At 47.1% G+C, this 479,981-nt stretch overlaps 15 protein-coding genes and 3 long non-coding RNA genes across 45 annotated transcripts in view; 9 read left to right on the top strand and 9 right to left on the bottom strand.

The window, feature by feature from the left end:
* Positions 1–10,881: 10,881 nt before the first annotated feature.
* On the top strand, positions 10,882–29,360 carry TMEM59L (transmembrane protein 59 like). Of its 2 annotated transcripts, none has more exons than XM_038384467.2 (8): positions 10,882–11,148; positions 15,920–16,025; positions 17,588–17,682; positions 24,292–24,438; positions 25,135–25,243; positions 26,037–26,148; positions 26,529–26,646; positions 27,139–29,359. In XM_038384467.2, exons 1-8 carry the CDS (start codon positions 10,987–10,989, stop codon positions 27,298–27,300), a joined length of 1,011 nt encoding a protein of 336 aa, XP_038240395.1. In that variant the 5' UTR covers positions 10,882–10,986; the 3' UTR covers positions 27,301–29,359. The 2 variants fall into 2 exon arrangements, with proteins under 2 accessions (XP_038240395.1, XP_038240394.1); XM_038384466.2 differs by having other exon boundaries at positions 10,885–11,148; positions 26,505–26,646; positions 27,139–29,360.
* A 12,973-nt stretch (positions 29,361–42,333) lies between these two features.
* On the top strand, positions 42,334–72,118 carry KLHL26 (kelch like family member 26). Of its 2 annotated transcripts, XM_038384509.2 has the most exons (3): positions 42,367–42,460; positions 63,296–63,478; positions 68,012–72,118. In XM_038384509.2, exons 1-3 carry the CDS (start codon positions 42,414–42,416, stop codon positions 69,591–69,593), a joined length of 1,812 nt encoding a protein of 603 aa, XP_038240437.1. In that variant the 5' UTR covers positions 42,367–42,413; the 3' UTR covers positions 69,594–72,118. The 2 variants fall into 2 exon arrangements, with proteins under 2 accessions (XP_038240438.1, XP_038240437.1); XM_038384510.2 differs by lacking the exon at positions 63,296–63,478 and having other exon boundaries at positions 42,334–42,460.
* A 9,571-nt stretch (positions 72,119–81,689) lies between these two features.
* CRTC1 (CREB regulated transcription coactivator 1) lies at positions 81,690–154,608 on the top strand. Of its 5 annotated transcripts, XR_006277019.1 has the most exons (15): positions 81,782–81,998; positions 114,989–115,105; positions 118,281–118,418; positions 119,913–119,974; positions 121,015–121,109; positions 123,964–124,049; positions 126,449–126,492; positions 127,206–127,426; positions 137,842–137,969; positions 138,838–139,089; positions 142,009–142,110; positions 148,584–148,670; positions 149,459–149,639; positions 150,615–150,895; positions 151,454–154,608. XR_006277019.1 is itself a non-coding variant. In XM_038383900.2 (14 exons), exons 1-14 carry the CDS (start codon positions 81,873–81,875, stop codon positions 150,824–150,826), a joined length of 1,851 nt encoding a protein of 616 aa, XP_038239828.1. In that variant the 5' UTR covers positions 81,782–81,872; the 3' UTR covers positions 150,827–154,608. The 5 variants fall into 5 exon arrangements, 3 of the variants coding, with proteins under 3 accessions (XP_043358620.1, XP_038239828.1, XP_038239829.1); XR_006277020.1 differs by lacking the exon at positions 142,009–142,110 and having other exon boundaries at positions 81,690–81,998; XM_038383900.2 differs by having other exon boundaries at positions 150,615–154,608.
* Positions 154,609–155,384: 776 nt separating this feature from the next.
* Positions 155,385–220,737, top strand: LOC122457481. Its single transcript, XR_006277021.1, has 4 exons — positions 155,385–155,777; positions 210,016–210,079; positions 213,772–213,901; positions 214,375–220,737. It is a non-coding gene; the product is annotated as an uncharacterized LOC122457481 (long non-coding RNA).
* On the bottom strand, positions 168,449–188,874 carry LOC119848257 (cartilage oligomeric matrix protein). The gene is made up of 19 exons (XM_038383840.2): positions 188,651–188,874; positions 185,497–185,582; positions 182,668–182,719; positions 180,662–180,834; positions 179,419–179,556; positions 179,240–179,317; positions 178,935–179,093; positions 178,292–178,396; positions 177,905–178,012; positions 177,176–177,335; positions 174,878–174,996; positions 174,390–174,442; positions 173,806–173,999; positions 171,899–172,077; positions 171,341–171,389; positions 170,656–170,852; positions 170,225–170,397; positions 169,843–169,982; positions 168,449–169,063 (listed from the first exon to the last, which is right to left on the bottom strand). Exons 1-19 carry the CDS (start codon positions 188,727–188,729, stop codon positions 169,005–169,007), a joined length of 2,301 nt encoding a protein of 766 aa, XP_038239768.1. The 5' UTR covers positions 188,730–188,874; the 3' UTR covers positions 168,449–169,004.
* Positions 220,738–221,156: 419 nt separating the features above from the next.
* Positions 221,157–222,442, bottom strand: LOC122457482. The gene is made up of 2 exons (XR_006277022.1): positions 221,924–222,442; positions 221,157–221,282 (listed from the first exon to the last, which is right to left on the bottom strand). It is a non-coding gene; the product is annotated as an uncharacterized LOC122457482 (long non-coding RNA).
* A 2,981-nt stretch (positions 222,443–225,423) lies between these two features.
* On the top strand, positions 225,424–254,028 carry UPF1 (UPF1 RNA helicase and ATPase). 2 transcript variants are annotated; one of them, XM_038383625.2, is made up of 24 exons: positions 225,424–225,892; positions 233,175–233,317; positions 234,549–234,638; positions 235,632–235,799; positions 236,722–236,902; positions 237,850–238,011; positions 238,827–238,911; positions 239,108–239,206; positions 239,733–239,841; positions 240,939–241,098; positions 241,250–241,368; positions 241,731–241,895; positions 242,366–242,480; positions 242,613–242,756; positions 243,502–243,715; positions 243,932–244,049; positions 245,927–246,083; positions 246,806–246,948; positions 248,295–248,469; positions 249,513–249,594; positions 249,984–250,145; positions 250,554–250,771; positions 251,308–251,430; positions 251,550–254,028. In XM_038383625.2, exons 1-23 carry the CDS (start codon positions 225,680–225,682, stop codon positions 251,425–251,427), a joined length of 3,342 nt encoding a protein of 1,113 aa, XP_038239553.1. In that variant the 5' UTR covers positions 225,424–225,679; the 3' UTR covers positions 251,428–251,430; positions 251,550–254,028. The 2 variants fall into 2 exon arrangements, with proteins under 2 accessions (XP_038239553.1, XP_038239551.1); XM_038383623.2 differs by having other exon boundaries at positions 239,724–239,841.
* A 70-nt stretch (positions 254,029–254,098) lies between these two features.
* Positions 254,099–263,601, bottom strand: GDF1 (growth differentiation factor 1). The gene is made up of 2 exons (XM_038383626.2): positions 261,172–263,601; positions 254,099–259,261 (listed from the first exon to the last, which is right to left on the bottom strand). The coding sequence occupies exons 1-2, from the start codon at positions 261,461–261,463 to the stop codon at positions 258,426–258,428; spliced, it is 1,128 nt and encodes a 375-aa protein (XP_038239554.1). The 5' UTR covers positions 261,464–263,601; the 3' UTR covers positions 254,099–258,425.
* Positions 263,602–263,750: 149 nt separating this feature from the next.
* On the bottom strand, positions 263,751–279,785 carry CERS1 (ceramide synthase 1). Of its 2 annotated transcripts, XM_038383628.2 has the most exons (8): positions 279,473–279,601; positions 270,684–270,797; positions 269,229–269,388; positions 268,566–268,746; positions 268,012–268,173; positions 267,030–267,177; positions 265,852–265,997; positions 263,751–265,160 (listed from the first exon to the last, which is right to left on the bottom strand). In XM_038383628.2, exons 3-8 carry the CDS (start codon positions 269,341–269,343, stop codon positions 265,118–265,120), a joined length of 795 nt encoding a protein of 264 aa, XP_038239556.1. In that variant the 5' UTR covers positions 269,344–269,388; positions 270,684–270,797; positions 279,473–279,601; the 3' UTR covers positions 263,751–265,117. The 2 variants fall into 2 exon arrangements, with proteins under 2 accessions (XP_038239556.1, XP_038239555.1); XM_038383627.2 differs by lacking the exon at positions 270,684–270,797 and having other exon boundaries at positions 279,473–279,785.
* A 4,497-nt stretch (positions 279,786–284,282) lies between these two features.
* On the bottom strand, positions 284,283–297,353 carry COPE (COPI coat complex subunit epsilon). Of its 2 annotated transcripts, XM_038383755.2 has the most exons (10): positions 297,092–297,353; positions 296,614–296,676; positions 295,281–295,381; positions 294,416–294,568; positions 293,338–293,391; positions 292,632–292,713; positions 286,694–286,849; positions 285,838–285,906; positions 285,220–285,294; positions 284,283–284,638 (listed from the first exon to the last, which is right to left on the bottom strand). In XM_038383755.2, exons 1-10 carry the CDS (start codon positions 297,290–297,292, stop codon positions 284,591–284,593), a joined length of 1,002 nt encoding a protein of 333 aa, XP_038239683.1. In that variant the 5' UTR covers positions 297,293–297,353; the 3' UTR covers positions 284,283–284,590. The 2 variants fall into 2 exon arrangements, with proteins under 2 accessions (XP_038239683.1, XP_043358782.1); XM_043502847.1 differs by lacking the exon at positions 286,694–286,849 and having other exon boundaries at positions 297,092–297,295.
* Positions 297,354–297,378: 25 nt separating this feature from the next.
* Positions 297,379–310,488, top strand: DDX49 (DEAD-box helicase 49). Of its 2 annotated transcripts, none has more exons than XM_038383754.2 (13): positions 297,379–297,638; positions 298,952–299,075; positions 300,787–300,872; positions 302,647–302,768; positions 303,664–303,851; positions 304,547–304,687; positions 305,405–305,480; positions 305,864–305,940; positions 306,489–306,586; positions 307,072–307,146; positions 307,754–307,812; positions 308,275–308,346; positions 309,042–310,488. In XM_038383754.2, the coding sequence occupies exons 1-13, from the start codon at positions 297,434–297,436 to the stop codon at positions 309,216–309,218; spliced, it is 1,500 nt and encodes a 499-aa protein (XP_038239682.1). In that variant the 5' UTR covers positions 297,379–297,433; the 3' UTR covers positions 309,219–310,488. The 2 variants fall into 2 exon arrangements, with proteins under 2 accessions (XP_038239682.1, XP_038239681.1); XM_038383753.1 differs by having other exon boundaries at positions 297,434–297,638; positions 307,754–307,842.
* A 6,872-nt stretch (positions 310,489–317,360) lies between these two features.
* HOMER3 (homer scaffold protein 3) lies at positions 317,361–358,176 on the bottom strand. 3 transcript variants are annotated; one of them, XM_043502846.1, is made up of 11 exons: positions 357,520–358,168; positions 345,136–345,252; positions 344,327–344,594; positions 343,156–343,312; positions 342,388–342,519; positions 341,241–341,348; positions 336,143–336,264; positions 334,189–334,345; positions 330,907–331,017; positions 329,027–329,107; positions 317,361–324,061 (listed from the first exon to the last, which is right to left on the bottom strand). In XM_043502846.1, exons 5-11 carry the CDS (start codon positions 342,487–342,489, stop codon positions 323,873–323,875), a joined length of 870 nt encoding a protein of 289 aa, XP_043358781.1. In that variant the 5' UTR covers positions 342,490–342,519; positions 343,156–343,312; positions 344,327–344,594; positions 345,136–345,252; positions 357,520–358,168; the 3' UTR covers positions 317,361–323,872. The 3 variants fall into 3 exon arrangements, with proteins under 3 accessions (XP_043358781.1, XP_038239739.1, XP_038239740.1); XM_038383811.2 differs by lacking the exon at positions 344,327–344,594 and having other exon boundaries at positions 357,520–358,170; XM_038383812.2 differs by lacking the exons at positions 344,327–344,594; positions 345,136–345,252 and having other exon boundaries at positions 357,520–358,176.
* LOC122457498 lies at positions 328,680–330,068 on the top strand. Its single transcript, XR_006277056.1, has 2 exons — positions 328,680–329,256; positions 329,852–330,068. It is a non-coding gene; the product is annotated as an uncharacterized LOC122457498 (long non-coding RNA).
* Positions 358,177–362,834: 4,658 nt separating the features above from the next.
* LOC119848248 (semaphorin-4E-like) lies at positions 362,835–391,212 on the bottom strand. Of its 6 annotated transcripts, none has more exons than XM_043502788.1 (14): positions 391,094–391,212; positions 380,836–380,981; positions 378,999–379,058; positions 378,313–378,411; positions 377,207–377,306; positions 375,736–375,846; positions 374,069–374,220; positions 373,549–373,724; positions 367,630–367,786; positions 367,018–367,240; positions 365,693–365,808; positions 365,043–365,209; positions 364,801–364,853; positions 362,835–363,769 (listed from the first exon to the last, which is right to left on the bottom strand). In XM_043502788.1, the coding sequence occupies exons 2-14, from the start codon at positions 380,959–380,961 to the stop codon at positions 362,985–362,987; spliced, it is 2,325 nt and encodes a 774-aa protein (XP_043358723.1). In that variant the 5' UTR covers positions 380,962–380,981; positions 391,094–391,212; the 3' UTR covers positions 362,835–362,984. The 6 variants fall into 6 exon arrangements, with proteins under 6 accessions (XP_043358723.1, XP_043358725.1, XP_038239736.1 ...); XM_043502790.1 differs by lacking the exon at positions 391,094–391,212 and adding an exon at positions 381,781–383,214 and having other exon boundaries at positions 378,995–379,058; XM_038383808.2 differs by lacking the exon at positions 391,094–391,212 and adding an exon at positions 381,781–383,214.
* Positions 387,537–407,182, bottom strand: SUGP2 (SURP and G-patch domain containing 2). The gene is given in 19 exon segments (XM_038383617.2): positions 387,537–391,214; positions 394,569–394,705; positions 395,398–395,462; positions 396,517–397,028; positions 399,429–399,540; positions 399,725–400,233; positions 402,146–402,263; positions 403,809–404,386; positions 404,388–404,444; positions 404,446–404,511; positions 404,513–404,834; positions 404,837–404,869; positions 404,872–404,934; positions 404,937–404,960; positions 404,963–405,004; positions 405,007–405,025; positions 405,028–405,419; positions 406,403–406,524; positions 407,050–407,182. Coding segments are annotated over 19 exon segments (3,405 nt in total). The 5' UTR covers positions 407,163–407,182; the 3' UTR covers positions 387,537–391,093.
* Positions 407,183–407,202: 20 nt separating this feature from the next.
* Positions 407,203–420,232, top strand: ARMC6 (armadillo repeat containing 6). 7 transcript variants are annotated; one of them, XM_043502792.1, is made up of 9 exons: positions 407,543–407,883; positions 408,488–408,612; positions 410,506–410,666; positions 411,371–411,453; positions 413,725–414,295; positions 415,040–415,185; positions 415,933–416,064; positions 416,955–417,092; positions 418,586–420,232. In XM_043502792.1, the coding sequence occupies exons 3-9, from the start codon at positions 410,546–410,548 to the stop codon at positions 418,796–418,798; spliced, it is 1,404 nt and encodes a 467-aa protein (XP_043358727.1). In that variant the 5' UTR covers positions 407,543–407,883; positions 408,488–408,612; positions 410,506–410,545; the 3' UTR covers positions 418,799–420,232. The 7 variants fall into 7 exon arrangements, with proteins under 7 accessions (XP_038239539.1, XP_038239543.1, XP_043358728.1 ...); XM_038383612.2 differs by having other exon boundaries at positions 407,591–407,883; positions 408,484–408,612; XM_043502794.1 differs by having other exon boundaries at positions 407,724–407,883; positions 408,484–408,597; positions 410,503–410,666.
* An 18,289-nt stretch (positions 420,233–438,521) lies between these two features.
* SLC25A42 (solute carrier family 25 member 42) lies at positions 438,522–465,191 on the top strand. 3 transcript variants are annotated; one of them, XM_038384224.2, is made up of 8 exons: positions 438,522–438,632; positions 451,390–451,509; positions 454,379–454,490; positions 456,919–456,944; positions 457,845–458,011; positions 458,660–458,776; positions 459,419–459,570; positions 459,936–465,191. In XM_038384224.2, exons 2-8 carry the CDS (start codon positions 451,426–451,428, stop codon positions 460,259–460,261), a joined length of 984 nt encoding a protein of 327 aa, XP_038240152.1. In that variant the 5' UTR covers positions 438,522–438,632; positions 451,390–451,425; the 3' UTR covers positions 460,262–465,191. The 3 variants fall into 3 exon arrangements, with proteins under 3 accessions (XP_038240152.1, XP_038240153.1, XP_043358364.1); XM_038384225.2 differs by having other exon boundaries at positions 438,582–438,632; positions 451,385–451,509; XM_043502429.1 differs by lacking the exon at positions 438,522–438,632 and adding an exon at positions 450,376–450,702.
* Positions 465,192–471,811: 6,620 nt separating this feature from the next.
* TMEM161A (transmembrane protein 161A) overlaps positions 471,812–479,981 on the bottom strand; it is a 14,662-nt gene continuing 6,492 nt past the window's right edge. For all 3 annotated transcript variants that reach the window (XM_038384197.2, XM_043502428.1, XM_038384196.2), the window contains 7 exons: positions 479,393–479,544; positions 477,019–477,079; positions 476,376–476,519; positions 475,697–475,810; positions 474,989–475,156; positions 474,303–474,403; positions 471,812–473,574 (listed from right to left, as the gene is read on the bottom strand). In XM_038384197.2, coding sequence (XP_038240125.1) covers positions 473,303–473,574; positions 474,303–474,403; positions 474,989–475,156; positions 475,697–475,810; positions 476,376–476,519; positions 477,019–477,079; positions 479,393–479,544 — 1,012 coding nt within the window. In that variant the 3' untranslated portion in view covers positions 471,812–473,302. The remainder of the gene's footprint in view (positions 473,575–474,302; positions 474,404–474,988; positions 475,157–475,696; positions 475,811–476,375; positions 476,520–477,018; positions 477,080–479,392; positions 479,545–479,981) is intronic.

Raw genomic sequence — 479,981 nt, 5'->3', positions numbered from 1 at the left:
ATTGAAAAGCATCTGCCTCTGGGGTGAAACACAGCATCTGTTTAACGACACAGAAAAACATTACCCAGCAGTGTTGCAGGAGAAGCAGCAAAAATTTTCTCCATTTCAGAGTTCAGATGGAATCATAGCAATGTAGGACTGGAAGGGACCTTGATAAGTCATCTAGTCTAGTCTCCTGCACTGTGGCAGAGATAAGTATCATCTAACCCAGATTTCAGAGTAGCAGCCGTGTTAGTCTGTATTTGCAAAAAAGAAAAAGAGTACTTGTGGCACCTTAGCGACTAACAAATTTATTTGAGCATAAGCTTTCGTGAGCTACAGCTCACTTCATCCTTTTCTTTTTTATCTAACCCAGAGTTTCTCAACCTTTTTGATATCAGGGATTGGCTTGCTGCCTTCCTAAACTGTGTTAGGGAGATACCAGGGGCTGGCGCCAGTCCAGGGGCTGGCTGTTGAGACACACTGATCTAGCCCCTGACATCCCTGACAGGTGTTTGTCTGACCTGTTCTTAAAAACCTCCAGTGATGGAGATCCCACAGTCTCTCCAGGTAGTTTATAATTTACAGCTAGGAAGTCTTTTCTAACCTAAATCTCCCTTATTGCAATTTCAGCCCATTATTTCTTGTCCTGTCCTCAGTGGCAAAGGAGAACAATTAATCACTCTCCTCTTTATAACAACCATTTATCTAATTGAAGACTGTTATCATTTCCCCCTCAATCTTCTCTTCTCCAGACTAAACAAACCCAGTTTTTTCAACCTTTCCTCATAGGTCAGGTTCTCTAGACCTTTAATGATTTTTGTTGCTCTCTTCCGGACTTTCTCCAGTTTGATCACATCCTTCCTGAAGTGTGGTGCCCAGAACTGAGGTTGTATCAGCATGGAGTAGAGCGGAAGAATTGCTTGTGTCTTGCTTACAACCCTCCTGCTAATACGTCTCAGAATGATGTTTGCTTTTTTTTGCAATGAAGTTACCTTGTTGACTCATATTTACTTTGTGACCCATTGTGACCCCCAGATCCTTTTCTGCTGTGCTCCTTCCTACGCACTCATTTTCCATTTTGTGTGTGTGCAGTTGCTTATTCTTTCCTAAGTGGAGTATTTTGCATGTCTGTATTGAATTTCATCCTATTTATTTTAGACCAGTTCTCCAGTTTGTCAAGATCATTTTGCGTTCTAAACCTGTCCTCCAAAGCACTTGCAATAGCCTGGTATTGTTCACAAACTTTGTACATGTGCTCTCTGTGCTGATATCCAAATCATTTTTGGAGACACTGAATGGAACCAGATCCAGGACAGATCCCTGCTGGACCCCACTCAATTTGCCCTTCCAGCTTGACTACTCTCTGAGTACAGTTTTCCTTATAGAAGGCTGAATGTAGTTACCCAAGTTGACAGGCCCACTGGGTGAACGTCTCTTCTCTTGTGAAAAGGGCGGTGGGGTTTTTATAACCATGAATTTTCAGGATCTTGGATTTTTTTAAATCTCATCTACAAGGTCCCACCAAACCTCTAACCCAGGATCCAGTGCAGGGAACTGTGTGGGGGCTGGGGGACAGATACCCAGAGAACAGACACTCAAAGAGCAATGAGCAAAGCTGTATTTTTTGGGAGACAGAATGGGAAGCCACCACCCTGGGATGTTATGGGCTTGTCTACCAGTGTTGATCCCGCCCTGGTCTGGGAATGCCTCTGGAAACATGAACAACGGCCTGCATATGCATATGCTGCTGAAGTGCAGGAAAGCAAAATGGGTAAATTAATGGCTCTAGGGAGGAAATTGCAGACTGAAGGCAAACCTGGGTGCTTTGTTATGGGCTCCAGAGGTTGGAGCACTGTGGGGAAATAGTTAGTTATAAAACCCGTGTGCTTGTGAATGAAACACTAGGGTGTGGGAAGAAGGAGGGACAATCTGTTCCTGGTGGCGGGACAGACCATGCTAGCAATGGCCAGGAAATGACCAGGGTGCATTGAGTGGGACTGAACACCAGAGCAGCACATTCATGGCATTTCACACTGTTCCCTCACTGAGAGACCAACAGACCATGCCCCAGAAGCTTTGATTATTCCCTCTTATTTGTGCTGCAGCCCCAGCCAAGGCCAGGACCCCCTTGCACTGGACCAGGGAGGCCTTGGGGATCAGCAATGACTTGTGGAGGTGCCCGCCATTGTGGAAGGGGTGGGAAAAGCACATTCCTCTGGATAAAGCAGGGAACAGCCCGACCTCCGTTCTTCGTGGGTTTTATGGACAGGAAGGAATTCTATCCCCGCACGAGAAAACTCAGCCGGGTGACAAAGTCCAAAACACAGCACCTCCCTTCCCCCCACAAAAAGGGAGAGGGGAGCGTGAATGTCCTGGGAAAGCAGGTGCTGGCTGCCAGTAAATAATGACAGACACTGTAGCAGGCAGCTGAGGGTGCAGGAGGCCTGTCAGGATCAGGCCCTCCGAGGCAGAGAGGGAGTGGCAGAGACAAAGGCAAGGCGGGGAGAACTCCTTTCCCCACTTGCTCTGAGTCAGCTTCTCCACCACAAACCAGATGTGGTTCATTTCGCCCTTCGACAGTGACCTTTAAAGAGCTGACTCCATGGACTCGCCGTCCTGCCCACAGACTGACACAGTTGGCCATGGCTCACCAGGCACTCGCTGAGCTAAGAAAAGGAGCCACACAGAGCAGCAGCAGTAGCCTCTTGGGGGGGGGGGGGATAACGCGGCCCCAGCATGGAGCATGGTTTAATCTGGGGGCAGGCTGAGCCATTTTGCACAGAGCATGTCCTGCCCACTGGGGAGCACCCACAACTGTCCCTAGAAACCACTTCTAGTCTGCGGGGTCCTGCCACCCACATCAAGTTCAGGACCCCCTTATTGTGTGCGTCAAGGAAGTGCCTGGGGACCCCCATGCTGCTGGGCGAAGCGCTGCACAAACAGAATACACAGCTAGATGGAACCGTGTGGGGAAGGAGCATGTGACACAGCTGGGTCCCCCCCCAGCTCAATCGATGCTGTAGGGCATGCAGGACTGACCCTACTGGGTAGGAAACCACATGTACCAGCCTCCCCTCCTGCCCTGTGTCTGCCTTGCCAGCTCAGCCTATGCTTCAGCTGTCTCCCCCTCTGGGTCTGTGCAGCCCCCAGCATGACTGGGCTGGCACAACCCTGGTGAATCGCACACAGGTGGAAGGGGAGCCATGTTATAAGTGGGTCAGTGACAGCTCCACTGTAAGGGCCAGCTCTCCTCTGTTTTTTCCACCAAATGCATCCGATGAAGTGAGCTGTAGCTCACGAAAGCTTATGCTCTAATAAATTTGTTAGTCTCTAAGGTGCCACAACTACTCCTTTTCTTTAGGCCCTCAAAGTGGCTCAGGTGACTGAACCAAGGACCGGTAGGGCCCAACCGCCTGTGGCAAGGAGACCGGCTCCCCTTTGCGCTTGGCTCAGGTTCAGCGCTCCTTGGTGCGGCCTGTTTGATTGGCCAGTGGACCCTCATCGTCCTGTCCTCATTGGACCTTGTGTCTCATCAGTGCAGAGAGCTCGGGAGTTAATCGAATTACTTGATTTCCTAGCCAGGGGCTTACTCCATAAAGTCCTTAAATTGGCAGAGTATCTGGCTCCAAAGCTACGGTGTAAAAAGCCCCAGAAGAAAGCCCCAACCAAACCCACAGCGGATCTTTGCATATTACTTTCTGTATCCTTTTAAAGTGACCTGGGGGGGAAATAAAGAAGCTAGAAATGCAAAGAATCCAGCAGTCAGGCTTTTCCTTATAGTCTTCTCCCTAACATTTCCACATTAATGGGTAATTTACAACCTGTTTAACCCCTTCCACGCTGCTAACACAAATCTGCTCTCCTTTTTGCAATAGCCCTCTTTGAAAAAAGCCAGCCCCGCCTTTGGCTAGTGTTTGCATTGAGACAGCACAAATAGTTCCAGAGTTTGCAAGGGGCAGGCGGTGGGGGGCGGGGGTTGGTTTGCTAATCTCTAGGGAGGGGGAAAAATGTGACAAATGTTGAGCATGGTGCTTGAGTCTGAGTGGCCGGTTCTCTGGGGTAACTCCAAGGGTCAGGGAGGGTCCAGCTGGGGGAGGGGAGATGTGTCTCGCCACATGGCGCAAGTACAGTTTTGGTGGAAAGGTAGATTTTCGCCACAGACCAAAAAACCAAAGTCCTCATCAACTCAGGTGTGTTTGCTGGGATTCCGGACCTGGGGCCACAAGTCGTTACCTGTTGCACATTGGGGCTCACCTGGACGAGGTATTCAGGCAACCATGTGCCCCAAGGGAGTGGCCCTAGCAACCAACCGGCTGGCCCAGTTGGAAGGGCCTGGCCCGTGTGCCTCTTCAGAGATGGTGGTTTCGTTATCGGCTTAGAGGAGCCACTAGGAGCAGGGTCACTTCTGAGAAATGCAAAAGGCAGTAACTGTTTTTATTGAAAAGGGGGAGGGGGAAGTGAGGGGCACGCAGGGAGGCTGATGATCAGGTGTAAATATTTGCCAACTGGAATAGGATTGCACGGGAAGGTTTTTTCCATTAAAATGCGAGTGAATTTAGTGCTCATGAAGTTGAGGAGCTGACAGCGCAGGCTTGAGCCAGGCATATTGCAGGCAGGTGCTGTGTAGCTTTTCCCACACACAGCTCTGCCAATGCACTTCAGTCCTGGCCTGCAGCCCCTCCACTAGCCCAGTCCTGGGCCCCACACAGCTCTGCCAGTGTCCCTCACACCCTGCCTGGGCTCCCTCCAGCACTCCGTGATTTCAATGCCCCATAAGCTTGTCTAGTGCAGGGCATCCCAGACAGCTCCTCAGTCCCGACTGGCAGCCCACCCTGCTATTCCAGGCCTGGGTTTCTCCTGAGCAGGCTGAAAGCTGCATGGATGTATTTGTGATGGGCAGCGAACCTGGCTGAACTGAGAATTTTTCTCTTTTAACCACAACCCCGTGTCTCAGAGTGGGGGCTCCTAACTGAATGGTGATGGCATCACCCCACTTGGGGAGTCGCCCCACCCACACCCATTCCCACTGAGGCTGCAGATGGTACCGTGGCCTCTCCAGCCATTGAACCCTTAAGATGCAAAGACAATGCAAAGTCATCCCTTCCCAGGAGCCTTGGCCCAGCGCTGGGGCAGGAAAGGTCTCCAGCATGGAACAGCTATAATGGAGGGTACTGGCTGGCGACTGGGCTTTGCACCCCTCACTGCCATTGCTCTGCTGCATGCCCTGGGGCAGGCCCCAGCTGCTCAGTGCAGATAATGATGCCACCTTTGTACTTTACAATTGAGGGATTAAAGGCAAGTGCAGAGCATGACCCTTACGGGAGAGTTTGTAAGAAGAGTGGAGTATTGGGGTCCTGCAAAGCCCAAACCAAGTTTGTTTAGGGTTTAAGTCCCAAACTTCCAGAAGAATCCTCCATTTTTGGGGTGCCCAACTTGAGTCCCTTTGAGTCTGATCAGCAAAGGGGTAGAGCACCTGCTGCTCCCCCAGACTGCATCTCTGCAGGCCTGCAGTGCCACAGATGGGGCTCCCCATACGTTTGGAAAAGCGTTGGCCTGGCTCACCTTTAGTGGATGGTGATGTCAGGCCAGAGCTTCTGGCAGCCCCCCTCCCTGAGCAGTTCAGTGTCCTGAGCATTGGTAGTTCAACGCATAGGTGCAGATCCCCAGTTGGTGCAACCGTAGCTCTAATGAAGCTACAGGAACGGTGCAGCACCTGGCCCGTGGGTTTGCTGACACCCCACGGCAATCGCCAGGGCACGTGGATATGGAGGTCTTAACGAAACTTGAGTGGCCGAGGAGCATCCGTGCAGTGCGGCTGGCTCTGGGCATGCTCACAGGGGAGTGGGCGGGTGCTTCCCAATTACCGCCCTGAACAAGTGGATGAAGCAAGCCTGGGACACAGCGTTCTCTCAGCAAAGTGCACAGCGTCCCACTCCCCCACCCCCAGCCCCAGTGCCAGGGGCTTGGCATGCTCGCGGGGGAGCGTGCCTAACAAAGGCAGGGTTGAGTCTTGGCCGGCTCCTGTGAATCTGCACGCTTTGCCAGTGAGATCAGCGTGAGCGAGCAGCTCTGGCTTTTTCTGTGCAGCCGGGAGGGAGTGCTGGGCAGCGAGGGATTCTGCTAGGCGCGGGGCTCTGGAAACTCTATCTGTCAAGCATGTGACTCCGCTCTCAGCGTGATTTACTGTGACGGCTCCCAATCTATTCAATTTACTTCGACATTACTCACCGATGCAGGACACGGAGGCCAAGAGCCTGGATCAGAGCCAGCGGCGGGGTGGGGGTGGAGGGGCGGCTGGAGAGGGCGGAACGGGGGAAGAACTAAAGCCAAACTGGCAAAATCGCGAGCAGCTTTTCACCCCGGCCCAGTTTTATTGAGAGGAATAAGCTGGCACGAAATGCCAGTGTGAGCCACCTGCCTCTTCGCCTTGCTCCATCCACATGGCCTGGATCCTCCTCCAGTGCAACTCCGGGCCACGCCACCAACTTCAGGGGGGCAGGCGAAGAAGCCAAGGGAGGGTGGGGGAGAGCAGGACTCCCTTCCCCCTCCACTCCCTGGCTTGGGTAAACGGTGCTCCCCGCCTCCATGGATGGGTCTGGGGAGAGGTCTGCCCCGCTTCTGCTCTGTTCTACACTCACTGCTGGCCGATGCTGCTCTATGCCCGCTGAGGGTCCTGCCCCATGTGTTCCCCATTAGGGGTGTGAGGTTATCGAAGCCTGTCAGCAGCTCCCAGCACGCTTTGGGGTGCTGCAATAAATAACCATAACGAATGGAGCAGTGACAGCCCGCAAGGAAATATTGCTCTCCCAGCACGAGATTGACATTGTAAGGAGGGGGAACCAGGGGATGGGCAATGAGGCGCAGGTGGGGGGCTGGTGGGTATTTTTCCTCCTGCCTTAAAAAAACCCTATGAAATAAAAGTTATAAATCTAGTGTGTCAGGAAAGGCCCAACAATGTGTATCTTTGTTTGGTAACGTCACTCGCCTAGGCACTGGCCTGGCTTGGGGGCTGCTCCATGTGCACAAGGATATAATGAACTATGCCCACTTCAGACCTGAACCGCAGCCCTCCCGATGGCCAGCTCCACCCTCTGGATCGTGAGGGGCAAGGCAGCTAGATGGAAACAGACGGCGCTGCAGGGAAAGCCAGGCTGAGCCGAGGGTCCCAATCCCACCCATGGCTCTGACAGCGTGGTGCTCCTGCAGAGACCCAGTTGATCCATCAGCTCCTCACTGGGTGAGCTTCTTGGGGCAGTGACCAGACCTTGCTTTACCCTCAGGAAGCTCTCTGTGCAGTGCAGGCGCTATCGAAACGACAGACATGAACTGTGGCCCAACAAGGAGCAGTTTGAGCCGCCTTCCTGGGGGGCTACAAAGCTGTGCTGACTGTTTGGGTTTGAAATCTTGGGGGCTCCCCAAAGAACCGGGCAAAGCTCCGGAGCAGTGGTTCTCATTCTGCCTTTGCCACACTGGCTTCTTCCATGCCCCCGACCCAGCTCGCCAGCCTTCCCCTCCCATGCAGCAACCCGTGTTCCGGCAGGGCCTGGGGGCTAGGCTTGTAGGTGGTGCTCATTCCAGAGGGCAGCAAGAAGAATTTCTTAAAACTTGACAAGATCCCGAAAGCTGGGCCCAGCCTCAGACCTGCTGAGCACTTTAAGGTTTCTCCAAGTGTCGGGAGCCAGGAGTTGAGGGGAGGGGTAAGAAAGGAGCCCAGAATTAGTGCCCACTCTTGAAAATGCAGGTCTAGGCCCAAAGTCACAGAGTGAGTTAGGATTAGCGCTTGTTGTGGAACCCAGGAGTCCTGACTCACAGTCCCTGGCTCTAACCATTAGATCTCCAGAGCAGGAGTGGGGTGCAAGGTCATGCAGTGAGTCAGTGGTAGAGATGAGAATGGAACCCAGGAGTCTGGACTCTCAGTCCCGCTGCTGGAACCACAAACTGAGTGAGCTGTAGCTCACGAAAGCTTACGCTCTAATAAATTTGTTAGTCTCTAAGGTGCCACAAGTACTCCTTTTCTTTTTGCGAATACAGACTAACATGGCTGCTACTCTGAAACCTGAGTATGAACTGAAATTCTCACCTTCAGGGGCAGAATGATCCAGTTAAAGAGCCCGCCCATGCTCAATTAAGGGGGTACAGCCGCACTGATGTTCCTGGGGCAGCTCTGGTGTCAGGGTCCATAGTCCCCAAGGACACCGGGCAGGTCCACTCTCCAGGCTGCTTAAAGTCATTAGGGAAATATATCAGGCTTGAGGCACAGCAGACACCAATGGTGCTTTCTGACCTGCTGCTAGTGATTCACAGCCACGTCGCTAATGCCCAGGGAACGCCTGTATCTGGTGTCTTTCCCCTTTGCAGATTCCATCTCGTGCCAGGCTTCAGATGCTCCCCATTGTCTCAGGTAGTGAAAGCCCTGCCCTATGCATGTGGTATAATTGCCCAGGAATGCATGGCCCCACAGGGCTCTCCCCACTCCAATGCGCACTTAGTGGCTGCTTCTCACTCTGTGGATGAGAAGCAGCCAGTCGCCTGGCTTCCCCTTTAATGCGGGGAATGTGCTGAGCAGGGGCCGGTGGCCGGCTCCCTAAAGCTTCCTGGTGCTGGCTCTTCTCTGCGCCAGCCCTAATGTTAGTCTCTGAGGTGCCACAAGGACTAACAGACTAACACGGCTACACTCTGACACCTGTAACTGAACAGTGCATGGTCTGTACTGTCGGTCTGTCCGGACTAGACTGTCGCTCTGTCTGAGGGAGAGAGGAAGCTGCCGCTGGGAAGGCAATGACTGGAAATCAACTCACTGGTATTAAACTAGTCCCCAGTAGCTCCCATCCTCCCCTCAGCCCCACCCCGCCCCACCCAGCTGATTCACCAGAGATTTGGCTCAGTCTGGGAAATGGAACCAGGCCCATTGCACTTCCCTGGGTCTCATCCACCCAAGGGTCTCATCCCCTCATTAATTAATGCAACCCTCACTGGGATAATTTCACCTGCCACCTGAAATGCAGCCAGCTCTGGGGTGGAACATGGCATCTGTTGAACAGCACACAGCAACACCACACAACAGTTTTAGGACAGGAAGTGAAAGAGAATATTGTTGGCAATTGCATCTGCAGAGGCCTGGGGGGGGCAGAGTGGGTTGACCTAGGGCCCCAGTGGAATGGAATAGGCAATGATTGCTGTTATTCTTGGTTGCTCCCAGCATCTCCCTTGGGTACTGCTCACCCAGCTGGTGTGAATCCAGGGTGCCCCTCCTCCTGTCATTTGTTAGTTCACTAGGAATGTGCAGGGTGTGCACTTCTGTTCTCCGACTCATCTATCTCACCAGCATGCTGGGAAATGCCTGGGGCCTTAAGAGTTAATCACTGGAATCAATAATTATCTAATCCAAAGGAATCGCACTCAACTCCTGGCTCACACACCAATGCTCAGTAGTTTGTGCTCCCTCCTAACGTGCTTTGGCCCTGGCTGGAGGGGGAAGATCAGAACTGCTTAGCAGAGGAAGGCAGCAGTGAGGAAGGAAGCAGCTGGCCAGCTGTTCAGGTGCCCTTTGCAGCAGAGAGCTGCATCTGAGATGCCGAGCTCCCTCACTCCCTGCTTCCCCTGCTGTGTGCTGGGTGCTACCCAGCTGCAGAGGGGTGCATCCCTTAAAGGCCACCATACACCCATGGTTTGGCTGGCATGACCAGTCAGCACAGGGGATGTTGTACTTGCAGACAGGGATGCTAATATAAGAGTGTCGGGCCTCTTGGGAGCATGCTGGGATTTCCTCTCCATCCAAGAGCCCAGGAAAGGCGCCTTCACCCAAACCCTCATGTCATGCATCAGCTAGTGAACCTCCAGAGCCCCACCTGGGCCCTCTTGCAAGATGACTGCCCCATAATAGAGCATCTCTGCAAACTAGGAGACTCCAAGACATGAGATGGGAAGGTGGCCCTGACATCTTCTCTGCCTTTGCAGTCCAAGCCAGGAAATGCAATACCCCCCGGAGCAGTGTGATGGAGGTCTTCGGTACCATGGAGCCCCTTGCCTGGGCCCTGGGCAGGATTTGTCCTGACCATCTTCACAGTTCTGAATGACTCAAGTGATGGGGCTCCCACCGCTTCCTTTGAGAGACTCCGTCTGTCCACGTTTCGGATGTGCCAACTGCCTGGTACCTAGATGATACATTTGGCTTAGAGAACGGCGCTGACAGGGGACAGCCAGTTCTCCGCCCTTCTCTTGGTTTCTCCAGCATCTCCCAAGACCCCACGCTAACCTGCCCCCTCCATTTTCCATCGCCTCATTCCTGTCTCTGGCCCACCCTGCTCCATTCCTCTCCCCGCAGCAAGTGAGCTGGCGTGAGAATTCATGCCGAGGGAAAGGAGGACTTGTGGCACCTTAGAGACTAACAAATTTATTAGAGCATAAGCTTTCGTGAGCTACAGCTCACTTCATCGGGTGCATTCGATGAAGTGAGCTGTAGCTCACGAAAGCTTATGCTCAAATAAATTTGTTGGTCTCTAAGGTGCCACAAGTCCTCCTTTTCTTTCTGCGAATACAGACTAACACGGCTGCTACTCTGAAACATGCCGAGGGAGGATCCCTTCCCAGCCAGGCCAGCCCCAGGGCGGCCTGTGCCACAGGAAAGCAGGCAGGGCTGCACCATCCTCCCGGACAGGGAAACCCCGGCACGCTCATCTACCAAGGAAATGCGAGCGGTCGCTCCCAGGGCCCATGGGGCAGCCCCAGAGCAGGAAGGGTGTTGGAGCCCCGTTGCAGAGGGAGGCCTGGCTCGGGCTCTCTGCTTCCCCAGCAGGCAGCTCCAGCGCAGATCCTGCAGCCGGGACGCATGTGGCACCGTTGCATCCCCAGCTGCCCGCACCCCCCCGTCTCCTCCCCCCTTCTCTCTCCCAGGCTCCCTTGCTCTGTGCAAAGCACGTCACGGGGAGATTGACACCGCGGGGCCCCGCGCGCTCTGCCGCTGCCCGGGCTGCAGCCCCGCAGTGCGAGAGGCCGGGGGGAGCCATGCAAAGCCCCGGGATGGCGGGGCGCCGCGCCCTGCCCCTGCCCCTGCTCGCCCTCGGCCTGGCGCTGGCCGCCGCCGGCTCCGAGGCTCCCTCCGCCCCGCGGCTGGGGGACATCGGCGCCTGCCAGAGGCGCTGCGGCCAGCCCCCAGGCGCAGCCCGGGTGAGTGCGGCGGGCCGGAGCCCGGTGCCGGCGGCCGGGAAAGCGGGTTATTTCCCCGGGGGGGGGCTGGGTTAGAGGAACAGATTTTTCAAGGCGGGGGGGAGCCTGTGAGCAAAAGCAAAACACCCGCCGGGGGAGGGAGGCGCCCATCTTCCCGTGTCTGAGCATCGTGCCCAGGTATCGGGGCGCGGGGGGGCCCTGCTGTCTGAAGGGGGAGGGGCAAAGCCCAGGAATGTTCGTGCATCGATTTGTTCTGCAAGCAGGAAGGGGGCGGGGGGGTCTAATTTTTTTTGCAGCAGGGAGAAGGTTTGTCCTGTGGAATCCCCCCCCCCCGCCTCTTTCTGCTTCTGCAGGCTCCAGGGTCTCTGGCCTGCCACCTCCCGTTTTAAAGCCTTGCCCATGGATTCCTTACCTCGCCCGGTGCTGGGGGGGGTCATTTAAAAACCCTGAGCTGGGGGAAGGGGGGTGTGAGCTTGTTACTACACGAAGGGCGTTCATCCAGGGGATGCTCTTGGACTGGTGAAAGGTGCCCGGGCAGACGCTGCTGCCCAGGTGCAGGGCTTGGGGGCAGGCGATCGGCCAGTGCTGGTAAAATTGCTGCCCATCCATTTTATAACCCAGTTAACGAGCAGAAGCCAGTGGCTGGATCTGGTTGTGTTATGCAGAAGGCCACCTGCTCTCTCTCCCACCACTCCCCCCTCATAGGCTCAGCTGAAAGGTGCCCATGCATTCCCCTCCCCACCCGACTCCCCGGAAAACCCATGCATGAGAGAAAAGCACTGCATCCGCAGGGCACCTTCTCCTTCCAGTATGCATCCTCTGTGGCAGAGCCTCCTCTGACTGAGAACCGCCAAACTCGTCACACTGGTGTATGCACAGCATTGGATGAAGCTCTTGTTAGTGCTGGAGCCATTAGTGCTCTCAGGAAATGGCTTGAGTATCATTCATAAGAGCTGCAATGACAAGAACCATACAAACAATAATCATTGAAAAAAACCCAGTTCTGGCTTCTAACCGAATAACTTCAAACTAAGGCCTCGGGTCAGAGGCTGCCTAGCCTTGCTGTAATAAATGTACCATGCCATACGTTGGCAGGTCAAAAAGGCCATCAAAGATCCATGTGATATATCCAAACACAGCAGGGGAAGAGCCCACGTGATTGTTTTAAAACCAGTCACATTTTCTGCTGTTAAAACCAGTTCAAGGGAGGGGGAAAAATGCATTGTGTCACCAGACACTTGCCATCCATAATACACCAATAATAATAGTTTAGTTAAAAAGTAATTGAAATACTCCCCACCCCTAGTCCTGGTATCCACTCTGGTCATTCATCAGGAAAGAAGAATCTGGTCTTTGTCCTCCCAGACTTGGTAACTGATTCTTTGAAAATATATTGAATAGGATTATCTGCACTTGGTGTCGTCCCCTTTCATCTAGAAATGGGACCGACTTTTGTTTGTGCAGCAAACAATAAAAATACTTTAAAAACTCCAAGTCCAAGATTTTTCCATGTCCTGGTTGTGTCCATTTTAGCTTTTGTTTTCTGGATCGTTCATTTGCAATAAATAATGCTTCGGGGGAAGGATTTGCTCAAATGAACAGGAGTGGTGGGGGGGACTGGGCCTGTTCTGAGTAGGTTTTTGTATGTGCATGCATGTGAGAACTCGTGTTATTCTGAAATGGGACGTCTGATTTCCAAGCCATTTGGGCTGCTTTCTGATTAGCGATCCTGCTTTGGAGGTGAAATGTGGAGTCCCTGTGGGATTCAGTCACAGGAACTGGGTGCAATTGAACACATTTGAGGGGGGTCTGTAACTTTATATCTCGCAAAGACTTGTTTAAAATGTGAAACCCGTTTGAAGTACATGATACATACTGCAAAAAGGAAAAGCCTACTGCTGGCCTGAGCAACTAGCCCAACCGTGTGAGGGCAGCACCCGGCTTGTATGGTGTTCAGCTGGTTGCAGCCACCTCATTGCGGCTTGTGGAGACTACAGGTCCCAACATGCAATGTTCTATCGAGATCAGAGTGCCTTTGCTGGAACCTGGCATGCTGGGATCTGTGGCCTCTGCCCACTGCACCTCCGTGTTTCAAAAAATCAGGGCAGCCTTGGGCTGTGCTGTAGTATTCCCAGGGTTGCTTTTGCACAAGGCTTTGGCTGCCCGCAGTGTAGCAGAGAATGGAGGGGACTGGATGCTGCTGCAATCCACCTAGATGCCAGCATCTCCTTCCTGCTGGAATAACTCCTTTGAGACAGGATGTGCCTAAAGCAGTGATTTCAGGGGAAGAGCCAGCATCTTAAAATGTAAACTGGGCAACTTGGGCTCTTCCGGTGTATCCCCTTGCAAGTGGCTGTTTGTTTGCCCAGACAGAAACTGGACAGGCAGCGATAAAAGTTGTTTGTTTTAGTGACCCTGGACAGCATGGTGTTAAGGTGCATCTCCATTTCTTAGCAAGGATGATCCTACCGCGCTTCCATGCCCTAGGGCTTCCCTCAGTGTACAGGCCAGTTGTCTGGTACACAGAGTCTTGAAGAAGAAGGGTAAAATAGATCCTTCTAACGGCTCATACCATTGTCCACGCAGCATTTGAGCATGAGAAATGCAGGGCTGGGTTCCCATTTCCTGGCACGGGGTTCAGGGGATTTGGGATTCAGCCCCGGGGCTCTGTGCAAAGCAGAGGTTATGAAGTTGTAAACTTGGGTAAATAGTGTGTCTTTGTCTGACTGTCTGTCTTCAAACGCGACCATAGAAAAATACACCTGGAGAGAAATACACTCCCAGGCTGGGAGGCTGCTGAACATGTAGGGCCAAAAGATAGACTGGTTGAGATGGGAAATTTCCTTGCCCCCTTTTGGAATAAATCACTTGTGGTCTCTGAAAACTAATCGGGCAGTTTTGTGGGCTCCATTTGCCAGCCAGTGCTCAGTTATTCCTAGGTGTTTTCCTTTCTCGCCCTTGTTTCTGTTCTAGGTTTATTATCATTTAGTCTCACGCAGTGAGATCGCCACGCACGTAGAGAAGAGTAACCGCAGCCGTACTTACAATTGCTGGTCCAGGGCCACTCTGACTTCCTGCTAATCTTGCCTTAAAACTCACCTCTTTCACCGTCCCTGCAGAATGCGCAGCAGTGTCTGGGACAGGTGCTTAGCAGACTGATGGGAATATCTCCTCCTTCCTGGGGGCTCCTGCCTGGTCTTTGTTGTGTCTGTTTGCTGTCTCTTGGCTAGAACACTGGCTTGAGACTCAGGAGATCTGGGTTCTATTCCTGACTCTGCCACTGGCTTGTTAGATGACCTTGGGCTAGTCACTGCCTCACTCTGTGCCTCAGTTTCCCCATCTGTAAAATGGGGGTAATGATTTCAAATCTACTCATGAAAAGAGCGAGGTAGTAGTATAGCTACTTTATTGTGGGACAGGGACCATCCTTTTGTTACGCGTGTGTCCGGAGCCGAGCACGATGGGCCTTGATCCAAGCCAGGCATGATCCCAATACACATAATGAATGGCAATACTAATACCGGGGAGGGATCAACACTTTGCACACGTAAGGACGTGCCAAGTGCCAAGTGCAGGGCCTGAGCTGTGCTGCCACAGAGACTCAGGTGGACGGATGCTGCAGGTGGAAGCGTCACACAGCTGGTTTCCAAGCAGCCTCCTCAGTGGCCATGTGGGGCAGAGGTGAGCCCAGGTGAGAGGGCTCGGGGTTGGCCTTGCCTCACAAGGCTGCTGTGGGTGTTTGCCTGGCAGCATCGGGCCCTGGAAAAGACAGGTAGGCAGGGTGGAGGGGGCTGTGTGTCCTGCTGCGGCCCTGAGCTCCCTCCCGCTGGTCAGTGACGATACAGGGGCAGGTTGCTGGGTGCAGCACCCAGGAGAAGAGAGCAAACAGCACCTCGGTTTTTTTGCTGAAGCTGCTGTGTCTGCTGAGGCTGGCGCAGCTCTTGCTGGGGCCCGGCCCCATGGCAGGATTCTGGGAGGGGGGTGAAGGTGCCCTCAGAACTGTGTTCCTCCTGCGAACATGTGCGTGCACAACTACACGCAGACTCCCCCACGTGCATGGGCCCACAGAGTGTGCGTGTGAGAAACACACGTCCTGTTGGCTTGCCAGGCCCATCGTTCTCGGGTAGCCAGATGTTTCCAACATCACGCTGAGTTTTTCAGAGAAACGTTTGCAGTGTTGCGGGCTGTCCAGTGCTATGAGGGTCATACCAGTTCGAGGTACAGAAGGCCAGCTCGGTCTCCTCTAGTTCAGGGGGTTTTCAACCTTTTGTCATTTGCGGACCCCTACAAAATTTCAAATGGAGGTGCGGACCCCTTTGGAAATCTTAGACATAGTCTGCGGACCTCCAGGGTCCATGGTCCACAGGTTGTAAGCCACTGATCTAGTCCGTTCCCCTGGGAGCCCTGTCCCCATTCCTTCCCTACAGTATGTTCTGCAGGACCTTGTCCAGCCTCGCTGTAAATGCCCAGCGTGCTGGGGTTCCACCACCCCTCCTGGGAGACGGTGCCACCACCTAGACGTGGTGCTAGGTCTTGTTGCTTGTGTTCCATTGATAGGGAGGAAGGATCTGGAGCTGGTGCCAAGGATCCAACCCCTGGAGTTCCTGGTTCCATGCAGTGCATAGCGCCCTCCTGCCCCACCCTCTCCCTGCCGCCCCAGTCCCAGAGCACAGCTGGGTCCCCGGGGCATTCGGGTATTTGCAGGGCGCTGGGGTGTAGCCACTGCACTGTGTGTTGTACCAGCTCCTAGCTCTCCTCTTCCTCTCTCCAGGATGCTGCGCTCAATGCCTGTTACCGAGGCTGCCGGCTGTTCTCCATCTGTCACTTTGTGGATGCAAGTGCCGAGCTGAACACAACCAGAGCCGAATGTGAATCAGGTAAAGAACAGCGCAGCCAACTAACTTCCCCTCCCCTCTTCTCCCGCGGCTCCCCAGTTACATTGTCCAGAAGTGGCTTCTCCACTTATTCCTGTCAGGACAGAGGTTGATTCTGCTCCTTCTGCACTCCCATGCTGTCCAAACAAAGTTCCATGGCCGTGATGCACCAGTGGTGCAAATCCGGGCCAGCTCCGCTCGCTCCCTGGTGCAAATCTGGGCCGGCTCCACTCGCTCCCTGGTACAAATCCGGGTCGGCTCCACTCGCTCCCTGGTACAAATCCAGGCCGTCTGCTCGCTCCCTGGTACAAATCCAGGCCAGCTCCGCTCGCTCCCTGGTGCAAATCCGGGCAGGCTTTGCTTGCTCCCCGGTGCAAATCCTGGAAGTTAGAGAGTCACCTGGATGCAAGTCCCCAAATTAACCCATAAGGGCTATGGCCACATCAAATACCAAGGGGATTAATAATGTTCCAACCGTGATTTCAGCCTCTCAATGGGGTGGGAAAAGGGAGGGGAGGATACTCTGCTCCCCCACACCTCTGCAGTTCTAGCCTCGCCGCCAGGCAGCTGCGAAGATGGAAGTTTCCTGCAGTAGCGACTGAATCCCCCCGCCAAGCCGAAGGCTGTCCAGCGAGTTCCTGGTGCCGTGTGAGCAAACCGGGCTTCCTCCTTGGCCCAGGGACGATGTGCTAACCCCCCAGTGCCTCTCATCACAAGAGATCCCAAAGCACTTTGCAGCCTCACTGAACTACAGCTGCCTCTGGGGTGGGGCGGAGCAGCCGTAATTAGCACCAGGGAGGGTGGACTTCTCAGCTGAAGCTATTTGGGCAACCCTCGTACTCTTGTGAAAAGTGCTCTGGAGGCTTTAATGTCCCCACATAGTAGTCAAGGCCTCAGTGTCTAAGGTATTATAGGGGAGACGATCCCCCCCTCCCCCCCATGCCACGCCGCTGGGATCTCAGGATAGCTGCTTGGAACGGGGACTGGGCCGCGCGGGTTAACACTCTGCATATGGAAAATCCAGGTGTTTCCCATTGGAAGCTGAGACCTGTCTGGGAACGTTGTGCTGATTGCCATGATTAGTTATTCTTTGGGCAGAAATGAACTAGGGCATGGAGCTCCTCAGGCAGCCCTGAGTGTGCCCAGCTCAGCCTAGGGGGGTGGCTCTGTGCAGGGTGCTCTCCGGGTGATTCCGATGGGCTGTCGGACTGGGTTTGGCTGGTGGACACACCCTGGATCTGGGTGTTTGACTCAGAGCTGGGGGGATCTCATTCTAGTCCAGAGGGGGTGTTTGTGAACGTCACAGGACATTGACCGTGACCTGGCAGGAGAAGCCCAGCCCTGGAATAGCCATCAGGGCCGAAGAACGCTGACAGCTGCCCGTGGGAGCCCAGGGCTGGCATAGTAGGGGGCTGTGGGTGCCCTTGCAGAACACCCCCACTGTGCTCTTCCTGGCTCTAGGCCGTGCTGCCAGCCCCTTGTTGTCCTGGGCTCTGAATTCACTCGTGTCCGATGGCTGCGGGGTACCCGGGCCCTGACCGTTCCCTTCCCCTCCTGTCTTGCAGCTTGTATCGAAGCCTACAGCAGCGCCGAGGAGCAGTTCGGCTGCACGACTGGATGCAGGAAGCAGCTGCCCGAGACGCAGAGCCAGAAAGACAAGGTTCAGCCTCCTCTTTCCCTAGTGCCAAGGGGCTCTGCTGGCTGGGTGATGGGCCTGAGAAGAACAGATCATAGCAGGGGGCTGGGACAGTTTGTATAGTGGGGAGGCTGTGAACCTCTGGGTGTGATGGGAACCCCTTCAAGCCAGGGGGTGCAGCAGCCCCCCCCAGCACCCCTAGTTGCAGCATCTATGGATCATAGTGAGAGAGGAGCATCGGCAGAGCCCCTCCCGTCTCTGGCTCAGCCGTCTTGCAGGGAAGCCAAGGAGCTGAAGCAGTTTCATTCTCCTGCACAGGGAGCTCCCACCATGGCCCATGGCTCCTGGGAGCAGGATTAGAGCCAGGGTCCGTTCCGGCGGGGGCTGGAAGCAGCTAGCACTCCTCTCTCTGCAGTGCTGAGCTGACCATCTGGCCAGCAGATTGGGTGAGCTCTGCCTGGCGCCTGGGACAGCTGGGGGGAAAACCTGGATCGATTGCACCTGGAGTGGAGGCTCTCTCCTGCAGACAGAGCCCCGTTCCAGGGTTGGACGGATTGCAGGGGCGGTAACCAACGGTCCCATTCAGTGGTTGTGTCATGAGGAAATTTGGATTGTGACTCTGGCTGGGCAGTTGCTGTCCGCAGCCCAGCTCTCAGCGATCCCCGTGGGATGGGGCAGGCAGCAGTTCACGCCAAGGAGCAGGGGAAGACGAGTTGGCTACAGGGCCGTGACCTTCCTCCTCATGCCCTTGTTATCTCTTGGGGGTCAAAACCCAGAGAGCTCTGCTGCTGGTGCCTGTCGGCTAAGGGTGCCATGGGCGTACGGAGCCGACAGGGTGTCCTGGAGGAAGACCATCCACTGGGGCAGCTGGGGAGCCAGTGCAGGGCTGGCAGGATCTGTGGATGCAGAGGAATTTGCTGTCTGATTGAAGGATAGAGGAAGAGTTTGCCCTGCCCCCTCTATCTAGACTCTGCATCCCGGAGGTAAGGGGAGTGGAGGAAGGGCACATGGACCTTGCATTGATACGGCCTGGCAGGAATGGGCAGAACCCCCGTCCGGCAGCACGTTCTCCTCTCTTCCTTTTCCCTTGTCATCGTTCGTGCTGGCAAAAGATGCAATGGGAAAAAGGACCCAACCGAGCTGTGTTCAAAGGGCCACAGCCAGGAGCCCCCTAGAAATGCAGCGGGTGGATCTGGCTGCACTCGGAGGGTGCGTGATGAGAGCATTTGACCTTGTTCCCCCCCCATTTCTGGTGGTGGTTCTGGAGCAGTCCCCCAGGGGAGCTCCGCACTTTTTGGGCGGGCGATGCAGGGCTCTGCCCCCTCTTGGCACCTGTCCACAGTGCAGCATTGGCACCAGTGCCCTCGTGTACCAGTGTGGGGGTGGGGGGAACTAGATTAGCTAGAGCTGGGAGTGGGAAGCGGCATAAGGACACGTTTTCTGGAAACCGGCTCTAATCGGATTAGAGCGCCGGAGGCCGATGCTCGCGTATTTGGCTCCTTCTCCAAAGTGCTTGCGGGCAGAGGGCGGGGGAGGCAAGGGCTGGGAACGTCCCCATGTGAGTGAGTCATGGTGCATCTGTTCCAGACGAAGGCAGGCATCTAGGCTGCCGTGTCCTCAGAGCCTCGGCCAGGCAGTGCCATCCAGCAGTCAGAGCAGAGGACAGGGAGACAGGACACCTGGGTTCTCTGCCCCTCCTTGGAGGGGATTGTTAGTGAGTGAGCCAAGCAAGACACTGGGAGACAGGACTCCTGGCTCTGGAAGTCTCTAACGAGCGGAGCAGTGGGGGCTGGGAGGTAGGACTCCAGGGTTTTATTCCTGCCTCTTGGAGGGGATTGGTCTGTGTCTAGTGATTGGAGTGGAGGACTGAGAGATTCAGGGGAATGGCACCTGTATTTCCCCCAGGTGCTCCCTCAAGGCTGTGTCAGGGAGCGTCATTCGGCTTGTGTCTCACTCCCCAGCTCTCTGATCTACACAGCGATATCCCCAGCAGGCCGGCTGTCTAACCGCCCAGAGTGGCTGCTTTGCTCTCTCTCCGCGGGCTGTGACAAGCCTGATACCAGCTACCACCCCAGCTTCTGCTCAGGAAGCGCATTTATCCTGGAGGGTAAAAGCATTGCAGAGAAAGCCTGTAAAACCAATAAAAGGCCCTACCTGCGTTCTAACAAGGTCACCCCGACTCCGGCCTGGGGCCAGGGTAGCGGTCTGTCCTTCAAACCCACAACTGGGCTTTTCCTCTGGTTACAAGTTCATATCGGTCTTTAGATCAGTTTCAGCTCGAGCTGTTCAGCCAAATCTCCTCTCTGCCTGTTAGACTCGGGAGAATCCAGGCTGGACCAGAAGATGGGAGCCTGTGATCTGAGTGATTTGCTTTCATCACCCCCAGCTGTTTTCCCTTCCCAGAGGGGCTGTGGTACCCCGTGCCCTCAGTGGAGCTCATACAGTCCCTGGTCCACTGGGATGCATCAGCCAGGCATACTCTGCATGCAATGTGCTCTCCCAAGGACAGTGCAGGAAGCTGCTCTGTTTGTCACCTCATTCTCCTCCCACCCCTGCTCCAGCCACGACAGAGCCCCTCAGTACTGACGGTCTGGAGATGCCACAACTGTGCAGCTGATCTAGGGCCAGACCCTCCCCGCCCCAGGCTGATTGCAAGCTCCCACCCCGACCCTCGGATCCTTATTCACACGTTGGGAATGTGTGAGGCATGTGAGACTGTGCCTGTTAGTCCAGTGCCTGGCAGGGCCCGGGGCATGTGGCGTTGCTACCCAAACACGCAGATGCAGCTTTTATTGTTTTCAGCGAGGAGGGGCTGGATTTCGTTCAGCTCCAGCCTAAGGCGTTGCATGGAGAGCACTGGGGTGGATTCGGCCCCAGCCCAAGGCGTTGCATGGGGAGCACTGGGGTGGATTCAGCCCAGCACGAGGCGTTGCATGGGGAGCACTGGGGTGGATTCAGCCCAGCACGAGGCGTTGCATGGGGAGCACTGGGGTGGATTCAGCCCTGGGATGCTCTGGCCACCACATGCCCTGTGGGGCAGTGGGCGGCAGCTGCCTGAGACTGGACCCCCGGATGCTCTGTTCCGCGGTCACACAGCAGAGCTGCAATGATCAGGCCTCTCCTGTAGCAGAGCGCAAGGAGACTGCCTGGAGCAGCGGGGGCTGGGAGCAAATCCGCTCCTTGGCCCCATGTACAGCACCCTGCATCTCCGCCCAGCTGCGTTGTGGGGAGCTTTTGTCTCCTTTGGCAGCACTGGGGATTGGCGGGAAGAGGTGGGGCTAGAAGGGCCGATGGCCTGGTCTGGGATTGCAGGGCTCTGTAGGCGCGCGGTCAGTACCTGCTCCCCGGTACGCGGGGCCCCCATGCTGCTCCCTTGGGAGCTGTGCTCAGGGCCTGGGTGCAGGAGGATCCGTACTCGCCCTCCCGTGGCTGGGGCAGTGGATCCTGCTCTGCAGGGAGGGCTGTTGATGGGCCTCGGGCTGGGGGCCAGGGCAGGCAGACACGTGGGCGAGAGGGCTGTGCGGGCAGGGCAGCCTGGAGCTGCTGCAGCAGACGTATTTGTGCTGACAGCTGCCACAGCAGACAGGCTCGGAGGAGTGACTGGCTGTGCCTGGCAGCGGGGAGGGAGTGTTGCTCTTGGCCAAACCTGGGGTTTAAAGCTTGTTGGTGGTGCTGGTGTCCAGTACAGCTGCTGCCTCTCTGCACAGAGCCCAGCCGCACGCCAAGGGGGTTATACCCTGGAGCTTGTTCCAGTGACGGGGCCAGGAGCAGATAACAAGGGGGCTGGGAGACAAGTTCTGTCTCAGAAACCCCAGGAGGAGGAAGTGCTGTGTGTTCGGATCCCAGCTGACCTGGCCCCTGTGCAGACAGCAGAGGCAGTGAGAGCTAGTGGGCAGGGCACAGTTTGGACGCCTAGGTGGAGCCACATCTAACGGGTCTCAGCCTGCCCTTTATGAAGACTAAGTCAGTCACTCTCTCCCTGCACTCCCACCATGTGGTGTTAAAGGCTTTTCCATTGTAATGGATACATCTCCCACCATGCCACCTTCCTGCCGGTAATCCCTCCGCCCACATTCTGGGAAATGCTGGCTCCGATCTGCACAGTCTGACCCGTCCTCTCCTTTCTCACGTGCTGCGATGAGCAGGGAGAGTGGATGTGAGCTAGCACTTCTTGAAATGGACGGGGTAGTTACCATCTTGGAGCTATTGCTTCGGGTTCGCTCCAGACTCAGGCAGGCGTCACTCCGCCCTGTACGCTCACTTCACCTTTGGAAGGTTTTCGTTCCAGCTGTAGCAGCAAGAGGCTGACTGCCTTTGTGAAATGAAAGCTGAGACTTGGGAGAAGAGGGGAGAGGTCTGTCCATGTCCCCCAGCTACTCCATCAAGCCTTCTGCAGGGGTGCACCCTGCCCATTGGGAAAGATTGCTTTAGTGCTTTCCAGCACCCCAAAGGTCCCAGCATGCTTTGAAAACTGTATTGAAACAGGAAAACTGTAGAGCCCGGTTGCCATTTCCCCTTCCTGACGTCTCCCCCTTTCCCCGCAACGCACACTCAGCAGATCAGCTGGCTGAAGGTGGAGGCGGCTGTGATAACTCCTCGTAGGCCGCCTGTCTGAAGCACAGACATCTGCTCCGCTGTCCCCCCCTATTCAATTGCCCCACGTCCCCCTTGCCACCAGATGGCAGCAGCCGTGTGCCATACCCCCACATCACAGTATCATTACACCAATAGCTGCAGCCCTTTTGAGGAACGCTGTCCTGGCTCTGGGCTCTGCAGCCAGGCATTTTGGATCCCTGCAATCTCAGGTCTTTGCAGCCCCTCACGCAGCAGTAAAATTCCCCACTAGCAAACAATACTTACAAATATTTGACAGCAAAAAGGGGGTCTTTGTTTATTTCTTGTCCTTGTTCCCCCTCCGAGAATCCCGCCTGCATGGCACACCTTCGGGGCATTTGATGGTCACCAGGTACCTGGGATGCAGGAGACAGGCAAATGGTGCCAGTGCTTACAGGGAACCTGCTAATAACATTGCCCAGGGAGTGGATTGGTCTGGGCTGTTGGAGGCAGAACCACTCAATGCAGGGCTGTTTAAATCAAATCATAAATGGCAGCAGGTTCATTGCATTGAGCAAGGCCTTGATTTGGGCTAAGCTAGGGGATGCTGTTGAATTCCCAAGATGGAAGGTTCTTACCTATGATTACATTTAATTGCTTCAGCTTTTGCCCAAATAATTGTGTTAGCTGTTGGCCCTGGGTAGAGGCTTTCAACTTTGCAGGATGGCTTTCTGGAGTAAGGATCAGGCATGGGGATGCAGTGCTGACTCTCTAGCTTCTCAGCCCAGGAGTTCAAAGTGCTTTCTACTAATTAATTAATGAACCCCTGGGAGGCTGGTAACAAGCATTAAATATGGGGAAACTTAGACATGGAATGGTCCAGTGACATGCCCAAGATCAAACACAGAATCAGTGGTAGAGGTCAATGTTTTTCTTTGTGAGAAGGAAGCCTCAGTTGCCTGGCTGTATTGGAGTGGCAGCTGTCCCTGTAAAGGGGACAAGCATCTGTCCCTGCTTCCCCTGAAAGAACAGGTGGATGAAACTCTGTGAAAGGCCAGGTCCCAAACGAGATTGCTCCATGGCAATAGTGTTCCAGACCTTCCCTTATTCCATTCATTCCACCCAAAGCATGTTTCCTTTGGATTCCTGGGCAAGTAGGCAAAGCAGATTTAGCATAATAATCAGCTACAGAACCCGACCTATTTCTTTCCTGTTTGCTCATCTGACCGAATGAGGGGCTCTGGCATTCCCAGCCTTGGGAAATGTTCTACGTCCATGGCAAGGAACAGCCAAGCAGATTCCAGCAGGGATGCTTTAAAACATAACAAACCTTGCAAAGAGCCAAGAATCCGGGGCATGGCCAAGCTGCCAGGAGAGAAACGTCCTTGGCATCTCAGCTCCTCTTGTTTAAAACATTTTCATGTGAGTTTAGTGCTGGTGGAAGGAGCTGGGCTGGCAGCCATGCTATTTATCCCCAGTGCCTCCCGTCAGTGTGTATCGACTCTGATCTCCGGGGCCTGCTTAGCTCGGGCCTTCATGCTGAGGCTGGTGGTGTGGGGGCCAATGGTCCACCGAGAAGGCATGGATGCCTGTGCAGGGGGACCTAGATTGAGTCCTGCCAATGCGTTTCATGCCAGCCCCTGCCCTGGGCTATATGGAGGTTAGTTGTCATCTGTCCCCCTCACTGTAACATCTGAGGGTCTCCATGTCATCAATGGATTAAGCTGCACGGTGCAGGACTGTAATCTCTGTTGCACAGGTGGGGAAACTGAGGAACAGAGGAGCCAAGGGGCTTGCCCCAGGTCACAGAGAGACTCTGTGGCAGAGCTGGGAATTGAGGCCAGGTCTCTCAAGGTCTAAGCTAGTGCTCTAACCCTAGACCATCCTTTTGCTCTCAGGAGGATTCATAGCTCATTAAGGCCAAGAGCACTGCGGTGGGTCATTCAGCATTGTTTGGTCAATAGACCTGCTTTAGAGCCTTGAGCCCTGTGCGCTAGAGAGCTGGGGCTGGGGTGGGGAAGGATGATGTGGGGGTTCCCAGCACAGCGAGCTGTTGCTCTTCTCTTTGATGATTTACAGAGTCTGGAGCTGCAGCCCGTGTCCTTCTCCATGTTTGACTTGGTCTCCAGCTTCTGCAATGACATCGTCAGCTCTGCCCAGAGCTTCATCTCCTCCACCTGGACCTTCTACCTGCAGGCAGACGATGGCAAAGTGGTGGTATTCCAGGTAGGGCTGGCTCACGCTGCTGAGGTCATCAGTGGCCCTGCGTGGCTGTGGGAACAGGGCATGGAACCCCATGCTTCAGGGCAGAAGCTGATGCTGCAGGGGGTCAGGAAGGGATTCCCTCTTATTCCACCCATGCTGAGCATTTCACCAGTGACCAGGTATATTTGTCTTCCTGCAAAGCATCAGATATTGGCCAGAGCCAGGAATGGGTCACCACATTAGATGGACCAGTGGTCTGGTACAGCAGGGAGGTAGGATACTGGGCTACGAGATGGAGTTATGGCCTGGTGCTAGACTAGATTGTACCATCCAGCACTCAGACACTGCCGAGGTGACAGGCACCCCAGAAGTACAACGGACAGACAGACAGGCTGACTGACAAACCAGTGTCCGAGCCTTTGTGGCAAGTCCTGCATCCCTACAATAATAACTGTTCTTGTTTGTATCTGATGATGCCGAGGACTGGCACTGAGATTGTGCCCCACTGTGCCAGGTGCTGCCCAGATGCAGCGAGAGGCTGTCTCTGTGGGTTAATGCTGCAGGAGGGATCTGGCCCTCAATATCCCGCATGCCTCCCAGCTGAACCTGTGCCTTCCCACCCCCATGGGCCAGTCCTGCCCCCACAGGAGGTTTTGGGGCTCAGTCACTAACTGCGTTTTGGTCCTTTTTGTATCTTTTTGAACGCCGGCCCCTCAGTCCCAGCCGGAGATTGAGTACCCGGTGCCCGAGATGCCAGCACCCAAGTCGGAGCTGATGGAGAAGTCCTGGCCTGTCTCCAGTCCTAACACCCTGAAGCCCCACACGGGTGAGCAAGGGGCAGGGCCAGGTGGGTCGAGGGAGCCGGGAGCTGCTGGAAAGGTGCTTCCAGCTCTGAGACAGTTTCTCTAGAGCCTGTGGCCTCTGATTAGCCCCCTAGGACATGCACACACTCTGGGCTGAATCCTAGTGCAGGCCTGGTGTCTGCCTCTGCCGGGCTCCTACCCGAGGGGCAGATCACCCATCCCGCCCCATGCCCCTCCTCCACTGACCTGGGACCATCCCCCCTGCTCTGGAAGCTTCCACACACAGTCCTGAGGCTTCGTCCTGTTGGGGGGGGCAAGGAGGGCACCAGCGCCGTCAGGCAGCTCAGGTGCCCTGTCCTCCTCCGTCTCCAGCCTCTGCCGAGGCTGCCAGCACGAGGCGCATGGGGGTGGGTTTGTGCCATGGACATCTGGCTGCTGGGAACCAAACTGAGAACCCACCAAACTCGCTACACACAGGCTCCTGACTAGTCACAGCTCTCAGTCGCGATGTTCCAGTGCGGGGCGGGGAGCTGGCGTCCTCAGTGCGAAGGGCTGGGTGGTTTGTGCCCAGCCTCCTGGAGCTCAGTTTAAAGACTGGAGTGATCATTATTTTAAGTCTTTTGGGGATGGTCTCGTTCTAGGCTGCTATCCAGTAAGCCAGGTCAAGGGCTTGCAGTCCTATTTGCCCTGTTTTCTACCCTCCCCTTTCTGGCCTTGGCACGCAAGCAGCAGCCCCAGCTTCATTGGGGGCCTGGATGGTTGTGCCCAGTTTGCTGTGGCAGGGGAGTCATTTGGGTCTGGATGTCATCCTGCCAGGCCCCCAGGAAAAGCTGGAGAAACCCCCCATGAAAGAGCCAAAGAGCAAAACCAAGCTCCAGCATGAGGAGACCCATCAGCCAGAACACGACTTCCTGGGCTGCATGTCCAAGTAGGTGCAGGCCTGGCCCCGCAAGGATGAGGGGGGCAGAGGGAGAGGCAGAATGAGAAGGCCTGGAAAATTGGGAGTGGGATATGGGGGCAGGGAAGGAAAGAGGACAGGGGGCTAGAAAGGGGATGGAGGGGATAGGGATTTCCATTGCAGAATAAACCACTCTTGCAAAATGTTACTAGCAAGGGGTGGGGTTATTTGGTCTGGGGGCGGGGCTATTTGGCCAGGGGTGAGACTGCAAAGGGAATGCTCCGTGGGGGAGCCAGGGGAAATCCTTCCCTCGTTGGCCCGCTCTGAGTCCTGTTTGTGCCCCTCTCTACCCTGATACCCAGCCATAAACTTGTCCTCTCTCTTTGGCGGGGGGTGGTGGGGTGCTACAGGCGCTCAGGCCTTCCTCGCTGGATCCTGGCTGCCTGCCTCTTCCTCTCCATCATGGTGATGCTGTGGCTGAGCTGTGCCAGCCTGGTGACTGCTCCGGACCAGCACGTCAAGACCCAGGTACGGAGCCAGCTGGCATCCCAGGGAAAACTCAGGTGCAGATGCCACTGACCCAGGACTGGGCACTGAACCCAGCCACAGACCACTGGGGGACGTCCGGGTGGGCTGGGGGTAGTTCATACCCTTGGTCTGCGTTGCACTGTCTGCTGGGTGGGGACACTGAGTGGGGAGGAGAGCCTGGAAAGCACAAAAAGTAACCCATCCTCGCACATGCCCCTGGTACACCAGGGCTCTGGCACTTCACAGCCTGACATTAGCCAAGCAGCGCCCGAGACTGATTTATTTTGAGGGGTTAAATCGTGGCTCCAGTTGGGAAATGAATCCCAGAAACTCCAGGAGCCATGGTGATAAGGCTCTGGGCTGGGTCCCCGACGGGTGCAAACCAAACCCCTGCCGTGATACGTCCCCCTCTCCGCTGCCACAGCCCCCTCCGCTCCTGTCCTCCCCCGGCCATGCCCTGTCACCTGGTGTCTGGCTCTGGCTCTCTTCCAGCCGCTGAGCATTAATGGCGATAAGGAGGACCTGGAGGACCTGGATGGCTCGGCCCCCTTTTCTCTGCACCCTGTGATCGCTGTCACCATCTGCCCAGCGGACGACAATGAGGAGGCGGGGCCGCTGCCGGTCAAGGTGGATCTGGACAAAACCGTGCTCTAGAGCCCCCCCTCCACCCCCTGCCGGCCTGTCATCTCCATGCCTTATTTCCTGTGAACATTTTAATGCAACCCCCCCTTGTTATGATCTGCCTTCCCGTTTTCTGCTGTTTCAAACCCCCTCACTGCACTGTGTTTGAAGATAACCATCCTGGGCTGTGGGGGGGCCATCCGTTCCCGGCTCCACCTCCATCCATTGTCCTTGTGAGCGGGAGGGGGAATTGTTTTCCTCCCCCTGTTCATAATCCCAGCTCCAGCAGGGAGTGGTACTGAGGGAGATCTAGTTGGGGGGGCGGTTTCTGGCTTTGTGTCTCCAGTGCTCCGGGAGGGAGCTTTGGTGAGAACAGCATGGTCTGTGACCTTGGTTCAATGGAGTCAGATGACTGGTAGGAGCAAAGAGGGGAGCACAGGGGGGGTGGGGAGAGAGTGCACCCTGCCGTGGGGGTGGGGAGGGAGCGTGGGAGTTGGTGTGGCAGCGCCTGTCTGGAACAGGGAGCTGCGTGTGGTGGGGGACCCCTCAGGGTTCAGGGCAGAGCCCTCCCCTTGCAAGCCTCTGGGCAGCTGGTTTTGCAGCAGTGGAAATGGGCAGGAAGCAGATGGGGAGAGGATGTGGCCGTGGGGTGGCTCCAGCTCTCGGTTCACCTTCCCTGGAGGCTGCAGGCATTGGAGGCACCCTGCGGGGAGGAGATTCCGGCCCCCGGGCATGCAGTAAATTGATTCAGCCTCAGTGTCTGCTGCAAGGCGCTTTCGCTCAGGCAGACTCCGGATGAGACGCGCTGCCCCCATGTGAAGGGTTTGCACTGCTGCAGCTCTGCGCTGCCAATTAGGGTAAATCCGGCAGGTAGACAAGGCCCAAGGCTGACACCTAAGAGGCTGGGAGTATCAGTGTTTCCCTGTCCCTGAGCCCAGGCACTCTCTGGGCCCAGGGCAAGTGTCAGGGAGCTGCCATGACTCTTCTGCCATGGACATGGTTTCTGTCTGGTCCTTGCCAGCCCATGCTTGGTGCAAGGAGAGCGGCTGGCTGCAGCAACCGCAAGCTGGCCAAGAGGAGCCTTGCTCTGAGCCAGATGCCGAGGAAGTTCCCTCTGGGGCTGCTCTAGTAGTGGGTGGAGGGGGGACCCCGTGGGAAGCTGCTTGGAACCCCCTGCAGCCCGTTCACACCACACCTCCAGGTTCCCCAGTGGGGATGCCGCTGCTGTGGAAGGGCCGGATGGCAGGCCACTGTGCCATGGCGTTGGAGCCAACTCAAGCCATTTCCCAGCTTGGCACCTCGTCCCACTCCCATCCCCCTAGCACCAGCTCCCACAGAGCTTCTGGGCAATTCCTGAGCCACACCCCAGGGTTCCCCGACAAAGCCTCCCAATTCACCCCCTTTTGCTGTAACTGCTCTAGATGGTGATTGTGCTCCTGTGGCCAGGCGAGGGGAGAGCCCATCTCACGGACGTTCCATATCCCTTGACTTCACGTCTCATTTCTTTACGGTTTTGTTGTGCTGGCATGGGCTGCTGAGCCCAGGCAGTCTGCATGGGCACTCGCGCTGAGAACACGTTTCTGCAGCAGCAGGAAATCGGCTCATCGGCCCATTTGCCTAACGCTGTCTGTATAGATTAACTTATTACCTTGGACTCCCTCGCCTTGGGTTTGAAAGCTGTATATCTGTTGACCTGTTACTTTGACGCTGCCTCGGTTTCACTGGATCCTGTAGGTTGTTATTGCAAAGAGACTCTTTCATCCTTCCCCCCTTCTGAGTTCTGTATCGTTCTGTATCACTTTAATGTGTGCAACATATCTGGTTTTTGGAGGGGGGGCAGTTTGGGGAGGGGGGAGGGGATATTTTGTGTACGTGCTGGGATCCATCCCACGATTTTTCATGATAGCTTTTCGGCAGATCAGCTCAGTGAGGTGGCGTTTGTGGTATTGTCCTGACAGGTGCGTTCGAGCCAGCTGGGCCTCTCTGCCTTTTGTAAAAAGGAAAGGAGTACTTGTGGCACCATAGAGACTAACAAATTTATTAGAGCATAAGCTTTCGTGAGCTACAGCTCACTTCATCAGATGCGTGAGCTGTAGCTCACAAAAGCTTATGCTCTAATAAATTTGTTAGTCTCTAAGGTGCCACAAGTACTTCTTTTCTTTTTGCGAATACAGACTAACACGGCTGCTACTCTGAAATCTGCCTTTTGTGTCAGCCATTAACGACCCCGGAGCGGAAGGCCCCTCGCGCCTGTGGCTCTGAGGGAAGCTGGGTTGAAATGGGGCAGGGGGAACAGAGAGTCATCTGGGGATCCGTGTGTGTCCTGAATTGTCGGAGGGAGCTGGTTTGCTGTTTTTATCTAAAAAAAGCTGTGAAAGGAGCACAAAGTGGCTGGGAGGGGTGGAGAGTAATGAAAATAAAGGTTTGTAAAAGAACCAGCAGGGCCCGTGGCTTTATTGGGGTCACTGGGGGAAAGGGGGCAGCGGCTCTCCATGTCAGTGCCCAATGGGGAGTGCAGTGAACCCGCTAAACCCCCCACCCCGCAGAGACGGGAGGTCTCCGCAGAGCAGGAACAGATATTTTCTTGGTAGGGAAACTGCCCCCCATCCCCAAACCTAACAAGAAGCAATCCCTACTCAGGCAGGGGTTTATGGGCCCAGGTTCTCGATGCTTTGGGAGACCAAGGAGCACCATGCTCCCCTCCCTGCCGTTTGTGGGAGCAGCTGCCCCATTTCGCTCTGCAGCCGGCGCTTTGCCAACGGGAATGGTGCTGGAGGTCGGAGCTCACTGTGCCACCTGGCCTGGCGTGGCCTCTCACCCCCGTGCCGGGGCAGCTCGATCTCTCCCGCTCCGCTGTTCCAAGCCTCCAAGAGCCTTTCTCCGCCTGGCTTCGGACTGACGCTGCTTCTCTCTGAGGTTCTTTCTCTCCGTTAGCAAGGCAGCATGCAGCTCCCACCAGCGTGGTTAGAGGGAGGATGCTCCCGTTCACGACTCCTGCCAGGTCAGCCGAGGACACAGCTTCATCCCTTCCCTGGAGACGAGGCCCCTGGAACCAGGCACTCTAAAGGCACAGAAGGGGGGGCCAAAGATCTGCATGGAACAAACGCCATTTGCCACCGACTTAGCGAGAGAGGAGAGGTACCGTTCCCGGGACAAGATGAAAGCCACCCCCCTCGCCGAGCAAGCGGCGGGGCCTGGGCGGGCGCCATGAAGTGGATTTCAGGAGTGGAATGCATGCTTGTCTGTGTGATTTGGGGGTTGTTATGGCGACAGCGCGGACTCATTCCAAGTCAGCCAGCAAATGCTGGGGTGGAAATCTGTGTGAAGAGCTGGGTCTCACGGTGGAGCCTTCCTGGCTGTCTCTAAGACAGGCAGCCGCGATTTCCAGGACGGAGAGCCCGGCTGCTGGTGGGGAGGGAATCCCATGCAGCACGCAACCCCCCCCCCCCCCCGTGAAGAGATGCTCTTTGGTGAGCTCCCCTAGGGAATCCCCTCTTTACAAGAGTAAACAGCTGCCTGGATCCAGCAAGATGCAGGGCTGAGGGGGCTCAGAGCTCCTCCACAGTGGGACTCTGCCCTACACTTACTCCAGATGAAGGGCATTTCCCTCCCAGGAAGGGGGCCAGCGAGGGCTGCGGGACTGTCACCTCCCAGGGTGCACAGGCTGGTCCCAGGAGGGAGTGGAAGAGAGCGCCTGGCTGGGAGGATGGTGTGCAATTGCACAAGTGCGTGGGTGGGTGGGCAGAAGGCCGTGGACAGATACATAATTGTTGTGGGCTGTCTGGGGAGAACTGCTGCACTGTCTGCCAGGCTGTCCAGAGGAAAGGGAATCCAGGGACACACACACACACCCTTCACGGTGTGTGCATACACATTTGTCCACATGCTCACAGGCTCCTTTCCCCACATGTTCACCCCTGGGAATGGGATCCCCAGTTAGCTCCTGGAAACCCTGGCTGGGAGGCCGTCGGTGAATCCAGCAGCATGCACAGCCCAGCTGGTACCTGCCCCAAATGTCGTTACTGCTGTTTATCCTCCCAGTGCATCACAACATGGCTGCAGGTCTGTGATGCCCCCTTCCTGCTCCTGGATCAGCTGTTCATACTGCTTGCTCCTCAGCACTATCCTCCTTCAGTCTTCCCAGCTCGCATAGGGCCCCCCTTTCCACTGGGGGCCCCTTCATTTGACTTTCCATCTGTGAGGGTTTTCCACTGTCCATCCCCAGAAGCAGTGTTCCTTCGGTGGGGGCTACCCTACAACTCCAACTCCAGCCCCACTCCTCTCCCGCCTTACAGGGATTGCTTTTACTCCTTTGGAGAGCTTCCTCTCGCCCCAGTCCAGCCGCTGTATTCTGTGCACGCTGAATGGGGCCTCTTCCCCAGCACGGGCAGCAGGCTGTATCCTGGCTGATCAAAATGACCTTATTTTCTCCCTGCCTTGCACCCGCAGGTCTCACTCCTGAGGGAATCTCATCTTTTCCCCCCATCCCTGCTTGTGCTGGACAAGCCGCTTTCCTTGGGAAATCTGCCTGGACACACTCCTCGGCCAACGTTACCGCTGCCTCCATCGTCTCTGGCTGGTGTCTCCTCACCAGACCTTAGTGGGATCTGGGAGGTGCTGCATAAATTGCTCTAATCTCATGGCATCCATGACCGCTTCCACATCCTGCCCCCTTGGCCTCAGCTGTCCAGTGGCTCAATCAGTCAACTGCTGTACAAATGCGCTGGCTCTTACCCCCAAGTCCACCTGGCTGCCCTAAATTTCTATGGGTGTCTTTCGGCTGACAAGCCTAGCCAATCCAGCGCTGCAGCCATTAACACGCCGTAGTTCTTGGCCTGCTCTTGACTCAACACTGCATAAGCGGCTTGAACGTCTCCCACCAGCTAGGGGCTAACCAGAGCACCCCAAGCCTGGATCCCAGCTCCCACTAGGCGCAATCCATCAATCCCAATGCACTGGGATCATTCCCAGGCCCACTTTACAGAGTCCCAGCCCCCCCAACTTCCATTCCCCATGGCAGGGCTGGTCACGGTCTGCTAACGGCTGCTCTCCCTGGGCCTGTTCCGTCCCAAACTCCTGAAATGTTGGCAGTTGTGCCACCTGCCACCCAAGCAGGGCTTGTCTCTGGCTGCTGGAATCGCCTTCTGCTGCTCTCCCAGCCGTTGCATCAGCTCCAGGTTCAGCCTGTCCTCTCACGGGTCACCTCTCGAGCCTCCCTGGCTCTGTGAACGGGCTCCCACGTCAGCTCCTGGAAACTACGTCTCAGAGACCCTTGGTGAATTCAGCAGCATGTGCAGCCCAGCTGGTACCTGCCCCAAGTGATCTTTATTGCTGTTTATACTCCAGATGCATCGCAACATGGCAGCAGGTGTGTAGAGCCCCCTTCCTGCTCCTGGCTCAGCCGTTCAGAGGTTCCCAGCACTGTCCAGCTGGTGAGCTAATAACCTCATTAGCTCAGCAGGCTCCCTGCCGTGCAAGTGATCCTCGCTACCCTTCCAAACCCAAACTGCCGACGGCTCTCCTACACCGGTGCCCTGGGTTGGCTATGGAACCGGGAGGGTGGCTTGCAAAAGGTTCAATTTATAGCTGCTAACAGCACCCTGTCACAATGCTGTACACACACACACGCTGACACAAATGTTTCACACACAGACATTACACACATGCATGCTTCTTCCCCCCAAGAGACATATATCTTCCCCCCCCACCCACACAGATAGATCCTCCCCCCATGCACACACTGGTCAAATGCATTCTCCACACATAGAGAGAAGGGGAAATTCCTGCTGTGGCCATGGCTCCCTTCAGTCTGAGCCTGTCGCTCCAGGGAACCCTCCTTGGAGCTGGCTGTGGCATTTGGTCCCCCAGGAACCTGGAGTTGGTTCATTTGCCCAGGGCATGTGGTGGCAGGCGGAGCCCTGGGAAGTGACAGGACCTCTGCACCCAGGGCCTCAGCCTGATACCCTCCCTCAGGCAAACCTCCCAGCAAAGCCCAGAGATGCTTTGGGTGAGTAGAATCCAAGCCAGGACGTGGGGCCATGGCTCCCACAGGACAGGGGGACGGACAGTGTCACACACAAGTGCCTCAGGCCCTGTGTCTCAGCAGTGCCCTGTAGGGAGCTCGGCGAGGGCTGCTGGGTCTCCATGGCCCCCCAGCGCCGTGCAGGGGAATTGGGGCCAGCACTCTCTGCAAAGGGAGACCCCCCTCCATTGACTCCCCCACAGCACCATGCCCTGCAGCGCCATGCTGGGGAATTGAGGCCAGCACTCACTCAAAGGGAGACCCCCCCATTGGCTCCCCCATAGCACCATGCCCCCCAGCGCCATGCCGTGGAATCGGGGCCAGCCCTGAGTGCCCCCACCTGAGCCTCTTCCCTGCTGGGGGTGACTATATTGGGGTTGCTTGGTTAGTTCGGATCCATCCCCCCGTGGCTTCAGAGTGCCCCCTTCTGAGCTCTCCAGAGTCCTTCAGCCTTGTTCTCTGGCTGCCTGGAGGGTGCCTCCACAGGTAGCACAGCAATCACGTTGCCAGGGCAACCCACGTTCTGCCCGTTTCTCGTTAGAGAGCTGAGTTCATGGGAGCCCCGGGGAGGCGACCCCAGGGTGGAGGGAGGGAGCCGCGAACGCCACTGAGTGATGGGCGAAGGGCTGGGCTTGTCCGAGCGGCTGGATTCGCCGGCTGAGCTGCTGCTGTCCCTTGAACCTTTGCCTCCAGGTCCCTGTTATAGCTCAGGCTCAGCCGCGGCTCTGGAGGTGAGAATGGCCCAGTGATGGGCTGGGTTTGGGTTAGGGTTAGGGAAGCCTGCATGAGGCCTAAAGGCACATGGCCTGTCACAGGGCTCCCCTACGCTGTTACCTGGGAAGCGAGACCCCCGGTCCACACAGAGGCAGGGCTCCATGTCCACCAGTGCACATCAGCTGGGTGCGGGACAGGCCACTTCTAGGAAACTTTGGCCTTTGCACTAAGGCTGCCAGCTTGCAGGGGAGGGGAACTGGTGCTCCGTGTGCTGCAGATCCCAGTGCCACTGGAGACTAGGCTGAGCCCAGCCTGCTCGCATCACGCAGGCCGCCTGGCAGCTAGCGGGCACGGCATCGGGTCACAGTGGCCTGGGATAAACTCCCACAGGGACGCAGAGGTGAAAGGCTCCATAGGCCAGCCCCCATGCCCTGGACCCTCCCACTGCACAACTGTTATCTACGGGGAGCCGCTGCTGGGCAAAGTGCTTGGGCTACGTGGAGTGGAGAACAGCTGTACAGCCCTCTCTGTGGGATTCACCCTGGGGCAGAGGCCCTGTAGGAGGCCTAGGAACCTCTTCAGTCCCACGTAAGCCCGGATGGCTCATGCATGGGGAAAAATTCACTCTGTGCCAGCAGCTGCATTAAAGTCCTGGTGAATTCTGACCCTCACCATGCATCATCCCCAGGCCCCAGCGTGAATCCCCTGCACAGGCCTGAGGCCGTGTTTCTTGCTGGGGCTGTGAGAGTCAAATTCCTCTTTGCTGGCTCTAGGTTCATGAAACAGCCTCCAAGAGCAGGTGAAGAGGGTCCCAGCTCTAACTAGCTGAAGATGCGTGAAATTAACCAGTTCCACTCCCCGCCGCAGGCGACCAATCCATTTTCCTTCTGATTTTCCCTCCTATTTTGTTTATTCCAGAGGAGACAAAAATCTCGGTGTGTGGCCCCATCTGCAAAGAAAAAAGAAATCAGCAAATCAATCTGCAATGGAATCGCCTCTCTCCCAGCCCCTAACTGCAGCTGATTATACGGTGGGTTGTTTTCCCCCCTGTAAGTGATCTCCTGCAGCAGAAAGCAGCATCTGCACTCCTCTACGCCCACACAAGCCCAAACAGCCTCAGCGCATCCAGGCACAGGTTGGAAAGAAATTCCAGACCAGTAGGTGGGGCCTGTTAGCCGCAGCAGAAAACACCCGTGACTCATCAGCACAACTGGTAGACTAGGAAAACAAGCCCCCGCCCCCCACTCCCCCTTTAAATCTATGCATCTCTGTTGCTCTCTTACATTAATGGCTCTGGGTTTGAGCATGCTCTCCCTAGCAGGAAGCAGATACATGTGTGAAGTATGTCCGTATACTTTCAGTTACCGCTTTGAACACTGGGCCTGATCCTGCTGCCTCTCATTGATTTCTAAGTGAGGGGGCCCTTCCCAGCAAGTCAGAGATAACAGCCTTGCAAGGAGCTACCTGGGTCACTGTCAATTCAACTGCCTCCATCAAGTGCAGGATTTGCAACAGGGTGAGCATGACTGTCATCTGGCCCTTTCCATCAGTCTGTCTCTCTTTCCAAATGTGCAGGGGCTATGAGAACTGAGTTGATCACACACAGTCAGCTGTCCTGCCTATTCAAAGGTTACCTTTGCTTCCTTCACATGGTACAAGTGCACATACACGTTTAATGGCCCTTGGAGTAACTGGCTTTGTCCATTCAGTGTGCTTGTGGCTGGCATCCTCATGTCATGCCATTTTTTCCTCTCTCTTTGGTTTGAAGTGTGATGTCACATGGTGTGGCCACACAACACTGCAGACTGCTGGGAAACTGGTTGCTGCCCCAGGCCTGCATGCATAGAAAGTTCAGTCCATGCAAGTCTCGTGACAGTGTTTCCTCTCCCACCCCTTGTTACTAGAACTGAGCCAAGAGGCAGAGCTGCGGGTGACTCAATAAAAACAAAAACAAATGAAAACCAGTCTCCTCCTGGCGATAATGGGATTGGTTCTGTCTCCACCAGGCACATTCCAGAGAGGCGCGAGGGACTGGGGGGAACCTTAATGAAGCCAAATTATTTTCCGTATTCAAATGTCAAAGTTCAGCGAGGTGCCGCTGGCTGCATCTGGCGCAGCTGCTGCCTGGTGGCAATGCGGTGGAGAGGCATCGCACCCTTGTTGCAGCCAGCACAGAGTGTCTGGTGTGTGCATCCAGCCTTCAGCCAAGTGACATGCTTTTTCCATTCCCTGCTCTTCATTACTTTTTGGAACGCAGACAGCGTTACACTTGGCCACAAGGGGCTTTGTTTCCCTTTGTATTTATTTTCCCTGTGTTTTGCTGTCATGTGCTCTCTTGCCAGACACGAAACTCAGCAAACCTGGTCAATGAAAGTACAAGTGTATGGCTGTGGTTTGGCTGGGGGGATGGGAATTTTACTCCCCTGGGTGCCAATCCAGCAAAACACTTAAGCACTTGCTTAACTTTAGGCATTTGAGTAATCCTGTTGGTTTCACTGGAACATCAAATCAAGCGCCTGCATAAATGTTTGTCTGGATTGGGTCCTGGGGTCAGTGGTTTCTACATATGCCATTAATGGTACTTCCAGCTTTGGGGCCTGGTACTGCAAGCTCTCCCTGCCTTTTCTAGGGCCTGATCCTGTGATGAGCCAGGTGCCCTCAGCTTTCATTGACCTGAGTGGGAGTTGAAGGAGCTAAGCATCTCACAGGAAGGTGCTAATACTTCCCCTGGGTTGGACCTTAGTTCAGCACTGCTGCCTGCCTCCCATTCAGCTGTGCACCCTCTAGCCTGCTACAGGAGTTGGGCCGCTCTTGGGTTTGCAAATGCAGAGCAAAATCCCAGAATGAACTAGAAGGAGGCTGGAATAGATGAGGTTTTTATCCTGGGAGCTGGCACAACTGCCTGAGAAGGCTGGCACCGTCTTGCTGTCTGGTACCAGTCTGAACAGCCAAGTTGCCTGCACCCTGGGGAGGGAGCAGATATCATGGCAAAGGACCATCCAGTGTTCATATGCTGTACTGTAGTTTCAGCAGCATTTTAGCTTTAGTTTTTTTTTCTTGTCTTCCCACCATGAGAAAGAGAATGAAGCCTCATCGATTTGATCTCTTCCCCCCGCTATTTGGATCTGTGGGTGTGAATTTGTTGTGTCTGAACTCATGCAGCTCTTGCTGCATGCTTACCTGAAGAGGTTCCTATGTTAATTAGCTGACCAAAGCCACAGGAGTATTTGCAATGAAAATTGGCAGAGCAACTAAGAGAGAGAGAAAGGCTGGTGTTGAAAAGGTCCCCCCATATTTTGTGGGGAGGAAAATGTGTCACCTTAACCAGCTTCCTGGTTGAGAACAAATAATGCTTCAATCATCAAACCCCCCCATCCATGTGAGAACATGACTGTGAAGAGAGCCAGCCAGCGCTAAGGAGTGGGCTGACAGGCCAAGATCTTGGGTGTCCAGGAATCAGTCCTGCAGTAATTACGTTGCAGAGCAACCCACTCATTTACTCCCACACTCACCAGGGTACACACACGTCCGCTGTCACACATGCTCTCCCCCTGCTGCCCAGGATTATGGGGAGATTAAGGGAGGACAGTCTGTCAAAAATCAAGAGTGAACAAAGCCAGCCGAGCCACAGACACAGAAAGAGGCAACACACGCACACTTATTAAAATGATGGGATACGATTAGTATTTGCGTTCAGTATTTTTTCTAGACCCTGCATCTTAGCTACTTAAACTGTGCTGCTGTAACAGTGATTCTTGCAAGTTAGCACAACACTGTCGCTATGAGAGCTGAGCAGTACCCTCCGTTTGGGAGCAAAGGAGAGATCAGCCTGGCTCACCAGCTGGGCAGCTGGTGAGTTTAATCAGCCGGACTCAAGGGGAAAGTCACTGCATAACTAGTCCAGGAGCTGGCTCTGGCTACATCACACTTTGGAAAGCCGCAAATGATGCCTTTGAAGCCGAGATAGGCCAGAGAGACAGTTCACCCTCCCATTTCTCCATGACAATAGCAATAAAGGCACTCAGATGATCTCTTGGGCCTGGAATAGTACAGAATAGCTGCTTAGGACCTGGTCCCTATCCCTATCACCTCCACCCAAATATGCAAGTGATAATACTGTGTGTTGTGAGAGATGCCTGTGTATAAATAGTTAAGAAATAAAGTGCCAGTAGATGGCGTTCAAGAATATGCAGTGTTGTTATCTCATGGTTTTATCCCTAGTCTGGCACTATGTGGTGTGTTTCTTGGAGCTCCAGCTTCTGGATTCATGTGAATATGTGAGACTCTCATCTTTTATTTACAAAAATAGTTTGTAGCCCTTGTGGTTTCAGAGTAAAGCTTGAAAATGTGAGCTGAGTGCCCCGAAGGCTCAAAATGCAGAAGGTAAAGAAAAACAAACACAAATGTATTATTGTTTTTAATAATTCCTGATTATTAAGCCAGTCTCATTTTGAGCGGGGGGACTTGATGCATGATTTTTGAATGTTTGAGTCTTGGCAATACTGAATTCCTTCCTTCAGCCCCTTTGCTATCTTGTTATTTGCTTCCTGCATCCATGCCTTGTTTATGCTGTCAGGCTGTGAGCCCTATTATATATCTGCAAAGTGTCCAGCCTGGCTTGGGTGCTATATGAGAAAGATGGTTCAGGCAGTAGAAGACTTGGGTTCAAGTCCCTGCTCTGCCACAGACTCCCTGTGTGCCCTGGGACAATCACCCTGTGCCTCAGTTCCCCATCTGTACAATGGGATGACAGCCTGGCTTTGCCTGCCAGATGTGTTGGGAGGATAAATACATGAAAGACTGTGAGGTGCTCAGATACTACAGCAATGGAGGCCATAAAAGTACCTTAGAGAGATATAAACATCATAATGGTAAGCTCCTCGGGACAGTCTATGCCCTGCCTAGGGCTAAGGGCACTCAACAAATAATGAACAAAAGTAAAATAAGTGTCAAATGGCCCATGCAAAGCTCCAGGACCTGTTGTCAGAGATCAAGTCCCATCAGTTATATGAAATAACCAGAAATATCCCCCATTGGTTTCCTTCTCCGCATGACATGAGGCAGCATGCCTGGTCACCAGAGGAGTTATGGAATCCATCTTCCTTCCAGCCTCTTATAAAGGTGTTTTTCATGTTTTGACAGACCTGCTGGGGTTTCCTTTAACTGTGGTCTGGGGAACATGTGAAAGCCATTTACAGCGTGCAGCATCATCTGGCTTTGCCCGCAGGGGGAGAAGAGGTGTGATGTTCATAGCTCCAATCCTTTGATCTGCCTCGCCTCCGGAAAAGTCTGAGTAGCCACTGCCGGGAAAGCCTGCAACTCGAGGGCAGCCTGGCCAGATGAGCAGTCAGCAAAGCTGGTTTATTGCTTTGCATATATTGGGCTGAGACTTAACAAATAAAGTCAGAGTGTTTCTTTTAAACATGTAAAGCAGCAGGGGGGCGTGTGGGTAAGTATTTATAGTGCAGTTACAGCTACAGAAGGGAACCCTTAGGGGAAAGTGCAGGTTGATGAAAAATGAAGTGGAGACCAATTTCAGAGGAAAGTTGCATGTGCATGGGATTGGGGAACCATAGAGTCCAGGGTGGGAGACCATCAGAAACAACAGAAAACAGGTTCAGATAGCAATGGTTCTTCATGTGGTGACTGGGAGTCAGGACTCCTGGGTTCTGTAACTGACTCCCTGTGTGACCTAGGGCAAGCCATTAACCTCTCTTTGCTTCCCTATCCCAAGCTGTAAGACAGGGATAGTAACAAGAGGCATTTTGAGCCAGAAGGTAGGGCATTAGAATGAACCTCCAGAGACCTGAGGATCTGCTGATAACCTGCGGTTACCTTATGCAAATGACTTCTCTCTGTGCCTCTGTCCCTGCCCTGCTTTGCTTGTCATAGCTATTTAGACTATCCACTGTTTGGGGCAGGGACTATCTCTATGTGTACAGCATTTAACACAATAGAGCCACATTCTTGATTGGGGCCACTGTATGCTACAGGAATACAAATAACAAATTAATAACTAGATCTTCCCTCCTTGTCAGGGGTGTTGTGAGGCTGAAAATGAATGTCTTTAAAGTGCCATTAGATCCCAGGTGAAAGGTGCCGAGGAAGTGCCAAATTTGTTGAATTGCTCCACCAGATTGACAAGAATCAAGTTTGAAAAATACACAGTTCCACTCTTTCAAATGAAATCGTCCCCTTGAACTGCAGCAGCCTTAGCCAGTTCTCATCATGCTGCCTTGAGAGAGTATTTTGAGAAATGAAGCTTTCCAAATAAGTTTATTCTCTTGTACAAATTCCTTATCCCCCCTTTTCAGATGTGGAAACTGAGGCACAGAGAATCCAAAGGGACTGGCAAGGCCAGGATTAGACAATATCCTGATTTCCAAGTCCCCTCCCTGCCTTCAGCTTTCTCTAGTTCTCTGCTGAGGTGCTTGCTGCACACTCTTAGAACCACACTGATGTTTATAGATCCCATGGAGCGACAGCATTTTGCCCAGCTATTGATAACATGCCTCCCTTAGCACACAGCCAACAGTGATTATGACAGGTTTCAGAGTAGCAGCCGTGTTAGTCTGTATTTGCAAAAAGAAAAGGAGTACTTGTGGCACCTTAGAGACTAACAAATTTATTAGAGCATAAGCTTTCGTGAGCTACAGCTCACTTCATCGGATGCATTTGGTGGAAAAAAAGTGATTATGATGTTCTACATCAGTGGTTTTCAGCTAGGGGTCCACAGACTATATCTAAGATTTCCAAAGGGGTCCGCACCTCCATCCGGAGTTTTGTAGGGGTCTGCAAATGAAAAAGGATTGAAGGCCTCTGTTCTAGGTGCATTGGGAAGTGGTGAAGAATTAAGTTTTGGACAGAGAGGTAAGAAACCCAAGATGTGAGGATCTTTGACAACAGAACTGCACCCTCTGGAGGGTACTATTGTTCTTCCACAAAACTGTTCCTTTCAGTGAATGCTGGCACAGGTAGGCTGTGGTCTAACAATTACACAGCTCAGGATCCTTTCAGGGCTTCTCCCACAGTTGGCAAACAGGAGTGAAGTACAGCGTGTGCTAGTCCTGTACATGGGATACAAGACACAAAGGACAGGGGCTGCCTGTAATGCCTGTGTAGGGAGACTGTGTAGCCTTTTCATGGGAAGGCACTGTCCCCTCCGAAATAAGTTACATACCAAAACCAAAGTGGAAATGTTAACCACTTTGGTGTGGTCTAAAGTAGGTGTGCGAAACAGTGTGAATTAATAATATAACATCAGAGAAGTTAGAGGTGCACAAGAGCTGCTAAATCAGCCTGTGCTCGACACAAGGAGCCTTACGGCTGGGGGCAACTTATGCCTCTTATGAGCTGCGATAGCAGGATTATTGTCCAGTCACAGGTGTGTTTGCCGTGCGACAGCAGCAGCAGCTTGCACCCTTTGGCACCTCGGTAACTGGGTGCACCCTGTGGGCAGCGCTGGGGATCCCCTTCAGTAGCCTGCTTGGTGCCAGGGGGCCCCTCTGATGTGAATCACTCCACAGGGTCCCACCCCCAGGGCCCAGCTGCTTTTTGTAGGGCAGCACCCCTTGGATCTGACCAGTTCTGTGGGGTGGCAGCACCAGATGTCCCTCCCCAGCCTCTTCGTGGGGCAGCGCCGGGGGCACCAAGGACTCAGGCTCCCTATGGGGGCTCCGGGGGGCACCGGGGGCAGGGGGCTCCTGGGGGCACCGGGGGGGCACCAAGGACCCAGGCTCCCTGTGGGGGCACCGGGGGCAGGGGGCTCCTGGGGGCATGGGGGGGCACCAAGGACCCAGACTCCCTATGGAGGCTCCAGGGGGCACCGGGGGCAGGGGGCTCCTGGGGGCATGGGGGGGGCACCAAGGACCCAGGCTCCCTATGGAGGCTCCAGAGGGCTCCGGGGGCAGGGGGCTCCTGGGGGCACCGGGGGGGCACCAAGGACCCAGGCTCCCTGTGGGGGCTCCAGGGGGCTCCGGGGACAGGGGGCTCCTGGGGGCACCAAGGACCCAGGCTCCCTGTGGGGGCACCGGGGGCAGGGGGCTCCTGGGGGCACCGGGGGGGCACCAAGGACCCAGGCTCCCTATGGAGGCTCCAGGGGGCTCCGGGGGCAGGGGGCTCCTGGGGGCACCAAGGACCCAGGCTCCCTGTGGGGGCTCCAGGGGGCTCCGGGGACAGGGGGCTCCTGGGGGCACCAAGGACCCAGGCTCCCTGTGGGGGCACCGGGGGCAGGGGGCTCCTGGGGGCTCCGGGGGGCACCAAGGACCCAGGCTCCCTGTGGGGGCTCCGGGGGGCAGCGGGGGCGGGGGGCTCCGCAGGGGAGGCCGGGCCGGGCCGCGCTCGGCTCCTGCCCCTTTAACGCGGCGGCGGCTCCAGCCCCAGCGCCGGGCCCGGCGGCGGCGCGGGGAAGATGGCGGAGTCCGGCGGGGCCGAGTCCGCCTTGGAGCGGCCGAGCAGGTGAGCGGGGCCGGGGCCCAACCTGCCCCCCCCGATCCCTCCCCGGGTCCCCCCTCCCCCATCGCGCCCCGGATCCCCCCTCCCCCGCATCGTCTCCCCGGGTCCCCTCCTCCCCCATCACCTCTTGGATCCCCCCGCCCCCTGGGTCCCCTCCCCCCATCGCCCCCCCGGATGCCCCCCTCCCCCATCGTCTCCCCGGGTCCCCCCACCCCCCATCGCTCCCCAGATCCCCCCCTGTCCTCCCGGGTCCCCTCCTCCCCCATCATCTCCCTGATCCCCCCCTGCCCCCCATCGCCCCCGGATCTCCCCTGGGTTGTCCCTGCTCCCCCATTGCCCCCCAGATTCTGCCCTACCCCCCGGGTTCCCTCCTCCCATCACTCCCCGCCATCCTCTCCCCTGCCCCCTCCCTCCCCCATCCTGCCTGCCCCTTCCCCCTGCTCCCTCCCTTCCCCCGGATCCACCCTCCCCCATCGCTCCCCACCATCCCGCCTGTCCCTCCCCCTGGATCCCCCCCTGCCCTTCCCCACCTGCTCCCCGGCTTCCTCCCCTCCCCACAGATCCCTCCCCGCCATCCCGCCTGCCCCCCCCGATCCCTCCCCCAGCCTTTCTGCTCTCCCTTTTTCCCAGTGCTCCTCTCCTTAACTCTCTGCTGCTGCCTTGCCCCAGCTGTCTGCCCACACTTCCTCCATTGCCCCCATCCCACTGCCCCCTAGCATGGATGCTCCTGCCCCTTCTTGCACTCACCTGCTCCCCTTGGCTGTGCCTCTTGCATGTACCCCCCTGCTCATGCACCTTTGCCTACCCTGATCCCCGCCTGCCCTCCACCAGACACTGCTCTGTGCCCCTTCCTCCCCCATGCCCCACCTTTCCCTGTGCCCCGCAGCGCATCCACTTAGAAACTCCCCCTCCTCTCCCCACCATGGGTCCCTCTCAACGCACTAAGGAAAGTAAAAGTCTGGAGAAGTCCTTTCCCCTTCCTGCTTGGAGACTTAGACTTTGTCCTTCTGCAACAACAACAACAAAATGGTGTTTTTTATATCGAGATATCATTTGTATGTAAAATCATAGTTGGGATAAGATGCAGGTAGTTTTTACCTGAGTATAGCTAGTTGAAGTCAGTCCTGTTTCACACCTCCCCTGCAGCTTATTGTGACTTGCTACGTCAGGGTAAAAACTACAGTCCCTTGTCTCCACTAGGTTTTTACATCAAAATAGCTATCCTGGTGTAAAACCACACCTCTTCTGCAGTGAGGACACAGTCCAATTTGGTAACTGAACTGGAAGGGGAGGGAGGAAAACGAATACAATGAACATATTTAATGATCCCTTGTCTCTGATATTTGACCAAAGACATCAGAAGACACCTCCCGCCCCTCCAACCTTCCCAAATCCAGGGTCTTTCCTGGTAAACTAGAGGCGGAGGGGGGTGGTGAATTATTGCTAATTCTTAAGGTATTGATTGATTTCTGCAAGGACCCGCCCCTTTGAAGTAAACGTTTTTTGTAAAGATTTTCTCCAATAGAATCAAACCTAGTCACAAGTTCCTGAAATGAACAATCTGCATAGATGTTAATGCAGGAGAGGGAAATTAATTCCTAGGACTTCCTCCAAGAGTGTATTAATAATTCCCAGACACAAACTAGTCTTTGAAGAAATACTCCATCCTCCTTAGTTTTGTGATGCCGGCTCTTTTCTTCCGGGGAGAGAGAGGAAGTGGGCGGTGGCAAACAGCAAGTGAGTTTGCTCCCTGCCTTAATCTCTCAAACTGGCCTCAGTTCTTGGGACAGAGTTGCTTCCTAGGGAGTGGGCATCGGTGTTTGGGCTAAGATTTCTGATGGGGATTTTCTGGTGTGCTCTTTGTCACTCTCCAATACTGCTGTCTATAGTATAAATGAAACGGGTTACACTGAGCAATAATTCACCATCACCTCCGCCTCTAGTCTACGGTGGAAGAGGGGTTTGTTGGTATTGCTATACCAGTAGAGAGAGAGTGGCAAACCCGCCTAGTGTAGATGCCGTTGTCTACCAACAGAGGGGTCTTTTGCCTGTATGGCTTATGTCAGTTCCCCAAACAAAATAAGCTATGTCAGCAAAATGACTTTTTTTGCGGGTGTGGCTGTGTCTACACTAAGGTTTTCGTTGGTAGAGGAAAGATGTAAAAATTCGTACCACTAACGAACATTGTTGTATCAGCAAAAGTTCCTAGTATAAACCTGGCCACTCTTTCTTGAGTGCTCACAGTGAATTTAGACCCATCATTTTGTATGTATAGTTGGGATAATGTTTTCCAATGTGCATTACTTTGCATTTATCAACAAATGAATTTCATCTGCCATTTTGTTGCCCAGTCACCCAGTTTTGTGAGATCCCTTTGTAACTCTTCACAGTCAGCTTTGGACTTAACTATCTGCAAGCACTGTCACCTCACAGTTTACCCCTTTTCCCAGACCATTTATGAATATGTTGAATAGGCCTGGTCCCAGTACAGATCTTTGGGGGACCCTGCTATTTACCCCTCTCCATTGTGAAAACTAATCATTTATTCCTACCCTTTGTTTCCTGTCTTTTAACTTGTTACTGATCCATGAGGGGACCTTCTCTCTTATTCCATGACTGCTTACTTTGCTTAAAAGCCTTTGGTGAGGGACCTTGTAAAAGGCTTTCTGAAAATCCAAGTACACTGTATCCACTGGATCACCCTTGTCGACATGTTTGTTGACCCCTCTTGAAGTCATTGTGGAATTTGTGGGTAGTTCTCTGAAAATATCTGCTCAATGTGCAGCGACAGTCAAAAAAGCCAACAGAATGCTAGCAACCATTAGGAAAGGGATGGATAATAATACAGAAAATATCATAATGCTATTATATAAATCTATGGTACACCCACCCACACCTTAAATACTGCATACAGTTCTGGTCACCCCATCTCAAAAATATATTAGAATTGGAAAAAGTACAGAGAAGATGTGACATTCCCCTCTGGTATTATCTGGACCGGTGATCTGCTAGGTCACTCCAATCCTTGACTCTGGGAGCCTTACCCTGCTCAGCTGTGAGAATCCCCACTCCTGGGCTATTCATGCACAGCCTCTGGCATGTAAGCTGCTTGGATTGTGCAACTGAATGACACTAGCCAATATCTCTGGTCTCAGACACAACCCTAGGAACCTCCGTCTTGCAGTGTCCATTTATGCCCGTTGAACACTACAAGCTTATATGAGTCTGGCAATTTAACAAAGAAATTGATATGTACCAGGCTTGTTATCCCAAGGGGAGTCTCTGTCATGCTTCAAACCAAACGCACTGCTTCAGGTAGAATAAACAGATTTATTAACTATAAAGATAGATTTTAAGTGATTATAAGTCAAAGCATAACAAGTCAGATTTGGTCAAATGAAATAAAATCAAAATGCATTCTAAGCTGATCTTAACACTTTCAGTGCCCTTACAAATAAAGATGCTTCTCACCACACCCAGGCTCTCCCCTTTGATCAGCTCTTCAGTTGCTTGGTGATGATGTCTGTAGATGGAGGTGGAAGAGAGAGGAAGAGCATGGCAAACGTCTCTCCCTTTTATCATGTTCTTTCTTCCCTCTTGGCTTTGCCCCCCCTTCAGAGTCAGGTGAGCATTACCTCATCACTGTGCCAAGCTGACCAATGGAAGTGGGGGTGACTCACTCGAGAGTCCAACAGATCCTTTTGTTGCTACCTAGGCCAGCATCCTTTGTTCCTGTGAGGCTGGGCTGGGTTTGTCCCGTACGTGCCTTGATGAGGTGTGAACTGACCCTTTGCTCTTAGAGAGTTTTTGCCTGGTCTTATTTTTAGCCATGAAGACACATTTTCAGCCTCATAACTATATACATGAAATTACAACCTAGAACATTACATAAGAACAATTACTATCACATCACTATGACAACAATGCTCAGTGCATCGTGAGCCTTCCGAAGACACCCGACATGACAAACTTTGCACTGGAAACCATACAATCATTTTACTGGGATGAACATGGGTGTGCTGGGTGTTCCCCCTGAGGTACAGAGCATCACAGAAGAGCAACAAAAATGGTTAGGGGTATGGAACAGCTTCCATATAAGGAAAATTTTAAAAGACTGGGACTTTTCAGCTTGGAAAAGAGACAACTGGGGGAGGATGTGACAGAGATCTATAAAAACATGACTGGTGTGGAGACAGTGAATAAGGACATGTTATTTACCCTTTCACATAACACAAGAACCGAGGTCACTCAATAAAATGAACAGCAGCAGGCTTAAAACAAACAAACATAAGGAAGCACTTATTCATACAATCCACAGGCAACCTGTGGAACTCATTGCCAGGGGATGTTATAAAGGCCAGAAGTGTAGCTGGGTTCAAAAAAGAATTAGATCTGTTCATGGTGAATAGATTAATCAATGGCTATTAGCCAAGATGGTCAGGGATACAACCCCATGCTCTGGTTGATCCTAAACTTCTGACTGCCAGAAGCTGGGACTGAACAACAGGAAATGGATCTCTTGATAAATTGCTCTGTTCTTTTAATTTCCTCTGAAGCATTTGGCACAAGCCACTGTTCGAAGACAGGATACTTGGCTAGATGGCCGGTTGGTTTGACCCAGTATGGCTGTTCTTAGTTATTAGAATTAGCTGTATGGGGGATAGGAAATGAAGGAATACTGGGATTCCATGCATTCCACTTTATTTGTATTTTAAAGAAGAAACTCCCTTAAAAACCCCAACAGATCTTCATGTTCTAGCAATTTCGTTTGGCTGACGCCAAGAGTAAGGTTGATGGTCTCTGGAGCATTCTTTATCTAGGCCACTGTAGAAAAGGTTGGTTATGGTGCAGGGTGAAGGAAAAGCTGTGAGGGCAGAAATTCCTGGAGGATTCTCTCCCCACTTCCCCAGTTGTGATATAAATACACTTTGTGATGTGTACATGTGCGACTGTGAAATTTTACTTAATGGTTTTAATTAAAAGGTAATTGGCTGTGCGGCAAGTATTGGTTTTCCTTCACTAGGAAATGTAATCATGTTTAATAACAATTTTTAACAGGTTTGGTGATCTAAAGCTGCAACAGACAAGTTGCATTCAGCTTTGTCTCAACTAGCGGGTAAACAATAGCCCCAGATTTACTTACATTACTGACATAATGCTGAACTGACTTGCTCTTTTCTAGGTTGATGTGTCTGATAATTCGATTGATCAAAAATAAAGCTTAAACACAATTCAATTTCTTAGTGAAAACGTGGCCTAAATGTAATTATTCCTGATTTTCAGAAGGTGTTTGGATTATTTAGATGTCCTTTATCGATGGGGATTTATAGGAATGGGGTTAAATGATCCAGCAGGACATAAATGTTTCCATCAAAAATGACCAGCTACAGCTGTTGTTTGCAGAAAAACATTTGATTCCATTTAAGTATTGACAGTTTGTAGGATATTTTCAGGTTACTCTGTTTTGGGGGCCTATTTTAAAAATACCAGGTATTTATTTCATACTGCTGTTCTGATCCCAAATATTTTATATAGGTTCCCTCCCAAAATCAAGCATTGCTGCTGTACTGATAATATCCCAGTCTTTCTTACTGGGCACATGCAGGGTGCTGCGTTTCTCCATACTCGCATGTGTTGTGCTGGCCATCCTGTTTGTTTTCTTGTGATCTGTCAGGGGACTGAAAAGTACAAGGATCCTCTTGCACTTTGTATGTTTCAATCCCTTATGCTCAGAATAATGGACCCAGACAAGTGGTGTAGAAGGACAGTGTGACATTTGTGAGGGTGGGCACGGAAGCATAGTTGGGAGGGCTGATTTTTTTGGCCCACTAGACACTATAATGTCCCCTTTAAAGGATATGTAATATTAACAGTTGATTCAGAAAGCCAGCTCCAGATCTCTGTCCTGCACTGTTCAGATGGGAGTTCTTCCATATATACATTAAAACCTCTTAAACTTCTGGTGTGTGTGTATAAAATACATATATGTAAAACCTGTTCACTGCTAAAAGAAGTGTAGTTCCTTTGATTGTTGTGAACAGGTGGCTACTTAATATAGGGTGGCAAAGACCATTCAGAGAACTTTTCAACTTAGGCATCTGCAATTGCATTGTTGTTTATGCGTTCTAAAACACGACATACATAAACCATACCCCTTTCTTTGCAAGTTAAAATGTATAATTGTTCAAGTGACATGCTTCACATTTGGAAAAAATCCTGAAATCCTGAAGAGACTTCCCTTCCTGGCTGCATTAGCCGGTGACTGCAATGAAATTTAAACCGATGACCATGTCAAGGTGAGACTTGCTTTAGAGGGGATAGGAAATTTCTCAAGGATGGAGATCTTGTGGACCACTAGCACAGGTGACACAGTTAGTACATGGCAGTAAATACAGGTTTGATTGTGTACGCAGTGGGATTGCCACATGCTAGTCTTTCTGGTTTAATGCATGCATTTGTTTCACTCTCATGAGCTACAAGTTGTTATAGTTGAACAGTGCTCGGTAGCTTGCATTCCCTGTCAATTCTAAATCGTATACTACTGTGTCATTCCTTCACTTGGGAGGACAAGTGTGCCCTTTCAACTTAAACTGTCTGCATTTGCAAAAGAAATAGTCAATACATGTATCACGCTATAGGGAGGCAGTGTTCTAGAGGCTAGAGCACATCATTGGGGAAGAGGCCTTTCTGAATTCTAGCCCTAGCTTTGCTACTGACTTGTTGTGTAGCCTTGGTGTGTCATTACACCTCTGTGAGGGAGAAGCTTTAAGGGCACCTCCTCCTGACCTTTATTTTGATTTGTTGTGCTCATTAAATATTTATTCTCGAAGGCAGATGAAAACAGTCCTTTGTTGCAGTTACGCATACAGATATCATTTAAGTGGTGCAGGATTGTTCAAACAGCTGGAAATTCTGTCTGTGCAACTAGTGCAGTGTAACTACTCCACTGTTAATACTATTCGCTTTAAAATAACACCGTAACCTCCTAAAAGCCAGGAAATTCAGCGATGTCTGCTACACATCCTATACGCTAACCCAGTAAGGCAGAGATGGTCTCAGAACTGCATATGATCTTGCATTGGCTATGTGCCATGTGCATAGACAGAAGGGTCACTATAATCCTGAATTTGCCTGGGTTTTGCATAGTAAGAAGTATGTGTGCACACATACTGCATGTCCGTTCACATGTGTTTGCAATGCTTTTCAGTTACATTATTCCCCTTTTGATTGTTTAAAAGGCTGCAGTAAGAATTCAGTGCCTTTAAAACAAAACCAGACTGATCTCAAATCCAAACCTTGTCTTTTGAAGTTAATGCTTCTTGCTTTTCGTGCAGTTAAGAATTGATGAAATGCAAAGGGCTATTACATCCAGCCCTTTCTAACTTGGTGAGGGAGAGGTTCAGGATACATAAATAGCTACGTTTGGAAGAATGGGTACAGCCCAGGTCCTAAAGGAGGATTCCGACTCCAGAGAAGGTGGTTACAGAAGAGATAGCAAGACTCATTTGGTGTCCCCTGGGAGGAGAAGAGTCCTGAACTGCATATTAGATTGAGGGATGGGTGAACTTTACTGCAGCGTTTGAGGACAAGAGGAAGGGTCGTGCTATGCTCTAGGAAAAATCCTTTTGGACTCGAGGGAAAGGGTATTGTGCAGAGTCCCTGAGTGGGAACTGACTAGGGAGGGTCTCAGCAAGGTATTGGGAAGAGCTGCGAATTTGGAATAATCTACCACAGGAAATAAGAGAAGCAAGTGGTATAAACTTTTTTAGTAAAACAAAGACTCCCATTCCCCTCCCTCCCCCACCCCAAAAATAAAGTCTGCACAAAATGAAAAATGTGAAATATTTCCCACAACCCAGGAATCCTATAATATACTTTGGTGTCACCTGCCAAGAGCAGAATGAATGGATGCGGGAAACCTATGGTTTTCTCCAGCTTAAAAAATGCATGTGTCTCATTGCACATCAAGAGCAAACAGGTCTGTTTTTTTTCTTCCTTAAAGAAGGTGGGAGAAAGAGATCAAATGTATCAGGAAGGAGGGGAAACCCAGTACAAAGGGAGATTATGGGCTGAACTAAGAGGCTAGGATTGAATTTATGTTGCTGTAACCTAATATACCTTTATTGTGAAGTCTGGTCCATTAGGAGACCTTTTTTCTCTAGGAACTGTTCAAAAATTCAGTTTTGCATAGATTTATATTCTGAGCTTTTGCAACAAGGAGCTATTAAAACAAATTTAGCTTCCACCTATGGTAGACATATACTGATATAAATGTTTATGCTGTAGTTGAGTCACTAAAAATGATTGCTGCTTTTTTTTCTTTCAGCATCTAAAGGCTTCTGAGCTGATGGTTTCAGATTATGTAGTTTAAAAGTAAACTTCAGAAGTGCTTTACAGGCATTGTGAGTTACTCTATAAGTAAACATTTAGTGCATTCTAAGGGACAATCCTGCATTAGTAGGACAATGGACTAGAGCAGGGGTTCTCAAACTGTGAGTTGGGACCCCAAAGTGGGTCACCACCCCATTTTAATGGGGTCGCCAAGGCTGGTGTTGGTCCTGGGCCCCAGCAAGTCTGAAGCCCAAGTCCCACTGCCCAGAGCTAAGGTTACATGTCCCCTGCCCAAGGCAGAAGCCCTTGGGCTTCAGCTTTGGCCTCCCCACCTGGGGCAGCAAGGCTCAGGTGGTGGGGCTTGGTCTTTGGTCCCCCCCTCCTGGGGTCGTGTAGTAATTTTTGTTGTCAGCAGGGGGTCACAGTGCAATGAAGTTTGAGAACCCCTGGACTAGAGCACTGGTTCTCAACCTGCAGCCCGAGGGCTGCTTGTGGCCCAATCAGCACACAACTGCGGCCCATGTGACAACTTCAGGGCCATACAGGTAATATATATATTGTGTGGATGCGGCCCAGATAACACAAAGAGAGCTGCATATGCAGTCCACAATGGTAAATAAGTTGAGAACCACTGGACTAGAGGGCCTATGAAGTCTTTTTTTCCATTTCTAATTTATATTAACTATAATTGCTGACCTTTCGTAGAAGGAGAATAGAAAATGAAATGAAATGACCTTTCCAAAGAAAAGCCATTGCAGCACTCAGGTAGGACTTAGACTGTTCTGCTCAGTTAATACAGAGAAGATGGAGTTCAAGATGCATAGTGTAGAACCAGTTTATGTCCCGTCCAAGACTTTTAGAAATGCTATAGGAGAGCTTATAATGGGCACATCCTTACCCAGAAGGTGAGTGAAAAGGTCATAGATAATGCAGGAAATGAGCGATATTAAGAGAATTTGACCATACAGAATTTGGAACTGGCATTATGATTTCAAGTGCTCATGCAGCTGCTTGCCAGTGCTGCAAACCCAAATTTCTTGTCTTTGCGTTAAAGTGGAAGTGTTTAAAACGCTCTGGCAGGCAAAATGATGGTGTGTTTTGGGTTTTGTTTTTTTTTCCACTCTTGCTTCAGATTGGCAGTGGGTAGCAGCACCAATCTGGTGGATGGGTGTTTATGGAGGGAATTACTCCATGGGTCATGAAAGTTGAGCCTTAAATTTCCATCCATTTTACTGTATTTCACATTTTGTATTTGTAAGTAACATAGGTAATTGATACTCTGTCACTTAGGGTGTGTCTACACTGCAATTAGACACCCATGGTTGGCCCATGCCAGCTGACTTTGGCTAAGGGGCTGTTTAATTGCAGGGTAGATGTCAGCCCCAGCTCCAAGACCCTCCCACCTCGCAGAGTCCTAGAACCCTGGCTCCGGACTGAGCCTGGGTGTCTACACCACAATGAAACAGGCCCTGAACCCTGTGAGCCTGAGTCAGGTGGCATGGGCCTGCTTCGGGCTTTTCATTGCAGTGTAGACACGCCCTTATAGTGCAGTAGTGCCCAGACGTCCCAGTCAAGTGCTACAAAGACACATAGCAACAGAGACCTATCCTGACCCAAAGAGTTCACAATCTATCTTTGAACTAAGTTGTGGTGAGTGTGGAAAAAGGGGGAAGGACGAGGGTAATGAAAATACTGTACCATGGCAGGGTTACAGAGGCAGCTACCACACAAAGCGCTGAGTCCAACACATCAGACATGGGGTAGATTGATAGATTTTTTTTTTTTAAGGCCAGAATGGGAGGGACAAGTGTGAGCAAGTAGTGTGACCTGCTGCATAATGGAGCAGAAAATTTCACGCAGTGACTCAGAGTGGAGGGAACTGTTCTTCCCTGCTCTGTACGGGGTGTTAGTATTGTGTGCTGTGTTTTTTTTTTTTTTTTTTTTTTTTTTAAATAAAATCCACTCTCTGAGAGTGGTACAACCTAGCCATCGCTGATTTGTGGTAGGTGTGGAAGCAGGGGTGGGTCTCGAGAAGGGATTTAAAGGCAGAAGCAGTGGCATCATGGATTAATTCGGGTAGGGTGTTTCATTGTACCTGGTTCCGTATTTCAGTCATGTGCACATGCTCTTGAACTAGACGTATTGCCGGGGGCAGTGTGGGAAATGAAAAACAAACCAAGAGCCCCCAAGTAATTAAGCCTGTTTGGGATCTGGATGAATTACTGCACTTCACTATGGCACACAAGCGGGTTCGATGTTACTCTTGCCAGCTGTGCTGTTTGGCACCACTAGGTGGCCTCTCCGCTTTTGCACAGCGGCCCGTGGAAATGCTGGCTATTTTACGATGCTTGTGGTCGGGGTGTGTGTGTGTGTGTGTGTGTGTGTGTAATTGTATTAGGCAAAGAAAACAAACAAATGGTAGAAAAAACATGGGTCCAGGTTTGGGCCTCTAGATGCTACTGTGTTGCAGATAATGCATCATGGTTTTAAAAGAGGATCTCATTTTATGTAGTTGGGATCGGATGTATTTGGCTTGTTTTAAACTAGTGTCATTTGGCTTAAGGACTGGATCTGGAGGATTAACAGACTATGACTCCAGAGGATGTAAGCCAGTCACGGACGCTTTCTCTATCATATCAGACAGTGTTATTACCCGTAAGGAGTATCATGAAGACAGGGCACAGAATTTGTAACACTTTCCCATGTAACCCTTTGTATCTGGCTGAGTCTTTCCATCTCTTGAGGTCCTTGTGTGTTTGAATCCTCCTGAAATTTTAGGAATGGAAGAGAGTAGCTGGTTGTTTTATACAATTGGGATACTGTGTAGCCGCCAGAGTAATTTGTAGGATTAGGATCATTTTATGTGGGCCCAAGGTGGAGTCATTCCTATAGACCAGCAAGATTAGAACTGGGTCTGATGACAGCACTATCTTTGTTACTGAGTGTCCCCTTTTAGGATCTTCTGAGAACCAATCACTGCATGGACATAGCTTGAATGACAGGTTTCAGAGTAGCAGCCGTGTTAGTCTGTATTCGCAAAAAGAAAAGGAGTACTTGTGGCATCTTAGAGACTAACAAATTTATTTGAGCATAAGCTTTCAGATGAAGTGAGCTGTAGCTCACAAAAGCTTGGTTATGCTCAAATAAATTTGTTAGTCTCCTAGGTGCCAAGAAAAGTACTCCTTTTCTTATAGCTTGAATGGTATCAGAGCGAAGTATGGGCTTAAGTGCAGGCATGGTTGATTGTCTGGTTAAAGCACCAGGTGGGACTCAGGAGATCAGGATGCAGTTCCAGGCTCGCTACAGATTATGTACATGACATTGGGCAAATCACTTAATCTCTGTGGACCTCAGTTCCCCATCTCTGAAATGGGCATGATGTAGGGTTGCCAACTTTCTATTCACAAAAAAACGGATACCCTTGTCCCGCTCTCTGCCCCACCCTCTTCTGATGCCCCCCCATGCCCCACCCCTTCTTGCTCATTTTCATCAGGCTGGGGTGGGGGGTTGGGGTGCAGGAGGGGGTGAGGGCTCCAGCTGGGGGTGCAGATGGGGCTAGAAATGAGGAGTTCAGGGTGCAGGAGGGGGTTCTGGGCTGGGAGGTTGAGCCGAGGGGTTCAGAGTTGGGGTGTGAGAGGGGGTACAGGCTCTGGGCTTGGGTGTGGGTTCCAGGGTGCAGACAGAAATTAGGGGCTCAGGGTGTGTGAGGGGGATCTGGGCTGGGGCAGGGGGTTAGGATATGCGGGGGGTGTGAGGGCCCCGGCTGGGAATGAGGTGCTTGGGGTGTAGGAGGGTGCTCAGGGCTGGGGAGGTTGAGCCGAGGGGTTCAGAGTATGGGAGGGGGGTCCAGGCTGAGGCAGGGGGTTGGGGTATGGGAGGGGTGTGAGGGTTCCGGCTGGGAGTGCAGGCTCTGGAATGGGGCTGAGGATGAGGGGTTTGGGGTGCAGAAGGGTGCTCCGGGCTGGGACTGAGGGGTTCAGAGGGCAGGAGGGGGGCGGGATGCAGACTCCCGGCAGCGCTGACCTCAGGCAGCTCCTGGAAGCAGTGGCATGTCCCCCCACCAGCTCCTATGTGGAGGCGTGGGCAGGCAGCTATGTGCACTGCCCCATCTGCAGGCACCGCCCCACAGCTCCCATTGGCCGCGGTTCTAGGCCAATGAGAGCTGTAGAGCCAGAACTTGGGGCGGGGGGAGTGCTCGGAGCCCCCTGGCTGCCCCTACGCATAGGAGCCGGAGGGGGGACATGCCATTGCTTCTGGGAGCCGCATGGAGCCTGCCTTAGCCCCACTGCACTGCCAACCAGACTTTCAACGGCCCAGTCAGCTGTGCCAACTGGAGCTGCCAGGGTCCCTTTTCAACCAGACATTCTGGTGCAAAACCAGACACCTGGCAACCCTAGCATGATGGTAAGGCTGTCTTGTCCACATAGATTGTAAACTCTTGGCGGCAACAGAAAAGCTTCAAAAGCAGACTCCAACAAGAAACTGCTGAGCTTGGATTAATATGTAAATTAGATACCATTAACTTGGGTTTGAATAGAGACTGGGAGTGGCTGGGTCATAACACATATTGAATCTATTTCCCCATGTTAAATACCCTCACATCTTCTTGTCAACTGTCTAAATGGGCCATCTTGGTTATCACTACAAAAGTTTTTTTCTGCTGCTGATTATAGCTCATATAATTAATTAGCCTCTTACAGTTGGTATGGCTACTTCCACCTTTTCATGTTCTCTGTATGTGTATATATACATCTTCTTACTATATGTTCCATTCTATGCATCCAATGAAGTGAGCTGTAGCCCACGAAAACTTATGCTCAAATAAATGTGTTAGTCTCTAAGGTGCCACAAGTACTCCTATTCTTTTATTGTATGTCTGATTTTATAAGCAAGTGGTTTTTAAGTGAGGTGTAACTTGGGGGTATGTGAGACAAATCAGACTCCTGAATGGGGTACAGTCGTCTGGAAAGGTTGAGAGCCACTGTCCTAGCATGTGTATTTTGTATTTACAATTCATGGCACCATGGGGTTCCAGCCACAGTTGGGGCGTCTAAGTGCTACCATAACATAAATAACAATGGTTGCTGTCTTGTTGATGTAAAGGTATATAATTTTTAAGAACAAGCAAATATTAACCCCCCTTCCCTCCCCGAAGAGCAGATTTTTCTTAACCTCAATTGTAAAAGAAAGGGAAAGGTTTTCAAAAGTGACTAGTGATTTTGGGCTGCCCAGTTTGAGGCACCTTAAAGGACCCTGTTTTTTTCAGAAACGGCTGATCCCTCTGAAAATCGTGCCCATTGAAAGAGTCTCAGTTTGGGCACCCAGATCACTGGGCGTGTTTGAAATGCTTGGACAGACACATTAGTCCAGAGCTCAGTACTCGTCCTGATCATTTATGGTGAAAGACAAAGATGCCAGGGGACAAAAGGAGAAGAGGGAGATAAGGTGGGGGAGGGAACAAAGAAATGAGCAAAATTTATTTTATTCACCGATGTTGCTTCCTAAAGGTGTTTGTGGGTTTCTCTGGAAAACAACCCCTCCACTCTGTTAATGTTTAATTAGCTGCTGATCATTAAGTGATTATTGTTAATTTGGGCAGGGAGATGATGCTAGATTATTGTGGTAGACTGTTCTGATGGTGGGCCACTCAATTTCCTGCATGATGCTGCTGCTGCGGGGCATGTAAGTAGGTTAATGGGCCAGGTATTTTTAAGAGCCACATGGCCGAGTAGCAGCTAAGGGCCCTCCTCCTCCAAATGCCAAGCCTTGCATGTTAGTCTGGAAGGAGCCGGATTAGTGGGTTTTGGCAGAGGGAAAGAGGGCCAGAGAAGTGGTGTCTGGAAGTCAAGGTGCCTATTGGTATGACTCCATCCAATAGCAAACTCTTCAGCGGTCTGTTTAGCCTTATTGCTCCTTGGTAATATTTGTCAGTGTGAGTTGCTGAAAACAACGACTTTGTCATTTGGGTGTGTGAGATAAAGACTAAGGATCTGAAATATTACGGTAACCATGGCTACCACTGACTTATCCGAGGGAGTTTGACTTTTTTGTTTTGATTTTAAGTGTCTAATTGTAATTTAGAAATTGGAATCTGAATGTGCTTTTTACATAGGCACGAAACTAAAGGCATTTAAATGAACTACCTTAGTAAAATCTCTCTCGTGCTACCTTGCAAGTGCTCGGAAAGAAGGCCCTTTGTATTCAGACCACGCGTGCAAATAAAGTGATTCTCTCCGGCTTCACTTTAGTTTTGCTGTCCTCGCTGATGTGGGCTTAGCACTGCCCGATCGATGGCTCGAGAGTCTGAAGTCCTTTTTTTATTCACTGAAAAGATGTGCCAGTGCAAGCTTCATGCACATAAACACCCCCTGCAGTGTCTTACCGTTAGAGACTTGTCTACCATAGGGACTCTTACAAACACCATCTCTCCAGTGCTACCCCTGGTAATCAGGATTAGGACTAGTGGCAGCCATGAGGCTCTTGTGGTCAGTCCTGTCTTTAGCACTGTCAGTTGTTGCTGTTGTTTGTTTGAATTAAAGTAGTGCCTAGAAGCCCTGTCTGGTGTGGCTCCATTGTGTTGACGCTGTACAAAGGATGGGACAGTCCCTGCCCCATGGAGTTTGCAATCTAAACAGACAGACAAAGGGTGGGAGAGTAAATAGATGCACAGAGAGAGGAAGTGACTTGCTGACCAGTGGCAGAGCCAGGAATGGAACCCAAGTCTCCTGAGTCCTAGGCCAGCACCATAAACACTGGACCATGCTGCCACTGGAAGCCTCCAGAACCCCCGTGTATTCTAGGGCTCCCAGTGGCACCAACTGTGGTTCAGCTGAACCAGTGTCAGCATTGGTGGTAAAATTTCCTAGTGTAGACACAGTGGAGGGATAAGAGGGGAACTCAGTATCCATGGGCCATTAAGTCCTTGGGCTTTTTTTCAGAGGCCTGGTCTACATGGGGAAATTGTCCAGCATAATTTTTGTGGAATAAGCTCTTCTGCAATAGCTCTGCCATAATCACTTACCTGTGGACACGCTGTTCTGGAATAAAAGTGACTTTTACTCTGGAATAGCACCCATGTGGGAGAGTTACCCTGGAATAGCTGGGCCAGTCCCTTTCCCCCTTATAGACAAGGCCTGAGACTGCTGTTTAGTTTTGTTAGAAAATGTGCTAATGAACGTTAACTCCTAGGGCTAACCACAATGAGCTGATGTGTCTTGAAACATGAGAGCACTTGGCCACACAAAGGGGGATCCTCTATTAAACATTTGTTAGGTAAGACTCATGTTTTCTAATGCAATGTGTTTGCCCAGGAGAGATAGGACCAAATGGTGCAGTTGTTTTTTGTGAGACAAGGTGGGTGAGGTAAAATCTTTTATTGGACCAACTTCTGTTGGTGGGAGAGACAAGCTTTCGAGCCACACAGAGCTTTTCTCCAGGTCTGTTTTTTTTTTTTCTTCTGGTTGTTTTTTGTGATATGTACCATTGAGACTCACCAAATTCCTTTCACATGGGCTACGAAACAGCTATCATATATTTCAGAGTAGCAGCCGTGTTAGTCTGTATTCGCAAAAAGAAAAGGGGTACTTATGGCACCTTAGAGACTAACAAATTTATTTGAGCATAAGCTTTCGTGAGCTACAGCTCACTTCATTGGATGCAATTGTTTTCAATCCTTTGTAGCTTGGGCTGGCTTCAAAGAGCAGCAGAGAGATGAAAGGTGTTCAGTCCCATTACCTGTCTCTGAGTCAGCCAGTCCCTTTCACTAAATAGAACTGCGACTGTCACGGAGCTTATGGGAACATTTGGCCACTAGCATGGGCAGTGCCCATGGAACAATCACCTACAATGAGCTGCACGTACCCTACTCAGGGCTTGTCTACACTAGAAAACTATTCCACTTGAACTGGTCTATTAAAGCAATAAATACAATCCCCCTGACTGGATGCAGATATACTGGTAGAAAGATGCTGTACACTGGAACCGCTGTTCCTGTATGGGAAGGAGAATAATTATACAAACCTTACATAACTATCCTAGCAGTCATCATCCTAGCAGTGCAACTGTGTTAAAAGCCCAGATCCTGCAAATGCTTTCAGGTCCTCTTAAAGTTAATGAACAAAGCCCTCGGATGCAATGTACATTGAATACGTTATGCTTTATGTGAATGTGGCTTTTTATTGTTGAATGTTTACACCAGGGTAATTCTGACTCATTAATATAGACAGCCACTTCACCTTGCTCCCTGGACTGGGAGGAACTTGAAGTGCTACAGAAGCAGTATTCTCAGCTCTTGGTGAAAAACACTTTGCTTTTCTCTAGAGGTCTCCGTAGGTCCTCTGAGAGGCTCTGCAACAGAGGGAGGGGGTGGCCATAACACGTAGCTTTGAGAGTGAAGAAATAAAATAAGGAAAATCCCCAAATGCCCCCAATCCTACTAAAAGGGGGGCGTGGGAGAGAAGAGGGAGAAAAGATTTGCAGACGTGTGAATAGCGTGGCACTGTTGTACAATGAAGAAGGCTCTGTAGCTTGAAGGCATGTTCTGAAGCAGAGTGGTAGATGGTGACTCTTCCTTACTTTTGCCAGTCAGGCCATTTCTTCTCTATCAGATGGTGACAGCGATAAGTGTACGGTATATGTAGATGATCTCAAATTAGATACGAACAACCTTGCAAAGGCACTTTCAAATATTCAAGGCTTCCTTTTGTGTTTCATCATCTCTGGCATCCAACTTCTGCCTCTCCTCGTTTCTCATGTAGCACATAGCATGGAGAGGAAGGCCACACAGTATAATGTAGTGCACCATTATTTTGTGCCCTGTGGTATGACAGACAGACTGGTTTGAGCTTAATCTGTTTTTATCACAAATCCTCTTTTATTAACTGCGGTGTTGTGAGACACAAGGCAGTGCTTGTTCCTGCCTCTCCCCCTTGCCCCCCCGCCTCTTGGTTTCTCTGCGCTTCTTCTTCTGTTTCCTGTGGTTGTGATTATTTGTCTTCATTGGACTTAGGGTTTCCAGTTTGAGCAGTTTATTTTGTGACAGTTTTGGGGTGGTACTTTTCAGTACACCTAGCACACATGGGCAACAATAACCCTCCTTATGCTATTGGATTTTTCATGTGTTTTATCAGAGGAGTTAAAGTGACTTTAATTGTTGGATCCTTTGCATCTTTTCACCCAAAAGTGTAAACATGAAGTAGACAGAGGAATTGTTGAGCATGGGGCAAGGAGGTATAACTAGGAGTAACGGGATGAAACTAAATGAAGGAGGAATATTGGTACGGGGCGAACTTGTGAACAGTGAGATGTCAGGCCTGCCTTACACACAGCTTTTGTTCCACTTGACCTATTTTGTTCTGGGGTGTGATATTTTTCACCAAGATAGTTACACCAGCACAACCCCTAATGGGGCTCAGTTAGACTGTTGTAAAGTGGCTTATGCCATTATGGCTAATTCCCCATCCTGGATGGGAAAAATTGTCCCAGGTTAGATTCATAGAGTTTAAGGCCAAGGACCATTAGATCAGCTAGTCTGATCTGTGTATCACAGAGCACTAAATTTCGCCCAGTTTAATCCTGTGTTGAGCCAAACAACTTGTATTTTGACTAAGGAAAAACTTGTGTTTGGCTAAAGCAGATTTCCAAGACAGACAGACTAGCCCAGCTTTAGTGGCTTGAACTATATCCTATAGTGAAAGCAGTGCAGCCCTTGTGTGTAGACAAGGCCTTATACTGTGGAATAGTCTCCCACGGGGAGATGGATGTTTAAAACTAAACAGGACAGACTCCTGAAGAATGTTCCATTAATGAGATATCCTGCCCTGGGGGAGGGACCAGATGTAACCTAGTAAGTCTCTTCCATCTTCACTTTCCAAGATTAACAGCTAATAAGAGGAGATGTTTTAAGCCATGTTTTACCTGAATCTTTCTTTTTAAGCTTCTCATTTAAATTGGACTTGGTCCAATAGTTATTTCACAGGGTACAGAGATGCGTAAAGCTTCATGTGCTCCAACCTCATTTGTCTTTAGCTGCTGAAGGGGGCAAGGGCATCTTAATACAAGCTACATGCATTTCTGCTCACAAGGAGAAATGGGTGGGGACAAGTGACATTTTCACTGAAGTAAAACCGATGCCAGAAGTGTATTGAACTTTATGAACTAAGACTTCGTCCTACTGGTAGGTAGCTGATTTGTAACAGTGAATTATGTATACCCTAGAGGGATGCTGCCACACTTCACTGCCCCCCAGATATAACCATACATTAATAGCCCTGATGGACCCCAAAGTGCTCTACAGTTGACATGCATGTGGCACTCCTGATTAAGGCAGCTGCCTCGTGGGCAGAGCATGACAGCTGACCAGAATGCTGGCCAACCTCTCAGGACTCTGATGGATTTTCTTTATCTCTTGCTGCCATAATGCACTGCATACAGGAAACTGCCATCTGATCACAACTAAGCAGTTGGCAAGTTGTGTTCACGGCTCCTTATTGGCTAAGAACTGGGCACATCCTGCTGATTTTGCTACCCTGTCGTCTCTTCCCTCCAGCTGACCTGCTTGTTTGTCTCATCCACTTCTTCTGTCTCTTGGTTTAGCTTGCAAGCTCTTTGAACAGGGACTGTCATTTCATATATATTTGTACAGCCCCTAGCACAATGGGGCCCAACCTGTTTGGCCTCTAGGCACTACCCCAATATAAATGTTAGTAACACCAATCCTTCCCCCACCTATTCGGTTAGAATACCAAATGCACTCATAGTATGGCTTGCATCTCCAGATGAGCTTGGCAGCAGTTAATCTCTAGGTAAAAGATGCACTGAACGTACATCCGTAGATTACTGTGTAAATACTACATCAGCAACTCATCAGGTTCTACAGGACCCCTCTGGAACTCTCTGTCACTCCCTCCCCATTCCACAAAATATGCTAATTAGGGATGTAAATATCATTAAAAAAATTAACTGGTTAAACGATTAAAATTATGTCAGTTAACCGAGGTCCCTCCAGCTGGCGCGGCGTGGCTGGGGCTGGGGTCCCTCTGATAGGCCTGGCACAGCTGGGGCTGAAGCTGTTGCAGCTGGCTGACTGGCCTGGCATGGCTGGGGCTGCTGTGGCCAGCATGGCCGGGTCATGGGGCTGGGGTCCCGCTGGTCAGCTGATGCGGCCAGGGCTGGGGCTCCTCCAGGTGGCGTGCAGGGGGTTAATGGTTAAGGTTGGTTGACAGTAAGTCTAATGCTTACCGGTTAACCTTTTACATCCCTAATGCTAAATAAAATCTGATGATCAATAGTCTGAAAAAAGAATAATTTCTGCAAATCGAAATCCTGGCTTGGACACTGAGGTTCCTTCCAAAAGACAGAGAAGTGTGGGATGTTGAGCAAAATGACAAGAATAAGTGAACAGTGGGTCAAATTTGAAAATAGGCCTCAAAAGTTTTGCAAACCCTATCCCCAGTGTGGTGTGATTTCAAAGGTTGCAGGTCCAGCATCGGACAGGCTTGAAAATTCAGCCTAGACCCGTGCTCCTCAAAGTGGTGGTCTGTGGACCAGTGGCGGTCCACGAGCCATCGGCTGCCGGTTCGTGCGCACATTGGGAAAAAAAATTGCCAGTCCCCCACATCAGAGAGCTTGAGAAGCACTGAGCTAGACAATATACATCTTAACTGTAATTGTCTGCCCAGCTGCATGGAGGATCTGGGCTCTGATGTTCTGCTCTTCCTGTCTGTGTGGGGAAACTCACAGCTGCCAGTGAGAACCCTACATGTAGCAGGTAAGGAAGCGGAGTCAAGGCCCAGCATGTGGATCTGAGGGGAGAATTTTCTCCATAGCAAAGAACATGCACAGGATATTTCAAGAAACCCAAGAAGATATTGACATGGGGAGGAGTCTAGTTACAGTGCAATGCCAAATGCTGCACTAAATGGCAATGTCAGAGTTTGCATTCCCTCTTCGATTTGGTCAAGCTGGTGTGAAGGAAGCACTGATTAGGGGTTAGCAGGGCTGGCCTTAGGATATACAGGATGCTAAACTGCTGCAGCATGGAATGTGCTATGACTTGAGCCCCCCTCCAGCCAGGCTGCTGCGGAGATTGAGCAGTCAGTTGCGTTCCCCTCCAGTATCAAGGCCAGAGTTGGAGGTCCGGATGGGCTCTGTTAGTTAGTCACAACTGTGGGGTCCCAGCAGTGTGTGTGAATTGTTTGGCCCTGTTTGCTGGTGTTTAGGCTGGCTCTGATCTGCTAGCTGAGAAGCCCATGTCAGCTGCAGGCTGACAGCTTGTTGTCAGTAATGTGAAAATGTAATTTAAAAATTCAGAAATCTGTCTGGGATTGGGGGAGTGACAGCTAAGCTGTGGACATCATCATGTTCTGCGCTGCATTTGAGCTGGAGAACCCGGTATGATTGCTGTCAAACTGCTTTACATCACAGCATCTTCCCCAGCAAGTAGCTCCATAGGTGTATCACACGTTTTAAATTTAAAAAACCAGTCTGTTTCTCTTGTTCTGTTTTTAGCATGGCTGACAAGAACAGCGCCCTGAAATGCACGTTCTCTGCTCCTGGCCACAGCACCACTCTCCTGCAAGGACTGGCCTCGCTCCGGGCTCAGGCTCAGCTGCTTGATGTCATCCTCACTATAAATAACGAAGTGTTTCAGGTTCATAAAGTTGTCTTGGCTGCCTGCAGTGACTACTTCAGGTGAGAATCTGACAGGAAAGCAGAACCAGGCATCTCTTCCTTTGCCTTTCCTCCTTTACTCTAGGAAAGTTGGTGGGTTGTGAAATTAAGGGCTGGCTGCTCACTCACACTGAGTTGCACCTTAGTCACAGTGAAGTCAGTGTGCGGAGCGAGCAACTATTCAATATTCAATTCTAGGTCTTGATCTCCTTTTGGAGGCTGCACGGGCAGTGCTCTCTGCCTGTCGGAGAGGGAAACTAAGTGGCTGTTCCAGCTGATTATGGAGGGTCATCGAGTGGCTCTGAGCTGAAAGGATGGTGGCCACATCCACAAGAGCCTCCAGGGGAGAAGTTAGGTAGCAATAATGCAAATGCTAGCTTGTTATTTTCAACTATTACATGTCATTTTATCTAAGGTGTTATGGCCCCCATTAAGAACATCAGAATGGCCACCTGGGGTCAGACCAGTGGTCCATTTAACCCAGTATCCTGTGTCTGACCAGTGTCAGATGCTTCAAGAGGGAATGAACAGAACAGGGCAATTACTGAGTGCTCCATCCCCTGTCGTCCATTGCTAGGTTTAGGGACACCCGGAGCATGGGGTTGCATCCCTGACTATCTTGGCTAATAGCCACTGATGGACGTGTCCTCCAGGAACTGAGCTAATTCGTTTTTTTTAACCTAGCTATACTTTTGGCCTTCACAACATCCCCTGGCAATGAGTTCCACAGAGTGACTGTGCTTTGTATGAAGAAGCACTGCCTTGTGTTTGTTTTAAACCTTCTGCCTTTCATCAGGTGACCCCTAGTTCTTGTGTTATGGGAAAGGATAAATTACACTTCCCTGCTCACCTTCTCCACACCAACCATGTTTTTATAGACCTCGGTCATATTCCCTCTTAGGCGTCTCTTTTCTCATCTGAATGTCCAAGTCTTCTTCATCTCTCATTCCCAGCGTAGCTGAGCCTCACAGTTTGGCTGGACGTATCCTTCCAGCACCCCTGGGAGGTGAGGCAGGGCTGTCACCCTCTTGGTACCAATGCAGAATGGAGGCAAAAAAATGAGCTAACTTGCCCTAGGCCAGACCTGGAGTGAGTTTGAGGCAAAGCAGGGTGCTGGACCCAGCTGTCCTGAGTCACTAGCTAACATCCTCGCCCGGGGCCCTCCAACCTCTCTGTCAAACTGTTATTAACTGACAGCGCATTTGAGAGCGCGATCGCTTCCTGACAGAGAGGCGGCAGTTCCAAACGCTAAAGGGTACTGGGGGTCCAGCAGGTGTTTTGATCCGAAGAGCCTGAGTTTCATTGGAGTTCCTGCTGAACGGCCGTTCAACACTGGGAGCTAAAGGGGCAAAGGGCCCAGTAGGTGGAGTCTGCAGTCCCTGGAAGTGCCGGCTCCTGCCGGGCCTGAGGGGCTTGGCTGCTGGATCCCAATGACCAAGAACTTCAAGCACTGTGTGCAGGGACGTCTCCTTGATTTTTCCACCACATTTTGCTGCTGGTCCGGGCTGCCTTATTGTGTGTCTGTTTTCTTAGCCAATCCAGGAGCTGTGTTTTTTCCCATTATCGTGAGCCCTAAAGGTTTATTGCTCTCCCCTAACGGGCAGGCGATTAACAATGGAGATGATCTTCCACCAAATGCTAATAGCACCATTTGTATTCATAAAGGCTGTCTCAGTGCCATTGCTCGTGTGTTCTCACTGCCAACCATAATTGCCTAGTAGGGTTCTTTTACAACCTCTGTTGTGTTAAGTAAGGCTGTCCTGGGGAACAACGATAGCATAATCTAGCCTTTGAAAATACCCTGCTTTTTATTCAGAAAGGTGTTGGGGAGAGGGGGGGCAGAGCAATAAATGCCTCTTTCATACATTTCTGTAGCCAGTATTTCAGACCCATAACACCTTTTACAGGAATTGCATGATTTCACTATTTCATAGAATCATAGGACTGGAAAGGACCTCGAGAGGTCATCCAGTCCAGTCCCCTGCCTGTTTCCTTCTTCACATTAAGCTTCTCTACCCCACAAATACGTCTGCATCCCAGGTGGGCCGAAAACCAGGGCCGCCCGGGGAGGGCGGGGGGGCGGGCGGGCGGGCAAGTGGGGCAATTTGCCCCGGGCCCCGCAGGGGCCCCAGGAAGAATTTTCGGTGGCAATTCAGTGGCGGGGGATCTTTCGGTGCCACCGAACGCATCCGGAGCAGAAGAACCTCCACCCTTGAAGACTCCAGACTCCCTGAATCCTCTGGGCGGCCCTGCCGAAACTGCTCTGGGAGATGATTATGTGGAGGGATTGTAATATAATGCTCCTTTCTGTTGCATGGACATACAACACCAGTCAATAGTATTATTGGTCACTGGGCCATGGAAGGCCCATTTTATCCCCAGGTCTCCCACTCAGCTCAGCTGTTTGGGTGCCCACACTGGACTGCACCAATCCTTTTGGCACAGTTTGGGGAGGGGAATTGCAACTCCCTTGCCTCTGATGAAACCCCCAAGCTATTATTTTACTCCTGTATCTAACTCCTTGAAGGTACAAAATCAGTTTCCTTCTCCCCAAGGTGCCCCAATTTAGGTAGCAGTGACTGCCTATTTAGACCTTTTAAATCAAAGCAAAGGTCATTGGAGAACATGTCAAACAAAATCCCCATGAAAAGCCTAACTCCTCCAAACTGCCAAATAGTTGTGAGGTTGGGGAGGGGCACTTTCCCCCTTCCCGGCTCTTTTAGGGTCTATCTACCCTGCAAGCTAAGGTGTAACTGTAGTGTGGGTATGCCGGCCCATGCCAGCTTTCATCTGGATAGTGGGGGTAACCAAAGCAGTGAAGACAGGCTCGCCATCCCGTTACTAGCCTGCCAGGGACCCTGGCTCCGTACTTCGGTTGCTGGCTTGTGCTGAAGGCTGAGCCACCATGTCTTCACTGCGATGATTACCCGCACTAGCTAAGTGAAAGGTAGTGTGAATATTCCTCCAGGCGCTGCAGAGACACCTTGACTGGCCGTGTAGATATACCTTTAGTGTGGCTGCTCCTTGACGTTTCTGCAGCTTCCTGCAGCAGCCCCATGGTGATGTACAAATCCAAGAGGGTGGAACTTGGAAGAGAGAGGCAAAGGGGGCAAGGTGGGGGTGTGAGGCCATGAGGTGGGGGGAAGCACATGTCCATTAAAAGCCCTTTTTGAATTGCAGACCCTTTGGACCTTTATGCAGCCTGAGCCTGGTTTTGGTTAAAGTGGCTCCTCGTTGCTTCTCCAGCAACCTGTTTGCAAGAGGTGTTTGCTCCCTGTGCCCCTCTGGCAACACTAGCTGAGGCATGTGTTCACAAAGCAAACCTTTGCACTCAAGCTTCCCAGAAGTAACATAAACGGCGCCTAAGTTTAATGTAAACTTGTAAATGACATGCGGCAACAGCCCCATCATGCCCACAGAGTGAGAATCTGGGAAACGCAGAACCTACCTAGAACAGCTTACTAGCTTTGCCTGCAGCACTTGGCTCTGCATGTACCGCCTGTGGAATTTAGAAGCCTCCTGATGAGGGGATCCAGGGTCTAATCTGTGCAAGGCCTGGTCAACTGATTTGCTCACAGCTGTGCTGTAACTAGATATTGTTTTTAATTGCCTGCTAGCTCCCTGCCTTCCTCCTGCAATACAACAGCAGCTTTTGGAAGATGTTGCAAACTCACAGTTTCATAGGGAGTGGAGAATAACCCTCAAAAACAGCAGTGTAGCTGCACTAGCGTGCAGGGAAGCACGTAATTGGAGCAAATGTTTGTAGCTAAGTAGTTCTCGACCTCCTCATATAAAAACACTGATGGTCCTTTAATAGGCTTGGTCCAAATATTTCTGTGAAGTGTAAGACTCGGCAACTGATGCCTGGCACTCCTAGAGTGGTGGGTGTATAAAGGCTGTGGCCAAAGTGTGCTGGGCATTAGCTTCCGGCAGGATGTCTCAGTGACTGGCCAGCAGCGTGCTCTCTGCAGTTCTCTATCACAATTACCAAATGGAATTTTACAGTCAAGAAAAATCAGATCCTTGTATTGAGATTTGCAGCCAATTGCAAAGTTCTCCATGTGTCCAGAATCTTAAAGCCATTAATAAGTTTACACACAATACAGTGGGCCAAACTGAAATCCTTGTCTGAAACACCCTGCTCCATGTAAATCCAAAGCATCATTGAACCCCCAAATACCAGGGCCTGTAGAAATCTCTGCACTCCCATTGCACCCACAAAACCCCCATTTGCACTTGCAAATCAGGAATTTAGGTGTGCAGTTACCCCTGGTGGTTTTTGCAGGAGCAGGATTGAGACCTTATTTTTTTATAACTGGAATATTTAATTTTTAACCTTCATTGTATGTTCTGTCATAAATTTAGTATCCATTATTTCGTGCTCCCATTTCTCTTCGGCAGTTAGGCCTTTCAAGATGCTGTGCTTTGATTACCAGCCCCTCTCTTCCCCCCCCACCAAAAAAAAAACCAAAAAACAAAACAACTTAAGGTAGACAGTGCATCACTTTACGCATGATTGGAAACAAAAATTTCTCTTGTGTTTTTGACCTTCAGGGCAATGTTCACAGGAGGGATGAGAGAAACCAGCCAAGATGTGATTGAACTGAAAGGGGTATCCGCAAAAGGACTGAAACGCATAATAGACTTTGCTTATAGTGCTGAAGTGACTCTCGATCTTGATTGTATTCAGGATGTGCTGGGAGCTGCAGTCTTCCTCCAGATGGTGCCTGTGATAGAGCTCTGTGAAGAGTTCCTGAAGTCCGCAATGAGTGTTGAAACGTGTCTTAATATCGGGCAGATGGCCACCACCTTCAGTCTCGCGTCCTTGAAGGAATCAGTAGACGCATTCACCTTTAGGCACTTCCTTCAGATTTCTGAGGAAGAGGACTTTCTTCACCTGCCCCTGGAGCGCCTTGTCTTCTTCCTGCAAAGCAATAAACTAAAGAGCTGCAATGAAATAGACCTCTTCCAAGCTGCCATCCGTTGGCTGCAGTATGACCAGTCCCGCCGTTCCAATGCCAGCCAGGTTCTCTGCCACATTCGCTTCCCGCTCATGAAATCGTCTGAGCTGGTGGACAGCGTTCAGACCCTGGACATCATGGTGGAAGATGTCCTGTGCCGGCAGTATTTGCTGGAGGCATTCAACTACCAGATCCTGCCCTTCCGCCAGCATGAGATGCAGTCTCCTCGAACCACCATCCGTTCCGACGTCGTGTCCCTCATCACCTTTGGCGGCACCCCGTACACTGACAACGACCGGACTGTGAGCGGCAAAGTGTATTACTTGCCAGACATCAATGTGCGTCAATTCAAGGAGCTCACTGAGATGGAGGTGGGCAGCAGCCATGCCTGTGTGGCTGTGCTCGACAACTTTGTCTATGTCGTGGGGGGGCAGCATCTGCAGTACCGCAGCGGTGAGGGAGCTGTAGATATCTGCTACCGCTATGACCCCCACTTGAACCAGTGGCTGCGCATCCAGGCCATGCAAGAGAGCAGGATACAATTTCAGCTGAATGTCTTGTACGGCATGGTGTATGCCACGGGCGGGAGGAACAGGTCGGGGAGCCTGGCCTCCGTAGAGAAGTACTGCCCCAAAAAGAATGAGTGGACCTATGTGTGCTCCCTCAAACGCAGGACGTGGGGGCATGCTGGGGCCACAGTGGGCGGCAAGCTGTACATATCCGGTGGATATGGAATATCAGTGGAAGACAAAAAAGCCCTGCACTGTTATGACCCGGCAGTTGATCAGTGGGAGTTTAAAACCCCAATGAATGAACCCAGAGTCCTGCATGCCATGGTCAGTGCAAATATGAGGATTTATGCCCTAGGAGGGCGCATGGACCATGTTGACCGTTGTTTTGATGTATTGGCTGTGGAATACTATGTGCCTGAAACTGACCAATGGACAACCGTGAACCCTATGCGGGCAGGTCAGTCAGAAGCTGGTTGTTGCTTGTTAGAAAAGAAGATCTATATTGTGGGAGGGTACAACTGGCACCTGAACAATGTAACGAGCATCGTGCAAGTGTATAACATGGAAACAGATGAATGGGAAAGGGACCTGCATTTCCCAGAGTCTTTTGCTGGCATAGCATGTGCTCCTGTTATACTGCCACAAATAACAACCCAGAGATAACCATGTGGGACTGTGCTGTCTGGGAGCTCCTCTCTTGTGTTGCATGTTCTCAGGACTGTGTGTTGTCTCTTTGTTGTTTGCAAATAAAGTTGTGTTTCGTTTGTTTGTTTCGGGGGGAGGGATGGCGGGGGAAGGGAGGAGGAAAATACTTTGCATTCCCTTATCCAGGAAATCTCCTCTTCCTCCTATGTAGCCTTCTGACGGTGTGTTCCCTCAGAAGCACTTGTTGGCCAGTTAGACTTAACATATGCTACAGCTAGACAAGGCTCTTCGTTGTTGTCCTGGACGGGGAGGATGCATTTCTCTGACTGCCCATCTTTTTAACGAGGTCTTGCATTGCAGGCAGTGACCGCTCAGGAGCGTGTTAAGTACTGTGGGATGTTTAGATGAGTTCTGATGTGATTTCAGTAATGTTTCACAATTCCAAAAGCTCACTGGAGTGTGTAGATTTGTGTCATCGTCTTGTTTTTAACCAACAAAACCAAACTCTTTATAACATACTGACCTCCAGAAGCAATAAGGGGATGCTGGAAACTAGATGAGGTGCTTGGATTATGACGCACGTTCTTGGCTTCCCAAGAAGTGATTTTTTTTCTTTCCTTTTGTCTAATAGGATACAGGTTCTTTCTGGCCACTGAGCTCTGTGTTGATTCTGTTTGCTCTTCACCAAATGGGACAATTTAATGAAGCTCCTTCTCCTGATAACCATGTAATGTCCTACTCAACAAAACTCCCCTCAATTGGAGCGCCCAAACTTTGCAACCCGGAGGGGCCATGTTGGCAGCTCGCCAGGAGCTGGAGTGCATTGCTAAACATGCATGATTTTCATAATTGCCAATAAAGTGTGTGACATCCCCAGCAGTAAGAACCTTGGAATTGGTAGCTGTTTGTACCCTGATGATATAGGCAGAAGGCACCCAGAGCTGCTTTCTAGGGCCCATTTACTGCGTCTTTCGCATCTCCTTCCCCTTTGAGTGCATTTCCCTTCCCTCCCCTATGCAAATTTACCCAAACTGGGTTTTTTTAAATACTACCAAAGAGCCAGTGGTGCTTGTCCTACTGCGAAAAGGTTCCCCAGCCACCCAATTTATGAATAAGAAACATCCGCTTCTAATACAACAGAACTCTGTGAAACGTAAAGTTCTGTCGCCCCAAAATGTTTTACTCTTTAACTAGAGATTCATTTTAAGAGGGCTTTGCAGTGTGTGAAATATATTTGTGTTTTCTGCACATAGAAGGTTTTTACTTCTCAGATATGTTCTTTTTTCAGGTCAGTTTTCTAAGCAAATTAACCTGTTGGTAAATTGAAGTTTCTCCTTGTATCAGGAATTCTGTGCCAAGGGCTTCATTATATTTCTCTTTTTTGGTGTATGCAAAATGTTGAGAAACAGTTACGTTCTGGCATTATATAAATGCTGAGCTGTCACCTTTTATAGGGAGTATAAAATGTCTGTTTTGCTAATGTATCATTAATCAGGCCTATTTCTGCCCAAGTGATAAAGCATGAACTTCATAATTCAAATTAATTTTCAGATATCTTTCTCTAGGACTTAAATTCAGGTATTTGAAAAAGCGATAGAGTAAGTATGCATGTTACCCGGCTAACCTGGTGAAATGTAATTCTCCATCTTCATTCCATATTTTGCCAGTGATGAATGAATAAAAATAAAGCCCCCATTTTGCTGCAGACGTACTAGAGATGCTGCAAAGAAGGTGGCTTACCAACAAATGGACAAAATTTGAGAAGAAAGAAATGTTAATAGAAGCACTAAAACAACAAAATATTTATTAAAATATTCTACCTCTACATGTTAATCAGACGTGAGTAAACCCCAAATGTAATCTGCCCTTTTTCTTCCAGTTGCAAAGTTCATGCAACTTTGCATGGGTTTCCTCCCAGAGGAACACTTCAGTGCTCTTTCCTATTTTTTTTTCTAACCTTCATATAAATACTCTTTCTATGCCAGCAATGCAGAGCCGAAGAGCAGCCCTCTGATAACAAACCAAGGTGCATATTCCCAGTGCTCACAAACTACCTTACAGTAAACAAACCAGAGAGCCTGCATGAAGGATGAGATAGGAACCTGGTGCTAAGGAAAATTGATTTTTTTTTTTCATTTCAAGCTTCGACAGTGGTGATTAAATTATTGCAGGGAAAGAGAAGAGGAATATACTTTAGAAATTATGAAAAATACATTCTTGGGGTCCTTTTTAAATTACCCTTGTGGAAAAAAAATCAGTTTGAATGCATCTTTGGAAGGGTGGCTTCCTTGATAGTGGGATAGAAAAAGCCATTCCAAAGTGGGCATTAATTAAGCAGACTTACTGTAGCTTGACACTTACCCACTGAACTAGCCTAGTCACTGTACTCCCTGTCAGTCCCCCATGGAATCTGTGCTAGGGTGGGTTTCCTGATTCCCTAGCCGGAGACTGCTGGCAGAGCAGTGCTATGCACCATCTGTGTGTTAATGGAATGTTCTTTTTATAGATCTATATCAAAATAAAATTATTTTTCATAACGTTAACTTTCAAAATTCTAGCTGCTCTGTATCTAAAAGAAACTGGCTGAACTCTTGTGAAAATGTGTATCTTGCATACCAGTAATAAAAGAAGTTTTACTCATGTAAAATACATAGTAATGGCTCTGAGCTGTTATATACATAAGCTCTGTTACGCTGAAAATAAACTGGGTTCTTTGCTGGATAGAAGCTACTTGAATGAACACAGGGTCTACATGAAAATGATACTGCTTTGTTTCTTGGATGCTCAGTTCAACAACTTTGAGCCTTAAAGGGACTTAGTGGGGGCAAAAGGTTCAGCTTTCCTGTATGCATTCTTCAGTTACAAGCCTGTCATCTGGGACTGAGTTTGCTTGGAAACCATCTACCTATTTTCAAGAACCATGGACCGATTTCGTGTAAATTTCTCCTTCTCTCCTTTGTCCTGACCTCGCTGGCTTTGTGCCTGTAATAGGACAGTCTTGTTTGATAACATAGTGATGGTGCTCAGTATAAATACGTAGATAGATTTGTCCAGTATTCATTTTGGGGAGGGGAAGGGGCAAGAAAGGACTTGCTTCACTTCTTATTTTTATTGTAGAACTCTGCACTGGCCACTTTTGGCTGGTGGAGCTGCACTCCGCGTGAACAGCAATTGGACTGGGATCCTCTCCCCTCAAAGCGTGAACAAAGCCAAACAAATGTTTGATTGCACTCTGAGTCATTTGTTAGATTCAGAGCAGCAATAAACATTACAGGGATAAACCCGATTTGGCACATTTTTAAATACACTTGAACAGATGGGGAGCGGTAAAAGCAAAGCGTCATTAGTTCTAGGTATTTGTGCAGCACAGGCATGTCCCATTAGGGGCTCATGGCACTACCAGGATAATAGCCTCTGTCATTTTATGGGCCTGAAAATGTACTTCAAACTGTAAAGAAAAATTGGAGCTCTTGGCAGTGTCCTGTGCTTGGCAGTGTCAGTTTCATACAGCAGTGTCATTTCATACTTTCCCAAAGCTCTGTCTGCTTCATAATCTACTTTAGTTTCCTCTACAATAGAACCTCGCTAATTCTCACTTAACAACTCCCCAGGCAGGCTAATGCTCACAAACATATCCCAGCCATCTCACCCCAATCCTCAAATTTAGAATGAATGAAAGCTCTCTTCTGCTAGTTCCGAGCACCCTGCCAATTATTTAAAATGACAAAATACAATACATTTGGCTCAGCCCTCTTAGCAAGCCACAGCACATTTATTCAAATACTCCCACACCCATCCAGTGGCCAGTATCTCAATCCATCTACCCCTCTTCAGATGCCGAATGAAACAAACAAGCCTGCAGTGTCCTCTGAAAGTTAGCAAATCCCAAGGCCTTTACTGAGAATGTCTTGCCAGCCACATCCCTCTCTGTTCTAGCAAGGGTGACCTAGCATCACTTGCTCTGCTGACTGAAACTGTGGCAGCATATCATGGGGAGATGCTGTCTGATGAGATGTCATATTACTAAAACTCTGTTAATAACCATACTGATCTCCTTTGTAAAGCACTTTGAGATCTATGGATGAAAAGCACTAGTTTATGAAACATGAATGATTCAAATCTAACTATTTTCAGAATAAATGATCAAAGTATACTTTATGATGCTCCTTGGTGTTTTTAACTCACATTTGTTAGCAGACTTGTTAAGTGACCAACTTCTGTAAGTTAGGTTTCACGTCATTAGTGTGAATCAACAGGGTTTCACTGCAGGTGCCTTAAGGCAAGAGGAAAGCTAGTGTTACTCAATAAATCTACAGCTCTATTTAAAAAAAAGTGGAGCCCATCCCAGTATTTCAGCTGAATATGGGGCTTTTCCAGCAGTATCTCCTGATACTGCCTTTGCTGACGATCATTTTAGACCATTATTCAGGTGTTTGTAAATACCTCTTAAGGTCTCTTCCAGTCCTACATTTCTATGATTTACTTTGGGAAGAAACTTAATATGCAAGGTCCTCACCTGGGCATTGTTTTTTAACCAAACCCAACCTCCTCTAATTCCATTTGTTGTGACGATTCTTGCATCGGACTGTGCATTTTAAACCCTGCCTGGGCATAGCACTCAAACTGCAGACCCTGAAGCTTCCTGGTTTTCCATCCTCACCCCAAGCTACTGACTAAATTTCAATAGCACAAGTCTGGCACTTTTTACTTGAATATTTAAACAGAAGGGAATCACACAGTGAAGTTTGGAACTACATTTATGAGCCAGTTGTGATTTTTAACCTCATGACAGTTCAATCCCTGTACATTCCACAAAGTGGGCAAACGCTGCCTGAGGTCTCGGCTGTGGAGTGTGGCAAGGATCAGCTTGAAGACAGCTGCCAAACTAGCTTCATCTGCAGCCTGAAATTGGATTCAGATTGTAGGACAAAGAGTAAAGATTTAGTGCCCCAGGACTAGGCAGCACTGGGAGCCCAGAGTTGTGAACTGAAATGGAAATCGGACTAACTGCTGCAGCAAAAGTCTCTAAGGTTTTATCCCTGAGGGTTTGCAGCTGCGATTTCACACCCAGGTCCTGGCACATGGTTAGGTAGAGCAAATTCTGTGTCGTCTTAAAAATAAAACCTTTTTCATTTGTTTATGCAGACCAGGGGCCAAACTCTGCTTCTGGTTACACGGAGTTAACCACTTTGAAATCACTGGATTTACTCCAGATAAACGCTAGGGTAAGCAGAGCAGAATTTAGCCCTGTCAGCGCGTAGTGATATGTATCTTTTCCCAGTCACATTGCTTTGGAATTGTATCCAGGAGTTTTTTACATATGGTATCTGATAACTTTCTAATCAGACCACTGCTCTGTGTCTCTGTAGGAACAGATCTTGCCATTGTTTTAAGTGCATCATTTCCCCTTCATCACCAGCCTAGGATCTCAAAGCTGGAGACCTGTTAAACCTGCAGCCTTGGAGGGCACAGACTTACAGATTCAGCAGCCATTCATCTTGCTGAGTGGAAGTCTTGTGTTCAGAGTAAGCATTTTAATGGCAGTGTTAAGATACTGATGCATAAATAAATTTGTGGGTTTACCTGAGGGTTGAAGGAGATAAACTTGTAATGCAATTCGTGTAACTAACCTGTGTGCATGGTGTAGAATTTGTGGAAAGGATTTTTGCATTATATATGCATATTGGCAGTTTCTTAGGAAGCGAATGCAGTCAAATACCACAATGATGGGTGCATTATAACCACCTGGATAGGTGGAAATGCTTTCTGTTTGCTTAGGGAGGAGGAACTTTCTATCCTGCCCCTTTCTGTCTAGTCACCACTCATCACTTTGAGATCTGGATCGTAAAGTGACTGAATGCATCAGATGAAGTGAGCTGTAGCTCACGAAAGCTTATGCTCAAATTAATTTGTTAGTCTCTAAGGTGCCACAAGTACTCCTTTTCTTTTTGCGAATACAGACTAACACGGCTGCTACTCTGAAACCTGACTGATTAGAGAAATCTATTTAAAGTGCTTGTTTCCTAAGTGGAATGCGGAGTTGGAAATGGTTGACTTAAAAATCCCTAAACAAGACTGCCTCTTTTCCTGCTTCCCCAAACCTGACACGTTTTATTGTTTGTTCATTAGGTGTGTAAACTAGGCCAGTCAGGTTATTGCAGGTAATACAGGCTTTCTCTGCTTACCATATGGGCTTGAGAGGCTTCCCCATCAAGATCTGAGAGTTTTAGGTCATTGGGGAAGTTGTTGTTTGTCCTCTAGGGCTGCAGCTGTTGGGGTGGGGTGGGAACCTTATCACTGTCTGTAGCAGTAACATAGAAAATATTCCAGCCTTTACACCAGGGAATGAACACCATTCGGAAAAAGTAAGCTTTGACCCTGTAAATCCCTTTATGGGAGAGTTTCAGGTAGGAGCTTTGAATATAACCACAAAGCTGCGTTTAGTTTCCCAGGACAGGGGCGCAGTGACTTCTCTGCTTTGGTTTGTGACTTGCAGTTTGGGGAATCTGTCATTTGCATTGTGCAAAACAAGTAACTGCATTCTGCTTTGGATGGGAATTCTATGAACAAGTAAATAGGGTTTGAATGAATGAGTTGTATCTACCAAAGGGGAACCTTAAGAAACTGCTTAGGAAGTGCACCTATTTTGAGGTGCACTGGCCCAGTATTAGGAAAGCACTTAAGTCATCCAGTCAGTCATCCATTCCTATTCAGCAAAGCACTTAAGATTGTATTTCAAATTACCATAAGCACATTAAAATTAAGCATGTGCTCATGTGCTTTGCTGATGTAGGACTTAATCATGTGCTTAAAATTAAACACATGCTTAAGTGCTTTGCTGAATCAGAGCTTTAACTGCTAAAGACTCTGCTTCTCTGAAACTCAGTCTGCAAGTGAAGTTCAGACTCATACAGCATAGACAAAAAAGGAAAGGAGTACTTGTGGCACCTTAGAGACTAACAAATTTATTTGAGCATAAGCTTTCGTGAGCTACAGCTCACTTCATCGGATGCAATTTGTTAGTCTCTAAGGTGCCACAAGTCCTCCTTTTCTTTTTTGCGAATACAGACTAACACGGCTGCTACTCTGAAAACAGCATAGACAGCAATCTAGTTCTGGAAACCAATCAAATGGGTCCACAGTTGGTCTGTAAGTAGTTTCCTGGTTATGCTGAATAAACAACTTTCGGTAATGTTCCAGGGAGTGAAAGTTAAGACACTCAAACACCTGAACTGCTTGGGTTTTCCAGGCATTCTAGTTTATTTGGTGATCCAGTTCCAATGCAACAAATAAGACCTCTGCCTTCAGAAAGTTACTAAGTGCCTTCATTTTCTACCCCTCATCGGGGCAAATAAATCCAAATCATTCACAAAGGAGTAGATGTTTCTATGGCTAAAGAGAACATTCACAGTTACATTAGGTAAGAAATATGAGGGATCAAACCTTCACGCCTCAGGGCATGAGCTAACTGGCTGGGGCTAGGAACAAACTCCTGCTGTGGGCTGTTTATTCCAGAATGGTCCATTGTGGGGGATTCTTGCACCTTTCCTCTGAAGCATGTGGTGTGGGGCATTAAAACAGGATACTGGACTAGATAGACAATAGGTCTCCTTTGGCCTCTCAGCTGAGTCTGGACATCTGTCTACCGGGGACTAAGACCTATCAACTCAGAAGGCGGTTTTGAGGCTGCATTTCAGCAGTGGGTGAAGTAAGCCCTGTCTTGACAGCCTGTGAAGTTCCTTGAGAGCCAATGTCTACTGGATTAATGTTGTATAAGTGTAATGAATTATAATCTTTACAGAGAGACGTAGAAGGATACAAGAGACTGCTGCTCAGTGTAATTTGAAACCTCCCAACAGACAACCTGAGAGACCCCCATCCCAACACTGGGAATAGCAAGGAGGGATGCGGTCACCTTCAGGTTTGACTGTTACCATGTCAACTACCTCAGGTCAGATGCATCTAAAGCAGGGCCTTGTTTGCAATAAAACCTGATGCAAGCCTTTTAGCCCCTGTGCTTCTATAACTCCAGGTGATCTTCGGAGCCACCTTCAGCATTCTGGTCTGTCCTAATCTCAAAGATGCTTCCATCACAAAAGGTGTAGAGGGATGAGGTAGGTCTAGCTACCATCCCAGGGTGGCCCTGTTGTAGGGGAGAGATAGCTCAGTGGTTTGAGTATTGGCCTGCTAAACTCAGGGTTATGAGTTCAGTCCTTGAGGGGTCCATTTAGGGATCTGGGGCAAAAATTGGGGATTGGTCCTGCTTTGAGCAGGGGGTTGGACTAGATACCTCTCCTGAGGGCCTTTCCAACCCTGATGTTCTATGATAAGTTTTCCAGGGAGACCATCAGTATTCTCATATGGCCCATCTGTGCTCAAGGTGGAAAGAGGGGCACTCATATAAATAACATTCCTGGCCTCAGCTCATCATTTTGTCAAATACTTAGCACAGCATTTGCTGGGGGAAGGGTGAAACCTGGCACTGGGCTGAACTACCTCCTTGCCAGAGCCTTAATGCAATCAAGATTTATACAGGCTTCCAGGCCATGCATGCAGCTGTAGCCCAGACCCCACCCACACCCCATAATGTGCAACTATGAGTCGGAGAAAGAGTCCAGAAGCAAGTAAATGTGTGAATTTTCTGCAAGAAAAATTTAAAAATGATGTAAGAAGTTTTAACAAGTTTACAAATACTTGCCATGTAAATATCAGAAAGAAAACTGTTACCATGAACAGTTAGCATTTGTTTAGTGGGGCGTACTGGAATATAGTCATCATATCTTTCTATCTGACAGGCTGTTAGAATATTAGAGTGAAAATCATTGCAACATCTATAATGTCATTTCTAATGATTTGATTAAGTTCAACATATTTAACAGACCAGGCCTATCTATCAGCTGTTAATATTCAGGAACAATTGGAGAGGTGTGCTGGGTTGTTTTTTTTTTTTTTTTTGCAAGCAAGTGTACATTGAATATTGAATAAATGGTAATGAAATATCTATCTATCCTCAGTCTGTTTTGCTGGGTATGTAATTGATGTGTTAATTTGCCATAACCACAACCTCCCATATTTTCTGAATCATTCCTCTATGGTTAGGCTGTTTTTTATTTTTCCCATTAGTGGCTACCACTAACTGAGCAGCTCCTAGCAGATGAGAGACTAATTTTTCATTTCCTCTTGTGTAACCATTTCTATTAGGAAGCCCCAGAAGGATTACCAAGGGATCGTTAAACAAATTATTTTAAAATCATGGAATGTGTGCACAAGAACAAGAACTAGTTTAGCCATTGTAATTCATCCAATCACATCATAGGACGATGGAGCCAAAGCCACATGAGAAAACCACGGCTGGAAAAAAACCTGTGTTCTTCCACCATGCACCACCAGAGAAGCAGAAGACAGGGAAGGTGAAAGGTTCTGCCGCCTTTGGGATGACATCTAAGCAAATGGCCATCCACTGTCTTTCACCCCATGGAAGGAGAAAGGAAGTTGAATCAAGTTTAATCTTTAGCACTTAATCTTCTGATGCCAGTACCAGCAGATTGATATCTGGGTCTATGGATGTTTGGTATTCCCATTTGTATTAATCCGTTCTTAGACTAGGGTAACTCTGCAAATCATTCCCACCCTTCCCAAGCAAAAATAATGAGTAGTTAATGAGTCTTAATAAGTCACAAAATATCTACATGCATTTAGCACTGAAGATCCATTATGCAGCTTGCACACTGTTAATAACCCTGTACAGTCAGTTCCATTTACTCAGCTGGCCTGTATTTAACTATTCATTTTGCTGTTTATCTAATTATTTATTCCTGATCAGTAATACATCAGCTACGAAGTAATAAATGAACTGAAGGTTGGTAAATGGAACACAAGGTAAAATATTACCTGGTTGTTAATAGTAATAATATACTGTGCTTACAGAGGCATAATTTCCTCCAGCCATCTCCAAGAGTTTTAAAATGTGGATAAGTATCGTTCTCTCTCTCTCAAATGGGAGGGGACAGAGGCACAGACAGGTGAAGTGACTCGGGAGAGGTTGCATAGTGAGTCAGTGGCAGAGCTAGGAATAGACTCTAGGTCTTCTGACTCCCAGGCCTCTGCTTTGACCACTTGACCATTACAAAATACACTATTATTGCTGGTATGGCATGGACTGTTTATATGACAAAATAATGCACCAAAAAGTAGGATGCTCACTTTACCTCAGCTGCTACATAAAAGTGGAAGTATAGAGGCCAGTGTGGCAGTGTTCGGAAATACTAGCATGCTCAGGCTTTATTACTGCTGAATGCCTGCATCTCCCCTATCCCAGCACTTGACACCAAGACATCGTTAACACAGCTGCAAGGGGTGACTTAGGAGCCTAAACTTGAAACAGCTACATTCCCTGGAACTACAGGCTACAATCTCTTCTCTACCCTTCATTTTCTCAAATCAGAGGCAGTAAGGCCCATGCATTTTACAGAGGGTGGGTCTTCTAAGGTCCCGACTACTCAGCATGGACAGTAAAGATGCTGGGGCACTTTTCGTAAGAGTAGAGGCCGCTGCAGAGCAGACAAGATGTGTGTGTGTGTGTCTCGATATTTGTATATATATAGGAGAGGGCAGATGTATTTATAGGTGGGTGTAGGGGTATACACTGGTAGTTGGGGGGGGGGGAAAGCTGGGTTACCACAGTGTAAATATTGCTTCCACATCTCTCCTAAATGCTTGTACCCTCTCTTGCCAGAAAGGGGTAGCTGCTGGTGAGGGCAGCCAGGGCTAGAAAGAGGGGGGGGAATAGGAGGGGGAAGGGAAGGGTTGGGGACAATCAGGGCTAGGAGGAGGGGGGAATAGGAGAGAGAAGTGTGGGGGGGTTGGGGGCAGCCAGGGCTGGATGGAGGGGGAAATAGGAGGGGAAAGTGGGGGGATTGGGGGCAGTGAGGGCTGGAGGAGAGGGGGAGTGGGAGGGAGTTGGGGGAAGCCAGGGCTGGGGTGGAGGGAGGAAAGTGGGGGGGGTCGGACGCAGCCAGGGCTGGGGGGGAGGAGGAGGAGGAGGAGAAGGGGAGTGGGGGGGTCGGGGGCAGCCAGGCCTGGAGGAGGAGGAGGAGGGGAGTGGGGGGGTCGGGGGCAGCCAGGGCTGGGGGAGGAGGAGGAGGGGAGTGGGGGAGTTGGGGGCAGCCAGGGCTGGGGGAGGAGGAGGAGGAGGAGGGGAGTGGGGGGGTCGGGGGCAGCCAGGGCTGGGGGAGGAGGAGGAGGCGAGTGGGGGGGTCGGGGGCAGCCAGGGCAGGGGTGGAGGGAGGAAAGTGGGGGGGGGTCGGGGGCAGCCAGGGCTGGGGGAGGAGGAGGAGGAGGAGGGGAGTGGGGGGGGTCGGGGGCAGCCAGGGCTGGGGGAGGAGGAGGAGGAGGGCAGTGGGGGAGTTGGGGGCAGCCAGGGCTGGGGGAGGAGGAGGAGGCGAGTGGGGGGGTCGGGGGCAGCCAGGGCTGGGGGAGGAGGAGGAGGAGGGGAGTGGGGGGGTCAGGGGCAGCCAGGGCTGGGGGGGGAGGAGGAGGAGGGGAGTGGGGGGGTCGGGGACAGCCAGGGCAGGGGTGGAGGGAGGAAAGTGGGGGGGGTCGGGGGCAGCCAGGGCTGGGGGAGGAGGAGGAGGAGGGGAGTGGGGGGGTCGGGGGCAGCCAGGGCTGGGGTGGAGGGAGGAAAGTGGGGGGGGTCGGGGGCAGCCAGGGCTGGGGGAGGAGGAGGAGGAGGGGAGTGGGGGGGGTCAGGGGCAGCGAGGGCTGGGGGAGGAGGAGGAGGAGGAGGAGGAGGGGAGTGGGGGGGTCAGGGGCAGCCAGGGCTGGGGGGGGAGGAGGAGGGGAGTGGGGGGGTCGGGGACAGCCAGGGCAGGGGTGGAGGGAGGAAAGTGGGGGGGGGTCGGGGGCAGCCAGGGCTGGGGGAGGGAAGGGGAGTGGGGGGGGCTGGGGGCAGCTAGAATAGGGGACCCCCCCTCTCTGTTCTTGCTGGATGGGAACAGGGTCGCTGGAACCTAGATTTACTGCGCATGCGCGCTGGATGGTGCCCAACCCCCTCCTCTTCCCTCCCCTCCCAACTCATATTTAAAGGGCCAGTAACGGGGGGAGAAGACCCGGAAGTCCACTCCTGCGCCTGTGCAATGGCGTCTGAGGCAGTTCGCCCGCGCGTACGCATGCGCACTTGGTTCCCTTCGCTCCGTCTCAGGCGCGGGCGCTGCTGGTCTCTACCCCCCGCCCGGCCCCTCCGCCCGCGCATGCGCCTTGCCCCCTCCGGCGCGGGGAGGGGGATGCGGACGGGGGAAGATGGCGGCCTCGAACAACCCGCGGAAATTCAGCGAGAAGATCGCGCTGCACAACCAGAAGCAGGCGGAGGAGACGGCGGCTTTCGAGGAGGTGATGAAGGACCTGAGCCTGACCCGGGCCCACAGGGTGAGTGAGCGCGGGGGCTGCGGCGGACCCCTGTGAGGGGCAATAGCCCCCGGGGGGGGGCTGGGAGCAGCTGACCCCCGTGGAGCGGGCGGGCTGCGGAGGAGGGGGCAGTTCGTGTCCGCCTTGTGGGGGCTGAGGAGGGGCAACTAACATCCCTCTCGTGGGGGAGGGGGCGATTGACACCCCCTCTGGAGGTGTGTGGGTGGGTGGGTGGGGCCGAGGGGGCGATTGACACCCCCTGTGGGGGGGCCGAGGGGGGGCCGAGGGAGGAGGGGTGCTGTGTGCAGCCCCAGTGCTGGTTTAACTTTCCCCTCTGGAGAGCAGGGCTCCCCAGGTTGCCTCCCCACGATATATGCATGGCAGGGAGTGCCATGTATTCTGGTAGCTCGCAGAAGAGTGGAGAGTGGCTGGGTTTGTGGCATGGGGTTCTGCAGGCCCTTTTGCCCTGTCCAGCTTTTGGTGGTTGCCATGATGCCCACCTGCTGAACTGAAGTAAGTTATTACTGCTGGCTAGAATCAGTACCTCGGAATAAGAATGAGCATCATTGTGTGAGTGAGAGCCCAGACTGAGGTGAGAGGAGTATCATCTGGGTGTGAGGTCCATGAGGAATGTGGGGAAGGTTTCATGTAGTATTTAGGTTCAGGGGCTTTTTGGGCTTGGTCCTGTGCAAACATACAGAAAAGCATTGTGTCTCTCACAAAGAGTTATAATCTGCTCCTTGTCCTCCTCCTCCTATGTAAATATGCATTTTCTTTTTTGATATCTTCTGTAGAGTGCTGAAAGCTTCCTTTTGCTTTACAAAATATGGAGAGATGAGTCCCTGCCTAGAGTAGCTTGCAACTGAACTTAGACATTATGCAGGATGAGTTCAGGCACAAGAAGGTGTAGAGGAGGCATCTCTCTCGCCATACTGATAATAAGTAAAAACTGTTTTAAAAAAAAAAAAGAGTACTTGTGGCACCTGAGAAACTAACAAATTTATTTGAGCATAAGCTTTTGTGAGCTACAGCTCACTTCATCAGATGCATGCAGTAGAAAATACAGTGGGGAGATTTTATATACACAGAGAACATGAAACAATGGGTGTTGCACCCATTGTTTCATGTTCTCTGTGTATATAAAATCTCCCCACTGTATTTTCTACTGCATGCATCCGATGAAGTGAGCTGTAGCTCATGAAAGCTTATGCTCAAATAAATTTTAGTCTCTCAGGTGCCACAAGTACTCCTTTTCTTTTGCGGATACAGACTAACACGGCTGCTACTTTGAAGTAAAACTGTGTAAATGCATTGAGTTAACATCATTAATATTTTTCCCATTATATTTTAATTGTCATCAGTGCAAATTAGTGCACCTTCAGCTCCGTCTTATCTTGTGCTGTCTTTGGGAAACACTTAATTAGAAATTACAGTGTAGTGAATACATTTTCAGTGCTTGCCAGGAATGTCAGGGTGCTATTTTGACTGCTTATGGATATTTCTGATTTAAATCTAGTGATGGTAGAGAGAGAGAACTCTCCATTAGTGTCTTCAGCGTGTGTGTGTGTCAAAATTTTTGATGCTGCTTGAAGTTTAAAAAAAATAAAAATAAAAAAAGAATAAAAATGCAAGCCTGTTTGTAGCCCCATCATACCATGAAAGGGAACATATTGTTGAATTTGCTGTATTGCTTTATATTCCTTGTTATCAGAATAGTGTAAATACTTGTTTGTTGGCTTAATTAAAACAGCTTGTTTGTTCTCTTTCACCAATAGAAACTGATCCAGTAAAAGATATTACCTCATCCATCTTGTCTCTCTAATAAAACAAAGGCACAACAAAGGCATTTCTTTTATCAGCTAACTCTTACTATGGTATATACTTACTTATTCTTACTCTGTTCACGCTAAACTATTTGTTGACATTTAATGGAGGATGCTATGTGTAGTTTCTCCTTGTGTTAGTTGAGGATATATCTTCTCTTATCCCTTATGTTGCTGTTGTCCTGGTAGAGCTTGTCAAGTTGAGTTTTGTAAAGAATCTATTTAAATATACACAAGCTTTGTAATTTTCAACCCTTCAGATAGTTACCAGTATTTGAATATTCTTGAGAGAGAATTCATGAAACCATGTACTTTAAATGTGCCCATTGAAAAGTGATATTCAGTACTGAGCATTCATAGTTTGAAATATTTGTATACGGTAAGGATGGATACAAATCGCAATCCCAGATCCATGTATACCTAAATATTGGTATTCAAAATTCTCATCTGAATTTTGCAGATGGAACTCATCTTTAGTTTAAGGAAGACCAGCATTGAGAAAGTGACCCAGGCTGAATAACTTGTTTCAGGAATCTGGGTTCTGAAGTGATGGAAATTTTGACCAAATAGCTGAGCACAATGTCTCCTTTGTGAATTTTTTTTATTGCATGATTTCATCTGTGTTTAAAATGCAGTATAAAAAGGGTTAAGCACAATCTTGCTGTTTGCTCTCAATTTCACTTGGCAACCACACACTTTGCTGTCAGTCTGAAAATGCGTTATTCTGATTCAGTTTGTGGAACCAGCCCAAAATTTCTCTTGTTTTTTTCATTATTAGTAATTGTATTTTTGCAGTGCTTTACCATCTTGTCTATTTAGTGTTTGTTATTGGTCATAGCAGAGGCAAAGACTTGTGCATACGCACATTAATGCTTTTCTGAGTTGGTATTCTTCCATCTATTTATGCAATATAGTCTTGTGTGTGGTTTTTTGTTCTCACCAAAGTATTTTAAATATGAAACAGAAAAGTCTTAATTTTTTTCACACCAGAAACACATCTTTCTATTCCCCCGCCCCCGCCCGGAGATTTAAATTATTTTAATTTTAAAGGTAGCTCAGTCTCATCATGATGGAGTGGGGAAGAAGGCCCACCTTGCAGCAGAGAGAACTTGGGAGCATGGTTTTTTGCTTTTGTTTTTAATTATCTGAGGCAGTGTGTGTGGGGAGAGGGAGGTGAGTGGCTAATACAAGGAACACACTAAAGTGGGGATTTGTCTCAAATGGAATTGCCCCTTGTGTGTGGGACCTTTGTGCTTGTAATTGGAGAGATCTGTGAGACCCCATCTTACCAAAGTGAGTAAAAAGAACATCTCTTTTTTGTGGACTTTAATATCATAAACAGAGTAGGAGCTGTTTTTAAGGTTGGAGAGTGGCTCTTTTGTGGAGAGCCCCTTTTTTGGGACAGGGCATGAACTTCCAACAGCTTTTCCCCTACCAGTTGCTACCTTTTTTTGATGAATGAGCTATCCACATCAATCTCCCCACAGAATATCTGCTACCGCACAGCCTGATGAGGCTTGCCACTGCGTGTGTCATCTTAAATGATGGAGTAGCAGCCTTAATATTCCTTTATAAATATTAATCAATTTCTCAAGGTTGTATGGACCAAAATGTTAGAGCACAAAAAATTTCAAGTAATGTTGGTATTCATATTTGGACCTTCAAATGTCAGGAAATTCAGGGTCTAAAAAAACAGTTTAGGATCAGAATGTCATCTGCCTTTTAAAGGTGGTTCTAATGCAGTTGGAGATGTCCCCTAGATTCTAGCTGTTTGTTTTATATTTTTTGTAAATCACTAGGATTTGAGGGATCACAGCCAAAACAGTATTTGAGCTCCCTCTTCTGGATTCAGCTGTGTTAACTAAGTGAGTACTGCTCTGAGAGCTGTGCTGACATAGATGATGCTGGTTCATAAACAAGGAAGTAAACAAAAAACTAGCTTCATGTCAACAGTTGGAAACATTTTGCATTATTCCAGTATTCCTGTGTAAAGGTTTGTGTTGTGAATAAAACCCCTGTGGTAATAGAAGTGCATGGAGATGTTTCATTCAACCTTAATACTAATAGCACATTTCATCTGAGGACCCCTAATAATTATAATAAGTCTATGATCCCCAATGGCACACATTTACTTTGTTCTATAACACATAATCCAGTGTCATATCAATCCATATGATGGTACTGCATATGTTTAAGATATGAGAAAACGGTGCATGCCTACATTACCTGTTTTTTTCAATGTTATTCAGTTACTGAAAACTACTTTTTTGAAATACCTGCTCAAAGTTCACCTTGACTAAGCCTGAATGCTTGAATTTTTATGACAATGAAGTTTTAAAATTGATCTTTCAATCTTAAACACAAATGAAAACAATAAACTTAATGTAGTAGGTGTAGCCACATTACTGAAGTAAAATTAAATAAAAATGAATGAATGAATGATTAAACAGGGTAAAAAGAAAAGGAGTACTTGTGGCACCTTAGAGACTAACAAATTTATTTGAGCATAAGCTTTCGTGAGCTACAGCTCACTTCATCGGATGCATTTGGTGGACCACCAAATGCATCTGATGAAGTGAGCTGTAGCTCACGAAAGCTTATGCTCACCACCAAATGCATCTGATGAAGTGAGCTGTATGCTCACGAAAGCTTATGCTCAAATAAATTTGTTAGTCTCTAAGGTGCCACAAGTACTCCTTTTCTTTTTGCGAATACAGACCAACACGGCTGCTACTCTAAACAGGGTAAGATATCAATACATTTGTGTGTGTGTATATATACAATGAAATTGTTTTAAAAAAAGATAAGTCGACCATTAGAAAATCATGTGGTATTAGCATGGTCTTCTATGGCACTGCATTTCAGATTTTTTTTTTTTAATTCACTGTTGATGGATTTAAAGATGTTTTGTGCTGGTGCGGCTCATGATTTTCTTTTTCTTTTTCTTCTTTCTTTTTCTTTTTCAACAGAAGACTGCTTCTGTATTGTAAACATATAACTATCAATACATAGTTATAAAGGAAGTTAGCTGGATTTTAGACTCGGGTTTCCCCTCAAATGTACATATTAATTTTGACTGCCCTTTAAGTCCTTCATAATGCTAAAGAAAGACTTAGGTTCCTGGATGCCACATCTCTAAGACAAAGATTAGGTCATTTAGGGCTGGTTCATAATCTTCCAGTATGGTAACTGAATTTCTGTAGCAGGACACAGAATAAAGCCATAATCCTGCAATTGACTGTTTGTGGGTAGACACCTGTGCATGCAGGTGGTATCCTTGAAGTGGTTGGGGATTTATGTGCAGGGCTCTGCCGGTGTAAGAGGTTGCAGAATCAGGGCCTAAATGTCCAAGGGGCCATACTGTGTTCTCATTGGCTTTGTGCATTTTGTACTTATACTCACAAGCTTAGGGAGAATTAAATGTGCAGAAATAATTGCACCAAATGTTATTCATTCTTTGTAAGATTTAGTGTAAATTGCATTGTGTGAGCATTAAAGTTAATTACCCACAAGGGAATAAAGAGTTTCTGTTCTTGTGTATCACTCAGTGTTCCTTAACTAGTCTGCATTGTCCAAAGTAAATAGACCTGGTTGGCTGTTGATATGCCATAGTATAAAACATACATAGTGTAGTATTTCTTACTATAAACTTGCTTACATTTTGTTTGAAAAAAGAAAGGGGAAAATTGCTTTGTTCTTAATTTGTTATTTACATGCATTCTGATTACTGCATTTTCTTAGAGGAAGTCTTCCTATAAAGTTGCAGTGTTCTTATATTTAGGTTCATAGTGTTTTGTCAGATTCCTATACACGCACAAGAAATTACATTTATAAAAATCTGTTATATTTCAACAGGATCTTGTAACTGATAGTAGAACACCATATTCAGTTAAACAAGTTCTGTCTTTAAAGTTGTTTCTTTAGCTTAAGTGCTGAAGAATCCTTATGGTGGTTTGCCTTCATAGGAGTTATTCAGTTTACAAGCAAATCCATTCTGAAAGATATGTATGCTCAGCTCTTCCAGTTGTTTGAAGTTGAACTATGGTTTCTTTCCCAGTAAAATGCATTCTTGACATCCCAGACACAAATGCCAGAAGTCACTCTAATGGGATGTAGACCAATAGTTGAGAACCATTAGTTTTGAGAGCAGGTTTTTCCACAGTTAAGATCCCCAAAAGTTGTTTTGAGTTGTTAGTTTCTCAGTGTCCTGTTTATAACCCAAAGTCTGTAATTTTGGTTTAGTACTGGTTATAGTTACAAAACTTGGCCTATTGACCTGAGTGGAGAACTGCTCATAAGAATCGCCTGCATGAATAAGGGGGTCGTAGGACTGGATCACAAAACCATGTTTATGCTATGATATCGAACAGTTGCTGAAAAAGTTTTAGCAACACATTTCCATTAAAAATGTTTGAATGTAGATCAGGTGCAAACCATTTTCAGTACTATTTCAGAAAGTGTGATTGTGATTTGGTGAAAGAAAGCAAGGGAAAACAGTTTTGTACAGTCAACTTTTTTCAGTCCTGGTTTGGGGGAACCATTGCAGAAAACCATGCACAGTATGGCTTAGTTTCTTATACTTAAGATAGGTTCTCACAACTTCTCTGTTGCTAGCTGCATCTCATTTTCCACAGGACAAAAACATCACCTTTTCTTTAGCATCTTGATTTTTTTTTTTTTTTAAATCACCTTCCATTTGACTGTGCCAATTTGGAGAAAGTAGGCTTTTTTCTTTTTTAAACTGGTTGACAAAATACTACTTTTAAAATAAGTAATTAGTGCTAGAACCCATCTATTTGTCTCATTGATTTTTTTTTTTGCAAATGATTTGCTACATTTTAAAGAGAGTAAGGACTCCCTTCTTCACCGAACTTGGTTTGAGTGGACTCATGCCCAGATGGAGCCTCACTGAAACTCTGTGCAGGATCAGTGACTGTAAGGTGGCATTTCAGCTTTTCATGTTTGAGCACAATAATTCTACCAATTATTTGTACTCTTCAGTGAAGTGTCTGCATTGAGAACATGTAAGGTGCTATTCCTTAGTAATTTTAAGATGATATACACTTGTTTAAATTCAGTTGTGATTTAGTAGCAGCTTCTTAAATCTTCTTGTAACTTTTTTGCTTTTAAATTTTATATCTGTGGTAGTAAATTGAGAGAAATTGCAGTTATTTAAAAAAAAATTAACATGCAGTAATGCTAAAATGATTCAGATTCAGAAAAAAAAAGTTAATTTTATCAAAGTAAATTTTTTTAAATTGCTGCCCTTAATGTAAGATACATTTGCATTATCTACATCACTCAACTCTAATTATGAAACAACTGTATCAATTTCTAATAGTGAATTATTACAGCAGTCTTGTCAGAGCAGCTGTGAAAATACCAATTTGTGCACAATAGCGTATTTTGTGTTGGCTTTGTTGTTTTTGTACTGAATATATTATCAGGAACTCACTACTTTAGTGTAGTGTCCAGCAAATGTAAAACTATATCTGAGAGAGAAAAAACAATCGGGGTTTACATTTTAAAATAAAAATTCAGCTATTGTGCTATTATAGCTGTTTTACAGATACATATATGCCAGTTGATGGCATTGGAAGAACTAGGTAAAAAGAAATAGGCTGTAAGGATACTCTTACAGTTTTTGCTAACCATGTAACAATATTCACTTTGTGACAACAACCGGTTGTGACCTCAGTAGTGCATTCTTTGTGCTGCTTTGCTCTTAAACAACTTGCATTTCAGCAAACAACTGCAACCCAAAGACTAGTGTAAATTTAAGGGAGTGGTGACCGAAGTGGAGACCTCCATGTAGTTGAAACAATGGAATTCAGGAGGTTTAGTGTTTTAATATAGTTGTTTGGTTTGTTTAAAATCTTTCGTATAGTACTGAACATACTATGAATGACAACTCTGCTGCTGCTTCCAGAAGCTCCCATTGGCCTGGAGCAGCGAACTGCAGCCACTGGAGCCTTGATCGGCCGAACCTGCGGACTCGGCAGGTAAACAAACCGGCCCGGCCCTCCAGGGGCTTTTCCTGCACAAGTGGTGGAACAAGTTTGGGAACCATTGGAGTAGGTTATTGGGAGCCAAGTCTCCTGAGCTGAGAGCTCCAGTTTCAGCCAGTAACTTAGTGTGTGGTCTTGGGCATGTCACTTAACCTTCTTGTGCTTTCCCCCTCCTTTAAAATGGGAATAATGTTTGTAAAACACTTGAAGGTTCTTGAATGAAAGGTACTAGAAAAGTTCATATTTTTTTATTAGGAAATGTTCCTGGAATATTTACTTCCTTGCCAATTAATCCCATCTCTGTTTTCTTGGTGACTGGGGGAATACCCTCCCTTATGTTTCCACATACCTTAATTTTTGAGGCTGCTTGTGAGTCTTCTTCATGTTAGTAATTGGATGTGCTAATGGCAGATTGCTGTGATGGTAGCTAAATCTTCAATTCATTTGGATTCCCAACATATAATTACTTTATTATTAGTGATGGGTTTGTTTTCCTCCGGATCGTCAAGGTTTCAGAATGGAGAGGTTTCAAATTAGAATTGGATGCCCCAAACCCCTGTCTGCCCAAGAATCAGCCAGCTGAGAATCATGCCCATGTAGTTCAAGAAGATGTGTTGCTATTTGAGGCAACTGATTATCTACTGCTAGCTCTTCCGAGGCATCAGGTTAGAAAGAGATACTTGCAGAGGTGTGTGTAGCTCTACAGAGGGTTCTTCATTGTTTTCATTTCTAATTGTTCTGATGCACTGAAATATCTCAAGTGGTGCTTTGAGACCTCCAGTGGGCTGGTTCTTTTGAGAAGATCTGGGGGCAGGTGTCAAGACAATGGACTGGAGCTCCCTTTTCTTTTTCCTCAGTGACACACTGAGGCCACTTTTATGGCTTCTAATACTGTTGGGTAGAGTGGTTTATCAAGTTTTTTTACCCCTTATTATCTATATATCCAGTGGCCATCAGATTGCTTAAAAGCTTGTGGCAAGGACACAATTGCAGGAAACCCACAATAGAGATCCCCCTCTCCCCCCGATTTTGTGGCATTCTCCCACCTGAGAGGGAGACTGAGGAGGACATTTTGAAAAGTGCCTGATTCCCACCCTTGTGCATGGAATTCAAACTCGGTTAATCTTTTCAGTAATATCATTTTTCATTTGTCCAACAAAAGGATTAAATCTATGTCAGCTTTTAGCATTTAGGGGATGCCAAGTGTTTCCAAACTTAAGGGGGCTTGTTCCTTGTCTTGTAAACTCAGTACAGTTCTTGAGGTGCAGCATGAAGGTTGGAAGCTGAAGAGCAAGTGTAGTCATAATTTCAAGAACTGTCAGAGGGAAAAGCATGTTGCAAAGTTCGTGACATCACTGGGATTGGTGAAGTATAAATTTGGCAGCACCTACATGGTTAAATAACCTTTTTACCAACGTTACTGAACACAAGACTCCACAGGTTTCAGAGTAGCAGCCGTGTTAGTCTGTATTCGCAAAAAGAAAAGGAGTACTTGTGGCACCTTAGAGACTAGCAAATTTATTTGAGCATAAGCTTTCATGAGCTACAGCTCACTTCATTGCATGCATGAATGCATCCACCGAATGCATCCGATGAAGTGAGCTGTAGCTCACGAAAGCTTAAACAAGACTCCACAGTAGATGAATCATTTATTCATTTTGTAACAATAACATTTTAACTAATGAATCACACGAGACATGCTCCCAGCTACCTGTCAGTGGAATAAAGTGAAGTAGTACACTTCAAAGAATGTAAATATGCCCTGTTTGCCTTTTGATTTATTAAACATGTAGGGTTACGTAACTGAATATTCATTCTATGGCTAAAAATAAAAATTGGAGCATAAAAGCTTATTTTTTATCTTGCTTAATGAGGGCATCTCTGCTTTTGTTTGATCTTTCCTGAGGCCTTTCTATTTGAGGAGTAGGGCATGGGGCAAAGAGTAGGTATTAGGGAGGCACACTTCATTCCAGATCATCCTGTGAAATGTCCATCAGCAAGCAGACACACTTCAAAAACTATTTGTTCCCAATTGGCTAACTGTGTCTCTACATCATTAAACTTAAAACATTTCAGATAGGAAACCAATAAGTTTCAAGTCTGAGTCCAGGTTGAGGTTTTACATCTAATTGTCAGTGGCAGACATTCTCCTTTTGGCTGGATATTTTTCAAAAACAAAGGGTGACATTTGAGAACCGGCAATAGATCTGATTTGTGTGTGTGTGCTTTTTTTTTTTTTTTTTTTTTTAGCACACATAAGGTTTGGTTTGTATTGTAGCTTAGCTTGGCTCCATGCACAGCAGTAGAGCAGAACTCTGAAGAATAGTTACTATTTTAAGTCTAAAAAGAAAAGGAGTACTTGTGGCACCTTAGAGACTAACAAATGTATTAGAGCATAAGCTTTCGTGAGCTACAGCTCACTTCATCGGATGCATTTGGTGGAAAAAACAGAGGAGAGATTTATATACACACACAGAGAACATGAAACAATGGGTTTATCATACACACTGTAAGGAGAGTGATCACTTAAGATAAGCCATCACCAGCAGCTGGGGGGGGAAAGGAGGAAGCAAATACTCACCAGCAACCACACACCACACAACAGAACCACTAACCCAGGAACCTATCCTTGCAACAAAGCCCGTTGCCAACTCTGTCCACATATCTATTCAGGGGATACCATCATAGGGCCTAATCACATCAGCCACACTATCAGAGGCTCCAGAGTAGCAGCGGTGTTAGTCTGTATTCGCAAAAAGAAAAGGAGTACCCGTGGCACCTTGGAGACTAACAAATTTATTAGAGCATAAGCTTTCGTGAGCTACAGCTCACTTCATCGGAATGCATCCGATGAAGTGAGCTGTAGCTCACGAAAGCTTATGCTCTAATAAATTTGTTAGTCTCTAAGGTGCCACAAGTACTCCTTTTCTTTTTGCGAATACAGACTAACACGGCTGCTACTCTGAAGCCTATTTTAAGTCTGTATCCTGATTTTACTTGTTACTGAGTTGTGGCTGGGTTTTAAACTGCAAACTTTTGTTCACTAGAAATAGCAAAGTGTATTTAAACATAGAAAAACAATCCTGTTTTTTTTTTTTAAACAAATGTTTCAAGATATGTTCTGATTCCTTAGGCACTCAAATAGGTTATACTTCTTCATTTTCCAGAAGACTTCAATCTTGGCTAGTGGGAAAAAAAAAAAAAAAAGTGACACAGTGCTCTATTAAATCACCCACCCATATTTCTCTGGTATGTCATATCTGGATTCATATGCAAAAGGAATTTTGTCTATGAAGTATCATGCAAATTTAGCATGGTGTATGAATAATAAATATTTTCACTCCTAAAATGCATAATTGGCTACTTCCAGAATAAAAAAAGGCAACTTTTGTATAACAGCAACAATATCTCCTGTTGAAGAGGTGATCTGTGTGTGTGTGTAAAACTGTAATATTGCTTTATTCGTAAGACAAATAACCTTATAATTGAGGCCACCTTGGAGATTTGTTTTAAACTTATGAGGGAGAATCTAGAAGGTCTTGGAGGTCTAGCTTTATGAAATTTACAGAAGAATCATAAGAGAACAAATGATTCAGTGAAATGAGCTGAGGTCTCAAAAATAATCTCTTCATTAAGAAGGCAGAAAAAACCCTCTATAAAATCATGAAAGACTATAGTAATTCTTGGCTGCTTTGTAATTGCAAAGATGCAGTGAATACCTCACAAAGTTCAGAAGCCTAGCTGGCAGGGAATCAAATGAATGATTACTAAGTTTCTATCAATAAATTCCTCAACTCTGAGTTCTTATGATTGGGTGTCGTTTGACTGATGGGCACTGATTTTAACACAGCATTATAATTGTAAGTTCTGAGAGCTTCAAAAGTGAATTAATGTTGTGTGTGTGTGTGTGTGTGTGTGTGTGTAATTGTTACCTTTTTATAGCTCTGCTATAATATTCTTACAGCAATGATGGCTCAGAGAATCATGGACATTAGAAATGGGAACTTCTTATTATGTCATCCAATCCAGAGGTTCCCAAGCTTTCTTTTTGCTTTTCCCCCTTTCGGAGAGTTGCATTCCATGCACGCTCCCCTCTGCCCTTTGGCAATGCAGGAAAGAGTAGGAAGCAGGGCTGATGAGTGCATAGGAGGATGCAGTAGGTGGTGGGTACCTGGGAAGGTGCAGGGGGCAGATTGTGTGGGAGGCAGGGGTTGGGTGGTTGCTGAGTGCCTGCAGGAGGTGAAGAGGTAGGGGTGCCTCTGATGCACTCAGTCACACTTCTGTCAGTAGCAAGTGCCAGGTGCCCATCTGCCCTCTGCCTCTTACTTGCTGCTGAGCACAGGAAGATGATCTGCCGCTGCTGGGGAGGCTCTGTTTCCTCCTTGCTGCAGCTTTGTAGCGACCCCCCACCCCCATCAAATCTGGTACCTCTGCAGTGTGCATGCACAGGTACCTGAAGGCAGCCTAGCTGCCTGCATGCTGTCTGCCTGACCTGAACTTGAGCTAAGCCCAGTTCCCAAGTGATGTCGCGAGTGATGGCAGCAGCCTCCTAACTGTGTCAGCAGGCAGAGCGTGCAGTGACCTACACGATGTGGCTGACTTGGAAGCACTTCTGCTCCATCCTGTTCACTGCTCCCCTGATAACCTCATGCACCCCAGAGTTTTAAAACCAATGAGCTAGTCCATTCCTCTTGTCCAAAGCAGAATCACTCCATGCAGAATCTCCTCCACATGAGGAGAAATTAAAAAGACTGGGCTGTGCAGCTTAGAAAAGAGACAACTAAGGAGGGGATATGATAGAGGGCTACAAAATCATGAATGATGTGGAGAAAGTGAATAGAGGAGTGTTATTTAACCCTTCACATAACACAAAAATCAGGTGTCATCCAAGAAAATTAATAGGCAACATGTTTAAAACAGACATGAGGAAATACTTCACACAGTGCATAGTGAACCTGTGGAACTCATTGCCAGGGGATGTTGTGAAGGCCAAAAATATAACTAGGTTTAAAAAAAAGAATTAGATATGTTCATGGAGAATAGATCCATCAATGGCTATTAGCCAAGATGGTCAGGAACGCAGCCCAATGCTCTGGTTGACCCTAAACATCTGACTGCCGGAAACTGGGAATTGACAACGGGATGAATCACTCAATAATTGCCCTCTTCTGTTCATTCCCTCTGAAGCATCTGGCACCAGCCTCTGTTGGAAGACAGGATACTGGGCATGATGGACCACTGGTCTGACCCAGTATGGCCATTCTTCTGTTCAGTGCATATTAATGTTTTTATCCCGTCTTAAATGACCTGCATAGGTTTTTTGCCAAGTCCGTAGCCTTAGAGACCTTGTGGTTAGCAGAGAGTAACTGAAGTTGCAGCACACTTAAGATGAAGATATTTTCAAAGGATTTGAGAAGTTGTATACATGAGTTTTTAGTGCATTGGGAAGGCTCTTGGGGTTGAGTAGTGCATTTGATAGCATGTAGATGGACTGCTGTCATCAGTGGAGCTATGCACAAGTGCAGCAGTTAATTGCAGGATTGGGGCCTTTTGTTGGAAATTGTGAGTCCCGCCAATGGGTACATACGTACTTTACTGCTCTAATGGTATTGAAGAGGTGTGGGATTTTTAAAAAAAGCTCCAATGAAGTATAGCTATGTAGCAAAAACAGTTTTCATTTCATCACAGTTGCTTCCAATGAAGTTGGTTCTAGCCCACTAAAGCTTATGTCCAAATAAATCTGTTAGTCTTTAAGGTGCCACAGTTTGCATTGCTTTTGTTACTGGCTGATAACTTCTAACATGTTATACTTAAGAGGATTTTTTTTTTTAGTAATTTTCACTTGGTTTGTAGTAGTCATTTTGGCTTCCTGTTTTGGCTTGGTTGTCTGTGCTGTAGAACCTACAGCACTTGAATATTAATGACATCACAGCTCAAGTTTGAAGACATTGGCAGATGCAAGTAGGGAAACTTTCACAGAGTCCTATCTACGCTGTCTGGTTGTAGCCAGTGTTGTTGCTCTTCTCTTCTATGACAGGTTTCAGAGTAGCAGCTGTGTTAGTCTGTATTCGCAAAGCAGAAAAGGAGTACTTGTTGCACCCTAGAGACTAACAAATTTATTTGAGCATAAGCTTTCGTGAGCTACAGCTCACTTCATCGGATGCATTTGGTGGAAAATACAGAGGGGAGATTTACGCGCGCACACACACACACACACACACACACACACACACAACATGAAACAATGGGTTTTATCATACACACTGTAAGGAGAGTTACTCTTCAATGAGTAACCAAAAAAAAAATCACTTGTGTAAGAAAATAAAACTGTTACAAAACATTTCATTATAAAGGTGGAATACGTTATGTCCCCTGAGTGCTCTGGAAAGAACAGGTGCTAACACTAGAGCAAAGTTGTAACTTATATACTTCAGGCTTTCACTTCATGTGCCAGTCCTGTTGGAGGAACATCTGTCAATCTGGATCCAGACACTGCTGTCTAATCAATGTTAGGAACTGCAGGCAATCGGTGTCTTTAGAAAGCTTGGCTTGCTGGAGTTGCTTCCCAATTGTGACAGCAGAGAAACAGGGAGAGAAGGGTTTTGTTTTTTGTTTTTTCTCTTTGGTACAGACTCCTCTGTGCAGTCTGTGTCTGCACTGTCCTAGTAGAATTGTGAAAAAGCTGGCTATGCTGTTTCCCGTCTAGCACAATATACATGTAACAATGTCTTCTGGTGAATTAACACACTAGCAGCTTTACAGATAAAATCGTTCTACTGTCATGAGCATTTAATGTTTCCCACCACTAATCTGACAACTTAGTATGTCCTGAAATTTAGGTTTGCTAAAAAATAAAAATAACACTTTAAATGGTTTAACAGCTTCTGACTGGATGTAAACATTCTCTTGTTGGGTTTGCAATCTAGAGATTGAAGCCTTGGTGCTAGTGAATATGAATCATAAAGAGAAATTGGTCACCTCTTAATGTTCAAGTTGATTAGAGTAAGTAACGTAAATTGTGAAAACCAGTGTAGCTGTTTAATTTTTTTTGCCTTTTTTCATAAAATAAGGCGTTAACATAAATAATAATTCTCCATGCACTTGGACCCCCTGTGCTTACGTGGATCCCTATTGACTTCAGTGGGTTCTGCATGGGTGCAAAAGTCTGCCTGTGTAAAACTGTTTTCAGGATCAGGGCCTTGGATAAGGAAATTGTTTTAAAAATCATTTTTTAACGTGTTAGTGCCTCTTTGACACCTTGAAATAGCCTTCTCTCTTTCTCTCTCTCACGCGCGCGCACACACCCACAGCCTTTAATAATTTGATCTAGTTATTCAGGTTTTTTTTGCAGAACATATAACTTGCTGTTTCTGAAGTAAAAAGAAACTATGGCTAGAATTCTAGTATGTAAACTAGCCAAGGTAGAAGCTGTGTGTTGAGGATTGTAAATAAATACTTCGGTTTTTTGACAATCTGAAAAATCCTTGCATTTGATTAAGTGACTATAAATGCTCAAAGTCAGATTAAATTAAATTAAATGATATAAAAATAAAGGGATTTTCACGCTTTATCTTCAGTAAAAAAAAAGACAAATCAAGGACCCATATTTAACCTTCGTGATCATTAGATTATAATTGGAAATTGAACTGCATTGACCTAGAATTGCTGATTAAATTGATGGAAGAATCTTACACATTTTTCTTTTGATGACCCTTGCAAATTAGCAGTTCTTTCTTCACCTCTACACCCAGTCTGGAACTGAAAGGAATATTTACATCATCTTAGTGTCAGGATTCTACCATTAGAGGTGTGCGTGTCTGTCTTTTTGGGCTGGTGGGTGGGTATGTTCAAAAGAAACTGCAAAACCAGCAATTTCCGTTATAGATAATATCTTGCCTTGATTTACAGTATTTGAAATTTCTCTCAATTGTTCTTGCTAAGTTTGTTAGACTAAATTTTTTCCTCCCCATAACTGTTCTGTATTGAATATTCCATTTGCACTCACTACTATAATTTATTTTTATTGCCATAGTGAGTAGGAGTACTAGTCATGGACCAGGACTCCATTGTACTAGACTCTGTACAAACACAACAAAAAACAGTAACTGCCCCAAAAAACTTAAGTATAAGACTAGAAGCAGATAGACAGATAGGGGAGTACAAGGAAACAGTGAAACTGTTAGCCTGCTTAATAAGCAGTGGTCTCGGCACATCAGCAGCCAAACAGTTGCCAAGTATTTTGTAAGCATCATGAGGAAGAGTTTTTTAAGCAGGGATTTGAAAGGGAATAACGAGATTGCTTTTTTTTTATATGTGTGCAGGGAGTTACTTCCAAATCTTCGGGGCAGATACTTCAAGATATGTAATGAACGATATAATAGCCACTGTAACTCACCCTTCACTGTTTCCAGCATATAATACAAGATGCCACTTCCTGGCTGTCGTCTGTATTCAGGTAGCTGTCCATTTGTTTGTGAGTTGTCCCTGTGGGCTCAAAATATTTGCTGCTTTTTTTTTTTTTAATTCATTGATTATCAGACATTTTGTTAGTTTACAAAGCAATGATAGCTTTGAAAATCTGACTCCCTTTTGCAGTTTGTGTTTTGTGAAGTGTGCTGAAGGCAAACTCTAGTCACTGGTCCTCTTTAGTGCAGTAAGTGTACTTACCCATATTGTCTTGCTGTACAGTAAGCCATGCCCAGCAGGCTGGGGGAAGAAATCTACTGGTTTGAATGTGGACTTTGTCTTTTGTAGTGTTTAATAGGGTTTCACCATATTATTTGTTTTACTTCATATATAATCTGGTATCCTTGAACATAAGGGATCCCAAGTGGCCTTATGTTCACCATAATCTTTGTTGCTGTGGACTAGAAAAATTAAAAAAGAAAAATCAAACAAATATTACTCTATACAGTTTATCAGGCAGTCATGTAATTCAAGGCCAAAAACCATCTAAGGAGTTTAATGACAAATATTAACCAGTTCTCTCAACTATTATGCTGAGTGAGTGACTAACTTGCCTAAGGATGTACTGGATGTTTAATCTAATAAGGTGTAAAATACCTTGAGGCTAAAAGTGATGAGGATGGTCAGGGATGCAACCCCATGCTCTGGGTGTCCCTAGCCTCTGCCAGAAGCTGGGAGTGGACAACGGGATGAATCACTGAATGATTGCATGTTCTGTTCATTCCCTCTGAAGCACCCAACATAGGCCACTGTTGGAACGTAGGATACTTGACTAGATGAACGATTGATCTGATCCATTATGGGTGTTCTTATGTAGTAGGATGGTACCCTTTCATTAGTATTGTGCTTCTGATTTTTAATGGGACTCTATGGGGTATGCTGGTCTGCCTGCAAATATCTGATTGTAGGATACTTGCCATAGTTTCTACAAATGGGGGTACTGATTTTAAACTTTTCTTTTCAGGAGGGGATATATGGGTAGAAAATTTTCTTTTTTTCATGGTTGTGCGATGATGTTTGTGATCTCAATTAAAAAGAAAAACAGATTTACAAATCAGATAGAAATTCTACATCACTTGTGGGTAGGGTGATATTAGTAAATAAGAGATTCTGTGGCTGGAGGAGATGTAGTTGTATTAAATAACCCTGGGTGAGGATCTGTGCTGTCGTATACGTGTAATTTGTAAAAAGCCAAAAATGGCTGAGAACTTAAAATTTGAATGGTAACGGACTGCAAAACCTGGTGATATTCTAAACAAAAAGAGCTCTCAACCATGCTTTTAGCTGTTTCCATTGGTTCACACTGACTCAATAGACATTCTAGGCTTCAGAGAGAAAGTGACAATCCTGGTATCTTATTAAATAGATTAATCAAAGAGTGATTGCCTTGCTCTTAAGATTTCTAAAGTTAAAAATGCAAAGTGAATTTCAAAAGTCTGAACAAGAGGGCTATTCTTCGATGGTTAAAAATGATTTTATGTTCAGAGTTGTTAAACTATGGTATAGTTTTGGGAAGCTTCTCAACATAGGCAGAAAAAACAATGTACTTTAATTTTTTGATGGCTTAAATAGATTTTGCGTTATGTAGTGACTGGTTGGCTTATGAAGTTTTTAGCTGAAGGCTATGCTTTCAAGTCCAAATCCATATATGTGAATCTCTTATACACTGTTCACTTATCTTTCTTCTTAAGATTTTATTTACTTTGCTTATCTTCGTGGGAATAGTGGACTGGGAGAAAGTCTCAAATTCCTTGTGGAAACAAACTGGGCAATCTTGAGGTTATTAGATTTTGTTTTTAATTTAGCGCTGGGGAAAGGTGCGAGACTGTGACATCCACAGGTCAGTCAGAGCTTGGGCATTTGGATTGGCAAGCTTTCTTACTGCCCTGCAGGTGTACCTTACTCCTGATCTACAGGGCCCATCTTTAGGAATGAGAGGGGAGTTTGGTCTCAACTACCCATGTGGTCCATGGCCTCTGCTCAGATGACTAACAAGGATAACAATTATAGTGTAGTGGCTTTGTTGATGTGGATGCGCAAAGAGAGAACTGGACTGGGACCACCATCTCATTTCATATAGGAGACCCCAGAGTAGCTATTGAATAGTAAGTGTGGGTGCAAGCCCAAAAACTTCCAAGCAACTGTAAATACTTCTGGGATGTTGTTTCTGTCTCACAGATGGTCATTTAGGAGGGGCAGTTCCTGAGCTCTTTTAAATGTGCCTTATTTGGAGACTGCTTGGAGTGCTGCTCCATGCAATCTCATTTCAGTTGAGACAGATTTGTACTATCAAACTTCCTGAAGACTCTTCTGTAGTGTAACTTTTTATATTTAAGAGAATTTCTTTTAGCCCTTTAATCAGAGAAGTTTAATATCACTGTTTTATTTTAAATTATAAATTAGATTAAATCTTTGTTTAATTCACTGTGTATTTAACTTGAAAGTACTGGCTGATTCTGGAATGGCTAAGTTTGAATTTGTATATAAAATTTAGTATGGAAACTGCAAACTGGCAATTCTCTTGAACTATTATTTCCTGTGTTCATGAGATTCACAAGAGATTATCTTTGTTCTCATCAAAAGGACACTCCACCCTTATTATGATATCAGACTTGTGGGAGCCAAGCATTCTGATTGTGTATAAAGAGATGTTTTAAGAAGGGTGATCATGAAATTTGTCATCTTACTGCAGCTGAGTTCTGTGTACACACTTGTAACTTGCTGAGAATTTTTTTGGGAAGAGTTTAGAACGTCCAGTATTCAGTTTGCATAAATGCTGTTATATTCCTAGTGGTTAGCACTTCCTTTGGCTTCCACCTGCATATTTTGATGATACTTAAAGTTGTGCAGGAAACCCCCATGTAAAAATAATGGACTTTTCACTCTCAGATCTGTTTCTCTTCTCCCACAACTCGTCTCTCCCCTCCATTCTGAATCCCACTATCCAAACTCTTATATTTTTAGAAAGTTTTAGCCCAATTTAAATGGTACTCTTGGAGTAAGTCAAGTGAATGTGACTTTAGTTCTCGCGTGCAAGTCATAAAGCAGATACGGGAAAATTGCAGCACTGCTGGTTGTTAAGACAAGCCAGTAATTGTGTTAAATCTGGTGTGGTGGATTCTGGTCCAGATTCTGATCTAGGTTATACTGTTGTAAATCCAGAGTAACTCTACTAACTTTAGCAAGATTGTTTGTTTCCTGCTGAGGTAACTGAGTTAGGAATCTAGTTGTTTGGAATGTGCAGGCAGTCACAGTACCAAATTGTTACATGACAAATTGCTGTTTCATTGTAAAGGTGCTGCTGTCAGCACATAGGATGTTCTTGGTTGTATCACTTTTGTAGCTTTTTGGAAATAATGTTTGTTTTTTAAATATAGCTCCTTTCACAAATCTAAAATAGCAAATTAGTAGCATGACATTTTCATTTGGGCAGCATTTAATTTATAATATACAACTGCTTAATGCAAAACCATTGTTTTTAATAATAAAATTTTTAAATTAAAAGATCAATTTAGAATACATGTTTCTCTGGGAAATGTACAGTATAAGTTGACACTGTTATCTTGGACCAAGAAAGTAAAATATCTTGTTGAAGTCCCAAGAGTTCAAAATAGAAAACTTCCATTAATTTAATCTCAGTAGAGCAAACTAGAGTTACCATGGGAAGTGTGAAAGGATTTGAGAATAATCTCACTCTGTAAAGCAACCTTTTATTTTCAAAAATGATGATCAGAGTATTTCAAAGCATCCAGCCTCTCTTGTCTCTGGGATTGCATCTTTAATTTACATTTTGTGCATATAGTTGAAAAGTTCATACCCTGATGGTGTTATTTTGATTAGAAAAAGGAGGAAGTATTTGCTCTGGTGGCATCCAGTATCTATTCCAATTTAACTTGCTTCTTACCATGGAGGCAAGTAATCCCTCTTAAGACGAGTCGCATGTTTAGAGCAATCACACATCGTAACAGTGAAATTTGCATTGCTTTTTGTCTGGTTTGTGCACACAGCAGACTTGAACTGCATTTTCTTGATATCAAGCAAATATTTGGAGCATAAAATGCTGCTCAAACTTTTAAAATATCAGTCAGCTGACAGCGTCATCTGATCATACAGAGTAACTTCAGGAAGTGGCCAGATGAGGATATCTTTCCTTATTCTTCTTCCTTCTTCTTTGAGTGATGATCGTTGTGTATTCCACTCTTGGTGTATATATGCCCCATGTGCCAAAGATTGGAACCTTAGGGCCAGTAGTGCCCATTGACCTGCCACCAGCTGCCTTTGTGTCCCCCATCAAGAGGCATAAAAGGGTAGAATAGGGCCAGCTGCCTCTCAATTCCTTCTCGTCATCTTTGGCTGAGAGATGGTTAGTGATGTCTATATACTCTAGCTATTTTTCCTAATTTTTTTCTACTGTAAATGTTATATGTAGTTAGTGTTAGGATTAGTGTTGAATTTCATTTAGGAAACTTTTTATTCTGCTTTAGTTACCCAATACTGGGTCTTCAGGCCTTATGGCTGATCAGAAATCTCCTGATTTCAAATCTCTCTCATGTGACACAACCATTTCCCTTAATGATGGCCTTTCTAAGTGCCTTTTGTGTAGGTGAGGGACACATCATGAACAAATGCTCTATTTGTTTATTTCAAAATTGAATTTGAAGCTGTTCCTGCTAGTTAAATATGAGACCAGCATTGGATCTGGGTATGCTGGATCCCCCAGCTTTGGAACGGTCTTCTTCAAAAAGTGCACCAGCAGCTACCATGCCTTGGACATATGTCTGCTTCTTCTATTCTTTTGGCAAAGGTTCTGGCTCCAAAATCTTCATCAAAAATGGGTAGGAGACACCATCATTCCTGTAGGGAATGCAAGATCAACTTTTCATGGAGCCTCAAAGAAAGGACAGAAATCTTCTCACCCGTCTCTAAGGGTAGTTCAGGGCATAAATGTAATTCCTTTGACATCCTAAAGCATGTCTGTATTCTTTGGTACTTACAAAGAGTAGCCCCTTGTGGTTAACCATACTGTGTTGACAATACCACCCTTAGGGGTCTTGGCATCAGCTTCAAGTCTGTGTCAGCACTCACTTGGTTGGTACCAATAACCTCAGTTCCAGGATTGAAGCCCTCTGAATTGGTGTTGATGGTACTGATCACATTGGCACTGAGCTTTATGGTCTGGGAGGATTTTAATAGTGTCAAATTTTCCCAGAGTCTGTTACTGACACAATCAGTGAGAGCCCCTTTATCGGTACTTGTATGTGCTTCTATGTTGATTAGGGTTTCAGGGAAACACCTCCCATGAACTCCTCTTAGATAGGTTTCCCTGTGCAAGGGGAATGAGGAAAAGGAATATTCCTCTCAAATCAGAGTAAGGTGTATTCACCTTCTGATTCCCCAGCCCACTTCACATCTGATAAAGATTCTGTGTCTCAGGATAGCAGAGCACACAAGGGGAGACACTCAGCCTGGTGCCCCCTCCGGCCCACTACATTGTTTGCTTATAGTGCACACTCTTGTCCCTGTTGGGCTCCCAGGACCTTCAATAGCTCAGAAAACGTGTCTATATGGAGACCAGAGCAAGTAGAACCCATCAGAACTCTCACAGAACAGCAGCCTCATGCTGCACAGGAGAATCAGTAACAGTTCCATGCTTTTGAGGAGGAACAACTTCAACAGAATGATCTTTCTCCAGCTGCAGTATTGTCATTTTCACTTGATGAGGCTGTAACTCTGTCCACTTCAGCAGCTCCAGACTACAGATCACTTCACAACTTCTTAAAAGTTTAGCTGAAACACTCAAGATTCCAGTGGAGGCTGTGAGTGAAAAATCTCAAACTTCTTGCTAAATTGCATACATCTCTGCCAGAAAGACTGGTGATGCCAGTTAATGATGGTCTTTAGGGACCAGCTCAGCTAAACTCTGGCCCCAGTACATCCTACCAAGAGTGTGCAAAGTGTCATCCTTCTTTGAACTAAATACTGTAGTTCTGGCCCTTCAAAAGGTAGATTGTTAGTAGCATTTTAAACCTCACATGGGATACTGGAAGATTGCAACCAAGACGCACACCTCAATTATCATTGAATGTGTGCAGTATTCAGTATGTCTACTGCCACTTGTAGTGAGGTTTTAGCGGCTAATTGTGATTAAAGATTTGAATTATTCTCTGGACTCTTGTGGTACTTTATCAAGGAAGTCCATGACCCTTTGCCAGCAAAGGTATTTGGAGAGGAGTGTTTGATAATTAGAATTCCTCATTTGAAGATTGTCTGGGGATAGCTTTTCCTTCCAAATATGTCAATTCACTTAAGTCTCTTCCTTTGGGGTAGATTTGGAGCTTTATTTTGTATACTCCTGAGCTGGTGTGACCACAAAAGAAGCCATTTGTAAAAAATTGCTTGGTGTGTATGCTTCTCAACTGAAGAGGAAACAACAGACCACAATCAGTCAAGACAGCTCTCATATCTTTATTCCTGCTCTTGTCAGAGACCAGCTGAGCCTCCAAGAAAGAAGCAACGCTTCCACAAGATTTGTCCTTGAGCTTTTTCTTTGGGTGCTATTTTGCACCCAAACAGGCAACAAATTTGACAGTCTTGTAAAGAGCTTTTCTGAACCAGACCCTCTGATTTATTTTTGTGAAACATGGAACAATATTACAGCAGGACAATGGGTCCTTGAGGTTATTCAGATTGGATATTCCATTTGGTTCCTGACCATTTCTACCTCTCGCCCAGATTCCCCCTCTCTTTTCAGGAACCCCTCTCAAGAGGATTCTGCAACCAGGGCTTGAATCTCTTTCCTCTCAGAGCACAGAGGAGATTTCTCTTCAGTTCAGGAAAAAGGGTATTTATTCTCAGTTTTTTCAGATGCCTTGAAAGAAGAGAGGTTAGAGAGTAATTCTGGATCTGAGAAGAATCAAACTCATTTGACCATTCATATTCACTGTGTTGCCCCTAACCTCAATAATCTTTTCCCTAGATCCACAAGACTGCTTTACAGCTCTTGACGTCCAGAACATGTTTCCATGTTTCAATCCAACCTACTCTTAGAAAATATTTGCAGTTTGTAGTGGGAACACCATAATTCCAATGCACAGTTCTCCCATTTGCCTGGCAGCTACAAAATGCAAAATTCACAAAATGCCTTGTGGTCATGGTGACATTTCTCAAAAAGCAGAACATTTCCATTTATACTTATCTTGGCAGCAGGCTGATTCCAGGTACCCCTCCTCAGCTAGCCTCAAGCAACATTTATTATATTCAGGTACCTGCCAAACTGGTGCTCAGGATAACTGGGGAGAAATATCTTTTGATGCCATCAAAGAAGATACATTGTTGCTGTGGTGGAATCTACTTACCACAGTTCAGGTTCAAAGTAGTGACAAAAATTATAAATCAGTTACAGTGCATCCCTCAAATGTCTACAAGATAGTGTCTAAAGAATTCTAGGCACATGACATCATGCACATTCTTTGCTCCCTATGCCAGACTTCAACTTCATTGTATTCAGAGCTGGTTGAAGTTGATCCTCGCTCCAGAGAAGTATCCTATAGACATGCCTTTGAGGGCTCATCAACACTTTTTTTTCTCTATACTAGTAGAAAACTCCAATTCATATATGCAAAGGTGTTCCATTGTTGCCTTCTCTTCCCACATTAACACTGATGATGGATGCTTCCAATCTGGGTTGGGGAGCACACTTAAATCATCAGTTGTAGGCTCTCTGGTCAAGAGACAGATCTTGTCCTCCCAGAAAGCATGTGTAGCTTTCTACCGCTAATCCAAGGCAAATTGATACGTGATGACAGAAAACACTACTGTAGTATTTTGTATAAATTGGCAGAGAGGATCCAGGTAATCCTCTGTCAGGAAGGGGTCCAGCTATGGAACTGGTGCATCAAACACTGGATATTGCTCAGGACTGAACTCCCTTGCAGATTGGCTGAACCAGCCATTTTCTTCTGACCACAAGAAGAAGAAAATTGTTACTCAACAGCTCTTATTCAACAGATCTTCCAGAAGCGGAGTCACCCAATCATAGACTAGTTTTGCCTTAGAGATGAACACACAATGCAACACCATTTGCTTGAGAGGGTGCCGAATTCAAGGATCTCTACTGGATGCTTTTCTAATGGTTTTGGGGTCTGATGAACCCCAACCCATTGATTCCTTTAATACCGTATACATTGAGAAAGCTTGGGCAGAATGCTCTAACATTGATATTAATAGCACCAGTTTGGCCCAGACAGTTCTGGTTTCCAAACTTCCTGAGAGTTATTGTAGGGACTCCAAAAGTATTGTCTGGTCTCAGATTTGATCTTCCAGAATGACAGGAAGACCTTTCATCAGACCCAGTGTCTCTGCACTGTACATCTTGAATGCTTGCTGCCTAGCTGAAGTGGAGAAGTCTTGTTCCAGGAATGTCCTGACCATTTTGAATAATAGTTCAAAGACTATATAGGAAGGACTCTACAAGGACACAATGTCAAAAGGAAAAGATTTACCATTTGGACAGAATGACATCACACCTCACTCTCCCTAATGGACATACTTTTAATTTTAGGTGACCTGCTCTTGTTAAAATCATCTGGACTTTCAGTTCAATAAAAGTTCAACCTGTAGTTATATCTGCCTATAATCCTCAGATTCAAAACCACACAGGTAGAGCCACACAATGTGAACACAACAAGATTCAGGTTGGTTCGGAAAACAACCCAACTCCCTCAGGCTCAGGTCAAGTGGGTGAGGATCTGGGGTCAGGGTTAAAAATTAGGCCTGATTAGACCTCTGTGCATAGTCTTTACACATCCAGCCATGTCTAGATCTCTGAAGGGGTTAATACATATACTCCCTCTGATTAGAGAATCCTCTCCTTTGTAGCATCTTAATGTGTGATATTAGTTGGTGTTATGGGTCCTCCATTTGAACAGTTATCTGTGTTGATTACATCATCTTTCCATGAAAAAAACATTGTTTTCGGTGGCTGTTAATTCTCCTTGTTGTGTGAGAGAAATTCAAGTTTTAATGGCAGGCTCACCATGCACTATCTTTCATAGGGATAAGATCTCTCTCTAGGTAGGAACTTTGGATGGGATCTAAAATACCTAATTTTCATGTTAGACTGTTCATGCACTTGTTTTCTTTCTGAAACCTCATGCCAGTGATTCTGAAAGAAAATTACTCTTTAGATTTTTCTAAGAGTTTTCTTTGCATTTAGATAGAATTAAGCCATTCAGAGTCTCTTCTAGATCATTCATAGCCTATGCCCAGGCTGTACTATCAGACTGTTCTCAAATAGGTAAGCTTGATTTCCCTGACCAGTCAAAAGGTCACCCGGCTTGAGTTCATGCTGCATATGTGGCTTCCTTTGGAAATGTCCCCATTGCTGAAATCTGTAGGACTATCACCTGGGGTTCAATTCACACGTTCAAAAACACTGCTATTGGGGAGCTATCCCGAGCAGATGTTTGCTTTGGCAGAGTGGTCCTTCAATCATTATTTGGTTAAGACTCTGATTACCCATCTCCTCGCACAGGGTTACTGTACAAGTCTTAAGAATGGGAGCTGAGGCAGTTGGCCCCACAGCATTCTTTTTTCCCTTCATGAGTGGGGAGCATGAGAGCAGCTAGGGCATGGGCCAGTTGGCTCTGCTGGTCAAAAGGTTCCAGTCTCTGATGCATGGGGTATGTGTGAACCCAAGATTAGACTACGTATAGACAACACATCTCAAACGCTATTTATTGTAAGGTGAGTAACAGCATCTTTTGTACTGCAGGTCCTATTGGGAATGAGAGTGGGTCTTTTAAAACACTTATGTGCTTGGTAGAAGGGCATTGAGACAGCTTGCTCTATTACAGTGAAGTTGGTTGAGTGTTGACTTAACTGTGGGATAACCAGCAGCAGCCATTGCAGGGCAGAACTTTTAAAATGGAAGAGGCTGAGGTGAATAATAAATAAAAAATACAAGACAAATGTAAATTTTTATAGTGGTGAAAACGAGTAAATAGTAGAAATAATGAGCAATTAAAATTTAGTAATTTTTCTGCATGGAGCTCACTGAAGGTAGTGTTGGTAAAATCGAAGATACATCAACGCCTTCTAACAAGCTCATTTTAAGACTGTTCTGGTATCAAAGGGGATGATTGAAGAAGAATGGAAGAAATCACTTTCATTGCTAAATTCAGCAAATAGGTTCTCAGCTCTTCCATCCTCTGCAGATTGAGTTGCATTCTTAAGGAATGGGAAGTGCAGACCACTTGCTTCACAGTTGCTAAACAGCTTAGCATAGTTTTTGTGCCTTTTTAACAATAAAATTTCTACAATTGAGATTAGATCTCTGAATTGTCTGATACATTTGTCAGCTTAATTGAGTGCCTCAAACAAAACAGTTGAGAGATCTGGGTTAACTGGGTCTGTGGAAAACTGTTGGTTCTCGTAGAGTGCTCACCATTAAGGGACAAGTAGATTTGTTTTCTGATAAGATTTGGATTTTATCATATCAGTGTGCATGCTTATCTATTGAGAGTGAATTCACTGTTTTGTGAAATTGAGTGACCTGAGAGTGCTGTCTAGAGCCAGACATAATACAAGCAGGCCTGTGTCTTTTTTTTCCCTCAGTCATGATTATCCTCTGGTGAATGTGCGCATATTCAGGACAACTGGTCACATTATCACAGTTTTACCTGAGTAACCCTTGATAGTAATCCTTTTCAACTTTTTAGGAGGAAACAAATTGCTTGCCTTCACATGAATGACTTTGTTCAACCCCATAATCTTTGTTGTAGGCCTTTAAAGGCAGGACCATAGGTCCCATTTTATCATTACCAAAGAAAGGGAAAACAAACAAACATGTGAACACTGAACTTTGGGGATGCCAGATTTGTAGTGGCATTTCCAAACCTCATTCTCTGAAATTCTGAGAGAATGGCTTAAGAATCCGTTTGTGAGTGAAAATGAAAGATCTGTTGATGTACATGCTACAGTGCTTCTAGTCCAAGAATCGAACATTCTTTAAACAACTGTTTGTTGCCAATCTAGGAATGCCCTTCTTACTTTTCGGAAAGTGAAACAGCTAAGTTGTCACATTTAAATGATCCCAGCCTGCACTTGGTTAATCTAGCAGAGGGACGTGGTGGCACTGTGACATCAGATCTGACTTGGCTGTGCAAAAGCAGTACCGAAGTCAAGGAGAAATGCCTGAAAATGGAGTTAGTAAACTGGTAAATATGATTTGGATGCAATATTTTCTATCTTGAAAAGAAAGCCAGTCACTTAAAACTTTGTTAAAAGGCAGGTTCTGTTAATCAAAGTGGTTAAGGACATACAGTTCTCTGAAAAGAGAAGGAATAACAGTGAAAATAAGATGACTTAATTCCATGTGCAAAGATTCCTTTTTTTCCTTTATCTCTTAACAAAAGCTATTATTGGTTAGAACATGCTAAAATGTTTTTCAGATAGTGTGTTGTCATTTAACATTTGAAAATGTTTCCTGCATTCTCTGAAACAGTGCTGTTTGTGTCACATTGTTCACTCTCATACAAGTCTCTTATAGTTCTTTTTGCAGATACAGACTAACACGGCTGCTACTCTGAAACCAGACATTCTGGACATAAGAGCTATCTGCAGCTTGTCTATAGAGTCTTTTCCAGTGTTAAGAAACTGGCGCCCTGACAATAAGAGGATTTCCTACGCAGTATAAGATTACAATTTAGGCTGACTAATTCTGTTCAAGCATAAATGCCGAAAACTTAGCAAGTTTGGTTAAACAAATACATATATTTTAAATGAGAATGATTTTGTTACATATATATCTGAGCTCTTTGAACTCGTATCTAATTTTGGCATTAGCATGGTCAAACATCAGATTAATGTAAGTTTTTAAATTCTAGCCCTTTAGTAGGTGAGATAAATACCTTTATGGTTTCACATCATTTATTGATATAAACTTGCATGTGATCACTGTGATTACAAAGCTGACTTTCTATCATTTGTCAAGCAGAATTGGCAAACTGTCATCTTCAATCTTGCTCTTCATAGTGACAGGTTTCAGAGCAGCAGCCGTGTTAGTCTGTATTCGCAAAAAGAAAAGGAGTACTTGTGGCACCTTAGAGACTAACAAATTTATTTGAGCATAAGCTTTCGTGAGCTACAGCTCACTTCATCGGATGCATTCGGTGGAAAATACAGTGGGGAGATTTATATACACACAGAGAACATGAAACAATGGGTTTTATCATACACAGTGTAAGGAGAGTGATCACTTAAGATGAGCCATCACCAGCAGCAGGGGGGAAAGGAGGAAAACCTTTCATGGTGACAAGCAAGGTGGGCCATTTCCAGCAGTTAACAAGAACGTCTGAGGAACAGTGGGGGGTGGGGTGGGGGGGAGAAATAACATGGGGAAATAGTTTTACTTTGTGTAATGACCCATCCACTCCCAGTCTCTATTCAAGCCTAAGTTAATTGTATCCAGTTTGCAAATTAATTCCAATTCAGCAGTCTCTCGTTGGAGTCTGTTTTTGAAGTTTTTTTGTTGAAGGATAGCCACTCTCAGGTCTGTAATCGAGTGACCGGAGAGATTGAAGTGTTCTCCGACTGGTTTTTGAAGGTTATAATTCTTGACGTCTGATTTGTGTCCATTTTTTCTTTTACGTAGAGACTGTCCAGTTTGACCAATGTACATGGCAGAGGGGCATTGCTGGCACATGATGGCATATATCACATTGGTAGATGTGCAAGTGAACAAGCCTCTGATAGTGTGGCTGATGTGATTAGGCCCTATGATGGTGTCCCCTGAAAAGATATGTGGACAGGGTTGGCAGCGGGCTTTGTTGCAAGGATAGGTTCCTGGGTTAGTGGTTCTGGTGTATGGTTGCTGGTGAGTATTTGCTTCAGGCGGGGGCTGTCTGTAAGCAAGGACTGGGCTGTCTCCTAAGATCTGTGAGAGTGATGGGTCGTCCTTCAGGATAGGTTGTAAATCCTTGATGATGCGTTGGAGAGGTTTTAGTTGGGGGCTGAAGGTGATGGCTAGTGGCGTTCTGTTATTTTCTTTGTTGGGCCTGTCCTGTAGTAGGTGACTTCTGGGTACTCTTCTGGCTCTGTCAATCTGTTTCTTCACTTCAGCAGGTGGATATTGTAGTTGTAGGAATGCATGATAGAGATCTTGTAGGTGTTTGTCTCTGTCTGAGGGGTTAGAGCAAATGTGGTTCTATTGTAGAGCTTGGCTGTAGACACTGGATCGTGTGGTGTGATCTGGATGAAAGCTAGAGGCATGTAGGTAGGAATAGCGGTCAGTAGGTTTCTGATATAGGGTGGTGTTTATGTGACCATCGCTTATTAGCACCGTAGAGTCCAGGAAGTGGATCTCTTGTGTGGACTGGTCCAGACTGAGGTTGATGGTGGGATGGAAATTGCTGAAATGGTGGTGGAATTCCTCAAGGGCTTCTTTTCCATGGGTCCAGATGATGAAGATGTCATCAATGTAGCGCAAGTAGAATAGGGGCATTAGGGGACGAGAGCTGAGGAAGCGTTGTTCTAAGTCAGCCATAAAAATGTTGGCATACTGTGGGGCCATGTGGGTACCCATAGCAGTGCCACTAATTTGAAGATATACATTGTCCCCAAATGTGAAATAGTTATGGGTGAGGACAAAGTCACAAAGTTCAACCATCAGGTTAGCCGTGACATTGTCAGGGATACTGTTCCTGACGGCTTGTAGTCCATCTCTGTGTGGAATGTCGGTGTAGAGGGCTTCTACATCCATAGTGGCCAGGATGGTGTTTTTTAGGAAGATCACCGATGGATTGTAGTTTCCTCAGGAAGTCAGTGGTGTCTCGAAGATAGCTGGGAGTGCTGGTAATGTAGGACCTGAGGAGGGAGTCAACATAGCCAGACAATCCTGCTGCCAGGGTGCCAATGCCTGAGATGATGGGGCGTCCAGGATTTCCAGGTTTATGGATCTTGGGTAGCTGATAGAATACCCCAGGTCGGGGTTCCAGGGGTGTGTCTGTGCGGATTTGTTTTTGTGCTTTTTCAGGGAGTTTCTTGAGCAAATGCTGTAGTTTCTTTTGGTAACCCTCAGTGGGATCAGAGGGTAATGGCTTGTAGAAAGTGGTGTTGAAGAGCTGCCTAGTAGCCTCTTGTTCATATTCTGACCTATTCATGATGATGACAGCACCTCCTTTGTCAGCCTTTTTGATTATGATGTCAGAGTTGTTTCTGAGGCTGTGGATGGCATTGTGTTCTGCACGGCTGAGGTTATGAGGCAAGTGATGCTGCTTTTCCACAATTTCAGCCCGTGCACGTCGGTGGAAGCACTCTATGTAGAAGTCCAGTCTGCTGTTTTGACCTTCAGGAGGAATCCACCCAGAATGCTTCTTTTTGTAGTGTTGGTAGGAAGGTCTCTGTGGGTTAATATGTTGGTCAGAGGTGTGTTGGAAATATTCCTTGAGTCGGAGATGTCGAAAATAGGATTCTAGGTCACCACAGAACTGTATCATGTTCATGGGGGTGGAGGGGCAAAAGGAGAGGCCCCGAGATAGGACAGATTCTTCTACTGGGTTAAGAGTATAGTTGGATAGATTAACAATATTGCTGGGTGGGTTACGGGAACCACTGTTGTGGCCCCTTGTGGCATGTAGTAGTTTAGATAGTTTAGTGTCCTTTTTCTTTTGTAGAGAAGCAAAGTGTGTGTTGTAAATGGCTTGTTTAGTTTTTGTAAAGTCCTGCCACGAGGAAGTTTGTGTGGAAGGTTGGTTCTTTATGAGAGTATCCAGTTTTGAGATCTCATTCTTAATCTTTCCCTGTTTGCTGTAGAGGATCTTGATCAGGTGGTTCTGCAGTTTCTTTGAGTGTGTGTGGCACAAGCTGTCCGCATTGCCTGTGTGGTCTGTAGATTGTAATGGATTTTTTACCTTCAGTCCTTTTGGTATCATGTCCATCTGTTTGCATTTGGAGAGGAAGATGTCTTTCTGTCTGGAGGAATTCCACCATCAACCTCAGCCTGGACCAGTCCACACAAGAGATCCACTTCCTGGACACTACGGTGCTAATAAGCGATGGTCACATAAACACCACCCTATATCGGAAACCCACTGACCGCTGTTCCTACCTACATGCCTCTAGCTTTCATCCAGATCACACCACACAATCCATTGTCTACAGCCAAGCTCTACGATATAACCGCATTTGCTCCAATGCATCAGACAGAGATAAACACCTACAAGATCTCTATCATACATTCTTTGAACTACAGTAACCACCTGCTGAAGTGAAGAAACAGATTGACAGAGCCAGAAGAGTACCCAGAAGTCACCTACTACAGGACAGGCCCAACAAAGAAAATAACAGAATGCCACTAGCCATCACCTTCAGCCCCCAACTAAAACCTCTCCAACGCATCATCAAGGATCTACAACCTATCCTGAAGGACGACCCATCACTCTCACAGATCTTAGGAGACAGCCAGTCCTTGTTTACAGACAGCCCCCCAACCTGAAACAAATATTCACCAGCAACCACACACCAGGTTTCAGAGTAGCAGCTGTGTTAGTCTGTATTCGCAAAAAGAAAAGGAGTACTTTGTGGCACCTTAGAGACTACAAATTTATTTGAGCATAAGCTTTCTTGAGCTACAGCTCACTTCTGATGAAGTGAGCTGTAGCTTACGAAAGCTTATGCTCAAATAAATTTTAGTCTCTAAGGTGCCACAAGTACTCCTTTTCTTTACACCACACAACAGAACCACTAACCCAGGAACCTATCCTTGCAACAAAGCCCGTTGCCAACTCTGTCCACATATCTATTCAGGGGACACCATCATAGGGCCTAATCATATCGGCCACATTATCAGAGGCTCGTTCACCTGTGCATCTACTAATGTGATATACCATCATGTGCCAGCAATGCCCCTCTGCCATGTACATTGGTCAAACTGGACAGTCTCTACGTAAAAGAAAAAATGGACACAAATCAGACGTCAAGAATTATAACCTTCAAAAACCAGTCGGAGAACACTTCAATCTCTCCGGTCACTCGATTACAGACCTGAGAGTGGCTATCCTTCAACAAAAAAACTTCAAAAACAGACTCCAACGAGAGACTGCTGAATTGGAATTAATTTGCAAACTGGATACAATTAACTTAGGCTTGAATAGAGACTGGGAGTGGATGGGTCATTACACAAAGTAAAACTATTTCCCCATGTTATTTCTCTCCCCCCCCCCACTGTTCCTCAGACGTTCTTGTTAACTGCTGGAAATGGCCCACCTTGCTTGTCACCATGAAAGGTTTTCCTCCTTTCCCCCCTGCTGCTGGTGATGGCTCATCTTAAGTGATCTCTCTCCTTACACTATGTATGATAAAACTCATTGTTTCATGTTCTCTGTGTGTGTGTGTGTGTGTGTGTGTGTGTGTGTGTATATAAATCTCCCCACTGTATTTTCCACCGAATGCATCCGATGAAGTGAGCTGTAGCTCACGAAAGCTTATGCTCAAATAAATTTGTTAGTCTCTAAGGTGCCACAAGTACTCCTTTTTCTTTTTACTCTTCATAGTTAAACTTATTCGTTAGCTGGTGTCAGTTTTCCTTTCACACTGTTTGGAATGGAAGCTGTTCTCGGTGATGTCTGATATTAAGCACAATTGATGAAATTAATGTTGTTTTTTTAAGTATCTCTCCTAGTTGCAATCATCCTTTTTTTTCTTATTTCTTCTTTAGTTACAATTACAGAAAACACAGTATTTGCAGTTGGGACAGAGTCGTGGCCAGTACTATGGAGGGTCATTGCCAAATGTGAATCAGATTGGGAACAGTGCCATGGACCTGCCTTTCCAGGTGAGCTTCAGCTGCTGTTTATACATTTTAAATCAGAGCTGTGACTTTCTTCAACTGGAGACTGTACAATAAAGGCTGATAACAGGTCCAGAGCACAGAATCATAACCTCTGCAGATCAGCGTAACTGTATTAAGATTTCTCAGTCCTAAAGAATGTAATTTTAAAGTATAAAAAGGGCAGAGTGTTTTGTGGAAAAATATGTCACCAAGAAGTTGATTGATACAGTTCTGCTGCGCTCTGGTTGTGGATTTCTTTCACAATTGGTGCCACATAAGTGCATGCTGCCAAACAATAACTCTGCTTTATTAATGATTATAGTGCCCATGTGCATCTGCATGGTACTGTTCAGAGGCAAGGGCCTTTTCAGTTTTTTTGTTTAAAATTTCCTAGGAATTTATTGGTGCTTATTACAAAAATTAAAAAAAACGGTAAAAACCAGTTCAAAAAATTGACTTCACAGTTTCTTGGGTAAATATTGGGGGGTAGGAGGAAAGGAAAAGAGCAATAAATAAAGACAAGTAAGCGTATTGAAAGTATAAGCAGTTTAATGCTGTGGTTTATTTCATGGACTATACATCAACAGTACATACATACATACACACACACACGCATGTGCATGCGTAGCTGCCATGATATTGCCTTACTTTAAAATCAGCCTTGCCTCTAGACATAATACATTAAGAAGATGTGCTTTAGTTTAATGTGCTGGGGGGAGGATAGCTCAGTGGTTTGAGCATTGGCCTGCTAAATCCAGGGTTGTGAGTTCAGTCCTGGAGAGGGCCATTTAGGGATCGGGGCAAAAATTGGGGATTGGTCCTGCTTTGAGCAAAGGGGTTGGACTAGATGACCTCCTGATGTCCCTTCCCACCCTGATATTCTGTGATTCTATTAGATTTTCTTAACATAGTGAGTATTTTTACATACTTGAATGGTCCATAATTTGGTCAAAATTGGTAAAAACCATGTAATAGCTTTTGTAAAAGTTTTTTAGTAAAAAACCAAAAACAAAGGGCCTTATTCATAGTGTGACCAGTATTGGACTTATGATGGGACCCATCCCCAAAGGGGTGACAGTCTAAAGGCAAAAAAGGAAATGCACTGGACAAAATAATCCCGGCCACAGAATAAGATGGTGGTGGGAGGTGAGTCTATTACAGCATGAATGTTTTGTGGAATTGGGTGCATATTCTTGGCACCTTTTTTGGGGCGGGTAAAATGCTTTAATCAAGTGTCCTGTGGCTAAACGTTAGCTTCAGAGTAGACTCCATTCTTCAATGTGGCTAATACTGAGGTTTTGTTATACTCTGGCTAATTTTTGAAATGACTCCTTTATCTAGATTAGTTTTCTCATGATGCCTGAAACTGGTGGCTTGTTTCATTTCATTATTTGTGGTTTATATACTAAATCTACTTAGCTTGCTCCTGTATTAAAAGACACTGTCTGGACAATCCTAGTTATGCATTTTTTTTGCCAATGTTACTGATTAATATCCCATATTACTAAAACGGAAAACTTTTAAAATCTCATTTAATTTTCTCTGTTTATGTTGCTTGTGTTCTGTGTATTTAAAAGTTATACATAATGCCAATTGCTACAGTTTCTAAGTGCTCTGCTCCTGTCTTTCCTAGACTAGGGTAATAATTTCCCAACTCCAAGGAACAAAAACTCTTCCATCCTCTCCAGAACCAATCCTCTGCCCTCTTTTCACACCTCAAGCTCAAGCTCTGCAGAATTCCTTCCCAGGGTCTTCTCCATGCAGGCCTGGTTAAATTCCCTCTAAGCCGCTCAGCTGCTTATTAAGCCCCGCGCAGGGGCTCAGGGCTGTGGTGGGGACAGGCGCCCCTCCCCGCCAGCCCCACCACGGACTTGCCATGGCCAGCCGGGGAGAGGAGCCTCGGCCTAGCCCAGCCCTGCCCCGCCCCACCAGAGCTGCCAGGCTGGGGGAGAGGCACCTCTCCCCTGGCCCCAAGCTGCTGCCTCGAGAGGGCTGGGGGGAGTCCTCTCTCCCCACCACAGCCCCGGGGCAGCCTGCCCTCCTCTCATCCCCGGTGGTGTAACGCAAGATGGCTCTGTGGTTTGGCAGACGGACAATACACTGCATTTGCAGGACCTGAATGAAGGAGCAAATTTAGGATTTTCCAAACAGATGGCGCAAAGGGATTCAGCAAAGCTGTTACGGTTGGCAAGGAGTTGAGGAGTGCCCAGATTTTCCACGTGGTTCACGGACAGCCCTTGATGTATGAGTGGAGGCTGAGCATTCTGTTCTCCCACTTATGCAGCTTTGCACTGTGATAATGCAGAGGATTTTGAATGAGATTGCTTGGAAGTCTTGTCTGCAGCAGCTTCAGGTTCTGTGAAACCTGTTGCCAAATAGTAAAAGTTCTAGTGGCATATACATTGTTCTAATGCATAAGATCCATAGAGTGGAGTTGACCGAACTAGTTGCCTTCCCAATCTAAATGAAACTTTTAGAAAGTAAATTCAGTTTTAAAATGTTTGTTGCTTTAATCATCTTGGTTAGCAACATGGGAAGGAAATTTCTTGTTTTGATATTTTTATTTTGTCAGTGTCTCAAGATAATTATGATGCTGATGAAAGGGGGTGAAAAAATGCCTTGAGAGAGACATTTCCTACAGAGCATCAAGTGAATGAATGTTAGGAATCTGAAATAATTCAGTGTGCTCGATGAATCCCCTTCCTGCATCTTTTGCCTTCATTGTTAAGTTTAAGCTCCATTTGTCCGCATGTTCCTTCTGGATGCATGCTGCATGATACACCAGGAGTAACTTATGCACTAGTTAGCAGTAGGTTCATAGATTACTCTACTCATTTCTATCATTCCTGGTGTTTCAAAGATGGGGTAGGACTTAAAGGTTGTAAAAATAGTGCAAATTTAGGAGATCTGATGCCATCTGCCTCCCCCTATTACTAGCCTCTCTTTTGGGAGGTAGTTTCCAGTGCTTCTCCATTCCAGATATAGTGTGATCTGTCTAGTATATGAAAATTACATTTAAGGAAAAAGTTACATTGTCCAAATGATCATTGGCTGGTGTATCCCTAGCTGTTAGGTTTATTTTTAGTGCATACAGAATCAGGCCTAACTGTGATATATTGATTCTGTCCGGGTGGTTTCTGCATGTATTTTTCTGTTGATAACTTTTTATCTCCCTTAGACTCCTTTTCAGTCATCTGGACTGGATACAAGTAGGACAACTCGGCATCATGGTCTGGTGGACAGAGTGTATCGTGACAGAAACCGCCTTGGGTCACCACACCGGCGTCCGCTGTCTGTGGATAAACACGGAAGGCAGATATCCTTTGATTTATGGTGTGGCATTAAAATGTTGCCTTCGTCAGTACTGTTCGTATTTAAAGTTTGTTTTACAAATTGTTTTAAATAAATGAACAGATAAATCCCAAGCATTGTAGAGCGCGAGTATGGATTATAATGAGGGACTCCTGAGTTCCATTCTGGTTTTGCCACTTATTCATTTTGTGACTTTGGGCATAAGAACATGCCGACTCAGATTAGAAATCCACCCAGTCTCGCATCCTGTCACGACTCACTGTCAGAGTCAAAGGAAGGTGCAAAAAACCCCGTAATGGACCAACTGTCTTGCTTGCTGGGGACGTTTCTTCTCAACTCTGGACTGTTAATATCTCCTGTTCTGAAGCATTATCCAGTGTAATGTAACTGGATAGTCTCCTTATTGCTATATGGATGTCTGATCTTTCACAAATCCTAATACTTTGCTTCTCTGTATCTCAGATTCCCCAGCTGTAAAGAGGGGACAATAATACATACTTACTTCCCAGAGCTGTTGAGAGGCTTAAGTAGTGCCTTGAGATCCTTTAGTGAAAAGTACAACAGAAGTGCAAAACGGCAGTGTTGGTGGGTCTGACTCCTGTTTCAAAACTGAGCAGAACCAGGACTGAATTTTTTGCAGGTGATTTCTTTCCATTTCTATTACAAGCTGACTCATATGAGTTCAGCATCTGCCATGCACTATTTCTTGCTGACTTTCATAAAACAGAATTAGCTTATTGTTGTTGACTAGCTTTAAAAGTGCCAGTGCCAGAGTGGTTATTGGAAACAAGGGTGATCCTCCTGTTACTCAAAAGTGACAACTGCTGTCCAGTTGAGTGGCATTATGTGATCTCTCTTTAGAGGAAAGTTGTGATACAACTTATATACACGGAGGGAGTAGTATTAGTGTATGTATGTGGGAGGAGAGATGTGTAGTTGGAATAAACTGTATCTGAAGCTATAGGTTGAATTGTGTCTTACTAGCAAGGCGCCATATTTCATGACCCACCCCGACTTGTCTGAGAAGACTTCAGCCTGTGTGTGTGTGTTGGTGGGTAGCAGGGAGAGGGGATCATTTTGACAATAGTGTATGTGGCTAGGGAAAATGTAGGATTATATGGGAGGAGGTCAAGAAAAACATTCGAGAAGGAGGTAGAGAGTGATTACCCCTTCATTTGACTGTTCAGAATGACTCCCTGTATACCACTCCACCCCAGTAGGTATAAGCATTTTTTGTTTATGTATTGTCAGGCTTGAATTTTTAAGTAGGAACACCCTTTCCTACAGCACTTACAAAGCCACCATTAACATGCATATTTTGTTTGAAATGTCATGCCAAAATCAGCATGGCCTCCACAAAGAAATGCTCTTCACTTTTCTCACTAGTGTATTGGCTCTGACAAAGTAACTTAAATTATTCCTTGTTCAAAGCTTTCAAATAGGCCTCTTATTTAAACAAGAAGCTCCTGGTTTTCTCCCCCTTAACTAATTGAATCACGTGGACAGTTGTCCATATGGCACTGTGTATCTGTCGCCTCCATCGGATACAAGCTGGAGAAGGTTAGTGGCATAATTCCAAGTGCATTAGTATCTGGTCCGAGGACTTAGATCCTGTGACAACCCTTAGAAGTGCAAGAAACATTTGTTCTTCTCTGTGGCAACTTACAGTATTTAGGGTAATCTTGATTGCCATGTGGTGTGTGTGTGTTTTTGTTTTGTTTTGTTTTTTTACTGAATCTAGAACTTAATATATTTTCAACTCTGTATGGATTCTTTAAAGAGATTCTTTTTTAAACTTAAAGTATGCCAGTGCATAATTAGATTTTGAGATGTAAAGTTTCCCAGGTTTACATCTGTAGAGGGGTAAGATGCTCAGAATTACTGAGTTAGAAAAGCTTAGGTTTTTACCACTACATTAGAAGTGGGGCTGGTCTTTCTTCACAAGCAATCAGTGAGCAAGGAATGTGTAGTCATCTGTCCCCACCATCATGCCCCTTGCACCTGACAGTTGGGAACAAGAAGTGCCTATGTGGTGTGCTGTGCTTACAAGTTTGAGGACACTACATCATGCAAGAGTGGCAGAGTAGAGGACTGGGACCCTGGGACAGTTTAATGCTGGCTCTATAACAGGCTACTTTTATGTTCTTTGGCAAGTCAGTTTCCCTTTCTGTAAAATGTGGGTAATATCTTCCTCACAGAGATGCTGTGAAGCTTAAGCAATGTTTATAAATTGCTCTAAACTACAAAAGTGCTGCTGCTTATTTTGAGACCATATGCTGCCCCAACGATACCAGCGAGAGTACACCCCAGATAGTTTTCTATCTGTAGCAATTCATTTGTGTCTTTGATGTTCCTCCTAAACTCTGTTGTGTTGTTGAAATAATTACTCTATAAACCTGTAATAAATTCAGTTCTGTAAAGTTATCTGATTGATTCATCGAGAAATCTTGCCCAGCATAATCCCAGTGTAATATTTTACAATTACAAAGTGGTATTTCAGGTTTATTTTAATTTGTTGAATTTCCCATGTGACTAAGGGGATTATCCTCATAAGCATCCTTAGTTTGAAAAGCTAACAGGTTTCTTTGCTTTCTTGCCAGGACCAATTCAGATTCTGCCTTGCATCAAAGTACAATGACCCCAGCTCAACAAGAGTCCTTTTCAGGAGGGTCACAAGACATGCAGCAAAAAAGAGGTAAACTCTGTGGGGGAGAGGGCTGAGAAATGGAAAATCCATTTCAGAAGTTGATATCATTAAAAAATGTTTTTCCCGTATAAGTGGGACTGCAGGAATTATCAGAATGTGGTTGGTGCTGGAGAAAAGTGCCTCAATGACAGCTTTGAAGACTGAAATCCAAAAGAAGTAGAGCATTATCAGTGATAAAGCAGGCTTTTCATACTCTATCCTGCCATTTTACTTCAGCCTTGTTTGGCATGGCCCATCTTCAAGAGTGAGAAGGTAGTTTAGATTTCCTGGACCATGCAGTCCATGATTTCTATGCTGGCACTACTTTCTTGGCTTCCAACTAGCTCCAGTTTGTAGTGATGGTTTGCATTATGGACATGTTTTAGAACTGGGACTGAGATCCTTATGTTATTTAACATTGATCAGTCATTTGGTGGCAACAAGTTTTTGGGTACCAGAGGTCACAGTGAGAGCTCTTTTCACAAAGAGAATGTATTCTAGACAATTTTAACCAAGATTTAATACCCCATGGTATCAATAGTATTGGTAACTGTTGGGGAAAATTGCTGTAATTGACAAGGTTTATTTTGGGCATTTCGTTTAGCTTGTTATAGTTGATTGATGACTGCTGGCTTGTGACAAACATTCCAAGTTGGCAGACTCATAAAATGTTAAAACAAGTGACAAACAAAATCAAATTCTTTAAATTAATTCTGGCTTCAGAATCTTAGGACTGCTACATTTCCTTTCCAGTAAATTAATCCAACAGATTTCAAGAGCTTTCTTCCAGAGACCAACCTTACCTCAAAATATAAAACTTCCAGTGTTCAGACTGAAAGACACATGACTGTTATTGTTTAATGTGCAAGCTCTTAACTCTAAATATTATCTAGGTTCAGATAGTCTGATTCTCCCCTTGGGCAGGTGTTGGGGATTATGACAATAGTAAAACTACCTGGGCCTTTTGTTAAATATTTAGGGGTGGCTTTGGTAACTTTCACTTTCCATTTTTTAAATTAGTCATTGTAAGCTACTTTTTCAAAATTTGTCAAATAGCTATGATAGAAATGTGATCAAATATGGCACCATAGAGGGATCTTCTCCAGTTCTTATGGGTAGCAAATAATCAATGTCTTATACCTCAGTACCAATGTTTAGAAATAATAGGTTGGTGTTTTTAATGTCACTACTGACAGGTAGCAGTAACCATTACGCGCCACTGCTGATTTTTGGTGCCCTCTACTGGTTTTTGCTTCTATTACCAGTTCCAAAATATATTAAAGGCCCTTTAATCTATGCAGTGAGATTTACAGATGCATCTAAAATTACTTTTAGTCCTTGAAGAAGTGCACGGTAATACTGATGTATAACAGTCAAGTACACACATTCTCCATTGTAACTTCTATTATGTACTCTTTACACCATGATATAAATAACCTTTTACAAAGTACTACAAATGTATACAGTGCTTTAAAAACATCGGCTCTGGTCCTGCAATCAGATGCATGCATGTGGGCCTTTCTGCCTGCATGGAACCCAATTGGGTTGTAAAGTCTGCATGTGTGCATTTATTGGATTGGGGCCATAATGTAATAAGTCATAACCTAGAAAGGTTTCTGCAGATGGAAATCTGCTTTGTATGGATGTTCTGTCTATGTCACTGCAGCCTTGCTGCTTGTATGATGAAATTGTTCCCAACTTTGAACCCATAAATGTCCTGAATCACAGAAATCGTATAAATTCAGTTTCTCGTATCCCAGTGGAAATGTCTAGTTTTTGCCCCATTGGGGCAACATTGGTAACTCACTAGAAGCATTTAATTCTTGCATATCACTTACTTAAAATAGAGCAGATAAAAAAATGGCACCGCCTCAAAGGGGAAACTACAGGTCCCAGCATGCAGTGCTCAATCTAGATTTGAGCAGTCTAAATCAGATTTGGAGTAAAACTTTCAAAGGTATATAAGGGTATGTCTTCGCTGCAGAGTTAACCTGGGCTCTTACTTGGGTCTTGCCCCTAACACCCCTCTCCCCTCCACATACAACAACTTGCTCGCCCAGGTTTGATGCTTTTAAACTCTTGGCTAGCTGGCCCAACTGGGGTTATAGAGTCTGGGTACATCTTTCACTCAGGCTGGTAACCTGCCCTTTGTACAGTAAGGACATGAGCTAAATCATTCAAGTGCTGATAGTCTTCTAGTACCTTCCCACAGGTCCTCCTATGTGTCAAGAAGGTCACACAAGTTCTCTCACAATTAATTGAGAGAGAATCACAGGAGGAAAAAACCCACTATGTGGCCACAGCTGGGGAAGGTGAGCTGACTTAGGGTCTTGGGGCTCCACCTGCAAGGTTGGAGGGTTCCTGAGCTAAGGCCCCAGCCTGTTGCCTGAATGTCTGCACAGCAATTTTTCAGACCTGCAGTCTGAGCCCTGTGAGCCCGAGTCCACTAATCCAGGCCAGGCATGGTTGTTTTTTTTTTATCCATGTGTAGACATAGCCATAAAGTGGTTCAGCTTACTGCAGCACTGAGAGCCATGAGGTATGCCCCCAAAAGTCCAAATGATACACACATGTATCATTTAGGTTAAGGCATTTACATGCTTTTGAAAGTTTTTTTTGTTCTAGATGGAAAAACAAATAGCTTTTTAGAAAGCTGATGAACTACACTTGGGGTGAAATGCATTTTTTTAGTGATCTGGATATAGTTTTATTCTGAAATATACATCCTATTTATCAGTTGAGAATAGGAATTATTTACGGTTAAAAATATCACATTTTTTCCTGACTGAAATATATGATTATTTCTGCAGGATTTAGCAGATTTATAATATTAGGATGTGCTAACTTTTATTCTGTTTTCTAGTGTTGTTATTGACTGTCCCTGGAATGGAGGAAAACACATCTGAAACAGACAAAGCTCTTTCTAAACAAGCATGGGACACTAAAAAGGTAGAAATGCCAAATCTTTGTAAGGTTCAGATGTTCTAGTCCAGACAATGTATTTTGTAAATATATTAGGTAAACATTTTGAATAATGTTGAATTGAAATGAACTTTGCTTGGTCAGACTTGAATTGAAGTTCTATATTCTGCAACAAACAACGTAAAGTGAGATCAGGGAGCAGTATAGCTATCTCTCTGTGCTTATTGTCAACTGTCTCGGTGGAAACTGTATTCTGAACTTGTGTCTTGGAAGACTGATAAAGCAGAAAATGATTTTCAGCTGTCTTGCTTTAAAATTTATCTGTAAATGTTAAGTTTGCATGTAAAAACTCCATTAATAGGTTGGTCCCTTATGCAATTGCTTTTTTAAAAAAGTACCCAAGCTTTTGTTTCACTTATTAAGGTTTGTCAGGAATTGACAGATTCCAGGAAATTTTAAAGTGAAGGCTGATGTGTCACCCTTAGCTTGTGCTATTGCATTAACGGTGCAGCAGTAAGAACAACATGAATGAAATACAGAATTAAAACCTTCTTCCATCATCTTTTCAAATGCAGAAAGCCACTTTAATGAAATAAAATGCACTCTTTCCCTACTTGTATCTCTGCTTTTATTTCTACCACTCACCATCCTGCCTTTTTTTTTTCTGTGAATTTGTCTAACTGGCATTTCTCAAGGCAACTTCTGCACCAAAATAATTATCAGATTTTTTTTCTTTTAAAACAAATGGTAAATATTCAGGATTTTAGTTATTTTGCTCCTATAGAGCTGCTATTGTCTCCATGTTTTCCCCCATCAGCCTGGTTACTAGATAGATAGAAGTAGCAATGGTAGCATTTGCTTTTGAGATCTGAATATCTTTTTAATGCTTACATAAGTCTGGATGTTTAAGCAGGTCTGAATTATTGAATATTAATAAACTTTTGATTTAGAAAAAAATATATTAAAGAACCAATAGGGAAAGGATGTTTGGTTCATGAAGTTCTTCAAAACCAAGGCTGAATTAATGATTTTCTTGAGCTATTCTTTGTGTTAAAGTATTTTCCAAGTCTAACTGTGGCTTCTCAGCATGGCAGCTTTCCCTTTTCTTCTCTCTTTGCTACGGTCTCCCTGCATACCTTGGGAATTGTGTTTTAACAGTCAATCCCTAGCAAATGTAACCTTTCTAAAAAGGGTATGCATATTTTATAAAAAGGCATGCATTGGTTAATCAAGTGATCATTCCCTGTATTACATGCAGATTTTTATTTATGAGTAGCTAATTCAGCTTTGTGATCATACAAAGTGACTGTTGCCATCATGTGGGATTTTCATATGAGAAGCCTTGAAAGTGACATTGGTGGGAGGACTGCAAGGTTCTTTTTCTGTGGATTACTACTGTAGTATTCATGTCCATAAAGTGTCTAGAAGACAAGTTTCTCTAAGCTATTGGAACTCACTAAGACAGAAGTAGGACTTGTATTCTGGATGTACTTTGATGCCTGAGTGTCTGGTTTATGACAGTTGGATGCAAAGTCTTACATCTCATCTGAGAGCTTTTTGCTTTCTAATAACTGTTCTTTTAGCACAAAGATATGCTGGCAAAGGCAGTAATTAATACATTTCATACTATTATGTCTTATCAGGAAGGTTGCAATCCTTTTTTGGTAGAATGTACCCCGCAATTGTCCAGGCAGATTTTCAGGAAAACAAAATGTGACATGAAATAGGAGAAGTCAGAAATATCAAAATGGAAATACTTGATGTAACAAATATTAGGGATCAAAGTTTATATCCTGAGCTGGGAGATATGGGGAGCAAGTACTTCTGTGTAACTCCCTTGCAGACTCATGGAGCAGTGTTAAAGAGCTTTGTGTTTTTCTCTTCCATTGGTATGAAAGTTGCTATGCTGTGGAGCTTTTGGAGTGTGGCACTGTGAGGTGGGAGATAAGGGCTTAGATAACCTATTAAAGTTTTATTGATATACCAGTCGTGCACTTTCCAAGTTTTTTTCTAAAGTGCTACTTGCTTTTCTGTCATTCAGTTAGCGTTTTTGTGATTTTCATTCATTTAACGTCGACAGCCCCGATGTATAGCGATAGGCTTAGATTTAGTAAGAAAAACAACGTGGCTGATGTTAGCTTGCTAATTTAAGCAGATGATGTTTTACTCTTGCTCCATCTTCATTTTGTTTAGTTTATCATTGGAACTCTTAGCTGGCTTAAAGTCCATGCTGAGATCAGTGGTTTTTTTTGTTGTGGCACCAAACACCCATTTTAAGCAAGAAGAGGCTTTTAAGAGCATATGAGAAACTGCTCTCCTTAAGTTGTTCCATTTAGTAGGTTTCCTATCTTTTAAAATAAACTATTTCCTAAATGTTGTTTTCCACATTTCTTTGCCTTTCACAATGTCTTTCTGTTCTATTTTAGACAGGGTCATTGAGGCCTAAATCATGTGAAGTTCCAGGAATCAAGTAAGTTTGGGAGTGGGGTATATGGTTTTTAGGGGTGCAGGTAAAAAGATCACTGCCTGTACCTGAGCTTCATGCTCCATAAGCTCTATTAATTAAGGTTCCCTCTATACTGACAGTGAAACAATGCTAACCAGACTACTTTTAAACACTGAAAACATGGTGAATGCTAACATTCCTTGAACATGGTTTGCTTGGCCATGGTAACCCAGATGATGAAACCATTAAAAAAATGTTCAAGATTCAGTCTCTAATTATACAGAGTACATGTGATCTAAAACAGGAGATGGAGAGCCAAGAATTCTGAGTTTTATTCCCAGTTTGACATGTTTTGTGTGAACTCAGACAAGTCGTTTGACCTCTCTGTGCCTCAGATTCACAATCTGTAAAACTGGGAGCTGAGATCTTCAAGTAGAGTTAGACATAGGCTTTATAAGTACCCAGGGGATTGTATGAAATGCACAAAGTGTAGTTCCCTCTTCTAAATAATATGGAAACAACTGCAACCCCACTGAAAATATTGCCATGTGACAACTGTGGGTAAATGATAAAACTTTATAACAGTGACCACTCTAAATATTTTATATGTATATTTTTTTACATAGCTTTGTGCATGATCGCTTCAGATAAACTTTCCTTTTGTATATCATGTGGGAAGTGTGTATGTAGACTAAAATCTCAACTGACTTTTGTTACTGTATTTTTTTTAAATTTAGCATCTTTCCATCAGCTGACCAGGAAAACACTACAACGCTGATTCCTGCTGCACATAACACAGGTGGCTCTCTGCCAGACCTGACAAACATCCATTTCCCTTCTCCCCTCCCAACACCACTAGATCCTGAGGAATCCACGTTCCCATCCCTGAGTAGCTCCAATAGCACCGGAAACCTTGCAGCCAACTTGACTCACTTGGGCATCAGCACTGCCAGTCAGGGTAAGAACATAGCCAAAGGGCTAATTTATAGGTTGTCTGTCAGTAAAAAGTCACTTTCTATCCCTCAACAGTTGTGTAGCATTGCTGAACATTACTAAACAGCTGCTGTGTTTCATCTCAAAGTTGGCTTCATGTGTATATGAAACTCATATAAATCATTTTGGGATAAAGAAATGTGTAAACAATCATAATTAATTAACTCTGTTTTGCGTATCCCTTCTGTGATATTCTTCCATCTTTCATTCTTGGCGCACATGCGTTATTCTGGTTTTATTTTGTATGATTCTTCCCAGGGTGAGATGTAATGTCCGCATCTTGGCAGTAACTCGACTCATTTTCTGGAGTACCAGCCAGAGTGCACCCACGTAGGGAAACCACTGCAGCAAACTTCTTGATTTCTTGTTTCCATTCCTTTTGTCCTCTTTTTGTTGTGGTGACTCTCTTGAGAGATTGTATCATTCCTTTACCTGAACCAAATGTGGGCTGTTTGGCGACTGAATTAGTATATAAGCCCCCTAAAATATGTTCTAGTCAGGATTATTTGTAAGCCTGACTGTTTCATAGCACAAACTTCATTTTTGAAGAGATCCTAAATACACCCACCTGCATAAGGCTTTCAGGAATAAACTTATAACCATCTGGACCATGTTGTCTTAGTGTTGTATCCTGCTCGCTCTTTGTTTTATTGTGGTCTTGGACTGTAAGCTCTTTAGGGCAAGGACTCTTGTGTTTGTACACCTCTTAGCACAATAGACCTTGATTCTGGTTTGTGTCTCAGGGCTTGCTTCAATACAAATAATACATAATTAAAAATCACATTATCAGCCGTGCTAGAAAAATGTCAGTAGACCAGCACAAATACTGTATTTTCAGGCATATAGCCTGAGCCAGTGATCAAAAAGAATCAATCTCTGACTTGGGTTATTTTATTTTATTTTGAAATAACTCATGTTGCCTGAGCAAACAGGTGCCTAATATCACTGAAAACACCGTTAGCAAAGAAATTGCATTTTATAAAGCACCAGGCCAGAGGGCCACTGAATGAGTGCTGCCAGCATTCATTTCTTTATACAAGTTGTCTTGGTTATACTGCACTCTTCCTTCCTTCCCTTTCTTGTGTAGCTTGCCTCTGTTGCTGTGCCCTATTACTTTGTATCCACTGTATATCATGGGCTGCAAAAGAAGCAAAGAAATGGGAAGGGAGAGAGACTGACAACAGAATAAGAGATGAAGGCCAGAAGGGAGGAGGAGAAAGAAGGTGGTGCTGGGACATGTGGCATAGGAGTTGGGATAAACATTCTTTGTATATGGTAGCCATCAGTGATGAGCACAGAACTTGGCTCTTCAGGCTGCTGCAGAGCATGACTGGGCATTGTAACAGAAAAACCTGCAGAACAGAAGCCTGTTAATTCAGACTGCTTAGATCAAAAGACCTTGAAGTTATAGGATCTGAGTACCCCTTGGAAGAGGGTTTCTAAATGTTACTTACCATAAAGGCGCTCTCTTTTTCTTCTGAGGTTATACTTATTAGGGGAATAGATGTGAGTGGGGTTAATAGTTTGTCTGACCATCAAATAATTACAGCTAACTTTTGTTTGCTAGTCATAAAATGGAGTCGTGCTGTTGTATCTGGCAAGAGAAGTGTACTTCCTTTGGCAAAGCACCCTTGCAAGCTTTTCTTAAAAGTACTCGCTGCATAGCATCCTGAGAAACTCTAATGATTCAAATCAGGTGGACACATAACCAGTGACAATAATTTAAAGAATGTCACAAGAATACTGTTAGAAATATTTTCATTCACAGATGTGCTGAACAGTCCTTAATTAATTTAATTCCCTTATTTTTAGTTACAATTGTCCAAATTAAAATATAAAACACGCTTTTTTAATCAAGCTTTTCCCAGAAGCTATTTCCCATTGTATATGTCGAGATATGCTTTTCTGAACACTTGCCCTTGTGCTTTGGAGGAGGTGTAAGGGGAGAGAATGCACCTTTTTGGATTTCTTATTAGAGCTAGTTGGAAATATTTACACAAAACATTTTCATCAGAACTTGATGATTCATCAAAATCTAGGCATTTTGCGGAGCTGTGTTGATATCAATGAAATTCCGCTGGAAACTTCCTGCCCAGCTCCTCAGCAGTCTGGGCTTGCAGGCTTTTCAGCAGCCTCCCTAGCAGCTGACCAGGTGTTGGTGGCCCAGGGATTTGGGGTTCTCACATGTCAAGCAGCCCAGCCTTCCAGGGTCTCTGGCTCCAGGACTACCCACCAGGCTGACTGCTTTAGGGTTGAGATTCCCAGTAGAACTGGGCAGAGAACAGTAATTCTGTTTCATGGAGGATTTTGAAATGTTTGATTTGTTTCAAATTGCTATGAAACCAAATTTCTAAATTTTCAGTGAAATGGAATTGCCATTCTCTGCCCAGCTCTGTTTCTCATGGCTTTCTTGCAATTTACTCTTTGGTGCTTAGATACCAGATAGGTATGTTAGAAATTCCTGATACATATAGTTATAATGAATCTCCTTAAACGATTCCTCTCCTCTCCCTCCTTGTTGTTTTTTGCACCAATTAGATTTTTTCATAGATTCAAAAGCCAGAAGGAACCCGGAACCATCTAGTCTAACCTCTTGCATAACACAATCCAGAGAGTTTCCCCAAAATAATTTCTAGCACACATCTTTTAGAAAATCTTCCAATCTTGATTTAAAAATTGGATATTAAAAATATTAGTAACTGTTATGTTGCATGCCTTCTTTCCGCTCCAGTCCTTCAACACACCTGGACCATTGTTTAAAAAGTGGTCTGTGTTTAATTATTTTAGTCATTTGCTTGTAAGTCAGTTTCTGCAGGTGCTTATTTTTGCTGCTCTTCTAAGGCCTGGTCTGCACTACGAGTTGAGGTCAAATTTAGCAGCGTTATCTCGATTTAACCCTGCACCCATCCACACGATGAAGCCCTTTTTTTCGACTTAAAGGGCTCTTAAAATCTATTTCTTTACTTCACCCCCAACGAGGGGATTAGCGCTGAAATCAGCCTTGCCAGGTCAAATTTGGGGTACCGGGGCTTCAATTCAACAGTATTGGCCTCAGGAAGCTATCCCAGCATGCTCAGTTGTGACCGCTCTGGACAGTGCTCTCAACTCAGATGCACTAGCCAGATATACAGGAAAAGGCCTGCGAACTTTTGAATTTCATTTCCTGTTTGGCCAGCATGGCAATCTCACCTGCACAGGTCACCATGCAGTCAGAGCTCATCATCACAGGAGACCATGCAGTCACAGAATTGCCAAAGAGCTCCAGCATGGACCGAATGATAGGTACGGGATCTGATCGCTGTATGGGGAGACAAATTCGTGCTGGCAGAATTCCGTTCGAAAAGACGAAACGCCAAAATATTTGAAAAAAATCTCCAATGGCATGAAGGACAGAGGCTATAACAGCATCCCGCAGCAGTGCTGCTTGAAAATTAAGGAGCTCAGGCAAGCATACCCAAAAACCAGAGAGGCAAACGGCCGCTCTGGTTCAGAGCTCCAGACATGCTGCTTCTATGATGAGCTGCATGCCATTCTAGGGGGTGCAGCCACCACTACCCCAATCCAGTGCTTTGACTCCGACCAAGGAGAGGGAGGCAATACGGAAGCAGGTTTTGGGGGCGAGGAAGATAGCTCACAGCAAGGAAGCGGAGAAACTGATTTCCCCAACAGCCAGGATCTGTTTATCACCCTGGACCTGGACCCAGTACCCCCTGAACCCACCCAAGGCAGGCTCCCGGACCCTGAAGGCAGAGAAGGGACCTCTGGTGAGTGTACGTTTTGTAAATATTAAACATGGTTTAAAAGCAAGCGTGTTTAATGATTAATTTGCCCTGGCATTCGCAGCCAGTACAGCTACTGGAAAAGTCTGTTAACGTGTCTGGGGATGGAGCGGAAATCCTCCAGGGACATCTCTATAAAGCTCTCCTGATGTACTCCCAAAGCCTTTTCAAAAGGTTTCTGGGGAGGGCAGCCTTATTCCATCCTCCATGGTAGGACACTTTACCATGCCAGGCCAGTAGCACATAGTTGGGAATCATTGCAGAACAAAGCATTGCAGCGTGTGGTCCCGGTGTTTGCTGGCATTCAGACAACATCTGTTCTCTATCTCTGTGTTACCCTCAGGAGAGTGATATCATTCATGGTCACCTGGTTGAAATAGGGTGGTTTTAGTAAGCGGACATTCAGAGGTGCCCGTTTCTGCTGGGCTGCTTGCCTGTGGCTGAAGAGAAATCTTCCCCACTGTTAGCCACGCGGTAGGGTGTGGGATGAAGCCATCATCCCAGAGAATTGGGTGTGGGTGAGGGGTTAGTTGGGTTTCTGCTGCACAAGAACACGGAAACCAGAGCCCCTCCTTTTAAATTGCCAACCCATTTTTAGTGGCCAACCCAACGGCTACTTCGTATGGGAAATGAGGGCGCTGCTGTTTGAAATCATTCCACATGCTATGAAGGTTAAAGAAGCCAAAAGACTGTGGCTTACCATGGCTGCCTGCAAGCCCAATTCTGCTACCCAGCCCTGTGTGAGTGATCTCTCACACCAAACCGGCATACCCTCAATAAGAGGCAAAATGTGACCTTGTAATGAAAGCACATGTGCTATGTAATGTTAACAGCAAGGTTTACCATGAAAGAGTGTACCCGTTGTTCTATAAAATGCGTCTTTTTAACTACCACTCTCCCTTCCCCCCCCCCCTCCACCAGCTGCAAATGTTTCTCCTTCCAAGAGGCGAGCGAAGATTAGGAGGTGAAAAAAACACACTCGTGATGAAATGTTCTCTGACCTCATGCTGTCCTCCCACACTGACAGAGCATAGCAAAATACTTGGAGGCAGACAATCTCAGAGTGCAGGAAAGCACAATATGACTGCGAGGAGAGGTGGCGGACTGAAGATGGTAGGGGGCGTCAGCTTGCTGAAAGAAGGCAGGAGTCAATGCTCAGGCTGCTGGAGGATCAAACACATATGCTCCAGCGTATTGTTGAGCTGCAGGAAAGGCAGCAGGAGCACAGACCGCTGCTACAGCCCCTGTGTAACCAACTGCCCTCCTCTCCAAGTTCCATAGCCTCCTCACCCAGATGCCCAAGAACACGGTGCAGGGGCCTCCGGCCACCCAGTCACTCCGCCAGAGAGGATTGCCCAAGCAACAGAAAGCTGACATTCAATAAGTTTTAAAGGGCTGTGTGGCTTTGTCCTTCCCTCCTCCACCACCCCACCTGGTGCTTCCCTCCGCCACCACCCCTCCCGGGCTACCTTGGCAGTTATCCCCCTATTTGGATGATGAATAAATAAAGAATGCATGAACGTGAAACAACAATGACTTTATTGCCCCTGCAAGCGGTGATCGAAGGGGGGAGAGGAGGGTGCTTAGCTTTAATGGAGAATAGAGTAAAACGGGGGAGGGGGAAGGGGTTCATCAAGAGAAACGAACAGAACTTTCACACCATAGCCTGGCCATTCCTGAAACTGGTTTTCAAAGCTTCTCTGATGCGCACCGCGCCCTCCTGTGCTCTTCTAACCGCCCTGGTGTCTAGCTGCGCGTAATCAACGGCCAAGCCATTTGCCTCAACCTCCCACCCCGCCATAAACGTCTCCCCCTTACTCTCACAGATATAGTGGAGCGCACAGCAGGCAGTAATAACAATGGGAATATTGGTTTTGCTGAGGTCTAACCGAGTCAGTAAACCGCACCAGCGCGCTTTTAAACACCAAAATGCATATTCTACCACCACTCTGCACTTGCTCAGCCTATAGTTGAACAGCTCCTGACTACTGTCCAAGGTGCCTGTGTTTGGCTAATGAGCCATGGCATTAAGGGGTAGGCTGGGTCCCCAAGGATAACTGTAGCATTTCAACATCCGCAATGGTTATTTTCTGGTCTGGAAAGTAAGCCCTTTGCTGCAACTTTTGAAACAGACCAGAGTTCCTGAAGATGTGAGCGTCATGTACCTTTCCCGGCCATCCCACGTTGATGTTGGTGAAATGTTCCTTGTGATCCACCAGTGCTTGCAACACCATTGAAAAGTACCCCTTTCGGTTTATGTACTCGCTGCCGTGGTGCTCCGGTGCCAAGATAGGGATATGGGTTCTGTCTATCCCCCCACCACAGTTAGGGAATCCCATTGCAGCAAAGCCATCCACTATGACCTGCACGTTTCCCAGAGTCAGAGTTGATATCAGCAGCTCAGTGATAGCGTTGGCTACTTGCATCACAGCAGCCCCCACAGTAGAATTGCCCACTCCAAATTGATTCCTGACTGACCGGTAGCTGTATGGGGTTGCAAGCTTCCACAGGGCTATTGCCACTCACCTCTTAACTGTGAGGCTGCTCTCATCTTGGTATTCTTGCGCCTCAGGGCAGGGGAAAGCAAGTCACAAAGTTCCATGAAAGTGCCCTTATGCATGCGAAAGTTTCGCAGCCACTGGGAATCGTCCCAGACCTGCAACACTATGCGGTCCCACCAGTCTGTGCTTGTTTCCCGGGCCCAGAATCGGCGTTCCACGCCATGAACCTGCCCAATTGAGACCATGATGTGCACATTGCAGCTGCCCATACTTTGTGAGAAGTCTATGTCCATGTCCTCATCACTCTCGTCACGGCGCTGAGTTGCCTCCTCCTCGCCTGGTTTTGCTTTTCTTGCAGGTTATGGTTCTGCATATCCTGCTGGATAACGCATGTGGTGTTTATAGTGCTCATAATTGCCACGGTGATCTGAGCGGGCTCCATGTTTCCAGTGCTATGGCGTTTTGCGCCTTTTTTCAGCGCAGACAATTGTCTGCTGTTGCTCTGACTGAGGGAGGGGCGACTGACAACATGGCTTACAGGGTTGGCTTACAGGGAATTAAAATCAAAAAAGGGGGTGGCTTTGCATCAAGGAGAAACAGAATGGCCCCCTCAAGAAAGAACTCAAAACCTTGGGTTTAGCAGGCTGTTGATTTCACTGGGGAAGGGAGGAGAAAATTAATACAAAACAAATCTGGTCTATTTCTTGTTTTGATCCACTTCATCTATGTTTATACATCTTGCTGGCAGCAGACAGTGCAGTCCGACTGCTGGCCATCGTCATCTCCTGGGTGCTCGGCAGAAGATGGTGCAGTATGACTGCTGGCCATCGTCGTCTCCTGGCTGCTCATTGGAAGGCAGTGCAGTAGGACTGCCAGCAGGACTGAATCGCCATGAGACAAAACTTAAAAGGGAAATGACCTGGCTGAGTCACTCCCATGTTTGCCCAGGCGCCCCAACCGACCTCACCGAGGTTGGCTAAAAGAGCACCCTGGAGTACAGCAACGATGGCTACCAGTCATACTGCACTGTCTGCTACCAAAAAGCAATGAGCTGCTGCTGTGTAGTAGTGCAGTACCACGTCTACCAGCACGCAGGAGACATATGGTGACGGTGAGCTGAGCGGGCACCATGCTTGCCGTGGTATGGCGTCTGCACGGGTAATCCAGGAAAAAAGGTGTGAAATGATTGTCTGCCATTGCTTTCAAGGAGGGAGGGTGGGAAAGGGGTGCCTGACGATATGTACCCAGAACCACCTGTGACAATGTTTTTGCCCCATCAGGCATTGGGATTTCTACTCAGAATTGAAATGGGCGGCGGAGACTGCGGGAAACTGTGGGATAGCTACTCACAGTGCAATGCTCTGGAAGTCGACGGTTGCCTCGGTACTGTGGATGCACTCCGCCGACTAAATGCTGACCAAATGCACTTAGACTGTATAAAAATGCTTTCTACAAAACAGACTTCTATAAATTCGACCTAATTTCGTAGTGTAGACATAGCCTATGTTTCATCCAGCTTGTCAGTAGCTCTCTGATGTTGAGATGCACAAAAACTAACCTGTTGTTCAGGAAGCAGACTCAGAGCTGTATCGAATGGACTGTCCTGTCCTTGTTCCATAACATAATACCTAAAATGAACTTCAGTTGCTTTGGTGTGAAGATGGAAACTCTGTGTCAAAGGCTCTGACAATCTCTGTAGTGTTGCTTCTTGCATCAGCCTCCAGTGGGTACAGAGAGCACTTTGTCATAATTAAGAATTGAAATAACCTTTTGCATTAGCTACATAGTGTTTCAATGAGTGCTGCCTTTATCCCAGTTTTTCAAGGATGAGCTGAAGTTAATAGGCAATACAGGTCAGAGTGAATGCAGAACCTTGACAGATGTTACCTGTTGAGATTGGTTGCTTTTGTGGGGAATTCATATTCAATGCTGTTTAGTTTATTGTAATGAAAACTATTTGTGTGTCCTATTCATCAACACGTGAACAAATCCATTACACTTGTAATGAATCTGTTCTTGCTTTGCCCTTGTTCTTTTCCTGCAAGTAAACCATTTATCTCCTTTCAAATGCACCTGGAATAGGACTGGTGAATACAGTGGGCAGAAGCATTGTTATGGATTCTGTGGCATAAGGACAATGGGGGGGGGGAAATTACCTGTTCAATGTACTACCTTCTAGTATATAACACTGGGAGCAGGGAAGGGCAGAACGAAAGCACAAGACTCAGGGCTTGTCTACGCTTAACACTTCAGCGGCACAGTTGCACCGCTGTAGCGCTTCAGTGTAGACACTACCTACACCATAGAAATCCACCTTCTCCGTGATGCAGGAGCTAGAATTCTTGCACCGATGTAGCACTGTCTACATGGGAATTTAGGTCGGCTTAACAAGACCCCTTGGGAGTGTGGATTTTTCACACCTCCTGGTGGATGTAGTTAAAGTGACCTCATTTTTTAGTGTAAGCCAGGCCTGAGTAACTTGTTTCCTTGTCTTTCTGGTCCAAGTTTCTGCAACTCTGATACACCATCTGGAGCTGTTGGGTTGTTCAAACTTGTCACATGAATGAGAGCCAGAAGCACTATTCAAATTGTGGCAAAAGTTTTGGTGTTAGATTCTGTGTTGTCCTTGTTTCTCACTGATACCTCAGTCATGACTACTCACAGAAACATGGACTTGCTCCTTCCCTACAGAAAGAGTCGGTAAATTACAGCAACTTTGCAGTCTTTCATCATAAGGTTGCTTGCTTTATCTTCAGTCATGAGAACTTGAGGAATGAGAAAGTATCTCATTTAACAGCAGCACTTCTGGGAGGTGGAAGAAGTTTCTTTAATGGTCAGAGGAGGAGATGGTGGGGTTGAGATGGACAGTTTCTATTTTCAGCTCTGCCATTTTCTTCCTCATTGACTTCGGGGAAAGTCATTTAATCTCTGTGCATTCAATTTACCCAACTGTAAAGTGGGCATATTAATATCTATGCCACAGGGATGTTGTGAGGGTTAGTTAACAAAGTGCTTAGAGATCCCCTGATGAAAAGTGCTGATGCCGTGCAAACTAAGTAGGGGTAGGAATATCCCTAGTAACTGTTGTAGAGCGTTCTGTGCTGACCATTGAAACCTCCCTCATCTATAAATCTGACCTCTTATTCCAGTAACAAAAGAAAAACTCTCCCACAATGCAACCATTCATCACTGATTTGTCAAACAGGTATTTTCTGCCTAGGTGCTTTGTATGGTCGTCCTTGTAGTATATGAACACCTGAGATTGCTTACGGATGTGGGCCCCCTACGTGGTTTCCGTGTAAGTCTGTGTAAGGCTTAATTAATGTCTGTACAGCACTTGAGATCTGTGAATGAAGGGTGTCATAGCAGGGTAAGTATTAATAAATAGGGTTGCCTGCAGCCAGAGGGAGTCCATTTGGCATGGAACAATGGTAGCCACAATGCAGGGTCTTGAAAGTGCAGGATATTAGTAGGGGAAATAAGAAGTGGCTCAGGACTATGAGATGAACACAGATAACAGCCTTCCCCATCATTCCAGGAAACAAAATTATGGCCCTGCTCGTATTTAGTTTTTTATAAAATGACCTGACTTCATTTGCCCATGGAAGTTTCCAGTGGGTCTCATGGCCTTTGGGATAGGTTGGTGGTTCTGATTGTCAGACTGTGGGCCACTTTGTTAGAAGGGATAGTCTTGCAGACCCCCTTCCTGTTCCCTGCACCACAGACTGCACTGCCCAGTTCTCAAAATGTTTCATTCTGTGAAGCATCAAGAAAGGCTCTGCATGCCAGTTTGACAACCACTGAGCTAATTGAATGGCAGTATCTATTTAACAGGAGTGATCAGCAAAGATGCTTGCAACAATCTTCTCTCCATCGTGGCATTTTCACTGTCACAAAATCCATTACAGATTTGCTAAGAATTTAAGCCTGATGCTGCATTCAGCATAGAATATTGGCCTAGCCATATTCAACACTTTAAAGTTTTTTGTAAAATTAATCCATTTATTTATCCATAATTTTACTTCATATAAACAAATTGTTAAATATAAACAAGCATCACCACAGTTCCTGCGTAAACGGGTTTCTTCCATTTGTGGCAGGAATGACAACGACGCAAGCCTCATCCCGGCAGCCAGCTGTCAGTCCCCTCTCACTGAATGCAGACTCCAGACGACCACAGTCCCAACAGATGTCTCCTACGCTCTCACCTCTGTCGCCAATTACTCAGGTAGGAGGCTGCTTGGAGATCTGGAGAAGGACTACATTTTATAAGAATAATGAACCTTGTTCCACTTTGTAAAGTTTTAGATCATAGCTGTCTGTTTCTGACTTCATTCACATAGGGAAATATTAGCTGTAAGGTTGATAAACCTGTAGTTGCATCATTAATTTCATAATTTTCTTCTTTAGGTATGTTTGTAAAGTTAGTGTCATCATGTTCCTTTTTATAAATAAATGCTTTGGGGCGTTTTTGTTTTTTAAAATCAAAGCCAGCAGCCAGATCTGAGCAATTCTACCAAGATAAATTCATGTATGCTGTCGGACAGTGGAGAAGACAGTTTAAGGAAACAGATTTCACTTTGTCTTCCAAGGCCTTGGAAGCACTAAGGAAAACATCTTTCTTTAAAGATACCATCACAAGATTCTCTTGTGTTTCATGCTTCCATGTGAATCGTGAGAAACTCCTTTGGCTCTTAGGATTTTTGACCCTTTGATGCACCTGTAGGCTGCCTCTGCCATACCTGGCATGCTCTAGTTTGGTCCTTGAGGGGCTCAGAACAGGGACTTAGTAGATGGGTTTTCCTTGACTGACTGAATTGTCAGCTCTCAAATCAAACATTAAGCTAGGTTTGCAAACACACTTTTTATTTATTTACAACAAATAAAATATCAAATTAGACCCTTTAAGCCACATCCTTGAAGGTTAAAATGTAAGTTGTTGTTTTTTTAAATGCAAGATCTCGGATAACTTTCCAGATTGCTTATGTGATATATAACACTTAGATGTATATGAATATTCACTTGGTATGAAATTTTAGGAGTCTCGGAGTTGAACCAGAGCTCTGCGTAGTACATTTTCCTGTTTTCTCTTTAAGGCTGTGGCTATGGATGCATTGTCTTTGGAACAGCAGCTTCCACCATATCAGTTTTTTACCCAGGCTAGTTCCCAGCAACAGCAACAGACCCAAGTGGCAAGTAGTCTGCCTCAGAATGCCCCTTTAATGCAGACTTCTGGCTTACAGCGAGGAGCACAGCTTCCCCCCCTCTCAGTCACGGTACCATCAACCATCCCACAGTCACCTCCAGGCAGCCAGACCCAACCTTCCATGGGCATAGACATCAACTCGGTAAGTTTGGGCAATGCCTGAAGATAAGTGGAAACAAATAGCTTTCTTCCAGAGAACATGACCTGGTAGAATTCAACAGCAGTGTTGGCCTGCATTGTCAGAGTTCTAACTAGATAGCCCTTGTAGCAGTTCCGCATCCAGGCACTGTATACACTGGATTCAATCAGTTTGGTTCAACCATATTATAAAAATGTTTTAAACATAATATGGCTAACCTATATGAACCAGGCCAAACTGTTTAAACTACTGAATATGATTTTAGAACACTTGGTAAAATGGGAATGGCTCCATAACTCTGGTTAACCCTGTCTAAATTCAGGCCCACTTGAAATAGTTTAAATAGATTTTTTTTAAAGATCAGTTTAACAAACTCAAGTTTGAAGCAGTGGAGATGTGTCTTCAGAGAGACAGTTTCAGGGCCAGAAAAAAAATAAATAGGTGGGTAATAAAGACCCTTATTCTTTGGGTGGATGATGTATAAAATTTATAAACTGGCAAGTCAAAGATCAAGGTGATATGTCAGTAAGGTTTTTTTAATAAAGGAAAAATATTCTCCAATGATTGGGGAAAAAATTGTCATTTTAAATGACACATCTACAAGTTGAGTGCCCTATGCCTTTAGAAGGGAAGATGTAGATAAGCATCTGTGTTAGCATTGCAGTTTACAAGGTGTTGGAAAGCAGCAATGACGTGACTATCAGCTAGGTATGAAGAGACTGAATTAAAAAGTACCATTTTATAAACATCTCTATCTGTAAAGTGAGAAGCATCTTTTTAAATTTGGCTAGTTTTAAGCTCTGAAAGACGAGACATTTCTATGCAATTGGAAAGACCAGAATTTCATAAAACTGAAAAATATTTATCCATATTAACTATGTTCAGGTGTCTGCCAAAATGGAGTTTGATCAGACTTGTTTAATTTTCAGACAGCAGCATTTGCGTTTTAGTGCTAGTGTACTGCTACTTTCCCAGTTACCATATGTACTTATTTTTTGCCCCAGGCGAATCTGGTATCCACAAGTTGAGTGCTACACAGCCAGGATGAGAAATTTAGCTGAAGTTTAATAAAGTTGTGCTAACCAGCATTTTCCACCAAAGATGCAGAAAACCACAGATACTGTTTTTTAAAGCACAGCAGTTTGTTCAAGAGGAATTTTTTTGGCTAACATTATTTCTTGGAGAGTTTGTTATAGTTGCTTTCAAGTCGCTCTAAAGAACTGAGTAGACACAGCCATATGTATGGTGGTTGAAGGGCAGACTTAAACCAAGAAAGCGCAATTTTCTATTGTAAATTGTCCAGTCTCTTCCTACAAACTGGAATCCAGAATTCAGAAGGTGGTTCAATATAATAGGCCAGCCCTGAGATGATGTCCCATTGCTAGAAAGAGGTACCCGGCACATTCTCTGCTGGTTCTGCTCCAAAGACCAGTGAATTGCTGTCTCTGATTTCATTGAAAAATCTTCTCTTCCTGGCAGTGGGATAGTACTAGCAGCTTTTCAGATAACAAGAGGAGCCATTTCATTATGGAGGGCTAAGACATGATTGTGGGTTTCAATCTGGGGATCAGGTTTAAACCAGGTTGTGCTGGTGTGGCTTCTGTGCCAGGATTGTGAGGGAGTAGGAGAAGATAAAGGTGAAACAGAAATCAGTAGTTTGAAGAGATATTGGTTTTGACATGCCAGCTACTCAAAACGTCTGAATGTTTTCTTTCTAATGTTTATGCAATAACTAATGCAGATATTCTGATTTTCCTTCTCTGCTTTTCACATTGCTTTCCTCATCCTAAACTTTTCTAAGCCCTTAAAATTCAGAATGTTCAGTTTCTCTTTAGAATTTGAAATTGTATACAAGTACACTACATTTTAAACATGGGTAAAAAAAGTATTCTAAGCTACAGTGCAGCTTCACTGAAGGGTTTTCTGTTAATCCTCATAGCCCCTCTGAAGGCCAGTATGCAATACCTCAATATAATACCTGAATTCTATGGATCTTAAAAAACAAACGGAAACCCAAATCCTTTGTCAAGAAGGTGTACTAACCTTGAGTTATTCTTTATGCATTTTAAACAGTGTCAGATAGTGTTAATACACCACTCCTCACTTTATAAAATTGTCTGATTAAATTACTCCTTGGTCAGCGATATTGGGTTCTTCCTCATAATAATCTTGGCTCTCAAAGACAGCATTATAGAAAGAGCGCTGTTTATTATTTCAACAGCTGCTCTGTATCTGTTTTGCGTTTGAGTGATTCTCTGACCTTAATCCAGGGTACTGTATGTGACAGTGAAAAGGTAATTCTGTGAACATCTTATCTCACTAAGGCTAAAAACTATATGGGCATAGCTAGCATTAGCCTACAGACAGTGTATGTATCAGATGGTGTCTAGTTCATACAGTTGGAAAGTACGTAGTTATGAAAAGCATTTGTCTTTGCAATTATACATTTTAACCTAATTAATATACCTAGACTAATTCCTAAGAGTAGGAAGAACAGTACTCGTATCACTTTTCTAAGGGCCATAAGCATCAAATTCAGAAGGGGAGAAGGTGGCAGTTGAGTTTGAAGGTATCAATGCCCATATTGTCAAATTATTCCCAGATTGGGAGGCCTCTTTCCACATGTCTATTTTATGTGTCGGTTTTTTAAAGAAATGAAAACAAAACATTAAACCAGAAATACTTGAATAACAGCACTGCCCTGTTTTTAGGTGTGCATAGTTAGACACCAGACCATGCCATGTTGGTATCTTGACCTTTTTCATGATGATTGGGGCATTATTCGCAGTCATAACATAATTGCTGATTTCCGGGAGTTCTTGAAGATGATCTCACCTGGCTTCCCCAGCTCTATACCAATAAGTATATAATTTTTCAACCTTCCATCAATCCCATGGTCTTTAATTCTGTGTTGTTCTGTAGGCTTCACTCCAGCAGTACCGCAGTAATGCTGGATCCCCAGCCAACCAGTCTCCCACCTCTCCTGTCTCCAATCAAGGCTTCTCTCCTGGCAGCTCCCCTCAAGTAAGGGACTCTGTGCTTCCACAGGCCTTGCTTCTTGTGTTTGTTTTTTAGTTGAGTCTTTCCATTACTGACCCATGGTTGTCTCACTGTAACTTTGTGCTTCATGCATCACTGATGTCTCATCATGTTTGCAGCTTCATTCAGATACAGAGTTTTCCAAAAGTTGGTGAATTCAAACTTTAATAGAAGCTACTGTCAATTACTCCTTCGTGAGAGCTCCGCAGAAAATGCATCCAGAAAGATCCCTTTCAAAAAAGGGAATGATGCTTCATAGGAAGCATTGTGAGTCTATAGCAATGATTGTTGGAGTGGCTGGAAGGGCACAAGGATGCGAAAGGAAGTGAGTGGATGGGGAGGTCTGTCCAGGTGATTTGTGCACCTCTGAATACAGCTCACATCCTCAGGAGCAATTAAGGGAGGAAACAATGGACACTTCTAAAGAAACCTCTGTAGAAAGTGGACTCTTGAAAAGGCAGTAACTCCATTTCACGGCTTGAAAGAAACAGGTTAGAAAAACATTAAATATGAGTTTTGCAGGGTGGCTATCTTCCCTGTCAGTGTAATTATTAATTTTTATGTGCAAGAGTCCCACAAATCATTGTGCCCGTATTTGAACAGAGCAACAGGAATTTAATCTGCCAGCTGCAGGGCAACTAAAGAAATAGTGAACTAGTTTTAGGGAGAACTGCTAATCAGGCAGTGCTGAGATAGTTTAGAATCTCCTCCTAGTGCTGCTGAAATAGGTCAAAGTTGTTGCCCTTTCTTACATCCCAAAAATGATGATGGGATGCAGAAGGGAGTGCTCGTTGGACACCATGAGAGAGTCTGAAATTGTATTTTCTGTTTTCTGGTACTTTAACTTTTAAAGGATATTTATAAAGAGAAGCATAATTAAAATAAATAAAATTATTCCTCAAAGTTGGAGTTTCATCTATCCTGGCCATTAGCCATAGACTTAAGTCAGTGATTTCAGTCAGAACTTAGTGAACTCAGTAATAGATTTGAGGGTTAGGGCTGTCAGTGTGACTTCACTTCACTGCCACTGTAACTGATTCTTCTGCCTGCCTCTTCTAGCTCTGCTTTGTCTTTGTATGGCTCAGAGTAGGCAAGAAAACGTACGCCTTTTTCTCAAAGCTGCCATTAGGTTAATGCTGCTACCAGACACTGTTACTGATTCTCACCCTGAAAGGAAGTGCACCCTATTGATTGTCCATTGACTGGTCAGTAACTCCTCCTTGCCTGTGTCCTCAGAACAGTTACCTTATTGTCATGGGGCAGTCTAAAGTGGTGGAATGCCATGGAGAGCAGTTTTTCCTATTGGTCTTCCCTCCGTATCTAAACCAAGTCACTATGATGTGCCTAACTTTCATTAGTTAGCCTAACAGACATGTGGTTCCTCCTCTAGCAGGTATATGGAAGGAGGTGGAGTTTAATTACATTGCCTATTTTACTATTTGGCCTCTTAAAAACATTTCATTTCATATTTGGTATGTTGACAAAGGGATACGTCAGACCAATTTACAAGGAACAATTAGTTTCCAAACTAGCAGAACTTGGTTTGAAGTACTATACTTCTAAATAGGATGCTGAGATATGGGTTGCCATCTAACAAAAGCCAAATGGGAAAGATTGGAAAATAGTTCTCGATACCTTGTTAAATTAGAAAACCTATTCTCCTTCCCACATCTGTAAGTCAACGGGTGGGTTGACATAACTAGCTATGTATTTTTAAGGATGGAGAGAAGTGATAGAAAAGGGTATAACTAGGAGAAAAAGGATAAGAAAAGGAAGATGTAGGCTGAATGGTTGGGGTGGTGGGGAGAACTTGTTAATGGTGAGGTCTGTTAGACTCCAGCATAAATAGTCTCTCAAGAGAAGAGGTGGAACCCTCATCGGTTGAGATGTTTTAAAAATAGGCTGGTCAAGAAACTGGAAGATGTAGTGTAGGGGAACAATCTTGCTCTATATGAGGATGTAGGGGTGGGCTAGATGTGGCTTTGTGGGCCTCTACCATCTCTAACTTCTGTTTTTTCTGATTAATTTTAGGTAAATCCCACATTTTATTAATAGTAGAACCAACTCTCTGTATGTAAACTTTTAGAATATAACTTGTTTAATCACATCTAGTTCATGCAACAGGAATTATTCCTCAACTTCCCCATCCCCAAATCTATTTGCTAGTCTCTTGAGTTCCAAATTCTCATTTCTAATCTGTGAGGGACTTTACATTAAAACATCAGTTGAAAAGCTCTGCTTGTGGTTCTCAGCTTGTTTGCATGGCTCTTCATTAACACTGGCTTTGTTTATTACTTCTTGATTTTTTCCCCTGACATCGTCTCAGTTAGATATAAAGTTGCTTTTTTAGTAGAACAGCTAAATACTTGGAAAATATGCTATGTATTATCAGACAATGATTTAAGCGAGGTTTTTTTTCAGTCACCACATCATTAACCAAGGAAGATGTACTGTTGACAAAACAGACCTTGTATAGTATTTCTGTAGGAGATGGGTTAACAAGATCTATATCAGACCAGTTGATAAATTTATTTTTGGACCCTGAAGTGCTGAAGTCATGAACTTTCTGATTGGTTTCCTTATGGAGTTTTACCACTAATAAAATTATTAAATAGTGCATTTAGGAGTCTCAAGAAAAAATTAATGTAGCTTGAGTTTCTGTGATTTGTTCAGAGCGCCTTGTGAGGAACAGGGGCTAACACATAAGAATTTTGTCCAGTTCATTGCTTTTCATGTTCTACTTCAGGCTTCTTTTAGGACAGGAGTCATGATAACCATACTACGGCAGGGATTTTTTCTTTTTCCTCTTTCCTTCTTTTTCTCTTTCTTGCTTTTTGCTGTATCTTTGAAAAGCTTGTGTAAAAATGGCAGAAGTTAAAGGAGAAGGGTCTTGTTTAGGCTCTGTTTGGGGCTGCTGCATGTCAGCTGCATTTCCAATGACAATTCCAGATTGGCTTTAGTTGTTCATATTGAGGATATGAGGAGGCACTATTGCGGTTAGGGTTTGTACTGGGGGCAGGGCAGTCATGTCTTATAAATGAATGAGTCAATAAGATACTGGCAAAGAAGCTCCTTATTTAACATACAGGATACAATTCTGGCAAAAATATCTTGTTACAGTACTTAGAAGGAAAAAGTGCTTTTATTTTTCACTTTGATGCAATTAATTATAATTTAAAAATTCATGAAAAAGGGTTTTGAATCATCCCTTTCAAATGTAAAACAATAAGAGTGGGAATATTCTGTGTCAAAAACCTTCTTTTTGCTGTAAAATCCTATTTCTCTTGAATCAGTGTTAAGTAAAAAGAAAAAGGAGTACTTGTGGCACCTTAGACAAATTTATTTGAGCATAAGCTTTCGTGAGCTACAGCTCACTTCATCGAATGCATCCGATGAAGTGAGCTGTAGCTCACGAAAGTTTATGCTCAAGTAAATTTGTTCGTCTCTAAGGTGCCACAAGTACTTTTTTCTTTTTGCGAATACAGACTAACACGGCTGCTACTCTGAAACCTGTTAAGGAAAAGATTCCTCATTTCATGTAGTAGCCAAGCCCTTTGAGAGTGACAGGAGACTGTGATCTTTCCTGTCGGACAAGATTTGCTGAGCATCAGGATATTTTTTTACTTTACACATCAGAGTTTGGAATATAGAACCTTTGGGCATATATACAGTGCAGTTGGCAGTGAGCCCTGCAGCCTGGGTAGACAGACTCCTGCTAGCGCAGGAAAAATAGCAGTGTGGAGGTTACGGCTTGGGCCTTCAAATCCACCCGACCTTTTAGGCTTGAGAGCCCAAGCCACAACATCCAAACTGCTGTTTTTAGTTCGCTAGCCTGAGCCCTGCTAGTGCTGGTCTTTCTACCTGGGCTGGGAGGCTTTCTTCTAGATGATGTTTAGACGTAAGCCTGGAGCAACGTTTTAAGGGTGGGGTGCAAGTACCCACCATGTTCAGCATTATGCTGGATTCATACAGAATGCTCACTACTCAGGAGTTCAAAAGTTTTCTATTATCTGAGTGCACTCAAACTATGCCCTCTGCCCTCTCACACACAATGGAATGCGGGTTGACAGTATTAAGACCAGATCTGGTGCAAATAGGATCTGTTTAGCAAATGGATTGAATATGTGCACCACGCTGGATCCCTGCTGGGCTTTCTTCAAGGCTTTTAGTTATCAGGCTATGAATCCACTGATGCCACAGTATCTCAAGAGTCTCCCTATAGCATAATGACACTGGAAGATTCTGCCTCAAGCTAGAAAGTTCCTTTCTTTTCCTTTGAAAAGACATTGTTGTCATGTTTACTTCATGATGGCTCCTTTTTACAAAGGACTGTTGGAAGGCTTGCTGAAAAAAACAATCATCCCTTCTCCTCTTTCATGCTGATTGAAATATTTCATATATATATACATACATGCATGCACAAAAACATGCACAAATTATTGGTGCCATTAGTAAGTGTTTCATCTGAGATTTTACTATTTATCTTAACTGTTTCTGCTAAATTGATTTTATGTTCACTGTTGTGGACTTCATCTTGTGCTTTTGAGTATTTTGAAACTTTGCTATGTTAATGTCCTTAGTTGTATTAGTTGGTGTAATTGTATAATTGCTAATTAGGTTTTTTCTTAAAATTTCTGATGTAATTCAACTTTCTGTGGGAAAAATGATTTGTCTCTTAGCCTTGTGGTTGAATTTCATGAAATTAAAACTGCTGGAAGATACTATGCAAGACATTTAAAAAACAAAAACAAATACATCTCTAAACATAAGACAAACTTTTCAAGCAAGTTCTATATAAGTACACTAGTTGTGTTGGAGACAGTAGTTTTCAACTAGAATCTGCAAAGTTAGATAGAATTTAAAGAAGGAATTATATCTGTGATTTCTATTATAGCTAGTAGCCTTTTGAGTAAATAGAAGTTGAAAGTTGGATGGTGTGTAAAAATAAAATAACACAACAACTCAAAACTGTTGGTCACCTTCGGAATGACTGATAAATGGACATTTCAGTAAAAGAAAAGAAGGAAATTAACATGGTTGTAGAATTCCTTCTGCAAATTTACCTTCTCTTGGTACTGCTGAAAGCACATTTCATACCCAGGCATTTTAATAAATAACTTCTCTGATCTGCTCTTGATGCAAGACTTGATACTGTAAATTGAGATTCACTGTGGCACCTTATTGTTTTAGTTAAACTGCTCAGTTTGTAAATACTAGGTGAGGGAGATGGGTAAACAGCCATCATAGGCATATTGATGACCGAAGTACTTACTGAATTATCCTAGAATCATAGGACTGAAAGGGACCTTGAGAGGTCATCCAGTACAGTCCCCTGCACTCATGGTAGGATTAAGTATTATCTAGACCAGGGGTGGGCAAACTTTTTGGCTCAAGGGCCACATCGGCGTTGCGAAACTATATGGAGGGCCAGGTAGGGAAGGCTGTGCCTCCCCAAAAAGCCTGGCCCCTGCCCCCATCCACCCCCTCCCACTTCCTGCCCTATGACTGCCCCCCTTAGAATCTCAGACCATCCAACCCCCCCTGCTCCTTGTCCCCTGACCGCCCCCTCCTGGGACCCCCTGCCCCTAACTGCCCCCTGGGACACCACTCCCTATCCAATCCCCCCTGTCCCCTGACTGCCCCCCGGGACCCTCTGCCCCTTATCCAACCCCTCCTCCCCTGCCGCCCCCTTACTATGCTACTCAGAGCAGCAGGAGCTCACGGCCCTGCTGCCCGGCCGGAGCCAGCCCTGCCACCACGGGCCATAGTTTGCCCACCTCTGATCTAGACCGTTCCGGACAAGTTTGTCCAACCTGCTCTTAAAAATCTCCAATGATGGAGATTCCACCACCTCCCTAGGCAATTTATTCCAGTGCTTAACCACCCTGACAGTTAGGAAGCTTTTCCTAATGTCCAGCCTAAAACTCCTTTGCTGCAATTTAAGCCCACTGCTTCTTGTCCTATCTTCAGAGTTTTATCAAGAACAATTTACCTCCCTTCTCCTCGTAAAAACCGTCTACGTACTTGAAAACTGTTAGGTTATCCATTGGTTGCAATGTGCACTTTGCTGCCTTAGCTGTATTTTGTGGTTTTTATTCTTTTCATGGAAAAATGTTTGTCTTTGTGCAAAAATAGCAGTGTTTTTTTTTTGTTACAGTATATTTGCAAAACTTCTGTTATAAAGCAGAAGTTTATGTAGGTCCCCTATGGGAGGAAGCTTATGGTTTCCTAGAACCTATATTTCTTGTGCTTTAATGAAAAGAGTTATACAGGAGGACTCTGGTGTTTGAAGAGAAAATCCAATATTTATATTTTGTTCTTTTAGTTTTCCTTAATTAATGGTATTTCTGACCAAATTTGATACCATGCAGTTGGACGAGTTCAGTCACTCACACACCTTGGGTACGCCTAACTGTTTGTGTGACTTTCACAACATAAGGACTCTGTTTTGTTTTCAGCATTCTTCCATTCTGGGGAGTGTATTTGGTGACTCCTATTATGATCAGCAGATGACAGCTAGGCAGGCTAATGCCCTATCCCATCAGGTGAGCAAATTCATCTCAGATTTTGACTATATTTTGGCCATTCTGAGATTAAAATAAATACATAGAATTCAATTTATGGCTATTCTAAAGATCACATTTCTGTCCATATCTTCTGTTTTAGTTTGTAATTGCACGGGTATTTCATTTTATTTGCTGTTTCCCTTAAGCATAAAAACAGATGGCTTTTAAAGGGACTCTGCCAAGACTATTAGATGAAAGAAAACCAAAAAAACCTTCCTTGACAGTGATCCCATTTGGAAGATCTCACTTTGTGGGTGGCAACAAATACATACATCTATAATTTTTAACCAAGATGTGTGGGATCCCAAAATTTAACAAGCAGACCTCCATGCTTTTGTCAGACCAGCCCCCTACTAGAGTCCCTACTTTAGCTGTTAAATGTGCCAGTGTAGTTGAGAAAGTGAAATGGCTTCAGAATGGAATTGCACTTGGGGCAGGCAGATAGTTGGCTCCAATATCATCAATCATATCGCTTTAAGCTTTTTTTAACTGTTTTTTCATTTTTTTAAAAGTATTTTATTTATTTCAAGGGCTTGACTGCCTCAAACTATATTGTAGGCAGCAATTTGATTTGGCACAAGAGCTGAATTTGGCTGTAAACTATTCTGCAAAGCTAGGTGAAAATAGACCATATTCTACAAAACCTAAAGATGAATTTGTTTGCCTGCCCTTCTGAAATGTTATCTCCCTAACTAGAGGTTTGTAAATTGCTTCACTGTATTTCCTGATGGATAGAAGTAACTATTCCTTTGTGCCTTGGTCTTCAGCTTGAACAGTTTAATATGATAGAAAACGCCATTAGTTCCAACAGCCTGTACAGCCCCTGCTCCACCCTTAACTACTCCCAGGCAGCCATGATGGGACTTACTGGGAGCCATGGCAATTTGCAGGACTCGCAACAGCTGAACTACTCCAGCCATGGAAACATCCCCAACATCATCCTCACAGGTAAGGCACTTGCTGATCTAACCGAACAGGGACGAGTAAAACTTTCCTTCATTGTACTGGGGCCATTTTCACTGTGTGCTGTTATTGGTGAGTGGAACTAAAAGGGAGTGTTACAGCCTGTGAAAGCTGTGTTCTAGACTATACAGATGCTTGTGGATTTTGTGCTGGTGAAAGGTGCCAGGCAGACATCCTTCATTTAGTCACAACATAGATCATACTTGCAGTGACAAAGCTATCTACTTCACCCCTGACCTCACACCATGACAGATGGTCCTAGAAGAAGAATTCAGCCTTCATGGCCCATTTTATCTTCAGCTTCTCTGCTGAGACTTGGCAACAAGAGAGACCCTAGTGCCACATGTGTGTGTTGAGGTGGATATGAAGCACTTGAAAGTAAAGTGATTCCCCCAGGGTCACTAAGCAAGTCAGTAGTTTAGTCCAAATTTCATTTTAGGATCTTTCTGGTGTCTAGTTCTTGGCATCATGTATGTTAAGTTATGGAGAGAGCTTAGTTCTTCTTGAACCTTTGAGAAGGGAGGAGTGAAGGGTGGCTTTGGTCTCACTGCACTCCTCATTTGGAAGTTAAGACCATTTTACTCCTAAAGGTGCCTCTGCAAAGCTTTCTACATTTATTTTTTAATAATCAAGTGTTGGTGTGATAGTCATGTGACTGTGTGGTCTGTCCCTTTCAGTTCCATTCCCATAGGGATTCACTTGAGTTATGCTTTGTATTAGGCTGCCCATGATGATGTAGAGCCCTTTAATTTAGGTTTTGTGATGCGTTTAACAAACCTGCAGTGCAGGTTAGGATCTGTTTTTCTTTTTCAAATGTATTCTTGCTAATTCAGTAAACTCCTTATCTGTGTGCAAGCTGTTTCATCACTTTATCTTTAGCCAGAAGATTGTGCAAAGAAGTGCGTGTTTTGGTAAATGAGCAGCAGTACTGAGGCCTGTCTCCCCTCCTCTTCATTCTAGTGACTGGAGAATCTCCTCCCAGCTTATCAAAGGAACTGACCAGCTCTTTGGCAGGTGTTGGAGATGTCAGCTTTGATTCGGATTCCCAATTCCCGCTGGATGAACTCAAAATTGACCCTTTAACCCTGGATGGACTGCACATGCTTAATGACCCAGATATGGTCCTCACCGATCCTGCCACAGAGGACACTTTCAGGATGGACCGGCTGTAGACTGAGGACACCATGAGCCTGGGAATAAAATTAGTTCCTGGAGCCCATCTGAACTGAAGAGTCCAATGGGTTAGTCATGTCCGATTAAAGAGTTACCGAGAGCAGTAGCTCTGTCATGTACAACATGTACAATGAGTAAAGCTTGTTGTTCTAAGCTTGCAGTGCTGCAGACCCCCATTCCCCGTTGCACCATAGTTTATCCCTTATCTACTCATTGCCATTAAATGAGTAAGGAGTTTGCATCAGCCTTCTCCCCTCCAAACCCCCACCAGCGAAGTCCCAGTGTAAGGTTGTTAATTTATCCTTTGCACTAGAAGGTGGTGGTTCTGGGTAGGTGATGAAGGTTCAGAATCAAGGGTAAAGAGATTTTCTTTGTAAAATACCACATCATTAGCATTTGATCATTGGCTGTTTCTGTAACTGATCAACAGCCATCTCCTTGCGAGACTGAGAGGGGAAACTCTCAGACTACTGACCTCTCACTAACTCTAAAGCAAAATGCCTGTATGGCCACCCTCTGGGAAACGAGGGAGGCTGTTAATTTTGACTCTCCCAGACTATTTTGTGACGGTTGCTTTGTAGAGTACAATGCTTCTCCCTTGATTGATATGCCATATTTGTTTTCAGGTTTGTTTCCTTGACTGTTGTCCAGCACCCACTGCCTGTTCGTATGCCCTGAGCAAACTCGTGTACTTGGCAAAGCAGGAAAGCGGCCTGGCAGCCCAGTGGGCTCTCGGTAGCCGGTTATCCAAAAAAGCAACTGTAAACACTATTTCTGGAGCCTTTTTCTTGTTTTAAATTTCTGAGCACACAAAAAAGTACTATAATTCATTACCTGGTGAGTGTGAAGGAGTGAGTGGAGCATTTTGAAGCCACTAAAAGTATATTGGTGGCGAAGTTGCAGAGAATTTTATTTTTAAATTCTGCTTCTTGTGTGAAATTCATATAGGCAACAGGAAGGGCCGTTGTGTAGCAATACCCAGCCCAAGTCATGGTGGCTATTTTTATGATTTTTTTTTTTGTTCTTGTTCGTTGCCTATTGAATATTCTGTTACTGTTATTTATGCATTTTTTTATTTAAGTATTTGGATATTAGAAAAGTAGCTAAACTACATACGGCCAATTGAAGCACTCTGCATAATACTTATACAGTACATCCTTTTGTGATTTTTATTCCAGAAATATTATATATAATATTTTTAACTAACTGGAATTTGAAGCCAGATGCTGACCAGAAGTAAGCAAACCCAGGGCAAGTCTGTCAAGTGTTTGCTGTTTTATATATTCACATTAGGGTAACAGGAACATACATATTTTTTGACAGGGTTACTGGCCTACTGGATAGGGGGAAGAAGATACAGATGTGATGGATCTTGATTTCACTAAGGTTTCTTGACAGATTCCCACATGATATTCTCATAAGCAAATTAGTGAAATGTGGCTTAGGTTAAGTTACTAAAAGATGGGTGCACAACTGGTTGAAAAACCATACTCAAAGTGTAGTTATCAATAGTCCGCTGTCAAACTGGGAGGGTGTATCTAGTGGGGTCCTGAAGTAGTCAGTCCTGGGTCTGGTACTATTCATTATTTCGTTAATGGGTTGGATAATGGAGTGGAAAGTATGCTTATAAAATTTGTGGGTGACACCCAAGTTTGGAGGGGTAACAAGCACTTTAAGGGACAGGATTAGAATTCAAAATGACCTTGACAAATTAGAGAATTGGTCTGAAATCAACAAGATTAAATTCAGTAAAGATAAATGCAAAGTATTACACTTAGAAAGGAAAAATCAATTGCACAACTACAAAATGGGGAATCACTGGCTAGGTGGTAGCACTGCTGAAAAGGATCTGGGGGTTATAGTGGATCACAAATTGAATGAGTTAACAGTGTGATGCAGGTGTGAGGGGGGAAAAAAGCTAATATCCTGGGGTTTATTAACTGGAGTGTCATATATAAGACATAGGAGGTAATTGTCATGCTTTACTTGGCACTGGTGAGGCCTCAGCTGAGTACTGTGTCCAGTTCTGGGTGCCGCACTTTAGGAAGGATGGTACTAAATTGGAGAGTCCAAAGGAGAACAGAAATGACAAGGGTTAGAAAATCTGACCTATGAGGAAAGGGTAAAAACACTGGGCACGTTCATTCTTGAGAAAAGGTGACTCGGGATCTGATAGTCTTCACATATGTTGAGGGCGGCTATAAAGAGGAAGGTGATCAGTTGTTCTCCATGTCCTCTGCAGGTAGGACAAGAAATAATGGGCTTAATCTGCAGCAAGGGAGATTTAAGTTAGATAGTAGGAAAAACTTTCTCGCTATGAGGGTAGTTAAGCTCTGGAACAGGCTTCCAAGGGGGGTTGTGGAATCCCCATCATTGGAGATTTTTAAGAACAGGTTGGACAAACACCTGTCAGGGATGTTCTAGGTTTACTTGGTCCTGTCTCAGCACAGGGGGCTGGACTTGATAACTTCTCAAGGTCTTGTCCAGCTCTACATTTCTATGAGTCTGGGATATTTCTTCTGTAACCCTGGAAAAAATCACTTGCTAATAGTGAAATGTACTGTGTCCTAGCATGCTGAGGCTCTTACATTCATAGTAGAGTACTTCTGTTAGTCACAGCTAATATTCTTTGGTACAGCACAGCAGAATGGTAAATGATTTAAAAAGCAGACCACCCATTGATTCTAAAATGGTGATTTCACTTAAATGTAATGGCTGAAATTGACATAGAATAATGAGTCCTAGATTCCTGACACTAGGTCACTCTTTTACAAATCTGAGAAATAGGATTTGCTGTTTACCAAGAGGCCAGTGCACTTGCGGTACTTGTCGGAGAAGTATAGCTGTTAAAATGTTGTGCTCATTGCACTATAGTCCTCCCAGTAAGAGAACCCACATACATGACTCTTCTCCTCAGCAGAAGTTAAAATTTACATTATTTGACTTGTACTAACAAAAAAATATTTGATTACAAATAGTATATTGAATATGTTAATGAAGGAATTACTGCAAAAAGAAAGAATATTTCACTGCAGCAGGGGCCGAACATCCAAATATATTTTTGATAAATACAATTTCAAATAAAAAAGCCTTCTTAACTTATATTTAAAGACATCATTTGTTTGTTTGTTTTTCCCCTTTCAGGAATGGTGTTTATTCTCCACCCTCTCCAAATCCTGTTCTGCTATTGACTGAGTTTGCATTGCCCTGTTTTGCATTTGGTCAACAAATGCATGTTAGAGTTTTTGTTTTTTTCCCCCAATTATGAAATTTTTTATCTAAAAACATCCCCCAACCCAATCACCCCACTCCCCAAAAACCTTTCCCTTCCCTTTTTTTTGAGCAAGGAATGTAAATGTCCATGGCAAAAGTGGGCTTCTTCTAATGAGTTATAGCTAGGTTTCTGTGTGCTTCCAGAAATCCATGAGGTGCTGTCCTGAGATGCACAGAGACACTGCTAAGCAGAATTACTGCTGGGATCTTATATAATGGGGATGCGTGTTTGCTCACATATTTGTGCCATTAGTTGACCATTTGCACTAAAAGTGATGTGGGATTTTTATTTTTTCTGTCTCATAGCTTTTGTGTAAGCTTCTTGTTAAAGAATGGTTTTCTTTGGTTCCCCTCCACATAATTGCAAAGCTATCCTGCATCTCCATTTATAATGTTCATCAACATTTAAGCCTGATGTTACGTGTTACTCCCAAAGTCTGCTTATGTCAGATTGCTAATGCTTTTTCAATTTAAAAAAAAAAAAAAGGTAGCTTTAAACAGGAGGTTACCCTAAAAGAACGTGAGTAATTTGGGCACAGATGATATGAAGTTCTTTGCTTCAAAACAGCCAAAGGTACAGTGTGAATGGAGTACTTTGTGCAGTTTACTTAATCTCCTTGACAGTACTGTTAATTCATTGATTAGATCTCTGTCTATATCAACCTCTTGTTCAGATGTCTCTTATGCATGTAAATCCTTGTCTGTGATCTATTTTTTTAAAACCAGAGTCACTTAAGAGTGAAGCATCCAGTTAGGAATTCAGACTCCTGACTGGATAGTTTTACAGGGAGATATCGCTAAATGCTACCTTCTATTTTTTTTTAAACTACATGTGTATATAGGAGAGCTGGTTTTAGACTTGTAAGTAAACATTTTAAATGGCCTTAATTTAAAAAAAATATAAACCCATCTAGATGCAATTGTCAAAAACAAAATGTGTGTGGGGGGGGGGAGGGAATTAGGGACCATCTAGTTAGGAGAAATATCTTTACTTTGTTTCAGAGTAGCAGCCGTGTTAGTCTGTATTTGCAAAAAGAAAAGGAGTACTTGTGGCACCTTAGAGACTAACAAATTTATTTGAGCATAAGCTTTCGTGAGCTACAGCTCACTTTATCGGATGCAATTTGTTAGTCTCTAAGGTGCCACAAGTATTCCTTTTCTTTTTGCGAATACAGACTAACATGGCTGCTACTCTAAAGGAATGCATCCGATGAAGTGAGCTGTAGCTGCTCACGAAAGCTTATGCTCAGATTTGTTAGTCTCTAAGGTGCCACAAGTACTCCTTATCTTTACTTTGTGTTTCTTTTCTGGAAGGGGTAAGAGGAGAGGAAGAGGAGATCATGGGAAGAGGAGATGATGAATGTGTATGAAAGAATGTGCTTCATCTCTTTAGCCCCAGTAGGGGGCAGGCTAGCTGCTTTCATTTTTAACCCTTTGAGAATCAGAGCGGTTATTTTAGTACAGTGTCAGTAACATTTCAACAGTTTCTGCACTTTGCTCCCTGAGAGAGTGGCTCGTTGACAGCAGCATGTGTGCCCTATTCTGGTAGAAGAATATTTTTCCTTTCCCTTTAAATCTGATTTTTTTAACAGTTGTGTATGAGTTTACATTATTTTAAACAATAAATGTTTAAAGTTTGAGTTCAAACACAGGGTGGATCCCCAGTGCTTTCAGAACGTAAGTAGATTTCTATTTCATTTTAAAGTTAAGTAGTACCGTTTGCATTTTCTACTCTGCTTATGAGGGTGGTAGATGTGGAAAAGCATTGGCCATTAGAATAAAGGAACTGATGATGCTTGCAGAGATACTTGTGGGAGGAGGGGAAGAAAGGACATTGCTTGGGGAAAAATAAGATGAAAAAATTGGAAGTATTAAATTAGATGTAATTTGTTTTTTAAACAGTCCCATGTCTCAAAGGGTTAATGTCCAAACATATACCTGCTGATTGATTTCTGTAGAGCTGCATTTTTATAAGAATTTCCCAAGACAGACTGTTGCATTTGCCAATACTTTGGGGAGGTAATAGGAGTAAACTCTCAATGTATAAAGTACTGTGATTTAAAAAGAAAAGTGAATTTCTGCTTTTTATTGCAGCTTAAGTGGTGGGCGGGACGGGAGAAGCTCTTTTGCATTGTATATAGTACTGACTTTGCATTCTCTTTAAAAATGGATCTGCACAGGCCGAGTTATGATACTTCTGTATGCTGCATGCATGGTTGACCGCAGGCAGCATCAAACGTTTGTCTCACTACTGCTTCTGCATGTTAGTGAACACTTCGCCAGCATTCTTTAACTGTGCAAAAATCTTTCCTGTACAGAGAACCTTTGCTTAAAAAAAAAAAAAAAGTGCAAAGAAAGATGTTGACTTTTAATTATGGAAGAAACTATTGATAATTTATGGACCGTTTTTTGCTTTCCTTTAAAACAAAAAATTGTGCCAGAGAATACTGGTGCAAACCCTCTTAACAAAGATGGTTGCTTAAAACTTCCTGCTAGGTGAATCGAGCCACACAAAGTTTGTAATAACTGGTACAGCATTCTTTTTGATTAAATTCCACTTCACAGTAAGGTATGAATTGTTGTTTCTTAAAAGCTCTATTTCTGTAGGAATGGTATTTAAGATTTGTCCTTCCCTTATTAGGATATTACTCAATTTGGAAACCACCTCAGTGTATAATATGGAAGAGGAAATCCCACTCATCATACAGTTGGTTAAAATGTACTCTGTGCTTTAAGGATGAAAGCATTTATTTCTTTGACAAATGGACCCCCTGTCACTGTGATGGCAATGTGAAAGAGCAATTAGCGTTTATTATATGTATATGTTCTCTTTTTAAAAAAGGAAAAACTTTGTAGTGGTCCTGTTATTTGTATTTTTCGTTGCTTACTATTTATACTGTGCAGTGTAGGCATGGATTGCATGTCAGTTTTCTATGCGGGCACCATGATGACATTACGATAACTGTGTATTATAAATCATTTTTACCTTTTTAAACAGAATCATTGTGTGGAATTTCTATACTGCAAAACAAAACACTACATTACATTAAGTACTATATTCATTTGTGTTATTTATTTTTTTTGTGGGTGGGAGGGGGTGGTTTTAACTGTGGTGTATATTGCCTTATATGTGGGCGTGACTGACTTTATCAAAATAAAGGCATAAAGGGGTTAATATGCTTACTGTTTTATTCAGTAATACAATGTAGGGCTGCCACAGAGGTAGCTTCAGAAAAGTATATTATACAAGCATAGAATGGGAAGCAGATATATAGTATATAAATCTTTATAGGACAGGAAATCCAGCTATGTGTTATAGACTACAAATAACAAGGAGGCTTAAAGTCACATGAGCAATTAAAAGTTTTTAGATGGTGATTATTATGCCAATCATTTTGTACTGAGTATTATCAAAGCCCATTCTAACCTGTTCCAGCACACCTAATGTACATTCTATAATGTTTGAGGAAGCTCAATCCAGTAAACGTTTTGGTTTGGATACGCCCCAAGAAATCTATTCTCCTGCACCCTGTTGATTGCAGAAACTTGACAGACGGTACAGTTACTTACCTTTCCCAAAGGTTGTTGCGTGTTTTCTGAGTTTGGAGTCTCAAGGATACACTGGAGCTGTGCATTGTGCTGTGGGTTGCTGAAGGCTGCAGACAAGTCAGGCAATAAGAATTATCAAAGAACGTAAAAATTGTATTTTAAAAGAAGAGAGCGAGAGAACTCCTGTTTGAGGCTGTAATTCAGTTTGCATGTGGTCTATATTCACATATTACAGAGCAACATATTAACCAGGGGCTTGTGTATTTAAAAACTGCTCCAGAAAATTGTCCCTAATACAAGACTTCTGATAATAGTGTTCTTCCTATGTGGCAGTTTGACCTCTTCCTGTACACCCCCCACACCTTTCAGTCTTCATTCACGTCTTCCTATAATGCGAAAATATAAGGAGGCATGTTTAAAGCCACAGAATTTCTCTGTTCTGTCCTCAGCTTTCAACTGCACCTAGAATCTGTTGGACTTCATTGTGTTTCTTTTTCCCCTTGAAGTAGTACTGCAGGAATGTACAAAGCTTTGGGGAGAGTATTCATGAGCAAACAAGTAGAGTAGAATGATGGCTTGCGGGGCCCACACTGTTGTGGTGTAATCTGTGATAATGGCTGTCGTGTTTTCAAATTTCTTTGCCATGAAGTAGTGAGTTTTTCTTCTAATTTTGTGTCCCTCTAATTTTCAATACTAAAAAATTAGTTCACTTGCATTTATTGATGCTTTCTAGATGCAAGTGAAGTGAAGAGCCTGCCTACTTGATGCCTGTGTTCACCTAAAGAGGCTGGGTAATACTAGCTCAGAGGTATATGTCGCAGGTCCTTCAGCCTAATATGTTCAGTGCAATAAAATCAAGGATTGAACAGTTGGTCTATTTGTTGTGTAAGGCTGAATGTGAATCTGTAAGGAGACTTCATAGAGCTGGAGTAGTTGTGCTGCTCTGGTAGAACCTAGTTGAGTTGTGAGCACTGGCCACGAGTCACGAATTCCTTAACTGCTGCGTGCTGTAGGTGCTTTTACTCCAGTTAGTGTGGAATAATTGTGGTTTGTATGTGGCTTTATTCTTATGTTGGATCGGGAAAGGAATGTGCCATTGAATTAGCTCTCTGACCACTGCTACAACAATATCTGCAGCATCTTGCCTTCACTCCAAGAAAGGCACCTAGTAGACACTACAGGAAAGGTGGTAGGTATAGTTAGCTTGGTGGAGATGAATTACATGTAACAACTCTCCTGATTTTCTCAAGCTATGACAGCCAAATATTATTGCTAACTATTTATGGGGGATATTTTTAAAGGCACAAAAGGTCTGACTAGTCACCCAGCTGCCATTGAAAGTCGGTGCGAATTGAATATCCTGTTTGCATTTGTTAAACTCCCCTTAGATGCACAGTGACATAGTAATTGGGTGCTAATAATTAAAACCAGAGTGGTTTTTAATGTAAAGTGTAATAGCAAAGTTTCATAATATAAATCCCTTAACTAGAGAGCAGTCCTATACATGCCATTTACTTATGTTCCAGCTTCTGCTGAAGAGAATGCTGGCCATCTCCTCAATAGTAGCTTCATTACACTGTTGCTCTTTCGGAGTGTACATCACGTAAATGAGGGAGAGACGTGCATAAATAGATTTGATTTAATTTTATCTTGGCGCTCTTTTTTTTTTTTTTTCTGGAACGCTGGATTGTATATTAAATAGCTACAGGAGAATGGGACAAATTATGTATGTTGAATTTCTGACTTGTAGTTTCCACCTGCTGGAGAATCAGCCAGATGATGTAATCTTAGGGTTTACTGGTATCTCTGAAGATCCTGTTTTCTGTTAAATGCATTTTAATCTGGTACATGGCCAAGCATTAATGCAGCATCATGATTCAGCGGAGAAAACATCTGTGGTGAGATCTTCTCTGTAAAAACAAAAATAAAACCTTAACATCTCTTAGCCAATCTCCAGCGATCTGCTGGGAAGCCATGTGTCCTGTTAAGTAGTACCCAGGTTAGCAGTGTCAGCGGTGTAGAGCTGGCAATAATTGCCTTGTTTGGTGGTGTTTCGCATTTGTTGTCAGAGTCCCAATCCAATTCTCAGTCATTATCTTAATGGCTTTTGTGTGTTCAGCTGCAGTTGACTGTGGAGCATCTGCACTGACATATGTCCAGGTAGGGCCTGGGCACTTGCTGAACAGATCTGCTATATCACTCAGTAGTGAAGCGCTTAGATGGTAGGTATCTAAGAGAGAGGAGACTTCAAAATATAACAACTCCTTTCACGCAACAATGTGATGGGGGAAATCAATATTTCTGTTGATGCTGCTATTTCAATGTCTGGTTTATCCAGTTACACAATTTTATGAAAGCTCTTGGCAATTGAAAGGTTTTCATCCTCTTTTGGAAGGAAAGTTGAGTGCTGGAGAACACAGCAAAACACTGAAGCTGTTTCACTGTGAACAGATCTGGCTTGTCCTGACTAATGAGAACTTGCAGTAGCTAATGTGATAGTGGCAAACTTTTAGTAATTAGAGCAAGAACCAAACACCTCATGAAACACCTCTTCTGGAGCTAGCAACAACTATCAGGAAGCTGATTTCAGAGTAGCAGCCGTGTTAGTCTGTATTCGCAAAAAGAAAAGGAGTACTGGTGGCACCTTAGAAACTAACAAATTTATTAGAGCATAAGCTTTCGTCTCACGAAAGCTTATTCTCTAATAAATTTGTTAGTCTCTAAGGTGCCACCAGTACTCCTTTTCTTTTTATCAGGAAGCTGTGACTATAGTGTCCGCATTTTTTCCTAAACAGTGTACTCACTGTAGTTTTTTTCATTTATAGGCATGTATTCAACAGCTGCTCAGGCATCGTGCATGTTGCAAGCAGTAGTAAATTCCTGGAGACCTCAAACGACTTTTCCACACCCTAGTGGCAGGGTGGAAGTGAAGAGGACAGTGTTAACTATTTTACTTATTAATTTTGCTTTCCTGCATGCATTATAACTTACAAATTTTTACTTTTTAAATTTGTTGAGGGTGTTGAATATTTCTTTGTAGATAAAATATACGGTGAGGGGTGTGAATGAGTAGAAGATAGCTCTATGGCCTGGCTTCAGGATAAAAACTGATCACAAACCAGATTATATGGCCAAAACATGGTACATACAGCAGCTGTGCATGGGACCATGCCAAGGATAGAGGTAGTCATAGCTTCTCAAAACACTCCCTTCAAACATTAGGAAACCAGAGTCCAGTAATCGCAGGAAGCCCCGTTCTGTGCCTGGGAAGAGAATGAGTTTGCATTTTATAAGTCACTAATTCTGCAGGTTTTGTTTTAAATGAGCATTAGATTTTGAATGTGTGCAATGCTTGGAAATCTAAACTAAATCCAGCAGACTCTGAAAGCTAATTATCTGTTTCAAATGATTTAGCTCTCAACTAGCAATTTTAGATTCATCTGTGCAGAAAGGAGTTTTTTTCTGAGCGGGGGTGCTGCGATTCCTCCCTCTCCATGAAGTAGATGTCTCCTACGCTGCCTGATTGTAAATCAGGAGTGGGCTGCAGAGGCTGGCACATTAGCATAAATCCTCTGGAAGAACTGAGAGTGCTCATTACTGAGTTAAAGAAGGCGTCCCACTCACACATCCACCTTGCAGGCTTGTCAGGCTGGGAAGTTGCTTCATACCTATAAAATCTGGCATGCAAACTTTGTGGCCAGTGGGTGTTGGAAGGTGTCATAGTTCTAGCAGCTCCAACTCCTGTTCAGTAGAGTATTAGTAAATGAAGTGAATTTGTTTAAAAATTCTATTTGGAATACAGAATCCTCTCCATTCTGTTGTCAGCACTCTTAGAAGTGAACAATTCTCAGCATGGAATCTGTGCTGGGGGGTAGAACATATGTAACACATCTGCAGTACCCAGAAGTGAGAGTACAGAAAGGCTCCCAACACTATGTGGGGGATAGGATGCTTGGGTCTGAGCTGTGAACCTTACTGCTGTGTTCAGAGTTTCTTCCTATAGTGTGTGTTGCAAGCCAGCATAGTCTAAGGCTTTTGTACAACTTTGTATGCGTGTGGGTGTGTGTGTTTGTTTAAAATGAGGTTAGATATGAAGAATTAAACAATTCTTTGAAGCGTGGCAGTGGTTTTCCTATGTTGATGTGTAGAGCTCAGTTCAACTAGGTTGAATGAGGTGCTTGCTCCATGTTACTGTATTTCTTTGTTTGCATTTTTGTTTAATATTAGGATCAGGGCTGGCATCTTTTGTAGTATTTTCCTTAGGTTTGTGTGGTAGATGAGTCAGAATGAGATTGGAACCGTCAGTGTTAAAATCAGTATGAGCAAGTTGGATGTTTAACATGCTAGAGAATGAGTGACACAGGCTGACTCATGATATTTTTCTGTTTGGCTGTTAAATATGTTTTCACAATTCTGTTTAATATCTGATATCTGTTTAAAAAAGGTCGAGTGACTCAAAAATCCTAGTGATCTCTCCCTCCCCCTTCCTTTCTTTTTTTTTTTTTTTTGGAGGGGAGAGCATAAGTTAAATTGGGTTTAGGGCTTGCAAAAATTAAGTTGCAACCAGTATTAACCTAAGCTCTCCCCTGCTGCTCCCATCCCCTTGAAAGTTTACATTCTTTAACTAAAGACAAGAGTCTGAGCCTCATCTTCATGCACTTAATCAGTCAAGAATGATATTCTGTTTCTCAGGGCTCCTAAAATCAGATGTGCAGATAAGACAACAAAACCAGCTTGTGATTATACTGAAGAAAATGCAGATCTTAAAATCACAGAAAAGAGCAATGGTAAAGGCCTCTTGGGTTTTTTCGCCCTAAACTCTTTGGGGAAGCCGATGTCTCATTTTGTGCCTTTTAAGATGCTGTCTGTTATCAACTCTTAAGAGTGAGTCCCCTTTGCTAGTGCAGGACTCTTCCCTACGTTATGGTCATCAGTAGCATTTTAAATGTCTCACGAGCTTTTATCTCTTCCATTTGGAGATTAACTTGAAGTCGAGAAAAAGGAGAGCACTGATTTGGGTCATCTTGCTTTGAGACTGCCATGTCAGTTAAATCAAATACAAATAGCTTGACTATGAGCCTTTTAAAAACTCACTCATGTGAATGTTTAATGTTAAAAAACATTCCCCAACATTATATATTAGAAAAAGTGCACCTACTGAATTCTGTCAAAGGGAATTGGTTTCTGCAAGCCCTAATTATAGAGTAAACTTGAAACAAAGCCTTTGTTTTTTTCATAATTGCTGTTAAGATTTTTCAATATCAACATATAAATCACCAGAAAAAGATGTTTATGGGGAAGATGGTGGTATGAAAGGGAAGTCTCCATCCTACCCATTGGTAGAGTGTCGTGTTTTGCCATGTGTAAGTTTGCTAATGTACATTTAAAAAAGATTAGCCTGAGATGTGTGCCAATTCGTGTGACCTTTTTCTGTTTCCTAAACTTGTGATACAAGTTGTTGCCTGAAAAGCTTAAATTGTCGCAATTGGGAGTAAGTGACAGAGGAGTGGGTTTCCTCAGATGGCAGGAGTTTTATATATGTAATAAATCTTAGCTAAATCTGTGGAAGTAGGGTAAGGCTCATTGGCCAGTTTGAAGGCAGTCTGATCTATCTTGGATCACTCTGGAAAGCAAAGTATCAAGCAATTTACTGAAAGGCTGTTGTACCTTCTGCTGGTTTTCATTAGAAACATGTCTGCTTTCAGATGATCCCTCTTACTCTGTCTTCTGAACTGTTCTATTTATACAGTAAATGAAGTGTAAGGTTTGTTTGTACATGTCCTATGGACTATTCAATCCAATCTTTTTATATTATGGCTTAGAAAAAAAACAATGGAGGGTGTTTCTATTTATAAATCTAGAGTAGGGACTCATTCCTGCCACTGTAATAATGGTGGGTCAGTATTTACATGAGACATTTTAGGGGTGTTAGCTTGAACATAGAAATTAACTGGTTTGAAATTTACCATACATGTGGGAAATTATTGATTAAAATCGGTTCTGGGTGTTTGGTAGTGAAGAAGAAGAAAACAAGTAGTTAGTAGTTGTCTTTATGCTTTACATAATACCACAAGAGTCTCAGTTTGAGAGAGAAAAGTAGTTATCCAGCCTAATTGTTGGCCTAATTATTGTTGGAATCTGGAAGAAAATTAAACGTAAGGAAGATAAGCAGGTAGAAAAATCTTCCTTTACTTGCAAAGTAGAAGATAAATATAAATATTGTATATATAAAATATATAGTATTTATGGGACAAAGTATTGATGGAAATAGGACTCATTTAAACCTTTCTTTACTTACTAGATCCTAAATATTTATGGCATGAGCATTTATAAGCCTAGATGATACATGGTATATGTATATAAATATATATATTATACACATCCAGATACTGTTTGGTCAGCATTATAAAGCATAGCAATTAAAAATATTGTATTTCAATCCGTTCCAAGTAAAAGGTCAGTAGATATCGGAGTTTTGTTTTCTTCTGGAGGGAATTGGAAGTTGTCGTTTTTGTTTTTATCTGAGTGGGGTCCCCATCTTTGATTGGATTCCTTTAAAAGAACTGCAGATCAAATGTGCATAGGAAAGTACTTATGAAGGGAAGGTTTGATTTCAATAAAGTTAAATCCAGCTGCTTCTGGCAGCTTCTCTCACAGACTGGCAGCTAAAAACAACTTCATGTAGTTCAGAGTTTGGGGGAAAAGAGTGTTGGATTTATGTATTTTCAGAGACAGTATAATATACTGTTCTTTACAAGCTAAACTTTTCTATCAAAATAACTTGTGGATTATTTCACTGATATATGCAAATCCTATATTCAGCTACAGCTTTGGTGACCCAGGAACTCTGGAGAAATTGTCCCTGCGACATAGAAGTTTAATTTATTGTGCTTTTCTATAGGTAAAGTGGAAAACTGAAGTTGGCTTTAAGTGTTTGCAATCTGAGAAATGATGTGAAAAAGCAGCTCAACTAAATGTAGATTCTTTTCAATCCTTTTTGTGTGAAGGCTTTTGTCTTTGTATCTTTGCATTATTTGTAAATGAAATGTAATAAAGTTCAAATGGTTTTTCGTCTCTGGCTGCTCAGCTTTTCTTCCTTAATAGTTTTCTTACTGAAGCTTTTTAATGTTAAGTGGTTTAAAAAAAAACAGGAATATTTTCATAATGTTTACAAGAAACCATGGAGGCCAATCATTGTGGCTGGCTAACATTATGTCTGCTGATGCTTTTGCGGGTATGCAAACTGACAATGATCTAGGTAATGAAATCCCAGCTTCAGGATGTGCCTTGTACTTTTAAATAACAAGTCTAGAAAGATAAAGCATTGTGTTAACCCTCAACACTTAAGTTACTTAGAGAAGTCCCCAGTCCTCACAGCACCAGTGGTAACAGTAGAATGGTCAATCATGCCATCTTTTCAATGGGACTATAGCCCAAGGTTCTGATCACTTGTGGTTATTGACTATCCTGTGGTGCTATTTGTAAATGTTGGGTGTCTAATACTGGTGTACTGACCAAATTCTGAATCAGGTAAGTTCTAGTTGACTTTGCTGAATTCCCCCTGGCAGTTTTATGGAAGGTGGTGGCATTCTTTTGCATTTCCTGATCTAACTTGTTGCTGCTGTGTTACATTGGGGTGGATGTCTTTCTAAAGTGGATTCATTTCACTAGTGGGAGAATGGATCTCTACATGTCCTTCACAGCTCAGCAACATGTGAAATAGATAACCGGGCAAAGACTGTAAGATGTCTGAAAAGGTTCTAAAAAAGTTGCTTTGTGAGCTCCACACATTGTATTTCAATGATCCGTAGATAAACTTGAGCCCAGTCAGGACATTTTCCCAACTGGCAGTGCCACAAACTCCAGCTGGGATCTAAAATAGTTACCACCACAAATTAGCAGACCATCTTATTACCAGTGTATAGCACAGAATTACACCCAAGCTCATTCTCCTACAGCTGTACTAACTCTGCAGTGCTAAATGCAGGAGTGTCAAACGAAGTGAGTTGGGGTGGGGAGGGGTTGTGGATATAACATGAATGGGAGTTGGATAACTTGGTTTTCTTTCCTGGTATTGCAGAGTTCCTCTGTGACCTGGGCCAAGTCACTTCACCTCCATGTCCTACTTCATCTAATATGTGTCTAATCCCTTATGTGTAGGTGAGTCATGGGATGTAGCACTTATAAACATTAACGAAAGACACAATTTTAGAGCATTATAAAGTAAGATGAGGCTGTTTTAGAGTCATTTTTAAGCTATAACTGGACTTCAAAAAAAAATCATGTAAAAGTTCGAGCAATTTGCTTGGTTGACCCTTCAAGCGTACGCCCATATCCTAAAAACTGGGTGCAAATAACAAATGCAGTGAAACCTGCTATACAAGTTGGTTGTTAGAGATGTGAGAAAGGTATGGTCAGTGGTGAACGGGGCAAGTTTTCTGTTTGTATAACAGAGGTAATCCATAGTTGGGATATGGTGACTATTTAGCTCTTGAGAGAGCTATTACTGAACCTTCCCTGGAAGGAATTCGCCTTCTGTTACATTTTGATTTATTTCTGTTTGTGAGTGGAAAATTGATGGAGGTTTGGCTCCAACCAGAATTCTGAATGAAGGGGCAACAGCACTCCTGTTCTTATATTGATGAGATGTAGTTCTGGTGGGACTGTTTTGCATGAGGTGTGTATTACCTTGTGAGAGAATCTATCCCCGGTATGACTGGAGGAACACGCACATGTCCTGTGTGCATGTAAATGAAATGTGATTTATTCTTTTGTGACAGCAATCATACTGAAGATGTATTTAGCTTTTCAAAGGAAGTTGCGGAATCCCCATCTCTTGAATTGTTTGAAACCAGATGGGACAAAATCTTGATGCATAGAATGGTTTTTGAACAAACCTGCACTAGGTCCTGCAGATGGACTGACAGGCTTTCCCTTCGCTGAGGTCTTGAAGGATCATTTCTTGTTGAGTTTTTAATTCCTGTCCTTATGCCTCTTTTCCTGCCCCAGCACATTTTGTATAGGGATTTTTAAAAATGATTTAAAACTTTTAATTCTTTGTTTTGGAACATTACTCATCTGCATTTTGTCCTCTGGTAGAAGAACAACTTGTTTGGCTATGTGTTTTCTTGGTAACCTTAAAGGGAGGGAGACACTGTCAAGAAAACTTAATGCAGAAATCCCCGTCCTGTTGTTCATTTGGCTAGAACAATGAAACTAGACTCGGCAGCGTCACTTTAGGCTCTTTGTACGTGGAGAGGAGGAAGAGGAGAGTGCTGTGTGATTGGCGACCGCAGTATTATTGCGGCAAGCACTAGCCTGTGAACTAACTCGCTATCCAACATTTGCTGGGTTATGTGAAAGTACGCAGGGCTCTGCGAAATTGATGTTGCATTTTGGATGCAATATCATTCAAATGCAAAAATGTGTCAGACCTGGGCTCCACTAGGTGAGTTTTAAAACTTTTGGAGTCATAGCTCAGTGCTAAAGAACATTCTGATAAACTTGAGGGAGAGAACACATCTGTGGTTCTTGCAGATCTGAAAACTCTTGTGCTTGGCTACATGATAACACTGAACAGCAGAAACTACACATGATCCCCATGTACCTTTTCAAGGAATGGCTATACTAAGAATGCCCAGAATAGCATAGTCAGAAGCAGGGTATGTGTCCTGTCCAGAAATGCTGGGCTTGCGATCTGCAGCATTCACAGAACGCGGTTCTGCAAACCTGAGTATTGAAGCATTGATTGATCGAAGAACCGCTCTCTCTGCAGTGCTGGGGCCGCTGCCAAAGGTCGTGTGATAAATAGGGGACTGAATACTACATCCATTGTTTTTCCTGCAGATTTCAGTCTTTGCTCTAATCCTTCAGAAAAGGAAAAGTCATTCAAAGGGGCATTCCAAGATGAATATACTTGGCAAATTCAGCCTGATGAATTATCCTGAGAGGGAAAGGTTGTATCCTGCAGTGTTCAGTACTTGGTTTTCTTGTCACTAGTCTAAGTGTTTGGGAAGTGCTCTTATGGCTCAGGCTTACCTACCTCTGAAAATAGCTACAACTCCCACATGTGGTGGAGTGGAAGAATGTGGTAAGTAAAGTCTAAGATGTTAAGAAGAACCTAGGGGAAGAAGTCTCTTAAATGATAAAGCTCTCGGTGGGAGGGGCCCTGTGCTAATATTTTGACAGTTTTATAGTGCTTGGAGCCTGGAGTTGTTCCTCTTTAGGCTCACCTCAGCTGAACTTTCCAATACAATTAAGCATGACTTTCACCTGTGGAAAGCAGAAGCCACCCCTTTGTCATCTGGGAGCTCCTCAGCTGCTGTAAACATATCATACCAGACCAGCTGGAGAAGAGACAGGAACAGCTTGAGTTATTTTTACAAACCCAGGACTGGGCAGGGGCACCATCACCATGTGGCCAGCTGCAGCAGGGAACCAGCCAGAGACTCCAGCCTGTAAGAGCAGCCAAAGCAGGGACCTCTGGACAGTGAGAACTTCCTGCAGTCTCTTTACTTCAGTTTCGACCCCCTTGGGCTCCTCTCACCCTCTTCTCACCTGTAGGATCCATTTAGCTTCTTCCCTCCTACCTAAACCCAGAAGAAAAATTTGTCCTGTGAATTGAGATTTGGGGTAGGGTATGTCTTACTCTGGAGTGCACAGTACGTTCTTGGGGAGACCCTAGATGCTATGTAACAAAGTTAATCCGACTGCTTCTCCCACCTGCTGCTCCTATCTGCTGCAGCCAGTCCATAAAGGAGATTTAAACACATCAATGATCATGAAAAAGTACTTAAGTCTATTAGAGTGTTGTCTATTATCCAAATTATTCCAGAACTAAGGTGCCCTCTTAAAGTGCCTTTTGTGTTCTATGAATAACTCGAACATCCTGCCCATCTCTAATGTATGTGTGCTTTTCAAACGGACATTTCCTGGCCTGCACCGGTAATGGGACTTGATCTAACAGGAGGCAATGTAAAAGAATCTTTTATTGCTTCAGAGCCACTAAGTAGGGGACAGTTACTCAAACAGTTCCAGCCACAGCAGGGAGTGTCTCAGCACATCTGTTTCCAGGCTCTGTGGAAGACTCGTGTTAACAGCATAGTCCTCATTTTTGGCTTCTAGTCACACTTCATTTATGAATCTCCTTTCAGCACCTGAAATCTCTGCAATTCCAATAGACTTTCATAGCAGTTAAAGAGATTTGCTGCTCTAGAAAAGATGCCAGATAGGCAGTGACACCTGCTGCTGTACAGAGTGCAGTGGTACATTACATAGTTCTTTATACAGTATATCAGAGCTGCAGTAGTGGATAGCTGAGTACTTTTTTAAAGCAAATTTTGATTTATAAACATTTTAAGCCATGGGCTGGTCCAGCTGAGTTCGGAATGTTTCATAATCTTCAGGAATGGTATCTGGAGGGGATGAAATTGAAGTTGGTGTAGATTAGCATCAAGATTGCAAATGAGAAGCAGAGTAAACCAGTAACACGAAATAAACACACCCACAACCCTGTTGTGTGCAAACAGGAATCCAGCAAGACCTAAGTGGTGAGACAGGTAAGAGGAGCCGGGAACCTCAAGAAAAGCCAAGCATGATTCAAAGGGATCAACATTCAGTAATAGTCTTTTGTCTGAAACCCCAAATTCATATCTTGACCAAGTGTCGCGGTATTGCCAGTCTCGGAAGCAGTGACTGCATTCCATCTCCCTAAGGCCCCTGCAGTTTAATGGGCATTGAACTCTTGACTTCCTGTCTTGAACAGTGCTGCTAGAGAAGAATTGCTGACAGATTTTGCTCCGGAGCTGGATGCATTTTAGTAATGGACAAGACAACCCCTCTCTAATCAACCCATTTCATTCCCATGGGATCCCATAAATGCTGCACCAGCACAGTTGCACAAATCACGAGAGATGAATTTCTGTCCATCACTGACGTGCATCCATCTCTTGGGGTAACAAGGAGTGGGGCCATACATTGCATTGGGGGAATGTCAGGCAGTTAAATTCCACCTTCCCACCCCACAGGCTGCTGTACTTAGGTACCTTTTAGGAAAAAAATGCAAGTTGTGTTACTTAATCTCTCAGAGCAGGTAGCACGGCTGTTTTGTGTTCCTGGGACAGCTGGCAGCAACACTCCTGTTTATGGGAGCAAGAGGCTAGTCCCCAAAGTGTCAGCACAGGGAACAACTCACCATTGCAGCGGTAACGCAGGTTGGACCAGATAATGTTCTCCTGGGAGAAGCAGAAGACCCCCAGACGACCCCCTCGCATAGTTGTATCAAGGATGACTCCACTGTCTGCTACCATTTCAGGGCCTTCATAGAAGCGAGCTCTGGAAGGGGATGATGTATCTTAAGAGGCCTAGCCCTATTGAAAGGGATTTCCCTTTCCATAGGAGGGAATATTCCCCCTTCATCTCCTGGACATGCTGAGTAAGGAGAGGGGCACAGTATTTGACTTTAAACAGGAGTTGAGTTTAGCAGTGGGTTCCCCCTTTCTTAAGTGGTGCTTAGTGCAGGTTTTAGGTTGACTCCCTCTCCTTACCCAGGGAACAGAGCAAGCACTGCTCCTTACCTGATGTATCCAACTTGAGGTCGGTGCTGTAGGAACCAACGATACGAGGTCTTGTCCTTCCAGCCGGAATTCCTGGGGTCTTTCCATAGTAGTTTGACCTGGTCTATAGTGTCTCCAGTGTGCCAAAGGGAATTGCGGAGATATTCTCCTGGCCCTGTTTTAGATTTCACTGCCTGAGGGAGGAGAGAGGGCTGTGGTCATGTAGTAAGAACAGTAGAGGAAGCTAGTGCTACGTTCATCACATGTACATACCTTCTGTTCATAAAGAGCAGCTCTGGCCAGAGTGATAGCAAAGCTAGGAAGTCCTCCCTTTCCCCCACATAAGGTGTTTGATCTTATGCTGCTGCCCCCTCACACACCCATGGTAAGACTAGGGGAGGACAGGAGCAGGGCTCTCTGAAGCCCCCTTGGTGTTTCTCTTCTGGTCTTACCTTCAGCTGAATTCCGGGTTCTGCTACTGCGCGGAAGGGGTTTGCCTGCCAGTACGTCTGCTCCATCTGCTTCCACATCACCACGTAGAAACTGGAGCTGTCCTGGTAGCCGAAGATAAAGCCTGCGTAATCATCGTCTGTGGCAGTGTTCACGTGGAAGGTGCCCTCGAAATCCACCCCGTTGAATGCAGTGTAACCTCAACCGGTAGGAAAGAGGGAGAAATAATCACCGCCCATGAGCCAAGAAACAAAACAGCCCAGTCCCCCCTAGAACCTCAACTGTCCTGTTGGGATCCAGGCCTTCCCTTCATGGGCTTAATCCAGAGACCCATATAAATATGGTCTCTCCCTCTACTCTCCTAGCATTAGGTCCTAATCGCAGATCAAAACCAGACACATGTCTTGTTGAACTGAGCCTCCTGCCCAAGTGTCTAGTTTGGATAACATGGAAGTTGGACAGAAACTTCCCCTGTTCTGGGTGTTGCTAAGAAAAATCCCTTACTTTATTGCACCCAGATAGCTTATTATAGAGCCAGAACGTTCAAGACAAGAATTTCTTTCCTCCAAAGGAGGGAATTTGGCTGAATCACTAAAACAATCTCCAAAATGCTCTTTGAAAATTGTGCTGGAAAGAGGAATTACATATATTAATAACGCCCTGCTAGGTCAGAGAGCCGATTCTTACCCACTGCCAGGCCAGGATCGCTGTTCATGGTCTGGACAATTTCCATGCCCTGTGAAATGCAAGTGTTAACTCATTACCATCTGGAGTTGAAAACTTTATCATTGTCACGTGGACTTGGGGCAAAGAAGTGCAAATGTGCTTCCCTCTCCAAGGAGGAGATAGCAAAATCCCACTCAACAAGAGTTCATTCCAGTCATCTGTGAAAATCTGGTGCCGGTTTAAAACGTGCTTTTACCTCCCACCCCAAAGGGTTGGGAGGTAAGAGAGAGATTTGGCTATTCACTGCAGAGAAACTCGGGCAGGCTGGTAGCACCCGTCCAGCCATGTCTCTGTAACCTGAGCCATCTTCTGGCTCTCCCTAGTGACAATACAACTGGGCAAAGGGCGGGACCCAGGCTGAAGCTTTGCAGGTCATCCTCCTCCCACTCCCACAACCAGCCAATGGAAGAACGTTGGAGTTTGCAGCGCTAAGTCAGTGGATTCTGCTAAGCCATGTAGCTGCATCATCACTCGCTAATTCCTAGCACCCCTCGCACTAGGTCCGAAGCCATCTCCTACCTGATTGAGGACAATCCAGTTAGGGTCAATCTGTGCGTCGCCCTCAGGGTCCAACACGACTGTCTGGAAAGCCCTGAAATCTGTCAGAGTCACCTCTGCGTTCTCTGGGCACACGTCAATTCTGTCAATCACCTGGTCCTTGTCAAAGTCATCTTCACAGAGATCCCCCACACCATCACCTGCGGGGGGGGGGGGTGACGAAGTACACTAAGTCTCTCCTTCTCCGGTAGCACCATCTCCTCCCACCCACTTGGCTCTCGGCACTATAGGTTTTAGGGTGGTTGTACCTATGCTGTGATAACTAGGCCTACAGATTTACCCAGTGAAAGGTCATTAAATGTCACAGTAACCCAGAACAACAAATGTTGAGGGGAGAAGGTACAAGAGCGAGACAGACTGAATTAGTCCCTACAAAAAGACCTCCTGATACAACTTGAGCGCAGTCTTAAAATCATTCCTGGTAAACAAGAACAGTGTGAGATTGAAAAAACCCAGTGAATCAAAATTGATGTCAGAAAATGGTCCTTATTGGTGGACAAAATCGTGCGAGGCTAGGCTGTTCCAGCCATCGCTCCCTGGTGGGGGTCCTTAAAGACTTGGGCAGGGGGGAATACAGATGAACAGGAGGCTACTGCTACATGGACTGAAAGAAGAGGAAGGAACCAGCTTCACTCGTGGCTGCCACCCCCACTGTCTCTGGGGACCCTGGACCACCTTCATCCTAATCCTGAGCCATGTTCTGACCTGACTAGACCAGGGAGGGACCCAGATGACATCACCACCACCACCACCCCTCGTTCTGGCTGACTCCTGAACACCAGCTGGGATGTGACACTGTCTCCTTCCCTACCTTTATTTCTTCTCCTTTATTCTGTCTGGTAAGAGTCTAGCTTAGCTGGCCAACACTGCTATAAGCCTGTGACCAGAGGGCAACTAAAAGCCCTTCCCTAAACAGCCCAATGCTGGTAAAAGTTTGCCTGGTCTCCGAGCAGTTGATCAGACCATGGGCTGGGCCTGTGTTTTTTCCAGCACTGAGGCTGCAAGTGAAAGTCAACACCAGAGCCAGAAGTTGCGTTTTCTCTTTGCTGCTCTTTTCTCTCCTTTGGGTGCATTCATCTTGCTTTGTCTTTTATGAAACAGGATCAGACTTTAACAGCATCTCCAGCCCAACTCAACTAACTTCCTCTTTTTCCCTAAAAGGACATTATTACCATCTTTTAGTACTATCTAAGAAACTGAGAGACAAGGAGAGTGGTCCTTTGAAAAACTCTCGCCAGGGAAAGGGAACAAGGGATGTTAACACAAAAACCTTATTTAATACTTTACATTTCAAATGCTTTAACCAGTCCCACTTCTCTTTCTGAGTCTTTTATTAAAGATTAACAAGATTTGTAATAGTGTTTCTGCCATGGTGCTAAGCAGCTGGAGGTCTCGCTAGCAAATCCCAGACCTGTTTAGCCTGGTTGAGTGACTAGATTCTGGTAACGCCTTTGGCCCATGTATACCATCTAAATTAATACAACCACCATCCCAGGTAGGTGCCTTGCTGGGGCCGAGTCTCCATGCACACCTGGCATTCTCTTGAGACAGTTCTGTAGGAACCCTCACCTGGGGCTGGTTCCCCCTCCCAGTCACAATGCTGATAATGCTGTTGGGGGATGGGGAAGGAATTCACACCTTTTAACCCCTTTGAAATGTTCTAAACTGTGAGTGCTTCTTGGACAGTCAGGAGCACACTTGCTCCCATCCATGGACCCCACTGATGGGTACTGGACACCTGGGTGATACCTGGGTCAGTCACTTCACCCAAGAAAAGGAAGTCAGGTCTCCTAAATGTTCTTTAAACTGGCTCCCATGTGACTGAAAGCAAGAAGGGGCAGGGCTAGTGTGACACGTGTTCCCCTTACGGTCTGAATCTTCTTGGCCAGGGTTGGGGACTAGCCGGCAGTTGTCAGGGCCGGGAGGTCTTAGATCCGGAATCCCATCATTGTCATCGTCGTCATCACATTCATCTCCAATCCCGTCATGGTCCGTGTCCAGCTGGGAGCTATTTGGCACTGAGGGGCAGTTATCCTGGGAGTCCTGGTGGCCATCCCCGTCTCTGGCAGAGAGAACATCATACAAGCCAATATTGGAACATCGGGCAAGACCAGTGGATGCTAAAGGGCGCAACAGGGGCACATGAACTCTGCCCCAAATGCAACAGTAAGAAGCCTGCAACAAGTGTGTGTGTTTTACAATAACACAAATGCACCCACCTGTCAGGTGAGTTTGGATCCTGCCTGACAGCAGGAAAGTGGCAGCTGGTGGTTTCACCAGCCATAAAAATCTAACCTGTGACTTAAGCCATGATTTTTAAATTCACTCAAGCTGGACATGTCTTCAATAGACCAATAGTTGCCTCAAGGCCAGCTGTTACTTGTTCCCCCAAACACTCCTGCCTCCTGGATTCTGTGTGGCATAAACAAGCCTAGGTGCAGCTGGTTCTCACCGGTCCTGGTTGGTGTCACACAAGTCCCCCACAAGGTCGTGGTCAGCATCTTTCTGGTAAAACAAAACATTAACAATCAGCTTAAACTTGCCCTAGGTGGACTGAAGATTTAGATCCCAAGGAAGAACTGAGACTGCTTGGGCCTATAAGAACCTGCCCCCTCAATTGATACTTGGAGCTGATGAGGTGAAGAGAGCCCCACAGAGGAAGCAGTTTCTCCTGTGGTGCTCCGTGTGAATGGGAACATGTCTCCCCCCAACAGTCATGGAGAGTAGTATCCTAGGATGCAAAGTTGCTGCTCACTCAGGCCCATTGCATGCTGGGAGCTGTGGTCTCTACAGGCTGCACTTCTGTAGAGATTGAAAGAGCTGCTATTTGCAAGTGACAATCTTGTCAAGTTACCAGCAAGGCAGCCCGGGGCTGGGCAGTGTCGGTGGAAAGAAGAGAAGGAGGTGGTGAGAGCTCAAGCAGGAGTGGTGTTTACTTGCCTGGTCTGGGTTACTGATGGTGGGGCAGCTGTCACACACATCCCCCACTCCGTCCCCATCGCTGTCTTTCTGATCAGGGTTGGGGGTTTTTTTACAGTTGTCGACCACGTTTTTGATCTCTGTAAGCCACAAACACAGGGCCCTTTAAACCAGCATTGCCATGAGAGCATATGCAGCAAGCTTGGCTATGTTAGAGAGGGCAGGAAGCTGAGACTGCCCCAGTTGTTCATGTAGCCATTTCTTGTTCTTCATGCACCGTGTGTGTGTATTTCATATATTTATGCTCACTGGCATTTCAGTGCCTCCAAAGGCTCTTCTCTGGGGCTGACTCATCCCCGGCGACTGAAATCAGAAGACCAGAGGCCAGGTGATTTTGAGCCCTTTAATGGTTCAGAAGCACATGCCTGTAAACATAAATTAGTTTGGTCCACACGGTATAACCTTACTAACTACAGAGGCAAAAAGATAACAAGATTTGGGTAGCGTAAACACAGCCTGATGGGAGCCAGAGGCCAAAGGAGAAGCTTGACTGGTTGAGCTTTTTGCACTAGAGATGTGAAATGTACTAGACTTGACTTTTGACCAGCAATACCACAAGTTGCCTACAGAGGGCAGCTGTCTGTCAAAGGCCAAAGCAGTGCCCGCAGCTGGTTGCTGCATTCACCAAACTGGGCTTTGTCTACACTAGATTTTCCCCCTTTGCAGCTCTAAGGGTGGGAAACTCATTTTCCAAGCAATGAACACTAATCCAGAAGTTACAGCAGCCCATCCATGACACGGGATTCTCCTTAGTGCCCATATCCCTTCTGTGACCTAGGTGAGAGCTAAACCTTTCCTGTGTCCTCCAAATATCCAGCTGGTGTTTGAGGGGTGAGGAAGGAAGGGTGTTTAGTGGGAGGGAAAACTATGTATAAAAACTATTAGAAAATCCCCAGGGACTGGTAGTTCCCAGACTGTGGCTCAGGGTGCTGGACACAGGGTGTTAGCTCTCCTTGTTAACAGCTGCTTCTACGAGTGTCCAGGCTTCCCATTACAAAGAAGAGCCTGTAGGCCACTAAAAGCACCTGGAATGGAGGCAGCCAGCTTCACTTCCTCTTCAGCAACAGAACAGGAGCCACACTGGGCTGCAGGTCTAGAGGACCAGCTGGCTGAGAGGCCTGTCGTCACACTGCATAAAAATCTGTAATTGCCACAGGGATGTTATGGAATTGTGAATGGGAAGGAAAGTTTCCACAAGACAGTTCATGGTGATGGAGAAGTTGGAAATCCCCTGACAGGGAGAGAATCCCCTGTACATTCATTCAGTATCTCACTCATGTTATCATTCCTGGACACCTCTGTACCATGCAGGCCTGAGAGAGGAACTGTTCTCAAACCTGCATTCCTCACAGAGAGTGACAGAGCTGCAAACAGTCAACATCTTATCTGTCCAGGAGTAACCGGCTGCAGAGGGTTTAGACCGAAGTTGTCAGTGTTTTCCCAAACTGCTCTAAAGCAGATTTTATGTATTAGCCTTGGCTTATTTACTTATGCATTGGCTGTTAGACTTGGAAAACTCCGACAGCATCTTCCGGAGGTCTGAGACAGGACAGACAATATAATCAGCAACCTCTCTGACTTCACTTCTTATCACAATGTCATGAGCTCCTCCACCAATGAATCACGCCAGTGAGATTCCTTAGTTGTAGCGACTCTTCGGAATAGTCTGTAAAGGAATTTCCTCTCTCCCAGGCCTGAGGCAGTTGTGGTTTCTGGCTCTAGGAAGCTGGGCTGGGGGTAAACGCACAGTGTCTGGTGATGTATAGACAAGCAAACCTCTTCCAGGACCCGGCCCTAACACTGGCTGCTTTAACTCCCTCGATGTTCCCTCATCAGCCTGAGTCAGTGGAGCACTCAGCAGGCCTCCATCCACTGAGCGGCCTAGGCTGGGGGCCCTCAGTTTGCCCAGCAGCTTCAATTCTGCGTGGAAGCTGCAGCAGCTCTGATTTGGGGAGTCGGGTTCTAGGGCCAGTGTGAAGATCGTGTGTGTTGTGGCCTCTCGTGAACCATGAAGGCTCTTGGTGGGAGTGAATCGCTGCCTAAAGACACAGTGATTATAAGTGCTTTAGCCAATCAGAAATTAGTGCTTTTCCTGCAGAGCTTTAGGTCACCTGTCTCCAGTATCTGGTTTCTGCCCAACGTGACTCAGGCTGTGGCCAAGACGCCGGGGCCAGCTCGAGGCACCGCCACTCTCGTTTCGGTGTGGTACTAATACCATTGTCAGCTCTTGGGGGTCTGTCCCCACCCCCCAGCTCTTACTGTCTCCATCTATGTCATCGTCGCACGCGTCTCCCTTCCCGTCGCTGTCGCTGTCCTGCTGGTCGTTGTTCTTCACGTGCCGGCAGTTGTCGCAGGCGTCGCCGAAGCTATCCTTGTCTGTGTTACGCTGGTCCACATTGCGCACAAGGACGCAGTTGTCCTGTGAGGTGAAGGGAAGGGAGCTGCGATGAAGCTGCACCCAGCAATGGGGAAGGTACAGAAAGGGGTCACAGAGCAGACCTACTCTGAACTATCTGACCCCAGCCTTGGCACCAGCGATGGTGCCCTCATTCCAGGCAGTGTCTCAAAGCCCAGGAGCAGTGTATGTTCAGCTGGTGCCAGGACCAATGCTGAAAAGCTGGGACACACCCTCCCTGCCACTCCCTCAGAGAAGCTTGATTTCAATCGCAGCCTCTCTCCCTCTTCCTCCACACCCATCCCTTCCAGCCTGGATCGTTTCACGAGAGGAGCAAAGACTCCTGTCAGCACTGGACAGAACAGTGGCTCCTTCAAGCACATCTGAAGCCCTCACCCCAGAAAGCCCCCTTTGCTTCTGGTACCATAGGGGCTGCCCAAGCTTTGCCTAGCAGAGGTGCACCCTGATTAGAGCCAGCCTCAACTTCAGTGTCCCAGGGTGGAGGCTGTAGCTCCTGCTGGGAGCTGTCGTTTCCCTGGGGCCGGTGGGCATGTGTTGGCATGGCTTGGGGCTAAGCATTAGAGAGTCCAAACCTCGGCATTTAATATCCCATCTCCATCAGCGTCGTCATCACACGCGTCGCCGATGCCATCCCTGTCCGCGTCCTCCTGGCCAGAGTTGGGGACGGTCACGCAGTTATCCTGACAGAAGAGCCGCAGTGAAGTACCTTGAGCTGCTGGCGTATTGTGCAACCCACACCCACCCCCCCACACACACACATACCCGCCTTTTCCAACCGTGTAAGCCTGGGCAAGCCTGCCTTGGGAGTCTGTCACTCCTGAGCCAGTCCCAGGGGCTGCTGCAAGCGACAAGCCTACGGGGCTTAGGGGACAGTGGTTCCAGGGAGTGGGAACGCGGAGCTGGCCTGAGTTATGAGCTCTCTGGTGCTGGCCTCTTGCTCTTGCGGCTCAGTCTCTTACCTTGCGGCATTTTTGGTCTGTGCAGCGCAGCTTCTCATCCGGGAATCCATCGATGTCTGTGTCCCTCCCGCAAACGTAGCCGTTCCCGGCCCACCCGACAATGCACTGCGAGACAGCAGATGTGAGGAGTGAGGGCGCAGTGAGACCTGCTCTACTGAGCACACGCATCCAGGTTGCAGGGCTGCCTACCACGGGGTGCACTTGGTCTCAGAAATCCTGGGGGATTGGACGCCTCATTCCACAGGTGAACTATCCCCTGGAAGAGGCAGCTGTGCTGTGACGTGCTGTTAGTTCAGATCTGAGCTCTCCGCTGGATACTGAGCTATAGAGAGAGACTCAGCAGCCATGGGCTCCCCCTGGCACCAGTGTGTTCACTGGACCTTAGCTCCCAATCTGAACAGGGCTCACCCCCATTTGGTGGCAACAGGCTGCTATGTGGAGTGCTAACGGAGAAGTTCCTCTCTCAGCTTAGCTGGGAGAAGGAACAGATGCACACTTGATCTGGTGGCACATGCCAGCTGGTAGGGGGTCAGTGATAGACGCAGGAACCTGTGAATACTTAGAAAATCAGAATGGATGTGAAGGGAAAACAGGCACACCCTGAAGGCCCTGCTGTCTAACCGAAGGACAGTTTGGTTCTCACCACACATGAGATGGTCCCATCACGTTCCACAATGCAGCGAGCTTTCTCATGGCACGGACTGAGTTCCCCGTTGGGACAGCGTCTCTCCGTCTGGCTCCGGCACCCAACAATCTGGTCCCCTACAAAGCCAGGCTTACAAGACCCGCACTTGTAGGACCCCTGCCAGAGAAGCAACAAGAAGTAACGTGGGTGCTGGGAAAACTGTGCTTGAACCCCCATCCAGCTGGTGCGACTGCTCCATCCCCCCTGAAAGGAGAAGCTACAAGGGGTCTAGGCACTGGTCCAGGCCAGCTGGTGCTAGTTACCCGTGTGTTGATGCAGTTGGAGTTTGGGACACAAGCTGTGGCGCTGTCTGTCTCACATTCATTGATGTCTGTGCAAACCTGTCCAGGAAGGAGGAAGTGGGAGGGTGAGTCACTTCAGTAGAAGGCAGCCACCTCGCTTAAAGTGGCTTTTGGGGATGGGATGAGGGGGACAGATGTACCTGTTTGTTAGCTCTGGCGAATGCTAGCCCAACCCCTTTGGGTGCTGGCCCAGTATAGCCTATGGGACAGGGGTCACAATGGAAGCCAGGGGCAGTGTTAACGCAGTTGACTCTTAGGAAGCAGGGATTCGTGCTGCACTGTAGGCAAGAAGGAGAGTTCCTGCTGAATTGCTAGTTGCGATTATAAACCAGCCATTCCTGCCATCTCACCCTGGCCCCACGATGCAGGCACGAGTGAATGGGGATATTTGGATTTCTGTGCCAGGGGAAAGTGCAGTTCCCCCTCTACTCTGCTCTCCCAAGCTGTCTGGGGCGCAGACAAGAAAAGCAAATCAACTGACAAGATTCCTTCCTGTTAATTTCCAAGGTGCCATCTGTTTCCCAGGCAGGGCGCTAACTTACACTTCATGACTTCTTCTTGGCAGCGTCTCGGAGTCCAAAGTACCGTATAATTTGTCACGCTTGTTTTGAGGGGTCAGGGTTTATTCACAGCACTGTGATGTAATTGCCCGTCTCAGAAGGAGAGCATTAGTATTCAACAGGATCTCCAGCCCCAAAGATTATAAATTGCTTAATCTTTTCCCACCGTTTTAATTTAAGCCTTGTGCATTATCTCCCTAGTGTCATTAAACAAAGAAACCTGTTGCCATCTAACAAACCTCAACAACTGAATGAAATTCTAGCTGTACAAAGGAAGTAAAACCTGTCTTTAGTAAGTGACCACCTAAAGAATCGGGGGAAAAAATAATTTTCCTTGTAGAAGCTGATCTTAAACAGCAGAGATGGATTGGAAACCCTGAGACTGGTTTACCGTGAGCAGGTTTCACTGTGTGTGGTGCCCACAGAATCCAGCCCCGTCTACAGTGCCGTTTGTCCTCTAAGTGCAGAGGGCCAGAAGAGGATCCATTATGATCATCACAGGCCCGTGAGCTTCACCTGATCATTTTTGCTTTGGGCCCATGCCTCCTGTTTGAGCCATTGCATCACTTTTAGAAAGAGCCACCAGGCCTTTAAAGACTTCTTGGATGGAGCAAGAAGAAGGGAGTTTTAATACATGAGACATGGATTCCACTCCAGTTAAAATACGGAGGGCATTGGTTTGTTGCATTAGGCAGGGAAGTTTAAGTGTGTGACCTCTATTAATGACCACAAGCCTAATGTGAGAAACCGCTACTCTGCTCCAGAGCGGAGTTAGCCTCAGGTTTTTGTGATGTCCAGTGACTCATTACAGATGGTCTCTGACCTCATTAATGTCTGTGCAGTGGGTCCCGTTGCCTGTGAAGCCCAGGGGGCAGGGTCCACAGCGGAAGCCAGAGCCAGTCTCTGTGCAGGTAACTCCAGGGAAACAAGGGTTTGGCAAACATCTGGGAAATTGTGTTATGCTGATCCTTGGGCCAGTTGCCCCGGTGTTCATGCCTGGAGAATAGAAGACATGTTAGGAACAGAGCTACCACAGCCAGTACCTATCGTACATTACACTTCTAGGGGAAGGTTTCATAGAGGGTCACAAATAGTGAATGATCTCTCACTACCCTGGGAGGGAAAACAGTCATGTTCCTATTTTGCAGATGGGGAAATTGAGGCACAGAGAAATTACTTGTCTGAGGCCTCTGACTCTGTGAGAAATACAGCCTGGAATCTTGACTCCCCATCTGGTACATTAATGACATCCACATCCTTCTCAATCCTGCTTGCCTAACTATCACACCCATTACCTAGACTCCCAAGGGTAGCAGAGGGTCTAGAACTGGCCCCACAACAGAGGGCTGGTGGGACTTTAAGATGAGCATCAATTTCAGAAGCTCCAAGGTTGTCCCATGGGAGGACTGTTACCCGGTCTGCCTTAAAGGTGTGGATTAGAGCTGCACTGATGCTATAAAGTGCTCTCTTTCAAGGCCATGACAGCTCGAAGGATAGCCCCACGAATGCCAAGAAACTGTCTTTCCACCAACCTCTTTGTAAACCAGAATAATAAGCAGGGAAGACAGATCAAGTGAGAGGAAGAAAGTTCAAGACAGTTTTATGAGCAACTTATTAAAACAACTGCCGTGGATGAATGTGATTCTGTATAGTGGGTCCCAGAGGCTGTGGCTAATTTCTTTTCCTGCAGAAATGTGGAACCAGTTACTGCTCTATTCTTTAGATGTGCTGGCAAATAACAGAGCATCTCCCTGAACTGTGCTCTCCTAAAACTAAATACACTGGAAGTGTATCTCAGTCCAGAAAGTCACTTAGTGAGGAGCAGACAGTAATTGAGGTGCAAAATGTTGTGATTGTTTCCTTGCTTGGATGGGGAAGAAGTGGCTTGGAAGGAATGGCACAGAGCAACGTTCCATTTCATTCACAGCTCAAGAGTGGCCAGCTCTAACTCGCACACCCCTCGCAGTGCATTCCTGGGTGATTAGAACACGCCTGAGGTGGGGTATTAGGCGACAGGAGGCTGTGTGCACCTGAAGAACGAAATGATTGTCCTGAACGGTGCAGCGTGGCCTAGCCGAGGGCTGTTATGGAACAGAGTTTATCAACAGTTTAGGATACAAAGAGCTGGGGGTTGTGTGGACTAATAGGCTATTCCTGAGGCAGCAGGAGATCGGGAGGACTCTGGGCTCACCTGCATGCAGCATTGCACAGGTTTAACTTGAGGCATGATTTCCAAACAGATGCAAAGGGCTGTGTGGACATACTGAGTTCAGGCTAAGAGCAGCGGTTCAGCTTATGTTGACTAGGAACACGTCTGAGCCAATCTAAAATACAGTTGTCCACCCAGCGTTTTACCTCATGCCTGTTTGTGGCTAGGCAAGGCCTGTGGCTCAGAAGGAAAGAGGCTTATGTAGGTGCATGGCTCCTAGCCCCTGCTAATTGTTCTGTCTGTGATTGCTAAGGAGGTGACACCCTAGGACAAAGACCTGAGCACAGGGCTGGGATCCAGAAGTTCTAACCCAAGTTCTAACCCCAGCTCCAACACGGACTTCCTGGGGCCAAGTTGCTTCACTTTACCCAGCTATGAAATAGGGATTATTATCCTCAGCTGCCTCCCAGGAGTGGGTCATGAAGCTTAGTTAACGGTTACAGAGTGCTTGGAAGAGGGGCCGTGCCAAGTCTGAGAATTATCCTATGGCACTTGTAGTGAATGTGAACAAGCCAGCCCCTTGATGGAGCTGTGCTAGGTGACGGTCTGTTGCTTGTTTAGACAAAGATAGGAGGCAGCAGTGAGCAATTGGGCCTGGGGCATTTAACAGAGCGACTCACCGCAGGCATCACACTCCATGACTGTGTTTTTCAGGAACGTGATCTCCTTAATCTAGAAAGGAAACGAGCCACCAGTTAGCCAGAAGGCAGCTTCCGCTCCCCTTCAGTTCACTTGCACTGAGGATTTTCAGTGCCAGAAGGGAATCGCATGCCTTTGTTTACAAGAGGCTTAGTCTTGCACCAAACCCTGAGTTGTGGGCCTTGTGCGGACTGAGACCACTTTATCTCCCTACCCTCTGCACTGCTCACACACCCCAAGCCTAGAGGAGGCAGGCCCCCCCTTGCTGCCGAGATTAGCTTATCATGGGCCGGGGCAGAGAATCTAAATGCCAGGGGAGAGACCTATTTCATTTCTCCAGGGGCTTTAATACTCATGCAAGTTGCTTGGCCTCTCCCTCATAGCACTGAGCTGCCCCAGGCCATTCCCTGCAGATGTACCCCTTGAGCCAGAGGGGCTGCCCCCAGAGTGAAAGGGAAAGCCAGGGCCAGTGAGGAGCGAGTTACGTCACACATGGGCCTTTAGACAAGGGCCTCCTGGTTTTAGACAGGTGGGAAATACAGGGAAATCAGACAGCCTGCCCCGCACTGCAGGTGCCACAGATGGTACACAGCAGCTCTGAGAGGTAGGCTCAGTCCTTCCCTTCCCCTCCCCTCCAAAAGGCACTTACTCCAGGGAGCCCCGAACTCACTTAGCAACTTGCTGGGTTTTCTACAGTGTGGGAGGAGGAAAGTCAAGCAGCTGGCAGAAGCCACCAGCCTAGCCAGTTCCTTTAATCCAAAGAGGGGGTGGGGGAAGATCAACAGTGTCATTAAAAAAAATCTCTCATTGAGTCCTGCTTCAGCCAATTGATAATCTGCAGCAGTGGGGGTGGAGACAGGCTGTCCCTTCAGTGGAGTAAAGGATATTGGCCTGGCACAGACAACGATGTAGGTCAGTTTCACGGTACATGCAGAACCAAGCGTTCCAGCTTTCTCCATGACCCCAACTCTCCTAAAGCTACAACCAAGCCAGAGAGCCTGGTTACAACCCAGATAAAGCAGATAGCAAGGACAGGAGCAGCCCAAGGCTTTAGTCGGTTCTGGGGACACCAGTTAAGTTCTAGTCAAAACACATCTTTTATCTGGGGCCACATTGCAACTAGGAAAACGCATTAGCTAAGGTGTTCTTCAGCAAGACTTTGCAGCCAGCATAGATACCTTTAAAAATAGCAGTGGCAGACCCTGACTGCCTAGGAGCCTAGTGTACAAAGTGCACTGACTGGGGAATTGTCTAGATGACTTCATAGGTCTTTTCCAGCTCCCATTTGTATGGTTCCATAACATCGTAGGGAGCAGCCCTGCCTAACTGAGGGAAGGGGAGAAGTCAGACTGAAAAGCTACCTCTCCTGGCACCTGGTCTCTCTCCAGTGCCCCACAGCCCTTGTGTTCTCATCACCATAGATCAGGATTGTGCCCACACAGAAGAACATGTTCATACCCCACCCACAGCTCCTATGTACAAGGGCAGGGTCTCATTTTACACCAGACTCTTCCTCCGTTCAGCATTGCCCTGGGGCTATAGTAATCTTTATATCATGTGTTTAGAATAATTTAAGACAGATGTAGCACCAAACCCAAATCCCCATGTCAAAGCATTCCAGCCAGTGAGGGAGTTTGGGTCAGGATCAGAGTGCTGCTATCCAGCACCACTTCTAATTTATCTAGGTTTGCTTGATGCTGCAGATTTGGGCTGCATAGCTAACCTGTTATTGCCCTCAGTACTGATATGTGAAATGCTGAAGTGTGGAAAATAAGGTACTAGAGAAACTTAAAGAAATGAACAGCACATCTATGTAAGCTTCCACCTTAGCTCTCTAGTGATGTGCGTGAGTCCTTCATTCGAGAGAGTCTTTTAAGAGTTCAGACACTGTTTGAGAATGAATCCATGGCAAAGGCGGGGGGAGAATAAATAAAAAACCCTGTGTGGAGAAGCAAGGCTCAGCTTGAAGGGAATGTTGGAAAGCGCAGCTGCAGGCTACCAGGAGCCATGTCTGACCTGATTCCTAGCAAACACTGGATATTTATGCAACAGCCTGAAATGTGAGAGTAACTCAGTATAACAGATGGTTTTGCAGATTAGAGGCCGGCCAGTTTGCACTGGCACAGGGGCCTGGCTGCCATTCCAATTATCTGGCAGGCAGAGTCTGCTGCCTTCCGTGAACAGAGTCGAGAGAGGGAGAATGGAACCTTTCTGTTGAGTTAAAAAAGGAGCTGCCCAGCCAAACTGCCACCTCCTTGGTAAAACAGAGCAAGATCTAAATTCACCCAAAGGTCCAGAGTCCCTCCATTGCTGCTGGAGCCTGCGAGGTGCAGGGTTAAAGCAACAGGAGGAAACAGAGACCGTGAATACAAGGCTTGTTCCGATCCCATGCGACTTCTGTTTCCTAGACCTGCTGGGCGGCTGAATGGGCTCCTCTCTCTTCCAGCCTGGCCTCTGCCTGTTGACTTCTTCATAAGCCCACAAAACCCAGGAAAAAATGACTTTCTACTGGCCCTGACGCACGTTACTCCCGTGATATATGTCCTGTCTGTCTATTCATATACAAAAATAATTAGTCATTTGTGTTAGTTTTTGGTAGACGAGGACCTAAGCAGCAGAGTTTGCATGGAAATTTGAATCCAAATTATCCCAGAATTCAGGGATGCTCAGAGGGTCACCTGGGGATCCTACCCTTCCATGGGATGAGAATACCATTTTGATCTCCCTGTTCGACAGGTCAGCATGTGAGGCAGCTGCCTCCCTGATCCCTCTGGCAGTGTGAGAGACAACTGGACTGCTTTCTCACGTACCTGCTGCTTCAGCAAATCTCTGACTTCCTTCAGTGCCAGGTTAGTTTCTCTCATCTCTGTGAGCATCTGGCGCCCGACATCACCTCCTATTGAAAACAGGAGCATCAAGAGTGGAACATGCCAAATAGTCTGCTCACCTATGTACTGTGTTTACTGATTCTTAATTGTTATGCCTCTCCAAATACAACCTACTAGCGAGGATCTCCTCCCCAGTCTGTGGCTAGGAGGCTGTTGTTGAGAGTAATAAGGAGTTGCACACTACAGAAGGAAGATTACATTGGACTTCAACAGCGCTGAGTCGGAGACGAGAGTGCAGGAACTTTATCACAAATCCCTTATCAAGAGGGAGTACCTTGTAACATGATCAACATTAAAACCTAGGAGGAACCTGTCTTCATTTCACCCCAAAGTCACTAACCAGACCCCTCTTCCTCAAGGGTTAACCATCGACTTCTATAATGCATTTACTGGGCATGTTGTGACATGAGCAAGAAATGCAAGATGGGCGCCAGACCTCCCCGTCTCTCTCCCCCCACTCAGTTGCTCCAGGGAGGGTGAGGGTGACATTTGGGTAACCTGCCAAGATTCATCACTCACCCAAGGTGACACTTAGCCCCACTGCTAAACTGCCAGGCCAGCTTATGCGCTGGCTGTGGGGCTAACTGTTCGTGTGGCAGGTTTGGTGTTGGTTGCACACAGGACGGGTAAGCTGCTGACCAGGCTGAAGGAAGTTTACAGCCCAAGGCTGTGGAGGATTCTATGAGGTGCAGCACTGAACATCAGCTGTCCCTAAGGCTGCGCCCATGCATAGAAAGAAGAGCTGCTGCACAGGGGGGCATGGCCCACCCTGTTCCTAAGATACAGGAGGCTCTTCATCCATTGCTTTAAGGGAGCTTTACAAGGCGGTTTTGCCTGCCCACTTGTGGACAGCAGCAGATCCCCCTGGCATAGAATTGCCTTGCTGTGGTTTTTGGGATGTGCAAGGGACATCTGCCCACCTATGCAGAGAGCGAGCAAGCAGGCACACGCGCCTGCAGGAACTGCAGCTCAGGGGAGTTTGAACAGAGGTGTGCAAAACAATTCCTAGGTCACCACTGGGCAAAACCAACTACGACAGACCATTCTCTGAATTCTGATTTGGCTCCTCTTTGAAATAGTTGGTGGTCCTGCTCGTGACAATGGAACATTCCAGCTGAATTAACTAACCCCAGAGTTAGCTCATTCGAATCCCCTGCCATGCTGAGCGAGAGAGTCTCTGTCTAGTGTATAATCCTGGATACTGATTAGCTGGGGGGGTAAGTCACATGATTTGTAATGCAGCACAATTGTCCATGCATTTGTCTCTGTGAGGTGACATCCCTTGCACACGCTAGCGGGATTTTGCCTGAAGACCATTTGGAAATTGCAGCTAATACAGAACGTGACAACCTGCATTGGCTCCCAGTCAGTTCTGCAATGAAATTCAAGGCATTTGTTTTAACCTTTGAAGTCTTGAGTGGTTTGGGCCTTGTCTGCCATAGAGGCTGCCTCTATCCTCATACAGTCTCATAGCAGCTGTAAGCAACAGGGTCATTTAAGCAAATAAAATGTCTTGCCCCTAGCCCTTGGGTTTTCAGGGAGAGGTCCTTGGCTCAGGATTTCAGTTCCTCACAACTTGGTCTCTAGGTCCAGCTCTGCAAAAGGTATTTAAGCTTCTAATGTCCATTGAAATCAATGGTGCTTAAAAACCGCTCTGGTTCTGGGCGCTAGAACCTAAATGTGGGTAGTCTTTGAGGCATGCAGCAAAGCTCAACTATTCTCCAGTGGGGAACAGCACACTTAAAAATATCTCCATAAAAGCCACAACAGATGGATCAGCTGTGCTGCTGTCCTCCTGACCCCAAAAGGAAGACCACCCCTCTCTTTTCTCTTCTCTCCCTAAGGCATTTCCAACCATCCTGATCCCACGGTCCCTTGCACAGGGAGCAGTAAGGATACTTCCTATCCACACACAGCACTGCATAATTGGTCAGGTGCATCATGGGAGAAGGGACTGTCATCCTCCTCTGAAGCCTGAGGTATCTGCCAATGCCACTGGCGGGATATCAGACTTGAAGGCCCATGTAGTTGACCCCATACAGCACGTTGTATGTTCTGTGATGAATAAACTTGAATGGCTGGAGGGTTGGCTCTGATAAGTATCTCAAAGTTCGGGTGAATATTTGTAACCTCTCCAGCACAATTATGTCTAGGAAATGAACCGACAAACACCACAAGAGTGTCTAAGTCAAATACCAAAAGAAACCTGCTTTACCCAGTTTATTGAGGGTAGGGAGTGGAGGGTGGTCAGATGTTTTCTGACTTCACAAAAATATTTCGTGAGAGTTCTGGCTGAAGGTTCCATTTTATCTGAACAGGTTTGTCTGTCCCTAGTAGCATGATACTATTTTAAAATGAATGTAAAAGATTGCATATTAAAAGAACTAAAGACACACACACAAAGAACCAGGTGCCCAAATAGGATCCCCCAGGGACTCTGAGCACTTGCAGACATACCCTTTATTTTGCAGTCCATGTTCCTGACCTCCCTCACACTCTTTACAAACACATTTTGCCCTTTAGAACTTGCTCTTTTAGTTCTCACTTTGCTTGACATGGGAATCACAGATTTCTCATGAGTTGAGCAACAATCCTGAACATACTGCTCAAGAAACGAAGCACTGCCATGAATGCCACAAGGGGCTGAATTCCTAGCCTAGACGATAGGGTTTCCCTGCGTTGTGTGTATGCAGAGCATACAGAAATCCCAGGTAGCTTCCACAGAACATCCTGCATCAAACAGGTCTTTAATCTCATCATTTGCAAAACAAAGATGACTTGCCAGGATGACTTTGTTATCCTATTTGCAAAACAACAAAAATTTGGTCAGTTCCAGCTGCCAAAGGGGAAGAGATTTAATTTGTTAAAACATCGTTAAACAGGGGAAAAAATACAGCCTAGGACTGGAACGTTTAAACCTATTGGCGCAAGGTTTTATATGAAGCTACAATTGATAAACATCGAATTCAGGTATCACCAGCCATAGTTGACGAGTCATCTGCTTTCTCACTGCTCTGCTGCACGCAGTGTTTGCAGAGAAGGTCCATGCACATAGAGGTAATTAAAACCCACTTACCTCCTGCACTTGTCGTCTGACTTGCTGCAAAAGGACAATAGAGGCTTAGGAGAAAAATGAAGGCTAGAGTCGAAATCATTCTTGAATCCCAGAGAGGTGAGGATGTGTGGGCTTCTCTTGCAAGGAATTTGTTAATGTGCAGGTTTGCCTCTGCTCCCCATTAGTGTCTGTGGTTTGCTATTTATGAAGTTGCATTCCTTCCTCTGAAGTTCTTAGTCTCTGATGCTGGACTAGGGGTGGACGTCATTTCTGGCTCCCAGTCCACAGAGAAGGGTTACAAAAGTAAACAATATGAAAAAGTCATCAGGAGAGCAGCTCACAGTGTTTTTTTTAAAACCATCTTGCACCACAAAAAAGTCAGAACATTCCAGAATTAAATGGATTCCCTTTTGGACCAATGACTTTTTTTGGATGGGGCGGGCCAGGGAGGGTGGAATTTATAGCCCTGGCTCTAATGGCATTTTCTTTCTAGCATCGCTCACAAGAACACATCAGCTTACAGTGAACGTGGGCTTACCTAGAGTTTTATCCAAAGTCCTTTGGACTTCCCAAAGACAGTTCTACCTCTTGGGCTCAGCTGCTGTATTATTGCATCCTCTTCCAGACATTAGAGGACAAAACCATCACATACTTCTCCCATTCAGCGGCTTTCCATGGGGCACAGGCTCAGCACAGACTATTACAGTAGCCAGGGGCTGAGCTGCAACAGAATATTTGAGGGGCTGCAGTGACCAAAGGTCTGAACCTGTCAGAAGGTGAAGTGTCCATGTCACACAAACCACCACCACAAGCGGTGCTAGCTGGCCTTCTTGTTAGCTAGCTTAGAGAAGAGGCCAGCATTTAAACAGGCCATGGAGACTTACGCTTTTGCCCTCACCCAAGAGGGGATCCACTGGGGAATGAAGCATATTGGCAGGGTGGTGGGAGGGAGAGCTCTTTCTGCTACTCCCTTTGCTGGTCCGGCTGTGTGGATAATTGATTCTCAATCCAGCATCTAATTCACCACACAGCAAACACAGGAGGACACACAAATCCACTTACAAGGCAGCTTTGAGATGACCCTGCCCATATGGGGATTGGGGCAGGAGCCTCTCGGCGTCATCAGAATAAGAGGAAGTTACGGATACAACTGCAGCCCACGCAGGAAGATTATCAGGAGTGATGACAACCAGCCAGCGCTGCTCCTTACTCTGTGCACTCTCACAGTCGGATTATGAACTCTGACTTGCTGCAGCTGTGCTCTGGAGGCCTCAATCATGCTGTATTCTTGGAGGTGCCACAAACAGCAGAGCCCCAGAGCGTGGCATTTTTGGCTTCTACGCGGGCGGAGCAGCAGGACCTGCAGCAGGACCTTTGGATGCTCATCTGAAACTTTTGGTAAGGTCTGAAGACAGAACGACCGTGTAGCCTGTGTGCTACAGAGTGGGAGATGAGGCGATGTGGAGGGACCCCACTGGCAAAGGTGCAGGGGAGCGTTCGGCAAAGGTGGCGGTCCAGCTGCTGTTAATTTTATGTTCCATGAATGGTGGAACAGGAGGTTTTTACTTTGTTGAGCTAGCCCAGAGTTGTATTCAAAATATACTAATTTGCAGCTGTTAAGCAGCCTTTATATGACTCTTAACTTGTCTGAAACATACAAGAGTCATCTTCAGCCAACTGGGGCTGGCTACAGCTGGGTCAGGAACCCCTAGGAATGCTAACGATGCCAATTTTGTTTGCTGTAAATAAAAGGAGTTCAGCTTGAATTGAAAATAACTGTCACTTCCCACCCCTACTGGAATTTTCATCATTCTTTCCAGCACCTTCATGGCAAACCAAAGCAAAACCATTGTGATTGACAGATCTTCACAGACAACCCACACCGCCTCTTTCGGGGCCACTCACTGGGAAAGCCAGCCCTACCTTTTTCTCTTTTTTTTTTTTTTAAGCCAAAAGATTTCAGTGAATTAAATTCTGTCAAAGATGCTGGACTGAGAGCCCTAAAGACCAAGTCCTCTGTCCCAAGAACACGTATCGCTTGGACAGAAGATATGTAGGCTTTCCACACATTATCCCCCCAACTAACATCCCTCCATCCTGCTTTGGAATGGCCCCTTGCTAAGGGGCAAGAGATTTGTTCAGTGTCTGTGGCCCATTCAGCCTATGGCGTTTCTGCTAGGTGGCCAACAAGAGACCCTTTAGTGCCACTTCTGGTGGTGGCAGAATTTGATGGGAACCACATTACTTCGACAAAAGCCCGATGGCTCATTATGCCAGGACCAGTGCCGACTCTCCAAAATAGCTGTTTGGTTCAAGGAAGAAAAACGTAAAACAGGAGAGACGTAACCCACATGGAACGAGGAGCACACACAAGGGTCCCTTGTGAGCTAATCCCAGCAGGAATTCATATGGGAGAATTTGCTTAACATGGAGAAGTAGCTGTATCTATATAGACACAGACCAGCCAATCAAAACCGCAGCATTACAAAAATAAAAACTGGAACCATACAATCCAAAGCAAATAAAATGTGCCTGTGCAGTAATAACATTTTCGGCCATCCAAGTGAGGCATTGCTTAATGTATCAGAGCAATAAAAATCCTTAAGGTCTGATGCCCCATAAACAGGAGTTTGGAAGCCATGTCACACACAGTGCTGCTCAGGCCCTTCTCCTAGCCATGCCCAGACAAAGGCAAACCAGGACGCATGCTACCCTTCAAAAACTAAATCAGAAAAAGTACAGGAAGCTAGAGCAAGTGGTTAGACCAATGCAGCTGCTCTGGGCATTGTTCCCTTGGAAATAATAAGGGGTTTATTTTCTTGCACTGTTAGTTTTGCAATTTTGCAAAATTTGTTTTGCAAAATTTCAGAAACCAAAAAGAAAAGTCTGCCTTATGTGTCCTCTCCAAACCAGATGTTTGCCAACCTATGGTGAATGGACATGTGAAATGATAAAGCCCCTAAGCAGAAAGGGAGCAGCACCCAGAGCCATGCAGAGTCAGGGGGAGGGAACATCAGCAGCAATCCGGACCCCTTTGCTTTGGCCTCAGCATTTATACACAAACACCTCTCTGCCATGGCTACCCAGTGCCTCACTAGGGTTACTGGAGCCTGCTGCCTACACTGTTGTGTAAAATCCTCACGACTTTCACATACAGTGCAGTGATTTAACAAACCTATGAAACAACAAAACAGTAGATGTTAATTCACTTCCTTCACTGTTAGTCTGTGGACTGAAAACAAATCCTAAAAATAACACTGGGAAGGAGAAAACCAAATGCAATCCTGGAGTGGAGGGCATCTGGGACAGGCTCATGGGACACCAAGAGCAAACCTAGCCTCCTCCTTCCAGGAAGTTAGCCCATTCACACAAGATGAAGTCATGGAAGCACTAACAATAATCAGGGCTCCCACCTATGACCCTTGCCACTGCTGGCTGGTAAAGGAGTAGAGAACATCTGGGACCCCCACTAACAGAGCCCAGCCACATGTCTTCCTTTACGTCCCATCCCATAGGACACAATAGTCTAATACCAGTGAAGCCATCAGTGGACCCTGGAGAACACACACCCTAATCTGTCCATTTTAAATCCTACCTGTGGAGGAGAGAGAGAATGATTGTTACTTGAGCTTAGATAGTATGGTTCTGAGGAGCCACAGAAGTACAGCACGAGAGGCTGATGTGTCAGGTGGGGCAGCCGTGAGAAAGTCAGGACAGCATTTTCACTGCACACCAATCCCCTGCCAACACACAGCGGTGGAGGATCCAGCTCTCGGGGCTGGAAGGAAAGGGCAGTCTGCACTGCCCATTCAATCCTCAGCCTCTATGCCAAGACTGCTAACTGTGATGTCTCTTTCTGGGACTTGGACAGCTTTCTGCAAGGAGCCAAACCAAGACCCTGAGACTGCGCTACTATGTCTGATGGGCATTTTAGAAATAGGCACTTTCCCCACTTGTAGTTCTTTTTGTGCACATGAGATGTGGCAGCTGTCAGTCCCCCAGCTACCTGGTCTAGGTTAGAACTGGAAACCCAGAGGGGGTTTCCCCATCACCAATTCCTTGTAGGCCTCATTCCTAGTGCATATAGATGTACGCCAAACTATGTTTTATTCTACAGAACAAAGCCAAAATCCCCACCCCCTTTTAAAAAATATATACATATTATACAGAATTCTTCAGCAAGATACAGAAGATGGGTCTCCAAAGCAACAGGCCTGGAATATTCCCCTTGAGTGCATTGTCTCAGGTACCGTGTTTGAAATCTGGGCCTGAGCTGCCTCTCACTGACACCACCATAAATTGCACGTCACCCTAATGAAGCCCATGGAGATCCTGCAGTGTCAGAGGAACACTAGGCTCTTGGCACGTGCAAGTAGATTCGAATGTGCTAAACTCTGAATGCAGAAAAGCTCAGTGATGGCACATTCATCTCCGTCTATTTCTCTACAGGTGGGTAAACCAGTACAATACAGAATGGTGACAGATGGAAGGATTCCGAATATGCAGGGCAAAGCCTATTAAATACAGACAAAACCTCATCCCTTTTCTTGATAGATCTCTATGTAATGTGGGGACACAGACAGGTCACTTTTCTTCCAGAACAGCTTCTGAAAGTCATTTCCACTCTCATTCATAGTAGGAGTATATACATGCAGAGGAAAATAGTGAGGATTCCTACATGTCTGTCTGGAGTGTAGCAAGCACACAGTGTCCACGCAGGGTGAGATCATTCCTACTCATATTTTCCTTGGATTCACCCTGCACCTTTTTTTATTTGGGTCAGAGAGTAGAAATCTCTCTACAGCCAACATTCTCACAGCTTAAATGCACAGCAGAATAGAAATGTGCAGGCAGAGCTTATGGCTACCTTTTTTCTTACAAGGGCCATATTAAAAGTTGCTGACATACCTTAAACTTGTTTTGATTTAATGGGAGAAGGTTTTCCCAGTTTCCAGGGTCTTGTTTTTAATATTGCTGAGACAAAAATGAAGAGGAGCCAATGTTTATGTAGGCCCTCGTATAACAATATTTTGTTCCCTGTGCAATGGCTGAACTTAGTGCACACCTTGTCCCCAGAGCTGTGCTGACATCATCAGTGAGGCTACTGCACAAACAACAAAACAAGAAAAAGTTCATGTCGATTTGAAGTTCAATTAGAAACACAGAGGATGGAAAATATTCAGTGAAGGACAAAATCAGCAAGAAAAATAAGTGATTTTCAAGCCTATAAGGGTGGACTTATTATAAACAAAGAAGAGTAAAATACACTCCTAACCTTTAGAATAGTATTTTTACAAGTATTTTTACTTGACAATGTCCCTTATAAACTGGTGATCATATTAAGGACAATCCTGGGTTCTTGCAGAATACATGGAGATTTATGTTCATGGAGATTTTATACATGCGGTATATAAAAATGGAGCTGATCAGTCATCGTAACATTAAGGATAGACGGAAGAGATGGAACGAAGAGACCTACACGTCTCCATCAAATGCGAGACAGTCTGCCCAATAGAGGATGCAATACCTAGCCCTTAAATAGGCCACTTTCATTTGTAGCTTTAAATGCCATATGAAGACGGATATTTTCTGCATTTTACAGATGGTGAAACTCCAGCACAGAGAGGTGAGGTGACTTATCTAAAGCCACACAGCAGTCTCAGGGGCAGAGGTCTCCCAAGTTCCAGTCCAGTGCCATTTTCTCTAAGGCCAGCCCTGGGACTGAGACAACATTAGAGGGCTTGATTGTTCAGCTGCTGAAGAGCTGCATTAAATCGCAGATCATCAAGATCGGCAAAAAAAAAAGTATAATTTAACAGTCAGATACACAGGCAGAGGTGGTGCTAGGAGAGGGTTTGTGCGGGCTCTAGCCACCACAAAATTTGCCTTACTCCCCGCCCTTCCTATAACCGCCCCTCCCAGAGCAAAGGCCAAATAAAGTAAGGGTGGAATGGTATGGCATTGCAATGCTATGGTGACTTCTGCAGTTCTTCACAGCTGGGCAACCAGCCAACAGCCGCCATGCTCTGGCCGCCCGGCTCCGAAGGCAGCGCCACAGCCGGCAGCAGTGCAGAAGTAAGGGTGGCGATGGGCCGCTAGGTCTGCTGGGAAAAATGATATTGGCAAAGTTTCTTCATGCCCCCTCCCGCTCCAGTATTAAACAGTAACTATTTAAAAAAAATAACTTTTCTGCTTATAACAATCATTTGATAAAAATGTGTTTTAGTCTTAATTTAAAAGTGATGAGAAAAGGTAAGTTCATTTTAAACAGTAGGATTATAAATTTAGCATTTAAAATTGTTTGTGTTTTTAATTTCTACGGGGGTGACGGACACTCAGAGGCTTGCTGTGTGAAAGGGGTCGCCAATACAAAATCCACTGCTTTACTGTCTGTTAGATGTAGGTGCTCATCACATACTGAAAACTATCAGGACTAAATACAGGTACACACAGCAAGACAGGCTGTCGATTAAAAAAAAGAAAAAAACACCAGCAATGCAAAAAAAAAAAAGCTTGCAGCAGATCTCCAGCCTGCCTACATGGTTTATATCACACTCTCCAATTCCATAGGGTCTGCCATCTGCCCCCTATTAACAGAGGTGAGAGCCTGAAGATCTCTGAAGTCTGGGTCTGATGCTGCTTCCATTTAAATCAATGACACAACTCCCATTGACTTTAATGACACAAGAGCAAGCCTAAATACCGTGTGTGTGTGTGTGTGATGCCTTGTGGCGAATTACTTTTAGGCATAGCTTGGCCATTTGTTTTTCCTGTTCTCCCCTATCCTATTCTTAGAGTCTGAATAAGACAAGTACTGCCACTTGCCCGAATTTTTTTTAAATAAAGTCTTGTAATATCACTATGGTGTGACATTCCATCATGTGACAATGGAATCTGTGCAGTGGGGCGGAGTGATGCAGTGTCATGCCATGATCGATCGCTGGGTCACATTGCTGCATCCCGGTCTACAAAGTGGCACCAGCTTGAAGCAAGATTGCAGTCCCTCGTGGCCCGACTTCCCAGCCACCTGTTGCTTATTCCTTTAGCACAAGAGTTCCATTCCACTCTTCATGATATAACAGGTTTTCCTTGGACTTGTCTTGCATGGGAAGCAGGGAGGTAGATTGGGGCAGGGAGGTAGAGAGCTCAGGGTAATGCTATTGGCATTACAGAGATAAGTAACAAGAATGAAACTCCTGGAAGATAAGGATTTTAAAAGTTATATTTGAAAATTTCCCCTGTATGAAAGTCCCATTTTTCAAGGGAACATTGATTTTCACCCTCCGGACTTTCTTACATTTTTTAGAAGGATTGACTATGCACCATCACAAAGTTACGGTGTATAGGTAGTTATAGAGTGTCAGCTGTATCCTTCTGAAAAAGGATGATGAAACATATATGTGCATATGAAACTAAAATAAAGAGAGATTCCCTCTAACATCTGAGGAAGAATTCCCATAAATAAAACAACACATTCAAATTCTCTTTGTCCTCTTCAACTTTTAGCCTCCAGCCAAATGTAAGAATCAAAATTAGCATGACTTGACTGGGAATTATTTGGTGTTGTCCCGTTGTATAGAGAGTGTGTAACATATACACTTCTCTATGGAGTAGGTGACATTTGTAATCCATCAATTGCAACACAAGACAGAAAAATGTTGTACACACAAAGGCTTTATTTTATTTTATAAAGGGAATTCAATCTGTGCTGGCGAAAGGTGCCTGAATGAAAACCTTGGAGACTGAATCTGCTCTTTATCCACAGAGCCAGAACAGCGCAGGCTGTGCGTTCTTCCTCAGACAGGCCACCTACTTCAGTCCCTCTGATGTACTCATTTTGTGATGTCTCTGCTGAGACAACCAGCAAGGGAGCCAATTAATACTAATTGAGAGAGAGTCATTTGTGTGGTGTCCACTACGCAAGGGACTCTGAACTCATTTCACATAAGGACCACTAAAGAATAACTTTCCATCATTACTGCCCTCCAGGGCCAAACTCACACCAGTGATCTAGAGGGGAAAGAAGTTCCATCTCTCACTACCAATTTCCTGAAGCCTTGGATGTTCCCCAAGAATCACCGGGAGCTCTGCATTTGAGAGGATCCCTTGCTGGCTTAGGTACTCACCATAGTATCTGAAAAAGCGGCAAAGAGTCCTGTGGCACCTTATAGACTAACAGATGTATTGGAGCATAAGCTTTTGTGGGTGAATACCCACTTCGTCGGATGCATGGAGTGGAGATTTCCAGAGGCAGGTATAAATATGCAAGCAAGAATCAGGCTAGGGATAATGAGGTTAGTTCAATCAGGGAGGATGAGCCCCTCTTCTAGCAGTTGAGGTGTGAACAACTGCTTTTGTAGTTGGTGAGCCAGTCACAGTCTGTGTTTAATCCTGAGCTGATGGTGTCAAATTTGCAAATGAACTGAAGCTCAGCAGTTTCTCTTTGAAGTCTGGTCCTGAAGGTTTTTTGCTGCAGGATGGCTACCTTTACATCTGCTAGTGTGTATCCAGCGAGATTGAAGTGTTCTCCTACAGGTTTTTGTATATTGCCATTCCTAATATCTGATTTGTGTCCATTTATCCTAGTGTCTGAGCATCTCACAATCTTTAACATATTTATCCTCACAACATCCCCATGAGGCAGGGCCAGGCTATGGTACCTGTTTGGAAAATGGGGAAACTGAGGCACAGAGAGACAGAGTGATTTGACCAAAGTCACACAGAGTTTGTAGCAGAGCAGAGAACAGACCCTTGGTCCTCCCAAGGCCTAAGTTACTGCTGTAACCACTGAGCCATCCTTCCTCTTCTTATGCTCAGTACATGATTCCCAGCAGCTGGCAGAGGTGATGAACATTAGTCAGTACACTCGACCCTAACAAATGCAATAGAATATTGATTGAGCACCCTCACCCACACATCTGCAACTTTCCCAGGAGAGGGTATTAGCTTGCAAAGGGTGTCTCAGTAGCCAGGAGGATGAGGCACTGAGAAGGGACTGACAGGAGAAAGCACAGATTTCAGGGCGGATGGGGAATGAGGTGTCTGACTCTCTGGGAGAAAGAAAAAGAAAAAAAAAAGGGAAAAGGAGCAAAGATTCCTTCACTAACTCTTCTCTTCAGAAATATAGAATATATGTAGCCAGTGACCGCCCCAGAATCCAGCTGTATCCGAACTCCAGAGATCCTGAGCCATGGCTCAGCAGGAAGTCTGGATCAGGCTAAACTAAACCAGCCAATGGCTGTGGAAGTCCAAATCTCTGTTGAATGTGTTAATTCTAACCCCACTGATGTAGGAGGAACATCTGTCAATTGCACCAGAGTTAGTGTACTGCTTGCAGCATAACTGCCTACAGAGGAAATGAAGGAGCCCGAGATTTTCCTCTGATCTGACTCACTGCACCCACCCTGGGTTTCTCTCTGACATGGCAAAATTTAAATGTAAAGAAAGAAGTCAGCAAGAGAATAATCCCTGTTTTAAATAGGCTCAATGGTGGTCTTAAGAACTGCCTTCTTCGTTGCTTGACTGGCTCCTCTCTATTCTGGTCAGTCAGCGTCACTGCCAAGCTTGCAGCACCACTAGCTGTCCTGTGCTTCTGGAGCTCTGACAGTAGTGAAATGTCACCTGGCAGAGGGAACCCCCCTCCTCCAAGCAGTTGGCTCCAATTAACCACTCGTCTCAGAGACTGCTCGGAGGGGGAGGTGGCTGGAGTCTATATAACCAGGTTTAGTTCCTTGCAGAGGAGAACAGAAGGAGAAGGTGAGGCAATACCCATGAAGACTGAAATGCTGGAAGAGTGCTAAGGGGAAAAGCAGCTCCAGAAAGGGCCTGGAGGAGAGAATCATCTTGATGAAAAGGTACTGAGTTTGGGGAGAATTGGGCATCTGGGCCCTGTCTCCATAGGAAACTTTGGACTTGCCTGCAAGGTAAGAGAACTTATGGGGAAATGAGACTAAGGACTCTGGTGTCGATGAAGACAAACTGGATATTGATACATCCTTTATTAGTGTGATGCCCCTCAAGCATACACTCAGGGTGGTGAGGAACCTCCCCATCGCCTGCCCTTAGCATATGGCAGCCTTGTCCGTGCCTACTGTGGATCAGCTCCCTGAATCACCAGTCTCTGCAATGCAAGCTCTACCAGGCCTCGTTCTCTCTGTACAGGTATTGACAGGCACACACCAACCTCTGAATATTCCACGTGTTCCCTGCAGCATCCAGCCCCTTATCCCCTGAACACTCCCAAATTACCAGGATCACTGTTCCCAAAAGAACAGTACGTTCCAGCTTGTACGATTCAGTTCAGGACCAGCACCCTGCTTAACACCGCAGCATTTAGATTTATCTATAGAGAAAATGCTTGTTTGTTATCAATGATTAGAGAGTCAGGTAGTAATGAGTAAGAATATTGGAAAAAGAATCAAAATCATAACGTGCTTTCTAGAGACTAAATTTAACTAATAGATTAACCTCCTGTCTGAAAAGTTTTTTCTCACACAACGCCAGTGGCACAGCAGGACACTTTTAGTAGGGCATGCAATCATTCACTTGCGTACCTTAGGTGATCCAAAATGGCATCCTCCAACCAGTGTGACCTTGCACGCTGTGCAGAGGATGCCCTTTTGCTCTACAGAAGAGCCTCCTCCATGGGGGCAAGATGGAATAGTCCAGCGGGCCAGATCTGGCCTGTGGGCCACCAACTGAACAAAGCACAGCCGCTTGAGCATATAGGGCCTACCTTGCATGCCACTGCCCAAAGTTCTTATCAGTGTTTTGACCAAGCCTGGCTGAGGCCCCTCTTGCAAAACCACTGTCCTCCTACTTCCTCAGTGTAGGGTGTCTGGGAGTCTTCTCTGGCCCCACCCAAACATAGCCAAGCAAATCTCTGATAACGTTCTTCCTCCCCTGCTGTTTCTTTCCCTCTCTTGGTTCCTTTGGCCAAAGATCTTACAAACCTGCAGTTGCATTCAGTTCAAACTGGTGATAAGAAGCCCATTGTGAATAAGCCAATACTCAGTTTACACATGAACAGATAGATGAACAAACATCTCTTGTCTGACAGCAAACCTGCTTTTCACCTTTGCTGGTGATCAGAACCTACAGACTTTAAGAATATATTTTATTCATGTGTACGTACACACACACACACACACACACACACACACACACCCCCCCCTCTTACATGGTCATGGTATCCGTACATACATTCCATGGTGATTTTGTTGACCAGAGTGACACAGGCATTTATTAAAGATTCTTTGGTGAACCAGAATGTATACACCAGACCCACGAGATGCCTGTAACCCCTCTGCACCCCCTTGGTAGGTGGCATTAAGAGGTTCTTGGATCCCAATAAGTACTACTACACTCCCTCAGGTGTGTCTTCTCCTGCCACCCTTTTTGTATGGTCAGGTCATTGTGGCCCAAGCTTGGTGATATTTGGGGTTGGCTGGAAGGCCAACTCACCCTAGAGATTGTCAGCAAAACTCTCTAGGGTGTTGACTCAAAGCTCATCATGAGAAATCTCCTGCAAAGCACAAATCTCAGACCAGAAGCCTGATATTAAGTGTGGCAGTCTAGATGTTTGGACTCTTCACAAGCCCAAGGACAAGAGGGTGGTCGGGGGATTTTAGAAGCCTACAGACTTCCCATAATTCCCCCTCAATCATGCCTTGTCCTCAATTTAACCCTGCAGGATGAGAGGCTTTTGCTCCCTGGGAAGGTTCAGGTTCTGGAGACCAGAGGACTGGAAAGCAGTGATGTGCTCTGGCCATGGAGAGCCTTGGTTGTTGTTTTCCGCACCCCCCCTTTCCTCTCAAGTAGCACATTGTAATGAGGCTTGCAGATGGGGACGTGAAATGCTGCCAGAGCGCCTCTTCCTCACCACCACCCTGCTCAAACCTATCCCCAGCATATGTTGTAATCACACACCCAGGAGAGCTGTTAAAGGCCTTACAGGAAACATCTGACATTTTTTCCTTTGCTATTCATGCCATTTTCTATTAAGGACCATAACGGCTTCTAACGTTGGATTAAACTCATTTGCAACAATGAGCTACTCCTGTTCCAAGGGCCAGCAGGAGCTCAGGCTTGCTGGGGGGGGATGCGGGGAGCTGGGATAACCAGTTGACCTGGACTAGGAAAAAAGAAGATGATGAAGGGCTACTCTCTCTGAAAGGAGATGCAAACTGATGATGTGGTTAAGGCTGCATGCTTTGCTGGGAGAAGTTTGCCCCAGGGCTGGAGCAGGCACCATTTTCAGTATGCAGTAAAACTATTTTGGCAGTGGCTTCTCTTTTTGGTCCCTTCATTTCCCAGAAGCCAGCTCCTCTACCCTTAAGACAAACATCACAGTTTACCAACTGCTTTCCACGTGTTGGCTCAGTGCCCAGTGAACAACTGCTCACTTCCCAAAACTTCCATGGATTTGGCAGAGTTCAAAACAGTTGCTCTAAGCAAGCTATTATTTGAAAAGTGATGTATGTAATGCACCTAGGCAGACAAAGCCTCCTAATGTGTCCTGAAATGGTCTTTAGCAAAGGTGTTAACAGGAATTCTCTCCTACAAGAGGGACTGGAACTGCTCAGGGCTCTGAGATCACACGTTAAGGTTGGAGACATGATGTACAAGTTTAAGTATCTGAGGGACAACAGCATTTCTTATGGAGCACAGAGAGGCAAGAGCTTGTGGATCTTTCATCAGATCTTTTATTAAACACACAACAAGTTCCTAGTGTTGACCCACCTAGAGGCAAGATGCCAAATTTGATGGACCCAAGCTTGATGTCCTAGGGCAGGGATGGGCAAACTTTTTGGCCTGAGGGCCACATTGGGCTATAGAAATAGCAAGGTGGGCCATGAATGCTCAATAAATTGGGGTTGGGGTGCAGGAAGGGGTGAGGGCTCTGGCTGGGTGTGCGGGCTCCAGGGTGGGGCCAGAAATGAGGAGTTTGGGGTGAATGAGGGGGCTCTGGACTGGGGCAGGGGGGGTGCAGTGTGAGGGCTCTGGGCGGGGGTGCAGGCTCTGGGGTGGGGTGTAGGATGAGGGGTTTGGGGTGCCAAAGGGTGCTCCAGGCTGGGACCAAGGGGTTCGGAGGGTGAGAAGGGGATCAGAGCTGGGGCAGGGGGTTGGGACATGGGGGCGTGGCTCATGGGTGCAGGCTCAGGGTGACGCTTATCTCAAGCAGCTCCCAGAAGCAGTGGCATGTCCCCCCACCAGCTCCTATGTGGAGGCATGACCAGGCGGCTCTGTTACATGCTGCCCTGTCCGCAGGCACCGCCCTTGCATGGTTCCTGGCCAATGGGAGCTGCGGGGGCAGCATGCAGAGTGGAGCCCCCTGGCTGCCTGTATGCCTCCCTTTTCTACAGGGCTTTTTAGCCTGCAGGATCCCCAAGGACTTGACAAACTGTGCATATATATTACCACCAAAACACAGCCACTTTTGGTATGGGGAGAAGCTTCCCAGTACCCAGCAGAGTGCTGATTGGGGGGAGAGGGGAACATTTGGCCAGTGATGCTGGAGCAAACCTCACCTCCTCTTGGTAAGAGCCAAGGAATGGTTAGTGTCCATTCACAACAGACAGCCTCTGTTTCTCAGACCCACATGCACAGGAAACTGCATGAAATTCAAATCCTCTGCCTTGGAAAGATGAAGTGGTGAGCTAATTCCAGCATTTTGAACCAGTGGTTCCAGCAGCTATGTTTCACACAGACCACAAAGCTGTCCCCTCTAACTATGATCTTCCCTATGGAACACCATGAAAGTCTATGTACCATGCTTTATAACCACACAGAGGGGTCCATGCCCCCTGAACATTTATACCACAACAGTCTTCAAACTTTTCAAAGCGTTGACCAAATCTTAATAAAGAATTGTTTTTGGATATTTCCTCTCATTAGCATTCATAGGGCCCACTTTTTCATGCTTACATAATATCGCTGGTTGCCACAGGGATGTTACTTATCTGCAAAAGAAACCTCAAGAAAAGATTTAACGTATGTTTAGCCACCCAATACAGGTTAGCAGCTGGAAGTGAGGCGGGACAGCAGCATACAACTAGCCAGCTCTTTGCAGACTTCCAATGACCACTTGCTTGGGAACCACTGTTCTAGATGTCTAAACTGCTGTCAGATCTTCCAAGAGATGTAACCCTCTTTGGTGCCTGCAGTTGGAATTAACCTGCATTAAGAGGGGAGAAAGGATATACCACATGGTACCTCTAGACTGCCCTTGCTGATATTCTTAGTTGGGGGATGCCATGAAGTGTAAATCCGCAAACTAAAGCAAATACAACATGGCACCCTCCAACTCCCTGGAAGAGTCAAAAAACTTAGAATTGCATGGCTAATGGTTAGGGAACACAGCCCAAAATTTTACTCTTGGTATCTAAACAATCTAGGTGCAGAGCCTGCCTGCCTGCTAAATATCTCTAGCAATGAAGAAAAGGTAGAGATTGGGGCTTGGAGGCAGATGGTACAATTAGTATCTCCTCATATGTCTATCCCTCACACAAGTAGAATTACCTGCATAGCCTTCTAAATCTATTGCTCCAGATTCATGAAGCGGATAACACCCCAGACAGTCTGAATCTCTCCCCACACCCTACTTTCACCACTTGCTCTTTTTAATTTGAGAGCTGGGAAATCATGGGCTTAGAAGTCTAGATCTTCTTTTTTTCAGCACAGCTCAATCCAGTGGGTCTGGATTGCATAACTGACATCTGTGTTTTTTCAGGGGGATGCATAACTCAAGCCTGTTTTCACCCCCTTTTTTTTCCCACAAGGCTTTAACCACCTACAATTTTCCTGCCTTCTGAAGAAAACACACACACGTTGTCTATTTCCAGGAAAGTGGGATTTTCTGGCATTAAATTTCACATAGTTAATGGGACTGATCACACGATCCTTACTTTTTAGTTTAATGTCTGCCTTTCAACATCTTTTCCTTTCTTTCTTACTCTCTTATCCTACTGCCTGAAGGAGCAAGTAGCCAATAAATTCTTTCTCTTTGGAGCAGTCACTAGAATGGACTCTAGAAAAGTCTCCTTTCTATTGAAAAAAATGTAATATTTTCTGGGTACCTGCAGTTCACAGCATCCAGTATGGAAAGAGGCTAGGGAAGGACCAAGGGAGCAGAGTCTAGTTCCAAATATCAGCCTTTAGAATAAGCAGGGTTAAGGTCTCTTGATGAGGCCAAATACAGCTAAGGTAGTTCTACAATGCAGCATAGCTTCGCTGATCAAAATGGAGCACGGCATTCTGTTACCTCTCTCTATGAAAGATAAGGGAAGTTTTTTATAGGCTCCCTTTCATGCAAATGTGGCCGATGGACTCCTGGTAAGTAATCAATGCAATCATCAATTGTGCCAAAGTTTTGGGAGCCCCTGTTCTGCAAACCACCTTCATGGAGTGGCCTTTCCTTATTTTTGTCTGTTAACTTTTAATGCTCACAGTGCTGACCTGGGGATTGAAGTCCTTCTGTCCTCCAAAAACAGCAAAATAGCAGGCTTGCCTCAAGTCATAAATCCGTCTTCACCAAACTGGATACACACTGAGGCAGCTGACTACAGGGCCCAACTGCACTGGATTTTGCAATGTGGACACTCAACAATTAGGAACTGGATTGAGAGATTTTGGGGGGTTATTTTTAAGACTATCTTTAGGGAACTAACAAAACCATACTCGGAGGAACTCCAAACACTACCTTGCAGAAGCTGGATTGACTGCCCCAGCCCCCAGACCTTCATTACAGTAACAAGACACCCAGGGAAACCAAGATCAGAGGAGAAATTCTCTGAAATGAGGAGAAAGCATTTTATGAATTGCCATGGAAATTCTTCAGGTGTAAGTGCTTGCTGGAGTTGCTATGGAAATGGGAGGGCACTTCACACAAGGGAGGTTCATGGGAAGTGCAACACACACAAAGCTACATCTTGGCAGGACCATGTGCTGCAGGATCCTGGTTAGTACACGGTAGAATTACAATCTCAAGGATCAAACAATCAGTTTGGGACCGTAGCAGAGCCTCAGTCTTGCAGGTTACATTTTTCCCTCTATGTTCTGGTGGGAGGCTACTTGAAAGATTTTTTTGCAAACAGGACTTAGTGATGGAGCGCCTCCTTCCCAGAAACTCTTCAATGCCTGTAGTCTCGGCTACAGCCAAAACACCGTGTGTCTAAGAGGTACTGAATTCCTAACAAAGGCAGTAGAGGCCAAGCAGAGAAACACCTATCATGGGGTGAATTTGCGAGTCCTCTTTACGTGCCTTGTCTCTCCTCTACTTGGCAGCTTTTCAGTCTTCTAGCCCTTCTCAGTGCAAGCCATTCCATCCACCACTTCTTTCAGCCAAACACGCACAATTCAAGGAAACACCACGCCTGAGCTGAACCAGCATGGTCACCAAAGATATAGTCAGAGACAGATTTTAATGGTAAAGCAGGAGTTGGAGGGAGGCTGAGGGGCGGTCTCTGCATGACTTTTGACTTCCTGCTTATATGAAAAACTAAAGCAAACAGATGGCGGTCAGCATGTCTCCTAGGGAAATCGCACTTACCCAGGAAAGTGGGTAGCAAGACCTGGGATTTCCCAGATCTCCTGCCCCATCCAAACAGTGGACAGGTCTGACCCTACCTACTTTGTAAAATCTGATGAGATCTCTGCCAGAGTGACCTGCAGGCTTGTGCTTACATCTGGGAGTGGCTCCTTTAACTCAGCTGGCAGAGAAATTGTCCAAGGGAGATCCAAGTTCCAGTTGTGCCCCCAGGTTCTCCCTATAAAACACGGAGCGATTTGCCAGGTATTCCAAAAAGAAAAGGAGTACTTGTGGCACCTTAGAGACTAACAAATTTATTAGAGCATAAGCTTTCGTGAGCTACAGCTCTAGCTCACGAAAGCTTATGCTCTAATAAATTTGTTAGTCTCTAAGGTGCCACAAGTACTCCTTTTCTTTTTGCGAATACAGACTAACACGGCTGCTACTCTGAAACCAGGTATTCCAGTTGGTGCCCTTTTCTTAAATGAGGTTTGCGGTGGCCTCTAGTGGTACACAGGAGAAACAGTCCCCGCTGAAACAGCCCAAAAAGATAGATTCATGTCTAGTGTCTCCACCAAAGCAGACCAGCCACTCAGCCATGCACACTGTGCTACATGGGTGGGGGGAGTACCTGGAAGACACAAAGAGTCCTGTGGCACCTTATCGACTAACAGACGTATTGGAGCATGAGCTTTCGTGGGTGAATACCCACTTCGTCGGATGCATGTAGACTACATGCTCATGCTCCAATACGTCTGTTAGTCTATAAGGTGCCACAGGACACTTTGCCGCTTTTACAGATCCAGACTAACACGGCTTCCCCTCTGAAGCCAGTTACTCACAAGTAACTGGTTAAATTTCACATGTTGGGATTAAAGAACCCATAAATTCAGACCAATTGTCTCCATAACTGGGTCTAAATGTTACAAAATCAGGTTCTCACATGTCTTCTGGTGCTTCCCAATACTCATCAAGCCAGATATACCATAAGAACAACCCCTCCAAGTGGTATTTCAGCATTTCTGCTTCCAGGAGAGCCAACAGGAGGAACACAATGTGCAGGGCAGAGGGAAAATAATCAACCACATTTTTCTAAGCTCCAGGGAAAAGGTTCAAGATCAGTTTGAGATTCTGGCAACCGTTCAGGTCAGTTCTTTATCTAAACCAGTTCTTCCATCTATCACACTTCGCTCTCCCAGCGCATGACCTGAAAGCCTGAGCCAGCATCCACATACCTTTGCAATAAGCATGCCAGCAGGCAGGCAACGTCCCATGGCAAAGTCTGCTCACTTCTGGGACAAGGATCCTCCAAGTTTTATTCCACCCACCAGTGTTCACACATCATGACAAAGGAGAGCTATAGATGGGCTCTAGGTAGGACCCATTTCCACCAATTATGTTAGAGTGACATGAAAAGCCACCCTGCCCTAGAAGGAATGTGCAACTTCTGTGGTGTTCCTATCAGCCCAGGATTTGGCTTCCAACTTCAAAACCAACAACGCATGGTCTGGTTGCAGATGAATGTATTTGTCAATTGAAAGGGATGCACCATCTCCCTCCCCTCCAAATTCCACTAATCCCCAGATCTGGGGGAGTTACTGAGTTTTGTTTTGGTGGGGGTTTTTTTTAAATTGTTTCCAACTTCTGTTGGAGCCCTTTTCTCTTCTGCCCTGTGCGGCGTTGGACTTTCTATGAGCCATCTGTTATATTGTGCAAGTTCCTCTCCTAATGCAGAAAGTATTTCCCCATGTCCTGATGTGTTTTGGCCAGTGGCCTGGTGTTGATCTTGGTCCACAGGCATCCACTGCCAATGCATTCGTATTACTCAATGTGAGGTGGTGATGTTGTTGGGTGTGGGGGGGGGAATTAAAGGCATTGTTCAAGTGCCACTTAGAATTATGGCTCTGCCAACCTTCCCTCAAGTTCCATTTGTGAGCCTGTCTTCCAATAGAATCACATGCAAATCTGTTGCCAGTAAGGTAGCCTATAATATGTTAAATCCTTTGTCAGTGTCCAGCATGCCATCTGTTTCCCAAAAAGCTAACCACATGCTGCCTTCATTCTGCCTTGGTGCAGCATCTGAAACCACAAGTCATGGGAGGAGGTTATGAGGTCCAATTCAAGTTCAATGACATTTTCATCTCTTTAATAAATGTTTTTCAGCAACTGCATAAAAAGATTCTCTCCCTTTTTGTTTTTTCCATGTGACATAAGCAAGGCTTCTGGATTTCTGGACCAAAGCTCAGCAACAGCTCTGAGTAATGCTTCTATTTGGTCATAAATCAAGCCAGGTAGTTTATTTTCTGGTACAGACAGCCCAAGTCTACAATGTCCCAGACTCTGTGATGAGTTACAGAGTTGCCTCGGGCCCAGCTCAGAGCCAAGAAATGCAAACATATTACTCCTAATTATGGAGCTTGCACCAGCTACTGCTAAATGAGTCTCACAAGACACCCCTTGTAGTGTTTGCTGGCTCGTCTGGCATGACATAGAGGTGCCCTGCTTATGTTTCCATTTCTTTGTGGCACTTTTATTCCCTTTCCAGTCATTCATTTACTGTTCGAGTGTCCTGCTTCCTCGTCTGGTTTATGGAAAAACCAGGGACCCCGAAGGAAGATGGCACTTGGGGACTATTAGTGCTCCAGTTTCTTTGGGGCTCAGAGACTGTTCCCAAAGATGCCGTGTAGAACCCTGAAAATCTACAGCTATCCACTTCATAGCCATGGATATCCACATCTATCTATCCACATCCGCAGATCATGTGTGGGGATCACAGCTCGGATGCGGATACAGATTTTGTATCCACATGGGGCTGTAGTGCCGGGGTCCTCAAGGTAAGGAATGAAAGTGTTGGGTGGGTCACATTGCATCAGTCTTTAGCAGCCCCTTGTTGCCAGTCCTTGTGCAGCAGCAGCATCTCCAAGGGGAATCTCTGTTCCTATGTGGCTGTGGCTCGGCCACTGACCAGTGGGATGTCAGATTGGGGCTGTCCATGAAAATCTCCCAAAAATGTTATGCAATTTAAAATCTACCCACCCCTGGTAACACTGAAAGAAACATACAAAGTTAAGGACCCACCCACTCACTAATGCATTATGTAATGTATGGACAGCCCCATTATACTGAAAGGAGAGGTGCCAAACAGTGACCCCCAAAACAAGAGAAACCCTCAGTTAATATTCTGAAATACTGCTTCTGGGAGGCAGGGGACAACCCACCGCAGTTCAGGTCCTGGCTCGGGTAGTTGATACTCTAGCCATCTGAGACATCCACTCTCACGAGTACAGTTAAAATCTTGGTTCTCACTGGGTTAGGGATCCTATCAAGTCTTGTTTGATCAAGTTCTATGCATGGTCCAGGTTCACTTTGGGAGAGCATGATTTTTGGGAGGCAATGCATGGCATACTGGAACCATTCATGACCTGTATACAGAGCTGGTTTGGATCCCTCTCAAACCCACAACGTTCGGAGAGGTCAACATTCTCTATGGGAAACACATTCTTTCCACTGAGAGTCAGCTTCCCCATCCCAAAACCACTCTGGCTTACAAATCCAATCTCCTGCTGTCCTGCACTGACCCTTGGGACATCAGGAATAATACATCCTAGGGAGATTGGCAGTTCTGTATTAGAAGGGCTTTCAGCCTGGCAAACCTGTACTGTAACTCCTTGTGTGCTCTCCTGCTTTCTCTCTCTCCCTCATCTCTAGCTTTGGTTTGGGGATTGGGAAGAAACAGTAACAGGACAATAGAGAACATCAGGATTAGCAATATTACTATGGTGTAGATGAGGTTACATTGATTTTGTGAAGATTTAACATCTGCAGAAGGAAAACATTTTGTTTACTTGGTGGGGTCTGTGCTTATCTGAGATGCCAGTCAAGAAGTCAGAACAGGTTGCAGCTCAAGATGCACTAGATGGGGAATGAAAGGGAGTACTTGTGGCACCTTAGAGACTAACAAATTTATTAGAGCATAAGCTTTCGTGAGCTACAGCTCACTTCGTAAATGCATCCGATGAAGTGAGCTGTAGCTCACGAAAGCTTATGCTCTAATAAATTTGTTAGTCTCTAAGGTGCCACAAGTACTCCTTTTCTTTTTGCGAATACAGACTAACACGGCTGCTACTCTGAAACCTGTCATTATAGATGGGGAATGTGTGGTCTGTATTAGCACATGCTATTGCAGCTGTACCAGTCCACCCACGTTGATCAAGGGATTATGGGATCAGGGCCTTAAGCTGTAGGCTCTTTGGGGCAAGGACTGCCTTACATGCTTGTACAGTGTCTACTACAATGGGATTGGCAGTGGCTAACTCAATATAAGTAATACTGATGTGTCATATGATTAAATATACATTATTACATGTACAACTTTCAGAAGAGTTTAGATATAGTATTGGCAAACCCAGAGGGTAATGGAGCTAATTAATGAACTCCTTGTATTATTTCATTTTTAACACAACTGCCAAATTAACAGATTTCGCCCACAGCAGGAGAAGGGTATTTCCATTCTATGCATACATTCCAAGTAAAGATGTTATTCAGTTACTCTCTAAGCTGAAACACAGCAACAACTAGTAATGAAAAATGCAGGGTGTGACTCAAAAAATACTGTTTTTTAAATGTAATTCGCTCTCTAAAGACGTCACTTGCAAAAGCCAAGTTTAGATTTAACCTCTGTGCAGACTACACCACATCAAAGTTAAAAACAAATCTCTAAGGCAGTCACAGATTTGAAGAGGCAAAAAGCTGTCTCCATAATCACAAATCATGTTGCTACAATTTGAAGTATTTACAACCTTAAATGAGACACCAAGGAGAATTTAAACCCACTATTCTTATTTTCTTTCCTCCACAGAAACAGAAGGGAGAAACACAGATGATCCATCAGCTCTTGAAATTCAAACAAACATAAAAACCCTGTATGTGGTGTCAGGTTCTACATTACACTGATATAACCTCACTGCTCACCATCTGCTCAGATAAGCGCCCAGAAATTAAAACAAAGAAAATATACAGTCTCTTAGTGAATCAAGAACTTCTAAAAATTGTTTTTAAACTCAGATAAGGTAGCTTGTTTGTTTTTTTAAAATCCTACTTGAAGAACCCGTGATTCCCCTTTGGAAAACTGAATATTTTCAGACAATTCTGCTTCATTCCCCAATATTTTTCTATGCAATAGACCTTGTACAAAGAGCTAACTTAGGTGGGCAACAGCTTCTCTCAAGCTACTACTTGAAAGTATCCCCAATATTTCCAGTAAATTCCCTTGAACCTTAAAAGGGCAGTCATTTCTGGTAGCAAACTAATTTTTGGCAATCACTTAAAAGAAGACCATTCCATAATTCAGTTCACCCAATTTTAACTAGAGAGATGTGGGACAAAACTTGTATGTTTATTCTTGAGGAGTTTCTTCCACTTTCGTTCCCTAATTTAAGAACTGTTTTAACACTGTGATTGCTTGGGATGAGGCTTGAACCTACTGATTTACAAACGGGAGTAAGTCTAGTACAGCTAGCAGGAAAGCTGTAGCATGTCCTCAAACAGTTCTGGGTGGAGGTTGTCCCCTAAAGAGTTACTCAATTTTTAAACAGGCTGAAGGAGCACTCTCCTATGAGATCTCTGATTGCTAGCAGATACATTTTACTTCTGATGGTCACCAGGAACTCCTAGGTGGGAGCTGTTTATTTATGCTACACGAATATTTACTTATCCCCCAACTTTGGGAAACCTCTGAACAGTGGCATCTGCACCTGTGCAGATGCTCAGTTATTCCACAGCTTTCACTTGAGAGGGGGTGTCACGGAGTCCCTGGGCGATGCTCTGGAACTGCTCCTTACGAAGCCAGTCAGGACTCTGGGGAAGTTTCCTTTCTGGGAGCAGACTGTCTGCAGGACATTTAGCATCCTCTGCCCCTCCGTGTGCTTCCCACAGCGAGTCCGCCCAGGTGGGCTCCTGGGGAAGCCAGAGGGTCCTGCACCCCTACTTCGCAGTCAGACATGACTCTCAGCCGCTAGTAAAACAGGTTTATTAGATGACAGGAACATGGTCTAAAACAGAGCTTGTAGGTGCAGAGAACAGGACCCCTCAGCCGGGTCCATTTTGGGGGGCAGACAATCATGCCTGCACGTCACTCCATGTCCATAGCCAGCCCCAAACTGAAAAAACTCTCTCGTGTCCCTTCTCCTCTGGGCTTTGTCCCTTTCCCGGGCCAGGATTCCTTTGTTCTCCAACCCTTTAGCTCTCACCTTGCAGGTGGGAAGGGCCCAGGCCCTCAGTTGCCAGGAAACAGGGTGTTGGCCATTCTCTGTGTCCAGACCCCTGCACACACCTGCCCTCTAGGGCTCTGCAATGATCATACACCCTTATCCCACCACCTAGATACTTAAGAACTGCACAGGGGAAACTGAGGCACCCCCACACTATTCAGAGGAAACATTAAGAACAGTCCCACTTCATCACAGGGGATAATGAGAATTGGTTTAAAGGGATATTACTGGGGTGTGGAGGAATCCTATATTGAAAGAAATATTTCCCTGCATTCCTAATATTTTTAAAACTAACTTGACTTCACAGTTTATGCTCTTTGTTAACATGTTCTCAGTCCCTGCCCTTGGAAAGTGAAATTAAATTAGTCAGAGAGTTTAAGGCCAAAAGGGACCATCAGATCATCTAGTCTGACCTCCTGTCTATCACAGGCCACCAGGACCACTCCATACCCACACACTAAACCCAACACCTGAAATTAGACCAAAGTATCACAGCCCACAAGAGACTAGACTATTACATGCCCCATAGAACTGGAGGGACTGTGGTACACCAGTATGCAGCACTCTGTATTTATAGCAAGTTTCATTTACTGGCATTATTACTACATGCCTTTTTATGGCACTCATCACCATAGTGCCTAGGCACTGTCACGTATACATAGATCAGTGGTTCCCAAACTTGTTCCACCGCTTGTGCAGGGAAAGCCCCTGGAGGGCCGGGCCGGTTTGTTTACCTGCCGCGTCCGCAGGTTCGGCCGATCGTGGCTCCCCGTGGCCACGGTTCCCTGCTCCAGGCCAATGGGAGCTTCTGGAAGCAGCAGCCAGTACCTCCCTCAGCCCCTGCCGCTTCCAGCAGCTCCCATAGCTTTTTTTTTTTCTTTTTTTTTTTTCCACCAAATGCATCCGATGAAGTGAGCTGTAGCTCACGAAAGCTTATGCTCTAATAAATTTGTTAGTCTCTAAGGTGCCACAGACTAACACGGCTGCTACTCTGAAAAATGATCCTTCAGGAGATCAACTACCTTTCAAGATCTCTTTCCTCCCTTCCTCCCCCACATTTTTAAAGCGACTTACTTGTGACTGGCTTCAGGAGCACCTTCCATGGCCATGTTGTAGCTAGGGGAATCTCTTTGGAAGAGAGAATTCTTACACCACATTGCAGGCTGCAAAATCTCAGGTGGAAGAAAGTTCCAATGTAATGGGCTCTGCTCCAGTGCTGGTGCTTCTGAGAACACAGCTGGGATACATCTGCTATTACGATGTTCAGGTTTCCAATGCTTTAGGGAAAATTTGCATTCACAAAGATATCTGTTTTCATGGAAATGAGTTTAGTTCAAGAAAACATCTTTGGTAAAGCCCTTTTCATACAAAACTTAAATGTTCAGCCTAAAGATACTTTTAATGTTTTGTTGCTCTGAAGGGACACAGGTTCAGTATTGTGCTCTGTATAGTTATAATGCAAAATTAAATATCTTTATTTCAGCTTCTCTCATAACTGCAAATAAACACAAAACCCCTCTCCCTATAATATTATAGTGACTATTAACCAAAAATGGTATATAAAAGGGGATACCATTCTTATTGCTGTTGGTGAACCATTTTACTCTCTGAGCAGATTAATACAGAAAATATATTGACTTCAATGGGTTTACCACAGAGATGATTTTAGCTCACCATTCTTAGCAAAACAAATTTGCTTTGAGAAAGGCTCTTCATATTTCTGAGGCTGTTTTTAGAACTAATCAAGAGAGAAGCACAGAAGGGATTTATACCAGTGTGCATATGAAATTAATTGAAACAAGGATCACCATCCATTCATAAAACACTTAGATGAGAGTGGATAGCATTTGATATGAAGAACCAAATAACATTCAGATAAGATGAAGGGGGGGGGATGCAAACTGAAAAAAGTGAGGGTATTCAGAAATCTGTGGGTTGCACCAGTTTTAACTTCCTGCTACCCAAGTAGCTGGTTGGTCCCCAAACATGTTACATCTCAAATTTCAAAGATTGGTGGCACCAGCATTCACAGGCATTGTGAAAACTGAAGGAGGTCAAACCGGTCCACCCACTAGAGGCCCCACTCTTGCAACAGAGTGCTGGGGTATATCTTAGCTTCCATAGGGGATCTTAGGTCATCAGTTCAAATCCAGATCAGGTTGGTAGTGATTAAAAGTTGTTTGACTGGTCAGTGATCCTTACAGGAAATTGGTTGGTGAATCTGTGTTCAGCTCCCAGTGGCTAAGTGTCTACATCAGGACTGGAACCCGCACTAGCAAACTCAGCAGAAGGGCCAAGGTTTGTATAGGCTATGGAGACTGAACTGCCTTTTTATATCCTTACAGGGGCAGTATGAGAGCACAGTCATATGGTGGGGATGTATACAAGAAGCTTTCACTACCGGTGTAGTACCCATAAACATGGGACATCAGTCTCTAGATTTGCCCTTCACCAGAATTCAATTAACCGCAACAGGTATTGAAAAACTCCATGTGGAGCATAAAAGGAGATCAGAAAGGGGAAATAGCTTCTTCATTCTGTTGTTGGTTTCTCTTGTTCTGGTGGATCTTCTCCAGGGCTGTCCAGTTAAAAAGGAAGACACAGAGCGAGGCGTCCAAAGAAATTTCTATGCTCTCTGTCTGCTAGGAACATGTACATATTCACTTGTATTCAGTAGACCCACCCTGATTTTGGAATTAGTTTTATATATATATATATATATATATATATATATAATGTGCACACGCACACTGTTGCAGCTAACACAACAGAGCCATTTACTGACTTAGGGTACATTTTTCAAAATGCTTAAGTCCCATCTGCAAAAGTGACAGGCTCTTAAGCACCCAAGTCACTTTTCAAAATGGGAATTAGGGTAAAATCTTCAAAAATGCCAAAATAACTTGATCATATCACTCCTATAAATAGCCTTACCCTCTCCCTGTTAGCCAAGCAATTGCCCTGCCTCCTGGAGCAAGCTGTGAGGATGAATGTTCCGCAGCACCCACAACTGCACCGGACTATTCATCCGGGCCTCACTGGACTGCTAAACATCTGCACAATGACTTTTCTGCTGCCTCCTAGCTACACTCTCACTCTGACTCCCAGGAGTACGACAGTGTGCTCCCTGCCTGAGTTTAGAGCCCACTGTCAGCAGCCAAAGATGCACCCCCAGCACGTGCCGCACAGTCTAATCATGGCAGGGGGTAACATGGCACTGAAGTCACTGGGGTGCCAGGATTACATAAGTTTGAATGTTCACTGTGCATTAAGTACAGTGTAGCACATGCCAGGGCTGTGCTTCTGAGTTCCACAGGAACCCTATAAACCTTGACGTTTGTTTGTTTGTTCTAAGGCTTCTTTTGTCTCAGGGAGCCACTTACAGGCTGAAATAACATGAGATCTGGATCTCATGACATTTCCACCATCAGCCTAAAGCCCATGGAAAACAAATACAAATACTAGCCACCTATCCTTCTGGTCCACATATCTATTAGAGATATTCCTGTAGTTTTTGGTCCAGTAGCTAGAGACAGAACACAGATGGACACTGCAGGCAGCACTGGATGGGGGAACAACTGTGCTGCTGTCTCAGCCCCATCTGCCCCCCACTGCACTCAGGGCAGCCCCAGGCCCCTCCAGGGCACCCCCCCAGCTTCACCAGCCAGAGCCCAGCCAAGGGCCCCTTTGCACCAATGATGGCCAGAGCCAGCTGCAGGGCGCTGCCAGAGAACACTGGAGCTGCCACCTAGTAGTGGCTGCTGCTGACCAGGCTGTGTGGCCAACCCGCCTCCTGCATGACCCAACACTACGGCTGACTTTCCAAAAGGAAAAAAGTGAGGACAAGCTACAGGTATGAAGGCTTGAGAAAAGAACCATTTTACTTATTAATAATGATGATCATAGTTTCTCACATCCATAAAGTACTTTGGGATTGTTTGGGGTGAAAGGGGCTATAGAAAGAAAAATCATTATCCCAGAGTTACCTTCCAAACAAAAAGAAAATATACATTGCTATGTACCTGCACAGAGCTGTTATTGGGTCACTGCCAAAGCTACACTGATGTCCTTTTATGTCCCTCTTGTGGTGGAGAGGTAGTAGTGCAGCATTTGCAATGGTAGCTAGTTTATTTACGTCAAAACCCAGCATTTGCTCCATTGCGCTTGTTATTTTATGTTTCTGTCTTCAGGAGTCTTGGATATCGAAATTTCCCCAGTATATTTTGACACATAAACTTGAGCCGAATAATGAAAGATCAGGAAGTATTCACTGCAGCCAAACTGTGCAGCAAACCTTACAAGATTCCAACTGGAAGGATGTATTTTGTTATAGGTTAAAAACAGTGAATAATTAAAAATAAATATCAAGTTAACAAGAAAGAAAGGGAGAAAAAAAAGAGATGCCTAAGCACACAAATGAAAATGACAGAGCAGAGAGAGAAAAGATGAAGTGGTTAAATGTGCATGATAAATTAATTTATTACATGGCCCTGCAATTCCGTAAGTCATTACATCATTCTTTGTCATATAAATATAACTAACACAAATGGAGTAAGTGAGTGAGTGTGTGTGTGTACATGAACATGAGCACTATATATAAAAATAAGGGAAAACTGGCAGCACCAGATCTCTAGTGGGAATATCACACACATACTAAGAAGCATAACAGAAAACAGCATAATTCTGGGGGTGAGGAGTGAGTACAATTACAGAAAGAGGGGGACAGGGAGAAAGTGAGACATCTGATGGAAGAAGCTGTTCCAGATTCTAGTTGCTGAAATGAATTGTTCATCTTTCCTTGGTGTTAGTCCTGTCCAAAGTGGGAACATTTCCAAAGCCAAACCCAGGAGAAAAATTCAGAACCTTTATTTAAAGAGAGGTGGAGAGGGGTTATTTCTCTTCCTCAAAAATTATCTCATCAGCATGTGTTGCACAATTTTTGTGACACGAATGTATTCTGCTCCATACTATGCACATATCTGAACAATTACTGTTTCGATGAAGAAGTGGGAGTGGGAAAGCAGCACTGTTGTTAATAATTAGAACAGACAATGGTACCTTCTGTAGCAATTTACCATCCCTAACCTCCCCCTTCCTGAAGCTACTTCAACTGATGTTGGATGTTTTTGCTGATAGCATGTTGTTGCTAAGGGATGTTGCTAGGCACCATCACACACATAAATATGCATACTCCGTCTTTTGGAAGGGGCTGACTTCAAACAGGAAACTAGAGAGCTACATGCCAAAAACTTTATTTATTTATTTGTTTTACTTTTCTTTGCTCTTTAAAGGTTCAGATAAAAGAGGATCTCAGAAGTAGTAAAAAGACAGTAGGAGCCATAATTTAAGTGCATCCCTAAATTATAAATAGCTTGTTAATATAATTGGTCTTCACAGCCTGAACTGCAGATTGGAGCAGTCCATACTATCGAGGATGAGAGTGAAAAACTGGAGATGAAGTCCAAAAATGAGGGATGCAAGGAACATAGCCACACGAGCAAATTAAAAGAATGTGAGGTTCATATCTTTGGCATCAATACCATTTTCTATAACTTCAGTTACACAGCTGAGCACTGTCCACCAATAATTTATCATTAGAAAAGTGAGAGACAACAGTTACTTCTGATGGGAAAGAGATAAACATAGGGCTGAAAAGGAGAGTTGAATGATATGGGCCAGTATGAAATTCAGTACTTTTGCATTAACAAAACGATACATCTCAAATGTTTCAAGGCAGCCCACAGCCGCACTTCCCCTCTGCAGCAGCTCTTTCTTTGAGAACTCCCCCTCATAAATAGATGACGTCCCCGATGATCATTCAGGTGGACATGGACATGTGCTTTGCATGATAATTCTGTGGTCCCCTCACCCTGGGTTGTTTGCTTCCCAGATAAAATTGCTTGGATTCTTTGGCTGTCATTTCAAACAAGCAGTTTTGTTGTGATTTTTCACATTCGTGTCTATTGGCTCTGAACATTTCACGTCATGGTGACACTTCCTGACACTGTCTCCACGGCTTGGAGTTTTCGGAGACCAATCAGCTTCTTCCTTTTCATAACAGCTTGTTTTCTCTGAATGGGGGATGTTATCAAATCCCAGCATTCATGTGTCTTGGGAGTGAAACGTGTCAAGGGAAATCATGTGGCAAAGCTGGCTATTCTGAAAGTGGCTTGAATTATTTGCACTAACTAACAGATGAACTGTTGTGTATGTCACTTGTATAGCTACAATTAACATATACCTTTATAATCACCTGTTTGGGGTAGACAGTGGGGAACCATAAACAAGTTAAACCATTTTGCACACTGAAGCATGCAATTAGCAAACATAAAACATCCTTTACAAAAAGAAATCCATCCATGTCTGCTTCCTGCACAGCTCCATACTACTGAGCATTGCATATAAAAATTAGCTGATAATAATGGTAAAGAATAATGACTTCTACAAAGATTGTGCTCTAATTTTCCAGAGCTTTACTTTCCTTAATTTTATATTGGGTGTGTAGCAATGAAAACTAAAAACTCAATGAGTGGCCATCAACCCTGCATGAGCACAGAATTAAAAAATAATCTTACTGTTAATGGTGCAATTGGTCAAAGTGTGGATCTCAGGACAAATGTAGCCATGGAAACTCTGTGATGCAGCCCAGACACATGCTCATCTTAAATATGGCAGTGCGGTCCATAGAGACTACAGGTCCCAGCATGAATGCTCTATGGTTTGGGCGTTATTGTCAAACTGGTCTATTGCTGAAATCATAACCTATTGTCTTCACTGGCCACATCTTCACATTCACAAAAATAGCAAGGGCAGTCACCTCTATTTTACACAATTCAGGTGTGGCCATCAGACTCTTGGTTAATTACCAGTCTGGTTTTGTTGACCCTTGCCTACACATGTCAAAGTGAGCAAAAGGTACCCAAATAACTGGCTCACTATGGTTTACTCCCTGTTATTTGGGCACTAGAGAGACTGACCTGACTTTGAAGGGGTGGGGGACTGGAGAACTTCTTTTGCAGCCCTCCCATTTCAGCACCTTAGACAGCAGCCTGATTTTGCAGGAGGACATAGCCAACATTGGTGCTCCAGTTCAGAAGCTGAACCAGCTGCAAAATTCACCATGGGCTCTCCTGTGCCAACAGTGTTGTTTACATTTTCTAAATGATCCATTAAGTCCATGTTTCTCTTCCATTTTATGTAGGATACGTGGAGGGGGGAAGATCAAGACATCCATCAGCAATGCTCCAAACCTTTGGATCTGTTCCCAGAACTCAGACATTGATGATGCCATAAAACAGCAAAAGGATGGAAGGTCATTTTGGGTGATGAAACCAAATGAGCAGCCCACTTGACTTCCTAATTTTCTTCTCCAGCATTGCTACAACAAATAGCTTTGATGCTGAAGTAGGATTTACTGTTCTTTCACAATTGTGCTGTTGTATGAGCTCTGGGAACAAACTGGGTGTTTGTGGATGAACCAATTCTGCTTAATCCTACCCCCATGCTTTATAAGCCAGAATTCTGAAGAATTGCTTCCTGTTTCAGCTTCACCCTACTATCACTCTTTAGGGAATCACAAGAAATTGATCATTCAACTATCCTGTAACACTGGTGAGGTTGGTATATGTGTAATACTTTGAAAATTTTGGTGACTACAACTCGCTATTTTTGGACAACTGAACTGAGCATGATCCTAAATTGTACTGACCTTAGTCCATGGATCTGGAAGCCTGTAGTTGGTGTCATTTTAAACTTTCCTGCTTCAGAAGTCACAGCTTCCCAAAAAAGAGGGCAAACAACTGGTGCCCAAAATTAAAAGGAGGGTCTACAGAAAAATTAAAGCATTACTGGTTTGCAAATAGGTTGCAAAATCTTTCAAAACCTCTAGGTCACCAGGCGAATCTGGCCTAGATTGATAATAAGCTACTCATAATTGCTATCATCCAATGGACTATGGTTTTTAATTTTGATGGATAATATCAAAGTTTATTTTTAAACATTTTTTTTCAATTTTTATCAATTTACATTTTCACAGTTGTGCAAAATTATGGGTTTTAAGCATTTTTATCTATTTAAATTTTCACAGTTTCAGGCAATTATGGGGGGGGTGTAACACAATAATTACTTCATGATGGTAAATGTGGAGATTTTAACAGTTAAAGGTTTATAATGGTTAAAACACAAATTTCAACATGTTATATCAAAATATACAAAGTAAATATCCTTAGATCCAACTCTAATAAGTTCTCAAGCAGCATTTCTCTTACTTTGCTTATATGTAAATTTTTATTATTGATGGAAATATTTTTTGGCGGTGTGTGTGGTGAAATTGACGTTTACCAACATTTACTGATAAAACACTAATCCTTCCAAATTTACCACTGTAAAAGGAGTTGTTGGTCTTGTGTTCCTAGTGGAATAGTTTCTATACTGTAAAACCACTGACACAATTATTCCCTTTATTGGCTATCTCAGAAGAAAAGACAATGCTCTCAGTTTTAAATGGGTTCCCTCCAGAACACAGCTGAGGTATATTACAGGGGAACATTATGGGAGAAGCTTGCATGGCAACTACCCAGGCCATGCCTGTTGTGGATAAACAGGGTTTAAGTTTTCAGTGCTGTTTGGACTGTTGCCATTCACCAGAATAAAATTTATGATTTTTCTTTCACAAAGGGGTTCCATGTGATGGGCAAACTCCTTGGGATAAGCCTAGACTTTGAATCAGAGAGAGTATGATTTTTACTTTCAGCTCTAAATTGGCTGAGAAATGTTTCTGTTAGCTTTGTTTACCCACTTGTCAACAGCCTCCACTATCTCCAGGCCTATATATACCCACTATTACCCATGTGTCTTCACAAGCACTTCTTTCATGAAAATCCATGGAAGCCTATGAATGTCCAGAGCTTCATGACTGAAATGGGGCCCACGTCTACAGGAGTCTCAGACCCAGATAATTGTCTCTCTGCTGTTCCTGATGCATAGATCAAGCCTGATTTATTCCTCCTCTCTGTAGAATGGGAAAGTTGTAAACTACAGAGAGGTACTGTAAGTCTCTGGCAGTTCCCTTTCCCAATAACTCTCCTGTCATAGCACACAGAACAGAAAGTACCTTGAAAGTCCCAGGTCATGAAAACCTGATGATGTCATTTTAACATCCTTCTCCATGGAAGACTAGAAATAGTGAGGCTATTAAAACAAGGGAAGCTGTCTTTGAGACTTGAAGGATGGAAAATAACTCTACTCCTGATTTTATACTTTATACACAAACACTTGGCACTTGAGTCTACGTGTGCTGGGTTACTGTTGAACTGTGGAAACTCCATGGAATGACTTAACTTGTTGCCATGTTACAGTCTAGCAGCAGGGACTGTGGTCACTTATTGCCACAATCTTATTGCCATGCTGCCTCTTACAGTTAGTGGCTCATTTGACTAACTTATCTTAGTCTTCTGGCTCTATTTTCACAAGAAGGGACTCCCCTGAATGACTGGCAGGCTAAAAACTCATCACTACTACCCCTCAGTCTTGACCTGGAAGGGCCATTTCTAATGATGAGCAGGGATTTCAGTCTCCACAGCCCGTTCAATTACTAGCCCCAAACCCCGTGCAACTGTCAGCCAAAATTCCAATTAGTATAAATCATAAATAATAATAATAACACTTAACACTTCTCTACCACCTTCTGACTATCTCACAGTACTTTAAAACATTAGTTAATACTCACACCTTCACGTGATATGTATATTGGTATTCTTGGTGTACAGATGGGAAATTGAGGCAGACAGAGGGAAAATGAATCCAGGATCCTGCTTCCCACACTCTTGTTTAATGACTATGTCACACACCCTCTGATCTGGGAATAAGAAAAGAAGGACTTGTGGCACCTTAGAGACTAACAAATTTATTTGAGCATAAGCTTTCGTTAGCTACAGCTCACTTCATCGGATGCATTCGGTGGAAAATACAGTGGGGAGATTTATATACACGCACAGAGAACATGAAACAAAGGGTTTTATCATACACATTGTAAGGAGAGTGATCACTTAAGATGAGCTATTACAGCAGGAAGGGGGGGGGAGGAAAACCTTTTATGGTGATAATCAAGGTGGGCCATTTCCAGCAGTTAACAAGAACGTCTGAGGAACAGTGGAGTGTGGGGTAGGGGGGAGAAATAACATGGGGAAATAGTAGGCTGGAAATAGCCTACCTTGATTATCACCATAAAAGGTTTTCCTCCTTCCCTCCCCCTTCCTACTGGTAATAGTTCATCTTCAGTGATCACTCTCCTTACAGTGTGTATGATAAAACCCATTGTTTCATGTTCTCTGTGTGTGTATATCAATCTCCCCACTGTATTTTCCACCGAATGCATCCGATGAAGTGAGCTGTAGCTCACGAAAGCTTATGCTCAAAGAAATTTGTTAGTCTCTAAGGTGCCACAAGTCCTCCTTTTCTTTTTGCGAATACAGACTAACACGGCTGCTGCTCTGAAACCTGAGCTGGGAATGGAACCCAAGAGTCCTGACTCCAAGTACCCTGCTTTAACCACATCAGCAATTGCAGAGGTGGCTTTTTAGATGTAAACAAGCATCCCTAAGGATTGAATTGAGACCCACCAAACTCACTTCAAACGGGGGCAGCTAAGTAGCTGATGTCACATGCAATCATTGTGGGCTGGGGCTGGATTGAAACTGGTGACAGGAAGGTGAAAAACCCCCGAATGAACCAAAGGCAGCAGAGATTTCTGCTCTCACTCTGCTCTAATAAGAAAGAGCTTCCCCTCCTCTCAACCTTCTGGGGGAAGAGGACAGCTTCCTCACCGACAGTGTGTGTGTGTGTGTTGGGGGGGGCAGCCTGTGACCTCCACCCACCCAGAGGGGGCAATTAGAGACCACCCCCTCCCCACCAAGATGGACAATTAGAGATCATCTCCACCACTGGGGCAGGGAGAGACCTCCCACCTCCCTCCATGTGGGAGAGCTAGAGACCTCCCCCACCACTACCAATGGGGGCAGTGAGAGACCTCCCCTACTCATGGGAGATAGTGAGAGACCCCCCTCCTCCCCCACCACTACCCATGGGGGGCAGTGAGAGACCCTCTCCTCCTCCTCCCCTACTCATGGGAGATAGTGAGAGACCCCCTTCCTCCCCCACCACTACCCATGGGGGGCAGTGAGAGACCCTCTCCTCCTCCTCCCCTACTCATGGGAGATAGTGAGAGACCCCCCCTCCTCCCCCACCACTACCCATGGGGGGCAGTGAGAGACCCTCTCCTCCTCCTCCCCTACTCATGGGAGATAGTGAGAGACCCCCCCCCCTCCTCCTCCTCCACCACTACCCATGGGGGGCAGTGAGAGACCCTCTCCTCCTCCTCCCCTACTCATGGGAGATAGTGAGAGACCCCCCCCCTCCTCCTCCTCCACCACTACCCATGGGGGGCAGTGAGAGACCCCCCCTCCTCCCCACCACTACCCATGGGGGGCAGTGAGAGACCCTCTCCTCCTCCTCCCCTACTCATGGGAGATAGTGAGAGATCCCCCCTCTCCTCCTCCTCCACCACTACCCATGGGGGGCAGTGAGAGACCCCCCCTCCTCCCCACCACTACCCATGGGGGGCAGTGAGAGACCCTCTCCTCCTCCTCCCCTACTCATGGGAGATAGTGAGAGACCCCCCCCTCTCCTCCTCCTCCACCACTACCCATGGGGGGCAGTGAGAGACCCCCCCCTCCTCCCCCACCACTACCCATGGGGGGCAGTGAGAGACCCTCTCCTCCTCCTCCCCTAGTCATGGGAGATAGTGAGAGACCCCCCCTCTCCTCCTCCTCCACCACTACCCATGGGGGGCAGTGAGAGACCCCCCCTCCTCCCCACCACTACCCATGGGGGGCAGTGAGAGACCCTCTCCTCCTCCTCCCCTACTCATGGGAGATAGTGAGAGACCCCCCCTCTCCTCCTCCTCCACCACTACCCATGGGGGGCAGTGAGAGACCCCCCCCTCCTCCCCACCACTACCCATGGGGGGCAGTGAGAGACCCTCTCCTCCTCCTCCCCTAGTCATGGGAGATAGTGAGAGACCCCCCCTCTCCTCCTCCTCCACCACTACCCATGGGGGGCAGTGAGAGACCCCCCCCTCCTCCCCACCACTACCCATGGGGGGCAGTGAGAGACCCTCTCCTCCTCCTCCCCTACTCATGGGAGATAGTGAGAGACCCCCCCTCTCCTCCTCCTCCACCACTACCCATGGGGGGCAGTGAGAGACCCTCTCCTCCTCCTCCCCTACTCATGGGAGATAGTGAGAGACCCCCCCCTCTCCTCCTCCTCCACCACTACCCATGGGGGGCAGTGAGAGACCCCCCCCTCCTCCCCCACCACTACCCATGGGGGGCAGTGAGAGACCCTCTCCTCCTCCTCCCCTAGTCATGGGAGATAGTGAGAGACCCCCCCTCTCCTCCTCCTCCACCACTACCCATGGGGGGCAGTGAGAGACCCCCCCTCCTCCCCACCACTACCCATGGGGGGCAGTGAGAGACCCTCTCCTCCTCCTCCCCTACTCATGGGAGATAGTGAGAGACCCCCCCTCCTCCCCCACCACTACCCATGGGGGGCAGTGAGAGACCCCCCCCTCCTCCCCACCACTACCCATGGGGGGCAGTGAGAGACCCTCTCCTCCTCCTCCCCTACTCATGGGAGATAGTGAGAGACCCCCCCTCTCCTCCTCCTCCACCACTACCCATGGGGGGCAGTGAGAGACCCCCCCCTCCTCCCCACCACTACCCATGGGGGGCAGTGAGAGACCCTCTCCTCCTCCTCCCCTACTCATGGGAGATAGTGAGAGACCCCCCCTCTCCTCCTCCTCCACCACTACCCATGGGGGGCAGTGAGAGACCCTCTCCTCCTCCTCCCCTACTCATGGGAGATAGTGAGAGACCCCCCCCTCTCCTCCTCCTCCACCACTACCCATGGGGGGCAGTGAGAGACCCCCCCCTCCTCCCCCACCACTACCCATGGGGGGCAGTGAGAGACCCTCTCCTCCTCCTCCCCTAGTCATGGGAGATAGTGAGAGACCCCCCCCTCCTCCTCCTCCACCACTACCCATGGGGGGCAGTGAGAGACCCCCCCCTCCTCCCCACCACTACCCATGGGGGGCAGTGAGAGACCCTCTCCTCCTCCTCCCCTACTCATGGGAGATAGTGAGAGACCCCCCCTCCTCCCCCACCACTACCCATGGGGGGCAGTGAGAGACCCCCCCCTCCTCCCCACCACTACCCATGGGGGGCAGTGAGAGACCCTCTCCTCCTCCTCCCCTAGTCATGGGAGATAGTGAGAGACCCCCCCTCTCCTCCTCCTCCACCACTACCCATGGGGGGCAGTGAGAGACCCCCCCCTCCTCCCCACCACTACCCATGGGGGGCAGTGAGAGACCCTCTCCTCCTCCTCCCCTACTCATGGGAGATAGTGAGAGACCCCCCCTCCTCCCCCACCACTACCCATGGGGGGCAGTGAGAGACCCCCCCCTCCTCCCCACCACTACCCATGGGGGGCAGTGAGAGACCCTCTCCTCCTCCTCCCCTAGTCATGGGAGATAGTGAGAGACCCCCCCTCTCCTCCTCCTCCACCACTACCCATGGGGGGCAGTGAGAGACCCCCCCCTCCTCCCCACCACTACCCATGGGGGGCAGTGAGAGACCCTCTCCTCCTCCTCCCCTACTCATGGGAGATAGTGAGAGACCCCCCCTCTCCTCCTCCTCCACCACTACCCATGGGGGGCAGTGAGAGACCCCCCTCCTCCCCACCACTACCCATGGGGGGCAGAGACTCCCTCCTCCCCCACCATTACGGAGGGGGAGGGGGAGCGAAAGGTTCCACCCCCACACGGGAGAGGCGTGGCCTAAGGTTACGGCCTCGCTCGGGCCCCACCCCCGCGCCTCCCCCCCCTCCGGGTGTGCGTGCGTGCGTCACGGCTCCGCGCGTACGGGGCGCGCCGCGTCACCACCCCCGTGCGTTGCGCGTCACCCTGGCCTGGCGCGCGGCGACGGCGTCTGGCCTGTTCCGCTCCCAGCGCGTCGGGATCGGTCCCGCCGCGGCGCGAGCCGGTTGATTCGGTTGCGTCCGGCCCAGGGGACGGTTGCTTCGTTGGCGTCCGGCCTGGTGCGCGCGGCGGATCCAGGGCCTCGCGTAGCGCGCTGCGCCGGGCTCCGTGAGGCGAGGCCCCGCCGGCCTGAGGGGGGAGCCCCGCTCCTCGCCGCCGCCATGAGCGTGGAGGCGTACGGCCCCAGCTCGCAGACTCTCACCTTCCTGGACACCGAGGAGGCCGAGCTGCTCGGCGCCGACACCCAGGGCTCCGAGTTCGAGTTCACCGACTTCACCCTCCCCAGCCAGACCCAGACCCCGCCCGGGCCCGCACACGGGGGCCCGGGGCAGGGCCCGCCGGGGCAGGGGCCGCCCGGACAGATCGAGGCACAGGTGAGTCCGCGCCGTGGGTGGCCTGGGCGGCGGCTTCCTTCCGCCGTGGGGGCGCCGGGGAGCGGGGCAGGAGCGTGGGGCTGCGCGATGGGCCCGCCCCTGTCCCGGGGGCCGCCGGGGGAGCCCCCCGGCCCGGTGCGGGCCTGGCGGCTCCTCTGCACCTGGGCCTGAAAACCTTTTCCGCCCTGAGCCCAGCCAGGGCTCCCGCCGGCCCAGGCCCGGTGCTCCGCGCTAGCGGGCTGCAAAGGTTGGGGGGCCAGGGCGGCACTGGAGCCGGTGCACACCTGGCGGGCCAGGGGGAACCCTGCGAAAGTGTCAGATTTCACGGTTGCGTCAGGAAGGGTTGGTGCCTTCCTGCGGTAGCGAAGTGTAGCTGTGGGGAGCAGCTGGCTGTACCCTATCTAGCTTCTGCTGCTTATGGGAAACCAGGGCAAATCCGGTGGCATGTCCCCTTCCAGTTCTGAAACTTATTTTTGAGGGCAACAAATTCTGGAAAACATTCCGTGATTCTAAACTATGCCCTCCCCCCCATCCCTCTTTTCCGATGGCATTGTTGCTAAGCTGGTTTGTTGTGGGTTTGCGTGTATGCATGTGCCTGTCAACGCAACCTGGGATTGAAGTTCAGAGACTTTTAAAATGTAACGGGCAAAATAGAAAAATATTTTTAGGGAAATGTGGTAGCAACTAATATACCACTGCGCATTAACCTTGTGTAGTGTCTTTATTGATATTGAAAAAGAAGGGAAACTAGGATTTTCTTGGAATAGTGAGTGAAAGAAAAGAGGAAGTTAGGGGGACACGTACACAATGAAATACTATAATTGAGGGCAAGAAAAACTTTTATGGCTCCCAAGAGCCAAGTACATGGCAGAGGGGCATTGCTGGCACATGATGGCATATATCACATTGGTAGATGTGCAGATGAATGAACCTCTGATAGTGTGGCTGATGCAATTAGGCCCTATGATGGTGTCCCCTGAATAGATATGTGGACAGAATTGGCTGTATGGTTTTATGGCTCTGTATGTGGGGGGAAAAATTACATTGCTGTTTTTAAAAAAACCTGAAGCTTCAAAATTGCTGTAATACTTAAAAAGATCACAGAATATGCAAATTAGTCAACTGCATGGACAAACTTCATAGACAAGCAAATACTGATATAATCCCAATGCCAACAATGAGCTGTTTGTAAACAACGTGCAGATTAAAATGTAAAATAAAAGGTGAATTGAAGTGCTATTAAAATAAGTTTAAGATCCCAATTCAAGAATACTGTACGGACTTCCATTTCTCCCTTTACATACGGAGATTTATATTCAGAGTTCTGTTCTCTCCTACAGTTGACGGCTGCCTAAGGCAGAATTGGGGATGCAACTCCCTGAGCTGTTTTAGGTGTTCTTGATGTCTTTTACTGTAAAAGAAACCCAGATTCCTGAACTCAAATCATGGCAGTTGAAAGGATTCTCAGTTCATCTTTATTGGTCTCTTTAATCTGTGCACTCTGATATCAAATCTTAGCAAAAACCCAAATTGCATATATTGAGACAGAGGACTTTTTTTAATAGAAGATTAATAAATAAAAGGGGGAAAGATTAACAAAATTGCATTTTTTCATGCTTCACTTGGCTACCATCTTATCCACATGCTGTTTGTATAGAACCTTTAGTTAGATTACCTATACAGTAATCTTCTACATGTATAGAAATAATCACACATCCTACAAAAGAGAACCATACTAATATCATGTGTTGTCCTCCCAAAAGTCTTTAAGTCTTTTGTAAGTTTCTAAATAAATTGTACTTTGTAGTTCTATCACATCTGGGTAGTATTCCCTTCAGATTTTTCTGGTTAGGAGTCTTACAGGTGCTAAAATCCTCTGTCTGAGGATTAATACCAAATATAGTTTACTTTAAACATGTGGTTAGAAAGAAAAACAAATGTAGAAGTTAAAACTTGTGTGCAGTATGTTTAGGTACTAACAGATAAAATCTGTAGCCATCCTGTGGAAAAAGTTGTTTTTATATCTCTTTAACAAGCTGCTGAAACAATGTCCTTAAGACACTTTTACAAACTCATATTTTTCTTGATACTCATTTTGCCTCCAAATACTTGTTTCACAGCTTGATTTTTTTTTTTTTTTTTAGATGTTGTACAGGTAATGTTCCTTTTGAACCACAACATAGCAAGAACTATAGCAAAACTAAGGAGATCTAATCATGTTACGTAGCTGTCCAGTCCTGTACATTTTAGCAGACTCAACTTGTGTTCATGTTGATTGGGGTCTTTCCCAAAGGCTTCTGGGACTATTTTGCTGCCTTAAGTAGATATGTAAATTTGTAATCTGCCTGTGCAGGAGAAGTAACTAAAAATATAACTTATAGGGCCTGAAAGTTGATCATTTTTAAGTATTTTTTCACTTCATTAAATTCCGTTTAATCTTATTTTTAATATGAGCTCATTGTTTACTTGCTGTGAAGTAATGTTCAAATGTCTCCCCAACTCCTAGGTGTTAGGAGGAGAGAGAGTTAAATATGTTTCCTTCACCCACTCTTCTAACAAAGTATGGGCAATTGATTCTTCTCTCCATCGTGACTTTCTTCCTCTAATGTATGTTAAACCATGAATTTGAGCATTTGTTGAAGTCGGGTGGTGTCCCACCACTGACAAAAGGTATAAGGGGGTCAGCAGTGCGAAAGTAATGGCCATACTATTTTTTCTTGCCAAAAGTCAGCTGATTCAGCCATCCACCTGTAGCTTATACATAATTGGCCTTTTTAGATGCACTATGATGTTTCTGATTTTTTTCACTACAGCTTCTATTTGCTATCTTTCCCCTGTTGTCTCTTACAACTTGTTTGTTTTCCATTTCCCCACTCTTCACAGTATTCTCTAAACTAGCATTTAAATTTGTAATGTTGGCATATGTAAGTTAATACTTACTAACAAGTTTTTGAAGATTAGTGTAGACAAGTCACGCTGTCTGTCTCTCTCTCTGTAAAATGGGGATAATTGTTCTGCCTCACCTCAGAGGGGTGTTTTGAGGATAAAATTAAAGATTGAGGTCTTCAGGTACTATAGTAATGGGGGCCATGTAAGCACTTACAGTAGAAAAGTAGTGTGCCTTGTCTACGCTAATTTTTAAAATACGTAAGCATGTTTTAGTTAACATCAAACCTTATAATATGCTAGGTAGACAAAGCCCAAGTGTCCTAAGACTTGTACATCTTACTGAGGAACCATGGTTTGATGACAGCTACCATTGTTTGTTTTGTGATTCTCATTTTCTGTATCATGTTAAACTTAGATTGTGTGCTGTTTGGGATTCTCTGTTTTGGTAAGGCCTAGCACATATCTAGATGCATAAAAATAAATACTCGTGATGGGACAGTACGCTGTACTGTCCTGGGGACGACAACCATGCCGTGCTGGAATGGGTCTTCCACCCAGTACGTAGCCCTGTAGCCTGAAATGAACCGGTTTATGTGAATACTGGAAGAGTTCCATATACTTGTTTAAGTGATTAGTGTTTATCCCACTGTAGCTTTAAGCTTGGTACCTATCTTATAAGTGGAAGGGCAATAAGTGGATACATTTATGCCCATGTATAGGTCAGGGGATTGCCAGGCAGTGGTGGTTTTTTTGTTTTTTTTTTTTTTTTCCTTCAGAAATTTAGAATGGTACTTCCAAGATATTTTGTTACCACTGACTTAGGAAGAAGTTGTATGTTCAGGAGAAGCCTCTATTCAAAGAATCTTTCAGCTACTTTACCTAAACAGGGTAATGCTGCTCTGTAATTTTGTCTCCTGAGTCTGATAGTGTTGCTGATCAGTTTTGCAAGGGAAGAGAACAAAAATGCTGAAGGACAGACCAACTCTTTTGTGGTGTCAGTATTTTTGTCTAAGCCCCCGTCTTTCAAAATGTTTTTACTAGAGTGCTAAATTCATTTTTTAAGATGAACACAAGACTTCTTTAAGCAATTTTTACCAGATCATTAACAATATGTGTATAGGCTAAAATTACAAGAAGGTTTTAAAACAATAGTTGAATCACTTCCTTATTACTTGTCTGCCAAGCCCTGAATCTAGGCTACTCATTGTACCTAGCAACAGGTGACATCACGCACACACAAAGTTCTGAAAGGATGGAAGCTCCGTATGATATCTTGGGTATTGCTGACATGGTCAGTTTTTGCAGGAGTACAGCACAACTCTGCTCTTAGCTGTTGAAATACTTTTAATTTCAGTGTCCTTTAAAATGAAAACCTGTACAGTTCCACAGAAGCTAATTATCCACTTTGACATCTAAATTTATATAAGCAGCCAAACAGTTTGATTACAGACAAGGCAATTGACGACAAGTTTAATATATAATTGCTTTTTGAATTTAGGCCATTTACATTCAAAGTGCACCAGTATGTGCTCATATTTGTACTGTAAGAAATTCAAATTATTTGAAGATCTGAATACTCTTTTGTCATGTTTCATGACCCATTAATGATGTTTTACAGTTACAAAATTGCACTATATATTTAAGGAAGTTACCGGTTATCATCTTTGTGTCTTCCAGGGGACAGTTGTGCAGTCATTTAGCTAATAAAGTTTGAATTTGTCTTTCTTTGGAGTCAGTCCGACATGCTGCTGTTCAGTATTGCAGTCGCTGTGGCCATTGGAATTCTTCTTTCCTCTGTGAACCTTGATTCCTCATGTAGCAGCACTCTTTAAGCCCCTGGGCTGACTATAGATCTTTTAAATACAAGAAATACTTTGAGGAGGTAGTTACACTAAAGATCCATACTTTTAGGTTGCTTGGCCCTGTGCCTTATACCACACCTGATACATTTTTAGCTTGCAAGTGTTAGTCCATTCTAATTTGTATTTTGTAAATTAGAATTTATTGATTTTGAGATTAACTCAGGAATTGGGTGTTAATTAACTATGGGGTACTTGGATATCTAGATGAGAGGCACGCAATGAAGCAGATTTATTTTGTTTTAATTTTATGTAGCTTTTGCAATACTTCTAGAAAAAACTAAGGCTGCTTCACTGAGAGATGTAGTGTTCTCTTAATATGAAGTCTAGAAAGAATGTGCCTCCGTCACTTCTTGGTCTTGGTTTTGCTCAGACTGCAGAGAGGTTTATTCAGAAAATCCTTGAGTTTATTAATGGGAACAACAAAAGTCTGAAGAAACTTAGAAATGAGCTCAGAAGCCAGCTTTTTTTGGATTTCATTTTTTTAAGGTTTACCATCTTGTCATGAGGATAGGGGTAACGAGTTTCTCTGTGGAAATGCATATTTCATTGCCTAAGAGAACTAAAGAAATAATTTGAAGGTGAAAGTAGATATCAAGAATAGGCTTTGCATTAAATGTCTGACTCACTAAACACATTAAAATATTAAATTAGTATCCAAACTGTGGGCCTCACACTGACCAAATCTTAAGCATTAAACTTCCCTTTACTATGACATTCAGAGGGAAATACTTGACATTCATTTGCCTGATCAAATCTAATTAACCTAATCCCCATAGAAGAATTTAATTATATCATATGTCCCTTGAGAAAGTCTTTCTTCTGTGGAGTAACTTTAGCCAATACCACTGCTCCAAAATGTTATGTTGATTAAGCCTGTGCTAATCAATATGCTCAGATTGTGGTGTGTGTTTTCCCAGACTTCATGCCTGAAGGTGGATTTGGGATTAAGCAATATTCCTCTTTATGTTGTTCCTTGCTTGCCTGTAGTGTGATCTTTCTTACAAGATGATAAGTCAGATATGTGGGCGGGGTGGACAAAACTTTTTGGGACATGCATCCTAGTTTTGTTTCTTTTGACACCAATATATTAGCTGAGCCAGTTTGCACGAGTGTCTGACAATCTAATTATTTATCTGCTTTCTAAATGTTATAATTAACACTGGAATTAAACTAGAGCACCTATAACTAACTCTGTGTGGCAATGGCTGCTTTAATCTTATATACTGGGTCAGATTCTTTTCTTGATGATCTTCATTACTAGTAACAGAAGCACCCAAACCTGAAGCACTACAGAGATGCTGGGAGAAGTGGTAATTCAGCTACTGCATTCTAAATATCCCTGAAAGTGTGATCATTTTATTGCATGCATTTTCTTTGTGCTTATCTCCAGTGTCTGAGGAGCTAATGTGACATAAGCATAATAGAAATATATTTTGTCTAACATGCATAAGATTGAGATTTGGAGCATTAACTTTGCTCATGCACATCCTGAGTCAGTGTTGCAGAACTGCATGGTAGTGGTGAATAGTGCTCCATTAGTGAAGGTGTAGAGCAATCACTCTTGTTGTACAGGCTTTGTTGTTCTGGATCTTTGAAATCATGTTTCTCTGAAATTTGGCAGACAGGCCCTCTGTTCAGACTGAGTCTTGCATAGTTTGTCTTGGATTTTTTTGTAGTGATAAAAAGCCATTATTTGAGTTTTGAATTGGAAAAATCATGAAAAAGCTAAAACAAGCTTGAAAAAGTCTTGTCTTATATATAGTAATTTTCAAACGTTCTAAAAGGCACAGTATTTTGTGATGCAGTATGTTGTATAGCTAATATTACTTCATTTGTGCATTAGGTACTTTTTGTTAAAGAGCATCAGACACACTCAAGGAGAGCACTGAATGATGATCTGCCTAGAAACCATTTTTGTTTAAATCTGTTTTCTGTACTTCTCTCATTTTTTAACTAAGCTTACAAAAACAGGTTATTTTTGTTTGAGTTCATTTACTCGTTGATGTCCTCCTGTAATGGAATCAATAATTTTGATGTGCTAAACAAAAGATTCTGGCCTTGTGGACCAGGAACAGCAGAAATAGATATTGGGGGTGGGAGGTGGGGAAGGACCTAGATAAATAAAGATCCTATCTTCAGGTAAATATCCTTAGGAACGTATGGGGGATGAAAAAAACATATTTGACACCTATATAATTGAGCATAATTTGTGATTTGTTTAAATTCTGACTATGGGCAGAACAGCAGCCCATCTATATTCTTAAACTTTCCATATTTATTTTATTGGATTGTTCTAGCATCTCACATATAGACTCATATCAGTCAATATTTGTTTTGTTACCACTGTATACTTCAGTATTATCCTTTCTTACAACTACTTTTCTCTCCACATTAGACCCTTTCAAAAACTTGTTACATTATCGTAAGAACTTGTGAAGTAAATTAGTGCCCCAACCCCAGTCTTTCTGGCATGGGGTATAGTTTATAATTGGGGCATTGACTATGTAACTTCCATCAAATTTCTTTTTTAGGTTAATGGTCCTGACGGGATCCTCCAGAATGGTGCAGTGGATGATAATGTAGCTAAAACCAGCCAACTGCTTGCAGAATTAAACTTTGAAGAAGATGAAGAAGATACCTATTACACCAAGGATCTTCCTGTGCACGCTTGCAGGTAGTCTGAGATCTGCATGAACTTCAGAGGGAGCCTCAATTAGGCTTAAAAAGAAAAGGAGTACTTGTGGCACCTTAGAGACTAACAAATTTATTTGAGCATAAGCTTTCGTGAGCTACAGCTCACTTCATGAAGTGAGCTGTAGCTCACGAAAGCTTATGCTCAAATAAATTTGGTAGTCTCTAAGGTGCCACAAGTACTCCTTTTCTTTTTGACAATACAGACTAACACGGCTGCTACTCTGAAACCTGTCAATTAGGCTTAAGTAATCACAATGAAAATTGTATATATCTTAACGACATTGCATACCCAATAAATATCAAAAGGACATTGGAATTGGTGTAAATATGTAAGATGTAAATATATCCTGTTTCACTGTAGCCAAACTTAAAAATTAATAAGTTTGAGAGCCATTTTGTACACCTTTTAGTGAAGCAGTTCCTTCTTACCCAACATAAATAACCTTCTTTCTGACTTTAAATGAAGCAGCCGTCCATTGGTTAAACACAGGAATGGAAATAGGATTTTAGCTTTAATCCTAACTCTGCTGTTGATTTGTAATCTTTGGGAAATTGACAGATTAAGTAAAGTTGTTTATCTGTAAAGTGGGGATATTTACCCAACTTTCAGGGGTGTTGAAGACTAATTTAATGGTTGTAAAATGTTCTGAAGGCCTTGGATGGGGAGGTACTCAGCAGAAGTGACCAAGTCTAGAGTCCTGTGTCGTAAATACACAAATGCTGAGTTAGCATACAAGCAGCAGGTACATAGCTTAACCTAAATACGAACAGTACTAGTCCACTGCAGTTTCTGCATATTGTAACACAGTATCATAACAAGGAATAGTGCCCTCTGGCAAGGCACTATATACATAATACATGAGGCAAAGAACCCGTTCATATAAATTCAGCTGCTAAAATATTTGTCTCAATTAAAACTGAGAGATGTTTGACCTCAAAATGAGAATTTAGTTAGTGCAACTTGAATGGAAGTGTCTGAGGCTGACTTGGTGGTTTAAAGGCTGAATTGCAGAGCATTGCAAAGATTCTGTCAAAATGAAAATTAAGAGTATGGAATAATAGTTTAACCTGTCTCACACCATTTCCCTAGTGCCACCTAGTTGCCAATTTCAGCTTATGTCTATAGTACAGTGAATGGTCTGTGCGTTTTTAATTGTACATTCCCATAAATAGTTATCTGATTATTTTTACTTTTCCCTCTTTGATTTTAGTTACTGTGGTATCCATGACCCAGCTTGTGTGGTTTATTGCAATACCAGCAAGAAGTGGTTCTGTAATGGGCGTGGAAATACATCTGGCAGGTAAGTGACTAAATGGCAGAAGTGGCAATAATAAATTCTGTTTGTAGAGAAAACAAATTAAGTTTCTGATGCAGCCTACTTCATTTTCTCATGTGATTGTTGACTCCAAAAGAAGGTTGGCTTTTAAACATCCACTTGAGGTTTTTAACATGCACAGTTAACCTTTTTTTAAAAGAAATTTGCCCTGTGGATCTGCATGTGAACTTTTAGCTTCCTTCCCCACCCAATCTTCCCATTATCACCAGCACATACCAAGGAAACTATCACCTCCTCAAAGTCAGTGACTTAGGAGAGTTGTCTGAGTGAAGCTAGCCATAGTTTTTTTTGGTCATTTGTCTACCGCATGAACTTTGTTTCCTCTCCCCTGCTGATGCTCAGCAGCATCCATAATTGCTGCTCTTGCCCTGCAGTTGATCTGTAAGGAAGCCCCTCACTTAATTACTACTAATTTTTTTTTTTTTTTAAAAATGCGTGTTCTCCCTGGGAGCCAAGTCATTCCTTCCCATCTGTCCAAGGGCTTGTCTACATTTACAGCTCTGCAGTGGAGTAGCTGCAGCGCTTAGGGAACACCCTGCCTACACAGGGAGAAGTTCTCCTTTCAATGTAGGTACTCCACCTCCCTGAGAGGCGGTAGCTATGTCAATGGGAGAAGCTTGCCTGTCGACATAGCACTGTTTTCACCGGGGGTTAGGTCAGTATAATTATGTCACTCTGGCGTGTGGATTTTCCACACCCCTCAGCAACATAGTTATACTGACATGAAATCCTAGTGTAGACCAAACCCTCGAACAGCACCTTCTCATCAGCTGAGTGAAGTGCTGGTGGTTAACTTCTTCTGTTGGCAAAAATAGCAAGTATTTGTAACAGACATTCTTTGCGTTTAGTGCCATCTGATCTGTTCTATTGTTTTAAATTAGGATTAAAACGGAGTCTAGTGGCCAGAATTGTTTTCTGCATTAAGTGCATACGAAGTTGTGTGTGTTCTGGTTTCAGCCACATTGTAAATCATCTCGTGAGAGCAAAGTGTAAAGAGGTGACTCTTCACAAAGATGGCCCTTTGGGAGAGACTGTCTTGGAGTGTTATAATTGTGGATGTCGTAATGTGTTCCTCCTTGGCTTCATTCCGGCTAAGGCTGACTCGGTAGTTGTATTACTATGCAGGTGAGAGAATCTCTTTTTGGGGGGAGTTCAAATAAAGGCTAAAACAGAGTAGAATTTGATGGGATAGCCACATGTATTTCTAAAGGGCAATAATTCCTGTTTTTCACATAATACCAAAAATATTTCTTGCATTCTGAGCTGTCATCAGGCACTTTGTGGGTGACTGCTTAGGCTTCATGTATTAAATAACATTTTTCAAGGCATACTGGAATAAATACATTTTCTATTCTGGGAAATCATCCTAGTTTTATGAAGGGAGTCTCAGGCGGTGAGTCTTTCCTTTCATTAAACACATTAAACTTTTGAATAATTTTATGTCAGATATATCAAAGTAACACTTCTAGTTAGAAGCTGACACATTAACCTCTAACTAGAGTGGTGTACTGTGGTTCAGACTGACAAGACTTCTCTCAGCCCATAAGATTACAGCTGTTCAAGAACAGAGTAATCTTATATTAAATTGAAAATGGTCCTCTAATTGAACATAGTCATGAAATCATGGTCTCTACTATATCTGATAAATGCTATAGCTTGCCATTTATCTAGCAGTAGAAGATTCATTTCTATGGTAAGCGTCTATTCTCTTTAATTATGTAATGGCATATTAGAAATAATCCTGTCTCTGTTCTGTATGCCATCCTAATGAACAGTAACGGAATCAGAGGCACACTCTTAGGAACTTGCTACCTTAGATGCTAGGATTGTCAAAGTGATGCAGGATCATTCATGAATATTTTGAGAGCGCTCATCTCCATGATCTCATAGTGGCAAGTGCAGCACCTAATCATAGTGGACTCTTGGTCCAATTTAATTTTTGAAAATATTGAAAGATTTGACTTCAAAAGTATAACTTCACAAGGGTAAACTTGTTTTAACACTTGTCTAATTTAATAAATTCATTATCAATATCTTGATTGTGCAGGCAACCGTGTGCCAGTCAGAGCAGTTTAAAGGATATTAATTGGGACAGCTCACAGTGGCAACCTCTTATCCAAGACCGCTGTTTCCTTTCCTGGCTGGTAAAGATTCCTTCTGAACAGGAGCAGTTGAGAGCACGTCAGATTACAGCTCAACAAATTAACAAACTGGAAGAACTCTGGAAGGTATGTGCCACTCTAAATTAGGAATGTGTAGCCAAATATTAAACATTCTATGTATTTAACCATGATGGAAGAGACCTCCTTATTAACCATTTGTATTATGCCATAGGTTTACACCGCATTTTACATTCATGCAGACATGTTCCCCACACCGACTTTACCATCCAAGTCTTGACAAACTGGACATAGGATAGCAGTTCATGAGAGTGAAGGTTTGGGAGATTACTAATCAGATGGAAGAAAAGATTGTTTGGTTAATAGTGGATAATGCTTTGGGTTCTGAATTTTTGATAGCATTCTGCATTTTTGAGTAGATCACAAAATTCCAACACACTTGATCATTTAACATTGAAAGGACACTGCCAGTTTAAACTGTATTTGTAAAACCAAATTTCCTTACCTGTATTAACACGTTAGATTAAAGTTCAGTTCTACTCTAAGCAATGATTATATACAAATATCTGAGTAAGGAGATGCCAATCTACTCTTGGTATTCAGTCTTATCTAACTTCGGTGACAAACTTTTACTTCTAATAGCAGTTCAGAGACAACCCAGCTAAGGGAGAGCAACTTCAATGAATTTTCACAGTTTTAATTGAGGCTAGAATTTTGCCTTAGGTCATTTATTATTGATAGTGGTGTCTGCCCCAGAGAACACAACTTAACTTTCATGTCCAGGTCCAAGCTTGTGGGGATAACAGTTTAAAAAACAAACAAAAAAACCCAAAGCTGATCAGAGGTCAGATTGATGGTAAATAAGAAACCCTGTGATGCTGTGTTTAGTCACTTTTTAGAGGACTGAATTTTTAGTCTGAAACAGTTTTTAAAATCTACTTTACTATCCCTGTACTGTTTACTATTCTTATCTCAGCTTTGACAACGAAAGTCTGGTCAACTTGACATTCTGGATCTCATGCCTTAGAACTTAATGTACTGTTTCTCAATTCTAGGAAAATCCATCTGCAACCCTGGAAGACTTGGAAAAACCTGGTGTTGATGAAGAACCGCAGCATGTCTTACTTAGATATGAGGATGCTTATCAGTACCAAAATATTTTTGGACCTCTAGTCAAGCTTGAAGCAGATTATGACAAGAAACTCAAGGAGTCCCAGGTAGTGTGATTGAAACATTGAAAGATGCTTATTATTTAGTTATACTTAAGCAGTTCAAATTGATAACATGAAACACCTGGCTCCTAACAATAGAAAAGAGAAGATTTAAGTGAAATAAATGTAAGGCTCTTTACTACAGTAGCAACTGTCACCATTATCATTATTTGTACCGTAGGAGGTAGATGGAAAATGATCACACAGAATTTAAAGAGATTGGAGGCGGGGGGTGGGGTGGGTGACAGAAAGCAACAGTGGTGCTACTGGGTTTTGAAACATGTCTGAATCCTTAGTCTCTCCTTCCTTCTTTGAGAGGGAATCTCCTTAGTCTTTAGAGAATGTGATTCTGTGGAGGACATCCCAACTTTGAGAGTTTGCCAGTTTCATTGGCATTCTGTTGGGTCACCTCCTCCATGGAACCACACTTGCCTATCTGCCTATCTGCCAGTTTTGGATTTCTCAGATGGGCTCCCAGCGGAACTTAGGGTGTCGTATGGGGGCACATAAACACCTGGCATATGTGATTAGCGCACACGCTTATGTACAGTGCCTGGAATTCAACATCTTTGGGGCCAAAAGCAGCATTCTTGAAGAAACAGTAAAGAAATTGGAGATGATGGCTCAGTACCTCAATGGTGCCAGTTGCTGGTAAGTAATTCAGTTTTGTAGAAATACAGTTGTTATGCAAATGGTATAAACTCTCTAAGTGTTTGTAAATATTTGGCTGTTCTGAGCATTACAGAAAAGGAGGATAGTCAAGAAACATCTCTGGTACAATTCTTTTAGAAAGTAAAAGATGCCTTTTCTTTACAACTTAGACCCAAGATAACATCACGGTGAGATGGGACCTGGGCTTGAACAAGAAGAGAATTGCTTACTTCACTTTGCCAAAGACTGACTCAGGTAATGATGTCTAAGTTCTATCTTCTGAGATTGTTTTGAGCTAGGTGTGTTGTAACCAGTTAGTAACAATAAAATTGCATACAGTCTGATGGTCTGTCTTGGGATATAGAACAGTTTTGTTACTTTTGTTTTTGTTGGAGGGTTGATTTACCAGTACGGACTTCAAAAATAACTGCTTGAATGTTCTTCTGTTTAGATATGCGTCTTATGCAGGGAGACGAAATCTGCCTGAGATATAAAGGAGACCTGGCCCCTTTGTGGAAAGGAATTGGTCATGTTATTAAAGTTCCTGATAGTATCCTTTACTTTTTTTTCCAGAGATGCAGATCATTTCACTGACACAGCTGCACTGTGACTTGAGTAGTTCATCAGTTTGATCTCAGAGATAGGATAGTGGGATTGAGGCAGTTCTTCAGAGGAAAATGGAGGTTTATGTTGCTTTCAGCCCAAATTAATTTTCACTCGTGCATGTAAAGTACTTGTTACCTTGGGCAGGTCGCTTAGTTTCTGTGTGCCTCAATTCCCCATCTGTACAATGGGGTAATAGCACAGCCCTACCTCACAGGAGGGTTGTGAGGATAAATACATTAAACTTTGAAGTGCTCAGACACTACAATAATGGGGGTCCACAGAAGTACCTGAGATGATCTGCCCACAGGAGACAGGAAAAGAGGAAGAAAGGAAATTAACTGTTAAACTGCTTTAATCACTGTCCAGCTGATGCCTAGGGATCTGCTTATATTTCCACTTCCAATATTTTTAAAGTGGAAAAATAAATTCCAAACTTATAAGATAAATTACTACTTAACAAGGCTCTTCAGATTATGGTGATGAGATAGCTATTGAGCTGAGGAGCAGTGTTGGAGCACCTGTGGAGGTTACTCATAACTTCCAAGTGGATTTTGTGTGGAAGTCCACTTCATTTGACAGGTATGTAAACTTACTGGCATTCAGAAAACAGTTTAGAGTTAGTCAGGTGTTTGACAGAATCAAAACACTTTTTCCCGAAATTCAGTTTGAATTTTTACTGGGAGGAAGTGCTTCTGTATCTGTTTCATGAAGTTCACTTCCAAAGAGAAAATGAGGTGCACATACCAAAATTGGGAGCATCCTTTGCTTCAGAGAGAACTATTTTCTTTCTCTGTATTCTGTTTAGAACTTGATCTGATCTCAAACATCACTGAACTCCTCATTTATGTACCTCATTCTGAATGCACATTGATTTGTATCATGAATATTATTAACATAAAAGAAAGGGGAGACAAACCTTTTCTCAAATTTCATCTTTTCTGGTTATTCTCTAGAGCTTCAGTCAATTTTGGATATGTCTTCACTGTAAGTGAAGGTGTGCTTGTAGCATGAATAGGCATACCCATGCTAGCTTTAATCTAGCTAGCACTGGTAAAATAGTGAAGATGTGGTGTCACCGGCTTTAGTGCAGTTTAGCAACCTGAGTATGTACCTTGGGTTTCTTTTGGCTAGCCTATTTGTTCTAAAAACACACCGTCACTTTGCAGTGAAATCATGTAACAGTTCAGTAGCATATAAATATCCAGCTTTGTCTCTAAAACCTTAACAGCTGAAAATGGCAATGAAATCTGAACTGCAATCTTTTAGTAGTCATTGGGACAGTAAAGTCTTCAGACTTTTATTTACAGAGTTCTGTGAGCCATGTGTGGCTGCTATGAAAGAAACCTGTTTAACACAACTCTTCCTCAAACCCTGGGGGCGCCTGGAAAGTAATCTTAACTATCTGTAGTGGTGTTTGCCTTCCTTGGAGTTTTTCCTTCTTTGGAAACACACAATGGTTCACTTGCATAATAACATAGGGAGCTCAGTGTTTGCTAGCAGAATGACAGAAGGCTAACTCTGTTTGCCAGGCTGAAAGTGTTTTGTCTCCTCCCCAACCTGCTTATTAAGCTAATGGGTTTTTTAGTTCGTCTTGCACCTAATTAACCTCCACGTTACAGAAGTTTGTGGATAAATACATTCAGTTCATGTTTTGTGATCTGTGTTTTCACTTGCAGAATGCAGAGTGCTTTAAAAACATTTGCCGTGGATGAAACTTCAGTTTCTGGCTACATCTACCACAAACTGTTAGGTCATGAGGTAGAAGATGTGATTATTAAATGCCAGCTGCCAAAGCGTTTTACAGCACAAGGACTTCCTGACCTCAACCATTCTCAGGTAATCCTATCTTTTCTCTTGTCAGCCATAATTTCATAAAGGATTTACATACAAGGATTATAGACTTGAATGAAAAAAATGTATAATAACCTAACTATGCTTACCTACTTTAAGTACAAATGATATGCTAAAATAGCAAAACTTTTTTCAGGTTTATGCAGTAAAGACTGTCTTGCAGCGTCCTCTGAGCCTTATCCAAGGTCCCCCGGGTACAGGAAAAACTGTGACATCAGCCACTATTGTCTACCATTTAGCTAGGCAGGGCAATGGGTAAGAAATTTTAACTGATAACTGAATATTTTATATATGTTGAAGCTGTGTGATGCTTTAAGCACTTACTCTGTATTGATAAATAGAAATTATATTCTACAGCTATTAAAGTATATACTTAAAATATATACTTAAAATACAATGCTGTCTTGCTACAGTTGGAACATTTCTTCCAGAAGTGTGCCACTCCTGGAAAAACTTTCAAAGTGCTGAATTTGAAAAACATATGTGAATAACTTTAGGATATATTCAGCTTTTGGATGATTCTGATCTTGTCTGGATTAGCTTTTTTTTCCTCTAGGAAAGTTTTAGAATTCCTCATCACTTGAGTTGACTTTTTTTCCTTCTGTTTAATTTTTAAGGCCTGTGTTAGTTTGTGCCCCAAGTAACATAGCTGTGGATCAGCTCACTGAGAAGATCCATCAGACAGGACTAAAAGTCGTTCGTCTATGTGCTAAAAGCCGCGAGGCAATTGATTCTCCTGTATCTTTCCTGGCATTGCACAACCAGATCAGAAACATGGATAGGTAAGAAGTTGTCCAAGAAAAATGGCTTGGATGCTTGTTGTTGCAGTAGGTTATCTACGTGAGAATGGCAAAATTCATTCGATATAATGCAGTGATAGGGATAAGCCATGACTTAATAAATAATGTAAATTCAGTTGTCCCTTGTGGACTGGGGTGGGGGAGGGATAGCTCAGTGGTATGAGCATTGGCCTGCTAAACCCAGGGTTGTGAGTTCAATCCTTGAGGGGGGGCCATTAAGGGATCTGGGGCAAATATTGGGGATTGGTCCTGCTTTGAGCAAGGGGTTGGACTAAATGACCTCATGAGGTCCCTTCCAACCCTGATATTCTGACTGCCACACAAAAAAAAGTCCACTGCACAACTGCCATTCTGCTCAAGGGAGCCCTAGAACCCCGAATATCAGGAGTTTTATACTTGAATTTTAAGAAGAAAATATGATTGTTTTGATTTCAAATTCCTTTGCTGTGTAGTATGCCTGAGCTCCAGAAACTGCAGCAGCTGAAAGATGAAACTGGAGAATTGTCATCTGCTGATGAGAAACGCTATCGTGCTCTGAAACGAACAGCAGAGCGTGAATTACTTATGGTACAGGTTCCTTTTCTCTGTTAGGACTTGTCATTTTTTTTTTTTGCAGACTAGTGAAGGTTAGATAAGTAAATGTTAAAAACAGTGCTGAGGGTGCAGGTGCTGAAATGCATGTTTTTGTCTGTTTATCAGAATGCAGATGTTATTTGCTGCACATGTGTGGGAGCAGGTGACCCAAGACTTGCAAAAATGCAGTTTCGTTCCATTTTAATTGATGAAAGCACACAGGCTACTGAACCAGAATGTATGGTGCCAGTTGTTCTGGGAGCCAAACAGGTATGAAGGGTTGCTCTGAAAAATAATGGAACTCATAAGCAGATACAGATATCTATTCGCTACTTATAATGCACAGAAAATGATTGTTGCCGTTTTCCCTGTACATGCTCCTGTGGAAGTGAAAACTCCCCACTTTCTGGATAGACAATTCCCTACTGCCCGTCCAAACAACTTTTGTTTTATGTGACAGCAATAAAATTGTCCTCTTTCCAAAGTGCAATCATTGTTTCGGTGTGCTTGACATGTTAAGGTCTGACTGGAGACTTCACCTCTGGATAACTCTAAGGGGCTACAAGGTCTGCTATTCATTACTGGATATAAAGCAAAAAGAAAAGGAGTACTGGTGGCACCTTAGAGACTAACAAATTTATTAGAGCATAAGCTTTCGTGAGCTACAGCTCACTTCATCGGATGCATCCGATGAAGTGAGCTGTAGCTCACGAAAGCTTATGCTCTAATAAATTTGTTAGTCTCTAAGGTGCCACCAGTACTCCTTTTCTTTTTGCGAATACAGACTAACACGGCTGCTACTCTGAAACCTGTGGATATAAAGCATATTTGAAACTCATCAGCATTCTTGCTGATAATTTTAGAGTAACATGCTATACATTGTCTGACTTGAAATCAGTCTGTTCTAGCATTGCATCAGCTAGGAAATCTGCGTGAGAGCTTAAGGTGTCTATACTATGTAGTCAATGTTGAATGTTTTTTTTTTCCTTTTCTTTTCTTTTTTTTTTTTTAACAGCTGATCCTTGTAGGTGATCACTGCCAGCTTGGTCCTGTTGTGATGTGTAAAAAAGCTGCAAAGGCAGGCCTGTCTCAGTCCCTTTTTGAGAGGCTTGTGGTGCTGGGTATCCGTCCAATTCGCCTGCAAGTGCAGTATCGTATGCACCCTGCACTTAGTGCTTTTCCATCCAACATCTTTTATGAGGGGTCACTCCAGAATGGTGTTACTGCAGGTAAAATACAATTGGCACAGTACAAAATTGACTTGCATTCAATCCACAGAGAATCAGAACAAGGGATTCATTAATATAGAATGTCTTAACCGTATTTGTTGAAATGGGGGCATTGACTGTGGACTGCAGCTAATTTAATAGTTTCTTGGTGCATTTAAGGTGTGTGACACTAAAGGAGTGTTGTGAATGTTCTGGCTTATATTTTTTCCTCCTCAGCGGACCGTGTGAAAAAGGGATTTGATTTCCAATGGCCCCAGCCAGATAAGCCAATGTTTTTCTATGTGACACAGGGTCAAGAAGAAATTGCCAGTTCAGGCACCTCTTACTTAAACAGGTAAATAAAATTCAATGCTAATGTTATATAAGTGGGGAAAATTTTCAGTAGTGACTAAGTCCCATTTCCCATCTTGCCTTCACATTTAGAGCCTTAATTGATTCCCCTAATATTCGTAGGAAGGATGATGAATGACCTTATGTCTAAGGCACTGGAGAGGGACTCAAGAGACGGGGGTTCAGTTTCTAGCTCGGGCACAGACTGTGACCCATGGGCAAATCACTTAATCTCTGTGCCTCAGTTCCCTATCTGTAAAATGAAAAATTCTCCTATCACAGGGCTCTTTTGTTGTGAAATTCATATTTGGGAGGTGCTTGGATACTGTGATGATGGAGGAGGGGGGCACAAACAAGTTCTTAGATGTATAAACGAACCTAGGCATCTAAGTTAGAGTTCCATCTCATTTAGATGAGAGATTAATTTCTATAACCATAAGTGCTATTTGTCCCTTAGGCCAGCACACTTGAATAGTTGCACAATATTGTCCTAGTCCAGATATTTGAACTCCAAAATACTGTTTTAAATCAGTAGGAGAGAAGGATTCGTGGTCCTGCTAACACCAGAGATTGAAATAATTGTGTATCCATTTAAGTTTACTTGTGTGCTATGTAACGCTGTGGATACATGTTCTCACTTTCAAAAGCAAGCCAACATCAAACACAGATCTGTGTAGTGTGAATTGATTACTGCTGCAGCAAATTCCAGTCAGCTGCTATATGGAAGCATTGGGGTCCAATATACACTACCTTCTAAAGAAAAAAGGTTTCTCTTGGAACTGTCAGTGTGGTAACATAGGTCAAAGAGTGCAAAGAATAAACATATATAGTGGAAAAGGATATCTTTAATCTGGCACTTCTCCCCTCCTCCTCCTTCCACTTCTCTCTCTCTCTCTCCCTCCTGCTCCTTTAAAACCTCTCCCAGGAAGTTTACGTCTACGTTTGTGCAACTATTGGGGGTGCTTGTCACCGCTTCACTCCCATGGTATTAATACAGTTTCTCTCACAGTGCCTTTCATCACAATATATTATCCATCACTGCTGAAATGCAGCACAGAAGGAAACCAACTTGCACATGAATGATACAACAGCGGGCAGAAAGCAAAGTTTAGTTTAGAACTGTGCAATGTTAAAAAATGAATAAATTCCCATGGGATCTTTACTGTCCATACAGCAGACAGGATCTGTTTTTAAGATCTCCTCCAAAATACATTTGCACAATAAACTGTAAGATATACAGATTCTCTGCTTTGGAAGGATGAAGACGGACTTCAACTTGTCATTCCAAGGCATCTAAGTATTTAGCTTTGCTGGGTAAGGAATACCATATGTAAGAGGAGAGTCCAGTTTCCATTTTAACTTCTTCCCTTTTCAAGTGCAGATAGTTTTAGCTCAAAGGAAATTTAGTTAAAAAAAAAAAAACACACCTTCTTTCCATGTATGGTCTCCTCTGCAAAGCTTGATTTGAATCAGTCAAACTGGTTGAGTAATGCAAGCATAAGAAAATACTTTCCACTCAAAATAGCCTTCATACAAAAGGCTAATGCAGCATTAAGCCTTGATGTTTTTTTATAGATCCCAATAACTTGCAAGAAGTATTTAGCAAGTTAAACTTTTATTTATTTAATGACAGGTTTCAGAGTAGCAGCCGTGTTAGTCTATATTCGCAAAAAGAAAAGGAGTACTTGTGGCACCTTAGAGACTAGCAAATTTATTCATTGGATGAAGTGAGCTGTAGCTCACGAAAGCTTATGCTCAAATTTGTTAGTCTTTAAGGTGCCACAAGTACTCCTTTTCTTTTTATTTATTTATTTAACTTACTTCTGCAATATATCTAGTTTAGTGACTTTAAAAAATAAAACAAAAAACCTCTCTTCCTAGGACGGAAGCTGCTAATGTGGAGAAGATAACTACAAAGTTACTGAAAGCGGGTGCCAAACCTGATCAGATTGGCATTATTACTCCCTATGAGGGTCAGCGCTCTTACCTGGTGCAGTATATGCAGTTCAGCGGTTCCTTGCATACAAAACTCTATCAGGTATGGAGTCTTTGTACGGTTTCACAGTAGACTTTATTTCTGGGCTTCTTTTCACTTTCAAGTTATTTTGAAATTCCAGTTTCAGCTTACTTTAAAAGACCCCAATGACTGTATTATACTGACTATTATACTCTTGGGTCTTTGCTGCAAACAAGACCAAAGTTGTATACTTAATAGAAGCTCTTTTTTGTAATGCTGAAAACATTTTGTGAATATATCCTCCACTGAAGGAAGACCTTGATGGAAATAGGCTAGTGGAATATTCCTGGCAGGAGCAAATCTAATTTGTCTGCCAGTTATCCAGATTTTCCAGTATGATAGCTTGAGAGCTGCAACACTGGTTAGTGCTGTTTAAAATAGCAGTGCTTCAGAATAGTGGGGAATCCAAAGGGCAGTCTGGCAGCAGCGGGGCTAATTTATTTTTCTGGTACAGATGTTAGTATGCCTAGTGAATTATAGCATAGCCCTAAAGCACTGATATATAAGTTAGTTATTTGTTCTAAAACCAAGAATGCTTTTTTCTCCCTCAGTGAAACTGCTTTTAGTCATTAGTTGATCTGATCATTCCACTAATGTCACAAGAACAACATTGTTTGCAAAATGATGGGGTTGGTTAGAGATGTTGGACCAAAATGCTTTATAATAATGATCCTTAGCACAGTTTTCTTCCTTGCTCTGGGCTTCGAATGGGACACGGTTTACATGGTGGTTCTCCTTTGCAGGAGGTGGAAATTGCAAGTGTTGATGCTTTCCAAGGACGAGAGAAGGACTTTATTATCCTTTCTTGTGTAAGAGCCAATGAGCACCAAGGAATTGGATTTTTAAATGATCCCAGACGTCTTAATGTGGCTCTCACCAGAGCAAGGTGCAGTATGATTATAATACTCTGCATGGATGTAGCAGACTTTTATTACTTACATGAGCTCTTGCCCAACAAAAATTATGCTGTTTTTGGAAACATAAGATGAACAGAACCATCTGAGTAAGCTGACAGGAACGTTAAAATGATTCCCGCATCTCTAGAAACACACTCATACCAACTGAAACGACATTGGTCATACAGCTTTAACATTCTAGTGACTACAGATTGTCAGAAAATGACAATTTGTGGAGGAGTCTGACCTTGAAACAGGCATGCCCCTTCCTCCTCACATCCGTTTGCTGGAGCAGAAAGGGAGTTCCATGTCATTCATTTTCTCCCCATTTTCCAACAGTCAGCAGAAGCTGGGATGTCTCGACTGCTCTGCTTCTCTCTCTCAACAACTGTTTCTCTGGGTTCTTCTCTCCTGTAAATGAGTCTAGAGTTTGCCTCTGCCTCATGGGGGGCACTTGAGAGGTGGGGAAGTGTGAAATAGATGCTTTGTCAGTTTCACTGATGCCCACAGGTTTACTTTAAAAGGGTTTTTTTGGTTAAACTAATCTGGTTGAAGTACACAGTAGGTTTGTTTGCTAAACTAGTCAATATAGCATACCATTACCAGTATAATGAGATCACTGCAGCAATCTTTCTTAAATGACTGTATGGCATAATAGTCTTTTTGTGATAAATATTGGCCACAGGATCAATGTCTCTTGGCTTTACCTTAATGGACTTTGCAATTCAAGGCATCTAATGAAAGGAGCTAGTTACTCTGAGGCTGCATCCACTTCCATTGTCCTCTTCCAAACCATAGCCTTTAGAGGCCTTATTTAAGACTGTAAGTGTTTAAGTGCAGGCACAGATGTTCACTAGCACAGCAAAAGCAGCATATTTAAACATTGGGTAGTCCCACATGCTCCTTCTCTTCTTTTTCTCCGTGACAATTCCTGCTGTAGGCAGAAGTAATCTGTTAGGCCTGTAGGGCAATCTTTTGGGAGTGGTATGCACGAAACAACCACTAGCAAGATTCTGTGACCTCCACTGATTTGGGAAAAGCTGGAAGCAGGGTATAAAACTAACACAACCTCCTACTCAACTGCCACTCAGATGTGTGCCTATGAACTTGAGGCCTTAGTTTGAGCTGGGACTATATTCTCTTTGCAGTTCATACATATAAGGATAGTGGGAGCTACAGCCATGTAGAGGGAAAATATATCTCGACTTGAGCAACTTACTACATCTTATTCTGCATTTTGTCATGTCATGTTAATTTGGTTAATGTAGAATTTCTTAAAAATAAGCTTTACGGTTGACTTCTGACTTATCTGACATGACCATATACTATTCCATAGATATGGAGTAATTATTGTTGGGAACCCAAAAGCTCTGTCTAAACAACCACTTTGGAATCACTTGCTGAACTACTACAAGGAGCAGAAGGTACTCGTAGAGGGACCACTAAACAATCTCCGAGAAAGCCTTATGCAGTTCAGCAAGCCCCGTAAACTTGTCAATACCATCAACCCAGTAAGTTACTACAAATACACTAGTCTCTTTTTTTTTTTTTTTTTTAAATGTATATGGGAGAAAGGGAAACATGACTGTAAAATGGTCAGATTTTCCTGTGACCCACTTTATCTCAAGGTTGTGGCCGGAGGGGATTGGTGGGATTTTGGTCCTAGTGAGAAACAGATGGTGGTGGGGCTGACTTTTGTGGGAGATGGTAGTGAATATCCTGCTCTCCCTTGCCTGAACAGTGCTTTTTCAGGGGCAGCACTACTTCAGGATACTGCAGGGCTCGTTCTATAGCATCTTGAAGCCCCACTTCCTATGGTGTGAAGCTGAGCCCTATGTGAGATGAGGGAAGGTGAAAGCTGCCCTGGGATCCAGAGGCAGAGCAGTGGGGGAAGGGAGCTTGCTCATTCCCTCACTTGCTCAGTCCTAGCAACTATCTGTTTTTTCTGTGGATTTTTTCTTAGCTTGTGGGATGTCACCAAGCAGGTTGCCTCCTTAGATCTGCTTCTAGGGACAGCCCAATTGGATGAGAAGCCTTTTTGTAGTAACCTACCTCATCTTTCTTGTTTAGGGTTTTAAATGTAGGCAGTAGTTTTTGAGAGTAAGCATTCTGTAAGAATGTCGGATTTCCTGGATATGACTAAACTTATTAAGCTTAAAAGTGCTTTTGTCCTACTATGTTCAGATAAATATGGATCAGTGGTAGTAAATACAAATAACTCTTGTCATTGGGTTCTGATGATACCCTGAGGACAGAGCGAAGGAGAACTGTGTGATAAGAACTGTAAAATGGAGTCAGTCTCATGAAACTCCAGCCCATTTTAAATTGAAAAACACTTAAAATAATAACGGGAAATAAATGACTGATTTAAATGGCAGATTTGGATGTCTTTCATGCATATATCTAAAGCTGAAATGTATTTGATACTTCGACGGGTAGAACCAACACAATCCCTACCCTGAAGAACTTTAGAGTAAAGTTGCAATGCTTTTCAGTTCGCAACATTGGTTCTAAATCTAAGGATTTATTGTCTAACTTCATGTAACATTTTTAGGGTGCCCGTTTCATGACTACTGCCATGTATGATGCACGTGAAGCTATTATTCCAGGATCTGTCTATGACCGGAGCAGTCAAGGTAAGGGAGCTGTGGGAGTTGAACTCCCTTATTGACTTTTCCAATTATGTAGTCATCAAGTGGGCTTTTTACTTTTTGATGCTGAACTAGGATTTCTCTTGAAAGCTTCCAATTAAAGAAAGGCTTCTCACCGTGTACAAACTAAACTGCTTTGGGCAAAATTTTACAATGAAAACTCTGATTTCTAAATCTAACGGTGGCATGGACCACCGTACAAACATGGTATTTCAGAAATCCCAAATTAACCTTTAGTGTAAACTATTTCTTAACTTGACTAAACCCTGACTTAACGATTTGACTGTTGCTGATCTGTAGGTTGCTCTGCGGAATGCTTTGACAGTACAAAAAATCCAGAGAGGAGATAACATTGAGCTGTTACATTTTTCTAGGCCGCCCATCGAACGTGTACTTCCAAACACATGATCAGATTGGGATGATTAGTGCTGGACCCAGCCATGTCACTGCTATGAACATTCCTATCCCTTTCAACCTTGTGATGCCACCAATGCCACCACCAGGATATTTTGGGCAGGCTAATGGACCGGCTGCAGGTATGTAATCATTAAATACAGACCAAAAATATCATTTTCATTACCTTTGGCTCTCCCTCCCAGCGACACTATGGAAGGGGCATTTTGAGGCCCAGGTGGAGGGAGTGTTTTACAATGGCTTCTGGTAACACTTGTGGCTAAACTTGCAGCAGTGTTGATGGTTTCAGAGGAAATTGTCTAGCCTTCCTCAGCTGTAAGAATTAGTGGACATGATATAAAGCTTCTGATTATCCCATCAGGGTCGAACAGTATACTGTCTCTAAACCTTTAGATTCATAGATAGTTGCTACCTGAATAAGTATAATATGTAGTTTGCTAAGCCACCAGTATACATTTGACTAGAAACAAAGTAAAATCGTTACATATATAAAATATCTTCACTCCTTTGGCGGGGGTTAACTTTTTCAGGACGTGGGACACCTAAAGGAAAGACTGGTCGTGGTGGGCGCCAGAAAAATCGTTTTGGGATTCCTGGAACTAGCCAGTCAAACCTTCCAAACAGTCAAGCAAGCCAAGATGTGGTGTCCCAGCCATTCTCCCAGGGTCCACTGACTCAGGGTTATATCTCCATGAGTCAGCCATCACAGATGAGCCAGCCAGGACTCTCCCAGCCAGAATTATCACAGGTAAGAGTGTAATGATCCTACCTAAAAACTCCCTAGGCTACAAAGTGGATTTTTTTGGCCATGTGTCATGTGTGGAAGAGGGGGCGGGGTGTATCCGGTAGTATCTGGGAGTACATTGCCATTCCCCCACACATTCAGTCTGAATATAAGGATATTTCCCCTTGAGGTACATGCATTAAGCTCTGTGTTGCACATGCATTCAGGCACATAGATGTTGCCCTTCATTTGTACATGGTAATTTCTTTTTACCATAGGCCCTAACCTGAAATCAGACCTATTCCTAAAGAGGAACGTATTCCAGTAACTTAGAACAGTTATTGCAAATACTGGGCATTTCAGTAATACTTGCAACTAGACAGCGTAAATCACTGTAGAAATTCATTGGCAAAGGGGTTGATTTAGGGGACAGTTAGTCTGAAGGAAAAATTGTTATATGGCAGCCACAACCCCATTTGCTGTTTAATGCAGCATACGCTCTCGAGACCCTAATGCTACAAAAGGTTTGGGTGCCTAACAGAAAAACTCTCTCATTTCAGGACAGTTACCTTGGGGATGAGTTTAAATCTCAGATTGATGTGGCGCTGTCGCAGGACTCTACTTACCAGGGTGAACGTGCATATCAACATGGTGGAGTGACAGGACTGTCACAGTATTAGAGTGTAAGGCACTTAGATTCAGTTCTGTTTCTTTACTCTCATGACTTAAGTTCCTAAAAGCAACCTCTAGTGCACAGGGGCAAATAGTTAATGTGAATTCTGTTGTTCTTTCCTTTTTTTAGGTTGAGGAAGAAGAGCTAAGCTTGTGTGGAGCTTAGTTCCATCAGCATTTTATTCTGGGTAATAAAAAAAATAAAATAAAATGGATACCTGTTTTCCACTGCTAAAACTGAAGCACCACTGTGTGAGAGCAACAGGAGAAAGAGAAAGAAAGAAAGAAACCAACCAACGGAGAGGAGAGAGAAAGGAGCGCGCGTGAGAGCCCACTGCTAGCTCACTGAGACAAGGAGACTGACCGGAGAGGAGAGAGAGCACCAAAGGACTGGCTGGCGCCTCACTGGGAAGGCAACTCGCCCTGAAAGAATGAGTGGTCAGCTCAGTCCCTGCTCCCCCAGTCAACGAAGCTTGAGAGAAGGGCCTTAAGCAGGTTTCACTTCATTCCATACTTCTCTTTGCGAGCAGGGCATCACTTTTCAGAGCAGGAGGGGAGAGGAAAACCCTCATCTCAGAGTTGTTCTCATTTGAAAAGGTACTATATTTTAGCAGTAACTGTTGACGTTTTAAAAACAGAGTATCTAAAGAGGAAAGATCCTGCTGAAAAGTGACAGTAAGCCAAGCAGAAAACCAGCCAGAACATGGTGACTGTACAACGCTGAGATGCAGGTTTTGTTGTCCAAAACTGGCTCTGAAATTCTAGTGTCATCATGTCGCCCACATTCTGAACTGGTATTTCGTGACAAGGTGGTTTTAAAGAGATTCTTTCAAAGGAGCACTGAATTTTTAGAAGTGTCTCTGAATTCTTAGTAGTGGACCTGGGAGATCCTTGTTCTGAGAAGCTTACCAAAAAAAAAAGTAAAATAAGCAAAAACAAAAAAAATCTAAATTAGAGCACCAACCTTGAGAACTTTCAGTGTGATTTAAAGTTGCAGCAATCAGCCTCTTCTTCCTACAATGGATAGCAGTTAGGAGTGAAAGGAGCTTGCATGCTCAAGCAGGAGGAGGGTTTCGAAGTGTTTTCTGTATGCTTTAATTGGCTACTGTCTGGACTCTACTCTGTGAAAACAAGCCTTTCTGTAAGATGAACTGTGCGCTTAAAAGGGGATGGGTTCCTGTGCCCTTCGGCCCTGGAGGAAAAGACGCTAGGAGGCCTGCTTTATTCACTCCCACTGATGTTGGGAGGAAGTAGTGGAAACTGGGGATTATATTGGTTTTGAAGTAAAGACTCTACAATGATATTGAAGCAGGTTGGAAAAAAATAAATGGAAAAAGCAGGCAGTTGGAAGGTGGCCTCTGATAGATGGGTATAATTAGAGACAATGGATTAGGCTTTTGTGTGGCTTCTTCTTTAGTGATTTAATGCAGATAGCTGAATGATTCAGGTGTTGAAGTTAAAAACAACCCCGGAGACTGCTTTTTGGCTAGTGAACATGGCTGTGGCATCAGTGCTGACTTGAGAAGTAGTTGGAAGTCAAACTGAAAACAGCACATAAAAAAGCCATCCAATTTCTAAGTTGTACCCGTGTCCTAAACAAGTCAAGTGGGAACACTGGGAGCATTTTATTTGTCTAAACCTTTTTAGAAACAGCACAGAGAACTTAAATTCCTACTAACCCATTTTTATCAGATCTCTAAATTAGAATAACCTCTACCTCCTAATTGGCTAAAAATCAGTAGTGTGTGAATTAATTACTAAACTAGATGTTTTTTAAAGTTTACAAATTAAGTTAGCTTTATAATCAAAGGGCTCCAAGTGTTTCTAGTCTTTTTTTGAGGAACTAAAAAAAAAACCAACAGAAAACAACCCTCTCAATGAATGTACTTAGAATAAATAACAAAACCCACCTCTTGTAATTTGGAAACACCCACTTGCATTACTCTGTCCTTTCTGTAGATTATCAATCTGCTTTCATAACTTGTATTTGCTGTAGCTTTCCATGTCTCCTCCCCCCCACCGCCCCCATAGTGTAGTATACCTACAGGGTTTTGTAGGTAGTGTACACATGAAATTTAGAACAGATGTTCTAAATTCACTTTTAGTCCTGCAGTGAATTGTTCATAAACTGCAAAAAAAAAAAAAAAAAAAAAAAATTAGAAACCTTCCTGAAACAAAACAACCATTCTTGTTTCATAAAAAGCCTCCAGAGTTTAGACTTCTATAATGTGCAAAGAATGGAGACACAGGCCACCTTCCTTCATGTAAGAGGGACTATTTTATTTATTAACATTTTACGTTTTTTTCCTTCTGGGTAGGCTGCGTAGTTGCATAGAGATTTGAGATAGGTTTAAGCTGTAACTCTTTGTGCAATGCAATCCATTGAGTGATGTGTAACCCCTTCTCCCCCTTCCCCCAACCCCTTTATTTCACTGGTTGGAATGCTTGCCTCTGCTTTGTGCTGTTTTTTTCCTTTGTAGCAGTTACTCTGAGTTTTATAAATCCCACAGACATCAGTGCTAGCACTGTTAATCTTTTTTGATTTTGTCTGTATGTTTTAAACCTGTTTGTCATCAATAAAAAAATTAATAAAGAGCTCTTGCATTCAAGCTGGGGCCTATATTTCAGTAATCATTTTGGACCTTTAAAAAACAATATTTGTGACAGTTTGGCCCAGTGTTTGATTGTATAAACTTCAAGTTTATTACATTTTAACACATACTAGTACAAAAGTGTGGTGTGTTTATAACATACATGGATAAGCAAATGAACTGAAAAGTTTGTTAAAGGTAAGTACCCCATCTGTACCCCCTCCTTTGGGTCTTGTCCAGACATGTGCATGCCATAGGAATGGTTAGAAACCCACTGAGGCATTCTGTGCCCATGCATTGATATTACATGGTTATATGGCAGTAGTCAGTTCCCCTTTATATGAAAGGCTGTTAGAGGAGCTTGATTTTTTTTTTTTTTTAAATATTGATGGCTAGAGCTTACTTCTTCCAGGCTGGGAATACTTTCTTGCATAAAACCCACTGGAAGTAACAGCAAGACCCTTTTAAGGCTTTCATCTGGCCCCCTTTCAAGTTTCCAACTTTGCATGTTTAGTGGGCAGCTGTCACTCATCAAAACTCAGATTTGCTCTGATCATGGCTCTGGTGGTAAATCTGAGACAACATAGTAACTGAATAAGTCCTTTTAATAAAAAGTTCAGCTCATACATGCTGACTTAATAGTTTAGATTGATAGGCCCAGTCTTGACACCACCAACTGCATTTGGTACAGCAGTCAAGTATTTGAAAGTAGCACTATTTAAGGTACAAATACAGTAAACTTTTTCACACTGCTTTCTGACTGAAGCACAAGCTCAGCTTAGTATAGCAGGCTGCTGATGTTGTGAGCATGTTTCATATTAGTGCACTGACATCTTCAGAGGGTCTGTGATCACTGAAGTAGTTATTTCATGTGTCCACTCTGGTCCACAAAGTATTGCACATGGTTATAGCTGTCTTTTTCTGCTATTGTGAGAATCCTCTAATTGTTTGGACTGCACAGTAGATAGGACAGAGCCCATTAATCATTCATCTCTTTGTGCTTTGGTAAATGCAAGTGAAGATTTAGATGGAAAGCAAAAACCTCCCTCACAAGTGTGGCCTAAATGAACTGAGCTTTGAGTTCCTTGATCTGCTGTAGACTAATTTTTCAAAACACTCAGTATAACAAAAGCTAAAATCCCTTTTCTTAGAAATTCAAGTTTGTTTAATTCCGGGAATTAACTCCACATTAAGAGGTGAGGGTAAGTATTTAAAAAGAAACACTAGCAGTTCAGATTTTTGAGCCTGTCACTGTTACTTTCTAGTTTTTTCAGAAGAAATTGACATATCTTAAATATTTTATAAACTTGAGTTACTGGTGGTAGTTATAAACCATAGTCACTAATCTGACTAGCATCAAACATTTAATGAAGGAATTAGATGCTAGATTTTGATGTAGTTCTTGTTTACTGTACAGAATAATAGGGGGTAAAATGTCTTACAAACCACAGTAGCCTATGTCTGTGAATCAGTTAGCTTCCTAAACTGCAGTGCAGAGGATACCTGAAAATGTTAGTGTATAATAGTAGGTCACCTGTGTGGAACTGTGGTAGCCTTAAAGTACTCAGCCTTACTTGCTCCTGTTCAACAAAGATTTGGGTATATCCATTAGCACAGCACATTCATTGTGTAGGGTAGCGAAAGGACACTGTCTGCAAATTAATTTAAAATAAGTGGATAAACCTTTTAGTTTCCCCATAGGGACAAAGGTCTTTCCTGTTAATACTTAGTGAAACCTTTCTATCAAGACACATTACAAGGTAGATACAAAAAAACCAATTCTCCACTAGTTTCAATCTGACTGACATTTAAAAAAAAGTTCCAAGTCTAATTCAGATTCCTTGCTGCTTCTTATCTTCCCCCCCAAAAAAGAGTGCAATTAAAATTGTCCTGTATTTGTCACTGAAAGGCAAAACTTTACTTTGACTTTACTCCAGTTTGACATCCCCACATAGATCTGTGCACAGCGGCAACCTCTAAAGTGTAGGGCCCCATGACTTGTAAAGTAGCGGTAGCTAGCAACTGCTATGTTCTTATTCTTTTAGCTACACCAGAAGAAGGGGAGGTTCAGTGCTTGGTGCCTTTGGAAGGTGTGTGTGTGTGTGGGGGGGTGTTTCTGCTATGTTAACTTGTCTAAAATTCAGTCACAGAGAAACACTTCAGTGCAAGGGGCAGATTTAAGAAGTTTTCAGCTGGAAGGGAAGGAAAGTTGCACTGGTAGGGATTACTCAAGTCACATGACTGCTTCAGTTGAGCAGCTGTGGTTGATGACTTTAAAGACTGGAATGAGCTGGCAACTTTGCCCAGGCTTCAAGCATGGCTACTTTAAGACTTCAAACATTCCCCAGCCCCCCAATCTTATTTTAACATGAATCCCACTTTGAAGAAAACAGGCCATCCCTCAGCCACCTATCCCTTGGTCCTAGCTAATAACTTGGCTGGTTTTACTTTCGGAACAGTGCTGGCTCTTGGTAGTGTAGGTGGAGACCTACTAAAACTTCAACTGCCCCAGCTCCTCTGGACTTCAGCCTGAGCATTGCAGCTGTGAAGGATCCCTGTGAAATTCTGTACTAAAGTCATCCCTTTTCCTGTTTTTCATCTCCTACCTCAGCTGGAGGACAGGCAGCTTCAGCAATTCATTCATAAGTGTTGGAGAGAGGGAGAGGGTCCTCACCCAACTGACTTGATATAGCAAACTTGACCTGCCTTTCACAATACCATTGCTGGTCTAGCAGGTCTATTGGACATACCACTGATGCCTTAACACACACAATCTGTTTCAACAGTGCAATAAGTAAAGAACTAAGTAACCATAGGTTCTGCTACAAACTGTGTTAAACCCTTATGGAGTCAGCTGGAATCGTGCTAAAATGAGACTATTAAGCTACTTTCACTGAGCCAAGTCCTCACTGCTCCACGGGTGACAGGCTAGTGCATTACATAATTGCGCAAGCCACTGCTCTACACCCCTCCTCCCCCCATATTTTTTACTAGGATGTTGTTTAGGTATTGGCTGCTTATCTAGTGCAACATGGCTTAAGATAATTATTAGGAGGCAGGGAATAGTTTTCTGTCCCTATTACTGAGGGAACTCTGACAATAATCAAGGTGAAAACTTTTTTTTTTTTAAAGGAGACCTTGTCTATTCATCTTTCTACTGCTTTCTGCAGCCATCTGCCTGATTGCCAGCCATCGACTAGATTCACGCTCAATGGGTAACATGTAATACTTTTAAAGAATCAATTAATTCTTTAATTTGTTTTGAAATAGTTTGGCCACTGGGATTTTTTTTCCTGCAACAAGTCAGCACCCCTCCATCAAGTTGGACACCCAAAATTGATGGCTCCTTATACAAATTTAGGCTAAATTTTCCAAGCCAGGCTTCTTGCATTATTCAAAAGCCAGAGCCTGACCTCTTAGGCTACATCTTCACCACAAAAAAGGTATGTTTTATATTGGTAGGATGTTCTGGTGAGAGTACTCTCAGTCTGAGAACGTACCTCTTCACCCTGCGTCACTTCGCTTCCCCAGGCCCCACTGTCCTTCTCTGCCCTGGCATCTAATAGCTGGTACCAGTAATGCCCTTTTAAGAGCAATGCATTAGCAGGCTCAAGGCAGAGGTGATATTTTAGTTGCAGTACAAGCCAGTGGAGTAGAAAGGCCTGGTCATTTCTTCACTCACTAGAAAGAAGGTAGAATTTAGCCAAATTGTCTTCCTGTTCTGGAAAAATAAATCCATGCTAAGCTCGTGTCATTTAGCTCAAGAAGCTGAGACTCCAGCTGAGCTACTCCTTAGAGCAACGGGGACGGTGCTGCTGTTCCTACCAGCGTGGGCAAGCTAAGGGTGCGGGGCCTATGGGGCACTGAAGAGCCAGCAGAACTCATTCTTCAATGTCATGGGCACCAGCTCCAGCCATAAAACAATGCCTCCAGGTCAGAACCGAGGATGGCGGCACAGGGAGAGGAGTGCAGGGACTAACAAGCTGATGCCACCATCCTCTGCTCAGCACTTGGGCGGCATGAGGAGGGAGGGGGAGAGGCTCAGACTATCGGCATTAGATTTCACCAGGTTCCCAGCAAGGCTCCACGTGGATGAAGCCACCAGCAGGTAGGAGTTTGGAAGCCTGATGCCTCCAGCCAATCAGCATTACATTAGAATCCCAAACTGCATTATCCTCTTGATGCCAGAAGCCAAGAGCTTCCCCTTGCGGCTGCATTTTGCCACTATGCATCAAAGGGGTAGTTCTGCCATTAACTGCACCAAGGGATGGAGGGGAGGGTCCCTACCCACCCACATGAAGGAGATTTAATACGTTTTGACCTATTACATCAACCAAAAATCCTAGTTACTCCAGCCGTTGACCGTTCTCTGAGACCCATTCGATTCCCTATTCACATCTCGACCAGCAGCTCCATTATCTGCAGCCACACTCATCAACCACCATGTCCTCATAGTGTCTCAGCACCACGTTATCATGGTTGTCGTAATACAGGATGGAGATGGGGGACAGCCTCACTGGGACACAGCAGGGCTGGGGGGTTCCTTCTGGGTCAAGAGAGTGCACCATGGTTTGGAGGATGGCGTGGTTGGTGCTGTTGAGTTCTGCTGTCAGTGGGAAGGGGCACTCCCCAAGGCAATAGTTGGCCATGTATCCCTGCGGCGCAATGATCCAGTTCTCCCAGCCCACGTCACTGAAGCTGATGTAGAGCCGCCTCGGCTTGCAGAGGTTGCTTGGGGTGACTGGGGTATAATAGGAGCTTCGCCTCTTCCTGGAGGCCTGGCACTGCTTCTGACTGAGGGATACCACCAACAGCGAGGTGTCGAGGAAGGAGTCGATGCTGGCACAGAGGTTCTGCAGCCTTCGGGGCGGCAAGGCCAAGGTGCCGTCCCTGCTGCCCACAGAGATCTCCAGGATCAAGCCCATGTTCTTGCTGGGGGTTCTCCAGCCCTTTGCCACTTCGGTCAGGTTGAAGAGGAGGGACTTGTGCAGCTGTGCGAAGGATTGCGCCACCAGCAGCTTGTGGTTGTACATGTGGGAGGACATTCCCCGCAGAGACATCTGCAGGGCTTGGTACAGCCGCAGCTCAAAGACCTGCCTGCCACTGGAAGTGTGATAGGAGTTGTGGCTGAAGTTGATCTCCAGCTGAGCCATTGTCAGTTGCTCCCCCTCCTCCAACACAGAGAAATTAAAGTACAGACGTTTCTCCAGACACAGGAAAGTCTTGGGCTCCCTACTGTGAATGAAGTGGCCTGAGGGAAGGAAAACAGAGGAGGTGGCATTCGTTCTTTGAGCAGGAAGGGCCTCCCCATACACATAGTGAGATTCAGAGCAGTAGCAAAGCAGCCAAAAAGGAAGTGGATAAACTAACCTGACCTGAACTCCTCATTCCCCAGACGAGAAGAGGGCAAACTCCACTTCCCCAATACCCGCCTTGATCATCAACTACACTCCTGGCTCAGCCTGTGCCTGGAGGCCGCACGCTGTCTGTGTCCACACTCAGCTCTGCTCTGCAACTCTCCCAGTGCAAAGTCAGGGCTCTCCTGAGGAACAGAACGAGTCTGACAGATTCTCTCCCACGGTCTGATCAGTGCGAGGAGGGCGGGGGAGCTGAGGGGTGTGCTTCTCTGAGGCAACCCGAAGAGTTTGCTCGCACACCAGGCCCTGTTTCAGGGCAGTATTTTAAAGATACAGCTGCCCCCTCAGCCAGTCACTGCTGGGGTGCGAGGCTCCCACTACCCTGACATCATCTGGAAGCTTCACCACAGCAGAGGTTCCCCATGGCAATAATTATCCACCAGTCCCTGCTGCTGGGTGAAAGCTGCTTGGCTAAGAGAAGGTGGCAGACTCACAAGAGTAACAAGCCAGAGCCAGCATCAGAGGCAAAGGTCTGCATAAGCTTTGGGGCTGAGCAGTCTGAATTTGTGGCTGAAGGACAGAACTGGGAGTCAGAACTCGTGGGTTTGCTGCCACTCGCTGTTTGATCCTCAGAGAGTCACTAGACCTTGTTGTACTTCAGCTTCCCTGTCTGCAAGAGAAGGGTAACACCTGCCTCCTTCGCAGCGTGGCGGGCAGAAGGTGCTGCTCATTCTGGTGCTACTGTACCAAGAACGGCTAGAGCAGGACCGGTCTGCTGGGCCCTTTGGACTCAGACCCTGATTTCACCTGGAAACACCAGATCACTAAAGAAGCGAGTTTAGTGGGGCCTCATCCTAAGGTCTAGCAAACAACGGAATGGCCCGGAGAGGCCCAGGGCTGAAACAGCAGGAGGTGCTGCAAGTCCAGCTAAGGATCAAATGATGGGGTGGGAGCCAGGCCTGCAGCCAGTGCCACAGGCTCAAAGAGAAAACCAGTCAGGCGGTGGGGGTGTGCCAGTCCCCAGTGCACTGGGCATTCAGTCTTTTCTGCATTCTCTGCCCTAACTGGAAGACATGAATGCAAACCTGAGCTAAGCCACTGGAGACGCTTAATCGCACCCAGCTAAGGAAGCGTAACTCCAGCCTCCCTGTCCCCAGTTCCTTTAAAATCTGTGCAGGCCTGATGCTTATGGGAAATAAAGACCCTGCTGTTTAGGAGTATTACAGAACTGAAGGGTGGGTATCAGACAGTGCTCCAGGGAAGTGCACTACAGGGCACTGAAACCACATCCCCAGCATCTTCTGCCCTGATGGTTTCCTTAGATAAGCACCAGTCATAGAAAAAATCCCTCCCAGGATGTCAGAGGAAGCAGGCAAGGCTGGAGGTACAACAGCAACTCAGCCATAGCTCGGGTGACCAGATGTCCCCATTTCATAGGGACAGCCCTGATATTTGGGGCTTTTTCCTATATAGAGGCATATTACTCCCCCACCCCCTCCCGATTTTTCACACTTGCTATCTGGTCGCCTTAGCAGCGTCCTGCAGGATCCCAACGTGTCTCACAAACATCCCTACTCCTCTCACCCCGACCCCGGAGAGATTATCTGCCATGTTATGGCTGGGGAAACTGAGGCACAGAGCAGTGACCTGCCTGAGCTTGCAGAGCGAGTCAGGCCCAGCGCGGATACTAGACCCCAGCGGTCCCAGGGCTCAATCTTTTGCTCCGACCACTGCCCCGCCCCCCCCAGCCCTGCCCCAAGCCCCCCGGGACCGGGCAGGCACCAGCATCCCAGAGGCTCTGTACCTTGGTCAGCGAAGACACGGATGATGTTCCCAGGCACATTAAATTCCTCCACCCTGCAGGCGCGGCCCGGCGCCGTGTCCCCGGGGGAAGGCTGCGCTCGCCGCTGGAAGATCCGCCACAGCACGGAGGGCACCGGGGCCGGGGCCCTGGGGGTCGGGGCCCTGGGGGTCGGCTTGGCGTTCAGGCCCAAGGATTTCAAAAGCGAGAGCTCCTGCCGGCTCCCCAGCGCCGCGCCCAGCAGCGCCCAGAGGAGGCCAGCTGCAAACCGGGCCTTGGCAGGGGCCGGCCCCATGGCTGGGCTGGGCTGGGCTGGGCCGGGCCGGACCGGACCGGGCCGGGCAGACAAAGCGCAGTGCCGGCGCCCAGCTCTCCAAAGGGCGTCTGCAGCCACCAGGCAAGAGGGGGGTGTTGATTGCGCGATTGGAGCCTTTGATCTGGCGAGGGCTCAATTACAGCGAGGCATCCCTGGATTGGGCAGGGGAGTGAGAACAAGCCCCCAGGCCAGGGAGCCCATTAACCCTCTGGAGTCCGAGGGGAGGTGGCTTTGCCTTGCACAGCCTCCGTCTTCTGCTAAACTGGGGAGGAGGAGGGGGGCTGCCTGGCACCAGCTTCCCTTGGCTTCACCCCTGCCCGGCTGGGCCATGCACCGGATGGGCTGCCCTTGAGTGGGCAGAACTGACCTAGCCCTGCCCGGGCCACCCCACACAGTCACCCCCGGGGAAAGCAGTTGAGTGCAGGCCAGGGCTACCCTGATCCTGGCTCAGCTGCCCCATGGCTGGGGGGTGGCGATGGAGGGTTTTTGCATCTCCAGCTGCAGCATGAAGCCACCTCGAGGCCTTATGCTGGCTGTAGCCTACCGAGCATCCCCGGACCTTTCCAGTGCGCCCCATTGAGAAGAAAAGGAGTACTTGTGGCACCTTAGAGACTAACAAATTTATTGGAGCATAAGCTTTCGTGAGCTACAGCTCACTTCATCGGATGCATCCGATGAAGTGAGCTGTAGCTCACGAAAGCTTATGCTCTAATAAATTTGTTAGTCTCCAAGGTGCCACAAGTACTCCTTTTCTTTTTGCGAATACAGACTAACATGGCTGCTACTCTGAAACCACTGAGAAGAGAGAGCGGCCCACAGCAGGAGGGAGATGGGGGGACTGTGGCCACTGCATGTGGCAGGTGGAAGGGGGCTGCACAGGAGCCAGCTGGCCAGGTGCTCACAGGGGCGATGGCCAGACCCTAGCTAGGCCAGAGCTGTGCTCTGGCATCACCACTAAACCAGGGGAGGCGGGTTGTGCTGTCCCACGTAGCCTGCACCGGGGCTTCCAGACTGGCCCTTCCTGGGCATCAGCACACAACGCCCCCCCACCCCATCTCCTCCCTGCATTGCCCACCATCAAACCCTCCCTGGAGACAGGAAAGAGGCCATTCTCCTGCCACACTTGTAAGGCACCCAGTCTGTCCGGGTGTCGGCTTGGTGCCTTGGAGAAGGAGACAGCCATGTGTGAAGTTTCCTCCCTTGAGATCCACAATTCTGCAGTAATCAGGGTCCCACATCCGCATCCCCCACCAATGGCACCTCCTGACCGTCTGTCGCTCCCCCAGCCCTGCCATCCAACCTGATGGGCTGTTAACTTCCACCCAACCTTGTCAACTGGTTCCCTGCCGAGCGAAAGACATACCCGGTATCTACAACAAAGCCTGCTCATCCTATGCCAGCCCTGCCCTGGCCAGGCCCTGGAGCACCCTGTGACTGGAGCTAATCAGTGGAGCGGGGGGGGGGGGGATTAAATTATAAAAGGAAAATAAGCCTTCCAGCTGCAATGCAGGGAGCAGCCCATCGCTTGCTGCGTCCCACCGAGCCCGGGCCTGGCCACTCAGGGATAGAGCATTGCAAGCTGGGGGCTGCAGTTCCCGGGCTGAGCTTTGGCCACAGCTGCATCAGTGGGTCTATTGTTTAACCAGACTAAACATTTAAGCTGGCTGCAGACTCAACGCCCCATCCTGGCCCTGCCCTGCCCGGTCCCGCGATCACCCCTGTGCAAAGCGGGTGTGCTGGTGTCAAGGGGACAGTTCTGATCCAGCAGCCACTTTTGCACCGGTGTAACTGACGATACACAGTGCAGGGCCAGGGTGGACTGGCCCTTCAATCTCTAAGAGAGTCAGACCAGTTAACCAGCACACAAGTGGTCCTGCTGCAGCTAGCTCTGTCCTGACTCTTCAACTCATCTGTCCAGAGCAGGACACTAATCCCTAGGAAACCTCACAATGCCCAGGCCTGCCCCAGCATTTGGGTCAGCCACGCATCAGTATTCAACCCTGCCTCTCCTCTCTGAACCAGCCTGCTAGCACAGCTGCAGCTGCTAACAGGCCCTAAAGCAGCCAGCTGCTTTTAAAGCACAGGCCGTGGTTGAACTACAAGTTACCAAATTTAACACTCCTGCTGGTTCGACACCATCTGCAGTCCCCTGATGTCTGTGGAGTCACTCCTGATTTACACCACAAGAAATGAGAGCAGGATCAGGCCATGCAGTATTTGTTTCCCCATTGAACCCCATGCAAAACCCAGTCTGAAAGTCAGGGAACAAAAGCACACAGTGGGTGGGATGTTTAATTTCCTGTCCTGTCTAGTTCGGCTGGCTGGGGGGAGACTGGCAGACCCAGCCAGAATTGGGGGATTTCTGGGTCATGTTTTCACGTTACCTCCCAGTCTCAGATGCTTTCCAGAGAGTCTCTTTGTGGCTTATGCAGCAATATCTGGGGTTTGCATCTAAGCAAGGGACCAGGAAAAACAACCAACCCCTCACCCCCTGCCAGTTTGGATTAACCCTTGGCAGGCTGGCTACAATTCCCCTATTATCCCCCTGGCTTGGAGTTAGGTCCCTCAGAGAGGAGCAGGCAGCGGGCACAGGGCCGACACTGCCGTAGTATTGCGATGGGATGAGTCCAGATCCAGGGGGAGGGAAGTGTGCAAAATTCCACAGGGTTTCTTTCCCACTGAGCGGAAACGCACGCCGCACAGCCCAGCCTGCAGGATGCAAAGCTCAGAACTCGCAGTGTCAGGCAGGACTTCAGTGAGTCCTTTGTTTTAGCCAGAGGAGGTTTCTCAGGCCAGAGGATTCATCAAGGCAGGAGACCCTAGAGGGAGCAGCTGTCCCTTATCTCTCTGATCCCAGGCACTGGCCTCCTAAGGGCTTAAAGGAGCAGCGGCCCGAGGGCCAACGGCAGGCCTGTCTGATCAGCCTCAAGAGGCTGCCGCCCACTGCACCTCCTGGGAGAATCCTTGAGGCTCTGGCACGGGTGGGTTCCAGGCAGGGGCTTGGGTTGCTCTGTGGAGTAACCCCTGGATGCACTTACAACAGGGCTCAAAGCTGCACAACACTTCTCCCTAACGGTACGTCGCCATTCCCTGTTTGCAAGCTACAGCAGAGCTGGCTCTGGGCCCCCACAGTTGGGACACTGGTGCCAAAGGGGCAGGGGCATTTGCCTCCCTGCTTCAAGCCCCTCACCCGCTCCACGGCGTCAGTTAGTGCTCCAGAGACAAGAGCTGCCTGGGATCCCACAACTTGCCACGTCTGGGGAAATCACAGAGAGGGAGGATGGCGAAGGGGTGGGGGTGGCTCGGGGGTCCCAGGTAACCGAAAGCAAGTTCCATATCTGACTTAGACCTTGCTAGGAAAACCACCCCTCCATTTCAGCTGACCCGTCCAACAGCCTGCAGGGTGCCCAGTGCAAACTGGCTCCAGAAACCACGTCAGGATCAACTGAAGCCTGGCCAGAGCCGAGCCGAGAGGAGTGGACTGTTTCCGTTGGCTGCCAGCTGCTCCCCAGCTCAGGCAGGGGTTGGGGGGGTTGGGGTCTTGCACTCCTTCTCCATGGGGCTCTCTCCTTCACTGGGTTTGTGGAGGGTCCCAGGTCAGTCCCCAGAGCTGCCCAGTCAACAGCGGTTCCCTTATAACTGTTTGTCCTTTATCAGCCCGTTCTTCAGGTGTTTCCTGAGAAAGACAACGGCAGAAAATGACGCCCCCATATTTGGACCAGCCCCTCTCCCGGCCATCACTGCTCCCTCCCTGGGGTCACCCCGCAGCTCAGACCCACATGTCCCTCCATTCCATGTAGACCCAGCCTCGATCCTATATGATGGAGCACGCCGTAGGTTTGAGCGTGACCCAAGGAATGAGGTGGGGGGTCAGCACATCGGCCCATCATGTCTGGCTGCCACCTCCTGCCAGGCTGGACAAGACCCCTCAGCCCATTCCACCAATGCCAGGTGCAAGGGGAACCCCCTGACAATGCTGCGGGGGCAGGTCTGTGCGACTGGTGGGAGGGAGGGATGGATAGAGGTGTATGGGAAGGGACAGAGGGATGGCCAGACTGACAGACAGGCAGACAGATGATTCCTTCCTGACCCCACCAGCAACCAGTTTATGACCTGTAGCCAGGGATCCAGCCCCTGTGCTCTCACCTGGCACAGACTCACCCCCCTGGAGCCCCATCACTGACCCCCAGCACATGGAGAAGTGTCTCGTCTTGCAGGCCGCATTGTTCCCAGGGCTCCGGGACCCGATGGGGGTTTATCCGTAGTGAACATTTCCCTCACCCTCCCGCAGCATTCCCAGCCTCCATTGCTGCTGTGTCTCTGCCCCCTCTCCCCACTGGGGGGCGCTGGGCCTGCCCCCTGCTCACCTTTCTTTCCAGGATTTGGGGAGCTGGAGTTCGCCCGCTTTTTGGGACCCTGTGGTTTTCTTGCTCTCCTCCAGGTCGTACTCACGCACATCGTTCACCTCCTGCATCTGCCCCGTCAGCACTTTGGCCACGAACAGGACAATGTACTGGGGAGGGACAGGAACCAGGCAATGACCCCACTGGCCATGGTCAGCTCAGCCTCCCCACCCAACACACTCACCCACTATCTAGGGCTAACTTCTGCCCTGGGGTCCGCCCCGCTTGTCCCGGGAGGCCGGTCTGAAAGCAGCGACTCCTTGGGCTAGTGGGCTCCTGGAATGAGCATGCCAGGCTGGGAGCCCGGTGCCTGGAGCGGGGAGCAGAGGGAGTGGGATCCTAGGGGACCTACTGGGAGATTCCAGCAGCAGATGAAGGGAGCCCAGAAAGACACCCCCTCCCACCCCTGTGCTGGAGAGCCACCGCTGAGACCGGGGCCAGGATCAATGGACACCCACCCCCACACACACCAGGTAATAGGTGTGCGGGGGGCACAGCTCCAAACAAATTGAGCTGGTTGAAGAGTGCTCTGAGTACAAATTACCCATCATGCCCGAGCTGCAGCCCCACCCCCAAATCGATTTGCCCAGCACAAGGCTCCAATATTTGCCCCAGCTCCGTCCCCAATTCCCCATCGGCTGGGAGGAGCTGTGGGACCTCGGCCCACAGGGAGGCTGGAGGGAAGCAGGCAGCAGCCATGCAGTAAGGACCGGATGGAGCAGCACAGCCTCCTGCCCAGGCCTTAGTCCTGATTCCCCCCACGCCAGCCCCAGCTCTGCCTTGCGGGCTCTGGGGAAGCCTGGCTGATGGGACCCCTTGGGGAGACACCAGTCCCTGCCCCGGCTCTCGCTCCCCTCCCCCACAGTGACAGCCTCTCTCTCCCTGTCCATCTCCAGCTCTTCCCATCAGGGTCTGGAGCCCCAGGAAATGCCCCGGGGCTGCTGTTAGTGCTCACTCTCGGTCCATCAGCAGCCAGATGGTGGCAATTCCAGCAGGGAGGAGGCTGGGGGGGGGAGGAGGTTGCATCACCTTGTGCTTCCATCCCTCCTCCTCCCCCACACAACCAAACGTGCCCCCAGGGGCTCCAGCTCGGCTCCCCAGCAGCAGGGGCTGTGTGGGGGCCCTGAGCTGTCCCTACTCACCAGGAACCAATAGACGTTCATGAGGGTGAGGGCGAAGAGCAGGGCGTTGAAGAAGAAGTAGAAGGGGATGTTGGGCACAGACTGCAGGCTGGTGTGGCAGGTGGCATAGAGGACTTTGAGGGGGAACCAGTAGAGGCGGAACCAGAACCTGCCAGGACGGACACAGAGAGCGGGGGGATGGGTTGAGTGGCATTGAGGGGAGCCCCCCAGAGAGGGGCCCAGGGATGACATTCCCCCCCCACACCAGCACTTCGAGGCAACATGATCTAGCCCCTTGCCCCATGTCTGGCTGTCTCATGGCAGGAGGGCTGGATTTTCACGAAGTCACTGAGGGGCTTCCCACTGGTGGCCGGCAGGCACGTCTCAGACCTTGAGGGTGGCTGCTAAGCGGGGTGACACAGTAACGAGACTGTCCTGGGACAGAGGGGAAGGTCCGCAAGCTGCTGCTACAAGCCCATCAATGGCTTGTCTGCCCCCCCACACCTCGGCTCTATGTCCGGACAGAGTGTCCCTGCCCTCCTTTCCCCTGCATGGTGGTGCCAGGGGACAGAGGGAGAAAAGAGGCAGGTACTGGGGTGAAGCACTTGAACCAGCTGCTGGTCCCTGGCTTCCAACCAAGGTTTTCATGCTGGCTGGCTGTGTCCCTGTCCCTGCCTCGGCCCAAAAGGAGCTGTGATGGGAGCAGGACCCCGTCTCCCTCCCTTCCCCTCCTTGACACCGAGCCGCTCTCGCTGCCAGAGCCGGATTGTGAAGGGGCCTGGAGCCAGCTCCTCCTTCTGCCTGCCCTGGTCATGCTCTGTGTGCGTGACATCACCATCATCTCCACAGCCGCAGGAGGGACCCCCCAGCCCAGCCACTCACAGCATGGCCACGTCCGCCAGGCGAACCTAAACACCTGGGCCACTGGGAATGACAAGGCTTGGTGGCACCGGGGGGGGGGGGGGGGACGGACGACTGGAGCGGGGCTGGGGCAGGAGCTCACCAGCTGATGCTGAAGGTGAGGCAGCCGAGGTCGGAGATGACGTCGTTGAGCCGGTGATAGATGCCGCCCCGGTGCTTGAAGTAGACGTTGAGCTTGGTGAACTCCAGCTGCACGTCGCTGATGTCGTGCAGGAAGAGCACGAGAATCCCCACGTTGTGGAACCTGCAGGGAGAAGGGGCCGTGTGTGCGTGCGGTGTGTGTTTTTGAGCAGGGCCGTGCACATCAGGTCAGGGGTAGGCGGTGCACCTATGCCCAGGCCAGAGTGTATCGGAGCTGCAGGTTCCATGCAATGCAGACCGACAGCGGTGGATGGCCTGGCACTGGGTGGACCATATTAGAGCTGGGGGGTCGCATTGGGGCCGATTGGAGCACTGTGGGGCAGCTCAGAGCAAGGGACAAGCTCCGAGTTCCTCTGAGGGAGGCCAGAGGCAGCGTGAGCCGTAGCTGGGTGTGGAGTGGCTGCTGCATTTCCCAGTGGCTGCCCAGCACAGATGCGAGCACGCCGTGTGCAGAGGGCAGTGGGATGCGGCCAGATGGGGCCAGGGGGTGCTCACCTGAACATGTAGGAGAAGACGATGAGCATCAGTGTCACCACGTGGTGGATGAGCATGACTATGGAGTCCCTGCGCCAGGCGTCCATGTACATGGTGGCATAGATGGAGTGCCCGTAGAAGCTGCCCTGCAGCAAGTAGGCGATGCCAATGTCGGTGGGTACATCCATACCCTTCTCCCAACCTAGGAGCAGCACAGAGATCCCTGCATGAGCCCTGCACGGACACCTCCCCCCACAGCCAGTCCAGCACGCTCAGAGCACTGGAGCACTGCCCAGGGGAGCAGGGCCCCACTGGCTAGGCCAGCACACGCTCACGGACAGTTCCTGAGCTCACAAGTCATTGGCATCACAAGGAAAGTGATTTGGGGAACTTAATCTAAGGATTCGCCCTCGACATCGGCCTCTTTGTTTGACCGTTGGAGATGCTGATCTCTTAAGAACATAAGAAGAGCCAGGCTGGGTCAGACCAAAGGTCCATCTAGCCCAGGATCCTGTCTTCCGACAGTGGCCAGTGCCAGGTGCCCCAGAGGGAAAGAACAGACCAGGGAATCATCAAATGATCCATCCCCTGTCGCCCATTCCCAGCTTCTGGCAAACCGAGACCAGGGACACCCTGCCTTATGGGCATTAGCATCTGAGCTTCTTCTGCGTGGCGCTTATGTACCATAAAAGACGGAGGGCGGGTCGTGGAAGAAGGGGTACTCAGTGAAGAAGAGCAGGTAGGTGCCGTATGACCAGGACAGCGTGTAGAACAGCAGCTTCCAGGCGCTCTCGGGCATCTTGGCAGCATCCTTTGGCTGCAGGTTACACCACTCCCCAAACGGCTGCCAGAAGAGAAGGGACAAGATGCAGGGCTCAGGGAGGGGGAGAGCAGCACCCCTGGACTGTGCCTCATAGCAAGGATGCAGCTCTGGGAGATTCGCTGCAGCTCCCCACAGTCCTCTGCACACACAGACCTGGCTCCAGAGGTCCCCACACCCAGGGCAAAAGGGGGATACTCAGGTCCAGGGGCTGGGGTGCCACATTTATAACTCAGCAAAAAGTCCTTGAGGCCAGCTCCTTGGCTCAGCTTCATGCCCCCCAAACACAGGCCACAGGACAGATCCAGACTTGCACTGAGATGCCCGGTGTCGCTGAGCTCAGGAGTTTGGGATTCCCCCCATGCACAGTGGGAACCAGTGACACAGCTCACATGAGAGGGACACAACTGTGGAATGGAGACGGGAGTTTCCGCTTGACTGCCCCAAACACTGTGGTTTCGTTAACTCAGATGCCTAATGAACACGTGGGTGAAAGGACGTCTGTGTGCAATATTCATGCCCCCTGCAGTCTCAGTGACAGTGGGACACCGCCAGGACTCTCCACCACACCAGGCAAAACCAGACTTCACGCTCCTGGAACTTCTCTGGCAACAAACAGGCGGGAAGAACATTCGTAAAGAATCTTCCAACCCCCCTGTTCTCCACCAGAAAGGAGTGAAAACAGGGGCCAGAACCTGACTTAACCTGCCCAACTTTTCAGGCTCCTTCCACTGCTCCAGGAGGGTGAGGGAGGGTGGGAAGGGAGCCCCGGCAGGCAGCCAGAGTGGGAGAAAAGAAAGCTCAGGTTTCCATCCGGCTCAGACTCAGCCACAGCGGCAGCTGCTGTCAACACTGAGCAGTGGAGAAAGCAAAAGCCAAAGGCACGCGATCTCCACATGCCCATCAGGGTCACTCCCTGAGGAGCAGGGCTGGCCCCAGTCAGCCTTCTGCAACCAGGAAGGGAATTCAGAATTAATAAATCCAGAGTCCTGTCTGCACTAAGAACCCAGGGCGGGAGGCTGTAAGGTGACCTGAGTGCCCTGTGAATGGGCTGCTGGCAGTGTATGTATTCACATCTGATAGGGGCTTGGGCCAAACGGAAGATCCTGGAGTCGCAGACACCGTCACTCCTGCAAGAAGTGGGAGAAGGGCGTATCTGGGGTAGTGCGTGCTGGGGGAGCGGACAGCTAGTGGGCGTCTGGCTCGGTTACTCCCCGACAAATGGATAATGCACCAAGGCCCATGCTGAGCTGAGTGTGCCGCGGAGAAACACCGGATGAGCTCCCGAGGGAAATAAAATGCCTGCCAAGTAGCCATACCCTTTCCCGGAGCAGCAATTTCCAGAGCTGGCGGCTTGGCTCCCATTGGCTCCTTGGTTATATTAAGACCCCAGCTGTTCAGTGGAAGTGGCTGGCCCAGCCGCTTGCCCCTCTCTGCATGACAAGGGAGAGAGATGCATGCAAAAGGCTCCCTTCTAAATGCAGAAGGCTGATGAGTTCACAGCACCAGTTGCTCTCGGGGTGGAAGCACCAGCTTTACAACACCCAAGTCCAGAGAATGCCCTGAAACTGGCAAGATCCCGCCCCCCCGCCCCCGCAGCCATTCCGTCTGTGCCTCCATCAGCCCACCCCCAGATCCTGCTTGCAGGGCAGGGCTGCCCCACTCAAAGCACCACACTGCAGCAGGGGGAGAGGCTGCACTAAGGGAGGGTGAAGAATGCACAGGCAGGGAGTCCCAACCCCTGGAAGCCAGGAATTATTTGTGGCTCCACAAAATGCAGTCCAGAAGGGAGCTCAAATAAGCCCCATTTGGAGACAGCTCAGCTCGCAAGCAGGCCCCATGTGCTAATGGAGCAGGGACTGGCCAGAGAACCTGAGAGCCTAGTTCCTTCCTTTGGCTGGCCCACTGATCATCATGGCAGGGATGCAGGAGACTTGGGCTGCCTCCCGGCGTGACCTTGTTTCTCTTTGCCTCCGTTTCCCCTATCGGTACAACGGGACAGTGGCACTGTCCTACTTCCCAGGGGGACTGAGGACAAACCCATCAAAGGCTGAGGTGTTCAGTCACTATGGAGCCAGGGAAGTAAGCAGAGAGAAAACTGGCTCTGGGATATCAGAAGGAAGAGGCTGTCGCCACATCAGGGAGGATACATGGAATCGCCACTTACAGCCAAGGAGGAAATCCACCCTCCAGAGCAGGGGCAAGCTCCCTACAGATGCTGTTCCTCTCCCTTCTGTTTCCAGTGAAGACTCCCACGCTTTTTGCATGGCGAACTCTGATCCTGAACTGAGCACCCCAGACCGAGACCTGCCCATGCTATCTCTAGACAGAGCCCTCTGTGAAATTGCAGGCAGCCGCTGGCTTTGGGATGAGGTGCGGAGCAGAATGAGGGTGGACACAGCAGAACATGGAGAGCTGCACAGAGTCCAGACCCTGCGCAGAAGGGCTGGAGGAGGCCAGGAGAAGGAGGGGTAAAATTACTACCTTTGAATAATATACCATGGGATGCTGGTCGCTGGGGCAGCCCTGGCTCTGGCTGCCCACAGCCCAGATGGGCATGCTGAGGCCACCCACCCAGATGTGCATCAGCAGGTCCTGCACGCAGCCAGCCAGCTCATGAATGATGAAGCAGGAGTCTGGCTCCCACTGCCACGCCAGGCAGGCACCAATTACTTCTCTTCATTCTGGGGTGGGGCGCATGCGGGGGTGGGGGGGCACCTCTCTGCCATCAGCCCGCAGCGGTTGCCATAGCAATGACAGAGCGATGCCCGTGTTGCTGAGCAACGGGTGCTGCAGCAGGAACAATGCATTGCGGGCTCTGGCTGAAAGAGCCGCAGGTTCTGGTGAGTGATGTAATGTGGCTGCATTTAAAGGGCCACTGCTGTAAAGCTGGATGCAAGATTTTGGCTTGGGAACCTCCTCACTGCTCCCCCCATTCCCCAAACTGAAAATAGGGGTGGGGCGGGGGGATATAAAAGGTCTTCTGGAGCATTCCCCCCAGTGTCGGCTCCTGGCTCCAGGGACACATCTTACCCCATACTCTGCGCAATACCAGACACAGGGAACCAGAAAGTGAAAACAAACAGAAATATGAAATGGTTCAAGACTCCACTGAGGCCTCAGAAACTTCCAGGGTGAAAAGGAAATTAAAAATATCCCTCTCTCTCTTGTAATTGTCTCCAGTGCTAGAGGGATGGAATTTGACCGTGTCCCTTCAAATCCGCCATGGAAGAAACTTAGAAAGAGGCAGCCCCCGAGTCCCCCCAGCCCTGTGACCAATGTTCGGCGATGCGTTATGAATCGAGGCTTGCTAATGAAGGAGAATCATACTACCGAGCCCAGAGACTAGTCAAGTCCCAGCTGTGCTGCGTCTTTCCTGAGCCCAAAGAGGTCTCCAGAGGAACGAAAGGGAGTGCCTGGCACCCAGTGCCCTCAGGTCCTGAGAGCTGGCAGCTTTCGATGGATTTTGCTTTCCCCACGGTAGAAGATGCCAGAGTAATAGGTTTCCATTGGCAGCCAGGGCTTTGGCTCCCACACACAGCCCTAGCACAGCACCCTTATTGCTTACAAGGCCTGAGCCTCCCCCATGCCCTGCTGCTGCCCCTCAATCCCAAGCTACAACGCCCCTGCCTGGGCATCCCCCAAGCTCCACTGGTCCCCAGGATTCTCTCTTCTAGGATTGTGGGGAACATGCCACAGGACGACAGCTGGAATTCTGGGGCACACTGGACTGGTTTCCTGGCTATTCATCTGGTGCAGGTCACACAGGCTCAGCAGAAGGAAAACAAAGCACGACTGCACCCCCCTTTTACCCAGAGAAATGGGTCCCCAAAGCCTGAAGATGATGCCCGTCGAACCAGCTATCTAAGGAGATCGCTAAACAATCTAGGGAGGGGTGTGGTCTGAGCACAGGCCTGGGGCCCCCCAACATTCTCATCCTGCTCTTGACACCAACCCTATCTATGGACTTAGGCAAGTCACTGAGGTGCTCTGTGCCTCAGTTTCCCCACTTGGAAAACAGAGATACCATTCCCCTGCCTCCTCAGGGTGCTGTGAAGGCTTTCGAAAACGCAGTGAGAAATATCATAACAGTTCCTACAAATCATTAAAAGCCATTTCTTCTTTGCTCATATGTCTGCACACAGAAGAGAACAGCCTTTGGAGCGGGCACCCTTGGGAGGCCAGGCACAGCTCCCTCCTGCGCCCTGTGGGGGCTGATTAGCCTCCCAAGCAGCACGGCTCAGCTCCTGCCTGAACACTGACACACAGCACGTGAAACCCAGCCCCTGCCCTGGAACCCAAGGAAAATGGCTTCATTCTCTTCCACAAGGAATTCTCTTTCTCCTCGTGGCTTCACGGGCCTGCGAATGGCGGCTATGGCACACGAGCGAGAGGGCACCACTGTCAGGGCACAGGAGAGCTGCTCTCTGCACCCCGAGAGGGCTGAGGCGCAGTTCACACTCATGGGCACTGCAGGAAGGAAGCACTCCAGGCTGCTCATGGCTCCCAAGGCAATTACTGCTGGAGGGTTGGCCTGCTGGTTTGCTGTGAGTGGCCCTGCAACCTCAGGAGGAAAGCAGGGCTGAGAACTCACTCCCGTGAATGCTTTGGGGCCTGGGGAGAATCTGGCTCTTTGAGGCACAAAACACTTCACTAAAAAAGCCAGCAGAGGGGGGAGCCTGAAGAAGCGAATGCTGCATCCCAGCCTAGGTGGCCAGCATCCATTCACGGCACCAAGGGAGGCTTTCACGCTCGCGAGCCACATTGTGTAAGTTGCATGGAAGCCTTTTTTCTGTTGTGCACCTTTCACTGCAATGCACATTATAGCGCTCTGCAAATTTAGAACCACCTGGGGATCAACCAGCCTTATCTGGGCCACGAGATGGAAAGCATGTAGTTGCTGCACAGAAATGCCAGGCAGCAGTTTAGGACATGCAATAGAGAGTATCTGACAAACTTCACAAGGTGCAATGGGCGAGGCAGGGTAAGGTATTCACGTTGGCCAGGACCCAGGGGTCAACACTTCTAATTCTTGTGAAAAATACCTTAGGGACTTTATCAGCACTAAGTGGTTGGAACCTAGGTTTTATATCTCATCTGAGAGACAGCAGCTCCATGCCCCCTGAAAGAGAGCGGGAACAGAAGGAGAGCGTGCAGGTCCACCCTTTCCACGGGTCTATCTAGGGTCTGCTCTGGTTTTAGCACCAGAATACGAGAGTTTCTCAATCCCATCTTCAAGCTTTCTCTCCAGACTGGGATTTCTCACACATCTTCTCTGGTAATGTGCCCCAGATACTGCCTACTTTTAGCCTGGGTCAGTTCTCTCATAGGCTTTTCCCTGGATTTTAGCTCACAGCAGCTAGTTTTCCACCTTCACCAGTGGGGTTTTTTTTTTTTAAACTAAAAAAAAAAAAAAAGTACCACTCAAGGGCTCCTTCTTTCTATGTCACCCTGGTACCAGCACCCGATGCACGACTGGCCACAAAGCCAACAGTAGCCCCGTTCTGCCCTCGTTTACATCCATGCAACTTCAGTGCACAGCCCCTGGGCCTGCTTGAAAGAGGAGCATCTAGTACAGGCCTGATGGGCTACCAGGCACCGTGTCAAGTGCCCTCATCAAGGCAGGGCACCCTTGCCCTGTGCTGGGTACAGAGAACGGCATGACGGACACAGCCCTGGCTTCCCACTGGGCTATTAAATTAATGTCACTTAGTGCGGCACAGGTGGACAGACTTGTGGTCAGACACATCCAGGAGACACTCGGGTTTGAACGCTCAGCAGCCAGGCCCTGACACTGACACTAACGGAGGACGAAGATTCCTTCCATTTCCTAGAGAAGAGGCAGAAGGCTACGGAAACCCCACACCAGACAAGAAACATATTTCCTCTCCCGCTTTCTCATGGGCGCCCCGCAGGCTGAGAAAACTGACCCCTGGACCCCGCCCAAACTGATAATTCATAGGGAATGTCAGGCTAGACGGGCTCTCGAGGGGTCATCTAGTCCAGTCCAACACTGAGGCAGAACTAAGTGTTATCTAGACCATTCCAGACAGGTGTTGTCTAATGATGGAGATTCCACAACCTCCCGAGCTCATTTGTTCCAGTGTTTAACCACTCTGACAGCGAGGAAGTGTCTCCTAATTTCCAACCTAAACCTCCGTTGCTGCAATTTAAGGCCATTGCTTCTTGTCCTATCCTCAGAGGTTATCGAGAACAATTTATCACCCTCCTCTTAACTTTCTACGTACTTGCAGACTGTTATGTCCCCCTCAACCTTCCCTTCTCCACACTGAACAAACCCAATTTTTTCAATCTTTCTAGCCCTTTAATCATTTTTGTTGCTCTCCTCTGGACTTTCTCTAATTTGTTCACATCGTTACTGAAGCTTGGTGTCCGGAACTGGACACAATACTCCCATTGAGGCCTTATCAGTGCTGAGTAGAAAAGAAGAATTACTTCTTGTGTCTTGCTTACAACATTCCTGGTAATACATCTCAGAACCATGTTTGCTTTTTTGCAACAATATTACATTGTTGACTCATATTTAGCTTGTGATCCACTATAACTCCCAGATCCTTTTCGGCAGTACTCCTCCTTAGACAGTTATTTCCCAGTTTGTATTTGTGAAACTGATTGTTCCTTCCTAAGTGTAGTACCTTCCATTTGTCCTTATTGAATTTCACTCTATTTCAGCCCATTTCTCAGTTGTCAAGATTATTTTTAATTCTAATCCAGTTCTTGCAACCCTTCACAGCTTGCTATCATCCACAAACTTATAAGTGTGCTCTCTGTGCCATTATCCAAATAATTTATGAACAGAACCAGACCCAGGACAGATCCCTATAGGACCCCACTTGATATGCCCTTCCAGTTTGACTGTGAGCCATAGATACCTACTCTCTGAGTACAGCTTTCCAACCAGTTGTACATACACCTACAAGAAGTTTATCTAGGCTATATTTTCCTAGTTTGCTTATGAGAAGGTCATGTGAGATGGTATCAAAAACCATACTAAGGTTGAGATAGATCACATCTACTGCTTCTTCGCTAGCCCCAGGCTTGACACCCTGTCAAAGAAGGATGTTAGATTGGTTTGACATGTGCTGGTTCCAGAGCTCAGCTGACTGAGTTCACCTCTTCCCTGGGCAGAAACGATCCCGCCTTCCTAGCTGGATATTGCAGTTTGGATACCAAGTGGGCAACGGGCAAAATAATTATCTTCATTTCAAGGATCTCTTTGGAAAAGCCACATGGATAATACAGATACAAATCTGACAACTGCAACAGTTAAAGTCCATGCTAGTCCCCATTCTCCACAGCCCACTCGCTGTCCCTCCCCCTTCCACCCACTTTACCTCTCTTCCAGTCAATCTCTCGGATATATTACGGAGCAAGGGCATGGCCTACAAACAAATGCTTTGTTACCAGCGCCCACTAAAGACATTGGGAACCTAGATTCTGCACTCCTTGCACACTTTAAATGCCCAGTGAAAACAATGGGTGCTCCAGGTGATGCATGTAACAGGAAGAGGTGTGTTTCTTTAAGCAGCTTTTTTCAGAGACATCCGGTCACAGCCAGAGCTAAATGAAGATGCATTTTAAGCCACAATCTTCAAGTCCTCCTGCTAAGAAAGTGACTTCCTCTTTAGGTGCATAGCAGTTACAGCCAAGTGCCGAGATCTATGACATATAATGATTAATGCTCAGTAAGGCGACATTCTTGGGACACAAAGAATTAATTGATTTCACAGGGATGAGCCTTTCAGTCTCTGAGAGAACGTTAAAGGATTAATTGCCAGAGATGAACACAAGCGGCGAAGAGGAACAATTGCACTTGGGTTCTACACTGGGGAGTGATTGCGTAGAAGGAGTTTACGCCCAAAGGCAAGCAGCAGATGGAAGAGTCCTGAGGTGACGAAGGAGGAGAAACCCTCAACTCACCAACAGTTGAATGACCCCTCCTCTGAACAGCCTCCAGCTCAGATATATGCCACAAGATACAGCCCAACTCTCGTTAAAAATGGCAACGCTTTTCTGGAAGAGCCAACCCCTCCAGTTTCCCCTTTAAATCTCCAGCACGTGAACCACGCACAGGCTTTGGATGTTTTTATAAAGCCGTTTCCTCCCCCTCCTGCCCACCAGTGGGAAAATGACCCCCCCACGGCTCCGTTTGCCATCTCAGCCTCACATCAAACTCCGTGGCAGTATTTCAAGGCAAAGCAGCACGATACGGATGTAGCCACGAGAAATGGCTCTCTGCTCATCCCTTCTCATACTTTGGTGACAACAAGCGGGACCAAGGGATGGCACCCCATCATCAACACGAGCTGCTAATTACCCATGGAGCACCAGCTAAGCAACAATGCACAGCACTCCTACTGCACTTTTCACCCTCAGGCACTTTACAAAGGGGAGGGGGCACTCAGTTTACAGAGGGGAAACTGAGGCATAACAACAGTTGCTCAGTGACTTGCTCAAGATCACACTGTGTGACCATGTTGGGATTAAACTTCAGGAGTCCTGACTCCCAGCCAGTCCCCTACCCACTCGGGTATCCAGAGATAGCCAGGTGCTGCGTGTATGGTTGCCAAACCTCCCCAGGATTGTCCTGGGGTACTCAGGAATTAAAGAGAATCTTCCATTAAAGCTTATGTCGTGTGATGAAACCTCCAGGGATAAGTCCAACCAAACCTGGCAACCCTAGCTCTGGGCAAACCGGGCAGCAGGGAGAAGAGGGACAAAAAGGCAGCACAAGGCTCCTGAAGTCCTACCTCACCCCTATTTTGAGCCCTTTGGGCCTTGTGCTAGTTCTTGGCACCAGGGTGAGCTTCACTCTGTGACTTAAGACAGAGCAAGCAAGGACACGAGTGAATGGCTCGGTCAGGAAGGCCTCTCTGTGCGATGGAGAGGTGGGGGCACAGGAGCCCAGAGCAGTTATTGGGCTGAGGATGGACCATGGTTATTAATACAGTGCTGCTCCCTGCAGCCTGCGTGACCCCACAAAATCACCTCTGGAGACAGCAATTTCCCCAGGGGGAGCCAAGCCCCGCTGCAGCAGAGTGGGTCCGAGACGTCTCCAGGTAGGCCCCCCGCCAACTCCTCCCAGCCCCTGGAAACTGTCTCGTCACCATCAGTGCTGCTTTGTGCCTCTGATGGCTCCGGATTGTCACATGACCCAGGACACAGCATCTTCCATCTCTTTTGCCTCTTTTAGTCCCATCAAGGGTAGGGTCAATGCCCATAGCACAGCAAAAGCCTCAGACTTACACCCGGCAGCCTAGTCCCCTGGGCTAGGACCCACACCTTGGGGAGACGGGGCAGCTTTCACCTCATGACATTTGTTCAGTGCAATAAGCACAAACCGGGCGACCCTTCTGCACAGGAGGGTGGTCCCCGTCCTCTCCCTTCCTGGGTGGCCACTTGGTCATCCAATGTGAGCCTGACCAGCAGCCCAGCACTTGAACTAGGTCAGCCTGTATTGCGGCTACTAAGCCTTGGGCCACCGGGGCGGGGGAGGGGGGGGGAGAAGCCATTTAGCAGACAGGTTAGTGACAGCTCACGCACTGCCCCAGAGCCAGGACCTGCAGCCCGCCCGCCGGGCCCCCACTCCCTGCCTTTGCAAGACGTAAATCTCATTACTTCCCCCCCCGGGGGGGAGGGGGTTAAGTAGGAAGATACAACACACAGCTCCTCCTTGCAATGCAGCCCCCCTCCTGCCCCCGCAGTGCAGCCCCCCCACCGCGCCATGCAGCCCCCCCTGCCCCCGCAGTGCAGCCCCCCCCACCGCGCCGTGCAGCCCCCCCCACCGCGCCGTGCAGCCCCCCCTGCCCCCGCAGTGCAGCCCCCCCCCACCGCGCCGTGCAGCCCCCCCTGCCCCCGCAGTGCAGCCCCCCCGCCCGCGCCGTGCAGCCCCCCCTGCCCCCGCAGTGCAGCCCCCCCTGCCCCCGCAGTGCAGCCCCCCCCACCGCGCCGTGCAGCCCCCCCTGCCCCCGCAGTGCAGCCCCCCCACCGCGCCATGCAGCCCCCCCTGCCCCCGCAGTGCAGCCCCCCCACCGCGCCGTGCAGCCCCCCCTGCCCCCGCAGTGCAGCCCGCCCGGCGGGGACCGACCCGAAAGAGGCAGCCGGAGGCGGCCCTGCGCAGCAAGGTCCAGCCGATGGCACAGAGCAGGCAGAGCAGGGTCTCGCTCCAGGCGAGCGACGCGTTCTCGGCCCAGGTCCGCCGGGAGAGCTCCCAGCCGCAGTCCGTGCAGCTCCGCACCGCCCCCGCCAGGCTCCGGTAGCCGCGCTGCAGCAGCTGCCCGTAGCCGGGCATGGGCTCGGGCCGCGGCATCCCGGCCCCCAGGTCACAGGCTGCGCGGGCGCCCCCGGCCCATCGCTCCGGCGGCGGCGAGCGTCCGCGCCGCAGCCCGCAAGGCGCAGGCTCCGCGCGGCGGCTGAAGATAGGGGGCAGCAGCGCGCGGGACCAGGGGCTGCGCCGCCCTCCGCCCGCCGGGCAGAGGTGGGGCCGGAGGGGCGAGGCGAGTCCAGGCCCCTGCAAGGGCAGCACAGAGCCCCCAGCAGCCTTTTCATCGCGCTAAGGGGAAATTCCCCAGCCCCTAGGGCCCAGGAGGGGAAAACGTCCCAGAATGGACCTGCCCAGCTGCTTAGAGAAAGCTGGGGGCCTCCTTGCCCCCCGGGGACAAAGGCAGGGCCAGGGGGAAGCTTTCCTGAATCTTTCGCTCTCACACCGGTGGGAAAAAGCAGCCCCCCTTTCAAGGGGGCACAGCAACCACCCCTCATTTTGGATGAATTGGGCCAGAGTCTGTAATCTACGCCTAGGGCCCCACCGTTGCGGAGAAGCCAGCTGCATCCTCGGCAGCGTGGTTCTCAAGCAGGGGTACGGGTACCACCAGCTGTACACAAAGGACTTTGGGGGGGTATCAACGCCTCGGGCTCTCTGCCTAGTTTTACAACAGGCTACAGCGCACTAGCAAAGTCAGTACAAACTAAAATTTCATACAGCCGGAATGAGAAGCAAGCAAGTTTTCAGGAACAGCGTGCTGTGACAGTTGTATTTTTAGGTTTGATTTTGTAAGCAAGTAGTTTTTAAGTGGAGCTGAAACTTGGGGTATGCAAGAGAGATCAGACTCCTGAAAGGGGTACAGTTGTCTGGAAAGGTTGAGAACCACTGCTCTAGAGTAGCCTTCACCCAAATGCTCCCTACTCAGCTCAATATTATTGGGACAGGAGGAGTTCTCCTGTCACTGTGGTTCATCCACCTCCCACAAGAGGCAGGAGGCTACATCAACAAATTCTTCCATTGACCCAGCACTGTCTCCAGCAGGGCCAGATCATCTTAGCTACGTGGCTCAGGGGTGTGGATTTTTCATAGCGCCAAGAGAGGTAGCTGGATTGTCCTATTTTTCAGTATAGATCAGCCCATAGTGGTTTCATGTTGACAGATTTCAGTTTTTCCCTTCAGCATATGTTTAGCCCAGATTGCTAATGGAGGAGGAATAACGAGCGACATTTATTTATTGCGCCAGCTTGCACCCAGAAATCTCAGAGCTTGATAAGCCCTGTTTAAAGAGGGGTCACTTCATCCACCACAGCTGTAGCCACCTCTGGGGTCTAGGGCAGCAGCTTTTGAAAAGAGCCCATCCAAAAGTTATCTACTTTAACTGAAATTACAGGAAAATACTAAAAGGTCAAACAGAATGCAATTAACCCCTACATTAACCATGACAATAGCCTGGAGTTACAGTTTCCTTACCCCGTTGAGACCAGAGGTGATAACTAGGGGAACAGCAAGAAGCAGAAACAAAGATCAGTATCAGAGTATCAAAACAAGATGATTAATGATAAAGCAGTAGCAAGAGTGGCTCTCTTCCTTGGCATACTCATAGCATGGGAGTGAAGGCCAGTAATTACTCTTAGCTTTCCATGGACACAGACTACTGAAAGGGCTTATACAGGACGTTGTGTGCAGAGTCCTTGATAAAATATTAACTATTTAATACTTTGTTAATCAATACACACAACAGGAAGACTTCCCCTGAGCTTTCCTCCGTCCACAAAGGATCTCGCTAAGAAGATATTCTGAGCAGAAGGAAGATGTATATGAGCACGAGGTATAACAGCCAAGTAGACAGCTTAGTGAAAGAAATGAGGTTGGTTTACTCTGCCTTCCATGCATCTCCTAGAAAGCACAAGAAATACAGCACAGCTGAAGTGTCTAGCACAAGGTACAAGTCATAGTGGAGTCCCGAATAGCCAACAATGCCTTTAAAGAACAGCAAACATAACTTCCTCCTGCTTTAAATATATCTGGCTTCCAAGATGACAAAGCCTTTACTAAACACACCATTTCAAAGCCATTAAAACAAATCAGCTTAGCACTCCAGCCAGCTGCCAAGGTGGGAGTTTACATACAAGATTGGAAAGTGACGCGAGTCTCTCATCATGTGCATCTTTAAAACTAAAAACAAACATCTATAGTCATCAAATAACCTCAAGAGATAGATGTTTCTGTGCTCCACTAGGAACAATATGAAGGTAGAACCCTTAGCCCCCACATCCCGATTCTTCACTCATTTACTTGCTCCCACCCACGAAACCCCAGATGGCCAGTCAATGGGGCCGTCTCCCGACATGAGAGGCTCTCCTCCTCCTCATGAAATGAGTGCACTGCCTTTGCATCCATGGAAGCTCCGAACTTGGTCCCAAACAGAAGTGGCTCCCAGGCTACGGGATCCTGGTGGCCAGGCTGCCCTCACACACCCTCTCAGGTAACAGCCACCTGTTGAGCAGTCAGATCAGCACCTGCTGCTCCCCATTATCCAACATGACAATGTTTGAGTGAGAGCACAAAGCACTTTGCTAGACTGCAATCTGTATCTGATTAACAGATGCCGTGTTCGCTGCTGCTCCTCTGTGTAGCCGCTGTGGATACAGCAGCCATTCCACTGAACATGCACCCATCCTCCTTCAGGGCATTAAGGGCTCAATCCTGCGCCCTTACACACAGCAAATGGCACACAGCTTTACAGTCAGTTTCCGCACATGCAGCTGATTTCACAGGATACGGCATGTGACAGTATGTCTCAGAGTGAGATCAAACTCTACGGTGTACTTAAAAGTTGAGTCAGCACTTCGTCTGCAAATGGCCCCTTCTCAGCCACAGACCAGCTCCCTGTGCCTTGAAGTCAGTTCCGTTGACTTTATGACAATTGCAAAGCCACAGCTTTGTTAACCAGGCCAGGCAGAAAGCCGGGCTTGTGTTTAAAACAAAACATTGGGTGGACAGGAACTCAGTTGAGCCCTAGCTCTGCCTGTGACCTTAGGCTAGTCATCATCCCTCTGCCTCAACTTTCCCGGGCCACCTGTAAAATAACGGTACCTCTGAACGCACAGCAATGCTATGAGGCTTAATTCTTTTGTGTTTCTAATGTACAAGAACCACCTGAAACAAAAGGCGCTCAAGAAGGGCCCAGTATTATTAAACTTCAGCAACAGGAAGGCAAACGGGGTTCTGCTGTGCCTCATGCATCGAGCCAAACACCAACTAAGTTCCAGTTGCAGGATCCTTATTACTGGGGTTGAAGCAAGAAGCAGAAAGAACCCATGAGACTTTGTACCTGGAAAATTTACCTGTTTAACTGTAAACCTGGATGGGTTTGATAGGGAAAAGGAGAAGAAATATTGATCAGCATGGTGCCATTTGAAGTCACTGCTTTGAAATGGCTCAGATTTTACACTTATTTCCCTCAGATCAATTACAGAAAATCCAGGGAACTCACCAGTGATAAAACAAACTTATCCTGCTAGCTAGGCCCGACAGACAGCATATTCCCCTAATTTTATACTGACAGTATCGGCTTCCCCTCTGCCACTTGCTTTTTATTGTTCAAATTTTTAAGTCAATTTATCATGGCCCATCAAGTGGGTAACGACTGCACCGAAAACACAAGCCCCTTTCACATCTGCCGCAGACGGCTCCACAAAGAGAACATTCATTCAAGATTGGACCACGAATAACTGTCCATTGAAAATAGCTGCTCACTAAACAGGCCCAGGAAAGGGACAATGAGCCCTTTCAGAGGAATCACAACTGAGGTGGGCACAAAGGAGATGCCAGCCAGAAACGTTTGCAGCGTAGTATAGCCTGCACATAGGAAGCAAACAGAAGACTCCAGACATAGTTAAATATTGGAAAAGTCTCAGCTAAGGACCCCATGCTGACCTCTGCCCCTTGCATGTTTGATGCAAAAGAACAGTTCATTACATCATAATGCAACCTCTGCAGTAATATTACATGCTGCGTAAGTTGCACTCTAGGTTACAGAGATGTACAATCTTTTGGTGTCACATCATGTTTTCTGTACAGTGATCAGTTCTTTAGCTTTTAATGAAATATGGGCAAGTGTGCCCTCACATGTACAGAGGATCATACAAGGAGTTAACATATACTGTAATATGGACTTTGTTGCGGTAAGATGTAATGTTTCCCAATCCCTGTGTCATGAGCTCACTACATTTTACTACCTTAAGATCCAGGCTGGCCCCTCTGCAATCAGAGTACTTTGGGTGTGACTACTTTTATTCTGGGGAATCTTCCCTTCCCTCCTATCTGTAGCATCCCCAGACATCCTGGGGGCAGGGAAAGCTGTGTGTCTATCTCCAAAGGGTCTTTCAGGGAGATGCAGCAGCTGGCAGTGGTGCTGGACTCCATGGGAGAGGCAGATGCTCAGCATCATGCTCTTGGAAAGCCTCATGGGTCAGCCTTGAAAGAAAGGTGGTAACTCAGGATCCACCCATGTCCCCAAAGTAGCTGTTAAGAGGCTCAGCAATGAAAGGAAGAGGTAATGTTCCCACTTTATCCAGTAGAAATGTTCACCATATAGATAACTCCAGCATAGAAAGCAGAAGGGCCACACCGATCCACAAAAGGCTTTATTAGAAATGTTTAAGGTACAGTGTTGCGCACACTTGACATGCACTGTATTTTAAACAAGGAGTCTGGAACCTAGTTAAGTCAGGACATAGGTTTCTAGGCTACACGTCTCCATGTGTTTCATACACGCTCGGCATCGGCTTGCTGAAAACACAAGACCCTGCCACACAGACAGATGCCAGACCGACTTGTAGAATGAACTCTGTCCACAAGGCCAGAGAGACTTTGCACATCACCCCCTGTTCCCAAGGAACCATAGCGTGGATCCACAGACTCGTTTGTCTCCCTGAGTCCTCATGCACTGGGGGCATACTGCATGACCAGTCGGTCAAAGTCATTCTCCTGTCAAAGAAAGGAAAAAATAGAGACTCTTGGTTTTTAGCTACTGAAACTTGATTATAACCTTGTTTGCTAGTGGGCTGAAGAAAAGGCTACAGCATCTCAGGAGGGCAGCAGAGAGGCATTCCAAGCTTGCAATACCCTAAACCAGCAGTTCTTGACCTTCTCTGTAAGAGATCCTTCCATACCATTAGCCCAGCACAACCCCCTACTTTCTAAACAGGGCATACCTCCCCCATTTAAGCAATATGGGAAGTGGACAGAGGTCACAATCCACTGATTGAGAACCCATAACTCTGAGCTGTTGTTTCAGACATCCAGGCAGGCACTGCTCCTCTGGTTTATATTTGGTTCATGTTTTCAAGGTTGTCTCTACAACCACGGAGGCCAGAAACATAATTTTCATTTTTAAATGAAAGTGTGAAAACTGGTAATGAACAGGATTCCCTGAAATCTGGTCACAACCCAGCCCAGGGATCATGACCTATAGCTTGAGAAGCCCCAGGCTTGATCCACTAGGCTGATTCCAACAATGGTGTGACCCATGATACAAGTGGATTCTAATTAAGAAATGAACCGGTTACCTTTGTCTGGTACTCCTGTATAAATGGGTGACTTTTATGTGCATCTTTCAGTTGTGACAAGTAGCGATTGGTAACCTGGGTGGAAGAAATACAAATGAGACCCCAACATTGAGATCAGAGGAGGAAAAGCTAAGAGCTTAAACTGGCACTTGAGAGAGCTTATCTTCAGAGTGCTTTACAGGCACTGAAACAGGGCAAGTATCATCCCCTCTTACAGCTGAGGAAGGGTCCGGACTTGGTTTTCAGAAGACCTGACCACCAACAGCTCCAACTGAAGTCAGTGAGTGCTATGGGGGCGCGGTCAGCTTTAAAAATCAGGTCTTAAGTGACGTGCTCACGGTCATACTATGAGCCAGTGGCAAAGCTGGGACTGGAAGCCTGGAATTCCCCAATACCGAGCTTCCCTCTCTATTATATAGGAACACAAGGGTTTCACACAATGGTACAATACTCTGCTGATTAGCCAAGGTGGGTTAAAATATTACGTTTCCCCAACTTCAATTAGCACAGGAGCACATAACTCCTTAAAACCCAAGCAAGCCTAGTATCTGCACACCTTTAACAGCAGGAGGACATCTGCACACCGTACTGTACTCAGACAAGAAGAATTAGCCTCACCTCTGGTGGTTTACCCAGGTGCTGTGACAGGACAACAAAATTGACCAGGGTCTCGGGATGACTGCTATCCTGAAAGCATAAAGGGCAACCACATCAGATGACCTGTTCTGCCTCCCTTTATTTTAACCAGGTGCAGCACCCAGCACATTTCTGCTGGAAACCATCTTCTCCTGAAGAACCCACAGATCGCTGTGCAGGAAGGGGCAAGGTAGGGGAAGAATTAGGCCCTTAGAGGTGACAGGCAATGAATTCCTGAGTGAACACAGCATGGCTAACGAGGTCCTAGGACAAGTAATCAAAGGCCAAGAGCCCAGCTACCCAAGTGCCAAGATAGCTCTGAATCACACTTGTGAGGTGCTCAGTGAGGTGCTCAGCGCTTATGAAATGGGATTTACACGAAACCAAGCCAGCGAGACCCGAGTGGCACAGATGGGGGCAGAACATTTTAAAAGTCATATTTAACAGACTCAACCTACTCAGGGAAGTGGGGTGGTGGGGTGTGTTCCTGAACTGGACATCAGCTGCCTGAGAACACAGTGGCACAGTAATTTGCCCGGACAATGCGCAAATGGCACTGTAGCTTCCAGCACTTACGGGGATGTTTCAGAGGACAGGAACAGAACGACATAGGGTTTAGACAGAAAAAAAGATTTAAAATATGGAATTAAAAATCACTCCCCAAATTCTCGCAGGCTACAGCCAGCCAGCCCTGGGCACAATGACAGACGATGAGGCTAAGGAGCAGTTAGACACACATGCATGAAGTTTAATGGCAACAGTCTTGCTCCTTTTCTTTTGCCTCTTTCCAGAGTGGCCGATCTGAATCCAAGGTTATATTGCCAGACAGAAAACATACCTTGTCTAGGGCCTCTTGGAGCACACTGTCTGCGTCTTCCCACTTGCCCTGAGCCATGTAGCAGGCTGCCTGTCCATTAAGCAGAAGCAGGGTAGATGAGCATTTGTCTGCCATCTCTTGGAAGATGTAATAAGCATCCTGTAATTTCTCCCCACCCTGTGAAGAAATGGAACAGTTAACCTGTGATTGTGCTGCATTATGCCAAGGAGGCTGCAGTGCTGCTGTGGGCAAGGGTTTAAACATTGTAAGTGATGAGGTGCCCCATGATTAAATACAAGTAGACTGAGTCATCATTTCCCTTTGATCAATAGCCTTTGTGCCATGGTCAGAACAGCCAAGAAGGCGAGGAAGCTTGTTCTTCACAAAAGCAGCATTCACGCTGCTCAGGTTAGTCTACACACCTCAGCTTGCTCAGAAGGAGTCTGACCCAGTTTCAACCTGTTCTCAACCATCTTTCAAAGAATCTGCCACTGGGCTGCCCAGTTTGTTTTTAAGAGGTTATAAACTGGGGGTATAGCTACACTACAAGCAGTGCTGCAGCGAGGCCACCGTGGTGCAGACCCTTACTCCAGTGACAGAAGAGAGTCTTCCATTGCTGTAGTAAACCCACACCCTCAGGAGAATTCTTTTGTTGACCTAATTGCATCTACAATGGAGGCTAGGTCAACACAACGCAGTTGCACAGGCGTGAAATTTTTCCACAGCCCTGACTGTTGTAGGTAGGCAGACCTAAATTTTAGGTGTAGAACCCACCTCGGTCTACAGGGCTTGCATGAACTGAATCTCTGCTTAACAGTTTCCTGCATTCATTGGGTCTCCTCTAAATAGACAGATCTTTAACAAGGCTGCGGAAGAAAGAAGTGCAAAGCCATTACATATTAAGAGCCACTTGGAAGTTTGTGTCTGGTGAAGACAGATTTTAAATTCTTAATTTTAAAAGAACCATGTCAGAAGCTGGTGATAATAAATCAAGTGGGTTACGAAGAGAGATTTAAGACACAGAACCAGGATATTATTAGCTGGATTTTTCAAGAGGGCTCAGGTCTTGAAAAGCCCATTGTTCTCAGAGGGGGATTCTTTGTTGTTCTTAATGGGAAATGAACTCTTGAATATCTGGCCCTAAACTATTACTCTATAAAATGACTGAGACAAGGACACAAGGACAGAGCTCAATACTGAGGTCAATTTTAAAATTATAATTTTAGGTTGTTACAAGCATGCCTCCACCTTTACTGAATTTTAGGAGACTTTAATCCATCCATACACAGGCATATTCGGAGAATGACAGCTCATGTGTTTTAGCATGCTTAGTTAATTAAATGAAACTTCAGTCTAACTAAAGAAATTCCTAGGAAGTCTGCTTTCTGTGAGCAGTGACAGGCCCCCAAAGTGCCCACGGGAATGACACCTTCTTAGCTATAAAACCACGTGTTACCTCCACACATATTAGTATCTCTGGAACGAAACTTTAGAATTTCGCTTTAGAATTTTGCTTTAATAGATTTAGAAAAATTTAGAATTTTGCTTTAATAGTCCATATTAGTTTCTTGTATATTATGTTTGAAAGATACATGAGTCTTTGTCTGCAAACTCTAAGCATACTACAAAGGGAAGGTTGTAAATCTAGGAGCCATTTGAGCAAAGGACAAACTAACAAGAGTGTCGTCTCAAAGATCAGGACACTTCCCTGGTACAAGATGCAAGGCTGCCAGAGACACAGTCTTCATGTCTGAGAGAGACAGTTCGTTGTGTAAAAGAAAGCAAGGATATTCTTTATGCAAAATATCCCAGATGAGTAAGTGCTGCTTAAGATGACTCATCAGAACTATAAACCAAGTCATTAAAATGGGCCTTTTTACTCTCCTCTTTGCAAATAGAAAAATCTTTAGTTTTAACCCCACACAAAACTCTAGAATTATTCTTGTTGAAACTGATTTCTTCTACAAACATATGAAAATCTTCAACCTTTTAACTTTAAGGAAAATATGTATACCTGGGAAGTGTTTTATGCTACTTCTTACCTTGTTTCTCCATTTAAAGGTTAAAATATTTGCTTATTCCTTAAAATGCTTAAGAGGATATAGACTTCTTTTGCAATATTCATGTAAAAATATTGTATATCTAAATTCAAACCCTCCATATAACAACTTCCTGGTATCTCTGCTATGTGAATAGTGAGATGTGTGGTCAACCTATATGGAATCAAATTATTTTGCTGTAACTGGTTACTAATATCTGAACCTGTTTGATTATAAAAATATTTAGACTAATTGATTCCCCAAATAATAATCTGGCATGCTCAAACAACTCCTTACCAAACTAAGGAAGACAAGAACTTCTCCATGGACTGACATGAAAAGAATACTATACTTTCTTTGATGACCCTTTTAGTTAAAAGACTAAGAATCATTTAAGTTTAAATCAGACTCTACAGAAGACAGGAGTATTTGGATTCATCTGAAACAGTTTCAACTCCTCTGAAATCATGATAGAACTAATGGGATCTCTCAGAAAATGAACTGAATAAAAAAAAAGTCAGAACTGTAACTTTAAATATGTTCTGAGAATTTCCTGCTACACAGACAAATGCAATATAACCATCAAACTGAAGAATTCCAGCTTTGCTAGGGATGCTTTAGCAGACTGCATGATATGAGCTGAAGATGCTAGGGCCCTCCCAGAAAGGTGCTGAGCCAATGAAATGGGACAGCAGCAGATACTGAAATCAGGCCAAGCCGGAAAGAGGCGTGACTTCCATCTTTACCAAGAGGATAAATCCTTCTGAACTCAGACATTTCATCTCAGCTCTATCTGCTTCTCTCATCCAAGTAAATTCACTTTTCCCTTATTCATATGACATTCATAATTATTTATTGTATTTTGTGCATCTTTAATCTTGGTGTCCCCTAAGGCATGGTAAGAATCTCATTTAACTAAGTGAATGGATGTCACCTCCCTAAACTGGCAGTGAGACGACAATTAAGATCTGGCCTAACATTTCTTGTTTCTCTAGACTATAAACTGCAATTCTGGGCATTAAATTACTTGGCTCCCAACACCTCTTTCTCCCTGCCCACACACATGTACCGAGACTGCTGTGTGATGGGATAATTTTAGAATGGTTTGCCTTATGACCGCCAGGAGATTAAACAGTTAACTATAGTCCTGCTTACTAAGGCACACAAAAAACAACAAAAGAAAATGGTGTCTAGGTAGCATACAGAATTTCTCCCCACTGCTAAAGAAAATTCACACATAGCAGACTTATCAAGCAGAATACAAGTCACCCTTCCATCTGGACACATGGGAGAGCTGTAACTGCAGAGAACAGCAGGCTGGGCAAAATGGACTTCCAAGGCCCTGTTAAAGTCAATGGGAGTTTTGCCTGATTAAGGCCAACAAGATTTTGTCCATTGTTTTCTTTCTGCTGTTTACATCTCTCTCCACAGTCCCTAGATCACACCAGCCTGCTGTGCTCGTGTGTTACTGTGCCATTCAAGTGCCAAGTTATGAAACTGAAGCTAGAGAAACGTTATTTACTTTCCAGAAGCTGATGCTACATTGGCATTATTAGCTGGCACTATTACTCTGTCCCGCATTTCCGGATTGAGAGGTGACCGCCTGGGTCATAGCATTTTAAACCTACATAAGAGGATCATCACACCTCTGAGGGGGGACACTGAGGAAGTGGCTGGATCATTGGATTATTAACAGGACATGGAGCCTTTCACCTCTAATTCAATAGTCTGAATCCAGGCCAAGTCAGCAGTAGCCCATCTGGTTCTATTCTATTTAGGTGCCTACACCAGGCCCCTCACCATTGCACATGATCACCCTCTAGAATAAGGATATCCCTGCATAAACTCTCTCAGGACCCTTTCTCTCCTCTCCTCTGGGGGGCTAACCTGAGCAGTTTAATGTTGCCCCCTCCTCCCAATGTAAGTGCCCACAGGTCAGGAGCTGCTTTGAGGGAAAAGCTGGGGCAAGTTTCACAAATGTACTGGAAAGCTGCCAAGTCCATGGCCTGCAGGTGTGAAATGTGGGCTTTGCCCCAGAAGGAGGCAGTTCCATTGCTCCCGAGAAGCTGAGCTGTTAAGCTCCTGTAAAGAAGGGTTCAAACCACTGCAGGTTTTGACATTAAGGACAGAGACCTTAGAAGGTAACCCAGGAGCCCCTGGAGAGAGCAGCACACTGCTGGCTGTTAAGAGACCAATATATGCCTGATCAGTCCAGTTCCTAGTGACCAACATATCCATGTAATAAAAACTACAGCTGGTGCCTCTGTTGGTAGCCCCAGCAGACAGGCTGGAAACTGAACTGCCCTCCTGCCCCCCTAAAACTAGGTCTCCTGGTCAGGGTGGAGGTACACTGGCAGCAGGGAAGCTTGCCCCGGAATGATCCCCATTTATCGGAGACACCCTGTAACTGCATCTAGAAAGGAGTTGAGCTCCGCAGCACTTGCTGTTCTTTAAAAGAACAGCAACACTGACACATTCAGAAGAAGCCAAGTGATGGCAGAGTAATTAATCTGCAGTGCAAACACTTCAAAGTGCTGTGGGAATGAATGGCTAGCAGAGGCAGGACTCTGCTCCACAGAAACCCCAGCGGCTTTCCACAAACTCAGAAGGCATCAAGCTGTATCTCTGAATGGATGGGAAGGGGGATGAGAGATCAAAGGTGTGAAATGCAGTTACCATAGCACAATGTAAACAAATCTCAATCAGACCTGAAGGGTGTCTGATAAATATCAGCTGCCACAGATCCCACTGAGCCTGTTTCACTGAAAGTGGGTTTAGCTAGAACAGGGCTTTATTTATAGGATCAGATGTAAGCACAAATACACTCCACTGTAAAGACAAATTATTAAATTTTCATCTAAGGTCTAACTAGGAGCAGCACTGAAACATCAGACTGCAGTTTCCCATTTTATGTTATAATCGTTTGTGAATTATTCAACTATTGAGAAACAGGAGCTCTTCTGTGTCTGAGTTAACGATCAAGTGGTACACATGAAAAAGCTTGCACTCAAAGGAACTAATTAGTCTGGCTATTCCCCATGCACCTGCAGAGAAAGCAAACTCAAATGGTAAAGAAGGAAGTTAAAGGAAAAGAATTATCAAGTACCTTCTGCCAGCACTATTTCACCTCTGGAGAGTGAGGCAAAGGGAAAGTGATCAGAAATGGGATGGAGTCATGCCAGTCCTGTGCTCTGAGACTCTGGTCCTAGCTTTTCCAGGCAACTGCTCCAGTTGAAGTATCCAGGATACATCAGCTAGTGCCCACCCCCTCCCACACAGCTGTGGGCCCTCTTGCTTCCCCCAAGCTTCACAGTAGGACAACATTTTGGCATAGCCCAAGAACCATTTAAGCCACTCAAGCATGAACAGCTGGTAGGCAGCAGTGATGCACAGAGGCTCATCATGAAGGTCCCAGTTCAGCAAGAACTCCAGCATGTGCCTAACTGAAGGCAACGTCATTGTCTGTGCGCTCAAACAGGGACAACCCAGCATGTGCGTAAACAGGAGTCCAAGGCTGGGATGGGGAATGTAGAGCAGCAGTCACTGGGGGACATACCAGCAGGGAGTCCCTGCGTTAAAAGGGCACTGAACATTCAGGAGCTGATCTTACTGCTGCGCTGCTCTAAGGGGGGGAAAAAACGCATTCATCTCACCTTTAAACACAACCCGTTCTGTTCCACATCACACCACACACCTAGGCATGCTCTAATGAGAACTCCACCTAGCCCTGTTTGTGTCTGACTAGGCAACTTCCTGGAGAAGATCAGGATTCTGTCTACTGCCCAGTCTGGCCTTTCTCTTGTAGTAGCTCATAGCACGAATGGATTCATGCAATTATGGCATTTCAGAGAATATGTGAAGAGCACGAGAGTAAGGCAGCGCCCATGGGGTAGAGAAGGGTCTCGGCCTATAATACTTACTACAGCCAGATTCACCCAGGCAGTGGCCAGCTGGGTGAGGGTAGCATCTTCATCTTGCTCCTGCATCTTCTTCAGTTCCTTGCTGAGTAAACACAAAGGGGAGCCACACAATGAGAAACTGACATAGTCCAACCTGCTCTAAGTCCCAAGAGTAAGGCCTGAGGTAGGAGAAACCACCCCACACTGCACAGAGGCCATCCCTTTGCTGCCCTCAGCTCAGTGAATTGAGGCTGTGGTCCCCTGGGACCCTCTCCTGCCAGTCAGAGACACGCTGCCATTGGGCTCACTGACCTTTGTTGTTTGGCAAATATACCTCCAATGTGTTTTATTTAAGCAGATAAATCATTGCAGCCACAAGGGAAGAAGGTCTGGTGTCTGCAGAAGGTTGTTTTATTTCCCTTTAGGGCAGCAGGCGACCCAGGCCCTGGAGGTTCATGGGATGAACACTCCACTGAGGTCACGACTAAGTCCTAGAACCCCACTCACAGCTACCCTTTTATTTCCAGGGTCCCCACATCCTGAGGGAGAAGGGTGTGCCACACTGTGTTCACACCAGCCAAGGGGGACTCCTGCCAATCCCACCTGTGACCATCAGCCTCAAATGCTGCCTGCAGGATACTGACCAAAAAGCAGAACCAGAGCTGTATAATGCCTTCCCACGGGTCTTTAATAGTGCTCATGTGGCACATAAAAGATACTCGCTTACCGAGCCAGATCGAGCCTGTCAAGCTTCAGCAGTATCTGTAACATCATCGCCATGCTGCAGGGAACAAGTGCACATCAGGGCTGTACTCTAGGCTTTACTGTGCCCTTTTCACAGCAGGGACTGAAGTGTAGGCACCCGCCCACTCCCAGAGAATACAGTTCCCCTATGGGCCAAAGGCCAGCACCACCACGGAACTGTTACTCCCCTCTTCTTCCACCCAGGGCTCAGAGTGCTTGGCTACCCACAATCTGCTGTCTGTTCCTACACTCAGGTCTTCCCAGATTCCCTTCTTAACACTGCTTTAAAGCATGGTTGTACCAACTGTCTGTTATAATTTGTGGAATCGGATTTCAAGATCAAGCCCTTTTATTTAATAAAATATTTAATTGGAAAAATATAAACTCATCGAAATCAAACTCCCCTGCCTTGTGGTGTCCAGTGTCTCCCCTCCCTCACCCAATAAGGAATATACCATCAGCAGAGGGTCCTGCACTCAGACTCCCCAGCAACTGCTCACTGCTGTCGTGCCTAAATCTCCACTATAAAAACTTCAGCCAAGTTTCAATCAGCTATCGTGGGTCAAGTGCAACTCAAAGCCAGGAAGAGGAAGAGAGGCCTTGCATGGGTATTCAGCACGGATAGTGCCTGCCCCTTGGGAAGCACACTGCCTAACACACAGACATGTTGCTAGCGAGTAAGAACAGGCGTTTCACCACCTTGCTCTCGCTGCAATGGGGAGGCAATAAAGCAGACAGTGTTATTTGGGTACAGAGAGGACAGCCGGCTCCAGGACTCTGATTGTTCTAGTGCTGTAAGCATTACAATGCTCTTCTTGCTACCTGAAATCATGCATGAGATGTGGTATCCTGAATTCCCTTAGCCTCAGACTGGGTGAATGTGTGTCTTGTTCTGGGATGGACACCTGATCGCTTGTTATTAACATTTCCAAATCCATCTCTTGCTGGTTTCTATAAAACTTTAAAACAAGTCAGACTTCACCTGTTTCTATGGCAACATTTCCTTGGATCACCGAGCACAGCTTTGTTGGGTGACGCCGAGGTGTCTGAGCTTCACTTACCATTCCAAGCTTTCTCCTTGGTGCAGCGTGCGCAGAGCCGCATCAGGGTTTGCATCATGGAAATAGATGGATGCAGCCATGAGCAGGAAAGTCGTATTGGTCACATCAACGCTTTTTGCCATCTTCTTGTCCAAATCAGCAACAATTGCATCCCTGGGAAGAGTGAGCTGGTGAGAGTTTCGGAACAGATCATTCAATTTCTAACCAAGGTAAAGGCTGTCACCCTCCAGTAGGGAAAGTCCATTGAATTTTTAAAATTCAGCCTTTTAAAAATTATTTGATCTAAAAAGCATTGGGGAAAGAGAAATATTTTCATGTCCACACACTCAAAAATAACGCAAAGGAGTTTTACTAAGCATGGCCAGCAATTTGGCAGGGCAGAAGAGTTTCAGCCCAAAACAGTAATTTTTCAGAAATATATCAAATGCCTGAAATCAGCCAATGGAAATGGCAACAAATACGGTACGTGCTCCCCACCAAGGCCAGCTAAACTGATCCTGCAGACAATGCTGTTTTAAAATCACGAACCTGTGAGTGGCCGTTAGATAGACAAACCAATTGGGCCAACCAGCGGGAATTGCTGACTAAAACCTGCCCTCAACACCAGTCTATCATCTGAAGATTGGAAGTATTTTATTGTGCATTGGTATAGGAAACGTGATTGTAGATGCTTGGTTTGGGAATGTTAAACGTATAGACCCATTTTTAATTAGCCAGAGAATAACTGGTTAAAAACTCTTCAGTCATTCCCATCCCACATGATCACAGCCATATGCAGCATTGACCAAGATTATGCTCCCATTACTGAAGCAAATTCTTTGCTGGGCAGTGTTTGTATGTTACAGTAATTCAATGTCACACTTACCTCTGAGTGTCGTTTGAAAGATATTCTGCAAACATTCTCACTGCTTGGAGCTCAGGGCAAGCATTGGCTTTGATTTCATCCAGAACAACACCATACTTTCTCTATTGAGGACAGAGAGACACATTGTGTAATGATTTAAGGACTGAAGAAAAACAATTGTAATTAAAAAACAATTACTATGATATAAGTTACAAAATAGTAAGGAAAATTAATCTTTGCCGCATTTCCCCACACGCTCAGATGAGACTGACTAGCTGGACAGCACTAACAGAGGAACACTGTCAATGCAAGAGTCACTATTAATGAATCTCCACTGTTTGTGTTACTAACATAACTCCAGATTATTAGACAAAGAACTTTAAAAAGCCACTTTCCACTATTTAAGCTGTAATTTATTTGCAATTTACTCGAACTGTGAGTCAGTTTCATATTGTGGTTCACATGAATTGGCAGAAAAATCTTGCATTTGGGTTTGCCAACACTTCAATGAAAAAGCTGCTATTAAGAAAGTTAAGTACTTAAAACACTAATTAAAAAGTTATTAAACTATTTGTAATTAAAACCAAAAGACCATTACACTACTAAACTCAAACAGTGAAAATTGCAGGCTGAGTGAAGGTGAGTTATCATGGGCTGCATGCAGGGAGAAGTACAACAGGCATGCAAGAACATAGGAAATAACTGTTTTAAGTCTATAGCTCATCACCAACACCACATAGAACAGCAAAAGTAAATCTTCACATAACAGATGATTATTTAGGTCTCCAATAACACTTCACAGGCTTGTCTAGCCCCACTTACTCTATTTCAAATATGGGGAAATACAGGCCAGAAAGGTCTAACTAGTTCAGTGGTTCTCAAACTGTGGGTGGGGACCCCAAAGTGGGTCATGACCCTGTTTTAATGGTGTCACCAGGGCTGGCTTAGACTTGCTGGGCCCAGGGCCAAAGCCCAAGGGCTTCAGCCCTGGGAGGCAGGACTCAGGTTACAGGCCCCCTGCCTGGGGCTGAAGCCCTTGGGCTTTGGCCTGTCCCGCCCAGGGCGGTAGGGCTTGGGCTTTGATCCCCTCACCAGAGGTAGTGAGGCTCAGCCTTCGGTCCCCTTCCCTCTCCCCCGGGGTCACGTAGTAAATTTTGTTGTCAGAAGGCAATCAAGTTTGAGAACCCCTGAGCTGATTCACACTGTGTTCATCACCTTGTTAACCTGGATGGAGGTGATGGGCCCAAGGCTGTAGAAGGAATCAGTGTCAGACCTCAAGAGACTGAGGTGCTGGATCTGAACTCAGAGCTCCCTGCTCTCAGACCTGTGCTCCGTGCAGAGCCCGGGATCTCACCTGGGCAATGTAGGCTCGGTATAAGAAGACATCCCGCTCCACCTCCCTTTCCGGACTGGATGGCTAAAGGAACGAGAAGCAGGAGACAAAGATTCATTAGCCAGCACTATCGGACCCTTGAAACAATAATGCAGCCCTGAGCATGAACTGCAGCCAGGAGGTGAGACCTTTGCCTCAGTGGGGGGAGAATGTGCGTGGGGAGGCCCACTGGGGTCTGCCTGCGGGAGGGGGTGGGGGGGGAAGGAGTAGAATTTGTGATGGGCAGGGCTTGAAGGGATGAGATTTGGAGGGAAGCAGGGGCAACCCCCGCTGGGCTCATTGGGTTTGGAGGAGGTGAGGAGATTGGGGGGTCACCCCCCCGCTGGAGTGGGCGGGGCTAGAGGGGGTGAGGAGATTGGGGGGTCACCCCCCCGCTGGGGTGGGCGGGGCTAGAGGGGGTGAGGAGCCGTTTTCACAGAGGGGGCCCGGGGACCCCCACCTTGACCCGCTGCGCCTCGTTGATAGCGGCCTGGTAGGCGCCGATGTAGAAACTGTTCTTGACGTCGAAGAGCTCGTCCGCGTCCCCTCCCTGCCCGGCCAGGGCCGGAGCCGCCGCAGACGCCATTTTCCCCAGACCCAGCCACGTCTCCGGAAGCGGCCCCCGCGCACGGGACGCTGGGACTTGTAGTTTCCGGCGCATGCGAAGGACAGAACACAGGGGCTGCGAGGGGTGGTGACGTAAAACATCGGTACCGGAAGTGGGTGCGGAGCGGGGCACACTGGGAGTCGTAGTTTTTCCTGTGGACTGAGAGCTGGGAGCCAATCGGAATGAGAGGGGCTGATGACGCGAGTTGTTGGCGCCGGAAGTGCGCGGAGCGGCGCGAGGCGTCCGTGGTGGCGCTCGGTGCGACGCGGCCCCTGTGCTGGCGGCATGTCCGGCTTCCGCGGGCTCGGGCTGGCGGCCTGGCTGGCGGAGCAGGCGCAGCAGCTGGGCATCGGCCGCCCCACCCCGGTGCAGGCCGCCTGCATCCCGCCCATCCTGCAGGGTGAGCGGCGCCGCCCCCGTCTCCTCCCCCCCCGGGCCCCTACGTCCCCCCCAGCCCGGTGCCCCCCCCAGTCTCCTCCCCCCCACCGGGCCCCTACGTCCCCCCCAGCCCGGTGCCCCCCCTAGTCTCCTCCCCCCACCGGGCCCCTACGTCCCCCCCGGGCCCCTACGTGCCCCCCCCGTCTCCTCCCCCCCCCGGGCCCCTACGTCCCCCCCAGCCCGGTGCCCCCCCCGTCTCCTCCCCCCACCGGGCCCCTACGTCCCCCCCAGCCCGGTGCCCCCCCCCCGTCTCCTCCCCCCCCGGGCCCCTACGTCCCCCCCGTCCCGGTGCCCCCCCCGGTCTCCTCCCCCCCCCGGGCCCCTACGTCCCCCCCGTCCCGGTGCCCCCCCCGTCTCCTCCCCCCACCGGGCCCCTACGTCCCCCCCAGCCCGGTGCCCCCCCGTCTCCTCCCCCCACCGGGCCCCTACGTCCCCCCCAGCCCGGTGCCCCCCCCGTCTCCTCCCCCCACCGGGCCCCTACGTCCCCCCCAGCCCGGTGCCCCCCCCGTCTCCTCCCCCCCCCGGGCCCCTACGTCCCCCCCAGCCCGGTGCCCCCCCCCGTCTCCTCCCCCCCCGGGCCCCTACGTCCCCCCCAGCCCGGTGCCCCCCCCAGTCTCCTCCCCCCCCCCGGGCCCCTACGTCCCCCCCAGCCCGGTGCCCCCCCGTCTCCTCCCCCCACCGGGCCCCTACGTCCCCCCCCGCCCGGTGCCCCCCCCCGTCTCCTCCCCCCACCGGGCCCCTACGTCCCCCCCGTCCCGGTGCCCCCCCCGTCTCCTCCCCCCCCCGGGCCCCTACGTCCCCCCCAGCCCGGTGCCCCCCCCCCGTCTCCTCCCCCCACCGGGCCCCTACGTCCCCCCCGTCCCGGTGCCCCCCCCCGTCTCCTCCCCCCACCGGGCCCCTACGTCCCCCCCGTCCCGGTGCCCCCCCCCGTCTCCTCCCCCCACCGGGCCCCTACGTCCCCCCCAGCCCGGTGCCCCCCCCGTCTCCTCCCCTCACTGGGCCCCTACATCCCCCCCAGTCCAGTGACTCCCTCAGTCTCCTCCCCCCGCTGGGGCCCCTTCATTCCCTGCCCCAGCAAGGCCTCTGCATCTTTTTCCTTCCCCTCCCCCACGTTTTATGCCCTGTGTCTTGGGCTGAAAACGTTCCCTGGCCAAGTGGGTGGAAGGGCGTGAAGGGCCGTTCCCAAGGCTGCTCCCCAGGGCTGTGTGCATTTGGAGCCAGCTCTCTGCGCTCTGGGTACACGCTCACCCGGCCACTCGGGTCTCTTGCACGCAGGTCGCGACTGTATGGGCTGCGCCAAGACGGGCAGCGGCAAGACAGCTGCGTTCGTCCTGCCGGTCCTGCAGAAACTCTCTGAGGATCCCTATGGTATATTCTGCCTGGTGCTGACACCCACACGGTAAGGCTGAATTGTGTTGCTATGTTCCACTGGCTTTCTAACAAATCCCATTATTGCCTGTAAGAGGCTCGGGAAGGTTCTTGCCTTAGTAGGTGTTTGTGCTGTTCCATCATTAGGGAGATAACGGAGCCTCATCTGTCACTTATCCAGCACTGCCTAGTAAAGGAGGTGGAGGGTGCTTTTGAGTCTGTGGACTTCTAGGAATAGCTGTAGTCCAGTGGCTCTCAAACTTTTGTACTGGTGACCCCTTTCACACAGCAAGTCTCTGAGTATGACCCCCCCCCCACACATTAAAAAACACTTCTTAAATATTTCACACTGTTATAAATGACGGAGGCGAAGCGGGGTTTGGGGTGGAGTGTGACAGCTCGCGACCCCGCACATAATAACCTCATGACCCCCTGAAGGGTCCTGCCCCCCCACTTTGAGAACCCCCGAGCTATACCGTCTCATACTGATGGCCCATGTTGTCCAGTGTCTGTTCCTTTTTCCTTCAGAGGAAGGTGCAAGAAACCCCTCTGTAGGTGGATTGGTATAATTTGCCTCCCATGAAGGGTTTATGTCTAATAGTTAGAGATGGGTCTAATCCTGAAGCATGGATTTTTATCCCTTCCAAAACTATTTTGTATTGGCTATAACTCCAGATATTCTTGTTATCCATGTAAACTAGTTTTCCTTTGAATCTTAGTAAATTCTTCATCACAATGACATCCTGTGGCAATGAGTTCCAACTGTGTAATCAGGCATTTGACTGAAAAAGTAATTTCAGTTTTGAATTCACTGACTTTTGCTTTGACTCTTCCATAGTTTCAGTATTGAGTCCAGGACAAGAGAAGTGCACTTTCCGAAACCATTCTTTGTTTTGTGCACTTTAATCTTATCCTGTTTTGTCTTTCGGTGGTAAACAATCCCAGTCTTTTCATTCTCTACTCACTGATCTCCTGCAGTGCAAACACAGTCTAACCATGGCATTTTATTACACGTTTTTCTTCCAGCCAAAGGGAGGGATATGTTGGGAAACAACTTTCCTGGCTCCTGCTGTCATTTCCCGGCATTCCTGTTCTTTCATATTCCAGACACAGGAGCGTGGCACTGTGCTACCCCAGAGTGCTCTTCATGAGATGGCAAGGCCCTGCCAGCATGATCCCCTAAGTAATCCCTTCTCCTGGGATTCAGAAGTAAAGAACCTGCATCCAGAATCGTTAAGCAATAGTCCCCTTCTCCTGGGGTCCAGTTTAATTCAGCTTCCCCTGTGGGAGCAGAGATCTTCTCAGCCCTCCTTGGGGCTGAGGGGATTTCCTGTCAGGTTTCTCCTTCCTTGGCATAGGAGGCCCACAGCCCTCCTTGGGTAGTGCTTGTTAATTCAGGCCAACTGTGGTCTCCCACCAGCTCCCTTCTTCCCAGATCCTTTTTGCCTTAGTTCTTTTCTCCCTGGATTGGGAGAGCTTAACAGGTTGCCATGTTCCCTTGCTGGTGTCTCTGGGAGCACCTCCTTTTAACTGCATTCTGGGAGCCTTTGCAGGCCCAGATGCTCATGAGGAGGCTGGTTATCAGGTAACTGCTCACATGTGGGCTGAGGTGGGCTCGTTTTTATCACAGGAAGGCTGGGCTTTGAGTCTCTTTCAGGGACCAGCTGTCCGTGACAAGGGTAATAAATAGAACTCTGATATTTCCGTGTTCTATTTTTTCCACTTTTTCTTTCCCCCTGCAGAGAGTTGGCCTATCAGATTGCTGAACAATTCCGTGTTCTGGGGAAGCCACTTGGCTTGAAGGACTGCATCATCGTTGGAGGGATGGGTATGTGTGCTGGCTATAAACTGGACTCTGAGAAGACACGGCACAGTTACGTGTCTGATTCCCTTTAAGGGGCTGTGCCGTTTCAGAGCACTGCTGGCTCTGAGATCTGTGCAGTGACGGTGGAGGAAAAGGTGACTTTAGGGAAGCTGCTTGTTCAAAAGGTGTGCACAGTAAAACCTTATACTTACCTGAGATGCACCAAAATACAGCGTTTCTTTTGTCCATTAACAGATTTCTCCCTTTGTGATGTATGGCTGTCTCTTCCCAGTGATCACCAGGGGAGAGCAAAACTAATCAGCTCTAAGGTTTTGTTGCTGGTGTACTTTATCATTGAAGGGACAACCTGAGCAGACATAATGGTTGATGGCTGTGTGATTTGTTGTTCATTAAGAAATAAACAGCAGCCCTCAAGTACGTCTTAGTAAACTGCCAAGTTAAGCAATGTTTGGGTGCCTGTAGGAAAGCGAAGACTCACCAATGCGGTGCCTCCTGCTGGTTGTCTTGGGAATTAGCTCTTCAGCCTCAGAGCACCTCCTGGTGGCCGGTGTCTTGCCTGCCTCAAGCCCCGTGTCCCTCTTGGACCCCGGTGCCCTTTACCTCAGGGTTCTGCCCCAGCAGTACCCCACAGTCTCTGGGTCTCCCCTCCCAGGGGAACCCCCAACCCTCTATCCCCATCTTGCCTCAGTAGCTACTGCCAGTCATCATTCAGCCCCCGCTCACTGGGGCAGCCTCAGTCTGTCATGGCCACTCATCACTGGCATGGGGGTAGGACCTGCTGCCTCTTCCTAACTCCAGGCTACACTTCTTTAGCCCCAGTACCTGCCTTGGGTCTTTAGCAAGGCCTGCAGCCTGGGGAGTTGCCAGGCTGGAGCTCCCCAGCTCCTCTTGCCTTTCCCCAGTCCTGCTCCCCTTCAGGTATCCTTTTCGCCCAGGTAGCAAGGTCCTTCTCCTGCCAGAGAGAGAGTGAGACTGACCCAGCTGCTCCCTGGACCCTTATAACAGGGCCGGGTGTGGCCTGATCGGGGCATGGCCCAGCTGTGGCTGCTTCCCCAATCAGCCTACCCTATTGGCTCCCCAGGGCGGTTTTAACCCTTTCAGGGCCAGAGCGGGGTGACCGCCCTGCTACAGTGCCCATCTCTGCTTATGAGGGGTCCAGCCTCTCGCTAGGGATGAGGCAAGCATTTTAAAGAAAAAGCAATGTTGTTGTCGTCAGTCCTCGTGTATCACTTGGTATCCAGTATCAGGGTTTAAGTGAGAGACTTTCTCCCTCAAATGCAACATTCTTCTGCCGTAGAGTTGTCATCCTCTGCCTAGGATGTGTCGGACCGAAGCTCATGAAATGAGGAGGGTGTCTCCAGTTTCCTTGGGCTGGGATTTTCAAACGCTCCTTTGGGCGGCTTTAAAAATCCTGGATTCATTTGTTGTTTCATTGCAACATGAAGTAGCTGGAGAGGGCCCGGCTGGAAAGGGCCAAAGTTGAATGATTCTTGGTAAATAAATTATGCTGAAAAGTCCCAAATAATAGCTGGGTTTTAGAGGAAGCCTATTTGTCATAGTGGTTCCCTGGGCTTCTTCCTGTATGCAATGCCTGGTTTTAGTGTCCAGCCCTGGGAGATGGGGAACACCCTACCTTGCCCTTGCGGTCGGTATGAGTTGAGGGCGCTGAACATCTTGTCGAATGAGGCCTGTGAGAGGCAACCTCGCCAGCACGCAGGCTGCTCTCCCTGATCCTGGCCTGTTGGGTATAACTTAGCTCCCTTGGTGTTTTTTCCAGACATGGTGGCCCAGGCTCTGGAGCTCTCCCGTAAGCCTCATGTTGTCATTGCCACACCTGGCAGGCTGGCTGATCACCTGCGCAGCTCCTGCACCTTCAGCCTCAGAAAGATAAAGTTCCTGGTAAGGCAGCTCTTCGGCTCCTTTCCCGCTGTGACCTTCTCCCTTGTTAGACATGGGAGCGTCTAAAGGGAGCTGCTCTGTGTGTGGGGAACAAGATGTTGGGCTGGGCCAGGTGCTGCAGATGCTTGTTTTCCACTGGCTGAACAGCCACAGATCCAACAGCTGGAGCCTGGAAATGCATCAGCTTGTCACGGATGGGAGCCTGGACTCTGCAGAATGAGTCAGTGGCACTGGTGAGGAGCCCTTCACCATGGTACCTAGGTTCTGAATAACAGATGGGGTCTGCATTAGTGGAAACAGCCTCTCTGTGCCCCAGTCACTCTCCATCTTTCATGCAAAAGCCTCTTTTTTGTCTTGCCTGTAACCCTTCGCTTCAGTCTCCTCGTCACACACTGCAGACGTGAATCCCTTCATATATCCGCCGTCTAACCTTAACACAGCTGGGTTTGGTAACTTTGCCCCTCTGCCGCCCATTGCCCTGTAACTTTAATATGGTGAAGCGTTCTGGGGGCTCAGAAGTGTTGTAGACTATGTACTGGGTAGATTGTGTTAGGCATCATTATTGTGTTGCTATGGAACAGTCTCCCTTGTCCAGTCTTCTGTCATACCTTGGTTGTGGCTCTATGTGATGCTAACAGTTAATAGCGCATTACTGTGCAAGTGTTGATTTCTATTACAGCCTGTGAGGTCGGTGAGGATTATCCTCCCTGGGTTACAGGTGTGGAAACTGAGGCCCAGGGACTGTGATTTAGTCACGGCCACAGAAACAGTGTTAGCGCCTGGGTTGGAGTTCCTGGCTGTAGGCCAGGCTGCCTCATTGGGACCATCCCCCTCCTGCGTGGTGCTGCTCCTCTCAGCCTGGCTTGTGTTGCTTGTTTTCGGCCGTGTGCTGAAGGTTTTGGACGAAGCTGACCGGCTGCTGGAACAGGGCTGTACTGACTTCACCAAGGACCTGGAGGTGATTCTGGGGGCTGTTCCAGCGACCAGGCAGACGCTGCTTTTTAGTGCTACGCTGACAGACACGCTGAATGAGCTAAAGAGCCTCGCCATGAACAAACCCTTCTTCTGGGAGTCTCGGGCCGAGTAAGTCTCCTGCTCTTTCATGTGGTGTCGTGTCCATCCCCTCCAGTGTACAGCAGGGAGGCTGTGAATGTCGGCACGTTGGGCTTCCCCCCATGACTGCCAGGGCAGTCTTGGGAATGGTCTGTGCTTCTCTCCCCCATTAACCCCTGGGTCCCAGTCACACCCTGTGCTGTTAGATGGTGGGGACTTGGTACTGGACGTGCTGAACCTCACTTCCTTTGTCCGGCTTCCCCAGTGCTGGGATCTGCTGGGGAAGGTGGCACCAGCAGCTGGATGACTAGGACAGAGTTGAATACGGCTGAAATTGCCACTTCCCCTTTACCTTTATTGTATTTTGATCCCACAAACTATGTCAGCTATCAGAGATATTTGATGTCAATGAAAGGAGTCGGGCTGCCCTGGAGCCCTCGGCGTTGGGAGCTGGGGAGCCGGTCGGACAGGCTGCCCACCTCCCCAGGCTTTGTTGTTTTATATTTGTATTTATGTTGTATTTTTAGTCCCACTAGTAAAACACACGAGGGACTGGCAGCGATTGGGTCTCTTATGAGATTCCTAAACAGTTGGCTAATGAACCGGCTTCATTCTCCCCTCTGCACGTGGCCCCGTCTCCCCACTGTCTCCTTCGCCTCCCCCAAATCTGACCGAACTCAGGATAATGTCTCTTTGTTGGGGCCTTTCCTTCCCCTCCCAAACAGAGTGCGGACCGTGGATGAGCTGGTTCAGCGCTACCTGCTCGTGCCAGAGAGAGTCAAGGACGCCTACCTCGTCCATTTAATTCAGACCTTCCAGGATGAGCACGAGGACTGGTCCATCATCATCTTCACCAGCACCTGCAAGTGAGTCCGAAGCCACCTGCTGACTGCTGTGGCCAGGGCCATATTAATGTTTGGGCTTTGGTAGCTCAGACCCCAAACTCCCCACTAACTATGGTAAAGCCAGAAAGGCACGTGCTGCCCTAAGTCCAGGCATTCCAGTAGGGTCTGAGTCCTTGCCTATCTCCTGGGAGGTGTAAGTGCTTCCCAGTGCCGGGAAACATAGCACCCTATGGAAGGGCCAAGTCTGAGTATCTCCACTGACCTGCTTAGTCCTGACTGAGCAGTGCAGAGAGGGGCTGTGGTCACAATGGTCTCCAGCTGCATTGGGCACTGTGCTGAGAGTCCTCCTGGGGCTCTCCAGTTTAGGGTACCGTGGAGGGATGGATTAGATGACCTCTTGAGCCATAAGTTTCTGTGATTGTCTCCTCTGGCCTCGCCATTTCCTTCCCTTAAGTGAGTCCAGTTGCAGCGATTTAACCCAAGATGTGACTGGCCCAGAGGAAATGGGAAATTCCACAGTGTTCTTCAGAGAGTCTGGGCTCCCACTCGTGTCTGGACCAACCTTCTTTAACAACCTGTCCAGTGGCCACATGTGAGTGAGTGTCAAGCGTGGAATAGGCATCCTGTTTACCAGCATAGCCGAGGCGCTGTATAACTGGATGGTGGGAAGCTCTGTTCTAGGCCATCGACTTCCCCAAAGACTAGATATGTAACCAGGAAACGTCTCTTGTTTTTAAGGAACTGCCAGATCTTGAACATGATGCTGAAGAAGTTCAACTTCCCGTCAGTGGCTTTGCATTCCATGATGAAGCAGGTGAGTGACCAGCAGGGCTGAGCAGTGGGGTGCTGGGGCACCTGGTGTCCCTGTGAGGAGGGGTGCACATCTTGGCTATGCTGGGGAATGAAGACCTCAGGTTTTTACACATTTATCTGTTGAGCGAGGGCATTCAGGAGGTGACACTTGTTCCCTTCCCGAAGGAAGGGGCATTGCTGGGCACAAGCCAGGTGGGTGCTCTGCTGGGTTCAGAAACCCACCTCTGCTGAGGTCCCTCACTCCTCGCCTGCCCTCTGCAAGCCTTGTCATGGGCACACACTTCTTTGCTTGTAGTTGTTTTCCCTGAAGCCAGACATCTGTGCAGGGCATGTGGCCTCTGGGGACTGCAGCATTCTTAATCCGGACTCCTCCTCCCTTCACAGAAGCAGCGCTTTGCAGCCTTAGCAAAATTCAAGTCCAGTGTCTTTAAGATCCTCATCGCCACGGATGTGGCTGCCAGGTAGGAGAAGGGGAAGCTGCTCTCTGCGGCTACAGAGCTCTAGCGCATTTCCTAAGCCGCAGAACCACCCAAGAGCTGTGGGGTGGGGTTTGCGAGAGGGGAGCTCGTAGGTCCTGTCTGGGTCAGGGCAGGGGTTTGTTCCCTTCAGTCATGGCCAGGGGTTAGGGAACACCCTGGAACTTGCTCATGTACCTGCTGTTTCTGGATTCTCTGCTCATCCCTGGCCTTTTCATGCTGTAACCTCCAAGTTCACGTGCTGATAGAGGTGCCTTGTGGGAGGGGCTGGGCAGGCCACTGGGCCCTGAGGGGAAGGGCAGGCGGCTGACTGGGCTGCAGAGTGACACACAGGAGCAGGCTGCCGTGGTCTCTGGTTCTGAGGACTGTATGAAGGGATGGTTGAGTCCCGGGAATTGGCTCGGGCTGGTCACTGCAGGGCCCATGAGTGTCGGAGTCTCCAGAGACTCTCAGGGAAAGTTGAGGACAGGAGAGCCAACTATTGGTGCCCCGCTGCTGCCTCCCCAACCCCCGTTTCTTTGCTTGTGCTCCAGGGGCTTAGACATTCCAACAGTCCAAGTTGTCATCAACCACAACACCCCTGGCCTGCCGAAAATCTACATCCACCGGGTGGGCCGGACGGCCCGTGCAGGTGAGCATGGAAAGCCAGTGAGAGGCACGGGTAAGGTAGGGCCACAGTTCAAAGCAGAGACCTGGTGATGGGATTCTTGCCTGATTCATCCTTTCATCCAGTTTAAGACCAGAAAGGAGGGACCATTAGACCATCTGGCTGACTTAATGTATATCGCAGGCCAGGACGTGTCTCCCACTTACCCGGCTGGCTGTAAGGCGGTTCCAGCTCCGCTGCTGTGCAGCCAGTGTCAGATTGGACTAGACCACGGATCCAGCGTCCTGCCATCACCGCTCTCAGCGCTGACGGGTCTTGGCTGGTATCCCACCAGTAACATGTCTCTGAGCGGAAGACCCCTCTCCATAGTGCACCTGGCCTTGTGCCCAGTGCTAATTCTTGGGGGCAAGTGGAACCTGAGGATGGGTTAGTCCTGCACTTCCTCACTGGGGATCACTGCTCATCAGAGTTCACTTAGTCACCAATGCCTTCTGGTTCTCATCCCTCAGGCCGGCACGGGCTCGCCATCACACTGGTGACGCAGTACGACATCCACCTGGTGCATGCCATTGAGGAGCAGATCAGTAAGTGGAGCGCATCACCACAGGCATGGCTGCAGCCCCAGCCTCGCTGACACAGAGTGTACGGCCCAGGAGCCTCTTGGTATCAGAAAAACAGCTTCTCTCCCCTGGCTTTGCGGCTGAGGCCCAGAAAATCTAGTAGCTCTGAGTCTCCCCCAGGGCAGGGGCAGCCCCAGTCACCAAACCTTCTGGCCTTTGATACTCTAGTAGCACGACTCGTACATAGCACCTCGCACCCAGCGAGATTGCAGAGGGCTTAGCAGGGCTTAGCTGCTTCTCCCCGCCCTGGAGATGGAGGGCAGCAACGCTGCGGAGCGCCCCTTCAGGAAGTGGAAAAGACTCCTGCCTGGAGTTGAAGCTGTCATGATTTGGGGAGTCCTGGCAGCCCAGCTCTCAGTAGAGCGGGTGGGTGAAGAGGTTAGGGAGGTCTCTCATTCTGGTCACCATGGGAGGAGTGATCCCATGTGATGGGTCCCATTATCCCCAGTGATGCTGAATGGGCTCCATAGCAAGGGGAAAGTTCTCCGGAGTGCTCTGAGTCAGTAATGGGGCTGGCCCCTGATCTCATACTAGTCTCTGAGCTGAACGTGAGTCTTGTGTCGCGATTTAGAAACGAAGCTGCAGGAGTTCTCGGTGGAGGAGCGTGCGGTGCTCGGCATCCTCACCCAGGTGAACGTTGCCAGAAGGGAGTGTGAAATCGTAAGTGACTGCAGCGTGGGGGGCCCTGGCCAGGGAGCCGGCTTCCTGTACAGCTTGGCGTGACCAGGAAACGCTTCCCTCTCTAGGCCACGATGCGCTTTTAGCTCTGGCAGGGTGTGCAGCCCTCGCTTCGATATACAGCTGTGGGGAGGGCTCGGGAGTGTCACGGGGCTTGTTCCCCTTTCTAGAGGAGGCCTGTGCAGGACATGAGCATTTGTATGCAACTGCTGGGGCAGGGACCCAGATCTGCTGTTCCCCTCTCTAAGGTGTGCCCGCCTGGTGATCATTGACCTGCTCGGCAGTGCGCTGGGGGCCTGGGCTTTCGAGTGAGGGTCGGTCAGAACTCTGCTCAGGCCTGCAACCCTCCTCGGAGCCTTGCTGCCAGTCCTAGTGCCTGGCTTCTCATCGCGCTTTTGTCTTTTGCTTTGGCAGAAACTGGAGGCGACTGATTTTGATGAGAAGAAGGAAATAAATAAGCGGAAGCAAATGATCCTGGAAGGAAAGGTGAGTGATGCTCTCCAGCCACTGCTGCCAGGGGTACCAGGACAAGCACTGACCTGTCGTGGACCATGAGACACCCATCCCCCCCATCGCTGCAGTCTGTCTGCCTCGTTCCCCTTGGAGGAGCTTCTTTTTGCCTTGAGAGGAGAATGACGAAGAGCTATTGACAAATGTGTTGTCCCATAGCGTCCTTCAGGCTTGGTGTCATGCTCCACTCCAGAGTCAGTTGTGCTTCACAGAGAAGGGTGGGCTTGACAGGACATAATTCTGCAGCCCCCGTCGGCCCCCAGTGGGGGGATCAGAGGAGCAGAACGGGCAGCTGAGAGAGGAGTGGAGCATCAGAACCGAGCAGTGCTAGGAAAGCAGAGGAGGTTCAAGGCTGGCATTGGAGAACCAAAGTGGGGCATAGAGGGGGGAAGTGACTTGCCCAGATTTGTGCAGCAAGGCAGTGGCAGAGCTGGGAATAGAACCTAGGAGTCCTGATACCTTGCCCCAGATTTGGACCACAGCCCTCTCCTGTGGGGTGGAGAATGGTCGAGTAGGATGGGGAAGTGGAGCGCGAGGGTGCACGAATAACCAGAGCGCGTCATCTCCGGAGACGGACAGGCAGCTGGGGGAAGGCAAGGGCCCTTTGGGTGGGGGCAGGGTTGACAGAACGCTGCTGCATGTTGTCAGTTTCTTGGCGTCTGCTCTTCCAGGACCCAGACTTGGAGGCAAAAAGGAAGGCAGAGCTGGCCAAGATCAAGAAGAAGAACAAGCAGTTCCGCGAGAGGGTCCAGCAGACGCTTCAGGAGAAGAAACGGCTTCAGCTGAAGAGGAAACTGCAGAAGAAGGCGCGTGGGCAGCAGAGACGGTCAGCCAAGGAGGAGAAGTGAAAGCCCCAGGCACTTACAGCGTGGGAGTGTGGGAGCTGCTGCCCATGGGCCAGGGCTGCCCAGGGTTCTTCCAAGCCCCTAGATACCATGTGTGGGGGGTTGATGTGGAAGCTTCTGACTTGAAGGTGTTTGAAGGGAGAGGATCGCTCTGCCAGTGTAACCCCTTTCCTTCTCCCTCCCCTCCAGAGACTCAGCTGCTTTGGCCCATCCTCCAGCCTGACATGGGCTGGTTGGGGCTCAAGGAGTGTCACTTCAGGGCACATTCCCCCAGCCTCCAGGCACAAAAGAGGAATCCAAACTCTTACCCCTTGGTGAACTGCTCATGTTGATTCTCGGTTTCTCACCTGCTTCCTCCCTTCCCAGGGCTGGTGCCAATGTAAACAAGAGGGAGTGGCAGGCAGCTTCTCCCTGAGTCAGAGTCTAAAAACCCTGAGCCAAGGTCAGCTTGGTCCCTGGCTTCCTGGCTCCGCTGGTGGTGGTCTGAGAGGGTAATAGCTAATAGAGACGGGAGGAGCTCCATCAGGGAAGCTGGTCTGGTGTGTTTTGTGAAAATTTCCCTTCCTTCTAATTTGTGTGACCCCTGTTACCTGAACCCTGTTTATCCTGAGGCCCTTCTGAGGCTCTTTTCAGCTCTGTCCCCTGACCTGCAACTCCAGACCGCTCCCCGGCCCCCTCTGCCCTGGTCAGCCATGTGAACGTCACGGGCCCCTCTTCCCTTCCGAGAACGGAGGTTTCCCTCCCCAGAGCCTGGTTTCAATCCCAGTATCCAACTCAACTAGTTCAGAGGTCTTTGATTCACATCTGAACAGGATTCCCTGGCCATCTCAGGAGCAAACATCCTTCGCTCTAAACAACCCACAGCAGTTTGGATCCTGTTCCCTCCCGCCCCGACACCTGCACAAGACTCCACAGAACGGATGCTGCTGATCCAAAATGTTGCTGGGTTGCACCCTGCCCAAGGAATAAGTGACTCTTGCACCAAGAATGGCCCTGGATGTCCCATCGTGAAGACTTGACAAGAATCAACAAACTTTAAACTCAAGGGATGGTGCGGTGGGGGCACCATCAGGGAATGTGCTTCCCTCTGGAGCCTCAGAACTAGTCGCAGATCTATGGTGGGGGGCTTTCAGTTTTGCCTGGCTGGGCTAGAGCTCAGCTCCCATTGCCTGGGACCATCAGGGAGCTTTGGTGATGGGGGATGTTTTCTGTGACTAGCATCTTCCCTGCCCCCAAGAAATATTTATTTGCAATAAATAACTGGGTGTCTGGACTCTTCGGGCTCAGGGGACTGGTGTGTTGTCCAAGGGCTGTTGCTCTTGAAGGACCTCTTGGAATGAGGGGTCAGTTTCACTCTGGCATATCAAGCTGGATCAGGAACTCTGCAGCCAGAGGCAGTGAGGGCAACACTCAGTTTTGTTTCAGGGGCGTGGTCCAAATAGCAAACAGGTTTCTCCTAGCCAGAGTGTCCCCTGGTCCTGGCACCACGTGCCTGCTGTCATGGTGCCAGGGCAGTGGTTCTGGAAACCTGTATCCCGTTCTGTGGGAGCCGCTCACCCTAGCTGAGCCCTGCTTCAGTCGGATCTCTTTGTCCCGGCAGTGAGCTCAGCCACCTCGGGCATGTTCTCTGCCCTGGGAGAGGATCCTAACCCGCTTGCTGCAGAGCCGGGTCTATACACCCATCCTGGCACAGATTTGCCATGCGAATCCCCAGGGCCCTCTGCTTCTGCGTACAAAGGGGCCTCGCATAGCCACTGGTGCAGCTCCACCTGGGGCGATGTGAATGGGCAGTACCCAGAGGAGCATGGAGCTTGGATGTCTGGCTGGATGACTGGGGCCATGTGGCTAGAGAGGTATGGGCCAGACTGGTCATCAGGAGGTGTCTGAATTGTGCAGCCACCCTTGCTTGGCTCCCCTGTGAAGGGAGAGGAACTCGAGGCCCTGCCTTGTAGACAGGGTGACTCGTGGGCTCTGGCAGCTATTGGAACCGTGCTGATTGCTCTCTGAATACGAAACGCTCCCCCAACCCCATGTGTGCTGATTTCCCCAGCAAACTCACGAGATTAACGAGGCTCCTCCTTGGGACAGGCTGCTCTGGTGAGGGCTTTGATGCTGCCTTTGTGCCAACTCTCAGCGGTTCCCCTCCCCTCTCAGACTCCTTGCTCTGCCTTCTGAAGACTCTTTGCTGAGCGCGTCTCTCTTCATCTTCCTCCAGCACCCTGTGACAGCAGGGTTTAATCATGGATTTTTGTCTTGGTGCCCTATTCAGCCTTCTTTTCAATCCCTCCAGCTCCTCTGAGAATCAGGGCATGTGTGGGAAACGAGCCCTCCCAGTCAGTCAGCCATGCAGCCTGGGTAGGAATAGCTGGGTAGGAAAGGGGGGTGCTGCATATCTCGGGGGCTGGGAATGGGGCTTTCTCAACTAGACCCACAGAAAGCACCTCACCTAGTGACGGTCAGTGGCCTCTGCAAAATGCCGTTACAGTCTCAGTCCGATTCTTCCGTCTCCCATCCCTCCCTGGCTTGAAAGCTGTTTTCATCAGCCCTCCTCCACCTGTCTCCCAGCAGGGTCTTGAACCTTTCGGGGTCTTGCCCTCAGGCTGTGTCCGGAGCCTGCATTGAACAGCAGCTCGTAGGGTCCGCAGGCCAAAAGGCTGCCTCGGGGTGGGTACAAGAGCCTCGTGTAGTGAGATCAGGGCTGGCGTCAGGCGCAAGATTCGAATGGTTTCAGTGTTGGGGAGGTATGGAGGCACTGCGGGGGCTGTGCTGGCAGCACTCTGCCATGGGGTGGGTGGTGCCTTAGTCATGGCACCCTCCTTCCTCTGGGCACTGAACACGCTGATGGTGCCGTGCCTGAGAGCGCCCCAAATCCCCAGCTGTCGGAGCGGCCGCATCACAGATCTGGGATAGCTTGAGACGACCTTCCAGTGCCCTTCTCCCCCCCTTAACCCCCGTCTCTCTCCTTCTCCGGCTCTGGTCCAGGCTGCTGCGCGTCTCCCACGTGCTTTGCACGCTCAATTCTTTTCACTCAACCCCAGCTCCCCCCCCACCTCTTGGAGGGCTTCCCTGGTTTGGTTGCTATGGAGACGGAACCTGGTTCAGCATTTCAAACCTCTCCCCATCCCCGGAGCCTTGCGGCTGAGGCAGGCAAAGGGGGCGCGTGGCTCGTGCGGAGCAGCGTGCGCTGGGGCTGCTCCCCCCAGACACGGCGCCACGCAGCCTGCCCCACCTCTGCAGAAACCTCCTGCCTTACCCGCTGCTTTAACGGCCACCCTGGGTGTGTCTGAGGCTGGGCGAGCCTGGAGCGGTTCTCTCAGGCCCTTTTTCTGGGCATGGAGCAGGCCCTTTTCCCTTCCCTCACACCCTCTGCTCCCGGCTGCCAATGCTGGTCGGGTGAGGGGTTCACACGTGGCACTGGGGTCCCCAGTGGGTTAAAATGGAGCCCCCTGGGCCTGGCCATGTCTGCAGGATGGGGAAGAAGGGTGAGGGAGGAAGCAGGGGACAGGGCTTGGTGGCCAGTGGTTGGATCCAGGTGAGCCGGTGGCCCTGGTCCATCCTGAGTGGGCAGCATCCTGTAGGTGTCAGCCAGCGGACTCCAGCCTCTGGCTGCGGGAGCAGCGCCGGGAGGCAGGAGCGCTCTCGTGAAATGCTCGGGGCGAAGCCCTGGACCTGTGTGTTCCTGCCCCAGCTTGTCTTCAGCTCCCTGTTCCCTGTGGGAGCCAGCTGAAGAGTTCCCAATCCTGTGGGCATGTGTGTGATTCCTGGCTCTGGGCCCTAGGATCCACCCAGCCCGGCTGGCTGGAGGGCGGTAACACACAGCTGCTGTGTTACCCGCCAGCGCTGTCGGGTTCGGCTTGGGGCAGCTTTGCTCTCTGTCCTGCGCCAGGTGGGGTTTTGCTGGCTTTGCACAGGGCTGGCCCCTGAGCTCCTGCTGCTCCCATGCCCGGTGCTGCAGTCTGGCACCCAGGGACGGCGCTTTCACGTGGATTGTCGCTGTGGTCTCACCACCGCTCTGCGTGCTGGCGTGCGCCCTGCCCGTTCCCACAGTGCCAGCTGCAGTGGTGGGGTCAGGTGCTGTTTGCACTGCACAAGCCAAGCTCTGCAGAAGAACCCCTGAGTGTAACCCTTGGCTCCCTACGGGGTCCCTTCTCTGGGCCGGGTCCGGCCTGGACCGTCCAGGCCCCACGGCCTGGTCAGCAGCAGCCACTAGATGGCAGCTCCGGTGTTCTCCGGCAGCGCCTGCCCTGGTTCTGGCCGTCAGTGGTGCAAAGGGGGCCTTAGCTGGGCCCCAGCGGGTGAAGCTGGGGGGAGGAGGGGGCTGCCCTGAGTGCAGTAGGGGGCAGATGGGGCTGAGGCAGCAGCACGGTTGACCCCGCGTCCAGTGCTGCTTGCAATGTGCTCTGGCGTTAGACTCGGTGTGGATCGTCTGGCCTCCTTTCCTTTCCCTTCTCTGCTGTGGGTTGGACGGGCTTCTGCTCCCCCCTCCCCCGGCAGCAGTGACCCCTGAACCCCTGCAGCACCCTGCCACGCAGGCTGCTTCCCCCCCCCCGCCAGCAGTGACCCCTGAACCCTGCAGCACCCTGCCAGGCAGGCTTGGCTCTGTCTGCAGAGGGCAGCTCTTCCCACACCTCCCCCCTTGGGGCATCTCTGCTCCAATCTCCCTGCTGCACCTTCGACCCTTTGGCCTCCTGTCTGGGATGAATGGGCCGGCTGGGCCCTGGCTCTGGACCCCTTACAGCGACTTGGTCACAGCTGTCTTCACTGTGCCTAGCACATCTGGCCTCTTCACATCCCATTCCCCCCGCTGTCACCTCTGTCCATTAAACAGCCCTCCCAGGCACCAGACAAGACCCTACAGAGGAGTCATAGGGTGGGTGTGTTTGCTTGGGGGGGGTCTTTCTTTTGTGCTTAAATCCTCCCTCGTGCCTGCTGCATTAGCAGCTGCCTCTCCTGTGGACTCGTCCCTGTTGCCTTTAGGAGGGAGAGTGACTGTGACGGAAGCAGGTGGTCTGGACCCCGCTCCCCCCCCCCTTACCGTGTGTAAATCGAAGCCTGCAGCCCAGACTCAATTCCTTTCATGCAGGCGGGGGGGCCCTGCAGCAGGTCACCCCTGTCCCTTCTGCTGTATGCAGGCTGAGGCGAAAGGCTTCAGGTATCAGCACTGGGTCGGGGGGGAGCTCTGGAGCGAAATCCACGCCGTCGCCGAGAAGGTTGGTTTGTTCCAGTTCAGGGAGCCCATGTCCCTCTGCCCATCATTCGCCTTCCAGCTGTGAATGGCGAAGCTCGCTCAGTCCAGCCGCCCACTCCCTTGATGTAATGGTTGGAGCAGGTGCCGTAGTGGTGCCCTGTGGGGCTGGTACTGTGTGCGCATTGCCCCGCTGCACTGGAGGCAAGGCAGAGGCAGTGACTCGTCCGCAGTGTCACAGCAAGTTCGTGGCCGAGCCCACGGAATAGAACCAGTGATGAGCAGCCAAAATCTTAACAACCGGTTCCCTCCTCACCCCCATGAAGGGTTCGTGGCCCACCCCTGCCCCCTGGGAACTCCTGTCCCATCCAATCCCCTCCCCTGTCCCCTGACTGCCCCCAAAACTGGGCAGGAGGGTCTCGTGGGCCACCGTAGTGGGTGCCCACCCTGCCTCTAAGAGCCAGAGGGACTTGCCGGGGGGCGAGATGGGGAGTCCCGGCGGCGCTTACCTGGGGCAGCTCCCAGGAAGCATCCGGCAGGTCCCTCTGGCTCCTAGGGGCAGGGGAGTGTAGCTGGGGGGGAGCAGGGGGAGTGGCTGCTCCCCCCATTGATCACATCAAAAGTGGAGCCTTAGGCGCCAACTTCCTGGGTGCTCTGGGGCTGGAGCCCCCACTGGGAAAATTGGTGGGTGCGGAGCCCCCACCGGCAGCTCCCTGCCCTGCGCCCAGCCCCAGCTCACCTTCGCTCCACCTCCACCTCCTCCTCTGAATGCACCCCCCCGCCCCGCTTCTCCACCCCCCCGCCCCGGCTTCCCGCCAATCAGCTCTTCGCGCGGGAAGCCGGGGGGGGCTGAGATGCCGGCGGTGGCGGAGCTGGGGGGGAGCAGTTCCCCTGCACCTCCCCCAGGTTACCTGCTGCAGTGTGGGTGGCCCTCCCCCCCCAGCTCCCCTCAGCTCCACTTCCCTGGGCCTGAGTGTGAAGCCACCGCCGGCATCTCAGCCCCCCCGGCTTCCCGCGCAAAGAGCTGATTGGCGGGAAGCTGGGGCGGGGGGGATGGAGAAGCGGGGCGGGGGGGCGCATTCAGGGGAGGAGGTCCAGAGCCTGAGAGCTCCTCAGCCCTCCCCGGCTTCCTGCACGAACAGCTGATTGGCGGGAAGCCGGGGCGGGGGCGGAGAAGCAGAGTGGGGCAGCACGTTCAGGGGAGGAGATGGAGGCGGAGGTGAGGTGAGGTGAGGGGGGCTGGGCGGGGAGCGGCCAGTGGGGGCTCTGCACCCACCAAATTTTCCCTGTGGGTGCTCCAGCCCCGGAGCACCACGGAGTCGGCGTCTAAGGCGCCACTTTTGGCCCTCGCGGGACAACTGGTTCTAAAAGGGCTTTAAATTTAACAACCCGTTCTAGCGAACCGGCTCCTGCTCACCACTGAATAGAACCTACGGGTCCACTCTCCGGCCCATCCTTCCACCTGTGCCCGTGCTCCCTCTCGTTCCTCCAGGCCCAACACCATGGCTGAGGCCGGCTCTTTGAGCATCCTGTTACCATTGGCAGAGGGAAGGTCTTGGACAAGTGAGAGGCCGATCTCTTCTTGGGTTGAGGGAGCACCTGGATACTCTGCAGGAGGCTGGCTGCAGGGCTGAGATGAGGCCATTGACCTTCTGTGTCCAATCTGCTGCCGGAAAGGGAGCAGGACTTGGCCAGACAAGCATTTGGCCCTCTCTGGTGGAGGTGACTGTTGTATGCTGCCAGCCCGAATGCACTCCTCCACCATAACTTCCCCAGTCTCTGCAATGGCCCTTTGTGCTGGGCCAACGTCCGACCTTAAACCCCAGGACTGAGGCCTTAGGCTGAGGGACCTGCTCCCCAGCGTCACCCGTGTCCAGGAGCATTAAACAATCCATTTGCAGGCCTGCCACTGCATGAGAACAGAGCAGCAGGCTCTGCCTCCATCCATCCACAGCCCCACGCTGAGGCTAAGCCGTTAATATCTGCCAGCAGGGTGGCCCCGGTGCGCGTAATCAGTACTGGAGAGAAGCAGTGTTTCTCCCTCCTCCTGCCTTTGTTCATCTTCTTTGCCTGCTGGGAAGCGAAGGCAGTTAGCCTGACTGACAGAAGCAGCCCAGCTGGTACTAGCCAGAGCTCGGCCTCTCTCACCTGTACGGCTCCCAGCCCTTAGACAGATTATTCCTGCCGTGAGCTGCTGGCGAGGTGGCCTGATGGTGCAGCCTTCTTGCTTCCTCTGGAGCACTGAGTCTTGCCGGGACGAGGCGTGCAGGCTCCGGCCCTTGCAAAAGGGATGAGCCTCCCCTGGTGTGCCTCTGCCTTAGCTCCCCATCTGTCCTGGCAGGTCCTGCAGGGCTAGAGAGCTGCTCTGATGGGCAATGATGGCTAGTGGGAGCCTGGCTGGGCAGCCACCCAGCAGAGGGGGTGTGTCCCCTGGGTGCTGATGGTCTAGCAGAGCTAAAGACGAGGCTGCGGATGGAGGTGGCGGGGATAGAAGCAGGCCGTGCCTGTTCTTGATCATAACTTTCCATGGCTGCAAACATTAGTGACGTCTGAGCAGGGGGCACGTGTCGGGGGGAACAGATCCAGCACCAGGCTACTCAGGCCTCTGCAGGAGATCGGCCCGGAGGGAGCAGCGGATCACACTGGTACCCATCGGCTGGGATGCCGTGGTGTTTCCCAGGGGGCTGTGTCGGGCTGCTGTGTGAGCAGCCTGCTGGGCTGTTAACATCAGCTCTCCTGTTCCAGCTGCTGCTGCTCATACTCCCATTGCAAGGGGGGGCTCTTGTGAGAACTGGAGCCTGCTATTCCCAATAGGGGGTGCAAGGAGCTGGCCATGGGCAGAGGAGAAGAGCAGGGCTCATGTAACTAATTGTCTCCACAGCTCACGGTCTTGCCATGTCCTGTGAGCAGAAACAGCCGGCAAGTGCCAGAGACGAACAGGAGTAATAATCACAAATTACTGCAGGAAAGGGGATGGCAAACCTCGCTGGAGGCTCTGCTTTTATTGTGTGTATCTGAACATTTTCCAATATGCACATTTAACTGCCTCCTCTCAGCCCATTGTCCTCCTGGGGAGGGAAGGGGAGGGTGAAGGCTTTAAACTGGAAACTTTCCCCCTAGCTGGGAAGTGTAAACAGACCAGCTCCAAACTAAAAATAACCCATGTCCTCAGAGGCAGAGCAGCTGATCTCTCCAGCCCTGACGGGGGGAGGGGGCTAGGTCACCATCCGTGATGCTGTTTAATTAGTCACCCAGCTGCAGCTCCCTTGGCAGGTTAATCCCTGCTGGGTCCCCTCACCTCATTCCAGGATTCAATCGGAGCAGCCCATGGTCACACTAATGCAGGCCCAACATGGAGCTGCTAAAGGATTTGTGCCACGAGGGCCTATGAAATGGGGGTGCTAGGCTGGGTCATTGCCTGGTCACGGGCGTAGGGCATTGCTGGGAGCATAAACCTTTTGTTCCTTCTGGTAAATCATATTCATGGGCGAGGTGTTCTGACACTTGTGCCTGGCCAGAGCCATGTCCCTCACGGATCACCAAGCATGCCACAGTACCCCTGGGGGACGATTACCCCTTTGTACAGCTTGGGAAAGTGAAGCCTAGAGAGGTTTAAATGACTCGCCCATGGTTGCAGAATGAGTCAGTGGCAGAGCAGTTAGGAGTCGTGTCTGCTCTTCTGAGCTGTGGCCAGCTACAGTGTCAGACTCAGATGCCCAGGCTGTGTGCGCACCGTGGGCATGCTGCATTGACATCTGCTGCAGGATGTGCTCCAGTGGGGAAATGTCCTTTTGCTGAGGGTTCCTGCTTGCTGTCCCCCAGAGTGACAAACTGGATGTCCCTCGGGCTAGGCCAGGTGTATTCTGAGGCCAGAAGGGACCATTTCAATCACCTGGTCTGACCTCCTGTATCACACAGGCCAGAAGGCTTCTCTGTATTAATTCCTTCACCCAAGCAGACGGGCGTGAGAGACTCGCACTGTGCATCACATCAGGGTAGCAACCAAGACTCCCAACTGCAGCACATCTGACCTGGCAACCTGCTAGTCGTCAGATGCTTGTGCAAGGGGAGAGTGTTACACAGAACTGGACTGACACACTTACAATCCTGACACATGGACAACAGGGCTGGAGGAGCCTTGGGGGACTGTGGCCTTCCTCTGAACACATCTTAAAACGAGGGTAACGTCAGACTGTGAGAAAGAATTCAGAATGTGGGACATTAACAAACCACCTGCCAGCCGCTCGTCTGTGCACGTTTGACTTCTTGAAGCAGCTGCTCTCCCTGCCACTGCCCTTTGCGGCTGCACGGCCATGTCTCGGAAAGACGAATCACACAGCAGCTCTTTGTTCCACAAATGTAACCGTTTCAACCAGAACTCTTACAGGCGGGTGAGTTGGGATGGGGGCGGGGAGGGAAGGGCTCCAAACCTAGCACCTCAGAATCCAGTGGGAGATCTGAAAACAGGCAGCTGCCCAAGACTGGGACTTTGTGGGGAGTCTGGTGTCCAAACCCCCCGCAGGCAGTGGGAGCTGCTCAGTGAATTACCTGGGGGAAGCCCAACCCCGATCTTTAGGTGTGAAGACCTTGAAGATTCTTTTTGCCCAGGCTAATCTCACAAACAGCCCCCCCACCCCACTCACTGCTCAGGCTGCGCTTTACATGCATTGCCTCCTAAATAATTAAGAAGCCCATTTGCCGGCAGATGCATCTAACGCACTGAGTTATCTGCAGTCAGCAGAACTCCTCCTGCCAGCAGCAAAGCTACTGTTATTGGGCTGCTTGACAATAATTGCCAGTGGGCAAGAGACGCAACAATAAAAGCGGCCGCGTTGCAGTTCACCGGCTGCTGTTTGCATAAGGAAGTGATTTTAAAGCGATGGAGACGGAAGTCTGGGGGAACCCCTCGGGTTTCTCGTGGGTGCTGAAATGGGAGTGCTTCCCGGGCCTGGGAAGTGTGGGTTGGTGTTAGGAGGGGGCTGTCTTAACAGATCCCGGAGTCAGTGCTTCATTTGAGTGGGGTGGAGCCACGCCGTGCTTGCTGCACCCAGCTGCCATGCGGCTGTCTCCTCTGGATTTAGGGCCTTTCTGGAACTAGCTGGTGATCAGTGGGGTTTGTTGATTTGGAAGAGCCGAGGATTGCAAAGGGAGGGGCCCCCCAGAGTCATCCAGCCCATGCTGGCCCTGCACCGCCTCAGTAAAAGGCTTTTAATGAACATGGGCGACAGGGCAGAGCAGATTGAAAAGCTGCTCTTCCAGATTACTCTGGCAATTGCAAATAGCAGCCGTGGGGAAATGAGCATAAAGGAAACTGGCTTGTGCTCTCGCTGGGGCCCTAACAACTGGAGAGCAGAGTGGCGTAGCACAGGCTGGTCAGGGTTGACCATACAGTGTGCCGCATGCCTCCCCCCCCCCCCCCAAAAAAAAACTCTGCTGGCTCTCAGGCAGACACGGGCAGGAGCACAGGCTGCGGACATGCCCTAGTGAGGAGGCAGTTGGGCAACTCAGCCAGAGGCGTCCACGGCTAGAGAATTAGATTGAGAGCCAGTAAATCGGTTCATGGGGCATGTGTGACAGGGCGATGGCACCCCCTCACAAGTGTCACAGCAAGGGAGAATTGGCACCCTGGGGTTGCTCATTTCTCTGGGGGCAGTGCGGTCCCAGGCCTGCCCCACCTGGATGCTGACAGGTCCGTCCCACAGGGAGCTTGCAGCTCCCCATCGCTTGGTGTTGCAGGCTGGGTCGCTGGGTCTGTAAGGCAGGGGTGTTCCCAGGAGCAGGGGAGGAAGTGAGTCGTGATGTCATGGCCAAAATGTAGGCTGGTCGTGTGGAAACCTATTGAACTCTAACAGCTGCAGCTCAGGGCTTTCTGCTCCCCACCAGCCCAGAGGGGGCACCCCGCAGTGAGCAGTGTGGAGGGAACACCCCATTCCAACAAGCCCCAGCCCATTGCCCTGGTCTGGTCTGTGGGGCGGGAGCCCTGGTTGCACCCGTGCGGCGGTGCTACGTCCTGGATTGGAGTGCTGGACATGGCACCAGCAGTGTAGAGTTCTTGGAAGGCAGCTGGGGCTGGTGCTGTTTCAGCATCACAGGGCAGCCCGGAGCCTCGCCCACTGCAGTGTGGCTGCTGCAGCAGTCGTGGGGCTGAGCCAGGCTTGGCAGGGACTTGTGCCTGGGACCCTGGGTGTAGCCAGCCGCTCTTGGGCAATGCAGCGCCAGAAGAGGTGCCTTCGCCGGGCAGTGAGATGCTGGAGAAGCATTGTGCCTCCGACTCTGCTCAGGCCTCCAAACCAGTGCTAGCCATTGCCCACCCAGTGAGATCAGATGAGGAGCGTGGGGTGTGTCCTTACATGGAGCATGAGGGGTTTTCTGTTAATCTGCCTTGTTTAACTGGAGCCTCGGTGTCTGAGAGCCTCAGGCTCCTCCAGGGGCACGGGGGTACAATGGGGACCCAGCCCCAGAATGGATTTGGTTGATTCAGGGCCCAGCCTTAACATCACATGGTTGAAATCAGCAAGCTAACAAGTTCTAGGGCCCTATTCTCCCGTCCCCTCGCAGGCAGACAGGGCAGAGCCTGCCCCTTCCTGCCTTCAGGCAGTTCCTTGGCCATGACTCACCATGCCCAGCTCTTTAGTGTCCTGGTCCCCGTGACACAGCTGGATGTGGCAGCACGGTGACAGTGCATGGCGCTGCGTCTCTACAGGACAGAAGGAAGGAAAGCAGCAGCAGCTGCAGCCAAGGGAAGCAGGCCGGAGCCAATAAGGTCCTGGCTGGAGCGTGAGCCTGAGACAAATGACTCCTGCGCCGTGTTTGGCAGGGGAAGCTAGGCCAAGTGCAGGCTGGAGCTCAGAGTTGGCCATGCCCATGGCTCCTGTCCATGTGTTTGTAACATCACTGCGTGACTGGAGCCCCTGCCACACTCCCGCCTTCAGTCAGTCAATGAGCCAAATTAGCCTCGGCTGGAGGGCTGAGGGCGTTACAGCGGGAGTGACTGGGGCTGTGGTTGCAAGATGTAAAGGGTCATTACAAACCCTGGCTAATGACAGTGCTGCTGCCAGCAACAAGTCTGGGCGAGCAAGCGCACAGGTGAGCAAGGCGGGTGGGAACCGGGCAGAGCTGCAGTCTCAGCTGAGCGCCGTGCTGTGGCTTGTGGCAGCTCCATTCCCACTCAGAATCAGTCCTGCTCCACTCAGCACCTCCCCGTCTTTCAGCTTGAGGGAGCTGACTCAGTCTGGCATTGCTCAAGCCAGTTCAGCCAGCCCCGATTGCTGGGAAACTCCCATCTCGCCACCGGTCACATGGTAGCGAGAGGCTGGGCAGGGAGACATGGAGGACATAGTGGTGGGAAGTCAGACCCAGTCCCTTTAACTTGCCCCTTCTCCTGGTAGTTTGCATGTGGGGCGAGACACAGACAGGACCTGGGGGTGGGTGAGTGGCTGACAACACGCAGAGGAGATGCCTCCTTAACCCAGCGCCGCTCCACAATGAAGCAGAACCAGAGTGAATGCACCTTTCCTGCTGCTGATCTCTTATTTTCCAAGGGGGCCTCCAGACCCGGAACCCAGCGCTGCACGTACCCCCAGCCACTCTTGTCTCCCCCCACACATACAGTGAACATCCTGCGGGCGGCACACGTTACAGCTAGCTCTAGCCCCCACACAGGCGTGGGAGCAGCTCATGCAAAAAAGTTCTCCTGGCTGTGCAGGTTCAGAAATCTACATTTCCCCACAACTCCTAAGCTTTGAAAGAGAGGGAGGGGGCCAGCCTAACCTAGACACCTACTTCAGGATCTCCCTGGCGCCTGCTCTTGCCCTTACGGAAAACAACAGGCCAAATGCCTGTCTCAGTTACACAGGGGTAAACAGGGGTTGGGGTTCAAGGGAGCCCTGAGGCAGTTAGGTGCAAAGGCAGATCCACTGAAATCAGAGCAATCACTTCCCTTCACATCAGTTTCACACTGAAACCCCTTCTCGTGCTGGGGGCGTGAGCGAGAGGCGGCTCATCCCCATCTGAGTTACGCTTTTCACCCAGGTACACGCAGACAGAGGATCTGACCCTGTGGCAGAAAGCAGGATTTGGCTGCTGGGGTTGCTGGAGTTTTAGGCAGATTCTGCAGCATCTCTACAAGCCCATGGAAACATTCTCCAGTTATTACGTCTGTCTACACTACACTTACGGCAGCAAGGAGAAAAATAAAAAACAGACCCGGCCCTGGACCCTCTGAGCAACCGGCTACGTCTACACACGCTGCTTCCTCATTAGACACAGGCTAAACATGCTATGACGCAACTAGTGGGCTCCACAGGGCCCAGGGGGTGGGGATGGAGGGGTGTAACAGCTCCTCCTCCTACAGGCCTTGTTGGATTTACATCACTTGGCAACACCCATAAGGACCCACAAATGTCCCGCAGCCCTAGGGAGCCCAGGCCCAATGTGCTCCAAACAGCCAGCGTCCTAGCTGCATCCAGCTGTGCAGCTCAAGGTGGAGCAGAGCATGGGGGCCTGCACCCTCCAGAGGCCATGTGGCTTGTGTGGCCTGCTATCCCCTGGACCACGCTTCCCAAGAGGCAACAAAAGCACCTGGGATTTGCTGCATTTAACTCATGTGAGTGGCAGCCCTTGGAACCTGGACAGACGCCAGCTCTGCGGTTGGCTGGTCACCCCCCAAGCAATCCCGTTTCTCAAACCCTAATCTCCTCCCCAGCACTGCCTGCTCCTCCCAGCTTAAAGCAGCTTCGGAAAGGATGAAAACCCACTGCCTTAAAATAAAAAACATCTTGAAATCCTGCAACTTCTTCCCCACTGGAGGGTGTGGCTGGGCAGCCACAGGGGAATGGGGCCAGGTAAGGAGCTGCTCCTGCCCTGGGGATCAATAGGAAGCCCCTGACAGTGAATAAAAAGTGATCGGAGTCTCTTAAAAAGATGGGACATGAGTGCGGTTGGGAAGGGGGAGAAGGAGCAACTACTGCCCATGGTGTGATAGGCCACTGCCTCCTGGGGCTGGGAAGGAGGAGCCAGGCAGTTGGGTTCTCAAGAAGCAAGCGGTTCCCTATAAAAACTACTGAAAAATGGGCAGGCAGGTGAGCCCTGTCTCTAGAAAAGGAGCGTTTCCTTCTGTAAAGACGTCAGGGAAAGGCGTTAGCGAGTGAGGCCAGGAGAGTAGTGTCACTGAGCAGCATGGGGAGACCCTGCCACCTCTGGGCCATGCCACCGGGCAGGATCCAGAGAGGCCTGGACATGACTCATGGACACTCCTTGGGCGGAAACCCCCCACAGTTCAGCTGCCCACTGGCACCACGTCTGCCCTCAATGCAGAGCAGGCGGCTCTGGCCAGTCTCCACGCACAGCTGCAGGCAGCTGTTGGTTTGTGGCTGGACCCGCCAGGTCCCAATTCCACGGCCCTGCTGCAGTTTGCGACTGGCCCCAGCTGGGCTCTGCCCCTCCCGGAAGGCGTCTCTGTGGCCAGGGCTGCTCAGTTGCTTTCCACCAGCTTGGCAAGTCCCTGCCGGAGCTCGCTGAGCTCAAAAATCTTCACATCCATTAGCTCGCCCACCTTGGCGACTTCGCCCTGCGTCTTCTCCCTCTCGGCCAGCTGCTCGGCCAGGCTTCGCTCGGCCACGCGCAAACGCCGCTCCAGCTCCGCGCTGCGTCCCTCCAGCTCCTGGCCACGGGTGCAAGACTCAGGAAATGAAAGGGCAACGAAGCAGCCACCCCTGCACCCTAAGCGCACCCACTCCAGCAACACACTCACAGCAGCCACCCCCGCCCCTTAACCGCACCCCACTCCAGCAACACTCACAGCAGCCACCCCTGCACCCTAACCGCACCCCACTACAGCAACACACTCACAGCAGCCACCCCTGCACCCTAACCGCACCCACTCCAGCAACACACTCACAGCAGCCACCCCCGCCCCTTAACCGCACCCCACTCCAGCAACACACTCACAGCAGCCACCCCTGCACCCTAACCGCACCCCACTCCAGCAACACACTCACAGCAGCCACCCCCGCCCCTTAACCGCACCCCACTCCAGCAACACTCACAGCAGCCACCCCTGCACCCTAACCGCACCCCACTCCAGCAACACACTCACAGCAGCCACCCCTGCACCCTAACCGCACCCACTCCAGCAACACACTCCACAGCAGCCACCCCTGCACCCTAACCGCAACCCACTCCAGCAACACACTCACAGCAGCCACCCCCGCCCCTTAACCGCACCCCACTCCAGCAACACTCACAGCAGCCACCCCTGCACCCTAACCGCACCCACTCCAGCAACACACTCACAGCAGCCACCCCTGCACCCTAACCGCACCCACTCCAGCAACACACTCACAGCAGCCACCCCCGCCCCTTAACCGCACCCCACTCCAGCAACACTCACAGCAGCCACCCCTGCACCCTAACCGCACCCCACTACAGCAACACACTCACAGCAGCCACCCCTGCACCCTAACCGCACCCACTCCAGCAACACACTCACAGCAGCCACCCCCGCCCCTTAACCGCACCCCACTCCAGCAACACACTCACAGCAGCCACCCCTGCACCCTAACCGCACCCCACTCCAGCAACACACTCACAGCAGCCACCCCCGCCCCTTAACCGCACCCCACTCCAGCAACACTCACAGCAGCCACCCCTGCACCCTAACCGCACCCCACTCCAGCAACACACTCACAGCAGCCACCCCTGCACCCTAACCGCACCCACTCCAGCAACACACTCACAGCAGCCACCCCTGCACCCTAACCGCACCCACTCCAGCAACACACTCACAGCAGCCACCCCCGCCCCTTAACCGCACCCCACTCCAGCAACACTCACAGCAGCCACCCCTGCACCCTAACCGCACCCACTCCAGCAACACACTCACAGCAGCCACCCCTGCACCCTAACCGCACCCACTCCAGCAACACACTCACAGCAGCCACCCCCGCCCCTTAACCGCACCCCACTCCAGCAACACTCACAGCAGCCACCCCTGCACCCTAACCGCACCCCACTACAGCAACACACTCACAGCAGCCACCCCCGCCCCTTAACCGCACCCCACTCCAGCAACACTCACAGCAGCCACCCCTGCACCCTAACCGCACCCCACTACAGCAACACACTCACAGCAGCCACCCCCGCCCCTTAACCGCACCCCACTCCAGCAACACACTCACAGCAGCCACCCCTGCACCCTAACCGCACCCACTCCAGCAACACACTCACAGCAGCTACCCCCGCCCCTTAACCGCACCCACTCCAGCAACACACTCACAGCAGCCACCCCTGCACCCTAACCGCACCCACTCCAGCAACACACTCACAGCAGCCACCCCTGCACCCTAACCGCACCCACTCCAGCAACACACTCACAGCAGCTACCCCTGCACCCTAACCGCACCCACTCCAGCAACACACTCACAGCAGCTACCCCCGCCCCTTAACCGCACCCACGCCCGCAACACACTCACAGCAGCCACCCCTGCACCCTAACCGCACCCACTCCAGCAACACACTCACAGCAGCCACCCCGCACCCTAACCGCACCCACTCCAGCAACACACTCACAGCAGCCACCCCTGCACCCTAACCGCACCCACTCCAGCAACACACTCACAGCAGCCACCCCGCACCCTAACCGCACCCCACTCCAGCAACACACTCACAGCAGCCACCCCTGCACCCTAACCGCACCCACTCCAGCAACACACTCACAGCAGCCACCCCTGCACCCTAACCGCACCCACTCCAGCAACACACTCACAGCAGCCACCCCTGCACCCTAACCGCACCCACTCCAGCAACACACTCACAGCAGCCACCCCTGCACCCTAACCGCACCCACTCCAGCAACACACTCACAGCAGCCACCCCTGCCCCTAACCGCACCCACTCCAGCAACACACTCACAGCAGCCACCCCCGCCCCTTAACCGCACCCCACTCCAGCAACACTCACAGCAGCCACCCCTGCACCCTAACCGCACCCCACTACAGCAACACACTCACAGCAGCCACCCCCGCCCCTTAACCGCACCCCACTCCAGCAACACACTCACAGCAGCCACCCCTGCACTCTAACCGCACCCACTCCAGCAACACACTCACAGCAGCCACCCCTGCACCCTAACCGCACCCCACTCCAGCAACACACTCACAGCAGCCACCCCTGCACCCTAACCGCACCCACTCCAGCAACACACTCACAGCAGCCACCCCTGCACCCTAACCGCACCCACTCCAGCAACACACTCACAGCAGCTACCCCTGCACCCTAACCGCACCCACTCCAGCAACACACTCACAGCAGCTACCCCCGCCCCTTAACCGCACCCACTCCAGCAACACACTCACAGCAGCCACCCCTGCACCCTAACCGCACCCCACTCCAGCAACACACTCACAGCAGCCACCCCTGCACCCTAACCGCACCCCACTCCAGCAACACACTCACAGCAGCCACCCCCGCCCCTTAACCGCACCCACTCCAGCAACACACTCACAGCAGCCACCCCTGCACCCTAACCGCACCCCACTCCAGCAACACACTCACAGCAGCTACCCCTGCCCCTTAAACGCACCCCACTCCAGCAACACACACAGAGCAGCCACCCCCGCCCCTTAACCGCACCCCACTCAGGCAACACACACACAGCAGCTACCCCCGCCCCTTAACCGCACCCCACTCCAGCAACACACACACAGCAGCTACTCCCGCCCCTTAACCGCACCCCACTCCAGCAACACACTCACAGCAGCCACCCCCGCCCCTTAACCGCACCCCACTCCAGCAACACACACACAGCAGCTAGCCCTGCACCCTAACCGCACCCCACTACAGCAACACACAAACAGCAGCTACCCCTGACCCTTAACCGCACCCCACTCCAGCAACACACACAGCAGCCACCCCTGCCCCTTAAACGCACCCCACTCCAGCAACACACTCACAGTAGCCACCCCTGCCCCTTAACCGCACCCCTCTCCAGCAACACACACACACAGCAGCCACCCCTGCCCCTTAACCGCACCCCACTCAGGCAACACACACACAGCAGCTACTCCCGCCCCTTAACCGCACCCCACTCCAGCAACACACACACAGCAGCTACCCCTCCACCTTAACCGCGCCACCCCAGCCAACACACACACAGCAGCCACCCCCCACCTTAACCGCACCCCACTCCAGCCAACACACACACACACACAGCAGCTACCCCTCCACCTTAACCGCGCCCATCCCACAGCCAATACACATACAGCAGCTACCCCTGCACCTGAACACCAGTGCACACACACACCCCGCCTATTCTCTACACCTGTGCCCTTCCACTGACACACACACAGAGGTTATCCCCTACACCAGCACAGATGCCCATGTCCTCACCCCTACTCATCACATACCCATGTGGACAATCCCCCGCCACGGCCCTTCTCACATGTGCACGGAAAACACATTCCTTTATTGATCCCATTGCTGAACTTGCCCCAACAGCTCTGGCTGGGGTTCACCTCTTAGTACCTGGGCCTGACCCCCCTGGCCTGTGTGGTCTGAGCATCACCCCGCTGCACACTGCACGTGGCAGGAGTTTGGGAGCTCAGCTCTTCCACACATGTCAGCCATCTAATTGGACCAGCCTCTGGAGATGCAATGCCAGAGCTGTCCACAGGCCGAGCAGAAACTCTCCTCTCCTGGCCTCTGTCCAGTCTTGGAGCTGCAGGCCTAGGATAAGAGCACGTTGGTCTCTCTCCACCCCACACCCAGCACCCAGTTGCTGAGCAGGAAGATGCTTGAATATATTCTTTGCCTCATAAAACCAGAGTCCTGTGCTGTGAGCAGAGCCTGTATCAGAGTCCCAGGCCCCAGTGGTCCCTGACGGGCACAAGCAGACAGCCCTCTAGGTGCCTGCACAGATGGAATGAGAGAGCTGCCATCTGCTTTCTGCCTAGAGGTACAGAGCAGCTTGCATCCCTTTTTGCCTGCCCTCCCCTGTGAACCCGCTGGAGTCAGAGCTCCACCCCCGAGGGGGTCAGCTGGCAAGGGACTCTCCAGCTCCCCTTCCCGCAGGCTAGGCTGGCTCTGCCTAGAATGGGGCCCAGCCAGTGAGGGCTGCCTGGAGATGGAGGGTTACAAGGCACCGCATCACCCCAGCTGCATGTCCAGCAGGACGCATCAGGCTCTGGGGGAAGTGTGATATGCAGAGAGGGTTCGTTATCTTCTCGGTTCATGTTGGGTATGTGCATGTGCTGGGTGTGACTGCCTTTCTGTGGGGCGTGGGAGGTAGGGGAGAAGGAAGTACATCCCAATCCTATTGCCCAGCAGGACTCCAGGAACACACAGGATGGGGTCCCCTTGCTGACCACGGCTGAGGAAATCATTCCTCTGTCAGCAGCTCTGCAGAAAGAGGAAAAGGGGGGGGCCCAGCCTAGTTGGGCTGGAAGCAGAGTGAGAACCCCGGACCTGCACCCTCACGGGCACAGGGGAGAGGGGTGTAGCTGGGACAGTGATGCCAGCTGTCCCCCAGTCTTTAATGGTGCATCATGATGGATCAGTCTAGACAGTGGAGTGCTGTCCCCAGACCTGCCATTCTATATGGGGTCTCCCCGGCCAACCTCCCCTCTGTCACCTGCAGCTTCTGCAGCATTTCCTCGCGCTCCCCCTCCGTCTCCCACTGGCCACTCTTCTGGCTCTTCAGCTGCTGAATTTCCTGAATCACAGAAAGGAAAATAATCACTGCCTGGGCCAGCCCCGTGCTCCCCGAGCCATCACTTCTGATGCAGCCTCTGCGGTCATAGGCCATGCCAAGCCAGGAGACCGATGCCATGTTGTGCTAACACCCCACCACAGGGGATACATGTACGCAGCCCCCTCAACCCTCCCCTGACTATGGCCAAACCCAGCTTCCCTGGCTCCGGGCCCTCCACCCCCAGCCCTCCTGGCTCAGCCCATGCTCCTTGTCTGACCACCCCCATAGGGCATGTCTACACTGCAGCAGGGGGAACAGAACTGGCTCACTAGGAATCCCAGTGCGGATGGTGCAGCTGGGGCTGGAGCTTGGGCTCTCAAGCCTGGGGCCTGGCTGGGAATGTGAGCTGCCACCCAACTCCACTGTCCACAACCAAGCCCTGCCAGGGCGAGTCTGTCTCCCGCGGTTAGAGATGTAGATGCACCCACAGCGTCCTGCTCCAGTGCTCACATCCAGGCCTTGTCTGTTCCGCCCCCTCCTGATCCTGCCTGCCTATTGCCCACTCTTTCCTCTGGCCCCCACTAGCGCAGGAGCCTTAGGTCTTAACAAAACAAAGAGCAGATTAACCCCTCCGCCTGCCCTCTGCTTGCCCACCACCTCCTCCTGCTCCCACTGCATCTTAGACTCCTGGCTCGGCTTGACTCCAGAGGCAGGGCCTCCCCGCGTACCCCTCACACCACGGCCTTTCCCCTCTCTCCTCAGCAGGCAATGGGGGCAGACAGAGCTCTCGCTCCAGACACACAGTGAACAATCTGCAGAACAAACTCCCATCCCCACCCCTTGCTAGGAGCATCCCCCGGCGCTGCCACCCACCCGCTTGGCACATCTAGGGAAGAAGGTGCAAATGAACAAAGCCCAGAGACTCTCTCCCCATCTCCCCTCCCCCAGCCCCTGTAATTAAAGCTCTGCTTTCAATCATTAATGTACATGCTGTGAAAGCAAGAGACAATAACTAGGCCAGAGGTTAAATATAGCAGCTGAGGAGAGGGGTGAGCATGTGGGACAGGCTGTGCCATCTGCAGCTGAACCAGCTACACCAGAGGTTGTCATGGGAGGGGTGAGGCAGGGGCTGTCTGATGCCCTGGCCTGGGACCAGAAGCCTTCACATGGGGACTCTCAGGCTTCGCACCTATTTAGCCTCAATTCTCTTTTGTGAGCTGGCCAGGAGGCCACACGGGGCCCCTTCAGTGCTGACCTGTGACCCTCTTCTCCTTGGGAAACTGCCCTTCCTTACGCAGGGGCTTTTCACACCACTCTGCACAGAGGAGGAAGAACATGCTTCAGGAAGTGTCTTGGGGCCCCAGGGCCCCGACAGACATCTGCTCTGCAGAGTACCCAGCGAAGTGTAGCCCCAACAGCTGCTACGTTCGCTGGAGAGAGGTAGAGTGACGGGCACAAAACCAACAGGGAGTGGGGGAAATGGCAGGGGTTTGCTAAAGGGCAGGAAACCATCCAACGTTATGGAAGCTGGGGCTGGCCCAGTGCCACAGAACAGAGTTCTCACTCACCCATCTGGGGGTCATTATCTGAGCACGAACACAGGGCTCCATGCTCTTCTCCCTGGGCCCGGGACAGAACTCGCTCTGAGAGCGGCGGGAGCGGACCGGGGCGTCCCCACAGGCCAGGGAGGAGGGGAGAGATAGAGGGTAGCATTGTGGGGTGTGGCGACGACAGCCCAAGATTCACTCATATTCACTCCTTTGGGGCACCACGGTCGTTCAGCCGCTGCTCTGTGCCCTCATCTGCTCCACTGCTGTTACCTCGTCTTTAGCCTTGATCAGCAGCTCCAGCTCCTCCAGCGTCTGGCTCAGCTCCTCCTTGCTGCCCTCACTGGAGGGATCGTGGGCTCTCTGCAGCTCCAGTTCAGCTACCTACACAGATATGCAGGGAGGAGGGAATTGGGTCACGGTGCTGCGTGTCTGCCGGAGCTGGGTGCACAGGCTTCGGGATGCAGCTAAGGGGCTGGGCAGGGGCTTGTGCACTGAGGCAGGTTGAGACAAAACTTTCAGCTGATGAGCAAGGTGATTATTCCTGCCCAGAAGCCCCCAGACCCCAGCAGCCACAAAGAGAGGGAGCCTTGTGGCTTCTAACTAGGACATGCCCACCCCACAATTGCAGACTCTGCTCCTTGGAGGATCTGGCACCGCCGTCCTAAAGCCCTCCTGGCCAGACTGGGGGGATATTTAAAGGGGAAGGATCTTTCCCACTGTCGCTCTCCGCTCAGTGTGTAAACATGGGCTGGTAAAGCTGGGAAACTCCATCCCAGTGCCCACCAGGAACAAGGTATCTGAGGCTTCAGTTCTCCATGAGCTTGCCCCAGCTATCGCTGCTACCAGCCCTTCTCCGAGCTGGCCCCCACCTCTCTACGGGATTTCGGAGTGCCTGTCACCTTGGTATTTAGCCTCTACAGACCAAAGGCTTCCACGAGCCCCCAACATTATTGCTGCACAGCAGGGAACATGGGGCGGCAGCCATGTCTAGCCGCCCGCCCCCCACGCTCCTTGGAGAGCTGCGCTGGGCATGGAAGATTCTCTTGCTGCTCTGTCTGTGCTGGGACGTTAGCAAATGGCACCAGGGACCCAAGGGTCAGGAACACATGACAGTCCCTAACCAGGCAAAACTCAGCCATGATCTCCTCCTCTCCTGCCAGGTACATCTCCCCCCAAGGCCCTCCCCCACCAGATACTCATTGCCTCTTCCCCTGAGGTTCCCCTTCCGCACAAGTACCCCTCTCTTCTTCCACCAGAATCTCCCCTTTCCTCTTCCCCCAAGGGTCCCCCTGCTCCTCCTCCAAACTCCAAGTCCAACCAGGTATACCCCCTTCCCAGACTCTCCCCTCCCCCAGACTCAGAGATACAGGGCCTTTCTGGTGGCCTTTCAGCCCCTGACCAGTGACTGGAATCCTCAGTCTCACTTTGCACAGAAGCAAGATCTTGTCCGGTGGCTCCCGCCGGGCTGATCGTGAGCAAAGATTCCCTCCCTCCCATCGGTGCAGATCACAAGCTCCAACAAACATCAGACCCACGCTCTATCTATAGCCCTGTTCCCCCTTCCCCTGCAGTCTCACACTTCCAGCAAAGCTTGGCCAGCTGACATCAGTCGCACGACCCTAAAATGTGCGCAGAGGGACAGGTTCTGCTCTCAGTCCTGCCCCTGTGGAGCCAGAGGCTCTGCTGCAGTCAGTGGAGTTACCACAGATTTGCACCAGTCTTAACGAGGGGCAGGGCTTGGCCAAGGTGCTCTCTGTTTCTGAAAAATGCTGCACAGAAGCTTAAATAATTAACCGGCAGAGGATTCGCTTTGAAAAGTTCATCCTAGGACCCGCACCTAGGATGAAAACCCTCTACCTTGTCGGCACTGAGCTCTGCTGGTGTGGTTCCAACAGGGGAGCTCCAGTAGAGGGGTGTGCGGTGGTGGGATACACCAGGCTACATGAGGTAGGCTGGGCCTGCAGCAGGCTTAGCTTGATGCCGGTGATCATAAGCTGCCAGATTCCCAGGATCACTGCCGTCATGATCCTCAGAGCTCTGGGCCCCTGGAGGCCACCCCTGACCCCATGATGGGAGCATCTTGCAGTGAGCCAGCAGATGCTCTGGTTTGTTAATGGGCAACTCTCTGGACACTCTTGACTCTTGATATTTTCCCCGGTTCTTCCAAGTTCCCATTTATGGGGTCAGCCAGTCTCATTAGACCCACGACCATCTCTTTTGATGGCAGAACATTGAACAATCAGGGGATGGGGGAGGGATCGGCAGCCCTTGGTTCTGAGGCCCTTGGTTAATCCCCACAGCAGCTGCTGTGGGGGCAGTGGCAGGCGACACAAACTTCCCCCTCCCACCACCCACGTGTGCACACCTCTGCCATGCGTCCCAGCTACGCCTCGCAGGGCATCCTCTAGGGGTGAGAGGGAAGTTCATTCTTTGTGGCTTATTCAGTTATTGGTGTCTCTGCTGAGAATTAGCATCAGGCCTGGAGACTCTCTTTGCGATGCTCACTGGGTATTGAGCTGGAAACCACCAACGGGACTACTGAACAGCCCTACCTCGCCCGAGAACAACTGCTGCTTCCTACAGACCTGCATGTAACTCAAACTGGCCTAGAGGTGTAAAGGCTCCACAACCCCTTTGCAAGGGCTCTGTAGTCCCTTCCCAACCAAATCCTGCAAAGACTCCGCAGCTGCCTTCCCAAAACTCCTCTCCCCAGCAAGCCTTGCCATGTGACTGTCACTCCTCCCCCCTGCCGCAGGCACAGCTGATCCGGGATCTCTCCCCAACTAGGTAGGTCAACAGCCCCTATTGTTTCATCAAAGGCTGGATACAAGGGCCTGTTTGTCGGGGATCAGCTGCTGCTCTGAGCTAATTTTAGCAGTGTGAGTGTCTTTCACCCCATCTGTTGCCAGGCCAGACGGCTGCCCAGGTGCATGGCTCAGGGGCAGGAGGTGAACGTGACGGGGAGCACAGCTCTCACTCATCACGGGTGGCAGCTGGGGAACCTCAGGCAACAGGAGTGAGGGAGAAACACTCCCACATGCTCCCCTCCCAAACCCCACCCTGCTGTACCAGCCATTCTGCAGGAAGGGAGGGCAGGGGAGCAGGACCTGCTGTCACTCAGCAGCAGTATCTCTGGCTCCTTAATAAAATGCTGTCCAGAGGCAACGCGGGGCAAGGGGGCATGCAGGGTTACATGTCCCCCCAGTTTCACTGCTTGGCTTGTATTGAGCATGCTCAGTAACAGCTGTTGAAGCTGCTGCCCTCACTGGCCCCCACAGTCTGATGCGAGGTCCCATCCTGCTGGGCTATTAGGAAGGGGACTGAAGTTTGGGGATCTAACTCTCTGGAGCCCTCACCTATCACCAGCAAACAGGAGGCAGGACAGCAGGCTAAATGGCCCAATGGTCTGATCCATTATGGCAACAGCCGTAACCCGCTGACATCCAGGTAGAACCCTTCATCTGCAGCCGATCTCCCACTGACACCCAAAGCATGTGGCCCACAAGCAGTTTTGAGACCAGGGTGCCACCTTGCCCCATTCCTTGTGCTCACCCGCAGCCGCAGCGTCTCTGTCTCCTCCTGGTACGCGGCCAGCTGCTTCTTCCACTGCTCCACGCTGGCGTTGGCTTCCTGCAGGGCAGCCACCAGCTTGTTGTTGTTGTCCTGGAGGGTGAAGAATTCAGCTTCCCACTGAACCTCAGGCACCGAGCTGCAGGAAGGGGCAGGGAACCACAAGCCGGGAGTGAGAGGCAGGGAGAGAGGTCTCTGCTCCCCCGGGGGTGTCTCAGCAGAGAGGCTTCCCTTCCCCCATTGGGCAGCTTTCTGAAGAGCCAATGCCCAACACAGACATGCCCTAATCAGAGCCAATCCCGCGGGACGGGACCTCAGGCCACCGTGACCCTGCCCATCCAGGGGCTGCTCTTGCCTCGCCTTGCACCCTTCAGAACACCAAGGAGGCCATCCTGGAAACCATGGCTTCAGCGCTGAGCTATGGTGAGTTCCAACACAAGACAAACACTGCAAGCTCCCGTCAGAAGCGCAGGTCTGCTGGCGACAGGGACATGGCCTCCTCCTGGGCAAACTGCTGCCCTGCCTAACTGTCCTCCCCTCTTGACATTCTGCCTGGGACATGCCATTGAATGTGGCTGGGGAGAAGCCTCCCTCGCCAGCAATGGCTGGGTTAAATGACCCGTAGATGGAGAGTCTTGTCTTTAATCTCTATGGCAGGGCTCTGACCTACAGGACCCCCAGGCTTCTCCCTGATCCATGGGTCAGTGGTGACCACATGCTCCCAGAGGGCAGAAGGGATGGGGCTGCTAGGGCTGCCCAGGCTGCTTTCAACCTGGTCTCAATCTCACTTCCTGAATCTAGACACTTGTGCCAGGCCTGTGTCTGTTTCCTGCCATTGCCATGTTTGGCTTTGGGAATTGGGAGGGGGGCAGGGAATGAGTGACCATCCACATGGCTCCCGCCGTAGTGGAGGAGCAGCTGATGGGATGCCTCAGCTGCTCGGGAGCAACATGCTCGCGAGCAACATGCTCGCATGGCGCTGGAGCTGGAGATGTCCCCCTGCCAGATTAGCAGCCACGGCGAGGAGGCTGAGCTGCCAAGAAGGGACTTTGCAGCCTGGGGCTTGGAACCCACCCAGCTGCTCTGACTCTGAGTTTGCGTTGCAGTAAAGTGACTAAATGGAACCAAATTAAACCCCAGAGGCTTTTGCGGGGGTCAAATGACACTTAGCTTCAAACACCTCCTAACATGCAAACACTGTCATTCCTCACCCCCACGCCCACGCCAGGCAGTCCCAGGGCAGAATCCAGCCCAAAGACTTCAAAACAGAAAGGGACAAGATCTGCCTGGAATCCCCAGGAGAATTACCACCAGCCCAGCCCTGGGCCAGTTAGACAGGTGTGAACATCGGACACCTCGGACCACGGACCTAGGGCAGAGCCCTCCCTTCGTCTCCACTGTGTGTACAAGCTGCTTGGCCAAAATGCTTCAGCCCTGAGCTGCAGTGATCTCCTGGTGGTGGAATGGGGAGTGATATATGGATGGGGGCTCTGACTGCCAGAAGCTGGGTCCTGGGCAACAGGGGATAGATCACCCGATAATTGCCCTGTTCTGTCCATTGCCTCTGAAGCACCTGGCACCGGCCACTGTCAGAAGACAGGATACTGGGCTAGATGGACCATGGGTCTGACCCACCATGGCCATTCTTATGTCCTCATGTAAGGCAGCAGTGGGTTTTTAGGGGCAGCATACAGCCAGAAGGAGAACAGAAAAGGGTCCTGCTCTGAGCACTAGGCTTGAGATGGTGGGCGTCCCAGGGTTGTACCCTGAGTCTGTGGGAGCAACCGTGTTAGCCGGAAACCGGGGAGACGGGAAGAGTTAATTCCTCCCTGGATGGGAAATGCTGGGATCCCCCTTCCCCACTGGGGACTGGACCTGAGAGTGCCTTGAGCAGCTAGGCTGGGACCTGAAAGCCCCAGCTAAGCCCTCGCCTCACCCTTCAGAGAGCATCTTCTTCAGCCGCTCCTTCTCCGTTGTTATCTCGACGTCGGCGCTCTGGCTCCGGAACAGCTTATCGTCTCCCGGCCCATTGGAGCTGATGACGGTGCTGGGCAGCACCTGCAGGGGGGTTACCACACGTCAGGCAGATCTGGGCCATGTAGTCACCCAGCGTCTTACATAGGCTGACTCATTAGAAGAGCTTAGGCACGGGGCTCCATAGGTCAGTGCTCTGCACTGCTGTGGGGTGACCCCAGGTTCCATTCAGCACCTGGGGGGGATGGAGTATCTCATATCACCAGCAGCAACCCTTGTGGCCTGCCTAGACATGACATCAACAAGCGCTGAATGGAGAGATCCCCATCTCAGCTCCAGGAAGGCTGCCAAAGGCTGCAGGGCTTTAGACTGTGGAGGTTAAGGTGCGGGAATCTCCAGAGAGGGATGCTGGAGGGGCTGGAATAGGACTGGGGAGGGGTGTGTGCTTCCTTCCCACCTGATCTCTTTGTTTGATTGACACCAGCACAGATGCCCAAGGCACCAAAGGATGGGCAAAATATTTGGCCAGACAGACAGACAAACTAGGACCGAGGGAGAGATGGATAGATGGATGGAGGAATGGATAGATAGAGGGAGGGATAGATAAATGGTTGGAGGGGTAGAGGGATAGATGGAGGGAATGATAGATGGAGGAATAGAGGGATGGATAGAGGGAGGGAGGGATAGACAGATGGATGGAGGGATAGAGGGCTGGATAGATGGATGGGGGAGGGGATGGATGAATAGATGGATGGATGACAGAGGCATAGGTTTGTTTTCATATTAATAAGCCCCTCTCCACACTGGTTAGTGGCTCCCGCATTCACTGCCCCAGCCCGTGGTGACACCTTGTGCCTCTGGCAGCAGACCTAGCACAAGAATCTCTGAGCTGGTGGGCTCAGAGTCCAGCTGCTCCACGATGAGTTCACCAGACGTTCCTCGCACTTTATGTGCATTTTTTTTAAGGTGGCAAGTTCTTTGGCCCCAAACTTGTGGCTTCAGGGGTTCAGGCCTTGCTGCCCCACCCCTCTGCCATCTGCCTTGTTCCCGGGTGGCTCCAAGACATAGTGACCTATAAACCTGTCAGGGAGATGGAGATTGTGGATTCTGCAGGGGCCTGTAGCTAGTGACTGGCCCGCTGGGTAGGATGCCTGAGTTCAGCTGCCCAGTCTAGTTTCTGCTCCTTGGGTTAGCAGGTGAGCGGTGAGCTCGGACGAGAAGGGAGCCCCTGAAGGCCAGAGATGGAGAAGGCAAGAGCCACTTATACTGCAGTAGTACCCGCCAGGCATTAGACACTTTCCGAACACAAGAAGAAAAGGAGTACTTGTGGCACCTTAGAGACTAACAAATTTATTAGAGCATAAGCTTTCGTGAGCTACAGCTCACTTCATCGGATGCATCCGATGAAGTGAGCTGTAGCTCACGAAAGCTTATGCTCTAATAAATTTGTTAGTCTCTAAGGTGCCACAAGTACTCCTTTTCTTTTTGCGAATACAGACTAACACGGCTGCTACTCTGAAACCTCCGAACACAAGGGAGATGCAGTCCCTGCCCCAAAGTGCACTCCCTGCTCCATGGCACTGTTGCTCCCTGCGTGCATCAGGACAGAATACCAATGGAATTTATCGAAAGATCCTTCCAGATTGCTACCTGGGGAGAATAGACACCACAGAGCAGGGATGTATATGCAGGTGGCACAAGCAGATTCTATACCCCGCAGCCACCTGAGAGCCCCCAGCTCCTTGCACATCTGCTGACAGCAAGGAAGAAAGTAGGCACAGAAATTACAAACTGATCTATAAAAAGACAGCTTGAGTGCTAGACATCAGAGCCCCCCAGTCTGGGATTGGCTGAGTCTTCTCCTTCCAGTCCTGGGACCAGAGAAGTCCTCCAGGGTTTATAGGTAGCCCACAAACACCCAGCCACCTGATCTCAGTGACTTTCCAGGGTAAGGACAACCACCTGGCCTAGGAATCTGCTGATGCCTGTAAATGAGCAAGACAGGGCCCTGAGCTATGCTGAAAGTCAGTGTGTGGAGAGGCCTGAAGAGAAAGGCTCTGACCAAGAAGGGTGACTAGGAATGTCACGATCCCAAAGTGCTTTATAAACACACACCCCTGCCTGCCTGCCCACTCACCTATCACCCCCATTTTACAGATGGGGAAACTGAGGCAGGGGAAGGGGAAGAGTCTGGTTTCCAACAGAGTGAACGGGAGCTGAGGGTGCTCAGCACCCAGGGACATTTTCAAAACTGCCCCCTGCTTTTAGGGGCCTCGCATTGTGGGGCACCCAACTTGAGATACCTTGGGTCTGCGGAAGCAGGACATGATGGACGGGTAAATGGCCCCTAAGAGGAGGGCTTCTGCAAACTGAGATCCACAGCTCTGAAAGTCTGAAGCTTAAGGACACTGGAGCTGAGGGAAACGCAGGGAACCAGGGAGGCCAGATCAATCAGCTATTTACGTGTGAAGACCCAAAAACGGCAGGCAGCAAGAGGGTGTATGAGGGTGTTTGTACAGGCTGGCAGCAGCGTGCAGGACGGGGTGCGTGTGTACAGGCCAACGATGGACTGTATGAAAGGGGGTGTGTGTGTGCAGGCCAGTGGAGGGGTGTGCAGGACAGTGTGTGTGTCCTGGCTGGCAGTGGACAGGGAGCATGTGTCTGTACAGGCAAGCAGCAAGGTGTATGGGATGGTGCATGTGTGTATAGGCACACAGTGAGAAGTATGGAAAGGATGTGTGTGCATATGCCTGCAGGTTGGTGGGGCATGGGAGGGGCAGTGCAAGTGTGTTCATATAGACTAGCGATGGGGCGGGTGTGTGTATAGAGACAGGCAGTAGGGTTATGGGCTGTGTGTATAGATGGCTCTCTCCCTAGATCTCTCCTGCCTTACCCTGCTCACTGTACTGCAGCAGCTGTCCCAGGCAAGGTTACGCCCTGACAAGGGGTGCAAACCCAAAGGTTGTGCTGCGAGTGGTCGCCCTTGGGGCGAGCATGTGATGTTGCAGGAGGCGGGATATTAATCCCTCACATGGGAGCTGGAGTATCAGTCGCCTGCCGTGGAAAAGTACCGTTTCCAGAGCAGCATTAGCTCAGCTGACAGGGTATTCTATCTCAGAAACTGCAGTGCCCAGCTCACTCCCAGGCCCGGGCCTGCTGACTGCCTGCCAGCGCCAGACCCAGACAGAGGAGGAGGGCAGCCTGATTCTCCTCTCACTCCCCCAGCTTTACATTGATCTAATGTCTCTGAAGTCGATGGGGGAGCCTCCGGTTGAGGCTGGCGTGAGAGGGGAATGGGGCTCTCTGTCGTCTCCAGAGGAGGTTTTACTAAGCACTGGAGGCTGAGTGACATGTAGGGGGTGACATGCGCTCTGCAGCAAGAGACGGGGGTTCAAATTCCAAAGAGCCAGCCGCACTCCCCGAAGGAGCAGAGCCGGGGAGAGCCATGTGTAGCTCCATGGATGGAAGGGCTGGGTGCCCGGATCTCAGGCGATGAAGCTAAGCACTACAAGGGCAGAGCTGGGAATTAGACATGCAAAGCGTTGCAAAGGAAGGAGCAGCCGACCCTTCTGTGTCTGGGGGGGGTGCGGGTGCAGCAGGGGAGATAATTCTCCCCACCTGCCTGCTCCCTCCTTCCAGTATCTTGCCTCCTCCAGCAGCAGTCAATCTCGGATGGTACAGAGGAAGGTGACCTTGCCCACAATGCACCTGGCCAGTTGACACAATTTCTCTCACCCAGACACTGGTATCATGGCCTTGAGCATGGTATGAGTACATGGAGGCAGCAGAAGAGGCTGTCAGAGAGTTGTGTGCTGTGACAATGGTGGCCCTGACCCTCTGAACGAGGCTGGCTGGGAAGGCCACCCACTGCCTCTGCCTCCTCCCTCCCACGCACAGAAGAGGGGGAGAGATGAGAAGGAAGCATATAGGGCCGATGCCTCATCCAACATGCCCCCTGCACCCACTCCCCTTCAGAGCAGTAGCCAATGTGGTCAGGTTGCCTTGGTCCAGTTTTAGTGCTGCTGAGTTGAATAGGCAGCAGGGAATGAGAGTCACTGACACCCTCTCCTGAGCTGCAGTTACACTGAGCAGTTCTGAACCAGCAGCTGCGTTAAGCCCCGTGCTGTGAGCCTGCACCGAGGTGCTGGAAGTGTTCTGTCCCCAATACACACAGGCACATTCTCCCTGGTGTGCAGAGCAGAGCCCTCCCCATGACTGACAGATCCCAGACTAGCCCCTGGAGCTCTCACACGATGACCCATCGCTTTGGTGGGCGCTGACTCTGCTGCCCCCACTCTGCTCTCTATTCCCTTCCCCATTTCCCACCCCTTAGGGAGAGAGAATGGGAGCCACATTGGAGAGATTTCTCCCTTTGCTCCATCATGTACGGCATTTCCAGTCTCCGCAGAGCTTCCTCCTCCTCCTTTTCCTGCAGGCCAAGGTGCTGTTCGCACTGCCTCCTCTTCCTGGGCTGCTGCTCCATCTGTACTCAGCCCAGAGAACGCAGTGTCCTCATCCCCCAGCTCCCCTCCTGTTGCCCGGAGATCAGGGAAATGCACAGCCACCTCTGGGATGCACCCGCAGGGAAAGAGCTGCCGTGGGGAGAAGAGGGGTAGAATGCACCACGGCCCGTCTTCTCTCCTCTGGCCATCAGGCACCGGAGGCTGGTTTAGGGAGACAGGTCAAGCTTTCCACATGCCGCCAGGGAGACCTGGGATGCGGCTTGGTCTCCAGGGGAGAGAAAAGTGGAGGGGCTGGCTAGTGACTACCCCACTCCATCAGCACTACCTTAATGAAATACACCCAGGGGAGCCCTGGCACGGGCCATTCTCCACAGACACGGGAGCCCTTTTCTAGATGCTTTTGTAGATGTGAGTGACAGGGATTGGAATTGCAAAGGCCGGTTGGCTCAGTGCCCGATGCCTCACATGGGGATTTGCATTCAGGGCCCTTCCAGTTGGTAGCTAGTGCTCTGCGGAAAGTGATGGGCTCTGCCCCTGTTGCCAGAGGACAATGCGATGGTGACCATTTTCCAGCCCCACCCCAGCTGCCAAAGTTACCTGGTGAGACGTAATGTTCAGGGCAGGATTGGTCAGCTCCGTTTTATCCTGCGATTTTTCCCTTGCCAAACGGGCTGCTTCTTTCACCTCCTGGAACTTTTCCGCAAACTAGGAGGGGCAGGGGGGAGATGGGGAAAGGGTCACTCTACTGTCTTACAGAAACATCCGACAAACGAGAACTGTCGTTAGGGTTTACTTCCCTCCTCCTGTCACTATTTTTCCCTCTCTGTGCCTCCTTCCAGGGATCTGGCATGTTTTTTGCTTCCTCCCCAAGCCAGCGGTAATGTCCAGAGAACGGCTCCACCCCATCCCAGACCAGGACCAAGAGTCCACACTGGCTTTTCCACTGAGCTCAGTGCCTGCTGGGCTGGGGTTTGGGGAGTTGAGTCCTTGCTGTGGGGGTGCCCATACCGTACAAAAGTGTTCAGTAATGTTGTCAGAAGTGGCTAAGTGCAATCTGTAGACATTCCCAAGTGTGCTTTGATCCAGCCAGCACCCAGCGGGATGGCCAAGCTCAGGGGTGCTGAAACAATGTGTATGGTGTGGGTGCTGAGAGCCATGTACCCAAACTGTAAACCCTGTATATGATGGAAACCACTTCAAGCCAGGGGGTGATGCAGCACCCACCGCACCCCTAGTTCCAGCCCCTATGGCCAAGTTGCATGAGCACAGACCGGGGCCTGAGAAGGGCTGTACAGGAGTCACTACTATTGTCACTTGAGCTAGACAGATCAAAGCTAGCCCAGGTGTGTCTACACGTGCTGCAGTTGCCCCTCTGACTGCAGTGTAGACAGACCATTACACACTCAGGCAGGTCCTCAAGGGTCCCGAAATCAGTGGAAGTTAGGAGCTTAAATATCTGTGAGGATCTGGTTCTAGCAGCCTATGTCACTTTTTAAAATGTCACTCCAGGCACATGTGAAAATGTGACTCTGACATTCATTCTGTCTCTCAGAACATTTTAGGGTTTCCCAGCTCCACACCGCACCAGATCAGACTGTACCTGATTCTGTTTCCAGACCCTTCCTCCTCAGAGCATGGACACCTGATCTGATACTTCCTTTGGCATTCCTGGTGGAATGGATTCCCCCCAGCTCCCACTCATTGCTTGCGTGGGTCCGCCTGCCATCAGGCCCTGCAACGTTACCTGGGAGAGGTGCTGTTCCGAGGCAAAGCCCAGCCCGTATACTGTGTTGGCTCGGCTGTCCGCCCATTGTCCAAACTTCTGGGAGGTTTTTGTGAAGGTCATGTTGGGGGTGATGGTGCTGTTGATGATGGCCTGTGGGGAGAAGGAATGGGGACTCTCAGTCAAAGTGGAATTGCTGTACTCTGCAAGATGGACTGTACTCTCCAAAGCTCTACAGCGTGGGATGGCTCTGGGAATTTCCTCACATTTATCATTCACCCATCATGGTGCTATACAGGAGCCTTTTACCTCTAGGACACCAGCCCAAGTTACCAGTGAGCAAAAGTCTTTCCAGTCAGACAGGCCATGTGACACAAATGGGTCCTGTGTCTAGGGCATGCCACAAAACCTGCCCCCACAACTGGCATCAGCAGAGAGGCCAAGGGTCAGAAGGACCAGAGCAGCCCTCAGAGGCCAAGAGGGCTCCCCGCAGCCATAAGGCCAGGCTCACCAGTGGGAGGAAGTGGGTCCCTGTGCTAGGCATGCTCTGTGCATAGGGCTATCAGTCCCAGCGCTGTCTTTCCACCAGCCCTAAATTCACCTTGGATATTAAATACATCAGTGTAAAGAAACTGGCTGTAACACTTTCCATGCCCAGTTGTGGAGATGCTGGAGCACTCCATTCTGAGGGCTGCCCAGCGTGGTGTATGAGGGAAGCAGGAAGCACTCAGCGAACACAGCCCGAGAGATGCTTGCTGACAAGCTGCCTGGTTTGCATGGGGCCCTCACCTTGGTGCCGCCCACACTGATGATCCGGTACACGTTGCGCGTGGCATCGTAGAAGTAAGAGACAGTCAGGGCATGTTTGCTAGCAGGGATCCAGTTTCGCTTTGTGGCTGGGTCGATCTGAAAAACGTGGGCCCGAGTGCTGAAGATTGGCTGCTCCCTGGAACAGAATGAACAGAACTGTTAAGGCAGCCAGGGGTGCTGAGCAATCTGGGAAGCGAGCCGGCTTCCTGGCATCTGCATCGCACTCTGCAGAGCACACGGCATTTCTGCTAGTTCTCTCCTCTCCAGGGACACGAGGTGCTGAGCACCCCCAGCTCCCGCTGAGCCAGCACCTCTGGGGAGCACACCATGAATGAGCACCCCCAGCCAAGTGTGGCTCAGCCCAAGGAGAGGCGACTCTTCACCCCCAGGCTTGGAAAGGCTCTAGCATCCCCCACTCACCCCTTATTCCTAGGGGCTCCCACTCCAGGCTTCTCCCTCTTTGAGATTCTTTGTGCTTCTCCAGAGGAAGAGGGCCTGAGAACAGACATTCCCTGATGCTCTTAGCTAATGCCAGTGAGAAGAAAATTAAAGGCCCTGTAGCCCTTTTTGCCACCTCCTCCACCCCTTCCATCAGCCATGGCAGCCAGCAGCATGTACACTGCAGAGCCCCCCCCCCCAGCTAAGTTTACTAGGGCTCTGCCCTGCCACCCCTGGCCTCTCCCCACTCTCCAGCTAGTCACAAGATCAGATGTCATGTCCACAATAACACAGGGCAGGCCTCAGCGTCAGTGTGTCACATATGCAGGCGTAGGACCCCAGGCTCTCACATGCTGGGCCCCTGAAGCATAGTCTGCCGGGGGGAGTTATGCTAAGCTGGGGTGGGCACATTATTTGAAGTCTGATTTGAATGTAGTGCACCTAGCACCATAGCAGCTAGTTCGTGGTGAGTCTGACCATACGACCTCCCTGCCACTGCACTAACTCTCCTTCCTGCAGGGTCTGGGACTTGGTGCTCCTGAACAGAGTGTGGGGTGGAGACTGGGTTGGGGATTTAAGCACAGAAAATGCCTCCCCTTCAACATGTCTCTTCCTCCCAAGGCTTATGCGCGGGACCGGCACCCTGCAGCAAAGGTCACATAATGGGATTAAAGGCAGGTCACGTAAGAATGAATGAAAGGAAACACTTTACTACTGCCAGAGCATGGAATCAGCTGCTGCAGAAGGCTGGTGAGCCACAAGCCAGGGCTGGATTTTATGACCAAAAATATACAAGCTAAACCCAGATCTCAGGCTTCAGGATATGACTTGAGCACAGCAGGAAGGCATTTGTCTCTGTGACACAATAGGCCAGGTGCATTAAGGCTCGAGGTCTTTTTCGGAATTCCTTTAAAACTTCAAGTACTGGCCATTGCAGGCAGGAGCCTGAGCAGGTGAACTTGAATTCGAGCTGATACATCCTACACTCCAAGGCATGAAAACAGCTAGTTCGGCCCAGATACAACCCCTGTAACCCAGAAACTTACTTTCCTGCCCCCACTCAAGGCCTCACTGTTGCAGTGAGCCAACCTGCCCTTCCATCCAGAAAGGGCCAAGCCCACTACTGTCGCTGAGGCTTGAGAGCGGGGTATGGTGCTACCTCTACTCCCCAGCTGCGGCTCTTTTCCCATTGCCCAACCCTGGACTCAGATCACATGCACAGCAGCACATGATGCTGACCCTGGGATCCCAGCCTGCTCCTTCTAAACGGAGCTTTGGGATTTCCCTCTGGTCAGTTCACCCAGCCCTCCCCTGATGTATCTTCCTAATGAGCCTCGAAGTCCTTGGTCTCCTCTTAACACATGGTGCATCTTATACACAGCTCATGTGTGGGGGTGGTGGGCCTAAGTCCTACCTTACCTCTTTGAGACACAATTTCCAGCAGGTGGGAAACTAACACTCCTATCCACTGATCCCAGACCACAGGGCGAGGGGTAGACAGAGATAAAGGCAGTTTGTTACCTAGTTGCTGACATTGGTTAGTAATGGCTGGACAGACTATTAGATAGTGAAGTTAGTATGCATCAGTCTTCCAGCAGCTTCCTAGATCTTGGTTTGGTCTCCTCAGTGATTCATTTCCTGGCAATGGAAAAGTCAGCCATTATTTGTCACACACAGCACAGATTGCCCGTAGTCGGGCAGCATTTAGGAGGCTCACTTGGTCCCAGTCTCTCCAAGTCTGTAATTTGTAATGATTTCTCATCACCAGACATGCGGTCCGGCTCACAGGGGAAGCCACGTAACTCAGAGTAACCACTCAAGCGCCGGAAGCAGGAGCACAGGGGCTGCCCTGGCTTTAGCACTATGCTATTTTTATGTAGCAAAGTGCTCTGGCTACAGAGACTCTTCCCTGTTTATTGTGGTTTCACATCCTCTAGCAATAAATGCCTGGGACAAACTCGAGTGAAAAGTTTGGATTGGGTTCCACAGGTGTGTCCGTAATTTCACCGGCTCTGAAATGGTGTTTGGTCACTTTTATTGGTACTGACTGACACGAGGTATCCTTCCCCTCCTCACACCCTCAGTGAGCACAGCCGGCTCTAGGTTATTTGCTGCACCAAGCAAAAAATTTGCCGCCCCAAGCTCTGAGAATGCAACTGTCCAAACAAACAAAAAAAGGGTGGCCGGAATACTGCCCCTGGAATTGTGCCGCCCCAAGCATGTGCTTGCTTTGCTGGTGCCTAGAGCCGGTCCTGTCAGTGAGGCTGCGATCCAAATGGAAACGCTCCCACTGACTTCAGTGGGCTTTAGATCAGGCTCAGATGCACACCAGCTGTCCCTGCACAGTGATCGTCTCCCCGGAGAGAGAACGCTGCAGTAGCTGGGTGGCCGTGAGCTAGAACTGGCTACATTCGCCTCCCCCGCCCCCGAGGGTGCAGCCAACATCATGGCCCTCTTCAGGGCAGAGCTCAAGTCAGCAGGCCCCAGGGCTGTGTGGAACCTTAGTCATCACTTTCTGCAGCTTTTCAGATGGGATGGAACATGGGAGATGTTTACTGTTGCTAATTTTTATCAATTAGAAGCAAGAGCAAACCGCCCCTTGTCACCTGCCGGGTTATCGTCTGCAGCATTTGGTGTGCCACAGAAAGCACAGACAGCAAAGGAGCCAGCCTGTGAATCACCACCCTGGGGGAACCCCTCTACAGGTCAAAGGGGAGCCCATTTCTCTGGGGTGTTCAGTCCTCGGGCTCTCTACTGAGGCTGCCCTGTGGGGGTGGAGGGGAAGGGGTCAATTACTGCTGGCTTTTACTGACTGAAAACCACCAAAATCTTTGTATTGATTGCTCCAAGATGGGCAAGACTCAAGGGACAATCAGACTGGCTGCTGATGGTGTAATTGTGAGACAATAACTGCACAGAGCAGCACTACTTTGCCTCATGCAGATCCCAAGGAAAGGGGAAGAAAACGGCAGGGGAACGCCGTGTAAATAACAGAATGGACCAGTTCCAGTGTGCTGGCCATTTCACACCTTTTCTTTGCACAGCTACCCCAGGCAGCCTCCTCACCCAGTACCCTGCTCGTCCTGCATGCTCTGCACTGGAATAGGGTGCTGCACAGGAGCCATGTGGAGGGGCAGTCTTGGACTTCCTGCTCATGGCTGTTGTCTGAGCTCCACTCATTTGCCAGCTGATGCCCTAAGGTCTTTCCTGAAGGTTGGAGCTACCAGACTTTGTACTAACAAGGAAAGTTGTCTGTCCCTCCAGGCGACACAGGTCCAAGCCTCACTGACTCCCCAAACCAGACAGGTACCAATCACCTCCGATGTTCCCCATTTGAACAGGTGACAAGCTGGCTGCTCCTGCAGCATAGCAGAGGCTGCACCTCGATGCACATTTACCTGCTGCAAAGAGGCAATTCCTGCATCAACGCAGCTTCCAAGGGGCTGAGGAAGCCAAACATGCAGAATCCACAAAAAGAAAAGGAGGACTTGTGGCACCTTAGAGACTAACAAATTTATTTGAGCATAAGCTTTCGTGAGCTACAGCTCACTTCATCGGATGCATTCATCGGACTAACACGGCTGCTACTCTGAAACCTGTCATTATGCGGAATCCAGGAAGCTGTCTTACCACCCTGCTCCTCTCACTGAAGCTGGGAACAGCAGCCTTACACTTGCATGTCCATTTGGGATGTGGTGGTTAAAGCACAGGGCTGTATGCCAGGGCTCCTCAGTTCTATTCCTGACTGTGTGGTCGTGGGTCCAGTCCCTACCCTTTGTGTGCCTCAGTTTCCCCATCTGCAAAATGGAGTTAAAACCACTGTCCTATCTCCTAGGGAGGCTCCAGTCACTCATGCACCCTCAGGCCATCAGCTGGAAAGTGCTAATGAAAGGGAAAGGGCTGCATGCATTGCATGCTGGGATATCAGGGACACCTCACCATCCTTCTCCCACTAGAAAACAAAACTAACTTGCACACTGCACGACAGTGGTAATATTTGGAATCTTCTCCCTCTCCAGCACTCAAACTTTCCTCCACCCCTGTTAATAGGAGCCTGCTTCCTGGAATGGGGGAGCCAGTTTAGTGGGCCAGGATGCCACTTCCTACCCATAAGTACCCAAGCTATGAATGAGCCATGATGCTTCTCTGGCACATGAACAGTGCTCTGGTAAGCGGATGCTTGGACTTTGATTTCAAAGTTCACACAGTTGCCTCCAGCTCTTCTAGTTCTCTATAGTTCATGCTCCCATATAGTGCAGAGCCCCAAGGCTATGGAGAGCTTCATGCTCAGTTTGGGAGAATTACAGAAATGCTTTGGTTATTATGTCTCTCTCATCAGCAGCACTTCCTGTGCCACAGGCCCCTCTCCTGGTGCTGGAGTTATTGGGGGAGGGGGCCTTCTCTTCACCCCAGCAAATAAGAGGGTACAGAAATTCATTGTGGAGGAGTCCGGCTGATGGATGAGAAGACCTGCCTCTCAGGTTTTGCTTTTTTGTTTAACAAGATCAAAGCAAGAGCTGAGAAACAAAAGCCTTCCCAGGGTCTGAGCGACAGAACGAAGTAGGGAGAAACAAATGACAGAAAGAAAGAGAGGAAGGAAACAGATTCTGCTGGAAACTGCAAGGGAGAGAAGACAAAAGAGTAATAGGAACCGAAAACATGCCAACGAGAGACACCAGCTTTGTGGAGGACTTGGTGAAACAGCCAGTGACTGCCCAGGACCTGAAGGCAAACCCTCCACGGGCCACGCAACAGTGACTTACGTGGTCTCCACCTAACCCTTTCTGTAATTTTTTCAGGTTTCAGAGTAGCAGCCATGTTAGTCTGTATTCGCAAAAAGAAAAGGAGTACTTGTGGCACCTTAGAGATTAACAAATTTATTAGAGCATAAGCTTTCGTGAGCTACAGCCGATGAAGTGAGCTGTAGCTCACAAAAGCTTATGCTCAAATAAATGTGTTAGTCTCTAAGGTGCCACAAGTCCTCCTTTTCTTTTTGTAATTTTTTCTGCAACTAAGTACCACCACATTGCCTGGCACAATTCAGCACAGCTGACAATATCTGCTCAGGAGAAGCCCAGACAGGATTAGCAAAGTGGGGGCTGTGGGTCAGGAATGAGAGGCACTGGCAGGGCTATGCCTGAGAACCCAGAACTGGAATAGCTGTAGGGCGGGGGCTGCAGTTTAGGGCTGTGGGGCATGACTGCCCAGCACCTGTCTGCACTCTGCTTTCCTCTGGCCAATGCCATTGGACTCTCCTTTCCACAAGCACCTCAAACCATTTAAAAATAGCCTCAAAAGTGCCTTGGATTGGAATTGTCAGGTTGCCTGGTCCCCCACCCCCATTTTACATGGGTATACCTGGATGTCACACACATCAGTAAATGCTAACAGTTCCTTTCAGTGTGCCTGCAGAAAGGGCATGAGTAAATAAAGTCACACACATCCCCCACCCAGGGCTGACCCCTTGCTGATCGTTAAGAAGAGAGAAGCAAAGTGAAAAGACAAAGATCTGGCTCAGACTAAGACACGATCAGTGAGTGCCTGATGATGGCAACTGGAAAGAATCCATGCCCCTTCGGGCTGGTTTTGGTCCCAGCCTGAGGGGGAAGGGTAGAGCTTACTTATTAAATGTCCCACCATTAGTTTAAGATGACTTGCTGTCTGATGAATGTGTTCTACCATCCTGGCAGCAGGGAATCCAACCAGCCACCCTCCTGGGCAGAACTCGGCAGTTTCAAAGGGAACAAAGAGGTGGTTCAGGGGTCAGTAACCTTTCAGAAGTGGTGTGCCGAGTCTTCATTTATTCACTGTAATTTAAGGTTTCGCGTGCCAGTAATACATTTTAATATTTTAGAAGGTCTCTTTCTATAAGTCTATAATATATAACTAAACTATTGTTGTATGTAAAGTAAATAAGGTTTTTAAAATGTTTAAGAAGCTTCATTGAAAATTAAATGAAAATGCAGAGCCCCCCCAGACCGGTGGCCAAGACCGGACAGTGTGAGTACCCCTGAAAAATCAACTCGCGTGCTGCCTTCGGCACGCATGCCATAGGTTGCCTACCCCTGGTCTAGTTAATCTAGTGGTTTCTAGTGTGCCCATCACCATAGATTCAAGGCACGATACAAGAATTACAGCATCACAGTGCTGTCTTAAAAAGAAAAGGAGGACTTGTGGCACCTTAGAGACTAACAAATTTATTTGAGCATAAGCTTTTGTGAGCTACAGCTCACTTCATAGTAGCTCACAAAAGCTTATGCTCTAATAAATTTGTTAGTCTCTAAGGTGCCACAAGTACTCCTTTTCTTTTTGCGAATACAGACTAACACGGCTGCTACTCTGAAACCTGTCAGTGCTGTCTTAAGGCTGTGTTGTTTTCGCCTCTTGCAATGAGATCTTATCCAGAGGGAGAGGCCTCCGGGAGGAAAATTCCACTTGCTGAGATTGATTATCAGGTATTTGGAGAAGACTGGCAATTTGGCAAGGAGATATGGACCCATTCACCTGAGTCAGAAGAACATAAGAATGGCCCTACTGGGTCAGACCAAAGGTCCATCTAGCCCAGTATCCTGTCTTCCCACAGTGGCCAGTGCCAGGTGCCCCAGAGGGAATGAACAGAACAGGTAGTCATCAAGTGATCCATCCCATGGCCCATTCCCAGAGTCAGTCACTGATTTGAACCTCGGCCTGGCTTGATCGTCCCATCAAAAGGCAGTTTATGTGAAATTGTCTGCTGGCCTCATATCTAGCTAGGTTCTTGTATGCCTGCCATCACCTCAGTGTCTGAGTTCATTTCCTGACAGATTGGGGCCCACATCACAAACACCAGAGTAGCTAATCATTGGTGTGTCACCTTTGCTGGTGGTCTCGACAGAGGAGCTAAGAACTGAATGGGCCCAAGAGACTGAATTCCCTCCAGCCCCTAGAGGTGAGCCCTTCCACGTCAAGACACAGGGTATAGCGAGGGAAGCATGCCCAGATGTCTGCCATCCCGGGGACAAGGAGACAACATAGATTTCTAGGACTCCCGATCCAGTGCTGCATTTACTGAAGAAGGCAAAACCTGGAGAGGGTTAAAAGCCAATGCCCACCCCCTATCCTCTAATAATCCTGGCATGACTGAGCCATAGGTGAGAGCTGGGTGTCTGGTCCATCCAGGACTACGCACCCCCGTCTCCTTTGGCAGCTTCTCCTACAGGCCCATTTGGAAGGGATAATCTTTTTAAATAGCCCTGACCCAGTCCATTCAGAGAATGCAACTGAAACACCCCCACAGGCTGGAGAAGGAGAGAACCCATCTCCAAGTGAGGGCCCCACAAAGAGAGGCTGCAGCTGCTCCTTCTTAGGAGACAGCACTGGAAATTGATGGGATGAACCTGATGAGCAGAGGGATCAAATCAAATCCCAGTCAGACCCCATGTGGTTTAAGCAGTGTATGCATACAAAAATCCCTATCTCCAGAGGCCCCCCATTTCCTTTCCTCCTCCCTCTACCCTGCCCCCTGTGCACACCCACAGAGAAACATCAGACATGTGACCCTCCTGAGCCTGCCTCAGGAAAGTCTGCGTGAATGCGCCAGTAATGCACCCACTGGTACGGATCTATACAAAACACACGCATCACAGATGCAGGCCTGGCAGGCTACAACAAGGCAACATTCATGCGGTGAGCGAGAAGCCTGGCACAGCCACTGGGGAGCTCAGCTCTTGAGCCCTTTCCTGATTCAGATCCCATCATCCATCTTCCCCGTTCCAAGGGATTGTTTGAGTGAGCATTCACACATACACACACACCTAGCCCCCCTTCCAGCATGCAGCAAGGAACCAAAGGCTATGGATGCCTTTAATCAGAGCAGCTCACAGTGGTCACTCATTAATCCTCGTTATTAGAGCTGCACAGCTGTCTTACAGGTGTGGAAACTGAGGCACGGGGACTTGCCCCAGGACATAGGAATCAGTGGCAGAGCTGGGATTAGAATTTACTCCCCTTCTAAGCACTAACAACATTTGCTAGCCCCTCTTCCCAAGATGATGATGGTGCAAAATCCTACAAAAGAAGAGTTTTCCCATAGTCAGGAATAAACCAGATCAGACAAAAAGGTTAGAATTTCAAAAGTCCGCTCAGTAGCATTTATCTATGGAGCTGAGTTTTTACAGTGCTGGAGCATCTCCAGTGCTTCTCACTGGTCACCCTGTCTGTTCTTTCTCTTTTGACACAATCCCGGCTGCCTAGCAGAGTCCTGAACCGGAAAGGATGTTCCTTCAGTCACTGCTCGGCTCTCTCAGGAGTGCAATCCACTGCAGTGCAGGCAGCAGCTATCTGGGAAATTCCTGCCTGACATTTCCAAGATCTCTCTTCAACTCCTCTCGCAGCTGTGGATTCCTAACCACGAGGGCATGTGTTAAAATGCAGCCTCCTGCCAAGGCTCATGGGGAGGGGTGGAGATAGGGAGGCAGGTTCTTATTGGTTGCTTTAGATCCTCTATTGCATCCAACGGGTTTCTTTGGTGGGTGGGAACAAGAGGAGGGTGCAGAGAGCGGTTTCTCCTGTCTACTACAAAGCTGCCTTTGGTTCAAGCTTTCTCCTTGCTATTTCACTCCCTTCCATCTTTCTCCCTGTCCTTTTCGGGGCTGTTGCACACTCCAGGGGAAGTTTTTCTTTCATTCTTGGCCACCATCAATCCTGGCCCAGCAATCCTGCCTGTCAGCCTGTGGCATGCATGCTTGGTTCATTGAATTGCTTATCATGTCCTGTTCACCCGCCCAGCCCCCTGAACTGAATGAGTGGAGACCAGACATTTGTTTTAATCTTTGCACTGGTGATGGTCCTTAGCAAGGCTACTTCTTCAAGAGAAGCTGATGCTTAGTGTCTCCTGTTATAAGTTCTGAAGTATGTGCCTGGGGAGGAGTGGTTCTGCCCAAGATACGATTGTTAACTATGATTTTTAAGAGGAAGATTTGCTCTGGCAGGTCTCAAGAGTGAGACTTCCACTCGGGGGCACTCCAGCGCCAGGGGCACCGGCTAGCCCGTGGAATTCAGAATCAGGCATTTTACCACTAGGGCAGCAGTTGGAAACTGCTGGTGTGAAATTTCAGTTCCCACTGAAAAGGGGGGTCCCCATATGCACCCAGTAACCTGCCCCCTCATTGGCCAGCAGAGATGGGGGATGGGCCAAGGAGAACGAGCTGCCCCTCTTGCTGTGGCATGCCAATAGACGGGATGGTGCATGCAGGAAGCTTGCCCACACTGCCCAGGCGAGGCCTGTTTGAGGAATCCACACTGCTGGGCTGTTGAATTATCTGCCAGGGCAGGGTGGCTTCTCCTTTCTCTTAGATGCTGATGGTGTAACATTCAGCCCAGACCTGGGCAGCACATGGGCCTCAAGCCATCCAAAGCACAACACACTTTGTGGCAGGCCCAAAAGGATCAAATCAGCAGAATTATCTGCCCAGATAAACCATACTTGTGTAGCAGTCCCCAGGCCAGGGAAGGACTGTGGGGTTGTGACTCCCGCTGCCGATTTCTAGAGCATGTTCCACCTGGGCTGCAGGGTATTTTCATAGCACAGAGAGCAGGGTCGCTGCAAGAAACACGTCTTTGCATCGTGCCCTGCAAGTTGCTAGACCTGGGCTCTGCTGGCTGCCAAAGTGAGCAAGTCCAAAGGCAAAGGCCCCCAGATGAGAAAGTCACGGAGAGATTAAACTCAGGTTCAGAGAGCACCAAAGGTTTCCCAGCTGTTGTGGTAAGGTAAGAGAGAGACGGGGTCCCAAGCTGGGCCTCCGACCTTTGCAGAGATGTGTTCATGCCAGCCTGCAGAAGGTGTCGGTATGTTCTGCACACACTGGCACGTCTAGGTTGACATCAGGAGCAGATCTAAGGGGGATGGAAGACTCGAGGGTTTAGACGCCTTGTCTCCTCCTCTTTTGGATGGGCTTCGTCTCTGTTCTATGGGACTCCATTTTAAAGCCATTCCCATTAATTACTCACATTTTCATTTCATATCCTAACCGTCCTTTCCCTCCCACAGCCCTGGCTCCGTTTCCTGGGTGAAGCAGCTCATAGGGGAGCAGAAGGGGCCAGTGAAGAGAAAGTGAGCATGAGAGGGACCGTCACCTGGCTCCATTCTGGAGTTCAGCCCACTGTCATGCCAAGTCAGCTAAGAGATTGTGCTGGATGCAGGGACAGGGCTCTCACCCAGGGCTTAATTTGTAATGCAAGAGGTGCTGGGACTCGAGCAATTTTTTTACATACATAACGGATGCAGCAAGTCCAGAGGTGCCAGGCTATGAACTGTCAGGCCTAGAGATGCTGGGGCTCAGTCCTGGCGAGGCCTGCTGGTGCAAATTAAGCACTTCTCTCCCCTCTGTTAGCTCTCAGAACCAGAGGTCTCAGTGAGGGGAAAGATTCATATACTCTAAAGTCAGAGGGGACTATCATGATCATCTAGTCTGACCTGCACTTTGCAGGCCACAGACAGCAGGATTGTTCCATACAGGGTTGGCTCCAGGCACCAGCTTTCCAAGCAGGTGCTTGGGGAGGCATTCAGAATGGGGCGGCAGTCCGTGTCCCATGCCGGCAATTTGGTGAGAGGCCCTGCCGCTCTTCCAGGAGTGGCAGCAATTTGGTGGTAACTCTGGCGCTGTTGTGGAGGTGGCAATTTGGCGGTGACTGCTTGGGGCGGCAAAATTGGTAGAGCCGCCCCGGTTCCATATGAAGCTTTTTCCTGGGGGGAGGACGGGATTCTGGTGTGTGTCAGATAGACTGAGCCCTGGATCTCAGAACTAGTGTGGGGTGAGGCTGGGGGAGCATGTGGACCAATTCCTCCCTTCCTTCTCTCCCTCCCGCAACGTGCCCTTTCCTGTGCCTTGACTTTTCTCCCCAATGTAGTCTGAAACCCTGCTGGCTTTATCGTGACATTGCTTGGGGCAGAGTAGGGGAGAGCCTACAGGATCCCCTGCATCATTCCCCCACTCCATTCCTCCTAAGAGTAACCCATCCTTCTAGACAGGAAGAGCTGGATGTGGCTCCCCTCCAGAGCCCATCAAAGCTACTCCTGGGTTAGCAATGGGGGTGAGTGAAAAGGACACAGACTGATAACCCAAGGCGCTCCTTCTCCCCGGGGCTCAGGCAGCTGCCTCTAAGGGCCTGACTGCCCTAGCCACTAGATCACACGTCCTTCCTGATCTGGGAATACAATCCAGGATTCCTGACTTTCAACCCCTGGCTTTAACCACTAGAGATATTGCCTCTTCCCTTCAGGCTCACAAGCCCTCTTAGCTGCGGCTTCCTTCCGTTCCATACTGCACACCACTGCTTTGTGGGAACACAAGGGTGGGCTGAGTGTCTGGATGGGGTGCAGAGAGGCAGAACTTGCAGCCCCATGTCCCTGTGGGTGAATGGAGCGGTGCAGCCTGTCCCTCCCAAGAAGCTCCCACTGTGGAATCACCACGGGCCGCTTCTCCCTCTGTGGAATTAACCAGGAAAGCTCAGTATGAAGAATGAAAAGTGGCTCCCTACCAGCCTGTTTGTAGATAAAAGTAGCCTGAGGAATCCTGGCTGAATATGCTCCAGTCGGTTTAGCCTGGTGAACACAATGCCAAGCATGCAAGTTCAGGCACAGGGGAAGGGGACCAGGGGCACTTAAAGGCCCAGCACATTGTTAAGCATTTCTTCTACCAGAAACCTATCTCCACCAGGGGAGCATCCTGAGCAGTGATGACCCTCTGTTACCGGGTGCCCAGTGTACTTGGCACAGTTATCACTCTAGGATGGCTATCTCCCACTGTTTCTAAGGTCTCCTGGCTCCTCCTTTGCCACACACAAACCAAGGGGCTTATAAGCACAGCAATCCACTTCCTCCACTGGTATGGGTCCTAAGCATAGCTAAGTAATTCTTCACATATTCCAGAAACGAGTCTCATCATAGCAGCTAGTACCAGGCGTAGGTGCTGCTGACATGCCATCCCCACACAGCTCAGCTGATACACCTCAGCCCTGACCTGCAGCCCCCCTACTATACTAGTCCTAGGCTTCCCATATAGTATTGCTAATGCATCTCCAGTCGCTATCATCTGTGAACACTCATCTGTGCTCAAACACATTTCTGCTCATGTGTCTTCATTGCACAGCAGGGGTCACACATAGGGAAGCCTGCACAGCTCTGCCAATGTACCTTAGTTCTAACCTGCTCTTTTTCCAGTATTGCTCCTAAACAGCTCTGCCAGTGCTCCTGAAGCATGACCAGCAGGCAACGGTAGGCCTTGCCTTAGCCTGTCCTGTGCTAGTTTGAAATGTGGACAAATGCCCAGTATGGGCTCAGCTAGGAGGTAACTGAATTCACTTCCCTTGTGACCCAAGTGACATTTACAACTAGCTATTTAAAGGTAAAAAGGCAAGGCTTTAAAACCTACAGTACACCAGGGATATGTTAGAGTTCAGTAATGAATTATCCATGAAAGCTACACCATGGATATTACTGGAACAAGGGTTATAAGGAAACCTGACAAGCGTCAATGGAGGATAAGGACCGACTCCTTGCTTAAAATATAAATCAACTAAAACCAACTGGTGGAAAATCATTTCAAAGGTGACGCTTTCCTAATCTCTTGAGAATCCAGGGAACTAAACCTGCTGCTGGCTATTCAATCTTTGCATGTAATCTATGCACAACACAAAGACCTTTTTGCTCAGAAATTCTCTGTGACTGAAGATGGGGGTTGGGTGGAAATGTCATCTCCACGTTAACTATAATATTGCTGCCTTGACTATCATTAGAGTGAAATCTAAGAACACTGTCACAGTGACCACAGTCCCAACATTTTGCATGAGAAGTGGCAACCTTCTAACGAAATTGCACAGCCATTGAGTGTAGCCATGACAGTTCCAAGAAAAAGGATTCATCCCATGGCCCTGGAAAATAAGATGCCAGTCCTAACCTATCCATCTGCTACACCCTTCCTGGCAATTCCAAGGCTGAGGGTTTTGGAGTCACAGTATGGATTGCAGAGATGGTACAGGGAAGCAGGGGACAGTTTCTGATCTAAGTTGGCCCAGTGTAAAACCCACTGACTTAAATGGATTTACTCTAGATTCACACTGAGACTCTGAGATCAGAATTCATGTCTGTGTCCCTTCTGCCGCCTCAATCTGTTTCACCCTGTTCAATCTTTTTACCCAGCTGCCCAAGAGGAAATCAAAAACTCAGCAAAAGAAACACAAGCCATTAAAATGTTACTTATTTCTCCTCTAATGTCAAACTGAAAGGCTTGGAGAGATTGAGCAGGCAGGGTCTTCCTCCAGCCCCAGCATACTTCTAAGTGGCCCAGAAGTGTTCATTACACAAGAAACTTACTCACAGCAGCATGTCAGATCCTTAAAATGACACAGTGCATAAATCAAATATCAGGCTAAACTCCCATTTCCATGCCAATGCCTGGTAGCCACTTAGAGTATATTTCACCTCTGAAAGAATGTAGGGGTTATGACCAGAGATTTTCAGTCAAACTATTTACCCATTTACAAATGTAAGGAGAGTCCATTTTACCGAACACCAAGGTCACAACAGAAAATAAAATCAGAAATCTCTAACTTCTGGGAAGGGCTCAAAAGGCAGGAGGTGCTTTACTTCACCCCAGAGGGTCATTCTGAATTTTACACAAGATATGAATCCCCCTGGAGCCTTTCACCCACACCTTGGGTCACATAAAGTAAATTACAAATCTCTGCAACTATCTACTTCCTGAACCCCTAAAGGTTAGGGGACTTTTTTATATTTAAACTTGAATTTCTTTACTGTAACTGGAAATCCTGATCCCTTCAACTCTGCTACATTAAAACCACATCAGGTTCTTTCAATTATTCATACAATAAACAACACGCGAATAATAACCAAACTGCTAATCTCACCCCATCTCCACGTCAGTGTCAGTTTCTTTCTCCTCGTCCCTTCTTTGGTTGCCTTAGATTCACTCCACGTTTTTATTTATATTTTCCTTCCTCTTTCTCTCTCTCTTTTTCTCCGGATCCGGATGCTCTTTAAATTTCCTCCGGAATTTCACTCTGAAATCCGCTAGTTTTGTTGTTTGTTCAAAAATGACCTATAATCCCAAAGCATGTGTGGGAGGGGCAAGGGGTGAGAGCTAGGGCAACCTTCCCGGATGGGGGTTCTCCCCACCAAGAGCTGCAGCCCAGGGGATCCTGGAAAGAACTTTGGAGCACACTTTGCTACTGAAATGTTGCAGTCTCCAGCAGGCAGTTTCCTCCTCGCTCTTGCTCACAGGATCGCTTTTTCCCTTCAGCATGGGCAGCAGCCACAAGATTATTTGCTCCTTTTGCAAGCCCTTTGCAACAATGCAGACTGCTCCATGTTATTCCAGCGACTAAGATGCCCTGGAAGTTTTTTCCACAGCCCAAAAAGTAAAGCTGCCTCCACAGTTTGTTCCTCTTGGTCGCGATTTCTTTGTTCTCTCATTTTTTTTTATCAGCTTCCGTCCTCTGCCAACTGCCCCATCTCGGTCACATTTCTCTTTTCTTTCTCCTCACTTTATTTCCAATGGGTTCCATCTGGCTCAGAGGCACCATCTGCTGGGCACAGCTGCACTCTGCATCCACTGCAACACCAAGCTGCTAAATACCACCCCGCGCAAAGATGTCCCAACCCCACTTCCCACCTCCTCCATTCCTGGACTTTCTTATGCTGTCATCTAATATATAAAGGCTCTGGGTCTGTCTAGGATCGAAGCTGCTTGATCAGCTAGTCCATGTTAAAATGCAATTTTCCCTTTCTACACTAACATTTTAAAACAGGGGTTGGCACCACCATGTTACACAATGGACACCTGACAAAATTACCAGACTCAGTGACAGACATTGGCGGGGGGTTATGTCACTCAGTCATTCACTTTTTGAAAAATTACCACAGACCTCAAAATTTTTACCACGAACACATTTACCACGAACACATGCTGAGCCGTTTTAAAACATGTTGGTTAACATTTAAAAAACCAAACCCCACATCTTTTATCTAAATCTAGCCAGAACCTTTCAGAAAGACAGAGCCTGATCCCTCTATTGCCCTGTTCCTTGCGCCATTATCTATAGCTGTGCAGAGCGAGTGTGAAACACTGACATTTTGATCTGCTCACATTTTACATCCACTTTGCACAGGTGAAAATAGCTGAACTAGGTTTGAAGTAGTGGAGAATGAGGCCCCTAGAGAAGATGTATGAATCAGAATCTAGAGATGGGGACAGACAAACAGAAGCACTAGGATCTAGGGATGGAAATAGATTAGACAATATTAAAGAAAATATATCTTCATGCATATAGCCGGTAGCTTAGCAGTTGCAGTATATATACCTATGATAATACTCAAGTCCCCAATCAGAACTGGAGCCCCATTGTGCTGGGTGCTGTTCAAACACAATGGGCCAGACCCTTCCCAGCTGAAAGTCCACTGACTTCCCCAGCATTATACCAGGGATGAACTTAGCCCTACATAGTTGGATGACCTGCACCTTGTGCAATTATTTGTGCCAGTGCAGAATGCAAAGTGCTACCAGATTAGAAGAGCAGCATTTTATATTCCCTTTGCTCAGCTGCAAATGATGAGACACAGAGCCCAGAGCAACACAAGATCAGGCCCTAAATATTTGTCTCCAAGTTACTGATAAAGAACACATAGCTATGTCTTCACTCCCACTTCTGTCAGCAAAACGTATGTTGCTCAGGGGTGTGAGCTTTCCAAACCCCCCCACCCAAGTGACATAAATTACACCAACATAAGCGCTAGAGTGTACAGTGCTCCACCGCCATAGCTTCTGCTGCTCGCGGAGGTGGTTATTTGATGCCGATGGCAGAGCTCTCTCCCGTCCCCATAGAGTGTCTTCACCACACATGGTGCAGTGGCACAGCTGTCCTGCTGCAGTGCTGTACATGTAGAGATTGGAGGGCACTCATAGGCAGCATTCTGCATGCAGTACAAACAGGCCCCTGCTGTGAACAGCACTGTCTTTCTGTCATGGGGACCAAAATAAATAAATAAATCACATCTCGACTTGAACAGTATCAGCTACATTTGAGGTGGGGGAGGGGGAAAATCAATGGTCTGTTGCAGATACTTTGCACATTAAATGCTGGCAGCTACATTTGCACCTGGGTCTGAGAGTGTGAGCACATGCACTCACTAGAGCGGGCAACAGTTGTGCAAGCGCTCACGTTCACATTTCTAGCAGTGCACGTGGGCCTGCAGCAGGACAGTATTCCAGGGCTTCTCCCAATCCCCACGAACACAGCTCTGGCCAATGTGCTTCAGTCTTGATTTATAGAGATACTAGTCACAAGGCTCCCACAAACAGCACTGCCACTGTGCCTCAACCCCCCACTAGTCTAATGCCAGTGGTGTTCAATCGTGTGGCTACTGAAGGAGTCCAGTCTCATTTTTTGCCTGTGATTTATTAGGTCACCTGCATTAATAAGGAATTTCCCCAAGAGAGTTTCGCATTAATTCCAGCCAGTTCTGCACATTAACTTTTCCATGCCCTAATAACTTCTGGGCACTGCAGGCTTGCACTACAAAGTTAAACTGTGCCCATGTTCAAGGAATTGCAGAGGTAGCATCCATTCTTTTAGCAGTTTTCAGACGGAGCTTATATAAAAATGACAAACATGAGGTTTCCCCTAGCTATGACTGTAAGCTCTTTGGGGCCCTTGACTTCTTGTTATATTAGTGTAGAGTTCCTAGCATTACAGGGCCTGGTGCCAGACTCAGACCTTTAGATGCTGCAACAGTACTGCTGCTCCTCCCCATCCTCTGTCTATTGGGGTATTCCCTCCACATGTGTTTCACAGTATACACAGAAAGGAAATTTATCTGAAATCCTCATCCTATGTCAGAGGCGTTAACAGTGCTGGGAACCCCTAATGCCAGTGTTTTAACCATCATGTCAACTCCGGCTAGACTTTTACTGAGAAAGGTGAGATGATGCAGCAGCGGCAGCCAATGACCCATCTATACCAAAGGTCCCGGCATTGACACCAGTGGAGCTAAACAAGTGTTAGAAATGATGGGAACATTTTGAAATTTCTCAAGTGGACACTGGGGCATAGTCAGAAAGGCCACGGCAACAAGTGAAAACAGCCTCTGATGCTTCTCTAACTTGAGCTGGCAGACGAACCTGCAGCTCCAGGACAGCCTCCTCTCCCAGGCTCAGAGCCAAGTTCAATGCCAGGACAGAGATGAATTAGGTCCTTACTCCTTCTGCTCCATTTTCTCTGTCCTTCATACGCACAACCTGGTCACCAATTACAAAGGAACTAAAATAAACCACACTGAAGAATCTCCTGAAAGTAGGACACACGATATCTTTCATATTGACCTGCTAACAGTGGGTTATCTATGGCTCTTCTTAGAAGCTAATTATTTTACATGTTAAAATTAGGGTAATTAGATCAGCAGGAATTGCACTAAAATCAGCTGTTAGTAACCTTATGAGGATGTCCTTTAACAGGGTTTTTGTTCCATTTGTGCCTTCTCCCTCTGAGGGAGGACAGTTATTGTCTCCTGCCCTCCAGAAGAGAAAAGAAATGAGATATTGTGATCCCCCCATGTCATTAGTTACAAAGCTATTGTCAAGTTTGCACCATTAATCTTCCTGCAGCTCTTTAAACAGTGGTTCAGAACACAGACTAGAGCACACAACAGATCATTGCCTAAAGAATATTCTTAATGGCAGTATAATCCCTTTCAAATCACATTCACTGGCCAAGATACACACCTTAAAACTAGCTCTTTGCATTTCATTGGTACAACGGGTGATTGCAGTCAGAGAGGCCTTAGCATTATGGTTTTACAGCAACTCTTCAGCCTTTTTATTTTCAGCTGTACATTTTTAATGAAAAATCCTCTTCTCCTCACTCTCCAACCCCATTACTTGATCCTTCTAGAAAGGCTGATGGCTATTCCCACCTTTAGCTCTTTCCATGAAAAGTGCAAATGGTTATTAATTAGCATCTGCAAAACTGCCAAATATAGAGATCTGGGAACATGAGCATTGCTGGGTGTTTAGTATGTTTCAACAGCAGGCCACAATTTGACTGACATTTGCACATAACGGTATACAAGAGGCCCTTGTTGTAAAACACACGTTTTTAAGGAATAAAAGATGCATTCAAAAGGAGAGATTGGCACTCTATTTTAGTGTAAAAACACTTTAACCAACAGTGTGAAGAAAACATTAAACAACAACTGATTTGGTCTTTTCTCTATTGGTCATTATACTGTGCTCATCATCCTGGTTTCTGAGCATCTTTTTCAATTATCTTTTTAAAGCAAGTGTGGTGCGGTGGCAGGAAAGTGCTCCTGCCCAGGAGAGTCAGGTACAAAGCAGGCCTGGAAACTTCTGCTTCTAAGGCTACTTGAGAACTGGAGAAAGCAAACTGTACATGTTTGGGAGAGGAGAGAAGGAAGCAGTGGAATCCACTCATTCTCTGCATGCCTCTGGCACTAGACATGGAGAGAGGCAGAACAGCTCTTTGTTTGGGGATTTTAATACTGGAGAACTTAGGCTACTCTCCAAAAAAGGAGATGGAGACTGTTTTAGGTGAATATATACGGTATTCAAAGATATTTAACAAACAGGGTTATGGTACCTGGATTTTGGCCATGCTCTGAGGTAATACATTTACATCAGCTATGCAGTACATGAACTGGGGCATGAGGCTGTTTGGGACAGGGAGAGATATCTTGTAAAGAAGGTCATTAAAATACATTAGGAACTTAAGTTAATGTGTGTACAATGCCTTGAAGATTTAAAGACCTAAGAAGAGAGAGATGGAGGCTTCGTGGTCAATGGTGTGAGCACAGGATTAGCTAGGAATTTCTAATCTCTAATCCACAGATCTGACACTGATTCCATCTGTGGCCATGAGCATGTCCTTTAATCTCATTTGTACAATGGGGATAATACCTACTTCACAGGGACATTGGAAGACTTAATAAGGTGGTATTTGTAGAGTAAATAGACACCCTCTGAAAGTGAAAAGCACTATTTAAGTGCTAAAGATTATTAACAGCTCCGATGAAGTGAGCTGTAGTTTACGAAAGCTTATGCTCAAATAAATTTGTTAGTCTCTAAGGTGCCTGAAGTCCTTCTTTTCTTTTTGAAGTTTTAATGTCTATAATGGTGCAGCAACACACAGTGTTACAGAAAAGGAGCTCAATACCAACTTTTAACAAATGTTTATTCTTGCAACACGTTAAAAAAATACCAAAAACTGATGTAACACTCTTTTTGAAAAGCAGCAACTGGAAATGAATTTATGTTTAGACTGCTTGGCTCACTAGATTTGGGCTTGTGATTCCTATTAAAACTTTACATTCCACATTCCTCAATAGGAAACACTGTCTCATTCTCAACCAAACGGCTTTGTGAGCTGCAAGTCCCAGATCTCTTTGTGAGACTTGTGTCGTGTTGTACATTAGCGCTGCATTCCTCTTCTGAGGGAGAGCTCACAAGCGGTACTGATTGATTAACAGTGGAGGTGTTCGTTCCCATGGCTGAACTTTTCCTCACCGCGCCCGACCCCTCTGTAGCCAATGTTGGACCTGGAAAACAATCTGCATTTGCTGTTTTTGAGCTTCTTTCTCTGCTCTTCCAAGGCACAGACAGATGGCCTTTGCAAAAGTTCCAAACCAGCAAGGAAGAAAAAAGAAGTGCAAATCCAGCTCCCAAGAGTTTTAAAATAAGCTTCTCTTTTTGGTCTTCCAGGGATTTTTGTTTTGCTGGGTCAGTCAGCAAGGAAGATGATACCAAAGATTTAACCTTCAGAGTTGTGTCTGCATTTGGTTGATTTGTGGTGTAATTCTTAGTAATAATGAAAACACTGTCCTGTTGGGTATACAGAACGTAGCTAGCTACAGTAACAAGGAATTCTTTCCCATTAGCTCTCTCTACAGAATGGCAGTCATAAAATCCAGCATCAGCCACTGTCACATTAAATATGACTATTCCTCCATCATAAAGCAGGTATTTAGAATCTTGTGCCTGAAGACTGCTCCCATTGAACTTCCACACCATCCTAGCCAGGTTGGACATGGGCGCACATTTAAGATGAACGCTGTTGCCAATGACAAAGGGACAGTTTTTGACATTATTTCCTGAAATTGTGAAGGGTGGTTTAATTAAAAACAATGAAGCCTTAGTTTAACCTGCCTGGCCACATATACGTTCAAAGAAACATCACGATTAATTAAGGAACATGACACAAAGGACAGTGAGTGTTTTAAGGTGCGTGAATAAACTAGAGAAATCGACAGATTTAACTGTCTCCTCCCATCTGCTAAAAGGGCATGATAGCACAGATTGATTCTAGCTGGCCTTATTCCCAGTGATATCTAACAGTCTGAATATGGGCTGGAATTCAGGAACTTGAGTTTAAATTCTCACTTTGCCACAGACTAACACAGTATGTAGCTTTGAGTAAACCTCTTCACCTTTCTGTGCCTCAATTTCTACACCCAATTTGCACACTTGCTATTCTATCCTCACAGAGCAGTTGTGAGGATTAGATATTGTTTGGACACGGCTTTGAGGATACAAATGCTTTTGACTTTACCATATTACACTCATGACCTATAATCTGCAATAGCTGCCTCTTAGTTTTCAGTGCAGTTTAAGATTAAAGTCCCTAATCCTGCAAACATTTAAAAATTAAGAACTTAAAAAAAATTAATCACAAATTCATATTTTAAAATGTCTCTCTCTGAACCAGCAGGTTTTTTTTTTAAATAGTTGACTATTTGAGTTGTATTTCTGCAGAGCAATACCAAGTGTCAGTCACAGTGACAAAGTTAACAGGACTTCTTATGTCCCACGTGACTTCTGTAGTATGGGAAGAAACATACCAACAGCCTCAAAAGTCATGGCTCACATTTTCTACTTCTTATGAGATTAGTGGTTTCAGCCTGAACTAGAATATCCTGACCCCAAGTTCAAAACCGTTAAGAACAAGCCAAATCAGCTCAGTGTTTTCTTGTCAAAAATCAATATAGTTTTTACCCATTGTATTTTAATTTAGCTAAAATATCAGACATTTCAATGACCACAGATATATGACCCACATGATAGAATTATTTTAATTTTGTACTATATTTCAACAATATTTTGTTAAAGATAAATGTTCACATACCTACTTTAGGACATTTGGAAGCATCACCATTTTTAACACTCTGAATTAAATCCCTGGAGGAAGAGAGAGATGAACAAAAGAAATACACCATGAAGGCATGCAAAAAATGTTCAGACTTTTAGGACATTAGCTGTAGAATGCATACTGGTTTTGTTACATTTTACTGACTTGTAGAAATGAATTTAAAAAGCAAGATGAATGTCATCTCAGGTATGGACCTCAAGCAACATCTTTTTACTTACTTCAAGTCTCCTGTGTGATTAGCCACGAGAACACACTTCTCAAAAGACTTAGACCATGCACAGTAAGGATCCCTTGCCAAAACACAATCCAAGCAGTGTTTATATCGGCTGCATACTGAAACAGGGAGTTGTACCACTTGGGATGGAGACCCGACATACAGCAGGCCCTAGAAATGCAGTATTGAGCTGTTATTTTATAGCACTGTGAGAGTTTTTAAACTTTATGGCATGTGGACAGCAACTTCTGTGATCTGACAATAAATCAACTATATACTTTGAAATAATAGATTACTAATGAAAGAGCATGTGAATATACACAGTGCTTTGCAGAACATAAGAAAAGACAAGATTCCTGGCCTGAAGAGATTACATTCTTTATGAAAACTTTGGGAATTGCTTTTGACTAAAAGTGATATAAATTGCCAAATGTGCGTTTGAAAGTTTGTTTCAATTATATTAAAATGCAAAAGAAATCTACTTCCACAGACAAAAATCTCACATATGCTTTTATTATTAATCAGTGTGATGCTAGAGAAGGGTATGTAGTATATACATAACATTGAAAAGCCAGATGTACAGTGTAAAAAGAGGAAGGCCTGAAGCATATCATTATACCAATCCCTTTGCATATGCAGAAACAGAGGATCTACCTTTTTGGAAGACAGTTTGAGAGATTGTACAGGCTCTGGGGATTGAAACAGCTCTATCTCTTCCATAATGAACATCTCCCCATCACAGTTGAGAGCTTTATGCAAATATCCATTATCTGCATAAAATGAAATGTATTTTTAAAGAGAAACATGTTCAAACATAGCATAACAGCATTTTCACTTCAGTTTTAAAATTCATCAGCCTTTTCTAGAGATTTAGAAAACAAATCTTGAGGACAGGAAATTTCCTAAATGTTCAACAGCAATATTTTCCCCATTTGCTTTCTGGTAAGTAAGAAGTAATGATTTTTTAAGCAACGGAGCAGTCCCTGATTTTGGAAGACTTCCCCACATTGAGGCTCTTCCGATATGGAAGATTTCCAAACAGATCCTCAAGGTCCAACAAAACAAACACACACTTTACCTAGGAACTGGGCTGGAAATTCCAAACTGGAAAGTCAGCTTCTGCACCCCAAGCACTTATACAAAAATCTTAACCTTTCCTTCAAGGTATTCATGGCTTTTGGTAATAGCCTTGACCAGAAGTCCCTTCACCCTATGAGAGATTCACCCATGTGCAGAGAGCTAGCAAGATCTGTGTACCACTTGTGTCTTAGGTAAGGCCCATTTTGCTCGGGAAAGCCAGCAGGGGACATTTCCATTACAAATTTTTTGAAACTACTTGGTATATTTTTAAGTGCTACTTTATTCTATATTACAATTGAAAAGTGTTTAAGTAGAAAATAGCTATCATTGCAGACTTCCTGACCAAAACAAAACAAACAGTGAGCCTACAAAGAAAATTATTATTCTGAATAAAGCTAATGACAAGATAGGTTATGAACTATATCTACACAAGCTTTAAAAAGGAAAGAAACAGACAATAAAACACCATTCATTGAACATTACACGAAGGCCTGGTCTACACTCAAAATTTACATTTATCTAACTGCAAACACAATGGCTTCAATTCAACAAAGCTCCACTCAAATCCCACTGATTCAAGCATTAAGAGTTTTGCAGAAAGAGGGCCCATAGGATTAAATTTATCCTCATACAATACATAGTATCTTACACTAGGGAAATAAAGCAGTTCAGCTAGAAACATAACTTGGAGGAAAAAGGAAACTGCAGGTCTATTATATAAAACCCCCTGCCTGGTTGCTGTCTGATACATTATAAAGTGGTAAATTAAGACAAAGGATTTTTGGTGCATTATTAGGAGTCGGTAGATCCTTTTACTTTTTGAAGGCTCAGAAAAAAATTCGAAAAAACAAATGCCTCCGTAATAAATCTTTCCCCCACTCTAAAATAAAACCACTTACCTGTTCCTATAAACAGAACATCATATGTTTTTTTATCTAGGCCACTGATTCTGTCTACTACAATCCTGGTATAATTTGAACCTCTTTTCAGTAGCACTGGCCTATCACCAATTGGATTAACAGCATTATCCATTAAAGGGTGGTCTCTAACAAACTGCAGAATTTTATCAGGCAAATCAAGAGAAGTGTTGTATCCAATACTCCGGGCAAAATTATCAATGCACTAGAAACAATGTACAACAAACATGATTACAACCATTTTTATATTCCACCAATTTACAGACAACTGTTACTGTGTACTAAACTTTTAGCTATTTCTACCCAACTTCCACAATGGGAATCCATCATTCACTATGAATGGAATTCACCTGGGTGCTGAAGACCTGTATAAGAATAGTCGCACCACCTAAACCCTGTGGTGGAGTTGAGTAGGAGGAGTGCCTTCTCAGGGGGCCTCCACACACACACAGACCTGACCTGGGATGGGGGAAAGATGTCTCTGTGCTGGCCATAGAACTGCATCTACACTGGCAAAATTTGGACTAGTAATTCTCTAGCAGAAAAGAAAATAAAGAGAACGTTTTCTTTAGAAGAGAATAAATGAATATTTACAGCACCGGGACGTGGGAGTGGCACTTCTCCCCTGAACACCATCCATTTAACATGGGAATGTTCCACAGTCACAGGCCCTTTATAGTTTCCTTTGGTGAAGACTTCTTGGACAGTTTTCATACTGAATGCACAAACTGCAGAAATATCCAACCTTCCCCTTGAAGGTGAAAAAGAAGAAAGAGAAAATGTGAGTGAGTTATTTTGCCCCTACAGAAGGGAAGGCTGTAAAAACAACTTGCTTTTCATAGTGCATGTTGCTATTTGCTCTTTAGGGTTAGTGAATATATATCCATAAATACACATCTAAGAAGTGTCAATCACTGTTCTTGTGATTTACTGAGAAAGGCTTAGGAAAAACAAAAAGAAAAGGAGGACTTGTGGCACCTTAGAGACTAACAAATTTATTTGAGCATAAGCTTTCGTGAGCTATAGCTCACTTCATCGCATGCATTTGGTGGAAAAAACAGAGGGGAGATTGATATACACACACAGAGAACATGAAACAATGGGTTTATCATACACACCGTAAGGAGAGTGATCACTTAAGATGAGCCATCACCAGCAGCAGCGGGGGTGGGGGGAAAGGAGGAAAACCTTTCATGGTGACAAGCAAGGTAGGCTATTTCCAGCAGTTAACAAGAATATCTGAGGAACAGTGGGGGGTTGGGGGGGGGAAGAAATAACATGGGGAAATAGTTTTACTTTGTGTAATGACTCATCCATTCCCAGTCTCTATTCAAGCCTAAGTTAATTGTATCCAGTTTGCAAATTAATTCCAATTCAGCAGTCTCTCGTTGGAGTCTGTTTCTGAAGCTTTTTTGTTGAAGGATAGCCACTCTTAGGCCTGTAATCGAGTGACCAGAGAGATTGAAGTGTTCTCCGACTGGTTTTTGAATGTTATAATTCTTGACGTCTAATTTGTGTCCATTCATTCTTTTACGTAGAGACTGTCCAGTTTGGCCAATGTACATGGCAGAGGGGCATTGCTGGCACATGATGGCATATATCACATTGGAATAGGTCGGAGTATGAACAAGAGGCTACTAGGCAGCTCTCCAACACCACTTTACAAGCCATTACCCTCTGATCCCACTGAGAGTTACCAAAAGAAACTACAGCATTTGCTCAAGAAACTCCCTGAAAAAGCACAAGAACAAATCCGCACAGACACACCCCTAGAACCCCGACCTGGGGTATTCTATCTGCTACCCAAGATCCATAAACCTGGAAATCCTGGACGCCCCATCATCTCAGGTATTGGCACCCTGACAGCAGGATTGTCTGGCTATGTAGACTCCCTCCTCAGGCCCTACGTTACCAGCACTCCCAGCTATCTTCGAGACACCACTGACTTCCTGAGGAAACTACAATCCATCGGTGATCTTCCTAAAAACACCATCCTGGCCACTCTGGATGTAGAAGCCTCTACACCAACATTCCACACAAAGATGGACTACAAGCCGTCAGGAACAGTATCCCTGATAATGTCACGGCTAACCTGGTGGCTGAACTTTGTGACTTTGTCCTCACCCATAACTATTTCACATTTGGGGACAATGTATACTTTCAAATCAGCGGCACTGCGATGGGTACCCGCATGGCCCCACAGTATGCCAACATTTTTATGGCTGACTTAGAACAACGCTTCCTCAGCTCTCGTCCCCTAATGCCCCTACTCTACTTGCGCTACATTGATGATATCTTCATCACCTGGACCCATGGAAAAGAAGCCCTTGAGGAATTCCACCATGATTTCAACAATTTCCATCCCACCATCAACCTCAGCCTGGACCAGTCCACACAAGAGATCCAGTTCCTGGACACTACGGTGCTAATAAGCGATGGTCACCACCCTATATCGGAAACCTACTGACCGCTATTCCTACCTACATACCTCTAGCTTTCATCCAGATCATACCACACGATCCATTGTCCTCAGCCAAGCTCTACGATATAACTGCATTTGCTCCAACCCCTCAGACAGAGACAAACACCTACATCATAGGGCCTAATCACATCAGCCACACTATCAGAGGCTCGTTCACCTGCGCATCTACCAATGTGATATATGCCATCATGTGCCAGCAATGCCCCTCTGCCATGTACATTGGTCGAACTGGACTTTCTCTACGTAAAAGAATGAATGGACACAAATCAGACGTCAAGAATTATAACATTCAAAAACCAGTCGGAGAACACTTCAATCTCTCTGGTCACTCGATTACAGGCCTAAGAGTGGCTATCCTTCAACAAAAAAGCTTCAAAAACAGACTCCAATGAGAGACTGCTGAATTGGAATTAATTTGCAAACTGGATACAATTAACTTAGGCTTGAATAGAGACTGGGAATGGATGAGTCATTACACAAAGTAAAACTATTTCCCCATGTTATTTCTCCCCCCCCACCCCCTACTGTTCCTCAGATATTCTTGTTAACTGCTGGAAATAGCCCACCTTGCTTGTCACCATGAAAGGTTTTCCTCCTTTCCCCCTCCCCGCTGCTGGTGATGGCTCATCTTAAGTGATCACTCTCCTTACAGTGTGTATGATAAACCCATTGTTTCATGTTCTCTGTGTGTGTATATCAATCTCCCCTCTGTTTTTTCCACCAAATGCATGCGATGAAGTGAGCTGTAGCTCACAAAAGCTTATGCTCTAATAAATTTGTTAGTCTCTAAGGTGCCACAAGTACTCCTTTTCTTTTTGCGAATACAGACTAACACGGCTGCTACTCTGAAACCTTAGGAAAAACAGACACTGTGTAAAGGATTTTATTAAAAATATGTATTTTGTTAAAAATCAAGTAATATTCTCCAAATAAATAAAAACAGCCTCGGAGATGTACATCTTAAGACTAGTTCTTTACACTTCAAAGATAAATTAGGTGACAGCAAGCAGACAGGTCTAAGCATCGTGGTTAGTCAGCTTCTCACTGTCTGCTCTCTACTTTTTATATACAATTCTCTCCTTCCCAAACCCCATTATTTCATCCTGTTAGAAAGTACGTCTTTCCCCTTTGCATCTAGTCTTAAGTCTGAAATTAAGTCTGAAAGGTTAAATGGATTACGAGTGAATTGGGGGCTCTGGGTCAGGTTCTTACCTCAGTAACACTGGTGTAAATCCAGAGAGACTCCAGTTACTTGAGTTACTCTGGATTTACACAGATGTAACTGAAAGCAGAATGTGGCCCCCTCTCTAACCCATGCAGAAAATGCTCATAGCTATACTAACCCTTGAGAAAACAGACTATATAAATAGAGAGAGAGTTTTCAGCATCATGGACTTCAAATGAGAAATGACTGTTTCCACAATCAGAATATGAAATTTAAGATGAGCCCTTGCAGAATCCCACTTATGCACATTATGGGCCAAAATCTGTGGTGATGTGAATGGTGGTGTAAATTATACAGTAGGCATAAAATGATACAGCGGCAAAGTAATGCAACTTCCATTGATCTGGATATCAATCTCGGGGTTTTGATGCCTTTACAAACCACCAAAGCTACCTTTTCATGATTACTTTGCCAGTGGTACCCTTTGACATGCATAGTTCTGCTGCTGGTACATTTTGTCTGTGCCTCTTTATTAATTAATTATATTATATTATAGACTATAGACACACACACACACACACACACACACAGAGTAAGATCAAATTCATCAGCAGTAAAAACATAGCTTGGAGTCCTGTTTTTATTTTCAGAAAGTACTAGATTAGACAAGTGGGCTTTGACAGATGCTGCATTTGGAAGAAGGGTACTTCAACTTGCAGTGGTTTCCTCTCATGAGGGTACTGCTTATCCTGCATCTTGGAAAGCCAGCTGTTTCATTTGGTAGATGAAACAACAAAGGAAGAAGTCAGGGTTTTGGTCTACCTAAGTGATAAGCAATGTCAATATAAGTTTAGTTAGTTTTAATTTTTCCACCAGCCTGACGGAGAATGCATAACTCAAGTGTCTGGACTGGCAAAGCTCTTGGCTAGTCTTCAACTAAAAGCTTTAGCCCAGAGATTGAAAACATCTAGCTTCAGCAAATGGCAGTGTTGGCTCAGTCAGATCAAACTAAACAAGTCTGTTCCATTTAAATATGTGCAATAAATGATCAATTCTTACTCTGAGTCCCTGACAAATGGCTGCAATCAGGCCATTAACACTGAAGTGAGAGCTCACTTCTGAATTCTGAGATTAATCTGCATTCATTAGAGACAAGTTACCATTGGAGGGAAGGCAGTGAACATATAGACCCTGGAATGGCTACTTCACCAGCTGGAAGTGATAGATATAAACCTAGGATATAAATAACTAGGACAGGCTAAATAGCTACATGATGAGTTTCATTATAAAAGGATTACATTATTTGTAATTATTTACTTTAGTATTACAGTACTGTCTACTCTAGAAGGCTCAACCAAGATCAGGGTCGCACTGTGCTATGCACTGTACAAACACACAGTGAAAGACAACGCCTACCCCAAAGAGTTTACAGTCTATATGAAGGGTTCACAAATTCACATAAATTTGGTTGTAACGAGAGACAAAAAGTTCAGAAACTCTACAACACAGGATGGATTTGAATTCATTGTTGATTCTGATGATAATAGTAACCTTCAGGTACTTTCATAATCCGTTTATTATTATATTAATTATTATAATATAATTTCCTCATATAATAAAAACAAAAAGAGAACAGAATGAAGAGAGAAGATTATATCTTCAGTGAAATCAATTTCCAAATGCTGTTTGACTTGATAGGGGATGGAGGAGAAAAACATAAACAAACAGTTTTAGCTTTTATGATGCAAATAACTAAACAATGCACCTCAAAGCCACAGGAAAAAATGTTATTTACCTTTACAGTAACTGGAGTTCTTTGAGATGTGTTGTCCATGTACATTCCACTCTCGGTGTGCACATGCCCCATGTGCTCAAGATCGGAGCCTTTTGGCCACAAGTGTCTGTTGGAGCCATACATGGGGAAGACATAAAGAGTGGAACGGACCCAACTGCCATTAATTGCCATCGCCATAGCAGAATCCAGGTGTTATAGCACTCCCTAATAGCGGGGAAGGAGAGCAGATTGTAGAGTATATATGGGGACACCACATCTTTAAAAACTCCAGTTACTGTAAAGGTAAGTAACTTTTCTATCTTCTCTGAGTGCTTGTCCATATATATTCCACTCTTGGTGGATCTGAAACAGTGACCTGATATAAAGAGGCAGATGCTTGAAGTCTACTTGGACAAAGATTGAAGTACAGCTCTACCAAAAGAAGCATCAGATCTTGATGCTTCCTCTACGTTGGAATTGCTGCTTTTCATGAGAGGCAATACTTAAAATCGAATGACTCAGAATGGGACATCTCCAAGCCACAGTACCAAGAAGATGAGGAAATGAAACAGCAAATAAGGCAGATAAAAACTCCCTAAACTACCCAAAGTTTTCCAACAGGCAACTATATAGACAATTAAGTAAAGATTAGAAAAAAGCGATGCATCAAGACATGGACACTCGGGAGCTCTCTCTCCCCACCATGGGTAATGAGAAGGAACTGAATGGTGGTTGGCCTGCTCTGACCTTTATGCTCTCACTATGTGAGCATGAAGACATGCATAGCCCATGCACAACTCCAACAGACACTGCTAGCCAAAAGATACTGACCTGGAGTGCATGGGGGCGCACAAGCACTAAGAGTGGAATATATATAGATAAGCACTCCAAGAAGAACTTTCTTATAGAATGAACCACAATAGAAAAGCTTTGCTTGGGGGCTGAATCTAATGCAGCAGCAATTCATGTACCAGAAAGCTTTTACATTTAGGTTTACAAAATATCTGAAAACAATTCAGATACACAAACCCAACCTCTGCTTTGAAAAACTACTTCAAAACGTTAGTAATAGATGCATTTTTTGTATCTTACCATTGTTGAGTAAAAATCCCATAAAACATGCTTTCCTGCCAGTCTGCTCTCTTAAGTAAAAAGACATCCTGAACAATATTAAACTGGAAATTTGATTCTGGAACGGAACAGATAAGTCTGGATTTTAAAAATGATGTCCATCTTTTTTGCAATATGCGTTTTCCACCAAGATCACCCTGTATGAAGGGAAAGTGTCATCACTTTAGAGTTTATAAAGCAGGCTGATTTCTCTCACATAAACAGATTTGGTAGCACTGTCACACAAGGGCTTGTTCTGACTTCCTACGCAAATCTGAATTTTCAAAGCCAAAAGATTTGAATGTTATAGGGAGGTTTGAACAGGGGGTTATGAAGAGTCTGGAAGGAGGAAGAAGTAAGTTCAATTTTAGAAGCCTGGCAGTAGAATTTTAATTGGTACGATAGACAATGCAGATGGAACCATGTTTGCTCATTCTGCCATGAAGCTTTATCTAAACTACTTACATACTTTAAACAAAATTACTATACTACAAATACTAACTTTGCAGACACGAGCAATTCTTGACACCAGGAGTTTGTCATAGAATTCAAATTCAACAGCTGTTTCAGTGAAGAACACATAAATTTTATCATCATCTCCATCTGGATTAGATTCACTTTCCTGCACTATATCCATATAGACAAAGCTGGGCTCTGGAATATATAAACACACGTAATGCAACAGTTTTTTTCTAATGTAGAGAACAAAAGGCAATGAAATACCATACATATCAAAAGTTATTTTTTTAAAAAAACTGTAGTAAAATAATGTTTTCTTAGAACAGTGGGAAAGGAAAGGACTGGAAAGAGCTTATGAGTTAGTACAAAATTTTTAAAAAAGGATCTATGAAAGGGTTAAAAATATGTTTACATAAGTGAAAATAGACTACTAATTGCCTCTTCACCATAGTCCTTAATTATAAGCTCACTTTTATCTTTAGTCCTCAATTTAGGAGCTTGCTTTTTCTGGACATAGGAAAATCAATAAATATTAATTTCAGACAGATAGTTAGAAGTACACTGATGCCTACATAAACCTTTTGCAGGAGATGAAATTTATTACCACCAACGCTAAATGAGAAAATTTCATAAAGTAAAGATTTATGGATAAGTTTAATGCTCATCTATCTCCCTTCCAATTTTATGCAGAATAAGATTTGTATGGAGAGAGGAACCATTTTATAGACAATAAAGGGGCCTAAAGAAGTAAAAAAGCAACACTTCACAAAAGCGAGCATGCCTAGAATAGGTTTTGTGTTTACAGACCCTGCAATACAGACATGCAAGATGAAGTGAGTTAAAGATGGGAGTGACAGAATTAAGTCTGAAGAAACTATAAAATTCAAAGTCAACATCTGACTTTTTTAGCAATTTATTTGTCTTTAAGTTTAGGACCTGTATAAAAGTTGATATAATAAACTGTAGCAATTCCTACAAAGATGCCTTAAGATCCATGGTGTTTACTAATAACAGGACTAAAGAAATATTGAAATCCATTACTGATGCTTGTCTATTTGCATTTTGTTTGCCTCTCCTATATTAATTAGTGGAGTCTAGCATGCCATGGAAGGTGGTTAGAAAAAAAGCTGCACCAACCAGTTTTTGCTTGGCACACAGTGTGAAGCACTTGTTACTGTGTATAAGATATAAATTTTATTTGAAATACACACACACACAAACAATCTGTTTTGCTAAATCTACTGCTGCCTGTGCTTATCAAAGAGGGTTGTTAGTTACAATACTGACAGAATTGGGATGAGATCCTAAACCAGCCTCTGCTTTATTGTGATATTATTCAGTAACCAACAAATGTTACAGGTTAACGTATTAAAAAGTTTCATAATAAAATAAAATTCAACTGAATTTTATACCAGTATTGAGAAAGACTGAAAATAATTATGATCTAACATTTGGCTCCCATGCGTCCAGAGTCATAAACTATGTCATGTTTCAGCAGGCATCTTAAAAATGGCAGCTGCATTTAAAAACAAAGATTTAAATTACATGTCACTGTTTATATATGGCGAGGGGGAGTATCCCACATTAGACTTCCAGAACTCCGCACTGGGAAGAAATATCGGTGCAGTTCTTAATTTTGAGTTAAAAAAAAATCAAGCAAGATGGAATATTTGCCCTGCAGGGGCTAAAATACGTATAAAAACATCTTACCATTTAGCCAAGATGCTTTAAACTCTGTCCTTAGATGGTTTCTCAAACTGCGAAGTATAATAGGTTCAGTGCCCAAGAAGTTGTTTGAAGTGGCTGAATAAAATGCACTATCTGTGAAGCATTTAAAGAAATAAAAGTGCAAAAAATACTTTTTTTACAATGCAAAGGAATGGTCGTAAGTTATATGTATTTATCACATGCAAATATTTAAAGCAAAATTAACTTGAGGAGCAGGTATAGCTATGATTTTACCTGCTGAAAAGTCTAGGCTCCTGGTCTTGCAAAGTGCTGAGCACCCTCAGTTCCTACAGAATTGATTAGGAGTTGAGTCCACATAGCACCATGCAGAATTAGGTCCGTAAGAGCGTAAGATATTGGGGCAGAAAGGTATTTTGTTTTGTTGGCTTTGTAGACATTCGTCTAAAATGAATCAAGGCTCAACTAGCTGGAAGTTACATGTTGCTTGTAACTGAAAATCTCTAAATGTGAAACTTTTATACACTGATATTGTTCAGAGTATCTATAGGACCCTAGAGTGGACCTTAAGAAGAGTTAACAGGAAAATGTGAAGAACATTGCTGTGTGAGCTCTATATTTATCCTCATCACCATTTGGAATGAATCATAGTGAACTATGTACACCAGACATCAGTCCTGTTAGGCAGCTTGTTTTCTTAAGAAACAGCCAAATATCCCCAAAACCTATCAAGTATAAATCTGTTTTATCATTATTTGAAGGTCTCCTCTTTTTAAGCAACTTTATGTCAGTCCCTTGAGCAGTCTCTTAAAAACAGATTTCACTCTGAATTTGTGCACAGGTCCAAAATGGGTTGACATGGAGAGGATGCAACATGAATTTAAAGTTCCAGTAAGATCAAAGGATAAATATAAGAATACTTTAAGAACATGGTTTAATAGGCAAAGAACAAAACATACAATGAATATTTGAAAGTCAACAATTGCTAGGTGGACTCTCAGAGAAGTGACCCAGACGACCATTCTGGTAATCTCAAACGTTGCTAAGAGACATCGAATAAGGTTTCAAGGGTAGTTTTTGCACAAGGAAGAAAATCTTTTCCATGTGGCTTTCTGAAAGATTAACCAGTGCCTGCGTGACCTTCAAACATCTGAAATCTAAGAAATTCAAGAGTAAGCAGCTAGATTCAAGGATATCAGATATGGATGCAATAGTCATACTAAGAAAATCATTAGCAATTAATCTTTCTGAAAAAGTCCCTATCAATGAGCTAGCAGAGGCCAAAAAGGAGATACATATAGCAATGCACGAAAAACGGCTCCATTTAGTTTTTCATATAATAGTTTAATCTGTGTTCTTTTCCAACTTTTAAACAACAGATCAGAGGTTAACACTTCATGAACATGCACAGACATCAAATTAGGATCATAGTAGTTGACAATTGTGATTAGCTGTGAAAAATGATTTAGGCTTACACAGAATTCCCAAAACATACCAACTAACAGAGAAGCATACTTCAGAGTAGGTTCAAAAGGACATCTTCCTCTGCTTTCTTCAGCTTTCCCTTGCAGATGAATATCTGTACTGTTGATGACCTGTTGTAAACAATCATTCTATCAAGCTGAAAGCAAGACTCACATCTGATAAAATAAAATGATTAACAATTTATTTTAAAAGAGAATAATCATGGAGTGACTATGGAAATATGAGTATTTGTACAAATCGAAATGTATTCAGTCTATTGTTTCTGGGCTTCTTTGTTTTTAATTAACTACTATGAAAACTCCTCTTTCAATTAATTGGCCACTGTTGAAACACTCTGCCCAGAGTCGGAGTTTAAATCTGCTGAGATTATGTGGAGGGTAAGAAACCAAGTAAATACATTTTGGTTTGGAAAATGTATTTCTTTTTACAATGCATGCTCTTCTACTGGGAGTAACACTGCAAATTCTCTAAAATCTGGTACAAGTGCCACTTCAGCGAAGCTCTCAGACTTTATAAATTGCCTCTTTGTGAGAAAGTAACTTCAAATAAAAGCTAGGCTCTTATAAGTGCATTTGGGTGAAAATATAGCATTCATCTGATTTGCAGGCTACTGTCAGCATTTATTAATTATTATTTATATAGCCCGACTGGTGTTCCTGGCACTCAACTGAAATGTAATCCTGTTTTAACTTTTATTTTTAAACAAAATTTGTTCAAAGAAAAACAAGATTAGATGAACAAAGGAAAGAACTAAGAATAGTGAAATATACTTACAGTAAGTAAACACGAAAAGCATTCAGAAATATATGCACAGAGATAAGGCAACAAAATAAGAAACGACAATGACTGTTTCCAGAAATAAAGCTTTCTAGCAAAAGATGAAAAATACAGAAGTCGTAATGCAAGCACTTAATGCTGCTGCTAAATTTGTTTCATTATGACCAATCATACATTAAAAATAATTAATTTTTTAAATTAAAAATAATTACAATAAAATAATGAATACTAATTTTCCATAGGAACATTACTTGGAAAGGTGCGTAAAGATCTACCATACTATTCAAACAATTATATGCACATGCAGTAAGGGTGTATTTAAGTATATAAAATGCTTACCATGTAATCACAAGCTGGGTAAAATGCATTGGTTCCACAAACATATAAGTTAGTGTCATTTATCTTATGAAGGAGGAGGATATAGTTTCGGCAATCTACCTGAAACAGAAAAAATAATAGTAAATTTTCATACCACAGTGGCAAGTGTATGAAGGCTTCCAGGTGCCCTCACAAAAAGCAAACAAGACCTTAAAACACAGAGAATGTGTCCAAATACATTGAATTCAAGCTCAACAGATAAATTAAAGAGTAATACAAATTTTAATATTCAACAATTTTCAATATCAGATCTTAAAAGTATGTTTACAGAAATTTATAGAAATTACTAATCATGTATATAATTGTGCAAAGCCCAGACCCAGAAAAGCAAGTTAAGAGCATCCCAATTGATTTCATTGTCCCAATTGATTTCAGTGTTACTGTCCACACGTAAAAGTGCTTTCCAGGATCAGGGCTTAAATATGCATAGCACTATACAGATAGAAGGTATTGCCAAAGAGACAACAGTCTGAAAATAAATGCAAGACAGAGTGCATGCAGAGTGGGGTGTATCAGAAGTGCAGTCACTGTAAAAGAACAGAAGTTTCAGAACCAGACTCCTATATACTTGCTTATTGTTTTTAAAAAGCTATTCAATATGGTAACTTATTTAATAACTAAGTAGTGAAAACAAACACTTTACCTACTTTGTCCTTTCCTCTGCGAATGCATTCCAATTGTCTATCCCTTGTTGCAAACCAGTCCTCCTAGAACCCAAAACATATTCTGTATTTAGCACACTGTGATTTTTCGTCAAAAATTCTAAATGTAAAATCAAAACCAAAATAAATCTACATTTTGGTTTTGCTTTAAGGAGCAAATCCAGCTGCCACCTCCATGGAGGTTCCCCTAGCAGTGGGGCTGGTGTGGTGCCACTGAATGAGGAGATGGGGCTAGATTTAGGGGTTACCCCAGGGGTAAGTGCCCTCAGGAGAACACAGTAAACAGGGGCTTTCTGATTGGGCTGGGCAATGAGTTCCTGGATTTGTCCTTTACTGAAGGTCTTTGGGTTGTCACATGGGACACAAAATGCTAAAAGCACATTTTATAGATGAATTACATCCAATGACATCACTAGAATATTGCAGTGAATGTCATAAAGCGCAGGCCATTTACCCTACAGACTCTGCAACGTGCTCAGTCACACCCAAATCTTGTAAATTGCTGTGCTTGAGCAAATGCCTCACTTTCATTGGGGTTTTGCAGAGGCATGTAGAATTCACCCACGTGGAACAGTTTACAAGATGAGGGCCCCAGTTTGTACAGAAACCCCACAGAATATGCAACTTCCTCCTCAGAAGGCATGTCTTTCACATCGGATCTAAATTTATTTGACTCATAATATCTTGATGTTCTTTCACTTCTATTCTTGTAAATTATTTACATAAAAAAATGCCACATCACAAAACAGGTTTCATGAGAGAGGAACCTAAAACAATCATTAAACCCACTTCATTTGAAGTCAATGAGAGTTGTGGGTACACAGCACCTTAAAAGTTAAACTATTACTGTCTAAAGGCACAAATCAGTATGATACAGAGCTGTACAACAGAAAAAAATAATACAATGCTATCCAGCAGAGCTAACTCTGAGTGGCTGCAGACTTTATAGATTTGGACGCTTCATGGCACAGTTGTGTCTTCATTTTTAAAAACAGGAATTACAAAGAGATCAGCAGGCAATGACTGATGCATATTACCACCTTGAACAGAGGTATCTATTTGCCTTGGATTTATGAAAATATTTCAACAAAAATAATAATCGTATCATGTCATTTAGGTCATCGTTCCACATGAGGGCATAGGTGGATTGAGATGCAATCTACAGTCAGAGAGCTAAGAGATTTTAAGTGGTAATTACTGTGCTGCTAACAGCACCCCTGAGGTTTTATAACCCATAGCTTTATCACTAATTAAGATGACTTGGGTCCTGATCCTGCAAGGACAAGAGTAAATCAACTGAGTTTCTGACCAGTCTCATTTCCGACTAAACTAAGTGATGCTCAACACTTTGCAGCATCAAGAAGCTAAACATACAAAAAGGGCCTTACTTTTATTGTCATTACAACACGGACTCATATGCATTAAGCACATTGATCCCACTCCGGCAAACTCTTACTCAAGTGAATAATCCTAAACAGTCCTACTGCTTTCAACTCTCTACTTGCATAAGGGCCAGTCACAGGAGTAAGGATTTGGCCTTTGGTCTACATTTTCCCAGATCTGAAAGGTCCATTATCATCACCAAGCACTACACTGAATTTGTAACCTCATTAGTACAGTAACCAATATTCCTACCGGAAAAACTTCACAGAGAGTTGTAATTCCCCAGATCATAGGACTGAACATCTATCTCATACTAACAGTTGCAAGACATTGCTTTGTTGTCTTTAAAGATCTGAAAGTTAAATTATTTCAGAAAAAAATATAACCTTAAGCAAGACAGATTTTTTAAAAAGAAGGGATAAATAGTTGTTCAGCTTACACTGGCTATTTCTCTTGAGATGTCATTCAAGTCAAGTGCAAATATAGCATCTCTGGCTCCAACAAATAAGCTATCAGTTTCTTCACTCACCAAGAGTGTGGAAAAATTGGATAATCCTGGTTTCATAAAAGTTTTTATATTTCCATCTAAAAACATACAAGTTATAAAGTTATTTTAAAAATTATTTGCTGCTAAAATACCATTGCCATGAAACAAAAATATCAGTCTGAAAAAGGGATAGCAGTGGGACAAAGGCTTATATTTTATTCACATTTTCCAGGATCGTGTTTTAAATAATTTTCAGTTATATATGGATATTTTATTCCCACTGTTATATAGAAAAATAACCCACACAAAATAATTATTAACTGGACGCCAGTCTCCAGCCACTAGATTTAATGTTAGGGTAAATCACAGCAGAACATGCATACAAGAATCTGGGAGGAAGAGTGACCAATGGTGTTGGAAACTGTGTTGTCTTCAAAATATCACAAAGGGTTCTTTGCATGAAAAACAAAACTCTTCTACCTATTAGAGCTCACAAGTTAAGTAGATTTGGGATGCGTCAGTACTTGGATGGGGAAATGCTAAGGAATGACAAAAGATGTGTTGGTTATGCAGTTGATGGCATTCTTTTCTCTGAGCCTTTGCTGAAAATCAATGCCCCAACTTGGTGTTAGGTGACACTGTAATTGAAAGTACCATCTTTCAGATGACACATAAAGCTTAAAATGTGAAAACCTCTTGTGGGGATTAAAGATAGGATATCATAGCATTCAAGAGATTGGAGTTCATAATACTAGTATCCTGGTCAAAAGCTAATTGAAAATAAAGTAACCGTTGTTTCAGTCAGTCTAGCTGGCAATTCTTACACACCTACCACACAGAGGGAACCCTACTTCTCTGCAGCATGTATCTTTAACACAAAAGTTTTATCACACTTACTTTGGTATGTTACTGTTTTTCTGGGAATGCAGCTCAGGATAGAGGCTTCCATTTGTTGCATTAATCCATAAACAAGATAGAGACAGAGGACAGCAGTGGTGCCACTCATTTTCAGAAATCCAGTTAGCATATAATCTATCCAGTTTTAATTCCTTGAAATTTGAATATTTACAGTCAGCATTTTCTGCATGGTGCTTGAAAATATCTTGTTAGGAGGTCTCAGATGTAGATATCTATAGCTTTTAACATTGTATGAAGCTTGTGCAAATCAAAATAGCCCTTTAAATTGTTTTATTTGCAAATAAACTTTTCCACTAACATCCAATAGACATACCCTAAAATTAAAAGCAGTTTAAGGTCAATTCTACTGATTACCTTGATTGATTACCTTCAACTGATTAAGGAAAGATCAACTGATTACCTTAGCTTTCATAACAAAAATGTATTCTGCACTCTTAAAAGTCTTTTTTCGTTTGTATTTTATAGCTACCTCGTATATCAGTAGCCATTCCTACCTGACACTAGTCAACCTTTGTCTGTATGTATGAATGTTTTGATCAGATCTACTGCATCCTTCAATAAGTAGGCACAACAGAGCTAACCTAATAATGCTGTGTGCAGCTTTCATTAGATGATTTTTGCTTGTGTGTTTCTGCCTCGGCTGTGTTTCAGATCTTTGTTCCACAGTGGTAGACTATCTGAATCCATGGTCTCCTTTTGGGAGAGAAAGGATCTGAAATATGTTCTTTTTGCAGTTGTACCAAAGTGAAGGGAAAGGTGTGTGGGTAGGTGGGAGGCAGGGCCGGCATTAGATTGCTGGTGCCCAGGCCAGAAACAAAGGAGTCCAAGCCTGAGCCCCGCTGCCCAGGGCTCAAACCAAAGCCTGATCATCTAACTTAGTTTCACAGAGCCCTTAGTAGCATGGGGCCAGAGGCAATTTCCCCACTTTCTACCCCCTAACGCCATCCCTGGTAGGAGGGCATCACTGGACAGAGCTCAAAAGCCTATGTTGTGTGAAGCCCACAAGGTCTCAGTTACTCAGTAGAAGTTATGACAAATGATCCCAGCCTCCAGTTCCTTCTCCCACCCATTTACTCCTTCACCAGGCACCGCGCTGCCCCCGAAAAGGTCTCTGGGCTGTGGGAATGACACCTGCCTCGGGCTCGCCCCCAGGGTGGGGGCACCTCCAACACACTTTTCTCCTAGCAGGAGAAAGGAAGGCCAGCACCCGCTGGGGGGGCCTCAGCTCTGGCCTTGCCTTCCAGCAGCCAGGACACTGCCCGGTGTGCATGGGGGGCCTTCCCCATCGACCAGCTCCCCCAATCCAACCCCCTTCTACGGCTCCTGGGGGGGGCGGGGCTGGTAGATGGTCATGGCGCCTCAGTGACTAGCAAATACACAGCAAAGTTGGACCCAATGGAGCCTGCTAGGACCCCTCCCCAGGACCCCAATACCCCCCTCAATCCTCCCAGAACCTCCACACCCCACCCCACTCCTCCCTACAGGAAACCCCAGCACCCACCCATCGGCTCCTCTGCCCCAGGACCGCCCCCCAGCTCCCCTTCCAGCCCTCAGGGACCCCCCCCATCCAGCCCCAGCCCACTTCACCTCAGCGCTGGAGCCACACCTCGCCCCCCCCCACTGACGCATTACCCGCGAGGAGACGGTTGGCCCCACGCGCCCCAGATTCCCGCGCCGCCCTTCCCCCCACGCCACATCCCCGCTCGCAGCCCCCCCCGCTCGCCCTAGCCCCGCCCCCGCCCGCCTTGCAGCCCGCGGGGACCCAGCGAACCGGCGGCGGCGGCCGCTCCGGGCTCGCCCAGCGCGCCCCAGCCGGGGCGAGCTTCCCCGGGAACTGACTCGTTCGCCTCCGTCCAAAGCAAGATCGAGGCGCCCGCGGCAATATTTTCCCCCCAACACGTGCCGGGGGAGAAGACTGAAGGTTCCTGCGACCCTCCGCCTACCATTGTCCTTAAACCCTCGCAAACCCCAGCCGGGAGGGGTCGCTGGCGGTGTAGTACAGCTAAGAACTTGAATGAGTTTCAGCGCCCCAGCAAACGAACTGCCCAAGGGGCAAGGAGCTATGTTTCCAAAGATTAATTTGCAAAATTAACCCCAAGCAGCATCATAAATGAGGTTAACATTTCAGGTTTCAGAGCGGCAGCCGTGTTAGTCTGTATTCGCAAAAAGAACAGGAGGACTTGGGGCACCTTAGAGACCAACAAATTTATTAGAGCATAAGCTTTCGTGAGCTACAGCTAATGCATCCGATGAAGTGAGCTGTAGCTCACGAAAGCTTACGCTCTAATAAATTGGTTAGTCTCTAAGGTGCCACAAGTCCGCCTTTTCTTTCTGTTAACATTTCAGATTCACTTTTTGGGGGGAGGGGCGCTTGCTGGCTGCAACTCCCACATTTAGGGCACCTGCAGGTTTCAAAGGTGTTTCAGCTACAATTTTTGCTTTTAGTCAGCACTTTTAAATTGGTGACACTATCAAATTGATCAGTGCTAAAGCACTGTAGGGAGGGGAGGTAGGTAACATACTACACCCATTGTTTCATGTTCTCTGTGTATATAAATCTCCCCACTGTATTTTCCACTGAATGCATCCCATGAAGTGAGCTGTGGCTCACAAAAGCTTATGCTCAAATACATTTGTTAGTCTCTAAGGTGCCACAAGTCCTCCTTTTCTTTTTACATTTAACTAAGTGGAGCTTTGCTTAAGGGAGTGGGAATTTTTTTTCATAATTCTTTAAATACCCTTTTTTCCTCCTTCATGCCTGGTTGCTATACCCATTCTGTAGGAAAGAAAACTAGAAAAGCACAGGGGAATTATATCAAGAAACAAACAAAATGGGGACAGCAAATTAGACTGTCAACTGTTTTGTATAATCTTTTTTAGTACTCATGGAAAGCAACTAAAATACAAATGTGATGAAATAAACTTTTATCCACTCAAACTTCATCTCAGAAGAACCACTGGATGGAAAACCTACTTTAATAGCTGTTTGCAGTGTGGTTGTAGCTATGCTGGCCCCCAGCTATAAGAGAGATAAGGTAGATGAGGAAATATCTTTTATTTGGACCAACTTCTGAGAGAGACAAGCTTTTGAGCTACACAGCACTCCTCTTCCCCTGATAAATCCAAATACCTTCAAAGGTTCAATCAACTAAAAGGGTACATTTTCTCCCACTTGAAATATAATAGAGCAACTAAGGAGTCCCTCAGGAGAAACTAACACCATTGCATTTACGTGAGCTGTAGCGCACAAAAGCTTATGCCCAAATAAATTTGTTAGTCTCTAAGGTGCCACAAGTCCTCCTTTTCTTTTTGCGGATACAGACTAACATGGCTGCTACTCTGAAACCTATATTTACCAAAGTTTCCCTAAAAATGTGCTGTATTAGAACCCTAGGAAAGTCAATTACAGATAAGAGACCTATTAGTCATCCACTCCACTGACTTAATAATGCAGGATTTTTTCTCCCCTGCACTACATTTTCTAATGTTTTGGCTCTTCCAGTTAAGTGCTTTAGGAGATGGTATTTTCCCACTCACTTCTTGCAAGATATTATTCAAGTAAAGTAGATGAAGTGGAAAAAGTTTTCCCTAGTATTTAGCACATTTCCTTTTCAGTTTTATCCCATCTCAGGTTATACACCTGAAATAGTTTCTCTTCCTTAATATTTACACCATTCACATTTTTGTAGATTACAGAAATACATATAAATTGTTTGTGCATAGGTTATGCATTTAGATACTCCTGGTCAGCCAGACCTAATGTGTGGCAGAACAGGACAGAACACATCTGCAATTTGTATTTGATATGAGGGACGGAATTTGCATGTTTGAGTTGACCATGCACTTACCAGTAAGGAGGAAAAAGATATGTAAATAACCTAGCTTTTGTTCAGACTTAACACAACATCATAGCAGGTGGCTCCTGTTTTCCACTGATTATACTGTGATTTGACTACGTAGCCTTGATAAAAGTCAGGACATTTTTAACATAGATTATGTTCCTAATACTATATATTGAAAAATGATTTTATTTGCTGAAATAACAGGTCCTACAATTCCTTTAAATGGAGAATGCTAGATGATTCCAACTCTCTAAGATGTTTCCACCCTGAGCTTCTGTCTGCTTGCATATTTATACCTGCCTCTGGAAATTTCCACTACATGCATCCGACGAAGTGGGTATTCACCCATGAAAGCTTATGCTCCAATTCGTCGGTTAGTCTATAAGTTACCACAGGACTCTTTGCCACTTTTGTCTGAGCTGGTCTTTTTAAAACTAGGACATGTAGGCAAAGTGACAAAATGATTTGCATGCATCTTTTTATTCTTTTATTAATACTCAGCGAGATAGTAGCTGGATAATGCTTCCCTTAGCTATTAGCCCTTCAGAGTTAAGGCTTTCCTCATGCAGTAGTTCAAGGGCAAAACTGCAATCTTTTAAATACATTCTTCTGGCACAAAGCTAAACAGAACACACTAGATGTCAATGCTTTTTAAACAGCAATGACTTTACTGCCCAGAGCGAATGCAAACATTTTTCACACCTGCCCTCATTTAGCAGTTTACCCAAGCAAGTTTTACAAAAGCTATTTATTTCAAAAGTAATCTCTTTATGTTGTCCTTAAATGTATTCTCATTTAAAATTACTATTGCTTAACCCTGCAATCTGGCTGTGACTCACCAGCCACAGCCATGAGATATGGTGAATGAGGAGGATAGTACAGAATCTTCATGCATGCATTTTAAAATAATTTTCATCTTACATCTAAGAATGTATTTTTATGCATCAAAGTTTATTATATTTAGAAAGGGTCCAGACTTATTTTGGGCAAAATGAACTACAACTAACTTTAGCCACAGCAGAACAGAACAGAACATCAATACAAATAAAAACACTGTGTGCTGTATTTAAGAAGCTTAATATTTCTGCATTTTTAAATGTTTATATATTAAAGATGCTATAGATTTTTGTAAATTTTATAAACAGGAAGAAAAAATTATTATTGGTATTACATACCACTTAAGATATGCAAGCAACAGAATAAGAACAGTTGTATTAGTCCAACACATCTGTTTCAAATAACAGTGCATTATTTGCACAGGAGATTCTTCCGCTCCATTAGGGAACCTTTCAAGCAAACAAATGAGGATTCTCCCTTCCCTGACTCTACACTTAGTACCCTCACCTCTATACAGCTACCTGGTGCGGTCAGTACAGGAGCAAGGGACAGCTCTTATACTGGGTTTATATCTCTTTCCCAAATTAACAAACACTGAATAGGCTTTACTTCTCTAATGACTCGTGTACAGCAACTGTTACTGATAAAATGTTTCACTTTGCTGTGGCTCCACCCTTCCCCCCAAATGGTCAGATTTTATATATTATATATATAAAGCTATTTTTGCTTGTTGTTTGAAACAGCTCAATGTACCAGTGATAGTCATAGAGATAAGGTTTGGCTCCTGGGATGTAGGAGCCTGGAACTTAACTCTCACATTCTGGCTACTACAAACTGGTATTGGCATTCAAGTCAGAGATAACACCATGGTGCCTTGTTTAATGCACTGGAACCCTAGGAAAATCAAATAGCTCTGAAATAATCCAAAAAGCAACCCTATAAATGGATGATTTCGTAGTGATATAACACTATATAATCCCAATGTAATGTATCAGTACCAAAGAAGTGGTCATATTTCCCACATTCACAAGCAAAACATCATTGAAACCAGAAGGAAACTGTTTACCTCTACATTTATTGCAGATTTTAAAAAGATTAACAATGCTAACATATTTACTTGTACTAAAAAGAAACTTCAATTATCCAATAATATAAGCATTTATTACTAGCTTAGCACTACTGCCAATTTGCACAGAACAAAAACTAGCAAATTGCTCTACAAGATCATCAAACAGTAAAACAACCAAAAGACAGCAGACACACCACTGAAGTTAGTTAAAATGTTCACTGATGCTTGTAGTCTTCATGGAAGAGAGCCTGGAAACTAAAATAACAGAAAAGAAACTAGTAAACAAGGCAATGTATCTGCACAATGTTTCACATAAGTACCTGTATTTAAATTTTCAAATCAGAGCTGCCTGCAAAAGCAGGTTAAAATAAAGGGGGGAGGGGAATTCCTTTTGCAAAAGGAGAGTAAGGTCATCTCTTGGTAAAACAAGATAAAAGTGGTATACAGAAACCCACTTGAGAGCAACACTGGAATCTTAGCACCAGTGCTGCTCTGCTGATATCTTGTCCAAAATTAAAGTTTGGCACAAGAAAGATTGACCATACTACAGTTATCCAGGGCAGCAGATTAAGATTCCCTTAGGAACTACTGTTCACATTCATTTTCAAGAGTGCATAATACTCAAGGAAATTGCTCTAAATTGAGTTGAAATCAGCAGGGAATGTACCATTTTCCAATCTGGATACTGAATTTTTCCAGACTGGGTAAGTAGGTGTTCAGCAAATGTACCCTAAAAGGTACTGTGCCCAATCTGTTTAAACCAGAACAGCCCAGAATGGTGATCAGGGTCGAGGGGGCTGAGAAAATCCATCCCAACATAGTGTGAAGCCACACACTGATTTGTGTCTTTTTCTGCAAATAGCACAGCGTGTAGTCAAGAGATTTTCTTCCAAAATGTAAATGTGAAAGAAGAGGTGAACTGGAAGCATGTGGGAAAATAAAATAAAATAAAATAATTGTAAAACAGCAACAATGGCAGCTTCATCAATGAAACTAAAAGGAAAGTTAAACCCATATTAGTGGGTATGAGAAATAATTCTGGGTCCAACACTTTTGGTTCCAGAGCATCATTCTACAACAGACCATGAATGGTGGAATCCTCTTTACAAAAAAAAAAAAGAAAAAAAAAAAAGACTCCGTTTTTTCATTCAACATAATGTCCAATTAAGCATGGGAAACGGGAAAAGTGCAGTGGAAAACATCTCCAAATAGGGATCTATCAGGTAAGTGTAATACTGCCAAATACTGTACCAGTTGAACTTAAAGGCAGCCTGATTGTGATGTTTATGCTTCTAAACATTTCCAAGCAAAGCCTATGGGATAAATCTTTGTAGTATCACCAAATATCTTGAATAAAGTATGATGAATCAGGCAAGCTTTGAGAAAATACATTTGTATTTATGGTCCTGAATGCTCTAACTTCTTGTAATGTTAAAGGTGGAGAAGTGTGACGTTCATGGAAAAATTTAACTGTACCAAAATGACAATCATTTCTATATCTGCTATTTACTGTTTTTAGCAGCCATGTGCTTTCAAGCTATTAAAATTGAGTGACCAGAAAAAATTACACTGTGGCATGATATCGTAGCTTATTGCTTACATACACAAACAAACACACACGCACACACAGGAAAGAGAAATCTTGCTTTCATAAACTAAATAAACTGATTTACAGGAATGAAAAGGTTTTGGTGCTAAAGAATGAAAATTAAGATACTCCCTCCCTTTCAATTGGCAAGTTTATTTATTTTTATAAATGAGATGACTGTCCTTTGCCCAATAGGCACAGGTGAGTTGATAATTAGAGATCAAGTTTTCTTGCTATTCATTTCCTTTAGGAACTTGCAGACACTGCTGCTTTTCCTGTAAGGTACTTGTTACTTGGACGTACCGTAAGGCTGTCTGCACTTACAAGCAGCATAGTCGCCAGATGAATGCATTAACAAGCCTAGCTGCACGTTGCCGCAGTTCACGCCAAAACCATACATCACGATCAAGACAAATCTCTTTCCAAGAGACAGTACATCGCTATTGTTCACATAAAAAAGTGAGGCCTCAACTACTTTTTAGAAGTGTTTAAGGATGGCGAAAAAGGAAGCCGGCTAAAAAGTGCAAGTGATATTATTAAATTGTCACTTCGAAGCTATCAGTCCATGGATTCTTTACTGACATGGCAAACCTGGTGAACAGAATAAATGATCAACTAGACCGGTGAACATTTGGTACTCCCAATACTACTGCTAAGGTTTTCCATCATTTCTTCGGAACTGCTTCACCAAGAGCATGCCATTTTTTTTTTTTGTTACTGAAGCACAGAGTATACTCGGAGTATGTATCATCTTTGATTTAATTAAAGAGAGAACAATGGAATACAAAGTTCTTTAATTTCAGGTTTTGTTTCATTTTCCTGGAGTTTGCAGTCAAAGAACTTCTGAAGACCAATATTTAATAGGATTCAAAATAAGCTGACTCCCTAAAGTGATGCTCTGATTACAAAACAGATCTTCGGCTTCCAGATCTTCTATATTTGACTTCCAATGCTATTTTAAAACATAGTACCAATCTTCTGCAGAACCCAAGTTAAACCTTGTTTGCAGATTTATTTCTTTGAGGGAACGAAACTTTACAAGATTTTATTGAGCAAGACCTGCAAATTCACATAAAAACAAGTACACCTGAAATTGGTACTGCTTGCTCGTTACAGTGAAAATCTGAGCAGCTGAAATTTTTGTTAGGCAGTACAGTTGGGTGTTCTTATATGGATTCATTATGTTAGTCCTACATAGGTAGGCATGGATTCCTACATGCCTGCATGCTTATTTTAAAAGGTTTTGTTCTTAAATTGTTCTATGAATGGAAAAAAAAATATCAAGAACTGCTTTGTCCAGATCACAGCAGCAATTCAAAAGATGCAGCCATTCAAAAAAAGCTTAGTAAAATAAAGCAACATCTGGTACTGAGGAAAACCGTCTCTCAAAGAGATCTGAATTTGAAAATCTTCTCAGCCTGAGAAAGGAGCAGACTGGTTTTCCAGCTCATATTTTTTGTGCTGCTTACATTGTTTGGAGCAAGCCATCTTGTCACATAGTAGGCATTCTTGGCCAAAGAGAAAGGTAAACAGGCACGTCTGAGAGCAAATCAGTTGTTTCTTCCTCAGAAGATGACATCCAAGTTGTCAGCTTGCACATCTAAGTGCAAAGCTAACTTTAATCTTGGAAAATGTTTTTGGTACATTAGTATTCAAAGTTCACTGCCACAGCACAAAGTGTTCTTCATACTGGCAGCATGCCGAAAACCTTTCACACTGCAGCTTTTGCATGTCCACATTTTCTAGCAAACGAGTCTCTTGCGTCAAACCTAAAAAGTAAGATGTTGGGTAATTCAGCAGTCCAAAGTAGTTCTGGATTTTCATGAAATAATAAAAACCCAGATGCATTTGTGGAAACACAGTAACACTTTCACTTCTGTTCAAAGGAAGGCTTTTTAACTGCAGTATTTTAATGTTTGCAGGAATTCATAAACCAGAGTTGTCCATTGCACATACCTATTTACTTGCTCTTTTCTGCCTGTACATTTGTATCATTCTTTGACGGAAAACATCAAATGTATCTTCTTTATTTTCTTCCCCTGCAGCACCCAAGCCCTCCCCTGCAGAGGTAGTACCCCTAGGGAGTAAAATGGATAGTTAGCACAATTTGATTCAAATACATTATTTGACAAAGTGCAGAAAAGATGTAAAATAACAATAGTTTCAAAGGGAGACAGTTACAGAGTAAGGATCCAATTCAGTTTCCTCTGTGTCCCTTAATACACCAGGCCAACTGTGTATAGCTTTTCCTCCCCGCAGACAGAAACAGAAAAAAGCCAAGGCCATGTGATATTGCTGAGTAAATGGAAATATAGGTAGTTATCTAGATCAATTTCACATAAACTCCTCTGGGTTGATCACCTGATTTATGACACACATGGTCCCTATTCAAAATGATGGCACCCCAAAGTAGCATTGTTTCTAAAATCCAAAATGGCACAGAAACCACCAGATCTCTTGGGAACTAAGCCCCCTGCCTTTATGTTGGAGAAAAAACAATTAGAGGGTAAGTTATCAGCCGTGAACACAATCACAGGGTCTGGTGAGCTATAACTGGGGCTTGCTGTGCCCCAAGTGGAAACTCAGAAGCCGTAAGTGGCATCAAGAAAGAAACCATCCTCATTATCTGATTTCTGTAACTATATAGCCGTGGCCACACAAACCAAGTAGATGATCATATAGCCCTGGAATATTTGCACAATCTTAATAGAAGATTGAGCCTTTGCAGTCCGCAGGGACTTCTGTGGCTGCAACCAAGTCCCAGGAAGATGTTTTTCCCCTTGCAATTCCTGCAGTATTAGAATCTCCCTTGGGAGTTGCAAGGTCAAGTTAAAAACTCTGTAGGAAGAGCATAAAACCATCTAACAATTCTGTGGCTTCCTGGCAGGATAGGCCACTCTCCAAAAAGTGCCTCTCTCATCCTATTTCACCAAGTCACCACTCTCACTGCATTAAAAATCTTCCCAAAGATGTTTCTGTGATAGGGAACAATAGGGAACAAATAAATGTGTTTGTAACGTGTCATAGCTTAATCATTCCTCTGGACCTCCCAATGCATTCCTTCGGTTTCATCTTTTAGGTTGTCAGCACTTCAGGGCAGGGACTGTCTTCATTTTCTGTCTTGTACAGTGCCAACCATTGGTGCTTAGGTAATAATGGATTCATGAACCAGGAAGACTTTATTGTAGATATGATAAGAAGTAGAGTCCCCCTTCTGGGATAACTTTCCGGGCAAGAGTACAAGTGACTAATCAGAAAAGTTCAAGATTAGACTGATTATAAGAGTGATCATCTGAAGCCATTCCACCTTCAGATTTTCCTTCCCTCAATTCAATCTCAGGACTGGCCGGTTCCACAGCTGGGACAAATCACTTCTCTGAAATGGAAAGAGGAACACAAGACCAGTAGGGGCTTCCTATAACTGAACTTTCTGTAACTACTGGCTCCAGCAGGAGGCATCATGTTCCCCATCTCTTATCTCTGCTATGGAAGAAGGAAGAGAAACCCAAGAGGAGAAAGGGGATGTTATTCTCAACATTTACAAGACTAGCCATTATCTTTTCCCTATCACAGGCAGACCTCAAGGTTCTGTCCCATCTCCACATACAAGAAGATTGACATGTCTGCGTGCATCAATCCTGGAGGCAAATGCTCCTGTTGCTGTAACACAGCAATCAAAGGCTATGCTAACGTTACATTGGACTGTCTCTAAACCCTCACTCATATTACTTCTGTCCATTTCTCTTTGAGACAGAATTACCCAATCTGTGGGCCTTCTAACCACATCTCAACTGGTACTTGTCCACAGAATGGCTGATGGTTTCTAAAGCATGCAGCATTTCCAAAGAGAGGGCCATGGATCACCTTGAATAAATGAAAAGCTGCACCAGACAGCAATTAAGGTCACTACAGCGATACACAAAAAGGTAGATTGCACAGGACAGCCTCGCTCACATTAAGATAATCTCAGATTTGGGCCTGAGACATGCTTCCAGAGAGAAAGGAAAGAGCCCTGGAGACCATTAAAGAATCTAGTGCTTTCGAGTTACCTAAAGACATAGCTGCAACTCCCTCTGTACATTAGACCAAAAACAAAAGCACAATTTTCCTGAGAGCTGTGTACAAGGAGTACGTGCACAAACAGTTCTCACTTGTCTGCTATGGGCAAGTGCCTTTCCATAAGTGACAGAGCAGCTAACTTTAGTTGAAAAAACAAAAACCAACAGCATATTTTCATACCTAAAACACTTCCCTTTAGAGAGGATCTAAACCTTCTTCAGAACCTGATAGGTTCACAGCTGGATTGACCAAACAGGCTTTAACACAACTACTAATTGCATGCTGTGGAAACCAAGGGGCTGCATGTGCTCTTGGCTTCTCCAAGTGTGTTGGGATGAGGAGTTCTGGGAGCTAAGGATCCAGTATCTTGGTAGACAGTAGAAAGCTATAGACCAGATGGGGTACTTTCCCATAGGGCATTCCCTTCTGAAGGAAGGAGGTGGGAGACTAAGGCGATAGGCCACCTAACCACAGGGTGTCCCAGAAGTACAAAGAAACATACACTTGGCTAAAAGATACCCAACTAAATTAACTAAATTATGTTGAAGAGGAAGATGGGAAAAAATTTGCCTAAGAAAATAAAGAGTAAACCAACAAAGTACTTCAGTCAGCCAGAGTTTTTCCCATATAGTTGGAGTGAAATCACAAGTTTTTTTGTCCTCTTTGTTTCTATCTGCAGTTTGGAAGAACTATAACCTACTATCTGGGCTGGAAGAGGACATTGGAGAAGACATCCTTAAAACTTAGAAAAGATAGTAAAATAATAATGTAAGCATTTCAAGAGAAAAGCATGCTTACCTTCTAGTAGATGCACTTACCTCTTTGCAGGATGCAGTGGAAAGAATCTTATGTTTACAGTGGAGACGGTGTATTACCTTAACACATAAGTACTGTGTGTGGAACTCCTGTGAACTCTACTTATAAATTACAATGCACACATCACCGCAATATCCAGGCACCAACTGGAATTCTGCATGCAGACAGCTTGCAAGGTAAAACCTATTTGTTTTCCTTCTAACGGAGCAGGGCACCCCTATGTTATTACAAGGCTTCCACACACAGCAGTGTGCTCTCCAGAGTTTAGTTGGTGTAAATACAGCGCCTCAGGAAGCATTTCCTCCCAGCCTTCAGCAATGTCCATTCAGATGGCAGGAAACAGCCTCCCCTTAGAACACCAACTTCCACCCAATCTGATTAGTAGAGACGTGAGGCCTCCAGTCTCAACTCTGACCAGCCCAAGGAGCAGACCAAGAATGGGAATAATACACAGGACTGATCCCCTCAGGACAGGACAGGGACCCACAATTGCTACTAGAAGCATAGTATTTTCCAAATATGTCTAATATTTTTGCAGTTTGTTCCCATTACATACACTTTCACAGGCTCTTTGATTCCTTTTCCTTGTGAACCAAGACCACGTCCTTCTTGCCAGCCCATCTTCTGAAGCATCTGGAAACCCACATTCTTAACTGTTAATTTCTTGTGTAAAAAGTCTAAGTCTTTTGGTTTCTGCAGAGAGAGAAAGCAGGGGGAGAGTTTTTGATACAGAAAGCAGCCACCGATTTGATCTCTTCACCAGAAACCTTCTGCAAATTGAGTGTGTCCAAGTTCCTGAATGTACAGAAACAGATTTAAAAAGTATATATGTTTAATTGACAGGTTTCTCCACTGGGATGGAAAATGTCTGCTGAAGAGTAATCATTTGTGTAGCCAATTTACAGAGTAAATTGTACCTGACAAGCTACTTTTATTGTGTGTCATGGGTTTGTTTAATCACACCATCAAAAATAGGAAAGCGTTAGAGCACACTATTTTCTTTTTTAATAGCCATGTTTTCTGATAACAAAAGCAGGATGAAAAATTTGAAACATTAACCCAGTCACTATTACAAAAACTTCATTGGAACACATTTATATTAGCCTTACAAAATTATTCTGAAGAGGTAAGAGAAAGCTATCAGATTAACAAATGATTTAATTCTTCAATAAGAGCCCTAACCTGTGGGAGTGCTGAGCTTTGTCACCTTCCACTGTCTGCCCTGTGTGTGGAGGGAAGTTGGCTACTCTCAAACAGTGCTCTGTTCCTTGCAGGATTCAGGCCTAAGGTTCAGATTGCCATGAAATCAATGGCAGACATTTACAGAAACTGCAAAAGAACTATTTTCACAAGACTGTGTGTAATTTCACTTTCAGTTTCCTCACCTTCTTCTTCTTTGTAACCGGGCGGCCTCGGGGTCTGTCATAAGCAATTCTGACAGGTTCATGAACTGGGAATTAAAGCAAAGACAAAAGTCAAATCACAAAGATGACCAATTTTAATATGGAAATAGCAAAATACATTTTCATATGCATGACTCCCATTTAATGTCTTAATCTAATACTACTACTAAGGATATTAAGGTTAGAGTGCACAAAAAACAAAGATTTTCAGAGGCACAAGTGGGAACTAGGCACTAAATTCCCATTCACCGTCAAAGGGAATCAGGCACCCAACTGCTCTTTGTACCTTTGACAATCTCCCCAGAAAGTACTATAGTCCAAAGATCATATTCTGCAAGGACTTCGTATCTGTTTCAGCTCCACTGAGTTTGAAAATGTTTTGGTGGAAAGCCAAGTCACGACTGGCACATAAATCAGTTCATTGTGTCTTGTTCCCACAGCACATATGGAGTCATCTATTCATAGACCATTTTTATTTATGTGTGGTAAAGACACTCATGAAAGTAGTTAGTGAACATGTGCAGTAGTCAGTTTTCAACAGAAGTATCACTCAACTGTTAGAATTTATTCTTTTAGAACACAAAAGAGATAACATGGCCACACTGTCAAATTACTTGACAAATTCCACTTAATTTTTGAGATACAAATATCAAACCAAAATACTTCCTGATTTACTGTTATGAACATTTTACAACATGAAAGTATTAGTCTGACTTTCTAAATATGTTCATTGCCAGATTTGAGACATTGCTCAAAACTAGAAACAAGTGATGGAAATCCCCCACCAACCCACCTTTTTCTCACTTTGTTTAATCAACAGCAGAGAGGAGTGTGGGTATGCAATATCTACATATGCTCACTGTATACAAGCATTGTTGAGTCAACCTTACAACACACACAAGTTAGAAACAAGTTTTACTATTGCACCAGAATGCAATGACTGTCCACCTGTTCACTGGGATGTGCCAATGGCTACTAGTGAATAGACATCTGAAGTCCGTATTTTTTTTTAATTCAGTTTATTAAACCAAGAACCACAAATATATAGGAATTCAGGGACTCTTGCCGAGGGCCAGAAAACATCCTTGAAATGATACTTACCTTTTGGTTCCTCTATGAGGCAGACCCTCTTAGATGCAGGAATCATGCCTACTTTCAGAGATTTGCTGCTGATTCTTTTGCGAGGAAAAGGGATACCAGGAGCAGAAGCTGGCACCTGTGTTGACAAATTTGGTGTAGTACTATCAGAAGCTGAGCTTGGCTGCATTTCGCCTGTTGAAGTTTCATCTCCTGTTTTCGACCGCATCTCTTTGGAGGCGATCTCCTCAGCGCCACCTGCTTCCCCCTCCTCTGCATGCTCCATTTCCACTTCTTCCAAGGTCTGGGAGATATTCTCTTCAAGTTCAGCTTCTTCCTCTTCCTCCTCATTGTCTTCCTCCTCCTCGTCTTCCTCCTCCTCTTCTTCTAAATTATCCAGATTTCTTTCTTCAGCTTTATCACTTTCCCCAGGTACAGCTATTTCCGAAACAGCACTAAAGTTGATGGATGGGCACAATTCATAGACTTTCATTCGATAAAATTTGAAAGCAGAACTGTTTTGGTCTTGTAGAAACCTGGAAAACAAATTGCATTGAAAAGCATTTAAATTCAACAACTAAAAGAAAATTCCTATGAGTTGCCATAAAATTAGATATTAAAAATTGATTTAGTAAAAATGATTAGATGTAGTCATTATACTGGTACTTTTGTACTATTATGAAATGCTATAGGAACTCCCAATCACATGTAAAAAAGTGTCTCTTGGTCCAACTAGACAAACACAAATGACATTACACCAACAAAAGATTTGGCCCAAACTGGCACAGCCCCACAGAAAGCAGTAGAGCCGTGCCAACTTACGCCATCAGAAGATTTAGCTCATTTTGTTTAAAGTCCTAAAAAGAGTTCAGAACATAAGAATGGTCATTGTTGGTCAGATCAATGGTCCATCTAGTCCAGTATTCTGTCTTCCCATGCCATATGCTTCAGAGGAAATGAACAGACCAGGGCAATTTATCAAGCAATCCATCCCGTTCTTTAGTCTCAGCTTCTGGCAGTCTGAGATTTAGGGACCCAAAGCATGGAGCTGCATCTCTAACCATCTTGGCTAATAGCCATTGATGGGCCTAACCTCCATGAACCTTTTTTTTTTTTTTTTTGGGGTGTCCTGTTATACTTTTGGCCATCACAACATCCCATCAGTAATGAGTTCCACAGGTTGACTGCACATTGTATGAAGAAGTACTTCCTTATGTTTGTTTTAAATGTATTGGCTATTAATTTCATTGGGTGACCCCACCGGTTCTTGTGTTACGTGAAAGGATAAACAACACTTCCTTATTCACTTTCTTCACATCATTCATAATCTTATAGACCTCTGTCCTATCCTCCTTTGGTCATCTCTTTTCCAAGCTGAACAGTCTCACTCTTTCTAATCTCTGCTCTTATGGAAGCTGTTCCATCTCCTAATCATTTTTGTTGTCCTTCTTTGTATCTTTTCCAATTCTAACGTATCCTTTTTGAGATGGGTTGACCACAGCTGCAAACAGTATTCAAGATGTGGGCGTGCCATGGATTTATATGGTGGCATTATGATATCTTATTATCAATCCCTTTCCTAATGGTTCCTACCATTCTGTTAGCTTTTTGGACTGCCACTACACATTGAGAAGATTGTTTCAGATAACTATCCACAATTACTCCAGTATCACTTTTTGAGTGCTAATAGCAAATTTAGACCCAATCATTTTGTATATATAGTTGGGATAATGTTTTCCAATGTGCATTACTTTGCATTTATCAAAATTGAATTTCATCTGCCATTTTGTTGCCCAATCACCCAGTTTTGTGAGATCCCTTTGTAACTCTTCACAGTCAGCTTTGGACTTAACTATCTTAATTAATTTTGTATCATCTGCAAACACTGTCACCTCACAGTTAACTCCTTTTTCCAGAACATTTATTAATACGTTGAACAGCACAAGCCCAAGTACAGATCTTTGGGGGACCCCACTATTTACCTTTTTCCACTGGGAAAGCCGACCATTTATTCCTACCCTTTGTTTCCTACTCTTTAGATGGTTACTGATCCATGAGAGGAACTTCCCCTCTTATCCGTTGACTGACTACTTTGCTTAAGAGCCTTTGATGAGGGTCCTTGTCACTTTCTGAAAGTCCAAGTACACTGTACCCACTAGATCACTCTTGTCCACATTTGTTGACACCCTCAAAGAATTGCTTTGGGGTGCAAGAAGACTGGCTGTGGATGTAAAAAAAATTACATCTCCCATCTATCACGACAACTGTGCATTCTGGAGAGATTTTGGCCTCCTCTCAAGCTTCAGATATTGTCTCTATTAGTGGTCAATAAGTTAAACCAGCAGTTCTCAAACTTTAGCAACCCGAGGACCCCCATTTTGATTTAAATTTTTTCATGGACCCCCAAGCCAGCTTCTAATTTTCCCCGGGGCTGCTGGACTCCTGCTCAGCCCCAGCCCCCAATCCACCCCTCTCCCTCATCTTCCCCACCTCTTTCCGCCCCCATCCCCGAATGCACTCTGTGCCCGCTCCTCCCCGTCCCTCCTGCATGCCACGGAACAGCTATTCAGCCACGTGCAGGAGGCGCTGGGAGGGAGGAAGAGGAGTTGATCAGTGGGGCTGGCAGCCCTGGACATGACTCGCGGACCTCCTGCAGTACCTTCGTTTGAGAACCGCTGAGTTAAACAAGATGGACAAATAATTTGACTTGGTAAAACAAATCCAAATCCTACATTCCTAAAAATATTTAAACATTACAATTTATAACTTCTTTAAGGACCAAAAGACAGTGATATTAAACAAAGATCTATGTAATTTAATGCTACCAATAGCCAAAAGACAGATCTATATGTTAAACAGTAATTCTATATTAAAAGCTTGGTGTTGTAATTTCTCTTATTAGACCATTTACACAAATGGATATGTAGGTTACTCACCAAAGATCTGGGTTATCTGCACTGTTATCTATGCTGAACTGCTCAATTTCTGGTCCGACCTGAGCAACAAACTTGGCCAGCTTCTCAGCAGTTTCCATTGTTTTAGCATCCACTGCAAGTGAGAAAACAGTATGTTTGTACAGTGCCTAGAACAATGGGACCTAAAGTAACTGAAGTCTCAAGACACTATGACATGGTAAATAATGATACTAAGTAGAACATTTTACTGACATCTGAACTAATGCCTTGCTCATACTACTAGAGCATTAATGATCTAATTTCAGATCTTCACCTACCATCAGGAAATTGAGACAATTGTGACTGGGAATGTCCAGTGGATGCCGATAAATCCTCAGTGTCTGCCACTTCTTCCAGCGACAGAGAAACTTCCGGACTGGTGGCATGCTGTGAGGATCCAGCTGTGTCCAATGAAGATTTCTTCTCAGACATGCTGATTTCTGATATGGAAGGTTTTGACTGAACTGAACCTTGGGTGAGCTTGTCTTGACGTTTCAGCATCGTACCAGCTGAAAGCACAGTCTGTGTCCCTATGGTTGATTTTCTCACTTTCCTGCCTCTAACTCCATGTTGTGTAAAAATTCCAAGTCTTTTTCTTTTAAAGAGCCTTTTCTTGATACTTGCTACTTTTCTCGCATACAACATTGCCCTCACTGATTCTGTTGCAGATTCTTCTGGTGTTTTCCCCTCTCTGCCTCCCTCCTTTGTAGATGATGTCAATCTTTGCATCTCTGATAACTTCAGTCTGTAATATTTGTATTCTAGACTATCCTCCTCAGACAAGAACCTACATTAGAAAAGAAAAATAAATGCAGCATGTGTAAGGAAAACATATACTGAAAGCAACCTTCAATATTTCAAGAACATCATGGTAGTTGATAGTATATAGGATGCCCTATCCCGGTAAAAACAACCTGCAGGTTTGGGTTTTCCTCAGATAAGCAGTAGTTCCATTTCCTAAGCAGTAAGCAAAGATAAGTTGTGTCAAGCTGCAAAATCACAGATTGCTTTAAGATAGAGCTCAAGTTGCCTGTAATGAAACAGCTATACTGTAGGGCTCATTCAAAGTGACGCTATCAACTTGATTTATTAATTTTTTCAAAGTTGAATAATTTAAATAATTCCATTTTCAGAAAGAATGCTCTTTAAAGAGTACGTCTCGGATTAAAAGAAGTTTTCTTCTACTTCACTCAATGTTTATAAAAAGTCTTTTCAGCAAGAAAAGAAACTAAGTGCCTGTACAGAAGTAACAGTTAATTAACTATACACAAACTATACTTCCTGGATTTAGGAAAGTACTTAAGCATGACATTAGAGCTATTCACATGCTTAAAGTTAACCACGTCTTTTAAGAAACTTCTAGAATCAGCGCCAAAGTGCTGTCCAAACTGCAAAGTGAACAAACTGGAAAAGTATAGACAAATTTTCTCTAGCTGTAATTTGTGACTACAGAAGCCAATTCTTAAACAACCTTCAACTAGACAGTGTTGCTTTAAAATAAAATGGTATTGTTAAAGATCTGGACAAACTGACTGGATTGAAGTGATTCAAGCTCATTTTTGCTCATATGAAACTTAAACCAGGATTTAAATTCAGGTCTTTTCTAACCTTCTGTAATTTAGACTCTAACCCTGCAGTGAGCTCCCTGAAAGCACATCCCTGTGCCTGTCTGGAGTCATGGGGGCACAAGGATCTGCTCACATTGAGGTCAATGCTGGATCAGGATCTCAGCCCTCTTCATCTTCAAAAAGAATATGCATGCTAAATTACTGAAATTAAATCAACTTCATATAATAGGATTTTAACCTGGACCAACAAGCTTTAATAGAGCATTACAAAACTTTTCAATTTCAGTTTAATGCAAGTTGCAACTTAAATTTCACACCCAAATCGCTGTTGGAACAAAATGAGATTTACTTGAAAAAAATTAAGACTATAGCATGCTTATGCAATTATGAGTCAAGTTTTGTTTTCAAACACTGAGTATGGAACTAAATACTAATTCATACAAACATGCATTCATTATACCTAAATGTCTTATGGCTTTCTACTCAAATTGTTTTTGCCCTCCTGCATGTGGACTGACAGATCAAAAAGAGTCTAGTCTACTAGACAAGGCAGGTGACTAAGAATTAGAACTCCTGGGCAGATATCACTTACTTTCCAAGTATGTTAAAAAGCCTAATTAGCATTTATAAAGTATTTTTAGCTATTCAGATGAAATATCCACTATGGGCTTGATTTTAAATCCATTGAAATCAATGGCAAAGTTGCCACTGACTTCAATGGAGCAGGATCAGACACTAAACAGGGCAAAGTAGTATTACGCTACAATAGAACCTCAGAGTTAAGAGCACCAGAGTTACAAACTGACCAGTCACACATCATTTGGAACTGGAAGTACACAATCAGGAAGCAACAGGGACAAAGGAAAAACAACCACCAAATACAGTACAGTACTGTGTTAAATGTAAACTACTAAAAAATATGGGGGGGAGAAAGCAGCATTTTTCTTCTGCATAGTAAAGTTTCAAAGCTGTATTAAGTCAATGTTGAGTTGTAAACTTTTGAAAGAACCACTACAATGTTTTGTTCAGAATTATGAACATTTCAGAGTTACAAGCAACCTCCATTCCCGAGGTGTTTGTAACTCTGAGGTTCTACTGTATATTTGGAACTAATTTCACCAAAATACCTACCAATATTCAGGGCAGCTCTTTTGAGCAGTTCTCTCTTTTGCTGACAAAGTACCTGTAACAATATTGTTCACTAGCTTTTCAATCGTCTCTACAACTCTCCGATCAGCTCGCTGTGGAACTGTAACAACAAAGAAGCATGGTCATTGTATTATTCTTGTCCATAAGATGTAAAGATGTCCAACCAGGTTTACAGCAATATTCCAGGAGTAAGCCAGGTATTCTTAACATACTACAGGCCAATTCTCAAAAGACTGACATTTTAGGTGTAATCAGCATAATAAAAGGGGGAAGTGATCATGTAATAATTAAAAAATGTAGGGTTGGGAGATACATGCCAGGATCATATTAATTATATTAGTTTTATAGCATGACAATTACTAGCGTTAAGTCTAGTTTCAATTCCCAGTCAAATAATGGAGCAAATACTGAGGAAAGTCACCATACATCTATGATGATGGAATCAACAGCAATTGGCATTGTAAAGAACAAATCTTTCAGAACTAGTAAGATAAAATTATCTTAACAGAAAAACTACTGTTTGCAATATAATCAAATTTTAGAATATCATTTGACAGAAAACATCTCAGAATCTCACTCAAAATTATTTCAAGTTTGCTTGGATAGGAAGTGTCACATGAACTGATATTTGGCTGAATAACTAGAGCCCCGCAAATCTGAGTCTATCTGCTTTATGTCCATGAACCATTTTTGCATATTACGGATTGGATGCAGATACAAATTTTGTATCCAGGCTGGCTCTCTGAATAACCATAAACAAAGGGTCATGACAAAGAGCAGTGTAATAAATTGGTGAGAAGCGTCTATTGGGATGCTGCAGGGATTGGTGTGAGGTCTCATTTTATTTAGACAGGTTTCAGAGTAGCAGCCGTGTTAGTCTGTATTCGCAAAAAGAAAAGGAGTACTTGTGGCACCTTAGACACTAAAATTTATTTGAGTATAAGCTTTGAGCTGTAGCTCACGAAAGCTTATGCTCAAATAAATTTGTTAGTCTCTAAGGTGCCACAAGTACTCCTTTTCATTTTATTTAGAGGAATCTAGTCCAACTTGAAACTTAAGTCAAAAAAAAAAAAAAAAAAAAAAGGCAAAAGTAGCTTCAGCTACTATATTTACTTCTGTCTGCCTCTCAATATTTGTGGTTTTAGTTGCATCTTTTTTGCTAATATTTTAAAAGACAGGAAAATGTAAGTAGAATTAATGAGAATACATTAAGGGAAAATTAAGGCCAAAAACAAATGAGGAAAAACTTTGAAGATGTATCTCTGAGGTCTGGAACAGTGTCATTATGAGAAGCAGTGTGGATTAAGGGACTGAAATGGGGCTGGAGCCATGACCCTGCAAAATCTAATCGCGGATCTGTCACTGACCACCTACATAGTCTGGGCAAATTAAGTCATATACAAAATGAAAATTACTTGTATTCATCAAAAGGGTGTTGTGAAGACTAGTTATATTTGAATACTACTATGAAAATGTGAAATGCAAGTTATTTGTCACTCAAGGCACTAATGAGTGTATTATAGGGAATAGTCTTGCACTGGAGAGGAATTGACTACATGGTCTAATAGGCCTTTTCATCTCTAAATTCTATGATTATATGGAAAAAATCTCAAATATGTATCAAAGATATTTTATGGCATTTTACTTACTCTTCATTTAGGTCTTGTATCAGGAGCAGTTTTTTTAAGCTGTATTGTGGACTCAGGTTCTATTTTTTTCATCTGAATTGGATAGCCGCTTTTCTCAAGCCAAGCTTTCAAGTTCTCTATGTACTCTCTTCCAAATAATGTTGAATCATCAAAATTTGGGAATGACGTTGGTGCTGGAGCCATTTCCTGGAGACCAACAGCTTCAAGTATTTTCTCTTGCCTGAAAGCAGAAGCTAATGCAAAGGTTTGGCCCAGAAGTGCCAAGGACTTACGACACAGAGAAATGGTGGTCTCAAAAGCACCTGCCATTTCTCCAGAATTACTGAAACCACTTGTCTTGATGCTTAATTCATAGGCATTACAGGCCATAAGCAGAGGTGTGACACTCTTTAGAAGACGATCTTGGAGCCTCATCATGTACTTATCAAAAGGCTTTATTATTTCAAAGAAGCAGTTCTTAGTCTTCATGGCACCCTTGCCCAACAACACTATTTAAGAACTCATTGTCTACTTGGGAGTCTTCAAAGCAGCATGTTGTAAATTTTTGATGGTAAAGAAACAATAATCTCTGTGTTGGCTTTAGTGAGCATTTGAATGAAGCAAGCATTTGCAACGTTTCGGTCTCCAGTCGAGAGAGCCCCAAACAGCTGTTTGAAATTCTGCATCATTTTTATTGTGTGAAATCCAGCCCATTTTATTTTCTATTCCAAAGGTGGAATAGTCAGACTTGTCCACAAGATCAAAATTAAGATGTCTGAGAACATGCTCAGACTTACGAATTCGGATGACAGGCCTTTGTGTTGTCAAAGTTGACCTCTGATTAGGTCGTAGGATTAGCTTCTGATTAAGGCGCTGGGCAATTGCAGACCTCTGGTTAGGTTGTTCTGTAGTTTCTGGCATCTGATCAGGTTGCAGAGTTGACTTCTGATTAGTCACTGGTAGTGTTTTTGGTGGGTCCATTCTTTAGAGGGAGTTTGTATCTCCTTTAAATACTATTTTTTTAATCAGGTCTTGTAATAGTTTCCTCGCAGAATCCTTCCTCTACTCATGTTGCCCTGCGTACTGGCACGGTTCTGAACTCACTCTCAGATTGAAGTCCGTATTCCAGGTCATAATCCTGATCTCTATGTTCCCATACTCCTCTTCCAAAGTCCGGGTGACCTAAAATCACCCAAGAGCTCAGAAGAGCCAAGTCAGTGTCATGCAATCTAGAGAGGATTCCCGAGGGTGAGGGCGGCCATAGTCCCCGGTCCCGAGAGCCAGGCGGCCATAGTCCCGCGTCCCGAGGTGTCTCCTCAATTCCAAGTCCCGGTCCCGAGAGCCAGGGCGGCCATAGTCCCGGTCCCGAGAGCCAGGGCGGCCATAGTCCCGGTCCCGAGAGCCAGGGCGGCCATAGTCCCGGTCCCGAGAGCCAGGGCGGCCATAGTGGTCATGGTAGTAGTTATCTTTCCTCATGAGAGGGCTACTAGATCTATAAGAAGGCCCTGGATAGTCCTCTCTAGCATCTCCTCTCCAATCGTCATGAGAGGAGGGACCATCGTGTGAATATCTTCCATCATCATGAAAACTGTCTTCATACCTGGGTCTTGAAACCGATCTTGAATGAGCTGCAAGGAATAGTTTAAAAGAAGAAATGAGTACAACATAAATGTGTTAATGTACTAGGAGGTCAAGCACATTTAGAAATCTGAGCAACCAGCACTCCTAAACATCCCCTCGAATTAGAACCCAAGTCCAATTCTCTGGAATATTTCTCTCCTTTCTTGTACTTTCCACCTTTTAACAGAAAAGCACTAAACACTGAAAAAAAGTCTGGGTTTTTGCACAAGAAATAATTACTTAACATATCTGATTCATAAATTTCAAGTTTCAGAGCAGCAGCCGTGTTAGTTTGTATTCGCAAAAAGAAAAGGAGTACTTGTGGCACTTTAGAGACTAACAAATTTATTTGAGCATAAACTTTCATGAGCTACAGCTCACTTTTGTTAGTCTCTAAGGTGCCACAAGTACTCCTTTTCTTTTTATAAATTTCAAGGACAGCAGAGACTACTGTGATCATCTAATCTGATCTCCTATATAACACAGGGCCTAGGACATTCCCCAAAATAATTCCTAGACCATATCTTTTAGAAAAACATCCAATCTTGATTTAAAAACATGTCAGTGATGGAGAATCCACCACGATGCTGGTAAGTTGTTCCAATGGTTAATTACTTGCACTGTTAAAAATTTATTTATTTCTAGTCTGAATTGATCTCATTTCAACTTCCAGCTATTAGACCATGTTAGACCTCTCTCTGTTACACTGAGGACCACATTACTAAATATTTGTTCCCTGTGTAGATACTCAAGCTGTAATCAAGTCACCCCTTATCTTTGTTTGTTAAGGTCAACTGACTGAGCTCCTTGAGTCTATCACTATAAAGTGTGTCAGCCACGCCTCTTTGCCCTTACACAAAAAAACCACAGGGAAAGGCTATATTAATGCAAATTTATAGTAGAAAATTTAAAGATACCAAAAAATTATGATCTGTACAGCAAGTGCCATAATCCACAAGTGAGGCAAATGGAGAGTTGATTTGGGCCTTACCTTTAAAATGATGGATTGTCTCTTCTATAGCATCATTTCGGTCCATCCGATACCTTTTAACTTTATCTTGCACCACAGCATCAAAAGTCTCCCGCGTAATTCGTCTTGAGGCCATTTTTACTCTGTAGCAAGAAAAATGCTCAATCTCTGGCTGAAATACATTCACGGCTTGCAAATGTACTTTCTTTGCATAAGGGAGAACGAGCTGCCTCTTGTACAGGCAGGGTTAAGCCAGATGCATTTACAGTGCCACGGAAGAGTGGCATGTTCCATTGTGGGAGTGGCTGGGCAGCATTTTCATAAGAACAGTGTGCGTTTCTCTTCCCCTTGGGCACAAAAATATGCCAACTGGCCTACCAGAGCGTGAGGCCCCAATACAGGAAGGGAATTAAATACAGACTGAACTGCTAGCCTGGCGGAAAGTGGTAAGTGCCTCCAAAGCAGTCCTGGGTGGCTTCCCACCGATCGCTCCACGACTCCTTGAGGCTGCCCCGGTCCCCCACAAGCGCCGCCGGCCGGGCTGAGGCCTCCAGCCACCACTCTCGCGGGGCAGAGGGAGGAACGCCGGTCACGCTTCTCTAAAGGGGGATTTCCTAAACCCCCCCTCCCCCAGCCGCAGGTCTCTCCACCGCGAGCCCTACCCTCACCTCGGCCCGCTCCGGCAGGCAGGGCGCACCCAGCCTCCCGCTCGCGCTCGGTGCGGTACAGTCTGCTCCCAGCAGCCTCTACGAGTCACCTGACGCAGGCCCCCATCGCGCATGCGCCCTGCTCACCTCACCCCCCGCCCTTCCCTACGCATGCGCAATCACTCCCCCTCCCCGATACGAATTTCGGAGGTTGCGGGTAATTTTATTTTTGATTTAAAATTTTAAAATTTGAAACCCCAGGAAACGCCCCCAACACGGGTAGCCGAGGTGACGGGACTGACTAAGAGCTCGCGCAGCCTCTCACCCCCGGGGCGGGGCGGACGGCGGCTCGCCAAAGCCCGGCAGCAGCGATTTCTCCACCCGCTCCGATCCGCTCGTCCAAGTTCCGACTTTTCTCCACAGGGCGCCTGGTTGGGCAGAACGGTCGCGCACTGCGCATGCGCTGGAGAGCACGGAAGAGAATAGGCACGCGCCCGACGGCTCTACGCGTGCGCAATACCGATCCGTTTTAACGGTGGAAGAACGCGCGTGAGTGTGTGGCGCACGCGCACGCGCACTGATCTCCCTTTCGGCCGTCTGCACAGTCCGCAGCCTCCGTGCTCTTTTTGTGCAGTGTGGGATGGGGGGAGGTTTCTTCACGCTGAAGTGGTGCGCATGCGTACTCTGAGGTCGGTGGTGCCGAGCCGGGCCGGGGACAGTGTGGGGCGGTTGTCTGCGCTGCCGGGGGGCGTATGGTGGCCGAGCTGGGTCAGTCCGGTAGCCGCGGTCTCAGAGCGTCTCTCGTTCTTTGTTGACCTGGGTGGAACCAGCTACGGCAAGCAGCGAGGCCCAGAGGTGAGGGGGAAAGGGACTGAGATGGGCTTCAGCAGGGGACCCAGGCCAGTGGTCCCCCCTCCATGGGGGATCCCCCCTCCTCCCCGGGGTAGCTCCCCCAGGGGGTGTCACCCCCCCACAAGCCCCAGCCCAGCGTCCTTTGCCTGGCGCACAGCCCTGGCGGGCCCCTCTGTCCCCCCGTGCGCCCCTAGGCTGGCTCCTGTTCTTTCTAATCTCTCCCCATGGGCCTGGCTCTTCTCCTGCTTCCATTCAAGCTGCCCCCCCGCCCCCGGGGGGCATCCTCTCCTGTGCAAGGCTGTGAGCTGCCCGTCATTACCGACCAGCCGAGTTGCATTTTAGCCAACACCCCCTTCCCATCCATCCCAAGCTACAGGGCCAGATAGATGGTGGCGACCCAGGTAGGGAAGCTGGAGCCTAGCACAGAGGCTTATATTTAAACTAAGGATAAAAGGGGAGTGTACCTGCTCTTAGTGGCTACAATACCAGTCCCGGGACACACCCTGGGGAATGACAAGTACTGGTTTATCGCAGTTCTCCACGACCATCCTTTGCATCCTGGTGGATGCACCTGCCTTTTTGATGATATAAATATCTGCCCAGGCAGGTACTCTGAATGCTGTGTCATATCATCATGCGGTCCACGCTTTCTCCCATGACTGTCTCACCAGCGCACCCTGGCAAAATCGCTATTGCCCTAACTCAGCAGTTTCTGTTCAGAGCTGTGAGCAGGTAGGGCTGCAGTGACGTCAGTGCCATAGGAACCTTCGCATCTGTAGTCAGGAACAAAGACCCCTTGTTCCAAGTCTTGTGGCTTTTAATTTCTCTCTCTCTCTTTTTTTTTAATTGAATTTTAAATAATAAATTATAAAAGCACAGCTTCTCTTTGGAGATTACTCTTTTATCTATTGAGTGCCACGGTGTAATGGAAACTATACAAAACATAGAGGAAAACCTGGTCCCTGCTCTAGAGAGCATACAATCGACAAGACAGACATGTTTCACTGCAAATGTTTAAAATATATAATGTTGTAACTGCTGGGATCTGGTGCCATGGTGAAATGGCTAAAATACAGGACTGAGAACCAGGGCCCCTCAAGTTCCGATGAAGTGAGCTGTAGCTCACGAAAGCTTATGCTCTAATAAATTTGTTAGTCTCTAAGGTGCCACAAGTACTCCTTTTCTTTCTGACTCTGTGTCTGAATCAAATTAAAAATATTTTATGGAATGTTAAACTACACAAACGTTGCCACAATACTTACTTTAAAAGAAAAAAAAGACACTCTTGGGCTCTGAATCAGAGGTATTGCATACAGAACCTTTCTGGCTTTGATCAAGTCAGTTATCTTCTTTGCTTCTGTTTTTTTTAATGCTTAATTTTTGTAAATTGACACTGTCCATTTTTAACTCATGAATTTGATCCATCAGTGTTACGTCCAAGTTCAGCGTAACTAAAAGAGATAAAGGAAAAGAGAGAGATCTTTTCTCTCTGTCTTGAACTTTTAATGGTGCTTTCTGCGCAGTCTTTTTAGGTATAGTCAGTTTCCCCAGTTGTTTCCATGAGGTTTTCACACAGCAACAGGAGGGAAAATATGTTTGAAAAAATGGGGATTATATGATTGTAAAACCGCACAGATTGCTGGGAGGCTTCAGGAGCTGAGTGAGAAATAGAGTGTAGGAAGTCCTGGCTCCCAGTCCTGAATTGTACTTTAAATATTTTTTTAATTAATTAGCTTTCAAGTTGATGGTGGCCTTTTTTTTTAAAAAAAAAAAAAAAACACAGAACAAATCATGAATTGTTGGGGTGATACCAGGATTGGCAGGCTGGTAAAGGAAGATTAGGGCTGGCTCCAGATTGAGAACCACTGGTGACTGAAATCCTTTGTGTTTCTCTGCAATAGATGCAGAATAGGCAGCAGCAAATTAAGCTTCTCCATGCTTCTCTCTGACAGTATGCCTTGCTCTTGAGCATGAAGAGTTCCCTCTAACAGAGAGATGGGAGTTCAGTCTCCATGGTCAATTAATAAACTTGGCCTCGGTTGAGACTGCCAACAAAGGGGCCTCAATTGGCTCCAAATATGATGGTTTGCTTTGTGGCCATTCCATTGGGACCTGGAATGAAAACCTCAAACTCCCTTCAACCATAGCCACTGAATTGGTGTCAGCTAGTAATACCTTCTGGTCATTACCAACTTGGGTCAGATTTGAATTGAAGACCTATACAATTGAAGACGGGCTCTACATCCTATTCATAGTCCCCTTAGCCATCTTCATCAGAGCACAGGAGGTTTAGGCTGGACATTAGGAAAAACTTCCTAACTGTCAAGTTAGTTAAACACAGGGACGTATTGCCTAGCGAGCTTGTGGAATCTCTGTTGCTGGATGTTTTTAAGAACAGGTAAGACAAACACCTGTCAGGAATGGTCTAGTTATTATTTAGTCCTGCCTTAAGTGCCGGGGACTGAACTAGATAACTTTTTGAGATCCCTTCCAGTCCTACACTTCTCTGATTCTGTGTTCTGTGCTTTCCTTTTGACAGAGAGTAGGGTAATATTTTTGTTTCTCGCTGTCAAAAACTTCATAATGTTTTGGAGCAAGTCTAATTCTGTGGTTTCCTGATGACAGGTCAAGAAGCCATTCAGTCCCTGTTTAATAACCAAATAAAATGGCATCCAAATGGATCACACAGGAAACATTTGATGATGTGGTGCAAGAAAACATCACGGAATTTGAAATGGATCCAGATGAGGCTGTGAAAGAAGCTGTCCAGCAATTTGAATCTCAGGGTATTGCAAATTCCTCTCACTCTGAAGCAATAGGATATGACAGATATGTAATTAAAATGCTTTCAATATATTAAAAATCAGAGGTCTGCTGAGCTTTTGGGTGTGTGTTAGAAATGCCAATTTAGTTCTCATATAAGCCAGTTATAGGTGTTAAAGAATCCCAAAATATGTGCTCAGTTCTTTCTGGAAACTGACTGCTAATAAAGGGAAGCACTTCTCTAAACTATTTTGTTCTTTTTCCTATGGCACTTCAGTCTGAAAGATCCCAAAGTTCTTCAGAGAATCTTCATGTAAGGGTCAGTTGCCTGTCTCTAAAATGCAACCTCTTCTGAGATGGGTTGCGATGTTGTTTACAATAACAAACCCCATTTTTAAGGAGTGGTCATGGTAGGAAAAACTGCTCGAGCTGAAACGGCAGGAGGGAATTTAGAGAGGCAGAATTAACTTTTTCCAAGCTGGAATTTATCCTGAGTTGCCCTTTGCTTTTAAAAAAAAAAAAAAAACAAAAACAAAAAACGGTATTTTCTGATCACAAATGGTCAAGACTTTGGTTTTGTATCCCTTCCAAAGGATGTACAAAACATCCTAATAATCCATGCCTGTTTAAGTTAACCCTCAGTAAAAAAGACATCAGCCTAATGTTCTTTATAGTTTTCACCAGAGTTCCTGGACCCCTGCCTCCTTACTTCTCTCTTGCCTTTTAGGTGTTGATCTGAGTACTATTGTAAAAGCTTCACGGAAACCCACCTCTGAAAATGGCCAAGAGCAAAAACATGAAATTTTGCAGGTAGGAAATGTTAATTGTAATTTTTCAACAAGCTGTGTGATCTAGTGGTTCGAGTAAGGGGTTGGGAATCGTGAGCTCTGGCTTCCACTTCTAACTCTGCCACTGACTCTCTATGAGCCCCGAGGAAGGGCTAACCTCACTGTGCTTTAATGCTTCCTCACTTGTAAAATGGGGCTATATATGTCAGGTTAGCTCTTGAAGCACTTCAGATGGAAGGCGCTATGTAAGTGCAAAATAATATTTCCTGGCCAGCAGGAGCAAGAAGTGCTTTGAGTAGCTTTCAGGCAGCTCCCTCTTGACCAGAAGGAAGGGTCAGCCTGACATGAAACCTCTATAGATGTTCTGAAAAGGGCATGAATAACATAAATGGGATCACTGGCCAGTCTGAGGATTGATAATATGATGTGGAGCCTTTCCCCTCTCCTCTTCGGTTCCAATCTAGCCCTAGGTCAGCAGTGAGTATAACTTTGCCAAGAGGTATAGTGAATAGTGGGGTCCCTCAAGGAGCTGTGTTGTTCAACATATTCATAAATGATCTGGAAAAGGGAGTGAACTGTGAAGTGGCAAAGTTTGCAGACTATTCAAGATAGTTAAATCCAAAGCAGATTGTGAGGGGTTACCGGGTTACCGTTATTACTGCAAAACTGGGCAACAAAATGGCAGATGAAATTCAGTGTTGATAAATGAAAAGTAATGCACTTTGGAAAAAATAATCCCAACTAAACATATACAATGATGGGTTCTAAATTAGCTGTGGCTTTCCAAGAAAGAGATCTTGGAGTCATCACGGATAGTCCTCTGAAAACTTCCACTCAGTGGACATCAGTAGTTTTAAAAACAAACAAACAAACAAACAAAAAAAAAACAGCTACAGTATGTTAGAAACCTTTAGGACAGGGTAAAAAATAAGACAAAGTATCATAATGCCCCGTATAAATCAATGGTGCACCCACACCTTGAATATTGTCTAGTTCTTGTCTCCCCATCTCAAAAATGATATAGTGGAACTGGAAAAGATTCAGAGAATTGCAACAAAGACGTTCAAGGGGAGGGAATGGTTTCCATGAGAGGAGAGACTAAAAAGATTAGGGTTGCTCATCTTAGAAAAGAAATGACTGGGGGGAGGATGGAGCTCTAAATTCATGAATGGTGTGAAAAATAAAGTGAGCAGAGAAGTGTTGTTTGCCCTCTCTCACAATACAAAAACCAGGGCTCGCCCAAAGAAATTAGTAGGCAGCAGGTTTAAAACAAAGAAGAGGAAATACTTTTTCACACAACGCACAAATTGTTGTGAATATAACTTCTTGCCATGGATGTTGTGGTGGCCAAAGTATAAATGGGGTTCAAAAAAGAAACTGGTTACGTTCATGGAGGATAGGTCCATTAATGGCTATTAGCCAAATAGCCAGGGATGCAACCCCGTGCTCGGGGAGACCCTACGCATCTGACTGCCAGAAGAGGATAACAGGTGGATCGCTCCACAACTGCCCTGTTCTAAACACTCCCCTGAAGCTCTGGTACTGGCCACTGTCAGAGACAGGATAGTGGGCAAGATGGACCATATTCGGACTCGGTATGGCAGCTCTTATGTTCTTATTTACTGGTGCCTGTTTATTGGCCTGAGAAATAAGTTAGTGGGAAGTTCGTCCACTTTACAAAAATCACTAGTAGAAGAGGCACTTTTCAGGCAGACACTGCAGAGAGGCCAAGAGCTGAAAGGGCCGTGGGGACTAAATTCCCCTTTCATCCCTAGAGGTGGTTCCTGCAGCTCAGGAGTGAGGCATGCTGCAGGGGAAGAGCAGTGCTAGGCTACCTCTGACCCCTTGTAGGGATGTAAATATCTGTTAAAAATGTTAATTGTTTAAATGACTAAAATTGTCTTAGTCTGTTAAACGATTAAAGGAAGAGGAGTTGGGCGGCTCGGGCCGGGGTGGGGTCAGCGGGCTGGGCTGGGGCTGGGGGTTAACGGTTAGGGTTGGTTAACTGGTAAGTCTAATGCTTACGGTTAACCATTTAGTATTTACATCCCTACCCCATTGTGTGCTGAAAGACTAATGGGGTTAACCATTTAGTATTTTACATCCCTACCCCATTGTGTGCTGAAAGACTAATGTCTATCTCTTGGGCTGTCTAGTGTTTCTCATCGTGCCAAATTTGCTTAAATTTAAGGGGAGAAATGATTATTAATATGCAGATGTGATGATCCAGTTCCCCCCCCCCGCATGAGATCAGTTGGTAGGGAGAACATTAACCCCCATTTTCCTTCCTTAGACATTAGACTCACTCAGGAAATCCATCGCTGACTCTGCACTTAGTGAGGTCGGTGAGCATCTAGTGCGCTTCAGTGAGCAATGCAGAGAACAGTTGGGTGCCCGCTACTTGGCTGGGCAGAAAGGTGCCTGTCCTGTGGTGCTGTCTGCCTGCAAGCTGGCCTCAGGAGACAGAAGTGCCATGCTCAAGGCCCTGCATGCTTTGTCTGCCCTCATGGATGGGCAGCCAGACCTGCTCGATTCTGTTGGCCAAGAGCTGTTGCTGCAAACGCTGAAGGAGAATGCAGATGACACTGAAATGACTCTAGCTGGGATCCGATGCATCCGACACGCCTGTCTGAAACATGAGCAGAACCGCCAGGAACTAGTGAAAGGTGGCATCCTGCCATTGCTGACGGGTGCCATTGTCCGGCATGGCGACTGTGCCGGGGTGATCCGGGAGGCCTCCTCAGCGCTCAGGGTCATGACATTTGATGATGACATCCGTGTGCCCTTTGGCCATGCCCATGATCACGCCAAGATGATTGTATCAGAAAACAACGGTTTAAAGATCCTCATAGAGGCTGCCAAAGGTAGTATTAACCCTTTGACTTCTGGTTCTTATCTCACTCCCTCTGTGCTCTCCTACCCCAAAATCATGCTGCTTAACCCCAAGTTTAATTTTTAGTTCTTTATGTGGTTGCTTAGTGGTCAGAGCAGAGGACTGGGAGTCAGGACTCTGCATTCTCTTTCCAGATCTACCGCCAGCTCGCTGTGTGTGATCTTAAGCAAATTACTTAATCTCTCTGGGCCTCAGTTTACCCCTTTATAAAATGGTGGTAACAACTTGCTCTCCTCCCGGGAGGGTTTTGAAGTTTGCTGCTGCTAAAATGCTTTCAGATCCTCTGAAAGGTACTGCAGAAGGGCAGAGTATGGTAATTGCTCCAAAGGCAGCTGAAGGGTCAGGATTTCAATTTTCAGAGCTAACAGTCACCTGGCTAGAGAGCAGTTAACAACTCAGGCAATTGTAGTGTAAATTTATTCCACACATGACATCCTGCCAGTGTGCCTCTCCCTGGGCCTGAAAAGGCCTGTGAGTCAAAAGAGAGGTTAAGCTCCATGGTTCATTCAATTCATAGTCTGCGTCTTTTGAGTCTCAGTCAGTGTCTGTTATGATGGCGAGTTTTGGAACAGGGACTCCTACCCCACTAAGAACTGGACTGAAACCTACCAGTTCATGTTTGATCCTTCTTCTAAAACCCATGTGAAACTGATTCTGCCAGCTCCTCCTCCCCAGCTCCTATTTATTTTCTTCCCTTGTTTTCCTCCTCCTGCAGCGTTCACAGACGACTCCAGCGTTCTCCGTGAGCTTTGTGCCACCTTGGCTCGCCTGTCCGTCCGGAACGAGTTCTGTCAAGAGATTGTGGACCTTGGAGGCTTGAATTTCATGGTGGCCCTGCTGGCTGACTGCATTGACCATCAGGTACTGACCCTCTTCAGTGAGTGGGATGCTTTCCTGGAAGAGAAGGTATTTATGGGTGGGGGTTGGGGTAACATGGCCTAGTACGTAACATGGTGCTTTTCATCTTCAGTGCACTTTCCAAACATGAACGCGCATTAGGCTTTGGTAACCTCTGCCCTTGGGCTCTTACCACACAAATGGCACTGCTGATGCCCACTTACCACCTTCTACATTCTGGCACGCAATCCAAGATTGCATGTGCTGAGTTGGAGGGAGAGCCAAGATCAGAACCCAGCACCCCTGCTCTAGCCTCTGTTCTATAAAGCCTTCCTGATCTCGGAATAGAGCCTTCCTAGTTCTCAGGAAAGCTGGAACATTGGCTATCCTCTACATAGTATCTCTGATTTTTCTAGGGAGTTAGGTGCCCAAATTCCACTGAATTTCTATGGATTTGGATATCTAATTGTCTTAGGGTTCTTTGAAAATCCCAGATACTCTGAACAGGGCAACTTGGCCATTCTGCCTGGGGCCAATGGAAAACGGCATCTGGGATGTGAGGGGCTGGGAGTCCTGAGGAAAATGTTGCTATTCAGGTAGAGTCTTTGACCCCTCATTGGTCCTGCCTGGGGTTCTGAGTTCGAGTCTCAGGGCTGGGAGTGAGGTGGAGGGTGCTGCCTTTCAGACTGAGTGGCTGTGATCCATTTTGCCTTGCTTACATGGGATCTGGTGGGTTTTGTTTCTCTTTGTTCTCTTCGTTGTTGAGTGCAGGAGCTGGTGAAGCAGGTGCTGAGCGCCATGTGGGCCATTGCAGGGAACGATGATGTGAAAGACGCCATAGTCAACACTGGAGGAACAGACCTCATTGTGCTGGCTATGAGCCATCATCTTGCCAGCCCTCAGGTATACACCAGTATGTGTGCTGGGGACTCCCTGTGCTTTGGAGTTCTGTGTCTGTCTGGGTTTGGAGGTCTGATTTTTGGCCCATTATTTCATTCTGATAACAGCATTAACGGTGCTCACCTGTGTTTCCACCCCAGGCAGTGTTACTCTCAACCCATGTAACTACTTCTGACTTGGAACAATGCCCTGCTGATGCTGGGAGCAGAACTGTGCTAGCTGCAGTCGTAGTGAGTAGAATTCTGCTCCCAGCATGGACAGTGTAGCAAGGCATGCATTAACCCCTTGAACGCTCCTGTCTTCTAGATAGGTTAAATGTGTACTTTGCAAGTGTTTGTATGACATCCAAACAGTTATCCATTTTCTACCGTACTAGTACATTTATTGTGCTGGACCAGATGGCCCAGGGGATTGGAAACTGGATCCTGAGCTTTACACATCTCAGTCAATAGTTCAGATCCAGCCATCCCTGAAAATCATTCTTCTCTGATGGTCTCTATGTCAAAGGAATACACCAGACTAGTTACCAGGCAGCAAATGTTACCATCAAACCGCCCCATGTTTTTCTCCGGTTGCCTCTTGTATTGGCAAAGTTGAGGTCTCTGTGGACAACAGAGGTAGCAGCCCGTAAGGTGTCAGAAGGGGGTGTTTGCCTGGCTGCTGGCCACACTGTACCTGTTCTGTGATGAACAGAGGCTGTCGTTCTCTAGGCCCATCAAACTGATGTCTCACACCAGCACCAGACTCGCTGTGTAATTGCCCTGGGAGTTGGTGTGCTGGTTCAGTGGGAGACTAGCCTCCTTTCTCCCTGGTGGAATGAACTGGGGGTAGGGAGGCTTCATGGGGATGCTGCCTTTTTTGTGGTTGCAGTTTTCTTCCTCTTGGTCCCGCAGATCTGTGAGCAGGGCTGTGCAGCCTTGAGCATGCTGGCCTTGCGCAAGCCAGAGAACTGTAAAGTCATTATGGAAGGCGGAGGGGCCTTGGTGGCTCTTCAGGCCATGAAGGTGCATCCAAGAGAAGTGGCTGTGCAGGTACCTGTGCAGGAGCTCTTTATTACTAATTCAGTACCATAGGGTTCCCGACCTCGCTGGGTTTCTTTGTCTTTCACCCAACATCTGTACGGAGTTTGCAGCTGTGTGGTGAAGATAATGAAGAAGTTGCGGGTGGAGCAGTGTTCTATAGTTCTTTCAGAGGCATCTGTCTGTCTGAGCTGCTTGATGCCAGATTCGGACTGGAAATTGTCCTTTTGATTGTGTTCAGTCCCAAAGACCTTGCTCTGCAGTTTGCATTCTTCAAGCTGTACCTGTCACTAACACCTCTTCCTGCCTGCATAAATATAGCCCTGAGCCCAGCCCCGTGGATGGTGGTTCTGTGCCCATTAGGAGGCCTCTTGCATTTCCCGCTTCATACCCGGCTTTACTGAATCTTTGTGACCTTTAAGGAAAAAATGGCTGGGTGGAGGGAGGATGGGGTTACATTCCTTCCAGTCTGCCAGTACTGCTCAAATTGGTCACAGGAAAGGCAAACTTCCTGTCCCCCAAGACTAAGTGAGACCCTTTCACAGGAAAAAATCAGCCCCCGTTTCGTTCCCTAAACCCTGTAGAATCCTGTACCTGCTCTGCAGCTTTACTAAATATTTTACATCATTTAAAAATGTTTTATTTAAAATCTTTGTGCACTAGAGCTTGTTAAACCCTCATAAAACCCTCACACCAATGGTCTATCCAGTCCAGTATCCTGTCTCTGACAGTGGCCAGTCCTAGATCCTCAGGGGGAGTGTACAGAACAGGACAATTTGAAGAGATCCACCTGCCTTCCCCTCCCCAGTTCTAGCAATCAGAGGTTTGGGGACACCTAGAGCAAACCTAGTTATATTTTTGTCCTTCACAACATCCCTTGACAATGAGTTCTCACGTTCCAAAAGTATTCCCAGCACTCAGTGAATTCAGGAACCAGAGTGGAAGGCTGATTGTTTTCCTCCTTGTCTGATGTCCTTGCCCATGTGGCAATCAATGAGCTAACGTCTCTGGTGGAAATGTGCTCCTGGGCCTAGCTCCCCATCTCATGCTCTGTGTTCCTTGTTTGAGGGTGGCTGATCTAGAGTTAGGAGGTCACTTGGGGATGTTTGGGTCCTGTGTGCTAATGGAAGGATTTGTTCAAACAGGATTTAACCGTGTGGTCAGCCCCCTGTGCCTATCTCTTGAGTCTGCCAAAGAGGCAGTGAAAGATCCTAGGGGTGGTGAAGGAGGCAGTCAGGGATGACCCTTGGGCAGCTGGCCAGTTTTCCTACCAAAGCAGGTTTTAATCTGTGACCTGAATGCAAAGTGGCTGCCACTTCTGTATCTGTGGCTGCTACCCAGCCAGGAGCCAACTCATGCAAAGCACGTTGGAATCCCTCAAATAGGAAGGGAGCACTAGACTAAGCCCAGCCTTGCTGTGCGTGATTCCCTTCTGGGTGGCCTTATGCTCCTCCCCATGCTGCCTCCATGAGGCATTAACTGTTCTCCTCTCCCTCTCTCCTCAGAAACAAGCCTGCATGCTGATCCGGAACCTGGTCTCCCGGAACCGGGACTTCTCTCAGGCTATCCTGGAGATGGGAGCTGAGAACTTGATTGTGGAGGCTCGTGCGGTGCACCAGGATTGTGACGACATAGCCAAAGCTGCCTTGAGAGACCTTGGCTGTAAAGTGGAGCTCCGAGAGCTGTGGACAGGCCAAAAGGGAAGCCTGGCTCCCTAAACCACTGTCCCCGAGAGCCCTGGAAGCTTGGAACATCTCACTATGCAGCATCTACAGGCAAACGTGGCATCAAATAATCTGCACTTAAAACTAGTCCCGAGCAGCTGAAGAGAATTACTGGCCTGTGGTGTGGGCTGTACTACAGAGGGGCATCTAAGCTGTTGCTGAGATGGCATTGTCTGTGTATATAGGTTACAGATATACAGAACTTGTGGTGATCTACTCTCGCTACAACTTGATGCCTGGGAAAGACCTACTTCGCACTTCTCCCCTCCCCCCCATTGCTGTGTGTTACTTATTTATAGTATGGGCTGTTCCCATATGTGTGTGTCGATATTGTGATCCAAAGTCAATCTCTTCCTGCAGCAGTTTGGCATCTACCATTTTAACCAGCCTTATCCTACCTCCTGATTCCTGCTCTGTGCCCCGGTAGCTAGCCGTCCCAAATACTATTTGGGGGAGATGACACCAACCTAGTGAATGTCCCATCCTATCCCAGTGCTGTTACTAGCATGCTGTGCATGGTCTCACTGTGTTGGCTATATCCATTTCCATCCGATACAGCATTTTAAATAAATGCAAGGTACTGGCTGGAAACATCATGGCCCAGTGTGTCACGTTTATAATTGCTGAGCTTCCAGAAATAAATGTAAGATGATAGGACTGTTCCAAATGTGTACAATCAAATGATAGATGTGAGAAAGCTTTGGCGGCGCGGAAAAAATAGCTTGGTGTGCCACAGTGTTGTGCCACCAGAGAGCCAGTCACATTTTGAGTCCTTTGCTGGGATCACCAGACATTCTCTCCCAGAGCCAAGACTCTTGTATTGTAGTTGCCTGCTCTGATCAACAGGCCATGGCCCTCTTTGGAGAGGGAAGACACTAGAATTTGGAGGAAAAAGAGGTGGAAGGATATGGCAATCTGAAATCTCTTGACTTCTCTCTTACACATATGCTAAATAGCCCCCTCACTCCCCAGCCAAGAGGAAGCATTTTTGTGAATCCTCAATCCTCTTACTGTCTCAGTGGTTTCTAGTTCCGCTCCAGCTGTTAGCTTCCACGCTCTGTTCTATTGCCATTTGCTTCATTGTTGAGTGACTAAATTCATGTTATAAAAAACATAAAGGGTGCTTGGCCCCAGACAGGCCAATTTGTAAAGGGGAGAGGGGGGAGAAGATGACTAATGCTTTTGGGCATTTTAAACTTATTATGCCAAGTGTGTAAGTAAATGCTGCTGTAGCTGTGTGATGTCTGCCTGTAAGGCAGCAAAAGACTTGACAGCTTTGAAAGCCCCAAAGGCGCTAATTCCATGTGCAGTGTGTGTTTGCAATAAGCTGCCTACATTCCTTTCTCAGTTGCTTTTCTGGCAAAAGCTGCATCCATCTGTCTGTCTCTCTCTCTGCAATCTCAGTTCAATCAACCCTGCCAGGCTGCATTTGATCATCTCTCCATAGGGCAGGCAGTGACTGGGCTTAACAAAGAGGCCAGAATTCAATGGTGACCTGGACATTCTGCATGTGAAAGTGGGTCTGGGAGCATTCTGGAGGGGGCATTTCTCTGATGCTGGCCTGCCCTTTTGATACAGCTTCAGCAATGAGTCTGGGATGGGCTGGAAGGGCCAGAGTTGCATCTGAGTACTGCACGGAATTAGGGAGGATGGGTTGGCCCTGAAGGATGCGGATGGATATGAATTCTCCTCCTGTCTTAGACAAGTGTTGGTATGATGACTCTCTTCTGCAGTGTAGCCATAATCTTTCTCCCCTTACTCCTTCCTGGGTCTGAGTCCCTGGGTCCTATCCAAGTGAGGAGGGCTAGGCAGCGTCTGTGCTGCCCTGTGTTAGCTTAGCTATAGGGGGTTCCAGACATGAGGCATTACACTTCCCTGGGGAATGAGTGCATCTAGCAGCGCATGAGGGCCCTGGATCCAGGGTGGCTTTTGAGAGAGAATACCCAGGCCCCTCCTAAAAAGAAGCAAAGCAGAGAGAACCCGAAGCTGTTACAGAAATAACATATTTTTAAAAATACCAGCCCTGGGTGTGTGGCAGTACGCGTTCGTCTTCCTGAAGTTCACAGAGGCCAGTTACTGGTTGGAAGGCGGATGTGAGGTGCTTTAATGGGGGTGAATGCGGCTCCGTCTGCGGGAGATCCACCATCTGAGCCTACCCTGCTTGTCCCCTGGCCTCCTCTGTCCCCCGGCTGCTGCCAGCCTGTGGCTTCATCATAGATGACCTCCTGAAGATCTTTCGTACCCAGCTTACCAAGGAGCGCAGGCTGAGCCGGGAGGGGGTGGATCGTGGCTCTTCACCAGCCCGGTTGCCAGAGGTCGTGGGATGAGAGCGTGGTGATAGCTTCCCATGCCCTCCTTCCTCTCTGCTTCCTGATGCTTCAATCTACAAATACCAATGACAGGGAGGAGTTGGTGGGAGGAGTCTCCTGCACATGGGCAGGACTGTCAGCTGTCGGTCTTGACAGCAGGGTTTTGTGGGACCATTACAATATTCCGTAGCCATCCTCTAGCAGTACCTATTGGAAAGGAGCCTAGTGCCCCCAATGGATTTGGGCTGGACACAGGCACCAGCAGGGGAGGTTTCATGCTCCTGCATTTCTCTGCAATCTTCCTTGCTTTTCAGGAGATTGAGAAGCACTATAGTCCCCTTATTTCAGTGCCAAGGGCCCTTCCAGACTGAGGAGTTCCGGGGGGGGGCTTTATTTTATTTGACACAGAATCAGTTTTCTTCTGATCCTCTGTAATAAAGATGTGAAAACAGAGAAGTGCAGTGAAAAAAGGGATCTTTATTTCCTGGTCCATGTCACCTGCCAGGGGCTAGGGCTACAGAATGTTAATATCCTGCTACATGGCAGGGATTTTGCACTTCTAGTAGGGAGTCAGATGTCACCAACTATGGAGCCTTGGGCTGGGTCAGTACTTGGAGAAGAAGGAGTCTTCCCTCGGCAACAGTACCCCAACACTAGGTTAGGCCTGAAACTGTCTGGAAAAGGGTTGGTTTTGACAAAAATCTCCCAATCCAGCGGTTCTCAAACTGTGGGTCGTAACCCCATTTTAATGGGGTCACCAGGGCTGGCATTAGACTTTCTGGGGATGAAGCCAAAGCCTGAGGGCTTCAGCCATGGATGGTGGGGCTGAAGTCTTTGGAATTTGGCTTGGGTCCCCACTCCAGGGATTGTGTAGTAATGTTTGTTGTCAGAAGGGGGTCACATTGCAATGAAGTTTGAGAACCCCTGTCCTAATTAGGGTGTCCAGATGTCCCGATTTTCTATGGACAGTCCCAATTTTGGGGTCTTTTTCTTATATAGGTTCCTATTACCCATACACACACACACACACACTCCCTGTCCCGATTTTTCACACTTGCCATCTGGTCACCCTAGTCCTAATCCAACAAAAAAGTTTTCAAAATGATTTTTGTTTTGGAAGTTTACTTAATTTACACTTTTAAAAGTTCAAATTGAAATGAAATATTTTAATTGACCTGTGAGAAGTGTTTTTGGATGATCGGTTTGTGTAAAATTTTGATGATATGATTTTGGTTCAACCTGGGAAGATGGGTTTGTTTGTTTTTTGTTTTTTGTTTTTTTTTTGAAAACACAAAAATTCTTAGCGGATGGGAAAACCATTTCCCTCCCAACTGTACTCTTGATTGCGTCTGGTTATGAATGAGATCATGGCACTTCTAAAAAGAGTCAGGGTATTAACCCTTAGAATGCTGGTCCACATTCTGACTCAGGTCAGTAAACTGGGCCTCCCTCAATTCTTCTGGTAGTTTTTCAGTTTGAAGTGCTATTTTCTTCACTTCCTGCCCCAGAAGAACTGTTCAGCACTGCTCAACAGCTGCTGTGCTCCACAGGGGACATGGCAGTGGAGTTTAGTGTGACCCCTCTATCTTTTATCTACCTTGCAGAATGGTCTGGGTGGCTCATTCCGTGTTTTTTAAAGCACTCAAAATCTGTGAATGAACAGTGCTATAGAAATGCAAAGTGTTGTTATTCCTTGATGTGCTTAATATTTGTTAATATTACCTTACATTTCCATTGCCTCTTCCATCCAAGGATCTTAAATCACTTATATCTTAACAAATGACTCCTCGCAGAACCACTCAGGAAATATTATTGGCACAGAGAGATTGTACTTTCCTTAAAATCACTCACGGAGTCATTGCCAGAGCTGAGATGGAACCCAGGAATTCTGTCTCCTCTTCCGCTGCTCCAACCATGAGAGTGCTCTCTTTCCATGCTCTCGGGGTGGAGAATGTGCAACCATGGGGCATTACCCTCCCATCCTGTTCAGATTAAGGCCAGTTTGAGAGCAGGCTGGCCCCTGACAGCACAGATGTTCCAGCACTCAAATGATTAAGTACGGTAAGGTGGAAGCAAAAATGGTGTCTGGGCCTAGGGAGCATTAGTAGTTATTTCTATTGTGGTGACGCTTCCGGGTCCCAGCAGTGGATTGGAGCCCCATTGTGTTAGGTACTGTACCACTGGAACAAAGATGCTGCCTGCCCCAGAGAGCTCACGCAGTTAGTATGAGATAAGTGGCTAACGCCAGGTAGAAAGGGGGAGTATCAGGAGATGCTGCTGCACGATAACTGGCAGTCGCAGCACACCAGCTGCTGGGCTGTTGTCGAGCTTTGCACAAGTGTCACAGCACCGAGGAGTTTGAAGGAGGACGATGAGGTGGCTTTGTGGACATATACTGGGAGTGTCTCCCCTGTGGGATGGGCGGCAAGGGAGACGGCACAAAGGCGCGTATTTGAAAACGTAACCAAGTTAAGTCCCATAAGCTGGGAGCAAAACTGGTGTCCAGGGCCAGCTGACATTGCTTCTCAACCTCACACGTACCTCACAGTGCCCTGTCTCTGGGCTGCGCCCACATGGAAACCTCTTTTCCACCCGGGCACTGCATCCCCTGGGCCCAGCAGCGGGGCGAGCTCTGCAAACTGGCCCTCCTCCTCCTTTCTGCATTGCTTTTGCTGTTTCTTCATGGGGGATTTTTTGGTGGTGGCTGCAGAGTGTAAGGATGTGGGCACTTTGCCTTTGCTGGGCAACAAGCTGCTCTGAGGCTCTGCCCCTGGCAGCTGTCCCAAGTCTTTCCCCGTAGACACTGAGGGTGTGCACCCCTGCACGAGTAGCTCAGAGGCAGCCTCCTTTGTGAGGGTCTCTTCAGGCTCCTTCAGGTTTTCACTCACCTCTGGACCAAATCCCCTTCGTTTCTCCAATGCTAGATGCTGCTGACTAGAATCGCTGACCTTTTGACCTTCTAATTCCTTCCCAGATGTTCTGTGTCTGTTGCCTTCAGCAAGTGGTCCCCTGCTTGGTGCAGTGGGATGGCTGGGGATGGTCTCACAGGTCAATGCTTCGCCTCGATCCCTGGGGCCCTGAGTGGCGTCATTGGCTCTTGTATCTGAGACCTTCGGGTCCTCCTCGGAGCACCTGCTGCATTGGACACTGGCATCACAACTGCTTCCTGCCCTCCCTTCTGCATTGCCCGGTTGAGAACTGGCACTGCGGGGCGGCTTGTAGCGTGGGAGCTCGACATATGTTCTGTAACAGGGGAAGTAGCCGGTGGAGACAGCAGAGTCGCTCAGGTTGGAATCCTCGTCTAAGAGGCAGTAGCTCTCCGAGTCCTCAGGGCTGTTCTCAGGGTGTTCTGGCCTGGAGAACGGAGGGGTAGTTTTACCCTCTATCTCGAAACTGTGTGAGATCGAGCCCAGCTGGAAGGCAGAAACAAGCCCACTCAGACAATATAATCATCCTTCTCAAATCTCACCTGCCTTTGACAAGATATTGGCTAAGCACTACACTTATTTCTCCTTTTCATTAGGCCTAATCCTGCAAATTTTATCACCCACTACACACACCACCACATGAAAGCCTGTGGGTCAGACTCACCATTGCTGTGACCAGTGATAACTCCAGTCTTTGTTTTCTGCCCTAAACTGATGGGGAAGGTGATGGTGAAACTGGTTTAGCCCAGAGGTGGTTACATTGAGGGTGGTAAGCAAAACGATTCCTGTTTGTAACTTGCATATTAGCTTGTAGAGCTGATTGGGATCATTTGAGACAAAAGGTGCTATTTAAATGTTAGGGGTTTATTGTTACAACCATAATCTCCCTTCACTAATTAAGAGTTACGTTCCTGTAGACTAGGTGAACTTCCTTCATATCTATCTGATCAGGGCAGTGCCTTAGGAACATTAATGCATTTTATCCTTGCAACGCCCCTGTGAGTTAAGGAAGTGCTGTCCCCATGGGGGCAGGTCTTTAACCCTATGATCACCTTTGCCTTCTCTTTAGTTTATCCATATATACTCCATGGGACGGGCATAACCCTATAGACACTATTTTTTTTCTTGCCTGTTTTTTCAGATGGATTTTTTGCCAAACATGATTGTATTGAAGCCTTCAACCAACATCTTCCTTCCTCCCTACCTAGTTGCTCTGCCTTTCCTCAGTGAAGTCTCTGAGCACCTCCACAAAAGAAACAGGGTACCTCACTCATTCTGGACTCCAGCTGCTCCTCTGTATTGCTAGTGAATGGTGTCCAAAGCTCCTGGTGTGCACCATCACCAGAAATCTCCTTCATTGCCAGCCTTGAACATCTGTCTGCAGTGATGTTGCCTGGGACAGCTTGGTGTGGTTCCCCTTCCTCCTCCTCCTCTTCTTCCTCGCCCACCTCATGCAGCTATGGAACAGAAACATGCAGAAGGATAAGAATTGCAGACCAATCCTTTCCCCATTTTGCATTCCATCCACCTTCCCGCACATTTGAGAACTGCCATGACCATCCAAGGGAAGGAGAATGGGTAGAGCAATGACTCGTAGCCCATGGCTCTCAATTCCAGGACCTGATATGCAGCTCCTGTGAAGGTCAGTGAAGTGCGTACGTGTGTGTATGTGTGCGTGTGTGTGTATGTATGTGTGTGTGCATGCGCGCGCGCACAAAGGGTAAACTGCATATGAAGCATTGAGCAAACTAACGAGTGCTGTGGAAGCAACTTGGGATCTTTCCTGATGGAGATGATCAAAGGGGCCTCAACAATCCCCTGCCCAGCAGTCAGGTGGTAGATAACTACAGAGACAGAGACCGAGTGATCCCACTCCGACTTTGCAGTGCAACATTTGCACCCTGACATCCCAGCAATCTGCAGATATGTCCTATCCCCACCACACCACGTCCAGACACAAACAGTGTAAGACGATGTCAGGGCTTCTCGCTGGGATTAGTCTCTAGGTGCGTGGTTCTGCCAAATAGCAGCAAAACAGCTTCCTCGGAGGGCTGTGCAAAAGGATGAGGCCCCTGTTTGTAGGGAATTGACCCAACATTCTTTTATTTGCTTTCAGTGGTTTCCAACCCTTAAGTTTCACCATGAGTTTTGGAACCAGAAACCTCAAAACAAAGCTCAGTCTAAGCCCCAGTTTCACTTGGCCTTCCCCTGAAATCAGATCTAAGCTCAGGCTCACTGAGACGCCCCTTCTCTTCCCCCACCCTGATTTAAATTTGGCCATGGAAGCTTTGTTTGGCAAGGCGGGGGCCTTGTTGTCACAGTGGGGAAAATTCCAAACCATGTGGATGCTCAGCTATTCACTTGTAATCTCTATATATGTATTTATTATCCTAAATACCCTGACATGAGCAATGCCCAAAGGAATGCACCTGCTACTCCCTCTCCATAGAATATCAGGCTTGGAAGGGACCCAGGAGGTCATCTAGTCTTCTCCACCAAGGCAGAGCTCCTCCCATCTGTGGGATGACTGGACTTTCTCTGCATTAGCTACACAAACCCCACCATGAATAGAGAGGATTCTTGCACTGGGGCTACGGTACAGGAGCAAAGAGGAAATGTGTCTCTGAAATATTTCTTACTCTTCCCCATTCTGTTGTCAAGGTGAGGGGGAGTGATGCTGGGGAACAGAATTTCTATGAACCGCTGTGTAGCCCCAACCACTGTCTGCTTCACTTTGGTGACCTCCCCAGAGAATCCTTCCCCAGGGGATGGGTTGGCTATTCTTTTTTCCTTGTTCCCTGGCTGAGGTATCTGAGCGTGCACCTGCCTAGCTCTCCCTCCCCAATGCTGCATTATAAAGAGATACAGCTCCACCTACCCATCCAAAATCAAGCAAAGATATATATACACTGGCATCTGCTGTGGCTGGCTTCCTTCACCCTCCTTGCATGCTCCGCTTTCCTCATGGAGCTTGCATTTGTTCTCTCTCCCAGGCTCCTCTTTACGGCCATAACCATCTCCATCCTTGTGCCATTTGTATTCAGCAGCAAATTCCTGACGTACAAAGGACACAGTGTCAGAGTCGCCCTGCTTTAAATCTAGAGCTGCCTCCTCCCTTCTTATCATCCAGTGTTTTCCCTGCCTCACTTTCCCTTCTACACAGAGAGAACCGATACCACGAATGGTCCAGCAGCTCCAGTGGAGTGATTCTGCAGGATGTCTTTTCCAGGTAAGCTATTCAGCAAAGGAGCAGCAAGGCCCAGTGAGATACCAGCATCATGGGCAGAGTCCTCTCATGGGACCTTGAAGCTGAATTGAGTGAAGGAGTTTTGGCCACCAATGTAAAGTAATTAGAACCCAGAGATCCCAGACTAAATGAAAAGGAGGATGGATGTTTATGGGCTTCTATGAAAGGAGCAGTACCTCTCTTCTCTCTGCAGAGTCTGCTAGACTGTTACTCTGATGGGATTCTTCATCTGCACTTAATGGGCTTGTCAACCTCACATCTCTTCTGGTACCATTGGTGTTTTTTCCAGTTGGTGGTTTCTTGAAAATGTCCTCAGAGTCACCTATTAATATTTCAGGGAACTGTAGGGAGAGGAATTAGGAGCATCAGCTACGTAGGCCTGGAGGAGATACTCTGGGAGAAGACTTTTCCATATGCTTCCCAGATGTGTGAGACAGAATGAAAGAGGACACTGCTGGATTGCATCCCAACCAGGAAGATTTGGGGTTACACAAAACATCTCAGATCCAATGTAAAATATGGTCATTCTTATGTAAGTGGCTGCAATTTCCATTGACTTTGGCAGGGTTGCATCCACTTACTCAAGGGCTAAATTTGCTCCATTATGGCTAAGGACACAGGGAACCATGTCAATTAGAATAAAGAACTGACCTGAGCTTTCATCCAAAACTCAAACCATAGTATTCCCCAGAGCCAAGACAGTTTGGTTAACTTTTCATTTTCACCTCTGGCTACATCTCCTGGGCTGAGGCAAGACCAGGAACAGAAGGATGGAAATATTGTCAGAGAGGCTAGTCACTACGTAGTCCCAAGTCAGAACTGGAAGCCTAAGGACAAAGCCATGTTCTTGGGAGCCCATGGCCTTATTTCTATGGGAAGGAGCTTGTGATAAATTTGGGTTGGCTACAGAACCTTGCAATTTTTTGAAGTTCCCCCATCTCTGTTTATCATCCTGTAAAGTCCTGTTGGGGACAGAGTGGAGAAAGTGTCCATCCCAGTCTGCACAGGGATCATTTCCAATTGTGTTTGTTAAAGTGCAGCTTGCTCTAAATACTACATTGGTAAGATGGGCGAATAAGGGATGAGGGGACTGTCCTTTGCTTGATCCCACGCACCCTGTGGGGAACAACTATTCTGGCTTTCCACCTGCCTCTTAAAAACAAAGAGCCATGTTCATGCCTGGAGAAACTCTGCTGACTTTAGGGAGGAATTTGACCCACAGTGTTTAAAACGCAGAATTTTCTAGTCAAACATCCATAAAGGTTGCTGGTTTTTTGGTTAATAGTCTCTGTATCTGTTTTAGGTTGAATGTAATAGACAATGTACTTACCAGCTTTCCAGCCATGCCTCTGAGGGGACTGTGGGAGTTGGTCTTAAAATGGTCCAACTGTAAGGAATGTTCTTGTGGGGCTTGTTTCTCGCTCACTCCTTGAAGCAGCCCACCCTTTAATTTTGTCTACAAAACAGAAGTCAACATCTCTTTGCCCCCCGGCTGAGTTCCCCTCCAGGCTCTGTCCAGCCTGCAGAGGGGAGCACTGAGTGAAAATTCCAACATGACATCATAAAGGTTCTGACCGCATCCCCGGTGGGTGACACAGTAAACAGATGTCAGGCAAGATGTTCCTATGGAAACCTGCAAAGGCAGGCTCACACCCCCAAAATGTAGGTCTTGAGACAGATTTCAAAAAGCCTAAAGGTTGGGGATGCTCCAGATCTGGGGTTTTGGCTGAGCCTGTATTTGAGGTAAAGGGGCCACTTGCAAAATTCAGATCTGGATCCAGGTTTGGATCCAAAGCACAGGAGTATTTGGATGGGAGGCTCTGGTTTGTGGCCATCTCTAGAAATCAAATTATGAATAAACCTAACTCATTCCAACCCAAGAGTGACCCAGCCATGTGGTTTATTGTTAGATTTATACATTCAAATGGGATCAGTGGTTGCATCAATGGGTTTTCAGAGATGGACCTTCAGGGAGTAGCCACATTGTCTGGCCCTTCTCACCTAGGAATCACAGAATTTCTAGGCAACTATTCAGGGACCCTGCTGATCGAGTCCTTGTGCCTCTGCTGAAATGCACAACCAATATAGTTATGCAACAGTACAATACAAACAACAGCTTCTGAGAACCATAACTCAGTGTACTTGTCAAAAGTTCTCTGGAAATCCATTAGCAGGGAAATAGACAATAATTAAAACATAAGAATGTCCACACTGGGTCAGACCAAGGTCCATCTAGCCCAGTATTTTGACTTCTGGCAGTGGCCAATGCCAGGTGCTTCAGAGGGAATGAACAGAACAGGTAATCATCAAGTGATTCATCCCTTGTCACTCATTCTCAGCTTTTGGCAAACAGAGGCTAGGGACACTCAGAGCATGGGATTGCATCCCTGACCATCCTGGCTAATAGCCATTGATGGCCCTATCCTCCAAGGCCAGAAGGGGACCATTTTGATCATCTAGTCTAACCCTCTCCCCCCCTGTGGATAACACAGGCCATAAACTTTCCCAAAATAATTCCTAGAGCTGATCTTTCAGAAAAACATCCAATCTTGATTTACAAATTGCCAGTGATGGAGAATCCCCCATGACCTTTGGGTAAGTTGTTCCAGTGGTTAATTACTCTCACTGTTATAAATGTACACCTTCTCTCCGGTCTGAATTTGTCTAGCTTCAACTTCCAGCCACTGGATCATGTTATATCTCTCTCTGATAGATTGAAGAGCCCACTATTAAATATTTCTTCCCATGTAGATGCTTACAGACTATAATCTAGTTGCCCCTTTACCTTCTCTTTGTTAAGCTAATTAGATTGAGATCTTTGAGTGTATCACCCTAAAGCAGGTTTTCTAACTCTTTAATCATTCTTGAGTCTCTTCTCTGAACTGTCTCTGATTTATCAACATCCTTCTTGAATTGTGGGCACTACAACTGGACACAGTAGTCCAGCAGCAGTTCCACCAGTGCCAAATACAGAGGTAATAAAACCCCTCTCTACTGAGAGATTCGCCTCTTTATACATCCCAGATCACAGTAGTTTTTTTGGCCACAGGGTTGCAATGGCAGCTCATGTTCAGATGTCTTTGCACTACAGCCCACAAACCTTTTTCCCACTCCCTGCCTCCCGAGACAGAGCTCCCCATCCTGCAAATGTGGCCTACAGTCTTTGTTCCTAGATGTACACAGTTACATGTAGCCGTATTAAAACACACATGGTTTGCTTACGCTCAGTTTACCAATAGCTTGGTATCAGTGACCGTCCCCATCGTTATTTCTCCATTCCTCCACTTTTGTGTCATCGGCAAACCTGATCAGTGATAATTTTATGTTTTCTTCCAGGTCATTGATAAAAATGTTAAATAGCGCAAGGCCATGAACCGGGGTGGAGACCCAGTATAACTCTCTCCACCTCGGGGCAGAGGGGACTGGCTGGCTCAGGGGATCAAGAATGGAATCTGCAGCGTTATTTTTCCAGGTTGCCATTTTACTTCCCACCTGGGCTGTGAGAGGCCCCAGGTCATTTCCCTCTGCTGGCTGCTCAGTGGCTCCTGTATGAACTGAGCTAGTGCGTCTCAGTCTATTTCCTAGGGGACTGAAACCCACATCACACACTAAAATCCCCACCAGCACTGGCAGGCTGTGCAAAGAGGCCACAGATTGAATGGACCATGGAGATTGAACGCCTGTTCCCCTCAGGGTGCAATCTACCCTGGGGAATTCCAGACATGTAAGTTCCCTTTGGTCACCCCCTTCTCCCTTGAATGGTGGTGGAAGCTGTAGATGGGGTGGGATGTTATTACCATCACCTTGCCTAATCACGGATGGGGATAAATTTGGGAGGAGCCTGCCCTGCTGCTGCCCCTGATAAACAGATAAACAGAGGACATCAGGCTCCAAATCTCCCAAGCCAGTACCCTTCCCCAGCCACAAAATGAATTTTAAAGTGAGTCCTGGCCACGATCCAGTGAAGAAGAATGGGACTAATGTGGGATGGAACTAGATATGACATTGCAGCCACACGACCTTTAGCCCAGCTGGACCCATCCCTGCATTCTGGGGCACTCCTGCAGGAATTCCATCTCATCTCTGACCATGGGGCGCCCGGGACACATAAGAAAGCCTTTATTCTACCTAAGGGCTTTCACCCCTTCCCTCGCTAGGTGATGGGGAGTTTATTTTGTGTGGAAGCTCTTCTCACAACAAGGAAAGAGCGACAATCTCATATTCCCCAGCTGGGAGGAAGGAAATAGAAGCAGCTTTCAGACCTTGGGAATGTGAGAAGTTAAATTTGTCACCTGAGAAATCAACTCGACTAGACCTACAGACAGAGTCAGGAAAGGGGAAAGGGGCCTGTGTCTGAGACTGGCTCCTGCCTTATGCCAGATAACAAAAGGATCTTCAGGGTCAAGAGATGATCGATCTGTCAGGTTATTGGCTAAAGAGAACGAGGCACAATTTATAAGGCTAGGAACAAATCAAGTGGAACTCTATCTTGTGATCAAAACAGGGGGCTGGGAGGTAAGACCCCTGGGTGCCATTCCTACCTCTGCTTCTAACTTGCTGTGTGATTTTGTGAGAGTCACTCAGTGTCTCTGGTTCCCCATCTGTAACACAGGGATAATACTGTTTCCTTACTTCATAACAGGGAGGCCTAAAGGTACTTTGAGATCCTCTGGTGAGAAGTCCTGCTGAAATGAAATGTGGAATCATCAACAAAGCAACTTGGCCATTGAAATGGCCTCTCCGGGGGCATGGGCCCCATCTCCACCCTGCTGTGTCTCTTTGTCCTCCTCACTTTCAGTTCTTCCTTTTAGAGCCCCAAGATTGCCAGCTGTCATGATTTTATTGCAAGTCTCATGATCTTTGGTCTTGTCCTTAAAGCTCCAGCTCCCAGAGTCATTGGATTACAAGAGAATCTCAGCTTTCAGTTTGTTTCAGTAAGTTTCCAGTCCCCTTGGTGGCAGAGAAAAGCTTGAAATGGTGTCCTCTCCAGGCCCTGATACCACTGAATCCAAAATGTATTATCTCATAAGTTTTAAACCAATCTCACGATTTGGGGGAGGTGGGTGGAACTCATGATTTGGGGTTGGTGTGACAGGCGCCGTGTAACCCTGACAGCAAAAATGCAGATAGTTGTGCTCAGAAAGGAGGAAAGCAATTATACAAACTCCTGAAGCAAACGGGGAATCCCTGTTTCCTGGCTGCACTGTTCCTCCTCCTGCTCTAGTTTTACTAGAGTCAGATTCCTCGACAATCTGGCCAAAGTACATCCCCCTCAGGTCAGAGTTTGCAGACTGCTGGATTTATTGGAAAGCACCTCCCAGAATGCAAACAAACAAGAGCTGCATGAGCCACCAGCTGTTTGCAGCAGTGATGCCTAGTGGGTAGAACACTTGACTAGAACTCAGGAGACATGGATCAGCCCTCATCCACTGAGTAACCTTGGGCAAGTCACTTCCCCTGTGTGTGCCTGTCTAAAATGGGCCCAGCAATAAGAACTACTTTGTAAAGTGCTTTGCGACCTGCAGGTGAACAGTGCTCGGTAAGAGCTAGGTGTTATTTATTGGGGGCTACCCTCTGAGTCCAGTTTAATTTACTTCAGGGTCTACACAGCTGCTTTCATGGCCTTTAACATGTATACTAAAAACAGGAGTACAACATCTAGATGATGCCCAAAGAACTGGCAAAGAAACTAGACCAGTATCCCTGCGTGGATACAAAATTTGTATCTGCATCCGATCCGCAATCAGCAGACATGGCCCGTGGATAGCTCAGCTTTGCAGGGCTCTAGAAATAAGGCCCAGAATGACAGAATCCTTGACACCTGTCCACCTCACATTCCTCAGTCCATGCACTCCCCCACCCCCTTATCTAAAGCCTGAGGAAATCAGTGGCTCTGCAGCATGCCTTATCGGGTGACAAATCTAGCCTCTGTTGGACCGAGGCCTAACCCAGGAACCCCCTGTGGGAAACCCCTTGCCACTAGCTCCCTTTTTTCAAAGGGAAGGGCTGGTAGATCCAGCGCCTCCACTGATTGCAGTTGCAGCAGTCTCACCTCTTTCAGGTCGGCAGCTCCTAGATCATCCACAGCTACATAGCTCAGACACCACTCCTCCAGCTGCAGCTGGAAGCTAAGCGACAGCCAAGGCAGACTGCGGTGAGCAGGGCAACTGGGGCCCCACAGTGCAGGTGAGGGACGCTCTAGGCTCCCCTTCTCTATCCTGATGGGGAGCCCCAGTGCAGGGCTTCACTGCTGCCCACCTCCTATGCAATTTCACTGCTCTAGCCTGCTGCGTTTGCTGCAAATTCCAGCCTCGCCACAAGGCCCCTGGTCAGTGACTGAGTATGTGGGGGTAGGAGGCAGCGGGCACTCCAAGGAACAGGACAAGCTCTGCTGACTCAGCCTAGGTCCCTGAGAAGGTCATAGGAACTGCGTCCGATGAAGTGAGCTGTAGCTCACGAAAGCTTATGCTCTAATAAATTTGTAGTCTCTAAGGTGCCACAAGTACTCCTTTTCTTTTTGCGAATACAGACTAACACGGCTGCTACTCTGAAACCTGTCCTGAATGGCCCTTCCTGCCCAAGCTCTGGCTTCAGATGTTAATAAATGTCTCTGTGATGCTAGGCAAGTAAGTACAGACAGTGCTGGCCTTCAGGGTTCCACAGACGCCAGCAGAGGTGTCTCCTTTGCTCTGATTACAGGGTTTGTCTCAAACAGGGGATCTCAGAGGTGCTCCTGGAGATATGTAAATGGCAGGAATAACCAGAAACATAGCATGTGACCATGTTTGTAGGGATTTTATCTCTCAGGTACAGAAGCTCAGGTACTGGTCCCAGCATCCTGACTGAATTCGAGTTCTGCCTCCCTACGTCCTCTTGCAGATGAAGTCTGAAGCAGTGTTCTTCTTTGCTGTCCTAATTGGTACTCCACCCCCCAGGGGTTTCAGAGTAGCAGCTGTGTTAGTCTGTATTCGCAAAAAGAAAAGGAGTACTTGTGGCACCTTAGAGACTAACAAATTTATTTGAGCATAAGCTTTCGTGAGCTACAGCTCACTTCATCGGATGCATTTGGTGGAAAATACAGTGGGGAGATTTATATACAAACACAGAGAACATGAAACAATGGGTTTTATCATACACACTGTAAGGAGAGTGATCACTTAAGATGAGCCATCACCAGCAGGAGGAGGGGGGAGGCAGGGGTGGCTGCATTTTGGGAAAGTGTGAAGTGAAAAATGCTTTGGATTGAAAGTCACTATAGAAATCTGAGATACTGGTTCTGTACAAAGCCCCCAAGGAAGCCCTGAATTCCAGGCATTGTGCAGTGATGTGCTGATTCAGAACTGATTGCCAGCTTTGCATCCAGTCCATAGACCTCAGCTTTGAAAGCATTTGCTTTCCATATTAAGCCCTTTGTTATCAGCGCTAATTCTCTCCCAGGCTCACCATTTATCTTAGTTTTTCAGGGCTGGTATTGAATGGTATCTTCCAATGCTCCACCGCATGTGGGATGTCAACATGCTTTGGAATTGTTTGTCCAATATGGAGGGTACTTTCTGTTCTGTTTTCCAGCAGTTAGCTCACTTGCCTGGGCAGTGAGACTAGCAGCTTGTTACACTGAACCTTTCACCTTGGGCTATTCACACACTTGGCAAAGACAAAGCATCATAGCAGCCTCGTCAGACCCGGATTCTTATCACGCTTTTACTAATAAATAAAATAGTTGTATTTATCAATTGTATAGGCATCTTTTATCCAGAGATCTCTAAGCACTTTACAAAAGTGAGTCAGTGCCATTATCCTTATGGGAAACTGAGGCACAGAGTGGGGAAAGTGATTTGCCTAGTGGCACACAGTGAGTCAGCAATGGAACCCAAGAGTCCTAGCTCCCAGCCCCGTGCACTAGCCCCTGGACCATGCTTCCCCCCTCAGATAGATGGAGAACTGAGATGTAAAGTCAGTTGCCCAGTGAGTCTGTGGCAGAGCTAAATCCTATTCAGTTCTAAATTATTGTTGTTATTATTTATTATGGATGTGCAGGCCTGGCAGAATTTGATTTTTATTTGTTATAATTTTGAGGGCTAATATGGATGTTTCCCCCATTTTTATTGATTTATATTTGCACAATTGTGGGAAATTATGGGGGCGATCAGACAATAGAATGGGGTCAGACAATTATTTAATGACAGTGGGCACTGAGATTCAAAAGTTGTAATGGTTGAAACACAAATTGCCAGCATCATGTATCAAAATATGCAAGTAACTATCCTCAATCAGACTCAAGCAGCATTTTTCTTACTTTGCCTATCTGTAAATTTCTATTATCATGGATGGAAATATTTTTATTATTGGTTTATGTGTGAACAGTGAAATTGACATTCACTGACAAAAATTGAAATCTTCCAAGCTTACTGATGTTGTATTACAATGGTTGAGATCAGTCCCTGTCTCAAAGATTTTATCTGTTTCTAGCTAGATACAGGGTATCTTCCCCCCTCCCCCCCCCCAAAATACAGCACTTAACCCCATCCTGGCTGGATTGTATCTGCCTCTGACAGAGTCCTGAGATACCTGACAGTTTTTTACAATTTGGCAACATTGTACATCTTGTCATGCTGTTGAAGCCGCATTGAATTGTACTCCATGTCTTGTCCTAGCACAGTTGTAAAGATCTTATCAGGTCAAAATGACACCAGCTCTTGGCTAATCCAGAGTGGAATTTGCAATTCCACACTTGAAGTCAGCACTGCAGCTGTTATTTGGATCGATTGTTTTCACCTGACCTTGCAGCTTGATGTGAGAGAATGTGTACGTCATTGAAGGGTGAGTCAGGAGGGCCATAAATGAAAAAACAAGATAATTCTGTCCTAAATTCTGCTTTCATAGTATATCAGGGTTGGAAGGAACCTCAGGAGGTCATCTAGTCCAACCCCCTGCTCAAAGCAGGACCAATCCCCAATTTTTGCCCCAGATCCCTAAATGGCCCCGTCAAGGATTGAACTTACAACCCTGGGTTTAGCAGGCCAATGTTCAAACCACTGAGCTTTACCTGAATTTCCTCTGGAGATAGCAGAAAACAAAAGATATCAAGTGAAAGAAACTCACATGACAAAAACCTACTGAAATAAAGTTACCAGATCCTGTTGCCATGGGGTAGGGACTACTTTTTTATTATGTATTTTGACAGTGCCTAGCACAATGAAGCCCTGACTGGGGACTCTAGGCACTATTGCAAACCAAATAAATAACAATACCAAGCACTTGAATGCCCCTCTCCTGGAATTAAGCTGGAGTTATTCTTTTTTTGTTTTTGTCTGAGTTGTAAAGCATTAGTGTGATATTTGCATGACACATCACACTGCAGTAAAGCACAGACACTGAACAGCTTGTGAAATAGAATGACCAGAGCACAGCTTAGGGAGTGGGGTGCAGCACAGTGTGGCTCCATGAGCAAGGGTAGTGAGCAGGTCACAGTGAGTGGGCACCGTGATCCGTTGTATGGTGCAAACTTGCACCATGAGCATGATGCAGTGGAGTACATGTAGTGAGTAAGATCCTGTGAAGAGCATGCAGTAACCTAGTCATCCAGTTCAGGATTGAAGTGCCTGGAGCAGTGAGCGGTGGGAAATCCCAGCGCAAGGTGAATGCCTGGTGCAGTGAGAGATGGTCACTGAGGGTGGGTGAGGGCAGGCAGTGCCTGGTGCAGTGTGTGTGGGGGTGGGCAGTACCCAGTGCGGAGGGGGGGGTGAAGGGCAGGTTGTACCTGTGCAGGGTTCAGTGGGGGATGGGCCGTGGGAAGGTCGGGCAGTCCAGGCTGCAATGGGGGCAGTCAACGATGCAGTCAGGGGCAGACAGTATAAGGTGCAAGGCCCAGTACAGGGTGCAGTGACTGCATGCCTGGTGCAAAGAAGTGGCAGTGCAGGGAGGGTAGTGTCTGGTGTGGGGGGGGCAGCACCCAGTGCAGTGAAATGGCAATGAGGGGCGGGCAGTGTAGGGAGGGCAGTGTCTGGTGCATTGGAGGGGCAATGCCCGGTGCAGTGAACTGGCAGTGAGGGATGGGCAGTGTAGGGAGGGGCCAGGGACTGGGGGGAGGGAGGCAGTACACGGTGCAAAGAAGTGGCAGTGAGGGTGGGCAGTGTAGGGCAGGCAGAGCGCAGTGCAGTAGAGTGGCAGAGAAGGCTGGGCAATGCAGGGAGGGGCCAGGGACTGGGGGGGAGGGAGGCAGTGTGTGGTACAGTGAAGTGGAAGAGAGGGGCGGGCAGTGTAGGGAGGGCTGTGCCCAGTGAAGTGGCAGTTCAGGGAGGACAATGTCTGGTGCAGTGAGGGGGGCAGCACTCAGTGCAGTTGGGGGGCAGTGAGGGGCGGGCAGTGCAGGGAGGGGCCAGTAACAGGTGCGGGGGGGGACGGTACCCGGTGCAGTGAAGTGGCAGTGCAGGGAGGGCCAGTAACAGGTGCGGGGGGGGACAGTACCCGGTGCAGTGAAGTGGCAGTGCAGGGAGGGGCCAGTAACAGGTGCGGGGGGGGGGACTGTACCCGGTGCAGTGAAGTGGCAGTGCAGGGAGGGGCCAGTAACAGGTGCGGGGGGGGGACAGTACCCGGTGCAGTGAAGTGGCAGTGCAGGGAGGGGCCAGAGTAACAGGTGCGGGGGGGGACGGTACCCGGTGCAGTGAAGTGGCAGTGCAGGGAGGGGCCAGTAACAGGTGCGGGGGGGGACGGTACCCGGTGCAGTGAAGTGGCAGTGCAGGGAGGGGCCAGTAACAGGTGCGGGGGGGGACGGTACCCGGTGCAGTGAAGTGGCAGTGCAGGGAGGGGCCAGTAACAGGTGCGGGGGGGGGACGGTACCCGGTGCAGTGAAGTGGCAGTGCAGGGAGGGCCAGTAACAGGTGCGGGGGGGGACGGTACCCGGTGCAGTGAAGTGGCAGTGCAGGGAGGGGCCAGTAACAAGTGCGGGGGGGGACGGTACCCGGTGCAGTGAAGTGGCAGTGCAGGGAGGGCAGTGTCTAGTGCAGTGAAATGGCAGTGGGGGGCAGGCAGTGCAGGGAGGGGAGGGGAGGGGCCAGTCCCGGGGGGGGGCAGCGCGCAGCACACGGAGGCGAGCGCCGCGGCCAACTCCCCCCTTTCCCAACTCCCCTCCCCCCCATCCCCTCGCTGATTGGCTGACGAAGCGGTCGGTTCTTTGGGGCCGCCGCCACTCACCGGGCAGAAGGCCGCCCCCGCCCCTCGGCCCCAGCACTGATTGGCCGGTTGGGAGCGGAGCCCCGCCCAGCGCTTACGGCGGCGCGGGGGACCCCAGAGGCCGCGGCGGGAGCAGCGGCGGCGAGACCCGGGGGCAGCGCGGGGCCGAGCCGGTGAGTGGGAGCCTCCGCCGGGGGAGGGGCGCGCCCAGCCCGAAACGGGGGGACCCCCGGCTGCCCCCCAGCCCCCAGGGGGCTCAGCCCCCACGGTATCGTATTGGGGAGGTGCCGGCTGCCCCCTGTTGCTGGAGGGGAGGCCCCCCCCCGGGGTAACCTCCCCCAACTGTCTAGTCCCCCCCCCCCGCAGCGCCCTGTGGGGCTCAGAGCCCCTGACCAGCTTGGGGGGTGGCCGCAGCCCGCGGTGGGGCTCCTCCTCCTCACTGGCCCAGCAGCCCCAGCTGTCCACCGGGGGCCCCCTCGTTCCCCTCTGGTCTCGGCCCAGGTCCCCTCCCAGCTCAGCCGGGGCCCAGAGGATGCGAAGGGCTGATGAGGGGGAGCAGCACCCCCAAGGATCTGACACCGTCATGGGGAAGCCCTTCTCCGTGGATGGGGTAGTTGCGCCCCGTCCCAGCGCCCTGCTGTCGGGGAAAACCTGAAACCTTCTCCCTCCCATTCCTGAGTTACATGGGACCCTGAAGTGTGGGTTAGGGGTGTTCCTGGTGCACCCCCCATTTCCCTCCCTCATTATGGGACACGGCCCCCCTGAATTAGCTCTGGGATATTGTGTAAATATTCCTTTGACGCTCCTTCACTGGTGCCCCGCGTTAGGGGACAGCGCTGGCTTGTGGGTTAGAGGGATCTGGTCACAGGCTCTGTCAGCCTGGAGCATGCAAGCTCCGATCTGTTTGTTGGTGTCTTTCTGGTGGTGGTAAAGCCTCTTGGTGTGCATTAGGGGACGCTTTGCAATGTTTCCCACCCACCCTTTTCTTCCCTCTCCTTTTGGCTTTCGGTCAACGATCTGGTGATAAGCTGCCTAGTATTTTTCAACTTCCCTGTCAAATTCATAGATTCATAGATACTAAGGTCAGAAGGCACCATTCTGATCATCTAGTCCGACCTCCTGCACAGCGCAGGCCACAGAATCTCACCCACCCACTCCTGCGAAAAACTCACCCATGTCTGAGCTATTGAAGTCCTTAAATCATGGTTCAAAGACTTCAAGGAGCAGAGAAGCCTCCCTCAAGTCACCCGTGCCCCATGCTACAGAGGAAGGCGAAAAACCTCCAGGGCCTCTCCAATCTGCCCTGGAGGAAAATTCCGGCAATTGAAGGGTAAAGCTGAGTTACTGTGCTGGTCAGTTGGCCAACAACTAGGAATAATTCTTAGTGGACTTCTCAGATGTAACGTATTCAGAGGAGATATTGAGCAAATATCTCCTCTTAATAGTGACTTGATATAATTCCGTTTCTCTTCCCTTCCCCCATGATCTTCTGATGGTAAAAGCCTACTTGCTATTCCTGTACTGCCACCATCAAGTTTCTGCACAAACAATATGTGTTCAAGGGGCACAGTTTCCCTGTGAATGTCACGTTTAACATTTTAGAACCAAATATGAAAATACAATACATTCAGTACAGAAATCTTCTGCATCAGGTGTTTGTTCCTTAAATATGATCATCTCAAGGCTTTGTTCAAGCCAAATATTCCTTCAGATATTGTGTTTCCAGACCACTAGATAAAGTGCATTTTTGTAAGCTGAAATAACTGTGGGAAGAATATGGGGTTGGATGTTGTTGCTCAGGGATATATACAGGAGGTCTAGAAAGTAACACATGGAGTACTGAGCGCTCTGAATCTTTCCTCCCTTATCCCACTCTAGTTTAGCCACTGCCCTGGCTCTGCCTCCAAACATGGAAGTGGGAAAACATGCTCCAACTAGTCTTAAAGGTGGAACAAAAAAACAACAAAAACGAAATATGCTAGAAAGGGTCATGTAAGTAATCAGTGCCATTTTATAGTTTTGCTGAATATGCCAGCTACTACACTAAAGGTGTAGTAATTACTGCTATTATATTATAAAATGTCAAGCTTCTGCACTAGACCATTGCTCTCTTGGGTAGTGCTGAGGGTTTAAAGATGGCAATGAAGTTAATGAACGCAGTTACACAGGAATATGCTAGTCAGCTAGCTAAAAATGTGTTTGCATTTGGAGAGGAAGATGATGTCTGTCTGTATCTGTACGAGTTTTTTCCATGAAGTTGACAGATTTCCACTCTATACGGCTAAATTCAGTGCCTTGGCATATGACAGGTTTCAGAGTAGCAGCCGTGTTAGTCTGTATTCACAAAAGAAAAGGAGTGCTTGTGGCACCTTAGAGACCAACAAATTTATTTGAGCATAAGCTTTCATGAGCTACAGCTTACGGAATGCATCCGAGTGAAGTGAGCTGTAGCTCACGAAAGCTTATGCTCAAATAAATTTGTTAGTCTCTAAGGTGCCACAAGTCCTCCTTTTCTTTTTGCGAATACAGACTAACACGGCTGCTACTCTAAAAAATGTGGGTTGAAGTTCATCCTCACTTTGAAGCATAAGGATGCAACCTTATCTTCTCAGTCTCTTAATATGCAAGCTTTTTCTGGAGATTGTTTTACCAACCACACAAACACCCCCTGGGTAATTTGGAATGTTTTGGAAATATGCATTATTATTTTTTATTTAATGGCTGAAGTGATGAGGGGAACCGGAGGTATCTATAGTCAGTGGGTGTGACAAAATATGGTGAGAAGAGAGTCTGTATTGTAAGGGTTTCTAGAGGGCTGGCATGATTCATAAAAGTGAATGCAGCTTAAAATGACCCGATTGGAAAATGTTGGGCCTAATTACTATGTTAACAAAGTGCCACTGAATTTAGCTGCCTGGTTTGAAACACCAAAGCTGGATTGTCGGAGGTACACAGTATCGCACATCTCATTGACTTCAGCTGGAATTGTGGGTGCTTAGCATTTTTTCTGGAAATCCGCCATTCACACTGAACTCCCCCACCCGCCCTTCAGATTTTGGTCTTATTGTCTCGCAGTCTCTCTCAATTAGATCTCCCTCAATATTTCCCTTTACTTCAGCAGGAACTCTGTATACAGAAGGACTGGGTCCTTGGGGCAGAGAGAGCACCAGCTTTGAGGTCTTGCTGGCCCCAGGTTAGTTTCACAGCCTCTGCCACAGTAGCATCTTTATATTGCAGCAGCTGTTCACAATGGCTGTACGCTGACTTAGGCAGGGCCATGGCCACCTGGAGGGAAGGTGTTTCATAGTCAAGTGTAGTACCTGGCGTGCGGACCTCAAGGGTTAAGGAAAATACAATGCCGGTGGTCAGTGCTGATTTGAAATGAGTGTATTGTTACTTCTTGAAGCAGATTACCATGGGCTTAGTACATACTAGGCCAAACAAATTAGTATTAGAAAAGGTACAGGAACCAGTCACCTTCTCCTTGGTAATTCTGCTGCTAAATATACCCAACCCACCAACCCTTTAGATGTATCTCTCCTTCTCATGTGAAACTGGCACTAATACGCTAATGCTGATGTTAGTGCTTTCCTTCTTCAAGTTGCTGTAGAAATATTATTGTTGCAATTCTGCTGGGAAGGGAAGGTATTTTCCCCGCTTTGCAGAGGGGATGAGCAGAAACACAGTTTGTGCAACTTTGAGTAAGTTGTTTAACCCCAAAACCCAGGCTGATTTACTTTAGACTTCTTGAGTTCCTTGCTCCCAGATCTACTCTTAATCCACTGGACCTTGTGTCATACACGACAGTCAAAATATGTGCCATTATGTCAAATTTTGGGCCTACCAAGTTGGGGTATCTTAACAGCGTTGTACAAAGTGCTTTGGTTAGGTAGGACGGATGCTTAAGTTCATGGTAGCAACTAATATAAGATGTGCAGTAGCATGGTTAAAATGAACTGAAATAATTGGATAGTTCCAGCTAAAGTTCAGACCATGTTCAGACCAAGTTCATGCAACATGAAAGAGCATCACTATTGAGAAATAAGAAAAATAATGTTTCTGTTAAGGCACATCCACTTCAGTTCTGGTTTAATGAAGTAAGACTGAGTTAATGTTTATCATCTTGAGCTCTGACCCCTTAAATAAATGTGGGTTTTAAGGTAGAGGCCTATAGTGATCAAGCTGTTGTACCTGAAATAGCTCCTGGTGAAGATTGCAAGTATTCGGACTAGCAATGCTTGTATTCCAATCAGTAACAGGAAGGAAAGGGGAAAAACTTTGCTTCTAGTTATTTTGGGATCTGCTTGTCTAGTCCCTCACCTCTAGATTCTCTGTCTAAACCTTGCAGATTCTTTCTGTGTAGTACCTTTAAGATACGACCTTTCCTTTCCATCCACTTAGGGAAAGTTCTCATTCAGATTCTCAGCATCTTGCAGCTTGATTACTGCTATGTTCAGAATGCTGCCGCCAAGAGTATTCTCCCAGCCTGTTGCCTTGACCATGTCACCCTCTCTTTGCACCCCTCCGTTGCTTCCCCTTTTTCTGTTGGTTCAAACTGTAAGCTGCTTGTCTTCACTTTCAAAGCCCTTCAGAGCCTGTCCCCAAGCTATCTGTCACTCTTGGTCACTATCGAAATGTTGACTCCTGCCTTGTCAGTCCACAATGGCTGCCTGCATCATCCCCCCTGTCAAATTTTTCTCCCAAAAGCCATGCAGCCACGTTCTAAGCCATTTTAATTGGAATTGATCTAAGCCTAGAACACCAAGTATTATTTATATTTACTGTAGGAACCCTAGTGATGGACCAGGTAAAAAGCAAGTGTCGGCAGACCTTTTGTGTACAGACAGCTGTGAGGATGGTACCATGCCTATTAACCATGTGTCACTCTTGTAACATCGTGCCGGCCTGTATTCTCCCTCTGTGCCATCACTGCTCACTCTAACAAACCCTCTGCCTCCTCCCAGCTAGGCACTTGATGCCTCTTTCCCTTTCTGTCTCTGAAACTGCATCCCATGGGCCAACAGCCTCCATCTTCTCCCCAAAACTCCTCACTCCAGGCTAGCTTTCTGCTGCCTCCATTCCCATCCTCTGCTTGTACCTGGCTTCATGCTTAATTCACTGACAGAGATTTGATGCTGACAAGATAAATGTGAAACAAACTGATCACGTGACTTGCTCCTTCTCCCCCAATGTCTTTTAGCTTTTGCCTCTTTGCATTGCATGTAAGCTCTGCAGGGCCAGGGGTTTGTAAGCACCAGGCGTGCCTCTGGAGTTGTAAAGCCTCATTTGTTTTGTGGTAATGATTCAGGGTATGTTGAGTGAGTGACCCTGGCATTATATCTGTTGGCAGCTCTGCATCATATCTGCCTTATGTCACCTGTGATAAATTTCCTCACGGTGTTCTTGTCTCTGTACATTTTTGAACATCCAGTGCCTTCTGCAAAGGAAATACCCTGCACTAGGGTGGCAGGCGGGGCAACGGAAGCTCTCCCCAACTGGGGGGGGGGCATCGATACCCAAACTGTGGCCCTACCCCCCACATCGCCCTTCCCTCCAAGACCCTGCCCCTCACTCGCTCCTTTCCGCCCCCTCCCTGTTGCTCACCCTTACAGTCGGTAAAAAGTGATGGGGCCATGGCCCCCAGATCCTCCCTGTTCCAGTGCCCCTGGTGGCAGGGGTTTTGTAAGTCAGGACTGAGGTCGATTGGCTGGAAAATCAATAGTGGGTAGGTTGCATTTGCCTGACCAGAGTGTTGCAGGCTTCTAGGAGACTGCCTTTTCTCTCTCTTTTTGCTGCAGGGATAGTTGTCAGAGGCAGTGTACTCCCTCATCTTGATAGTCAGGCTCTTCAGACTTCCCTAATCAATTAATTTCTCCCACTACCAGTTCAACAGGGTTGCTTATTTGTCTTTCAGCGAAGAACTGGTCTCCAGTCTTTGGCTATAGAAGGTGTTGTGGAGGAGTTCCCAGCTGCACTTTAGAGAATCAGTTGTGGTCTCTGATGTTGCCAAGTTTTTCCATTTTGTGGAACAGGCATTCTGAGCTCAGGTCAAACCATAGGGCCTGGCAGCACTGACTAGCGCAGTTGGCTTAATTACTGGGCTTTTTAAATAACCACTCCCTAGTGGCCAGTGACACTCTCTCTCAGTTCAAGGAATTTTTATCTCCTTTCTTATATGTTGTTGTGCTGGTTGGAATAGTGTTGTCTCTTCGGGTTTAGGGGAAAATGAGCAGCATTTGCCTGTACTTTGGAACTGGGAAAACATGTTGAACTTGAAGATACGTTTCTGGTAACGAAAGGTCCGTTCAGTGATTCATTAATGAATCACTGAAGTGTGCATTAATATTGTGCTAAAAAACATTGGTGCAAACTGCTAAAAGAATGAAATTCCATGAACTTTTCAGGCCTTATGCATCAGGGTCAAGTTTGTACATAAATCTGTGTTTGGACTGATTCTGCAATCCAAGTCTATGGAGTGAGCTTTTTCAGAACTGGCTTGACAAATGTGAAAAGCAATGCGGCTTTATCTGAAGGAAGAATTAGGGCTAGTCTACTACACTGGCAACGCTAAAAAACGCAACTCCATGAGGGGTGTAGCTCCCAGCACTGGGGCACTGTTTACATTGGTGTTTTACAGCACTGCAATTTGCTGTGCTCGGGGGTGTTTTTTCACACCCCCAAGCAAGAAAGTTGCAGCGCTGTAAAGTGCCAGTGTAGACAAACCCTCAGCCTCTGGAGTCTCAGCTATTATCACACCTCTTTTTCTGTCAAGCTCACACTCAGTTTAACAACTGAGGCAAATTTAATCAATTGACTTTCCTGACTGATTTGGACAGGTTTCAGAGTCAGCCGTGTTAGTCTGTATTCCCAAAAAGAAAAGGAGGACTTGTGGCACTTTAGAGACTAATAAATTTTTTTTGTTAGTCTGTAAGGTGCTACAACTCCTTTTCTTTTTTTTGATTGATGTTGAATAACTTCAGTTAAATGTTCACTTTGCCTGGGAAAATGTGTAAAAACTCTTGTGCAAAGTGATCTCCCATAAACTAAGATGGGGAGGAATGATCATTAGTGAGATGATGAACAAATTGAACAGGAGGAACTAAGTAGGTATTGGTCAATGAGTGAGACCGACACTTCTGAATGGAGCTTGCATGGACCTGGGAGCAGTGGGAGCTATGTATCTAACTTTCCTTGCATCAAATTGAAATTCCACCCTGGTGTGAATTCCTACTTCAGATAGTGTTTATATTATGGTAGTGCCTAGAAGCCATAATCAGGAACGGAGTCCTGTTGTGTTCGATACTGTATCTTCATATAAGGGAATGAGCTTCCCTCCTTGAGAAGCTTAGTTTGAACAACTAGCGCAAAGCGATAGGAGAAGAGGAGATGCAGACATGATACTTCTAGTAAAAACGGGTGTTAGTAGGCAAAATAGCTCATGGCAGACCATTGTAGTCGATGGCACCTGCAGCTAAGATTTTTCCCAGATGGTTTCTAGTATATTTAATCCGCATAACGCAAACGAAAGCCATGAGTTAAACGTTTTCCTCAACTGCCAACACCTGCAGCATGATTCAAACCCAGTTTACTTTGGTGTGATGTTGGATAGGTCATTTAATGTACTGCAACCACTTGAGGAAGATGGCAGCCAAGGTCAGCCCTTGGAACAACCAGCTCAGAAAATTGACTGGCTCAACCTAGGGTGTGAGCACCCGGACGCTTAGAACATCAGCCCTTGCCCTTTGCTGTTCAACAGCAGAGTACTGTTCTCCTGTCTGGTGTTGCTCATCTCACAGGAGACTGGTCAATGTAGAGCTTAACAAAGCCATGCATATTGTTACCAGGACTTTATGGGCAACTTCATTGCCACGGCTATGGATACTTAGTAACATAGCATTGCCCCATATTTACCATGAGAAGGCCTCTGTTATGCTGCTGGCCAAGATCCATGAGAACCGTGATCTGCCTTTGTATGCAGACCTCTTCAACCACCCACCAGCTCACCTGTCTTCTAGATGCCCTTTATGGTCACTTATGCCACCACGCGACATGACGGTGGAATCTGCTTGGCGCAATGAGTGGTCAGTGACGAGAGTCGTTAATCACTCTCTCATCACAGACCCAACCATCTGTCCACCACATTTTGATCTGCCAAGGCACCGGTGGTCATCTTTGACCCAGTTTTGAACAGGAAAGGGCAGCTGTGCAGCCAGCCTCTTTCAGTAGGGTTTTTCTGACGACTCACAATGCAGCTGTGGTCAACTTCAGACTCTCATATCCTTGGCGAGTGCCCCATGGACTTACTCTGACGGCGGGCTACCAGCTCTCCGCCTGGCTGATGATGACACCATCAAATGGCTGGGCACATTGTGCATATGCCAATCTAACATTGGCAATTATCTCCTGCCTTCAAATTCCTCTGCAGCATTCAGCTGAATGCAGTATTTACAATTTCTTGATAGAAGCTAATATGGAGCCAATATAAAATGTGTTGGTCTATGCTGTGGTACCTGTATCTCAGTAGGGGGTAAAGATAATCTGTGTCTGTGTATATACATTTATAAAGTACTTTGCAATCCTTGGGGATGAATGGTCATGTTGTAGGTGTTAATTATTAGACTCCATTTTATGCTGTAAATGTGTGTTGAAAAACTAGCAGCAATTTTGTTCCAATCTCCCTTTGTCACTGGCCATCTACTTCTGAGCTTTAATTATAGAATGAAATGCCTTCCAGGTCCCTGCATGCCTTGTACCTGTTACTCTTAATAGCTGTTCACCTTCAGACCTGCTTCTCTTCAACCAATGCACCTACTAAGGATCAATCACAACTGTATTTCTGGGTGTTTATAGCGTATTTCTTGTGGCACAAAGCCACAGTAACTCTTAACTGCATCTGCTGGAAAAATGCAACTAACTTGAAATGCACTGCTTGTCCCTCTGCTGTTGTGAAATGGAAGGTACGCACACGGAGATGGGACGCATGCCTCCGTTGGCCAGAGCAGTGTGGTTAGGCCACTGCCTGTCGGTCAGAACTCTGTGTCCAGTGTTCTAAACCATTTCCATAGTCACCACTGGCATTCTCCAAGCTGAAAGCAAATGTTTCTTAGAAAATAACCACAGCTGACACGCAACTAGCTGACCTGCTGACATTTGCTTTGTAATATCTTGGCCATTCACAATGGAGTAATTGACATTCTACTAGAAATGTTGGTGTCCTGCAATAGATCTAAATTCCAGTGGTATTTTTAGGGCAAATGTGTTTTTGGCAATGACAGGCTGCAAGCCAGTTTGTGGATGCTGGATGCCTGGTTTTCTGCTATATTCTGACCACAGTAGTAAATGTGTAAACTGGAATGACTAGGTCTGCTTTATGATTGCCAGGGTGTCAGAGTGCTTAAGAGCAGCTGGGCACTGCAAAATCTGTGCACCGCATTAGTGAAGCAGTGAATAAACATCCATGCAATGTGAGTGTCTTCGTGATCATGCAGGATTAGCTCTTGCCGGGGGCCAAGAGAGAACTTGTTCTAGTTGCTGTTTTCTGCCCGCTGTAGCTGTCGTGCAGGCTGCCCCAGGAAAGGATGTAGCTGGGTGACAAGCTAAAGATTTTGTGTACTGTAGATCAGATTATATAAAGTCAAACTATTTGTAAGTAGGTTTAATTGAGAAGTCAGTTTAAAGGGAACTCATAGTAACCTGCAACGTAACCCTGTTACTTTGTCTCCGTATCTAGAAAACTCAGGCTTAACCCTTCCTGTCACCCTGCAAGTTGCAAAAATAGATATCTTGGTGAATTCATCTTTATGTGATGAGCTGTGGTATAAGTTTGAAATATTTAAAAAAAAATCAATTCTTTAAATGAAAGAGCTGTTGATGCCTTAGGGTTCATGCCACAGCCCATGAAAGCACAGCGATTTGGAAAGCTCATGATCATGTTCCCTTAGGATTCGGTCTGGGCAATGAACTAAATTCTTCCTTGTGCAACATCTCTCCAAGTGAATTGTCTGCATTATTTGAAGAACTTGGCTCTGTTTTGCTCTTCCTTTAATCGGGGAGAGCTACCAAAACTAGCCTCTAAGAAAGCAGAACACCTGACCTGTTGAAGGGTTAATTTTACAGTTTGTTTAATCTGGAGCTGCAGTGTGCTCAAGTACTCAATGAGCAGAGCTAAAGAGGCAGTCAAACAGTGCTGCTTAATTTTTTAACATATGTAGACTGTACTGTGCATCCAGTAATGGACATGGGGCAGACAGTTCATTTTAGCTCACATAAATATTTCCACATTTACTAAAATATGTTTAGGATGCCTAGAAAGAATCTAGATATGTGGCTTATAAAATTGCCAGATGACACACTTGTCTGTAACACATACATGTGGATAAAAGTGACTGAGAGCCAACTTCTTTTGAGGGTGCTCAATGAAAATATATTGTGCATTTGATTGCTGACTAATGATGCAGAATCCTAATGAGTTAAATTACACCTTCCATCTGGCTAGACCATAGAGAAATTTCTTCTGCTCCTTGGAAAATGAGTGGATTTCACAGGATTTTAAACTGGTTGATGTCATGATCTCTTTTTACACTCTCCTGCAGGCCGGCTAGACTCTTGTTACGATGTGTGTGTTACTCGCTAAATTTATTCAGTCTTGAAGCCCATGTTGGCCAAAAGCTTTTCTTTCAGGTTATAAATTCTCCTGGCCAGGGAATGTCTTCTCATTACAAATCTGTGTAGCCCGTAGCACAGTGGGGGCACTGGTCCTTGTTTGGGGCCCCTATGTGCTACTGCAATACACACACACACACACACACACACACAACACACACACACACACACACACACACCTCACACACACACACACACACACACATATGCTGTGTAAAGTACAGCCAGCTTGCATTTGCCCAGACTGAACCCTAAGGGAGCATGATCACAAGCTTTCCAAATCGCTGTGCTTCCATGGGTTGTGGCTCTATCAAAAAGGTAGTGTCTGGTGTTGAAGATACTTAGGGCTGTTTCTCTTCCCGTGAAGTGAGTGCATGGGTCATGCATAGCTTCCTGACTAATTAGTGTTGCTGCAGTGACCAAGGGATTTTGGGAGTGTTTCATGGCCGTGATGTGATTAAAATAGCACAATAAGAATGCTTGTTCGGTGCCTTTCATTTAAAAAAATAAAAAAAATTTCAGTCTAATTGAGAGAGCCTTGCAACACCTCTCTCAGATGGGCCGCTGGTGTGCCTTACCTTCCCCATGTATAGAACAAGGGCAAAGGTGAAACGATTTGCCTAAGGGGGCACAGTGAGTTTGGCAGAGCTGGGACTGGGACCCCTCTGCAGTGGAGACTAACCATATGGGACCACTTGAGGCTCATCATGTGGGAGCAGTAATGCCCCTAGGAAAGCTCTGACCCACTCAAAGAGATCTAGTGTAACTTGCTGCCTCAGATAAAAGCTGCTGGCTGAGAATTTTTAAATGTAACCTTGAATCTCTTTTTCATTGTAGAGAAAATTATAAAACTCAAAATACAAGAGCTGAGATGCTGATAGAAGCTTAGGAATTGAAATTACAATTTGTTTTGTATTTCAGGTCTTTATCTATAGTATCCATGTGCTTCTGTAGCAAAGGTTTGGGCAACCCTTCCCTTGATGAGAGTAGTTGGAGAGCATATCATAGTGAGAAAAACCTTCTATGTTAAATGAGCTGCAGTGCACACATACTTGAAACTAGTGTGAATAAACGAAATTCTGGAGACGCTTGTGTATTTATATTTATGCACTTAAATCATTGGCATTGTCAGAATAGTCTCTATGGCAGATGTGATGCATTGGATCTATCACTTTCCTAAAATAGCACCTGGCTGCTCAAGCCAGACTTCCTGAAGTTATTGCCGTGACAATTTTGTTTCCATTTTCCATGCATATGTCTAAAATTTCAATGTGCCTTGTCCAATGTGATCTAGAAGCTCGGACTGATTGGCAACTTGGATGCTTCACTGCAAATGATGGAGTAAAGCAGTTTTAGTATCTGATTCTTAGGTCCTGGAAATTATGCATGTTTTGATCTTGTCATCAAGAGCTGGGATGTTAGAAGTGGCCAGAGAAGAAATACGTTCTGGAGGAGAGATGCAATAGACAATTTTAAAGACTCCTTAGCAAGAGTAATACAATTTACAACTGAAATCCTTTGTGGGAAGAAGTAGAACATCAAAAATTAATAGGAGGATGTCAATGACACGTGTGCCAGATGGTGGTAAAGACAAAAATAAATACAGGGAATAAATCTAAAAATCTCCTTTTGAACCCTTTTTGTGTCTCTATCTTGGTTCTTAGAACAGTTGAAATGCTGTGGTGCCTATTCTAAAGGTCAGATTTCCAGGACCTTCAGTACCAGTTGGAATCTTAATATGTAATATTAGCAAGCATAATGACTATTACTACTTCCCTCCTATTAAAATATTAAGGAATAAAGATGCAATTATTATGTATTTCAACTGAAGTCAAATAGACTAGAGCATGGATCTGTTACACTGTCAATGGCTCCAAAGATTAGAGCTCTCTGAAAGTCCAACATACATCAGTGAAGGCCCAGGAAATAATAAATCAGATTCCAAAAGTGAAATTCATATTTTCTAGTCTTACAGGGGAAACAGAGTGATAACAGCCCAGTATTTAACTAGAGGGAAACCACACACCAAAGGGAACATTGGAAATCAGCTGCTAAACAGAAGCTGGCTGGTTTGTGGGGATAACTGTATTGGAAACCTTTTTGAGGTACTTTTAAAGTGGGTGATTTAAGACGGGGGTTTACCAGTTGGAGGTGCCTCTACTGCAGATCATGTTGTGTACTCCAGTGTAAGCTGGTAACAATACCTATATGTTCATTTCTACTCTCATGTAACCACTGCTTTGTTTTTGTTTTTTTATCAAAGTGTAGGAGCCACAAATCTTCTGCCTAGTAAGCACGACTGGTATGGGTAATGGTGTGAAGGAAGGTCAAGTGGGTTTAAAACAGAATGGCGTGGAGCCAATTGTACCGACCCATGTTCTATCTGAGGTAAGAGCGGGCAATTCTAGAGGGGGTATGTGATGGATTTGCAGGGGGAGGAGGGGAAATTTGGCTTCGCTGGCTGCTATTCCACAAAGGAAAAATAAATGACCTCTGATTTGGGGAGCCCTGAAACAGCTGTAGTGCTTACAAATATTCTGCTGTACAACAGTGGGTTTCATTGAAGATTTCAAAGCACTTTACAAACATCAATGAAATGCCTCCGGTCTCCTGCCTACCCTTTGGGAGGTAGATGGGTATCCCACCGAGTCACAGAGAACTCGTTCCATGTCCAAGGTTGTGCATTTGGTTGCAGAGCTGGAAATAGAAGCCACAAGTCTTGGTTTCCTGCCTTTGCTCTCTTAAACAGCATCTCCTCTTTCTGCCTTAGGTCAGCATGTTTGTTGTGTTGTATCAGTAGTGATGAAGCTGCTGTTGTAAAAATAGGAAAAGTATTTAAAGTACTGAATAGGAAATAATTAAACAGAATCAGTGGATTTTAAATTCCATGGGAAGGTCAAACCATCTGTTCCCAATGTCCTTTTTACAAATGTAGTGTTCTGCTAAGCCTGGTGTGCCTAGGGGGCAAAGTGAAATTCACGAGAACCTCTCTTTCCTTTATTACATTAAGAATCTGGGGAAGAGAGGAGAAAACTCTCTGGTATGTATGAGTTTGTCCCTGGCTGGCATCAGGAAAATGATTGGGAAGCAAGAGTGTCTGTAGCAGATTTTTTAAATGCAGTTCTAAGGAACTGGCAGAAAAGGAACAAAAGTGACGCTTTGAGAACTAGCCAGTGCACGGAGAAGCTGCTTGCTCCCAACCTTCCTGGGTTAGTCCCTGTGTAGGTCAGAGTTAGTGAGAATCAACAGAACAAGCCACGCAATTTTGCCAACTCCAATTCCTGCTTATCTGGGACTCTAGCGGCTAAAGTTGGAAATGCTTCCTGAATTTTCCAGCAAGGTTCTCCTGATACTCTTCCATACAACTCCTCCGGAAATATACTGAACTATTTAAATGGGGTTGGGAATGTTTTCCCCCCCCCCCCAGCTGCTCACTCTGTTTCTCATCCCCTCCAAAGGCTTAGGGTAAGCCAGCTCAACACATTCTCCTGCCCTGTCTGGGATGTAGCTCAGTCTGGAGTCACTTTAAGATTGCTGTGGGTGGAGGAGAGCAGGGGAGGGAGCCAGAGTGGGGCACTGTCAGCTCCCAGCCCTCTGGGCACTGCGGCACCACCTGGGACTCCTACCTATGGCAGCATGTGTTGCTGCCTTTGATAATGGGCTGATCCCTTGCAGAAGTCTCATGGCAGATTTTGTTTTAAAGAACTCCGCAAATGTTAACAAGGGCTGCGTGTGGCTGATACAGGCCTCAAATAAAGAAGTAATTACGGCTTGTTTTTCCTCCTTACTTTATTTGTCCAGAACTTGGGCTGAAGATGAGCCCACCTCTTGCCTGCATCTAGGGTTGGGCAGGCAGATGTCAGAAGGTGACTACAATTGAGCAGAATTTTTGATAATGTAGCTTTTTAAATATCTTTGGTTGAGGGGAACAGAAACAACATTACCAAGGGGTACAGTCATAATTGGGCAAATCCATCTGAGAAAAAAGAGCTCTTAACATATAATACATGCCATGCAAACATAAAAATGTCTTTAAAAACTAACATGGGCAAGACTAATCTCTGCGTTCCTGACAGTTTGTTGCCTTCAATGTGTCATTTAACACTTTGGCTTGCTTTCTGCACATGTATTATGAAAAGCAAACTGCACTCTAAATCTGAAATATGACAGGCATATAAGAAACCAAGCTATTTTCTTTGCAGTTATCTTGCAGGAGAAACTTGTCTTGCCTTATGCTTCTGTGGTGTTGGGGCCATTTTGAAATAAGGCCGTGGTGTCCCTGGAAGTGCTGGTTTAAAATAAAACAAGAAACTTGCTTTCAGTACTTGGCTTAAATCAGGAGGGGGCAGTGCTTTTCACTGTAATCTTAGCAGGGAAGGGATAGGCCACCTTATGGGTAAGAGTTCATTGACTTTGGAACTTTGTACTCTGCTAGGCTAGTTTTAATCTTTGTTCTTGAGGGTCCAGCTCAGAGCTGAATTTCTGCTTTGGAGTCTCTGGCATTTTGCGGATGGTATTTGAGTTTCCGAAGCCCTGACACTGGTTTCCATTTGTCCTAAGTCCCTGTGAATAAAAGACTTCATGAAAGAAACTGAGCAGCAAAGAACTGCCAGTTGCTGTTTCTCACATGTTGAAATAGTGTTTAAGCAAATGTACTCCCAAGAGTCCTGAGACAGCTGTATGAATGTCCCCATTGTGCCTGGGTTTTAGCCATAAACTGTCCACCCGCACACAGCTTTTACCTGGGTTTATACGTGATTTGAATCCAGACTTCCTTACCTGGTGGGTGTATAGATTAGAGCCAGGACTTCACTTTAACACAGGCTCTAACCTATCTGCTTTGCAGGGTGGGTGCAGGTTGTAACCTGGGTTCCAGAACGTGGGTGCCCATAGCCCTCCAGGGGTTAGGAAGGACAGACAAATTCTCCCATAATGCACTAGGAAACAATTCATAGAGCAGCTTAGTGCAGCATTAAGAACCTTGAGATAGGCGCTAGGATGGTCTGGGGCTAACCTGGTTTAGTGCCACTCCAGCATGGATACAGCTCTACAGATATAACTTGAGTGTTGCTTAGCAGCAGGGACAGTTGCACCCAGTGTAGCTAACTCTGGTTCCCCTATCTCAGTGCCCAGACCGCTGCTGTGCAGGCATATGCTTAGATGCTGTGTACAGGAAAGTATGTTTGCATCCCAGGCACCCAACTCTGTCCCTTCATTGAGCAATGTAATGTGTTTTGTTTTGTTTCTTTTTTCCTAGGGGAGCCCGGAGAAAAGGAAAGTGATCAACTCCCTGATGTCTGGTGCATTGGCTGGCGCTGTTGCAAAAACAGCAGTAGCCCCGCTAGATAGGACGAAAATCATATTTCAAGGTGAATGCTGTGAGCCCTTGAGAAAGCAGCCAGCTTCTAAAAGAACAGAGTGCCTGTTCTCCCCTGTCAGCAGTACAGCTGGTCTGTGCTGTGACGTTTTGCTCTTCTTAAACCTGCAGAAAACCCTGTGTGGCTTTGATAGGAGCATGGGACCTTTGTTTCCTGCTTGGGATATAGGTTCTGATCCTGAGAGGTGACAATCAGCCACAAATCTGCTAGGATTATGCCCACATTTCTGGATCTTACTCCTGTTGTCATAGGGATATTGCCACTTACTTCCATGGTGTAGGACTGAGCCCACTGTTTCTCAGTGGAAGATGAGCGCAGCTTGTGAGTGTGGGTCTTGCATGCTCTTATCGTCTGTGGGCGTGAGGGAGGTTCTCGAAACATATAGTAACCATGCATTGTAAGGTGTTGCAGTTAAAACTGAAGGGGGGGAGGGTGCCATTTTGAAGGCTTGGCATAGTGGTTTGGATTTCATGTCTGCTCTTCATGAGATGGTTCAGTTTGGAGATATACATTGAAAAGTACAAAGATGTTATTGGGCTTCTTAACCTCAGGGAATATGGGAAGGAGGGAATGGGGATATGCTGAAAATTAGAAGGAAGTAAATAGACACATGGGGTTTCCTGTTAAAGGATGGGTAAGGAGAACATATTTACTCAAACTTACATTATTAATTATTAAGTTAAAATATTCTGGTTGCAAGTTAAATCAATTATACAGACTGCTTCAAGAGTCAATGAAGTAGAGTCCAAAATATCTGGCTTTATACTACAAATCCCTTTTCATATCCCATATGCTAAATGTACATAACTGAAAACCCAAGTTCAGCTGCTTTGACTAGACAATCCTCATGCACTTGATCAGAACTGGGAGCTTTTTTATCTGTCAGATTGCAGCTATAGGCTGATAAATCCCTGTTTCAGGGCAGAACTACCCAGGAATATTAAATATTACAAGTAAGTGTGTATGTGCGTGCGTGCACAGTAGCCTAATGTAGTAGACTTTTAGAGAGGCCAAGGATTTAAATCTGGTTTGCATCTCCGATTAAATGAGTTCGATTTAATCTAATCCCTTAGATGATTCATTTGAGGCGATTTGACTTGATCATCAATATCGGCTTAGCAGAGCCCCATTCTGGAATAGCAGGGGGCTGCGGGACAGGACTGAAGTGCGTCAGCAGAGCTAATGTGGGTGGGTGGGGGAGAGATCTGCGAGCTACGATAGCTAGGGTGACTCTAGGTTGGGATAGAGAGGCATTGGCAGAGTTGTGTGTAGCACAGCACCTCACTGTCTACCTCACTGGAATGAGCCCTTCACTTCCCATTTAAGACTTTCCATAGGAGATCCAAATTGAGAGCTGAAAGATGTAATGGGAGCTGGAGAATAGGGGTGAGTTAGCAGCTATATGTACAAATCACCATTAACTTGTACAGGCCTATGTTTTATAAATAGCCAAGTACTCTGTCCAGTTAAACTCCCTGCAGAGGAGATGAATGATCTGATTAGAAACCACCACTTCTGGCTGATCTCTTGGCATCCAGCAGAGTTTCCTTATCTTTCTCACTGTCTGGGGGTTTTAGCTGGCAGTGGCTTTCCTATCCAGGCAGCTGGAAGCAGCCTTGGGCCATCTGGGCTACAAAAGTTCCCTTGTAAATTAGTAAGTGTGTGGCGGTCTGCTGCTGGGAGGGCAGAAGAGCTGGTTCCGCTGCAGTGGACGTTTGAAACAAACGGTTTCAAGTTTCCAGACAGCCCTCAGCAGATGAAGGTTTCTTCCTCAGCAAGCATATGGCGCCTGCTAGTTACTGTACAGCTGCTCACAGATCCTATGGCACATAAGCCGATCTCTCAGGTGAAGAGTCGAGCATATTTTAATAGATCCCTTCCACGCACAAGTTACAACCGGAGGCCACCATCCTGCACAGGGCAGGACTTCAACGGGACTCCATGCAGGAGGAAGGCATAATTTCTTTTCTTGCAACTGCACAAAGTTTTGACAGCTTTCCTTTAACTGTGTGATATGCAAGGTATTTGGTGATGAAATTACAGGGTGTTTAAATGCTCCGTTCTAATAACACTCCTATTGCAGGTATGAAGCTGGGCTACAACAAGACAAACAACAAAATCTTGTTTCTTTAGCAATCCGACACCTTCTACGGTTGCTTTCTAATTTCTGACAGATTTGTAATCCTCTCAAGGCCATGCAACAGTCACATACAAACAAGTTTTCACTATGTTGCTCCTTTATGCAACTCATGACTTAAGAAATAAAAAAGGCTTGATAACAGCTTGCAGCTACTGTGGTGCCAAGTTCATCCCCATAGATTTTACTCACTAAATTGCATAGCCATCGGACTCTGTCTAGTTAAATGTGTAGCAAGTCCTCACACTAATGTTCTTTTTTCTTTTCTTTTCTTTTTTTTAGTGTCTGCAAACAGATTTTCTGCCAAGGTGAGGTGGTGTCTGTCTCCTGTTGATGTAAAGGGTTTGATTAATGGCAGGAATAGTAATAAAAGAGCTCTGTTGTATTTAACCATCTGGCTTGAATTTTATTAGCAATGTTTATAGCGAACTAGCACAGAGGAAAAGATTTGTAACCATGTAACTGATAGTGCTCCTTGGGGCAAGGCTGTCTTCATCATACTTTTTGCACAGCACCTCGCAAAGTGGCAGCCTTAGACTTGTTCTGGGCCTAGAGGTGCTACTGTACTGCAGATAATCAGTTCTTCATTTGGTGGCACCCTGGGCTCCATCTTGCTGGGCATAATGCGATATTGCATATTTCCTCCGCCCAATGTTATTACTCAACCAGCAGTGGAATTCTTTAAAAAATTATTGCACAGTTGAGTTTGGGCGGGCACCCCTCCCTATGGTTTGTAGAGTGCTTTATGATGTATGTGCTAGGTTGATGCTACAGATAGTACATGCTAATATTTATAATCCCCCAAACCTTCTGCATTGTAATGAGTCTATTGATTTGGGTTGAAAAGTGGTCTGTGCAGACATCACTCCAGCCCTGGAAGAGGAAACTAAAAGGCATGTCGTCTTTATACAGCTCTGAGCCCTTTGATTCTTCCCAGCTTTGCTTGTGTACAATTCTCTTTTAAAAGACACTTTTCCTATCCGAGAGACGCTGATGCTCTTGTTCTGTGTATTCAGGGCACAGCCCAAAGGAGTGAATGTAAATAGCGACTGTCTTCCCGCCTCATTGTGGTTGGGGGCCCAAGGGAAGCCGTCTTGCTGGGACTTGCTTCCTCCCGCGGGAGACGTTCTGGCTCCATCCTAGGTGAAGAGTGGGAAGTGTCGTCTCCTCTCACCTTTGACTCTGTTCTCATTTTCTGTTGCATGCAGGAAGCCTATAGGCTGATCTATCGCACCTACCTCAATGATGGCTTCTTGAGTCTATGGCGCGGGAACTCAGCCACGATGGTCCGGGTGATCCCATACGCTGCCATCCAGTTCTGTGCACATGAAGAGTACAAGCAACTCCTGGGAAGCTACTACGGCTTTCATGGAAAGTAAGATGCCGCCGGTGTTGAGCCTAGTCGTAGGAGCAGAGTCTGACTGTTGGGATGGGAGGGGTTGTATGGACTGGAGGCCTGTGGGAATTGGTTTCCCACAGCCTAGAGGCACCCATCACCTACATAACAATCCTATCGCTGCTCAGCTGAATGCTGTACTGGTGGAGAGCCCAGGATAGGGGGCAGCTGTGTAGAGCACCGTGGGGCAGGAGCTAAACAATCTGGGGTGTCCCTGCTGCCTAGAGTCTGCATTGTGTCCCAGACCAATTCCCTCTGGTTGATAAGTTCCTGCCTTCTAGAGGGGTGAGCAAGGAGTGGCCCAGATAGCATCTGGGGTTAGCACTGCCAAGAGAAGCAATGAGACGCAGCCTCCCCAGAGTGCTGAAAACGAAACACCCTGCACCTTAGTGCATGGCCTCTTACTCCCCTCTCCATGCTGTAGGGCAGATGTGCCTGAAAGACCCAAATCAGGCTTGCTGCAGCCCCCAACCTGTCACCAGCACCAAGCTCCCCTCTTCCCCCTCTCAGTATAAGTAGCTGCTGGAAGCCAGCTCAGTGTAGCGGTGGGAGGAAGCCTAAGAAAAAGTACCATCCTTATTCTGTGCAGGTGTGATTGGTTTGGTTTTGTCTCCCTTTCATTTTTAGAACGTTGACTCCTTTGCCCAGATTCATTGCTGGCTCGCTGGCTGGTACGACAGCTGCCATGTTAACCTACCCTTTGGACCTGGTGCGAGCTCGAATGGCTGTCACGCCGAAGGAGATGTAAGTGGCTAATGGGAATGAGTGTAAGCATACGGGATGGAGGTGGATGGTTTTGAAGGTCACATGATTTTTAATCCATCTTTCCGGCTCATGCCTTGTTCTAAGCTTTTGGTGTAACTCTGGGTTTGATGGCTCAGCCTTGGGAATCAGCAAGTCTAACATATGCAAGTGGCCTGGGTGCTACATTTGGTCCAGTGGCCTTCCTTCTCCAGAAGGAGATTAATAGATTCCAAGGCCGTCTAGTCTGACCTCCTGTGTAACACAGGCCAGAGACTTCCCCACAAGGTCAGTATTCAAATAGTGATCAGCTCACAAGTGACGGGTACCTTGTGTGCTGGTTTGGGACAAAGAGGCCAGTTTGACACTGCTCCTTCAGGAGAGGCCCAACCTGACGCCCTCTGCTAGGTCCACAGGTCATGGAAAAATGACAATAAAGCTATCGGAAAGAGCTGGCTTTATAAAACTGCATCTTAAGCAAGTCCCTTCTGAGCTCCCCTGTCGTACGCTCACAGCTGAATGTTGGCGGATTTCTCCAGCTGAGCAAGCAGGTTACCTGTAGGTCCCCCCTGAGAGGCAGGTTGGAAGCATTACTGCCTGCGCAAGAAGGCCATTGGTAATGTCTGGGGGTCTGCGTTTCGACAGGTACAGCAATATCCTCCATGTCTTCATCCGAATCTCCCGGGAGGAGGGGCTGAAGACCTTGTACAGGGGCTTTGCGCCCACCATCCTTGGGGTGATCCCATACGCCGGGCTTAGCTTCTTCACCTACGAGTCACTGAAGAAACTGCATGCAGGTAAAGCGCTCCCTGTGTCAGAATGCTGACATCCTAGTGACGGCAGCTCAGGCTGGCAGCAGAACCGCTTCTCAGAGCTTTAGCACTTAGTCATAAAAGGCTTAAAGCTGCCTCCCCGGTCCTGCACCAAAGGACGTCTCCTCTCTCCTCACTTCTGTTGGACTGGGAAGCAGCAGGATGTGGTACGTTGTGACCATTTTATAGCTGGATAAACTGACACTCAAGGGCTTCCGTAGGGTCACACTGAGTCAGCTAGTGGAAGAGAACCCAGGATTCCTGATGCCCTCTCTGTTGTATTGACCATTAGACCATGTAACTTTACTCCAGGAAGCTATTTATACACTGCCTCTTCCTCCCTCTTCCAGATCACAGTGGGAGAGCCCAGCCATACCCCCTGGAACGTCTCGCGTTTGGTGCCTGCGCAGGCTTGATCGGCCAGTCGGCCTCCTACCCTCTGGATGTGGTGCGCCGGCGAATGCAGACGGCCGGGGTCATGGGACACGTGTACGGTTCCATCCTACCCACCATGCGAGAGATTATAAAAGAAGAGGGACTAATCCGAGGCTTGTACAAAGGACTCAGCATGAACTGGGTCAAAGGTCCAATCGCAGTGGGAATAAGTTTCACGACCTTTGACCTTACCCAGATCCTTCTCCGTAAATTACAGATCAGCACTAATATTGAAAGGTAGTAGCTTCATTCCCAAAGTATTACAGGGGAGAAGTACTCTGTGTGTGTGTGTGTGTGTGTGTGTGTGTGTGTCAAACACTAGCATTGTCCCATTTAATTAGTGCTACCCCCTGCTGCTGAGATTTTGCTTTTGTTTTGTTTGTTTTTTTAATGAGCCTCTGAGTTATCTCCAAACCCAGACATGCAACTAACCTTCACTAAATGGAATTCTCCCTGTGGTTCTGGATGACGGCAGAGCTGCCTTCTCTAGGGTAGCTGCCTCTGTCTTGTGTTTTAACTCTTTGATGCATACTAAGCTATTGCTGGCTTCTCTCCTGGGCTCATTGGGTTGATGAGGTGGTATGGATTATAGAAGAGGGGACGCCATACTGCCTGGGTGGAGCTGGAAATCCGGGAGGTGAAAGCTGTTCCTGCTACGCAGTTCTTAGTAACTACACATCGGTAAGCACCCTGGCAAGCAGTATTTCAGTCGGTCTGCAATGAACTTCACATGTGAGTTGAGAGGGTTAATAGCCTTTGAAATGGAACATCCAGGATTTAAGTTTTTTATTTAAAAATAATTTTTTACTCCAGAATTTGGATGTGTGCTCAGTTCTGGTTTTACTTTGTGTTGAACAAAACATTATAATGTCCCTCTATAAAATTACCAAGACTCGGAGTTCGATCAACTTTCAATCTGGAATTCCTGTGCCTGCCATCAGCACTGCCTGGATTCAATTCAGTGTTGCTTTCAGACTACTTTAAAAACCACCTTATCTGGAGTTGTTGTATTTTTAAAAACAGCATTTTTGGAAGGATTTAGCAAATTGTAGTATTAAGACTGGAGATTAAGAGGGGGAAGTGTTACATACTCAGTTTTTAATGAATTATATCCTTCATTATTGTGGTTGCTGCTTAAACTGCAATGTGAGAATAAACTCTGGTCAGGGTGGGCAGTGGCACACCTATGAATAACCTTTCAAGGTGGCTGTTTTGAATGGGTTCAACCTCATCTTTATCTAAAGCTGTCGGCCCTGCTTTGGAACACCCTCTGTGTGCGAGCGCGCTCCATAGGTCGTCACCTCAGCTGATTAACTTTGATTCCATTAGCTTATTCTAGAATTGTACTGGACCAACTTGGCTCATAGAAAATAGGCTCGGTTAACCAAGAATAATGTAATTGTCACCCACTGGGAATCATGCCAGGTGTGCCAGTCCTTCCCAGCTGCAAGGGTGAAATGAACCGTAAGGCACCTTTGAGTGTGACAGTTCAACGCTGATAATATTGTGGGAACAGAGCATTGAGAGACTTGGAAGGGCGAGTGGCTTTATTTTAAACTTGGAGCACAAGAGAGGTGGAAGAAATTGTCCAGCCATCTCTAATGACCCCAATGTCTCCCCCCTCCTAGGCAGTATACCCCTCAAACACGCCTATCTGTGTGGCAGGACTGCTGCTTGTGTGGAACAGAGAGGAAGCAGAGGGTGTAACTAGGTTGTATTTAAAATCTGTCCCTTCCTGACACAGATGTTCATTATTGTTGCTCAAACCTTGTATCAAGAGTTCATTCGCCAGAATGAAGATAATCGCAATTGGTAAAATTAAACCCCTCTTCTTCTTTATTATTATTTTTTAATAATAGTCTTTGCACTCACTCTTTGGAGCAGAACGTGCCTCTAATGCCAAATATTTTCCTAGTGATTAATGACAAGCACTTACTCTGGTCCTGGGTTCTTAAACCTCTTGTGGGATTGGCCAGAGTCTCTAGATACTGGAGTATTGTTGTGCACATTCTTCTGCTAGAAAGGGTAGTGTCAGTATTGTGCCAACAGCAGGTGCACAGATAGGACATAACCTCTGTGAGATGTCCTGACACTTCTGGCTTCAAGACGATATCCAGTGTAAACTCAAAGTCTCTGGTCACATCATCGAAGTACAAAGTAATTCAATTTTTAAAAGATTTTTAAGAAACTGGAAACGCTTGTGACAAATGAGACAAACGAGCCCAAAAAGAACAGCCCTTGCCATTGGTGGGAGGGGAGTCCAGACATCTGTTCAGCCAGCATCCGGTGGGCGAAGTTCTTTATATTGGTGGCACGCACCTTTGCAGGAACTCTGATGCTTTCCTTTCCCCAGTGGAAAAACTGGTTACTTCTTTGTCCCCATTATATGATGGGGCTCGGGGGGAGGGGAGGGAGTATCAAGCTGGCAGCGTGACTCCCTGAATGAAGATCCCATACCAGTGGCGTGTGTGTTATTGTCTAAGCGCTATCAGGCTCTCGATGTGCGGAGGTTTCCCGTGTGGTGGGTGCAGCATTGTGGTGCATGGGAGCTGTGTGCACGCAAGAGGAGGCTGGTTTCCCTGGTCTGTGCTATGGTCAGGGTTAGACCGCATCCTGCTGGGCAGTGAAGTAACCACTAGAGGGGGGGTCGCCCAGCTCTGCAGGTAGCAAATGAGCTGCACCTGCCATTCAAAGGTGGACTCTCGTTTAGGGGCCTGATCCTGTGTGCTGAAGCCCCTCAGCCCACCACCGCAGTTGGCAGCAGTGGTGTGTGCTCAGTTCCTTGTAGGACCCTGGCTCTGGCAAAAGGGGGTGCATCTGCGGGGAAAGCCCCAGACTCGGAGATGGAACTGAGTTGGGAGCATGAGTCCTTCTGAGACATCTTCCCTGCATCAATAGTCTTCCCCCTCAACCCATTGTATTAAATGTGAGCACTGGTCTGGAGAGAGACTGGAACCAAGAAGTCCTGATGGGCTTGTAGCCTTCAGTCACATAACTCCTGGGGGGTGCCCACTTGGATAGGAGTGAGACCAGTGCAAGGGTGGCGAGATTTGTCTATCTAGAAGCCTGGGGTATCTGTACCAAAAACTCCAAGGAGAGAAGTGAGACTCTAGGGAAGTGTCAGTGTGGAAGTGCTGGACCCAGAGAGGTGAAAGGGTGGGGTTTTTTGTTAGCACTGCAGCTAATTTAAAAATCTCTTAGACAAACCTTTTTACCAACTGTGTTTAGTCGAGAAGCAGACCTGATTTCAGTCTAATTACGTTAGCAGTTGTCTTTGGTTTCTTGAACAAAAGAGTTCTTAAAATAAGTGTGTGTGTGTGTGTGTGTGTACATTTTAAATAGCTCGTTTCCCCCTGTTGGAATGTACAGGGGGGAAACCCAAAAAGCTTAATTCTTTTACTTTCTTGCATAAATAAAAACTTGTTCCAAATCTGCTGCCTGAAATGAGGGACCCTGAAGCTTCTCTAGCATGCTGGGTAGGAGGGGATGGTGCCACTGTGTCTAATGGAATGACCTTCAGTTTGCTTCAGGAATCTTCCACGAGTATATTCTGTATCGCTCAAAAAGGAGACCAGTCCCGTGTAAATCTTCTCTCTTCCCCTCCCATTTCTCTGGAATTGTTGACCATCTGATCCCAAATTATGCGACTCTTTTTTTTAAATGGTCAGCTATTTTACTATGATAATTAGCAGCCAAACGCTATTAACTTGCATTTCCTTCTCTTCCACTCCCCTCTACCATGGTCTAGTGCCCTGGGTCCACCATGGGCTATTCGGCGAAGGCAGGTCTGATTTGAGAATAGCTAAACTGGCACAAGTGCAGGATTGATGTTGGGTTCCCAGAACAGTCCAGCGTCAGAACCCTCCTTGTCGAATGCAGGGGTGAGAGGTTTCATTTCTAATGAGGATTAGATACCAGGGATGTGTGTTCCTTTGGAAAGTCCTTGAGTATCGTTTGTCCAGTGTGACTCCTTCCCCTTTCCCACTGGATGTGAAATGGCAGCTCCTCCCAGTGCTTGTGCCTAGCTCTTTGGCTGTGACGGTCCCTGCGAGGCATGCAGTGGAGTGGGAATATCCATTGAAACTTTCATGGTATATTTTTAGAAGCCCAGTCCAGCAGCTGATCTGAGGAAATGCTGGTACATCTGTAGCTCCATCTGACATCCATGGACCTGGCAGTGCTTAAGTATTACAGGTCTTGCACTGTGGTTGCTTTAACCCAGAAGCAGTCAGAAGAAATTTTTTTAACAAGAAGTGCTTGATAAATGGACTTTGGTGCTACCATGCAATCTGAGAAGTCTGTGGCATCCGGCATTGGTGGCAAAGGGGAAGCGAAATATTGGAGATCATAGAATCCTAGAATATCAGGGTTGGAAGGGACCTCAGGAGGTGTCTAGTTCAACCCCCTACTCAAAGCAGGACCAATCCCCAACTAAATCATCCCAGCCAGGGCTTTGTCAAGCCTGACCTTAAAAACTTCTAAGGAAGGAGATTCCACCACCTCCCTAGGTAACGCATTCCAGAGCTTCACCATCCTCCTAGGAAACCACTTTCACTAATATCCAACCTAAACCTCCCCCACTGCAACTTGAGACCATTACTCCTTGTTCTATCATCTGCTACCACTGAAAACAGTCTAGATCCATCCTCTTTGGAACCCCCTTTCAGGTAGTTGAAATCAGCTATCAAATCCCCCCCTCATTCTTCTCTTCCCCAGACTAAATAACCCCAGTTTCCTCAGCCTCTCCTCATAAATCATAAGAGATGAGTAAAAGTTGCATGAAAAACAGTAAATACCTGAATGTAGTTACTTAATTCTTATCTTAGGGCTAATGTGGTATGTTTTGGGCTCAGTCCATGGCTTGGAGCCAGAAATGGAAAAGACTTGATTTATTAAACGGTTTTTTCATTGAAATGTCTGGTTCCTCCTGCCCACCCTGTATCCTTTAATGCCACGTTATGCAGGGACTCTTGTTGACTGTCTATGCACGGAGCACAAATGCCTTTTGTAAAGATGTTCTCGCCCATTAATGTGTGTCAAACTTGACTGTTTTCCTTTGGTCTGGAGTTCTATTTTAATGCAGTGATGACACTTGTATAATGTTTATATATATATTTTAAAATTGGTGCCAAGAGAGGAGTATATTTAATAAAAAATTAACTGACTCTCTGGATTCTCTTTGGGTGTCCTCTGTGTTGCATCTCTACCATCAGGAGGCGCTGGTCGCACTCACAATACGTCTTACAGGACAAAATGGGGGTTCTTGTCTCTACTCAACAGAACTGGGGCCAGCGTTGAGAGGGGAAGAAAGCGGAAGCTGTAGCCACTAGCATTGGGCCCATTTAGCACTGGATTTTCAACAGTGTCCCGTACTGGAAAAGCACTCAACACTGAATGACCTCCTCTGAATCTAGCGCACGCTGATCCTGCTCAAATCTCTGACTCCAAGTCCTGCAGAAGGAGAGATGTCTCCCTTCTCCCAGCACGACGGGCACTTCAGGTGCTGCCTCTTACACACAGCAGACTCCCGCTCTAGCTGGCAGGGACGCCAGACACTCTGGGAGAGCTTCCCGCAGTAGGTTTAGGGGGGCATCTCTGACTCTCCGCTCCCAGATAAATATCAGGTCCCCACCCCACATGTCTTTCCCAAATACATTCTCCTAGAAACCTCCTACCATCCTCACCCTGGTCACAGTTAAAGTGACTGGCACAGGAGCATGCCCCTAAGTATTCAGGGTATTGAAAGATTATTTGGCTCTGCATTCAGAACTACTGTCCCTGGGGATGGCACAGTGATGCAGGGGGACGCTTATTTCTTCCACTGACCTGGGAGCTGCATGGGAAAGGCAGGGACCAGAGGAAGCACCGCCTGCTGGCCCTCCAGGCTGGGGATGAGCAATAGGTCAATAACCTAGCCTCTTAAACAACCTCTGCTCAGAACAGTTACAGAACCCCAAAGAGGAAGCCAGCGTGAGACGGGGCAGGCAGAGCCCAGCTTGTGCTGAGGAGACAGCTGCGGAGACAGAGTCCCGGTGGGCAGCCCTCTCCAAGGGGATGGAGCATCAGCGTATGACAGGGATGCCATGACTCCGGATAAATGCAACTGCTGCGGTAGCCTGGGAGGTCAACACAGTAAGGAAACGATGAACTAGTATTCTATCTAATGACTTCTCTGATAAAGGGTAATCCCAGAATACCACACGGTTTAAAGTTCAATACACCACTACAGTCGGTAAGATCTAGTATCAAAACCCTGGGGTTCTGAGGGAATCCCTGACTTCAATGGTAAAACTCCCAGAGACTTCAAGGGGGCCAGGGTTTCAGCCATGGTGCCTGGACTTCTAAAACCCACCTCCAAAGACTACTAAACTGGGCCCCTTTTTAGCAATTCTTAGCTCAGGTGTCCAGGACTGAATGGGCTGTGGGATCTGAACTTCCCCTGGCTCTGGGCTGAGCCCAGGCAGCTATTAGCCGTGCGACCGCTGGTGCTGTTCTGGGTGCGTGGGGGACTTTGGTCTGTGGGAGGTATGGGCTGGTGCCTCTCACTGAAACTACAGCATTGCAACTTTCTTTCAGCAGTCAATGCCCGGCTAAGCTGCATGGAAGGAAAATTGCTGGTCAGTTTGTTTTGGCTGCAGCTATTGGCTCTGTGGGGTCAGAAACCTCCCCCTCACCAATGGGGGCTCTTATCTGAAAGGACACTCTGAAATCTGTAGGAAACCCTTAAATCTCTGGGATGTGGCTTTTCTCAGCCCAGGTCTTTCTAGTTCTGTTGCTAGGATCCCTTTGCGCTGGGTGCTGTACCCACGTGGAGTGAGAGAGAATCTCTGCCCCAATGAGCCTACAGTCTAGAGAGACGTGAGGGAGAGAAAGGAGGGATCATCTTAAAATAAGTGGGGAACTAAGGCACAGAGCGACTTTGCCCAAGAAGGAATCTCTGCAGAGCTCAGATCTCCTGAGTCCTAGCACAGGGCCTTAGCCATAAGACCGACCTCTGAGGACACGTCTACACTGCAGCGTAAGCCAAGGGTTTGGTTAGAACTCGCCCTGGCAAACCCTGGGTTTGTTAACCTAGGACTTGAGCGTCTACTCTCATTTGTAACCCCATGTGAATCCTGGGTCCCAACCTGGCGCTCCAGTGTTCACCCTGCATTACGCACGCCCCAGTCCAACCACCCAACTCCCAGACTTCCTAGCACCCTCCCAAGGTGCAATGGTCTAAGGTTGACGTGCCTACGGCAGGAATGACCGTAACAGGGTCTGTATCTGGGGGAAGGGCAGCAGCCTCCTGGCCAGGCACAGAGGAGAAGCCCAACCTGCTTGCTGCTGCAGGAGTGTCTGAGCCGGCTGTGTGCAGGCCAGGAGTTTGAAAAGGGCGCTGTTCAGCATTCTGGCAGAAGAGGGCGCTGCTGGGTTAGTTTTCATTGCTGTGGCTTTTGTGAGGGAGAAGTTCAGGGCTAGCTGCAGTAGCTGGGAAAGGTGCATGGGCTAGGCCCAGTCAGGCCTTGAGCTGAAGTTTGCAAGGTGCAGGCAGGACGCTAAAATCCTCAGTGCTGCATTCAGTGGGCAGGACTCACAATTCTTTAGCTGAATTTGCAAGATGCATCCGATAAGACGGCAACGGCTTTCTCATTTATTGGTTTCTTGCACTGTAAGAATCAATTTCTAACTCTTGGATCCTTGCCCGGCTTTCAGTGCTGCCGGGAAGGCAGGGCGGTGCTGGTCTCACCATTAGATGGGGGTGGCTCCCAGGCCCGGAGAGGCGAAGTGACTTGCCCATGGTCACACAGGAAGTCTGTGGCAGAACAGGGAAATAGGGAATTGAAGCCAGGTCTCTCGGTTTAGCACCCTAACCACTGTGCTGTCCCTCTACTCTCCTAGGGCCAGCTGCCCCTTATGGAGTATGTTTGTCTGGCTGTTTAGATTGGAGCCTGGTGGTTTGTACAGCACCAAGCACCCTTACATGCTTCCTGAGCAGGGCTAGGTTTGGGCTCTGTGTTCTTCATTTAAGGGCTGCTGCTTCCTCGCCTTGGGGGCAGGTTGGGATGCTCCTCCTTGTCCTCAGTGAAATGTGTAATTACAGGCTGCCAGGCTGTGGGGACCGTGTCTGGGAAGGGTCAGGGACAGCTTAGTTTACTTTCTTTTCTCTTGTGTCTTTCCTATTCCCTTTCTGGCCAGCTGGCTTTAGCTATGGGGCAGCTCCGAGCCGAGTGGGGGTGGAGGGGGTGGTAAAATCAGCCTCAGTTGCCTTTGCCTGCAGGGCATGGGCTGTAGCCCAAGGCAGTGGAGCGAGTGCCCCTGGGTTTGTTCAGCAAAATGCCCCATTTTCTCTCGCGTGAGCTCCCAGGAAGCTCTAAGCTGTGTGTGCTGTAAAGTAACAACGTGCTGCCTTGATAAGGTGAACGAGTTCTCTCTGGGCTGGGCCCGTCGCCTTCCTATCAAACCGGCCAAGGTCCAGGAGGCAGGAGCCTCAGCATGCAGGGAGTGGTGCTCTGCTCCATCCACAGCGCTGGCCCTGAACCAGACTCTGGCCTCCAGCTCAGTCACAGAATGTGACCCCTGCTGTGTGTGCCTGACACTGCCCTCTGCTGTACAGTGTAGGAATTGCTCAACTGTGTGTCATATGTATCAACAGTACAGGGTCTGCTGAGGAGTTGCCTTTAGGTTAAGTGAGGGGGGGTGCAGACATTTCGGGAGGGAGGGGTCTGAGTTCTAGCCCCATCTGTCCCTGTGCTTGATGAAGGGGAGGGCTGAGGGACCCTGGTGGAGCTGTTACAATAGATCCTAAGGCCAGAAGGGTCGATCTGTCTAACACAGGCCTGAGAACCTCCTCCCAGTAATTCCTGGACCGGAGCTTGCAGGAGAAACGTCCAAACATGATATAAAAACTGTCTGGGATGGAAAATCCACCACAACCTGTGGTAAATTGTTCCAATAGTTAATTTATGCCTTATTTCTAGGCTCAATTTGTCTGGCTTCAACTTCCAGCTTGTGGATCGTGTTTGACCTTTCCCTGCTAGATTGAAGAGCCTAGAATTAAATATTTGTTCCCCAAGTAGTGACATGTAGCGTGTGATCAAATCACCCTTTACCTTTCTCCTTGGTAAGCGAAATGAGTTGAGCTTCTGGAATCTGTCACTATAAGGCAGGGGTGGCCAAACCATGGCTCGGGAGTCGCATGCAGCTTGTTTAAGGGCAGCTTGTGGAGCCCTCCCAGCCCCCATTCTCCACCTACCAGATTGGAGGGGAGCTCAGGAGCTCTGCCTTGCAGCGGGGTGGTGGGGTAGGGGCTGCTGCCCCTCAGGGAGGGGGCTAGGTGGGCTTCAACCCCCCAAGGCATGCCTGCCAGGGCTTCAGCAGGAATGGGGCTGAAAGGCCGAGCCCCAGCAGAGATGCCACAGCTCTTAAGCTTCTGAAGGTTGTCATATGTGGCTCGCCCCTGTTCTAAGGCCTAATTTCAAATCCTTTAACCGTGTTGATGGTTCTTCTCCTGGGGGGAGAATTATGGGTCGAAGTGGGGGACTTCTGTGCACAAGGGGCAATTAGTGCTGAAGAGTGGATTTGGCCACTGGCCCATTGGCTCCCTTCACCAGCAATTCCAACTCCAAGCGAAGAAAACTGATCCCAACTGCTGCTCCTCGTGGCTGAGCTTGGGGAATGGGGCCCTGCGTGAGCTGGGACAGGCCTGGGGGGATGCTCCCACATTAGCATTTTGTGCTTTTTTTTTTACAAATAATTCTGCAGCGGGGCCTGGGTGGGTTTCTGGTTTTGTGGCCCGATTACAGTGCCTGTGAATTCTCTTCCCCCCTTTCCGGGCAAGTCTATCAGTCATTGTTCCAGCCTGGGGCTCGCATCTGGGCACATCTCCGGCGAGAGACTGTCTGCGTGTTTGAACACAGCACAACCCAGGGCCCTAGCAACTGCCCTCCTGCTGCAAATGCCTCCCTGGGCACTTGGCCCCCAGCCCTAGGGAAAATTAGGCAAATGAGCTCTCAGGCCAGTAGGGGACGGTGGAACCAGCCCCCGGAGTCCCAGCCCCCATGGCCGCTCCTGGCGTTGGGGTGGCTTAACTGAAACTGAGCTGAAAAAGTGACCCTGCCCTTCCTTCTCCCGGAGCAGGGCCCAGCTGCGGCTCCCTCCCTGCCTGGCTGGGTCCCAGCGAGCACCTGCCGGGGGATTTGTAGGCTCTGTCTGTGCTTTCCACCCGTGTCTATTCTCCCTGCTGGGGGGCTGTGGAAAGATGCAGCTGCTGCTGGGCGGGGAGCACCTGTTATGGGGCTGGAGTAAGGGGGAAGCTGAGTCCAGCGGTGGGAGAGGGCACAGGGCAAGGCCCTTGCTGGCTGGCTCGGGCTCAGGCAAGGGGCTGCATTTGCTCCAGGGGCGCCTGGGGGGTACGGGACTGAGTTCTAGCCCCATTTGTCCCTATGATAAAGGGAAGGGCTGAGGGACCCTTGTGGAGCTGTTACAATAGATCCTAAGGCCTAGGGGGTAGGGGTGAGCTATTGACACAGGCCAGACCTGGCAAATGCACCCAGCTGAGTGGGGCGTTGGAGCTCGTGATGTGAGTGACCCCGGGTCAGGGGAGCCAAACCCTCCTTGTGAAGCACATGTAGGGCCCAACCCCCAGCAAGGGGATGGAAAGGAGCCTCCCCAGCAACCCCCTTCCCTGGGACAGCTGCACCCGTGGGTCTGTGGACGGGGCCTGGCACGCTGCTCAGCTGAAGGCTACATGAGCCATCCCGCCCCCCTCCAGTCAGGGACAGGCGCGTGACCCTGGCCTAGACGGCTGCCATTCGGCTGGGGCAGACTTTGGGTTTCACAGCCTTGCTGTGCTTGTGAGTGACTGCACCAGCTGCAGGGCAGCGGGTGTGTGTGTGTTGGTGTATACACGTACGTACACCCTGCCCACTCCTCACCCACTTTACGATCTGCTTCTTTTCCTGGGGGGGTCTCGCCTCAGCGTGACATGGGGAGGTGCAGGGGCTTAGCTTGGCTTTCCGTACTGTCCTCAGCTCATGGCTGGGGGGGGCCAAACTCACGGGTGGCCCTTGCTCCAGCCGCTGCGTCAGTCACCTTGGCAATGGCCAGGGGAGGGTAGAGGCGTTCCAGCTTGTCCAGCTCTCCCCGGATCTGTGCCGAAGGCTGAACAACTCCCTTTCAGCCAGCACTAGGATTTATGGGAACACACCTCCAGCCCCACAGCCAGGACTTAACTTCCGCCCCGCTGCCCCACCACCATTGTGAAGGAATTTCCCCCAACATAGTGCAGTCTGCAGAGGGAGCCCATCTCAGGGAGCCCAACTGCTGGGGCCTGGGAGGGTATCTCTGGGGCACCCCCCCCCAGGAGCCTCAGGGACAGACACTGGTTACACCAGGGGCGAGATGTTACAAAAAGCTCCCCATCCACCCTCCAAAATGTTCAGCGCGGCTGTGAGCCTGGCTCACTCCTGCCAGGGTAGCTCTAGTCTCCATCTTGCCCCCCCCCCCCCCCACCGGAAGGCCTGCAGTCCTTGCCCCTCCTCCCCTCACAGGGGCTGAGCTGCTGCTTGAATGGGTCATGTTCCTGCCTCATCTTAGGTTGCTGCAAGAGCTTTGCTCCTCAGGCTTGTTCCAAGGTCTTTCTAGAGGCAGTGCCCTCCCCGCCCACATTACTCAAATGCAGCCACCTCTTGGGTGGAACATAACAGATGCTTTAAGAGCGCACAGCAACACTGCAGCATGCATTTGGATGGTGACTTGAAGAATCCTCTCTCCTGCTACAACTGCAGGAATCTAACCAGCAAGTGGGTTACAGTTCTATGTGTTTATTCATAAAATATCCTTGTACCTGGTTGCATTTATTCTAGAAGTCAGAATTAATAAGGCCACGGGGCTAGGTAATTTTACACAGAGGAGGGGGATGATTTCCTGAGGAGAAATTAAATCAAATTCAGGCCACAGAAACCCCCCACAAAACACCCCTTCGGCCAGTCTTGGGGGGAATCACTCTTTAGGACCGCAGAAAAGCTCCCTAGGGGAGCAGGTGCCTCGGCCCTGGTAGAACCCGAGTTCTGGAAGAACAAAGCTACCAGAAAAGAGCTCGTTTAATAAATCATCCAGTGATTTCCCACCTGCACCCACCCAGTGCCCTGCAGGCCATGAGCCCCCAGCACAGGGCAGGCTGGTGCAATCCTGGCCTAGCACCAGGGAAGGGCTGCAAGTTCCCCACTGGGATGGGGTTTGCTCTGGGGTCCTGCTGGCGAGCGATGAAAGGGCCCGGCCCCTAGAGCAGCAGGAGCCCAAGAGCCAGGATCGGGTTGCGCCTGCCCCACAGGCCAAGGGAAGGATGCTCTCGAGGGTGTTAGATGGCTGCACAGCCAGTGCTGTATCTGCCATGGGAGAGGCTGCCCGTGGGATTTCCATTCCATCTTCTAGGCGTGGCTATGAACCAGCGTCCTCCCCTCCCCCCTTTCCCAGCCTCAGCATCACCCCACCCCCAAGCTCCCTGCAGCACCAAGCGCCAGAGCTCTGCTGCGTCCGGGAACCTGGGGCCAAGCTCATTTGACTTGCAGGCCTAGTCCCCATTTCTCCATTGCCCTGCGGGGCCATTTACAGCCGTACAGAGCGTGCCATGTCATCAGAGCAGAATAGGAGCACCCCGCACTGGTGTCAGCAACTGCAGGGCCCCAGAGACCCCAGCCCTCCGATGAACCATCTCATGTTACCCACCAGCAGGCTCCTCCCTGGGTGGGAGGTGGGGAGGAGGCTGAGGCCAGATCAGGAACCACTGGCTGAGAGGGCCCCTGAGCTCTCAGGGGGGTGCCGGCAGTAGAACGTGGGCCACGGACAAGAAGCTGTGTAGGTGAGACAGCCCCCACCATGGAGCGGGAGGGAGGCTCGGCCAAAGCAAGCTGGGGAGATCGCCTAGAAGACGCTGTCCCCATGCCGGCTGTGCTTGGGGCCCCTCCCTCTGCCCCTGCACACCTCCCAACCCGCTCCAATGCAGGCTGGGAAGACGCTGAGGAGCCGCCCCCCCCCCCAGCGAGTTACTCCTGCCCCTTCGGCGGGCAGAGACAACCAGCCAGCAGCCGGTTCAGTCTCTACACACAGCAGGGGCAGCTGGCTTGGGCAGGTGAGGAGATGGGCCAAGGGCAGCTCTGCGCTGTCACCCAGGTGGACACAGGGCAGAGAGCCGGCAGGTGGGAACTCATCTCGGCCCCAGCCCGTGGCATGTAGCCCACAGAGTCCATTCCACACAGGGCCCTGCAGGTCCTGGGGCCCCTTGGCCCCGCTGCAGCTGTGGTTAGGAGGCTGCCAGGTACTGGTGGAAGTAGAGACCAAAGAGGCTGGTGATCACTTGGCAAAGGGCCACCCACCAGGTCAGGAAGGCGAAGAGTCCGCGGTAGAAAAGCGGGGTGAGGATGGCACCCAGCACGCCCGTGATCTGCGCCACCGTGGCCTGCATGTCCTCTCCTCCCACCTCCTCAGCCGAGGGAGCAGCGGGCTGGGCCGGTGCAACACCCACCACCAGGGAGACGGGTGGGGGTTCGGGGAACAGGCCCCACGAGTAGTTGCCTGCAAGACAGAAGGGATAAGAGGGACTGGTGAGCATGGGGGGAGCCAAGCTGATCCCCCACCCCTGGCAGGGGCAGAGTGCACCCCTCTAGTCCCAGCTAGCCTTGCAGGGACAGGTCCCTCCAGTGGTTCCCTGCAGCACCTGTCCTGTCACCCAGCTGTTGGGGCGTTTCCCGGCTCTGCTCAGCCGACTGGAAACGGTGACTCAGGGCCGGGGGAGGCATGCCCCGGTTTACAAACGGGCAAGGGACTGCCCCCCAGGCTGGCTCAGACCAGGGCCAGCACCAGCCACTGCAGGGGGAGGTGCATGACCTCTGCTGATGTGGGACAATCTGCCCTCCCAACCCCTGAAACAGGACATCGAACCTTCCTTCCAAGCTGGGTGTTTGGGGCCAGGGCACCCTTCCCTGCCAGCCAGCCCCAGGTGCAGGGACCCCAGTTCAGTCTGGGCCCTGGACACCTGCCCATCAGGTAGTGGCCTGAGACCCAACAAACTCATTTCACAAAGGGCCCCTCAGCTGCAGTGGAGAGGTAACCAGGAAGAGCGGCTGGAGACAAACGCAGCTCCAGTGTCGTGCTCAAAATCGCAGCCACGGTGCTGATCCCCCAAGCAAGGCTCTGAAAGCCTCTCTGCCCCTACTCCTGGGGTGGCAAGTTGCAAAGGGCAACTCATCCCCTGGCCTGAGCCTGTCTCCCCGGCCCAGCCAGCCCCCCAGCCGGCTCCCTACCCAGCGATTTGAGAAGCAGCGTGCAGTGCAGCGTGAGGATGATGGGGCCCAGGTACTGCAGGCTGACCACGGTGACGTAGCAGTAAATCCTTGTGACCTGGAAATGGAGAGGAATCAGCACAGAAGGGACGTGAGCAATGTGGGGCAGCACCAGACGGTGATTCCAGATGGCGACTCCGGACACCTGAGGCTCTGCAAGCCTGGGCAAATCACTGCCCCTCTTGGTGCCTCTCCCATTGGCACCCCGTCCTGCCTAGGCAGGGCAGGGACTGTCTCCCGGTGCTGGGCCTGGCAGAATGAGGCCCGCGGGGTGCTATTACTGTCAAACCCGTACTAGAGAAGAGAGTCAGGAAGGAAAGAGACCAAGAGGGAAGGGGCTGGGAAAGGAAACTTTGCCCAGCTGCTCTCTGCCCAAGGCCTGTGCTGTCTAGATTCCGGTGCGTGTTGCCTAGGCACCTGTCGTGGACCTGGTGCTTTCAGGGGGGACAGTTCTAGCTACAGCCAGGAGGGGGAATCCCTCTGGAGCTGAGGGGTGCTTAGACCCAGGGCCCTACGGCCAGCTGAATGGAGCTGGTTCACAAGCCTCCGAGGAGGCTGAGAGCGATCAGCTGCAGACTCTGGGCAAGGAGCCTGAATCTGCTTTTTGCCCCAGCTGCCCAGTTACTCTGCCTGGCTGGCGCCTACCCCGCTGGATCTCCAGAGCGTGATGCGCCCAGCTTCCCTCTTCATCTGCTCCACCCAGCGCTCTGCTGCCGAGGTAGGCCTGCAGGTGGTGGCGCGCCATGGCCAGGCGCAGCAGGCCGAGGGCGACAATAGTCCAGAGGCGCGTGGAGTTGTAGGCAGCGTCCGACATGCTGGGGTAAGAGGACAGGAGGCTGTTAGCATGAAGGGGGCAGAATTCACTTTCACAGGGCACGGACTGTACAGCAAGGGACACATCAGAAACAGCAGGGGCTGGTGGGAGTTTAGCCAGCACTGCCAGACAAGTCGGGGATGTTACCAATAGCAGAACAGAGATGGAGAGTCAGGACCCCTGGGCTCTGTTCCCAGCTCTGGGAGGACAGTGGGGCCTAGCAGTTAGAGGCAGGAGGCACCTGGGTGGCAGGATTCCTGGGTTCTATTTCTTGGCTCTACCAACCACTGATCTGTTGTGTGACCTTGGTGGAAAGTCTCTTCCCCTCACTAGCAAGGTTGATGTCACTGACCTCACTGGGGATGGCGAGTCTGAACTAATAAAGCACTGGCAGACGCTGCGATGGCTGAGGGTAGCGCAGGGCACAGGACGGTTGTTTATCAAAGGCTGGACCCGTGTCTGCACCCGGTGGATGGGGAGGGGAACAGACTTGGATACCCCCTCCCCCTTGCCTGCCTGCTGACTGCAGTGGTGCACTCACATCTGGACCGTTTGTTTCCCCATGGGTGCATGAAGCAACAAGTCTCGGGAAATGGGCTTGATCCACATCACCACCACGACCAGGGGTGCCAGGAAACTCACGTGGAGCAGGATCCTGCCGGGGGGAGGATAAAGAACTGGAGTCAGAGCCTAGCTTTCCCCCATCTCTGCCACAGGGCGGCACCCTGAACCACGGGCTCCTGTCGGCATTCACCTGAAGGCACCGCCAGCTGTCCGCCTCCAGCAAGGACCATGCAAAGCTCACCGGGAAAAGCAACACCCTCCAGGTATCTCAGGGGAGGGAGGTAGATGGGGAGGGTTTTTTAGAAGAACAGAACCAGGTAGCCTGGTCCCTGCCCTGCCCCCAGCATACAGTCAGCACCTCCACAGACCTTCCAAATTTATCAGAGGTCCATTTCCTGGCAGAGCTCCTCCCTCTACACTCCCCCAAGTGTCTGAATGACACCCCTGCTTTACATCCGCAAAGCACCTCCCAGGCCACAGGGCTTGTGCGTGGCTCGCAATGCTGCCATGCTGCCACCTTTGGGGTGGGGCAGTACCCAGGGGAACAGAGCTCCCCACCCGCTGTCAGACAGCAGCCAGGGGTGGCGGCCTTGTGCCAGTCTTGCAGCCCACCCATATCTCTGGCTGCTTCACAGACAAGCGGGAGGTTACTCAACTGGGTCATTGGCCTGTCTGCGGCCATCTTCAGAGCGTCCAGGTGAGTCTGCGCCAGCCGCAGTCCCGGGAACGTCAGACACGCGCCAATGAAGGAACAAAGGGCCACCAGCCCCAGCTTGAAGGTCAGTTTGGTGATGGGAACTCTGCAAACACGGAGCAAGGGATCATCTAGAGTCAGATAAGGCTACAACATGCTAACAGACAGAATTCAGCCTGCGGCAGGGTTAGCACGAGGACCGGAAAGGCTCTTCCTCAGGGACCAGCAGAAGCGAAAACACACAGACCTTCTGCCCTTTTTATGCGTCTATCTGATGGATAAAAAAAGGCCTGGAAAGATTCTCTCCATAATGCTAGCCTTAAGAGAATCTTTCCAGGCCTTTTTCACCCTGGTTTTCCCCAGAAGAGGACGGGCGGCTGGGGAACTATGACATCACAGAAGAGAAATCTGATGGTTTTTTTTTAATTCAGTCTGCTTAGTTAACATTCATTTAACTCCAATGTCCAAAACACACTTAGGAGAAAAATATTCTTTGTTAAAGATTCAACACAAAGGGCTGGTGACCAGATCAGCTGCAAAGACTCAAAAAGCTCAACCCTCCCCCATCCCATGTGCTTTTCTATTATCTGCTCCACCAGACTTACGTCCATTCCCATCCTCGCTGCTTTAAGAAAATCTCCAGGTTATCACTGACATTGGCAAGCCCTGCAAAAAACAGAGACATGGGTGAGTAGGAGAGATTGCGTTGGAAGGGAAGAGGCAGCAAGTGACGGGGAAAGCAACGGTGTAGCTTTACTCCAATCGCTACAGCAGGTTCCTAAGAGTAAGTCACTAAGGGTGAAATGGTCAAAAGCACCTAAGGGCTCATCAACATGGGAAAGTTATACCAGTATAAGATAGGGTGTGAATTTAAACCCCTGCAGTAACACCAGTATATAATCATAGAATATCAGAATCATAGAATATCAGGGTTGGAAGGGACCCCAGAAGGTCATCTAGTCCAACCCCCAAGTGGACACCCTGAATCCAGTAAAGGGGCCTTTTTAAAGTTTAGCTTATGTTGCTTTGGAAGTGGTTTAAACTACTTTGGTGTACTTTAAGAGAGCCAGCATACTATGAACTATTCCAGCAAAGTGCTGCTAATGTGGATGTAGCCATAATGGCAAAGCCCCGCTTCGTACCGACATAGTCAAACCTGCCCCCCCCGACACAACATTATCCCGGTACAAGCGCAGCTCTGCCCGAGTGCGCTGTGCCCACACTGGGAGCGCTTTGATTCAGCAGAGCACTTCCCGACATGTGTGACTCTAGGCCTTAAAGCTACACACATGCGCAAGTGCCTGCGAGATCCCTCAGAGTGCAAGGAGCTGGCTCAGATAAATATTTTATTTATTTGTCTGTCTAAGGGGTTGTAACGAGTTGGGGCAATTTCCCATTAAGAGGACCAGTGGGGAATCAGAAACACAAAACCCACAGACTGAAAGCAAGCGCATCCCACCCTCCAGCCCCCTAAACGGCTCATCTGGAGAGTGGTTTTGGAGTCAATTTTCTGCACACCAGTTAATTGGGCCGAGAGATCCTGATCCCTTGTCACTTCCCCTGATGTAAATCAGGAATAACCCCATTGCTGTCAGGAGACGTCCCTGGCGATAAGCGAGAGCAGAATCAGGCCATCTCCTGCGAGGTTGCTGGCTCCCAGGAGCCACATGCCAGTCAGACAGCCCTTCCTAAGCTCCTTTGCCATCCCAGCAACACAGCTGGCCAAGGGTGACAAAAGCCAGCAGTAAAAGTAATTAATCTGCTCGTAACTAGACAAGAGCAGGGCGGGATTCAGAGCCCATGGGGGTACATCGCTTCCCATGACCTCATTCCAAAGACTGGGGGGGTGGGGTGGTCCTTTGGCAGGTTGCTCACAGCTGGGTCCAGAACCATGCCCAGAGCAGGCCTGTGCGCTGTTCAGCGATCTGAATACAGGGATGGCCAGTATCCACCTAGTCCAGTCTCCTGTCTCCAGCAGTGGCTAGTACCAGCTGCTTCAGAGGAAGGCACAGGAAACCCATCAGTTTTGGGATAACCTGTCCCCATGGAATGTTCCTTCCTGACCCCTGCTACTTAGCGTTGGCTCATGCCCTGAAGCTTGGGGATTTTTAGCCCTTCTCAACCCCTTGGGTTTTTTTTAACCCTTACTGCTATAACATTACATAATCTTGTGCTACACATTCATCTTTTTGCACAAAATCCCACTGAGCTCTTGGCCTCAGCGCTGTTTTACAGCGGTGAGTTCCATTGGCTAATTGTGCCTTGCACAGGAAAGCACTTTCCTTTTATCCATTTAAAGTGGCCACCTGGGCTGTAGCACAGTGCTAGGGGCCTATCATTGCAGCAAAAGCTACCACACCAGGACGAGCACTGTAACAGCTTGGACCTGCATGCCTGTGTCTATGGGTCTGTCTAGCTAGGAGGAGCGTTAGGGTGGGGTTAGCTGACTGAGTTAAGGGTTAACCTGCACGGATGTCAGGGGAGAGATTGGGTTAGCCAGAATGAGTTGGCTCATCCCAAACTAACTTCAGCTGCTTTTCTTAGACAACCCACCTGCGACAAACAGGGGTCTAACAGTTTAACGTGCATGGGGACAGGTTTATACTACGATGGCCAAACAGGGCAGATTTCCTGCCACACACTCGCATCTACCATAGACTGGGATCGTTCACAGAACGGTGCTATGCATGACCCCCTCTAGTACACCTGAACACATGGAGGCAACAGGGGCCCCCATCCCACAATTGGATCCAGAAGCACAGAACTGCAGGAGCATGCTAGCAGGGTCACTGCATCCAGACACATCCCCCTGCCACAGCCACATTTGCAGACGGTTCCAACCACAGCTGTTAAGTCCGTGGGCAGCCTGGCTCATCCCTACTGAGGGATCTGCCACAGTGGCGCTCAAATCCACCTGTCCGCCCGATCCCCAGCTCCCTCCCCGCACCCGGCGCGGCCCCAGCCCCGCCGCTGGCTGACCCGAGTCGAGGCCGAACTCCAAGTAGTCCTCCCGCACGACGAGCACCACCATGGCAATGAGGAGGAAGAAGAAGGCAAAGGTGAGGCAGACGGAGCGCTCGCCCCCCTCCTCTGAGCGGAAGTAGTGGTGCATGACCATGAAGAAGATCTTGCTGCAGGCACAGGGGGGCTGGTGTTAAAGAAACCAGTTGGGCTTGGCCTTTACATTGTCCCCCCTGCCCCCAAACGTTCACTGAAAAGGCTTCTCACACCAGGGGACCCACTTGATGGCTAAAGACAGTTCTCCCGCTTTGGATGGCTCCTGCCTGCTGGCCCCGGGGTGAGGCCAGTTTGCTGGGCCTTGGTGTAACTCCTAATGGAGAAATGTCTCCCTCTCATGCATGGCCACTGCTGCGGGTATGGCTGGAGGCCTTGGCAGAGAGGCCAAAGGCTGGGTGGGCCACAGAGAGTAAGCTGCTCTCATGGGCCTGACAGCGAGCCCCCCCCCCCCAACAGGGACGAGGAGCAGCGCTCAGGTGTGCAGGACGTGTGTATCTGAGCCTCTGGGAACATGGAGCCGGCACCTTTCACCGGGGAATACAAACCAGTA

The sequence above is a fragment of the Dermochelys coriacea genome, chromosome 25 (genome assembly GCF_009764565.3).
Source record: "Dermochelys coriacea isolate rDerCor1 chromosome 25, rDerCor1.pri.v4, whole genome shotgun sequence".
Lineage (NCBI taxonomy): Eukaryota > Metazoa > Chordata > Testudines > Dermochelyidae > Dermochelys > Dermochelys coriacea.
This window is presented reverse-complemented; position numbering and strand designations above follow the sequence as displayed.

Coding starts and splice junctions, on each gene's coding strand:
- TMEM59L (XM_038384466.2), top strand. CDS start 10,987: ATGCAAAGCCCCGGGATGGCGGGGCGCCGCGCCCTGCCCCTGCCCCTG. Junction 11,149..15,919: donor AGCCCCCAGGCGCAGCCCGG/GTGAGTGCGGCG, acceptor TCCTCTCTCCAG/GATGCTGCGCTCAATGCCTG. Junction 16,026..17,587: donor CAGAGCCGAATGTGAATCAG/GTAAAGAACAGC, acceptor CCTGTCTTGCAG/CTTGTATCGAAGCCTACAGC.
- KLHL26 (XM_038384509.2), top strand. CDS start 42,414: ATGGCGGAGTCCGGCGGGGCCGAGTCCGCCTTGGAGCGGCCGAGCAG. Junction 42,461..63,295: donor GCCTTGGAGCGGCCGAGCAG/GTGAGCGGGGCC, acceptor TTCTGTTTTTAG/CATGGCTGACAAGAACAGCG. Junction 63,479..68,011: donor GCCTGCAGTGACTACTTCAG/GTGAGAATCTGA, acceptor TTTGACCTTCAG/GGCAATGTTCACAGGAGGGA.
- CRTC1 (XM_038383900.2), top strand. CDS start 81,873: ATGGCGGCCTCGAACAACCCGCGGAAATTCAGCGAGAAGATCGCGCTG. Junction 126,493..127,205: donor TGTGAAGTTCCAGGAATCAA/GTAAGTTTGGGA, acceptor TTTTAAATTTAG/CATCTTTCCATCAGCTGACC. Junction 149,640..150,614: donor CCCCAACATCATCCTCACAG/GTAAGGCACTTG, acceptor TCTTCATTCTAG/TGACTGGAGAATCTCCTCCC.
- LOC119848257 (XM_038383840.2), bottom strand. CDS start 188,729: ATGATTTCGACTCTAGCCTTCATTTTTCTCCTAAGCCTCTATTGTCCT. Junction 179,557..180,661: donor ACTGCACAGACATTAATGAG/GTCAGAGACCAT, acceptor TCTTGCCTACAG/TGCAGCACGAATCCCTGCTT. Junction 178,013..178,291: donor CAGACCAAAAATGCCGCAAG/GTAAGAGACTGA, acceptor CTCTTCTGTCAG/GATAACTGCGTGACCGTCCC.
- UPF1 (XM_038383623.2), top strand. CDS start 225,680: ATGAGCGTGGAGGCGTACGGCCCCAGCTCGCAGACTCTCACCTTCCTG. Junction 239,207..239,723: donor TGTTATTAAAGTTCCTGATA/GTATCCTTTACT, acceptor CTACTTAACAAG/GCTCTTCAGATTATGGTGAT. Junction 244,050..245,926: donor GGCACCTCTTACTTAAACAG/GTAAATAAAATT, acceptor CTCTCTTCCTAG/GACGGAAGCTGCTAATGTGG.
- GDF1 (XM_038383626.2), bottom strand. CDS start 261,463: ATGGGGCCGGCCCCTGCCAAGGCCCGGTTTGCAGCTGGCCTCCTCTGG. Junction 259,262..261,171: donor CCGTGTCTTCGCTGACCAAG/GTACAGAGCCTC, acceptor TCCTTCCCTCAG/GCCACTTCATTCACAGTAGG.
- CERS1 (XM_038383627.2), bottom strand. CDS start 279,694: ATGCCGCGGCCCGAGCCCATGCCCGGCTACGGGCAGCTGCTGCAGCGC. Junction 269,389..279,472: donor CCTCCGGCTGCCTCTTTCGG/GTCGGTCCCCGC, acceptor CTCTTCTGGCAG/CCGTTTGGGGAGTGGTGTAA. Junction 265,161..265,851: donor CCCAAATCCTGGAAAGAAAG/GTGAGCAGGGGG, acceptor TGTCTTTCTCAG/GAAACACCTGAAGAACGGGC.
- COPE (XM_038383755.2), bottom strand. CDS start 297,292: ATGCGCCGGAAACTACAAGTCCCAGCGTCCCGTGCGCGGGGGCCGCTT. Junction 293,392..294,415: donor CAAGGAGAAAGCTTGGAATG/GTAAGTGAAGCT, acceptor TGTTCCCTGCAG/CATGGCGATGATGTTACAGA. Junction 285,295..285,837: donor ACCTGGGTAAACCACCAGAG/GTGAGGCTAATT, acceptor TCTTCCACCCAG/GTTACCAATCGCTACTTGTC.
- DDX49 (XM_038383753.1), top strand. CDS start 297,434: ATGACGCGAGTTGTTGGCGCCGGAAGTGCGCGGAGCGGCGCGAGGCGT. Junction 299,076..300,786: donor CTGGTGCTGACACCCACACG/GTAAGGCTGAAT, acceptor TTCCCCCTGCAG/AGAGTTGGCCTATCAGATTG. Junction 308,347..309,041: donor AAATGATCCTGGAAGGAAAG/GTGAGTGATGCT, acceptor CTGCTCTTCCAG/GACCCAGACTTGGAGGCAAA.
- HOMER3 (XM_038383811.2), bottom strand. Junction 336,265..341,240: donor TGAACATTACGTCTCACCAG/GTAACTTTGGCA, acceptor ACCCCCCTGCAG/GTGCTGCCCAGCACCGTCAT. Junction 334,346..336,142: donor AAGAAGATGCTCTCTGAAGG/GTGAGGCGAGGG, acceptor CCCTTCCTGCAG/CTCGGTGCCTGAGGTTCAGT.
- LOC119848248 (XM_038383808.2), bottom strand. CDS start 381,910: ATGCTAACTGGATTTCTGAAAATGAGTGGCACCACTGCTGTCCTCTGT. Junction 364,854..365,042: donor AATCACACAGGAGACTTGAA/GTAAGTAAAAAG, acceptor CTCTTCCTCCAG/GGATTTAATTCAGAGTGTTA. Junction 363,770..364,800: donor TTCCAAATGTCCTAAAGTAG/GTATGTGAACAT, acceptor TCACAATTTCAG/GAAATAATGTCAAAAACTGT.
- ARMC6 (XM_038383611.2), top strand. CDS start 410,546: ATGGCATCCAAATGGATCACACAGGAAACATTTGATGATGTGGTGCAA. Junction 410,667..411,370: donor CCAGCAATTTGAATCTCAGG/GTATTGCAAATT, acceptor CTTGCCTTTTAG/GTGTTGATCTGAGTACTATT. Junction 416,065..416,954: donor ATCATCTTGCCAGCCCTCAG/GTATACACCAGT, acceptor TTGGTCCCGCAG/ATCTGTGAGCAGGGCTGTGC.
- SLC25A42 (XM_043502429.1), top strand. Junction 451,510..454,378: donor CGACCCATGTTCTATCTGAG/GTAAGAGCGGGC, acceptor CTTTTTTCCTAG/GGGAGCCCGGAGAAAAGGAA. Junction 458,777..459,418: donor GCTGTCACGCCGAAGGAGAT/GTAAGTGGCTAA, acceptor GCGTTTCGACAG/GTACAGCAATATCCTCCATG.